The following is a 576,716-nucleotide window of genomic DNA, read 5'->3' on the forward strand; positions in this document are numbered from 1 at the left end:
AGTACTGGAAGTGCTGTTTTAGATAGGCTGGTTAGGAAGACCTCTTTGGTGGGTAGTGACTTGAATGAGGAAAGGGAGAAGCCTTGTAAATCCTGGAGCAACAGCCTCCCAGGCTGAAGGAAGAGCAAGTTCAAAGGCCCTGAGGCAGCAGCATGCTTGGTGGAGGAACAGTTTAAGGGGAATGCAAATGGTTTCCCCAGATGTGGGGGGGTTTCATCTTAGTGCTCACCCGTTGGTGCTCTCCTGCCTTCTCTGGGTAAGTTCTCTTGGGCCTGGTGAGGGAAGGCTGTGTTTTTTAAGCCAAGAGGAATCTCAGTTTTCTATAGAAAGGTATTCAGCAACCAGGAGCTTTGGGGAGCCTTGCCCCTGATTCTGTTTTCTCTCTGACTTATTGGTCATCCACCTTTCTCTTTGGGTTGTTTTCATCTCCCCCTTTATGCCTGATCACCTGCAGCACCCTTGCCATCTCTTGACTGTGACAATAATCCCAAGGCTGCCAGGTTGACCTGACCTGGGATCAGGTTCTTCATGGCACAGACTCCCTCTCAGGGGTGCTTCCTCAGATTTTATTAGGGTCTTGGAGAAGAACCAGCATAGTTTAGCAATCAGCAATCCTTGCCAATGTGTTATCTGATAGACTTTTACTGTTAGTCCTCCAGAGGAATCACTGTCAAAAATATTTGAGTAATTTCCAAAACTAAAGACATGCTTCTTAAAAGGGTTCAGAAGACATTGCAATGTAAGGGGGGGGGGGGGTCCTCTCTGCTTAGCATGCTTGAGTCACATCCCTGATCTAGTCTCTATATTGTTAGAATTTTGCAATTGACTTCAATGTCACTGACAGTCCTGTCTCTCCCAGGAGAAGGAATTCAAGGCCAACAGTGGCTCCCTAGGTCTGTTCTGATTGAAACATCTATAGAAAAGCGTGTGGAAAAAATGCCACCCCTCCCTTAGAAATATACCTTAATGCTCAGTGACAATCTGGAATCTCACTGGCTGCTTTCAGTCTTTCCTCTGGAATTCAACAATTGTTTGCATTTCTTTTAAGAAGACTCTGTTAATCTCAAGACACATAAAAAATGTAGTTCCATGGTAGTCTGGCTTTTAACAAATACAACTAATCATTTCTAATGGCCGATGGATAGAATGGTAGCAAGGGTGTAGATGGAGAAAGTCATGAAGCCATTGTTCTTTATTATTGCCCTAACATGCTGTGAAAATAAACTCAAATATTGTAGCAAAGAGAAATAATATCACATCTTGGATAAGACAGAATTAAATGCTTAAAGGTTCTTACAGAACTCAGTTTATAAGCATCAGCTATTAAATTACAGGTGAAAACTTGGATTCCATATGCACATAAGGTAAAAGAGTACATTTGAAAAGAATAGCAAAATCCTCTCATCATCTTTCTTCCAGCCATAGTTTATGTTCCACTGTTAGTGTTTATCAATTATCAAGTTATTGATAGAAAGTGCTTTTTTTTTTAATACTTATTTGTTCAACCTAAGAGATGATTATTCGAGCAAGAGTTTTTTATTAAATAGTACTTAGTAATACATCAAAACAAAATTTATTAAACCTTGGCAAATAATACATTATACTGATATCTATTCCTTTGTTCATATATCTAATTTGTTCTATTGAAAATATAGTGTTTCGAGATGAAGGACCCTTTGGGGGGTTGCAAAGGGTCGGACAAGACTGAGTGACTGGACCTGTGTGCATGCATCCACACATATACACATATACACTAGAATCTTTATTTGCTGTTTAACTGAAGACAATGAGTATTAACGACCACATATACTTTATCTGATGAACACAGAGAGCAAAAGTATAATAGTAATTTAAGTAATAAAATTCCACATCTATGCATTTAGGTTATGATTAATTTACAAAATGAATGAATGTGCATTAAAAAATAAACAACATATGAATGGGTTGAGCTCTATGGGTGGCATTGTTCCATTGTGGCTGCCCTTTCATATTGGCATTCTGGTTTCCTTGGGGAAAATTATGGAATTCCATGGCAAGTCTCCCAGGAGATGTGTGGTGATTTATGTCTTTATGATTTATGCTTTTGGTTTAAATTTGCCAGAATTTTCTCTTCCTTTTAGCCAAGAATCTCCGCTGATGTGTACTTAATGAAGAACAAGGAAAAGAAGGAAATACATGTTGCTCAGAATTTCAGACCATGCCTTATTATCAATGATTAGGGTATTATATGTTAATGTCAATGAACATCATAGAAATAAATGGGCTAATATCCATGCTTTGTCTTGTCTCTGGATGGAAAGTGCTTCCTTAGGACAGCAGATTACTATTAGTGACTACTCACTGGAGTATGAGGAATAGAAAAAAAAAATTAATAGTCACTAACTTCCTTAGTCTGTAGGGGCTTTCCTGGTAGCTCAGCTGGTAAAGAATCCGCCTGCAGTGCAGAAGACCCCAGTTCAATTCCTTGGTTGGGAAGATCCCCTGGAGAAGGGATAGGCTACCCACTCCAGGATTCTTGGGCTTCCCTGGTGGCTCAGATGGTAAAGAATCCACTTGCAATGTGGGAGACTGAGTTTGATCCCTGGGTTGAGAAGATCCCCAGGAGAAGGGAATGGCTACCCACTCCAGTATTCTTGCCTGGAAAATCCCATGGACAGAGGAGCCTGGTGGGCTACAGTCCATGGAGTCACAAAGAGTTAGACACGACTGAGTGACTTTCACTCCTTAGTCAATAGTGTTTTCTAAATCCCTATGTAGTCTAAGCTGAATTATTTAACTTTTTAAAACTGGCAGTCATGAACCAAAAAAGTAACTAGTGAAGTAAGGGGCTTCTAACATTAAGAAAAATACTTCCTATTTATTCTTCTCTATTGTTTACTCATCAAAACCCTGTGTGTTTTCACTCTTTCAAATATAGCCTCTCTCTGTCAAGGGGTGTGTGTTTCAGAGTCCTTCCTGCACCATCAGTGGGACTGAATGACCTGCTACTGGAGCAGATCTGGGGTTGGGGAGAATTGCGGATCTGCTGCTTCCCTCCCCCACTGCACACTTAAATTTAGCCACAGGAGTGTCTTCTCCATGGGCTACCAAGATAATGAGCCATTCCCTCATTGTATTCTTCATGATCCATTGCAAGTTAGGTGGGAAGTGTACTTTAGACATCATTTGGTTTAACCCTGTCACATTTTGGAGAAAACAGAAGCTAGTCTAAAATAACACAGTTGATTTGTGTGTAAGAGGGCAAACTGTATTTTCATTTCTAGACATGGCTTCCATGTTTCCATTGAAGCCATTGACTTTCTCCCACAGAAATCATTTTAAGGCACAGTGCTGTGGTCAGTGCCCTATTTAGTAAAACCATACATTTGTTTACTGTTGTAGGCATCACTCTCCTGTAGACTTTTCTGTCATGATGGCAACAATCAACATTGATATGACTCATGGCTACTTGCAATGTGGCTGGCATGGCTGAGAAACTGAGTTTTCTTTAACTTTTTATTGTGTGAACACAGACAGTTCATTATATCCTTCTCCCAGCTTCTCCTGACATCAACAACTTACATAACCCATTACACTTGTCAACATGAAGAAATCAACCTTGATTTAATACTATGAACTCACCTACAAGCTTTATTCAGTTATCACCAATTTTTTCTACCAGAGTCTGTTTTTTCTGTCCTAAGATCCAATCCAGGATCCCATATTGTAGTTACTCATCATGTCTTCTTAGTCTTAAAGGACTGAGTATTTATTTGATTTCAGTTTAAATAGCCACATATGGCTAGAAGCTAGTATAAGAGACAGGGCAGTTGCGAACATTCAGAATATATTCACATCCATTGCTTTCTTTGATTCTGACGACAACCCAAACCTGTGACTTATCACATTGCTAGTAAGTGGCAAAGTGGCTGAAAGCTTCCAGGGTTTTCTGACCCTCAGCTTCATGCATGCATTTTCTACTAACCCACAGCTGCTTCCCCACAGTGACACATGTGACTTAAAACTCACAGGAGACTCTGATGTAACATTTATTACTAAGATATGTGGGAAAATCTATATGTCTTAGAACATCTTTTAAAAAGCAAGCCGCCCTTTGGAGTGGAAAAGGTCTCAATATTCTGGAGGAACGACTCCTCTTCTTGCTGACCTTGAGATAGATGTTGGATCCCAGACCCCAGACTTGGGACCTCTTCTGTATTTACACACTCTGTCTAAGTGATCTCATTCTGTTCCCTGGCTTTAAATAACATTTATAAACTGATGGGCCCCAAATTTATATCTCCAGGCCAAACCTTGCCCTGAAACTCCACCTGCTTCCCTCCTATCGTCATGTGAATGCCTCACGGCAGCTCAAACTGAGAATTTTGAACTTTCTTCAAATGCCCTGAATCTGGGCTTCTCCAAGTCTTCTCAGCTCCGTAAATAGCACCACTATTGACTGGTAATGAACTATTTGTTACTCAAGCTGAAAGCCTAGAAGTTGTCCTTTATTCCTTTCTCTCCTATTCTCCTTTGCAACATTCAAACTATCAGCAAGAGCTGTTTTTCTCCAAAATATATCCACAGTCATCCACCTCCTTTGCAGCTTCATCCTTTCTTGCCTGAGCTGCTGCCACAGGTTCCTACCAATCAGTCTCCAATCAAATCTTGAAACTTCTCTCTTTTGAATCATCTAACAGCTTCCCACTGTCCTTAAAATAAAATCCAGCCACCTCGAGATGTCTTTAAAGATCCTGGATGATCCCCTGTTTACTCTCTGATTCCATCCTCTGTATCCTTGATTGATAACATTCCAGCTAAATCGGACTTCTGTCCAACTGAAAACTCAAATGCACCAAATAAGAACTCATCCAACTCTGAGCTTTGTAGCCACTGTTCCCTCTGCCTGGAAGTTCCACCTCCAGACCGTTGCATGGCTGGTTCCTGGTCTTAGGGTCTTAGCTTAACTGTCACCTTCTCATAGAGACCTTCTCTGACCACCCACTCACTTTCTACCATATCGCCCCAATTATTTTCTTAGTAGCAGTTATCTACTCTCTGAAATAATCTTATTTGTTCTTTGGATTTCCTTGGTTATCTGCAACCAGGATGTCAGCTCCATGAGACCTTTGGGCACTGTATTTCCAGGGTCTGTTTCTACATGGTAGAACCTCAGTAAACACCATTGAGTGAATGAATGAAAGAGGGTTCACACACTGACATTTATGTATTGGGCCCTCAGTAAGTCCATTCCTAGTGGCTGGTTAATGATTTTTGGAGTGGCATTCAGGGTCAGCCCATTATTGGGTCAATCTGTCTGGGCTTGACAATCATGTGGGTAACAGAATGACACACCACAAGTCATAGCCATCATGTTAGATAGGCTAGGTCAAAAAAAGCTACAGTAACAAATGCCCTCAAAGCCTCAGTAACTAAATACAGCAAAAGGTTTTTATTCACACAAACTCTCATGTAGGCTGAGCCACTCTCTAGGGCACCTCTTCTCCATGGGGTATTTCCATTATCTAGACTGTTTTGATACTATGATGCTGCCATGACGGGAAATGGCTTTCTGGTCTCCTAGCAGGCAAAAAGAGAGCTTGCAGTTCACACAAAAAACTCTCTTTCTGATCACAGTAGCCCATTAGACAGAACTGCCCACGAGACTCTGACTTATTGTAAGGGGGCTTGCAATATGGAGGAGTGGATGACTATTTGGTGAAGAAAATGTCTGTACAACAGACTGTACTTGAACATGCATGAAACAAGTCATATCTGTCCAAGGGAGATTATGTAAAGTCCCACCTAGTCACTGTATCCAGCTCTAAGTCCTGGATCTCCAGATGACATGCTCTATGTAGCATCTCTATTGGGTCAGGATGAAGCTCATCGTGGTCCGGAGACCTGTGAACTAAAATGACAAATTATCTTCCCCTCCTCTCTACACTCAATATACGAGAGTGGTACAGGGTCAGGGCAACCACAAAGCACCCTCCCTTCTGGAAAAGAGAAGATTGTAAAACACACTGTAGTATCTGGTCAGTAACAGAGTCCAGGTTCTTCAAAGTCTTTGGCTCCACCTCTGGAAGTTTCTTTCATTTTTTATTATTTTGCTTGGTCCAGTATGAAGTGAGTGTTAAGGAACATGCTCTGTTAAAGAGATACATGGCTTTTTCAGCCCATTTTCTGCTCCAGAAAATTAACTTTCAAATAATCTCTTTCAACCCAATAGCAGTTTCCTCCTCTGTCTGCTTCCAGTTGATTCTATGAGCCAGCAATCATGCCCATTGCTCTTTAAGAGAAATGATATAATCTTTATTTCCTTCCTTGCTTTTTTACCTCCGAGGTCCTTCATGTCTCAACTTCATGGTACTTTTATGCTTTGGGTGGGAAAGCTACTCCTTTCATAGACTCTTTACCCTGAGATTTTTTATCCAACAGAAAGGTTTCACTGAGGACCACACCATTAGTCTGATTTTTTCCATGAGTTGCTTTGGGTCTTTTTTGTGTGACTGTTTTCTCAGAAATATTAGGAATCCAGAAGTAGTCTCTTGATCAACTTTATTAGGCCTCCAGTTTCTGAAATGTATTTCATTTCTTTTCTGTGTGTAAAATGGCCAGTTCTTTCTTGAGCTCATTGCTTTGATCTACCACTTTGCCACACAGAGTCGACAGCAACCTGTTCTCTGCGAGTGCGAGGCTCACTGCATTGCGATGACCCCCATGATTGTCTCCTATGTTATTGCAGCTAATAGACTGCATAACACGGAGGATCATTTCTCCCAGATTTCACATTTGTTTCCTCACTGTCCACTGCTTAACCATTGAGGCACTGCCACAGATTTCCATTTTGAGTTCTTCTGTAATGACAGCACAGAGACTAGCTGATCTCCCAGATCCTTTCAAGCCATCTTGTTCCCAAATTCCAAGACAATGCGCCTTGGTCTCTCCTACAGTAAATTGCTGTTGTTGGAACAGCAACAGCAACAGTAAGTTGTTGTTGGAACACTATTGATGACACTATTGAACACTAATGAAAGCACATATATTACATCTATAAAGAAATCAGTATACAGAGTAAATATGGATGTGTATTTTCCTTCTATGATTGCCTTACAGAGACCGAGCAGGAGAATAAAGAGGCAGTAGTGTGGTCTTGAATTGCAAGTCTTGTGTATTTGGGGAGCAATATCATGTCAATCCAACAGAGAAAGAGCAAGAGATGGACAGCAATGGAAAAAGCCATCCAGCATGACGAGGGGAGGCCAGGAACAGAGTGCTAAATGTGTAATTGAGAGGAATCCTTCCTATAGTCAAAGAGGGTGTGGCGGCCAGATGTTGGATGGACTCCATTTTTTGAGTCTCTGGCAGCTGCTCAGGCAGAGAATTTATGGCCAACTTCAGGAAATGACTCAAGAAAGAAGCAAGGCTAGCAATGAAAGCTCAGGGTTTTAGAGAGCACTGGTAATGCCAGGCTTCAACGACTTTCTTTAGGGGTATTTGAAATTCTATTAATCCTGGGCTTTGTAAGAGCCATAGCTAATAAGGGATGGGAACTGGTGATGCAGTGAGAACAGCATGGCCCAGGGGCTATTTGACTTTGGGCAAGTTACTTAACCCTTTTCAGTGTCACTTTCTTCATCTGTAAACTGAGGATAATAAAAATACTTAGCTTGTGGTGAGTAAGATAACGTACATAAATAGCATACATTTAGTACTCACCAATTGCCAACACTGGTAATAATAATGACGCTGATGATAATGATGCCTTGTAGGAGGTAATGGAGGTTCTCAGCCTCATCTGTATATTATAAGCACCCAGGAGCTTTTAACAACTCACTGCCTAGGAGGTATCTCACCCATTAAATAGGAGTTGCTGGAGGTGGAATCCAGATATTAGCCCTCTAATATCTCCCCAGTGGATTCCAACGTGCAGTCAACATAGAGAGCCACTAGTTAAGGGTAATGCCTCTGGAGAACAGGGATAACTTAGTGGAATCAAATACCCCTAAAAGCATTGTACATTAATTGGTAAATTTTCAGGAGATAATATTTCACTGTAATGAGGAATGATCCACAGGATTCATGAGTGTGGGTCTAGCCACGCATACAATCTTTTAACAAATGTTTACTCAGTCCCTTTATTTTATTTCTCTCTGGCAAGTCCTGGGGTTTCACAGATGAACAAGAGAGGGAAACCATCATTGGGAAGTTAATAATTGAGTGTAAGAGCTAAGCAAAAAAATCAACCCCAAACTATTTAACAGCAGTGACTTTGATGCTAGATGAGTCACAAATTGATCTCAACTATTTTTATCATGGCTAATTTCTTTGAAAAAGAAGTGTTGGAATCAATACATCAAAGATTTGTTCAATTTGGGTGGTGAGTATGTTGGTATTTTTCATATTATTTTTGGCACTTTTCTCTCCTTGAAATAGTGCATCAAAGAAGACAATGATACTGTGTAAAGTGCCACAATGGGGGGAGATTACAATGCAGCGACTACAGACAAGGGCGCTACCCATCAGCTAGCCGGGGGTGAATGTGGGAGGGAAGGGAGAGGGTCATGGAAGCCTTTTAGGAAACTACTGACACTTCTTAAATGGGAAAATGTCACAAGAGGATTTGCATTCTAGAAAAATGAATGGAGGAGAAAGCAAAGACATGGAGGCAATGATATCATCAGAAGACTTATTTGTTCCTGATGTGAACTTTGTAAGGTTTAGACTAAGGCACTTCCAGTACATATGGGAAGGAGGAGCAGGGACCAGAGACATTCTGCAATGGACTGATAAAGCTCAGCTTACCAACTGAATGTACAAAGTAAGCAAGAGGAAAGCTGGAATGCCTCTTGAGTTCCTAGAGTGTGCTTTTGGGTAGACATAATTCTCGACACCATTAACTCAGCTAGGGCTTTCAGGATGGGTAACAGATTGGAAGTGAAGGAAAGAAGATGCTGAGTTCTTTTGGGAAACTGGTGCTCGTGTTATACCAAAGTGTCCACAGCAATAGAATACAAGGACTCAGGAGAGCGGTGCATGCATCCAGATGGAGATATGGAATCATCAGTATATGGTTCATCTCTTGAGGTGAGGAAATAGATTCAGACAACAAGGTGACTGGTACAGAGTTTTGAATACACTTACTTCATAATCATGAGAAGTGGAATTGTTGCAGGGAGGAGCCAATTCTGTCTTCATGTTGCATCTGTTTCTTTGATTTTAACCTTTGCTTTTCATTGCTTTCGTTATTATAATCATACATAATGGCCTGCCTAGAACCCTGCCCTTCTGCCTGACTGTTAAACCAAAGTACCTTTGTTCCGGGCACAGAAAGACAATCTGACTCTGCCTATCTGTGAATGGCTGCAGAGAAGAAGAAATTAACACATCCCCTCCTATTTTGCAAGATTGTTGTTGTGTCTTTGTGACCCAATGAACTGTGTAGCCTCCCTGTCCTTCAGTATCCCCTGGTGTTTATACAAACTCATGGCTATTGAGTAAATGGCCTTTTTGTTTTAGGTCCTCACTTCCTTTCCCTCTCAGTTCTATAAAAGAAACTGACATCCAGACCCTGATAAGATGGTTATTTAGACACATTAGTCTGCCATCTTCTTGGTCAGTTCCTTGCCTCAACACCGCATCTCTTGGATTTATTGGCCTGTTGTGCAGTGGGAAGAATGCGCTTGGACTCGATAACAGGGTGAGAAGGAAATCCTTCTAGAGAGGGCTGAGATGAAGCAAACAGGAGGTAAAATCAGCAAAGAGTTCTGACCCAACCAAAGGGAAGGTATGAATATCAAAGAGAAAATCACCCAAAAGGTAAAAAAAGAAAAAAAGAGAGAGAAGTCAATAGGATATCCATGAAATTATCAGCAAATATAGCAATTCATTTGCAGGCCAATGGTGATTACAAAAGCTATTTCAGGACACAAGATTCTAGAAGTAAACTTGTAGCATGGAAGGTACTCATTAAACATTTGTTGGATTGAAATGCACTGGGTTCCTGCCATCATGGGATAGGCATTGAGCCTTGAGGCAGGGGCAGGAGATGCTAGAGGAGGAATGAGGTCTTTTACTGGGCTTTTCAGTTTGGCTTAGGACCAGAGGTTCTGCTGATGAATCTAGAGAGGAGCCTTCTTTTTCCCAGCCTGAGTTGAGTTTGCTTTTGCCAACATTCTGCAGCTCTGATCCATTATCAGTAAGTGTCACCCCTTTGCCATATATAGAAACAGTAAGGGCAAAGAAAACGCACTGTGGGGGCGGATGACTCAGGATGTTTGGCAATAGGATAAATGAGCATTTTACCTTTTGTAGTGATAGATGGAGGGCCCTACAGGCAAAGACTGCTGTCTGGTTCTCCTCATTGGCGTCCTCCTCCTACTAGGTTTATGTATAGCTCCAAGCATGCCATGGGTACCCACAACAAACCATTAATTAAAGCTAGCTTCTGGTCCAGGTTTGAAAAGACCGAAGTTGCTATATGGAGCTGGATTTGTGTGTGTGTGTGTGTGTGTGTGTGTGTGTGTGTGTGTGAGAGAGAGAGAGAGAGAGACAGAGAGACAGAGAGAGAGACAGAGACAGAGATTGTATGAGAGAGAGAGCGAGCTGCACAAGTAAGGGAAAAAACTTTGCTAGTTCTGTTCTTGATCACATCTCCAGAGTACAGTACCTTGTCTCTACCACCAATAGATTTCCAGAAACAGTCTATTAGATGACAGTTGGGAGGAACTGGGGTGGAATTTTCTGGCACTGTGAATATCCCGGGTACTTTTTTTTCTCATTTGGGCCATGTGATTTGTATCATCTGGGATTCAACCAAGCACAGAACCAATACATTTATATATCAAGAGATTTATTATGAGGAATCAGCTTATACTACTGTGGGAGCCGGCAGAGCAATTCCAAAATTTGTAGGGCATCAATCAAGAAGAGAAGATCACAAGCAGAGTGGGGCTGTGTAGGCATGACTGAAGCACTTGTCCGCAGGAGACATTTCTTCTCCATGTCTCTGTCTCTGTCTCTCTCTCTAGGGAGTCTTGGCCTTGCTTTTAAGGGCTTCCCAGTGATTAAGCCAGGCCCACCTAGACTGTTTATTATTTAAGGCCAACCCATTAGTGACTTTAGTAGTAGTAACAGTAGTGTTAGCCACTCAGTCGTGTCCGACTCTTTGTGACCCCATGGACTGTGGCCCGCCAGGCTCCTCTGTCCACGGGATTCTCCAGGCAAGAATACTGGAGTGGGTTGCCATTCCCTTCCCCAGAGGCTCTTCCTGACCCAGGGATCGAACCCGGGTCTCCTGCATTGCAGGCAGATTCTTTACCATATGAGCTCCAGGGAAGATCCATTAGTGACTTTAATGACGTCTGCAAACCTCCTACTCAGTCACGCCTAGATTAGTGCCCGCTGGAATAACAGGGACTTTAGCTTAGCCAAACTGACATCAAAAAAGCTAACATACGGGTTTAAGAATGTGTTGGGAGATCCTGCGGATGAGTGAAGGAAATAGGTGTGTGTGTGCGTGTTTAGGTGGAGCTGGGGGCATGGGGCGGGTAGGGAGATGGGGGAGCCAGAAATGGTGGGATCTTTTGCTCTCCTTTTTAAATCTGGGGTCCCAGGATTGTCTGTTTGGGGAAGTTCCGTAGTGACTAACATATAGCCCCGGGAAGCCATGACCTTTGGTTCTGTCACTTTGCCACACTGAGCAAGAGCCCAGTCATACGTCTTAAGAAGGTGGCCGGCCGGCCCACCAGAAGCGCGCCCACTTTGCAACGTTTCTTTCCCCGAAGGTCCCCTCGACCCCGCTCCGCGCCGAGTGAATTCTCCTCAGGGCCGCCAGAGGGCGCGCGAGCTGAGGAAAATGCCCCAAGGCTCCCAAGCTGCGACCCGGGCGACTCTGGGGCGGCGACCTCTGGCAGGAGTACCTGTCCTTCCGCGGGACCCCTACCAAGACTGCCACACTTAGGTACACCTTTTAGAGAGGAGCACACGAGACTCCTGGGAGGAAGGAGAGCGAATAGATTCACTTTCCTTTGTGAGGGATGGGAGGGTGGGCTTGCAAGGGAGAGAGGTCGCGGCGCCCGGACAAGGAAGGCAGGACCGCAGATGTCTCCTGCCTCACTTGTCAAACCAACGCGCGGGCAAAATGTCTCGGTGCTCCGGGCGTCGGAAGGCCCGCTGTCCCGAGAAGAAGGCACCTGGCGTCCGTTCCTGTCCCATGGGTGCGCACGGACCGTCCTGGGCGCAGCCAGGCGGCCCCGCGTGGTGCACAGCCCGGCGCCTGCGGATGGAGAGCTGCAGCGGGATATGCATGCCTCTGGCGGAACAGCAGCTCTCACCAGCCGGGCAACCCCAGCTAAAAGTCAGGGCCCACGGCAAAGAGGCAGTTCTTTCCTGTAGCTTCTATCTTTAATCTTAGGATTAAAAAGGATGTTTGCCGCAGCTGACTAATGCCACCCGTCTCTCCTTTCTCTTTCCCCCTTAAAAACACAGCCTTAATGAAATGCTTTTAAAAGCAATATAGATTTTGAGGGAAAGAAAAATCGCTAGAGGACGTCAACCAAGGTTTTAATACAACAGCATTATTAAAAATAATAACGGGCCTGGCTTTTTGCGACTCTCAAAGGTGGATGGTGAACAAGGACAAACAGTAGATCAGACAGTTGAAAATTATAAAGGGTGGCTGCTGCACTCATAATTTGCACTCAAAGCACTCATAATTCGCACAATAGGGACATTTAAACACTCAGCGAGACTGAGCAATAAACACATTTCTCACTCAAACATAACCGAGGTCAGGGTGGGAAACCGCGGCCTTCTTTTCTTGTCTGATGTAGGCACCTTGTGGCCTCAGCTTATGTGTGGTTTTGGAAAAGTCTGACAGGAATGAGTGTCTGGGAGACTTCTCAGTTGTCAAGAAGCTTCTTATGTTTCCTAAAGAAACTCAACCTAGATTCATTAAGCCATGTCACAGAGCAAAGAGAATTAAATATTTTTTTAAGACTGCGACTAATCCTGAAACTGAAATATAGGGGAAAGAAACTACATAGGAAAGGTCTGTGAAATTTTTACAGGAAATGTGCAAAGATGTTGTGTTTAAATATCCTCAGATGAGAAAAAAATTGCAATCTCCCCACCTGCCCAAAACTCAAATGATTTTCAGTCATCTACTCCCAGACCTTTCCTCACAGACTTAAATAAAATAATATCATTTGAGTCATTTAGGAAAATATTTATGTATCAGTGAAATCAATAAGATTCTTTGAACGATGTTGCTAATGTATATTCGAGTAAGGCCAAACCTTGCATTTATGCTTTTGTTGTTTTTTTTGAAATTGTGGGCTCACGCTAAGAATTTTTCCCTCCCTTTATAAACATCAGCATAGTGCCATAATTTCCTTTATTTGCAATCAGTATATCCCATGGTTAACAAAGAACTTTTTCAAAGAAAAAGTTGTGCCCTAATGAAATTCAGTACTTCTTTTAAAAAGAAAAAGAATCTTTTATATGCATTTTTATATGCACTAAATATATAAGCATAGTGTGTACCTGGTTAAGTTGATTTCTGCTGACGGGGTAACCCAGGTAAATCAACAGAGTCCACAGTACATTATAGGGTGCACTTTATTGGGTTTTCCCTTCAGGTAAAGACTTCTATTAAAAATGTACAAGTGCCTGCATACCTAGCCTGCCTTGTTTTCCACAGTGCTGTATACATAATCTCTTAAATTTTTTTTTAAATCAAAGCTTGCTATATTGAATACATTTAATTGGAATCCAGTGGTTAAAAAATATAAAAATTTACTGCTGTAGAAAAGTTTTGATTAGTACTTTCCGTTAGCAAGTGTTATTGAGTAAACCCTCTAACAGTCTATTTGCATTCAGACAAGAACTAACTTAGCAAAACAGGTGATGCTTTCAACTGTACAAATATATTATTTCCCATAAATACTCCTAATGAAAGAGGTGGTCTGTTTCAGAGGAAGTAACTGCAAGGAAGACTTTTAAATAATAATGAAAAAATCGTTCCCAACCCTGATAAGTACAGGCATGAACGCTTGAAGGGTGAATTATTAGGTGTGGAAAGGCAGAGTCTAGAAACCTCTCCCACATACATTTTAAAGTAAGCTGCCCTAAAGCGTGGCAGAAAGCCTCTGGAAAGCACGCCTTTCTCTTACATCAGAATCTCACCCTTTCTTCCCCCATCCAAAAAAAATGAACTCAAATACAAAGAAATGGTGTTCTACCCTAAGGAAACGTTTGGGGACAATGAGTGTTAATGCAGGAATTTCTTGACTTGATGATGCTAATTTTCTTTTAATTAAAAAAAAAAAAAAGAAAATATTCATGCTTTTAAACAAAATTAGAATGTAATATAAGTTCAATTTTACAGAATTTTCTGATAAATACAAATTGATCAGAATTTGGGGATTAATCTTTCTCTAACTGAACTGAACTGAATGTTTAGTTAGCAATATGAACTTTATTTAACAACAAAAATAGAAGATTTATGTTGGAAAGGGCATTTTTGGTCCCCCTGTTCCATTTATGATTCTTCAAGAAGGACTGCATTCCTCTTCAATTGTTTGTCTAAATCTAGAATCAAGATGGGAGTAGTTACCCCACTGGATGTTTAGTGTTTCACAGAAGATGACAGACCTCTGACTTCACATAATGAAGCCTGGAAAAGCCCCCCTGCTTCAGCCAGAGGTCTGAATCTAGATTTTTCTGTTGCCTCATTTCAGACTATTCTTCAGAGTTAAGTGTGTGAATATCTTCAATTTTAAAAAAATTTTCCTGTTTGTTACGTGTTGCTAATTTCCTAGCCACTGTAATGCTGTATGTGTGTATGTGAGTGTGTGGGTGAAGGCAAAGGGGGCAGGCAAGACGGCGACACTGGGGGTAAGGAAGAAGACGCACTGGGGAGGCGGAACCCTCTGCTTTGGGATGTTACAGGTTCTTTTCCAGTATCTTATTCACAATGAATTTAAAGAAGGATGTTCTTTAGGGAAGTAAATCTCTCCTTTCTTTTTCAGCATTGGTCCCAGTTAATAGAAGACTATTCTGTTTCATTATTGTTCAGATGTAATGTTTCTATTCTATGGCTTATTCTGTGTGCCACACACACATACACACACACACACACACACACACAACTTTTCTTTCTCTTTGAATATCATCACTGTTGGCTAACAATGAAATTGTGAATAACATCTCACTTTTTGTTGCATCCCAATATTCTTTATTTGCAAATTTGAAATGAGTATAATTCAATGACAGCAGCAAACAACAGCAGTTACGGTGCTGTGCACGATAAGAATACTTTGCAGGAAAATGACATTTCAAATGAGAATTATTTGATTTGATTGGGATGAAAAGAAAATGGTAATGTATTCTAATCAAATAGTAAGCAGTCAAAAGAAGCAAAATATGGAAAAGAATCTGCATTTTCAGGTGAAATGTATTTGACTACTATTCATTGATGTTTTTCTACTAGTTTAAATTTTGTTAGTCAAATCTAAAGTTATATAACCCGTTAATCTTGTAGGTTAATCAGGGTAAGAAATTTAGTTCAAAGCCTGAAGAGAATGCAGTTGTATTACTTTTTGGTATTAAAAAAAAACAACACTTTTTTTGCAGTGTTTCATCCAAATGAGTTTGACAAAATGGCTATTCATAACTTCCATTTATAAGGAACAGCCTTATTTGCATGTAAGGAATGTACTGTGAGTACATTACATTACTGCAGTATGTAATATAATAATAAAACCCTTTTGTTGAGCACCTACAATGTCTTATACTGCACAGAATGGGCTTACTTAAAAATTAAGAAGGATGTGGTTTGTCTCCTGAAAGACACAGTCCAAGTGGCTCTTTTTAAAAAGTTAAAGAATTACTTGTTGTTTAATGTCTTTCTTAATAAATAACTTTCAAAAGATAACTTCCACTCAGTTCCAAAAGACTTTTTACAAATTCTGAATCCGTAGGACCTAAATTAATAAAATGTTTTATAATAGTTCCAAAAACTGTTTAGGTAGAAAATTTTAAAATACCCCAGGATATGTGGTCTGTTCACTGCTTCTTGCCAGCCTTATCTCTTGAATCTCTCTTTATCACCTATAGATTTGTCTGCCCTGCCTTCCCCTGTAAAAGTGTCTGAGGGCAGACACCTTCCTAGCCAGCCCAGACTCTTCAGTGTTGAAAGACAGAATAAGTTAACACAGTTTAGAAATGTGTTAAGAATCCACGTTTTAAGGAAACATTTTAATTGAAAATATAATTTTTACTACAAGGTAATAGATATTCTGAGTTAAAATAAAGTCACACCATAAATAAAAGTGTAAAGAAGAGAGTAAATAACCCTGATCATTCCACTCAAAACTCAGGAATAAGAGCTGCTACCTAGACATTTAACACTATTTTTTTTTTTAACACTATTTTGACATATGTTTGTCCAGACATTTTTCTGTGGCTCTACACATCCCTTTAAATCATCAAAATATGCATTCTGTTTTACAATCTAATCTACGTTTTCACTTAACAATGTATCATGAGCATTCTTTGCTATGGACAAAAACAGAAATCATTGCCATTTTAAAAGGCTTTTGAGCATTATACCATATAAATATATTAAAAGGAATTCAATGAACTTTTCATAATTAACCACTTATGTTGTTTTCAGGTCTTTTTTGGTATGAAATACAATTTTAAAACAGTGACTTTGTGTTTCATCTCTCCCCAAAAAGGACAGTTTGAAAAACCCCATGTGAACAATCAAGAGGCTTTTTGTAGCCACATCATTATTCCGTTTAGGTTCCTAGATTATTCCAAGGATCTTCTCCTGAAGGTCTATAGTTCTTAAGTAAATTCAATTTCTTTAATATTTGGAGTGTTGAGAAAAGAAATCATGGAATGCATGAGTTCTGCTAGCCTTCCTTGTTAGTCTGGGAATCAATATGCCTGTACAGAGAGCAGCACACTCAGCAAACTTTCCCCAAAGGATCAGAAAATACTGACAATTTAAGATTCCAGTGAAACCACATAGTGATATAAGAAAAAAATCTATTTCTAAAATCAATTTTCTTGTTATCCAGGCAGCACTGATGAAGTTTAAGGAAAGTTAAAAAAAAAACAAAACCTGTTTTTTATTTAGAAATGATACATGATAGATATAAGGGACTTTTTGAAAGAGCTGATGTTTTGTAAATGTCCAAGTCACACAATGATTACTTAAAAAAATCAAGAAAACTAAAAGAAAACTGGATGGCTAGAATATTTCACTAATTGCCTTTATTTTTTGTCTCATCCCCCAGAGCTGTGGAGGAATAACAGAGCTGCCTTCCTCCACTCTCCCCTTTCTGCTCATTGCCTGTCACAGGAGAGGTGAGTTTTCAGTGGTGGTCTCTGTAGCCATTCATCTATGGTTGCTTGATCAGAAGATTGACCTTATCTACCAATCTATGAAGTAAAGGGCATCCAAGACCCACTCCCTAGGGTGGGTGATGTTGTGCCAAGAAGGGTACAGAAAATAAGGGAAGTGATAATCTCTCATCAGAGCTCTGTTCCTTGTGTGCAGAAAGTTCTAGAAAGAATAAGATGTTTCTAAGTGTCCCTGATTGAATGTAAATTCTGATCCTGTTATGCAATTTTCTCATTTCTTTGTTATGCAGTGATAGGATGGATTAAAACTTGTCCCTAAGTGAAGTTCCAGACTTCAATGGGGAGGGTAAGCAGGCTGAATTCTCCCTGCCTCCTTGCTTTCTACCTCTGTCACCTCCACTGACGAACTGCCTGATGTGTCAGGCCACAGCTGGCTTACCATCATAAGCATGATGACTCCAGCCCAGGGTAGCCTGAATAACATCTTCCTCTGTCATATTTTGATAGTTCCCTACTGTTTTTCTAACACAGATGAGGAAGGGTGAGCCTCTGAGGGGAAGTTACTGTTTCTTTCCTGAGATGCTCAGTGAGGACGATGAATATGGGCCAGGGTGGGGCGAGGACCCGGCTGAAATCTTGGCGAGAACCTGCGAGGGGACCCCACCTAAAATCTGACGGAACACAAGGTCCTGGTCCAAGCTGTTCCGCACATGTAAGCTGTTGCCTCCCAGTTCCAGCTGATCTGGCTTTAGTGGATGAAATGGCATCTTTCCCTTAGGAACCTCTGTTCCTGAAATTTCACTCAAGAGGTATGCTGCTTGTGATAACGGTGTGTCAGACAGGACAGCTTTTTACACCCAGTCCTTGGGTGACCTCTGATTCGGGAGACTATTCGGGAGTTCTGTTTTTGGCGAGAGCAGGCTCCTAGGAGGGCAGGGTGCCCTCCTTGTTTGTGGTGACCACTCGTGTCCCCCACAGAACATGGTGACTTGTGTGGGGAGCCCAGCGCCCTAGCCTGAGGGCCTGAGGGGAAGTGCTGGTGTGAGCGGTGGGGCTGCTGAGGTGCTTATTTATTATTGCACTGAGTTATTGCTGAGTGACAAGGTCTCCTTGGGTCCTAGCAGGCTGGCATCCGTGGAACATATTTTTAACATGAATCGCAAAAGAAATAACAAAAATATGAAATGGCTAATTAGAGAGCCATTTCACAAAGGTCCTGCCTGATGACAAGTTTTTTGGTCAGTCTTGCCATTTGCTAATTTCCAAGAGGAGTGAAATCAGACTCCTTGAATCCAGGACTCAAAGCTGGGGCTAGGGCTGGGGCTGGATGGGGGCAGGGAAAGAAGACAGAAGGCTGAACTATTTGGTCTGTGTTCCCACCTTCCTCGCATTTGGAGTGATTTCATTGCATTTTGGAAAGCTCTGGGGAGCACCTCAGTGTTTGGTGGGAGGTGTGGACCCATAGTCACACAGCAAGTAATTCTAACTTATTCCTCTATTTCTAAAAGGAAACTAGTCCCCACTTAATGTAAAACTTAATGCCCTTAGCTGATTTTTTTCCTCTTTCATATTAACCGTGCATAAAAACTTGTGACTCTTTCCCTGCAGGGCAGTGAAATATAACAGTGTTCTCTGGGAGATTTTAAAAGCCTTCAAAGCAGGTAATCATGCTTCTGGGGTCACATGAGCGATGAATACCCAAGTTGCTATTAATCTGTGTGCAAGTATATCTTTGGAGTTTATGGCAAAGATGAAAATGAACAAAAAGGGTTTTCTCCATTGTTTGACAGGCTAACACTTAAACAGCTCCTTTATTTCGAGGTTAGATACTGGGAAGACAATACCCAAGTAGCTTCCACAAAAGATCATTTACACATTAGGAAGGAATGTTACAAATTGTTGTATTATTTGCCGCTGACCTACATAAAGGGAGGCGATCAGTCCCAGAGTGGAATGGAAGCACACACGAAACAGTAGAGAACACAGAGGGACTTGAGTTTTCTTTTATCTCGATGTTTATGGGCTCACAAGATGATAACCTAAGTCATGTCAGGATTCTGTTTCCCTGAGCATCATATACCCACCTCAGAACCTCTGTATTTCAGTAATCGATCCCTGAACCTCGTGGCTTAAACCGACCATTTTATTTTGCTCCACAGTTTTGTGAGTTAGCGTTCAGAAAAGGACTGGCTGGGCCATTCATCTCTGAGCTACATGAAGTCAGCTGGGGCTGCTGGGGCTGAAGGATCTTTTCCAAGATGGCGTCTTCACTCATGGGTGGAACCCTGGGCCTCTCCCCACCCCTCCTTCTCCTCCTCTTCTATCTTCTTTTTCCTCTCTCTTTCTCTTTTTCTCTCCTTCTTTCTCTTTCCTCTGGCATCTTATCCTCCAGGGTCTCTCCAACTGGATGTGGCTTTGACCTTTTCATGATGTGGTGGGCTCTTGGAGAGTCACACTTCTTACATGGGGGTTGGCTTTCAAAAGGTAAGATGTGAAAGAAACCAAGCCAGTGAAGTCCTACGCTTGGAACAACCTCAGGTTACTTCAGTGCAGTTCTGCTGGTGAAAGCAGTCCCAGGGCTTATCTGCATTCAAGGATTGTAGATAAAGACGCCTCTTCTTAATTAGAGATGGCCAAGATCACGTTGCAGAGGGGTATTTGGAACAGGACATGCTGTTGTCACTTTTAGAAACTATAATCTGTCACAGGTGTGTGTGTGTATGTGTTTGCTCAGTAACTCAGTTGTGCCCAACTCTGTGTGACCCCATGGACTGTAGCCCACCAGGCTCCTCTGCCCATGGGATTTTCCAGGCATGAGTATTGAAGTGGGGTGCCGTTTCCCATTCCAGAGGATCTCCCCACCCCAGGAATCAAACCTGTGTCTCTTGCATCTCTTGCACTGACAGGCAGATTCTTTACCATTTGAGCCATCAGTGACGCCCCATAATCTGTTACAGTGGAAAACAAAAGCCTAAAGCTATGCTTCAGAAACTTTTTTTGCTGGAGCCTCAATGATTGTTCATGCACTTTTGTATTACTGATTTTATCCCCTCAGAATGATTAAACAAATATATCTATGTTTTTAAACTGAAAAAAAAACCAAAGTTTTGCTGTTGTTAAGTCATGACCTATAAAGTCTTCATTTCACACGCCAATATCCAGAGTTCAACTTCTATCATAAATTCTACTGCTTTGGACTCTGTGGCCAAGTGGAGTCTCCATGCAGGTCACCTCTACTCAAGCCTCCCTGACTTGTGTGAAGCCTAGCAGGCAGATTGCCATGCCTCTTCAGGGCTGCAGCACTGGGTTCATCTCTGTAATGTCACCTCTCAGCCTCTTCTCCTGCTACCTATCCATCCTCATGTATGGCCTGTGAATTGAGGCATGACCTCCACATTACGATTCCTATGCTTTTAAAATTTTAGCTCAGTTGAACTATGTTGATTGACTTAATAAATGAATAAATGTCACCCTGATTCCAGGAACTTGGGCTTGTAGGTTGACTGAAAGAACCAATAAAAGAAAAACCTGGGACTATGTCCAAGAAGACTTCTTCCTACTTGGAATCTGGGGTGAACCAAGTCCACACCTTCTTTAACTTCTACCACCACTGATGAGAGAAGTTGAAGAGCTGTGAATAGCAGCTAACTAGCATATTTATTTCCAGAAAATAGGATTTTAATTAAACACATTCTCTTCAACAGCTCTTACCAATCAAAGGATTAGAACTGTTCTGGTTGCCAAGCACAAGCTCTACAGAGGAAATGGTCTGGAAGAAAAATAATTTTCTCCACCTCAAAAATAGGAGTAGGAAAAATATGAAAATAAATATTTTCAGTCTTATATTTAGTAATTTTAAAATTCCATACTCAGCTCTCCAGTGTCTATTTCTTTCCTTTAGACTGAATGTCATGTTTACTCAGTGGGTTTTAATGTAATTTTTGGGGTGTTTTAATCACATTTCTGCAGTTTATCACCTTGGAGGTTTGCTCAGCGTCTAGAATGAAGAGTTTATTTGCTAAATTGAGGGAAATGTAGACAAATGTTTGTACTTGCTCATTGGTAAACAGATTAGGATGTCCAGATCACAAGGGCATGTTGGTAGTCTGCTCTGAGCAGGGCTCTGCAGCCACATCTGTGGGAATTCAAGAGGGTCAACCTAAGGGGAGACTTAGGAAACTCTTCCCAACTTGAACAATTCATGGCTAATCTGGCAAAGATTGTTATACCGAGGCCAGCTGTTGGGTAGGAATCAGAAAATGGCTGATTTGGGAGAAAACCACTCACTGAATCAAAGATATGAAATCACGGTTGGGGTTGAAATGCAAACCTGGAAACCCAATTTGACTGGAAGAAGTGTTACCAACTACAAGCTGTGTCTGCACACTGCAGGACAGGACAATAAATCTGAGAGATGAGGTGTTGAGGCAAGGAATACAACTTTCTTTGGAAAACCGGCTAACCAAGAATATGGCAGACAAAACCAACCCTGAATATTCCTTGATGCTGAAGCTGAAGCTCCAGTACTTTGGCCACCTGATGTGAAGAGCTGACTCATTGGAAAAGACCCTGATTCTGGGAAAGACTGAGGGCAGGAGAAGGCGGTGACAGAGAGTGAGTTGGTTAGATGGCATCATTGACTCAATTAACCTGAGTGTGAGCAAACTCTGGGAGATGGTGAACAACGGGAACCTGGTGTGCTGCAATCCACGGGGTCACAAAGAGTGGAACATGGCTGAGCGACTGCACAACAGCAACAAATGTCTGTAAATAACTGTCTTATTAGAGTCTGGATGCCAGGTTCTTTTATAGAACTGAGGGGGGGGGTAGTAGGTGAGGCAGTAAAAATGGCCACTAATCTTACAAATATCTCCTAGAATGGCAGGCCTCAGGGAGGGGAGGAATGTGTTAATTTCTTCCTTCCTGTAGCCACCCACAGGTGGACAGGGAAGTGAACAAAAGCCTTTTGGTTTAATATTTAGGCAGAGGAGCAGCTTTCCCTGAGGCAGGAAATTATGCTAAGACAGTATCCTTTTAGTGAACAAAGGCAACCTGAAGCAAAAGTTAAAGTAAAAGAAACAGATTCAACATGGAGTCAGTCCTTCCCTGTAACAGGCTCAACTCGGAGTCGCGCCCTTCACCAGGGACACAATGAGGAGCTGTGCTGTGCATTTCCATCTCTGCATGCTTTTCAGGGAGCTTGCAAGTTTTATGTTCTTCCTGTGACTAATTTATTAATTGCCTGAGGAAGTTACATGAGAAAAATTAAGGCCATGGGCTGCACATCATTTGACAAAATATTCTGATATGTGGATATCAGAGTTGAAGGTAAAATTTTTATTTTGATTTGGGGCCAAATGTGTGCATGAGTGTGTGTGTGTGCATGAGAGAGAGAGAGAATGTGTTTATCTCTGACACTATGTAGAAGTCATGGCATATATGCAAACACATTTCCCAGCTCTGCCTCCATGCTAATTAACTGAGTACCAAGCCATATGGGATTATAGAAAGGAGTAAAACATGATACTGATAATGCCATCATCTAGTGGGAGAGACAGCACATGTAAATATTGATATGAGGCACAGTGCACTGTGATCAGAATAAGACGAAAGCAGTGAGAGCAGGGTAGTGGGGTGGGTATACTCTAGCTGCAGCATCTGGGAAAGGCTTTGTGGAGGCATGGCAGGAGCAGCTGGGGCTCAGAGGAGGAGTGAGCTGGGCAGGCTCCCTCGAGCTGGAGGGGAAGGATTCCTAGCAGAGGGAACTGTCTGCATGGTCATCTAGGAGAAGGTTCAGACTCTGTGTGGGGAAAGGTGATGTGAGCCCTGTGGGGGTGGGGAGGAGGATGTGGAAAGATAGAAGGAAAGGGTAGTTTAAAGTGACACTGGGGAACCCTATCTGGGTGCATCAAATTACTAAATCTGGACTTGGCTTATTTCACAGTGAAGAACTGTTGGAGGTGTAGGAGTTGGGGCAGGAGTGTGTGTGTGAGTATGTATGTGTGTGTGTATCTGCATGCATGAAGGAAGGGCAGAGGCAATCTGTGCTTTAAAAAGGAAGTAGGTTGGCAATTGGGGTCATGCAAGGACATGGATGGAAGCAGAGAAGGCCAGTTAGCAGGGCATCGCAGTGACCCTGCTCAGAGAAGCTGGAGTTCTGCAGGAGGCAAGTGGGCATGGTGAAGAGGAGGTAGATTCAAGTTTTATTATGAAGGCAAAGTAATCAGGGTTTGCCAAATAATTAGAACTGGGGATTAGAGAAGGGAGTGTAGGCATACAAAATCTCTACAGGGGCTCTATGGCATCACGCTGGCCTGGGATGGGGAAGGAGAAGAAGGAACCCTTTGCCTATCTGCATATTTGCATATTTGTATATTTGCGTATCCATTTATTAATGCACAAATAAATTGTTATAGAGCACATCTAGGCACTGAGTGAGGGACTGGGATACAATGGACTAAGATAGTGATGGAGCTCCGATGGCACTAGGAATTGGGGTCAGGGAATCATGACAGTAGTTAGGTTCTATGTTATAGACTTAGGAATTGTCCTTAATCCAGCCAAGGGACTGAATCAAGGAGGAAGTTCACCAGTGAGAAGAAGGTCTTATAAAATTATCTGATCCTGCAATCCTCAAAGTTTCATTTAGTGTGATTTATGGTTTCAGTGCTATAGGCATAAATATTTATTCTCTCTTAAGTAAAGTTACCTAGGTTCAGTGCTGCTTGAATCTAATTAAATGACCAAGAGTCAGTTAAAGAATCACTTTTCAAGAAGGGCCTGGCATGTTTGGGCTCTGAACTTGCAAGAGTCCACACTTTGGAATTTCTCCATGCAGGTCAGGTCCACAGTCATCGTTGGATTATTTTCCTCATCCTTGGAGACTGGACCTGATCAGGTTCACTAATGGCTGCACTCTTCTTGGTATTTGCTTACATAACACTATCAGGACACATGTCTTAAATATTTCATCAGGTTTAAAGGGTAGTTTTCATAACACAGCATTGTGTGACCTGCGGAACAGACAAGCGGGGAGGATGAAGGGTCTCGGCATGTACTCAGTGACCTACTTTTAACATGCATTCTGATATTAATAATTTGATTAACTTATAACAGGACTACAGGTATTAAATGTTGGTTTTCCCTGTATCATAAAGACAGATACTATAATATAGTGCACTTTACTTAAGTGCCTCTCTCTTAACTAGTGTAATCAACTCCTGAACATAAAAATCATATAGTCTTGACCTGTGTCTAGGCTACCCCTAGTTTAGGAGAACTGAGCATGAGCTAACTGCAGGATTGGTTGTTGCAAACCAAAGTGAAGTTGAAATGCTTCTTTTGACAATTGAACACTTGGAAGGTGGGGTGGAAATTTATCCATTAGCTGAAAAAACTGAATGCATTATAGGATACAGAAGAGCCTCTTTCTTCGATTATTAAGTGTTTAGTAATCTGAAAGTATACGTTAATGAGAGTAAAGTGATGTGACTGAGGAGTAGACTTTTTATAAATGTTAAAAGCAGACAAATAGCACCACCAGATAAACTGCCAGGATCCTTTTCAATCTCTTCTAGGCTGCTAGCTGGTTATGAAACTGTGCCCACTTTGAAAAATATCCTCATATAAATGAATATTTGAATGTTTGCCTCCAATTAAAATCACCCTAGAAAACAGGTTGTCTACTTGACTCTATGGAATCCCTCATGTTTTGCCTTTGATTCTAAAGCCGGCTCTGAGAATGACAGCCATGCTCATAGTTGGAAATAGTTGCTGTAAGTATGTTTTCGTTTTTTTTCTGTGAAAGCTCCTTGGGTTTTGTTTTGCCTGATCTATCTTCCTGATGGGTTTATCTGTTCTTGAATTATATTAGTAATTTTAAAATTCAAGTGGGCATCAGAATCACCTGGAGGACTTTTAAAGACACATATCAACCGGACCTCATTCCCAGAGTTTCTGGTTTAAAAAGTCTAAGGTGAGGCCTGAGATTTTGTGTTTCTTACAGGTTCCCAGGTGATGTTGCTGAGCTAGTGCCAGGACCACACTTTGAGAACCACTGAATTTGGTGTTTCCTAGATCTCTCAGTCGGAGAAGGCAATGGCACCCCACTCCACTTTCACTTTTCACTTTCATGAATTGGAGGAGGAAATGGCAACCCGCTCCAGTATTCTTGCCTGGAGAATCCCAGGGACGGGGGAGCCTGGTAGGCTGCCATCTATGGGGTCGCACAGAGTCGGACATGACTGAAGTGACTCAGCAGCAGCAGCCAGCAGATCTCTCAGTGGCTCTGAAAAATTCAGTGAACTCAGAGGAGGCTTTTCTATCATGATAACTGATCAATTAAAAATAATGAAACCTTTCCTGATTTCCTGTTAATCAGAAAACTATCTGATCTCAACTAGAAAGTAGATTTTTCACAAGTGCATTTGTGTAGAATAAGTGGTGTAATGTTTGTGACAATATGGATGAACTTTCAGGGCATTATTTTCATGAGATAAACCTGGCAGAGAAATATGAATTCCGTATCATCTCACTTATAGGTGAAATCCCAATAAACCAAACTCATAAAGACAGCTGAAGCGCCAATATTTTGGCCATCTGATGCAAACAGCCAGCTCATTGGAAAGGATCCTGATGCTGGGAAAGATTGAGAGCAGGAGTAGAAGAAGGCAGTAGAGGATGAGATGGTTGGATGGCATCATCGACTCAATGGACATGAGTTTGAACAGACTCCGGGATGTAGTGAAAGACAGGGAAGCCTGGCATGTTGCAATCCATGGGGTTGCAAAGAGTCAGACAACAACTTAGCAACTGAAAAATGAAGAACATAAAGACAGAGAGTAAGTGGTGGTTACTATGAATTGGGGGTCGGTGAGAGTAAAGGAGAGATGTGATTTAAGGGTACAAACTTATAACTAGTACATAAAAAATTCCTACAGATCTAATGCACTGCATAGTGATTATTTTATTTAATTTTTAAATATTTATTTATTTTTTTGGCTGCTTCATGTTTCAACTGCGGCGTTCAGGATCTTTTGTTGCGGCCCTTGGTCTTCTCTCTAGTTGTGGTGCATGAACTTAGCTGCCTCTCAGCATGTGGGATCTTAGGTCCTTGACCAGGGATTGAACCTGCCTCCCCTGCATTGGAAGGTGGATTCTTAACCACTGGACCACCAGGGACGTCCCTTGCATAGTGGTCAGAGACAATAATACTGTATTATAATCATCAAACTTGCTAAGAGACTAGACCTTAATTTGTCCAACCACCAAAAAAAAAAGAAAATGTAATGGGATAGAGGAGCTGATAACCAGTAAAATGGCAGTCATACTACAATATATAGTCATTCCAAATCAACATGGTATTTACCTTAAATTTATACAATGTAATAAGTCAAACATGTTTTAGTTATAAATAAATAAACATTTTAAAAGTAAAAAAGAAAGCATAGAGTGATATAACTTTAAATGTTGGCTTTATTCCCAAGCAAAAGGCTGACTAACTGTTGAACTTCTTACTTGTAACTTTTGTTTATCAGCAGAATGAGGTTGCTGCTTTACCAAAAATGTAAAGTCAGTGATCAATATTGATAATATTTCCCTTTTATGTAGACTGGAGGCCTAAGGTAGATCTAAATGGTATTATTGTATGAAAGGAAAGTCTGAGGCAAGTGTTGGAGTGTAGCAGAAAAGAAGCAGAAAAAAGCCGAATTGAAAATAAGCAGTGGAGGCTATGTGTTTACAAGGGAAAGAAACCTGTATCAGCACCAATGAATATCTGTGGTCTTCTTAGACACTTTGGTTCCTTTTCTGTTACTTTCTTTCATGACCAAAGTCTCCAAATCAAAGCTACCAGCTGGAATAGGTTTACTTTAAGGAGCACTTTTCAAATTTTAACTACTCTGTCAGTGACCTGAGGTTCTTATCAAAATGAAGATTCTGGTTCATTAGGTCTGAGGTGAGCCCTGAGATTCTGCATTTCTTTTTTTTTTTTTTTTTTTTTAGATTCTGCATTTCTAACCAGCTCCAGGTGATTCCAATGTGGCTCTTCCTTGATCTTGGGCATGCATCAGTGCATCATGCGGTGAATCCCTTCATTTCAGGTGAAGCCTTAAAGCATCACATTACTTTCTTCTGATTTACCTTCTTAGCTTACAAGCCCTGCCATCAAATGTTGGTTGGCTTGCATGACTGCTGCCACATACCAAGCTGGGGAGTTATGTTTCTCTCCTTTGTTTGGTATCTCAGTCATGTCCAACTCTTTGCAACGCCATGGACGATAGCCTGCCAGGGTCCTCTGTCCATGGAATTCTCCAGGCAAGAATACTGGAGTGGGTACCCATTCCCTTCTCCAGAGGATCTTCCCAACCCAGGGACTGAACCCGGGTCTCCTGCATTGCAGGCAAATTCTTTACCACAGAGCCACCAGGGAAGCCCCTATTTGTTTAAATGATCCTGATACTGCCTACTTTGTATCTTGAGATGGCTTAGCAAATGCTCTCATTCACTGTTTTTCAACTCTCTAAGAGATGTACCTTTTTCTTAGGCTAAATTGTTAGCCTGACTTCATTATTCAAATGAATCTTATTATTCTGGGTTTTGAAATCAACTCTAGTTTCCTGAATCTTCCCCTTGATTCTGGGCCACAAAGGTGAAACAGAACAAAGCAGGTGGTGATCCTCATGGCTCTCTTTGAATCACTAGTTATCGCTAGCCTAAAAATCTCATGATATCTGGTGATTCTTTTTACATGACATGCCTGCTTTCTTCATTTGCACAATTTCAACCTTTTTCAATGCCTGATGTGTATCCAACGTCAGGATGGTTTAATATACTTTTATTGAGCACCTTATATATTTGAGGGTTTCCCAAGTGGCACTAGTGGTAAAGAATCTGCCTGCCAATGCAGGAGACATGAGTTCAATACCTGGTTGGGAAGATCCCCTGAGGAGGAAATGGCAACCCACTTCAGTATTCTTTCCTGGAAAAATCCATGGGCAGAAGATCCTGGCAGGCTATAGTCCATGGTGTCACAAAGAGTTAGACATGACTGAGCATATAGCCCTTATTTATTTGAGGCACTGATGGGATCCCAAGTCTAGGTTTTAAGTTGGTTATAACCCAGGAGAAAAACTTGGATGGAAATGGAATTACTTTAGGTGAAGATCGAGAAAGTGTGTTCTATTAAGCAACAAACCAGCAAGTAAGGACACATTACTGGTGTAATGACTAGGTAGGACCTTGTAAGAATCAGGATTCTTCCTCCTGATACCTTCAAAAGCATCCCAACCCTCCAGTTTTCAGCATTCATTTTAGGCAAAATAGATTTGGCTACTTCCTTGGGATTTGCAACTTTTATAAACTCTTTATATAGTCAACATATTCAGTGATTATGTTTCGTAACTAGTCCTTCCTAGTCTGAAGGCTCTCATTTCCTAAGCACTGTGCTGGCCTTCATGCAATGTCTCATGGACACCTCTTGCATGCTCAAGTCATGTCCAAATCTTTGCAGCCCCAAGGACTATAACCTGCCAGGCTCCTCTGTCCATGGAAGTTTTCAGGCAAGGATACTGGAGTGGGTTGCCTTTTCCTTCTCCAGGGGATCTTCTCCACCCGGGAATCGAACTCGCTTCTCCCACATCTCCTGCATTGGCAGACAGATTCTGTACCACTAGCGCTGGCTGGGAAGCCCATGGACACCTCATGAAATGTATATTATTGACTTGATTTTACAGATACAGTAACTGAGGTCTTGAGAAGCTAATCTGCCAGGTAAAGCAGCCGATAACAGAGTCAGCATTCAGGCCTGGAAATGCTGACTTCAAGTCCATTGTACTGACTCATGGATTTTGTATACTTAATATGATTCATTCGACAAGTAGAAAAAGGTAGACAAGTGAGAGGAAGGAAGAGCCATAGGTACAAGATTTAAGGTGATCAAGGCAGACTCAGCACCAACACCGCCCGCCCCCCCCACTCCCTGAGATGCAGATAAAATGTCGTTGCACAAGACATTGTTCTCTTGAAGCTCTTTGTTCTCAGAGACTGGAAGATGGCAAAGGAACAAGAAACAGGGTAGCCATCCCAGTTCAGCCAGAAAGCTTCACTTATGTCTAGAAAAATATTCTATTCAAAATAGAGTTAGTTTGTAATGTTGGTATTAAGGTAATTGAACCATAGTCTGAGATATACCTGGAGGAAAAACCTATGCACAGAGCAACCTCATTTAATCGCTTTGTACAAGAGGTCAAGTCTTAGCTTATCTTTAAGTGAGAGCTGAGGGAATAAGCGTATACAGCTATTTGATGCTCTGAATTCAACAACAGAAACTTATAACCTATTGTGGCAGATGCTATTTGCTGCCCAATTGCCTTTATCCACTAAGTCTTCTTTACAAAAGCGACCTCAGCATGTTTGGGATGGTAGTGTGCTCACATCTGGGGATCTCAGCCAATGCTTCCAAATGTTTTTCATGACTTGATACATAGAAAATGATTAAATTTGCACAATACGCTGTGCTGACCTGGAGGAAATTTGGAGACATCAATATGAGGCTTGAAGGAAGGCAAATCTATTATATTCTTTTCATATTATGTAATTATGATAAGAAAAATGAAATATAAATATTTAGAGAGGCAAATTATTAAATTTGGATGATATTTCCAAATAAGATATTTCCTAATTTTTTAAAATAAGAAACTCAATCTTATTTCCACAAACCTAAAATTTAATAATCAGATTTTAGGCTTTAAAACATTAGTCAAACATACTGTAATTTCTCTTCTAGATTTTCTTTTCAAGTTCTTGATCATCATCACAATTTCTGCTTACACAAATTGGCAACTAAAAAATATTAAAACCATATTTACAACCATTCAAAATTGTAATCATTGAAAAAAAATTTAAAACCTAATGTTTCTTTGAAAAATATAGTTTTAAAGTTTTATGTGATAATGTGAATATACTTCAAATCCAGGAAAACATTCCATATCAAGTGCCAAAAAATTATGATAAAGTTCTAATCTGGAGAATGTATAGCTGGCCTGTGGGTAGGTTGGATGTTATTAAAATAATACAACAATTGCCCAAGGACAGAAGTTCCTAATAGAGGTAAAGGCTGAGATTGGGGGTGGTCAACCAGAGTGGGGCCAACTGAGAGCTCATATTTGACTTCCTCGATCCCCAGCCTCTAATGACCACACCTTGGGCTATGCAATCTCCTCCTTGGATGCCTGATATAGGTGCCTCTTGGAAACCCCTTGTCCCTTAGAAACCTGTCCAGTGGCCCACAGGCTCCTTCTTCCTTGCACCGTTGCAGACTCTGCACCTGGCTTCTCCAGTACATGCTAGGTGGGGCAGCACCTTTGTAGCCATGCTCATCTGTTTTCAGCAAGCACCAGATATCACACTTTGTGAAGAGAGCACCCTTCAGGTGCCCACCCTGTAAGAAGTTCTGAAAGACCATGCTAATACATAGCCAAAGACAACCAGCCAGAAGGCTTCTGCCACACCAGGAAATGAGGGGATCAGTTTTACATGGCTTTACTCTAACTCACAGGCCTTATACAACAAGCGTACTAGTTGGGAAGCATGGGTCTAAGCAAGCATGATGACCTGGTTCCCCACTATTGTAGCCTCTGTGAAAGCTCAGTTCAGTTCCATCTCTCAGTCGTGTCTGACTCTTTGCGACCCCATGGACTGCAGCACACCAGGCTTCCCTGTCCATCACCAACTGCCAGAGCTTTCTCAAACTCATGTCCATTGAGTCGGTGATGCCATCCAATTATCTTATACTATGTCATCCCCTCTGTCATCCTCTGTCGTCTTAGCTGTCCTTGAAAGCTAAGAGAGGCTAAATGACCTAGTTTGGCCAAGGAAACACCAGTGGTTTGACTGGGAATAGGAGTAGTTCAGGGACAGGTTTTGTTTTCTAAGTAAAAGAGAACAAAAATGAATGTGCCTGGTACTGATCCTCCTCCCATCCTTTCTTTCTGGACAGGGGAGAGCTTCTGGACTCTAGAACTTCAGGAGCCCTCTTGTGGCTAAGAGGTGAGAGGCATCCGGGAGGGGCCAGAAGTACTGGGAGTTGCTGGTACTGCTCTCATTTCCAGATCAATGCCAAGAGCACTATCTCCAGATTTCCTATTACAAAAGAAAACGAAATCCCTGTTTGTTTAAGCCACTGGAAGTTGAGTCATCTATCATGTGCATGCTCAGTCACTTCAGTTGTGTCTGATTCTGTGAGACCCCCATGGACTGTAGCTTGCCAGGCTCCTGTGTCCATAGGATGCTCCAGGCAAGAATACTGGAGTGGGTTGCTGTGCCCGCCTCCAGGGGCCCTTCACAAGCCAGGGATAGACCTAGCATCTCCTGTGTCTCCTGCATGGCAGGCCGATTCCTTACCACTGAGTCGCTAGGGAAGCCCAAGTCATCCATAAATGGTTGTCAAAAGTATTATTTACATGTTTATTTTACTATGCACCTAAAGACACAGAGGGAATGAAGGACATTAGAGTTCTTTATCTGTTTGACAAAATATTGGAAACAATTCCTTCCTTGGCAAGTATAATGTTAGTTTTGCAAACATTCCTTAAGAAGAAGAACTTGAAATCGACTATCATCTGTGACATAGGTGTGAGTATCTTTCAGCACTTGCAGCTTGTAGGTCTATGGAGCCACCTGTGATGCATATTCAAGTGTGGCAGTACTCTGGTGCTCGGAGTTCGAAGGAGCTGCGACTGCTCGCGGTGGTCAGGAATGTACATCTTCTTTCCTGTGTCATACAGCAGAGCTTTGAATGGCTGGAGAAGCCCTTGGCATGTCTGGGGATAGAGCATTAATTTCAACCTCCACTGCTTCCAAGAAACCCACCTAGCTTAAGCGAAAGGATGGATTTATCCAAGGGATCTTCAACTTATTTGCAGTAAAACCATGCAGTGGAGAGGGATGTGGTTGCCGTGAGCCATTAAGGACCACTTCAAGAGGAAATGATCACCTCCAGAGCTCACTTTCTGCCCTCTTCCTTCTGTAGTTTTGATTTTATTTCTCTGTCTTGCTAAGGACTAGTTTCCTTACCTGGCAGAAACTTGACTCCTGGTAGCTTCCAAGTTTACATCTTTTAAATGTGAAGTGGGGTGGTGGGCTGACTCTCTAGGTCCCCTGTCCCTTTATCTAGTTGAAAGTGAAAGTGTTAGTTGCTCAGTCATGTCTGACTCTTTGCGACCGCATGGGCTGTAGCCCACCAGGCTCCTCTGTCCATGGGATTTCCCTGGCAAGAATACTGGAATGGGTTGCCGTTTCCTCCTCCAGGGGATCTTCCCCACCCAGGGATTGAACTCGCATCTCCTGTATTGCAGGCAGATTCTTTACCATCTGAGCCACCAAGGAAGCGTACTTGCTGGAACTCATTGTTCATAGGTCACCAGGAGCAGAGTATTAGATCAAGGAGCTATGGCTAGAGGGTTAGGCCGTCAGTTTCCTGCCAAAGCCAGATGGATGCAGTAAAGGGAAGAGAAATTTCCAGAGAAAAGTATGGTAGCAGTATTGAGCAGAGTTCCCTCTGCAGCCAGCATAGAAATAATCTCCACTTCACTCTGTGTATATTTATAATGACCACAGAGATAAGGAAAAGACAACTGTGTTGGTGTAACGTCATTCAGGAAATCAATAAACAGTTTAGAATGAAAATGAAGAACTATTCATTCTTACTCATTCTTAGGCTGTTATGTTCACTTATTCTAGCCTTTTTTGTGTAATTCTCATTGCTTTCTTGGAGGCTCGTTGATAAGGATTGCACTATTTCCTTGTCACAAGCCTTTCTTTAGAGAGTTACTATAGTACCTGGTGGGAGTTTAGAAGAAGAGTGTTTCCTAACCTCGTTCTGGAGATGTTATGCCAACAGCCTTACAAATACAGACACACTGGAATCACCTATGGAGAATATAATAAAAATAGAGCTTACTGTACACTTGCTGGGAAAGTGTAAGTGTAATCAGTCAGTTTAAAGCAAGAGTGGGAAGTTGTAAAACATGACAAGCAAACCCTTTCTCACTCTTGCTTTTATATTTTGGATATTATGGCCTTATAAGCTGAGCCATGCATAGTATCCAGAAAAATTTTTAGCTTCATAAAATTATTTTTTATTGTTTCGTGAACATTCAATTTGTTTTCGCTTCAAGCTTCCAATAACATATGGATTTATTAACCATTCATTCAGTCAACACACACTTGTTAACATAGCTCTGTGCCCACCTTTGCACTACCTCATCACTGCACTTTTTCCTCTTGGTAAGTTTTTAGGGTAAATGGCTACATTTCTTTGAGGTGGTTTGAGAAATAACAACTCTTTTTCTTTAGCAATCATCTTCTCCCCACTCCCTATTTGGAAATCCTGGTCTGCCCCTAGAAGTTTGAGTGCTCAGTTGCGTCCAACGCTTTGTGGCCGCATGGGCTGTAGTTCCTCTGCCCATGTAATCTTCCGGGCAAGAATACTGGAGTGGGTTGCCATTTCCTATTCCAAGGAATATTCCCGGCCCAGGGATGGAAACTGTGTCTCTTGTATTGGCAAGAGGATTCTTTACCACTTGTGCCACTTGTGAAGCCAAGCTGGGAAGCCCCCAGAAGCAGGAGCTTTAAATTCAGTTAACCCTGCTACCCCAGCCATTGTTGATTGTACCAGGGATAAAGCCTGACCCGATATGGTAAGTCAGATTCTCTCTCCTGAGGAATTGGAATAGAAATACGGAAATTGAGTTGGTGTTAGGTGTTAGAACTGAAAGACCATAGATATGCTGGAGGCTGAGGCTGTCACTTTGGAGCAGAAATGATGGGTCCTCACAGAAGCAATTAAGTGAGTGTACAAACTAGTTTGGAAAGAGAGAGAGAGGGGGAGAGAGAGATGGAGCAGAATGAGAGGACATCTGGCCTCAGAGACGAAGACAAGCCGAGAGATTAGCTATTTAGTGACTTTGCAGATTCGTTGTCACAGTTGTTACCATACCTGGTTGGGCTCCGTGAGCTACCTCTTACACCCTTCTAAGGATTTCGCCTTCACTCAAGCCTGCTTGACAGGGTGTTTCTTTCTTTAAGCAAATCTCCTCTGACCAGGAGCTCACTGGATGAAGGTCAGAAGGTGTGTGCGTGTATGTGTGTGCCAGTCTTGTCAGACTCTGCAACCCCATGGACTGTAGCCTGCCAGGCTCAGAATCAGTGAGCTAATTTAAATAGAAAGTGCTCCATTTAAGGTAACTCGAATGTAATAATAATAGACCGAGGACTTACCCTGTGCAAATGCTATACAAATGATCATGTTTAGAATCTCAGAACAATTTTCTTGCTGTAAGGGTACTGAGGAATTAGACCATATTGCAAATGTAGGATCTTCCCTTTTTAAATTCATTTAAGGGAACATATAGAAAGGAACTTTCTCTTTCTGAGGTGAAAGTGACTTATGGGAGAAATTTTAGAGCCCACTGTGTCTATGTTGTAGTCATACTTGTTTCAAGAAATTTATGGAAGATCATTGATAATTGTTGCAGTTCAGCCTCCAATTGGTTCAAGGAAATGTGATGTAAGCAAAGACACAGCATAGAATGAAACTTAGTGGTTACTAAGAGTTTTATGACTTAATTTCCAGGTTTAAATATAACCATTTCCAATAATAACAACAGCAGTAATAGTCTTGCTAGATCTACCAGCTAAAAGACTATTTTTTAGATGTTATTATTTATCCAACTTTTCAGTCATTTTGAAAAATCATCTACAGTTGCCAAAAGGCAGTAACTTCTGAAGTGGGCAAATCTAAACCCAAACTTTATATTTCTAAAAATCAGTATATTTTCTCTTTTGCATCCAAATTTTCGTACCTGTTCTGCTAAAACTGATGTTACTACCATGGGAACCGGTCTCACAAAGTACCTTGTTTTCAATTATTTTAAAAGGAAGCCCACTGTGCTCCAGGATTCTATGATCTCATAATGAAGATACTTAGGTACCAAGTCACGTGGAAGGTTGTCTTGCTAAAAAACTATTTTTCTCGGATAAGAAAACATGGAACACAAAATTAAAATGTGATCCAACCAACTAATAATCAACTACAATAGCAAGTGTGAGATAAAAGGTCATTATGAAGCCCCAGAGACACAGAGGGAGGAAAGGCGGGGTGGAGATTAGAGTCGTCTATCCTCAAAGTATAAACGTGGGATCATAACAATTTTTTTAACCAATAGTAATGGCTTGAAAATTGCAAGTAAGTGTGGGATGGGTATTACAAAGCCTCTCTTGGGAACTATGAGTGTGCTGAATGGTCTTAATGCAAATGTAACAGATGGGATTGCCATTAGAATAGCAGCCATCCCCCATATCCCAAATTGTTTTGTCCCAATTTCAAATATCCTGTCCCAATGTCAGGCTAGGTGTCAGATGACATGCCCTGGAACTTGATTTTAAAATCTGACTGCTGTGGCTGCAGAATTAGGTGGCTGGGTTGGAGCCTTCTGACAACAAGGGAACAGGCACAAAGGAAATAACAGATCATCTATCTTGCAAATGTTTATGGTGTGCCCATTGAGTAGCCACTGTTCTAGGTCTTGGATCATAAAGGTGAAGAAAAGAGAAAATGCCCTTGCTCTTGTGGAGCTTACATTCTACTGGGCTGGGCGGGTGGGCGGGGGTGGACGGAGACTGACAATAAAAAATAATAACTAAATATAAATTATGTTGTGCATGTGTGCTAAGTCACTTCAGTCGTGTTCGACTCTTTGCAACCCTGTTGGCCAAAACCTGCCAGACTCCTCTGTCCATAAGTTTCTCTAGGCAAGAATACTGGAGTGGGTTGGCATGCCCTCCTCCAGGGGATCTTCTCAACCCAGGGATCGAACCCATGTCTCTTACATCTCCTTCATTGGTTGGTGGGTTCTTTACCACTAGCACCAGCTGGGAAGCCATATAAATTATGTTAGGTGGCGGTAAATGCTATAGAACATTTAGTCTGAAGAAGACAAATGAGAATGAAGAGTGGGGGTGATATAATTTTAGATAAGATGGAAAGGCTTGACTCAGAGGGATACAGATGAAAAATTGAGCTAGGTTGACATCTGGGGGAAGAATATTCTGGATGGAGGGAATGAACAATTTGTGAAAAGGTTCTCCAGTAGAAGTGTGAGAATGTTTGAGAGATCTCAGAGATATTAATGGAGCTGGATAGGTGTGAGTGGGGAAAGAAAATGGTAAGAGACAAGTTCAGAGAATGAACAGGACGATGTCAAGTGGCACCTTTACAGAACCTGAGAGTAAAGAATTTAGCTTTTGCTCTGAATGAGTAGAGAAATCCTTGCAGGGTTTTAAGTGGGAGAGGAACGCCATCTGATTTCCATTTTCAGAGGCTCCCTGTGGTTGCCAGTTAGAAGGGCACTGAGATAATCCAGGTGAGAGATGTTGGTAGTCTGGACAGAATTGCAACAGTAACACTGGTGATAAATGATGGTTGGATCCTGTCATGCTGATAGATCAGATGGAGTGTAAGAAAAAGAGGAGTGTGAATAAAAAAATAAGAGAATAAAGGAGAGGAAGAAAGGCAGGAAGAAGAGGAAGATTGGGGGTAGGGGCTCTGTGTACGAATGCATGTATTCAGGGGCTAACTAACACGTCCTTAGGACTTCTCTGGAGGTCAAGTAAAGAATGCCAGGACTTGAGTGCCAGCATGTGATTCTTGGTTTCTAGACATAACTGAAACACAAATTTACACGTGGCTGTATTTCTTGAGTGTTAAAATCTGCTGATCCCGAAGTGTAGTTGTGTGGTTAGGGTTAGGGTTAGGGTACCCACTGTAAATGTGTTAGACTAGTGGCCTCAGTTGGGAAGTTGGATGGGAGAAGCAATAGGAGAGCAGTGATGATTTGGGAAGGAGAAAATCTCACCTGCTTCTCTCTCCAGATGATGGTCACCCTGGCGCCTAAGCCTTGGTTTCCAAGGCATGGATAAGATCTTGTGAGGATACATGTCATTATCCCCCAATGCAAATTTCATCATACAAAGGGTACATTTATTATTTGCATTTAAGTGCTTTATTATATTGGAATTGCAGTGATATTAACATTTGTACAAATGCACAAAATCTTGTCTCTTCTTGCTAGAAAGAGATGTAAAAATCTGACCTAGTTGAACAGTCTTAATGAACTCATTGTCCATTGGTAACAATAAATGTCTTCACGATGCAACAAAAAGCTTAACATAAAATTAAACATATTAAATGCTGCTGCAAGTATTTACATGTATGTACCCCCAATTTTTTCTCCTTCCAATAAGGAAGGTGGTTGTTTTACAAATAGACAAACAAACACAAATGCTTTGCTGTTTACAATTCCAAACAATCCCACCCGCCCCAGGTGACAGCACCGTTTTGTGAGGACTTCCTTAGTTAACACTTAGGACAATGCTGACTTTTTCTTCTTTTAGTTCTATTTTTGGACAATATTTATATTCCAATTGTCCTAGAACACTGTGTTCGAACTGATCCTTTTTTTTTTTTTTCTGGGGCTTTTCGGAAGATCCCAAATCCCATGTCCTCTCTAGGGAGAACATTTCAAGCTTATCTTTTCTCCAAGACAAACCTCAAAGGCAGAACTCCTTTCTCTATGAGGCAGGTGTGGATTTAGCAGAACGAAGAAGGAAAAAGGGTGAGTAGGTCTTCTGTTCTACTGGATGGCTGGTGAGGAAGGGCCCTTTCTCTGAAAGCCCCTCCACTTCAGCATGGTTGATACCTTTCATCATGTCTTATAGCATCTATAGACTTGGTATTCTAAAGGAGCAAACTAGATTCTAATGAGCTTATTGTGCATAAGATTTTAATGATGTATTTAAAGCTAATTTATTCAGGCTCTCCACATTCTCAGTCCTGAGGCTAAAATGATTCTGTTAAAAAAAAATCCTAGAAAGTTCTATAAAGTGAAAGTCAATGTAAGAAAATCTTCAATGGCTTTGGAAGAGCTTTCCAAATCCTGGCTTCTAATGAGCTAGATATTGTAAGTTGGTCTAAATAGAACAGCTGATAATTATTGATCCCCCCGTGATGATAAACTTGGAAAGGTATCAGAGTGCCACTTAAGAGTATTAATCTTTTAACAAATGCTGGCGATTTGGCCTTACCCCCACCCTCTTCAACTTGTGGTTAAATAGGTTTTTTTTAAAAAATAGACAATTTATAAGAAAAAAAATATATAAATGCTCTTTAAGCAATTTGGCTATAAGCATTACATCACTGAAAAACTCCACAAGAAATAGTAAAATATTTTGAATGGACATACACTTCTTCAATTTCACAACATGATGAGTAAGGGTTTTTTTTTGTTTGTTTCTTTTCTTTGTTTTGGTATTGGATTTTACTTGTAAGTTTATTGCTTCAGTGTCTTCTTGTCCTTTTTTAGATTATAATTGTAAAAAAGGAGGTGCTGTCCCTAATTACGGTACAAGGCAACACTGTATTTTTGAAACTAAGAATGAAATAGGGCCACAGTTTTTTCAGCAGCCCAGAGAGACGATGGTGAGGACCACAGTCCAACCTGCACAGTGATGCACAAAAGAATAAGTCTCCTGGCTCCTTCAGGACACTTTGGTTTGCAGGATGAGATAGAAAATTCTTAAGTATAGCATAGTTGCTGCTTCACATCTGTTACATAACATTTGAAAAAATCATGCTATGAATAAAGGGATAAAGAGTATAAACTGGCTCTTTTCCTTGGCATTCTCGTAGCAGGCTTCATCTAGGCGGATGTGAGTAACGCATCTTGGCTATGCTACTGGTGAATGCACGCAAATGTACCTGGGACACATATTCCATAAAGTATTTTAAATGATGCAGTTCAGAGCCTTAGAGGAAGCTTGGGGGAGGTGGGGGGCTGAGAAGGAAAGAGTGAAGGCAAGTTTGAGGACAGGGAGGAGGTTCAAAAGAGAATGAGAGAAACTGACAGGGATTACAAACGCTAAAGTGCAATTTTAAAATATAAATTATTTTAAAAGCAGAAGAGAGATTCTAAGTCGCTACTGTTCGCATAGGCACATTTTTATTCCAATTTAAACATGTCATTTCCTTTCCCTTCTCAGATACACTGCATAATGGAACTTGAATGGCTTAAAGCTACTGCACACGGTTTGCGAAGGGACAAGAAAAGCACCAACAAAGCTAAATAGTGCAAGGCATTCTAGGAAGTTGGAGTGCAGTGGGGAGAAGCAGAGATGAAGCTGTTTTTACACTTTAACAAGAGAGCTGTTCCAGTTATAGTTATAGATTCCCTTTAGCTGAACTCTGCTTCCTAAAGGAAAGAGCTTACTTTACAAGTGAAAAAAAAAAAAAAAAAAAGAAATAGATGATTTAAAACTGTTCTGAACATAGATTAAAAAACAACTCACAGAGCAATAAAAATCCTTGAAATTTCTATGCACAGAGATCTAAACAGACATTTCCACCAGATGATGGAGAATAACCATTTGAAACCCTGAAGAAAGAAGATACACACATCTAGAGTAGTTAATTATGAACTAATCCTTTAAAAACAAGTAGATCCTACAGAAGAATATTGTTCAAATGGAATGTTTAAAATTAACATTTATTAATAAATATCTTATAAAATTCTAAATTAATAGATTCCTGTTCAAATTTTGCTTTGGTCCTTGAATTCCACTGTATACACACATACATACATATATATTTTCTTAGATGGTTTTTATTAACCAGAAAGAAGCACATTCTATCCTAACTGGATGGCTAGGTTTATAGCAGTTATAGATGCTTAAACCCCTCTAGCCAATGGCTGGTCTTTTCTCACAGCTGGTTGATTTTAATGACAAACTCAACTGACGCACGATGATTTACTGAACTAACACAGCACAACTACCCGAACATTCACCATGGATGCCCCTCCGCTCAGAACACGCACTGCATTTGATTTCATGAACCCGACAGGCTCCAAACAGCAGCTGCTCCGAGTAAGTAACCCTTGTGATAAGGACGCAGGCAGTGACAGCATACAAATTGCTCACCCCACAGGCCGTGTCAAGATCTGACTGGTAAACACTGATGTGGAGACAGGAGAGGAGGGCTGAGGGGAAGGGAAAGGGGAAAGCATTCAACCTCACGCCAGGCGTTAAAATGAGTGCATTCATCCACAGGGAGGATTTCCACTCTACTGTCCCCACATATGTTGAAAAATGTCCTCAGGAGAAACAGTTGAGATGGGAATAGCTCAGAGTAGGTGACAACCAACCTGGAAGAAGCACTCTCAGGTGTCCCTATCTTGGAAGCTAGTTCCCATCACAGGAGGCAGCGGAGGTGCTGTGGAAGTTTCCAGGCCAAGTTGGTAGTGACTTCAAAGGCAGATCCTGCTGATAACAACCCCCCTGGGAACAAGGAGAGGCAGCGCATCGCTGCCAGCCCTCCCCGCTTAGCACGGGTGCTCTGGAGGTCACTGCAACCCATCTATGACAATACGAGTGGGTGACCCAGTAGCTGGGTGGGAGGGGAGAACAGGGCAGAATGTTTCCTCAGATTGGCAAAAAGTGTGGGGCAAGAAGGAAAGATGTTCAGGCAGACCAATGATTCTATGATGGTCTGGTGAAAGCCAGGCCTTCAGGTGAAATATTTCATATTGATAAGCTGAGTGCTAGATTTGACCAGTGAGACTTTCTGCTCAGGATTTCAAGGAGCGCTGATGACTCGCTGGCATCTTCCATTGAATCTATTTCCACAACCGCTAATGAACACACCTAAAGGCCCTGAGTATAACAAGAAGACAGTGTATTCTAATTATACGTTGAGGCCCGTTTGCTAACGTGTGTGTGGTTGGTTTGCCTACTTAGCATAAAAAAACAGACATAATTGAGCTATACATAATGCACATCAGTCAAACTGTCAAGTTGCTGAATTAAGAAAACTCAGGCAAGTTCTTAACTGCAGAGGCTTTCGGTTTCACAACTAAATATTTCAATTAAGAGGTGGAACAGAAGTAAAATAAACCATAATTTTAGTGACAGCCCACTCCTTGGACATTCTGATATCACCAGTGGATTTTTAAAAAATCCATTTCATTAAGTGCTATGCATGCAGGAAAGAAAGAAAATATTTTTCACTTAAAGCAAAACAAAAATAAAATAAAAATTAAAAAACCCAAACAAATATTTCAATGAACTCTATCTCCTTTTTAGGGGGACACCTAAATGGTCCTAGGAAGGAGTTTAGAAAAAAATTATTTTTTATTTCAAAATAGAGATAAGGATATTAACTACTTTTTGAGCTAAATCTTAAACTTCTTAGGAAGCCAGTTTGGTTAAACCATTCAGCTATTCCTGCTGGGATTCAAAACAAAATAAAACAACCATGAATTCAGTATTTAAAATACTTAAAAATGATATGTTTGTCTAAAATATAATAGAAAATCCTTTTCTCGTTTGCATTTTTTTCTTTTTTTCTCTTTTCTCTCTTTTTTTTTTGCTTTTGTTTTGATTTTTTTAGATCATATATCCAAGTTATGAGTTTTCCTGGAAACTCAAAACTTTCTTTTTGAAAGCACTGCATACTTGAAAAGATTGTTGATAAATATTGATTTAAAAAGCAAGTTATTAGATAAAACTAAAACTAGTTATAAAAACCATGCTTCATGACCCTTATATTTTCTTTTTTTTCTCCAAAATAGATTATTATACTATAGTGAGAGAAAAAAAATCACATCCTTCCCTATTCTGAACTCTTAAAAAAGCTACACCTTTTGTAAAATACTGTTCTTTTAAATCCCATAATCTTCCCCTCTCTCTGTCTGTCTCTGTCTCCCTTTCTCTCTCTCTCTCTCTCACACACACACACACACACACACACACACACACACACACTCATGTTTGGAGGTCAAGCATTCACATAGAGATGAAACACCAGCACCTGCCTAACCACTAGAGAGAAACATTAGCCCCGTTACTTGTGAGTTGTGATATGAAAACCTTCACCAAGTAAAATGGCTTGCTTCAAGGAGGCACAACTGTCTGCTTTTTATAATGGGAAAGTCCAGAAAAGTTGCTGAAAATATAAACCAGGATTATGCAGAAGAGTGGAATAGCCATATCCAGGGGATTCTTTCAATAGCTAAAGAGTGCTTTAACTGTGGTGGAAGGGCTGAGAGCAGCTCTATGGAAACATGAGGTTTTCTTTCTCTCTTTGTTCCTCCAGTAGTTTGTCTACTTTCACCCACCAGAAGAGCAAAGATGGTTCCATAGGCTTAAGGAAAAAAACAATAATAAATCTTAGGCTATTAGCAGCTGATGACTGAACAATGTAATCCGTGTAGTGAATAGAGCCCTTCTGCATTATTATATAGTACATGGATTTTCAACATTATAGACAGGCCATATAAAACCAGTTGTAATTCGAGGGTGTGATGTTATAGCCTTGCATTGTAATTTGGACTTTCACAGTTGAGGCTTATAAAGCTCCCTTCCCTAGTGTCTCCGCAGCTGGCCTTCAACAGTGCTTCACCTATGGCTAAGCCACCTTTTATTTGTTCTGATTATTAAAAACATTAAATCAGGCACATTAAACATCTCCCGGTTACTCTTGTGTAAAAAGAAAGAGTTGAATGAACTCCAGCTGTGGGTCACATGCAAGGGAAGCCATGGCTAGGTCCACATTAGCTTTTTTTTTCCTTTAAACATTATTTTCTTCTTCACATGCAATGCTAAAGGGAAAAAATAAAACAGAAGAAAGTAACAATAAAAAGTCAACAGGGAGCCCAGGTAAAAGTGGAAATGGAAAGGAAAATTGGGCAGTCAAGGAAGTGGACCAAGAGGAGGAGGAGGAGTGGCGAGATCCTTGCTGATTTTATTTGGACATCAATGGAGCTTCTATTAATACTTTTTTAATAGTAAGAGAAACAGTTGTGGAAAAGGCTCTATGTTAACCTGGCATCCTGGTGACATCATAACACAAACTCAACATGAGTTATGATGTCATCAGACTCCACCCCCCAGTCGCCTTGCAATCTGTTTACTGGACATCTGTGTACGCTTCATTTTGGCTAAAAGCTGCGGTTTAACAAGATTCAACACTTCAGGCAAAGGGTTTGACTGATAAGAATGAAACCATGACTATGTACAGAAAGAGTTCAGTTTATAAACAAGTAACTGGTACCAGAAAATTGGAGAAAAGCACCAAAGCATTTCCCAAGCTGATAGATTATTAATTGCATAACTCCCTTTTTTCTTATATAACTAAGTATAAAAGACAACATTTCCATAATAACTATAAAAATGAAAGCCAGTCTTTGAAGGGCTGAGGAGTCTTCCAGGTCTGAGTTAATTCTAAAAATGCCCTTAAAAGAAAGGACGCAGGATATGCAACAGCTCTTCTTGAAGGCAAGGTGTGACCCACAGATTTTAGAGGATGGGGTTCAGGTCTGTTCTGTGAGTGGTGAGCTGGCTGAGGGTGGAGCTTCCTACCACCTCGCTGACTGCCGAGGAAGTGGTGATGGTGTTATGCTGGATGACCTGCTGCTGCGAGCATGTGGGGGCGGGACTTGCAGGAGGGCTACTCTCTGGACCTAGGAAAAAGCATACACACACACCAATATAGCTCTTTCCTGGGGTGGACTCGGAGACTATTCAAAAATATTGCTAGGTGTTTGCTAGAAATAGAAGTGTTTCACGCATTTTCTCTGGGAGGTTAATTTCAAAACTTTCAACTGTCGGTCGCAAAGCTATGCCTTCCCATAGTTTACAGCTACCAACAAAGCCATGCCTTCTCGGTCAGCAACATGACTGGATGTGTTTGAGTCACAGCCTGTGAAGTCCTTATCTTGTCTTTTCAAAGAGCCATACATATATCAAATGTGGAAAAATACTCACATGTGGTGGGAGAATCTGTACTGCGCAATCTAAAAAACTATTTGAAAAGAAAATGACCTTCAGCTGTAAATCCCCGCTCCTCCCACTGTTCCCTACTGAATTAGCATTGAACCTACTGATGTTCCAGGTGCTGATACTGGGATCTAGATAAAGGGATCCACTTTACCTATTGGTAAACTGAGACAAGCTCACCTGCTTTTCAGCCCATTGATTAACACGCAGTGCATCCTGGGGCACTGGATATGATTCATCTGAAGCCTGTTTCCCAGCCCATAAAAAACTGCTAGCCCACTGGTAATTGGGCTCCTACTGGCTGCAAAATTGGAATTTGGTGGGATTTTTACAACATGAAATGCCAGGGAACGTCTAGCCATAAATGATCAAGAGGTGGTGGGCGTGGTGATGAACAGGGGTCAGAAAAGAAGGATTCCCTCTGGTGCAGTAGTCTGGCAGCCGCTCAAGAATTTTAGCACCTTATCCGCCTAGGTGTGCAGTCTCGGCTTTACTTTTGTTTTTTCAATAAATCCAATGTGAAATTAGTGGCAAAAACCTGGACACTTAAAAAAAATGTAAAAAAGTCAATGACTTACTGAGATATCCTTGTGATTCTTTTTGCATGGCTGTTATGGGGCAGTCTTTATGCGTTAACAATAGCTGCTTCAGCTGTGCCACCTCATTCTTCAACATGGACACTTCGTTCTGGAAAGAGACAGATCGGCATCATGTTAAGAAGACCAGAGAAGACAAACCAAGGGCCCCATGCACTTTCAACACTGAACTGGTACACTTCTGCTACATCTGAATGACATTAATGCCAGTATTATACAACAGGATTCACCTGAAAATGTGTAGCTTGCCTTCAATTTGTCCCTCAGGCTTACCAGGGGCTCTCTGAAGAGACTAGGTTTTCAATCAAGAGCTGAATTCTATGAAAAGTTTCTTGGGTGGGAACTCTTCATTCTACACTGACTTGGTGACTCTAGGCAGGTAACATAACCTAGCTAGGTTCCAACAACCTTGGATGGGGATGAAAATAGTAGAAAGTTCTTTGAGTTGTTGTGGGGATTAAATGAGGTAATAGAAGCAAATACGCAGAGAATGTCTAGCATATACTATGCATTCAGTAAATTTAGCTCTCATAGCAATCATCTTCATGCTACCTTACAGGCTAACACTTATGAGTAGAAAGTGAAGGTGAGACACTGGGAAGAATTGTGTGGCAGGATGAGTGACTTCAAACTTAAATGCCCTCAGAATAAGCTGATTCCCTCGAAGAATTTCTTAATAGGCTACAATTCAACAGAGCATGTCCCTATGCCTGATGCCACTTAGGAGAAGGCATGGAAGGATATGGCGCAAATGCTGGTCCTCTACTAGTGGAATCGGGTTAGTCCGGGCAGGCAAAGGACAACAGAGTTTAGGACCATGATGCAATTAATTTGATCTGTTCATTAATTAGTTTGGCTAATTTCAGTCTATAAACTCCTTTCCCCCTCAATATCAGGGTACTGTGGATTGTGTGTGCATCTTAAAAATTGACTTAGGTAAGTGTCTCACATCTCCACTTTATGTAGTAATTTTATTTATTTATTTATTTTTTTATGTAGTAATTTTAAAAGACAGGTTCAGGGTTCATAATTTGTGGAATAATGTACATGGCACCATTGTTTACAAGCACAGTTGTCTACTACTATGGGGATTTTTCCATAGATACAGTGCGAAATGATTAGCAGTTGACTGAATCTGAGGATGCAGAACCATAGATAGAGAGGGCTGACTATGGGACTTGAGCATAAATGGCTTATGGTATCTGAGGCTAGCCAATACCCTGCTGAAACCCAGAGACAACTGTATAAATGTAGGATAGACTGTTCCAAGGTGCTTCCACTTGATAAAAGTAAACTGTAAATGTAGCACTAGCTGACATAAGCCATTTTACAGTTGTGATAAATACTACCCTCTCTTTGACCAGTGCTCTTTGTGGCTGCCAGGCATTATATGCCACATGAAAGAGACTTTAAAAACGCACACACACAGAAAAAGGTGTTTTAACATCGCTGTCATTAAGTTGTATCTACACTTTCAATATGAACTTGGCTTTTCAGGCATGTATTTATCACCTAGGAAAGTAAGTTTGGAATTCTAGAAGTTAATTAAAAATTTTTTTGGAAACTTGTTTCAAAGAATACTTCCTATTTCCAAATTCATTTGCAAAATACATTATAAGCAATCAAATGTTGACTAGCATGAATAAAAAAATAATAAAAATCTCATCTACAAAGGCTTTTGTCTTTCTCTTCTGAACTAAACAAAATAGAAATGTCTATCAGATGAAAGGGTGGAGGGAGGAATCAACTAGGAGACTGGGATAAACATAAATACTCTACTATATACAAAATAACTAATAAGGACCTACTTTATAGCACAGGGAACTCTACTCAATATTCTGTAAAAACCTACATGGTAAAAGAATCTAAAAATGAATGGATATACGTATATGTATAATAGAGTCACTGCCGTACACGTGACACTAACAACATTGTAAAGTAACTATAATAAAAATTTTAAAAGAATGCCTATCTGATGAGTTAGCATGAATGATGAACACATCACTTAATTTCACAGGAAAATTGCTCTTAAATTTGAGAACATTCAGGAAGGTGAGCTGTGCTTCCACCTCCAAATAAGTGTGATTGATAATGGGCCCTGCCAAAGCCAAAAGTGAACCTTGTCCCTTTGGGGGTCAATAGGACAACTTTATTTATAGGACAATTTATTTCAGCCTTAAACATGATTTTTTTTCCCTCTGATTTTATGCTCATTTAAATTCAGACAGTCTTCCTTGCTTTTCCCAGGTCTCCTTCTGTTTAAATAGCCTGTGTAAAAGAAAGGTACTTTTAGACCATCAAATAGAAGGCAACCCTTGGTTAAAAACAAAACAGACAAAAACTGAACAAAAAACGAGAAAAAGAAAACTAAGATGTATGAATGTGTATATACTTGGCCTCAAAATGTAGTGTGATGATTTTAGAGGCATTTTTGTCTGTGGATAGCAAAGCACTTTATTAATAAACCAATATGTTGTTAAGTATAGAAACTGAAGCCCTGGGGGAAGTGAGAGTCTGTAAAAATATAGCAACCTGGAGATGACTAACCATTATTTAAAATCACTGTGATGATTGACCATCATTTAAAGATATATGTGAATATGGACATATTTCTTAATGTAATATATAATCATTTAGCTATGTTATAATTGGAAAATGAATGTCACTTAATATTCTCCATAGACAGAACTATCAGCCTCTGTCTCATTTATATCATGCACACATAAGTATGATGCTGAGAAGGACTAAATAAAAGTCTAAAGGCCATAAAAACAACAGAAATTCATGGGGGAACTTCAAGCAGAAAAAGGAACTCTCAAATGAGGGTTGAAAATAACAAGGTTTGGCTTCCCCAATTGCTACACCAACCTAGTGTAAAACAAGGTGGTTGGACTAGTTTTTTAATTACTTTCTGTAAGATAGTTTTTTATTCTTATTTCCCAGACCTGGGATTGAACCTGGGTCCCCTGCTGTGGAAGCATGGAGCCCTAACCACTGATCTCTAGGGAAGTCCCAGTTTATTATTCCATGTTTCTGTGTTGCTTTCTATTGAGAATGCTAATTACCTAATAATCTAATGAAGGTCTCCATCTTGATTTTTAATTCACTAATTAACTGCTTTTGGTATTCTCAAATGGGCTTAGACATCAAGTCTTTTTTTCCTAAGGGAGCCAGTTCTAGCATCCCCTTTACTTCCACATCTTATTAGGGCAGATTCCAAAGGAATATTTTTGGTTTCACTTTTGTGGAAAATTTCAAGTCCATATCTCACATGTACATTGTGAGAGTCTATTAGAGCCTTCCTCAGATTCCATAAAGGAGCCTCTGAGTTAAGAAAGGTTGAGAATTACTGCCCTAGCAGAAGCAGAGTTCACTGTGAACATGCATCATCATTCCATATTGACAGGTACTGACAGATATCATTCTATACTGATAGACCAAATGACATAGGAAATACACAAACACTAGACTACATTTTAAACAAAAATTCTTTTCAAGGTAACATTACTAGAAGTCACCTTGAATACATTTTGGAAGAGAACAATCAGACAGCAAATGTTTCAAAATGTATGAAAGAAATCAAAAGTGGCCTGCAGTTCTGGTACAGAAATTAAGAGAAAAACACACACAAGACTTCTGCAGGCATTTTCTTATTCTGAATTACCTTGCTTTATGAACTGAGGCAAATTACCAATTTTTTTACTCCCCTGTGTAGGTTATAACTATAGGTCTTCATACATAAGCACTTTGCAAGAGCAAATATTAATAATAAGTATTGAGGGGCTTCCCAGGTGGCGCAAAAGTAAAGAATCTGCCTGCAACGTGGGAGACTTGGATTTGATCCCTGGGTTGGGAAGATCCCCTGGAGAAGGGAATGACTACCCACTTTAGTATTCTTGCCTGGAGAATTCCATGGACAGAGGAGCCTGGCGGGCTATAGTCCATGGGGTCACAAAGAGTCAGAGACGATTGAGAGACTAACACTTTGTTTTTAATTATTGATTCTCCTGCTGAAATCAGTCTTTAAATTTTTTTGTCTTTTTTCTAAACCAGTTTTGGTTTGCTACTTAAAAGGTTAGCTATTTAAATAGGAACTGTGAGAGTATAGATGTGGTTAGATTAATCTGTTCTTAAATCCATAAAGTTGCCTTGGGATGAAGTAGCACCCCTATAGAGACATTCAACACTATAGTAACGTACTTGAAACAAGGACTCCAAGAAGTCCCTAGTAACTACATTTTCAGTTTTTGGCTTTGAGGGATGTCATTTTGTCAATATGATAAACTCAGAATGCTTTCTGATGCAAGCAGTAGTCCATGCCAAAAACATAATTATCAAAATGATCCCTACAAAATAGCCCCCTGCCCCGTTGTGTTTTTTTTTTTTTTTTCCTTATAGATTAACTGAGGTCAGGTTTTGTTCATTAAACCAAAGGACTTTCAATTTGTACAGCAACAGTTCCCATCTGGCCTTTTCTCTTGCCAAGTCCCAAACCCGGGCTTGTGTGTCGAAAATTTCAGCAGCGACTTAGGCCATGTGTCTTTGCACTGAAAAAGAAAAGCAATTATTTCCATGGGCGACCAGATGATTTCCATATCATCTACTGAACACAAGCAATCCACTGAGTACCACATTAGCAGTTCATGAAGTTAGAACTGATCTTAGCCACTCTTTCAGTGAAAAGAATGTGGATTCTTTCATAGTTTAAGAACTTTCTAGAATGAAAGATCACAGAGCAATGGTTTAGGTCAATAAGCCTTGCTTGGGTCTTCATCCTACTACTTGCTTGTTGTGTGACTTTTGGGAAGACTCCTCATGTCCTCCAAGACTTAGTTTCTTCCTAAATAAAATGTAAAATTGGTGGTTTTTAATATTCCCCTCAATTCCTTTACTTGCATTGACCTCTTGGGCAAAGATTTGTTGTGAGACAAGGAAATGAAGTTTGGGAGTTGATTTTATTTGCTCAGCTCTGATTTTTCCAATCTGAAGCTCTGCAGCCTAACCAGAAGGTTCTATGCTGGAAAACAACTCAAAGGTGGCAGCTGGCCATCCAGACCTTGGATATTCCTTTTGGCGAGAGTTTGTTTGTTTAGCACCTTCCATTTCTGTTTACTTAAAATTTGACTCACTGGATCAGCCTCAAGAGAGACACCTTTTTCTTTTGACAAAGGTCCAGTGAGAGGGAGAGGGGTCATTCAAAGGTAGCAGAATCTGCATCTCCTCTCCAGCATCACATGGCCTGATATAGAGCTCTCAGCATCCCCGAAGACATGGAACTCTTGTGGTTTCTGTCCCTCTGAAGCAAAGCAGTGGTTGGAAAACAGCAACAACTCAGCCTTTTCAGAGACTGTCCTTTCTGAGGCACTGCTTTAATAACCAAAAATATTGGTGCCTATTGAATGAGACTTTTTTTCTGGTTTTCAGAGATTAGATTTCTAGTATCTTTTATCCTTAGCCATTTTGGCTCTTAGAATGTGATAATTAATGGATTCTGTTCTCATAAAGGATATGTTTACCTTATATGTTAATACCTTATAGGTTAAGTAAACGCTAAAACATATATGCCTTATATGCCTATGTCAAGGTGTGAACCCATCTGACCTCAAAGTAACCAGCATCCTTCCTCTTCCTGACTCTCTGCTATGAACACCCTGCCCCATGTCTTCAGGCTCTAGGGTGACAGTCAGTACCCCGGAGTCATTCTGCAAGGACTCATTTTAGTTAAAATTGATATAAAATTTCTCAGCATCTAATTACATGTCAGCTGGCTACTCAGGGCTCCTCCATCTAGCTCAGTGGGTCTCAATCAGGGGTAATTTTAATCCCCCACAGAGGATATTTGACAATGTCTAGAGGCTTTTTAGTTGTCAAAATTTAGGGGTGGGGTGGAGGGTGCTACTGATATCTAGTGGGTAGAGATCAAGGGTATTGGTAAATATGTACAATATACAGGAGATAACAAAGAATTATTGATTATTATTATTCTTGGTAATAGTGCCAAGACTGAGAAAACCTGCACCCGTTCACGGTCCTCTTGCAGACCTCAGAACTGGTAGCAAATTCCAGGGATGCTCACATTTCAGTCATTAGAAAACCACTGCTGTGATATTTGCTAGGTCACATTCACCAGAACTTTTATTTACTTAACATGTTTGTACAAATTAACTCATTTTTTTTTAATGATTTAGCCTGGCCCTGACCAAAAATAATCTGTGAAATTGAGGTTTTGATGTTCTGATTACATTTTTCAATACACATAAAAATTAAAAGATGATTATTAATGTTAAAAGTGCCTACCCACATTCCACCTAAAAGCTTCTCACATATGACTATGTCTGCCAGATTCTAGAATTACAGACTTTCAAGTCAGAGTGGCTTCAGAGATGTCTGTGTTCAGCCAAACTCTGTGGCTTGATTCCCTTAAATCACATCTTTGCCAAGTAGTCAGGCAGCTAGTTCTTGGACACTCCAGTGATGGGGAGCTCATTCATTTATTCAACAAACAAATATTGAGTACAGACACTCAGGAACTCTTCAGGCCAGACCTAACACTAGAAAAAGGGGGTAGGTGGTCCAGGAAGAGGGTAAGAATAGAGTCTCCACCTTTATCCAAGATTTGTACGAGCTAGTGGGACTTCCCCCATATCTACTGTATATGTTTCCCAGTTTCTTTTTCATGTCCATCATTAAAAGAATGATAAATTTGGGGGGGGGGGGGCGGAGAGTGAACATCCATAAATTTCAAGAGTCAGTCCATGAATAACCTAAACTTTCTTGTACACTTTCAGTTTGTACACTGGATGCCCTAAGGTCATTTCCATTTAATGGAATTAAACATGCAAAGGCTTTGGAGGTTTGGCACCCTAATTGCTCCTTTCTAAGGATCCACAGAGGATGTAGGAGTGGGTGAAGGTGACCTATGATACTCCCGAGAAGCAGACTCTCTTTTGGGCATTTTTTCCCCTCTTCTCTCCATCTTTAGCTGTTATCTCTACTCCTGGAAGCACTGGGCTCTAATCTACAATTTTACTCTTATCCTTGGACTGCTTGTCACATATCTAATACTTGGTTTTCTCTTCTGCTGGTGAACAGTGTCCTCCTTTCTGTGTGAGAACAAATGCCCTGAATTTCATCTTTTGTATGACATGAAGCCTGCTGGAAAACCCCAGGTACCAGAGTTTCTCAAAAATGCTCCTAGAATTGGCCTTGTTATGAAATGTCCCTCATGGAGCCACCCATGAGAAAGCAAAAATAATGCAAGATTCAAATCTTGTCAAGTCTGAAAATGAGATAGAAATGTGCCTTTTCTTATGAAGCAAAATAATTTACACAAACTTTTCTTCCATGAAACAAAAATACAGACAATCTAGTGTAAGCTGAAGCAACCGCCCCACCCAGGGAACAGAAAGGGCTGCCTTCCAGTTGAAGACTTACTATGTGCCAGGCACTGGGCAAACAGTTTTGCAGACCATTAGTTCATTTATTCCTCCCAACAACTTTATGAAATTATTATTCCCATTTTACAGATGAGGAAACTGAGAGCCAGAGAGATTTAACACTGCAAGTAGGTGCTGAACAAGAGTTTCAACCTCTGTCTGACCAAAGCTTCTGCTCTCAGCCCTATAACTTAGTTGATCAGGGTCTCCCTCCTCAGAGCAGATGCACTGAAAACTGAATGGTGGTTTTGTTTTGCAGAGCGTCTAAGAATTAATCAAGCCTGAGAAGTAAGCCTGCAGTCGCTCTGTGGCTTAGGTCAACAAGTGCCTGCCGGGCCAGGAAATGCCAATGGTACACAGGGCCTTTGAGTCCCGGGAAAGAGACAGTGGCCTGCACCTGAAGCTGCATGTTTGTCTGGGTGAGCTCTTCTGCTTTCTTTTCCAGTGACATCACCCAGACCTTCCTCTTCTGTCTGCAGCGGGTGGCGGCCGCCCGGTTCCGTTCCAAAAATTTCCGCCGCCTCTCGTCAGGATCCTCATCCACCACCCTTCGCCGGCGCCCCCCTGTGGGCTGGGGCGGCTGTATTGTCTGGGTGGGCTGCATCTGTTGCGTTGCTGGTGAAACCTGCTGGGGAAGAGAGGGAGGAGGTGATGGGGAGAGAGAAGGGATGGTTGGGTAAGGTGTTGAAATGTGAAGTACAGGCAGCCTCTTGCTTTAGTTAGCACATCAGACTTGTTTTGCTAAGAATGAAGTCAACAGTGAAGTCACACTCATGAAGAGGAAAAGCATCACCCAGCTATCTCCTATGATATTTTGGCAAGATACAGGGATGACGTGTGAAAAGAGAGTCAAGTAGACTCCCCCCATCCCCCAACTGGCATTTGGCTGAATCATGATGAAAGAAACACTTTTCTTCCTCCTTAGATGTTAAAAATGTTTTATTTAAGGTACTTTGTAAAATTTGAAAGTGCCCATGTATGGTGATGGATGAAAACAGAGAGGTAGGGGTGACTGTCACTGTACTGATGGGTCTGCTGTCATCTGCAGAAACTCTCCTACAAGGCAGGTTGTGAATGCCGTTCATTCTAATGGTGTCAAAACCCTGTTCCTAGAGTACACCTCAGGGGTGACATCACCACTGTGACTCTTATCAAAAGAACCCTGTGAAGCCTGGAAAGCACCTGAAATCCTTTTGTCACTACATCACAGTTCTTAATGCAAAGGTCTTGTGGGACCAAACTCCATTTGGGTCTCTCTCCTCCTCCGAGCCTGACCAAGGCTGATGGGGTTACAGGAGATGGTGACTGGGTGAATTTCTAGGTGACTGGGAAGTGTGACCTCTGAAAGTCCATCCTGAAGCAGCACTGAGCCCTGTTAATACATGGTGTCTACTGACACAGATGGATGGTTGTATAGCATCATCTATTATATTATAAGGAAATCCCAGGAGTGGCAAAGCACTTTATTAAAAAGTTTTACTATGCTTCTAAGTTCCTTGTAAGGTCTGCAAGAGGTTCAGCAACATGTAGGGTTTCAGGGACCCCCACACGTATAGCTTTATTTCCCTTCATATAGCAGACACTCAGCACCTAGTGAAATTTCTATGACTGACTCTTTATGTGTCTGAACACGTAATGCTTCCCTAATGCACTTCACTCCTTCCCCTTTCTTCATTCTCAATAAAGGGTTTTTTTTTTTTTTCCCTTCCCTCTCATTGCTCAGTCACTCAGGCTTATGGTGTATTACCTATAAATTTGTTTTACAAGAGGCATTTAACCTGCAGAAATAACAGGCAAAAAGTTTTAAAAATGAAACCCAGCCACCTTTTCTACCACATTCCAACCCTATGATTGAAACCAATCAGAACCACTATACTTGTACTAATAATGGCTCCTGGTTGCCCATCAGCTGACTAACTATATATTTTAATCCTAAACTCTACCAAACCATACATTACTAAAGAATTAGGCTTAGGACTGAAATTGGATTGCATCTCAGTAATTTTTTTTTTAAAGCAAAGACATTTTCTAAAACTGTTTATTGGCAATTCCTCTCCTGACAATCATAAAGGAATAACAAAATAAACTGTCTAAGATCTTACTCACTAGTGCTGCTGCTGAAGATTTAATCCTTGTTATTGGCAAATGTTTAGCACTAGTCATTTCAGATGCAATAACCTCTGAGCTAACCACTGCAAAGCAAAGCAGTAGGAAAGAATGCGCTAACCTGGCTATTTTTGCCTTTACCATTTCTTTGTGTGAATTAACAAACTCTCATTGCCAGCCCTAGACAAGACTCTCAAGTAGGCAAAACTGGGGTTTAACCTTCATTATGGAGACCTCTCTTTCAATTCTGTATTCTCCCATGCTAACTTTAACCAACGTTTATCCCTTGATATTTTTCCTCTGCCTTAACCCAAATGGGTAAGGTGCATAGTGATTTCAGGCTTTGTCCAGGTTCAGGGTCAAGGTGTGGCTTGGATAAGTGAAATTCCTGTTGACCTAGGAGTGATACCAGGACTCTGAAATTATATCCTGATATGCAGGTGGATCACAAGAAGCCAGGAGAAATTGCAAATGCAACCCCAAGACCAGAATTTATGTCTCTGATAATTATTGTTACTTACTTAGCATTATCTTTTTATTTTATTTATTTATTTATTTTCATTTATTTTTTATTAGTTGGAGGCTAATTACTTTACAATATTGTAGTGGTTTTTGTCATACACTGATATGAATTAGCCATGGACTTACATGTATTTCCCATCCCGATCCCCCCTCCCACCTCCCTCTCTACAGGATCCCTCTGGGTCTTAAAACGGCATTCTGTCGGGGGTAGAGTGGGAGGGATAAATTGGGAATATAGGATTAACAGATGCATACTGCCATATATAAAATAGATTACCAAGAAAGATTTACTGTATACCATAGGAAACTATGTTCATAGTTCTTGTAATGAATTATAATGGAAAAGAATAAGAAAGAATATAGGTATATACATATATATGCACAACCAAATTACCTTGTTGGGCACCTGAAACTAACACAATATTGTAAATCAACTATACTTCAGTAATAAATAAATAAATAGAATGGCACTATGTTGACACAGATTCTCTGAAAATTTTGATCAAAAACAATTAATTGTAATTTCAAAAAGAATTTATTCCAAGTCATCTTCGAATCTCAGAGTTGGATGACCTTAATAAACTTCTACTCCTGGTGTTCTGACAATCCGAATTTCATTTCATCAACCAAGTTTATACATTTTAAGAGGAGCATTTTGAATATGCTCTAAATAATTTTGTTCAAATTTCAACAAGACCAACCTGGTTTTGTTGAAAAAAGCAACTTTATTTAGCCAATTATAAAAGCAATTAACTGACTGCATATACAATTGGCCACTTATTGACTTGAAATGGAGGCCAATTGGCTAATTGGTAATTAGCTAATGAATGTCTTTTATATTTAATGAACTGTTAAACTTGTCTATGAAGTAACCTGCCCATAAATGCAAGCAAAACTTTCGCTATCCATTTAAAAAGAAAAAAGAAAGAAAGTACACATGTGAATCTATCTTTGATCTTGTAGTTTTCTTTTTCCCCTTCTAAATATATGACCTACATTGGCACATGATTAAAAAGATGCTTTGGATAGCATTTTATTGATTGCTAAACTATGTGCTAAGCTTCTATCACATTATTTCAGTTTGAAATTAATCCTGGATAACATGTATTGAAAACTGTGCCAAGGGCTAAACATTCTCTTATTTAATATGCCTAAGTCTATGGGCTTAGTCTATTAATGCCCCATTTTGCAGATGGAAAAACTGATGTTTAGGGAGGTTCATCTACTGACCTCAGTCACACAAGTAAGGTGGGAAAAGGATGAAAGTTTTCTCATTCCAAAGCCTGATTCTTATTTGCTATGTAGAATAGTTCTAAGAATCTTTGCAAAAGTAAGCTTACCTAACAAATAATCTTAACTATTGAACAGATTAGAAAGCTGCTTATGGATAACTCATTTTGTGGGTGGCTTTCTAGGTTTGGTGTATGTTGGAGGAGGCAGGAATGTTCAAGCTCTAGAAGCTGAATGATGAGAGGTACAGAGTCAGACGATGGAAGAGACAGTGAATAAGTGTCATTTGGCGATCCCAAGCTTCCAACATCATTCTGACCCAACTGGTTGAAACCTGGGTGGGTGGAAGGAACTGACAAAGGTCATTTCACTCGAAGGTTCAAAGTGCCCAGGGCGAGCCATGCTCCTAAACATGCCCTTCATCCACTTACTGAAACTCACTTGGGTACGTGGACCCGCCTCTCTTCTTGGGCTGGGTGACATAATGTCTGCCTGGTCCCCCGACCCCTTCCAGTGTGTCTAAATGTTGGCTTTCTTTCTAGCCACTCCTGGTGACTTTCCACCTCTGGGGTTTGGCCTTTCTCTTGAACTGATCGGCTACAGAGCTTGGCTCTCTGTCTGCTCCCTCCAACGCATTTCTCATTGGGTGGGATGAGTCATCTCTCTTCAACATTCACAAAGCACCTTACACCCTAACATCCATCACCGAACCTTTGTCTGCCTGAAATTGTTACTCTTTATATTTTTAACATTTACTCTTATTTAGAAGATTGCCCATTGTATTTAATTTCCGTTTTACAGGTGACACAAGCGGGTCTCTAAGATGTTATAAAGCACTGCAGCTAGAACCATGGTTAGAACGAACTTACCTTTCTCGTTCTTTATTCACTTCTTTCATTACATGCTTAAATTCTTAATCCTCCATTGGTGTTACATTTTTAGGGTTAACTTTGTAATATACTACAAAAATAGATTTTGAAGAACTTGAAGTTTACCTTTTCCTTTAGAAACTAGACTTGATATTTATCATATTAGTTATAGAAACTGTGATCTGGGAGGGTCCTATGGGTAATGATTACCTCCTAGGAAATAAACAAAGCCCCTCAGAGTGTCAGAACACGTGGGCTTGTCAAGTAAGGTTGCTGCCAAGGAGCCCCTCATTAGAGCCGGCACTGTTAACAAGAAAGGGGAAAGAGATCATGAAAAAGGTCTACCTGTGCTTGGTTGCCGGAGTGCAGGGGTGGGTGTGGCGAGGTCTGGTGATGTGCTGGGTGTGCATGAAGGTGGGAGTGGGAGTGATGATGCGGGTGGTTCTGCTGGTGATGGGGTTGAGGATGAGGATGGTGTGCTGGGTGCTGGTGCTGGTGCGGGTAGGGGTGATGGGCCGGCAGTGTCTGGTGCTGATGCGGGTGTGAGTGCATGTGATGGTGTGGCGTCTGGTCCTGCCGGGAGCCCATCATTTCCATCATGTGTCCCATGGTGTTCATATTCCCATTTGACATGGCAGCAGGGTGGTGAGTCAATGCAGCCTTCAACCTCTGAAACAGAACAAAAGAAGAGGGGACAAATGAGGCCAGCTGTGTACACAACAGGGATTTTGAATCAAAACAACTCATAGTTTCAATTTTATAATATTTAGTAGCTTCCCGGGTGGCTCAAGTGGTAAAGAATATGCCTTGGCAGGAGGCACAGGAGATGCAAGTTTGATCTCTGGGTCAGGAAGATCCCCTGGAGGAGAAAATGGAAATCCATTCCAGTATTCTTGTCTGGACAATCTCCATGGACAGAGGAGCCTACTGGGCTACAGTCCATGGGGTTGCAAAGAGTCACAACTGAGGTGACTCAGCATGAACATGTAATGGTACTATTATTAACATTTTTTTCTTACTGGGTAGCAGTATGGCTTTTATACAAATTTCAAATTTTCATATGTATTAGAGTAGGTAGGCATGTCAATGTCAGCCATGAATGTTAATTAATTCAGCTGACACTGCAAATGAGCAGGATACCCTAGACACTTTACTAAAAGGTTTTTCCTACTATCCAATTGTTTACCATATCATATTGACAGCCAACTGCAAGTATAAACCCAATGGAATCATTCAATATGACAACGTCATTGAACAAAAAGCCCATATGAAATGGCACTGCCACAAGATAATGAGTCACAAGAATAAAAGATTTTTGCTTTTCAAAAGATTTCTCAGACCCAAAGAGAAAAGAACTTCAAATTTCAGAATCTAGGAACAATTTTAATATTATTTTAAGTCTTCAAATTAGATTAGAAATCCATAACTTTGGGAGGCAATATAGATCTTTCCATTTGTTCCTATGACACTTCTCATATCAATCCCTCTGATAATTAATTTTCTCACACAATAATGTTCTTCTGACTTTAAAGTTGAAGAATATGGACCATTGCACTTCTACAGCTTCTTTGATGATCACACCACAGGGCAGGTACAAAATCATCAACCATCAACAAACAAACAGACATATACACAATTAAATTCTCCCTGAATCTACCCCCTAAGCAGGGGTCAGCAAGCTTTTCAATAAAGAAGTCAGATAGTAAATATTTCCATCATTGAATGCCTTAAGGTCTCTCACAACTACTCAGCTCAGCCCTTTCAGCACAAAAACAGATACAGACATTCTGTAAACAAATGACCATGCCGTGTTTCAACACAATTTTACTTAGGGACAGGATATTTGAATTTCATATAACTTCCACATGTCACAAAATACCATGCTACTTTTGATTTTTTTCAACCATTTTAAAATGTCAAAACATTTTTAGCTCCTGTGCTGTGCAAAATTAGGCAGTGGTAAAGAATCAGTTGGTAGTCAAGTTGTTTGCAGTTTCTTACACACAAACAATTATCATCATACCCTGAGGGGCACAGTGTACTAGGTACTGTATAATACAGTTACTCCTTGGAAATGTATCTTCTGCAGAGATGATAGTCTAGTTGGCAAGCTTATGTTGGCTTCATAAAGTATTTACTAGGGAACTCAAAGTTCTCTTCTGATTTGCATTCTTATCTGATTGATGATGATAGTGTATAATCACTGCAAATGGAAGAGTGGTATTTAAATGATGATCAAAGCTACCATGTGCCAGCCCTATACAATATTAATGATTCTCAACTGGTCAGAGTAAACTATTGATAAGAATAAATTCAATCCATAAAAATCTTTAGTTAAATATAAAGAGCCTCCACTTGTTTAAAAAAAAACAACAAAAAGATAAAAAATAGGCTGGTGGGTGGGCTGGGGGGCAGGTAGAGGTTGACAAACCATGTTAATATTCAATAATCATTGAATACAGTTCCTGCATCCTGATGCAGCAACCACTGAGCCCAACTGCCTCCTCCTTCACGAGCAACATCTAGTATACAACATCTACTACACGGGAGCTACTGAACTGTATCAGTATCCTGAAGAAGTTAAGCTTCCTGAATCCCTGGGAACGATTAGGTGCTGCATATTGTGTTTATTACTAAACAGAAAAGTAAACAGATACTCCTCACCTCCAAGTTTTAGAAATGAGTTCATTGTTTTTATAAAAACGCTCATTATAAAAAATTTAAATGATGCTTAAAAGTACAGTGAAGTCAGTAACCAGTGAACCAAGTGCATTGCTTAAATTTGGTGGGTGAACAGTATTCCAGACAGCTCTCTCTGTAGAGATGGAACAACAAGTAGAGTCATTTCATAACAGTGCGATCACCATTGCACATGGTGTCAGAAAACTCTTATTTGAAGAGAACATAAGCAAAAGAAGCAAAAATTGAATGAATTGCTGGACTTTGGATATATGTTTCTTAAATCCAAGAAAACTTTGTAAGTGATATATTCAAACTTAAAAGTGAAGAAAATTATGAAAAGATATATTGAGGTCATTATTTTGAAACTGACATACCAAATAGTATTGATGGATTTTCTATACTATTCTTTATAATTTTATTATTATAAAATATACAGCTGAAGAGTAAAAAAACAAACAAACTACTACAAGACTATGTGGTGAAAAAGTAAAAACCACCTGCCTACCTTCTTCCTTCTTAGCCCCATTCCTCAGATGTAACTACAAAGTATATGCTGACATATCTTCAGCATTTATCAGAACATGGTGTGTAAGCTCTTTATAATGATATATGATTTTGTATCTTGTTTTTTTTTCTACTTCAACAATATATATCTTTGACAACACGCCCTATCAATAATAGCTAATAATAATGTCTGGTATCAATTGAGCGCTCACTCCGTGCCACTCCTCATTCTGTGTTTTATGAGTATTAACTCACTTAATCCGCAGAAGAATCCGGCAAGGTACAAAGGCAGACTAATCCATGTGCCCAAGCTCTTGCCACTGGAGAGGAGCAGAGGTGAGCTACCTCCAGACCTGTTCTCTACGCCAGGACAGAAGGAGCTGGAAGGCTTGCCGTGCACACTTTGTCAAAAACAGGAATAAACTGTATTGTGCCACCTCCCCATCATCAAAATGAAACACAAAAAGAAGAGCAGTGCCCAGAAAACAATAAGACTATTTCTGCACAGTGTAGCACAAAGTGGAAACTCAGTGTATCTTGCTTGTTCCAAAACTTGGCAGAGGTAAGGGTGGGAGGTAACAGTCTCCAGGCAGCTCAGCTGCAGAAAAGGACCAACCAGAGCTTAGCATCATCATCTCTCTTGTTATATTTATTAAGAATAGGTACTTGTATTCCACCCCCAAACACAGATCTGATAAGGTCCAGGTGTATCTTCTCCCTGGCCCCACTTCCTAACCTTCAGGTATATGACTGTTCTAGGTCTTTTCAATGTTCAGAGGATGAAGTTCAAGCCCTTAATATAGCCTATGCATAGGCACTGAGGAGTGTGACCTGGCATTCCCACCAATGCTTCCATTTGATTGTCTTCTTGCCTAGGATGATCTTTCCTTTTCTGCAGACACTCTAGAGCTTTAAGCAGCAGGACCCTCTTTAGTAAAATTCTCCCTGGTCTCTGCTCTAAACCAATTCCTATTGTTACAAGGTCCCAGCAAAACTATATTCCTCTTTGTAAAACTCAGTGTGTAGTTGTAGTTTTTAGTATGATCATTCAATTAACATCCACTAGCCATTCCAGATGATAAGCATCATGAGAGCAGGAACCACATTGGATTTTGCTTGGTATTAAACTCATAACTTTAGCACGGAACCTGGTATACATACTGGGGCACTCAATTCATATTTCTGGAATGAATCAATGAATGAATGAAACTTTGTGAGGCTTATGATAAGAATGTAGCATTTTCATTTTGGATCCTTGGTGGTGGTATTCGTAAGAAAGGATAATTTTACCAATCATCGAAGGTCAAGAGAATGACTGCAGAAGTCATACAGACAGATGGGCTATAAAAGTACTGTCAAAAGACCTCCCTGCTCCATTCCCAGTCTGCCCTCTAAAAATGATAACAGAAAAAAAAAAGAAGAAAACAAAACACACACACACACAAAAGGAATGTGCATTAACTTCATCTTGGTATATTTTCCCTGAAAGAGTGGCAAGGAAAATTGAAAAGCTGTTAAACAGTGGGTCACTATGTTATCCTTTCAATGCTACAAACAACTTTTTCACCTTTAATTAGGTGCAAATGTTGCCTGACAAATAAATACTATGCACCAGATCTTCATCTCTCAAATAATTAGCTTGTACTGTTAAGGGAAATTACTTGATTGCCTCAAGTCTATTCTTGCAGGTTTCATGCCAAGGCCATAATACTAATAAGGCTTATAACATTCCATTTAACTATTCATTCAACAAATATTTACTGGGCACTAATGTTAGGCACATTATTATTTGCCCACTACATGAAGGAAATCGGAGATATATAAAAACCAAAGCTTTTCCAAAGCACTGGAAAGAAAACACACATGCTCAAGTGTGGAAATAAAGACTTTTTAAGAATCCCTTAGAGCAGTGGACCCCAACCCTTTGGGCTCCAGGGCCTGGTTTTGTGGAAGACAATTTTTCCACAGACCAGGGGTGGGAGGGATGGTTTCGGGAAGATTTCAAGCACATTATATTTATTGTGCCTTTTTTTTTTTTTTTTTAATTTTTATTTTTCAGTGGGTTTTGTCATACATTGACATGAATCAGCCATAGAGTTACACGAATTCCCCATCCCGGTCTCCCATCCCACCTCCCTCTCCACCCGATTCCTCTGGATCTTCCCAGCCCAACAGGCTCGAGCACTTGACTCATGCCTCCCACCTGGGCTGGTGGTCTGTTTCACCACAGATAATATACATGCTCTTCTTTCGAAACATCCCACCCTCCCCTTCTCCCACAGAGTTCAAAAGTCTGTTCTGTACTTCTGCGTCTCTTCTTCTGCCCTGCATATAGGGCCATCGTTACCATCTTTCTAAATTCCGTATATATGTGTTAGTATACTGTAATGTTCTTTATCTTTCTGGCTCACCTCACTCTGTATTGTGCCTTTTTTATACTGTTCATGGGATTCTTGGGGCAAGACTACTGGAGTGGTTGGCCATTCCCTCCTCCAGTGGACCACATTTTGGCAGAACTCTCCACTATGGCCCATCCATTTTGGGTGGCCTTGCACAGCATGGCACATAGCTTCATTGAGTTATGCAAGCCTGTTTGCCACGACAAGGCTGTGATCCATGAAGCGGAGGATGAGATGATTGCATAGCATCACTGCCTCATGATGGGTGGCATGCCCAAAAAGAAATGGGCATGAACTTCGGCAAACTCTGGGAGATGGTAAGGGACAGGGAGGCCTGGCATGCTGCAGTCCAGAAGGTCACAAAGAGTTGGACATGATTTAGTCACTGAACAACAAAATGAAATTCACTCAGTCGTGTCCGACTCTTTGCGATTCCACGGACTATATACTCCATGGAATTCTCTAGGCCGGAATACTTCCCTTCACCAGTGGATCTTCCCAAACCAGGGATTGAACCCAGGTCTTCTGCATTGCAGATGGATTCTACACCAGCTGAGTCACCAGGGAAGCCAGCAACATATTTACTGTACACTTTATTTCTATTATTACATCAACTCCACTCAGATCATGGGGCATTAGATCCTGGAGGTGAGAACCCCTGGCTTAGAGAATCCCAGGCCTGTGGGTTGAGCCCACTCCCAGAGCAGCAGCTGGCATCATCTTTAAAAAGAAATGACTATAGAGCTGCTCTGCATATGCTACATTTAATATTCTCCATGTCATTTCTAAACAGTGTGGGGCACTTCTCAAAGTCCTAAAGAGCCTGCTGCTTCTCTGTATCCTGGTGCCAACAAGAGTCATCGCCCTGTAAATCATTAAAAAATACCAAATAAAGATATTTGTATCCCTCTCTCTTAGGGATGATAAATGACCAGCAAATGAGTCCAAGCTGTATTTTGCAGAATGATTCTTTCTTTTTGAAACTGAACTGTGTCTTATTTTAAATAACATTCTACCCAATGCCAAGAAAAGGCAAGGAAGAGAGAGGGAAATTAATGAGCAAATAAACATATATTTTTCAACTATAAAAACCAAGGCTATTATGGAGGTGCGACGGCAAGAAAGGAAAAAAAAAAAGATTCTGTTTACTTTCTCTCGTCCTCTACCATATCCATTTATTTGAAAGAGCAAATCAGGAGAGACAGCAAGAAGCCTGACACAGCTGGTTTCAGTCAACAGGGGTCATTTTCATTCAGTCTGTGTATTTTATAAGCTCCTTGTACACTGTTCCTGATGGAAGGGTGGGCCTGCTGCCTGGGGTCTGAGTCCTGGTGAGAAACTAGCTATCTACTTCATCCCATAACCTGCACAACTGCTGCATGATGGCCCAGGGCCAGTGACCCCCCAGCCCAGTTCAGCTTTGTATCCCCGCATGTCTTGTGAGGACCAGGTATACGCAAACGTCATCACCTCCACATGAGTGCACGCGTGTAGGCCTGCGTGAGCTCGCACGCACGACGCACCCACCCACACCCACCCCGGGCAATTTATCTCCCATTAACAACTCACTCTTGCCAATTAGAAACATTTGTGAAACTGTAAAAACATTTCTTCTCCATCTTCAGCTCAGCAGATTGCTTATGCTTTACAGACTCTGAAAGCCAAACCAAATTAAACAATTATTTGAAATTCAGTTGGGTGGGGTGTGGGGGCAGTTTTAATTAAAAACAGCTCTGGGTTTTCTTCTCGAAGAGAATGTGGTAACATCAAAATGTAGTGTTGCTGAGTTGACCACAAGTAAGAGACTATCTATATGAAAATAAGATAAAACCCATCTTTGTATTTCCTTTTGAATACAAAACAATTACCATCAGTGGCCACCCAAAGGTATTTCTGTAAATGTAATGTCTTCATCCTTTCTCTTTCTCAAACACAGCAAATTGGCTGAGGTGTAACACAGGCTTCTGAATGGTCCAAATGGTCAGTGGTGTGACACCCCAGAACTTTTCACTGAAGGAGGGCTGCAATATCAATGATTACTGAGTTGCTGTAGGTATCAAGAACTTCTGAAATTGTCTCTGAATTCGCAAAAAAATAATTGATATTTATCCACTGAATTTTATGACTATACATGGTCAGTTTGGATCCCAAAAACCTTCCCAAAGTTGGGGAGAGGTAGGGATGAGAGGGTGCCATGGAGAAGTTATATCAACTTTGACCTTAATTCTGTCAAAGTAGAAATTGCTTCTTTGGCCAAGCTGTATATGGGATCTTAGTTCCTTGACCAGGGCTCGAACCCGCGCCCCCTGCATTAGAAGGGTGAAGTCTTAACCACTTGACCACCAGGGAAGTCCCTAAGGCAAGCATAGTTTTAATGCCCAGATTCACATCTCAGCTTCAGGATGTCTGTTGAGAATGATTGCACAATTCTAATAGCATAGTGGATCTTAAAAATCCACATCTATTTCAGAATCACTGTTAAGACAATTAATTAAAATCATATTTGGTTTAATTACTTGGAATAAAATATGCTCTTTTCAAAACTTTCATAATGTAACTCAGCTCTGATGATTTCACAATTTAAGTATTCTTCTTTAGATTTTGGTTTGATAGCAAAATCTCAAATAATCCTACAGGTTGGCAGTAGAGATTACCAGGGAAAGGGGAGGATGCCATAGGATCTGGGAGGAAAAATATTCATTTAAGTATTCTTCTTTAGATTTTGGTTTGATAGCAAAATCTCAAATAATCCTACAGGCTGGCAGTAGAGATTACCAGGGGAAGGGGAGGATGCCATAGGATCTGGGAGGAAAAATATTCACACTCTGTCGTTTGTCATTAAAAAGTATTCTGAACATAGTAGAAATGATATAATTAATAAAAAAAAAAAAACACAAACGAATTGTATTATACATCAATACTCCAGTCCATTGGAAAATGATGTGAGGAAATCTCAAAAATATGGATGGTATCTCAGAAAAGTGGAACTTCAGTAGTTCCAAAGTAACCAAGGAAAAGAATTCGATGTCTGATTTCACTCTCTCATTGTCCATTTATGAGTATAACTGCTAAAGTGAGGTAATGTAGATCTAGGTGCTAGGTGACAGGCTAAACTTTGGTGGTTAAAAAAAGCCAATCAAACCCCAGAGACAGATCTTGACCAATTTCCCTGCCAGTCTTTTTATATTAATATGTAAATCACATATTAATTATAGTTCTGCAAGAGAGAGCCTTTGATTTACTCTTGGTAGCTGAAGAAATTAATGAATGCACATTGATAGAATTGTTTTATTTCAGATACCACTTCCCTGAATCTCTTCGGCTCTCCTTTACAATTCAGCGGGCTGATAAGCATTTTAAGAGGCTGTTCATTTTAGTGAATTTCAGAACCAATCGCTGTTCTGAGAGCAGGAGTTAGTGGTCATTTTGTTGTAAGATGGCTTTAAATAAGCACTTAGATAAGTAAACTGCTTGGCTCTACATGTTCTAATCTACTGAACAAATGAGGCAAGATCCTGAATTCCCTATTCCATGAGAAAGGGGTCTGAGTTTATATCTGCTAAGAGATAGGAATCTATTGGAGAAGTGAGTTGTATGCATGTCTAAAATAAAGAAAGAAAAATCATTGTTTCAGAGAACTTCAGAAGGAAAGCAGAAGACTCGGAGTGAGAAATCTAGGTTTAAAAACCTGGCTCTACCACCTTGGCCAGTCACCTTAAGCTTCAAATTCTTCAAAATAAGAATCTCTTATCTTTTAAGAGGGTGCTAATAGAAACTCTTGACTTTATCTAAGAAAGACTGATGTTCATTATGATGTCACCTTAAGTAGAACACTGTATTGGGAACAAAAGAAACCAAAAAGATACTTTACCATAGAATGCATGAGGTCAAAGTCAGGTTTTCAGTATATCTCATGGAATCTGACTCCTCTGCAAAACACTGGTACTCTCTCTCTTTATTTTAAATAATTCTATCATCTCCTGGAGCTTCCCTAGTGGCTCAGTAGTAAAGAACCCATCTGCTGATGCAGGAGATGTGGGTTCAACCCTGGATCGAGAAGATCCCTTGGAGAAGGAAGTGGCAACCCACTCCAGTATTCTTGCCTTGGAAATGCCATGGACAGAGGAGCCTGGCAGGCTACAGTTCATCGGGTCATAGAAGAGTCAGATACAACTTATCAACTAAACAACAACAACAATCATCTTCTAGTTGGCTTAGAACTAAAGAGAAAATGTAGAAGTCACAACTGTCAACTGTGTATGATACAAAGCTAGTAGAGAGTATTAATACACTGGATGAAGAACCAGTATCCAAAAAAATCTTGGCAGACTAGCATCAAGGAATCCAATAAGAGAAATTTAATGAGGGGTCAGTGTAACATATTATGCTTGGTTAACATAAACAAAAGCAAAACACACAAAAAACACACCAGCACTGTCCAGTGAAAATTCAGGGGAGATGTAGCTTGTCAGTTACATATATATCAGAGGATGCAGGGATTTCATGTGACTTTGTAAAGCACTGCTATGTAAAGCATACATGAAAACAACTAACGCTGGCTTTTCAGTTGCATCAGCAAAACTAGATTAGAGAATTTAATCCAAGAGGGTGATAGTCCTGTTCACCTCTGCACAGGCCAGAATGTGCACTGTATAAGCCCATGTACCTGTATCTCTGCCCCCACCCAAAAGATCTCATATCATGTTTCATAGGTGTTGGATTTTCTCTAAGGGAGTATCCCAACTTTCAGTTGGTATTCCAAACATGCCATTATCATTTTTCCATTTCTAATGACACTGTGGACTTCCCTGATAGCTCAGTTGGTAAAGAATCTGCCGGCAAGGCAGGGGACCCTGGTTCGATTCCTGGGTTGGGAAGATCTGTTGCAAAAGGGATAGGCTACCCACTCCAGTATTTTTGGGCTTCCCTTGTGGTTCAACTGGTAAAGAATCCACCTGCAATGTGGGAGACCTGGGCTTGATCCCTGGGTTGGGAAGATCCCCTAGAGAAAGGAAAGGCTACCCACTCCAGTATTCTGGCTTGGAGAATTCAATGGACTGTATAATCCATGGGGTTGCAAAGAGTCGGACACGACTGAGCAACTTTCACAATGACACTATGATGAACATCCTTGTGTTTGCACATCTTGGCATAGTTGCCCAGATACTTCTATGTGTTCATTATTTTTTTAAAAACACTGATGACTTGATCCATCCTGTTGGGTTCAACTTCTGGGAAGAGGTGATGATGGTGATGAATGGTAGGAATATTGCATGTCTGTGTGTTAGCAGTGTGTACATGTCTGTTAATGCACATATGTATCTGTGTGTTATGTGCAGGGAATGGTATCTCGGTATTAAGGGAGATGTAAAAGGAAAAGATGGGGGTGGAGGCAACTGTTAAGAATCAGTTTTACTTAATGATCCTTTTCTGGGTCTTATTTTCCTATTTTATCAATATCCCCATACCCAGGTGAGACGTTGTCATATTATATCATTAGGGTCCCCTGCTCCTTTCAGGTAACTGAGCTTCTTAAGCACTATGGAATGACTTTGGGTATTAACTTGGCCCTATTTTAAGTCGCTAAGTTGTGTCTGACTCCTTTGCGATCCCATTGACTGTAATCCACCAGGTTCCTCTGTCCATGGGATTTTCCAGGTAAGAATACTTAAGAGGGTTGCCATTCCTTCTCCAGGGGATCTTTTCAAACCAGGGATTGAACCTGCATTGCAGGAGGATTCTTTACCACTGAGCCTCCAGGGAAACGCCCTAGCAGATATTACATGCTCTTGGCTGGTTTCCCTGGCAATTTTAAAGGTGTTGAATACACAGTGGCCTTAGAATAAACGTTTGTTGATTGCCTGCCTGCCTGCCGCCTGCAAGTCTCCAGGAGTGGTGCCTAGCCGTAGAATGTCTTTGAAGCACCGGCCTGTATTTTCCTCACAGAAAGAACACCTTCTGGTGGTGGCTGCAGGGAGAATAATGCCCTTTGTCTTGCTAGTGAACACTACACACCTCCCAAAGACCCAGCACCTGCAAGCCTGGGTAATTTTAGGTGAGGGCTTATTTCCAGTTTTTATAGAAGAAAGTTCTATTGGAAAAAAGTAATCCTTTGTTATTTTATTTTGGACGAGCTTTTAATCAGAAACACAGGCAGTAACATATGCTAGAAAAGGACATATGAAACATAGAACTTTGCATTTATAACTCACTATGGAAAATCCATGTTAAAGCAACACTAAATTTGGGGTTTTAATTGCACAGAAGTCAGGAAATTCAGATTCAAGTTCCCACAGCAAACTTGACTACATATGTACATCCAAGGGACCTTCCTGAGTGGGGTAACCTAATTATTTGGCTAAAAAAGTTATAAAATGGAAAGTGATGGAAATAATTTCTCCTCACTGCTACACTTCCCATCATCCCAAGAAAGATGGATGGCAGGCAACATTAGCTACATCAACTGCGCTGTTTTCAATGCACAGACGTGCTTGGGTGTGTGCCTGGTGACCATCATGAAGAGTCATCACTCCGCAGCGCCGGAGCAGGGAGGTCCACGACGTGGTGGTGTGCTGTTTGGGTGGAGTAGCCAGTCACCCCATCACCAGTCCTCCATCAGATCCTTCCCCACACCCTTCTGAGAGCAGCTGTGTTCCATGGGCACTGCCCTCTCACCCTCACGCCATCCCCAGAGGACACCTCTCAGTTACTCAGATGCTCAAATTCCTGCATCTGAATGTCTGACTAAAGGGCCTTCCTAGACACACCTCTGTCTGGTCCTGGGAAGGCTTCTCAGGACAGCTGTTCCAGATTGCTGTCTTCTAGCTTTATTCCACTTGTTGGGAGATGGCGAGACGTGTGTTATTCTGGGTGGAGACATTAGTCGTCTGCCCAAGGGGGCCTCAAGCTCATTATAGGTAAAAAGTGTCCATGTATTTCTCTTAAACTGTGGGTAGTAGATTGTATGCAAGTATAAGTTATCCTGCCCCTTGGTATCAATATCCACACCCAACTATCATGTGGTGTATGTCCAGTTCTGTTTCTCTTCCTGGTAAAATGGTGCAGTATGTTCTGTTCTCCATATTCTCCTTTACCTCTGGCCTGATCCCTGCTTAAGTTTCCCCAAACATGTCAACAAATATATGGGAGGAGTGTGGTGGGGGGTGGTGGGGAAGAGAGAGAGTATAATAAACTCTGAATATTAAGTGCCGCTTATTTTGGGATGCTTTGTAAGCGTTTGTGATCCAAAGCCTCTGGACTAATAGCACAATCAGCTTGCTGTGATGGCTCTGCCATTCTCCTAAAAAAGAGTCCCAGGTCTGCCTGTGGGTGGTCTGGATCTGACGGTGCTCGACTCTGCTGCCCTGGGACAACACAACCAGCACACCCACCAATAGCCCTTGGACTCTGAGCACACAGAATCAGTGATGCCATTTGTCAGTGGCCTGTTCTCATTGAGCAAGAAGGATCAGCAATAACCCAGGAGAGACTCAAGATGAAGGAGCACCATCATTAATAAAAACTTCTGTCATAACACAATCTTTGGTGTTTTAGGCAAACCATACAGGGAGAATAAAGCTGTGCATGGGGAAACAAACAGAATGCAAAATCTTTTTTTTTTTTTTTTTGGTTCTGTGTCTACATTTAAGGTAAATTTTAAAAATAATGAATGTCTACATTTAAGGCATTTTCAAGAGAAACCATCTATAATTTATGAAGATTCTGGTTGCTTGTGTGTTTATAAAAAGTTATGCCTAGGGAAAGCTTTTGAATTATGCCCAAGAAGATGATGAGTCCAGCCAAAAATGAGGAACAACTTTTCTCTTTTTTTTTCTGAGCAATGTGCCTCCAAATCATGTTGATTCTCACGTGCATTTTAAAAATCCCATTGATAACTGGTTGTTGTTGAAGAATAAGTTTTCTGTACTCTTTTCTAATTTTTCTTTTTGTTTCAGGAGGTATGACCAACAGAATACATTAACTATTTGGCACATTTTTAAGAGTAAAACTACAGTCCTTTGCTAAGCTATCTTTTTACCTTTTCATTTCTATTGTCTCCACGGTGTACAAGTTAATAGGCTGGAGATCTAAATCTACTATTTTACTGCCTACAACCCAAGTAATGGGGTTGAGGGGTGGGGAATGTGGAACCGTCTCTTTAAATCACATTGTCACAACTGAGTACCATTCTAGAAACACCAAATAGAAAGCTTTCTGGTTGATTTATTCATTGAAAATGGCCTAAGAATTTATCTTCTAACAAGCTTAAGATATCATTTTCATGATCTGTCTTCTTTCTTAGCTTAAGCAATTTCTTTTCTGACTCCCAATTTCGTCTTAAGCAACTGCTCACCAGCGACTGACAATAATATAGTAGCTTGCCCTAAATCAGTGCCTTCCTTTTAGACAGCAAAGTTCTCTGCAGATATTAAACCTCTGAAGTAGGTGATGAAGATCATTCCCTATGTTTTGAAGGTGCAGGAAATTCCTCTGAAGAAATAAGTGCTAAGTCACCTTGAGAGCTAGTGTAGACAAGGCACTGAACATGATGTTGGTCTTTGTGGTGCAGCCCGACAGGCTGCACAGTTAGAAGATGATGGTGGATAAAATAAAAAGCAAGTAGAAAAGGCAAAAAGGAAGGAAAGAGGCAAAAAGTCAGAGGGAAGGGAAAAAGATATATAAGAGGAAAGCAGGAGGGAAAGCAAGTCAGTTCAAATGGAGGTGGAAAACATGCTCGACCCAAGGGCTCTGATATTTGGATTTATTAACATACAATGATAAAGCAGGATCTTCGTAAAAGAGAAGTGGATACAAGATTGAGTCAAAGGACTCCAAACTCAAACAAGCTCAATCCCCCCTTTTAGAGAATTGTCCACTTCACCCTACTTTCCAGATAAGTTAATCACCAAAGGATGTTTTTCAAGAATTTCTTCCTTTCACCAAATGCCAACTGAAGATAGTCTGGATTTGGTATGGCAGATAAGGAAAGAATCGCATCTTGTAGGGTTGTTTTTTATATGAATAACACTATATATAGACATTTTCCCACTTCCGTAAGGTTTTCAAACCATGCGTGGTTAACCAAAGGCTAACAAAATGGTTAACCAACCATGTCACCCACTGAGCCCAGTGGAAACAGTGATGGCAGCTCCAGCAATGCGGAGCTGTTTTTCCGTTTCTGTGACACATTCCACCCAGCATCCAGCCTGACTTCCAAGAATGGCATCATGCTTTGAAGAGCATGTTGGAGGCTGCAAGCCCAGCTGATCAGGGGAAGGGTCATCTACATTTACAGACTATTGCTCATGCCAGAGAGTAGGCTTAATTTTGCACACATTTCATGTGCAGAGATGGTAAGCCCTCTAAAAGGACTTTCTCCATTCCACGACTCTTGGCTTAATTTTGATCTCAGGTAAAATTCAGATCTTGCTCACATCAGTTGTTAATTAATTAAGTATATTATCAAAAAGATACCATAGCAGATAACCTTTCACCCAGTGTTGCAGCTGTGGGTATAGATTGAGGATTTGTTCCAAAGTTTCCACATTATGGAAGTGCAACTGCTGGGATCAAGCCCATTAAGTGGGAATCTAGATGTTCCCCCATAGACGAATGGATAAAAAAGTTGTGGTATATATATGCAATGGAATATTACTCAGCCATAAAAGGGAATGAATTTGAGTCAGTTGAAGTGAGGTGGATGAACCTAGAGCCTGTTATACTGAGTGAAGTAAATCAGAAAAACAAATATCATATGTTAATGCTTATATATAGAATCCAGAAAAATGGTACTGATGAACCTATTTACCCAGCAGGAATAGACATTCAGACATAAAGAAGACAGACTTGTGGACACAGCAGGGGAAAGAGAGGATGGATGACTGGAGAAAGCAGCACTGAAACATATATATCACCATATGTAAAACAGATACCTAGTGGGAAGTTGCTGTATAATGCAGGGCGCTCAACCTGGTGCTCCCTGATGAAGCAGAAGGGAGAAGGTGACGCTCAAGAGGGAGGGAACATGTGTATACCTATGGCTGATTCATGTTGCTTTATAGCAGAAACCAACACAACATTGTAAAGCAATTATCCTCCAATTAAACATGAAATCAAATCCATGTTCATATAAAAAAATAAAGGATATAGACTGCTGCTACGTTTTCACTTCCTTTCTTTCTTCTGTTCAAAAGTATCCTTTGATTTCCTTCCAAAGCCCATTCATTACAGGAAGTACTTCACTATTAGGCTCCCTTAGTCGGATATTACATATTGTACACCTTATCATAAAGGACAATTGTCAATAGTTAAACACTCAACTTATTTCAGTTGTGTAACATTTGCTATTTAGGACTGTTTTACAGATGAGCTGATTTCATTTCATTATTTAGCAGCTTCGAATCCTTTCTAGAAGTAGGAGGGATATGTACTAAAATTCATTTTATAAACAAATAAATATTATATTCTTTGCAACCAACCCCAACTATTTTCCCCAGAGTTGGGGTATGGAATCTTTAAATCAGATTCAAAGAAGAAAAAATATTCCAAATCTTAAAATCCCTCTGGATACATGATATTGTCTCCCTTAGTGTACTTGGATGGAAGACTGGGCAGATATAGACAGAGGGAAAATGAATGGAAAGAAGCATATATTCATTCTTTTAAGTCTTTCTTTTATCATCCCAAGTTTAAACTTTTTAAATTAGTCTCTGTTTTTTCACTTAAAGATGAAGCATATATCACAGGATAAGAATCAGGGACTCAACAAACATGTATTCAAGACACATGCTGAGCACACTGGTACTTACTACTATATTAAACTACCTTCTGAAATAACAATTGTCCCTCTTTCTGAATCCTAATTTTGCACACTCTTCATGTGCAGGTAAACCCTCTGAAAGCACTCTTTCTATCCCACTGCTCTTTGCTTAGTTTTGATCTCAGATCTCATAACATTAGTTGCCAATTAAGTATATTATCAAAAAGACACCTCAGCAGAGAACTTCTCACCCAGTGCTAATTAGGTAATGTTTTTCCAAAGCACTTGCCATTAGAATTTTGAAACAGACACTCCACAGTGAAGTGTGGAGATGGGGCTGTAAGATTATCAGCCTGGTTGATTTTCTTCTGAATGACAATAATTACCCAGGTAAGAGGCAAAACTCCTCATATTAAGTCAATTTTGATCATTTCTGAACTTAATGGTTACAAAATAATATTAAATAAAATCTACATGAAATTAAAAGATGCTTGCTCCTTAGAAGAAAAGCTATGACAAACTTAGACAGTGTATCAAAAAGAAGAGACATTACTTTGCTGACAAAGGTCCATATAGTCAAAGCTATGGTTTTTCCAGTAGTCATGTATGGATGTGAGAATTGGACTATAAAGAAGGCTGAGCACTGAAGAATTGATGCTTTCAAACTGTGGTGTTGGGGAAGACTCTTGAGAGACCCTTGGACTGCCAAGAGATCAAACCAGTCCATCCTGAAGGAAATCAACCCTGAATATTTATGGGAAGGACTGATGCTGAAGCTGAAACTCCAATACTCTGGCCACCTGATGCAAAGAGTTGACTCATTGGAAAAGACCTTAATGCTGAGAAAGATAAAAGGCAGAAGGAGAAGTGGGCAACAAAGGATGAGATGGTTGGATGGCTTCACTGACTTAATGAACATGAGTTTGAGCAAGCTCCAGGAGATGGTGAAGGACAGGGAGGCCTGCTGTGCGGCAGTCCACAGGGTCACAAAGAGTTGGACATGACTGAGTGACTGAACACCACCAACAACAAATCTCAAGAATCAGACCAGATGATTGCATTAAATAATTTGTGAATTTAGATTTAATATTGTTCAGAATTTGAAGGCTGGTTCAAAGAACACCCTCAAAACATCAAACGTGAAAACAAACTCGATGTATTACTTATGTCTCTGGAGACAGACTCAGGTGAATTCTGTTTACTCTGAGAAAAGAAAGTTGTCAGGACAATTGAGTGAGACATTTCAAATGCAATTTAAGGTCATACTCAAAGTGCATTAGGAAAAACAGTGAGGCTAACATTTTAAGAAGAAGGTTAACATGTTAGATGCACCTATGAGATTTGCACATCCCACACTGCCAAAATATATGTTGATTTAGGAATATGAAGACTAAAAGTAACTGAATCCTTCACTCTTACATGCTCTTGGGGAGCATGGATGATATTCATAGCTCAGGCTCTGATGCACTGTGACTGGTCATTAAATGTTCCATGACATTTTTTTGTTTAATCAGAAAAGAGTTTTAACCTGGCTCCATTTCAGCTAGGGTAATGGCAAAGACACCCTCCCAAAGATTCCTTCTACCCGTCCAACTGGCCAACACTTGATTCATTTTCTCCTGCAGAATAAAGATCAACCAGAATGACTGGCTGGGCATAAGTGCAGCTCCTCCATCCCCCACTGTTTGGGGGAAAGTTGTTTATTCTTTCAGCATATGTTTAATGAGCAATTATTATGTGCACAGTAAGATATAAAAAAATGATTCTGCTCATTTCCAAAAAGATTGAAATCTAGCAGATTCCTTTATTCTGAGGTCCTGGGACATTATGGATTAAATGAGCTCATTCTAGTGATATTTCAGATCAAGATTAGATTGTTCTAACATGAACCTAATAGAAACTGCTGGTGTGCTAGGGCTAACTAGCATTTTCAGATTGCAGCATATCAAATATAGTTAAACCTGACCTAAACTGGGACTTTCAGTCATGATTCAATTCAGTGGTTCTCAACGGAGGGTGATTTTGCCCCCTGGGGGACACTTGGCAATATCTGGAGACATTTTTGACTGTTACCACTTGGAGGGGTACAGCCTAGATACACTACCGAACATTTAATAATACAGAGGACAGTCTGTCACAACAAAGAATGCTCTGGCCCCAAATGACAATAATGCTGAAGTTGAGAAACACTGCCTAACCTGACTGCTAGGTTAACTAAACCAGAACTCAGTGTCATTTACCAACCAGTTGTTTATTTTATTATATTGAAGGAGGCACTAAAAGACCATTGTGATGTGGATATTAAAATGAGCTGCTGGTAAAATCCAAGCTAATAACAAAATACCCTGTATGTGGTATTTCCTCCCTGTCCTTAATGAAATTCATCAACTCACTCCGGCTCAGGAATGGCCGTGATGAGAGCGACATGGAGAATTACTTTCTATAACATTGGCCCTAATAACTGGAAGAGTTTGGAGGCCCATCTGGACCAAAACACAGATTACACTTTATTTATTTCTTCATTAAGATTTCTTTCCCAGATTAAAAAACTGAGGCTTAGTGAGATTAAAAAGCCATTGTGGTTCCACTACAAGTTCAAGGTTGAAGGTAAATTCAAACCCAGGCCTCCTGACTGCTAATTCAAACTTCCTCTGGAGACTAATATGGGATTCAGCTGTGCCTCGAACTTAAATAAGAAACAGGGATGACATCTGAAAACACTAACAGCCCATGTGCTGTATATTTTCCGTGGTGCTGAGACAACGCGTTCTGAGGCTGGCTACTTCTTGTCAGGAGCCACAGCGATGGTGTTAGCCACTGTGATCTGGGGGAGCCTAGGAGTCGAGTTTGTTAAACTGGCAGGCATCTGCATCTCCTCAGCTGGAGGCGGGTACCCCTGGTAGGATCTGCCACAGTAATAGGCAAGGGCAGATCCCAAGACTTTCTGGGGAGTGTTACTAAGGCCTAACAACATTCTCCTTTCCCACTAGCAGCTGGGGTTGCTTCTCCCAGTTTTCTCCCTCTGCCTAAAATGGTTATTGGATTGTATTCTGTTATCTTTCAAATGTGGCTCAGGTAAATGTGCTAAAGAATCTGCCTGTAATGCCGGAGACTCGAGTTTGATCCTGGGGTTGGGAAGATCCCTGTATTGGGAAGATCCCCTGGAGAAGGGAATGGCTACCCATTCCAGTCTTCCTGCCAGGAGAATTCCAAGGACAGAGGAGCCTAGCGGTCTACAGTCCATGGGGTCACAAAGAGTCAGAAACCACTGAGTATCTTAACACACTTCACTTTTCTCAAAGGTCTTTAAAGGGAATTATGTAAAGGTTCAGCCCTGACATTCTCCTTTCAGTAACTTCTTGGGTTTGCACATGGAATTTGGTGTGCAGGTTGGGAGAAGAGATATATACTCTATTTGTCTGCAGAAAACTAATCCTAGTCGACTCTGAATTCAATAGTGAATTTAATACTTCTACTTTCAAATAATTAACCAAAATCCAGAGATTCCAATAAACATTCTCATAAGCCTTTTTAGTACAGTCCACCTTGACTTAATCATTAAGAGTTGGGAGGAGGACTTCCCTCCCACCGGCATCCTACTTTGTGTCTGTAAAGAATTTTAAGAGGGGAGCCTGGAAATATGGAAATTGAAGTATGTACATAACTGCCCCTTCTTTTCTTCTTTCAGGTCTTCTGTAAAATAAAACTAAGTATGTTAAAGAAAAATGGAAGCTTGAATTTTCTATCTCATTTTTTCTTTGAAGTATGGAAGCTTGAATTTTCCGTCTCATGTTTCCTTTGAAGTGTTGGATCGAAGCATGTAACACGGGTGGTCACAAGGCTTCGTGTAAGTTAGCTGACTCCTCTTTCAGCTTTTTGACACAATCACTAATATGCTCCTTGAAACTATCACCATCTGTCTCTCTATACCATCGGAATCTGCCTTACGGCCAAGGAAATGGAACAAAGCAGGGGGTAGGGGTGTGTGTGTGTGTGTGTGTGTGTGTGTGTGTGTGTGTGTAGGGCATGAAGATGGGGTAAGGGGAGAGGAGGATACAATGGTATGTGATCAGGCCCCAGAAATAATGCACAAGTCTGCTTGGAGATTTTCCTATGACCCTTTAAACAGGATCCTTGTTGGAATTTTTGGATTCTGTCCCATGGAGTTCAAGTGCATTCTTCAGGGCAGCCAGTTACTGTTCCACAGAGGTGTGAATGTCCTAGAGTTTCACAAGCACAATACTTCACATTGTTGGTTCAGAATTACTTTAATTTCTCTTTCCACCACCCCACCCCCATCCCCATTAAGAGACTGTTGGATCCACAGAGAAGTCCAGCATAGCCAGGGTTGAAAATACCAATGAAAGCAAGAAAAAGACCTTGTAGTAAACATTCTAGTGTAAGGCTATAATCAAATTTTTGTTCATTTTTTGCCTGATAATGATCAAGGTATGACTTTAGCAACTCCATGAAGTTTACCAAAAAAGCTTTGTTTTTCTATAGGATGAAAAAAAAAAAAAAGGCATCATTTTATCTTGTCTTCATGCAATCTCATTTAAAAGGTAGTGGATTAAGGTTCTGTTCTATACAGACAATAAAGCACATATGCTCTGGAAAAAGTTCTTTGGAAGTGTGTTTGGAAGCCCATGAATCAAATAGATCAAGAACCCCTGCATTCACCCAGTCTACATCTGTTGCCAGTTCCAGACCATTCTCTGCGGATGACTTGTATATTATTACACAAGGCAATGTCCTAAAATGAAAGCACCGCTAAGAGAATTACGGTGTTAAACTGGGATATACAATCCAGACGTTTTCCAACACCGGTGAACCACAGGAGGTCTCCGCCCCGGACAGAATGAGACGTAGCAGAAAAGCCCTAATGATGCCTCCACATGGATTTAGCCTGATGGGGACTGTTTATTTATCTGACTTTGAGAAACTTCACTGGGGACCAGCCGAAAAATGAATAAGGAAAAGTCCTCTTAAATTGTACAGAATCTTTAATTCTGAAGAGTAGCTTCTGAACGTCAATACCTTTAACAGGAGTGACTTGATACTAGGTCTTAGGATACAAAGAAAAGAGGATGCAAGGAGATACCAAAGAAAACTGCCAAGGTACAAAAAAGGGTGAAAAGTGATTATCGCTGCTTACATTCCTGAAGCTTCTGGCGAGCCCTTTGCATTCATTCCAGAAAGGCCCCAAAGCTGTTTAGCATTAGAGGTGGGCAAGAAAAAGCAGACATCACAACACTTTGCTCGCGAACCACATCACACTCCCCTCCCTTAACGAGAATCTTGTGGCTCAAACCACAGGCTCATAACCAAACCTTCCCTGCCAGGGCAGCAGACAAATCTTTCTTTCCCACAGGCTGCCTCGGCATTTTAGCATCCCACCACAGTGCCTGGGCTTAAGGATCCATCATCAAGGGCAGCCAAATATGTTTCTCCACCCATAGCAACTCTGTCCTGGACCATAGCCAAAGTGAGAAGATCAGGGATGGGGGAAAATCCTATAGCAAAGCAAACGGAGCAGGGAGGCTGGGAGCAGCAAGAAAGGCTTAAAGGCTAATTTTTCCAAGCACCCCCTCCTTCCCTTCCCCCCTGCTGTGGTTAAAGCAGTGACAGATAATTTATCACACATTTTGACTGCATGCCAGCTGGCTGTTAAAAAAAAAAAAGAAAGAGTTGTTTATTAATTCAATTAGCTGGCTTATTTATCAGGGCTGGGTTAGCAGGAGCGGTGAGAAGGCCAAGGGATGTCCGTGTCAAGCTGTCTCTTGCAGGGCCTGCAGACACACATTCTTACCCTGCAGGACTCGGAGCGTCGCTGTGTTTACCCTGAATGCTTGGTGTGCAACAAGAATGCCCATCAATTGTAATGAAATATGGAGGTGGGAAGATGCTCAGAACAGGACAAAGTCATCTGAGTGATGACAGTCATTAGAATTTATCGCCCATTCAGGGGCCATTTTCAGAGACAATATGGAGTCCTTTCTGTGCTCACTTTGATGGTTGCTTTTGTTGTCCCATTCACTGGTGGATATTTATACCCAAGGCTGCCAGTGTATCAGCAGTGTGTCCAGACCAGCATGGCCCACGATCACAGGAATCATTCATTCATTCAATAAGTGGCTTATTAAAGAAAACCCAAGTAAGTAAGCTGCCTTGTGCCAAGCTCTGCTTGTGGTGCTTTTTCTGAAGTTACTGATTAAATTGGATTTTCATGTGGTGGATAAGATTTGAGCCCCATCTTACCATGAACCGGCTATGGCAGAGATTTTAACTGATTCACCCAAGGTTTCCCTCAATGCTCTGAAACCAGGTGTTCCTCAAGGTCCTCATTTATAGCGGCTGTCCATACTCTTGACCCTGTTCTTGGCCAGTCTATGCCAAATGTCTATGTGGTGGTTCAGAGGGCACACTTTCTGTGGATCTGGTGGGTGGCAAGTAGAAAAGAAGGGGGAAAAGGAAGAGATGTCTACAATTTTATTTCAAAATAACTTAATCATAACAAATGGTCATAAGGTATACATTTGGGGACTTCCCTGGTGGTGGCCCAGTGCCTAAGACTCCAGGCTCCCAATGCAAGGGGCCCAGGTTTGATACTTGGTCAGGGAACTAGATCCTACATGCCACAACTAAAGATCCTGCAGACCCCAGGGAAGATCAAAGATCCAGTGTGCCACAACTAAGACCCAGGGCAGCCAAATAAGTAAATATATATATTTTAAAAGTATCCATTTGATTTTGCTTTCATTCAGAAGGAAATCAGCCTTACAAATAAAGTGTTTTACAAATTTGAAGGAAGATGACTTTAGCACCAATATATATGTCTACTAATTTAATTTAGAAAAAGTGATATCTTAGATAAAAAATAGGAAAGAGGAACCATAATATAAGGATGTGATAAATAATGCTGGTTCATCAGCTAGTTAATCAATATAGTAAATGTGACATGAAGATGGTACCAATGATAAGACCAAGTCAGCCCCTTTAGCGGGGACATTGCATACTAAGAGGAAATGTGATCTGTGAGCCTATATAATGAAGGCTAGGCCTGAGCGTGAGATAAAGGAGACACTTGAGGACTCCACGGAGAGTGAGAATTCTGGAGGTCTGTTATTGCTAGCTTTGCTGTCCCATGCTAAGAGTTAGAACCTCTTCACTGTTCATATCAATCACTAATTATATGGGGGCAAGGGTTTCCCCCTAACTTTTGGAAATGACAAATCATCCTTATCTTTTCTTTCTTTCCCCCATCCCTCCTTCTCTTCTTTCCTTCACTTTAAGTGCCAAGTGAAACAAAACCTCGGGTGCACCAGTGAGGTCTGCAAGACCTCATAGCAGAATCACTATGACTCCACCGGCGCCTCTATTCCACACCATCTGTGAAAGAGCCTAAGGTACCACCCCCAAATCCTGCCACTGGCTAACTCAGTCTCTGGCTCGTTGAACTTGACTTCTCCATCAACGGTTTGCGCATTTCTAAAATTCCCCAAGGAATACCAAATCCTTAATTCAAACTCTTCTTGATATTTTTAACACTTATCTTCCAGCATTAACTGCTCCTACCAAAATGTCTATTGAGTTGGATAAAATCAAGTGGAATTAAATCCAATCTTCTTATTAAATTGTCTCTTTAGTTGTGACTGGTTGGGAGTTGGTTCTTTCAAAAATGGGAAGGAAGTTTATGTGATGGTGCACCAGTGTTTCTTTCATTTCTTCTTTTTATTTTCAGATTAAATTAAGTAAAAACAATTTAAAAAACTGATATAATTTACCTAACTTTGGACAGTCTAGTTTTCATACATGTTTGGATTTTCCAGTTAAGCATGCCAGTCTCAATTTCTGCTGCTGATGGTGTATCAATATGAGACTTTACAAGTTTTATATGATAGTTGTATCTTGAGATGGTGAGGACAACATAACGATCATCCTGGCGGCATTTCCTTAACTTTTATATCTTAAAAGATGCTATGTTAAACTTTCCAAAAATTTCTTCAGCAGGCTGTCAAAAACATTCTTGCTATATTTCCACCAAAATAACAGACAGCTATACATGTATGCATTCACATCTATTTTTAGTTGAGTTTATTCATATACAGGAAAAATTGCTCAATTTGAAGTTTCACATTGTTGAAGTTTCACATCTTTTTTGGGTTCAGCAATGTCTCTAGTAAAAGTCAGTTTCTAAAGTTCATTTTTAAAATTGTACAAAGGCCCAAACCCTCTGCCTCAGCACAGTTTAAGCACCAAATACACTACTTCTAAAAAAGTAAATATGTTGTATAAAACAATAAACTATAAAAATTTCATGGAAGAATTCATAGCTACTCTTGGTAACTATCTTGTCTGACTTCTCAATTTATTTCAAAAGATGACATTACACTTTTACAAAGGTGAGAGAAATACCCTAAAAATGAGGAAAATATCTTTATCTTGTGTGGAAGCCACTTTAGTGCTGAAGATCTGTCATGCTGGGTTAGAAAGGCTGTGGACAACTTATCCCAGAGCACTGCTTAAACTTCCACAAAGGTATTTCTCAGATTAACTTCTAGACTTTACTTCCAGAAGGTTCTTATGAGTAAAGACAAATTTTACATTTCAAATTCAATTCCTTTTGGAAATGGAAACACTGGGAGATAATTCCATTCATGGAGATTTATTAAGACCACATATCAGCATTTCAGAAATTCCTTTACCCATCATAGTCTGTTTAACGGCCCTGTGCAAATAAGACATAATCTCCATCTAAATCAGGCAAGTGAGGGATTTTTCAGGATTTCTCTTCATAGTTTCCCTAGAGAATGGGTATCCCATCTGTGTTGCTGCATGGAAGATAATCAAAGGGCACTGATCTCTCCAAATGGCTTCATTCATTACTGTCCCCAGATCCTAAAGGGTAGCTGCCCCAGGAAGGTCACCGTGGCTATACTCTGGCCTCCCATACATTGTAGTACAGCGCATCCATCCTCTTTTAGGATGGAAAGTGTTTGGCACTTTGGATGTAAAGATGTTTGGCCTTTTAGGATGTGAAATGTTTGACATGCAAGAATATCCCTCCCCTCAGAGTTCAGTGTTACAAAAGTAGTTCTAATCCCCAAGTTTCAATTTCATATGCATTCAGAATCTAGCCCTATGTTGACTAAAACAGTTTGAATATGTATTATTCTTCTGCCATCACAAATGTAAACCATAGTGCAAAAGGGGAAAAAGTAGGCTGTAGCTACTGAATGCTGAAAAAAAACACAAAACACTGTCTTATATGTTGGAGACATGCTTCAGTATATTTCAAAGAACAGCAGTGGAAAGAACCACTAAGAATCAAAGTACAGGTGCTCTAAACAGGTTTGATTTTGAATAATTCTAATATGGCATTAATTATGCCTTTTCTATTACTCAATTAAAGGCTACTGCTTTCACTTAGGATGGGAAAGTTGTGTTCTGTGTGCTATAGAGCATAGCCATCAGGGGATTGTCTGGATGGTTCAATTGATGTTCAGTTTCTTCCTCTCATATCAAGGCAAAAGCGTTATACTGCAGACTCCAGTTTCGTTGCCCGAGACACAGGAACCAAACCAACAGGCTGGCGGCGTGGGAAAGACGGCAGGCAGTTAAGAAAAGCCAAAGACCTGGCTCCTACCTTCAAGAAACTTACTGTCTAGTTGGAAGAATAAAGAGTGTACATATCAAAACCCAAGCATCTTAAGTACCAGATTAGTGGAAGGGACTGAAAATAACAGTCAGAGAGCTAACAGCATCGGTGGTGGCAGGAAGGTGAGTCAGAGCTGAACAGTTTTCGGCTGGATCTTACAGGATTCTTCGAGGAGGACAAATTCTAAATTTCTAACAAGGCTTAGAGACCTTATCTAAGGTCTTCTTCTTGGAGGAATCCCCTTCTTGGAGGAATCCCCTTTGCTTCCTCTATTCATTAACAACACTCATTTAGTGACTCCAGCTGTTGACTACCTATGTAGGTTTATCCATCTCTTTCACCAACTAAAAGCAGGTTATGCCTTTGGTCAATTTCACCTACAAACAGAAAAACCTGGACACAGTCACCAACTGGTGTCAGTCATGGTAAGCAAGCTTGGACGAGGGAATCAGCATAATTTAGAAAAATGCCTTTATTTGTGTCATAAGAATACTCATTTTTCTCCCTTCTCCTTTACCTAAGACAGGTTATGCAGAAATTAATTCCAGTTAATAAATATCCCAGGATAACAAGTCTGGTGAGCCTGTTTCTTTGATTTTTAAACTGCGGACTTTTTTTTTTTTTGATGTCTACCCAACCCCCTTTCTTTTCCTCTGAAGCAGAGCAGGATATGGCAGGCTGCATTTCAAAACAGTACCCTTTACTCTTCTTCCAGGAAAGAACATTTCAAATAAGGTCCTAAAGGCTCATACAGTGTTAGTGAGCACACATACACCTACACATGGTTGACACTTGCCAACTCCTGACATGGGAATTCTCAGAAGCACACCAAAGTCTCTGTTTGATTTAAATTTATTTTTAATCACATAAAGTCCAATTTGGAAAATTGATGCATGGGATTTTCTGAGTCACCAGAAGCTCCTCATAAGATTGCAAATTCAGTGAGAAGGAAAAACTCTTTCTTGGCATGGCTAGTATTTCACAACAACAGTAAAAATGTTTCAGGAGAGAATGAATGAGATGAGCTTTAAAATCTATAAGAGTATGCTATTAAATCTTAACATAAAATCGAGATATATTTGATATATTTGACTCATGGGGAAGAACTGGAGGGGAAAAGTAGTCAGCATTCTGAAGTAAGTTTATTTTGCTAACTTTTTTCTTCAGTCTTGTTTAATTACCCAAGTGATATTTATTATTCTGGATCATATTAATTAATTATAAAAATGATCTTTATTCTCTACTCCCAGTCATTTTTTGGTTATTGTTTTTGGCAATCCACTAGGACATTTTCCATTTCCTTAAGGAGTTTCCAAAAATAATAATGATAAATGTAATTTGAATTCATTTCATACTCATACTCCTTATTACTTATATGTCCATGGAAATTGTTCCTGTATCTGTAAGTGGTTTTCATGAAGGAAAGCATGAAGATTTTTATTAAGCTTAACTAGTGTTACATCTCCAACATGATCAAGAATCACAGATTTATAACAATAATCAGTTCTAATGATACCATTAGTGACATTCTAAAAGGAACGGGAGGGATTATATCTTTAATATACTAATACCCAAAGTCCTTAAAGTGTTATTTGGCCTCTTTCTATGCACAGCTACCATAATCCTCTGCTTTTAAATTAAAACCTATTGGTTTGTCACTATTACACATAAGTATTAGGCAGCTTTTTAATTAATTGCAATTAAATTACAAAGTACTACTGGAAAACTCTGTTTACATGAAGATGTTTTTTCTTGTTTCTACAAGTTTCAGTATTTTCTTATGAAAATTTCTTGTTTCCTACTCTTTCCATTAGAAGACTAGGTAAGTTCTGTATGCCTGGGTCATCTTTCCCACCAAAATGTGAAAATAAGTTAAAGGCATTCACAATTCAGCATGGAAACATCAACAAACAATACAGAAAAGATCAACAAGCTGTCCTCCATCAGGGGGATGGCCCCATAAATCATAATACATTTATATGAAGACATGTCATTAAGCCAGAGAAACCATATTTTCAAAGAATATTTAAGCAAAGACAAGAAGCTGAAAGAAAATACTCTATTGAGAGTAGTCATCTCTGAGCAACTGGGTTATAGGTTTTACTTTTGTTTATTTTTCACTTTTTTTCTATATATTTTTTCAGCATTTCCTAAAAAAATTTTTTTGGCATTAACACATATCTTTCAATCAGAAAAAATAAACACAATTTAAAAAATTCACCAAGCATCAAAAAATTTAAAAGAAACAGTGTGAAGGCTTATATTTGTGGAATTAAAAAAAGCCTCCAAAACAGAGATGAGTCACAAGTTCCAGAACTTTTGACGGACAAACATCTGGACAGCAGATTAATTTGTTCTTGTTCTGATTGTTTTGTGGTGGTATTTGCAGGACTTCACACTTCCCACTGTCATATTTTTTGTTTTCATTCAAATATGAATTGCCTACACTGTTAACTGTGATGCAGTTACATGGAAAATTCTGTATTTTAAAACCAGGGGGTATTTTTGTGCTAATCTTTTTATACCAGAGTCGTTTAAGTTTGCTAGATAAAACAAACTTGGGAGGGAAATTACTATGAGGATTTTTCATTACAGTGAAACTATGCCAAATTGAGGTTAATATATAAATGCAACCTGGAATGAGACTGCTTCATTCACAACTGGAAGGGTTAGAATGAGAAATTAATTTAGAGAAATACAAGCGCAGTGACACCATGGGATAATACAGTGAGGTCAGACGTTGTTTTAAAATGTAGAACATCCAATGGGGGACCACATTGATAACAAATAAGCCAGAAATGTCTTTGGAGTGTTGAGTTTCTGTATAAGGATCTACTATGTAAAATGGTACAGCTGCTCTGGAAAACAGTTTGGCAAATCTTCAGAAAATTAAACATAAAGTTACAATATGACCCAGCAATTCTACTCACAGGTATATACCCAAGAGAGTTGAAAATATATATTTACACAAAAACTTGAACATGAAGGTTCAAAGCAGCATTATTCATAGTAGTAAAAAAATAGAAATAAGCCAAATGTCCATCAGTTGACCAACCGATGTATAAAGTGGGGTATAAATATAATGGAATATCATTTGCAGTAAAAAAGAAAAAAGTGCTGATAAATGATACAACCTTTAAAAGGTTCATGGACGAACCCTGAAAACATTATACAAGTGGAAGGAGCCAGTCACACAAGGCCACATACTATTTGTTTCCACTGATATGAGATATCCAAAACAAGCAAGTCTTCAGAGACAGTAAGTACTTTAGTGGTTTCCAGGAGATGAAAATGGGAGAAGAAGGAGTGACTGCTACTGGATAAAGGCTTTCTTTTTGGGTGATGAAAATGTCCCAAAATTAGATAGTATTGATGCGCAACTCTGTAAATATACTAAAAAACCACTGAACTGTACATTTTTAACAGGTAAACTTTATGGTATATGAATTATAGCTCAGTTAAAAAAACTGTTTTTAATTCAATCATATTTTATTATTATGAGATGCAGTTCCTTCAAATGAAAAGCAGAGATAAAGTGATTTTTCAATTTTTTTCAAAGAAGTTTCAAATTCTAGACTAAAAAATTCAGTCTTATGAATATATTTTGATAAAAATACAGAGATTAAAAACAATTCTTGTCTTCTCTAGTAAATGAGAATGGTTTTTAAGACAGCACTGCTTAACTTTCTAGCCAAGGGAACTGCGGGATCTAATGTCTAAGCTCATGGGACAGTTACATGGTGTTAGTCTCCTCGTTTATTAAAAAAAAAAATAGTGATACCTTCTGGCTCTTTTGTAGGGAGTTGATTCAAAAGAACAAACACACATGGATCATAGACTGGCTTCATAGGATTGTAGCAGGCATTGCAACAAATATAAAGATGAAGAAAACAAGGTCTTTGCCCTCAAGAAAACTTTAATCTCACAGAGGATAAAAAAATATATAGATAAATAATCTTAAATTACACTAGTAGTGTCATAATAGTGATTTAAAAAATTTCATGGGCTCAGGTGAAAACACATTAAATGTACATCAACAGAGATAAATACATTTTGATGATGGAATACCATATAGCAGTAGAAATGAATAAACTATGGAAATCAACATGATAAATCTGATAAACCTAAATGTGAGCCTCCTCTTCCTAATAATCAAGTTTGAAAAAAATACATACAGCATAAAACCATTTATGAAAAGCTTAAAATATACTAAAATACTGTATTATTAACATCATATCTACCCCTTAATATAAAAGCCTGATAATGTTTTTTATATAGAACCTATACTTATATACTATATATAAATATCATATATATTATATTTATATTATATAAAATATGTTAAATATATCATTATATGAGAACATCCATGGGAATAATAAATACTAAAATCAGATAGTGGTTCTTTTAGGACTCAGGGGGTTTCTACCCCATGGGTGGTGGGCAAATTGGTGATGATCGTATTATTTCTTGTACGGTTTTGTGTATCATAAACATGGCATGAAATTTTTAAAAACCTGGATTAGAGAAAAATTTATAGGTCAGTGTCTAGTGGGTGAACCTAGGGGATAGGGAAAGACTTCTAGGAGGAGGTGCTTGAACTAGACCAAAAAGGATGCATGATTTTCACCGGCAGAGAGGAAGGGAAGGCATTGTGGATGAAGTGAACAGTGTAAGCAAAGGAAAAAATAACAAAGTTTTGAAGTTAGGGACCACAAGGTTTCCTTAAGCTACACAAAGCATTTTAGATCTCTAGCTTCTTATAGATTTTTCAACCTCAGAACACAAAAGAAAAGGAGATTTTCATGAATACATTAAAAACAAAACCTAACTAGAATCTCAAACTGTGTTTGGAGAGTGGCAAACTTGTTTTTTCTTTTTAATAGTGAGAACAAGTTGGGATCCCTGGAATATACCACTTGGGAGATGGTGGGAGAATAATTTTATCCACAAGTATTAAGTTGTTGCCTGAGGACAGCTGAGTAAACAGTTTGCTGAAGTCTGTTTGAGGACTGCCAGCTAGTTACACCCATAATTTCATCTCTATTAACAAAAACAACTCATACTGTTGCAGTGCCCTGCTTTGGCTACCCCGCGGTTTGCAGAGTTTGAATTATGGAGTGTCGCTTGAGTACCATTCTATAGCAATGGGGCTGGGTTTTGATGTCCTTTCGTTACCCACCCCCACTCTGCAGATTTATGGCAATGCACGCAGAGACTTAAATCAAAACTCAAAAATACGTGTGAAATAATGCAAAACAGAGTCTTAGGGCTGGCAATTCTGTAATTAGACCTAAAGGGAAAATAATTATGTAATACCTTATGGCAAGAGTAAGTCTCAGAATAACAAATGCCCATACTGTAAATGTAGAATTCTGGGAAGAACACTCAGGGTCTTTGAAAAGAAGCCGGGGAAAAAACTGCCTTTTAAAAAGGACCCAGAGACAACTTTGTGAATGATATTTGGCCTCTGATAATGCTCTCATGGTCCAGGAAATAAAGGTACAAGTAAGTGAAGTGACATGGCCCTGAAATGAATCCCCCCCAAAATGGGACAAAATTCCAGTCATTTATTATCTCAGCTCAGGCTCAGCTACTACCTGCAGAAGTCATTGGTTTTATCTATCAGTTAAAATTCTGAAAATGTGAAGCAACTTATTGATAGAAAACAGAAAACTCCCCAAGTTTTGACAGCAACTATGAAATGGAAACAACCAAACCAAACCAAACCAAAAAATCCTCATACCGGATAACTTTCAGTTAAAAAAAAGAAAGAAAGATGAAAGAATTCCTCAGTGGTCAAGAGCATGAAACTCTCCCCTCTGTCTATCAGTTAATGAACAACCTCTGAAGTAGATGGAAATATGAGAGAAATGACCTGGGCAATATTCCAGCTTAAATCTTCATGTTGGAAAACAACTCTCCATCCACCCCTATATTGTAAAACCCTGGCATGGGAACTGAAATGAAAGATGCTAGGAAAAGATTAGGTGACTAAGGCTCTTACAGGCTGACTACATTCACTAAAAATTAGCCCTGAACTTAAGTGTTCCCTAAGTCCCTCAAGCCATTCACTAGGGTGGAGCCATACTAGGTAAAATTGTGTGAGCTCAAGGTATCAATTAAAACCATTCCAAACAGGGAAGTCAGGAAGAGATATGGGTTTCTTTAAGACAGGGGCTGGCAAACAAGTGCCCTTCGGCCAAAACTGTCAGCTGTCTGATTTTGTAAATAAAGCTTTATTGGAACACAGCCATGCCCATTTATTCATATATTGTGGATGACTGCTTTTGAGATATAGTAGATAAGGAAGTTTCAGGCACCCATGAAGCCAAAATATTGATTATCTGGCCCTTTTCTGAAATAGTTTACTCACCTCTGTTTCAACTTACCAGTTACCTGGAGTAGCTTCAGTTGTTAAAATCTTTTAGAGGGACAACTTATCACAATGATTATCTAACTGGACACAGCCTTTAGGTATTTATGCTTAAGCTATAGAGCAAAAAATGTTAAAGCATACCCATATCATAAGACTTATTTTCAAATCCAAATGCTTTCCATTCTCCACGGTGCCCTGCCAGGCAGTGAATCTTAGAAGGAGAGCTTGTTTTGGAAAGCTGAGTTCTTTTATCTTAAATCTGAGTGAGCTTGAACAAGTCTTTCACTCTCTCCAGTTCTCAGTTAATTTATCAAAAAATGAGTGATCATGTTCTTTACCGCTTTACTGCTTTGCTCTATGAAAAATCATAATTGAGAATTTTACTGTATGTAGTTTTTTTTAGTAGGTCTCTAAAAGAGAATTTACCTTACTGTGTTCCATTTGTTCATAACAATTCTTAACTCCTTTCTCAGCTATTTGGCTGGATAAATTAGTAGTTTCACACCTAGGGTGAGTTGGTGGTGGACACACTAGCCCCCACCTCTCTTTACTTTCTGCTGCTCCTGGGAAGTCAGGGTTTGTGGGATCTCATCTCACAGCCTCTGATGATGAGTTTATCTTCACATCCGCCAGGGCCCTCATAGGCACCCTGCCCCCCATTCAGTTTTTCCCCAAGCAGTTGCCTGCGTCTGCCCACCCACGTCACACTGCTGCCTTCATTCCTCTGTTGTACCAGCTTCCAACACTTTTTGGCTATTAACCTGAGCATTTTCTAATCCTGAGCCCACACATCCTAGTGTCCGACAGCCTGAAGTGGCATCTCTCTAATGAGAGATTCTGACAAATTCAGAAAACTCCACCAGTCGCTCTCTGAGGAAGTGGATTTTATAAGTAAAACTACTACATGTCCCTTGAAGCCCAGGCTAGGCAGTTAAAGGTCAGTGGCTGCCCAAGAAAGTGGGCAAACTTCAGCCATGTGAACTGCCCTTTGCAGTCTGGTTTCTACCAGGCAAGGAAAAGAGAGGCGACCTGCCTGCCCTGAGAAATGTATTGTCTGGGGAAAAGAAGCTCACACACCAGCCGTGCAGAGGCCTGGAATGTTCAGACTCTGCAGAGGACAGGCACTCAACCTTTTGTGAAATGACCAAAGAAAAAGGTTACAAGCACAAAAGATGTCTTCTCCTGAGAAACTGGACCCCAATCTCCCACTCACCCATATACCCACAAACCTACCCACAGGGAACTATAATCACGTTACTGACATAGCAAATTGCCAGTCAATGCTTTAAACATTATGCAGTGCCAGATCTGGGCCTAAATACAGATACTTTTTTAAGCACTTGCCACTTAAAAATATACTTGGAAGCTTCTGGAAGGGGTAGAGCTATAGATGTAATGCCCACACAGAGAGAGCATGATATGAGAAGGATGCCCTGCTTCTAACATGTGCCAGGAGCCTAATAAGAATCCTTTTGTGCACTTACACAACTCTCTGAGGTGGATATCATTATCTTCTTATCAAAGATGAAGCGCGGGGCTAAGAGGAGAAGGAACATGCTCAGGCTCACTTAAGTAAAATCCTTGTATTCTAGTCCCATGACAAGGCAACGTTAATTGACTAACCATTTTCCCTGAAAAATTCTCAGAATTATGACCATGGAATTTCAACCCTTTTATTCCTTCCCTAAAGGAAAAGGGGTTCCCAGGTGGCTCAATGGATAAAGAATCTACCTACAATGCAGAAGATGCAGGAGACATGAATTCGAACCCTGGATCAGGAAGATTCACTGGAGGAAGGCATGGCATCCCACTCCAATATTCTTGCCTGGAGAATTCCATGGACAGAGGAGCCTGGCGGACTATAGTTTATGGGGCTCACAAAAGAGTAGGACATGATTAGAGTGACTAAGCACAGTACACTAAAATAAGAGCCTTTTTTTCTTTTTGCTTACAGAACCACTGAAGCCGTAAGAGTTCAGTTCACTCAAACCCCTTCACACAACAAAGATAGAAATTGAGGTATAGAGATGTAGGGTGATTTAGTAAAAGATTGAAACTAATAAGTGACAAAGCTCTTCTTTTTTGGCCCTGTTACTATTGCAAAACTTTTTTAAACATGGGAGAACTCCCCCATTAGTAGGAAAAAGAAAACAGCACTGGCAGTGTTGGGAGTCAAAATGGAAGGTCTACCACATTTTGCTTACTTGCAAAACTATCAGTAGATTATCAACTCAAAGTATCTTCATTGATGTGACTGTCATTACCATAATTGAATTTCTTCTCTTCTATCTTAGTTATTTTTGTGGTTATAAAAGCCAAACTGTAAGTGGACTAATAAGTGAAAAAAATGAATCATGATGAAAAGTCTAAAATGTATCCCTTAATGTAGCCAATAAAAATTATTTTCTCATTTCCATACAGTATTCAGGAAGTTTGGCAAAACAAACAAACAAACAAATAATTGGATTAAAAAATGACAAAAGATCTGAATAGACATTTTTCCAAAGAAGACACACAGATGGCCAACTGATACATGAAAAGATGCTCAGCATCACTAATCAGCAGGGAAATGCAAATCAAAACCACAATGAGAAACCACCTCACACCTTTCAGAATGGTTGTCATCAAAAAGACTAGAAATAACAAGCTTTGGTGAGGATGTGGAGAAAAGGGAACCCTTGTGCACTGTTGGTGGGACTGTAAATTGGTGCAGCTACTATGGAAAACAGTACAGAGGTGTCTTGAAAAACTAAAAATAGAACCACCATATAACTCAGCTATTCTACTTCTGGGTGTTTATTCAAAGAAAATGACACTAACTCAGAAAGAAATATGCACTCCCATGTTCATTACAGCATTATTGAAAATAACCAAGATATGGAGACAACATAAGTGTTTATTAAGAGATGAATGGATAGAGAAATTGTGGTGGATATATACAAAATGAAATATTACTCAGCCATAAAAAAGAACGAAATCTTGCCATTTGCAACAAACATAAGTGGACCTCAAGAGCATTATGTTAAGTGAAATGTCAGACAGAGAAAGATAAATACTGTATGATCTCTCTTATATGTGGAATCTAAAAAAACAAACCAACAAAACAAAACAAATCAAGCTCACGTATACAAAGAATGGATTGGTGGTTTGCTAGAAGTGGAGGGCGGAGGGAAAAATGGATGAATTGTTTTTTATTTTAAATTGAGTACTTTAAGGAATGAAGATAAATGCCCCCCTTTTTAAGCTCTGTAACTCTTTGCATGTTAATGCTTGGTCATTCAGTCCTCTTTAGAGTATGGAAGAACTGAATTCTCACCCAAGCATTCATGGTCAGAGGTCTCTGCTCACTCATAGAACAGCCTTAAGAATAGTTTGGAAGAATGAGAACTGTCTTGCTTTGCCCAGGAGGCTTCCTGATAAGAAGGTTGAGTTGAGACTGATCAAAGGTTATCCTCAGTGAAAAATGTTCAACTCAGATCTTATCAACTGGTTGAAATTGCTTTCTTCTGGGAATATGGCCCACACGGTTAATTCATTTGGGTAGGAGGAATTTCTCTATGCGATATCAAAAATGGTGGGACTAGATTGAGGCTCCTGGCCAAATTTCAGTGTTTGTAGGACTCTCTTGCTCTCCGTCCGGAAGTGAGTGGTTGAAACCTTAACTTATTCATAAAGAACTAGAACTAGAAGAGCCTCTATTCAGGCATCCTTTCCCCCCAAACACACACACAGTACCCTCAGAAGGCTGCCATTTTATCCTTGATCCAGAAAGGAAAAGCTCACTGACCATGAAGCAACTTATTCCGCCCTGAGGTAAACTCTGTCTTCCTGAAACTCTAACTCCTCCTTCACACTGAAGAATTTCAAATATATAAAGATAACTATCACATCTCAGATTAGGGATTGGGAGCCTTTCAACTCTGCTTCAGGCAGCATGGTTTTCAGATTCTCTACCCATGCAGGTGAGCTGAAGCTTCCCCCCAGAACTCCACTGCCCTTCTATATCTGTGAGACTAACGCATGCGATGTAAGAGCCTTCAACTGTCCTTGGTCATCTACTTCAAATTTCTCTATATTCACACCCTCTCACCTCCCACCAGAGGTGGGAGGAAAACAGTACAGAGGTTTCTCAAAAAATTAAAAATAGAACTACCATATAACTCAGCTATTCCACTTCTGGGTATTTATTCAAAGAAAATGACACTAACTCTAACTAAATGACTAAAAATGACACTAACTTTCTTTCTTTTTAAAAACTATTTATTTTGTATTGGGGTATAGTCGATTAACAAAGTTGTGATAATTTTAGGTGAACAGTGAAGCCATACATATACATGTATCCATTCTTCCCCAAGTGCCCGCTCCTAAGGAGTCTTTTTCTTCACTGCCTTTTCCTCTTTCTTTTCCAAGGAAAGGGAGGAAGTGTCCCTGTCTTCACCTCCACATGTTTCCCTCCACACTCTGGAATCTGCTCCCTCTGACTCCTGCTCCCTTCCCACAGCCCCTCTCTCATGATACATCCAATTCAGACTTAATTCTAAATCTTTAACCAAATGAGCCTAATATGTGCAATATCCAAAGATTTTACAAATGACAGTACTGTTTTCTATCCTGATGGGGATCTTTTTCAATTGACCAACTTTCAAATATACTTTAAGGATATTCAGAGAGTTTCTCTAAAGTGCCTTTCTTTGCATTTTAATTTTTCCTTTTTATACTAAAATTTAACATACTTGTAGACCATCTTGAATAAATGTAAAATCCCTTACAGAGGAGTTAAATTTAGATGGGTCATGAATAGATCGAAGAAGGCAATGGCACCCCACTCCAATACTCTTGCCTAGAAAATCCCATGGGCGGAGGAGCCTGGTAGGTTGCAGTCCATGGGGTCGCTAAGAGTCGGATATGACTGAGCGACTTCACTTTCACTTTTCACTTCCATGCATTGGAGAAGGAAATGGCAACCCACTCCCGTATTCTTGCCTGGAGAATCCCAGAGGTGGGGGAGCCTGGTGGGCTGCCGTCTATGGGGTCGCACAGAGTCGGACACAACTGAAGCGACTTAGCAGCAGCATGAATAGATGGCGCTATAGGAAACTGCTCTTGCTTGAAAGGCTTTAGACAGCATGGACTGCTTCTGTCCCCAAGTTAGGAACATTGAACCAGGGGCTGGGATAGATACAGATGCTTTGCAGCTTTATAATTTTAAAAGAAACTGCCACATGGAAAAAGCCACAGAAATAAAATCAAGGTTGGTAGAAAGGGTATTTGTCAATTCAGCGTGTCTCTTCTCTCCCCACTCCCAGGTTAAAGGTTAAAAATGTTCATCACTCTATGCTATGTCTGTCCTGATTCATCCTGGAAACTCTGAGTCTTTAGAGCCATGTTGAGCTGAATGGTTATTTTGCAACATCTCTAATCAGGACTACTGCCAAGTTCAAAATGAACGCACATTTGTTAAAATATTTACTAATAGGACGATTCCTGAAAGGACAGAGCAAAGCTCAACCAAAGAAAGCAATGTGAACACAGCAATGGAAGAGAGCCTGGCTAACCCATCTCAGAATGTCTACTCCCTCTCCCTTTGATATAATTTCTGACTTTTCAGTGTCATACTGCCTGAGTTGAATCTGGTACACACAGTCACAATGAAAAGAAAAAAAAAATTCATACACAGAGGAGGGCAGAAAAAGAATTTTTAAATGGACTAAGTTGCTTGGGTACATAAATCTCGAAGAAAGTCATTTTGATTTTTTAAAAATTACATCATGATATGAAGACAAAACATAGGGTCCAGAGCAATTCTCCTTCCAGAATTTTCCTCCTAGCATGTAGTTTAAAACCAAGTGTGTATTACTCTTTGTTAAAACAAATACACAAAAGAAGCACACCTAGTCATCAGTATAGAAATAATGTTCAGGATTAGTATTTAAATTGGGGTACAAGTGACTTGCACATGCTTCATATTTATTACGATTCAAAGCATTCTATCACCCTGACTCCAAGAGTTACCTTGTAAATTAAACACTGCGCAGGTGGCATGGTCGTCCCTATGGTTTCCAGTGGAGATTAGTAGGCAAGGGGACTGAAAGTTCAAGTTTACCAAGTCTGGCTGGCCTGGAGCCTAAGGAAGGGTCTTTCTCATTGTTATTTAAAGCTTAATTACTCATGAAAGCCATTGCCAGGTCTTCATCTCAACAAATAGTCACAAATGATGGACCATCTTCAATCTTCAGGCTGAAAACTTGACATCCCCACCTAAATTTCCAAGTGTTTGCTGTACTCTCACCAATTCAGCTTCTCCTGCATTTTCCAGAGGAAGCTAAACAACAATTACAAAGGATTCAAGGAGTTTGCTTAAAACCGTTACCAAGAACCAAATGGAGAATTTAGCAAAATCTTGGGACATGAAGCACCACTTCTTCTTTTCACTAGAAAGTGTTTTATTTCTCATTTATTTAATCAAATCATTTTTAAGTAACTTTAAAGAGATAATGTGTAACAAAGAAAATGAGTTCTTATGCACTAGGCACTTGCTAAGGAACAGACAAATAATATCTCATATAATTTTTTCACTGGGTATACAATTAGGACTTATGGGCTTCCCCAATAGCTCAGCAATAAAGAATCCACTTGCCAATGCAGGAGACTTGTGTTGGTTCCCCAAGTTGGGAATATCCACTTGAGAAGGATATGGCAACCTGTTCTAGTATTCTTGCCTGGGAAATCCCATGCACAGAGGAGCCTGGTGGGCTACAATTCATAGGGTTGCAAAGAATCAGACATGACTGAGCAACTAAAAAATAACAACAACAATTAGGAGTTCTAGTTTACTCTCTGGAAAACCATAGCTCCAAGTCTAAGTCAGTTTTCCAAGCTGGTAAACTCACATTTATCTTATTTCAAAGCCGTTGCTCTTTCCCACTGTACCACCCAAGAAAACTTCTGAGATTAGAATCAGTGATGACTTGGGGTTAATTCTCAAAACGACTTGCATGTAAGCATTGGCTGCAGCAGTGTGCCACCAACTTGGTACAGAGAAGAGTCTGAAGCACAGTGACGGCCACATTTGGAAACACGCTCCATCTGTTACCCCATTTACTCTCTAAGGACACACTATTAAATGCCCATCATAAATATTACTGGGTTTGAGATCTGGTGAAATGTATGAGAAACAGATTTTTTGCTGTAGATTCCAAGAGGCAAAGAAGAGATTCCTTTTCTTCAGCCACTCATGTCTTGACCAATATTTTTCTCTCTTTTTATTACTAGTGCTGACTCATTTTTGCGATTGTTTTTCTGTTTTTATCCTTCCTTTCTTTTATCCTTTCCTATCCAGTTAAGTCATTCCATTCAGTTCAGTCAGTCAGTCATGTCTGACTCTTTGTGACCCCGTGGACTGCAGTATGCCAAGCTTCCCTGTCCATCACCAACTCATCTCTGCAAGAAAGATTTAAAAACAGATGTATACGCAAAGATATGGGTAAGACAAATGTGATTTTGTGGCATTTGCTCTACTGAGAGAGAAGAACACCAAAGGAAGAAACAACAAATATTTAACTGCACATGCAAAATGCAGTCATAGTTCTTTGAATGAATAGTTTACATAGAATCTTGAATAAATGTTTTTACATTGTAAAGTGCCAGTTTGTACAAGGGTAAAACATCTAGGAAATACTGACTCTAGTGCTATTACGGATTGCTACCAAAAACTCAGATTGTATTGCAGAAAATAGGAGCAGATCACAGGAAATGTAAACATATCTACCACTGCTGCCACTTTTTTTACGATTTCTACCATGACAAGAAGTGACAATATTTCACCAAAAACAGGTGAAATATTCAAAGGCTAATTTGCAATAAACTCTATTATCAGGTATTTTATAATTCAAAATAATAAAAATGTTACATAAATAAAATGAGATAATCAGCTCATCTTTGCCACCATTTTGATGACAATGTTTTAGTTATTTCATGGCTACATAAGCAGAGAATTTAAGTATAAACTTCATGTATAGATCTATGAAAGATCCTTGAAGGCAACATTGTGTTTGGTCATATAAGACACTGAAGTGACTAAAGATGATTTATCAGTAGTAGAAGTGACCCTTCTAAATCTTGTCATCCTCAGAAACAAATTCTTCACAACATGAGAAACAGAAATTACCATCGACATTTATGTCTAGCTGCTAAGAAAGAGAATAAGAGAAATCCTCAATTATTTTTTAAGACATGTAAAACTGACTCAAATTTTAAAATGTAATAGTCAATCCATGGTAAGGGATATTATTTCTCACAGGAAGATAACAGTTTTACAAATCAATAATATTTGCAGAGAGTTTTAAAAAGTGGAAAAGCATACTATGAAAATAGAAAACAAATAAACTATGGCCCAGACTTTCTTTTAACCCACTGGAATCCAATGTTCTAAGGCTATCCAACAGGAATATTTGCACTAAGCAAATATTTGTACATATAAACCCTCTCGTTTTAGTTTTGATCTTTCCCTTAAACATCATGAATTTTATAGCTTGGCAAAGTGTTATGTTTGCCATCCAAAGGCCAGATGGCTAGTGGTAGACTAAAAGTGTCAACTTCTAGGTCACTCTTCTTAAAGGAAAATCAGGGCTGTCTTTGCATTTTGCTCTGCTTATAACACTGTGCAATTTGTTATAATGTTAACATTATATCATTCATAGTTCGGTTGAGGTTTTTAAAAATTATGAGTGACACAAGAAAATGATAGAGAACTTAGGGGTAAATTCAGGTCAACTAAAAAAAAGGGGGGGGTTTTAAATTGATTGAGTAAGGACACATCTCTAGCTCCATGAATGTATTTCTATACTACCTTCACCAAATAAAATAATCTCTACATCTCTGGCTATTTCCTGCTTTCCAATCTTATGAATAAGGAAAAAGTGTCAAAAAAACATTTCTAATAGAAATATGTCTATTATTAATCATGAAACCCCCAGAATAAGAGCAGGATAATTCATAGTGATATTAAGAATCCACTGAAAATACCCTCAAGGGCCCTTCTTACTGTCTGGCTTCTGCTGTAAAGTGGCTAAGCACAGGAGAAAGAAAAGTTGTGCCTTGCATCAGGGCCAATGTTAAAGGCTAAAGTTTGGCAGGATGATGGGGGTTGGGAGTGGAGAGTGTTTAATTAGCTGTAAGGGGAAGTTCAGAGATTTCTTGACAATATTAAAGCTTAAGAAGTCCAAGACTTTCCTATTCTCAAAGAGTAAAATTTTCTCCTCCTCTTAAGTTCATTAAGAAATAGTGACCCGTCTTGAAAAACAAATTATAGAAAGAAAAGGGGACTCCCTTTGAAATAGCACCTATCACATTCCTGAATAAAGACAGATATGTTTACCCAATGGATATACATTGCAGAATGTAAGTATTTGTTGGCAAAGTACTAAGCATACAGAAGACCATGGAAAAGCTGTTCTTGGTTGTGAGAGTCAGCATGTTTTCATATTAAAGAGGAGAACAGATCATCCGGAAAAACTTACAGGGGAAGCAAGAGAACTTCTGATCTGTTCACTCTCAAGAAGCTCTGGGGCTGATGAAGATGCTAAATGATGCTCTAAGCAAGGTTAGGGCTCCATTACGATTTCAGCTTTATCTGAAACTCCTGACAATCTGTATCTTCCCTGGGTAAGGAAAGATACCCTCTGCAAAGGTAAGAAACAAGCCCCATATTTCAGTTGAACACTTTAATAAATAAGATCCTTTGGGAGTCTGCATTTAAGTGAACTAATGATTAAGCCAAGAATTTCTAGCAGATTTATTACATCTTTCAGTTCCAAGGCAAAATGAAATTCTAAAGTAGCATGAGGAAGTAAAGTGAATGAAAAGAAATGTGCTATCTCTTAGTTAACTGCCTAGAGGTCATCTGAGAGTCTAAGAAAATGGTCAAGAATTTAAATTTAGGATAGATAACTGGCTGAAAGAAAGAAAAATCTACTTAGGTTTTACCAAGTTTTTGTTTTATTTTCTTCTGTGTTGAGCAGGATGGAGGGTTCAAGACAGAGAGTGTTCTCAATTCTGAGCATGGAGTGAAAGACAATTTTAAAATGATCCCCAAAATTATGTCACAGTATTATTTTGCTTTAAGTTCCATTGCATTAGTCACGTTTCAGCAGGATATTTGCATTTAATGCTATATATGCAATTTCAAGTCCTTGTCAACATTGATAATAACAACAAAAGATAGAAGGTTTTGACCAGAAAATTCAAGCTACCAAACACAATGGACTGAAAATTCATTTAAAATTAAAAGTAATTTAATCTACCTGACTGGAAATTTTGAGCACATCATTCTGACATTTAAATCTGTAAAATTTTGTTCATACTAAATATTTTTGGTAAATTTTTTTTCATTTTTTAAAAAATTATTTTGATTGGAGGCTAATTACTTTACAATATTGTGGTGGTTTTTGCCATACATTCATGTGAATCAGCCATGGGTTCCCCATCCTGACCCTCTATTTTTGGTAAAATTATTCTTTACTTTTTCCTTAGGATTTTATTTGACCTGTGAGGTGTTTAAGATAACTGATCCAAATTGACTATCAAAACAATAGTTTATGCCAAATGTGGTAATAAAAAAAAACACAAATAAATTTGTGTTGCATCATTGCAAAGGTACATGGATTATTTGGGAAAAATCTCTAAAGCTTTAATTTAAATGTTTTGGCTGGCTGGCAAGCTTACATTTCTCCTCACTACAAACTTTCTTCCTCAAGAAGTCTGAGAATGAGGTCAGTTTTATCCTCAACCAATTATGTTATAGTTTAGACACAGATGTTTCTCACTATTTCATATTATGTCACAAATTCATTTGTAAAAATTAGTCTGCTTCCAAAAACGAGGATCACACACTTAAAAAAAATGACAAATACTTAAAGAATCACTGAAATCTTCTCAACTCTTGGCATATACAATTGGCTTATTTTCCTGAAATTATCGTTTTTATTCCACACACAAATATTTCCATAAGACAAATGATAATCACACATATACACACATCACACATGTTTCAAAGAACTTCATATAGGAGAACATATGCACCTCTCTCCATCATATTAAATGTTAGCCACATGACTTTCTCCAGCTGAAAAAGTCCCAACCCTATTTGCATCTTGAGACTGTACCATGAGAGAGAAATCTTTAATTAAGAGTTGAGTCTAAATGTAATTAGATAAACGTACTGCCTGGAGATTTATACCATGTTGCAGCGCAGTGGCTAAAGAGGCAGCCACATAGAAAACATTCTGCCAAGAACCTTCTGAGGAGTGGAGACCTGCCTGCTGACTCACCATTTACGTCAAGTAGAAACCCATGAATTTGAGGGGAAAAGGGACCTCAGAGATCTTGTCTGACGTTCACAATTTTATAGGCAAGGAAACTTCTAGAGCAGGTAATAACTTGCCTGAGGGCCCACTGCTGGGTAACTGAGAACATGGAACTCTATCTACAATCTCTTCCCTGCTCTCAGGAAGCCATTTTACACCTAAGCAAACAAATACTTTAAAATATATATATATATATTTTCTATTGGTAATTTTTCTCTTCTTGAATATGAGGTCATCAGACATACACTGGTTTATTTGGAATTTCTGGATATCAGAATCCGTTTCTTTTTTTTTGTCTATTTCTAACACTGTTAGCTGTGCCACGTCATAGGCCCCCAGCTGATAATATTCACTTAGGTTTAATGTGTGGCAGCAGGGGGAAGTGTACGCAGACAGAGACCCCCCAGAACATTCCTGGGGGGGAGCACCCTGTAAGTGCTCCTCTCAGCCCAAGTCGAGGAGTGGACATTCCTGCCTCTTAGAAATATTACAGATTAATTAGTTAGCATTTGTAAAGTGCTTTGAAAATGAAAAGTGCTATTATTACACCTAATTAAATTTCTCTCTTCTATATTCAGCAACGGTTTCATTTGTATTTGTTTCTGTGCCAAGAAAGTAGCTGTGTAGGGTTTACACAGGCATGAATATGAAAAACAGTCAAATGGAGCTTTGGGTTCTCTCTTCTTTTTAAAAATTTCTGTTCTTTTATCACTTTTTCTTCTTTCTAGACACAGATCTGCCCTGAAAGGACACATATTCATAAGTCAATGCTATATTTTGGAGAGGGAAATTCGCTCAGTTGTGTCTGACTCTTTGCAACTCCATGGATGCTAGCCCACCAAGCTCCTCTGTCCATGGAATTCTTCAGGCAAAAATATTGGAGTGGGTAGCCATTCCTTTCTCTGGGTGATCTTCCTGACGCAGGAACCAAACCTGGGTCTCTGCACTGCAGGCAGATTCTTAACCGTCTGAGCTACCAGGGAAGTCCAATTTTGGAGTGAAAGGCCTTCTAATAAACAGTGTTGTTGTGTGTGGTGAAACAGGCTACTTCCAAGGCAAATGCTGATTCACAAAGAGACGGCCACAAATGATAATATACGCCCCACATAAACTATGGCATGGTTGCCCATCAGATGAACACAGACATGCAGAGGCAGCATTGGGGGAAGCTAAAACTTTGGCGGGTCTGAATCATCCCCTCGGATCTTCGAGGTGGTATCATCAGTAGGACCTTGTAAACATCTTTCCCCACTGGTTAGGCTACTGTCTTAACCTGTCAGGATGCACCAGAAATGCAGAATAATTTGGTTGGTCTGGTTTTGCTGCCACGTGTAGATACCCAACAGTCTCCAGGGAGAGGAAAGAGAGGTGTGTGTGTGGAAACTCAATCTGATTTAGAAATCAACTCTCCTGTAGGTAATTCTGTGTTCTAATAAAGACCTGGAAATACAGACTCAGAGGGTGTAATTAACAGAGTTGGGAAATCAACAAGCCAGAAAACTGTTGATAGAGAAGAATTTCTATTGTTCAAAACATGTTTTGTGCGTTGGGAAAACAAAACCAAATTCTTTCTCTTGGCATTTACCTTGAAAAGCACATCAGCTAATGAAGAGGGCGCTGGGTTGACATCATAGCGTAACCAGCAGCCTGAGACCTATTTGTATGTGGTTAGAAGCTAAATTCCAGTTTACTGCTGATGTCATTATTCAGACTTGCATTAGTGATGTGGATTGGCAAGCTTTCCGCTTCTTCCACATAATAAACAACCACGACACACCACAGAAAAACATAAACTTGACCATGTCATGCATTCTGAAAAATTGCGTGGTATGTACATTCCCAGCAGTTCCCACTGCCAGGGCTGCAGAAGCAGAGACAATTTAGAGTGATGACACATGACCCTCCTATTTTGCATCTTCTATACAAAGGCAAGTGACCCTCCATCCTGGTCCAAGCACAAATGAAGAACGGAAACAGTTTTGCAGCAAAATTATTTAGCTAAAAGTGCTGGCAGTCAATGCTCTACTTGGTAAACTCAGCAGGAAATAAAGAAAACTGAGTTCTCATTTAAGGAACCAAGTTTGATTGACATGATTATGTACACTGTAAAAAATCTACTTGTGCATCTTTAATTTCTGATAGACTGCACACACATACCTACTATAAAAAACCTCAAAAGTTTACTATGCAGCTGCTCTGGCTATTGAAATTCTGAGATAACATTCTTCAAATACAATATTCTAAGAAATCCCATGTAAGTATAAACAACCCAAGTCAGACTTCACATATCTGGCAAAAGTAGTTGTCAGAATAGAGTAAATCTATATTTTACTGCTCCTTTTCTTTATTTTGGAGCTATTTCCTTTCTCCTTGGCAAGATATACAGTACCTTAGCCCAAACCCAGTGGAGTTTCCAATACAATCTCAGTGACATATATGTTCACAGAAGTACACTGGGTGGGTATATCCAAAAGCTCGATTAAGCTTTTATTTTCCTTGTTTTAAGAAAATATAATACGTTCATGTGTGCGTGTGTGTGCTGGTACACGTTCACACAAACACACACATCCACAGCTTGAATAATCTCCAGAGGTTTCTACTGAAGTGTGTTCTTACAATGGAAGCAGTCGAGTTAATCACCTCCAGTACAAATTAGGGGTGCTCAGGACAGACCATTTGCTCTCCCATTGGCCTCCTGACAGTGTGTGCTTTTCATTAATGCTGTTCCCTCAGTGGAATTACTGACGTCTCACTTTAAATACACTTTTCTGTAAGTCAACTAACAAAACTAATTAGGAACTGTGAAAGGCTATATTGATAGAGTAAAAATATATAAAACTGCTCTGACAATTCTCCTGGAGGACTCCATACATCATGAGACTTGGTGCTCAACCCTGGACTCTTTTTGGCTAGAATGTAAATAAACAAAAGTAAAATCTCAGGTTTTAAAATGACTTTTAAGAACCACACATTTCCTGAAAGAGCCATTTTCAAATTACATATAAACATGCTTAATCAGTCTTTACCGCTCTAAGTGGTGGCGGGGGTGGGGGTACTTCACAGGGGCTTGACTTGGTGACCTATAGACTGGTGGCACAGACCCCGGTGGGGTCTACATGAGGCTACTGGGTTGATCGGTGTCACTGAATCCACAAGTTAGGCAGTTCAGTCACAACTAATTTGGCTGGCTTTTCCCAAAGGACTCCCGCCCCTTCACGTACCAGCCCTCCAATTCACCAGCAACACCCCAGCGAACTGGTAGCTTTAAATAAGACAGAGATTCAACCAAGAATAACAACCATGACAAACCATTCAAACACCACAGAGGTCAGGGTGGCATCGCCGAAACAACTGCCATTGAGTACTTGGTATGAGCGTATCTGAGCAGTGATTTCTACAGGCTACAGAAACAGCTGTTTCTCATCTGTCCATCCAAAGAGATAGCAAAGGATGCAGACACATGTGGGCGCAAGCCCTGTCCTGAACTTGCTAGTTATTAGACTTTTCTAAGTCACCATATCCTTGTCTCTGAAAGGAGAATGTCGTAACTAGGATGGCAGAGACTATGGTGGCTGCAACCATGATACTGCTACTTCTACAACATGACAATATTACCGCCGCCACCACCACCACCACTACAGCAGGACTAAACTGCCACTACTAACACCACTACCACCACCACGACTACCACAGCAGGACTACTAACTGCAGCTACTAATACCACCACCACTGCTACCACTACAGCAGGACTACTAACACCACCACCACCACTACAGTAGGACTACTAACTGCCGCTACTAATACCACCAATACCACCACCACTGCTACCACTACAGCAGGACTACTAACACCACCACCACCACTACAGCAGGACTACTAACTGCAGCTACTAATACCACCACCACTACTACCACTACAGCAGGACTACTAACTGCCGCTACTAATACCACCAATACCACCACCACTACTACCACTACAGCAGGACTACTAACGCCACCACCACCACTACAGCAGGACTACTAACTGCCGCTACTAACACCACTACCACCACCACCACTACCACAGCAGGACTACTAACTGCAGCTACTAATACCACCACCACTACTACCACTACAGCAGGACTACTAACTGCCGCTACTAATACCACCAATACCACCACCACTACTACCACTACAGCAGGACTACTAACACCACCTCCACCACTACTATTACTACAGCAGGACTACTAACTGCCACTACTACCACCACCACCACAACTACTACCACAGCAGTACTACTAACACCACCACCACCACCACAGCAGGACTACTAACTGCCACTACTAATACCACCACCACTACTACCACTACAGCAGGACTACTAACACCACCACCACCACTACAGCAGGACTACTAACTGCCACTACTAATACCACCACCACCACCACCACTACTATTACTACAGCAGTACTACTAACTGCCACTACTAACACCACTACCACCACCACTACCACAGCAGTACTACTACTACTACTACTAATACCACAATCATCACTACTACCACAGCAGTACTACTAACACCACCTCCACCACTACTATTACTACAGCAGTACTACTAACTGCCACTACTAATACTACCACCACTACTACCACTACAGCAGGACTACTAACTGCCACTACTAATACTACCATCACTACTACCACTACAGCAGGACTACTAATGCCACCACCACCACCACAGCAGGACTACTAACTGCCACTACTAATACCACCACCACTACTACCACTACAGCAGGACTACTAACTGCCGCTACTAATACCACCACCACTACTACCACAGCAGTACTACTAACTGCCGCTACTAATACCACCACCATTACTACCACTACAGCAGGACTACTAATGCCACCACCACCACTACAGCAGGACTACTAACTGCCACTACTAATACCACCACCACTACTACCACTACAGCAGGACTACTAACTGCTGCTACTAATACCACCAATACCACCACCACTACTACCACAGCAGGACTGCTAACTGCAGCTACTAATACCACCACCACTACTACCACTACAGCAGGACTACTAACGCCGCCACCACCACTACAGCAGGACTACTAACTGCCGCTACTAATACCACCAATACCACCACCACTACTACCACTACAGCAGGACTACTAACACCACCTCCACCACTACTATTACTACAGCAGGACTACTAACTGCCACTACTAATACCACCACCATTACTACCACTACAGCAGGACTACTAACGCCACCACCACCACTACAGCAGGACTACTAACTGCCACTACTAACACCACCACCACCACCACCACTACTATTACTACAGCAGTACTACTAACTGCCACTACTAACACCACTACCATCACCACCACCACCACCAGTACTACTCACTACCACTAATACCACCACCACCACTATAGCAGTACTATTACTGCCACTACTAACACCACCACTACCACTACCATTACAGCAGTACTACTACTACCAATACCACAACCATCATTACTACTACAGCAGTGCTACTACTGCCACTACTAACACTACCACTACCACCACCACCACCACTACTACAGCTGTACTACTACCTACCATTACTAACATCACCACCATCACCACTACTACAGCAGTACTGCTACAATACTTTGGCCACCATTACCACCACTATTATAACCAGCTGCTACTACTACAACCAGCTGCTACTGCCATACCACTGGTACAATATTACTGATATCATAATACTACAACACAACTACTACAATGCTCCTACTACCACTATTGATGTTACAGCTGCTACACTATGATGACTATAACACTATGACTGCAATATGCAAATACTATTACTACAATACTGCTACCACTGCTATAAAACTACTCCGAATAGCACTGTTAATATTATTTCTCTCTGTATTTCTTTACTCATACTGTTTCCTATTGATATGGCAGCACAGGGCTAAAGGCATACGCTCTAGCAGTGGACTCCTGGGTTTAAATGTCAATTCTGCTACTGACCGTGACTTTGTGTGACTGCATGACTTTGAATAAGCTATTTAACCTGGGAGGAAAGTTATGACCAACCTAGACAGCATATTAAAAAGCAGAGACATCACTTTGCCAAAAAAGGTCCATCTAGTCAAGGCTATGGTTTCTCCAGTGGTCAGGTACGGATGTGAGAGTTGGACTATAAAGAAAGCTGAGCACCGAAGAATTGATGCTTTTGAACTGTGGTGTTGGAGAAGACTCTTGAGAGTCCCTTGGACTGCAAGGAGATCCAACCAGTCCATCCTAAAGGAGATCAGTCCTGGGTGTTCATTGGAAGGACTGATGCTGAAGCTGAAACTCCAATACTTTCGCCACCTGATGTGAAGAGCTGGCTCATTGGAAAAGACCCTGATGCTGGGGAAGATTGAGGGCAGGAGGAGAAGGGGCGACAGAGGATGAGATGGTTAGATGGCATCACTGAATCAATGGACATAGGTTTGAGTGGACTCCAGGAGTTGGTGATGGACAGGGAGGCCTGACGTGCTGTAGTTCATGGGGTCGCAAAGAGTCAGACACAACTGAGCAACTGAACTGAACTGAACTGATGCCTCAGTTTCCTCTTCTATAAAATAAGGATGGTATTAGTAAATATTTCATAGGGATTGTTATAAGGATGCAAGGTGCTAATATTTATGAAGTATTCAGAACAGTGCCTGGCTCAGAGAACAGTGAAAAGTGAAAGTGTTAATCCCTCAGTTGTGTCTGACTCTTTGTCACCCCATGGACTATAGCCTCCAGTCTCCTCTGTCTACGGAATTCTCTAGGCAAGAATACTGGAGTGGGTAGCCATTTCCTTCTCCAGGGGATCTTCCTGACCTAGGGATCGAACCTGGTCTCCGCACTGGCAGGTGGATTCTTTACTGTCTGAGTCACCAGGGAAACCCAGAGAAAAACACTATTTAACAGTATGCTAACAAAATTAGCATGAGTAATTGATAACTGGCAATAATGCAACGTGATGGGCACTAACTATGTTTAACATGAGACCTGTAAACAACATACTGCAGATTGTCAAAACTCATTTATTAATGGTTGATCGTACAGTCTTTGAAAGGTGAGTGCCTGAACCAATTATCCATAAAACCACTGACTTATAACCAGTGATTTAAATATGATGCAAGGATAGCCAATTGACCTTTCTCTCCACCTCTCTGAAAACTGCCCTTAGCTTCCAACAAACATCTCTGAAGATCAGTTATACACTTTAAAGTATATGGTTGTGCTGAAAATAATAACCAGGGAAGAGGGCCACTTTACAGAACACCAGTGGTACACATGTTGGTGAGGAAAGTTTGGGTTCTCAATTAAAATTTCTGGTAAAGATTCCTTTCTAAGTGCAAAATAAACAGGCCTCCATCCACTGAAATGCAAGGGCTACTTGGACACAATTTACTTTTGCCCTAGGAAGGGAGCTAGAAGACCCTTCCTCTGGTTGTGGCTTGCCTTCCACCACCCTTCTCTCTCTTAGATGCAGGGCTACAGAGGAACTGATGCTCTGCAAGGCCAGTGAGTGCTTACTAACAGGTGGATAAGTCACTCAAGGGAAAAAGGCTTACATACAGTGGGACTACATCTGCTGCAAATTCTGAGCTTCTGTACCTTCAAATGTTCTGCACTAAAAATTCATAATAATTAGATATAGTTTTGTTTTTCTTTCAACCTCCAGGGCCTCTCATGGTGCACAGCACACAGTAGGTTTGAACTTACGAATGTTTAATAATTGAATGAATGAATGAATGAACTTGAAGATCTTAGAAACACTTTGGAAACACACTTTAGCCCCTTAGAGATACAGATTTTAGAGGCTAACTGAGTGATAGTTGGGTATCTGGCTGGCTCCATCCATTTAGTTCTTCTCATAGTGAGCAGCTGCCTGGATCAAAGTTCTACAGCCACCACCAGAAATGAGCAAGAATTAATCATTTAAGCATGATCTAACGCTGTCTAGCATGGAACCTATAATACTCCTAACTCAGTGTGGTGGTTTCCTTATTAGGATTAGCTGATAGGTTTCTTGCATATCATTGCTAGATTCATCTCTCAGAAAAGCTGATTTCATTGTGTCCCTCCCTATTCCTAATCCTCAGTGACTCATTCTTGCCTAAAAGATAATGACCATTCCCTGAGGCTGGCATTCCAGAGCCTCTAGGGACTTGCTGGCACCCAGCATGCCTTGTCAACAAGACCTCCCATCTCTCTCACAGAGAGCAACTTCTCAACTCAACAGGGGTGCCTATGCCCTCATCCCAGAACACAGTTGGTCAGCGGTCAGTTGATTTCATCTATCTGGGGAATGTGTATCTTTTTAAATCTAATTTTTATTTTATATTGGGATATACTTGATTTACAACGCTGTGTTAGTTTCAGATGTATAGCAAAGTGATTCAGTTATACATACACATGTGTCTATGCTATCTTGAGCAGCTGTTAGGGATAAAGCATCACCACCTCTCTCTCCATACTGGTTTTATCAACTGGAGAAGTCAAATCCTGTTCCCCCTTCAATGCCTTATACATTGCCTGCTTCCTTGACCAGGTCTTCTCTCCGAAAGTCCACAAAGTCCAGAAGTACATTTTCCTTCTCTGAATTTCTATATCACTTCCTCCTGATTTCATGTCTATGGCACAGTGATCACAAAACTGTTCTGCATTATTTAACTTCCTGATCCTCCACTTCAGTGGGGCTAAAACCTTATCAGGGACATGAATCATGTAACCCTCATATTGCCTGTCCTGGTCAACCTTAAGCTTTCATTTATCCTTGGCACTGAATTCTGGATGCAATCTACAGGACATGGTAATTTTAAAGAATCAACCTTACCCACTCTCACAGTTTAGATTCAGAGAGGGCTAACATTTTATGTGTTGGGGGTTTATAAGCTTGGACCTCAGATGAGAGAGTTTTCCTGGAGAGCTGTTAAAAGCTGTCATTAATTTTGGTATCATAGTACCTATGATGGAGAAGGCAATGGCGACCCACTCCAGTACTCTTGCCTGGAAAATCCCATGAATGGTGGAGCCTGGTAGGTTGCAGTTCATGGGGTTGCTAAGAGTCGGACATGACTAGACTGAGCGACTTCACTTTCACTTTTCACTTTCATGCATTGGAGAAGGAAGTGGCAACCCACTCCAGTGTTCTTGTCTGGAGAATCCCAGGAATCGGGAGCCTGGTGGGCTGCCGTCTATTGGGTCACACAGAGTCAGACACAACTGAAGCGACTTAGCAGCAGCCGCAGCAGCACCTACTGAGGCAGGTACAAGCAAAGGCTTGGTATCCATATCTTCAAAATATCTTATTATTTAAATTGGATGTTGCTCAATGCCAAGCGGAGGGTGAAAGATTCCTCTCCATTATAAAACAGGAGGTAAAAATTTTGGAGAGCTTATTGGGGGCAAAAGGAAGTGGGTTTTTTTTTCAAGTTCTCACAGCTCTAATAAGATGGTTTGGGCAAGGGATTGCTTGCCAGCATACTCTTGGCAACTGACTTATTCCTCTAAGTTAGTAGGAACTATAGGTAATTTATGAACAGACACACATCTTTAACCAAACTTCTGGTGGCTTAGCCTTGAGATGTCAGCCTGCAACTGCTTGGGAGGGAGACACATCACACTGGAATAGCATAACTACAGCAGAGATTCCTCCTAGGTCTCGTGAGTGAGCAGTAGGAAATGGAAGAGACCTTTTTTTCCCTCCCAAGCAGGTGGCCAACATGGATGTTCAAGGGACACAAACTACACACCACTGTAGTTCTGGCCACAGGCTACTCCTTGCATCTCTGGCTCTCTCTTGGAACACTTGAATTATTCAGGACACATGGCACATCCCTGCACACAGCAAGCCATGTGGGCAAACAAACTGAGGGCCTTTGGTGTGAGAATGGCAGTTCTGCAGCTTTAAGAAGGAGCTGGTGCACCCTGCAGCAGAAAAGCCTGTAGACTCAGCTGTGTTCTTACCTCACTCTCCCTTCTGCAGTGACCTCAGCCTGCCACAATGCTACTATTCATGCAGATGCAGTGAAACACTGCATACAAAAGTTTCATTTAGTCACATCAACATGAATATTTAGCCTGTTTGATTAAAAATGAAAGCTAGATATTTGGCTTTCTGCAATTTGATGGGGTTAAATAAGTGGGTTTTTTTTTTTTTTTTAATAAGTTTAATTTTAAATACTACCCTTGAAAAAAATCATAGAAAAAATATCCAGCACCCCTTCCACCTTATCTGGGGTGGGGTGGGTGGGCGGGAGCTCTACTGCCTGGTAGGATTACCCTTCTCTCATCCATTTTTGTATCACAGTGCTTAGATCACACAGATTTTTCTGGGTACTGTTGGAAAGTCAACCATAGAAAATATAGACAATGAAATTTTTTCTTGAAAGGCAAATGTCATTTTTAAGCTTTCATTGACTTTATTTAACCAAGAAGTTCATATAAGTCTCTGAATGTGTATATGAAAATGCATGCAATTAAATATTAAGAATAAACTCAGAAAGTGGTTTTAGTTGCTTTCAAAACTGTGATCTACATAGGGTTGAAAAGAGGACTTGGAAAGAGATTTCTAAGAATCCAGTCCCCCAAATGGCACCTGTGGAATTATTGCTAGTTTTAATTTTTCAAAAATATATTTTTCTTTTTAATAAAAGAAACAGAGTAAAAGAACTGAAAAACAAGCATAAAGAAGAAAATAGATATCATTCATGATTCTAACACCTAAAGATAACATTCTAGTATATTCCTATCAGGTGGGTGTGTGTATATGTATATGTGTGTGTATGTGTGTGAGAGAGAGGGAAAGAAAGACAGAGATTAGAGATATACTGCATAAATAATAATATTTCTATCTTTTTACATAGTACATTACTGTGGTCACCAGGGCATTTTCTCCTGACATTGTTTCTTAAAAACATGATTTTAATTGTTGTACAGCATTAAACTATTTTCTTATTTGAGAGCACTTATATTATTTCCAATTTACCTGACCACTTCCATAGCACTGCATGGTTTATTCCTGAACATAAATCTCTGCCTAGTTCTGCAATTATTTGGTTGAACTGATTTTTTTTAGGTAGAACTTGGTACATTTTACCAATTCAATTTCCAGAGAATAGAATCATGTGTGGCATATAATTAATAATCTCTTAGCCTATTTACTTTGTATAAGGCATGTTGCAAAAGAGCATCTCTTAAAACATGCTCCATCCCAAAATATATATTTTTTTAACCTCTTATTTCTGACAAAGAAAAAACTCCAGAAAAGGACAAAAATGGAAGATAAACTCTAGTTTCTTCTTTCAATGATGGATCAAGTATGAGAAATTCTACTTATCTTTCTAATCATATAAGGAGATGAGAATATAGTCATGCATCATTGGAGAAGATATTTATTATCCTAAAGGAAGACACTATAGTAGACACTGTCTCAAAGAGATGTATAATTCAATGCTTATTAGATGAGACATATTTTAAAAGTAGTAGAACTGAGATCACCATTTAATATGAAATCTTGGGGTGAATCCATTAGAAAAGTGAAGAATCCTTCATTAATGAAAGAAATTACATAAGTATTTATTTCATAAGTTCAGATTTCTTTGTGAAGATTTTCCTCAACACTGGGAGTACCTTACTCTCAAAATATTCTGTGGAGACAAACATTATTTGCAAAGGGAAAGATAGTAACTTTATGGTGGAGGAACCTGATAGATATCACCTTAACCAAATGCTCAAGGTTCACCAGTAATAGGATTTATCATCATGATGTACCCATGATGTGACACTGAAAAGGATACAGCATCACCTCCCAGGTGTCCCTAAAACATACTTAACTTTAACAATCAGGAGAGTCCCAGACAAACACATATTGGGTGGCATTTTATAATGTAACTGACTCAAAAATATCAGGTTCCTACAAGACTGAAGACAGACAGAGAAACTGTCAGAGGGTAGAGAGACCAAGGAGATATGACAACGAACTGCAGTGTGAGATCTTCAGGGGCTGGAACAGAAATAAGATGCAGGTGGGGAGGGGGTGTAAAAATATGAATATAGTCTATAGTTTAGCCAGTATCATTGTATCAATGTTAATTTTCTGATTTGGGTCATTATACCATAGTTTTAGAAGATGTTAACATTGGGGAAACTTTGATGAAGGGTATATGGAAACTCTGCATATTCTTGCAACTTTCCTATAAGTCTAAAATTATTTCAAAGTGAAAAGAAGAAACCTTAAAAAATTATGACATTAACAATGAAAAGAAAATAAAAAACACAAAATGCACCTCTAACACACACATTTCACATAAAAAGGCAAGTCCTCTCTGGATGGCTTTGAATCCTCCTGGATATTTGCAGACTACGAGTAACTCCATGACTGAGTAGAAAAATCACCCTCAGTTCTGAAATGGCTAATTTAACCTGTCTATAGAAACCTGAGAACATGTTATAGACAAAAGCCATTGGATTTTCACATGGACAGGATGTAAATTCCAAATATGTCAGCTTTTACTTTCTGAAAAAATGGTTATCATGGCTATTCCTTTCAACAGGGTTGTGGTTTTCCTAGAACACTGAGAATGGCATCAGAGTGAATAAATATATAGAGAGAAGAAGGAGCATCTCTTCCCTCCACTCCATCCCACTGACCCAGGCTCAGTCTGCTGGTGCTACCTGACACTTCCCAGGTGTGTGGGCAGCAGAATTGTTTCCTTTGTTGGCTAATGAGGAAGGAAAACAATGCCTTGATATTTAGGGAAAGCCTAGAGAATGTAAACCGAAACATTTCATCCAGGGATGTGCCATTTAATTCTTGATGAGATTATCAACTATTCTATTTCAGCCCTTAAAAACATTTTTAGAATCTGTATTCAACCAGATGGATAACTGAAAGATTCCATAAGGATAATGATGCCTATGTTTAGAACAGTCCTGAAAGCTGATGGAAGCCTGAAATTTCATTACCTGATAAATTCATTCCAAAAAATTAAATTCAACTCCTGACACTTCAATTACATATTTAAAATGAGTATTTAATTTGATAATTATTACATGCTAATTAGGTATACCATGGAAAATATATCTTCTCTGGGTTTAATTACCACATTGCAAAAACATCACAATAAAACTTAACTCATATGTTTTAATCACCTTTTACTAATTAAAATATAATAAGTATGGAAACTATAAGCATCTCCAACTCTAATAGGGAAGAATTACATACCTTACATTAGGCTTAAAATGTATTTCTTATATTTCTTGTAGGTATCAGATACCTATGATATGGATTTAAAATGTTTAACATACAGCCAAGCAATTCTTTAAAATGATATTCATGAGTTTTCTTATCAGAAATTTCTTATGTTAAATGAAAAAGTAAGTCCAGATAACTTTATGTAAGAACCATTCCAAGTAAAGCTTAAAGATAGGCAAAATTAAATATTACTGCTAATAAATTCACATACACATGATAACAGTATTTTGTTAGACACTAAGGAATAATGAGCACAAATCTCAGAACAGTAGTGTCCTAGGGTGAGGCAGGAGAATGGGATGTGGAAGAGCATATAGGTAGTTACAAATGAGTGGTGATCTAGTTCTGGGGCTGGGTGGTAGGTTCATAGGTATTTGCTATATCATTTTTGCTTTGTAACATACATGTATATGGCACATACTCTCATTTTAAGAATACTAAGGGGGAAAAAAAAGAATACTAAGGGGAAAAAAGAAAAAAAATTATTCCATTTGAAATGCTGTCTATTACTATGACCAGCAGTTAGGAAAAGTACTTGATCCTTTGCATATATAGATTTATTATTAAAAGTTACATTTTGGGCTTAGTATTATATCTAGAAAAGATACAATGTACTTTTTATATTATGCACATTAAAAAAAAGGATTAGCTGCCAAGAATGATGTCAAATTTCAATCCTTAGCCAAATTCTTGGCCAATTGGATTCTACTTCTGAGACATGTAAAACTATTTATCTTGCAGAAAAATCTGGCAACTGCATTAAACACTTCTTCTACTCATACTGAAGTATTAGGTACCCGTAGCAACCTAACAAACATGAAATAACCCTAAAGATTGCCTTGAAAAATCAGCTGATTCCATCATCATGGACATTGTTGTCATAAGACCTATAAAATGCAGATGACATTCGACAGAACTCAAAACAATAATTTAAAGTCTGAATTAATACCAGCATCTATGGGCTTTTGTTTTAATAAAGGCAACATAAATGAACATATGGAAACTGATCAGATTTGGCCCATGTACAAATTGCCCTCATAATTTGTAATATCCAGTGATTTCCTTGTTCAAAAAGAATTTCCTCCCAGTTACTTATATCTAACTCACTTCTTTCACTGTCCCTTTAAGCAGGTAGACCTTCTAATAGCTGGGTGCCACCCAATGGGGCCTGAGGCAGAAGAGGCAAGAGTGACTCAGATCAGAGGAGAGCCTTGTAAGTCAGCCACATGTAGCACTGAGACACCCATCAGGGTGGTGTACCCTTTCTCCATCGCTGCAGTCATGAAGTCATGGGCCTGCCATGGGGCTAACTTATTATTAAAATAAATCACTGGCCTGGAGACTTGAGTTTAAATGCCAATTAACTCATAAGTAAATGGGAAGGAACTGACTTGTCTCACCCAGAATACTCTTCAGAGAAGTTGTTGAAATTACCATTCTATGTTGAGGCTTTGGCTCTCACGATGCTGAAATACCTAGAGAATAGGGGGCTGGAGCAAGCACCTTAGAAAGCCATGTTTGAATTCTGCTCACAGATCGCCCCTTGCTATTTTTTTCCTCAAGGATAGTTGCAACTGGCTCAAGGTAGCTTCAGTAGAAGCATGAGATTTTCCAGAGCAGTACAACTTTCTTGATTGTTAAATAAAACAAACTTTAAAAATCGCAGCCACCTGCTCTTTGGTTGCTTTCTCTGTCTCTGCACAAAGGCAGCTGTGTCACGGAAAGAAAAATAGCATTGAGATTTTCTTCCCCTCTTTCACTTTGTTCCTTTCTAGGCAGCATCTATAGAGATATAGACAAGCCCACTGTCTACAACAGCCAACACCTACAAGTCATTCTAAAATTCTAATTGCATGCTGGGACGTAAGCAGGCTTCTTTACCTCCCTGGCATGCTGTCCATAGCAAGTCAAGTGAAGAGGCTTCCTTGTCCAACAGTATCCTCCACAGATAATGAAGTCTCACTTCTCAAGAATGAAGTAGCCTCTACAAAGCTGCTCAAGGCATTTGAAGAGTCTTCTCAGAACTCTAAGATTCTTCTTGTTTCATGACATTGAGCTCTAGTAACTCATCCTCCATGACTAGCACATGTGTTCTCTCATTGAAATAGCATCATGCTCAAAGTGAAGTCTCTGTTTTTGAGTAAAGAGGTTTCCCCTACCTGCACATTGTTCTTTCTCATGATGATAGCCAGTTATAACTCGGATTTCAAAGCAGCCCTACGCATCTATTTGCCTGCCTCATTCATAAAAAGCCAAGATACCCAAAGATCTAGGGATTTACCACTAAATGTGTCTTGTAGAGGGGTTTCCCAGGTGGCAAAAGTGGTAAAGAATCCACCTGCCAATGCAGGAGGCATAAGAGACAGGGGTTCATTCACTGTTTTGGGAAGATTCCCTGAAGGAGGATGTGGCAACCCACTCTAGTATTCTTTCCTGGAGAATCCCATGGATAGAGGCGCCTGGAGGGGTATGGTCCATAGGGTCACAAAGAGCTGGACATGACTGAAGCGACTTAGCATACATGTGTCTCGTACAGACTCTGACTTGCTTAGATTACCATGAAGGCAGTCCAGCCTGTAGGAAAACAAAACACTCCGCTTTAGCTCTTCACTGTCCCTGTTCCAAGTGACCTACAGACATGTTATTAAAACATGGTCTATTAAGTCATTATTTTTTATCCGCTTATCCAATGCCATCAGGTAACAAGCCATCATCTGAAGCCAGCCACATGGCCACAGACCCAACTGGAATACATCCATTGACCATGTCATATTGTACTGGCTTTTCTCCTAGAGGAACAGACAACACCACACCATCTGGATCAGCGATTCTAGAAGGGCTTTTCCCATACCTTTCAGGATCTTCTCTATCTCCTAAAACCAGTTTAAAAAGCTTGTTTCTTTATGGAGGGGCACCATTGACAAATGAAAGGGCAAAACTGGTAAACAACAGTTGCTTTTCATCATCAAGTACTGTTAACAGGGTTTTGATCTTTGTGTCAAACAAAATAAGGTCAAGGCCTCCTGATCAATTACAGGACAGGTCACAGGTGTCATGTCAGCAGCTAGCCCAGTCCATCTCTGAATCATCCTCAGAGGATGAAACTGGGAATAATGTGCTAGGATGGACATCTACCTTGAGTGGGCACCTCCTTGCCTGAGTATCTAGCTTCAAGTTAGGGTTCAAGAGTATGTGTTATGTCTTCTCTCCGCTCGGCCATAGAAACAGGAAGGTGAGTCCCTTCACCACCACCAGTTTCCAACAGCTGCCAGCAAACCCAAATAATATTGCTGCCTCCCTCACTTAAAGGGAAACTTGCCTTGGATAGAATTCTGCCTCATTGCAGGTAGCCGTCTTGTTGTTCAACCACTCTGCAGTTCTAAATGCTTCTTTCTCATTGTGGGATTCATTCTGGCTTTAGCCTTAATGACTACTGATGGATGCATCTGTCATCTATTATAGAAATTATGCTGCTGAGAATGAAGACCATCAAATCATCAAGCAGGTACTCTGGGTACATCTATGTACACACACGCACACGTGCATGGATGTCCCTTTTCCTCATCCTCTCCATCTACCCTTCTTTTTCATGTAAGACAATACAGATTGACAACCCTCATATTATTTACTTACAGCAAAAGTAAGGAGTTTCAGAACTGCCTCAGGAAACAGTCTTATTTCTAAGGAAAATGACTGAGAAGATAGGGGCTTAGAAAATAAAGTGTAAAAAAAAGCTTATAAATAAGGTACAAAAAATAAGGCATAACATTTTTTAGTGAAGAAAAAAAATCAGACCTGTTTTGAACTGAAACTATTTTCTACACTGAAGTCTAAAGCTTCCAGCTTCGAGTTCCATCAGCTTCCCCTCCGTAGAATCCTAAGAAATGTCTGTAAACCAGTAACATTTTCTCATGGGATTTCATTACTGAAAGGGCTCATTAGGAAAGACATTAAAATACGAATTACCTCATAAACTATTTAGTTGTGTACCCTGTGGGAGTGTGTACTTACCAGGGCCTGAGCGTTTCACAAATAGAGCTAATCAATTAAGCTTCATTAGAAACTGAAGGGGTCTTACAAAGATTGGATAAGTCAGGGACCAACTACAAAAGGACTTGACAGGAAAACAAACATCTTCTGTAACAGACTTGCTAAAGTTAATCAGCAGCTTTTGGGTAGAGTGGACAATTCAAAATATTCCTGTCTTGGGCCAGAATCTCCTCAGGTTCAATAGTTCCTAGATCACCTTAATAGGCCTGTGACCTGCCTGGGGATCTTATTTAAATGCACGTTTGCTTGTGAAGTAATTGGCCTCCAACTAATAAAATAAAATTAAAAATAAATAAATAAATAAATGCACGTTTGCATTTAGTTAGTTGGAGGTGAGGTCTGAAATCCTCAATCTCCAACCAGTTCTCAGGTGAGGCTAATGCTGTGGGTTCAGAAACACCATTGTGAACAGCAAGGCCTCAGATAATTTAGCCCCAGGACACAATTCAAGTAGCCTTCATGGTGTTATAATAGGGCTTCCCTGTTGGCTTAGCGGTAAAGAATCCACCTGCAATGCAGGAGACACAGGTTTGAGCCCTGGATCAGGAATATCTCCTGAAGAAGGAAATGGCAACCCACACCAGTATTATTGCCTGGAAAATCCCATGAACAGAGGAGCCTCGTGGGCTACAGTCCATGGGGTCGCAGAGAGTTGGACATGACAGGGCGAATAAACAACAACAATAGCAACAGGCAGATGCCACGTTGAACCTACTTTTTCTTGCTGTTCCATGTGACAAGATAGAATGAAAACGCTACAGCAGATTGCCCTTATACTGAAATCTCTTCTTCATGTTTCTAGAGAATTTATCTTCACTAATATCGGTGAAACGTTCACGTTAACACTAAAAAAAGAAGGGGCTTGTTGTAAAGCTTTGTATCTTTGAGATCAACTTCTAAAGGAAATTCTATAGCACATTTTTAATAGTTAGATGGGAGGGTAGAGATAGTTTTTATTTTCGCCTCAGGAAAAGGAAACACTTAGGCTCCACAAATTCCCATCAAGGCCCTGAGCTAGCATGGAGCTGGGTTTCCTCCAGGAGCACTCTTGTGGGCTCTAAAAGGAAGGATGGGTTCTTAGGCTGGAGCTGAAGGGTCCTGTGTAGCACGAAAATGTTAATCCTGAAACCCTTGGACTGAGCTGTCCTTGACCGTCTCTTAGAAAACAGCAGCGTTCACTGCCTCGCTGATCATGCCACTTCTTGAAGAACATCAGCATTGCTTCAGTGGTCAGGTCAGGCAATTCAGGGGGCAAGAAGGAAACCTCCCTCCTGTCTATACAGCTCCAAGCCAATTGCTAGAGCAGCAGCTGGCTGTGGCAATGTGGCCACATCTGTTCCGTGCCTCGGGGCTCTGCTCTGCCATGGCAGAAACGTGGCGGCAGAGAGGTTTCTCAAGTTCAAGGTCAAGGCAACAGCCAGGGGCAGAGATGAGGGTGCCTCTGCTCTTTCTCAGCTCTCAAAACACAGCTGATACAATCCCCAAACCTTCAGCACATTCTGAGCCTGGGCATAGATGCACGCAAAGGGTAATAGTGTATTAGTCATTCAGTCATGTTTGTTTGCGGCTGTTTGTGGCTACCCGTGGATTGTAGCCCACCAGGCTACTCTGTCTATGGAATTCTCCAGGCAAGAATACTGGAGTGGGTAGCCATGCCCTTCTCCAGGGGAATTTCCCTATCTAGGGATCGAACCCAGGTCTTCTTATTGCAGGTAGATACTTTACCATTTGAGCCACCAGGGAAGCCCCAAAGGGACAATGAATCTTCCCAAATTCTGTGTGGTTCTCTAGGCCACTGAGGATGTGGCTGAGAATATGGCCAAACAAAAGCAGGCTTGCCACTGGATCACAGATGTGGAGACATGGCACAAGAACCTCAAAATCTATTCCTGGTTCAGTGGCTGTCACTAACAACAAGGTGAGGACTCAGGATCTGTATTCCCTCCCCCCACCACTGTTAATCACACTTTCAGTTACTTCTGAGAACACTTAAGCACTAGGTGCTTGCCAGGACATAGCTAAAAGAGCTGTGTGCATGTGACACAAGGACAGCTGCCTCCAGTGCTGGGACTAAGATGAGGAAGGGAGGGTACTCAGGACACCACGCTTAAGGGGATACTCACCCTCAAAATTGTGTCAATGCATCAGTGCAAAGTCATCACTTTCACAACCCAGAGAGTGAGTGCTTTCTCAAATTAGTACCTTGGGCACCCTTCTTGTTTCATCATCACAATCCTAGCTCTGCTTTCAAGTTTCAAAAGTGGACCAATCTGCAAGCTTCTATGTTTACCAAGAGAGAGCTCTTCATTGGAGAAGCCAACTTAACACTGCAGGGCTTATACAGGTTCCCAAGAAGTTCCGTTGGAATTTGATTTTGCAAGGGTCAATCATGGGGTTGTGGTCAGAGTTTTGTTTAAGATTCTAAGATTTAGATAATCCTCAGATAAATTCCGGAGAAGGCAATGGCACCCCACTCCAGTACTCTTGCCTGGAAAATCTCATGGATGGAGGAGCCTGGTAGGTTGCAGTCCATGGGGTCGCTAAGAGTCGGACACGACTGAGTGACTTCACTTTCACTTTTCACTTTCATGCATTGGAGAAGGAAATGGCAACCCACTCCAGTGTTCTTGCCTGGAGAATCCCAGGGACAGGGGAGCCTGGTGGGCTGATGTCTATGGGGTCGCACAGAGTCGGACACGACTGACGTGACTTAGCAGCAGCAGCAGCAGCAGATAACTTCTGGAAACCAATACGGGCTGAATTGTGCAGATAATATATACATTGAAGTCCAAATGCTCAATACCTCTGAAAGTGACTATATTTGGAGATGGGACCTTTAAAGAGGTAATTAAGGTAAAATGAAGTCCTATGAGCGGGGTCTAAAATATCATATGATTGACATCCTTATAAGGAGAGGAGATTAGGATACAGACACACAGAGGAATACCATGTGAAAACACAGGGAGAAGGTGGCCGCCTACAAGCCAAAAACAAAGGCCTGGAACAGAGCCTTCTGTCACATCCTTCAGAAGGAACCAGGCCTGCTGACACCTTGATCATGAATGTCTACCCTTCAGCACGGACAGACAATATACTTCTCTTGTTTAAATTACCCAGTCTGTGGTACTGTGTTATGGCAGCTCTAAGAAACCAATAGAGAAACTGTTTCCTAAGTGTTCTAATGTCCAGTTTTTCTTTCTTCTTTCAAAAATAGCCTTGATCACTAAGGACAACTAGACATAGTCTTTTGGGGTCTAAACTTTCATCCAAGTCTCAACTCTCTGATGTGCTCAGTCCCTCAGCTGTGTCTGACTCTTTGTGGTTCCATGGACTGTAGACCACCAGATTTCTCTGTCCATGGGATTTTCCAGGCAAGAATACTGGAGTGGGTTGCCACTTCTTACTCCAGGGAATCTTCCCCACCCAGGGATCAAACCTGTGTCTCTTGCATTTCCTCCATTGACAGGTAGATACTTTACCACTAGCACCACTTGGGAAGCCCTCAACTTTCACTCAGATAGTGAAAGTAAAGCAAGAAAAAGCAATAGTCTGTGATACTGGTTGAAAACTTCCCAAGTATATCATTATAGATGAATGACAGCTAGTGGGGTAGTAATTTATGTTTCAAGAACTCATAGACATAATTTCTAGGTGGACAAAAATGTTAGAAAATGGTAGTGTTATTAACGATGAGGAGGAGGTGAAGGGCTTGTTCTCTGAGATGAAACAAGAATATAGAATCACTTCAATTATTTCAGCCCTGACAGGGTAAGATTTCTTCTTTCTCTAGGTCATCTCCATCACTCCTGTCTTTGGTTTTGGTGCTAAAAAGAATCAACCAATTGCTCCAACATCAAAAAATCACAATATATCAATCAAATGTGAGACTGGTGCACTGTGGCTATTTTTAAGGGCTATGAATATGTCAGTATCAAGTCGGTAAGAGATGCCTGTCTTTGCTCATGATGAATCCTAGGGACACTGATTTCTATGGTCATGTGATCATCATTCCTCTGGTTTCTAAATCTAGTAGTGGTGTGAAATAGTCATAATGGAGCTCACAGTAATAAAAGAATAGAAAGTTCAAAACAAACTTCACTTCAGAGATTATTGAAGTGTCTCTTAAAAAAGTAATATTGGGTTGGCCAAAAAGTTCATTTGAGTTGTTCTATTTTTGGTGAACCCAGTACATCTTGACTTTGCAGAGGTTCACTCTATAAATGCCTATACTAGGGATGGCTCCAGGGATGTGTCCCCCTCAGAAAGAAATGTGTTTCCTTTCCTTCACAGTGAAGCCCAGGTGGCTGCCTCTACAGCAAGTAAAAAGCACTGTCTCCAGGGATGGTGGGAGGGGACTCTTGTTTATACCACCCCACTCTTCTCTCAACACATGTGGATGAACTCTTTCAGATACATTATGGAATAAAAGGCTTTTGTGGTCTGTCCTGGGAAAGCAACCATCTCTGGCATTTCTTACAAAAAAAAAAGAAGAAGAAGTGTTTTGAATTCTGAATGACTGACTTTTAAACACACTTTGGGAACTCCAGTCCTGTGTGAGAGTCAGGAATGGTTTGAAGGCAGAACTGCTTGCAGAAGATCCACCTTGGAGTTCCAAAGGCAACACTACAAACTTTTGAAAGGTGCTCAACCCCACAGCACTTTGGGTAACTCAACAACCTTCAGTCAGATAGAAATCTATTAGCTTAACAAGTGTGTAGAAAATCCACTGGTGGCCAAGTAATGTGTTCATCATAAAGTGTTCTTGGTCTTGAGAAACTCAAAGCCTAAAATCCAGACAGAATTTTGTTCTTTTAAATTTTATTTGCTTGAATAAATATCAAACTACACTTAATTAAATTTTAGAAATTACCTGCCAAGTGATAATGGGAAAAAAAAAAATTTCTCGTTTTCTCCCCAAACATTCACGCCATTTTTCCAATTAGGTTTTTGTTTTCTTAAGAGTTAGACGTATAAAAGGGGTTTTCAACTGAAAAAAGACTTAAAAAGCAAGGGGATTTTAAATAGTGATCTGCAAAACTGTTTTATTTTTTTCTTATTCATCATTTCACACAATTTCTAAAGACCGGATCTCCACATGAATTTCACATACTTTAGAATAGTTTTTGTTAAGGAAATCTTCATTTGTCGATCCCTTGAATCCATCTCTTCCTTCAAACAGATTTCTGTGTTTGAGGGAAGAGATGTTAGTTGGGTTTCCGGAACAACAAAGTACATCACCATCTTAGAAATGGAAGGCCAAGTGCCTTTTGTGATAAGCAAGACCTCAGAGAAAAAAAGGAAAAGGGAAGTGCTCATTGTCTGTAGCTTCAGGGAGTAAGTGGCCAGGGATGAGTTTTATGAGATCTGATTGTATCATTCAGAGAATAGAATTTATATATGTACATAATCAATTACTGATATTTTCATTGGATCTGCCTAAGTCATCATGCCTAGAACTGCATCCAAGTTCCCTCACCGAGTGGCATGTAAAATCTGCTTTTACAAAAGTCTCCAGTTTCCAGCCTACATATCAGCCAGTGATTTGCATAATCCTTAATACCCACCCCCCAAGTCCTTTTTTCAGCCACCGGCTGCAAACAAGATCTGGTTCAAGCTTCCCTAAACTAATCCATGCTAACACCATTTAGAAGGGAGACTATTCCGTGTAAGTTGGCACAGCTGAATAAGCTCCCCATTGTATAAACGGCAGTCTTAGGAGAAAGACATTAATGAATATGCCAGTGGGCAGAGTCCTCAGCTACTCAGTTGCTTGCTGGACCCTAACTCTGGAAGAAACTTGCATGTTTTTTTAACCAAGGTAAGGAATTTAAGTCTACCTCCCTGTCTGAATCCTAATAGCTCTTCAAGACCCAAATCAAAGCAACAACTTCATGAAGACTAAACTGGCCTGACACCCAATAATCAGTCTCTCTTTTGACCTCAAATACAGGTTTTGGTAATTTTTTTTTTATGACCCCTCTCCCTAACCATGCTCAATACATGTTATTTAGAGGCTGGCACTGTGTCTTTGCAAAATCTGTAACTGTGGCTTAAACAGTACTTGCTTCCTGAGTACATACATACATATATACATACACACATGTTTTAGGTAATTTTATTTTCCTAATGCTATTTATTTTTTAGCACCTCCAGGACTTTGGTCACTCTGTTTATTCTTCCTGCAAAACCCTTCCTTCTCACTCTTCTGATTTGCTTAAGTACTAGTTGCTCAGTTGTGTTCGACCCTTTGCAATTTCATGGACTGTAACCCCTCAGGCTCCTCTATTCTTGTCCAGGCAAGAATACTGGAGTGGGTTGCCTTTTCCTACTCCAGCAGATCTTCCTGACCCAAGGAATGAACCTGGGTCTCAGGCATTGCAGGGTTCTCTCGCATTGTGGGAAGATGCTTTATCTTCTGAGCCACCAGGGAAGCTCTTCTGATTTGCTTAGACCAGTGCTATTGGGTAGAAATTTCTGTGATGATGGAAATGTTCCTATTTGTATCGTCTATGGTAGTCACTGGCCACATATGGCTACTAAACACATAAAATGTGGCTAGTGAAACCCAGAACTGGCGTTTTTATTTTAATGAATTTAAAATTTAAATAGCCACTTGTAGCTAGAGGCCAGTAGCTTGATTCATTCAAGAGGTCCTCCTGGAGAGCCACTCTGGAGTTCTCAGCACCATCACAGTGAAGGTGGATTTGACACACACTTTGTACTTTACTTTATCATAATATATATCACAATATACTTAGCTATCTATATGTTTATAGGATTTCCTCATTGGACTATAAGTTCCTATAGCTAAGCCTTATTCACAGTTTATCTCCAAAAACCAAATATAACATTGGAATTTTGGAGGGGCTCCATAGTATTTTGAATGAAAGGATGAATAAAAGAACTAATGGCTCAGTGGACTGGTAGAGACACGTCTACATATATAACAAATCTGCAGAGCCAATCTCTTGGAACCAAGTGAGCTGGGAACTAAGAGATTAATGGTGGTGATGTGACAAATTATCTTTGTCTAAGGAACATGCACGGCTCTTTAGCTTATCTTTCCTTACAAATGCTGGCCCTGTCTTCTGCATCACTGGAGCTGAGGAACAGTGCTTGTAGAGCTCCTGGTCATTAAGTCATGACTCTGTCCAGACTTGCTCTCTAAGAAAATTCCCAGGAGATAAAGTTCACTGCAATGATGGAGTGAGATAAACACGCTTTTGCTGTGATCCCAAGTTCTCACATACCCCATACTGATCTATAGAACAGCTGGGATCATTCATCAGATTTGAAAATAATCAGGTCTTCACACTCGGTTATCACGGGTATGGTTGTTCCAAAGGGTATGTTGGCAAAGCGCCTTAACCACATACTAGAGACTCAACCACCTCCATCCAAGTGACGGACTGGGGAGCTCTCCTTCCCCAGCATTTCTTCCAAACCAATTTGCAGAGCAAAAGGGGAATTCTCATTTAGACCAATAACGATCCTTGGTGTTTGGGAAGAAAATAAATGCTGAAAGTTGGCATGGTACTGCTCATGTCATTTTAGGGTACATAGTTGAGTCTCGTGGCTAGACATATTCCAAATATTTGTATAATTTCAAGTAATTTGTACAGACATACTAAAAGTCTATTTTAGGCAGTGGAATTTAATATATATTTCTTGGTGAGCCTTTCGTCTTTTGTGTAATTTTAGCCCTAATATTTTAACATGAAAATATTTAATGTTACAAAAATGTTTTCATATTCATATGTTTGTGAACCTCCAAACCATAAAACAAGAACATGTGTTTGAGATTCAAAAATATGCTGCATTGAACTCTGCTTTCTAAAATAAGCTTTTAACTATTTAAAAACCTTTTTATAAGTCATTTTTATTTTTACATATTTCAATTAATTGGTGAATTCAAAGCAACAGCTGTGTAACTCTCAAGGGTTTCCATATCTAAGTCCCTTTAAGGAGCAGAGTAATTTAGTGCATTAATCAAAACTAGGAGTTGAATTCTATAACTGAGTTTACCACGACTTTGCTGAATGATCAAAGGTAAGGTACTTAATCTCTCTTAGTCTCGGTTTTCTCTTTTATGAGACTATGGACTTTGTACAAGTATGTTTTAAATATCATGAATTAAATCAGTAAAAGAAAGAGGAGGATCCTTTGAAGCAGGGGGAAAATAGGAAAGAAAATAATATATAAAGAGAAATTACTGTGTGCCAGGGACTGTGTCCGACGATTTCCCTGTAATACCTCACATAATCCTGAAAATAACTCTATAAGCTAGTCCCTACTGTTATCCCCATTTATAGAAAAGAAAATGAGGAACAGAGAGCTAAGCAATCAGGTTGTGCAGCTAGGATTTAGAGCCAGGCATTCTGATTGGAGGGTCTTTGTTCTCAACCAATGGTTTATTCTTCTTCTCAAAGAAAAGACAAAAAGCAAACTCATCTTGTTCTTAGCTCCAGTTGAGAGCTGTAACTCCCATAAGAGGCTAGCTTGATTGATCATCTGTGTGAAAGGTGGGAAGATGTTCTACAGATCTTAAATTATGAGCTATCAATCATTATTAACATTACTGTTAAAGACACAAAGACCTGGTATTATCTAAATTAGCATCCAAGGTTTCAAATAAAAATAACCCTCAAATTCCAAGACCTAAAGTAGTTTGAACTTTTGTTGGGGTGCAGATTTAAACTACATTTGCTCCATAGCTCTGGGAAGGACCCTCCATCTGATGTGGTTTTCTCTGGCTGTTTTCCTGGGTACAGGGAGGTGACTTACTACCTCCATGGGTTTGGGGATTCAAAACAATGCCAAACTGGGGCAAAACTCTCAGAAATGTCAGGGGTCTACTGCTTGAAAAAGAAAAGAAAAAGAAAGGAGGCTTAGAGCATAGTTGACACTAATAATAAATATTTGCCAGTTAATTAACACGGCTTCTACCCCTACTAGAATAGTCAACATGCTGTTTTTAGATTGCTAAAGCAGAGATCCAGCATGAGGGTCAGATTTCAGAGCAGGGTTCAAATTCTCAGTCTGTCTTGGGTTGGCTTAGTGATCTTGGGCACTGTTCTCTGACATTAGGAGGGATTCTTGCCTAGAGAATCCCATGGACAGAGGAGCCTGGCGGGCTACAGTCCTTAGGGTCACAGAGTCAGACCCAACTGAAGCAACCTAGCATGCTAGGTATGAGCTTCCCAGGTGGCGCTAGTGGTAAAGAATCTGCCCTCCAATGAAGGAAATAAGAGACATGGGTTCAGTACCTGGGTCAGGAAGATCCCCTGGAGTAGGAAATGGCAACCTACTCCAGTATTCTTGCCTGGAAAATTCTATGGACAGGGGAGCCTGGCAGGCTACAGTCTATAGGGCTGCAAAGAGTCGGACACAGCTGAGCACATACACAGTGATGGCCTATGCAGGAGCTCTGATATATATCTCAAATGTACATATCTGAAACCCAATATCCACATATGTATACACCTGAATCACTGTGCTATATACCTGAAACTAACACAACACTGTAAATCAACTATACTTCAATAAACACACAAGCAAACAACAAAACATAGATACTACCTCATAGGACAGTTGTGAGGATGGAATAAGCTGAGAATACATGTAAATGCCTACTCTGAGAGCTTTATGTGCAGTTGCTCACTGAATCTTTACAACATAAAAATCACATGGTCACATGGCCCATAATCAGCATTCAATGCCTGTTTGATATTATTACATAATTAGTTACTCACATTCATTGATTTGACAAAGACACATTTTGTGCCAACTCTGTGTTAGGTAGTCAGATTCTTCCCCTGAGGGAGCCTAGGCACTGGGAAGGAGGTTATAGTCTGGTTAACATAGGACTCACTCAACCTTAAAATAATACTCCATTAATATCACCCCATGAGAATTAAGCTACTTTATATTTTCAGTTTAACTTTCTTGCTTGAGAACAGATTCCGTGACATTTAACCACCCAGTAGTAACATATATCCAGCGGTAATGATAAAATTCAATCAATATAAATCCATATACTTCCATCATGTGGGTGAAATAAAAATAGACAGAGGTTGATGTCTCTTAAAGGGGATAAGAGCAGGATCCATATAATCCTATCTCAGGTAAATGTGAGAGACACAAATGTAACTTAAGTTTATTTAAGGTACTCAGGTTTATATTTAAATAAGCAAAGGCTTGGTTAGATAAACACAGAAAATGTGGAAGAAATACATTTATATTCCCAGGGGGGCCAACACTTTTGCAATAAATAAGTCAAATAACTATAAAAATCAGAAAGCTTAAGGAGATTTCTTAAACCCTCAAAACACTGTGCATCCAAGCAAAAAAGTCATATAAACAAAACTACTAAATATTTTCAGACATGCATTGAGCTTTAGAATCAAAAATATAATTAGCAAAGTAAGGTGGTAAAGTCAGCTAACTATTAAGAACTTGAAAAATGCAGCAGAGAAAGGATAACCTGCTCTATCATTTGTTCCCTGCATTCCAATACTCACCCCAATGAGGAAAAATTGCCTGAAAGTATAGAAATGTAACAAAAGAGAAAAATCAAGTGGCAAACAAATATAGAAAAAGATGTGTAAGCTTATTATAATGTAAGAAATGCAAATAAAAACTGGCTAAGATTTTGTTTAAAATGAGAATGTTTAATACTTCTGAAAATGCTGTAAGACAGATATCCTCCTATGTGATAGGAATTAATGAAAATTAGTGTAAATTTTAAGAAATTTGGTGTGTGTATATACACACATACATATATACACCAAATCTTTAAAATGCATATTCCTTTTGACTTGGTAATCCTAATTCTGGGAATCTATTCCAAGGAAATAATCAAAACTGCAACTAAATAATTTCAGATCAGCTTTTTGTTTGATCTATTTCTCTAATCAAAGGGTTAATTCTAGTAGAGAAAATATAAATACCCAGAAAGAGAAATAAAGTGAATTTTTTATGTGATAGCCATAGGATAAATTCTATAATTAATAAGATGTTTTCAAAAGATATTGTATGATATGGGCAAATGCTCATAATAGCATGTGAAAGTTTTTAAAAGCAGGACATATACCAGAAGTCACGGGTAGGGCTTCTCTGTAAAGCTGCACTTGGCGATGGTTGGAAGAACCCCAGATACCAATGCAGGGATTTGGGAAATTGTGGGAAGGATTCTCACCTGCTCAAATATCTCTCTCCCACTACTTGTCATGGGTCCTGAAATTCTGCCACTGGTGAATCAGTCATCTGAGTTAAGTCCTACCTTATCCCTGGAACTTATTGAGAAAAAAAAAAAAAAAGCCCAAGTGTACTGGGCAGCATAGTAAGTCACAGTAACATTTCCATCTAAATTGGTTTATCAGAATTTCTTTCCTTCATTTTATCAATAAATGTTTTTACTGGGCACCTAGAACACACAAGAAAGATGCCAGCCCTAGGACATGGCATGACGTTGGCCTCTATACTCAAGGAATTCACAGGCTGGCAGTGAGGGAGGGACACAAGGAAGAGATAAACAGGGTCCAAATGGAGTCTACCCCAGCAGAAGGTGTGGCTTCTGCCTACCTGAGGAAGTTGAGAAGACTTTGCTGGAAATGTACATTTGAACTAAGTCTTATTAAAAAAAAGAGTGGAGTGCTGTTTGCAGAGCAAAGGAAATAGGATAGGAGAGGCAAGGCAGCCAAAGAGAGCCAGAAGCCTTCAGAACATCGCCAGGCTCCTGGGAGGGGCTTTCAGAGAGTGACCATGATACTTGGAGCTGAGTGGAACAGGAGAGGCTGGGAGGGACTGGCACCCTGGAAACGTGGGCACGTTCCCTTGTGGAGGTGCCAAAAGGGAGAAGAAGGACATTCCAGGAAAGGGTGCAAGTGAAACACTTGCCAGCTCTGAAATTCTACCCAAGTGCGCTCCTGTTCCCTCTTTTTCCTCAGATGGTGGCTTGCTACTGAAATCAGGTTACTGCCTTGTCTCTGCACTTTTAATCTCTAGAATCTAAGGCCACAGTTGGATGAAAATCTCGTCCTTAAACACAACTTCTGTCCAGTGACTGTAAATAGCATTTCAAAGTAAAAAATACTTAATGTACTTATTCTTATTGTTGGGACTCACCGATTCTGAGAACCTAATGATTCATCTTATTCGTACTAAGGCAAACAAAATATATAAAATATGGAGTACTCTAGTACAGCTAGATTTTCCAACAAACAGTGATAGAAAGACCATTCTAAAGGATATCAAAAGGAAAAATATACTCCTGGTTAGTTTTGGATTTGAAGACAGGATTCTCTCATTTACTTTCTTTTTTTAACAAAAGAAAAATCCCAAACCTTTAAGAAAACTTTGCCTCCTCTATCTGCCCCTATGCTCTGCTTTCCATCCCCCTCAAGGCACAACTTTTCTGACAGATCTGCTGTATTTGCCACATGAAAAACCAAATCAAGGCAGAACCATCATCCCAAAGTGCAAAGCAAACTTTCGTTATTAGTTGTGCTGGCAAAAATCTTGGAAAGTGTAAGCAACATAAAGTCCAAGAAAAAGACCAAAATATATCACTGCAAAGCAGAACTCCCTGTAACAAGGTTTATAAAATATCCTTTTTTCCCCCTTGGCTATCCTGACACAAGCTGAACTTATTTGTACAGCGTTGCAAAGCAGACAAGGAAACACGCGCGCACACACGTACACAAATACACAAAGAAGACGTGCCTGAAGACTGTCTGAGAGGGGGTGTTCCGAACCAGACCGACCGTGCACAGCGTCCTTGCCCAGATGCATTTGACTTCAGGCTTGGGAACGTTAAACAAACACAAAAACAAGAGCCGGCGATGCGCGTGCTGGGCTGGGTGACAGAGGCAGCTAGCAAATATTGGGATTGTGTTTCACCTGTTGCCATGGTTACCAAAACAGGGTGGATACTTGCAGAAAGAGAAAGAAAGAAAACTGGGAAGACAATGAGTCCTAGGAGGCTGTCTGAATGTGTGTATGTGAAGACTCTACCGAGGGTGGAGGAAGGGAGAGCCCAGAGAGAGTCGATGGAAAGGGACATTTCAATACTGCTTTGTGTTAGGTGCTTGGAGAGCTCTGTCACTGCTCCACACCAAGGAGAAACGCATCTCCAAAAGCCCAAGTAAGATCCACTCAGTCCCAAAAAACACAGCAATGAGATGTGGGAACTTTACTTCTGCTCGGTGGCAGGCAGAATCAAGGCAGTTTATACTGAGTACCAAGAGATGCAATACTCATTGTGAATCCACACACTGGGTGACCAAGAAGAAAAGCTTAGTGGTCTCATGTCGAGACCTCCCAAGTCTCAGGAATAATTATAGAAAACTGAACCCATTCCTTCAGGCATTTGGATGACGAACTTCAAATCCCATTTGATATAAAAGGGAAAAGCTGACTGATCCTCTTCTCCCAAGTACTTTGCCTCACTAATCAATCTACAGACAATGCTTCAGGAAAAACTTCTTTAAAAAGTTCACTATCCCAGCAACCAGCAGATGGCTTTCTCTGTCAATTCCTGACTAGCACATAGAGAGTGAAGTACTATAAACTGAAGACCTGGAATCTGGGTTCTAATTCCCCTTCTTTTGCTAATTAGCTATTTGACCTTAGACCAGGTATTAAATGGAACTTCAGACTGTTGTTTCTCAAAGGAAAGAATTTTGCTAAAATAATCCCTGAGCTTCTTTCCTGCTTTGGAATTTGGTGATTCATAAGCAATTGATCATCTCTCAAATTCTCATTTTCAAAACAAATACAATCAAATGTATAATCCCGTATATTTAGGATCCTGATCAGCACATGGAATGTAAACACTGTAGGAATTTATTCTGTTCTATGGCAATATAACTAAATGCTTGTTAGCACCTATCAATGATCTCACAATCTAACCATTTACATTGTACCAAAAAAGATGATATATTCCCCAACTAAGCTTTCTACAGTTTAAATGGGTAAAGTGGTAATAGCATATGAAAGGTTATATTTCAGCCAAGAAAAAGGACTCAGGGCTTCTATGAGCTCTCAGAGTTGTGTTGTTGCTTTTAATCCTTGAATTCAGCACTTGTCCTGGCCAGACAGAAATATGAATCAACCTTCTCTCTCCAGTGTTTAGATGATCAGGACTAGAGAAGTTAATAGGTTACTGGGTCTAGCAATTAATTTGAGTCTTATCTTCCTTTAATACCACTGAGTTTTACTTTTATAAGAACTTGCTTTGATTCAGAATAAGTTATCATGAGGACTCTAGGGTCAGCAATGACATAGTAGCAACAGGACAAAAATCAAAGACTTGGGCTCAGGGCCTGGTTATGCCATGGATCATGATGGAAAGTCACTTAGAAACCTCTCCGTACCTATAAAATGAAGATAGTAATACTTCCCTGTTGACCTTATAGGGGTTGCTATGAGGGGGTTACAATGTATATGGCAGCACTTTACAATTTGGAAAGTGCTCTACTAATATAAATTCATAAGATGAACATTCCCACTGCTGGCAAAACATTATTGTTTAGGGTCAGGAGCAAGAGCCCAATACCTGGGTTAACATCCCAACACTATCTTTTTCTTTTTAAGCTGCTTGTATGTTCTTCACAAGTTACTCAGTCTCTCAAATTATTCATTTATCAAATGAGATTAAGAATAGTACCTCCCTCAGGGTATTGTTTCAAGAATTAAATGAAATAATGTACTGTAAGATGCTTAACATAATTTCTACCACCACATAACAAGTGATTAATTAATGTTAACAATTACTGTTTTCTACTGTGGTGTTTTATACTGCCCTTAAAATGATATCCATTAAGAGTTCAGATTTTTGCTGTTTTTGTCATAGAATCTTACCTAATTCCTATTCAACTCCATACTGGACAGTGGTTTTTCATAGCACCAAGGGAGCAGGATTCTGAAAAGAGTGATCTCCTTGGATTAGGCTATCACCACATTTTGATCACTGGCTACAGGGCCACATGACTGCTGGCAAGTGAAGAGTGTCTTTCAAGTCAACAGTATTTCCTGCCTTGCCACAAAGCTTTTGAGAAGCAGACAGAACATTTATTACTTGGTTTTTTATTCCTAGACATTTAGGAAGTGAAGCTGGGGATGATTAAAGCAAATAGGCAAATCGAAGGACTGCATTTCTCAAGAGTGCCAGAGAGATGTTACCTGGAGACTGTCTTTTCATGTGTATAAATTTTCCAGGCAACTCCATATGGAGCCAGACTTCTCTGTGATTTATCTATTGGACAGTGGGTGGCCAAAGGGCACCATAGGCAAACAGTTATCCAGCTCGATAATTAGGGAGGGAAAAGGCAAACACAAACACACCCAGGTTGACATTCAAAACAAAGTGGAGATTTAACCATGGATTGCTCACTATGCCACCCCGGTTCTCATCTGCCAATCTGCCAGGAAGAAACTATTAGCCAAAAAAAGAAGCACTGTTAGTAATTTATTGGTACAGCTGATGGCAAGAGCACAATTCTGTAGAAGGGTGAAGGCCTGAGTTGGGGCCCAGCTTTGTGTTTAAATGATAGCTTGATCTGAAGTCTTTGCCAGGTTTTTCTGTCCTCATTATGAAATGAGGATTGGGGCAAGGTCTTCACTAAGTGCCCTCTATCTCTAAAAGGTCTTGACGCTCCAATCCTATTGGTTTCTTTCATTCATTCATTAATGCATATATTTATGTATTTATTCAATGAACAGTAAGTCTAACTGTGGATGAGGTATTGACTGTTGGTGACCAAAATACAGCACAGTCAGTCCATCACAATGGAAGAAACAGCCTTTAGTATTGATTGCTCTCAATTCCTTGGAGAGCAATGATATTCCCAGTTCTGTTTCTAAGGAACAGATGTATTGCTTTCCTCTCAAGGAAAAAAATAAGATGGCTATTGTTTCTAGATGTCTTTCAAACAAATCAAATGTAGATAGCTACACTTTACAACCTGAATACTTAGCTAAGCATTTTAACAATGTTTTCTTCTCCTTCTTAGCCCCACCATTGCCCCCTACCCACTTCATCCCATTCTCATTTCCAGGGTTAGGGTTTGGTTCCTTCTCATAATTTTAATTCAAGTCAATTAAATTCAGTTCTCATTCATGGGGCCTTTCTCAGTACACAGAGTTTATACAATGCAAGGATTATTTTCAAGGAGCTTCCAATCAATCAAGTCTGGGAGACACACATGTAAAACAAGAAATGTCACAATTAAAATGAGTTGGAATAAGAGGCAGTGAGGTTGGACCAGTTAGTGCAGACACAGAGCTCTGGTTAAACTAAGCAGTAAGGTCCATACTAACCAACCACTCCACATTTTTACAGGTTATCTAGAGGTCTACACTGTCCTAGCCATCTTTGTCTCCCATTTGTTTGTATATGTAAATTAACCTAAAACAAATTTGATTTAATCTGCTGCTTACCAACACCTGGAAGATGTACATTTTTATCTAAAGGATCAGTGTTGTGATGAAAATGCTTTGCCATTAGAGTCTGAGACTTTAGCTTTTGCTAAGTGATATGTCATTGGGCCAGTTTTTTTAACTAGTTAAAGTTCAGTCTCAGTTATAAAATGGGGACAATATCCCTGTTATGGGGCCGTCCTGAGAATAAAATCAGGTCAGAGCTATACATAACTTCTAATTGGTATCACTATTTCCTAGGCTTCCTACCCCTATCCAAACTGATGGTGACTCCTTGGCAAAGTGGCCAGCGCCCTCTATGAAAGGCTGTTTATATGCCGTCCTCATCATCAGTTTCAATATAATAGTTGTCATCTCATCATTAATGAGACTCCAGACAGATATTTGGACAAGTTCTCTCCACGCTTTATTTGTTTTCCAACACTATTATTGACTTCTTTAAAAAAGAAAAGGAAAGCCTTTGAAAAAATTAGATAGAATTGGTCTAATTCTCATAAATAGGAATGAGCACAAATCTACAGAACTGAGAGCACCACATCTACATCATTACAGAATCACGTACACCCAGCAGAGGCTGGAAACAGGACCCCAGTCTGGTTTGCATTTCTTACCTGTTCTGTCCTCTTCTTCCTTCCCTTTCTCTCTGCTCATCCCCCTCCTTCTCTTCCTTTCCGCTTTGAGTGTTAAAACTCTTTACCAGATATCCAGTGAAAATTTCCTTCTAGCAGTCCTTGTTTTCATGAAAGACACCCACTGATCCTAGGAATCTGGGAGGAAAAGCCTACCATCCTGTGTAGTTAGAAAGGTGGGATGCCCTCACAGCTCTGAATCTGCTCTGACTCCAAGACAAAATTCAGTATGCACATAACCACTTGCACTATTGTGAAGCCATATGTTTGTTGGCTTAATTCTTCAGAAGAAAGATCCGTAACACTAAATTATCATTCGCCAGACTTATGATAAAATCAGCTTGAACAGATGTGACTACAGTTCACCGAAGTGCATGGCTTGATACTAATACACATTAAATCAAAAGAAGAACATGTGTGATTTCAATTTAGGATGTTGCAGATTAATGCACTGGGGAATTTACTGGGGACACTGGTTTGCTTTCTCCCACAGGAGAAATGATCCATTCAGGGCAAGGAGAATGGATGCATTCTATCGAACAATCAGTTATCAGCTTCTAACAAAGCTGTACATGGAAAGCAATCCTGCCTTACGCTTCTGTCCACCTCCAGGACCTCTGAGTTTCACCAGAGATTCAGGACGATGACATCTGTCAGTGACCAAAAGGGACTGTAAAATGGACACCCTGGCCCCAGGAGAAGAGGTTCGCAGCGTTGTGGGGTGGGCAATACCTCCCAGGCGGCTCTCTGGTTGCTCGTGTGCTCTGAGCACACACCCCACAGAGCGCCTTCATCACAATAGCCCATGTGTGACCTCTGGAAAAGTCCTTGAAAACAGTGAAACAAGAGTCTTAGTTGAAATCTGGAATCCATTCCAGCTTTTACACAGGAAGAAAATTAGGCATAGAACAACAAAGCCCATAGTTCTGAGAAACCTGTGGAGGCTCTGGCTGACATTAATATCGTGGAAGATTTTTTTTCTTCTCTACTTTTATTTCATAAAAACTTTTCGTCTAAGCAACCCAAACCTGCTAGAAAATATTGTACAGTGAGTAGGTAACAATAACTAGTTTCTCCAGTGAATAAAGTGAGCAGAAATCAGAATAGGGATGCTGAGTAATGTATTAAAAGTCATTTACTTAACATTTTTCCAAGCTACTAGGTAAATGCTATTCTTCCAAAATATAAGTGGCCAATATTACAATTTTTCCCTTTGGATGAACAGGAATCCAAATTTGTATTGGCAATAACGGGGTTAGGGGTGGGAGTCTGGAGCAGAGGGAAAAGCTGTATCAACTCCATGATACAGTTCATTTGCCCAGACATCATGGATCTGGAAATATTCATTCACTTAGAACATGAATCAGCAGAGGAGTATGCCTGCTCAAAATTTAACTCGACAAACATTTGCAGGGTAACACTATTTTTATAAGCACAGCCCAATTCCCTTTTGTCTCCTGCTGATAGTATTCACTATTAATCTGCCCTATCATATGTTCTTATTTCATACATATAAATAACTGTAAATCTGGACTCCCTTTGGAAGCATTTTCTTTCTTTGCCAGCAAGAAGAGGGATAGGACACTTCTGAGTCGAACGGTGGCATACAGTCCAGGAAAATTCAACTGACAGGGAAATTTCATTTGGAATTGTGTTTTAGAATCTCCTTCAAGTTTGTCTGGTGGGGTCTCTCAAAAGAGACACAGACCCTGAACTAAACTAGATGATTCAGAAATAATCCGGCTGGAGTAGCATTTAATGCTTTATTTAGACCCAGAACACTTATTCATACACATGAATAACTTAATTTTGTTTCTTTCTTAAGTACCTTCACAGTTCATTTTTTATTTTCCTCTAAAAAAATGTAAATGGCATTACTCTGGTCTCCAAAACACATGCCAGTTTGGATTTTACCCTGCCAGCAATTATTTGGTTTGGCTCAGCAGGGTTTGAGTTGAAAAAATATTTGCCGATTCCAAAAAGATTTAACGAGCTTTGCTGAAGATGCTGGTGCCATTTGGCATGTCACAGGGACTGTGGCCCAGCAAAGAGACCTCTCCCAACCACAGACTTTATGCGCCCGGGGTAACCAACACTGGGAGTTCAGTTGCTTCCTTGGGTTAAGAAGGTGCAAGTCAAATGAGAGAAATTTCCAAGAGAAAGTGACCAAAGCCAGCGTCCAAAACACTTGCTGCCATTAAAGACAAAGTCCCTGGGTTTTGAAGGCTAATTTTCAGAGATGTCAATAACATCCTCACCTCAGCCTTCCGACACGGTCCCTATGCTGTCACACAGCAAACCAAAAAAATTTCCAACTTCTAGCAAAAGCTATCTTTACCCAATATCAGATACAAAATATTTGCTGCTATGTATTTTGTTGGCATCTGACACCTTACCAACTGTGGTGTCAGAATGTATATAAAAACTGAATTATTCCTTCAAGTAATTTTGCTAAATGTAACAAGTAAGTTGACCTTATATGGCCAAGACCAACAGGCATTGCCTTTATTAGTATTTAGTAGGATATAAATACATGAATCTATCACCTTGATTGGAAAGAATGACTTCAGTGCACATCAATCTCACATGTTAAAAGTCACTAAATGTCACCTGAAATCGCACATTTCAATGTGAACTGCAGTTACCCCATGAGAAAACAAGACTCTGGTCTTTTCAAATCAACGTCACATCTGATGACTATAACACAAAAAATGAAAATATTTTCATACTACTTGTGTGCTTAAAAATTACATCTGTTTTGGTGGCTATGGGGACAGGAAGAGTGGCACTGAAATGGTGACTACATTGAAGGAGAGAAACTCTGGATTGTTTTTGTTAATTTCAGTTCCTTAACAAATATACACATATTTGGGTGTATCCCACCTCAACTCTTATGGATCTCCCCAAACTCCTAAAAGTCCCTTTCACTAAGGCCACACACTGATCCAGTGCTTGTTACATGAGCATCTCACGCCAAGGTTCAGTAACTAATAGCCTCAAAAAGAGGGCCAAGTTCTGCACTGCTTTTCCACAGAAAGACCTATTTATTGAAAACAAAGACGGAGCCATCTACCTCATTTAACTGGGGTTTGAAAGTTAGAGCAGAAATCAAAAGAAAAAGTCATGCAGTAAGAAAAGGATGATTATAATTGTTATTTACCATCTTAGCTTCTGAATGCATTGGCTGGACTTGGGGAGAAGCACAGGGGTTGCTGAGATTTGGACCTTGCATTCCCAGGAGGTTGGAGTTCACTGACATTTGTCTCTCCATCTAAGAGAAAGGAAAGTAACAGAATCAGAAGTCTGAGAAAGGCAGTTGAGATCATAGACAAAGCTGCATTTCTCTTTCAAATGGACTGTGTAGAATTTCTGTGAATAAATCCAGGGAAAACCTGCGGTTTGGTAAAGGGTAAGCAAGGTACTCCTAAGTCTTGAACTCAGGCACAGCAAAGAATCATACAAAGCCGTGTGTTCTAGAGAATAAGCCCAATGCCAAAGAGAATGACATTGTGATGGGAAATCATTTCCAAACAAAAGCAAGCAATACTTCCACAAAAGCATGCAACAGGTCCACAAAGCGTTCACTTTGTGAACACTCTGAATACTGCTCATCAAGTTTATTTTCATAGCTGCTGCTGCTGCTAAGTCGCTTCAGTCATGTCCGAATCTGTGCAACCCCATAGACAGCAGCCCACCAAGCTCCGTCATCCCTGGGATTCTCCAGGCAAGAACACTGGAGTGGGTTACCATTTCCTTCTCCAATGCATGAAAGTGAAAAGTGAAAGTGAAGTCGCTCAGTCGTGTCTGACTCTTAGCGACCCCATGGACTACAGCCTACTAGGCTCCTCCGTCCTTGGGATTTTCCATTTCATAGCTAGAAAGAGAATAACATATGCCTAGAAAAATGTTGGAAGGATATAGAATATATCAAATGGTTATCTAAAGTTATCTGTGGCTTTTGTGTTCTCCCCAAATTTTATACTGCAATGTGAATCATTTTAGCAGTAAGAAAAAATTCATTTTAAAAGTCACCCTCTTAAAGATGATGTGTGTTCCTGTCACTCTAACTCATGACCACCATCAAAATATTCCAGCAGAGGTATTTGAGCTGCTCCCCCTGGCACATCTTCTCTTCCCTGTTAACCTTGTCTGACTACACAGCAGCAGTTTTAGGCCTCACAGAAGGGTTAGAGCTCTGGAAGGTAAAGAAAGCAGTGTGGGTACTGAAGACATGTGATCAACACTCCCCACTGTCCTGCTGGCCTGTCCTTGTGTCTAGAATTAACATTTGATTATCAATATCTGAATTGAGTTCTAGCTTTTGTCTCCAGGGTGTCCCTGTTAAAAAATGAATATAGTAAAAAAATCTCTATTTCAGTTAGAAAGACTGTGTCTAACAAACATTTTCCATTTAGTAGAACGACTGAAGCGACTTAGCAGCAGCAGCAGCAGCAGCAGAAAACTAACACTTTTTGAAGAACAGGAATAATGCAAGTGGACTTAATACTGAAATCATATGGAAAATAATTAGACTTTCCTCAAGAGAGAAATAGTTTCTTCAATGCAAAAGTTTTTCCATTTGCCAAAGGATGAAAATGGAAATAATGGTCGGAAATTTTAGGGAACCAGGTTTCTGTTCAAAGTTAGCCTAGGTAGTCTTAGAAAACAGAATTCCTTATCAAAGGAGCTCATCAAACAGTGGAGGATAAAAACCTCACAGATATGAGTTGAGAGTAATAGTTGAACAAAATAACCCTTTGAGGTCCTTTCCATTGTTGAGATGATCACTGCAATTCCTGCTGTGTTCACCGCAAGGGCGGGGTTGTTATTAGGATACCAATGACCAATGCGTGGATGAGCAGAGGTACTCACTAAAAGCCTTGTCATGAATGATTGGGGCACATTTCCTATCATGTCACAGTGAAGTACCATCAGCTATACCTTAGCCAGAATTAGTTTATCAGTTATCTAGCAGTGTATGGCTTTGTGAAACTGTTGAAAAAGGAGCTATTTAATGATGGTGAACTTTCTAGACCACTCTAGAAAAACCTTTTGCACACACCAGTTCAGCAAAATAAAATAGAGTTGTCCCTCAATATTCCCCAGGGATTGGTTCCAGGACCACCCCCCCACCGACACTAAATTCCAAGGTGCCCAAGTCTCATAAAAAAGCCATAGTAATTGCATAAAACTTATACACACCCTTCCCTATACTTTAAATCATCTCCAGATCCCCTAAAACACCTAGTACAATGTAAATACTTTGCAAATCCAAATGATGTTTTTTGGAATTGTCTGGAATTAATACATATATATATATATATTTTTTTTTTTTTTTTTCTTCAATCTATGGTTGGTTGAATCTGCAGATGTGGAACCCACAGGTATGGAAGGGTGGCTGCATTCACTCTCATATTTCCCTGAATATTCAAGCAGCCTGGGTATTCTAATTTTTAAAATTATTTTTAAAATCATGGTAAAATATACATAACATAAAAGTTACCAGTTTAACTCTTTTTAAGTGTACAGTTCAGTGCCATTAAGTACATTTGTGTACTCGAATTGTTAAGTCATGGAGATTTCTCTAAAAAATGCTTATTACTTATAACTTCCACTTTCCAGAGGCTGGGGGATAGGAGAGCGGGATTAGCATTTGACCCTTTATTCCAATTAGTGACCTTCTCCCAAAGAGAAATAAAGTCCAAAGGAGTTTCTGCTTTCAGTTTTCGGAAGGAGGATTGTTCAGAAGGACACATGATTGTCCAGGGTTTTCCATCATGCTCTGGAGTCACCATTTTACAAAGAAGTGAGAGTAGCCTGCTTTCTGCCTCTGGATTCAGAGTCAGCCACGCTGCCTACTTTTTGGAAAAGTTACAGGCTATGACTGTTTCTACCTTATGACTCACAAATTAAACAGAATACTAAAAACAGGCTGGTTTCTCTATCTTAAAAAAATTGCATTTTTCCACCTAAGTAATTATATGGGGTTACCAAGAGCCTCTTCAAAACAACTATTTGGTGCTTTGTGCTAATAAACGCTCTGCCCATGAGTGTGGCTTTAATGAGTGGACTAGAATGAAGAGGTCAGAAGACGGGAGTGGCTTTGCTGAATACTAAGCAATACTGAGCACTGTACGTAAAATATCCAGATAAAGGATATCATCTTTTTTGAGCTTCTTCTTTTCCCTTGAAATAAGTTGGAAAACAGGAGCCAAAAATGTCTGCAGTCCACTGGGCTTTTGTAATCATAAATGGGTGTTCATATTCCCAAATAATTTCAGCTTTTGACTATCAAGATCAGAAATCCCAACCCAGTAAACTCCTGGAAGGCAATGACTATTTTCTCCTTCACCACATTTTCAGCATCTAGCACAGAGCTTGACCCTTAGAAGGAGCTCAACAAAAGTTTACAAAATAAATGAATGAATGAACAGATTCATCATTTATTTCAGACCTAGGGCTTTGTGAAATATGTAGCCTAACAGCATGTACCACAAAACAATTAAGAATCTCACCTTCACCTACAGATATAAATTAATCTTTTACACCAGGGGACATAAGAACTCCACGGAAAGTCCATGCTTGACAAGCTAAAATATAGCACAAAGGCTGGCAACTTGATAATGTGGAAGAAAGGGTCCAGATTTCTAGGCCCTAAAACTCCTAATATGTGCTTTTAGATATCTTGCATTTATTTTCATTACTTACATTAGTGTCACTCCAGATCATGGTTTCCCAATCTTGGCACTATTGACATTTTGAGCCAACTAATTCTTTATCCTGGTAACTGTCCTACTATGCATTGTACAATGTTTAGCATTCCCGACCTCAACCCACTAGATGCCCATAGCACTTTCCCCAAGTTGTGACAATGAACAGTGTCTTCAGTTATTGCCAAACATCCATTTGTCTTTGGAAGACAAAACCGATTCCAGTTAAGAATCACCACTCTAGATGGACACTATTTTCATGATAGCTGTACACATCACTGACATGGGTTTGAACTTCTGACTCCATTATCTACACTGGCTCCTTACCATGTACCTGATCCTTTGCTTCTATTCTGAAGCAACAACATTTAAAAAAAATTTCAAGTACATGACTTCGCTGTTAAAACTTTAAAGACTCTTTTTCTGTTCTACTCTTCTATTGTACAATGAAGTTGTACAATGAAGTGATATGGTGGAAACCAGGGCCAGGCACCCTTTTCTCTGGGTCTTTGCAGCATAAATGCCCCACCTTTGCCCCTGGGAATGGTACACAGTTTATTCAAATGGGGAAGAAAGGTCACTGCAGTGACATTTTTCTGGACAATGCATAGAATTTCTGAAAGGAAATGATTTTAAATGAGAAGGATTTAAAGCCTGGATGAAAATGGCTTGTGGTAGAATTGTAATTAGTGAGGTGGAATGAAATCCGGGATTGCAGTATGGGTGGTGCTGCTTTCCTTTATCCAAAATGTTTAAGGTGGGAAGACCCAGAGGGATGGGATGGGGAGGGAGGCGGGAGGGGGGATCGGGATGGGGAACACATGTAAATCCATGGCTGATTCATGTCAATGTATGGCAAAAACCACTACAATATTGTAAAGTAATTAGTCTCCAACTAATAAAAATAAATGGAAAAAAAAACAGCCAAATAAATAAAAAGTCAAGCTCAGCTCTATTATGAAAGAAAAAAAAATGTTTAAGGTGAGTGAGGCAGGTAGTCAGCTAGCTCACCTATGCTTCTGACAAAATTTTGCAAAGAATCTTTCTAGTCTGAACTACCTGACACTTACAGTGGGAAGACCTAGGTCTCTAGAATTGGGCCATCAAGCCTTTCTCTATTTCCCTGCTTCCAGATAAATGAGCATATTTCTCATTCTGGGATGATCTGGGCTGCAAAACATGAGGAGAGATGCATATCCTGGTCACCTGTAACTTGCAACTCTTCCGTTATAAGCTGTGTGACATTAGACAAATCCCTTCAAAGTCGTAATCCTCAGCTTTCCATTTGTAAAGTGAGTATATTGATAATGACTGCAATCATATTCCCACAGGACTGCTGTGAGAACAAAATGAAATAGCAAGTGTAGATAGTTCCTTAGAATGCTGAAAACATTCTGCAAAATATCCCCTATATTGTTGTGGAAGGATTTTAACTGAATTGTCATATCACCTCTAGGGCTTTTGAGAACCCTTGTGGCCCTGAAAATGGTAACACGATGCACTGAGGCACAGTGCCAGGGAGGATGAAGATGTCCACAGTGGGGATCCTATGGCAGGAGAGCAGGTTAGCTCTAAAACAGCCTGAATCTTTGTTCTGTGTGAGTCTCTTGTTTTCAGGGAGGCGTAGTGTAATAACTTGGAAGTCAGACCACCGAGATCTAAAACTCGATTCTGTCACTCACTTGCTCTTATTGATGCTGCAACTGAAATGCCAACACTTTGGCCACCTGATGCGAAGAGCTGACTCATTGGAAAAGGCCCCGATGCTGGGAAAGATTGAGGGCGAAAGGAGAAGGGGGTCACAGAGGATGAGATGGTTGGATGGCATCACTGACTCAATGGACATGAGTTTGAGCAAACTCAGGGAGATAGTGAAGGACAGGGAAACCTGGCGTGCTGCAGTCTGTGGGGTCTCAAAGAATCGGACACAACTTAGTGAATGAACAATAAGCTCTTACTGACTTAGTCACTTAACCAAGTTTCAGCCTCTTGTGCCTTGGTTTCCTCTTCTGCAAAGTAGGGTAAGAACAGTGCATACGTCAGAGGTTTGTTGTGAGAGTGATAGGAGAGAATGTATGGATCACGTAGTGGTTGAGAGAGAACCTCTAGGTTCGAAACTCAATGACTCTGCTTCTCAGTCAACCTCATTTCTTGCCTTACTTTCTTCATTCAAAAATGGGGATGGTAATAGTACATACCTGAGAGGGTTGTTTCACAGGTTAATGAAGTGGTTAGAGAGTGATTGGCACAAGGTCAGCATTCAGTAAATACTGCTAGCATTATTAATAAAACATAACATGCATGCATACATGTTAGCACTTATTATATACCATGAATTATTATTGTTATTATTGTCATGATCACTCTGAGTCCCAGCTAGACCACTCACTGGCAATTTAAGGACACTATATGCAGCCCAAGCTATAGACTTTGGAGTAATCATACACTCCCATGTCCCTGGACAAATCCCATTCCCTGAGTATTACAAACTCATTTGTCACCAGCAAGAAGATGAAACCACGCCTCATTATGGAAGCACTGAAGGATGGAGAAGCCAGCAAGATGCCCAAGGATACACAACTAGGCACTTAGAGCAAACTGGCACCCAGCTCAACTCTCCATCCATAAGAAGCTCTTTTCTTCCCCATCAGCTAGGATCTGCACACTTTCTGTACTTTTCCAAATGGGGCAAGCCTCAGCAGAAAGAAGCACTTACTGGCATCAAGACGGCAGAAGAGCCCGGCATTGTAGGGTTGGGCAGGGTCCCAGGCATGGAGGCTGGCATGGGCTGTCTCTGTCTGTTGTGAAGATGGAGCAGAGAAGATAGAGAGCCTGGGACAGGCCTGGGAACAAAAAAAAAAGAAAAGAAAAGAAAAAATAGCAAACATTATTCCTGATACTCTAGGCAGGGGATTCACTGCCAGTTTTTCAAGTCCAGAACCAGTGGGGACAACACCATTACATGAGCAGCAGATCAGATTCCCTGATGGGAGCCACATAATTGAGGATATTAGGGAAATAATAACAAATAAAATACAAGCCTGGCTTCCTTTGCTGCTTCCTAGTTAATACATCAAATTCCACTTCATTTCCTGACCTCTGTTATCTAACTGATATTCAATAGACAACAAGCCAGGAAATCTCCTACAACCCTTGCATCTTAGGAAAGAGAAGGGACCTGGTAGTGAAATCCTGCATGTTTACTCTGAGGTCTCTGTCCTCTGGAGGATCTTAGAGCCTGAGACATGTGTACATTTGTTTTATAACATTCTCCCATACTTCTGCCTGGAAGCCTGCCTGGCTTTCCTCTAGATATACTTTCACTATTTGAATTTGCAGAGCCAACTTCATTCATAATTTCCCAATAGAAATCTGCTTTGACTTTTTCATAATTCTCCACTTTGAGTGGGAAAAATACACAAAGCCAGGTCACAAACCAAAGTAGCTAGGTCGCGGTTCACAAGATGCAACAAGTCTTTCTTGGGGCGAGTCTGGGGCCCAGCCCCCAATTACTGACCCCTCATTTTGTAATAACTCAAGGTGTTAGACTCTTTGGCAGAAATTGATTTCAGCCTGATCTGCAGGTCTTGGGTAAGCTTTCCTTGGGGGAGTACATAGTTCTTCTGCTTCAATTTGCCAGAAAAAATTTTAAGAGCCTTAAATTGATTTAATGAGCCAGGGAATGTGGGGCTGAGGGAAAAGGGGAATTATTTGTGTTTATTAAAAATGGCAAACAAATAACCTCCTTGGCTCAATTCTCAATCTCCTGATGCTCTTACTCTGGGGAGCCATATAAATGTCAAACCATTGAAGTAATGACTTAACAAGCAAAACAAACAAATAAACAAACACCCCTCAGAACCTCTGAGTCTTCCATGTTACAGCATCTTATCCTGAATGCCATGATAGAAAAACAGTGCTTCCCAAATTGATGTATTTTCTAAAAAAAAAAAAAAATCTCTTGAGCTAAGAGCTGGGTAAAGATTGCAGAGAGATGTTCTCTGAAGGGCAAAGCCTTCCTGTGTTTCAGGGAAGGACAGCATGAAGAACCTCTTCTTTGGAGCGCATGTGCCTCCCATGGGTGACTCACACAGCCTGAACTGGGGGAAAGAATGCCAAGATATTCTTCCTTCACATTGCTGTTACGATTCCAGAGAAGATTTAAGTTTTCCATTTTTTTCATCTGAAATCTCCCTTGGAAACACAGCTAGCTATCACAGTCACACATATCATAGAAGGATTAGTCCTAAGTTAGTCCTAGATTTATATGTTTAGGAAGTTGTGTATATGAAAATATAAGAAAATATAAAAGTTTTACACAGAGTTTATGGAGATGTACACAAATTACAACCAGTTCTATTAACAGGATGTGTGTGAGTGGTTACATAGATAGGCTAAGGTAAGAAGCTTGTAACAATGACATGGGTGTTTTCCGAAAAGCAAATGAAGTACTATGGATATTTCTCGACATGGGACCTCTGTAGTACAGATGAACAGTAAGGGTTAGTAAGGCCTTTGACGACCCTTCAGCTTTTATAAGTCTAGGAAATGGCTGCTTTCAATCACTCCAAATTTCTATAGTTGTAATATCACTGGGTCTTAAAGTCTCTGATACTCAGAGTTCAAGTCAGAGAAATATAAAATGCTGCTTGATCAACAGACAACTTTTGTTTTATATTCTCCAGTCTTAATGTTTTGTTTGGGACCTTTGCTAAAAAGAAAACAGCTATATATCAAATTATAGCATGTTTAATAATGGTCACTTCTTCTAAGTACAAGATTAATAATCTGAACTTCTCAGTTTCATAATGAGACCCTACAGATAGTTAAATATATATCCATCCATTCATTTAAAAATATCCAGATAGATAGATATAGATATCTACATACATGCATACATATCATACATAAATCTATATATACATACATACAGTCTTCAACCATATGTCTGCCCCTCTAGTCACCAGGGTAAGAATTTGAGCATAGACAGTTAGGGCTACTTGAAAACTGTTATCAAAAACAACTAAAAATATTTGATTATGTTGATGTGAAGTATCATCCTTATAAGGAAGGGCAACATATTATCATCATTTACATTTTGTTTCCAACATATTAATGATAATCCTGGTTATCAACTTTTATTAATGGTCTATTTTTTAAAGAAATCAATTAATGGTGATGAAAATGAATACGCAAAAGCAATTAAATTTAAAACAAGTTTTCATTCTTCTCCCAAACTATGGGAAACTCCCAGTTGTATAGAATAATTGGGGAATAGTATGTTTCACTTAATTCAGTGTTTTTATTATGTCAGTTATTTCCACACTATGCATAAATCTCCTAGATTTTTAAATATTAAATATTCCTTCATTAATTAAGAAAAATTTTCAGGGTACGAGGTTCCCCTGGGACTATAATTACCAAAGATACCAATCAGAAAAATTGGCAAAGTACAGTGGAAGGGAAAATGGTTGTTTGGGAAGCCTGTATGTTTGAATTCTGAATAATTTTGAATTACTGTTTTACACAGATTCTGTAAGTAATTTCCCCAACCCCACTGACAAAACCAATAGAATTTCCTAGACTTCTTACATAGGCTTTTAAAACTAAAGAAACTGCAACAGCAACAAGAAAACCCCTATGCCTACCCAATCACTAGCTATGCAAAGGCCTAGAAAGAGTTAATTTTGTAGCTTGGCCTGAGAAATAATCATTTGTCCAGAATATTTAGATCACTGAAGCAAGAGTGGTATTGGAATACTTGCATTGCTTAAGTCCCTTCATACATATAAAAATAGTTATTATTTAATACAGTCATGAAATTTTTATATTGCACTTATACATCGCTTCATGTTTTTCTAAATATTTTCACCTTCATGGGACTTGAAACAATGCGATGTGGTAGGTAGGTCCTATTACTCCCATGTTACTCAGGAGTAAGATGAATTCAGAAACATTTAAGTTTGCCCAAGGTCATATGGGTCATGAAAAAAAGTACGACTTACACTTAACTTGCAATAGAGGGCTTCCTCCATCACACCTTGATGCCTCCCCTAACTAAGGTATTATTGATTTTTTTATACTAAAATAAATCCACGGCCCATTTCCTTTGATATTCACACTGCTCCCTGAACTTTCCAGTGAAGTAGTAAAATTATGCTAACATGAGAAGTCACTCATCCATGTGAAATTTTGTTTTATTCCTTTAAAGAAAAAAAAGCTTCCCAAACAACGCATCAGCAAGTCTCTGAAAATAAGATGGCAAATTGTGGTAAAGTTGTGAAAACAAAGACTCAACAGTTTTGCTCCAGTGCAGGCTTGTTGCCATGAGCTAATAATTCTAAACTTTGAGCAAGCCGAGCCTCCTTTTTAATAAGCATATGCCTCTAGGTAAAGAATTTCTACTAAAAATTATTGAGGCATGGAACAAGGTAAGATGTGTGAGCTCATGTTGGATTGTTCAATTATGAAACTGAGTCCTGTAGCATTAAGAGTTTTCCAACTTGACAGATTATTCCTCTTTTATACACTTGTATAAACATACTGCTTACGGTTGAAATCTATGTAAGATTTTCTTTCAATTAAGATGTCAGGGATGACAGACTGTTTTCATTGTCCTTAGCAGAATGATAGGTACCACAGCAAGAGATTTCATGTACTTGTTTTTTCCTCCAAAGGATGTTATCCAGTCTAGGAGTGTCAGTAAAGTCTGCTGGTCTTCCCTGCCCTTGTGCAAGCCCACTATCTTTAAGGAGCTAAGGGCCATTGTTTGTGTTTGCAAGATTTCAGGAGAGTCATAGCAGACTGCTCTTCTCTCCCAGTTCTTCACCAGATCCATTACCTCCTGGGATCAGTTATTAAACTCTTAAGACAGGCAGATAGGCCAGGTATGTGGACAGGCAAAGGGAAAAAATAAATGATGAAAAAAATTAGGTTGGGAAATTGGAAGAGCAATATCAGCATCAAAGTCAGGGCACAGCCATCTAAGAAATCTTGAGCAGATAAAAAAAAAACAAAACAAAACAACAACAACAAAAGAACCTGGTGTTGGGGGTGGGGAGCAGACTTTAAAAAAAAAACAAAAAACTTGAAAGCAATAAAATGGCAGGAATGGTGGGCAAGGAGCAGGAGATACAGATGCCACTGCTATTAGAGTTTCTCATTCTGGAGAAGAAACTTTCTTAATTAACTTTTAGGCTTTCCATCTCATCATCTGTTTAATGAATGAATCAGACTACAGGCCATCTGGAAATCCCCTGAAGCTCTAAAATTCAGATTCTAGGACTCGAACTGAAAGTGATATGTTCTTCATCTAGTGAGGCTACATGTTTTATTATGATAAGGGTATTCTTTACTGCTGGTGTGTCCACAGCCCTTAGCCTGGCACCTGGCACAAGGTAGGTGGTCAGTGTATCCATATTAAATGAAACTGAGGCATGCAGTGCTTAGTTCTTAAATTCCAAATAGAAAGCGTCCCTAAAAAGTGAGAGAAATTCTTGAAAATGGACCCAATCCATTCTATGGAGCCCACACTTCATTCTCATTTAAATATAACATGAGTTCATACACAGATTAGAGAAAGTTTGTTGCCCACTATCTTTGTATTTGCTTATGAAAAGAAAGGTGTGTTTATTTTGAATCTTCTTAAATGAACTATTGTGGCCTATTTTACCACACTAATTTCTGTCTGGGATACAGAGACTGAAGAGTTAAAGAGGGGAATGCAAAACTCTTAAATCTAGAAAGAAGACAGTTTGTAGTGAGAAATATTTATTCTTCTCCTAAGTGAAATTTCTTAAAGAAATATAAATTCCTGTTTTGTAAAGAAAGCAAATTGCCAGGATAATCAAATAGAATGTGAAATGCAAAGACGGTATAGTTGATTTCTTCCCTAGGTACTAACTATATTATAAAATGGGGTACTGAAGAACATGGGCTTAGGAGCTAGTCTGTCAAAATTGGAATCTCAGCTCTGCCACTTATTAGCTATAAAACCTTGGGCAGTGTTACTTGACTTCTCTGTGCCTCCGTTTTCTCAACTGTAAAATGGGGTGATAGAGATATTTATCTCATGGCATTAAATGAGTTATCATATGTTAAATATATTGAATATGCTTAAAAATAGTTGTGGTTATTTTTGTTATTATTATTCTGAAACACTACTGAAACAACAGAAATCAAGAAACTGTGGCTTAAGGCTAGAATCTTCTGTTGTGTTTATATGTGTTGGGGGGAGATCTTAGTTCCCCTACCAGGGATTGAATACAGACCCACAGCAGTGAAAACGATGAGTAAGGCTGAAATCTTAAAGAACATCAATCCTTAGCTTTAACTGAAGAACTACAATCTAACAAATGTAAAAATGTCCCAAACTCCATACATATATATTTGTTTTAAAATGCATTAACTTTAGAATCTCAAACTCTTCTATGAAGGCAAATGGATTCTTCCCACCAATGATTTTACAGAACTGCAAAATGACTTCACAGTATTTCTCAGAAAGGATCCTTGAAAATATTTCCTCAAAATGGAACCAAACTAGTTCCCGAGAGATTAGTCCTCACTATCTTGTTTTTCCTGAAAACAATGACAGAAATCCAACAGAAGTAATAACTGGGGAAACAAGAAAGCTATCTGGCCCCCATTCTCAAAGACATCATATTACTTGTATCTTTCAGAATGAGCTCATGCTCTGTACCAGGTCTTATGGCCAAGCTCCTGAAGCTGGCAGGCAAATACAGTATTTCCCCTTTTAACAAATGAGGAATTTGAAAGTAGAAATTCTACAAAGAAGTAGAAATAGTTAGCTTGAGAAAAGGCACCAAAGTATCAGCAGAATTCAATTAAAATATATTTCCCTTTTTAAGCTTCCTCAGGCTCAAGAGAGGACCTCTGATAAAGATCGGGAATCTCCCTGAGGGAACTGTCCCTCTGTCCTTTCTCCTTTGGTGACACAACATTTGGGTGTCCAGGAAGAGAATCCTGCCTTAGCATTTTCATCTTATCCTCGACCCAGCCCCCCACCTCCATCGTGTCTTGAAAAGCTAGTACACTTGCCAAAGCAAAACAGCAAACGCTCTGGCTCATCAGAGATACTAGTAAGTCCATATCCTTGTGATAGAACTCAACACAGCTCCGTGGCCCTGAATCATCTGGTCCCTCACTGCCTCCCCAGCTCAGGCAGGGCCATAGGCTTCACACATCTGCCATAATGATTTTCTTCCAGCTTTATGAAAGCACCGTCTTTCTTCCTGCCACAGACCATTGACATAAGTAATCCTACAATCTTCTCTGGGCGATTACACCAGGATGGGTGAAGCAATAACTGGGAAAACAAGCACCTTTTTGGAGTGCTCTTTAGTGTACTTTTCCCTAGTAATATTTACCCCCATTTATTCAATCAATCATCAAAAAATCAACTGAGCACCTAATACATTTTGGACCCTAAAAACTTTAATTTCAGAGGGGAAAACTTGTTTGGTAAATCAGATCACTTGTATAAGAATTCATTTACATATGTTCAATTGGCAGCAATAGGATGGTGGACAAACAGATGTATTTCATGGCCTTTTGGAGTTTACCATCTCTGCTTCTCCATTACAATTCATTAAAAATTTTGCGTGAATTTTTTTAAATGTCTCTGCTCCCAATTAGACCATATACTTCATAAGTCAGAGATTGTATCTGCTTTGTTTACCTGTGCAGACACATCTGAAATTTAAGAAAGTACATGATACTAAATAGGTGTTTAATAAATATTTCTCAAATTAATGCAAACATAGATATTAAGGATCTCTTTGACTAGCAAAAGACATGGCAAGAATAGTGTTCAGTAAATTATCTCTGCTAATTAATATGAACTTAATTGATTTACAAATTGAGAAACTCCAGTTTACATTAGCAACTTAATATAACCCATTCCTGTTCTTGAACAGCATAACTACTTACCTCCAAGGTAAGGACTTTCTATCAGTGTCCCTCCAATTAAACTCAAGCTTTCAGGTGATCTCTAGACTCATTTATTTTTGCCTGAATTAAATCAACTTCCATTTGAAGTTACATTTGGGGCATTTCATAAGAAAAGGCTACGAATAATTCAGGAACACTCATCTGTCCCTCATCTATACAATATTTAAAAAACTGGATGCCTGCCCTGCAATAAGGTTGCACTTATGTTCAGAGCTCTGGGCTCAGAGGTACCAGTGACACCCACACCGTGGTCAACTGAACATCTCTGCTTTGCACTGACTTATCGATACTGACAAGAACACTTTTGTAGTCATTATCACCAGGGGTGTTGGAAATTAAATTTTATTAAATTAAATTAGATTTACCATGCATTTACCATTTTTCTTTTAGAAAAATCAATTTGGTATTACTGCAATATATGCACTGTATTATATAAAAGATGTAGTATCTGATACTTGGAAATGTAACTTCTTTTTCTTTCAATGAAAGCCTGACTGCAAGAGTCAGCAGCAGTAATGCAATGCCATATAGCTAACAGAGCTGTATTCTGCTGGAGCCTTTGCTGGGTTTTACAGCATGCATGCTGCATCCTCTCAGGCAGAAGAGGTGTTTACTAGCTCTTTCAAATGTTTTAAACAGAGAAAGTAATACGAGAAGGGGAGAGGTGAATTTATGGCCATTCTGCTGAGACTAGTAGATCAGTCTTTTTTTTTTTTTCTTCTTTAATGATTGATTTCTGCACCATTAATCTGAATTAGTCATGCAGTCAGCCTGATTAATTTAAGTTAACCAAAAAGACGGTTGGATTGGTTTCTGAAGTACTTTTGTAAAAAAAAATTCATTTTCAAATTCTGATTTTTTTTCTTTGTAAAGAGCTAAAGGCTCTTTTCTTTATAAAGACCCTTTATAAAATATCCTAAATACCTGAACAGTTTGGCTTTAACCATGGATCAAACTTAAAGACATGAAGGGATGTTTTTTCAATTAGCCAATAACCTGTCAGTTATCAATTATTCATAAAGTTACACTTAGAAAAGGCAAGTAAATGCAGCTCAAAAGACATAAAATAAAAGATGGTTTTGAATGCAGGCTCAAATAAATGATACATATCTCTTTGGCTGGCTGTAGGGAAATTTTTTCTCCATAGAAACATATCTCTAAGTAAAATTTCTTCCTGTTTGTGAGATGTTAATAAGCTTCCTCCTTGCTTCCTAAGGACAAATAAGTAGCCCTCTGATTGTGAGCCTTGTCGTTTACAAGGGACTGCTGCTTGCATTCATTCACCACAAATGAATAATTCATGAAAACATTCACTAACACACTTGCTCGGATGTTGTGTAGAGGCAGGGAGCTCTCTTTGCTTAGAGATATCTCCTTCCCCCAACTCTAAGTCAGCAATTTGGTTTTGATTTCTTCTGGACTCTTAGCATGTCGGTTACAATAGTTCAATGAATAATTTGTAGTGGAATCCACACCCAACACAATCCCCCAATACCTATGTTCCAAACAGACTGCTTAGTCTTGCTGCTGAATGACAGAAGCTCCAGCTGCAAAAAATTTCAGCCAGAGAAAACAGAAGAGCCCTTGAAAAGATCATATGGGCAACCTGTACTCATCCTTGCATTTTGCAAGCCTCCCCACTAGGTCACCCTTACTAATGCCTTTATCTAACCCCTCCTCGGATTGTGAGGCATAGTCTCTTAGGCAGTTTTCAAATACCTCTCCTGGGAAACCAAATTTATGACAGCCCTTCCCCCCAACTCCCCACAGCCACTTGCCAGGGTGATTTCAGCTCTTTAGAAGGAGGAGATAGAAATGATTAACTCCACAGATATACTGGCAGGAGAGAGGATGTGTCAACGATGTAGGAGTGGCTTTGGGCAGCTGAGATGACACCCACAGACTCTGTGACACACGCAGACGCTGCAACCTTAGGCTGCTACAAGCTTGATTTCTCAAGTTCTGTTCTCAGTGATAAAGTACCTGCAATGCTCCAGGGTAACTTACCGGTTTTCTAGGGAAACACAGACAAGGAAAGAGACATTGCCTTAGGTTTGGCAAACTCCTCCCTAGGTTATATGCTAACTCACAGCTGCAAATTCTAAACCTGGCCTGTAATCAAATAAGAAAAATACATGGGATAGGGTGTGAGGGGTTGCGGGAGGGAGAAGGTGAAGGAGGACTTGGAGAAAGTTCCAAAGAAACGCTGAAAAATACTGGAGGGTCAGAAGGGAAGACCTACATGGAAAAGTAAAAGGAACAAGAAGACAGGGAGATGATGACAAAGATTAAATGACTGTATTAGAGGATGGTAACCAGTTACTTTCAAATCCAACCGAAGCAGAATAGCAATAATAAGACAGCAGCACACGGGATTTAAGTCAAAAGACAGAATATTTCCTGAGAATAAACAGTGGAAAACAATTAAATGGCTTACTGAGGTTTTGGAATTTCCTCTTATTAGACTCTTAAAAAATAGATTTGTCCCCATCTGGCAGGGTTTCTAGGGAGGAGGAGGAAGAACTGGCAGGCCTCTCCTAGTCCTAAATTAGGTCTATTATTTTCACTTATTTCAGTCAGAGTGGCTGACAGAAATGATAGAGATAATGTTGGCTGCCATCATTAACCAGTAAATCGCATAAAGCAGCCTTGTGCGGCTGAAAAGGCACAGGCTCTGTGTCGCCTGCTGGCCCTGCCACGGACCACAAGTGTGCGTTCTGCACAAAGCCTTTAGTCTCTCTACTTTCTCAGAGGCAAAGGAGGGTGAGCATCCCCACTTCACAGGTGTGGAGGGAGGATGGTCTGACAGTCATATATGAGATAGTATTGTGTGTGTGCTTGGCCCTTGGAGGAAGGTCAGTGTATATCCTATTCAAGAAATGATTTGTCTATTTTAGAAAATAAAGTTATTGCCGGTGTCATTTTAATACACAAAGTAAAGCTATATTCTGGAGGCAGCTGAATGTCTTTTCCATTACTGTGAGTCCTGGTGGATCCTGCTGGATCATCTTCTTAGAGAAACCTACTGCGTTTTCCAGCCCAGGCTACTCTCTGCTATGTGCTCTCAAAGCATGTCTCAGTTTCTCCCTTAAACTGGAGAGAGAGGGTCTGGGACAGACCCGGCACACAGTAGGAGCCCTGTGGAAGTTTGTTGAATGACTTACTGAGGTGACCTCCCTGTATAGGGTGTTTCACTTCCTGGCAGCAGTAGCCCCATGACACATCCATGACAGGCCTGCTCTTTAAGGATCGTGATGACTTGAAATACTATCCTGAAAGGACAGGCAACTTATCATTGACTTGAAAAAGGAGGACTGGGGGAGGGGTAGAGTTTCTAGGAAACTTGTGTGTCCTCCTTGGGCAATCTTTCCCAAGCCTCCTTTCAAGTTCTCCCACTTTGTAGCACTTAACAGGAAGCTAAATTGATATTATTCTAAAACACTTAATAAAACAGTAGCAATAAAGTTCTTAATAATGACACTTGGCATGCACTTTGCACTTTGCATCCAAGGATCTCAAAGAGCCTTGCAACTGGGCTTTTGCTATTTTCAAAGCTACACATGGACTGGACACAGGCAAAGAAGCCACTGAGTTATAGCTTCCCCTTGGACAGAGTTGATTCTAAACTCAGAGATTGAGATTGTGACCGTATTATGTGCATAAACACATCCACCGCACACAAACACCCACCGACGGCAGACAACTACATGTTAAAAGGCAAAAGTGATATAAAGACTTTTGGTCCCAAGCATGCTTTTGTCTGTAATAGCTGGGTCAAACTCTGGAACGCAGGCTTGCATTTTGGTAGGCTTGTTTTATTGTGATATTTCTTTCAACCCCCTTCTCAGTGTATTTATAAAAACAATTGGAACATCTGTGTCTGTTCTTTAAAGGCATGGACGTTTTAAAGGGCTTATTTTTCCTTTAAGTTCATTCCGGAGGAAATTTTGTTTAGGCTTAAATGATTAGTTAAAAGCCACACAGGGGTTTATGTATAAAGCGTCTCTTCTAAGGCACTTTTCCCTTCCCCGGTGGCCTTCCACTTTGCCAAAGAGAGTGACTTGCTCAGTTTCCCATATTATTCCCCAGACAGTCCTATTCATACTACCAAACAAATGTGGTATTTGGGGTTTCAAGTTTAAATGTAATTTGGTATCATTTCAGATGTCTTCTTACAGCTTAATAAACATCTTCCCCAGAGGGACATGGATCTGATTTTAATTTGTGGTAGGGTTATAGTCACAGTAAATGTCAATTTTAGCTATCGACAGTCAGCCCCTACTAGAAACAGAAATAGAAAGTGACTACCAGTGCATTTAAGGGACATTTGCCACAGGATGCTTGCTCACAGGAGTTCACTGTTCTCCCAAGAAATCCCTGCAGTGACCTGTGACGACAGCTTGGCTTCTCCGCAGGCCCTGGGAAACCAGTGGCTCACCAGAAGAGAATGTGTCAATCGAAAGATGATAAAAAGATGCAGTGAGGTAACTGAGTCCTTTGAATCTGAATATGCCAGAAAGCATGCCACTTGCTCAGCTACCGGTTTGTCTGGGGATCATGGGCTGTGTCCTCAAGAATCTGAGTTTCCATTTCTTCATGGATAAAATAAAGTGGCTGAACCAACAATCTTTAAGGACATTTTGGCTCTAAAAGTATATGGTTAGATATGATCAAGAGTGGGTAACCTGGCTTATGGAGAGGCCCAGAGCTGTTTATTTCAGGGACGCAGTGCATCAGCTGTGAGGGACTTTTCCTCAAAGCAGGGGACAAATGGGTAATTCAACACTAGCCTTTTCTGTGCATTCCTTTTGCTGAACAAGAGGCAGGCTCCAAAGATGCCTGGGTGTGGGTACTGCTTAGCCAAGGAGGGCAGGAACCACAAGTCCTGAGGGGCAGGTGAGGGGGTAGTTCCTTCTTGTATATGAAAAATGATCATTTTAATCAGCATAAAACAAAGGTTTCACTCTTCTATACACTAGAATTAGTCAGTTATTATTACACAGAATAATATTCTTTGAGAAAGGTAGGCCGGGTCCCCAAATAAGCAGTTCTGTCTTTTCATTGGGGGTGCATGAAGCCCTTGGGTCCTGGGACTCACCAGGACAGTTCGGAGAATGACCAAAATCCTTCAAGTCTGTGACTTGCTAGGAAAAACATTTTCACTATTGAGAAGTAAATGCTATCTGACCCTACCCATTTAAGAGCTAAGATAGTATTCCCTAAATGCCTAGGTTGAGCCCTATGGCACCCTGTCCATGGTGCCTGCGACGGTAATTTTATGGGTCGACTTGACTGGGCCATGGATGTGCAAATATCTGATTAAACATTATTTCTGAGTGTGTCTGTGAAGGTGTTTCTGGAAGAAACTAGCATTTGAATTGGTGAATGAGTAAAGTAGATTGCCCTCCTCGTGGTATGTAAGCATCATTCAACCTGCTAAAGGCCTAAAAAGAACAAAAAAGGAAAAGGCTGACTATGCCTCCTTCCCCCACCCCTCTGTCGGACTGCTTGAGCTGGGACATCAGCCTTTTCCAGCCCCTGGACTGACACTAACCTCATCAGTGTTCCTGATTCTCAGGGCTTTGAACTTGGACTGAAATTTGCACTGCCAGCTTCAGCTAGCATGGACTTCTCTATGATTGTTGTAAGCCAGGTTTTTTATAATGTCATATATATTCTCATAGCATATTGCCTATTGGTTCTTTTTTCCTAGAGACTCCTAAATAATACAATGTATCCTCTTTAGAACCTTTTCCCTAGAAAGTGTCCGATATTTTCTTAAATATACTTGATAGCAGTGAATTCATGAAATTTAGGCATTAACTTTCACATCCCTCACCCTCTACTTCAAGTCATTCACCAAGTTCTATTCTCTCCACTCTCAAAATAGACCTGGACTCCATCCACTTGGCTCTGTCCCCACTACCAAGATCCCAGTCCAAAATACCATCTTCTCTCATTTGGTTCTTCCCACATGTTCCACCTCCAGTTTTATTCCTCTCCACTCCAACCTCGGCATCACAGCCAGAATGATCTAATCAAGACATTTCCCTCCTCAACATTCTTCTGTGACTTTGCTCAGCATTTAGAATATAATAAAACCATCCTCTAAGCATTCTATCTCTTTTATATCTGCAGCACTACTCTCCAACCTGACTTGATACATTTCACCCATTCTGGCTTTCATTCATTTCCTAGAATGTGTCAAGCTCTTTCCTACCCAACAACCTTAATACATCCTAATGCCTTTACCTGGAGTGCTTATCCATCTGCTCTTTTATTGACCAGCTCTTACTTATCTTTACAATCTCAGTTTAAATGTCACTTTCTTAAACTTTTCCCTGACCCTCAAATTCCAGGTGCCTCTAATTTAGAAGGCTGCATACGTCCATGTGCTTTTCCTTTGTGCTATGTCTAACAATATTTTTACAGGTATGATTATTTAGTGTCAATCTTTCCCATTAGACCCTAGCTTCCTGATGGCAGGGGCTATGTATCTTTTGACTGTCAAAGGTAAAGTGATTCTGACTTTTTTTTTTTTAACCATTGAGAAACTATGTTCTAACTTTCTGGAATGTTCCACTCCATTTAGATGGAAGAGAAAAGAGAATACCATAATATAGCTGGAAAGGTTTCTAGAAGTTAAGATGATTGATCCAAAGTAAGTGAGTATCAGGATATTCATCTACATGCTCTTAGTAATAGATCTTTCTGACTTTCTGATGCTTGAGGCTATTTCTTTTAAAAAGCACAAAAGTCTAATGGGGATGCTCATTCCAGGGCTTCTAATTTTTGCTTTAGGTTAATGTTGAAGCTTTCTTATGATAGTTAGATATTTTCCATTTTGGCCAGTGATTTCAATTACTGAAGTTCTCCAGAGGGTCAAAAGCCATAACTTCTATGTAAGGTTCCGAAGCATCAAATATATATGCCAAGCAAACTTGCTTAGTTAAAATAAGACAAGAAGAACTATAGTTATAAGTACTGTGAACTGCTTTCCTTATAAGGCAGAAAACTGAAAAAAGATCTTCTGGTTTTTCACTCAAAAACAAAGTAAACAAAATCAGTGATTTCCAAGTCCAGTGCAGCTGAGAGAATTCATTTTCTTAATATGGAGTGGGCTCAGGAGTGATGAGGGAGAGAGTGGACATTCAAGAATGACTGTCTACTGCAGACTTCTGGCAGACTCTCTGGTCTATTGGTCCACAGCCAGTGTTTTTTTTTCATAAATGAATTCCACATCTTTATTAAGTTAAGAATTTCTTTTTTTTATTATTTGAAACATACTTTAAATATTTTGTTTTATGACGTCCTGGAAATTGATACAATTCCTTCCAGATCAAGGAAGATGGAAAAATCAATTACATTTTTTTTTTTTTACATTTAGAGAGATTACACAAAAATTAGGCCCCAATTTAATTTATCCATTACTCTGAATATCATTTGACGTCATGTGTGAACAACTCAAGACTGCCAGAATTGAAGGTGTCTTTCTGATTAGATGAATCAGTTATTTTCACAGAAAAGCCCTAAATGATTATTAAATAGAAATATACCCCTACTGTGAGTTGATTTAGAAAAGACTACACAGTTAGAATTATAGATTTTAAATTAGAATGAACCTTTTATAAGAAAAATCCATGCAAGAATAAACAGAAACACATCAGAAGCTTGATGTGAGCTTCTGATGTCAGATTCTTTACACAAACAAATTACAGTTTGTAATCCAGAGAATGAACCTTATTAAAATGAACTTTATCTGACGTGGATAGAATTTCAAAGTTGGCCCATTTACAGACGAGTTAATTGGCTTTATCCGAAAGCAGAGAAACTTTCAGGACCATTTAAATCATGAGAATCGGTGGTTCAGAATTCAAGGATGGGCTAGGGAAAGAAATGAAGCCTAGACCTCAGCAGAAACCAGAGTTGTCTTCCCCACTCTTCAAAACCAAGTTCTCAAAGCCTCCTAATGGGTTTCACTGTTTTCTTTCCAGTGCTTATCATAATCAGGGAACCACACATTTGCATCCCTAATGGACCCTTTTCAAAAGTGTGTTGACATTTCAGTAGGGTTTGAATAGCTTGTAATGCTTCTCTCAATTTGGGCAGGTGCCCACAAATCTCCTTATATGGGTCTCAACATATAGACTGTCTGCTTTACTCACTTTTTTTTAATCCCTGGGAACCTATCTTAATTACACTCTTAAAAAAGTGAAAACTCAGAAGTCAGATGACTCAGAAAATGAACATCTAGCTGGACGTCCACACGCAGGGCAGCATCTTAGCTTTATCTGTGAACTCAGGCTCGAGTCAAAGGTATCATCCTTCGTGTGGTAAATTCACTTTTTTGAGCTTCTATTTTTATCGAAAGGAAATAGATATAAATAAGACCCTGAAGATAAACATAGGTTAGGAGAGAAAGTTGAAATGAAGCAGGGAGCTCATCATCTGAGCAAAAACTCCACTGTATTTTACTGCTTGCATTTTCTGTGAGAACCAAGAACCCAAGAGGGCCTGTGGAGGGGAAATTTCAGTCCCACCTACTTTTTGTGGCTTCGGTAAAAATACATTCCAACAGAAACACAACTAAAATTATTTTTTAAGTTTACTTTTTTTAAAACATTTTACTCAGTTCCTGAGATGTTTCAAGAACTGTGCTAGGAGCCCAGAGTGAATAAAAGATCATCTGTGGCCTTAAGAAATCCATCCTGTCGTAAGGAAAACGAACAAGCCACGCAAGTCAGCACAGGCATAATGGGAGAATCCCTCAACAGATATCTGACATCCTAGCGGTTTCGAGGGAGAGATCCCAGGAAAGGTGACACATGAATTGTTCCAGGGAAGATGAGAAGTTAACCCGCTCATGGCATGTGCACACGTGTGTGTGGCTCATGTACATATGTGTGTGTGAGAGTGAAAGAGAGGGGATATTGGTGGTAGGGCTTCCAACCCGAGTTAACTCTGAGCAAAGCAGGTTGTTAAAGTACATCAACACAGACCGAGAAGACGTTAAGTAATTATTGTTGTTCATAGCTTAACGTGAGATGAGAACAATCTCCTTGAGTGATAACCATCCCTAACCAGGAACACATGCTCCCTGATGTGTGTCCATTCTGCCTGATCTGTAGAACAAATTGGGTGTGTAGGATGACTACATACATTTAGGCTTTTTTAAAATGAAATCTCCAGTATTTCATGTAGGTGTCTGAGTTACAAATGAAAAGAACCACTTGATAGACTATACTGCATGAATCTGACCCTTTTTGAATTAGAGGGCAGTACAATAAAGGGAGAGAGAGATTTAGGGTAAGTGGTAGGGAGGCACGGAGCTGTGGACATGGCTTCATTTTCCAGAGTCAATGAAGCCCTTCTTGGTCCTATTATCCCATATGAAGCTGCTTCAGAAAAGGTAAAAATGGAGCCAGACGGGTCCTGCTTTTTCTTTTCTGAAGTCCTCCAAGATTTCAGATACCAGAAAGCTGGTATCATTAAATATCTCTCCAGCATTCCTAGTTTTCATTTATTTCTCACTTTGAGCTCAATAAATATAAATAGGCATGAGATGGGGAGGGGGTGTATATTTTAACAATCACTGCTATGAGGTATTCTCATTGGAGGCCTTGAAGACGGCTTTCTGTGTTTTCTGTGACTGTTATTCTCCTTTTGGTGCTCTTTTTGCAACAAATTAATTTTCATTTTCCTGTAGAGGAAGGTCGTACCTCCAAACATGGTGTCAGATGCTGAACCAACAAGATAATAAATAGATTCCCCTTTCCTTCCAGCACAGAGTTAAAACATATAGATTTTAAGATAGCACAGCTTTTTTTGTGGTCTACATTGACTTGAAACCTTTTGAAAAGTACATTGTTGTCCCCTAGTTTCTAAATCGATATTGGCAGTCACTGAATGCATCCTTTCTTTCAAAGGAAAAGAAAGGAAGGAAGGAAGCAGGCAAGCAAACCTTGGTCATCCTGGCTTAAACAGGAAAATGAAACAGGGGCCGAAGACAACATAGCTACGTGGAGCAAATGGCCTGGTCCAAGCGTTCTCACCCGGGCTTCTTCCCTCACTCGTTGTGAGCAGCTTACCCCAAACCCACTCTGTCTGGGCTTTTGCACGTGAAAAACAAGAGACTGTAAAAGTGTCAGCCGTTATCTGTCAGCAGTAGCCAGTAAAAAAGAATGAGAGGGCACGGAATACACAGGATGCACAGCTCTCATAGAATATCAGTCCATGAGTCCTTCCCATGTTGCACCTGAGTTTCCGCGTGCCAGTAAAAATTCAAAAGTGTGGAGAAGTTCTTACAACAGAATTCAAGTTTTCAAGACCATTCCCAGCAACTTGAAAACCTCAACCCATGCCCTGCCTCTCTAATATGTAGCATTTCCACAGCACGGCCGTTTTAATAAACCAATGACTATTTTCCTCCAATCTGTTTGCTTTTAGTGGGCTTTTTTCTTCCATCCCCAAAGAAGCTGGCATACTAATGTCAGACAAATGACTAGAATAACTGTGCACTGCTCTAGACACAAGTGAATAAAATATATCAAATACTCCACATCCCTAGAGTATATTATTCTACTTAGAAAATGGTATAATTGACTTTGGGTAGTATGGGAAAAAAAAAATCCAAGATTTCTGAGTGGTGGGGTTATTTTCTGGTAATTGCTTGACTTGAAACTTTAGCTTGTCAATCAGACAGCTCTCCTAGAAATGTGGGGCTTTTTGGTAAAGGGAGGGGGCTTATCAAAAGAGAACTGACAAAATGGCTAGAGCCCCACAGGCCTTTTTTCTTGTCATAAAGTTGTTGTCAAAAAGATTCGCTATTATGTCTGGGATGGGTGAACTCCATGGCATTTTGTGTTCAGTTAAAAACATCTCAAACCATTTTTCAAACATTTTGAGGTTTGGCAAAAACCTGAAATCCATCTTACCAAGCACTTTCCCCCCTTAATTCTTAAACCCATGTGTCTTTCAAGGGAAATTTAATCCGTATGTTTCTGATTCATTTACACTTAACTCATCAAAATGGTGTTTTGTAAGAGCTATTTGATGTTTAAGAAGTCTTATGAGCTTCTCTTTTTATAAGTCTGAAAAGCCTTTCTTTTGGAGAACCAGAAAATTGTATTTTACCAGCTGTAAGCCAAATGATTTGAGCTGTATTAAGAGTTAAGAACCTGCTGAATTTAGGAGGCAAGAAAATAGACACAATGACATAAATAAGCGTCCTCACGTCTGCCTGCTTACACTTCCACCAAAGACCTTTCAAACTCATTTTCCCCTGAAGAAGCCTATTCCATGAGGTTTGAGAACAAGTCGCAAAGCTAAAGCGAGAAAGAACTCTGGTCCTATGGCAAAAATTCCTTTTGATTCTGGAGATGACCAACTGAAATTCCTAGCTGAGCATCAATAGAAGTACACCAGGTGTGTTTCATTAGATAAATCTGTTACCAAGAGAATAAAATAATCAATGAATGACAGAAGAAGAAGAAACTTAGGAGATTTCTGGCCTAGTAATATTTAGATTGTGTTCCAAGGACTTCTGGGTGGAGGTGGGGACATGAGTTGAGGGAAGAGCTGTGGGCCGATCGGAAGCCCTATTTTCCATACTGGGTTTCTACATAAGAAGACTTTTGGTAAGTTCTCCGAGGGTAAATTCAGTTTGAAAACAAATACCTTAATTTTATATGAGGACACTGAGGTCTGGAGACAGAATCTTGGAGTTGGGACAGAGGTGGCGATATAACCCAGGTCTCCTGACCCTAGTCCAGCACTCCTCTACCCGTCCACTATGTCAGTGCTTTCTGAACTCTGGCTGAGGTTCATTAGAGGGTACTAGTGAGGTATTAGTGAGCAACTGGTGAAATCAGTTTAATCCAACATGACTAGTATTTTTTAGGATATGATCTCCAAGAGGTTAGACACAGTAAAGATTAAGTATTGCTTTATCAAACTATACATACACACACATATGTAAACATACACATGTTGAATCTATTTGGGCTGCAATATAAAATATACCCCTTACTGTTGTCCATATCAAAAAAGTTTTGAAACCCCTTTACCATACAGAAAACTGTGTTCCTTTTCCTGGCAGTTCAGCCAATAGCAATTTTCAATTTGCCTCATTAAAGACCACGTGGCTAGAAGAAGTGGCATGATGTCTTCTCACTTCCTGGGAGAAATCCTCAGACTATCACCAGGCTATCTCACTGAAGGCTACTTAATACAGATTGGGAGAACGGAGCAAAGAACAAACGTGTGATGGGGGAGGGATGTGGGGACAGATACCTAGCTGAGAAAAGAAGGCATCATATTCATCTTTGTACAATTTACAAACGGCAAGAATGATGTTCGACTCGCATACCGGCCAGTTGCACAGGGCAAAATCCAGACATATTAGCACCAGCATATTTCCAAAGTGCATCTTCCAAGCACTTAGCAATTATTAATTAGTTAGAAACATCCTTCCAAGGTCGGGAGGCACAATAGTTCATCTCCACACCATGGAGCTTTGGAGACTTCAGGGAAGCTGAATAAAACAGCACCTGGATAATTACTGTGGAAAGATTAATTGGGTTAACTGGCTCTGAAGGATCTTGTGATACAGCATTATGAAAAATGCTGCCGGCCCTGTGCACTCTGAGATGTCAGCACTGGTGTCTTTTGTGCCTAACAGCTGAAAGTTGCTTCCATGGGAAAGGATGCAAAGTCATTAAAACAACTATGAATTATCCTTTGCTCTTTTTTTTTTCTTTTTCAGAATCCTAATGAAGTGACAAGTTTTCTGTGGTCACAAAGTGCCAGAGTCTCTTTGGGATTAAAGTGCAAAGTGAGACTGGATTGGGAATTGTGGTCTAAAGCAGTTCCCTAGGTGGGGAGGGAGAGGGAGGAAGCAGCGAGTTTCAGAGCCCAGAGGTCACATCCTGCAGGTGGGTGGGTGCTGTTTCTGGGGTGTTTTCCAAGCTCTGTCCTCACTGGACACGGACAGGCACTCGGTGTGGTGAGGGCTGGCCGGAGAGGGAGGAAGGGAGAGAGCAGTGGGAAGCAGAGAGAGCCTGAGTCCTGCAGGGTTACCCCATCTCACTTACAGAAGGGGACGAAGGGACGCCCCACCCACTAACTAGACACCAGGGAGCTTTTGGCTGGAGGCAGAAAGCAGACTATCTGTCTGCTTCCCCACCCCTGCCTCCAGACCAGAGGGTGGAGTGTTTGCCCAGCCAGGTGCCTGAATGACTCCCAGTTTCTCCCAGCCTGCCAGCGGCTCTTCTGTGCCCCTGCACCTCTGCGTCTTTCTTTGCACTCTCCCCACTGCACCATCCCGAGAGCCAGAACTCAAAAGGGGAACTAGAAGCATATGTCTGAGCAAGAAGATGCAACTCCTGGGTCCAGGAAGTCCAAGAGCCTGGCAGGGTGGAAATGTGCTCCTCATTGCCTTGGAGCCGGGTTCTGGCACTGGCATCAAATAGCTTTAGAATATCAGATACTTTGTCACATTTTGGAGAGGCCTTAATTTCTGAATCGGTAAGGTGAGCGGGCTGAGTTTACAGGTTTTTAAAACTTCTGCCTCATCAAGGCATTTAGAATGATAGAATTATTATTCTATAGCTAAGGAAGCTCTAGATGCTGAGCATAAAGGCAAAGCAAATGCCATCCCTTGTGACCTGTACATAAGAGCTTCCTCTTTACCCTCGGTGGAAGGAAATGGCAACAAGCAGCCTCACAGTGAGCGAGGGGAAGGTCTGAATTAAGAAAAATAATTCGGCTAGCGAGAGGCCACTTCATAACCCATATTAGGGTGGGTGCTGGTGAAAGCAAAACTAAAGGTGAAAATGCAACACGAGAGTAATTTACATGTACATTTATACTAAATGGGTTTATCATAATTGCTGTTATTATGATTAATTCCAGAGGAATTAAAGGAGATCAGCCCTTTTTTGCAGTGTTGCTGAGCTGACTGAAGTATTATGATAAATAAGAAGGTAAAGAAGAGGCAGATGCAGAAGAAAAATTGCTTTATGCCATCTAAAAAAGAAATCTGTGCATGCTAAGTTGCTTCTGTCGTATCCGACTCTTTGTGACCTTATGGACTATAGCCTGCCAGGCTCCTCTGTCCATGGGATTTCCCAGGCAAGAATACTAGAGTGGGTAGCCATTTCCTCCTCCAGGGGATATTCCTGATCCAGAGATTGAACCCGTGTCTCTTATATCTCCTATCTACTACTTAACTAAAAGATGTGGGGTGGGGGAGACCCAGAGCTTCTTAACTCTGAAATAAATTGTTTTAAAGTGAGATTTTAAGCCTTATTTTCTGGCTAGTGAAGAAATAATCACAAAGTATACAGTCAGTGTTACATTTCTCTCTTCACCTGTCCTGTTCACAGCCTCCCTGGCCTTCCATGACTCAGTTTACCTTTCTGGAAAGGAACTACTAAATAACGGTGTTTCTCTCTATACTACTGATGCCCCCAAAAGACCATTACCCAGACTTCCAAACAAAGTCAGCCAGTCTCATCATTAAATAACTAACGCCTATGGAACATTTATTAATTCCATGCTAAGTGCATTATAGTCATTATCTCATGGATTCCACTTCACAGATGAAGTAACCAAGAATCAGAAGCATTCAACAGATCAAAAATCACACAGCTACATGTGGTAAAGCCAGAGTTTGAACACAGATCTGTCTGAATCCAAAGCAATGCATAGGACACAATTACATGGGACGTAATGATTTCAAATAAAGAGGCTCCACTTCTGCAAAAAAGCTCGCTTTGCAGCCTCTCCTTAGCAGTGCTATAGATTCCACCGAGGGGAGAGGGGCAGAGCCAAACGGGCAGCTAGGTTCATGAGGCTACAAGAGGCCCAGCTAGCCCCTCTGCCATGTTAGCATACTTACCCAACTCCACATGACTTTAAGCCTTTAAAGATCTCTGATTTTAAAAGTTCATAGGCTCCTAAAGCACAGTAATTGATGATAGGCATTCCAGCTTATAGAACACTGCCTCTTGGCCCCATTTCCCATCTCCCATTAAGATGAGTGATTGAGTCTACACATTAATAGATAGCTTGGCATTCCTTTGAAGCCTTACTGTTTTTTTCTAGGCTTTGCTGTTTTTGACACATCCAGTTCTACTTCAGTCATTAAAGACAACAAGGAAAAAAATATATAAGGTAGAATTCAATTTTGGGTATCATGTGGAGGAAAGGAAGACTCTGCTGATAGCTAGACGGGTCTTGGCTATTGTATAACTACTGTTGCACTCTCCATAACGATTGCGAACTATTGATTAATTCTTCTTGGGTGTAGCGTTGCTTCATCAATCATTAAATAAGCTCTCCTGCCAGGGTAGGCACAGGAAGAAAAGATGTATGGACTTGTTATAAAGTGTATGTGTACTGCATCATGGACTTTGGAGTGCTCAGTCAAGTCAATTTCAGGTTTCAAGGATGTAAGTAGTCAAGGAACTGCTGTGGTTGCAACCAAAATTCATGAAATACACACAGCTGAAAGCACCAAGCTTTACTAGAATGTGATCAGACTAGCAAAGTCTGTTTAAAAATTATAAACTTAAGGACTTCCCCAGGGGTCCAGTGGTTAAGACAGTGAGCTTCCACTGCAGATGGCACAGGTTCAATCCCTGGTTGGGGAACTAAGATTCCGCATGCTGCATGGCACAGCTAAAACATAGGAACAATTTTATAAACTTAAAATTTGGACCACAGAATTTTTATTGACGTGGCCTGACTCATTGGAAAAGACCCCGATGCTGGGAAAGACTGAAGGCAGAAGGAGAAGAGGGTGACAGAGGATGAGATGTTTGTATGGCATCACTGATTCAATGGACATGAACTTGGGCAAGTTCCAGGAGGTGGTGAGGGACAGGGAGGCCTGGAGTGGTATAGTCCATGAGATCGCAAAGAGCTTGGCGGCTGAGCAACAACAACTACCCCATTTATCAATGCCACCCATGTTCCTTCCTTCTCTCAGCTATTCCCCACATCCCTGTGCGATGACCATGGCCCCTGGCACAGGTACTCGTACACACATCCTTCAAAACTCCAATGCAAAAGGAGTTTCCCTTCAAAGATCAGAAGCCCAAACAGATCAAACAGAAAGAGAGCAGAAAGCAGCAGCCTGCTTTCAACCCACTGCTTCAATTTTTTTTCTGTGCAGTTTCAGAAGTGATCACCCTACTTTCCATCAGGCTCATGACAGCAGTCCGTCTCAAGTCCACACTAATTTTTGCCTCTGAATGTTGACCTGGCCTCCCTGACCAACATGGACTTAGTAAATCGGAGGCATTTTTATCATGCAGCTTGAGACATCCTGAAGTCTGTTTCCAGCAGAGACTTGGGGCCCCTAGAATGAAACCCTTGACATAAGTCTTGGGCTCCATTGCTGTAATAGAAACCTACCAAGTTCACTATCATTCTTTTGTTGTTGTTCAGTTGCTAAGTCAGGTCCCTTGTCACCTTGGAAAACTCCTTTTCAATCTCCAAAACATCATTTTTGCCACCAGAAAAGACACGAGAGGAAGTAACAAGCTTAAAAGGTAGTCTCCAAGTGCTCGGGCCTGGTGCACTGGGAGGACCCAGAGGGATCGGGTAGAGAGGGAGGTGGGAGGGGGGATTGGGATGGGGAATACATGTAAATCCATGGCTGGTTCGTGTCAATGTATGACAGGAACCACTACAGTATTGTGGGGTGATTGGCCTCCAACTAATAAAAATAAATGGAAAAAAAGAAAAAAAAGGTAGTCTCACCTGACTATAGATATGCATTACATGCATAAACTATTGTAAATAGAAATTCTCTTAGTCAAGTCCAGAGTAGAATCCAGTTCTCATGACTGAATTTGCTCTTCTCCATTTCACTCCATTTTCCCATTCACAAAGCCACAGCTGAGCATGAATGGGGAGGCAAGTCTTTTTTCCAACCTGCATTGTTCTCATCTCTCCCTCCACTCAGGTCACTGGGAATTTGGCAGATTTTATCAGCACTAGTCCTCACCTCACTTTAATCCGAATGGTACATTTACTTCTGTTTCAAGTACCTGACTTGATCTCAGACCTGCTTGATTTTCTGAATAAAAAGAAGGCATAAGGGAAGAGAGGCTGGCAGAGGAAGCAGCCTGAGCGATGCTGGGTAAGGATGATCAGTTAGAATCTGCAGTCAGTCACCCGCAAAGATACCTGGGAGGACCCTTTCCTGCATCCTCATGAAGGCAGCAGCTGAAACACGATTCCTATGATCTCACTGAGTGCTGGGGCCCTTAAAGAATGTCTCCAACCCTGACTACTCCACATGGTAGGTACAGCTATCCTCACTTTACAAAGATAGAAGCTATGGCACAGTGAGGTTAGGTGGCTTGCCAAAGTTATATAACCAGTAACTGGAGGAGTGACTGACTTGAACCCAAGTCTTTTGACCCCCCAACTCCATGCTCTTTTCAAAAGACCACAGTCCCTCTCCGATCAGTAGCTGTCTGGTCTTCTGATGCCATCGCCGTCCTTCATGTTGTAGATGTGTCTACCAGGGGAAAAATGGCAGGGGAAGAGGAAGAAGGCCGAGTTCAGCACTAACTTAGCACAGGGGTAGACAGTGGAGATCCCTCTGCTCTGTGCCTGGAATACAGATGGAATATATTTATACCTCTTCTTTTATGCCATCAAAGCCCTGCCTCCTCCTTCACTTGCTAATATGTGAAGCACGGCAGTAGGGACCCCCATGGAGGGCAAAGCTGCCACTCAGACCACGCCTCAAGGAAATGTAAAACAAGGGCAATGTCACCAAGATAGCTCATTGTCAAGCAGTCATGAGGCCCCTGATGGTCCTGAGCGTGGAGAAAATGTGTCAGTGATGGCAAGCTAAACTTTGAGTGGATTGAACTCGAGGCGTTAAAGCTTGTGTGAACTGTGGCAAGTCTAGCCCTCAGTTTTCACATTCATAAAGGCAACACACACAAATAAGTACAAGTAAATAAGAACACTAAATAACATCAGCCAATTGTAATCATTGCCAATATCCAGGTTGTGATATTTACTAGAGTTTTGTCAGATGTCACCAGTGGGGGAAACTGGGTAAGGGGTACATGGGATCTCTGTATTATTCCTTACAAATAATGCATGTCAACAAGTACCTCAATACGCATTTCAATTAGAAAACAACAATAATCAAAACAAAAACTCCAAACAAAGCAATTACCAAACAGCAGAGCTAATGATTCCTATTCTTCTGGGTTATCACTTGGAGAAAGTGAGGTAATAAAAGTCTGACTGAGGATCACAGTGAGGTTCACACTCCTAGCCCTGACTCTCTGTCAGTCATTTCAGGACCTTTCTGATTACAGGTGAACACCTTGGAGCCAAATCAACACAAATGGTAATGCTCTAAAAAAAGAAATCATGCTCTCTTTATTCCTGAAGAGTCTCAAGCACGTATTTGGCACTCATCAATCTCTGCACAATGACTAATAACTTCACCAGTGGTTTCGTTTCAGTTCTGGGTAATCGACCTCCCCCCACCACCCGCAACAGGCGCAATTTTCCCCGTGCACAATTAAACTAGGTCCATAAATACACACTTTACAATAAGGCTACTATCCTGGAATTTGGCAGAAGAATAGGGATATTGTTTGGTAAAATTATATTTCTTACAAGCACATATAGTTTTGCCTTTCAAGTTTTTGAGTATTTTAAATAGCCTTCAATCTCATCTAAAAACTTGAATTTATGTTGAAATTACAGAAACCTATCAAGAAGTTGTACAGTTCGAGGGGGGTGGAATTTACTAAAAATACCGTTTTGAATATGAATATGAGTGAATGAAACATATATGGCTTCTGTATTTTTAGCACCATTTTATGCATTTGAGGGACTTGTGGGGTCTTTCAGAAAAGTTTACTCTATTGATGCATTTCTCCACCATTCTTTTTGACAGACTCACCTAAGTAATTATCTCTCATTGAGGACTCCTTACAGGCTACAAGTGGAAACAGAATATCACAAGAGGCACATTCATGCCAAAAAGCAAAAGAAACAAAAAACAAAAACCAACTTTTAAAGTGAGAAAAGACATGTTCCCCTTCACCCTCCTGCATTCATTTCTTTCAACGCACTAATTCATTTTGAGTTCAAACGTACTTTTCTCTGAAAAGCTATGCCAAATACCTTTTAGCAAAACTTTTAAAGAACATGGACACAGACGCAGAGCTTTTGAGTTGGAAGGGACTTCAGAGATCACCTTAGATCGGTTCCACACAGGGAGGAGGGCCTTGTCTCCCACCTTGTCTGCTCCCTCATTCCCAAATGAAGCACAGATGCTTTAAGGGACTTGCTCAAGGTCACCAGGATTAGCACTCAGGTCTCCTGACCTCTACCACATCATACTGTTTCTTCCAAAAATTACTTCCTCCTTTCCTTTCCCTTCCGTCTCTGCCCCAAAAAGGAGAGAGGGGAGAAGACCCATAAAAAGTCATGATTAATTATACCCCAAACATGCATTAAATAAACATAAACACCTTTCTGGTATGTGCCCCATGCTTCGATATGCATCCAGCTCTATGATGGTCCAGACTAACTGAGCCAGAGAAGTTTTGGAGTAGCCAAGAGTCAGGGATCTCTCACTGGGCTGGCTTTCTAGTTGTGGAGGGCTTCAGCTGAGAACTATCTAATAAAGCTGGCAGGTTTTAGAAAGCATTCAGCCCAGGCCGAGCATCACAGCACTAAATGTATTTTATGAAACACACAGAAACGAGGAAATAATTTTCAAAACATCTAAGTCTCTCCCTCTGGGTACCCTGGATCCTTAGAACATTAAGAACACCATCAACTGTCCCTCTTTCCATTTATTCTGTGTTAATTCCTTACTCGCAAATATTAGCTAGCTGCTTTTAGACAAATCAACCCGGAAGTTTTCATCATCTCCCCCACGACCACAGAATCTATCTTAAAAATAATTGAAGAGCATACAGGTTTTAAAGTTAGCACCCGGATTAAGTTAATTGTCACGTGAAAGAGCAGGAAGTTAAAATTAACTGCTGTTAAGCATTAGCCGAAATAATAGGTGAAAGACTATAGTCACTTTTGAGGATCACCATCTATGACTTTAAAAACCAACAGTACATTCTTAATAATAAATGCAATAGTACAACTCTTCCCGCTCAGCAGGACACACCAAAGATTTCACCAGGCATTTACAATTCACTGGTTACACTCAAAAAGCCACCCCCTCTCCCACCGTCACTTCACTTCAACCTTTCATGAAAAGACAACAGTTTTGAGCCATTTAAGAGAAAAGGGAGAGAGAATCCTGGTGGAAAATAATACACAGCTGTGATAATATCATGTTTTTTTAAAATACCATAACATAGTTTTACTTTTAATAATAAAAGATAAAAAAGGGGCGTCTGTGAATAATTAGAGGTTGCAGTCTGAAGCCAGTTACAGTCACTGCAATTGATAATAAACTGAAAACCCCTTGAGAGCAGGTAAATGCTTTGCAACCCTGACCCGCTTGCTCTCACATTACTTAACTACCCTGCGGTTCTTGCATTACATCACCATTCAAGCGATTGGTTCCTGCATTTTAACTCTCTCTCTGTCTCCTCCGATTAGCAGCGACACTGCAGGCAGAGAAACTTCGCCTGAGTTTGCTCTTTCTCGCTTCGCTTTTCATTCGTGGCTCTTTTGCTCCAATCTCTCTGGCTCCCTCTGCTTTTAAAAAAAAAAAAAAAAATTGTGCCCAACCCAGCCTCGGTTCAACTCATTCAGGTCGCTATACTAGAACAAAAACTCTGATCCAAGTGAAAAGAAATGCCTCTTCGGGACCAGAAGAGGAGCCCAGCAGAGGGGCCGGGGAAAGAGAAGAAGGAAGAAGAGAAACAAAGCCGGCAGAAAGGGGAGATGGGGAGAGAGAAAGAGGAGGAGGAGGAGGATAAAGACTCAAGAAAAGAAGGCGGTAGGGGCCCAAAAAAAAAAAAATTATAAAATCGGGAAAAAAAGAAAATAAAATTAAAAACAAACCTCATGGACATCACTGAGGCTGAATTCCCTCCTGAGGTGCAGAACATGAGAGCTCTGGAATGAGTGTGTGTAGAATTTGAGCCAAAGCTTAACTAGCCTGAGTGACTCACATCCTTCCCACTTGATTCCAGGCCAAGGATGATGTAATGTGCTGGCCCTTCTCTAGCGCCCGGCTCTGGCTCTCTCCCTCCGGCTCGCTCGCTCGCTCTCTTTCTCCTGGGTTCGCCCTCCTCCCCCTTCTTCTTTTTAGCTCAGTGCTGGTGAAGTCACCATTTAAATCTGGCAGAACTGAAGCAAAAACTTCAATGTAACCAAAACAGCCCCAGGCCGAGTTCCAGGCTCAGGGAGCCTTAATGGTGCAATTGCCCTTAGAAACGAGTAAACACAGTGGGAAACAGTACCGCCTGGGGATGGCCCAGCTGCCTGGGACTCAGAGAGGGACCCCGAGTTCTGTGCGCAGGGGTTCACTGGTTCTGATTTTTTTTTTTAATCAGCATTAAAAAAAAAAAAAAGTCCCTGAGTTTGGAGAAAGGGCAACAGTGGAGATGCAGGCAGAGATGGAGATGAAAGAGCAGGTTGGAAAGATGAGCAAAAATAACTAAGACAGGTCACCAGCCCAGGCTTTCTTCAGAACCAGACGATCCGTTTCCAAGGCCCCACTGCCCCTCTGTGTCCTGGAGCTGGACAGGGTTTTCTGTCGCGCAGGGTCAACCATCAGCTCTCCACCAGAGATCTGTCACGTCTGACCTCCCTGTCAGCAAGGGCAGACCTACTTCTGGGCCAAACACTTGCCTGCGTGAGGAGCCGTCCAGAAGCAGGAATCGTGGCCCCTACTCCCGTGGCCCTCGCTGATCACTCATTTTTTTGTGCAGAAGAGAGAAGAACCCTCGTTGTAAAAGACAGAGCTTGTCTTCCCGAGATTAGCACTCCACTCTCAGGTGAGTTGTCCTCAGAAGAAGAGGGAGTTAGAAGAGCTTCACCCCCCCAAGTGAAGACAAGCTGTGGGTTCCCCCACTGGCTGGGGGAGCAATGGTGCGGGTGGGGCTGTCTGCAAGTTTTAAAGGATACACGGAGAACAGTGTGTGTGTCTCTTTCTTAATTACAGAGGGAGGAATAACAGCCTGGGGTGGTTGAGGGGGGGAGTCAAACATTATCCTTCACAAATGACAGTGAAGCCCTTTTTTAATTGCAGAATTCCACCCCTCACTGCACACCTCTCCTGCTCAGGATTCTACCTAAAACAGCCAGACACTTGGCCACTTTGTTAGCACAGCATTTTAACTCTATTTTCTCTCCATTTTCTCGGCCCCTCACCCTAATGTCTCCTTCAAAAAGGAAAAAAAAAAAATAGTAATTTTAAAAAATGGGAAGTTTGCTAGAATTTTTTTTTTTAAATACCACAAAAGCAGAAGAAAGGCATGGGGTTGCAATTTTTTTTTTTTTTCAAAAATATTTGTAGCTTTTGCCCAAACCTATTGCCTCTCATCGCTTTTTGAGATAAGTGATTTGAATAGGTGGTACAAACATTTTGTTTCTCCTTATGTTATCAAGTAGAGTAGATCCCAACTTCTAAACTCTGTTTTCAGAGAGATCTCTTAGTTTATTAAGGTATCTGCTGCCAGGGGACACGGCTGTTCATCTGAGTCCCTTGGAGTTTAAATCAGAGTGTTAGGGACTATCGCCAAACTCAGGGTGAAAAGTTAAAAAGCAAGGGTTGCCCAGAAGTCTCCTGACCCTGGGGGCTGGAGAGGGGAAGAGCTTTCCCCAGCAGTTTGCCTGGAGCATGACACCCCTAATCGACACTGATGCCACAGTTGCTCCAGTGACACCTTTATCAAGGCAGGCAGCTCTGAATTAGAGGTGATCAGCCGTAATTACAGCTGGCGCCACTGAAGCCTGTGGCCTGACAGCGGCAAATATGGTTGTTATAAAGTTTGGTCCACCATGTCAGTGGCCTGTATAACTCACTTATGTCTGACTTGCCAGGCAGCTATTGATTTTTCTTCTGATGCAGGGAATAAATAAAACAAAATCTTCAGGCTCCTACCAGCCTTTCCACTTTAGGGCAGGATGATAAGATTTTATATCAAGGACTTTCTCCTTTTTATACAAGCCATTGATCATACTGGTTAATATAAAACTAAGGACTTTCACTTTTCCTTCTCTGCTCCCTACAACTCACCTTGATTTTGTATTTAAATACTATTTTGTGTTCAGTCATATCCAACTCTTTGCGACCCTTTGGACTATAGCTCTGTAGCCTGCCAGGCTGCTCTGCCCATGGGGTTTTTTGGGCAAGAATACTGGAGTGGGTTGCCATTTCCTTCTCCAAGGGATCTTCCTGACCCAGGGATTGAACCCACGTCTCCTAGTCTCCTGCACTGCACGTGGATTCTTTACCTGCTGAGCCGTGGATATGTGGTGTCAGTTTCCAAAGTGCAACCTTCCTGTAACCACAAGGAGAAACACTCTCTATAGGACTTTTAGACCATGTCCCAGGGGCTGGATTAAGCTGCTAGATAGTACACCCTATTTTTTTTTTGTTTTCCACTGAAATAATTGAAAGGGACCTTCTGCTGTAGTAAAGATTATTTAAAGGTATCTTTTTTGTGCCTTCCTTGGAAAGTAACAGAGGCGATGGCAGTTTTGGGCAAAGACAGACACAGACCTCTCATGAGACACACAAGCATCTTTGCTCCTGCCAGGAGGAGGAAGAGGCCTAAGGTTCCAAGACGGAGAGGATGTCTCTGATCAGGGGTATCGTGGCCAGTGGGTTCAGTGCTCCCAGTCAAACTCCGAGGGCTTCGTACCTGATGGTGGTGATGCCACCAGGCCAACAACGCACAGGACACGCTGACGCCATAATGAAACTTCTTTGGATGGCTGGCTGGAGTCAGAATCAATTTCAGAGTTCAAAGGGGTCTGAGTATTTACATTTGCCTTCCAAACATAAGTACCCACGTTCCCCACCATTCCAAATCTGGCATTTTCACTGGCTGTTGGGTTTCCCCCACTTGAAAAGAAACCCTGCTTTCCTATTTCCCTTCCTGTGAGCAGCTAATGATAGAGAATATCCTGTTCCCAAAAGAAAATTCCCTTCCGACTCAAGAGCTTCCTTTTTCACCCATTTGGCCCTCTCGTCACCACTCCCCCCTCTCCCAGCCCCCTCCATGTCCTAGCTGCTCTTCTGAAGACTGGGGACTTTGCAGATCAGGGTTATAAGATGCTGTAATTCCAGCGGGAGCCTTCTTAGAAGTAGGCCCTGGCCAACCGGCTAGGCCTCAGATTAGCTGGCTTGCTCAGGAATGCTTACAACACCCTCCTTTCAGAACGTGTCATCCTTGGGGAGAGGGTGGTGGGTACCTCACAGCTGTTCAGTGTAACTCACATACTCTCAGCTCCCGATGAAATGTTCGGCTCCGAACAAGTGAAAACCTCTGAGATTTGAGCTCAGAGTTCAGAACACATTTGGACTATCTCCAAATCAACCCACTAGAAAAGCACAACTTGGACTGCAGGATTGAAGGGCACAACAGCCAACTCAAGTAAATTGTGTGTGCTGGGTGAATTTCTAAGCTCAAAGACATTATGGAAACACACAACAAATATAAGAAATGATAACGATCCTTTCTAGACAGGGCTGATTTTTTTATAAGTCTGAATTTATTCTCTTCAAGGAAAAGTATATCATCTTCTTTCAGACATTATATTTTAAAATTTAGCCCACGATTCCTACAGTCCCAGTGGACTTTGAGGGGCCAGATAATTTCAGAGCTAAATAAGCTCTAATGACTATCACATGTACCCAGTCATAAACCTGGTATTAAAAATTATTCAGAAAAAAGTGGCATCTCTTCCTTTTTTAATTTACAATAACCATCCAGGTGGTTTTCTAAGGCCTCCTTTGCAAATTGCTTCCAGCGAACCTTCCGGTCACAGACCACTGCACACCCACGTGGTGTCATTCAGCATTCCCTTCAACTTGGGTGTGCTGTGTTTTCACAGTGGACAGAGGCTGAGAGGCTGTCTGGGTCAACCTGTGCAGCATGCTTCTAAACTGTGTGCAAGCGGGATTCGCTGTTTAGACGGCTGGGTCTGCTACACCCAGCTCCTGGCACTCCCAGAGAGAAAGGAAGAGAGTGGTCAGTCCCTTGGTTACGTCTGTCTTCTACCTACTGTAATTCCAACATCCCAGGTCTAGCTACAAGTACCCTCAGGCAACTTGCTGGCCTTCCTTGTGTCAAAATCTATTTCTGATGTTCTGAAGTGGTGATATTGAATGTGACAGACAAAGGAATGAATTTCTAATGATGGAAGCATCAGGAAACCTTGGGAATAGGTAGGTATTGGGAGGTTATGAGATCCCTTTGATCAGCTGTAAAATATTATCATCTTTGCCTACTCAACATGTACTTTTCCCCTAACTTCTCCATTTTAAAAATGTGTATGTCATTTTATCACTCAAACCCATTGCAGAGTCTGAAAAGCAGTTGATACTTAGTGAGTATTTGTTGGATAACTGAATGAATGAATGAACTCCTGAATTCAAGCATTACCTTTTCCATGAACAGCATGCTGGATTACCAGGCTGGGGTAGGAGTGTCCCTTTCTCTGGGCTCCTGAGGCATCATAGATCAGATTCTATGCCAACAATAAGCCAGTTACCTCCTCAGGAACTGTGAACTTCTTCAGGGCAGAGGCTGGGTGGATCCATCTGAGTGCCCCTAGCACTTAGCAAGCAACTGGCTCCCACACAGTAGGTTCTCAAAAAATGTGACTGAACAGAGCTATGGCACGACAGGCTTCTCAGTCTTCCCTGAATATTTCCCCGCCTAAAAGTCCTTTTCCCTTTTTGCATTCTTACTCACAACTCTTCTGTGGCTTCTTTAAGATCTGGACATTCTAGAAGACCTGGAAAAATCATCATAATAATAAATCCTGGAAAATAGACTGGTTGGCCTTGTCCATCTCTGCACGAGGCCATTTTTTTCTCAAGGGGACTCAGATTCCTCTTGCTCCCCTTTCCCAGACCCACATGGCAGCAGTGCCAGAATGAGCACCCTGAGGTTTTTATGATCAGAGCAGCTGACATTAGACTATTTCCGCCAATTTCTTATATAAAGCATCCAGGGGAATTGAAACTCTAGGTGAAAGGAACTGGCATTCTCCTATTGGTTGGGGCGTTTCTCCTGTGGTTGCTGGGGTGTCCTAAGGGAAGGAAGACTGCCCCCAGGACTTACTCATTCCCCAAAATGGTGGTGTGTTAGCTTTTTTCTTTTTTTCCAGTTTTATTGTTTAATTGAGAAGGAATTGACATATATTACTGAAAAGGTTTGAGACAGCATGAGGGTTTGATTTACATGCTTTGTGGAGTGCTTGGGTGATATTATTTCTAACCAGTAGAACACGCTAGGTCTTCCAAGTTCATGGGGAGGAAAATGTGTGCCCACCAGAACCTGACCATCGTTAGCTGCAAATTCCTATCTGGAATGTTACCCCTTTGCATAGTTTTAATTCAAACACTGGGGTATCTACTTTCTAAATAGTTACCCCCAAAGTATACTTTGCAGTTCACAAAAAGGCTTTCTGAAAAAGATGACTTAACTTGTTTGGATATTAGCCCTGAAACTATACCCTATTAGCTGTTTTCATTGTAAAACATGTTAAAATGAAAATGAACAAAAAAAACCTCTGCAAAAGTAATAATGGATTTGAAGAGGTTTTGAGGGTACTAGGAATAAAAAAGGAAGGTTTAAACTCGGAAATTGTATTTGTGCTTGTTTTTCATTTCACAGAGATTCCATACTCTGTGTGTATTTAATAACTGACCTTCCCCTACTCTGAGCAGAGAAGTTCACCAGCACTAATTTATTCAGAGGGTTCTGCAAGAAGAATCAACTCTCCAATACTTTTGCCTGGAGGGGATGAGATGAATTTTTTTTAACCCTGAATATGAAGCTCTTGGGCCTTCCAAATGAAATTATCTATGTTTTTATTAGCAAAGCCCCTGAGTTAAAAAGTTGGTTTTGATAAGTAAGAATAAATGGAAGAGAAAACTGCTGACATAATATTTTGGTTTCCAAACCCACTTCCACATTCTACTGTCCCTCTCAGGCCTGTACATGACTCTGGTGTCGGTATTTACATCAGAAATCCCAGAGAGAAAGGTGCAGTTAATCCTGCCTTATGCTGAAATTCAGACCTAGACCTTTAAGAAAACGATCATAGTAACACTTTCATATGGATGGCTATGTGTTTTTGTCTTTCTAGATATGTAGCGCTGTATGATTCATAAATAACTTAGTCTTATCCTCTCCATTCATCTGAGAGAGAAAGTAGATGTTATGAAGTCCAAGAGGTGTACAGGTTTGGAGGTAAAAAAATTCTAAATTTCTCATTATTCATAAACTTTAGAATTTCCTCTAACATGAATAGAAATAGGAAAGAATGAGAGATTCAAGTACCATCTGGGCCAATCTGAGTGCCCAGTGTTCCCACCCAAACTGGAAAGCATGCTTTTAAGCTGGTGTTGGAACATGCCTTTCCTGAGTAATGATCCTCCTTGAGAATCTCATAAAAACTGGAAACTCTCCTTTTAACCACAGACCCCAGGTTAAAAATTCCCAAGAAAAAAGCATGTTCTCTTTGGATTAAACTTAAGCTATACCCTTTAACAGGAAAAGAAAAGCAGGTATGCACAGATGAATCTCAATGCTTTGAAGGCTAACTCGCAGTCAGGCACTATAACCAACCAGCAGACCACGGCCTTTTTCTAGCTCAGTGGTTTTCAGATTTAGTGTACCTGAGAACAGACTAACACGCAGATTCCCAGGTGCTGCCCCAAAGATTCCAAAAGCCATCATGGGGCCTAAGTATATTTTTAAGCAAAACTCCCTAGATATTTTGATGCTAGTGATCCATACACTACACTTCAAGAAAGAGTGAATTCTAGGTGGTCATCTTCAGTCACAGAAATATTGAAAGTGAAAGTGAAAGTCACTCAGTCATGTCCAACTCTTTGCAAACCCCATGGATAGTAGTCCGCCAGGTTTCTCTGTTTATGGAATTCTCCAGACCAGAATGCTGGAGTGAGTAGCTGTTTCCTTCTCCAGGGGATCTTTCCAACCCAAGGATCAAACCCAAGTATCCTGCATTGCAGGTGGATTCTTTACTGTCTGAGCCACCAGAGAAGTCCACAGAAATATTACAAGCAAATAAACTAAATAAGTAAAACAAATAGAAATAAATGTGTATTTTCCCGTTGTTCAGGCTCTAAAGGAGCCATATTTTCCTTCACCTTTTTTAAAGGTAAAAAATAGAATAGTCTGCCATAAAATGATCAAGCCTTTAAAAACCAGCTTTTCCAAAACAGGATGCTTAAAAAAAAGGATAAAAAGAAAACATATGTGTTCACAGTAACATAACACCATCCAAACAGTCTATGGAACTATGGTCTCCAAGACCCCGATAAGATTAGGGTTTCCTGACCTGTGGCTGGCTCAGCAAGGCATTTCTCTCCTATGTTTACTATCAATACTTCCAGATGTTTACTTTGCAATATTCCCAGTCTCCTAATGACTATCACGGGGAGGGTACCTCAGGGAGAGGAGGGGGGTATTGGTGGTAACTGACAAGTCTACTGCATGACACCAGTTCACCACAACTCTGGTGGTTATCTTCTAGAACTTCAACTGAACATCCAACAGTGGTCTTGGTTCAGATATGCTACAGAATGCTACAGATTTCTGCATCTTCTCCAGGGTTCTTTACCCATTTCTTTCTAAAGGATGTATCAAAGTTTTTCAGAAGTCTTTCATTTTTACCTTGTAAAGTGCCTATCCATCCACAGACCCAAAAACAAGAGTGACCGATGAAGGGGAATGAGGATCATGACCTGTGAGTCATCAATGGATGCATCTACTGTTAAGTGGGAATTAAGTGTCTGAATTACAATGATGCTCCTTGTAATTTCTGTTGCATCAACTCTTTCACATTAATATGGTCATAGCACCACTGAAACAGCTACTGAAAGAGACACCACACACCTGAGCATGGGACAGACAAAAGGAAAAACCTTGGGAGGTACTGAATGTCTGGGAAATAATGCTGCAATGGAGATGGCAATGTTCTCAGAGATAAAGAGTAGTGAACGTCAAAAATAATGATGCACTATACCCAAAGCAAAGAGGTCTTTTAAGTCTTTGCTCACTTATTATCCTTCCAGTCAGGGACCATCATGCCCCTTTCATTCTGACACTTTTTAAGCTTTTTACATCCATTTACTCAGAGAAGCTTTCTGACAGACAAGAAAGACCTCTAAGATTTAGGGAATGAAGAGATATTAGTCATTATTAATGACTCTCATCTTTGAATGAAATAGTTTGGGGGTAGCTGTTTTCTTAAAGTTCTGGATACTTTCAGAAATGAATATGCTGCTGCTGCTACTAAGTCGCTTCAGTCGTGTCCAACTCTGCGACCCCATAGACAGCAGTCCACCAGGTTCCTCTGTCCCTGGGATTCCCCAGGCAAGAAAACTAGGGTGGGTTGCCATTTCCTTCTCCAATGCAAGCATGCATGCTAAGTCGCTTCATGCTAAGTGTCCGACTCTGTGTGACGCTATGGACAGCAGCCCTCCAGGCTCCTCTGTCCACAGGATTCTCCAGGTAAGAATACTGGAGTGGGTTGCCATTTCCATCTCCAGAAATGAATAAAATCATTTACAAATATAGTGCCTTTTATAATATAATGAATATAATCACTGTCAGCAAACTGCCTTTTCATTTTGTTGAAAAAAATTATTCTTGTTGATTTCTCATAGTCCAACCCAGAATCTTCTCCGTCTCAAATCTGAGATGTCTTTGTGTGTGAGCGTGCATGTGTACGTTATCCCACACTGAAACGTATCCTCAATGCTAGGTTGCATAGCGTAGCATACTTTTACAAAGTTAGATGGTTTCGAGCCTGGAAGGCCTCATAACTCAGTCTGGGGCAGTTACATTTTAATTTGTCAAAGTTTCTGTTATTTTAACAAAGGCTATTTGATGTTATCTGATATCTCTTAGCCTGGTCAAACCTCAGCAAAATTAAGATCCTTTTGTTTCTCTCTCGTCTCCCCTTTCAATATCTCTGTCTATATTTCTTGACACCCTTTTGTTCTTAACTGGTTTCAAGTCATTTCACAAAAGAATTTAGCAGGTAAAGGCAAATTCACTGTACAGTATATGCTGAAAAGTCAAGGAAATGCAAAGCCATGAGGTCTCACGAGAGTAGCAGAGGCACCAGCACAGAAAATGAGAGGGAAGTGTATTTGTAGAAGGATGCTGCTGAGTCTCAGGTTCTAGATTTCAGAGAAACAGCAGAAAGCAAAACCAACAAGGTCTCAGACCTCAGGGAGACAGCATTCTAATGAATGGAAAGAGATGATAAACAAGTAAAGGAGCAAGCAAATAAGGACAGATAGTGACAACTGCTACAAAGTAAATAAAACCTGGTGATGAGATGGGTGTGGTGAAATCTTTCACATAAAGCATTCGGAGAATATTGCTCCAAGGAGTTGACATCTTACCTGGGAATCTAATGACATACAGGGGTGTAGGTGCAGACATGGGAGAGAAAGTGTGCAGAGGAAACAAACTGGGTTGATGGGCGTGTGTTTCCTGCACAAAGAGGAAGACTGTCATAAGGGAAGGAGAACGCAAAGAGAGAACCTGAGACAGGCAGGGAGGGGTCTTGCAGACCATAGCAAAAATGTTCTCATTGATTGTAAGGCAGAGAGGAGCCATTGGCAAGTCTAAAGAAGGGACTGCCATAATCTGATTTGTATTAATGGCTACATGGGAAATGGACTGTCAGAGGGGGAGAATTCAAGTTTGGGGAACAGTAGAGAGATTTTTCGATAGTCTGGAGGAGCAGCGATGGAGACTTGCACCAGGCCGGTAGCAGAAAACAGGTGAGAAGAGGGCAGAGCCAGAAAATGAGCCAGCAGCACCTGAATAGTCACAGGAGCAGGGAAGAGGAGGCAAGGGTGACTCCCACTTCCGACCCGATCAGGTGGGTAAATGCTGTTTCCATCAAACTTGATGAACAAGACTGGTATTGCAGAAGACTTGGGGAGGGGGTAGGCTTTTGCTCTGGACAAGTTAAATCTGAGACGGCTAGTGACATACAGATGAAAAAATCAGGAAGGCAGAGGAATAGGAATATCTGAGCTCAGCAGGGCAGTTATGGCTAAGACATCCATTGGGAATCAATTCTGATGAACTGTCTTCAAAGCCACAGACGGGTGAGTCTCAGAAGTGAGTCATAAAGGCCGCTCTTACAGTAAAAGGAAGATCAGTTAGTGAGGTGGGAGAAGAACCAGGAAAGGGGCAGGGGAGAGTCCTAAAGTCAGTGTAAGTACAATAGTTACTTCAGATGACCAAAAAGGATGAATTTATTGAGAATCACCTATCCAGTCCTCCTGTGGCTGTGCTTTGCCTACGAAAAGATGAACAGGCAACAGAGTTAGCTGATAGAATAGCCCTTCCAACGCCCTATCACCTTTCTTGCAAGTACTCTGCCCTGTCTCCCCACACTTGTGAACATCAAGAAATTACTGTAATGCAGAGAATTTGAGGGTTTTATTTGCAAGCAACAAAAGATAAGGAGATTAAACAAATTCTATCTGGGGTCAAAGCTTTTAGATACTCTCTGCCTCCGTACCTTACCCTTCACAATTCATTGTTCCTGAGAGAGCTAAAACATGGTTCTAACACCCAGATAAATATGCACAATTTTTATTAGTGAGAGATAAACTTCCTGTCAACAGAGGTTTCTGCTTTATCCATTATCATGTTTGAGACTTAGCAGAAATGGTAAAATTGAAATTATCCATGGGCTTTTAGATGGAGAACTTCTTTTGTCTCAAAAGCCAGGGAGCAAGATTAAAAATAAAATCCTAAAACGTGTTTTTAAACAACAAACTTTACTAATGTATGTGATTTTGAGACCTCTAAGACATTTCTTACTTGGAGATGGTCCCAGAATGGTTTGGGAATATAAACTGCCCAATAGGGTGTAAGAGCTGCTTTCCAAAAGACATTTTCTGAAGAAAACAGGTAGCCTGGGATAAATTTTTTAATGGGTGGGGGAAGGATCTTTTTGGAATGTGTGATGTTATCCTTTCTGTTAGACTGAGAGGACCTAGATTTTTTTTTAATGGAGAAACTTGAGAAATTTACTGCCCCAAATTTCCAAAATCAAATGAAACCTCTTAAAATGTGAGAGCTAAATTGTGGATGTTTTTATGAAAATCCTTAAGTTGTTCCAGGCAAATCCAAATTTCCCTGAACAGTGCCTCCTCTGAAGATGGCCTATAGTGATTTAGAAAGGGCAATGGAGGAGGGATGGGGGTGGTCAGTACTGGGGTTCAGGAAGCCAAGGTAATTGTGAGGCGAAGTGTTACAATGTTTAAATATGGGGGAAATGCAAGAGCACATCCTGAAGTTTTCAAAGTATTTGTTAACACAACCTCATAGGGTTGTTAGACCATGAAGATTCCAAAGCCCTACTTTTCTCATTTTGTAGGTGAGAAAACTGAAGTCCAGAAAAAGGTCAGGAGCTCAAAGTCACCCCAAACCCCTATTTCAGAGCTCTTTCTACTGCACCCTGGGCAGAAGGCCTGGTATCTCTGGGTTGTAGATCGAGAGTCTAACTGGGTCATTTTCCTTAATTTGTTCTTGGCTTTGGGCTCTTGGGAATGGAGGCTGCTCTGAACACAATGTCAGCTGAGGGGCATTGGTAATGGCCCACTGAATCAACAGCTGGGATCCAGGGCATTTCCCCTTAACTGAGTCAAGATGGCCAGTCTCTGTCAATCAGAATATGTCAGGGCCTACTTCATAGCACATTATTAAATGCCCTGATGTTTTGGTAACCAAATAAATGCATTACAAACAGGACACTTTTCCTGCAGTTCTGTACAACATCCTGGCTCTGTTCATAGAAGTGAATAAAAAGCAATAGGGACTCTGGCCACAATCATGCCAATTTATATGTGTGGCAAAGCAATCTCTTACCTCATTTAATCCTCCTAGGACTTTTCCCAAGGAAAAAGCTGTTGTCAGAATGGTGTAAGGACCAGGCCGTGGGCAGAGTTACTAAAGAGTCCGGGTCTTCTGACATCTTGTGCCTGTGCTTGGTCGCTTCCTTCGTGTCTGACTCTCTGTGATCCTGCTATAGACTATAGCCCACCAGGCCCCTCTGTCCCTGGGATTCTTCAGGCGAAAATACTAGAGAGGTTGCTATGCCATAGTCTGATGGTTTTCCCATAATATAATTTTTCTTCTTGTCTAACCTCCTGAATACGTGTTCTTTAATTCTGAAAAGTGAATTTACTTTTGGTTGGCTGGGGTGGTTGAAATTCTTTTTTTCCCCCAGTCACCATGTTTTGTTTTTTCAAATTGTGATAAAATAGACATATTTTACGATAAAATAGACATAAAATTTATGATTTTAACTTTTTTTTTGAGACGCATGAAAAAACATTTTTATTGTGGGAGGCTACATGTAGGGAGATTAAATCAACTCTGTTGAGATAGACAAACCATATACACAAAAATGTTAAGCACCCTTTAGAGGAGACATTGGAGAAGGAAGTGGCACCACACTCCAGTATCCTTGCCTGGACAATCCCATGGATAGAGGAGCCTGGTAGGCTAAAGTCCATGGGGTCACAAAGAATCGGACAGTGAAGTGACTGAGAAGAGGAGATATTAGTTTGTAGAACCTGGTCTTGGGCCCTGGCTGCTTTGATTTATTTGATTCATGGTCATTTTTATTTATTTTAATCTTTTTAAGTTGTACAGTTCAGTGGCATGAGGTACATGGTTGAATTTTGGAGGTAGGAAAGCATAGGAAAGTGTAATAATAATTATTATAAACATAAAAACTGATCAATAAATCCTTACTACATGCCACTAATGTGCTAAGAGATAATCTGCAATTTCTCACTAAATAAATGAAACCTTGCTACAACTTTCATCCTTCTTTCACAGATGAAGAAATGAAAGTTCAGAGAGGTTAAGTAACTTGCTCAAGATCACATAGCTGGCATGTGACAGAGTCAAGTCTCAAACCCAGGCAGTTGACTGATGTATTCTCACTCTAATTCACCATACCTTGTGGCTTTTTCTTTGGGACCACTGTCAAACAAAACAAAGAAGACTTGAAAGGCTCAATTCTCCTTTCTTGGCTTTGCTATCTGGTTTGAACCGTCACAGGAAGATTGGCAACTGAGTAACCCAAGTATTACTAGAATTTAAGAAGTACTGGAGACAGGGAAGAAGACCAAAAGTCTCTTGCTTGTCTACTGACAATCTGCAAAATTAGGATTAAAGTGAAAGTGAAAGTGAATTCGCTCAGTCATGTCCAACTCTTTGTGACCCCATGAACTGTAGCCTACCAGGTTCCCCTGTCCATGGGATTTTCCAGGCAAGAGTACTGGAGTGGGGGATTGCTCTCTTCTAATTGAAGCTAGCAACATCTAAGACTGGCCCAGGATACCCAAGTATGCTTATGCGAAAGCTAATTGTAAGAGAACCTCAGTTTTTTGAGAAGAGATCATGGAAAGCAGGAAACATATTTCTAAATAGGAAGTGTCTGTATTCATTTTGCAATAAATGTCACTAAATAACTCAAGCAATTGAGTACACACTTTTGGCTAAGAGACTGTTGTAGGAAATGTAATTATAACTTCATCAACAAAGCAGACTTCTATAGACTGGGGGAAAGCATACACACACACCGTATAAATATACACACACCTGTACATTTCTGTGAGTGAACTTCTGTTGTCTTGACTTGTATTGATCTGTCCTTTCAGGCTTTTTAGATGGCACATAGGAGATAGGGGGAATGAAAAACAAACTCTAGACAGTAACTTCATATAAGCTACCCTGGATACAATTGTTCATGTATGAAATATGTTTATATTATGTTTGGACAAACTTTCAGCTTCTCAATCTGCATTAATTACTATAAAAAAATATTTCCAGTGACAGAAACACAGTAACCTTTAGAGTCCCACCCTAGAGTCCCAGGTACATGGTCTTAACGGAGATGTACACTTAAAATCACCTATTAAAAGGCACTGAACTCAAGCAGTTTTCAAATTATGTGCTAACTGGTCTTAAAAACATTTTACTTTCTATTGTATGCAGCAAGAATATTCAGAGTGACATCAAGGGAAGGGGGTGGGGGACACGAGGCACAGAAAGCAAGAAAAGAAAGCCCCAGGGAGCTAGGAGTCCACTCTGGATCTGATGCCTGGGTCCCCAGAGCCTTCCTCGGCTTCCAGCTGAGAGGTACATCCTCATGGATGGCAGGAAGAAGCAGACCCAAGCAGCAGGTGAAGTTACAGAAACAAAGACTCTTGACGCAGGAAACAGACTTCCAGAGCTGAGAGCAAAACAACAAATGCTTTGCTTCTGTTCTTGGAGCTTGGCTTGGAGCCACAACCAAACCATCCCCTGACAGCCCTAATGTGAGGGTCCTGTGATGGAGATAAAGTCCCATAATGATGTTTTATTATTGTTTCTTTCTTCTTCTTCTTTTTTAATATTTTTACTGCATTGCATCACATGTTGGATCTTAGTTGGCCAACGAGAAATCAAATGCACACCTTCTGCATTGGAAGCATGGAATCTTAACCACTAGACTACCAGGAAGTCCCTGTCGTTTCTTTTTATTTTGAAATAATTTCCAATTTTCAGAGGAGTCGCAAAAATAATACAGAGCCTTCCTGTAAATCCCATATGGAGCTCTCCCAAATATTCGCACCTTATTTAATCCTAGCATATTTATCAAAACTAAGAAACTAACGCCGATGTGATACTATTAACTCAACTATAGACTTGATCAGCTTTGTTTTTCTGTTTTGTTTTTTTATTTTACTAATTTCTCATCTTTTCCAGGGTACTATCATAATGGGACTTTCATAATTTTATTTCTTTGCTCAAAAACAAGCTCTCAATTGCTAATTGAAATAAACAGTTCTGTTATTTTGTTGCAGTCTGTATTTTCATCTGCCACTGTTCAGCAACATATATTCTATGTTTTGGTTAGAGTCAAATTGGACATGCTTGATTTCTCTCAACACGGTCCATCCTAACCTTTCTTAGATTCACCACTTTGCTCATGCAGTTCCCTCCACTTGAATCCACTTGAAACATCTTCCAGGGCTCATGGTTCTATCCTTTCTTCAAGGCTCAAATCAAGTACTTTCTACTTGAAGCACTCCTGGTGCCTCAAGTCATATGTGTTCTTTCTGGCCTAAGGATCTCTGGATGGCGGAGGCACTGGTACATTTCTGTGCTATGTACTGGGAAGGGTCCCACTAAATGGGACATCAGAGCAGGGTGGGGTGCAAGGTCAAGGCCTGGGCAGCAGAGGTCAGTAAGAAAGGAGACCTTGACCCCTGGAAGAGGGAGGGAACAGGAGCCCCTCAACGTAAGTATTGCTGTGAATTTGAAAAAAACAAAACTTCACACTGTCACCCACCAGTAAAATCCAGTGCCTTAGAGTGATAGAGGCATAACAACAGACTGTGGTTCCAATATAGACTGAAATCATACCATAAAAATAATACAAAAAGGGCAGAGTATTTACTACATTCCATTACTTAAACTGGAATAAAGCCTGTTTTCACCCAAACTCTGTTTAAAGGAAAACCGAAGTCTGTAAACTTTTTTGTTCCAATTTTTGCATTTGGTCCTCCTTTCCTTATGATATTAAAGATTATAATAGATAATTTTTTCTTCTGTAGTCATGCTTTAGGGGAAAACATATAAGTATCACTAACTATAGCAACAGTTTCATACCTCTATGATTCTACATTTATATTTGCATAATTACAATAGAATTTTGTATAGTCATCAATATATAATAAATATGATTACTAAAAAATAAAGTTTGACATAGCCAGTGATGTTTCCAAAACCCAGACAATGGAAGGGAATGTATAACATGACCCCTCATATTGGAATGCAGAACACTAATTTTTTTCTGCAAATGAAAAGATGTGATATGCTTTTTATTATTTTTTTTTAATATTTTTTAGCATTAAGTTAGCAAAGAAATTTAATAAAAACTGAACAGCATAAACAGGGATTATGCATTAGACCTAGAAAGGGAAACTTCATGAATTTTCTTTACATATTCTCACAATGAACGCTTAAACAAATAGAGTTTAACAGAGATTAAAATATGATATAACCTGACTGCCGAGCATTTTATGAAAAAGTTTGATTTTTGTATATGATTGCAATATTCAAGGTTGGGGAAATTAGGCAAGAAGACATATGATTAACTTAATGTGACTAAAAGGCAGACATGAAGTTTTTAAGCCTTTAATTATCTTATTCACTACAACTTCTTTTTAAAGGCAAAGCAAAAGTTTAGAAAAATCTATTAGTAATAATTGAGTAACACTTTTAGCTTTTTAAAAATCTAACACATCCTTCAAATAAAAGTATAAACATGGACTAATTTCAACTCCATTGAACAGATATTTGTTTTTGTTTCCTGGGCTTTGTCATCTTAAGAAGACAGGCTGGATGTGACTTCAAAAACAACTGTATAGAAAAATGTTTATTTTATTTGCAAACTTAGAAATATTTTGCAAGTTTACAAATAAACAGAACAAATTCTTGTCTTATGCAACACTGAGGGTTTTTCTTTTTTTAACTGTTTCATCTTTTTTTTCTTTTATTATTGTTTTATATCGTCCAATGGGATTTACTTAGAAAATGATTCCTAGCCCAAAGAAAATATTTAGGCAGATTTATTCAAATCCTGGCTTTAGATAGGATAGAAGTAGCCTAAGCATATTTCATTGAAGAAAGGAAATATATTTACAGTTCCTCTTACATATTAACATATTACACTACTCCAAAAGGCTCAGAACATTCTAAATCTTTAAGAATTTAAACATCCTAAAAACAGCAGCTCCTAGAGAGCGGCACAGTAGAATTTTAATTGCCAACAACAAAGCCTGATGGTAGTTTCAAGCAACTAGAAGGGCAGGGAATGTGCTTACAAAGACACACACCCAGGACTAGTATCCTTGATGACCCTGACTGGTGTTGGTCACCCTGGGACCAGTCAGGTTCACCCCAGTGACAGCATACTTCTGGGAACTTTTAAATCTGGCTGTGCATATCATCTGGGTTTGTCTAGAGTAGATCAGTCAGGGGGAAGTCAGAACTTTCTACAGGATCCTAAGAGCACCAATCCTTGTTTCTCTCTCCACATCAAAGCAGATCCTGAAATCTTGTTGCTGGTGACACATTCAATTCAAGAAAAACTGATGACAACCAGGCCCTAGTACAGTCAAATGATTCAGGGCATCCTTGTGAGTTTCTTCAAATGGTGTTTGGCATGGAAGGGATAACTTTTCTCCAGCTTCTGCCACTCCCTTCCCTTTTCCTCTTCCCTTTATTTGGGTCACCCCCTGCCCTGACTTTTCCTTTAAATTAAAAAAAAAAAAAATTTAAGCAAAAAAACCGAGGCTTTGGACCAATTCTCAAAAAAGCTGCACCTGCGTATGTAAAGGACCCGTTAACACCAGGAAAGGAAAGTGATTTGGGACTGACTCAAGTCAGAGCACTACCCACTGAATCATCACTGACACCTCCAGGGTTTCTTTGGAGGTCTCCCATAAGAACACCGACCTAACCCGGCCCTGTTCAGCTTATGAGAGCTTAGCTGAAGGTGGTATGGCTGCCAGCCACATTACTCATTGGGGATATTGAGTCATATACATTTATAAAGGGTGGGCACAGAACATTAAATATCCCTAAGGTATTTGCAGCTGGACTGATGCTGCTGAGCCATAGTGATGAAGCTCAACTGCTAGTTCTGTGTCTAACACGCACGCTTCATCTTGGCCACACACGTTTTTTATTTATGACCTAAACTTTTAGCAATTGCCCCTTATAACGACGTTCACACAATTCCAAATAAGAATGTTTACCTTTTTTTTTTTTTTTTTTTGCGAGATGGACATGAAAAAAGAGAACACAAAGTACATTTCCTTAAACAGTTTAGACCATTTGATCCATCATGGGTGGAGTGCCCTTGACGTGGGATTTTGTATATATTTAAGTTGTAAGAAACATTCTTTGTTCTTCCTTGTGCTTTAGACTTGCCTCTTAATTCTACTTGGGTAAGTTAATCTCAGAAGTTAGATCAGGTCCACAGTAATATGCATGAGATTCTATCAGATACCTCTGTCTTGCTCTCCATTCAGATTGAAGGCAACCTCTGAATAATGGCTTAACAAGGAGTGGAAGAAATATGTTTCTCAACTATTTGCTGAGACTTATCAGTTTAAACCATTCCCCCAAATTCCTTTCTTACCAAAGAAAAAAAAAATTGATAGAGCTTGCTTGTCTGTTCCCCACCACCCCCGCCACCTTCTTTATAAAGTTCCTAAATACATTCTTTCAAGTTTCATTTAAACTGAGGCATTTGGTAAGTTGATAGTTATAGCATGCTCACAGCTGTGGGAAAACTAACATAAAAAATAACCAGCTTAGAAAAATGGCCCATGGACAACATCTTTGAGTTTTCATGTTTTATTAGCAATTTGGACTCATTACTATTTGGGGGAGGAAGGAAGGGAGGTAGATGTTTCTGCAAGTTGTTTCTTTAATGTATTAAGCAGAGTTTCCCAATAAGGTTTAAGGCAGCTCAGCCCAGTCCCTTTTAGCTGGGTTACCAGAGATTCAGGAAACGATGACCATTGGCTCCCATTCTCTTCCACCCTACAACCCCCCCACCCATACCTTTCACTCCTCCCCCGTTTCCCATCACTGAAATTCATTACCTCAGAGCAGAGGTCAAACTGAGTATTTCATGAAGCTTCCACAGAAAAATGAGATAACCTCCTTATCTCAACCCAATATGCTCTCTGATCTTTCTTAGCTTTTGTCTTCTTCGTAGTCTTCTGGGCAAAGGCAAGATTTCCACTTATAGCTACCACAGTGTCACTGCAGTTTTGAATTATGACAGCCAGAAAGAGCTGGGTAATATTTAATAGCTTGAGATCACAGACTTCCCTGACACCATACTTAGCCAGGTCTGTCTTTCTTTCAGAACTCTCATTATTTGTACATGTTCTATGACTTGTGGAGAGAATATACTACCTCAAAAACTCTCTTCTCCTTTCTTTTTTGCTCTTCCAGTATTAATCACCCCCACCTCCCCACCCACTCTCCTGAAAAAGCTGCCCATTTTGCTATGGAAAAACATTAATATAGACTAAGAAGGTTCTGTTTCTAATCTTTTACGCCTCTTGGTGAATCTTTGGGATATAAAAACAAACTGCATGCCGAAATAGACTCTGTGGCAAGCCTCAGGAAAATCACCAATTATCACATTTGAGAAAATGTTAAATATACAGGCATCATGTTTTCCAATTCAACTGCTACTCTTTGCCTAGGAACACAGAAAGGAGGATGATGGGAAAATGGCAGGCACAAGAGGAATCAGAAGAATGAAATAGGAAAAATCATTTACTTAAACCCTTACTTTCAGAGGACGGAAGGAAGGAAGGAAGAGGGGAAGGAGGGAGGGAGGCAGGAGAGACGGAGGCAAAGAGGAATAAAAGGAGGTGAGGAGGAAGGAAAAAAAACAACTTGCATTTTTTTCTTTCCATAGACAAAAACTATCTTTAAAGTCCTATAGGGAATTGAAACTGGAAAATAACTTGGAAACTGAGATATTAAATTGTACTTGGGCTGAAATAGTTCAATGTTCCTTGATTTGACACAGAGCTGGGAGACAAGAATGTGGATTCCACCTCTATCAACAAGAAGACTGGTTCAGCTTGTTTTTCATGACAAGGTTGATGGCTGTCAGAAGGAAAGATATTAGAAACTAAGTAAGCAGAAAAGTCCTGTACGATGAACAGCTCTTAATTGAGGTCCTGGGACCAGTAGCATCAGCACCTGGGAACTTGTTAGAAATGCAAATTCTTGGGTCCCACTCCAGGACCATGAATTGGGATCTGTAAGGGTGGGACCCAGGAATCTGTGTAATTGCCTTCCAGGTTAATTCTTCTGCAGGCTGTTTGGGAGGCACTGTAAATGCCCTTCCCCCCAAAGACTTTAGCCTGAACTTAGGAAGGAATAGTAATTATCAGCCCTTGTTTGATGAAACTGTAGTAGTACTAAAGTGCAAGACGGAATAGAAGACCACGTGTAGAAGAATGCTTTTCCCCAGTGGGGAGGTGAAGAGGGCGAGGGATACACTGGGAATTGGGGATTAATAGGTGCAAACTATTACATTTAGAATGGATAAACAGCAAGGTCCTACTGTATAGCACAGGAAACTATATCCAATCTTCTGGGATAAACTACAGTGGAAAATAATATTAAAAAGAATGTATATATGTGTATAACTGGGTTACTTTGCTGTACAACAAAAATTAGCACAACATTGTAAATAAACTACACTTCAATTTAAAAAATAAAAAAAAATCATTTCTTATGAGCAAAGGAGATAAGATGATAGAATAAATGGGCAAACACACACATACACATACAGAGAAGATTAGAATCATTAAATTCCTAGAAGAAAAATAAAAACCACAAATATATGGGGAGAAAAATCAAATCACTACATGAGAACAAGCTTTCTGTCTTTGATACCTCGGCCTAGAAACCAGAGATGGTTCCAAATGGAAAACATAAATATGGAATCTTAAACCAAAGACTTATGATCCCATCTTGACTTAAGAGACTCCTTGAGTCTTCACACACCAGAGGGGAGATATTCTTCCAGGTGACATCCTATCCATTATATAGACACATATCAGAAGTGGATTTTACTATTTATAATAGTGGAAACTGTGATCTTTCAACTATACTCATGCCCTCACATATATATTTCTCTGCAGCAGTCAGTATTAACTAGTTAAACCTGATAGTGAAACCAAATGGGCAAATAATTGTTAACTCATGAATCAAAGACTCTTATTGTCCTTTCATTATCTTCTTTGGGAGAAGCAGAAACAGAACTTGTCCAGGGCAGAAGGCTCCAGAGACGCTTGCTCGCACATCTCACAGCACATTCATGGGTCAGCACCTCAGGGCTGGTGTGTGTGTGTGCCAGTGTGTGTTGCACGTGCCATGTGTGTGGAAGGGTCATCATTCGCAGGTAAGTGCTTAAATCAAACCTCAGGGAGAGATGACAAGTCAGCTTTATGGTTTGGCCCCCAAAGACTTGCTGCGGGGAGCAAAAGATCAACAACCCTGCGCTGTGCAGATTTCAGCGGGCCAAGTTTAACCACCACCATTTCCTGCCGGGGGCCGGCACGAGAGCACGCTTACCCACATCGTGTTTGGCACACCTCTCGCTGGTGGCGTAAAATTCTGAGCTGCGGTGAAGCCACCTGGTGAAGTCACCCACCATGAGAGCTTGGGCGGTACTTAGAGGGTTCCCTGCTTCATAAAAGCCCGGGCCCCCTGGAATATCATCTTAGGTTTTCTTCTCACCTCTTTAATGAAAGTTAGTGGCTGACTGGAGCCATAAGACAGCTTGTTTAACCTCCAAGACGGTCAGAGGAATGACCAGGCTTCTCTTCCACTTGCTTTCTTTAGTTTCCCCCATTGTGATGTGACTATATTCTCTAGGTGATCGGCCACCTGAAAGGGCAGCCTATTTCCCTGCTGTTCACTATGGGGCAACCATGTTGTCCCAGGGGCTGGCATGCACAGACCTAATGTGAAACACACTCATAGGAAGTGGATCCAAACAAAGAACTGTGTTTGTCTGTGACATGATGTTTCTGCCCAAGTACAGCATGTCAGTTTCCTCCACAGCTGGTGTGTTTGCCTATTATGACAGGAAAAGCAGTGGTCACTTATATAGTTTACAATTTCTCTGCAGCTTTCATGTTCAGTCCTCATTATCCTCCCCTTAAAATAATGTATTCCATTTCAAATCCTGTATAGAAGGGTTGTGACCTGAGCAGGATCCTCCTGACAAGGACAGGAGAATGAGTATGCCTTAAAGCTGGAAAGAGTCAGAATGAACTTGAAAAATCATCTGTGGTTTACTTAAGAGAGAAATAAAATTCAGAAACTATCAGAGCTTTAATGAATTCTGTGACTCTACTTCAATAAAGACAGGGAGTTTCATTTATGAAGTTTAGTCTCTCTAAACCTAGCAAGTAATTTATGCTGACAGATATGCAAACAGCCAAGAGAAAACAGATAAACAGTTGAGAAAAAAATTTTTTTTATTTCATGCAGATAGAGGGAGAAGTAGTTTCTAATGACACGGAGACTGGGTTCTGTGGAAGTTAGGGGGAGAAATGTGTGGAAAAGAAGAGAGAATATTCAGGGGAAAATCTTTATGCCCATTCAGTATATTAATTTAAGAAACATTGAGCATCCAGCAAAAGTGATACATAAGTTATAAATAATTATGACAATAAATGCTATGGGAGCATATAATGATGTGTCATTGTAAAGACCACTGTGAGTAGGGGTTGAGGAGGAAAGAGGCAATTAAAGAAGGCTATACTGAGGAGGCAACACCTGAACTGGAGTTTGGAAGCCAGGGAGAACAATACCAGAATCAGGAGTCAATATGATCATTGAATAAAGGACCATGGTTTCATTTTCAACAGCTCAATCCCACACCCAACTAGCAAAAGCTCAATTGGTACTAGGTGAATGGGTATTGAAAGGCATTCAGACAGTGAAGATACCAGTGAAGAAGACAACGTGTGACATTTTCCCCTCTGTTCTGATCATATTGTCTATATGTAGTTTTTTCTTATTTCAAGAGGAGGTAGGTATATGCACTTGGTTTGCTGTCTTGAACCACTGTATTTGTATTCCATTTTTATTTTTAAACACATCACTTATCAGAAATACCAAATTATACTGAAATTTAATTCAATTTAATCTAATCCATACTGAAACAGATTTTCTTGGGTGTGTGTAGATTAGGAAGCAGCTTAAATGAAAAATAATTATAAAATATGTTGCCACAAAATGACGTGTATTTCTATGACTTGGTTTCCAGCTCCTTCTACCAAAGGAGACCATGAGAATTAACAATAAACTGTTGGTCAAAGGCTTTGGGCTCCTTGTACGCTAGGCATGTGGGAATACAGGACAGTGTCATGGCATACAGAAAGAAGACTTTAAAAAAAACAACTGCTAAAATGAGTTTAGGAAGAGTGTGCAGCTGATATCCTAAACTTCCTCCTCAGTGAAAAAAAGTGCCTGTTGCCTCTTTTGGAGCCTGAGTTGCCCTCCTTTGCTTAAAATATCTGACATCCTATAAGGCATTTGACTCTAAACACCATTTCCATCTTCTAAAGTGCCACAGGAACCGAATCCAGCTGCTGGGGGACTTTCCAGATATTAAATAATCGCCTGCGAAGGCTTTCCTCATGCGTGCCTAATAAACAGGAAAAACTCCATCCGCCCAGCACACTTACTCAGTAGTGTGTGTAAAACACTGATTCTCTTGCACATTTGTGAAGGGGATGAGTCAGGAGGTCACCATCCTGCGGCAGAGGACCAAATAACATGCTCAGTCTCATGCTGGAGTTCCCTCCACCTGAAGGCTTATTATAAATTATCTCATAGAAGTCATTTTTAGTGCCTATGTATGCATACTGGGTAAACAGAGACTTACAGGTGAATTAGCTAGTGTTATTGCTCAGTCATGGCTGACTCTTAGCGACCCCAGGGACTGTAGCCTGCCAGGCTCCTATGTCCAAGGGATTCTCCAGAATTCTCGAGAAAGAATACTGGAGTGGGCACCCATTGCCTTCTGCAGGGGATCTTCCCAATCCAGGGATTGAACCTGGGACTCCCGTATTGCAGGTAGATTCCTTACCGTCTGAGCCACCAGTGAGAAATCTAGTCAATTGAGGGACTATCAAGAAAACAGGCATCTATGACAATAGTCTAGAGCAGGGGTCCCCAGTCTCCAGGGTCTAATGCCTGATAACCTGAGGTGGAATTAATGTAATAATCATAGAAATAAAGTGCACAAAAAAAAAAATAAAAAAATAAAAAAAAAAGAAAGAAAGAAAGTGCACGATAAATGTAACATGCTTGAATCATCCCCCAAACCATAGTCCCCACCCTGGTCCATGGAAAAACTGTCTTCCATGAGAACAGTCCCTGGTGCCAAAAAGGTTGAGGACCGCTGGTCTAGAGCATATCTCTTTGCTGTTTTTCTTACAACAGGAGGCTGCTATCTCTACCCATGTCTGTCTCCAGTTGCGCAGCAGCTGTCGGCCCTTTACTTATCCCCCTCCCCAAACTAGAGCCTCAACATGGCCTTCCCATCACCCCGTGCTTTAATCAGCTCAGAGTCTGAGAGAGCCAGGCTGCAGCCTCCTGGGAACGCCGGGGACTGCTGGTGGGCCGCTTGGCCAGACCTCGGCGAGCCGTCTATATGATAGTGTCTCTCACGTTTCTCTGTGCATGAGTGCAAACGTGCTTTATTCAAGGATGCCTGAGCTCCCCGGTGCAGCTGCAAGGAATGACTTCTCTCGCAATGAAGGTAATTGCTGTAAGCACAGGATAGAGACTCTTGCCTCCAACCACCAATGTGAAGCATCTCAAGCCTGTGTGAAACCCCAAACGAGAGTCAATCTAACAAAAGAAGGCTTTAAAACAAAAACAAACACTCCAATCAGTTCAGGGGCAGAGGTAGAGAGGAGGCATTGTTTTGACCCTAATTCTGTTTCTTTCTGGGTTCACCCAACCACGGAACTTGTCAAAAAATGAATTTTTACTCCTTGACTTTGGAACTTCTACCCTTCTGTGGAAAAGAAAAGTCTGGGCCATGCATGAGAGAAATGGTCCCAAAAAAGCAATTGAAAAATCCTATCATTTGTCTGGAGCCATAGTTATCCCTCATGTGCAAGCCATGTTCCACCCTTATCAGTGCTTTTGTTCATGCTGCATGCTCTGTATTAAGGACAAAGGTGTTGAGTGAATGATGCTCATGGTCACCAACACTGTTTACAGAAGAATAGCCCAAGATAGACCATGATGTGCTTACTCAGTGAGCAGACAAGAAAGAGAACACGCAGTTCATCATTTTGTTCAGTGTTCTCTGTGTGCAGAGATTTATACACACAATAAAGCAATAAAAACATCCTTCAGAATATCTCTATGAATGAGTTTATGACTGCACTCTAATGAGCCATGCCGGCATATATCTAAGCAGCTGGCTTAGGATAGCTGATTGGTTCCACTACTTTCAAAGGAGACACAATGACTAGAATAGAGAGCTTTGGAGTAGTTTTTTTAAGTGTAGCCAAGGGGTGGGGTTAAGAAGGGGTGATGAGGAATAGAATTGCAGAAACCATGGGGGCTGAGGCTCAATTCAACTCTCATGCCATGAGGGAGCTGTCAAAGCAGACTCTGGCTTCGTCCGGAATTCCTCCTAACCTGAAAGGTTGTTTGGAAACCAGTTGTCCAGAGACCTCTCTTTGGAACTTTGAATTGGTCACCCACTTCACATGGCATAGAAATTCTATTTTACAACCATATCCACCATACCTTTAAGACCTTTTGTCAGTGTGGCAGATGTGTGTGATAACGTTGGTGACTTACAGATGGGACAGGCATGCTTTCAGAAGGGATTATGTGTGTTTTTTGATGATGTCTGCCTGGAAATATATCCTATGCATCCCATGATTTGAAATTCTCTAGAAAAGTTCTTTTTCCTCTACTTTTCTTTCCTCTACATAATCTCATGTAGTAGGAGATTGTCCCATGAGTTGGCTATTTTGCAATATTTTTCAAAAAAGGATACTAAAATAGTGTTAAAATCTTCTTAAATGAAGTGTAAGGAAACTAGCTTGTTACAATCAAGGAGGAATGCATTACAAATGAAGTGTCCTAGAATAATTGGCAGTAATTTCCCTCTTTAAACCCCAGTATGAGTGAGAGTGCTGGCAGAGTAGAGATGCACTTTCTCAGGTCTCTCCTGTTCATCCATTCCCTGGGTCCCTCCTCCTCAGAGAGAAGACCAGTAGCCTATACTGGCAAATTTTGTGTCATTCAAATCCCAGTGAGCCTAGTTGGGATATTAGTATTCACAATCTTACTCTTTGAATCTGGAGTTCAAATCATGTATACATCAAGCTGCTGTCAAAATCATCTGATTTTAATTAAGAATACGGCCTTACTTAGAGCAATGGAAGAAATCATTACGTACAAATAAATGAGAGTGATTTCTTTTTAGTTCATAAGAACGATGCACCTAGTGACTTCACCCAAGAGCCTAAACCACAAGATCATACTGATTCTGGGAATGAGGAATGCTATGCCAATGAGGGAACACATTTTTTTAGGCATAAAGAGTTATCTCAATAAGACCCTCTCCCTATCCTCATCTCCATAAGATATTTTCTTTATTGCTTTCATTTTCAGAAATGAACGATGGAGGATGAGATAGCTGGATGGCATCACCGACTCAACGGACATGAGTTTGAGTAAGCTCCGGGAGTTGGTGATGGACAGGGAGGCCTGGTGTGCTGCAGTCCATGGGGTTGCAAAGAATCGGACACGACTGAGTGACTGAACTGAACTGACTGAACTTTCAAATAAAGATATATTTAGAGTCCAATAGAAAGTCCAGTTAGAGTCCAATTTTTGTCACTAGTGCCTTACCAGTGATTGCTATGAGAAACTGCAATGATACTGTTATATGACCAGCCCACAGAGAGGCATAGCTGGGTTGAATTTTAGACAAGTTCCCAAATATATCTCTATTTCTTTTGTCTTTCAGTCAATAGAAATGCTATAACATAGGCTCGATTTCCTACATTTCAAAAATGTTTTAATGAACATTTTAATGAAACATGTTAATGAGCTGTTGGCTTTGATGGGGATTAATTAAACCCTGACTGTTATTCCTGTTATGGTCTTTGCACAAAGTCCAGTGGACAGGACATTTAGAGCTCCCCAAACTGTGTGACTGTAGAAAGCATAAGACACAAGCAAAAACTCCTGTTTGTTCATTGGAAAATATGACACCATTATAACAGCTTAGCTCACCCATATCATGACTAACAGAAACCTTTTTTTTTGGCCATGTGACATGTGGGATCTTAGTTCCCCAACCAGGTACTGAGCCCCACGGCTCCTGCATTGGAAGTGCAGAGTCTTAACCACTGGACTGCCAAGGAAGTCCCTACATTTTTATTTTATTTAAGGACTCCTTGGTATAAATTTTCAGAAAGAAGTTTTAAAAAGTATACAACAAAAACCTGAGTACCCACCACTGAACATGAGAAATAAAATGCTACAAATAGGATTGGATTTTCACCCATAACCCCCTCCCAAGTCCTAATCACTCCTCTCCTCAACCTATAATGGTCATAGGCTCTTGGGTCTGATGATAAGCATCCTATGTCTTGTTGTTGTTTAGTCACTAAGTCATGTCTAACTCTTGCGACCCTCCTGGACTGTAGCCTTCCAGGCTTCTCTGTCCATGGGATTCCAGAATACTGGAGTGAACTGCCATTTCCTTCTCCAGGGGATCTTTCCGATCCAGGGGTCGAACCCACATCTCCTGCATTGGCAGGCAGATTCTTTACCACTGAGTCCTCTGGGAAGCCCATCCTATGTTTACCATTATACATTTACTTCAAATGTTGGATGAGACGGTTGAATGGCATCACCAACTGGATGGAGATGAGTTTGAGCAAGCTCCAGAAGTTGGTGACGGGCAGGGAAGCCTGGTGTGCTGCCATTTATGGGGTCGCAAAGAGCTGGACATGACTGAGTGACTGACAAATTTGAATCTCTTGCTTTTCAGTCAGGATACCTATTTGGTATTCATTGTGATGCTTGGTTCATTGGGAGATATTAGAATAGTTATTTTTTAGTTTGAAAGAATATTGCTCATACACCACCCCATGTCTTCAAACCATTTGCAATCCTATCACTGGTGACCCATTCTCCAAACATATAAAACAAATTACAGCAAAGGGAAATGAATTACCCAGGGTCACACGACATCTCAGTAGCAGAATGAAGAAGAAAACGGTATGGAGGTCTCCCACCCATGCCTCCCACTAGTCTAGGATGCTGTTGCACTCTTGTGCTTCATAATATATTTATAAGCACTCCACATATGTAATAAATCATTATGTATTGATTTAAAACAGTGCCATTTGCAAGCCTCAAAGCGCTTTACTACATAAAAGGATTAAATCACTCTGCCAGTCACTGACAGGCAGGCAGTACTTGACTAGTAGACGGGTATTAGCAAAACTCTAAGGCAAGCTGAGAACCAGGATAGGAGTGAGATGCATTGACTCCTGTAAGTAGCAAATCTTGGCTAATTGCAGAGGAAACACATGCTAGTATATCTTATATTTTTAACTGGCTGGATAGAGAGAAAATCTTTTATTTGTATAAATCGATGTTTTCATTAGAGGTCCATTGTGTCAGAAACTTCAGAAGTGTAATGGATATTGACTACTGGAAAAGAAAGACTGTTTTAACCCATGCAGGAAAGGCAAGTACATGGGAAAAACCGACATGTTCTTATATGCAGTCTTGAGGAACAGGCAGCTGTCAGTTTCTTTAAACTGCCTTTGGAGCCAAAAATTTTTTCAATAGTCAGGGTGTGAGATTTTAAAACTCACTGTAAAGGCTGTGATGTGCTTTGGGGGAGCCAGATGTTAAATATTCAGGAATCCTGTAAACGCTTCCTAAACTGTTGGTTTGTTGAAATGGACAATCCATTAGGAGCACATTAATTTGTAAACCCTACAGATCAGGACTATTCCCTACAGGAAGCTGATTTACCATCACACCACTGCTTCTAAACATCCTTTGGGTGGTGGAGTTTGCACTTGAACTTAATTTTTACTGGATTCTGAAATGAGTCTCTTGGAACAGCCTATAGATTCATTCCTAGATAGTTGTTATGGGTTAATATTGTTGTGCCTGACTGGCAAATAATATGATGTGATGTCTCCTATGTTTTCTTGGATGAGAGGAAAACTCATATTTTCCCAAAGTGTAAACCAGGAAATGGCGATCATGGAAATAGCTTCTTCTAAAGAAATAAAATAAATGTATAATGAATGTTTTCACCCACATTCAGTCAGGCTCAATAAAACACTATTTGCCTTCATGCTGGAAATTGGAAAGGGCATGCCCTGTCAACACACTGACAAGTTACAGAATTAATTTTGTTCCCAAGAAAATCACCGGCACCTCAATATTTTATCAACCCAAATGTCTCAAAGGGAAAAGGTTCATAGATGTTTAGTGAAATCGCCCAGTTCTACTTTTCAAATGGTAACTAATTATTTATGGATGGCTCTTCCAGAACAAAAGTCACTGTCCAGGTGGTACCTTCACATCTTTTGATTAAAATAAATATTTTTTATTCAATGTTAGTATTTTGCATGGAAATTGTCCGAGGTAATTATTCCAACTCTCTGCCAAATCAAACACATTGGGTTACTTATTTTCCTAATTTTAGTTTCTTCCCAATTTTGGTTCCTTCCTAAATTTTGTTTCATTCATGTCTAGGGGTAAAGGGCTCAATGTCCTGCCAAGTTTCACTGGAAAAGACTTGTCATAGAGAGAAGAAACAAGACTGAATTTGGATATCTGTCCCCACATTTTTAACTTTGGAGGCATTTGTGCAAAGGCAGTTGGACACCAATCATCTTTTATTGAATTGGATATTCCCTGAACTTACATGACAGCCTACAATGAAACTATATGTTTGGGTAGCATCATAGGAACCCAACATGAGCTTCACATTAGCAAGCAGCACCTAAGAGAGCAGATGTGTGTGTGGGGATATTTAAGTAATAACAGTTTACTGAGCATCTATTCTGTGTACAAAGCATCCTGTATGCATTCTCTCTAACCTTTACAACATTGCTCAAGTTATTAGACCTTTTTTATAGATGGGGAAATCAATGGCTCTAAGAAAGTAGAGGGATCACATGAAAAGTATAGGAAACAGAATTCAGGCCTGCTCTAGCTAGCTTTTTTCCTCTATACCACCCTTCTCAATATAATGTTGTTTTAACTGGATCACAGAATAGTCCTCTCCCTTCTATATCTGTTTTTCATAAATAGGCATGTTTTGATATTCATAAAATTAGAACCATTAAGAGTTTAGGGTACTAGAATAAACTTCTCTGAAACCATAATGTGAAAACATTTCCATTAGATCTGTAAAGCAATTTTTAAATGGGAGTTTTCACACTAGGAGCAAAACTGTGAATTATGAAATGTCATCTGATTTTTCTAACTGTAATAACTACTAATAAGAGTATAGAAGTCATTATTTAAAATAGTATATATGAGACATTAACATATAATTTGCAATAGGGCTTGCTATAAGTTTAACTTAAAAAAAACTTGTTTATTAATTATTTGGGGAGCAAAAGATTACTCCACAGATGAAGTACACTATTTGGCTATTTTTACAAATTTGCATAATAACATCATCAATGTCTTTCACTTTTAACCACGAAAAGCAAGTAGATCAAATGTCATTTATCTTATTTTACAAAGAAGGAATAGCAGCAGCAGCAGCAGGGGTACTAGCAGAGCGGATTGAAAGTCACTTCTTAAGATTCTCATCCAGTGCTTTCTCCATATATCACACAGAATAGCAAACTTAGAAAAGTTTTAAACAGTGAAAGCCGTAGAGACAGGTATAGCACTGCTTATGAAAGAACAACAATTCCAGCTCAAAATTAACCTGCAATGTTCATAATGCAAATAGCACACTGAACAGGTAAGTTGTGATGGAAGGAGAGAAAGTTAAGCAAAATCTTAGGTCTGGCACAGGTTGGTATCCAGTGCTGGTAGATGAAAGTGGACCAGAAAAAGTTGAAACATAAATAAGAAAGTCCCTGATGTCTTTCTAAACCTGTGATTCAAGGTCATTTAAGTCTTGTTCTGTATGATGCTACACGTCCACTGCTACAAAATTAATAAGGCATCTGGTGAGGCCACTTTTTTAATGTATTTGCTGAGAAACATGCTTTGTCTCCATTTGCCCCTTCCCCCAAGAATACAGTCTTTTGTGTTATTTTTAGCACAGTCTCCACCACCATCTAAAAAGACAGCAACAGTAAATCGGCCTCTAGTCACTACTGTAATTTTCAATAAAATTTACCTGGCCCATATTAAAGTCTATTTGTTAAAGCATATATTTGTTTAACAGGTTATTTTGCTAGGAGGTGCAAATCTGCTTTTCCTAATAACTGAAAAAAAAAAAAAAACAAAAAAACAGCGAAAGCAAAATCATGTCCTCCAGCAACGAGCTGTCTTTATACTCCCATTCCTCCTTTATTGCTGCCACCACTGCAAGTAACCTGGATAGGGGGTTTTGTTCCCATTAAGCACGGATCTTTGCTTTTCCAGGCTATCTTTATGTGACCCAAGTAAACACATCAGAAAACTTCAGTTCAATATACTATCTAATAACCAAAGATGATTAAAATCACCATTTATTTTCTCTTTTTTAAAAAAGATCATTGAATTTGAGACCTAAAGAGCTACCTGCTACCAAAGGTATTTCACCAGTGCTGGTGAATGCATACTTGGTTTGGAAAACAACCGGTGATATTCCATTTCATTGTTATTAAGAAATATGGGGCTTCCCTGATGGCTCTGTGGTAAAGAATCCGCTTGCCAATGCAGGAGACACTGGTCCAATCCCTGATTTGAGAAGATCCCACATGCTTCAGAGCAACTAAGTCCACGCACCACAACTATTGATCCTGTGCTCCAGAGCCTGAGAGCGGCAACTACTGAAGCTCGTGCACCCTAGAGCCCAAGCTCCCCAACAAGAGAAGCCACTGCAGTGAGAAGCCTGTGCACTGAAACTAAAGAGTTGCCCCTGCTCACAACTAGAACAAACCCAGGCAGCAAAGACCCAGCACAGCTAAAAATAAATAGAAGAAATTTTAAAAAGAAATATTTGGACTCTAGGGGAGAAGGCGAGGGTGGAATGATCTGAGAGAACAGCATCGAAACATGTATATTATCAAGTGTGAAACAGATCGCCAGTCCAGGATGGATGCATGAGGCAAGTGCTTGGGGCTGGCGCACTGGGATGACCCAGAGGGATGGGATGGGGAGGGAGGTGGGTGGGGGGTTCAGGATGGGGAACACATGTAAATCCATGGCTGTTTCATGTCAATGTATGGCAAAAACCACTACAATATTGTAAAGTAATTAGCCTCCAACTAATGAAAATAAAAGAAAAAAAGAAAGAACCCCCCCCCCCGAATTTCTGACACTTTAAAAAAAAAAAAAAGAAATATGTATCCCAGAAATGTCTGATTTTGTATATACTGAACAACATAACCTTCTGATGATTTGTTTCCTATTAATCTTAACATTAATTTGCTATGAAATTAAAAAATACTAGGTTAATTCTTTAGAGCCTGGTGTTTTGATGTTGTAGTATTCCATTTGAAGGGGTTGAGACTACCTGGGTCTATGTGATTGAAATAGCATGACTGTGGCCTGGCAGAAGCAATCAATTGAAGAAGCTAAATGATGTGTAAATGGAAATGACCACACAATTGATTTGACCAGGGCAATCAATACTGCTTATGGAGATAACAAAAAATGAGCAGATCTGCTGGGCTATGGTCCCATTCAGTGGCTGCAAGTAGATACAATTTACAAAGAATGTGTACAGAAAACCTTGCTCCAGAGAATCTAGATTTCTAGGTGACCCAGTTGGCATCTGGCTCAGAGAAGGTATGTGAATATTACTTTCCCCCACTTTATTCTGGTCTCGATATTTTTTCAAGTATTCTATTGATTATGCATTTTCAGGATCAAGTACCACTGTCAAAAGCAGATATTGCAGATTATTGTTAAGTACACAACTCGGCTCATGGAAACAGGTGTAAATGGAACCCAAAGAGCTACGTACTGATTTTGCATATTTTGTGGGACATGGCCATCAGTCAGCACATTTTCAAAGTCAACAGTTAGCTGATTTTCAATTCAGAGAGCTTCTTCTGTTACACTTTACTATTCTTGATATTGTCCTGTTTTCTACTAATTAGCTGTATTATTAGATCACTACTTCAGGACTATAATAATTCTAATATTTCATATGTGGTAATAAAAAAATAGGTAATTTGTTCTAAAACACTATGTGTATATGCATGTATGTATCTATCATATATCTTTATATTTTCATTCACTCCATCATTCATCAAGTAATAATTGATTACCTTCTATTTGTGAGACTCCACAGAGGACATAAGGTCTAATAAGACATAGTCTATTCCTCAAAAGGGTTACTATCAATTTAGTGGGAGAATGGTGGAAAACAGTCTCAAATGAAATGGCAAAATTATCTTTTCTGACCCTGATTCAAACATCTTCCAAGTGGGTTGAATATCCTCTGGTGGTTTGGAGGATGACCCATACTTTACATCATCTCCAAGGTGAGGGATTGGTAAAATTTTGATGAAAAAAGTACCATCTTTGCCAGACACATGGTTTCTATTGCAACCATTCTACACTGAAGCAGTAGACCGTTTGCTGATGAAATGAACTGGGATGTGTCCCAATAAAACTTTACTTGTAGACCTAAAGTTTGAATTTCATATAAGTTTTCCATATCATGAAATAGAAATTTTTGATTTTTCTAATCATTTAAAAATGTAAAAGCAATTCCAAGTTCATGAGCCATATAAAAGCAAGTGGCAGGCTGAATGTGGCCCATAGCTACAGTTTATCAACGACTGTCCTAGATTGATGGAAGGCATTTTGGTGCCTCTAGCTCAAAGCTGTGATGATAATGATGGTAAAACCTGATGCACTGACTCTTCCTATGTGCTTGTCACTTTCCAGACTTGTTAGTACTGGTAGTGTTAGTTGCTCAGTCATGTCCAACTCTGACACCCCATGGACTGAAGCCCACCAGGCTCCTCTGCCCATGGAACACACCAGGCAAGGCTATTGGAGCGGGTTGCCATTCCTGAATTGAACCCAGGTCTCCTGAGTTGCAGGTAGATTCCTTACCGCTTGAATCACTTGTGAAACCCCTGTCCAGACTCCTTACCTGTATTATCCCATTTAGTCTCACAACACCTGTGGAAGTCATTACTTATCTCCCATTATAGATACTCAGACACAGACAGAGAAGACTTAACCTTCCTAAGGTTAACCTTAATGGACTTAACCTTCCATTCAATTCAGAGAGGATATGTGCCTGAGATTTTAAGTGTGTGTTGAGGAGGGAGTGGCCAAAGGTCTCCATGGGAGCAGGGTGTGCACCACAAGTGAATGGAGAACGAAAAGTTCCACTCTGGCTGGTTAGGAATGGAACAGAAGTGCCAAATACACAAAGCCACCTAGAAATTTGACCCGAACACTCCAACTCTTTCAGTGACCTTGGATGCAGAGCCCTAAAATTAGCTGGAAGATTCCCTTGGGGAATTCATAAGTGTTTTTAGAAATTCCCAGGACAACTGGTTCCAGGGGCAGATCTAGGACTCTGCTGAATTCTTAGATACACTCACATTATTATATCAGTTGACTGAGGGAGGAGTTCATAAAGTCTTAAAGTTCAATGCAGTTGCTGTCGAGTACCTTTGGAACCTGACAAGTGAGAATTTAATCTTGAGAAAAGTTTCTTCCTCATGAGGTGTCTGGAACTTTGGAAGTGAGCCAGACCAGGGGTGTGTGTGTGTGTGTGTGTGTGTGTGTGTGTGTAGGAGGAAGTTGACCCCTCAACAGTAGTGCCCCAATATGAAAAACAAGGTTAAAATCTACTCCCCTTCCAGTCGCTTTCTGCAAATTTTGAACAACGTCTATATAAACTCTGGGCCGAGGCTTAGGCATGCTTACTTTTATTCACCTTAACAAAAATGCTAGTTATTATATATGCATATTTCCATCTGCTTCAATCTTTATTCTGATTGCATAAAAAATCTTACAGAGGACAGTTTAGTCAACTAGAGTTGCAAGTCTCTTTCTAAACAGATCTGGGATGAGGCTAATATGTAAAAAACCAGTGTAAAGTACTTAGTCTCTCAGTCAAGTCTGACTCTTTGCCACCCCATGGACTGTAGCCCACCAGACTCCTCTGTCCATGGGATTCTCCAGGCAAGAACACTGGAGTGCATAGCCATTCCTTTCTGCAGGGAATCTTCCTGACCCAGGGATCAAACCCGGGTCCCCTGCATTGACGGCAGATTCTTTACTGTTTGAGCACCAGGGAAGCCATCAACTAGACCATTTCCAGCAGAAGGAGTGAAGTACACATCTGAAGTGTACACAGCGGTCCTGAGAAGTATGGCCCCATGGCTGGCCAACATGTCTACTCCTTAACAACTATTAACAGGCCGATTGGCAAATCATATGAAAGCACTTACATCGAGAAAAGGCCTTTGTATGTGAAATAGCAAAATAAAGTTCAGCTTGCACTATTTAAAAAAAATGAAGTTGGCAAATGCATGATTCTGTTGCACTAAATAGTTATGTTAGTATTAGTAACAGCTTCTCACTTTCTGGAGTTTTAATTATGTCTCTCGGGACTGGAAGAAGGGTGAGGGCGGGGGATACAGATTTTAACAGCTTATTTGGTTGCTGTCCCTACCTTTACTGCTATTGAACTAAAAAAAAAAAAAAAAAAAAATCTCCACAGGCTAAAATTCTTTACATTGCAAATAAAATAGTTTTTCCCTGGTTTTTATCAGCATGGGTCCCACAAGGAACCGACAGCCGGTTTATGTCAATGAACAAGACTTATTGTTTTCAGATTTATTTTTTTATAGCAAAAAAAAAAAAAAAAGTTGGTGCTGAACTTGAAACAAAGGCAACAAAGAACAATTCAGACTCTAATTTCGGGTTCCAGCACAATTGCTGGGTTGAATACAGGCCACCTTGCACCCAGTTATTTGAGGAGGACTCATTAATTTTGGGGCTCCTCTTGAAGTTGCTACACATCATGGCCTGCACACACATGAACACAGACTTACTCATGTACACTCATACTTTTCTTTTTACCCAATGGGCAGATGTGTCTGCTGTGTGTGTGTTTCTGCTGTGTGTGTGTTTCCGATCTCCATGATCCATTCCTAAAAACAAATGGGACAGTGACAGGAGATCGGAGAAGCAGCAAGTAAAGAACAAAAGAGAAATCTTAAAAGACTTAGAATATTTTGTCTAGGACAAAAACAAGAGGTGACAACACTCCTCATTAAGCTAGCTTTACAAAATCTTTCCTTATTTCAGTCTAACTCACCTTTTCCTTTCCCCTGGAGAGAATTAGGTTGCTAGGAATGTGGGAAATTTAAAGCACAAATTTGGGTTTATTTTTCCAGGGCTTCCCTGGGGTAAAGAATCTGCCTGCAATGCTGGAAACCCGGGTTTGATCCCTGGGTTGGGAGATCCTCTGGAGAACGGAAAGGCTACCCACTCCAGTATTCTGGCTTGGAGAATTCCATGAACTATATATACAGTCCATGGGATCACAAAGAGTTGGACACAACTGAGTGACTTTCACTTTCACTTTTTAAGGGTTTCCCTGATAGCCCTGATAGTTGGTAAACAATCTGCCTGCAAGGCAGGAGACCCCGGTTTGATTCCTGGATTGGGAAGATCTGCTGGAGAAGGGATAGACTACCCACTCCAGTATTGTTGGGCTTCCCTGGTGGCTCAGCTGGTAAAGAATCTGCCCACAATGTGGGAGACCTGGGTTCAATCCCTCGGTTGGGAAGATCCCCTGGAGAAGGGAAAGGCCTGGAGAATTCCATGGACTGTATATCCATTAGGTCACAAAGAGTCAGACACGACTGAGCAACTTTCACTTTCACTTTTCCAGAAATCAATGGTATCCAGGAGTCTCTGGTGAAGGGGTGGGTTGGTGGTGGCCTGCTGCAGGGTTGGGGGCACAGTCTGTAGCAGTACACGCACGGGATCTTTTGAGGGAGGATACCATTATCTTCATTACTTCCACCATAGTTTGGCCCCAGGTAAATAGCAGGGAGGGAACACAGCTCCACCCATCAACAGAAAATTGAATCAAAGATTTATTGAGCATGGCCCCTTTCATAGAACAAGACCCAGTATCCCCCTCAGTCAGTCTATCCCATTTTGAAGCTTCCATAAGCCTCTTATCCTTCTCCATCAGAGGGCAGACATAATGAAAACCATAATCACAGAAAACTAACCAATTTAATCACGTGGACCACAGCCTTGTCTAACTCAATGAAACTACGAGCCATGCCATGTAGGGCCACCCAAGATGAACGGGTCATGGTGAAGAATTCTGACAAAATGTGGTCCACTGGAGAAGGGAATGGCAAACCACTTCAGCATTCCTGCCTTGAGAACCCCATGAACAGTATGAAAAGGCAAAAAGGTAGGACACTGAAAGATGAACTCCCCAGGTTGGTACTACTGGAGATCAGTGGAGAGAAATAACTCCAGAAAGAATGAAGAGATGGCGCCAAAGCAAAAACAACACCCAGTTGTGGATGCAGAAGCAAGGTCTGATGCTGTAACGTTAGGTCCATGAATCTAGGCAAATTGGAAGTGATCAAACAGGAGATGGCAAGAGTGAACATCAACATTTTAGGAATCAGCAAACTAAAATGGACTGAAATGGGTGAATTTAACTCAGATGACCATTATATCTACTATGGTGGGCAAGAATCCCTTAGAAGAAACGGAGTAGCCATCATAGTCAACAAAAGAAATGCAATACTTGGAAGCAGTCTCAAAAATGACAGAATGATCTCTTCATTTCCAAGGCAAACCATTCAATATCACAGTAATCCAAGTCTATGCCCTGACCAGTAATGCTAAAGAAGCTGAAGTTGAACGGTTCTATGAAGACCTACAAGGCCTTCTAGAATTAACACCCCCAAAAGATGTCCTTTTTCATTATAGGGGACTGGAATGCAAAAGTAGGAAGTCAAGAAACACCTGGAGTAACAGGCAAATTTGGCCTTGGAATATAGAATGAAGCAGGGCAAAGGCTAATAGAGTTCTGCCAAGAGAATGCACTGGTCATAGCAAACACCCTCTTCCAACAACACAAGAGAAGACTCTACACATGGACATCACCAGATGGTCAACACCGAAATCAGATTGATTATATTCTTTGCAGCCAACGATGGAGAAGCTCTATACAGTCAGTCAGCAAAACAAGACCAGGAACTGACTGTGTCTCAGATCATGAACTCATTCAGGTAGGACCTAAATCCAATCCCTAATGATTATACAGTGGAAGTGAGAAACAGATTTAAGGGGTTAGATCTGATAGACACAGTGCCTGATGAACTATGGACGGAGGTTCGTGATATTGTACAGGAGACAGGGAGCAAGATCATCCCCAAGAAAAAGAAATGCAAAAAAGCAAAATGGCTGTCTGAGGAAGCCTTACAAATAGCTGTGAAAAGAAGAGAAGCCAAAAGCAAAGGGGAAAAGGAAAGATATACCCATCTGAATGCAGAGTTCCAAAGAATAGCAAGGAGAGATAAAAAGCCTCCCCCAGCGATCAATGCAAAGAAACAGAGGAAAACAATAGAATGGGAAAGACTAGAGATCTCTTCAAGAAAATTAGAGATACCAAGAGAACATTTCATGCAAAGATGGGCTCAATAAAGATCAGACATGATATGGACCTAACAGCCACAGAAGATATTAAGTAGAGGTGGCAAGAATACACAGAAGAACTGTACAGAAATGATCTTCATGACCCAGATAATCACGATGGTGTGATCACTCACCTAAAGCCAGACATCCTGGAATGTGAAGTCAAGTGGGCCTTAGGCAGCATCAAAGGAGACAAACAAAGCTAGTGGAGGTGATGGAATTCCAGTTGAGCTCTTTCAAATCCTAAAAGATGATGTTGTGAAAGTGCTGCATTCAATATGCCAGCAAACTTGGAAAATTCAGCAGTGGCCACACGACTGGAAAAGATCAGTTTTCATTCCAATCCCAAAGAAAAGCAATCCCAAAGAATGCTCAAACTACCGCACAATTGCACTCATCTCACACAGTAAAGTAACGCTCAAAATTCTCCAAGCCAGGATTCAACAATACGTGAACCGTGAACTTCCAGATGTTCAAGCTGGTTTTAGAAAAGGCAGAGGAATCAGAGATCAAATTGCCAACATCTGCTGGATCATCGCAAAAGCAAGAGAGTTCCAGAAAAACATCTATTTCTGCTTTATTGACTATGCCAAAGCCTTTGACTGTGTGGATCACAATAAACTGTGGAAAATTCTGAAAGAGATGGGAATACCAGACCACCTGACCTGCCTCTTGAGAAATCTGTATGCAGATCAGGAAGCAACAGTTAGAACTGGACATGGAACAACAGACTGGTTCCAAATAGGAAAAGGAGTACATCAAGGCTGTATATTGTCACCCTGCTTATTAACTTATATGCAGAATGCATCATGAGAAATACTGGGCTGGAAGAAGCACAAGCTGGAATCAAGATTGCCGGGAGAAATGTCAATAACCTCAGATATGCAGATGACATCACCCTTATGGCAGAAAGTGAAGAAGAACTAAAGAGTCTCTTGATGAAAGTGAAAGAGAAGAGTGAAAAAGTTGGCTTAAAGCTCAACATTCAGATAATAAAGATCACAGCATCCGGTCCCATCACTTCATGGCAAATAAATGGGGAAACAGTGGAAACAGTGGCAGACTTTATTATTTTTTGGGCTCCAAAATCACTGCAGATGGTGATTGTAGCCATGAAATAAAAAGATGCTTACTCCTTGGAAGGAAAGTTATGACCAACCCTAGACAGCATATTAAACAGCAGAGACATACTTTGCCAACAAAGGTTCATCTAGTCAAGGCTACGGTTTTTCCAGTAGTCACGTACGGATGGGAGAGTTGGACTATAAAGAAAGCTGAGTGCCGAAGAATCGATGCTTTTGAACTGTGGTGTTGGAGAAGACTCCTGAGAGTCCCTTGGGCTGCAAGAAGATCCAACCAGTCCATCCTGAAGGAAAGCAGTCCTGAGTATTCATTGGGAGGACTGATGTTGAAGCTGAAACTGCAATACTTTGGCCACCTGATGTGAAGAGCTGACTCATTAGAAAAGACCCTGATGCTGGGAAAGATTGAAGGTGGGAGGAGAAGGGGCGACAGAGGATGAGATGGTTAGATAGCATCACCGACTCAATGGACATGAGTTTGAGTAAACTCCAGCAGTTGGTGATGGACAGAGATGCCTGGTGTGCTGCAGTCCATGGGGTCGCAAAGAGTCGACATGACTGAGTGACTGAACTGAACTGAACTGTACTCCTCTACCTGTCCCATGCTTGAGGTTAAGTTCCTTCTGGCAGAATGGAAAGAGCATGGATTGGAAGTCAGGAGACTGAGGTGCTGTTCTGGCTCATCACTAATTTGCTACCTTGATTCTGGCAAATCACCAAACTCTTTCATCCCAGTGTTTTTGTATCTGAACAATGACCTTTCTAAGGCCCTTCTCTGGTTCAATATTTACTGGGTCCATGCTTTCCTCTTTGAAAATGTAGCCCCAACTTCCATAACTCAAAAACAGTCCTTCCAGCTATCATCTGATGGGGGCTCATTGTCATGGCCCTTCTAATCTAGCTTCTGGATTATTCCCTTAGAATTTACTAACCGTCAAGTCCTGAGTTGTATGGGAGTTGCGTGGGACAAATAATCTCTGCCAGGGTATTAACTAACACTGACCTGAGGTTCTTAGCCCCCAGGCACACTATGTTTCCACTAGGGATTCACAGAGGCCAGACTGTGCCTTCTCGAATAAAGAAATTTTGGCTCGTGACTTGAGGTGAAGGGGAGAAGTAGTTTTGGGTGATGTCTTTTCATATGACACTCACCAATCATTTGGAGAAAACATATATATGAAAGGAACCCCAGCTGTGCCAATGATTTAGAATTGGAAAAAGCAGTACGATATGTTTCAGAATGGATTTTAAAGCACTATCAATGAAGCCCTGAGGAAAAGCAGAACCAGATATTAAAATTCCTTCTCAGGGTCATGCTGCCACAATGACCAATGAACTGAAGGTGAGGAAATAATTCTCTCTCCATACACTAGGGGTGGGGGTCTCTCACTCTGGGGAGCTAGGTAGGAATTATCAGTTTGAAGAGCGGAAGACATGAGTTTCATGCCTTTACAGGGGGTATACAATTTTAAAACACTCTCTTGTCACAGTCCCAATGTCAAGGCTCATTTTCTCCCAGCATGTGGCCAGCTCATATTTTCTAATCCCCTTTAATTATGGAGCTCACTGTATGAAAGTTACTTTCACAGTTCTTCCTAAGATCTCTGTAAAAAAATTTTTTTTAAATGCTCTCAATTTTTAACCCAATTTTGTCACAAGAAATTAGTTGACGGAAACAATATAAAAGAAGAATTTTTTTCCCCAAATGGTGAAATGAACACATCTTACTGCTTTTTCCAATTCTAAATCATTGGCACAGCTGGAGTTCCTTTCAGAATGTTAGTTTTCTCCAAATGGTTGGTGAGTGTCATACCAAAAGTAGTTGCTGAAATTGCTATTTCTGCATGGTTGTTATTGCTTTGAAAGATATCTGATCAACTGTTTACCAACAACACAGGATTTTGGCATTCTTTTAGGCCATATGTGATCGCAGTCAAAATACCCCAGAGGTGTTATCATTGAGTTTATGTGCTAAAAATGGAAAATGTCTAAGTAGTATCAGTTAGGTAAAGGTTGCTCATCACATTTTTTCTTGGTGCAGGTAGCTTGGTGAAAAATTAGGCTCTGTGGTTCAGGCTCTTGATTCACTACCTATAACTTCACAGTTTGGTGCTGAGCTAACAGAACAGAGTATCCTGCTCATTTTCCTCTGATGCTCTAGTACAGGTAATCAATCATGTTGGCATTTTCAACCAAATTCTAACCAGATCTGAGACTGTGCAGCCAAGGTTTATCCTGTATGCAGTGGATACAGAGGGATTATACTTCTCTGTTATACCCAACTGCTTTGTGTGTGTGTGTGTGCGTGTGCGAGTGCATGCACGTGTGTGGGTGCATTGTCAAGTTTTTGCAGCAGTGAGTACATGGAAGATTACAAATATGACCAGTTGTGAGTTGCTGCAGTCTTCTGAAGGTTTGAGAGGCATCTATTTTGACTAGACAGCACCACTGCTGGCCTCAGGGTTGAAATTCTTTTAAGGGTCAAATATACCCCCTTTATAACTAATTATAGCCTGTCCTAGTCCAAACTTGGTGAAGAACTGGGTTCTCTTACATAGCAGGTAAGACAGAACATCAGGATCTCTTCTTATCTGCTCTAGGTGAGCTTCACATAAGGTTTTGTGTGGTCTTTGAATCCATGTTTAATGCTCAGTTGCATCATTCAAGTTCCAGTGAGAAGCCAACAGAAGGAATGATGGATACTTTGTTTTGAATTTTCTCACATACTAAAAAACTGAAACATGGAATCCTTTTATTGAATTTAAATATATGTTCATTGCTCACTTTTCAGACATAAAAAGTATATAGTTGAGGTAGAACTTAATAAATACCACAGAAAACTGTATTTCTGTTTTTTAGTTCAAATCTCTTGAGACATAAAAATTAAACATACTGAAATGCTTACTCCCTTTTCTAGAGCTAAGTGTCTGTTAACATTTTAGTGCAGTATATTTGTTTTAAGGAATTTTGTTTTGTTGTACTCTGATTTAAGAAGGGGTTGAGACTCATGCTTGCATTAGAATGTTGAACTTATTCTAGAAAATGCTCAAAGCCAAATAAAGATAAGACTAGGCCAAGAAATTTATCAGACCCTAGTTGAGTATCAGGAGAGATTGAAATAATTACGCTGAGTCATTACTCAGTTGTTCCAGAGAAGCAAATGCTATGAAGCATTCTTCAAGTTGAGCAGGGAGGCTACTGGGCTAGGTGTGGGCATTGTACATTCTCAGTCCAATATATTCCATTATTAGTTTTTCAAAAAGTATATACTTATACAAATAAGTAGAGGTGATAATTTTCCTCTTATGCAAAACCTAATCAGGGTGAAAACAAAAGAATGTAGACATTTTACCTCTCTGAAATTTGGGATTTACATAAAGTGTTCCCTACTTACCATCTAACCTCATTTTCAAAGGAGACAAAGTGTTCATGTTTGGTTATATAATTTGCTATGTGAATTGGGAAAAGAACATTGACTGGTGACCAGTCTCAGTTTCTCATACACAAAATGGATTGATTTTTAAAGGCTATGTGAAGTATATTATTATTGATATAAATTGTAATAGGAGCAATTGAATTTAAATAGTCTGTTTAAGATTAAGAGAGAAAGAACATGTGTATCCTGCTAGCAAGCAGTTTGCCCTATGTGTTATATATGTTGTATATGATACATATATTTTGGATCTCTTTATTGAAGACAGTAAGTCAAATGAAGACTGGACCAAGATTTTCTTGACCAACGCTTAGGGACTGTTACATACTCTAGGTGTTTAGTCTGTTTCTTTGCTGATATACTGCACAAGAACCCTTACATCAGAATACACAAGCCCTGAAATTTGACAAACACTGGAAAAATACAGCAAAGTCATTGATTAAATGTCTTAAGTCAATGTTTATACTAAGGGAAGGGAGTCCTGTGGCTAAGGAATAAATAGGAAAGATTCCAAAAGATGTATGGAAATTTTCAAAAGAAAATGTGCCAAGCTATAAGTGGATAAGACCATGGATAAGACCATGCAGTCTGAGAGCTTCCCCCTTGGTGGCTCAGACTGTAAAGAATCCACCTACAATGCGGGAGACCTGCATTCGATCCCTGGGCTGGGAAGATCCCCTGGAGGAGGGCATGGCAATGCACTCCAGTATTCTTGCCTTGAGAATCCCCATGGACAGAGGAGCCTGACGGGCAACAATCCATGGGGTCACAAAGAGTTGGACACAACTGAATGACTAAACACATACATGCAGTCTGAGGCACTGAGCTATTTGAATTCTTAACTTCCGACCTAGGATCTGTTAGTCTTCCTTGGTCAAACTATTTACCAAGTGTTGTTGGAAAAACACAGTGGCACAGTAAAAAATAAAAATTGTAAATCACCTAATACTTTACATTTAAACATAAGCTCTTAAGTGATTGACTTGTAGAACTAGAAGGATTCAGTATCTATAGCGACACCCTCAATTCACAGACAAGAATGCAAGTTCTTTTCCACCAAAGGGCATTCATCCCTTGTATGTTGCTTTTGTGCAAATCCTTTTCTCTCTGCACCTTCACATGGACAGCTCTTTCTATTTCAAAGGGTCTCTATCTGAAACCTTACATTTCAGATAAGTGTTTCCTACATGTGTGTGTGCATGCTAAGTTCCTTTAGTCATGTCTGACTCTTTGTGATGGTATGGGCCACAGCCTGCCAGGTTTCTCTGTCCATGGGATTCTCTCCAGGCAAGAACACTGGAGTGGATTGCCATGCCCTCCCTCCAGGGGATCTTCCAGACCCAGGGATCAAACCCACATTTCTTATGTCTTCTGTATTGGCAGGAGGGTTCTTTACCACTAGTGCCACCCACACAATCTAAGTCTCTCTCTCTCCCTTGTCGTTTGTCCTCCTTATTAGTCTCCTTTTTATCACCTTAGTTTTTTCCTTTGTACTGAATGTCATCACAAATGGTGATTAGATATTTAAGTGTTTTACATCTGCTTATCATCAATCATCCTCACTATTCTACAAGCTCCTTGAGAACAACTATTATATTAACCTCTACATGGAAAGCCTCTCATACAGTGCCTACCAAATGATAGCCTCTCAAAAACCATTTTGGGGTGAATGAATGAATGAATGAAAATTACAGGACACCATGAAGCTGGTGATATTATAAACTCAGAAGTATCATGTGATCAAGTTTGTGTTTGAGAAAAGTAGCTCCATCTGAAGAGCATGGAGGCTGGGCAAGGGAGATCACTTAGGAGACTAGAGAGAGGGTGATGAGGGGCTGAACTAAGGCAACTATGGTAGGAATAAAGGCAAAAGAACAAACATTAGACTTTCAAATTCAGTAAATACTATATAGAATACAAACTACCAGGCTGTAGGTTATGTAGAAGTTTAGATGACCATGGTGATTTAGCCATTCCACAAATAACTGGTGATATAAGAGGCAGGCATTATATCTGTTCTCATGGAGTTTATAATTTAGGAGAGGGGGCTTAAAATAAATAATTATATGTAAATAATTTTATCATAACTGAAGAGTCACACAGAAAGAAGCTGACCAGGTGTATGGTGTGGCTCTCGCTGAATCAGGCAATGCAGAAGGAGATGCAAATCCAGAGGAAGAAGATGAAAGCTCAAAACTAATGTGGTGTTAAAAATCCTTGCTGATCCATTCAAATGTGATGGTCACATGTGCTAAAGCACTAAACATATTCCACAGATGAAGCCTGTTACTATAACTCCTCTGTGTCCTTTATCTCCCCAGCAGAGAACCCCACACATGGTCCCTCTAAAGAGTATAGGGCATGAACCAGAAGCACAAAAATGACTTCTGATCACTCACTATCTATGTGATCTTGCCCTTCATTTTCCTCTTTTGTTAAATGAAGGGTATTTTGTGATTTCATTTGCTTATAAAATAAGAAAAGAGAAAAACAACATATAATACTTTTTAGAAAAGAGGAAGTAGGAACAGATGATTTCTCAGGTTTCATCCAAGTCTGCAATCCTACATTTTTGTTGCTCAATAACTATTTGTTGATTTTGTTTGATTCCTTTGGCATGCTCAGTTGACCACTGGCTGGATATGCTTTGTTCATCTCTTCAGAAAGTCTGGCACACAGGCTGAGCTACATGTAATAATGGCATGGCCTAGGAGCAACTGAGAATTTTCAGGTGGGCTGTCAAGAGTTTGGGAGGTACCATGTTAATTGCATATGCCTTTCTGGAACATGACTGGACCCAGAAAACAACATGAATGAAGGAAGGAAAGAATCAACAGAGATCTTGTAAAGTAGAAAACTAAAATCTGTTGATCTAAAAATTAGCAACCCTAAACCAAAATGAATATACATAGATGACAGAGACTTTCAAAGTCAGAAAATAACATGTAGAACACAAACTACCAGGTTGTGTTATGTACAAGAGTTTTTGGGTGACTATGGTGGTTTACTTATTTAACAAATAATTAGAAATATAACAGGGAGCCATTATTCCAGTCATCATGGAGTTTATTGCCTAGGAGAGGGCACAAATAGTGCACAGAAGAAGTATAAAGTTAGAATATTATTGACTAAGTTTGGGAGTTTATGGTTTTAAAATGGTTAATATCTCCTGCTTCAGCAGTTTGTCAGTTGAGTCAAACATTCTAATAACTCTTTCATGATGACAAAGAAAGACTGAATCTGTCAAGATTGGTCTATTTAAGTCTATTTAAGGACATGTTAAGTGTTTCTTTTTTGTTGTTATTTAATTTAAAACATTTAAAATTGAAGTATAGTTGATTTAAATATTCTATTAGTTTCAAGTGTACAACACAATGATTCAATATTTTTACAGATTATACTCCATTTAAAGTTATCATGAAACATTGGCTATATTCCCTGTGCTGTTCATTATACTCTTATAGCTTAAAAGTGTTAGTTGCACAGTCATGTCTCACTTTTTGCAATTCCATGGACTGCAGCCTGCCAGGCTCCCCTGTCATTGGGATTCTTCAGGCAAGAATACTGGAGTGGGTAACCATTTCCTTCTCTAGGGGATCTTCCCAACCCAAGGATCAAACCCGGATTTCCTGCATTGCAGGCAGGTCCTTTATCATCTGAGTCACCAGGGAAGCTCTACCCTGATAGCTTATTTATTTTATATTGACACATAGTAGTTTGTGCCTCTTAATCCACTACCCCTATTTTGCCCCTCCTTCCTTCCCTCTCCCCATCAGTAACCACTAATTTGTTCTCTACATCTGTGAGTCTGTTTCTGCCTTATCGTATTCATTGGCTTTATTTTTTAGATTCTATATACAAATAATAACAGACAGTATTTGCCTTTCTCTGTCTGACTCATTTCACTAGGTAAAATACTCCCTAGGTCCATTCATGTTGTTGCAAATGACAGAATTTCATTCTTTTTTATGGCTGAGTAGTATTCAACTGTATATACACCACATCTTCTTTATCCACTCACTTGTTGATGGACACTTAGGTTGCTCCCCTATCTCAGCCATTGTAATTAATGCTGCTATGAACATTGGGCTGAATGTGTCTTTTTGAACGAGTATTTTTGTTTTCATTGGGTATATACTCAAGAGTACAATTACTGGATCACAGTCGTTCTGTTTTTAGTTTTTTGAGGAACATCCATACTGTTTTCCATACTGGCTGCAACAATTTACATCTCTGCCAACAGTGTACAGGGTTTCCTTTTTTCCATGTCCTTGTCAACATTTGTTATTTGTGGATTTTTGATGATAGCCATGCTGACAGGCGGAGAAGCCAATGGCACCCCACTCCAGTACTCTTGCCTGGAAAATCCCATGGACGGAGGAGCCTGGTAGGCTGCAGTCCATGGGGCTGCAAGGAGTTGGGCATGGCTGAGCGACTTCATGTTCACTTTTCACTTTTATGCATTAGAGAAGGAAATGGCAGCCCACTCCAGTGTTCTTGCCTGGAGAATCCCAGGGATGGGGTCGCAGAGTCGGACACGACTGAAGTGACTTAGCAGTAGCAGTAACACACTGACAGGTGTGAGGTAATATTTACTTTAATTTTGATGATAAGTGATGTTGAGCATTTTTTTCATGCATTTGTTGGACATCTATATATCTTCTTTGGAAAAAATACCTATACAGGTCTTCTGCCTATTTTTAATTGAGTTGTGTTTTTGATACTGAGCTGCATAACCTGTTTATATATTTTGGGTATTAACGCCTTATCTGTCATACCAACTGCAAATACTTTCTCCCATTCAGTGGTTGTTTTTTTGTTTCATCAATGGTTTCTTTTGCTATGTAAAAGTTTTTAAATTTAAGTTCAATTGATTTATTTTTGCTTTTATTTTCTTTGCCTTAGAAGACAAATACAGAAAATATTGCTATGATTTATGACAAACACTGGTCTGCCTGTTTTTTCCTAGGAGTTTTATTGTCTTTGGTCTACATGTAGGCCTTTAATCCATGTTGAGTTTATTTTTATATATGGTGTGAGAGAATGTTCTGATTTTATTCTTTTACAAGCAGTTGTCCAGTTTCCCCAGCATCACATATTAAAGAAATTATCTTTTATCTTTATAATTTCTTGCTTCCTTTGTCATGAATCAATTTATTTTGGTGTGCGGCTTTATTTCTGGGCTTTCTATTCTGTTCCATCGATCTGTGTCTGTTTTGTGCCAGGATCATACTGTGTTGATTACTGTAGCTTTGTAGTATAGTCGGAAGTCAGGGAGCATGACACTTCCACTTTTGTTCCTTTTGCTCAAGATTGCTTTGGCTATTTGGGGGTTAAATGTTTCTTGTTCCACGAGAACAATAAACCTATTTTCCTAGTTTTTCTTACTTGAAGATAAATGCATTACTAACTGAGAGAGTGCTCTACCCTTAAACTGCATATATCTCCTTGAAAAGGCAATTGTAATAGCAGAAAACGTTTTTTAAAGGTCAAAATATAAAACCAAAGGAGGATACTAGAGATAAATTCCTCTAAGAGTTCAGAAAGTAACATGAATTAGAGTTAGAAAGTGAGGGGGAAAAGGAAGAATTTGAAGGATAGGTGGTAGGATTTTGGCTTATAGAAAAGAAGAGAGAACTATATAATTGAAACTCTATGTGTGAGTCACTGAGGAGAACCAGTCTGACAACTGAAGAAATAAGGTAAGATACACAAGGGAGGGCTTGCAAGGTCCTTAGGCATCAGGCCATGCACATTTTTTAAGCAGTGAACAATACAATGAAAAAGTAGTTCTGTGATGTACCGCTCATAAAACTTTTAAAATTATAATCATCAAAATGATTGTAGAGTAGTAAATATTTTTCCTTAAGGAAAGAGTGAAGCACATAATGAGGAGATCTGGGCCTTTTTTTTTTTTTCTGCCCTTCCTAAAAATACCAGTTTTAATTCATGAGTATGCATTTATCTGTTCAACTGGTCTGAAAGGGAAATGGTATGATTAAAGCTTTGGTTGAAAATGGTTTTTCTTTTTTCAAGAAACTCCTTTGGAGCCAAAAGATTTCAGTGGCTGTTCAGAGTCGGGCTGGATGTGTAGACTAAAGTTCAAATGAAACTCATGTGGAAATCTGTACACCATTTTATAAGGCCATCATGGGATAAACCAAGATCATACTTTAAAAACACTGCCAACCTCTGAGAAAAAGATTGAGCACAAATTTGTCATCAATTACCTTCATTTTACTTTTTTTTCTGGGAATCTTAACTGATCAGATAGCCAAGAAGACAGGCTAAGGTTTCAGACTCATCGATTTTCTTTTCACTCTTTTGTTTAAGAGCCAGACTCCTGGCTTCAGATAACAGTGATTTAGAGATTTGATCTCATTTTATAGGCAGCATGGAATTTGTGCTGTCCAATAACTGGAGACAGGCTAGATCATTATCTTTTAGATTTGAAGATGCAAGACCAAAGGGACTCAAAGAGAGATGCAGGACCACTGCCTCTGTATTTATTTCTTTGGACAAGCCCATGACACTCATACATTTGTAATCCTCCTTCCGCATTCCACCAGCCTGAGTCCTCACCATTGCCACCATCACTATTAGATCCATACACCAAGTGACCAGCAAATCAAAAGATGTCAGGAAGTTCCTGAAACCATTCTTGGCCTGGTTTGATGATTGTATGAGCACCCTGCACAGGGTAGACATGGTATTTGTTATAGAAGAGACACTTCCTTTAGTTTTCCTTCAGATGGTCTCAAGAGTATTTTTCTAAGTGTGAGATGTAGGAAGAAACAAAGGTGATTTCTGATAATCCAAGAGTTTAGGCTAAAACTTGTTCACTCACTAAGTCGTGTTTGACTCTTTTGTGACCTCATGGACTGTAGACTTCCAGGTTCCTCTGTCCATGGGATTTCCCAGGCAAGAATACTGGAGTGGGTTGCCATTTCCTTCTACAGGAGATCTTCCTGATCCAGGGATTAAAGCTATGTCTCCTGTAATGGCAGGTGGATCCTTTACCACCAAGAAATCCCTAAAAAATGTTCACAGTACCAAATTTTCTATTCTCTTTCCTTCACACACACACATACATTTGAATTTTCCTTTTGTTAAACAGATGAAGCATCTTATTTGTGGAAAATAATTTTGTTTCAAAGAGTTTTATTTTGTTTTGATATCATGGATATTTCTTTTGGAACAACAACATGTTCTGTGGAATATCAGTGTAGTGGATTAAAGTGTAGATTCTAGAGTCAGACAGACTGAGTTTGAATCCTAGTTCTGGCACTTATTATGTCAGCTTGGGCAAAACACACCATTTCTCTGTGCCTTAGTTTATCATCTACAAGTAGGAATAATACTAATGCCTACCTCCTGTGTTTACCAAAAGGATTAAGTGAATTAAGATGTTTAAAGTACTTGGAGGAGTGCCTAGAACTTGATGAGAGCTATGGAAGTGATCATTGTCATTATTATAACTTGATCTATAGGTACATTCATCAGTCAGCCACTGATTAACCATTATATGATAGACACTGTTTTAAAAGCTGGACACATGGTGAACAGGATGGTGAGTGCCTGAATTTAGGATGCTTATGTTGTAGTGGGGGAGATAGACAATAAATAGAAAAAATAAACAGTAACATTTCAGAGACTGATAAATGCTGTAAGGAATGTGACAATGTCATAGAGGATGACTAAGGTCAGAGAGGATGACTAAGGTCAGACACTGGATAACTTTCAAGGGGGTGGGCAGAAAAATATTTTCCTGAGACTTCAGTTACATCTCCCATGTAAGGAACATTCAGTAGAAAAAACCGTAGCATTCTCTGTTTTCCAAGGATTCCCTTATAATAGGTCCTTCCTGCATTAGCATTACCAGTGTTCCTTACATACCATAGATATATTTAAGGATGGTGCACAAAATATTTAAACATCAAAACATTTGGAAAAAAGTGTAGGAGCTCAGCGCTACTGACAGTCACCCCCAACTCCAGGCGCCAACAGGAGAGAGGGAGCAGAGGATCAGACAGGGACCCTCCTGGCTTCTTTTTCAACATCTCGTCCTAGCTCTCGTCAGGCAGTTCAGACTCCAGACACCCATGTCCTGTCATCAGTCAACTGCAGGAAATTTTTAGAAATTGTTGCCCAATCTGCAAGGACAGGAGGTGGAGGAAATGGAAAAGTGAGAGAGGAGGAAGTTCTGCTCCTTGGTAGATGATGGAAAGCAAGGAAAACATTAGTGCTTGTGTTTTTTCAGTCCAGGCACCTAAATTTTGGTGTGGGAGGATAAAGGCCATTATCTTGTGGAAATGGAACAAACTTCCCTGGGTTGGAATGTTAATCTTGACTCTTGTGGGAAGAATATAGTCTGAGCTGGATTTTGCAGGTGGCCAATGCTATATTTTCATTTGCAATTAAAGCTTTTTACATGGGTTTATCCTAATTTGATTTAAAAAGTGCCTTCAGACACAAATGTGGTAAATGTTTATTTACTCCTATTTCCCAGCTCCGAGCCTGTAAAGATGCCATTCCTAGATCTGAAATTCTCCTTGTTCTTCATTTGGCAGGCATCTCCTCAACTTCTGGACACATTTTTCCAGAGAGACCATCCCTTGCTGCCTTAACTAAATGGGAGCTCCTGCCCACTCAATTTTCCAATGTTGAGCTCTTTCACTTCCTCAAGAACCCTCATCCCAATTTTCAGTTATTCAAGTGCTTGCCTACTTCTTGTCTAGCTGCCCCACGTGGCTGCAGGTTCTATAAAAAGGCAAGAGCCACACTATTTTATCTAATAATTTATATCCCAAACTTCACCAAGTGCTTGGCACATCCAACATGGTCAACATTTGTTAGAGTCATAGAATCCTTACCACCAACTTGGAAGGTGGGTATTTTTACCAAAGAAGAAACTGAATTTCAAGGGATGAACTGCCTTGTTCAGAGTTACACAGCTCTTCTCTGATGGAGCTAGCACTCTGACTCAGGAATTCTAATGCTGTTTTAGAGTTCTTTCTATTACACGCCTGCTTTCCAGGTGGCGCTAGTGGTAAAAAACCCACCTGCCAATGCAGGTGATGTAAGAGATGCTGGTTTGATCTCTGGGTCGAGAAGATCCCTTGGAAGAAGGCATGGCAACCCACTCCTGTATTCTTGCCTGAAGAATCCCATGGACAGAGGAGCCTGGCGGGCTATAGTCCATAGGGTTGCAGAGTTGGACATGACTGAAGTGACTTAGCATGAATGCACTACTACACACTGCACAGAAAGCAGTGCCACATGACTGTCAGGGCACGAGAGAAAAATATGGGATTTTCAGGTATCCCATTGGGAAGCTGCGATACTGCGATTTAAAAAAAAAAAAGGAACATGTATTTAGTCTTCACCCCTGGGTTCTGACACAGAGCTTTTAAAGGCCTTGGAATTTCCTAAGGTGTCTTTCATTCTGTTAATGAGGTGACTTTTGGACCTGAGGATATGGATGGTAGCCATGACAATAAACCAAGGGCTTAGAGGGTTGAAACTTTCAATCTGACCTCCAGACTTCCCTGGAGGATAAAGGAGTTGAAAGCTGAATCAGTTGTCAATTGCCAATGACAATCATGCTTATGTAACGAGGCTTCCAGGGAAACCCAAAAGGACAGGTTTCAGAGAGCTGCTGGGTTGGAGGTTTGGAGAGAGTGGCATACCTGGAGAGGGTGGGGAAGCTCCAAGCCCCTTCTCACAGGCTTGCCTGGTACATCTCTTCCATCTGGGTGTTCTTGAGTTATATTCTTATATAATAAGCCAGTGATCTAGTAAGTAAAATGTTTTGCTGAGTTCTATAAGCCACTTCAGCTAATTAACTGAAGCCAAAGAGGGGATCATGGAGATCTCTGACCCATAGCTGGTCAGTCAGGAGCAGAAGGGACAATCAGGATTAGCAACTGTTGTCTGATGGGGCTAGAGGTCTATCTTGTGGGACTGAACCCTTATCCTGTGGGATCTGATGCTATCTTTGTGTAGAGTGTCAGAACTGAGTGAATTGTAGGATACACAGTGGGTGCTGGAGAAATGCTTTGGATGCCTGGTGGGAAATCCTATTCTTTGGAATTGATGTGCAGAAATTTTAGAGGCAGAAAAAACCGGTGATGCTCTATTTTTTTTTTTTTTTTTAATTATTTTATTAGTTGGAGGCCAATCACTTTACAACATTTCAGTGGGTTTTGTCATACATTGACATGAATCAGCCATATAGTTACACGTATTCCCCATCCCGATCCCCCCTCCCACCTCCCTCCCCACCCGACTCCTCAGGGTCCTCCCAGTGCACCAGGCCCGAGCACCTGACTCATGTATCCCACCTGGGCTGGTGGTCCGTTTCACCATAGATAATATACATGCTGTTCTTTCAAAACATCCCACCCTCCCCTTCTCCCACAGAGTTCAAAAGTCTGTTCTGTACTTCTGTGTCTCTTTTTCTGTTTTGCATATAGGGTTATCGCCACCATCTATCTAAATTCCGTATATATGTGTTAGTATACTGTAATGATCTTTATCTTTCTGGCTTACTTCATTCTGTATAATGGGCTCCAGTTTCATCCATCTCATTAGAACTGATTCAAATGAATTCTTTTTAACGGCTGAGTAATATTCCATGGTGTATATGTACCACAGCTTCCTTATCCATTCATCTGCTGATGGGCATCTGGGTTGCTTCCATGTCCTGGTTATTATAAACAGTGCTGCGATGAACATTGGGGTGCACGTGTCTCTTTCAGATTTGGATTCTTCAGTGTGTATGCCCAGAAGTGGTATTGCTGGGTCATATGGCAGTTCTATTTCCAGTTTTTTAAGAAATCTCCACACTGTTTTCCATAGTGGCTGTACTAGTTTGCATTCCCACCAACAGTGTAAGAGGGTTCCCTTTTCTCCACACCCTCTCCAGCATTTATTGCTTGTAGACTTTTGGATAGCAGCCATCCTGACTGGCGTGTAATGGTACCTCATTGTGGTTTTGATTTGCATTTCTCTGATGATGAGTGATGTTGAGCATCTTTTCATGTGTTTGTTAGCCATCTGTATGTCTTCTTTGGAGAAATGTCTGTTTAGTTCTTTGGCCCATTTTTTGATTGGGTCGTTTATTTTTCTGGAATTGAGCTTCAGGAGTTGCTTGTATATTTTTGAGATTAATCCTTTGTCTGTTTCCTCATTTGTTATTATTTTCTCCCAATCTGAGGGCTGTCTTTTCACCTTACTTATAGTTTCCTTTGTTGTGCAAAAGCTTTTAACATCTTTGACAAAGGAGGCAAGGATATACAATGGAAAAAAGACAATCTCTTTAACAAGTGGTGCTGGGAAAACTGGTCAGCCACTTGTAAAAGAATGAAACTAGAACACTTCCTAACACCATACACAAAAATAAACTCAAAATGGATTAAAGATCTAAATGTAAGACCAGAAACTATAAAACTCCTAGAGGAGAACATAGGCAAAACACTCTCCGACATAAATCACAGCAAGATCTTCTATGACCCACCTCCCAGAATATTGGAAATAAAAGCAAAAATAAACAAATGGGACCGGTGATGCTCTAGAATCTGCATCCTGAAATCTTTCCAACAGAGAAGAAGAACAAATGATCCTCCTCAATGATCCTCCTACAGTCAGCAACTCAGGGTTGAAAGGTTTTCATATCTGCTCATCCCTCTGTTGGTGCTGGGTGGCCGTTGAGACCATGTATTTATTTTGTGACCAGATCTCTGATTCTAACCCCAGTGCAACCATCTACTAGGTGCATAACTTTGGACAAGTTATTAATGTTTGTACCTAATTTTCTCCTCTGTAACAAGACGATAGTCATGTATACCTCCTAGTGTTGATACTCTGCCTGGAATTAAGAGAGGTACTTAATACATAAATGTCGAATTAATACTGAAGGCACTTACAGACATATCTGTTCTGTGTACAAAAAGTCACTGTCTTGGCTAGCAGGGTGATGAACAAGGTGAAAAATGGTTAAAAATGTATTTGGGAGACTTCCCTGGCAGCCCAGTGGTTAAGACTTCGCCTTCCAAAGTTGGGAAGATTCCACATGCCTCGCAGTCAAAAAAAACCAAAACATAAAAACATAAACAATATTGTAACAAATATAATAAAGACTTTTAAAAAGGTCCACATCACAAAAAATAATTTAAAAAATGTTTTTGGAAATTTTTGAGACTTTTAAAAATTTTTATTTTTTATTGAAGGATAATTGCTTTACAGAATTTTGCTGTTTTCTGTCAAACCTCAACATGAATCTGCCAGACTTTTAAGCACACTATTGTCCTTTTATATGGTAATCCATACAATCAGGATCATTCCAACCCATATGCCACGCACCAAGCTGCTTTATGCACTGACCATTTTCTCTACCATGTATCCCTGTATCACTCTACTTTTGCGTATTTTTTTTCAAACATTTTCAGCTGCTGCACACCCAGCATGATGCCTTAAGATGCAATATGTCAGGTGAAAATGAAAAACACATGCTTTTTCAGGACTTGGTTTCAAGTGTTACTGGGTTTCCAAAAAACACAGATTTGAGAAGAAGAATTTCAAACAGACTATACTGAAATGTAGATATCCAGTTGTTCCCGAAGTTGCTATTAGGAATAGGTAAATAATCAGCTGGTATTAGAAATGAGCAACATTTCAGAGAAGAGATACATGGATTTGGTGTTATGTCAAATGAGTAGCACTTAGTCTTATGGGTAGAAATCCAGGAAAACATAATTGCCTCCATAGAAGTGGTACTTTCTAACATTTAAGCTGTCCAATTAGCTATCACAGGAGGAGGGTGCTGTAGGAGCTGTGAGATCAGGGCCTCATAGAATGACCTGGGCAGAAGCTGGGCAGCTACCTCTAAGGGCTGCTTGGAAGTTATCTATTGAATGGACAGCTTGGACTAGGAGACCTCTGAGGATCCTATCAACCTTGGAAGCTCATATTTTCTGAATGTGACACAGAAATCCATCTTTCTAAATCTATGCTCCTTAATTCAGCATTGGTCAAAGTTCTATGTTTATAGAAACATAACCAATACTGATGGTATTCTCTGATGGTAGAGTCAACTCAACTCAGCAAAGAGCTTTTTTACATGTTACTGTCTCTGATAAACAAAAATTAGCTTTCAGAATTTATTAGATATCATATTCCTTACATAAAACTGAGACAAGCTGTCAGAATAACTGAATCAGGGAGGGTCACAGCCTCGGGAAGACTTGAGACACCACAGAGGTAAAGGAGAGTGTTGTGGCCTTTGTGTCAGGGTCATGACGGACTCTGAAAGGCCAGTGAGTTTTCTGAAGGCAGCACAGACCGTTCAACCCCTGACTGTCCCACTATCTTTTGGAGCAAAGAAACTCCCCACTTGCCAGCTGCCTGCTCAACAGTGAATACAGAGTTGTTTGCTGGCTGCCCCAGAGCCTCTCTGATCTGTCTACTGAGGCCAGAAAGAAGAGTTCAGGGGCCAGCAACAGCTGAGCAGCTTGGCTGACCTGTACACCGGGTGCATGATTCCAGAACAACTCTCTGAGGGAAGGGAGGAGATGGAAGGAGAATGGGGCAATAAATTAGTCATTTGGATTTCCCTATAGGGCCCGCCTCCATGTGTCCATCCTCACACTCTCTTTCTTAACATAGTCCAGTGGATTAATACTAACAATCTAAGCTATGTTGAGTGCTTACTATGTGCTAAACACTTTTCTAAGGATTTTGCATGTATTATCTCATTCAATCTCCACAACAATCTGTAAATATTTTTATGATGCCAATTTTCAGAGAAGTAAAGTGAAGTATCATTTAGCTTCAAATCACACAGCAACTGGTGAATCCACCGTTTAAATAGATACTCTCATTTAGAAGTCTAGGCTCTTAACCACTATCAACTAGGTAAGTGGGAAAAAAGTCCAAGCAGGTAGATCAAAAGCTTTTGAATAAATTCTGTCATTTAATTTGTAAACAATCCTGTAAGGCAGGCATCAGTAAATCTTGCTTTTTTATATATGATTTTATATGTGAGGAACCAGATTCATCTCCAGGTTCATACAGTAACAGTAACCTTTGCATTATGTACTAAGCCACAGACAAATTTTGATTTCTTGAACACCCAGAATGACCAGGCACTAACATGAAAATGACTTCTGGTGATTGTGCTGATTCGTTTTGGTGCTGAAGATATGCTGAAACATCTCAGCCATGGAATACTTGGGCCTATTATAAAGGATGTAGCCAGAGATGCCTAGGGTTGGGGGGACACTTTGGCATGAACTTCATCCTTTCCCTTTAATCTGGGGATGACCATGCTGAATAGCAAAAACTCCTTTTTCACATGTTAGTAGGTAGGTTAAAACAGATAGGAACTGCAATTGTCCATTTAAATGAGTTGAATATATTTTTGAGCCAAGGCCTTTCAGGCCCTTGGTATTCAAATTTAAGCCAAAAGATTAATTTAGTCCAGTGTTTCTCAACCATGACCTCATTAAAAAAAAAAAAAAAAAAAGAATAGAAAAGCTGATGCCTGGGGCTCCACCCCAGAAGAAATGATTCAAACATTCTCGGGGTGGAGTCCAAGTACTGGTATTTTTTAAAGCTCCCTAAGTGAGAGTCACAGGTAGCTAGCAGTGAGCCACACTTTAAGGAACCAGGTGCTGTTTCATCTAAAATAAACAACTGAAGCTCAAGTTGATGTGACAATTCAAGGTGATCTTACAAATTACAATATTCTCCTTGGAATATTGATTATCAGAAACTCCAAACAGACAATAACAGGGAAAACTGTGATGGAGATCTGGGGAAGAAGGTGCCCAGCAGCCACGGCTGAAGACAGGGAAAGATTATCAGAATCACCATGCTAATTATGGAAAACCAGACTCCCTGGCAGGAGGCCAGGGGTGTGGCAGAACGGATAGGGGTGGAGGGCAGGAGAAATTTTAGGAAATTAGAAATTTGAATAACTTCGGCCGTCAAGGGCTGCAATTAGATACTGAACTGTTCCTACCTTATTGCAAGTCTTGAGAGCAAAAACAGATCAGAAAAGAAAAATCTTGTAGCACATTATAGCTGCTTTTCTTTTCTCAAGCTCAGGAACAAAAAGAAAATGAAGCATTTCCAGGGTTGCTTTCCCTACATCTGATGAAGGGCCCCCATAGGCACTCTTTCTGAACACCAGGGGGAGTAACACATAGTCGACCTCCTTTACCAGGCCTTTCAATACAGCACGAGAAAGAACAAATTCTTCCTTATTGTTTAGATCCCTTCATAAATAAGCTCTTGCTTCTCTCTCTGGCTAAAGATAACAATCTATTTGTAGTCATTTAAGAGAATAAGTAAATATTCTTTAAAAGTAATAAAATGGATTGGATCACCCCACAGTTGAAATTGCACAAAAGGAGCGGAGTAAGGGCCCGATCCCCTTGGGTTTGAATCCCAAAAACAGCACTTAGTAGCTGTGTCACTAAGGGCAAGTTACTTAATTTCTCATGCCTCAATTTTCCTGTTTGTAAAATAGGCACGTCATAGGACAGTTATGAGAGCTGATGGGTTAATACAGATAAAGCTTGGAACAAGCCTGGTGTACAGTAAGTCATCAATCAGCATTAGCTAGTGCTCGTACCAAGGAGACCACCAGAAAATTTTAATTTTAGATTTGAATTCTTCCATACTTCAACAATTCCAAGTACTTTATATTAAAAATCATTCAACTCAAAACTGGTAAAGCCTCTGGAGCCTTTGAAAAAAAGTGATATTTAAAGATAGAACTGAGTGTCATTTTTCATATACATCAAAGATCACTTATTCTAATAATCTATGATAAGAATATACAGAAAATAGTGACTTTGTACTATCATAAAATGGCTGATACAAATTTTAAATATACAAAAATGCACCCACAAAGGATGAACTAATAAAGTGAGTGTGTCATAATGAAGACAGACAATGATCTGTTATAATATCAGTATTGTAAAATTTCCACAGAGTATGTGAGAAAATTAGGTGAAGAAAAGGAGCATATGGTACTTAAGGACAACTTATATTCATTTTCAATCTAACAACAGTCCAAAAGACTCTAGTAGCAGTTATTTCACTAAAATGCATGTACTTTAATCATTTCACAAAATTGTTTTGATTGTAATAGATGATCCTCTACAAAGCGACGTCATTTTAACAAAATGAGCAGCCAATAAGGAAGCTCTGGGTTGGATTTTCCCCCACGAGAACTGATGGCACATTTACCATGGATGGAGGCCATGGAATAAACACGGCTGTACCAAACATTCCTGACAACGATGGAGAACTCTGCTTGCATGTTTTTTCATACTAGTGCACATAACTTTTTTCCCCAGTGGATCTTCAGCGAGGCAAGGCAGTTGCCTGGGTTGTATGGAATTCAGCAAACAGAAATGCATGACCAGTGACCACACACTCGCATCTGGATAAGGTTTTGGCTGACTGCGCTCTGGGATTTTAATGCTAGCCACTAACAAGGATCCCCTTCTTTTTGACTATATAAGTCAACTCTGAGAGTCACAGGGTAGAGTGAATTTTTTAGTAGCTTCTTCCATGTCTACCAAGCACTGAGACTGGAGGTGGCAGAGACTCTTCTCATCTGTACTGCTTGCTGTTGGAGAGACCAGAGCCTGGCAAGAAATCAGAATGATGGGGGAGAGGATTGACTTCAAGAGTGAAGGGAAACTCACTCTTTTTAGCATCCTAGTAACATGTGTGGGGAAAATGGATACAGATATCTGATAGAATTGACACAGAGGTCAAAAACATGGTCTCGACCTGGGTTTGAACCCAGCTCCACATCTACCAGACCTGTAACTGGGATTCATTTACTTAACCTCATTCATAACCTCCTTAAGCTGTATTTCCTCATTCTGTAAGTTGGGGTGATAGTAGCCTCTTCCTTACAAGGTGGTCATGGGAATGAAAAATGATGGTACTTACAAAAATGCTTCATCCTGTACTGTATTTTTAAATCCTCCCCCAACTCCTCTGAGGTAAATATTATTGTAGTCATTTGCGGATGGGAAATTGAGGCTCAGAGACATTCTATAACTAGCTCCACAGTCACCCAGCAGGTAAGTGGAGGAAGCTAGACACGAGCCCAGGATTGCTCTAAAGCTGGTGCTCATCACCACTGCTCTATGTATTCATTGGCTTGCATGGCAAAATCCCAAAAAGTTCAGACTCATGGGTTCTCAGCCCCATTGAGACAGCCCTTCCTTTTAGAGGAAAGAAATAGCATTAAAAACAGCTCAGTGATCAGAATGAACAAACTTAAACTAAACTCAAGGGTGGAACATGAGTATAAGAAATCAGTTCTAAAGATTCTTTGCCTAGCAGTTTTTCTTCTGTTGGTTCATATCACCAGCAAGGAACAGTAAAGGGTAAATTGAAGAAAACATTCAATTCAGATACTGAAATAACAAGACTATTGACTGGGGTGTGGCAGGAGTAGAAGGGTAGAGATGGAGCCAGGCAGACCCTCTTTTTTTTTTTCCAAAGCCTGCTAGTTTAGTTTCTAAAAATGTTGGTTGAATGTGATATAAAAGCCAATCTTTTTGAAATACAAACAAATGTAATGTTTTTAGACCTATTGTAATTCATCAATTGTTCATTAAATACCATTAAATACCTTATCCATAAATAACAGGTCTTAACCAAACCAGAGGACAATTAGCTTTTTCAACTGTCAGCAGAAAATTATGATAGCAGACAGTTTTTCAACTGTCTATGAACTCCCAGCTGGTCTTTCTTGCTTCTGTCATTGGCCTCAAATATACACATTCAAAAACTCAGAAGAGAAATGTAAAATAAATGAGTTACTAAATCCTTGCTTCTTCTTTGGCTTCAGAATTTACACAAATTAGACCTGTAGAGTATAAAGGTTTTACTTATTTAACTGGCTTTAATATTCAACTTGCATTTATACATTGGTCTGTGTAATTGAGATTGCTTTACCTATTTGTGCGATTTTAATACTATACGGTTTAGACTGCATACCTGTAGAGGGCAGCATGCCATATTCATTTAACGGATGGATCCGGAATCTCTTCTAATGGTGGTGGTGCTTATCAACGTCATCGCTCACTACCCTCATCACCATCACCAGCATCATCCCATTATCATTATCATCACTGTGCTTAATCATATTCCTGGGTTTTCATCTTAGAGAAAATTTCTATTACAAAGTTGAAAGGTAGGTAACTGTACTCTTTATTCCCCAACATTCTTTTACTTAAAATGCAAAAGGCTCTGCCACTTGCACACCACAAAACTTCTCTACTATGTAAGATATTGGCATAAAGTTCTGCCAGTCTGCTATTTAAATAATTCAAAACATTTTAATACAATATGCAAAGACCTAGCACAAGCAGAGAGCTGTAGGCAGAGGAATCAAGAAGAAAGAAAGTTCCGCACCAAGATAAGTTTTCCTTCAAGTTAGCCTGTGGTCTGACAAACACTCCCTGTTGAATCTGTTTCTTTAAGATGCTAAAAATAAATTGATCTGTAAGTGACTTTGCTTTAATACATACAGTGACTCAGATCAAGGAGTAAGAGCCATTTATAGACTGTGAACTAAACACTGGCCTGAGACAACCATTTAACCCTCGCCAAACAGGGAAGTGGCATTTCAGATTGTCCAGAGTTTGATCTGCAAGGCTATTTTGAAGTAGAAAGATTTCTTTATTATAACTTTGACTAAAAATATTAGAATATGACCAGAGGCTACCACAAGGTCAAAACATTTGGTAACAGGACCACCAGTGTAAGAGTGTGCAAGTGTCCATCTATGGGATCTTGGGCATGCTCAGGCCTAAACATATGATAAGTCATTCACATTCATACATATATAAGTAGAGACTGCATTTGGTACAGAACAACAAGTTGCCATTCTATACACTCCTATTTTGGCTTGCATTGCACAGTGGTTTAGAGTGGATTTGTGTGACCGTGTCATTAAACATCTCTGAGCCTCAGTTTCTTCATCCGTAAAATGGAAATACAGTCTCTACCTTAAGACACTGATATAATAATTAACTGAGAAAATGTATATAAAACACTCAGCAGACATAATACAATTTTAATACAGTTAAAATTCTGCTCTATTAGCCCTAGTTGTTACAGGATGGTGCAGTCTCCTTCCTCTTTGGGTGCCCCTTCATTGCTAGAGTACACCTTCATAGTCTTGTAAACAGCTGCAGTAGCAGGCAGGTCTGATGGCTACAAGTTGGCAAGAGTTTTCTTTTCCTTCCTGTGTGACTGGTTAATGAACATCTTTAAGGGGATATATAATTGGAGAGAGGAAGGCTCTGTGTGTGTGTGTGTGTGTGTGTGTGTGTGTGTGAGAGAGAGAGAGAGAGAGAGAGAGAGAATCTGTCTATGTGTATCAGAGTTCACCTGGCGACAAGCGGAACTTGCCACTCTCTCCTCCTCCAAGTTTCACTCACAGGGAACATTCAACATTGCCTGCACAGTGATCTCCAACCTGGAAAACTGCAAAGAGCTGCATTGCAAGGCATATGACTTCATATCACAATGTTCATCACTGACCTCCACCCTGGTAATAAGATTCTCTTTGGCCCTTGTGCAATTAGCATCCACCTGAGACTTCCTAACCATCTACTTGATAGCAAATTGGCAGCAAATATTAGGAAATTCCACGCTAGTGTTTGGATGAATCTTCTCCATTGATATCGTTTATCTGAATTACCGGCACTTCCTCAATTATAACAATACATCAACCATTTCAAGTTTTTCTTTCACCTCCGGATACATGTTGCCCTTAATAAATGAAGCTGAAGTCAGAATGCATGCTGGTATGACGACACCATCCTGTCTTTCAGGTGTGGTTTCAGGGTCACACTGAACACTTGCGTCTGGAAGATTGACTTCAGAGCACTGCATGGCCACATTCTGCTACTCAGGGGGGTGAGATCATGGTGCTGGCATGAATTTATCGCTCATTTAAATGAATGGGGTTGAATTCAATCTGCTGACCTTGATTGGGACACTAGTGATACAGGCAGTGTAAAACAAAACAAGGCAAAATAAACAAGGGAAAACCGCAGCATATGTGGTTACTTGGTTCAGAAGGTGACACTACTGAATTTGGTCTGTGAAGGTCTTGTCACATGAAAGTCTAGAAATAGCTATGACCTAAACATGGGGGTAGGAGACGACCCATTTAGAAATGAATGGATGCATTCCATTGTGCTTGTAGAGTGTTTAGAATCTATTTTGGGGCAAAAGGGATATTGTAAATACTTTCCTTTGTTCATAACCATCATAACCCAAACTTTCTGGCTCTTGGCATTTATCAGTAACCCTGCATGCCAATAGTTTTTTACACACTGCCTGACAAGGCAAACATTATTCTACCAGAGACGCAGGATTCCCTGTGACCCCTCTGAATCTCCAGGGCCAGCCAAGACTGGATTAGATTCTGACTAATCCTAGTCTGGACATCTCTAGGGGCTGCTCTAGTCTCACTACACAATTCCAAGGCCACTCAGCTCTGAGGGCCCTCGGGAGGTGCTGCCATATTAGGCATGTGGAAATGTCCACGTCATTCTGAAATTATTTTGGAAATAGAGATTTAATATAACTTTTTTGATTAGCATTCAATTCCAAATTTGGGACTAGATTTTAGATAAAATTAATTCTAGGGACTTCTCATTGGTTTTGTAAAATGTTAAAGCCAGTAAGCATTCCTTCATCTTCAAAAGCAACTGGATCACAGATTTTCATTTCATTCTCCCTTTTTTTATTTGATTCTCTCTTTGGTTAACAGCAATTCTACGGCAGAGGACAGGCAATATTTTACAGACATATCTTGACTCGAAAGTGGCTGACTGGATAGGCATATTCTTAAATGCAGGTTAATCTGTGGCCTCCTTCCTCTTCACCATGATGGCTCTGGATGCCAACAAGGGGGTCACAAGGGAGGAGCCTGGGGCCAGGTATGGAAAAGCGAATGGTATAGGCATTTTCTAGACGTATGGTTTCTTTGTGTGTGTTTGTCAGTTATATCTGACCCTTTGTGACCCCAAGGACTGTAGCCCGCTAGGTTCCTCTGTCCACGGGATTTTCTAGGCAAGAATACTGGAGGGGGTTTCTATTCCCTTCTTCAGGGGATCTTCCCAAGCCAGGGATGGAACCCTTGTCTCCTGCATTGCAGGCAGATTCTTTGCTATCTGAGCCACCAGGGAAGCCCATATGGTTCTTAGTATCTCCATAAGATGAAATATAAATTGTAGTTAGAAACTTTTACCCTGTGAACACCTTTATCATCTAAAGATGATTCTTTCTGGAGACAATCATGATCTTTATTAGGTACCAGGCCTGTGTGAAAATCTAGAGATATCAAGACATGATCTTGATGGGTGTGACTTCATAGGAAAAGTGGGCTCTAAAATGCTCCCTTTAATAGTAGAATTCTTTTGTAACACTGTTCACTAATACACTTGGTATAAATGAAACTACTTCTTCCAAATGAAATTAGTCATTGAAGAAATTAAAGAAATTCCTTCCAAGGTAGCTTTTCTCATTAGATGGCTCCAAAACAAAGACCTCAACAATATTAGCATAAATGGTTCAGGAATTGTGATTTTGGGCATTTCCAAAGAAAAGTTTCCTTCTATTTCTGCTACTTCAATAACAGAGTATAAATCAGAGACTTGGCATTTACAACTCCACTGAGCTATTAATTTTAAGTCTTTTACTGATTCAGTTCCAACTGTATGTACGATGGAGATAACTTTTATTTATTGTTTAAGTCATACAATAATCCAAGCAAACTCATCAGTTCAAGGATATTAAATCAAAATCTATTTACTATTGAGTAGGATTTAGTTTAAGATAGAAGCTTCCTGGAGAGCCAAATCTTGGGTTTAGTGAGACCATCCTATTCCAGAAATGATGTCAGAAGACTGTTTGGGTGCTTACCTAGGAAGGTACCAGGGTTCTGTTATTGATTGATCTGTACAAAATAATTTATCAGGTCAATGCCTTTTCTTCTTCCTATCCAATTACTTCTTATTGATGAATCTCTTATTTTAGCATTATCAAAAGGTCATGAGCCAATACTAGATCTAATTTAAAAAGGCATTATTAGGCTTATATCATATCAACCTTAAGAACTGACCAATTCTGTGAGGATGATCTGAATAGCCACATTGGAAAATATTTTTTCATAAATTTATAAACAGTGTCAGACATTCCCAACTTTTAGGACCATTTTTACTTTAGAATTAAAAAAAAAATACTTTCTTGTTGTGAGAATATTTAACATAAGATATAACCTCTTAACAAACTTTTAAGTATATTATTACATTTTATACACTTTATTACATATTATTATTACACTTTATACATTATTGTTGACTGTTGGTATAATGTTATACAATAGCAGGTCTCTAGAGCTTATTCATCTTTCTTGACTGACACTGCATGCTGGTTGACTAATAACTAACTCCCCATTCCCTTTTCCTCTGACCTCCTAGCAACCATCACTCCACTCTGATTCTATAAATTCAACTATTTTAGGTACTTCATATTAAGAGAATCATGTTGTATTTGTCTTTTTGTGACTGGCTCATTTCACTTAACATAATAACTTTATGGCCAGCATGTATATGAAAAAAATGCTCAATATCACTTATCATCAGAGAAATGCAAATCAGAACCACAATGGGGTTAACATCTCACACCAGTCATGATGGCTAGCATCAAAGAAAACCCAAAGGTTAGTGCTGACGAGGCTGTGGATAAGTTGAAACACCTGTATATTGTTGGTGGGGATACAGAATGGTGAAGTTTGATAGAAAACAGTACAGAGTAATAGTAGTAGTTGGTTGCTCAGTCATGTCCAACTCTTTGTGACCCAATGGACTGTAGCTTGCCAGGCTCCTCTGTCCATGGGATTCTCCAGGCAAGAATACTGGTGTGGATTGCCATTCCCTTCTCTAGAGGATTTCCCCATCCCAGGGATTGAACCTGGGTCTCCTGAATTTCAAGCAGATTCTTTATCATTTGAGCTATAGGGAAGCCCAAAAAATGTACAGAAGTCTCAAAAATACCCACACATGCACACATATTTGGGGTTTCCCAGGTGGCACCAGTAGTAAAGAACCCATCTACCAATGCAGATGACGCAAGACATGTGGTTTGATCCTTGGGCTGGGAAGATTTATACATTTATCTACAATATGATCCCCGAATTCCACTGCTGGGTATTTATTTAAAAGAATGAGAATCAAGATCTCAGATCTCGAAGAGATTTTCAGTTCAGGTCAGTTCAGTCGCTCAGTCGTGTCCGACTCCTTGTGACCCCATGAATCGCAGAACGCCAGGCCTCCCTGTCCATCACCAACTCCCGGAGTTTACCCAAACTCATGTCCATCGAGTCGGTGATGCCATCCAGCCATCTCATCCTCTGTCATCCCCTTCTCCTCCTGCCCCCAATCCTTCCCAGCATCAGGGTCTTTTCAAATGAGTCAACTCTTCACATGAGGTGGCCAAAGTATTGGAGTTTCAGCTTCAGCATCAGTCCTTCCAATGAACACCCAGGACTGATCTCCTTTAGGATAGACTGGTTGGATCTCCTTGCAGTCCAAGGGACTCTCAAGAGTCTTCTCCAACACCACAGTTCAAAATCATCAATTTTTCGGTACTCAGCTTTCTTCACAGTCCAACTCTCACATCCATACATGACCACTGGAAAAATCATGGCCTTGACTAGACAGACCTTTGCTGGCAAAGTAATGTCTCTGCTTTTTAATATGCTGTCTAGGTTGCTCATAACTTTCCTTCCAAGGAGTAAGTGTCTTTTAATTTCATGGCTGCAATCACCATTTGCAGTGATTTTGGAGCCCAGAAAAATAAAGTTTGACACTATTTCCACTGTTTCCCCATCTATTTCCCATGAAGTGATGGGACCAGATGCCATGATCTTAGTTTTCTGAATGTTGAGCTTTAAGCCAACTTTTTCACTCTTCTCTTTCACTTTCATCAAGAGGCTTTTTAGTTCCTCTTCACTTTCTGCCATAAGGGTGGTGTCATCTGCATATCTGAGGTTATTGATATTTCTCCCGGCAATCTTGATTCCACCTTGTGCTTCATCCAGCCCAGCGTTTCTCATGATGTACTCTGCATATAAGTTAATAAGCATGGAGACAATAGACAGCCTTGACTTAATCCTTTTCCTATTTGGAACCAGTCTGTTGTTCCATGTCCAGGTCTAACTGTTGCCTCCTGACCTGCATACAGATTTCTCAAGAGGCAGGTCAGGTGGTCTGGTATTTCCATATCTTTCAGAATTTTCCACAGTTTATTGTGATCCACACAGTCAAAGGCTTTGGCATAGTCAATAAAGCAGAAATAGATGTTTTTCTGGAACTCTCTTGCTTTTGTGATGATTCCGCAGATGTTGGCAATTTGATCTCTGGTTCCTTTGCCTTTTCTAAAACCAGCTTGAACATCTGGAAGTTCACAGTTCACGTATTGCTGAAACCTGGCTTGGAGAATTTTGAGCATTACTTTATTAGGATGTGAGATGAGTGCAATTGTGTGGTAGTTTGAGCATTCTTTGGGATTGCCTTTCTTTGGGATTGGAATGAAATTGGAATGGAATGACCTTTACCAGTCCTGTGGCCACTGCTGAGTTTTTCAAATTTGCTGGCATATTGAGTGCAGCACTTTCAGAGCATCATCTTTCAGGATTTGAAATAGCTCAACTGGAATTCCATCTGTAGCACACCCATAATCATAGAAGTATTATTCATAGTAGCTATGACGTGTAAACAACCTAAATGTCCACTGACAAACAAATGAATAAAGAAAATATGGTGTATTCAGGCTGAAAGAAGGAATTCTGTAGTATGCAATTTTTTTCAGAAAAAGCTAACAAGTTTTGAGCACTTACCATGCTAAATGCTCACATGTATTATTTTATTTAATCCTCATAAACACCTATATAGTTAATTATTATTATGTACTCATTTTTCAGGTGAGGAAAAGAGACCAAGAGCAGCTCAAAAATCTGCCTAATGTCTCAGAACAGTAAGTGGTGGAGCCAGAACTCAAGACCAACTCTTCTGACTAGTCATAAGTTCTACTTCTCCCTGAAGCCCACTCTTCACTACCATGCAATATTGTTTCCATTCATCAAGATATATTTAACTCAAAAGCAAATATTTTCAAAGCTGAAATCTTTTCAAATTTTAAAAATTTGACCTTCTCTGAATTTTCTAGAAGAATATATGAGAAAATCACAAAAGTTATTTCTCTCCTCTATACAGATTAAATATATCCTTGGCTCAAACCAATAAGGGATGAATTATTGTACCAGCCTAAAAGTTATTGTTTTGAGAATTTTTAATAAATCAAGCTCATTTCATTATAATAATGCCTGAATTGTGCAGAAACTTACAAACTGATTTGGAATCTCTTTTTTAAAAAAATCTCTTGCCCTGAAGTACAACAATAAGCTTTGAGGAGAAAAAAAAAAAGCAAACTATGGTTAGAAACTGTAAAGGACAGTAGTAGCTCACCACATTTGTATGGTATGCTACAGATTTCATACAAATTCTTATAATCTTCTTTTTTTTTTTTAACATGATACAGGCAGAAGAGTCACTACTTGATAACAGTTGAGGCTCAGAGAGATACAACAACTAGTCCAAGGTCACACCTTTAGCCCATGAGCACAATCCAGGTTTTCTAGTGCTGAGTCCACTGCTGTTTCCCCATGTGCCTCTGTTCTGCACAAAACATGGAAACATCCTCTTATTCCCAGAGAATGCTTCATTGCCATCTTGGAGAAACAGGGAAGGGCTTAGATGTGTGGTTTTCTCACTGGAAATGTTGTGTATCTCAATGTCAAATGACAGGGGAAAATAAGCAGGCACCAAACAATTTTCTCCTTTAGAGTTATCTCAAAATTTACCCGTTAGGGCCTTCCCTGGTGGCTCAGTGGTAAAGAATCCACCTGCCAATGCAGGAGATGAGGGTGTGATTCCTGATCGGGGAAGATCCCACATGCCGAGGAGCAACTAAGCCCACGAGCCACAACTACTGAGCCTGTGCTCTAGAGTCCAGGAGCCACAATTACTGATCCCATGTGCTGCGACTACTGAAGCTCACACACTCCAGACATTGTGCTCTGCAACAGGAAACGCCACCATAATGAGAAGCCTTCACAGTGCAACTAAAGAAGCTTCCGCACAGCAATGAAGACCCAGGACAGCCAAACAAACAAAATCTACTCAAGTTAAAGTACTTTGGCCACCTGATGCACAGTCAACTCACTGGAAAAGACCCTGAAGCTGGGGAAGATTGAAGGCAGGAGGAGAAGAGGACAGAGATGAGATGGTTGGATGGCATCACCAACTCACTTGACATGAGTTTGAGCAAACTCCGGGAGATGGTGAAGGACAGGATAGCCTGGTGTGCTGCAGTCCATGGGGTCACAAAGAGTCAGACACACCTGAGCGGCTGAACAACAACAAGGATAGAGAAGGTGTTTGAAGGTCTTTGAAGGCGTTTGTCTAGCAGAAACGTTTGCCATGGAACACACGATATTCAGGAATTCTCTTGGCTGGGTGAGTGGTAGATCTGGATAAGCATTGTATTTCAGACCCAGGCTATGGGCCACCTAGTGCTCCCTTAGAGCCACACTGGGCAAGTCTTCTCCCAGATACTAGCTGTGGGCCTTTGAGCAAACTATAGAACTCCTCTGTGCCTGTTTCCTTCAGGAGCAAAATGAGGACAACAACCATCTACCTCACAGAACAATTCAGGGGCTTCAATGAGTTAAATGTTAAGTGCTAAAAAAAAAAAAAAATGTAAAGTGCTTTGGACAAAATGTGGAGATGTGCCCAGATGAGAGCCATGATTTTTATTATGTTAATGAATGGGCCTCTTGATTTCTTTATATATAAAGTGGGAATAATGATAAATCCTGTAACAAGAATCAAAGTGGATCCTGTCTTTGAAAGTTTCTGATCAATCATAAAATGTTCTGTGCATCTAGAGAGTGACTGCTGTTGTCTTAAAGAGAATGTTACAATGTCTGAATTATACCTGTATTCCTTTTGCAAGGAATTTCCCCTTCTCAAATTGAGAAAGAAAGTGATTGAATTGTGATCCCTAGCCTAACCCCACTGGTAGTTTGTGAAGCAGGAATCAAATTGTTAAAGTTAGTGTTTAGCCAGTTGGGTGGGGGCAGTGTTTACCCACAATCTGGTGAGTTGCCATATCTCAGGGGAGGCTGGGGTGGGAGACCTGCCCCCTCTGTGAGTGGCTGTACCAGTGTAGAGACCTAGAATCCCAGAGCCCTACCGGTCCTACAGGGTTACCTGGGCAAAGGCACAGGAGGCCTGGAACCCTGAAAAGTAGGACAACTGTTCACCACGTGGGTGGCTACTCAGGGGAGCCTAGGGCAACACCAGTCCTAAAATCAGAGCTGCATCTGACGGAGAAGCAGATGTGTTGATGCAGGGTAAAAAATAGAATGAAATGGAGTTGTGTGTGTGTGTGTGTGTTTTCAGAATCTGAGATGAATGTGATTTCTGACAAGATCAGTAGGAGTGCAGTTGACACAAATGAGGGAAACATAAAGCACATCTCCTTTTCATATAGCATTGTGGTCTCAACTAGCGGCACAGGCAAGGATTCCAAGCTCAAACGTCTTTAGGAATTCATGGATGCTAAGTGGGGGAGCTGTTCCCCATGCCTTACCCTGGCTCACTGTGGATGCTCCGTCCTCAATGCCTCCTGCCTCCTCCCTGCTGCCTTCTCCTGCTAGAATTCTCCCCAGTTTTCCATGTGTGGTCTCAGTGCCATCTCCTTTACTAGGCTGCCTCTCAATCTCCACCTAGAAATAACTTCTTCCGATCATGTCCTCATAAAACTTTCAGTTGTACCCCTTTCACACAGAGCTATCAAAGTTTACCTCGTTTCATAATGAGTTGTGCAAACCGTCTCTGCCTTTTGCTTATAAGGGACTGCTTCTTGTCATCTCCGTGTCAGGGTGACACCAACACCGCATGCTGCTCAAAGGAGCCACTTGATAAATATTCATCAAGGGAATAAATAAATATTTGTTGGCGATAATTTACTTGAATTGAGAACTTCATGGCCTCCAAGAAAGGCTCTGAATTTGTGAAGTGAAGCACTGCTCTTTTTTTGTGCCCCTCTTACTCTCCAGGTTGTTTCATAACATCTCCGGCCAGGAACTGCTCCCATTATTAAATTATTAAGTGCCAGGGAAGCAGCAGCACCTTCTATGATTAAGTACTGAGTGAAACTGTGAGGAAGGGAAGCCCCCATTGCGCCTAGTTTCAGAGGTGAGAACTGTCGAGTTTATTTTTGTGCTGCCTCTGTCACAAGCCAGTGTGATTCCAATGATGGATTCTGGGATTGTGTTTTCTGCTTTCCTCCACTCACCCCCTTGACATGAGCCACATTGGTTTCTTTGTTTATCTTAAATATTTTCTTCACTTTATTGAGAAAAGAGTTTCTGTTTTCTCTTTTCTTTTTTTGGCTACAGTGCACAGTGTGAGGGATCCTAGTTTCCAAACAGGGATCAATCTGGTGTCCCCTGCAGTGGAAGTGTGGAGTCTCTACCACTCAACCTTCAGGGAAGTCCCCATCAACATGAACCACTTTGAATACACATACCCAGAGCAAAATTTCAGGGGCACTAATGAGAAAGCAGAGTCTATATTTCCTACCTGGAACCTGAGACTGTGCTAAAACCAAACTTAATGCTTGTAATCTATATTCACTCATTAGCTGTGTGGATGAGAGTTCTCTTCACAAAGAACTGAAGGACAGTTGGATGAGGAGTTTGCAAGTAGGATCATTGATCATATTTTTTCTCTATGATTTGAGATTAACTTGATCACATAAACAATTAGTGAGAGTTCTTCAGATGTTCTGCTAAATTGCTTTCCCTCTAAGGAATATTGTTAAATACCCTCTACACTGACTCCTCCGGAGTCTTTCCATGAGGAAAATTCCAAACTCAGCTGTCAAGTACATGGACTCATTCTTATGGATGATATCAATAAAGACTTCCAAGAATCCCAGCATCCTTTCCTCAACTCTCTGATCCTCAGGCTGAGGCTTCGAGGATAGTACCCCCAGGAAATCCCCTACAGGTTACTGCTCACAAAACCCACTTTCAAGCTCTAGATGTTAAAGAGACTTAGACAGCATAAAGCCCTGCTTAAAGACTAAAAATATAAATGAACCACTGAATTAATGGATGAATAAATGAAATAACACATTCTTAGAAATAATACTTAGCTCTTTTTTGTCCTTGGCTTCTAAATATCCTGATGTGGATTTACAGGTTTTGTTTTATCCTAAATGAAAATCATAAAAAGTCTTCACTGAAAGAGACTTCAGTGATAGAAAGCCATGGCCTCACAAGTGAACTTATCTATGAAATAGGAACAGATTCACAGACATAGAGAACAAACTTGTGGTTGCCAAGGGATAGTGGGGGTAGGGGAGGGATGAACTAGGAGTTAAGAGATGCTAATTATTACGTATAGAATGGATAAACAATAAAGTCCTCCTATGTAGCACAGGGAACTATATTTAATATCCTGTGATACACCACACTGGAAAAGAATATGAAAAAGAAAGCATGCGCATTCTGAATCATTTTGCTGTACAGTAGAAATTAACATGACATTATAAATCAACTATATTTCAATAAAATATTAATAAAATTATTTTAAAAGTCATGGGCTGATTTGTTCAAATGAAATTAGGGAAAAACTGCTTCTCTGAAGTATAGGTAGGGGCTTGGAACCTCCAGCTCTCAGAAATGACACAGTTTGTCCAGCATCAATACAGATCCCAGAGACAGAGCCATGACTCCTAATCCCCTGGCTTGGTTTTTCCTGCTACATGCTATCTCCTTTTATGGGTGAAGTGTTGTTTCTGGATACTTACTGGAAAAAAGGACATCTCTCTGTCCCTAAAACAAATGAGCCATAGGCTACAGAAAGTTTTTCTTGTTGCTGTTGCTTTGCCTCTGTCCTCTGAAACATTTTATTTGTACATATTACATTCCTAGAAAAAGAATCCAAGGATTTTCCCTTCTGTGTGTTTCGTCTTGCTTCTTCATGGGCCCTGATGCCAGCTGAGGTTGTCAGTACAATGCAACCAAACTGAAGGGATGGGAGCAGGCTATTCTGCCATTTTTCTGGATCTTTGAATTGCACATCAAATCTGGGGCTGATCACTCCACACTTATGTAGCCTGCCAGTGAGGTTCACAATTTTCCCAGCCATGTGATAATCAATGTTATCAAATTCACCAGTGCAACCGTGCTTCATTATCATAGTTAGAAACCTGATGATGACTTTGGAACATGGCTTAATAAGCAACTGGCATTCGCCTCTCTTTTCAGCATTGTGGATACTCTTGAGAGCATCAGCCAGGACATTCATGTGCACCATAATGGCAGCAAGGAAAGATGTGGAAAGAGTTAAAGGAAGTTTTAAACTGGGCTTCAAGGTAGTCACATAGCTGAAGGTAGGTCTTCCTTACAGATGTATTCCAGCTAAAAAATGAAGCAGAGATGATAGAACTGTACTTCAGTATTTTGCAATTTCCAAAGTAATGGATCTAGGCAAGGACTGTCAATGATTGTCAGATTCCTAAAGAATTTGATGCCTCCTGACAGAAGTACTCCACATTGTCTATGAAGTACTCTTTCAAAAAAAATGAACTTGATGCTAAATCAAGCTGAGAAAGTCTAAATCATCAATTTATAGGAAATATAAGAAACAAAGGAACTTGTTAAACTGAAAGCATAGGAATGGAATCAACAATATTCACAGTCTGCAAAACTCTACAAACTCTTTAGCAAATAAATTTCAAGGCAAAACAAAACAAGGAGGGGAAGGGAGCAGAATGTGATGTGAAAGCATCATGAAAGACAGGTCAACCAATTTCAATATATAGAGAGTATTTCTGTCCCAATTAAAATAAAGTGTACTTGTTATCTGGGAAAACACCAAATGGAACGGACATACTGGTGTTCATGGGGCCCTGGAGTGGGAAGTTCACATCACTGAGGTGGAGAAATCAAGGCCAAGCTGGGCTCCTGGTCAAGGACAGGAAGACCAAATCCCTGGAGGAGATTTCTCTCTTCTCCATGCCCATCACAGAATCTGAAATCACCAACTTTCTCCTGGGGATGTGCCTCAAGGATGAGGTGTTGAAGATACTATCCACACAAAAGCAGACCTATGCTAGCCATTGGACCAGGTGCAAGGTATCTGTTGCCATCTGCACTACAATGGGCATGTCAGTCTGAGTGTTGAGTGCTCCAAAGAAGTAATCACGGCCATCCTAGGGGACATCATCCTGCTCAAGCTCTCCATTGTCCCAGTGTGGCAATGCTCCTGGAAGAACAAGGCAGGCAAGTACCACACTATCCCTGCAAGACCCCACTCCATGGTGAGTTTCTCTTTCCTCCCCAGAGACACTGGCATCATCTTGGCCTCTGCACTCAAGAAGTCACTACTGATGGCCAGTATGGATGACTGCCATACCTCGGCTGGGGGCTGCGCTGCCACTCTTGACCAATATGATGCCATCTCCAAGACTTACAGCTCTCTCACCCTGACCTCTGAAAAGAGACTGATCACCAAGCTCCCTGTCAGGAATCCAATGACCATCTCCTATAGATTCATACCAGAGTTTCCCTGCCGAGAACTCAGGCTCCATCTATGCCCACCACTGTTGCAATTCTATACGAGAAATATAAAGTGAATTAATTAATAAAAAATAAAGGGCAAAAATCCTATGTAACAAATAAGGAAGTCTGAAAGATGTTTAAAAATACTAAACTATGGGTAAATTTTCAGGTGAAAGTATGGTATCATGGTTGTGTGCTATTCTGTGCCAAGTTGCTTCAGTGTGTCTGATTCTTTGTGACCCCCCGCACTATAGCTCGCCAGGCTCCTCTGTCCATAGGATTCTTCAGGCAAAGATACTGGAGTGAGTTGCCATGCACTCCTCCAGGGATCTTCTTGACTCAGGGATTGAACTTGCATCTCCTGCATTGGCAGGCAGGTTTATTTTATTTTTTTACCATTAGCATCACCTGGGAAACCTGGTATCATGGTTACTTCTCTTTAAAAAACTTTAATGAACTTGTCTTTCATACTTATATTCCAAATACTTATGGATAAAATGCTATGATATACAGGATATTGCTTCTAATAACCTTGGGAGTCGCTGGGAATGGGTAGATACACTGATGAAACATGACCAGTTCTTTTTAATGACTGAGTAATATTCCATGGTGTATATGTACCACAGCTTCCTTATCCATTCGCCTGCTGATGGGCATCTAGGTTGCTTCCATGTCCTGGCTATTATAAATAGTGCTTCAATGAACATTGGGGTGCACATGTCTCTTTCAGATCTGGTTTCCTCGGTGTTTATGCCCAGAAGTGGGATTGCTGGGTCATATGGCAGTTCTGTTTCCATGAGACAAGTGCTTGGGCCTGGTGCACTGGGAAGACCCAGAGGAATCGGGTGGAGAGGGAGGTGGGAGGGGGGATTGGGATGGGGAATACATGTAAATCCCAGGATGATTCATGTCGATGTATGACAAAAACCACTACAATACTGTAAAGTAATTAGCCTCCAACTAATAAAAATAAATGAAAAAAAAAAAAAGTGACCAGTTATGGGCTGATAACTGTTTAAGTTGTGTGGTAGGTCCATGCTGGGTCATTATCATGACTTTTGTACTTCTATAATGTCTGAAATGTTTGTGATTAAAATATTTAAGAAGTTTTGTTCACAATTAGAACAAAAGGTAGTTCTTCCTAATTATTAAAAACAAAAACAAAAAAAGAGAGGGTTTTAGGCCAGGAATGGAAGGAATGGATTTCACATGAAGGTAAGAAGTTTTTTGGAAATGAATGGGTTTCTCATTATGACTGAAGCATGAGGAATCTCTCAGAAGTGATAACAAGAGTATAAAATCTGTTTTGACTGAAGCTTGACTAGACCAGGACAGGCAACCTGCTGGTGAAGGTGGTATCTCATGAAAAAGGCATGGTCTCACTGACTAGGTCTTGATCTCACTATATATGTTGTGGGTGATGACAGTAGCCTAGCCTCTGTTACAACTAACTCACAACAGGATATTAATAAGCTATATATTTTGCAATGTAATTAAGAAATCATTTGATAACAGCAAGATCAAATCTCAAATGGACAGCACAAATAACTGCCATACTACCCAAAGCAATCTATAGATTCAACACAACCCCTATCAAGCTACCAATGGTATTTTTCATAGAACTAGAACAAATAATTTCACATTTTGTATGGAAACATAAAAAACCTCGAATAGCCAAAACAATCTTGAGAAAGAAGACTGGAACTGGAGGAAATAACTTTCCTGACTTCGGACTATACTATAAAGTGATAGTCATCAAAACAGTATGATTGATGGAACAAAATGGAAAGCCCAGAGATAAATTCATGCACCTATGGACACCTTATCTTCGACAAAGAAGACAAAAATATACAATGGAGAAAAGACAATCTTTAACAAGAGGTGCTGGGAAAACTGATCAACCATGTGTAAAAGAATGAAACTAGAATACCTTCTAACACCATACATGAAAATAAACTCAAAACGAATTAAAGATCTAAATGTAAGATCAGAAACTATAAAACTCTTAGAGGAACACATAAGCAGAACACTCTCTGACATAAATCACAGCAAGATCTTCTATGACCCACCTTCTTCCCAGAGTAAAGGAAATAAAAACAAAAATAAACAAATGGGACCTAATTAAACTTAAAAGTTTTTACACAATGACGGAAGCTATAAGCAAGGCAGCCTTCAGAGTGGGAGAAAATAATAGCAAATGAAGCAACTGACAGTTAATCTCCAAAATATACAAGCAGCTCATGTAGCTCACTACCAAAAAAATAAACAACCCAATCAAAAAGTGGGCCAAAGTTCCAGTGGAATCATTATGGTATCCTCCTGGGGGCCAAAGAACTAAACAGACATTTCTTCAAAGAAGACATATAGATGGTTAATAAACTCATGAAAAGGTGCTCAACCTCACTCATACCAGAGAAATGCAAATCAAAACCACAGTGAGGTATCATCTCACACCAGTCAGAATGGCTGCCCACCAAAAAGGCTACAAACAATAAATGCTGGAGAGGGTGTGAAGAAAAGGGAATCCTCTATACTGATGGTGGGAATGCAAACTGGTACAGCCACTATGGAGAACAATGTGGAAATTCCTTAAAATATTGGAAATAGAACTGCCATATGACCCAGAAATCCCGCTGCTGGGCATACACACCAAGGAAACCAGAACTGAAAGAGACACAGGTATCCCAATGTTCACTGCAGCATGGTTTACAATAGCTAGGACATGGAAGCAACCTAAATGTCCATCGGCAGACAAATGGATAAGGAAGTTGTGGTACATATACACAATGGGATATTTTTCAGCTATAAAAAAGGATGCATTTGAGTCAGCTCTAATGAGATGCATGAAATTGGAGCCTATTATACAGGGTGAAGTAGGTCAGAAGGAGAAACACCAATACAGTATAATAATGTATATATATGGAATTTAGAAAGATGGTAACAACGATCCTATAAGCGAGGCGGCAAAAGAGACACCGATGTAAAGAAAAGACTTTTGGACTATGTGGGAGAAGGTGAGGGTGGGATGGTTTGAGAGAATAGCACTGAAACATGTATGTTACCACATGTAAAATAGATGACCAGTGTGAGTTCAACGCATGAAGCAGAGCACCCAAAGCTGATGCTCTGGGACAACCCAGAGGGATGGGGTAGGGAGGGAGGTGGGAAGGGTGCTCAGGATGGGGTGGTGCATGTGCGCCCATGGCTGATCCATGTAGATGTGTGGCAGGGGCCACCACAGTGTTGTGTCCTCCAATTAAAATAAATAAATAATTTTTTTTTTTAATGTCATTTTGCTTACCCCCAATGCAGCATTCCTGTAGCAGATCAGAATGTTCCAGGCTGGCAATCAGCCCCTCTGGATTCTAAGTAGCCCCCAAAGGATGCAGTGGCTTGCACATTGGAAAATTTAACTATGACCCTAAGCCACTCCCAAGACCATTTGTAAATTATTGCTTGAGTAATTTACAAATATTGAGATTTGATGACCTGAAGAAATAAAGATTTCCACTAATGCCTACTGTGCTCAGGCAGTCACTCACTGGCAAGATCTTGTTTGAATGGCATGAAGTCAAATATGTCATTAAATATGACAATTTCCAAAAGGGACCCAGGACAGCTAATGATCAGTCATCAAGCAGTGAAATCAAAGTGTATGGAGGGATTCCAAAGCTTACCTCTGACTTTGTCTTTCACAAACCCAAATCCAATGCAGCGATCACGCTTCATTCAGTTCACATAAAGTCGAAATGATCTTTTATTCTAGGGGTAATGACTTGATGATTTGACACCTATGAGTCATAAGCAGCCCTTAGTGAAAAAGCCCCGTGACAATGTGTTAGCTCACATTTCAACCTTAGTTATGTTTCCCACTCTGTTCCCAGTAGCCCCCATCTTCATTGCATCTGGGGTAGGGTTCTGGGCCCTGGCTCAGTGAGTGGACTCAGTTTCAGACCAAATATATTGCAATGAACCTTAAAAATTCACACATTTGCTATGAGACTTTCTTCAAGGGGAAAATACATTTTCAGTCATTTGGCCAAAACAAGCAAAATGCTCAAAATGTTGAAACAGGGAGGCCCCCACTCCACTATTTCATTACTGCGTTGCTGAGGCAAAGAAGTGAAGACATTTTTCTTTGTGGCTCCAGTAAGCAGGCAGACATTTATCAACTGGGACACTCTACAATGGATATCTAATCAGATACACTAGTCCTCTGGGTAATTCCAAATTCCTGCAGAGAAAGTTTGGCTTCTTTTCCTTAATGACTGCATTTGGAGTATGAACTAAAATGGTCAAAATTTTCAATACATCTTTGAGAAGGGTTAAGCACAAAAATCCTGTTAAACAATAATGGGATTTGTGTGTGAAACATGACACTCTTTGAACACTTTTGAGAAAGTTACTCTGCTCTTTCCCCTCCGACTAATAACAATTCAACATTATTTAACATAATCCTACTGACAGGTAATTTCTGACATGAGATTTATTACTGACTTGCCCTTGGAGGGCATGTTTCACTATTAATGTTTCCTTTTAAAAGCTATAGCATGCGTTAGATTCTCCTACAGCGTTTCCCCATGTTTTCCTTGGAAACCCCTATTTTCTGTGGTATTTTACATTGCCCAAGTCTGTTTTAACTCCGTATCCTTATATACACACAGACACACCCCTACTCTTCAGAAATATGTACAGAAATATACTTAACATTGAAACATTTCTTCTACCATTATTAGGTATACCTATAAGTAAATAAACAACATTAGTAACATAAATTTGAATCGGTTTCTCCTGTACCTAACTGGGTATGTGATTGAGTGAGCGAGAGAGCCTGACTTCAGCAGGGCTATGCTGGGGACTGGGAGTGCGGCAGACTGAGGCTGATGTCCATATAGGGCCAATGAGACCTGCAAGTGTCTGCCCTCATTGGTGTTTTCAGCCTTTCACAATGCAGGACATGTGAGACTGTTCAGAACACATTTGTGATTCTGACTCATCCAGAGAAATGATTTTTTACCTGGTGAGTCAGCATGAGCTAGGTATTTCCCTACCTGTGCTAACCATACAAGGGCATTGCTACCTGGAAGGTTAGGTCATCTGCCCCAGAAGGAAACACATACCATCTTTGCTTTTTCTGCAACAGCTTTACTGGTATCATGAGCTCACAGGCCAGAGCTGATTATGTGGTGTCCTTCCTTTGAAAGGGAAACGTTGTCTAAATGGCTCGCTGGCTGGCAAAGCAGCATGGAGACAAGTGAAAAAAATTCACTCATTCATCCATCCATTCATTCTTTATTTATTCATCTATAGTTTTAGGGAGGCCAGGTGTATTGAGTTATAATTTACAAATGCTAAAATTCACCCTTTTTAATACTGCAATTCATAGAGTCATGTAACTACTACCACAACCAAGATAAAGAAGAACTTCATCACCTCAAAAAATTCCCTTGCCCCTTTAGTAGTTGACCCCTTTCCCCAGTCACCATATTTATTTAAAGAGAATATTCAGATGATTTACAACAGAGACACGAATTCACCTGCATGTTGTAACTTGTCCTTAATGTAGTGGCAAGATTTACTGGTAACGAGCTTCAGGGGCCCTCCATCCCACTGGAAGTCTGAGAAAGTGCTGGGCGAAACCTACTGCCTCACAGTGACCCTAATGAATAACCTATTTCTGCAGAAAAACACCTGCAGCAGTGACTCGACTAGGAGATTTCTAAGCTTCCTAACTCTTCTTCCCATAAATTTCAGAAGACTAAGGTCCCTTCAGTCTCCCACCAAAGTCTAGCTGGAAAAAGCTGGGGATATATACATTCTCCCCAGGGTTGGCCCCGGCCTCTCCTCCCAGAGGCTGACACACACAGGCAACTCTCTCTCTCTCTTTTACACACACACACAACAGACGCAACAACAAAGAAAAAACCTGCCAAGATAGTCTGTCTTCCAAGGTGGTCGTTAAATCTCTAAGGCCACAAGGGGACCTTCTGGGCCCAGACCCATGCAGAAGCCTGGGGTGAAAATCCTCTACCCCAAGAAGTTGGAACTGATCTGAAGGTCTTGCACATTAGGGAAGAGTTACATTCCTAGGTTACTGGGCCATTAGCAGCTCCGCCATCCATTTTTCATTTGAAGGAACCTTTTTTAAAGGTTGAATTCTTATCTTTGGGAGGCCTGTAAATGCAGTTCTTGTGTTTTCATTGGGTTTATTTAGCCTAGGGGATTTAGGTCCCTCTGTTTAAGTAGTAAATTTTCCCCTTTGTGTAAATGTATGTGGTTAATATACTTAAAAATCCATCAGGCAAGGCTAACAAAAATGCAGCTGCCTTTACACAGCAGTTTTGGCAAGAATATAGTCACTCAGGATGGCTGTGCGGTGCTTATAATTGAATTGTGGTCACTAAGCCGAATGCTATCAACTTCTGGAAAAACCCAAAGCCAGATAGCTCTGAGCACTCCTTTCACCACCTTCCCTCCAGCTCCTCTCCTTGCCGCCAGCTCCCCCTGATCACCCAGCTGGCAGAGTGGGACACAGAAAGAAGCCCAAGGTGAACAAATAGGACACACTGCTACCGTATTTAAACACGTACTAGAAAAGATGGGTTCCAGGTCTGAAAGGACAGAACTGAAGACCTGATGGCATGAGTTGCAACACTTTGGAAGGCCAGTGATAGAGAAGCTGCTCAAGAAAAGGAAAACGACAAAGGTCCTCGAAGATGCCCTTGCAACTTTCAGTTCTTGCTTGAGAATAACACTAAACTTTGGCCACTTGAATCAACATTATCTGACACTAGGGCACAGATTCCAGCCCCCTCTGAAGGTTGCCCTCACAATGGTAACCTTGGGTGATCTATAGTCCATTAGTTGACATTTGCTCCTTCCTTCTCTGACCCTACATGCTCACCTCTCTGCCTTCTCCCTCCCCAGCTCTCGTGGCAGAGCCTAGTCCACCGGGCTGGGTTCAGAAGCTGTGGGCCCTGACCATGACAAGCATGAAGGCTTCTCACTCAGCTTCCACTGTTGCTGGTGGCAGGAGACCAAGTGAGCACCATACACCCTAGTGCATCCAACTCAACCAGGTGGCCTTGGGCCATGACAGATATGAACCAAAAGGAGAAAATCCACTCACTGCACAGAGTTGTGACAGGAGAAAAGAAAAAATCCTGCCATACAACTTTCTCTTACCTAAACACAGAAACTAATCACAATCAAAACACACATAAGAGGATTTTTCTACTTAAAAACTGTCTTTTAGGGAATTCCTGGCAGTCTAGTGGTTAAAACATGTGCTTTCACTGCTGTAGGCCTGGGTTTGAATCCTGGCTGGGGAACTAAGATCCTATAAACGATTTGGTGTGACAAAAGTAATAATAATAAAGAAATGGGGGGAAAATGGACTTAAAAAACAATATTTTAATAGAAATAAATAAAAATAAGAACTACCTTTTTCATTAGGCTCGATATTTCCTACCCCTTCCAGGCACTGTGTTCATTCAATGGGCACTTCTTAAATATAACAATAGTGCCTGGGTTCTTTGGGTGCATAAGTCCATCCCATGTACCATGTAAAATGCTGAAAAAGCACTTTGGACTCAACTACCATTCTAGAGTAAATACTGGAGAAAATGTGCTCCTGGAGCTAAGGAGCCTAGCAGCAGGTGAGCTCAGGGCCTAGAAATTGGTCAAGAGGGAAACTACAGGTGGTCTAGCACAAATGGCTTCACAGCAAAGGACAAACCAGATCATAAAACTCAAACCAAAAAGAAAGCTATGTCTAAAATGCATGAGTCAGAAGAGCACTCATTTCTCAAAAAGTAAACACACAACCTACTACTCAAGAACTACTGTGCTAGTTCAAATTATTGCTCCTTCCTGCTGACAGTGGTTGTGCAATTATCTCAGGTACATCTGAAAGGCCATTTAAAGTTGCACCTTGGAACTTTCTGGCAGTCCATTGGTAAAGAATCCTCCTTGCAATGTAAGTGATGAGAATTTGATCCTTTGCCAGGCAAAGTAAGATCCCATATGCCTTGGGACAACTCAGCCCACACACCTCAACCGGAGAGTCCCAGTGCCACAAAGAAAGATGCCATGTGTCCAAAAAGACCTAATGCAAAAAAAGACACATGTACCCCAATATTCCGGTGATAGAAGCAAGGTCTGATGCTGTAAAAAATAATATTGCATAGGAACCTAGAATGTTGGGTCCATGAATCAAGGCAAATTGGAAGTGGTCAAACAGGAGTTGGCCAGAGTGAACGTCAACATTCTAGGAATCAGAGAACTAAAATGGACTGGAATGGGTCAATTTAACTCAGATGACCATTATATCTACTACTGTGGGTGGGAATCCCTTAGAAGAAATGGAGTAGCCATCATAGTCAACAAAAGAGTCCAAAGTGCAGTACTTGGATGCAATCTCAAAAACAACAGAATGATCTCTGTTCATTTCCCAGGCAAACCATTCAACATCATGGCAATCCAAGTCTATGCCCTGACCAGTAACACGGAAGAAGCTGAAGTTGAACGGTTCTTTGAAGACCTACAGGAACTTTTAGAATTAACACCCCCAAAAAAGATGTCCTTTTCATTATAGGGGACTAGAATGCAAAAGTAGAAGTCAAGAAAAACCTGGAGTAACAGGCAAATTTGGCCTTGGAGTACAGAATGAAGCAGGTCAAAGGCTAATAGAGTTTTGCCAAGAGAATGCTGGTCATAGCAAATACCCTCTTCCAAAAACACAAAAGAAGACTCTACACATGGACATCACCAGATGGTCAATAACCGAAATCAGATTGATTATATTCTTTGCAGCCAAAGATAGAGAAGCTCTATACAGTCAGCAAAAACAAGATCAGGAGCTCACTATGGCTCAGATCACGAACTCCTTATTGCCAAATTCAGACTTAAATTGAAGAAAGTGGAGAAAACCACTAGACCATTCAGGTATGACTTAAATCAAATCGCTTATGATTTTACAGTGGAAGTGAGAAATAGATTTAAGGGACTAGATCTGATAGACAGAGTGCCTGATGAACTATGGATAGAGGTTCGTGACATTGTACAAGAGACAGCAACCAAGACCATTCCCAAGAAAAAGAAATGCAAAAAGGCAAAATGGCTGTCTGAGGAGGCCTAACAAAAAGCTGTGAAAAGAAGAGAAGTGAAAAGCAAAGGAGAAAAGGTAAGATACAAGCATCGGAATGCAGAGTTCCAAAGAATAGCAAGGAAAGATAAAAAAGCCTCCCTCAGCAATCAATGCAAAGAAACAGAGGAAAACAATAGAATGGGAAAGACTAGAGATCTCTTCAAGAAAATTAGAGATACCAAGAGAACATTTCATGCAAAGATGGACTCAATAAAGATCAGACATGATATGGACCTAACAGCAGCAGAAGATATTAAGAAGAGGTGGCATGAATACACAGAAGAACTGTACAAAAAAGATCATCATGACCCAGATAATCACGATGGTGAGATCACTCACCTAGAGCCAGACATCCTGACATGTGAAGTCAAGTGGGCATTAGGAAGCATCACTATGAACAATGCTAGTGGAGGTGATGGAATTCCAGTTGAGCTACTTCAAATCCTAAAAGATGATGCTGTGGAAGTGCTGTATTCAATATGCCAGCAAATTTGAAAAACTCAGCAGTGGCCACAGGACTGGAAAAGATCAGCTTTCATTCCAATCCCAAATAAAGGCAATGCCAAAGAATGCTCAAACTACCACACAATTGCAATTATCTCACACGCTAGTAAAGTAATGCTCAAAATTCTCCAAGCCAGGCTTCAATAGTACATGAACTGTGAAATTCCAGATGTTCAAGCTGGTTTTAGAAAAGGCAGAGGAACCAGAGATCAAATTGCCAACATCTGCTGGATCATCACAAAACAAGAGAATTCCAGAAAAACATCTATTTCTGCTTTATTGACTATGCCAAAGCCTTTGACTATGTGGATCACAATAAACTGTGGAAAATTCTGAAAGAGATAGGAATACCAGACCACCTGACCTGCCTCTTGAGAAACCTGTATGTAGGTCAGGAAGCAACAGTTAGAACTGGACACGGAACAACTGATTGATTTCAAACAGAGAAAAGGAGTACATCAAGGCTGTATACTGTCACCCTGCTTATTTAACTTACATGCAGAGTACATCATAAAAAATGCTGGGCTGGATGAAGCACAAGCTGGAATCAAGATTGCTGGGAGAAATATCAATAACCTCAGATATGCAGATGAAACCACCCTTATGGCAGAAAGTGACCGCTAAGTCACTTCAGTCATGTCCGACTCTGTGCGACCCCATCCCTGGGATTCTCCAGGCAAGAACACTGGAGTGGGTTGCCATTTCCTTCTCCAATGCATAAAAGTGAAAAGTGAAAGTGAAGTCGCTCAGTCATGTCTGACTCTTCGCGACCCCATGGACTGCAGCCTACCAGGCTCCTCTGTCCATGGGATTTTCCAGGTAAGTACTAGAGTGGGATGCCATTGCCTTCTCCGAAGAAGAACTAAAAAGCCTCTTGATGAAAGTGAAAGAGGAGAGTGAAAAAGTTGGCTTAAACTCAACATTCAGAAAACTAAGATCGTGGCATCTGGTCCCATCACTTCATGTGAAATAGATGGGGAAACAGTGGAAACAGTGACTGACTTTATTTTTGGGGGCTCCAAAATCAGTGCAGATGGTGACTTCAGCCATCAAATTAAAAGACATTTTCTCCTTGGAAGGAAAGTTATGACCAACATAGACAGCATATTAAAAAGCAGAGACATTGCTTTGCCAACAAAGGTCCGTCTAGTCGAGGCTATGGTTTTTCCAGTAGTCATGTACAGATGTGAGAGTTGGAGTATAAAGAAATCTGAGTACAGAAGAATCGATGCTTCTGAACTGTGGTGTTGGAGAAGACTCTTGAGAGTCCCTTGGACTGCAAGGAGATCCAAACAGTCCATCCTAAAGGAGATCAGTCCTGGGTGTTCATTGGAAGGACTGATGTTGAAGCTGAAACTCCAATACTTTGGCCACCTGATGCAAAGAACTGACTCATTTGAGAAGACCCTGATACTGGGAGGGATTGAGGACAGGAGAAGGGGATGACAGAGGATGAGATGGTTAGATGGCATCACCGACTCAATGGACATGAGATTGGGTGAACTCAGGGAGTTGGTGATGGACAGGGAGGCCTGGTGTGCTGCAATTCATGGGGTCACAAAGAGTCGGACACAACTGAGTGACTGAACTGAGCTGAACCCCAATATTCACTGCAGCAGTGTTTATAATATCCAGGACATGGAAGCAAGCTAGATGTCCATCAACAGATGAATGGATAAAAAGTTGTGGTACACATATACAATGAAATATTATTCACAGGCTATGGTTTTTCCAGTGGTCATGCATGGATGTGAGAGTTGGAGTATAAAGAAAGCTGAGTGCCGAGAAATTGATGCTTTTAAACTATAGTGTTGGAGAAGACTCTTGAGAGTCCCCTGGACTTCAAGGAGATCCAACCAGTCCATCCTAAAGGAGATCAGTCCTGGGTGTTCATTGGAAGGACTGATGTTGAAGCTGAAACTCCAATACTTTGGCCACCTGATGCAAAAAGCTGACTCATTGGAAAAGACCCTGATGCTGGGACAGATTAAGGGCAGGAGGAGAAGGGGACGACAGAGAATAAGATGGTTGGATGGTATCACCGACTCAATGGACATGGGTTTGGGTGGACTCCGGGAGTTGGTGATGGACAGGGAGGCCTGGTGTGCCGCTGTTCAAGGGGCTGCAAAGAGTCGGACATGACTGAATGACTGAGCTGGTACAAGGAATGAATTTAAATTAGTTCTAGTGAGGTAGAACCTAGAGCCTATTATTCAGAGTGAAATAAGTCAGAAGAGAATAAGTCTCATATATTAATGCATATATATGGAATCTAGAAAAATGGTACTGATGAACCTACTTACAGGGCAGGAATAGATACTCAGACATAGAGAACAGACTTATGGACACAGCGGAGAAAGGAGAGAATGGGACAAATTGAGAGAATAGCATTGAAATATATATATTTCCGTGTATAAAATGGAAGTTGCTCCACAGCACAGGTAGCTCAGCCTGGTGCTCTGTGATAACCTAGAGGGGTGGGAAATGGCAGGGAGGTTCAAGAGGGAAAAGACATATATATACCTATGGCTGATTCATGTTGCTGTATGGCAGAAACCAACACAAAATTGTAAAGCAATTATCCTCCAATTTATTTATTAAATAAATAAATTAAAATAACAGTTCCTCTTCCCCATCAATTTAATAAAGTTTATAATATTTTCAGCATAGAAGAGGCCCAATAAAGCTAAATAAATAAATAAAAGTTCATATTGAAACCTGATAGCTCAGTTGGTAAAGAATCTCCTGCAATGCAGGAGACCCAGATTTAGTTCCTGGGTAGGGAAGATCCACTGGAGAAGGGATAGGCTACCCACTCCAGCATTCTTGGGCTTCCCTTGTGGCTCAGCTATCAAAGAATCCACCTGCAATGCGGGAGATCTGGGTTTGATCCCTGGGTTAGGAAGGTCCCCTGGAGAAGGGAAAGGCTACCCACTCCAGTATTCTGGCCTGGAGAATTCCATGGACTATAGTCCGTGGGGTCGCAAAGAGTTGGACACAACTGAGCAACTTTCACTTCACATATTGAGAAAAATTAAGTTATACTTCTGACATCCTGCTTTAAATGGTAAGCTCCAGGAGGAGTTATTTGACTTTCTTGTTATAACCATAGTTACTGCATGATATACAGATAGGTCATAGATTATAAATGAACACAGATGAGTAATTACCATTGATTAATATTTATGCCAATAACTACAAAATTTCCTCTTTTAAATTAAGGTAATTTAAGAAGAAATGTAGAGATCCTATTCTTTTCACATTTAAGCCAGGCAATACTTAAGCTTACATATAACCAACCATCCCTATCATCAACTTTTATCGACTTAAAGATTACTCATGTATCAATCGATATCAAACCATCAAGTTGCCTCATGCGTGTGTGCATGCTCAGTGCTTCAGTTGTGTCCAACTCTTTGTAACCCTGTGGACTACAGACCACCAGGCTTGTCTGTCCATGGGATTCTCCAAGTAAGAATACTGGAGCGGGTAGCCATGCCCTCCTCCAGGGTATCTTCCTGACTCAGGGATCGAACACACATCTCCTGCACCTCCTGCATTGCAGGCGGATTCTTTACTGCTGAGCCACTGAGGAAGCCCAAGTTGCCCCACACCCTCAGGAATTTCAGAGCCCTGGTTTTAAGAAAAGCAGTATGACTTCTGCAGGAGTAAACAATGAAATCTGATTTTCTAAAATAGTTTTAGGGTCACTGATCTAAGTCCTTACATTCTGGCTTTTAACATGCTTGTGAGCTGTTCCATGGGGATGGAGGAAAGCAGGAGCCAGGGAGGCAGGAAGACTGGGATTGATATCAAATGACATTTTAAAGCAGCATCCTTGACAGCCAAATTCTGCCTGGCTCTAACCACAGGCTAGTTAGCAGCTTCAATTACACAGTATTTCCTCTTTAACATTTCTCTCTTTAACATTCTTTCGTATTTTAAAACATAACATTTAATTTTACTTCCAAAAGGATCTTTCTGGCATTTTACTGCTAAAGTTCTATCTTTTTACCTACACTCCTTGACCTCCCTCACCCTTCACTATTAAGAAATGACAACTGAAAGAAAAAAGAAAACAGAAAAATATGAAACTTGTGAACACACATAAGGGGGAAATATTCCTTGCCCTGCTTTTTCCTAAAGAGTGAGGAAATACAATAAAAATGAAGGGCAAAAGGAGCTTGAGTGTGTGTGTGTGTGTGTGTGTGTGTGTGTGTGTGATCTGTATGGCACAAGAGGAAGCCGTATAAGATCTCTCAGTGCCCTAATGTCATGCTTACTAAACAAAGCTCACAGCCAATGACATTTCCCAGGAAATACCATGCCCTGTGCTGTTCAGTGTTTGTTTCAAAGGGCTAAGTCTGGAGGAAAACAAAGGAAGCTAGAGGAAGGAAAAAAAATTTAGTTTAACTGTACTGCTGTGAGCTCTAAAAGCAAGTCAAATCCCTAGCCTGCTTTTTTTATTTTGTTAGGAGAAAATCTTTTCAAGTATGTGCATGATTAAAAAAACAACCCTATAGGCACTGTTCTTTTTTGGGGGGGTAAGTCAGAGGTCTTTATCATTTTGTAGCTTAACAAATAAAAAGCATTAAACCACTTCTCTTCCAATGCATCACATGTCCAGAGTTTGGTCCCATAACTAATGCAGAGTTGTGTACTTCATTAAAACTTAAGATCCTCCCTGGCTTAAGGTTTTACAGATCCATAAGGCAGCAGTTGAAATATGGTACAATTTTCTCACATGGCAGGCAGCAAAGTGAATCCAGCCTGTCTTTATGGACTGGATCCTCCTGGCAATGAGTGTGCTAGATGAGTTTGCATTTTCCAGTGCCTGGTAGGTTTCACATGCCTCTGGCACATGTACATACACCCTGCTTCGCTCCCACTCCCAGGACGTACTACACAGGGTCTTTCTTCTTCCTGCTTCTTACATCAGTCACATGGTCCCATGTTTTACACATTGGCGGTGTTCTACTCGATAAGTCACGTCTGACTCTTGCAACCCCATGGACTGTAGCCTACCAGGCTCCTCTGTCCATGGGATTTCCCAGGCAAGAATACTGGAGTGGGTTGCCATTTCCTTCTCCAGGGGATCTTCCCAACCCAGGAATTGAACCTGGGTCTCCTGCACAGTAGGCGGATTCTTTACCAACTGAGCTATGAGGGAAGTCCTTTACACATTACTGGAGTGGATTTATCCTCCAGCTCCAATACACATATATTGGGTGTTTTTTGAGCACCTTCATTAATTTGTTCCCTTCATCTCCCCAACTCCTGTCTCCACTCTGGCAACCATCAGTTCATTCTCTCTATCTATGGGTTAGTTTTTTAAGTCTCTCTTCATTGTTACAAGTGGCAAGATTTCCTTCTTTGTTATGGCTGAATTATTCTTCATTGTATAGTTGACCCCTGAACAATGTGGGGTTGGGGGCATTGTCAACCCTCCATATGATTGAAAACCGGCTATAACTTTTAGCTGACCCTCCTTACCTGTGGTTCCTTCATATTCAACCTTTTGCATCCATGGATTCAACCAACTGTGGATCAAGTAGTACAGCAGTATTTACTATAGAAAAAAATCTATACAAGTGGACCCCTGCAGTTCACATCCATGTTGTTCAGGACCCAGTGTGTGTGTATGTGTGTGTGTGTGTGCCACATCTCATTTATTCATTTGTCAATGGACACTTAGACACTGAGTTTGTTTCTATGTCTTGGCTATTGTAATAAACATGTGAGCACATGTATCTTTTCAAAATTCATATATTTTTAAATATGAGTTAAAGGGTTGCCATTTACCTAGAACCTCTCTGAAATAATAGGAAAATCACAACTTTTATATTTGCCTCTAAAGTCTAACTGTAGCAACTACAATCTAGTATTTCAAAGGGATCATTATATTTGTCACATACAAATCTCTTATTTCTTTCTACCTTATATGAATAATGTAGTTGGTATGTCTGAGACAGTTAAAAAGAAAAAAGGACACAGCGACAAGGAAAAGCCTTGCTGTGCCTAACAAAATTCACAAAGGCTTAACAAGAATCACTTCCTTGCTGGCTCAGCCAGTAAAAGCATCTGCCTACAATGTGGGAGACCCGGGTTCGATCCCTGGGGCGGGAATATCCCCTGGAGAAGGCAATGGCAACCCACTCCAATACTCTTGCCTGGAAAATCCCATGGATGGAGGAGTCTGGTAGGCTACAATCCATGGGGTCGCGGAGAGTCGGACACGATTGAGCAACTTCACTTTCTTTCTTTAACAAGAGTCAGTTCTGATTAGGAACATTTTGTAATCAAGAAGCAGAGGGCAAATGAATATGAACCATTTCTGCTTGCCAAGGACTCTTTTCTAGGGATGAGAGGCTGTTCTCCTGAGGCTGGGCAGAGACACCAAAGGTATCAGCAAGCCCATACATAGTTGAGTGATTTGAATCAAGGGGACACAAGGGTAAATCATTGGGTGATTATCCACACTCTCTTAGCAAAGCAATAATGAAATTAATATGCAAATATTTTAAAGTCAAATGAATATTTATACCCATAGGTAGAAATAGGTATATTTCTATATTTCATAGGCATGGGATACTTTGAGGAACAGAACTTTAATATTTCTAATTAGTTAGAATGATCCTGTTCCATGAGGTAAGTTCTCTTTCAGTGGTATTACATGGACATTTTAATCTCATAAAACATAAAAAGTGGTGTTTGCTATCAAAATATTGTCCCCAAATATTGTCATTTCCTCTGTCCTGAAGACTAGATTAAAAGGACAAGCAGGGGGATGGCAGTAATGATTTTCAAGTTGTATTCTAATCACAATTTTTAAAAAATTTACTGAGATAAAAATCATTTATGATAAAATTTATCCATTTCATGTGGCAAATCATAGAATGTTGGCAAGTGCCTACATCTGTGTCACCACCAATACAAGTTAAGATATAAGGTATTTTTGTCACCCAAAAAGTTGTCTATGTCCCTTTGCTGACAGTCTCCTGCCAGGCCACCACTGACATGCTCTCTGCCTCTGAAGGGCATTTTGCCTATTCTAGAATTTCATGAAGTAGAATCATGACGAACGCATTCTTTTGTGTCTGGTGTCTGTCTCTAATCTCAATTTACCAAACCCGTCATTTTACTCAAAACCCTATTCCCCTCACTTCTGCATCTCATGAGAAGGAAATCAGCTTTGACTCTGATAACCAGATCAGGGGTGGACGAGTGCCATTTTTGAGAAAGTCACTAGAATAGCAGGAAACAAGGAGCAGGAAGTAGCGAAGGTCAATTCCAGTTTGTTTCCTTTCGGGGTATTAACTTTAGCACATTGTTTGGGTTTCCCCAAAAAGATATTTTTGGAATAAGGGGATTCCAACCCTGAAGGCTAAAAATAGAGAAGAAGATGACCCTTCTGATACTCTTTCCCACATGTGCCTTAACGTGTTAGGTCTCTGACCAAACAGATGCAGGATAAATGCTTGATGATGACACCAGCGAGAGGAGAAAGAGATGGGCTTTCTCATAATATCTAGAGGAATTCAGGGAAATACTAAAGTACAAAGCAATTCTCACTTTAAGTAGAATTTTCCTGGGTCTACAAATTAGAAATTTTCACTTACCACCACTTAACACCACACACAAATACTTTCTTCTTGTTCTTAGGACTAAGCAAGGATATTTTCATTGTGTGAGACACCCAGTTGTCTATGGACCTGATACTCTCTATATAAATGCTATCCCAGCATCAGAAGAATCCTAATTATCAAAATTATTAGGCTATTCTGTTTCTTGACGTCCTCTAAGACCTTCCTGTGTGACTCAACTTTTTTTTTTTCAAATAAGAAAAGGCATAAATTGTTCTGTGTCCTAAGTCTTTATATAAACATCAGCTCCTGGGTTCTATTTGTCCTTCAAGCTGCTGTCCATAATGATTAGAAGAGAAAATATTAATTCTTCCAGGGCTATGGGGTATAATGCAAGCAATAAATCAATTTACATCATTTTTTAAAATAAAGCAAAGGGATAAATTAGTTTAAAATGATTTATTTAAGAGTAATGTTTGTTATTAAAACACTTCTACTTCAACTGAAACAAGTTTGATCCCAATGATGAGATTATTTTAATCTATGGTATAGTAATAGTTGAAAAAACTAGGCAAAAACAGAAGACAACCAACATGACGCATATTGAGAAGAATTATAGAGAGGACTTTTCCCATAACTATTTTATGATTTAATTACTTATTTAATATTTATTATTTTATCATTTAGTGAGAAACTGGGACTTCCCTGGGGGCTCAGATGGTAAAGAATCGTCTATAACGCAGGAGACCTGGGTTTGATCCCTGGGTCAGGAAGATCTCCTGGAGAAGGGAATAGCAGGCCACTCCAGTCTTCTTGCCTGGAGAATTCCATGGGCAGAAGAGTCTGGTGGGCTAAGTCCTTGGGGTCACAAAGAGTCAGACACAACTGAGTGACTAACACTTTCACTTTTCACTTTCAGTGAGAAACTGACTGTTGGATTCTTGCCCTAAACAGAGCAATACTTCCTTCATTAGACAGATTATCTGACCCATGAAAGAACCAAGGAGTAAGTTAATCTAATCATTAAAACAGAATGAATATTCAAGAGAAGAAAGTTTTGATTCTTCTAAATGGTAAGTCAACATCAGGCACTACTTAAGTAGGCAGTCTGATCTTACATTATCTAGTTCTATAGGAAAAAAAGGGTTTATAAACTCTTTTAACCATATATTCAAAAGATCAATGATCATTAAAATGATTCCTTCACTGACACTTCTCAAGGTCAATCTCTCATCCACATAAGCCTCTGATGCAGAAAATAAACCCAGATCTCACCATAAATTCTTTCCAATGTCTAAAGTCAATGTAAAAGAGAAACGGAATTTTTCATAGTTCTTCGGCATGAAGAGTATGTGCAGAGGCAGTGGGTTCCAGAGAGAAGAGGATCAAAATAAACATTTTATAACTAGTCCTTGATGCCTCCCTTACGTTAGTAGGGGCTTTGAATAAGTAATGGCCCTTCTAGTCTTCTTTTTATCTTTACTTGTTTAAAAAGTGTAGTTGAAGGTTGTCTGATATTCCTGCTCCATCTGGAGTGAGATAACAAAAAGATACACATGAACTGGTTTGAAAACATCTTAAGTGTCATACAAAAGCAGAGGACTATCACTCTTTTATGCACATCATCTCTCTAAATACTGTATGCTACATGCACTTGTACATAAGCACCACCCTTAAATTTGTGAAACATTCCGGCTCTGGCCACAGATCTGAGGAAATGTTCCTTCTTACATCAGCCATCACATTCACAAATTACCTCAAGACCCCCAAAACTACAGCAAAACCTTCCACACTCTTGGTTTCTAAACTAAAAACACAGCTGGCTATAACTTAACCAGCAAGCTCAACTGACTAACCAACCAACTAAAACCTAGGGACATTAAGCAACATGCTCAGTAAGCTTACCGGATTTAAATGGGAATGGAAAAAAGAAATCCAAGTTCAAAATATGGGCAGAAAAGGGCCCAGACAAATCAGTTATTATTCCTCAAGAACATCACACTCCTTGGAAGATCTACAAGCTAAATACAAACTCCCACAGCAGGATGTCACACACACTCAGATTGTAGTCATTGCTCAGTGGTGGCCACAGCCAACAAAGACCTTCTTTGAGACAAGTTCCACCTGGTTGGGGTGCCCCAGTTCTGAACAGTCTATTGCAGCCAAATGTTTCTCCTCCTTGTTTGGCCATCTGGCTGAGATAGAAAGGTTATAGGCATAGTGATAAGGGAGCTGGTACGACATGGAACAAGGATTCAGATGAGTGACTTCCTAATTCCTCTTAAATATGATCAAAAGACCTCAATAGATAGGTCATAGTCAAAACAAAATATTTAGGCTCAAACTGGCTAAGTTCTCAAAGGCTGTGGACAAATTATTTTGCATATTTTTCAGAGTCCAGCTAATGATACACAAAGGTTTCTGTCACAGAATCTTCATCTGGCAACCATGGAATACAGTGAATTTATGAATTTCAGGGTAATATGCTGACCCCAAGATGCTCGCATTCAAAAAGCAGTTGGTTAGTCAATCTTTCAGTGATTATTGTGGGTGCCTGAAAAGGGAGAACCTTATTTTGTCATGGTAGGATTCTATAAATCAACTGACTTAAAATCAAATGAGAAATAAATATATTTTTGATTTTTTCAATTTTGGGGGGGAAGAATAATTATAGATTCACAAAATGTTGGATACAATTGCACAGGGAGGTCTAGTGTACTCTTTACTCAGTTTCCTCTAGTGGTAACATCTTGCATGATTATAGTATAACAGTAAAATTAAAAAATTGACACTGGTCCAATCTACAGAGATTATTTCACCACTTGCATGCACTCATTCTGTGTGTGTGTGTGTGTGTGTCTAGTTCTCTAAAATTTAACATACATGTAAATTTGTGTGGTCACCACTACAATCAAGACAGAGACTATTTCATCACCAAAATGATTACTCATGATACCTCTTTATAGCCACTTCCAGCCCCTCCACCAACCTTAGCTCTTGGCAACCACTAATCAGTTCTCCATCTCTATATTTTTGTCATATCGAGACTGTTATATTAATGGAATCATACAGCATGTAATCTTTTGAGATTGGCTTTTATCATTAACTATAATTCCCCTGAGATCCACCCAGTTACTGCATGTATCAATAGTTTGTTACTTTTTACTGCTGAGTAATATTCCATGGTATGGATGTACAAGCATGTGGTTAACCATTCACCACTGAAGGACATTTAGAAACACACTCTTATTTTAAAATAGCCCAAATTTGTGAACTCTGACACAAATCCAGTTGTATAAAGAAAAAAGATCTGTACTTACTAGATGAAGTTATGCCACAGAATAACCTATTCACAAATTGATTATACATGAATATTTTACATTAACTTTTAGGCTTTTACCTTTTGGCAACCATATGACACTTTCAATGTGTGCGTGCATGCTAGGTTGCTTCAGTTGTGTCCAATTCTTCGCAATCCTATACACTGTAGCCTACCAAGTTCCTCTATCCATGGAATTTTCCCAGCAAGAATACTGGAGTGAGTGGCCATGCCCAACTCCAGGGGATCTTTCAGACCCAGGGATCGAACTCATGTCTCTCATGTCTTCTGCACAAGCAGACAGGTTCTTTACCATTAAGTGCCACACGGGCTCCTTATGTCCCAATTTTTATTGTGCTTAAAAAAGCTCAAGCAAAAACTTACTGCCCAGACACCTTTTTTGTCCTAGATTTTTACAGTCATGCTTCAAAGGCCTCTACAGCATCCAGAATTTTAAGACAGAATCTATTTTTTCCAGATCAAAGAATTGAATTAACAATCTGCAAGATTTCTGAGTGGTTTTGATCTGTCTTGCTTAACTTCTCCACCATGTTATGCACTGAAATATTCCCAATGCAACAAAAGTTCCGAGTGTAGAGCTCTCTTTGTTTTTCTGTCATTTAAAGCTCTTAAGACACTGTTCAGAATAGTGAACCTAGAATGAGCACTTGCCATGGGCCCAGGACTTGTAGGTTGATGCCTCCATACATTACAAATGCCTTTTAAAATTGTGTCCATTATTATTTCCATTTCACAGATGAGGAAACTGAGAGCCAGAGGGGCCCAGGTATGTTTTTCCCAGTGGAACATTTGGCAAATAGTGTACTCAGATTTCAAATCCAGGGGTCTAGTTCTAGCACCTGCATCTTTTTTTTTTTTTAATTTGGAACATACAGGACAATTTGTTGAAGTCAGTCTCAAGCAAAATCTAAAATCAGTGGAATTTCATTAAAACTCTTTCTAAATTAATCCTCACAGAAGTAAAAAATACATTTGAATCCCAAAGTATTTGTAAAATTTAAATGATGTAAATAAAATAAAATGATTGTAAAATAAAAATGATAAATATAATATACAAAAATTATATGTTCCTACCAACACACACAGTAGTAAGAAGCTTAAATATTACAGGCAATCCTAGTACACTGTAACTAGTCAACAATAACCTATCTACACACAGGTTAACCAAGTTTTACACATTTCACACTATGCAATAAAACGTAGGTCAATCCACAAAATCCCCAAAATATCATATATGTTGAAGTCTATGTGGCAACATCAAGTCATTATACAGCAATGCTCCAGTGGAACACCTCCAGGGAAAATGAGCATTAACCCTTAGTGTCAGGAGTCTCTAGCCAACTCAAAAGAGATGGACTTCAGTGAATATCGATGCGTTGTTATTAAAGACTCTTTGATGTGGTGCCCCCACTGCTTTCCCACCTTCCAAAACTTCAACCTTGCCTGTCCAGTTTGCCTAATGCCCTTTTCATTTCCCTACTCCTTCTGTATTTATTTCACATAGCCCCTACCTTTGTGTTTTTTCTTGTTATTATCTTCTATGTCTCTAGAATAATTCCTATTTTATCCTACACCCCCTATACACTACAATAGACACTGTCGACTGAAGTTTACTATGTAGAACCAGCCATCAGCTCCCCTTCCCCCAAAATAGTGATATAAAAAGGTCTGAAGATCCCCCAGATGAAGACCAACATGGTGATTCTTTGAAGGGAGATACTCTTTTCTTGGGAATTTTACATGCTCCTTTCATAGGTCCATTGATTCTCTCACTTTGGGTTGAATATACCAGAATGGATGGAGGAAAAAGAAAGAACATGAAACTCATGTTAGTTGAAAGGACCCTTTACAGAAGTTCTAGTGGGGTGGGGGTGGGGTGTGGGGAGCAAAAAGGCTATCATAAGTATTAGCTGAAATGTGTTAACTTGGGCAGAACTATTTATCCATCTGTGTGGTTACTGAGTCCCACAACTCCTCTAGAGGAGAACACATATTTAAAGACCCTAGGATAGGTATGGATAATACTTTTTGCCATCTCCCATTCCTGTCCCTCACATCTTTGACTTTTATACAGCAGGGTCAGTGCCCGTGGTTCAAGTCTTCCACATTTTACCCGTCATCTGTAGTAGAATAGGAAAAATATGAAACATTTGCCTTTGCCTCACACCTAATCTTAAAGCAAACAAAAAGCTTCGAAGGGCCGTCTAGATTACAAAATGTTTCTCTCACATAAACCATACACTAGCCAGTTCCTTCTCTTCTCCACTCCTTCCCTACCATCCTTGCTTCTCATATAATTAAACAATCACAGACATTTGCCTGTTACAGTGAGTTTTATCACAAAAAGGGATTCCTGGGAAAACCATGTGAAAATCTTGGTGTATATGAAATTACTCATTAGGCCTGCTGTCTGATCTTCATGCAGCCACTCTGATGAATGTCAAGTCTTTCCCTGGTGCTTGGCTGGGCACATGGAGGAAATGGACAGAACGTCTGCACTGCACCTCTACTTCCTGTTCAGCAACTCCTGGTTCAAACCACCAAGGCACACTAGGAAACTCAGGGGAAGTGAGTATTAAGGAACGGAGGATACAAGACGGGTCTAGGCATCCAGGGATATAAAGGTGGGGGTGTGGAATTGGGGGTGGGGAGAGATGACTGGGAGGAAGAAGGAGGCACTACTTATAATGTGCTACCTACTTATACCATCCCTCAAGCCCCCTTCTTACATACAAACTCCTACCACAAATGCCTCAGTTCCCAACCTCTCAAAATGGCATGGTTCCTTTTAATAAGTCCATTTATCCCCCGTAAACTTCACAAGAAGCAGTAATTAAATCATAGGTGGCACTTCTATCAAGACAGGCATATCAAAAAAGGATGGACGATAGGTATCTTAAAGTTCACTGTGGAACAATTCTCATATCCAGGCACCTGACCTGTTAGATGACTTATAAGGACAATATGATGATCAAAGAATGAAGTTTTAAGTAAAGCAAGCAAGAAAAACTGGGCCTGCCCTGCCACCTTAAGAACTAAAGTTCCTTATTCATAAAATAGAAATTGACTTTAGAATTTTACTAATTGTCAATAGTGCAGACCTGGGGACACCTGTCATTATACACTTAGGGATTCATCATTGACAGAGGCTCGGCTATGAAATGGGATGCCGACTTTGACTGGATGAATTATCTGTGAAAGAACTTCTAATGCATTCCCCACATACACCGGGTACTGCTGCGGCTGCTGCTAAGTCACTTCAGTTGTGTCCGACTCTGTGAGACCTCACAGACGACAGCCCACCAGGCTCCCCCGTCCCTGGGATTCTCCAGGCAAGAACACTGGAGTGGGTTGCCATTTCCTTCTCCAATGCATGAAAATGAAAAGTGAAAGTGAAGTCGCTCAGTCGTGTCCGACTGTCAGCGACCCCATGGATTGCAGCCTACCAGGCTCCTCCGTCCATGGGATTTTCCAGGCAAGAGTACTGGAGTGGGTTGCCATTGCCTTCTCCTATACCAGGTACAGTCTCATGTTAATAACAGACCAAAATACTTGCAAATATAATCTTGTAAAATTATTTTAATATTTCCAGGCATTCTAATGGTTGCAGTTTTAAGTAGCAAGAAAGAATAAAACCCAAGAATATGTGGTTGTGGGCTTATTTTCACATCTTCTATAATTAGTATTACTTGAGAAAGAAAATTTCAAATAAAATAAAATCTGAGATAATACACCATATTTGTTACAATCCTTCTCTTTCTCTCTCTTTCATCTTTCTTGCATATACTTCAAATGAAATTAAAATGAAATTTAAAGACAGAGACTCAAGCTATAGAAATTAGGTCAAAGCTGAAGCTTCAATCACCTCCTACAGATCAAATTGCCAACACAATCTGAAGAAAAGGGAATGTTCCTAATCTCTTGTAATTTAATGACAAAAACAAGCATCTTTATCTAACAGAAAATTCTCTTCAAAATCTGTCAGTTAAAACAGGAGGAGAGTTGAAGTTGTGTATCAGAACATACTGTCAGAAAAGCTCTGAGTCTTATTGTGCCTCCTCTAAGTGACTTCAGATACTAAAAAGAAAAGTGAGCTATGCCTTACTTATCAAAAAAAAAAAAAAAAAAAGAAAAGAAAAGAAACTTCTTTCTACTAAAACATACCATAGAGCATAAAGGTAATTATGCCCTACTTTAAATAAAATTCATTAGGGAAAATTCCAAAGTTGTACCTATGCTGAGCTTTTTCACACAATCAGGTCACCACACAGAATGCAAATTGAACAAGGCCAATTCAACAGAAGGAGCAGAATTCAGATAAAGCAATGATGGATAGAGTGAGGTAAAGAAGGTGTGTGGCCCTCAAGATACTCAATCACAAGTTCTGGGTGAGGGGTGAGCGATATTACATGGGCTTAATGGACTTGCCAGTGCTAATTAACCTGGGACACAAGGAATAGCCAAATGCATCATGAGAAGTTGTTATAATTCTTCAATTAAGTCTAATGATCAGAGAAATAATTCACCAGACCAAGTGTCTGATGATGCTCGAGGGTAGCTTTAAAAACATTTCACCACACAAAAAAGATCCTTCCAGCCCTCAGCATGGTTACTCACCCTTTTCACACATCTTCTGTTACATGAGATAACTCACTAAAGTGCCAAGTTCATAGATAAATCTTAGTTGTGAAATCAACATCCATTTGCCAAAGAAGTATTATTCTGGCTCCATTTTCCCACCTTCTTAGAACTCAAGTGTAGTGAACACGTATTGTTTCTTTTCCCTCTGAGGGAAGGCACCCCAACGAGGCATTCTGTTTCTTTCCTCTCCGTTTTCCTCTCCCATGTCTTAGAGATCATCCTTCCTCCCACACAGTCTGAGAATCCTTGCCAAAGCAGAACCAGAAAAACTCACTTAAGCTGCAGCTCATCAGGGTCCCAAAGTCAGGAGAACGAGGAGGTTCTAGATTTGAGGCAGGGGCTGATGTGGTTCCAGGATGGGAATGAGGACAGCAATTCACTCCCTTTAACCTGGTCCAACGCCAAATTAAAAGAAATATCCAAACCTAAGTTGGATCCTTCCCAGAATTATTTGCATGAAACAAGACTTGCATCTAGACCAGACTCTCCAGGTCCACTGCTTCATTTGCCTGATCTGGAATCATGTCGATCGAAATATTCCTCAGGGTATTGTTATCCCATTTTATTGGCTGAGAGTGTGCCAGAAAAGACATACCATTCAGTGTCCCCTGTGGACCTCTGAAAACCCTTGTGGAAGAATAAGTAGGACCAAGAGATGAGCTTACCACTTGCAAAGAGGGATGCTCCTCTGCCTGGCTCCTGGGAGCACATCTGCTCCTGGTGGCCAAATGTCTATATTTCATCAGAAAGCAATAACAGAGGATCCAGTGGAAGGCTTCATGCAACCCATACTTATCTAACCCTCAGGTTCCAGGCTGTGCTGTCAACATGCATTTTGTAGCTGGGGAAGGGAAAGAGCTGCACTGCTGATCCTGCCAAGGAGATAATGGATCCAGTAATTTCTGAGCTTGCCTCAGGAAGGTTTAACTATGCATTAACCACATTCCTGTGTTCAGGCTAAAACATCACGCATTTTGGGTTTCATACTATATCATGGACATGGTCCCAGTGCAAATTTAAACAGTGGGTGTGTTGGGACCAGTATCATATGGCACTATCCTAGCCCCAAGACTCAGAAGTCACCAATAAACTGGGATCCTTTCACTACTGAAAATCACTGCCACATGCTAATAATAATAATAAATAGTTCTGTGTCCTTATAGGGACTTCCTTGTTGGCTCAGAGTAAAGAAACCACCTGCAATGCAGGAGACACAGGTTCCATCCCTGGATCGGGAAGATCCCTTGGAGGAGGGAATGGCAACCCACTCCAGTATTCTTGCTGGGAAAATCCCATGGATAAAGGAGCTTGGCAGGCTACAGTCCATAAGGACTTAAAGAGTTGGACATGACTGAAGCGACTGAGCACAGAACACAGCTGTGTTCTTATAATGAACACAATTCTAGATTCTCTATGTATGTATTATCTCACTTATTTCCTATGGAAGCTATGTGAGTTGATTGCTGATATCCACACCCTAATGATGATGTAACCGAGGCAGGGAGAAGGTAAGCATGTGGAAGGTCACAGAGCAGTTGGGCCTGGACTTGGACCCAGGCCTATCTAGTTGTATAAGTTTGTGCTCTTAATCCAGTTAGAAGCCTTCACATACATCAAAAAGAACTTGCTTTATATGGACAGAAAAACAGGAAAAGTTAATTTCTAGTGCATTCTTTCAATAGTTCAATATAAACTGTTCAAAGTGAGCAATTGAGATGCTTCTAAGCATCTGTGACTCACTTCTTCTGGACCCAGGAGTACTGCTAGTGAAATAAGGGGCAGGGTAGAGCATACTTTCCTTCTAATGTATACCATGCAAGAAATTCAGCTCAGAGATATGCAGGGTAGCTGGCTCCTTTTTGCCCTTTGGGAAGAGGAAAATTTCAGTTTGTTTTGTTTAAAGCATCTCTAACCTTGATGTGATCACCTTTATCTCGGTCCCCCATTGGCCTGGCTGCCCAAATATTTAGTAAAAGCAATTTTGGAGTGGTTTCACTCATCATGTATGATGTGGGGGAATATTTACTCATCATTGCTATGGAGCTGCCACATACCCCAAAGTCTCATAAAAACTGTACCATACTGTCTCAGAGAAGAATCTCCCCAGCAGAAAGGTGGTACCTTTGGGAGGCATCATTAGAAATCCCAACATTTAGGTCCACTGGATGGAGGCGGTTGCGTGACGCTGAGATTGAGGAGGTCTTGGCCTAAAGCGCTGTGGTAGGCATGATAAAAGTGAGGCCAAGGATCAAATTTCCCAAGGAACTCAGAACACCATACCAGAGGTAGGCGTATGATATCCGTCTGCTGAACTTGTGACGCCAGAGAACTTCAACTGCAGTCACATGAAAACTGGCCTGGCCCCTCCAATTTCAAAAGCATCAGTTCCTATCCCCTTTGCTTTGATGGTGTGCAAAATGGGTCTGAAATGTGATCTCTAAATTATTCCCAAGGTTGCTGCTGCCAAAAGAAAGAGCCATAAGCCAGATCCTTTTGCACGTTCAATCTTCATCACCAGCTTTGAAATTAAGACCATGTTGGTGGGAAGGGTTGAGAAGTAGAAAGAAGGGGCCTCTTTTGGTCCAGCCTTTAGCTAAAGTTAAAAGTGATTTATTCTTTATGCACAGCTGGGTGCTTGCTGTATAAAATGGGAGACATACATAGAACCTACCAAAGAAAGTAGTATACCATAGGACTTGAAGTAGAAGCAGAAAGGAATATTGAACTATTAAAAGTATTTCAAATTTATATATATACATATCTCCAACACTATTCTTAAAGTTTGAGTGAGTTTACTGTGGTATGGTGATACCTTCAACTTTCAAAATTTCTCAGAAAAATCTTCCTTGACCTTCCTATTAAAGCTGAGCTCTTCTACTAGATGTTTTCATAGCAACATGCATTTGTCATTTAGAAGGTGACAATTCAGAGGTATTTGTATAAATCTTCAATTCATGTCCATCATCCTCACTAGACTATGTGTTCCATGAACATGTCTGTTTATTTTTCTCTCCATTATGTTCACAGAGCCTAGCACAGTACCTTGCACATAATATGATACAAATATAAAACATATATGTTAAAATAGATGGTATTTATTTTATTAGTTATTTATTTAATTGACCCTGGAACAATACAGGTTTGGACTGCATGGGTCCACTTACATGGAGATATTTTTCAATAAATTTATTAGAAGATGTTTTAGAGATTTGCCACAAGTTGAAAAAACTTGCAGATATAATAAGGAAAAAAATTAAGAGAAAGTTAATGTCATGAATGCATAAAATATAGGTAGATATATGCATAACATACAGAATTTGTGTTAATCAGTTTTATGCTGTCAACAGGCTTCTGGTGAACAGTAGGCTATTAGTTGTTAAGTTTTTATCATGCCAAAAGTTATACTTGGATTTTTGACTGTGTAGAGAGAGGGAAGATTGGCATTCCCACCACGAGCATTGTTCAGTGTTCAACTGTATGTATAAAATATATATGAAAAATATACAGGCATAATATGTAAAATATATTTTTTCATAGAGGAGAACACAGACACTGGATTGTGGCAGGGTTGGGGGACAGGAGTGCTCAAGAAATATTTACTGAATGACTAGAGTTAGAAATAAGTTAAGCATTTTCAAGGACTCAAGCAGGGGGTAAGGAGATCTTTTGATAACTCGTGTTCCTGAAACATGCAGTTTCAGAAAATGTCCTCGTATAGCTAGAGTGGCTTATAGAGGCTGCTAAAGAGAAATTTTAAATTCTGCCAGAGAAGACTGAACGAGGAGGAAGAATTCACTTAAAACTGTCTGAAAGTCAAGGGATTTGGTTATCTGGGCCATATACAGATGAAGGAGCCTGTCACAGGTTGGGCTTTTTGAAAACAGGTGCTGAGACAGAGTTTTAAACGAAAAATCCTTATTAGAAAGAAAATAGGTTTTTATCCTTAATGTGAATCAAGATTCTCTTCCGCCTGCTCTGATCACCATGTATGTCACTGATTATTTAGTCATCTACGGAGCTCCAGGCACGTGATATACCGATCCATCTGGGTGTATGGCCTACTAACAGTCACACAGGTATGCCAGAGGAAGAGAGCAGGGTTGACCTGGAGGAATCCGGAGAACCTGAGACTTTTCTAGAAAGCTAATTGTAACTAAACCAACAACCTGAGGATTGTTTAGAAGACTAGGCAGCCAATGTTTATCCAGGCCTTAAAGAGAGTTAAGTGGACTATAATCCTTGAAACCAGAGTTGTTGGGGGAGGTAAACTGGATTTCCTTTACCTTTAAGTCAAAGAGGCAACATTTTCATCAAGCATCTGAATCTCTCCTCTGCTAATAACAGAACGTGCATCTGTGCTAAGTTGCGTCAGTCATGTCTGACTCTGCAACACCACAGACTGTAGCCTACCAGGTTCCTCTGTCCATGGGATTCTCCAGGCAAGAATGCTCAAACAGATTGCCATGCCCTTTCCTCCAGAATAACAGAACAGGGGCTGGGAAAGCAGTTGCTTAACACATACTTAGCTAAAGTACTTTAATTAACCATTTGACTTTATCTATGAGGTTAAGAAAAAGAAACCAGTGATAGGCTTTTACCTTTTTATTTATAGCTAATAATTCTAATTGTTCAGGGGATCTAGCTAGATCTGGATCTAACTGGAAAAACTGGATCTAACACCAGTTTTCATTTTAAAAGAAGAAAGGAGGAAGATTTCTCATCCTCTGGGGAGGAGTGTTTGTGAAGGTCAGGCAGATGAACTTGGCACTGCCTGCAGAAGAGATTGACAGCCAGCTTCCCACTGCTCCGGAAGGAACCCAACTCAGGGGGGTTCAGTGGAGCCCCTTTGCCCACCAGTGATTATTCAACTCCCTGCTGCTGGTGATAACCCCTCAGGAGTTTGCAAATAAAGTTTCTTCCTGTAGTTTTACTCTTTCCCACTTGGCAGGCTTTCTGTCGCTAATGGATCTGAAATTACAGGTCCTTTCTCCCTTGCTCCCTTGGATCTCTGACAAAGTCAGCATGCTCTGAGAAATGGGGTAGGCAGTCAGTTATCACCTATGGCACTTGTCGCAGGGCTGGGCCCAAGCTGACCTCCTCACACCTCATGGCTCTCCCTTCAAGTGCCTAGGATTACATGGAAATAAATCCAAAGCATGTGCACCATCTCTTTTAGATTTTATTCAAGATATTTTTCCATCCACGGATGGAACATGGCAACCACACATAGGAGGCATCTTCTATGTGTGTATAAAATCCAATTCAACCAACACAAATGCAGCAATTATTGTGGAGCATGCACGGTACACCGTGATGTCTGGGGGTAGCTATCGTGCAGTCAATCGTCTTCGGGCAAGAGGCCAATAACCAAGGTTGAGGCTTATGACATTTGCTCCCATGATCCACAACTGAATTGTCTTCGAGTTCCTTAACTTGCTACAGGGGTGTATTGTGGTGGTGCAGCAGCTGTTCATACCAGACTACCAGCATCTGAATCCTGGTCCTGCCATTCATTATGTATGCAACCTTAGGAAAGTAATTAAACTTTTCAGTGCCTCATCTCCTCATCTGTAAAATGAGAATCATAATTCTGTCCCCATTTTACAGATAAGAAAACTGAGGCACAGATGAATTCAGTAGCCAGGTTAGGTATGTGGCCTTGAATGCACCCAGAATAGTGTCTGATACATGGAACATATCAACTGATCACTACTGTTATTTCTGCTTCTCTTTCCTGGGGGACCCTCTGTAGACACTTGGGAGGTAGAGGCTACAGCAAGCACTCAAACAGGTTTCACTTCCCCACCTTCTCCAGTATGGGGCTAAGTGACCCACGCAGGACTGAACTCTTGACCTCTGTATGCTTACAGCTGTGCCCTGTCCACTGACCGTCTTAGCACGGGGAATGCAGAGCTATTGACTACCAAAGTATCAGTTCTAAAGGATGTCAAGCCCCTTTGCTCCCTCATCCCAAATCTCTTCAAGATTTAAGTATAGCTTCTAAGTTGATCTGTTTCAAACATTTGCTTAAGAAATAAAAGAAACCAAAGTGCCTGCTGCTTTATTCAAGGTTGAAAATGGAGATACCAGTCTCTTCCCCCACGGGTCCGGCATTCTATTCCCCCCAAGTTCTTTGCAAGAGAAAAAAAAATTATGTTGGCCACAGTTGCAATCAGCTTTAATTCATTCTTTATTGCTGCTCTGGTTTTGTGTTATTTGAGCTGGTTTAACTGTTAAAAGCGTTTCAAATGTTCACATGGTCTGCATTAGGTTACCGAATTAAAACAGGAACAGCCCACCAAATGTAGCTTTCTGAAATGCAAACCACATGAGTTTGATTTCTTTGTGGTATAACTTTAATTGGGTTCAGAGGTCTCTGAGACTTACCTGTCTATCTGCTCCGTGACGGCCTGATCTGATAAGACTAACTTAAAGGGGCTGAAGGATCCGAATGGCTTCAGCTCTGCTTTCAGAACCCACACTGCCCACACTACAGCTCCATCCCATTTATGACTCTCTAAACTCAGCTGGGTTGGAAATTGCCGCATACTCCCTCAGGGCATCTTCACTTGCTCTGCTAGCAAGTGTCTGGCACAGGCAGAGCACACAGGTTCCACACACAGATTGCTGGGAAATTGCTAAGGCAGTATTAGTCACATGTCAGAATTGCCACTTCCCTTCACTGTCCACACCCAGTGGTCCCCAACATCTGTGCTTTTCTGACTCAATAGAAAAGAAGGCTCAGGTTGTCCCACTGTGTGTCTTTTGATGCCACTCCATAGCCAGTCTTCCTTGTATAGTGTCTATCTTCTAGAACAGCTTTCACAGCTTCTAAGTTTTCCTAAACTGGTCCCCCTTATCACCTCTGAAGGCAGGTGGAAGCAGCAAGTAACTGTGGTTTAGTTCCTAGAAAGAGCTACACTTTCCCCATGTAGGTTTCTGAGAAATAGCCACAGGACACAAGCAAACGGACAGACATTTTCTGAATGTTACCATGCCAGCCACCAAAATACATGAGGCTTGGGCAGGAAATAGGGAGAAAATTCAGTCAAATGTGTGGCTGATAGGAGATAGAGGGCAGTGGAGAGAAGCCAGGGGACTCCTGCCTTTAGGTCTGGCTGCTTGAAGGACAAAAGATACTAGGCTTCCCTGATGGCTCAGTGGTAAAGAACCCATCTGCCAATGCAGCAGATGCAGGTTCGATCCCTGGGTCAGAAAGAACCTCAGGAGAAGGAACTAGCAACCCACTCCAGTATTCTTGCCTGGAAAATCCCAAAGACAGAGGAGCCTGGCAGGCTGCAGTCCATGGGGTCACAAGAGTCAGACATGACTTAGTGACTGAGTATTACTGCACCCAAAAGAAACCCCCGTGTGACTTCAGGTTACAAAAAAGCCTGGGAACTGTGTGGAGGAAACACAATGCCCTTTGGCTCTTACCCGGTCCTTCCTAGGTAATGCATGACCCTGGGACACTAGATAGTGATCCTGTGAGGAAAAGCCACTGGTTATCCTGTCTGAAGTCAGAGTAGACATCTCAGCTGACACTGAATTGTGCTCATTTCCGTTAAAACAGCTGGGAAAATACATTTTCAGTATTTCCTCAAAAGTTCCTCGATCACAAAAGATTCACTTTGGTAATCTGAAAACTGAAGATTGCCAAATTAAAGTCTTTCTAAATTTACTATACACATATGCACTTATCTCTAACCATACACCAAGCTGGTATTTAGGCGGTAATAATGATACAAATGAACATCATTGAACATGCACTATGTACCAGATAACCTTCATCCATTATCTCACTGAATTATCACAACCTTAGATGGTAGTATTATCCTCATTTTGAGCTTCCCAGGTGACTCAGATGGTAAAGAATCCACCTGCAATGCAGGAGACCCAGGTTCAATCCCTGGATTGGGAAGATCCCCTGGAGAAGGGAATAGCAACCCCCTCCAGTATTCTTGCCTGGAGAATTCTATGGACAGAGGAGCCTGGCAGGTTACAGTCTGTGGGGTTGCAAAGAGTCAGACACATGAAAGACTAACACTTTCACTCTCATTATCCTCATTTTAACAGAAGAGGGAACAGACACACTGTTGTTTTGTTGTTGTTCAGTCACTCAATTTTGTCCAATTCTTTGGGACCCCATGGACAGCAGCACACCAGGCTTCTCTGTCCTGCACTATCTCCTGGAATTTGCTCAAACTCATGTCCACTGAATCAATGATGCCATCCAACCATCTCATCTGTCACTCCCTTCTCCTCCTGCCCTCAGTCTTTCCCAGCATCAGGGTCTTTTCCAATGAGTGGTTCTTCGCATCAGGTGGCCAAAGTATTGGCATTTCAACTTCAGCATCAGTCCCTCCAATGAACATCCAGGACTGATCTCCTTTAGGATGGACTGGTTGGATCTCCTTGCTGCCAAGGGACTCTCAAGAATCTTTTCCAGCACCATAGTTCGAAAGCATCAATTCTCTGGCACTCAGCCTTATTTATGGTCCAACTCTCACATCCATTTATGACTACTGGAAAAACCATAGCTTTGACTAGATGGACCTTTGTCAGCAACTGAACAACGATTAAATATAACTTGCCCGAGGTCAGTGTAACTAGAGTTTGAATTTAGGTTCTGTGATGCCAAAACTTGTGTCCCTTACCACCATGCACACAGCCTCTCCTACTATTGCAGCATCAAGGGACTGAAGACAAAAGAAGTGAACACAGAGGAGGGAGAGGAACTCTTAGTCTGTCTACAAAGTGAGGGCTTTAACATACAAGACTCACACACTCCTATTCTCTTCCTGCTCCTTCCTGACTAGAACAAATATTGCCAGGTAAGAAAATATTATAGGAATACTCACCACCTAAATATACTACCATTGGATATTACAGAATCTTTTTTTAATCTTCATGATTAGTTACTGACAATGAGGAAAAACTAGAAAAGAAAACAATATTCAACATTAGAGGTAGCTGTTAATATACTTGAGATCTGTGCATTTCACTCTTTATAAACTTCAACAACAATAAAGAACCATAACTAAATAATTAATTCTATTTAGTGATACAGATGCCAAAGCAGTTAGGGGTAAAATGACTGATGTCTCCAACTTACTTTGAAAAGGATTAAAAAATAAGATGGATTTATGGATAGATAGACAGATAAATCTATAAGCAAAAGTAAATAGAGTGAAATGGCTATTATAGAATCTGGGTGGTAAAAAAACAACTCTTGAAGATTTTTAAGTTTGAAAATTCTCATAATAGAATGTCAGGAAGAAAGTGACCATAAAGTGAGGCTCACATTTCCAGGCTGCTAGTTTCCTGTTATCACACTTGAGCTATTTAGAAAGCTAGGTGGTCAAGTGAAAAGACAAAAGACTGCATCCCCAAGAAAAAGCCATCAGCAGCTAAGAATCAGGTTGCCCCTTCCAGGGAAATGGTGGCTTGAAGAATAACTCTTTGACCACTTGTAGCCCAGATTCACAGCCTTGAGAAAGACTTTCATGACAAGAGAAAACAAAAGAATAGGTATGAAAATACAGTGGTGGCAAAGAGAAGATGTCAGATTTCAGTGTCACTGCATCCTATATCACAGGTAGAGCTGGAAATGAAACTAGAACTGTGAACCATATTTTTTGGTTTTTACAACCTTGACTTGGAAGGCTTATGCTTCTTTAGGGAAAAAAGAAAAAAAAAGAAAAAAGGTCCCTGATAAATGTTTGCTGAATGAATGACCAATGCATGTTTTGTTGAATAGTAGTGAAGAAAATAAAAACACCCAGGCAACTAATTCTGTCTCCCTGCTGATCTCTTACTGGTTAAATTAAGACACTCAGCATATACATGTCTCATTTCATTTCCCTTTACATCCACAGGTATAAGCACATCTTCAATGGTATAGTCCTCCATATTATGTAACATTTTGAGTGTTGTAGGAGACACACCACAAACCTTGTTTTAAGGACTTAAAGCCTAGAGGGAGAGACAAATAGCAGGTAACAGTAAGACAAGGTCTGGGGACTTCTGTGGTGGTCCACTTAAGAATCCACCTTCCAATGTAGAGGATGCAGGTTTGATCCCAGGTCAGAGAACATGCCCCAGGTCAACTAAGCCTGAGCACTGCCACTAGAGAAGCCAGCAAGCCACAGTGAAGCATCCCACATGTCACAACGAAGGTCCCACATGCTACAACTGAGACCCGACACAGACAAATATATAAATAAACACATGTTTTTAAAAAGACAAGGTCTGATATAGTAAGTGCCAGAAATAACAGAGAGGTCCTACCTATTTTATTAAAGTCTTACAAAGTAGGTCCCACATACTGTATTCAAGTCATCAAAACACTATTGAGATATATATATAGGAAATGATCCCATCCTAGAGTAGGTGTGATCCAGGACATCAGAAGCCAACATTAGAACTCAGCACTGCAAATTAGAGCCCTCAGAAGGGCCTGAGGTGGTTTCTCCATTTTAATCGGAAGGGTGGAATTATCCCTTTTTGTCAAGAATTTCATACAGGGTTCAGGCCTGCCCAAGACAGTCTTATTAGAGTCCTGATCTGCAGTGAAGAGGCCGTGTCGCACCCTTAGGTGCACTAACGAATGTCACTGGACAGGTGTTGTTGAAACCAAGTGATGCAAAAGTAGCCAGGAACTGGATAGGAAAAAAACGAAGTCAGTGCCCATGATGAAACCTGAGGTATTGAAAAGGAGGTAATGTTTTCCACCTAAGGGCATCCAGTTGGAGACTGGTCTGAGCTGGTTCTCGTTTTATAACCTCTCGACACATGTGTGTAGTCAAGGCTGAATTTAAAACCTATACCGTGAACCTTAGGAAAATAAACCACATTAAACAAGCACAAATTGAAAATATTACACAAGAGATTTCACAGGAAATTGGTCCAAATTTAGCCTCGCTCTTTATGTATTTAAGCCTCTTATTCGTTGCTTAGAACTTTATATCAGGATTTTAATACGAGTCTGCCCTCCCTTCCACCCCCTCAGTCTACCTCCACAATGGCCTGCTTAGTTTTACAAAACTTATTTTTTTTAAATTCCCGAAGAATCTTGCTACCTCTAGCCTGCTCTTTCAGTGCTCATAAACACATGTTCCAAAACAGTACAGTGATGGTGTGTAGCACCCGTGGTTAGAAGTTGAACATATACCTAAAAAAACCCATTGCAGAGCCAAAAACAAGCTTCATTTCTCCCCTAAAAGCTGAAGAAGAGCTCTGTACCGACAGACTCAGGCACTGCTTTTTACTTAAAAGATGGTAGAAATCAAGACAAATGTCATTAGCAGCAAACTATCTCAGTGTCTTTGTCTCATTTAGAATTTTCTCATACTGCTTTGCTTTCTTTCATAGATTTTGTGTTTGCTAGTTTTTAATATTGTCATAGTGTGCTTTGCATAAGTCTCCTTAAGTCCTTTTTTGGAATAAAGTCAAGCATAGATAAATAACTGAACTATTTAGAATCCTATGGACTTAATAATTCAACTTTTACAATAACATTTGAGCGGATCTTATGTATGGTTGGTCACATAGCAAGAGGCTCACTGCCAGAAGCCAGGCTGGACCACTCTCTCCACTTTGGGTCTGGTTTTCTGCCATCAGAAATGCCCTGTGGGGTGCTGCCAGGACACACCAGGCTACAGCCCTTCTGAGCTAGGCAGTTGCCAAGTGAGAAAAAGGATGCCAGACCAGAAGGTAGTTTTGTGGGATGAACAGACATGCCCTAAGGCCACGCTGTGCTATCCCATTCTTTCCCACTTGTTGCCACCAGCCAGAGTGTGATTACTGCTGCCGTGCTTACAAACTACTTTTTAGAAGACTTAGAAAGTGAAAACTTAGTTTGTATTTAGATTGGATTTTTTTTCTAATCATTTCAAAGTCTGAGATTCATGATGCCTTCCTGCTTCTCTTTATCATGCCAGAGAAAAATGCTTGCTGGTGAAAGTGATCAAATTGTTCTGATCTGCATTCTTCACCCTTATCACCCTCTACTCTGATGGATGTTATATAGCACAAACGGGTAGAATAAGCCACACAAAGAGTTCAATTGTTAGATCTCAGCTGAAGCAGGAGTCATCAGAGTGCGGTCGGCAACAATCACCCCAAGGCTTTTGCTGGTCTGAACTGCAGGAAGTATCTTCACAGTTGTTATTATTTGACAAAAACTATCAGAACATCCTGGATCCGTCCCAGAGTTCTGAGCATCTCCAGCAAACTCTCCACTTTCTCCTCTGTCCTCCCTGCCACAGCAGCCACCATGCTCACCTATGGGGCTTTCATCAGACCCAGAGAGGAACCCACGTTTGGAAAACACCCAACCAGAGTTCTGACTGATAAGGATGAAGACCCCAAACACCACGGACTTGAGGAGGAGTCACAGCACATCAACTCAGTGGACTGGCCAGGGGAACTGTTTCAGTTATCAGGTTTATTAAAAATATAAGCGAATCAAGGCAACACAGTGATTTGACTGAGCCCATTGAGAGAAAGAAAACTCAGGATCCATCTAGGACCAAAAAAACCCCACAAACTTCCTAAGGCGTGACAATTCAAACAAAGCTTCGGTGGTGGGGTGGTGTGAAAGGCAAGAAGAGCCCATATATCTTAATACTGAGGGGTGAACAAACTTTCCCAATTGCAAATAAAAAGTTCGAGAATGGAGAGTGAGAGTCTAGCCCCACCTTCACAGTCATCTATAGCCGGCAAATCCTATTCAGTGGTAGACTCACGCAGGTATCAGTCTGCTTGCTTTTAATGCCCTCCTATCCGGGCTCTCGCTCTGGGTGGTCATCTCATACCCCTTCGCCCCCCAACACAATTCTGGCGGTGGGCTTTATTGGATTTCTCGGAGCATTAGGTTTCTTGGAGCATATAAACTCCAGGATTTTTCCTTTAAATCACTGAGAGCCAGAGATGGAGGCAGAAGGATGCTTCAGAAAGAATTAAGAAAAGTTACCAGATCAAAAGAACAGTGCTGCCACATAAGCTACTTCCTTTTTCAAAAACATGTTTTAGGAGAACAGCAGCTAAAACCCTGATCAGTCATGAAAATGAGCACCAGCCTGTGGGCTGGAGGGCTGAAAGGAATTAGGTACCACCTACAAGAAACCTCTTTGTGATGAAGCTCACTATCTGAAGAAACACACACACACAGGAAAACAAAACCAAAAATCCATCACCCTGGACTATCCTTCCTCAGATCAGTCATGGGTCTTGCCTTCAGGGTTCAGGAAATATAATTAGCTGCTAAAAACTTCTAGAAGGTTGAATGTAAAGGCCTCCATGTGCATGCATGCTAAATCACTTCAGTCGTGTCCAACTCGTTGCGACCCTGTGAACCATAGTCTGCCAGGCTCCTCTGTCCATGGGATTTTCCAGGCAAGAATACCGGGGTGGATTGTCATGCCCTCCTCCAGGGAACCTCCCCAACCCAGGGATCAAAGCCTTGTCTTTGGCATCTTCTACATTGGCAAGAGGGTTCTTTACCACTAGAAAAGCCCCCATACCTATGTGCAATGCTGATGTTCTCACCACTGCAAATTATAGAGTAGATAGCTTAAACAATAAAAAGTGTATAATTCGGAATCCAGCAGATAACCACTGAGCAGAGAATGCACGGCTGAGGAAAAACTCTCCCCTGTTCCTCTCAAAGTGGATTTTTATGGCAATGCAGGCTTGAAACCCAGGTAAATGCATCTCTAATAATATCTTTCATCAGAAGATATTAACTGGTGACTGTTTGATGGATAGCAGGCCTCTTCATTCCCTTTCTGGACAAATGGAGACTTGGTGGTGTCCCACCCAACAGGTCCTTACTCCCAGATACTAGTTCTCCGGAGACTAGCTTTACTTTTATTCTCAGTTAGCTTTTTTCTCTTAATGTTTTTATCCGTACATCTGTTACAGTTGAATGAAAAGAGAATGGAGTAAGAATTTTTTTTTTTACCACAGTACTGTTGGCAAAACAAATAGGTCCATAATTACATGAAGACACATGTATTCGTTTCCAAGGGCTGTCATAACAAATCACCACAATCTGGGTGGCTTAAAATCAACAGAAATTGATTCTCTAACAGTTCTGGAGATTATACACCAGAAGTCAAGGTGTCACAGGGTTGGTTTCTTTGGGGGGCTCTCAGGGAGAATCTGTGTACCCCACTCTCTCCAGGCTGCTGCCGTTGCAGACAAACCTCATCTCTCCTTGGCTTGCAGCTGCATCATTCCAGTCTCTGCCTGTGGCATTGCATGCTGTCCTCCAGGTGTCTTCTCATGGCCTGCTCATAAGGACTCCAGTCACTGGGCTTAGGGCTCCCTCAGAAGTCGGTATAACCTCATCTTAACTAGATTACATCTGCAAAGATCCTATTTGTAAATAAAGTCACATTCTGAGGTACCCCGGGTTTAGGACTTCAACAGATCTTTTGCAGTGATGCAATCTGACTCAAAACAACAGATGCACCATAGTTAAAGATGGAAATACCTGAGTTTTGCCTGTGAGATAGGCCATGCTGAGTCTGCGAAGAGTAAGGGATTGTCCTAAGGGCTGAGCACTGGGGTGGGGGATATCCGAGGAAGTTGCCTTTATATTCCACTAGGTATGCCGAGGGGTAGAAGTCAGGCTGGATGATGAAAGGGGTAACATTGTGAAAGAGAAAAAATCATAGTGAAGTCCTAGAGACCTAAACCAAATCAAAGAGAGAGAAGTCTGCAGGTTGAAGTTGGATGGGGTGATGCAAGGGTGTCTGGAGTCTGGTTCAGCGGTGCTGCCTCTCTAGCCCTATTGGGTCACAATACCTCAGACCTTGTGATCACAAGTGTTCAAGCATCTGTCTAAAAGAGTGAACTGAAAAAGTACAATTTCATCTGCTACTGCATCTTTTCCTGTGGGATTCAAATGAATAGATTCCTGTGAAGTCTGTATGTTTCGTTTTGATAGTTTTCTCCCCTCCCATCCAGTTACTATTAGTTCTTTCATGTGTTACTCCTCTCTGCATCACCCCCCATCACTCCAGAAACTGTTTCTCCAATCTCATCTACCTCCACAATGGCAAAGCTGTCGCTATTTCTTCGGGGAATTGGTCTTTAAGATGGTGTCTGCATCAGCATGCCCAAGAATTCCCTTTTTCTTTCCTCGTACATATACAGAAAAGAATCTCCTACCCTATAGTTTTCAAACGTTTTTCTTGCTTTAGAACTCTTTATTCAAAGAAGTACTTATGTAGAAACTCAACTAAATGAATGAATGTGGAACTGCTCTGGGTGAGGGGGTGATGGGGAGACGGGGTGACCTGCCCACGAGGTCAGTCTCCATACCCCTTGTCTTTGGCAGCACCAGAACACGCACTGTAGAGCCCAGTTCAGCGGATTCTGTTTAGTACTGTAATTCATCTTTATAACGTGGTACACAGACATCACATGATAAGCGCTGGTGTCTACCTGCTCATCTTTTAGACCAGGAGAAATCTCTGTGCAGCTGAGAAAACAACTGTTTCCCTGGCGATGTTACCTCTTCTCCCTTGGGGTCTGCCATCTAATGTGACTGCTGCCTCTGACAGTACCCAGTTCCATTTGGAAGCTCCCTCAAACTTACCATGCACCTCATTTGGAACAAACAACAGAATTTGAAAGCTCTTTTCATTGCTTGACTGTAGAAAAGGACGTAAAGTTAAGTCCATTGATAGAGAAACACCATTTAATAGAAGAAAGATCATATTCATCACTATGAAAACGAATGTATGACAATTAGATTTGGGGAAACTCCAGAGAAATTCATGACGAAAGCATGAAGGATGAAATGCTTTCTATAGAAAGCAATATCCTTAAAACAAGCACTTACTGTTGTAAGACAATAAAGGACTCAGTACAACAGGATCTTTGAAAAAAAAAGTAACAATGACATGTATTAAGGACTGATATAAATAACATACTCTAGAGTTTTGTAAAAAAAAAAAAAAAAAAAAAAAAAAAGTGGTTCCTTGTGAAGATTACCATTGAAAATGAACAAGTTAAGTCTCCATCTTTATTAAACTCCATGCACATGGATGACATTTCCCTGGCCTCTCTCTACCCCTAAATTCCTAGAACAAATGAAAAGTGAAAAAGCAGCCATTCTACACTCTCAGGAAATCTTATCTGAAGACAAGCTTTTACTACTACTGAGAAAGTGCTGGATTTCTTTTCCTCTACAGCATGACTTTGCCATCTTTTATGAAAACCCAGACAGGAATGCTCCTTTGTAATATTTTCCCCACTAAACAGTCTGCATACATGTGTTATCCAGGACCACAAACCCCTGGAAATCACTACAGTGAAACATCTACTTGCTTCTCACTTGTACAGAGGGATTCACCCAAGGAACCTGTTAAATGAAGTATAATAACAAAAGAAGTCTCTTTTCAAGGCCTAGGACAGGGGAGGGCTTGTTTTCACTCACCCCATCTGGGCACCACATCTGGGAGAAGGTGAGTAACCAGTTGCCTCCATTCCTTGACCGACTGAGGAATGCTTACTTTGAAGACATGGTGCCTCCCCTCCCTCCCAGTTCTGACCCTGTCTGGGGATCACAGTTGGTTTGACAATGGAGGACAGACTTTTGGGTGTCTGAAGACAAAGCTGACATTCACTCAGGTGTGTTGGGTCTGACCCTTCAAATGGAGGCTGTTGAGTTTTTTCCTTCTTCTGATTCAGCAGTTTTGAGGAGTCTCTCGAGGGGTCTTATTCAGCAGCTTTTGCTATAAATTTCCATTCTGGGAGGAGGAGGTTAAGGGGAGAGGACAGACCCCCACACAGAGGGTGTGGGCTCTTCTAAGTACTTGCAGGTCTGTGATTGGTATAGACTTTGGCAAGAAACCAATAAAGTCTTATGGGAAAAATAACGTCTGGAAGAACATCTTGTTGTTCAGTCATTAAGTCGTGTACGACTCTTTGTGACCCCATGGACTGAGCCCTTCAGGCTCTTCTGCCCATGGGATTTCCCAGGCAAGAATACTAGAGTGGGTTGCCATTTTCTTCTCCAGGGGGATGAACACCTTCTGCTATTTCTTCTTTCATGATTTGGTGAACCCTTCCACCAGGAACAGCTTCTGTTGTGAGCACTCCAGGATTCAAAAGACTTGGTCACATCCTACCTGAGGTCCCCAAGGAGGGCAGAGGCGATACCTGTGGCACAGTTATTGCAAAATGATAAGGCAAAAGGACAAGGAAACAATATAGAATCCGGAGTCTGGAGGGTCTGTGGGCAAGGAGACAACACAAATCAGGGGGAAAAAATAAAATTAAGGTTGTAATTATTCTGCCTCCTATATGATCTTGCTGCCTTGCCCTGGGGTGTTCCTACCTTTCTTCTACTTTTTCTTCTTCTACCATTTCAAGCTCAGTCTCTAACTGAAGACTCATCATATTATTTATTTTTCTCTTTTAATTCAGGAAGAGAGTGGCATGAAAAGAAAACTTATCTCCAGACTGAGAAAAGCCAAGAATTCCAGCATTCATTCAAAAAAGCTTTTGGAGTGCAGGCTCTCATTCACGCTGGTTTTGTATCTGATAAACTTTTCATTCAATTTGAAGCTCAATGTGTCTGAAATCCAATGAAGTGAACCAAGCAAGGGATGTCGTCCAAACATGTTGAAGCACTTGTGGGTGAATCTAGGCCTTTGTGTGTGTGCTTCTGCTCCTGTGAGAAGCCTCGGTCTCAGGCAGACTCCAAACTGCCAACTCAACAAGGCAAATAATAATTACTCCTAATGGCAATAATAATTATGGAATGCGGCAGACCCAATATAAGGTTGATTATCTGTGGCTTTGGTGGGGCAGCCAAAGTTTCACACACTGTTTTTATAAAAATCAATCTCTCTCTCTGTCTCTGTCTCTCTCTCTCACACACACACACAAATACACATACACATTTGCCAAAAGAGATCTGGACAAACTCATTCCTCGGGTTTCCTGCAAAGTGCTTGACTACAGATCTAAATTAAATAAATAGTGGCTATCCACACATGAGGGGGGATTGGGACATGCTGAGTAATTGACACCACACACACACACACACACACACACACACAAAGTCTCCCATTTTCCTTTTAGTTAAGTTTTAAAGTTTCTCCAATTCCAGACTTGTACTGAGAGCCATGGCCAAATGTCAGACATGATGAATAATTGGAGGTATTCCTCCTTCTTTCTAAGGGAGATGGGAAGGAGAGAGGGAGGAAAGAAAGGAGAGAGGAAGAAAAGAAAGCCAGGGTCCTAGATGAATGCCCTGCCATACCCATTCCACCTCAGCTATGAATCAGAATCTCCCAACAGATCAAAGCCCTCTATGGTGAAGCCCCAAGCCTATGGTTAGTGCCATAGTCAGTTCTCTATGAGATATTCACCCTGCTTCTCCCAGGAAGGGAGTTACACCCTGAGCTGTGGCTCTCTCCCCCATTCTAGATCTGGCTGTCACCACCTCCCAGGGACATCCGCATTAGCACTTAGGTATCTCACCCCACACACCAATGATGCCAAGGTGTCAGAGAAATAAAAGTGGTTGCTCCTGAAAACATAATCCATCAACAAATAGTCATTTTGTAGATAATGAGGAATTGTTTCAATTTTCTGAAAAACTAGGTTAAGGGTCTAATGCGAATCTATATGAGTTGTTTTTTTTCCCTTTTAAAACTTATTATGTTTGTTAATCACTGAGACTATTCTTTAAAAGTGGTTGCAAGGGGCTGGTGTAGTTTTTTGTCATGTAAGAAGGGGTTATAAAGGACATTTAGGACATGCCATGTGGAATACACAGAATATACCTGGAAAATTTCTTCAAAGGTTTTGAATAATGTTATATACATGTCAAATGGCTTAAATGATGTTCCAGTAAAGCAAATTATTATGAAGTGGGTGTATACATGTACATCACTCACACACACACAATTTTCATTTGGATGAAATTGGACATTAAAATTCCCCAGTCTCCTTTATTAATATACAATTTAGTTAAGATTATTTTTAAATTTATTCTTTCAAAATTTTAGAGAGGCTCTGATTTGAAATAAGCATCTATACATTTGCAATTTTGTTTTGTCATTAAAAAATACACCCTGACTCAATATAGGGTTAAAGAAAGCTTCAGGGGTAGACTCTAGCTTCACTGAGTTTGCAACTTCAACAAAAATGGCGTCCCTCATACTACCCAAATACTGCTGCAGTGGAAGCAGACCCTAGTTCTCTTCAATCCAGCACTTTATTGCTCATCTCTTTAGGCATTCAGTTTGAAGCAAGACTCTCAAGTGGGAAAAACTGTCACACTAAGCAGTGATCCTCAAGAGTCTGCCAAACACTTGGCCTCCAGCCCCTATAGACACTGAGAACACCATTGTGCGTTTGACAGTGTTCAGTGGTTTACTGACTTGGGGATGGGTTTTTGTTGCAGCAGTCATCATTATGATTGTCTATGTAGAAATGTTTATGGATTTTATGGACTGAAAATAATATACTGGAGGTCAGTGGTAAACTGTTGTATATTTGGCTTATGAATTACCCTATCTGAACCAATATATGATGAGTATACTCAGGAAGTCATTTCTGGCATTTCAAAGATTTCTGGGGCCATCTGTTCTCTGCAAAGACCTGCACCTCTGCAAAAGCCAGCCAGGCACATTCTGGCATGTCTGTACCCCCCCCCCCACCTCCCACTCACAAGGGTCCTATCATTTTACAGACTTTACCGACCTATTCACCAGCCAGAATGCACTTTGCCAAAGGGGGGAAAACTATAAAACTCCAAATTCTTTTAAATGTGTCTGGTACCATTAAGAATGTTTATTGCTCTATAGAAATTTTACAGTTGATATTTACCAAAAGCACAACATACTTGGTAAACAGATTACTGGATTGTCTGCTAAATGTGATATATCTGTTTTTATGAAATTTCTTCTTCCATAATCCCTACCAGCCAAGCAGTATCATGAGAGAGTGTTAGTCCTGATAAGGAAACAAATATGTTCATAAGAGCTAGAAAAGGGCACTGGTTAGACAATCCAGTTTCATTCTTTCATTTTATAAGATGGAAAAGTAGGGCCCTGAGAGGTCAAGGGGGCTGTTCAAAGTCCCAGAACTTGTGAGTGATGGAGTCAAAACCACCAGCAATGGCTCTCAATCTCTAGCAATGTCATTGTACGGTCTCACTGAAATAGGATTCCATCAGTATGTAACTGAAACTTGATATAAGGGGTTCCCTTTATATCCAAAATCCAAGGCCAAATTGGTTATTTCTGTGATATTCTCATCCAACCAAAGGTAAAAGGTCCACAGAATTTGTATCTCCTTTAACTAAATCCTCCACAAAAAGAATATTAAAAACGACAGTAGAAAAAATTCTGTTTGGTCTAATATTGTTGAAAAATACATATAAGAGGACCTATTGAATCATTTACCTTTTAAATCCTAAAATGTCCAGTTATATGACTACATAGTATTGCAATGAGGACCACAGACTATCTGCAGTTCTTCTCTTTTAACTCAGAAACTACTTGTCAATCAGACAGGTAAGAGTTATTATTACTTCATGAAACATACAGTCTTTAAGAATGTGAAAGTTCTGTACTTCTGTGTCTCTTTTTCTGTTTTGCATATAGGGTTATCGCCACCATCTATCTAAATTCCGTATATATGTGTTAGTATACTGTAATGTTCTTTATCTTTCTGGCTTACTTCACTCTGTATAATGGGCTCCAGTTTCATCCATCTCATTAGAACTGATTCAAATGAATTCTTTTTAACGGCTGAGTAATATTCCATGGTGTATATGTACCACAGCTTCCTTATCCATTCATCTGCTGATGGGCATCTGGGTTGCTTCCATGTCCTGGCTATTATAAACAGTGCTGCAATGAACATTGGGGTGCACGTGTCTCTTTCAGATCTGGATTCCTCAGTGTGTATGCCTAGAAGTGGTATTGCTGGGTCATACACAGAAGTACAGAACAGACTTTTGAACTCTGGGGGAGAACGTGAGGGTGGGATGTTTTGAAAGAACAGCATGTATATTATCTATGGTGAAACGGACCACCAGCCCAGGTGGGATACATGAGTCAGGTGCTCGGGCCTGGTGCACTGGGAGGACCCTGAGGAGTCGGGTGGGGAGGGAGGTGGGAGGGGGGATCGGGATGGGGAATACGTGTAACTATATGGCTGATTCATGTCAATGTATGACAAAACCCACTGAAATGTTGTAAAGTGATTGGCCTCCAACTAATAAAATAATATTAAAAAAAAATAAATAAATAAAAAAAATAAAGCAAAAAAAAAAAAAAAAAAAGAATGTGAAAGTTACAAATAGTTAGAAATGTCCACTGGGATACAGCCTGTTACCTGTACCTGCTCAGTCTTCAGAAAAGCAAAGTGTACTCCCAGTTACAAAGGAGCACCTCTGCGTTACCAGATTCATTTCTCCTAACATGCTCACCTTGGAGAGCGCAGCACACACCAGTTCTTTCCCCATGTTACTATCCCTTTTGGTGTTCTTGAAGGAATGGTTACACTTAGTCCTGGGACTCATTCTAAACGCAACACTGGGACTCATGTAAACCTACAGTGGAGCGCCAACTCAGTGTTCTGGCCCTGAAAACAGAACATAATGAGCCAGTTCCCATGTAGGAACTATGACAAACATAGAAAGGTGCAGTTAATCACTGAATTTTATATTAAGATAAATATATATCCTCAGTTTCCAATGTTTAGTTATTTGACACCTTACCCAAGGTTTTCCCCTTGGAAAATACTAAATACTGATATAAGCTAGACCTTTATGTTTCATGTCTTCTATAAAGTAACCCCCTAAATAGTAAATCCAAAAAAGAAGACAGTGGACTGCATTTTTCCATTAAGCTATGTCTGGCAATATAATTGTTCCAATTTCTTGTATTACATTTATATTATATCTTTCACTGTTGTATTATATCTTTCATTATTGTGCTGTTGTTTAGGTGTTTTTCTAGTGAGCTCTTCAGCAATAAGTCACTTTTAGTAAAATGAGAATAAAAGAACAATTTGCTGATAGGATTAATTCAAGGGAGGAAACTCCATAGTCATGCATACAGTCCTGAGCCCCCAAGGAACTTACCTTCCAAGTAGTTTTCAAAATTACACTTATTATGAAAACCATCAGTCTCTTAGTGCTGTATAAGGTTTGAGAATTTTCTAGTGATGCCTTCTCATTTTACATGTAAGGAAGTCAAAACTTGGAGAAGTCAACTTCATTTGGACCCATCAGACAGTGGTTTGGCTTCCAGTTCCAGCACTTACCTTTATCCATATAACCTGGGGCAAGCCACATAATCACTGAACCTCACTTTACTCAATAGTAAAATGGGTGTAAAATCTCCATGTAACAGAATTATAAATTTGTTGTGATTCACCTAGGAGTTGAACCTGGAAGTCAAGTCTCTCTGTCTTCATATGTTAGGACCCTTCTCTTGGCTGCACTGGTCTCCTCTTCCCAAACATTCCCAAGCCCTACTCTGTTCTTACACATATGAGTATGAGAATGCCTCCTGAAACTCAGATAATCAAGAACCCCAAAATCAGCTCCTAGAGGAAAACAAACCAAAAGAGAAAAGAAATTTGAAACAGAAAAGAAGCAATGAATGAGGATTGTGTTGCTGAGAGTGACTTGTAATCAGTTGGTTAAACTTTTAAAGTGTAGACGAAGGAAGGGGGGCCCAGGGCAATTGTGCACTTGGCCAAGGTTATAAAAGTTTTTTTGTGTGGCAGAGCCTAAACCCATGACCTCTGAACCTGTGGTCAATACTTTTGCAAGACTCCCCTCTAACCTGACTTGGTTTCGCTCTGAGTAAGTTTGTCTTTTCCAGGCATATCTTTTCAGTATGCTACACAAAAGAACAAGTGTCTAGATTTACAACAGACACAGCCTGAATGATCCTGGGCTATTTTCTCTAGAAGCAGACCTGTGACTTGTTGTTCAGTTGCTAAGTCATGTCCCACTCTTTTTGACCCCATGGACTGCAGCATACTGGCTTCCCTGTCCTTCACTATCTCCTGGAATTTGTTTAAACTCATGTCCCTTGAGTTGGTGATGCCATCCAACCATCTCATCCTCTATTATTCCCATCTCCTCCTGCTTTCAATCTTTCCCAGCATCCGGATCTTTTCCAAAGAGTCAGCTCTTTGTGTGGTGACTCATTGGTGTGCCTATCTGTTCTAAATATGGGAGGAGACAGTCAAAACACACAGAGACACTTATATGGGAGGTTCTGGAACTCTGTGAGCAGGGCTTATGTTTATAAGATCCAGAATTGAGACTCTCCCCCAATAAGACGTCACAGGCAAAGTCATCTATCCACACAGGAATCAGAACAGCCTGGAAGTCACATTTCATCTGGTCAGGGGACAGGTTCTTCCTATAAACCATGAAGCCAAATGTAAAGCAACCAAATAGTTGGAGGAAGGACAGCCACTCTCAGGCAGGAATCTGGTTTTCTTAAAAGTGAGAGGATTTGGCCAAGAGATCTCCGAGGTACAGGCTCTCTCTCTATATATCCATGTGCTCTCATGACCTGCAAACTACCTTTCTGAGAGCCAGGGAACTCCTGTATTTTTCTCCTGAAGGATTTAAGCAGCTGCTGGCAACTCAGTATGTCTACCTCTGCCCTTGACCAGCCTGTAGGTATGTGAAGGAAGCACTTCACACTGTAACCAGAGGCTAAGCATTAACCAACTCATGTGGGTAGATGACTCTCCCACATGGTCAGGCATGCTCATGTATCTTTCATGGCAGTGGGGCTGCTACAGGCAGGAGCACAGGGAAAGCATGTGCTTTGAAGTCCAACAGAACCACATTCAAAACTCTGCTCATCTAACTGGCTGAGTGACTTTGGATAAGTTACTTCTTTTCCTTGAGCAGTAAAACTGGAGCAAACAATGTCTGCCTCTCCAGACTCTTGGAGAAATGATAGAAAGCAACATACAAAGATAAATCAGTGCTCTGCACATAGATGATGCTGGATAAATGTTAGCTCCCTTTCTTCTCTTTAGTTATCAGCCTGCTAATCCCAAACTTCTCTACCAAATAGCTTGAGCCACTAAACAGTGACTTTGAATTTTCTTTCCCAAGAAGACTAGCTTTTACTAACTGAATGTGTCTCCCTCTAAATTCATATGTTGTTTTAGTTGCTCAGTCATATCTGACTTTTCCCAAACCCATGGTCGGTAGCCACCATACTACTCCCTGTCCATGGAATTCTCCAGGCCAGAATACTAGAGTGGGTAGCTGTTCCCTTCTCCAGGGGATATTCCTAATCCAGGGATCAAACCCATATCTCCCACATTGCAAGTAAATTCTTTACCAACTGAGCCACAAGGGAAGCCCAAGAATACTGGAGTGGGTAGCCTATCCCTTTTCCAGCGTATCCTCCTGACCCAGGAATTGAACCAGGGTCTCGCGCATTGCTGGCAGATTCTTTACCAACTGAGCTATCAGGGAAACCCTCTCCTCTCTCTGTCAATCTACCTGTCTGTCTGTCTGTCTGTCTGTCTCTCTCTCTCTCTCTCTGTGTGCACAGAGAAGCAATCAGGTGAGCACACAGTGAGATGACAGTCATCTGTGAGGCAGGAAGAGGGCCCTCACCAAGAACCAAATCTGCCAGCACCTTGACCTTGGACTTTCCAGCCTCCAAAACTGTGGAAAGTAGACATCTATTGTTTAAGCAAAGATACCTGCCTTGCTGTGCTCCAGTTGAGGAACTGAGACATTAAGACACAACAAAGCTGGCCTGAGGGATCACGGGCAAGAACCAGGCTAGGAGAGGAGAGCAGGAGTGCTTTTCTGCTTCTTGGAAGATGTAGCCATGTGCTCTGGCATCCTGGCTCTGCCCCCTTCATCTGGCCACAATACCTTGTGGTATTACAACTTTTGAATGTTAAGAAACCTTATATTTCCTCAAGTATCAGTACTTAATGTTTCGTTCCACACATAAAACTCTTTGAGTAGAAAGCTGCTGGTCCTCTTGTCAGAGGTAATTTCTCAAGGCTCTGCACAGGATTTAACGGGAGCCATATGGTTAAGTCCGTCAACCTTCCCAGAAAGCATTCCCCTGAAGGGCCTCATAAATGTTCTCAGGGCTGTGAAAGACCCAGCAACTTTCTAACAATAAAGCAATGTTCATAGCCATGATATTCCACAACACACAAAGCAGGAAATAATGGCTTCAGGTCTGAATTACTCAAAGGGGGCTTCGAGCTGTCCTGGAGAGGGGTGTGGGGGTGGGGGCAGGGAGTGATAAGCCGGGACCTGCTGGCTGTTGCATCCAGGAGGAAGAAGGTTGGCCTGCACCCTGCTAGCACAGGCCTGTGGTGGGCAGTGACAGTCTAATTCATGCTGCTGACTTGTGGAGTTTAAGAAAGCTCTTCATAATGGATGTATGCTGTTGCTGCTGCTGCTGCTAAGTCGCTTCAGTCATGTCTGACTCTGTGCGACCCCATAGACGGCAGCCCACCAGGCTCCCCCATCCCTGGGATTCTCCAGGCAAGAACACTGGAGTGGGTTGCCATTTCCTTCTCCAATGCATGAAAGGGAAAAGCAAAAGTGAAGTCGTTCAGTGGTGTCCAACTCCTAGTGACCCCATGGACTGCAACCTACCATGCTCCTTCGTCCATGGGATTTTCTAGGCAAGAGCACTGGAGTGGGTTGCCATTGCCTTCTCCGATAATGGATGTATACACCTATGCATATACAGAACAAGCATACTCAAACTGTGAAATGTGAAAGTGAAAGTGTTGGTCACTTGTGAAGTCGCTCAGTCATGTCCGACTCTTTGTGACCCCATGGACTGTAGCCTACAATGCTCCTCCGTCCATGGGGTTTTCCAGGCAAGGTACTGGAGTGGGTTGCCATTTGTTGCTTAGTCATGTCCAATTCTTTGTGACCCCATGGACTGTAGCCCACTAGGTTCCTCTGTCCATGAACTCTTTCAGGCAAGAACACTGGAGTGAGTAGCCATTCCCTTCTCCAGGAGATCTTCCCAACCCAGGGATTGAACCCAGGTCTCCTGCATTGCAGGTGGATTCTTTATAGTCTGATTCAACTGTAAGCTGATGTTTTACATAAGTTTTCTTTCAGCAGTGCCTTTTTGTGATGGCATCATTTACTGACCTTTCCCCTCCCTTTTTTCAGAATGATAGACACAGAAATCCTTGAATCAATTAACATTCCTATCTCAATGGACACCTCAAGCATCGACAGCAACTCATACAAAAAACCATGTGACTCTCTCCAACAAGCAAAGTGGCATTGTTTTTTACATCAATAAGTTCTGAGATGTGATAAGTTCTTCTTTTATTACTATTATTTTTTAAAAAAGAAACTCAGAAAGGGTGAGAGAAATACAATTTATGATGAGTATCAGCTCCTTTTTATTTTTACAAGATTTACTATATTTTCTATAAATTTCTGGCCAAGTCTTAGATCTACATTGCTTAAATACAGCTTCATGCAAATAGGGTATATGATGAAATAGCTAATATACCTACAAACATACATGTGCCAAGACTAAAACTGGCATAAAATTGGAGAGAGGTTTCATATATACATGCTGTTGAACATATTTTCAAATTTCTTGATATCATAACTAGAATATTCCAGAAAAGACCAGATATCTTCTTTTCAAATATCAGCTTTGGTAGGAACATTTGTATATCCTGATGTTAGATATATCATATCTACACTGTAAGCAGTTACTGGCAAATAATGTTTTTACCAATAATCTAACAAGCTCATGCATTTGCCAATTCCATAGGGAGAACTAAAGCTATAGAACATTCTGAATACAGGAAGAAATTTTGTGGACTATTTGGGAAGTGCCTCCGAGAACTCTGTACTGATATCCATTGTTGTAAATCACCTCATTCCATATTACTTTCATTGTCTTCCTAAAAAAATTACCAAGCATGAATTATCTAATAACATTGGTCCATAAAGAGAATTAGGTTTCTCTAGGAATTTGCTGTTGTTCAGTTGCTATGTCATGTCCAACCCTTTTGCGACCCCATGGAATGTAGCCTGCCAGGCTCCTCTGTCCATGGGATTATCCCAGACAAGACTACTGGAGTGGGTTGCCATTTCCATCTCTAGAAGATTTTCCTAATCCAGGGATCAAACCTGTGTCTCCTGCTTGACAGGCAGATTCTTAACCACTGAGCCACCAAGGAAAGCTAGGATCTATTAAAATTGTAGCCACCTACTCAATTGATTGCTGGCACCTACAAAAATTTCTCATATGAGAAAAGAGTGAGAGAGACAGAATTAGAGAAAGAGAGAACTTATACTACTGATACCTGCCCTTCCACCATTCTCTCAGGAGTTGCAGACTTGATCCTGAATTAATGAGCCTGTTACATGATCTTTAATAAAAAAAAAAAAAATGACTAGAGGAGAGACACTGCTTGGAATCTGCCACATACTTGGTCCAAGGCAGAATCGATTTCATCTGTATTTAACACATGCTTGTTTTCTGTCTCGCTTGTCTCCCTCACACCCCATGGCTCCCTCTTTTTCTTTTTCCATCTGGAAAACTTATCTCCTAAAATGCTACCATCAATCAGCCAAAGGCACTCTTCTCGACAAGGTGTCTGCCAGTTTGACTAAGCACAAGTAGTCACTAGTTTGGGGATGCCTCCCACACTCTCCAACACTGTGTTTTTCTAGCCTGCCTAACCACACGAGTGCAATTTGGGATATTTATACTTACCTCCAGTTTCTATCGAGATAAAAAGCACTACTTGGACAGAACTGGGCATTGGCAATGGAAGGGGGTGATAGAGGATAGACTGGAGGTTGCCCACGTGGTTTGTCTATCTCGGACTTTTGCATTTCCACCCATTTGGTCCTACGCTGACTCAGTGCCTGCTCCAAAAATATGCAAATCAAATGCTCACAAGGATGCCTACACTTTGTCCCCCAGATCTTCCTTAGGAGCAGGCACTGTCCCCATTTCCAGTCCTTCATGTCAATATCACTCCCAATACATTCAAACCTCTAAGTTTAAATACAGCATGAAGAGGGGACGGTGGCAGAAAGGAGAATAAAAGTGGGATTGGCAACAGAAACCCAGCACTGGTCAAAGGGAAGAAAAGGGGGGAACGGGAGATGGGCGGCCCCCTCTCTCTCCTGCAAAGTTCTATCCGTGAACACGCCCACTGGCCACAGCAAAAAAGCCCTGTGCGTGGGCACAGGTGGGTCCCAGCCTCTCTGGCTGGGTGCAGCTTAAGCGCGGAGCCTGAATGAAGACTTTCATTGCTGTTTGCTGTTTTTGTTGGCCGGTAGCCATGGCAAACATTTGCAGGTGGCTTGGCCAGATTTTGACACTTAAATATTTGAGGTTGTGATAAAAATCAGAATATTACTACAATATGGTTCTGTGCAGCCTCAGAGAAAAAAAAAAGAAAGAAAACTATCTGCAGTTTCAAATGCTCATTTAAAGACACAGTCTCCAGAGGGAACTCATGTTTTAAAATAAGTACTCATTTCCTCTTTGCTGAGAGAAATAAAAGAGTCAGCCATCCCCAAATGTTACCACCTAGAGTTTCATTCTGAATCCACTGGTGAGATGGGCTGCTGAGCCCCCATGATCATCCGGGCAAGGTTTTAGATGGGTCACATGGAGAAAAATGGAAATGACAGGGTGTGGGGGTTGGAATCAACATGGCAAGCACAACAGGGAAGGATCTGAAGCAAGAAATAGCCTCCCTCAAGCTTGGCAATGAGACAGAGTCCTAAAGTGACAATTATCTCCTAGAAAACACCAGGAGAGACACATAACACCCCAGGACTGGGAATAAACGGGAAGACAGTGGGTCAGGAGATGGCACATACCCCCACCTAACAGGGCCCAGTGACACAGCCTAGAAATGCCATCCAACTGTACAGCCCTGGGCCAACTGGGTATATTATTCACAGAGTCAACACCCATCTTAGAATTTAGTGCTAACCCTTAAAAGATTGTTTCACAAAAACCACCATTGTACTAACAATGGCCAAATACTAAGGGCCTCCAAGAGGGAAGTTGGGGGGCAGGAGGCAGAAGAACTCCAGGGGAGAAGGAATGCTGTAAAAATGCTAATAAAATCTAGCACATTTTATGTTTTTTCCCCTTGAAAGAAAAATAAAATAATTATAATTAGCTTGCCTAACTGTGAATTGTTTGCCCAAAGCCAAGCCACTGGAGTGAAGGAGTCCCTTGAGACACTGAGATGCTGTCTTTAACAACCCCACCTTCTTAGTATACTACAGGTTCTTGCTTTGGACGGAGACGCATGTATTCCCATAGACATTTGAGAAAAAAAGGATTCTTTCACAGACACACTTGCAACTTTAGCACTGGCTTTTTCCAACAAAGCCAAGCATTCAAATGGCCAGATTAATTTTCTGTTTCTTGAATGGGAAACCAAAGGTTCCCATGGCAAACATAGTTATTACCCACAACTCTCATTTGTTAAGATTTTGTCTTCATATATCACAACCCATCCTGATGAGCTGAAAAATGTGAGAGATAAGGTACCCTTTCCAGCGTATTCTGAGGAGGGATAGCCATTGTCCTTAGTGCTCCCTCTCGGTAGGGGATTCTTATACACATTTAAAACAAGGAAGGGAAAAGACATACTGATAAACAGTGAGATAGCCTCTAATGTTTTCTAAAAATCACCATATCTGCTATTCAGTGGAATATTTAAACTCTGATGTGCACACCAAACACAGCAAGCTCCCTTTCCTATTTTAAACAGAGAATTCTAGGAACAAGGAGCAAGCAGTTCTCAGCATCCAGCAATATAAATTTATCATAGCTCTTTGGCTTAAGTTACTACTTTTTCTTCCTAAGATCCCAAGGACTCTTAAATCTTTTATTTCCTTTTCACATTACTCTTGTGAGGGTAGAGAGAAGAGACACCATCCTCATTCTGGAGAGCAGGAAGCTGGGCCAGAAGTTTGCATTTCTAAGAAGCTCCTGGGTAATACCCATGCTGCCCATCCTCAGACCACACTCTGAGTAACAAGGACCGAGAGCTATCACGTGATACTCAGGAGTGAGTGCTTGTTCCATGACATGATACAGTGTCTGGGAGCATTCTACCTATTTTTCTCAATGCCTCAGTATTATCTTTTTTACCTAAATGAGAAGGATAGGGTCTGCCTTCCTTGTTTTGTCTTCTCCAGGAATGAATATGAACCAGTATAGAAAGAGAGGAGAGCTAATGAGAAGGTATTAATATTAACAAGGGAAAGAAGAAAGAAGAACCATCAGAGAGAAGGACTGTGGAAATACACCAGAGACATGGGTGTTGGACATTGTTCTTAGGAATGGAGGCACATACTCTGTTAGCGAGGAAGCTGGGTGAGTGACACTTCCCTCCATCATCCTCAAGCATTTGTCCTGAGAAATACACTCTGCTCCCAACATCCAAGGGGTTTCCCTACAGTCACCTTAAAGTTCAAGAATCTTCTCTGAAGGAACAATGACACAGAATGACTTGCTTTTCTCTCCAGAGTTAAGGTCAAAAGCTTCTACCAAACAGAGACTCCTTCTACCTTTCTCCCATCAAAAACATAACTCTGAACTCTAGGCAGTATCACACCAGCCAGGAAAGCCAACCTCTGTCTTATTCAACCTGCAGACCAGAAACCAGAAGAAAGTCCAGAACCTTCCCTGAGCTCCAGCCAGGACCCAGAGACAACCAAGGAGATCTCCTTACCCGATCTGGCGGTTGGTGGAAGGCGCCTGCGTGATGACAGAGCTGGACTGGGGTGACGGCATGGCTTGCTGAATCACAACGCTGGTGTCATGGTTGGGCATCCGGGCGCTGCTGAGCTGGTGAGTTCCAGGCCCCGCCATGGCCCCACCAACGGGGTTATGCATCGAGATATTCTGCCCAGAGAAGACAGAGGGGAAAGGGTCAGAAGAGGTTAATGCTTTATTCTGCTCTCAGGCTCTCAAAGGCCAAACTGGGGAATCTGGTCATGTCAACTAAATACAGAGTTATGGCTTCTGGCAAGCCACGGATCCATTTATTTTGTTATAACTTACAGCTTCAAGGGGATGAAAAATAACTATTCGCCTTAAGAGTAAAGCACATAAGAAAATACCTGGAAGTTCACTAATCACCCTGCCACCTCCCCATGTGAGGTTTAGTGCATATCTGCTCTGACTTGGGGTGATATATATTCCATTTGAAAATGATTTCTGTGGTAAGTGCATAACATTATGATTTAGTGAGAAGCCATTCAGCATCCTGCTTTGAATGACAAGCACACTTGTTATTTTTTCTTTTTCAGTTCTGTAAGACTAACTACCTCTTTTTTCCCTCAGGAAACTACTTTTCTAAATCATAATCTGGGTATGCATGACCCAAGCTCAACAACCTAGGGAGTGAGGATGCTGACTGTAAAAGGCAACAGGGTGTCTGGCGTTCAGTGAAGAGAGTGAGAGTTACAACTCTCTATTGTTTTTCCATAAGATAAATCTCTAATACTTTGGTTGAATCATGGAATACTGACAACACTTGTTCACCTGTTTACTTGTTCATTGTCTTTTCCTCTAGAACATACAATGTTTGTGTTCATGACTCTATCCCATGGGGACTGGAGCAGAGTAGGCATTCAGTAAACATACATACATACACGAATAATGTAGGGAAGAAACTAACGGCACAACCGAGTCACTTGAGTGACTTAACACCCTGTCTTTATTTCTGGTGACTTGAGTGAAGGCTTCTTTGTTTAAAATTCAAAAGTAAGGTAAAGTATGGGCTTCTCAGGTGGCACGAGTGGTAAAGAACCTGCCTGCCAGCTCAGGAGACATAAGAGACACAGGTTCAATCCCTGGGTTGGGAAGATCCCCTGGAAGAGGGAAACCCACTCCACTATGCTTATCTGGAGAATCCCATGGACAGAGGAGCCTGGAGGGCTACAGTCCATAGGGTCACAAAGAGCTACACATGACTGAAATGACTTAGTATGCACCCAAGGTAAAATATGCATGATAAAGCTGGCTTAAAAGACAGTGCTTATTTTTTTTTTTAATTGGAGGATAATTGCTTTACAGTGTTACAGTGGTCTCTGCCATGTAACAATGCAAACCAGTGTATGTATATCCCCTCCCTGTTGAGCCCCCTCCTCCCACCATCCCAACTCTCTAGGTCATCACAGAGTGCCAGGCTGGTCTTCCTGTGCTATATAGCAGCTTTATGCTAGTTACCTATTTCACATGTGATAATGTATATAAGTCAATGCTTAGAAAAGAATGTCACTGTGGCAACAAGAGAGGATTCACACTGAGGCATAAGAGGGCTCAAATGTGAGAAATTCAGAACCTAGAATAGAAAAAGAAAGTACAGGACAAAGTTACATAAGTCAGTGGGCCACTGAAAACATCCAAGTACAGCTCTTTAGCCTAGAAGGGTATGGAAATCTGAGAGGTCAGTTGGACAGTGGGCTGAGGATGACAGGAAAGAAATGGAGTGTCACTAGCAATTTACTAGAGGAAAAATATCTATCTGTCTGTGCTTTGGGTTAGCAAAGAAGAAAATAAACAGTGCCCAGGAGAATGGGAAGTGGTTCTTTGAAGTTCTTCTGCAAAGAACAGGATTTCCTGCACTATGTGTTAAATGATGGTGCTAACATATATGGTGGCGGGGGTGGCTGTGTCCATCACTTTGCACCTTTCCCAGGTTTCTGATTTCTAAATCCTGGCCACACAGTCTGTCCAGAGTCCAGATGGCAGCTGGGCACCTGGCTTAGACTGTGAGCTGACTGGGTTGTCGTGGGCTCCCAAAGGCATGAACAAGCTTACACACACACACACACACACATGATCCAAAGGCTCCTCTTATATACTGGAAGGTTATTCTGACATGGGAAAATATTGTGGTTGGTTAAAGTAAAATGAAAGGAAACAGTGATTTGTATTGGGGCAGCAGCCCAGGGATATGCTTGAGTTATTTTTATGGGATCTAGAGGTGTAGAGAATCAAACGAAAAGTGATGGTGAAAATAAAGATAATCATTATTTCTTTCAAAAGTGAACCTCAAATGTTGTAAAGTGATTGGCCTCCAACTAATAAAATAATATTAAAAAAAAAAAAAAAAAAAAAAAAAAAGTGAACCTCAACAAACTCATTTCCCTAGGTCTTAGTGTGAAGTTGTGATGAAGTAAACATTACAAGTATTATTTTTCCATTGTTTAGATCCTTAAAGATTTTCAAATTTTTTCATCTTGTTCACAGTCACCTATTTTGTCAATAATAGATCTCAGGCACAGAAGGATTTCTGACTTTCATTTTATTATTTCTGTTGTGCTAGTGAAAGCTATCAACAGAGCCATATGATTTTAAAAATAATCTTCTTTAAGTTCATGACAATAATATAAAATGTCTAAACCCTTCTTGAGTTACCTCTGGCATCTCTTTTCTATCACCCCCATATGGAGTCCCTAAGTACCATAAATTCAATGCAAGCATCATTCTTTTCTTTCTGTCTCTTCTTCCACCAGCTTCCACCCAACCACCATCATCTTCTTTCCTGGATTCAACAAGCGCTCTCCAAACTGGTCCCCTGTCACTCACTTTGACTTCCTCTCCTCCTCCTTCCCATACTACAGCCACAGTCATCTTTTCAAAAGGCAAAACCTAGCACATCACATCCAGATCCCTCTACATTGCCCACCCTCTCCAGGCCACTTAGATGGCTTCTCATGGTTCAGAAGACCCTAACATCACTCTCTGCATGACCTTCAAGGCCTTCATGAGAGCCTTCCGACCTCCCCAGCTCATCTCACACCACCTTCACCCTCGCTCTCTGTGATTCATTCCACCTGCAGGAATTTTCCTGCTCTCATCCCGAATGTGCTCTATATGTCGGTACAGAGCTGAACATGCTGTTTCTGCTACCTGTGCTCTTTCCCGACCAGCACCTTCAGATCACAAATTGAGCATCATGTGAGAACGCCTTCCCTGACCTCTCCAAGGATGAGCACCATCTCCCCCTCCTTCACGGCACTTTACACAAGTTCACAATTTTCTTTGATTATTTGATTAATATCTGTTGCTCCCTCTAGAATATAAGCATGATGAGAGGAGGGACTAAATTTGACTTTACTCTCCACTGAGTCTCTGTTGCCCAGATCAGTGCCCAGCATAAGGTAGGCACACAGTAAACTATAGAGAATGAGTAAACTATAAAATGACATTCCTAAAATATTCAGTATGATGAAATTTTATCTTTAATTTTCTGGGTGAATTTTGAAAATGTGAGCTCTCTTGTCTGTTTACCTTAAAATCTCAAAGTATGCTCACAATAAGAGATGTTAAGATACGTTAGATATTAAGGTAACTGTTTGATTATGGGGTTGTGAAATAGGATCAGAATTAAGAAGAAAGCCACAAGCATGGAACATACACTGGAAATCAAAGTCTTTGAGAAGACATTGAATGAGCCCTTGAAGGAAAGTACTAAGAAATGAACTTCAAGTCTTTGAGCACTTTGGTTCAAATGATATGTCCATTTATCAATTCTTTACCTTCACCATGAAAACCAAGAAAACTTTTGTTCAAAGTTTTTGAAACCTGGTACAAAGAAATTGTTTTGATTTATTCAGAGTGAAGCATGTTAAATGAGAGAGAAAAATACCTTTCCCCTCAAAAAGTCTAGGAATGCTGTCTGAGAATCATTAAAAAGAATAAAAAAGACTACCAGGAATATACTTCACACACGTCGCCACCAACATTTTTAAGAGATCTCTTTGTCTCTGTGATATTCTTCAGAGATGGAAAAAACTCCTAAAAGTTATGTTATTCCTCAAAAATCTCCTTTCTCCCCCACATATGAAATCTGCAAATTCTCCAGCCTCCTCCCACAAGACCTAGAGAGTAATTTCAAAACATTTTGGAAAAATAAACAAATTTAAGCAAGCATTATCATTTTGCATTAAGATGATTTTTTTTTTCTTTCAGCATTACATAGTAACTCAAACATGAAATTACTTTCTGAATTCACATTTTCCTAATTATGGGTTCAAAACCTGTCTTCCTTGATAAAAGAATGGCATTTTATCTTTAGATGAATTAAATATCCAATTTCAAAAACACAAAGAGTGACTGTATCTCGCCGAGTTATTTTTGTTAGTATAGGTGCGTAGACTTGGAGCTGGTGAAACAACGTCACCAACCAGTGATGGATGTCAATATAGAGTGAAGAATCTGGGGGTTCAACCTTTGCCCTTTTCTTGTTCAACATTTTTATCAACAGCTTGGATGAAGATGTAAATTCATGCTTGTCAAATCTGTGGTTGACACAATATTGGGAGGCATCACTAATATTCTGGATAGTAGAACATGGTTTTACTTGAGCCAACTGTGTGAGCTGGCCTCCAAAAATGCTAACATAAATCTAGGTTGCTGTAGGAGAAGAGCAAAGTACAGATCAAGGGAAGTAATTATTTCACTGTCGAGCACGTTGGACTGACCACATTTGGCCACCACATTTTAAGGGGGAAATTGACAAATAGGCGGGAATGAAAGCAATGGAGGTATCCAAAATACATCACAGGAAGAGTGGTAGAAGAATCAGGGAATATTTAGTCTGAAGAAAAGAAGGCTTAGAGGCCATGCTAACTGCCTTCAAATATTTGTGGTATTAGACATAGTCTATGTTGCTCCAGAGAGCATAATTTCAAAAAATGGGATCAAGATGATAAAAGCCAACAATAACTACAATTTGAGTATCTATTGAAGCAGCTATTATGTTAGATGCTTTATAAACTGCTCCTCTAATCCTCACAATGACCCTGTAAGATAGGCATTACTATTGTAATTTTAAGATGAGAAAAAGAGTAAAACTCTACACCATCACTAATACCATTCCATTTCCCTCTGGCCACACTCACTCTTTCTGGACTGGCACTTTAAAAATAGAAACCTGACCTTTAGTTGGGATAAATTTACCAATATGTAGGGATAACCAAAGACAAAATAAGTTGCCTTATAAAGTACTGAGCTTCCAAGCATCAGATTTAAGCTGGTAGGGACTAGTGGACATCTGTAAAGAATGTCACCAAGAGGATTCTTACAGCCAGAGGGAGATGGCACTAAATGATCTCTAAGGTATCTTCTTGCTAAGATTCTCTCACAATACATGGTTCATAATTTGGCTCAGATGCTTCCAAATAATTAGTAACATGATAATTTTGAAAATATACTGCCTTAGGAGTTAAGAGGTCTCTTCCATTTCAGTCTCTCTATCCCTCCTTATAGTCATATAACCTGTATAAATCATTCGGCTCCCCTTGACTTCACAGCCTATCACTAAAAGGGGTGCAGTGGACCACATGGTCTGATGATCTTTTCCAACTCTGCTACTCTACATGTCTTTCTATGTTACATTTTATGAGACACTAAATATCCAAACAGACTTTTTAGACTTGATTCAAGGGCTTACAAACATTGATTTTCCTCCATAACCATAAGTTTTTGCAGAAATGAGCCTTCCAAAAATTATAGCTTTCCACCAGACCCAAAGGATCATGATTGAGGGAACAGATCTAACAAAATAAAATTTCTCAAACATCAAAGATGAAAAATCTTCTGAGAAGAAATCATTTTCACCTAAATTTTCCCCCTCTTTAGTTCAAATTTCTCTGCATGTCCTTGGCCTTCTTTTCTTTATGTCCTGCGATATACCTTGCTCTCCATTTACTGTTGTTCTGAGACATAAAGGGTGTGTGAATGGGATGAGAACTGGGGTAATAATGAGTCTTGATTGCATAGTCAGTGAGTTTGAGGGAGAGTGGTAATTGTTCTACATGCATGGGCTTGGAAACCAATATTGAAAAAACAACCTGATGTATATGAATATAAGTCCATACGCTTACAAATAACTATAATTTCAGGGTGTGGTAATGCAGGATGAAGGGAGGTGGACCACAAATGAAAGTGAAGGTTGGAGCATACAGACAAAATGATGTTGATTCCCATAAAGTCCCCAAGTGTTATCTTCAAATCTATATTCTTTCCAACTGCCAAGGTGTGGAGACTTTATAAGCCACGGTCATCCTGACACGCGTTTACAAGTCGAGTTGTGCAATCTTAGAATTGTCTGCATCTTAATGATGCCCAGGCAGTTAGGAAGATTTTCAGAACTTCTCCAGTGTAAACATCTATAAACTGCATCCAAAAGATGTATGAGACTTTGACAGAATAACAAAGGTTCTAACTTGCTGGAAGATTCTAGGCTCTCTGCAAGTGTTGGAGACTCTAGAGGGTCTTGACTCCCTTCTGGTGCTCTTGAGAGCTGTAACGGTATGAGTATTTTGAATCCTACTGAGTAGGTGGGCTGTTCCATGACAAAGGAGACAGCGTGGAATTATATGAGGCATGGCTGGGGTTGGGGGAGAACAGGGGCCATGCAGGCTGCCTCTCTCTCCTTAGCATAGTTGCATAGTGCAAGATGGACCACAAAAGATAAGACATTATCTCAGGCAACCTCTGCAGGAGAGGAAGGGAGAGGAGAGCACAGGGCACTGTGAAAACTCCAGCTTTGATGTGTACCTTTAATTCTGCTTTGTCAGAGTTTGCCACTTATCCGTGGAGAATTCTAAGGAGGAACAAATAACACAAAGAAAACATGAGCACTGCCATTGAGCTCAAGTTCGTTTCAGTTCTATATCATCTGGGACATGTTATTTAAGTTTTCTGAGTCATACCTTCTTCATCTTTAAAATGGAGATAATCATCTAGTGGACAGGATTGTAGTGAGTTTCACATGAGGTAACAGATACTCCATCATAGTACCTGACAGCAAATGTGCACTTCTTTCCTTTCAGTAAAGTTCAGAATGTGAGGCTCAGACAGTAAATGGTTAATTCTAGGTGGTTACTCCCTATGGCTGATTATTAAAATAACTATTATAAGTAATGGCTAACACACAGCATGAACATATGTCCAAAATCTCATTTAATCCTTATCATCAATCTAGAAGTTTGGTATGATTATTACCTCCATTTTACAGGTGAGGAAATTGAGGCATAGAGAGCTTGAGTCCTCAAAGTCACACAATGAGTAAGTGGACAAGCTTGGAACGAGGCAGCTTGGCTTCAGAATCCACACTGCCTCTACAGTCTCTTTTCAAAATATTTTCTAGTGGAAAGTGACACAGCAAAATATAAAGTATATCTGATATCATTTCTATGGATGTTAAAAGAAGTGACCAACTGATGCTAGTATATGATCCTGAGAATTAGAGTCTATCTGTCATACCACTAATTTGGATCAATGTCATCACCACAGCCTTCACACCTAGCAAAACCTGGGAATACATCATTAATTCATTTCAAAGTGATTGATCAGTAACACTTGTCTCAGGGTCATTTTGGCTGCATAGGCATTTCTAAACTGATTACTATGAAGAGTACAGATTAGAAATAGGGAGGGAAGACTGTAGTTCAAAAAGCATTGATCAATACTTTCACAAATTATCAAAACAAACAAACAATCATAACTAGCTCACTCATCATAATGAGAGTTCACCTTCCTTAAAAGTTTCCCAGAGCTCAGGGAAAGCCTGAGAAAGAGATAATGTTTCTGATGCTTGAATCAAGTTCAACGTCTAAGGCAACTTCTCTTGCAATGGTAGAAAGGCAGCTCACACAGTGATGTAACCCTCAGTGGTCTTAGCCCACTCCCACATTTCCAGGAAGCAGGCAGCACCTCCTAACTGTGGCTCTAGATGTCAGCCTTCAGGACACACAGCAGCAAGATCTGATCCACATTCTCCTCCAATCCCAGACCTCTGTCATCCTTTCTAATACTGGGTTTCAGGCAGCGGAGCCCTGAAGCACCCCTGTAAGCATTTTATAGATATTCATTTAATATTGTTGTAAAATGCTTAAGACAATAAACCTCTTCTCAGAAGCCACCCTTGACTGTGAGAAACAGTTTTTGGGTCTGTCTCAAAGATCCTGCTCCTTCCTGTTCAGCTTCTCAGGGCCTTAAACTGTTCACGTCTCTGCTCTCATCTCCCATGTTACTATCTTGGTTGCACCTGCTAAATACAATCATATGGAAAAGAAGGAATGAAATGGCATTAGGACTTCATTCAGCTTACTAGAATCACAGTGGAGCAAATTTCTGGTGTTTCTGTATCTACAGATTATCCTGGAAGTTAGAAACTCATCTAACACCACTGAAAATGATATTGTCAGCACTGCTCTTTGGTAAAGTTCCTCCTTTCTCAAGGAACTTATTCCAGAAAGCTGCACATTCATTCCATCATGGCATCAGCTTACTTAAACACTTCCACTGGCCATCCATGACCTTCTATGTGCACCTTCAAGTTGATTTCAGCATTTTACATTCTGGTTGCCATCAATCTTTCCCACCTCCTGCCAACCCATCTTCCCCATCCTCTCCCCTATCACTAGCACACACAGACTTCGATGTTTTTTGACTATCCTAGATCATTTCATGTCTTTTTTCTGCCTTTGCACATAACATTTCCTCTCTGAAGTCAACCCAAGCATCAAGGTCCAGCTCCAATGCTCCCTCCTCTGTGGAGCCTTCCACCACTTCTGGCTCTGTTAATTCCCCACTCTGCTCCCCCATAGTGCCTTATCCACACCTCCATCAGAAAGTCTGACTTATTTTTACAAATGCTTCCTCCAGGAAACTTGGAGAAGGGAATGTTCCATTCTCATCTGAGAACCGCCAGTGCCATGAACATCATAGATGTGCAATAAATTCAATTATTCAGTGAATAAAGGAACAATGCGTGATCTTGAGCAAGTTTATAGCTTCTCTTTGCTTTAGTTTTCTCAGTCATTACACAGGAACAGCCCTGCCTTGTAGGATTTTTATAAAGATTAAGTTAGGTAATATAAATACAGAGCTGAGTGAAATGTTGGATACATTAAATGTCCAATAAAAGTTAGTAGTCATTATTATAATTATCATTATTATTATCATGATTACTACAATGCTAACACTACCTCCCTAACTAAACATATGCCCCCTGTTACTTTCTTCCTCAGTGCCCAGATCTTTTCCTTTATAGCCTGTCTCAATAAGCAACTGTGATAATCACTATTTCCAGGTCACCATATTATAATCAACTGACCACTCCTTTGCCCTCCATCTTATCCCATACGTACTTCTTTCAAAGTTCCTATAACACACAAGTATATTTACATCTATAATTCAGGTCAGTTTCCCCTTCCAGCTATGAACAGTCTAGTGACAGGAACAGGTCTGATTTCATATCATTGTCCTCAGGGCCTAATACAATGGCTATCACATAGATGCGTGCTGAGTGAGTAAATAATAAGTATAGCCAATGTTGAGGAAAGAGGAAAAAAAAATAAGTGCTCTTTTAGAGGACCTACAGTTTAGAGAAAATATGTAAATTTAGGGAAATAAGGGGATGAAAAACAAATGAGTCAGAAAAATACCTTTATACACATACATACAAGAAACAAGGAAAGACACATCATCTAGAGCTGATTAGACCACAGTATGGAGGGCAAAGGGCTAGTCAACAGGTCTGAGTTTCCATCTGACCTACCATTAAGCACGTGATCTTGCTTAACTTCTTCAGTCTGTTGATTCTGCCTCCATAATGATACCCACAGCTGTTTGCTTTGCTTTCCCACCAGCTCCAGAACTTTATCATCACCTATCCTGATCACATAGTAACTTCCTATTTCCAGTGCACCATATTATAAATTCCAGGAAGCAAAGACAGTGCCTGTCTCCCTTTCTTTTCTATTGCTAGTGCCTAAGCTCCATGCCTGGGCTACCTGGGCTTCCCAGGTAGCACTAGTGGTAAAGAACCTGCCTGCCAATGCAGGAGACCCAGGTTCACTCCCTGGGTGGGGAAGGTCCCCTGGAGGAGGGTATGGCAACCCACTCCAGTACGCTTGCCTGGAGAATCCCATGGACAGAGGAGCCTGGTGGGCTACAGTCCATGGGGTCACAAACAGTCAAACACAGCTGAAGCAACTGAGCACGCACACATGCCAGCTCCATGTCTGGCACAGAACTAGATGACCAGTGACTGAATGGATGAACGAATTATGATTTCTGAGGTGATGATATGGAAATGAAGAGCAATCAGTCTGTAATTCCCTCATCTATGTTGGGCACACGGCTGTCGTAGCCTGAGATATAAAGAGAGAACACTTGTGAATTTGGGTCCTCATTAAGTCCTTAACACACAGAGGCTAGGACACAGCTCAACAGCCTCCTGAAACTGCCACGTGTCTGGTCAACTCAAACAAGAGCACCCTGGTTGAAGACCGGCCATCCTTAGCAACTAGGAAACAGGGCCCAAAAGTCAGAGCTAAGTGATTAAAAACAAGAGGAACCCTGGGGTCCTGGGACAGGTAAGGAAAGGTAAGCAGATGGCACCAATGGTATGGCCAGGCTCATGCTTCTGTGTGGCCTGGGGAATCTTTGAAAGGGGGCTTTAATATGAAAGCAACACTAAGTACACAGGAAAATTCTGAGAAGTCATCCTGAGCGCCTGGCGTGGCTGTGCAGGAGGCAAGTGGTCCAGTTTAGAATCACTAAACAGCTTTCTCTCCCTGTCTTATTCAAAAAGTAAAATTACTAAAAATAAGTGTATATAAAACTCCTACAGGGATGATAAAGGTCTATTTCTTCAGCATTTCTTTTTTTTTTTTTTAAGATCTTTTTTCTGATGTGGACCATTTTTAAAGTCTTTATCGAATTTGTTATAATATTGCTTTTGTTTTACATTTTTTTTGTTTTGCTTTTTTTTTTTAGGCTGCGAGGCATGGGGGAATCTTATCTCCCTGAGTAGGGATCGAACCCACACCCTCTGCATTGGAAGGTGAAGTCTTAACCACTGGCCTACCAGCGAAGTTCCCTTCAGCATTTCTAAGAAAATCAAATACTTGCTTAATGACCAGAAATATAAAGGTGGCACTCTCTAGCACAGGTCTAAGGAGAAACTCTCCCTAGCCTTTCCCAGGCCGCACATCACTCAGTTCTCTCACAGCCAAAAGAGACAGAAGGTAGGGCTGGCCACTAAAATGAATTTGCCTGAAAACTCCCCTGCCTGGAGCACTGGTTGGGCATCTGCATTCCTGAGTATTTGGCAACATTATGCTCTGAACATAACATAGAAATGTGATCTTCAGCGGGAAGGAAAAAGTAGTACAAGATAGACTTCCTCCTGTGAAACAATAGAGAATGAAGAGGCTCCCACTTCATGCTGCTGCTGGTGGAACCTGTCAGGTGACTCTCCGTGAATGAACTTGCTTTGTAAATTGTTTAGTGCTTCACAAACCTAAGTTTCTGCGAGGCTGTTCTAAGGATCAATATTAATAAAGCACCATATTTCTATCCTGGGAAGTGGCTCTTGGATAAGTAACTTTTGAATCGCCACTGCTTCCAAGGAAGCTGAATCATAGCTACCAGTGTTTCAAATCTTAAGACAAAACCCAAATGCCGTCATCCAACAGGAGAAATTGGTGAGAGATGCAGTTTATCTTATTCGATGGAATCCTGATATAAAGAGATAACATTTCTCTCTTGATGAGAGTGAACCAAATAGCACTTGTGTAGTGCAGGGGAACTGGCCACAGAGGGATATGACAGTCCCCAAAGAAGCTTCTGGAAATCCTGTCTGAATATTAAGAGACCAATTTCTTAAAAATGTTCTAGTGGGAACTTGGGTTCTCTGGACCCTCAGGTGTCCAGAGGAGCACCATGGGGGTCAATGAGATGGTTTCCATGTTTACAGAGTCCGCAAGGTACATCCCCAAACCTAGGAGACATCACCCACCACTGTGACTGCATTTCCTACCACCTCTCACCTTATTCACTCTGTTCCAGACTTGCACTGACCTCCCTGATGCTCTGCCAGCACATGGGAGCCTCGATGCCACCACCCCCGCAGGCTGGAGGCGTCTTTACATTATTCTCACAGCTACCTCCCTCACCTCTTCCAAACGTCTGCTCGAACATTACCTCCCAGTGAGGCCTGTGTCTGAGGCCTGGCCACACTGTTTGCTATTACAACTCTGCCTCCTTGAGTCCATGTTTCCCTTACTTCATCCATTCATTCCCATTCATGACGCCCATTCCTCTCTCACTCATTTCAATCCAAAAGCAGATGTCAGATCCTAATTCTTAAAACAAGAACTCAAGAAAAGAAAAATACACAAAAAAGTCCAATGACTTTACTTATTTATTTATTTTTGACCACCAAGAATCTCTTTTATGACTTTCCTCCCTTGGATCTCATGCTTCTAAAACACTTCCTTAAAAGTCTGAATTCATTTTTCTATATAACTTGTCTTTTGAAGCTTTTACATCCCTTGGTTACTAAAATCCCATTTCACTCCATTGTACCATCAGATACTATTTCACAATGTTGATAAAATTCTAGTCAAACAGGAGGAGGCTCATGCTTTAGGTTATCTGGCATATTTACTACAGATAAAAGCACAATTTCAATTAGAATGTTGGACCTCTGCATCCCTTGAGGTCCCAGTAGCAAACAGAAATGGTGTGCTCAAAACGGGTAATTTTAGGAGTGATTAACAAAGGAATCTGGCTTCCCAGGCGGCATTAGTGGTAAAGAATCCACCTCCAGGAGACATGGGTTCGATCCCTGGATCAGGAAGATGTCCTGGAAGAGGGCAAGGCAGCCCACTGCAATATCCTTGCCTGGAGAATCCCAAGGATAGAGGAGCCTGACAGGCTACAGTCCATAGGGGCACAAGAGTTGGACACAACTGAAGTGACTTAGCACACACCCACAATAAAGGAACTAGTTGCAAAGCTGTAGACAGAATGCAGAAAAGCACAAGCCACAGTGTAGTGCCCTGGGGCCAGTTTCAGCGGGGAGCTGTTAGCATCCCCAGGCTTCCAGGAGTGAGAGAAAGGACAGGCTACTGGGATCAGAGGAGAGAAGAGGTTAGCAGGACCAGGGGAGGAGAGAGCTGTGTGGAGAGGGCACCTGGCCAGAACTGCGACCCTCAGTCAAAAGAGGCAACTAACCTAAGGAGCTGGGAGAACAGACCCACAGGCTCTCCTTTCTCCCTCTCCGGAAACCTGTCATAGTGCTCCTGTGGCCATAGGCCCAGATCAGTGGGAAAACACAGGTTAAAGGTGTTCATTCGTGCAGTGTAAACAGGTGAGTCTTGCAAGGAAGACAGTGGCGTGGAAAAGCAGGAAATGGGCCTGGATAGACAATCAGAAAATATGCAGCTCAATTACGTTCTGATTAAATTTGCATTATTTTATGTTTGCACATATATATACTATTATGAATAAGATATATTTATATGTACATTATGATATCCAAGGGACCTAAAAGATCGGAAACCCCAGTTTGGAACCCATGATATTTTTCACTCCATCCCAGCCACTATAATTAAAAAAAAGAAAAAAAAAAAAACAGAGTTATCTGTATCCTTATTTCCTTTCCTTTGATGTGAACCATCTAAGGGCAGGACTTCACTAACTGAACTTGCTCTGCATTTACCCATGTGCCTAACAAACCATGATTTGACTGATAAAAACAACAGAGGGCAGAGCTAAGATGCAACCATTTCACATGTGCCCAGGTAACCCAGCTCCACCCCACAACGATGAGCCGGGACAAGCACGGCTCCTCTGAACCCAGTTACACACCTTCAACACAAGGTCTTACTTTTAGGCCACAGCTTCCGATTCGTCTACATTCCTCCTGGTAAAACAATCGAGTTTGGAATAAGAACAGCTTTCTGTGTGGGAGTCACAGAAGGAAGAATTTGGCACCTGGTGTATATGTACCATAAAGCCATTACCGGGCTGAGCTCAACTCTCCTTCTGCCAGCTATTGGATGGGAGGAAAGTAAGTACATTTAGAAGCTGCATTTTTCTACCCTAGACAGTCAGGATTTATGGGCTGGCTTGCTAAGTAAGCACTAAAAGCCAATGAAATATTTGTACTTAGATGATCTCCCCAGCAACCTCTTATTCTTGTGTCAGGACATCAAATCTTCAGGGCCTTCATCTTCAGCAACTCGAACATTCTATAATTTGCCATTTTGGATTCATTTTTGTCCTATTGTGCCATTTCACCACTGACAGGTTTAAGGTGGAATAAATGTGCTGATTAGTTGATAGGCTAAGAAACAGTATTTCAAAACCTAAAACAAAGATGAGATCTCAGGGGAGTCAGAGAACCACATGAGAAACACACCCGGGTATGTGGGTGGTTCAGTGGTAGAATTCTCACTTGTCACTTGGGACACTAGTTAGTTCAATACTAACCCCATGCAAAAAAAAAAGAAAAGGTACACACACAAATTGTAGGAGTTTTTAGTGAGTCCTTGGACAAAAGGCCTACATCTTTCCCTTTGCATTGATGCTCATATCCTCAAGCTGATGATACATATGTTTGTTCATTTTTTGCCCCACAAATATATATGTATCAGTTCAGTTCAGTTCAGTCACTCAGTCATGTCCAACTCTTTGTGACCCCATGAATCGCAGCACGCCAGGTCTCCCTGTCCATCACCAACTCCCAGAGTTTACTCAAACTCATGCCCATCGAGTCGGTGATGCCATCCAGCCATCTCATCCTCTGTCGTCCTCTTCTCCTCCTGCCCCCAATCCCTTCCAGCATTAGGGTCTTTTCCAGTGAGTCAACTCTTCGCATGAGGTGGCCAAAGTATTGGAGTTTCAGCTTCAGCATCAGTCCTTCTAATGAACATCCAGGGCTGATCTCCTTTAGGATGGACTGGTTGGAGCTTCTTGCAGTCCAAGGGACTCTCAAGAGTCTTCTCCAACACCATAGTTAAAAAGCATCAAGATTTTGGTGCTCAGCTTTCCTCACAGTCCAACTCTCACATCCATACATGACCACTGGAAAAACCATAGCCTTGACCAGATGGACCTTTCTTGGCAAAGCAATGTCTCTGCTTTTTAATATGCTATCTAGGTTGGTCATAACTTTCCTTCCAAGGAGTAAGCGTCTTTTAATTTCATGGCTGCAATCACCATCTGCAGTGATTTGGGAGCCCCCAAAAATAAAGTCTGACACTGTTTCCACTATTTCCCCATCTATTTCCCATGAAGTGATGGAACCAGATGCCATGATCTTAGTTTTCTGAATGTTGAGCTTTAAGCCAATGTGTACATATATGTCTATGTGTGCATATTGTACACATATATATGACTATTGTCTGATTACTTTGAAAGAAACCCAATTATAGGCTTAAGTATTAAAAAATACATATACTTTTCACATGTATTTTCATACCTATGTTGTTTACTAGTCACTTTATGAAATAGTTTCAAACTCTTATAGACAAATTCAGAAACGTAAATAGAATCTCAGTATACAAAGCCACTTTAAAGGTTTATAATAATTAGTAAAAAGGCATATCCACTGGGGCCACTCAGTGGCATAGTGGTAGAGAATCTGCCTGCCAACGCAGGAGACACAGGAGATGCAGGTTCAAACCCTGGGTGGGAAGATCCCCTGGAGAAGGAAATGGCTACCCATTCCAGTATTCTTGCCTGGAAAAATCCCATGGACAGAGGAGCCTGCTGTGTTACAGTCCATGGGGTCACAGAGGTGGACATGACTGAATGACAGCACAAAAGGCACATCCAGGGCAAAAGATGAAAGAAATATTATTTTAATTGCTTGCATGAACTTCACCCTGATTAAGCAGCTTACTTACTACAAGTAAGTTCTGCATTCATACATAATACCAGCTTCTCTGGGTAGATAATTCTCCATCCCATTTTCAATGGAACAACATTTAGGCATCAAATCTAATCATCTGCTGACAGAAGAGACCACTCCCCCAAGCCTTGTCCTGTATGTGACTCCATTTATGCCAACATTCTTTCACATCTCCAACATCTGATGGAGGTTTAGGCTCCAATGTCTGAAAAAGCGCTAACATGGTCCCTTTTCTCTCTTCTCTCTCATTTACTGGGATGAGAACCATCAAGAATTCTTCTTAAAGGTCTTTTTAGTGCTGTTTCAGTGGGAGCTTGGGGAAAAGACCTAACAGACATTGAGGTCTTCTCTATGTGTAGAGAGAATTCAGGAACCCTGTCTTTCCAGTACATGCAAGCTTTGGGGACGCTCCCTACACACACACACACACACACACACACACACACACACACATAGTGCTTCTACTCTTCCCAAGACAACTCTAGTACACTGAGCTCCAGCATAGGTTGAACAAAATTCAAGTGGAGGCTGAAGAGTGTGTGTTGGGGGCAGATGGGTTCTCAGACAATGTTGGAAGGAGGAGGGTGAAATGTTTACAGTCTTTTATCTTAATTTTTGTGATATGATCCAATGATATCTATCCAAGCCGTTCAGTTCAGCTCAATTCAGCCGCTCAGTTGTGTCCAACTCTGTGACCCCATGAACCGCAGCACGCCAGGTTTCCCAATCCATCACCAACTCCCGGAGCTTGCTCAAACTCATGTCCATTGAGTTGGTGATGCCATCTAACCATCTCATCCTCTGCCCTCATCCCTTTTCCTCCTGCCTTTGATCTTTACCAGCATCAGGATCTTTTTCAATGAGTCAGTTCTTCACATCAGGTGGCCAAAGTATTGGAGTTTCAGCATCAGTCCTTCAAATGAATATTTAGGATTTACTGGTTTGATTTCCTTGCAGTTCAAGGGACTCTCAAGAGCCTTCTCCAACACCACAGTTCAAAAGCATCAATTCTTCAGCACTCAGCCTTCTCTTTGGTCCAACCCTCACACCCATACATGACTACTAGAAAAACCATAGCTTTGACTAGATGGACCTTTGTTGGCAGAGTAATGTCTCTGCTTTTTAATATTCTGTCTAGGTTGGTCGTAGCTTTTCTTCCGAAGAGCAAGCATGTGAGATGAGTGAGTGCAATTGTGCAGTAGTTTGAGCATTTTTTGGCATTGCCTTTCTTTGGGATTGGAATGAAAACTGACCTTTTCCAGTCCTGTGACCACTGCTGAGTTTTCCAAATTTGCTGGCATATTGAGTGCATCACTTTCACAGCATCATCTTTTAGGATTTGAAATATTTCAACTGGAATTCCATCACCTACACTAGCTTGGTTAGTAGTGATGCTTCCTAAGGCTCACTTGACTTTAAACTTCAGGGTGTCTGGCCCCAGGTGAGTGATCACACCATTGTAATTATCTGGGTCATGAAGATCTTTCTTGTACAGTTCTGTGTATTCTTGCCACCTCTTCTTAATATCTTCTGCTACTGTTAGGGCCATACCATTTCTGTCCTTTATTGTGCCCATCTTGGCATGAAATATTCTCTTGGTATCTCTAATTTTCTTGAAGAGATCTCTAGTCTTTCCCATTCTATTGTTTTCCTCTCTTTGCACTGATCACTGAGGAAGGTTTTTTTATCTCTCCTTGCCATTCTTTGGAACTCTGCATTCAAATGTGTATATCTTTCCTTTTCTCCTTTGCTTTTAGCATCTCTTCTTTTCACAGCTATTTGTAAGGTCTCCTCAGACAACCATCTTGCCTTTTTGCATTTTCTTCCCTTGGGAATAGTCTTGATTACTGCCTTCTGTACAATGTCATGAACCTCTGTCCATAGTTCTTCAGGCACTCTGTCTATCAGATCTAATCCCTTGAATCTATTAGTCACTTCCACTGTGTAATCATTAGGGATGTGATTTAGGTCATTCCATGAATGTTCTAGTGGTTTTCCCTATTTTCTTCAGTTTAAGTCTGAATTTTGCAATGAGTTCATGATCTGAGCCACAGTCAACTCCCAGTCTTGTTTTTGCTGACTGTATAGAGCGTCTCCATCTTTGGCTGCAAAGAATATAATCAGTCTGATTTCAGTATTGACCATCTGGTGATGTCCATGTGTAGAGTCTTCTCTTGTGTTGTTGGAAGAGGGTGTTTGCTATGACCAGTGCATTCTCTTGGCAAAACTCTGTTGGCCTTTGCCATGCTTCATTTTGTACTCCAAGGCCAAATTTGCCTGTTACTCCAGGTATCTATTGACTTCCTACTTTTGCATTCCAGTCCCTTATAATGAAAAGGGCATATTTTGGGGGTGATAGTTCTAGAAGGTCTTCATAGAATCGTTCAGATTCTTCAGCATTACTGGTTGGGGCATAGACTTGGATTACTGTGATAATGAATGATTTGCCTTGGAAATGAACAAAGATCATTCTGTCATTTTGAGATTGCACCCAAATGTTGCATTTTGGATTCTTTTGTTGACTATGAGGGTCACTCCATTTCTTCTAAGAGATTCTTGCCCACAGTAGTAGATATAATGGTCATCTGAGTTAAATTCACCCATCCCAGTCCACTTTAGTTCACTGATTCCTAAAATGTCAATGTTCACTCTTTCCATCTCCTGTTTGACCACTTTCAATATACCTTGGTTCATGGACCTAACATTCCAGGTTCCTATGCAATATTGTTCTTTACAGCATCAGACTTTACTTCCATCACTAGTCACATCCACAACTGGGTGTTGTTTTTGCTTTGGCTCTGTCTCTTCATTCTTTCTGGAGTTATTTCTCCACTCTTCTCCAGTAGCATATTGGGCACATACTGACCTGGGGAGTTCATCTTTCAGCATCATCTTTTTGCCTATTTATACTGTTCATGGGTTTCTCAAGGCAAGAATGCTAAACTGGTTTGCCATTCCCTTCTTTAGTAGACCACATTTTGTCAGAACTCTCCCCCATGACCCATCTGTCTTGGGTGGCCCTACATGGCATGGTTCATAGTTTCATTGAATTAGACAAGGCTGTGGTCCATGTGATCAGTTTGATTCATTTTCTGTGTTCATGGTTTTCATTCTGTCTGCCCTCTGAGGGATAAGGATAAGAGACTTATGGAAGCTTCCTGATGGGAGAGAATGACTGTGGGGGAAACTAGGTCTTGTTCTTATGGGTAGAATCATGCTCAGTAAATCTTTGATTCAATTTTCTGTTGATGGGTGGGGCTGTGTTCCTTCCCTGTTCTTTGACCCAAGACCAAACTATGGTGGAGGCAATGAAGATAATGATGACCTCCTTCAAAAGATCTCCTGCACGCACTGCCACACTCAGTGCCCCTGACTCTGCAGGAGGCCACTGCCAATCCATGCCTCTGCTGGAAACTCCTGGACATTCACAGGCAAGTCTGGGTCAGTCTCTTGTGGGATCATTGCTCCCTTCTCCTGGGTCCTGGTGCACACAAAATTTTGTTTGTCCCCTCCAAGAGTCTGTTTCCCCAGTCCTGTGTAAGTTCTGGTGGCTCTATGGTGGGGTTAATGGCTATCTCCTCCAAGAAGGCTTATGCCACACTCAGGTCTGCTGCACCAAGAGCCCCCGCCCCTGTGGCAGGCCACTGCCCTATCCAATAGGACCCCCTAATTACCAGCAGAGATGAATAATGAAAGATTCCCCATGTATTTGCTTCCTTCCTTGACTCATCATGTGAACATTCCAGATTTAAACACAGAGTATCCCAAGAGCTTGCAGCATGCTCAGCAAAATAAAGTCACTCAAAAAACATTGGGAAAAACTTCAAGGCTTCAATAAGAGGCTATGACTACAGGCTGACCCTGCACATGGCAGGATGGGACGGGAAAGGGACCCTATCCTGCCTCCAGGCACAGTTCTATAACCAGAATTAGTTGACCAGCAGAATCATGCAGGATTTAATTGTTAGGTTTCAATGGTAATTTAGGAAGATGAAAAGGAACAAGGAAAACGCAGATCCGTGGCAGTCAAAATCATTACTGAAATAGTGGAAACTGCGGCAGTGAAAAGGAGGGGTGAAGTTAAGGTCCACTCATCAGCCACAGAAACAGAATGACAGATGAATAAACCCAAAGCAGGAGATCCAGCTTAGATGTAGGCTGGGAAGACAGGAAAGAAGAAACTCCTGGTTAGAGGAGAAGACTGTTTTTTTAATTGGTGGATAATAGCTTTACAATGTTATGTTGGTTTCTGCCCTGTGTGTGTGTTTGTGTGTTTGTGCGTGTGGATGCACTTAGTCATTCAGTCATGTCTGACTCCTTGCAACCCATGACTGTAGCCTGCCAGGCTCCTCTGTCCATGAGATTGTTCGTTGCCATTTCCTCCTCCAGGGGACCCTCCTGACCCGGAGTTTCTGCCTTACGACATGAATCAGCCATAACTATACCTTTGTCTCCTCCCTCTTGAACCTTCCTCCCACCAGCCCCCCACCCCATCTCACCCCTCTAGGTTGTCGCAGAGCACCAGGTTCAGCTCCCTGTGTTACACAGCAACCTCCCTCTAGCTATCTCTTTTACATATGGTAGTAAATATGTTTCACCGCTACTCTCTTAATTCATCCCACCCTCTCCTTTGAGGAGATTTCATGGTGCTGATAAGTACCTGCTCTCAGACCCTGGGCCTCAAAACATACCATAGAGAGCCTGGAATCTGACTCCTTGATTTTACAGAGAAAAAATGAAGGTCAGGGAAGGAGATGCAAGCAGACCAGAAGCCCACATCTAAATGAAGGTAGAAACAGGACTAGGATCTAGATCTCTTGCCTTCTAGGGCTCTTTTTGCTATAGTGTAGGACTGCAGAGATATCATTTTTGTGAAGCACAGAGAGAAACTTTATCTCAGAGTCATCTTTGGACTTGAATATGTTGGACATCTTGGGGAAGAGAAAAGCAGATGGACACTCAAAAAAGGGAGGAGTGAGAGTCAAGTTTGGAGAATGGTCACCTCCTCACATCACCACTGGGGGTCTAGAGCAAAAGGGAAGGGGTTCTCTCTGATGATGGACGCGTAGGTCCTGCTCGTCATCCCCCAGCCCCTCAGAATCTCTGACAGCAAAGGGCCTCAGGACACTCTTAATTATGTTGCCAGGCCGCTGTGAGCCTCCCCAGAACACAACACATTTATAGGGCTGAGTCTCAGCTAGTTGCTTCAAGTGCTTTCTAAAAAAACAACAAAACAAAACCAAAAACCTAGCAAAGACCTCCTTTTGTTCTGACCTTTCTTCCTCACACCTGAAGTGCCCGGCACAATTAGGAACATGCATTCTGTGCACACTTCGATAATGTGCTGATTAAAAAAAAAGCGCTTAAACTGCAGAGCATGGCTGCAGGGACAGGAAAACACTATTGCCCCCTTGGTTTCAGATACAGATTGTGTCATACTTAATGCTGAAATCATAAACTATCTGTTTTGCCCCCTCCAAGCTGCCTATTGTGTGCTTATAAACAGGAACCTGGCGGCATGTCAGGGGTGCAGATTGATTTCCTTTCCCAAATAAAATTTTAAAAAGCAAATAAACAAGGTTATGTTGGCTAATGAAACGTTACATGCCAGGCTGTGGAGAATTCTTTTAAAATGTATTTTCTTGAGCAAAGGGCAACACAAAGCATCCGTAAAATGTTCCATCATAAACAACATGTTTACACAGAAATGCATTACTTGAAAGAATGGAAAGTAATGGTGCATCTCCCATGATATATTTAGCTGGTGTTTTAAGAAATGAATTAGGAATGGGTGAGGAAGGGGTAGTCGTATGGTACCGCAGAATTTGGAAATTAACTAAAGCCACTCAGAAGTAAGACGAAGTTGTACTTGTCTGTCAAGTTTTTGATCTTAGGATTTTTATAACTTATCATTAAGGCATAAGAGGCGCCCTTAGAGTATAGCTCCTTGGCATAAGAAAAGCTGGGAGAGAAAACTGAATCATGTCCCCCACCCCCCACTGCCACCCCAAACTTAGTGATAGGTGTGTAGTGAGCCTGGCAGACTGGCATCAATGGAAACCTCTCCTGGAGAGTGCCATATTTCCCAGCAGAGATGTCTGGACCAGCTGGAAGCAGTTTAAGTCATCTACGTGCAAAACGTATCTCCCAGATCTTGCCTGCCTTCACAACAGAAAATGAATTTCCACCCAGCTCCAGAGCCAAAGCCATCCCAGGTGGACTGTGAGGTCCAGGTAAAGCCCCCCTCGACCATCTTTCTGCTGATGAACCCAGTTAGCAGGAACCCTGATGCACCCCAATGCAACACAACGTGCAGCCCAAAGGATGGGGCTGAAAAGGCAGAGGGGCAACCTAAGGACCATCCAGTTGAGAGGTGATGGCTACTGCTGATGGTGTTAAATGAGCAGAGGGCATTTTGCCTGTTCTCACAAACCCCAGTGATGCTTCCTTATCTCACAGTTATTGCTCGTCCTCCAGGGATTGGTATGTTGTACTAGAACCTAGAGGCATGAGGTGAAAAGTTCCCATCATCTTAAGATGGCCCTGATTGTAATGAAAAGAAAGGTAACCTTTTAATCCTATTCAGAATTCCTATAGAGAACAAAATACTCAGAAATCACAAAGGTGACCCTGAGATCCTGCAGACCCAAAGGCCCTACTCCAGCGAGTTTTAGGGGTGTTCCTCCATGAGAACATGCAAGGTCTGGGGGTTGGAACAGTGCCTGAGATGGCAGGCCCTCTCCCTCTCTCTGCCGTGACTCACCAAGCATCCTTGGTCAGGTCCCCAGGCCACTCGGAGCTTTCTTTTTTCCACTGCTTTTAATATAAGGCAAACACTGTCAGTCTGATGGTTGCAGTGATTAATGAGGTAACATTTGTAAAATGCTAAGAGCTTTCCAGAACTCAACTGCGAATACTTTTGACCAAATACTCTGGATAATAGTTAAAACACAAAAAGGTTTAGTCACCAGTTGGCTGAGGATATGAACCTGGGAAGGAATGGCAGAAGGAGTGTGTTTCGTGAAAGGCTTTGACTAGGGCTGGGTGCACATCAGGGGGAAGAGAAAAAAAGCGGGGGAAAGCTTTAGGGTTTCAAAACCTGAAACACAAATTATTTCACTTCCAAAAGAGGCCATTAACTTTTAAAACTCTGCACCCTTTCAACAACACCAAAGATAATGTAATTCCACAAAATCTTTTTCTATACACATAATCCTGTGGGGTATAATACCAAGTGTGAGAGAAGATTACACTGAAACTTTTGTTCTTATCCCAAGAAAATGATACATTATCCTCTGGGGGCCATATACCAATTGGCTTGGCACTTGTAACCATCAACTTTACTTCCCTCATTTTCTGTGCAAATGGAAGAATCAAATTAATCATTGGCAAATCTGATAACAGATGTGTTTCTCAGTGAATCCACATCAAGCACTCAGAAAGTAATTACCCCCTGAAGCTTGTTGTGTTCCTGGGTACATTTGGCATCAACTAAAGACTTCAGCCGCTTTGTTTTTATCTGACATGAAGTTAAAGCCTTGGGGTGATACTCCTAGTGCTGCTTTAGATTATGAAGTCTTAACAGCCCCTCGCTTTAGGGCACCGTGTTTATTGATGCTATGTAAGCAATTTACAGTCCCTGAAGAGTGCATCCACCACAATGCTACAGTGTTTAACTTGTTAAATTATATTTAGAGCTTCGGGGAAAATTACCTCATTGGCTTCGCCAGCATGGGTTACTGATATCACACAGGAGTTACGGCAGCCTCCACCTGACCAGGACAGTGGCGAGAACATTTTACAGGCTGGAGTCAAAGGTGGAATGCAGAATTTGAGTGGAGAAGTAGAGGGCGTAAAGGACAGATGAGAGAGATGGAGGCTGGGGTGGGGGCAATGCAGTGGGGAAGGAGTTAGGAAAGGCAGGAAGGATGGAGGCAGGGGTCAGCATCCGAGAGAGTCATTTGTTTGGTTGCAAGGCGAAACAAATTGCCAACGAAGGCCATTTTGATTCCAGCTTTGTTTTAAGCTACCTTCACAACTGGAGACTGTTCCTATTCCCAGCCCCCCTGTCTGTTGGAAAGATGTTCTGGGTCCAGGGACCTGGGAGACACCATGGACCTCCAGTTGCTGTAGCCACTCATCCAACAGGCTTAGGGCTTAGAGCCCTTCAAGGCTCGGATATTGCAAGGAGAATACTGGACACATTCATTAGAAAAACAAGGAGAAGGTGGTGGTAAAGAAGGGGGCAGAGAAGGAGGAGGAAAACAGAAAAGGGTGTGAAGGAGAAACAAGAGCAGCAGCAGTAACAGCAGAGGCAGCAGGAGCAGAATCTTTATTAGAATAAAGAGAGACATAAAGTAAGGCTAAAATATCATTGAGCCTGAGACTTAGTGATGTCATGAGCCGACTTCAGAAAAGCAGCCAAAGGCCATGGCATTAAAATCCAGTGTAGGGACTAGAGCACAGGCTCATGAAAGCAAGCAAGTGGCTGATACTCTCTGGGGTCTCAGTTCATGTGACATCTTCTAGTTCACAAATGGCTAAGGGTTTGAAGCAAAGCATCAGAAATGACAAGTGTGTAACCTCTGTGAGAAAACAGTGTTTTCTCTTTCCCCATATGTAGCTTCTGTACAAGGTTTCTCATGCTTAGGATACTTAATAATTACTAACCAAAATAAAACAGAAAGTGGACAGTGCAAAAATAACAGGCACTCAATAAAATAAACAACAGTGCTGCCCAGGCTGTTTTGGCTCATATGAGTGTTGACAAGGAATAAGGGTGGGACATCCTAAGTTGCACATCTTTCAAAAACTAGAAAATGAAAAGGAAAAGTGAGAGAAATGCTATCCTGCACATAAGCATCTAACTTCCTATGAAAATGAAAAACAGCTAGGTGTATAGGTATAAATCTCAGAATATGACTCCTTGACAAGAAATTTTAGTCTTAAGGACAAATCAGAAAGTCCCATTCCTCCTAGATTTAACAGACTTCTAATGTTCTAGCTAATAACTCACATTTAATGTCTAGGGTTGCATTTCCCAAACCGTGTGCTCAGCTGCCTCAGGGTCCCACACTGAACTCACTGTGGCTGCAGGATCTTGAAAAGTTTGAGGGAAAGGTGGCAATCTGCTGGACAATGCACAAACTTGAAGCCATTGATGTTTCCACATTAGATCCCGCTATATTCCTTTGATTATATCACATCTTTGCAAAGCTGGATTTCAGTTGATTGCCATGATAAAAAGCAAATATCAGGTAAAAATAAATGTGGAACAGAAAACAAGGGTAGTGATAGCCAGTCTGACTCTGAAGTTTGAGAACTTGTGGGAAATCCAACAGGTACAAACACCCCATTAATAATGACAGTTATTTAAGAATGGAATAAAAAGCCTTTTTTACTTCCAATAAGAGGGCATGGCAACCCACTCCAGTATTCTTGTCTGGAGAATTCCATGGACAGAGGAGGCTGGTGGGCTACAGTCCATGGGGTCACAAAGAGTCGGACAAGACTGCATGACTAAGCATAGCACATCTATGTATTATTTATTTAAAATAGCTTCTGAGATGTTTGTACACTTATGGTGTCACTTAGACCTAAGCACCTAAAAGCAGAATGACATGGTACTTCTTTTGGCCAAGGTGTGCCATGAAAAAATTTTTTCAGTAATTACTGAAACACTAAGAATGCCTGATCCTGAGAAAGTTTGGATTCCCCTGGTCTAGGGGAAGCTGATAGAGAAAATAATATGTGGTAATATTCAACAAAGAAGTAACTAGGAAAAAAAATGGTTTGGGTGAATTAGCCCTTAGGACAGTTGGCCTTGTGGGTAAAAGAAGAATCTGCTATGTTTTACAAAGGACAGCAAAGAGTCAGATGTTCTGGAAACTTTACTGAGCTAGCTAGCATCATGAGTGGGGAGTTCTAGGCTCTGAATTGTGGAAAGTTCCCAACACACTTAAAACCTAGAGTCATAAGTTTCTGTATACTTAATCTCCCTACCATCATTCTGCCCCACTAACGCCCTGGCACTCAAAACTCTCTGACTGCAATTATTCTTTGCTTTAAGGGGGTACCACAAATGTCATCTGTCACTGACAACAGTCATTCTATTGTGTAAGCTGGATACAGTTTAATACATCATAGAAGACATTTTGCCAATAACTAGGAGAAACACAGAGCTTGTTCCAGTATACTGCCTTTCACCAAAGATGAGATCCAACACCTCCAAATATATAGCGGCATCGTGAATTTAATTGTCTAGGATATGGAAAAGGAGGCTAGAAACGGCTAGACAAGATGGAGTCAAAAGAATCAGAAGGAACTTTCAAGACACAAAATGTCCCACCAATAACCAGGTACTTCAGGTGTGAAAAAGACTGTAAGATCATCAAATTCACAGGTTCGTTTCAGAGTTTAAACTCAAGTTGATACCAGAGAAGGAAACTGAAATGCCCGCCTGGCCAAAAAATTTGCCCCAACTAAACTTCCAACAGCTGGAGAGTTTGTTGAAATCTTTTGTTGGTAACTGAGAGGGTAAAAAGAAATGGATGCAAAATACCAAAGATCAATTCTTAACTCCAAATATTTACTTTGAAATATTTTCAAAAAGCCCCTTCTTCTGTGCATTCATTTTTGGACAACTGTTTACTAAGCATGACATGTAAATTACCCCAGTAGGCATTCTGGGGAACCCACTGGAAGTATAAGATATGATCCCTGCCTTCAAGAAGTTGGCAAGACAAACCATACACACTTAGACAAAGTTAAATGTCAAAAGAGATGATGCCAGATGTCATTAGTCTGCATATGATTACAGGCCAAGTGACTAGTTCAAGAGTCCAGAGGTATGATGGTAAACTCTGTGTGTCAACTATCTTGGGCTTTAATGACCAGTTGTTTGGTCCAATATCAGTCCAGATGTTGCTGTGGAGGTAATAATATTTTTTTTTTAATGAACACTAAAATCAACAGACTTTGAGTAAAGCAGATTACCCTCCATAATGGGGGCGGGACTCATGAAATCAGTTGAAGGCCTTAAAAACTCAGGTTCCCAAAGAAAAAGTAATTCTGCCTCAAGATTACAATATGGAAATTCTGTCTGAGTTTCCAGTGTATAGATTTTGGACTCAAGGTCAACATCAACTCTTATCCGAATGTCCAGACTGCCTACCAGGAAAATTCAGATTTTCTAATCATTCTACTTTTCTTTTCTCTCTTTCTCTCTTATGTCTCCTCTTTCTATAGATCTAGAGATAGAAATGGAGATAGAGAGAGAGAGATATCTCATACTGGTTCTGTTTCTCTGGAGAACCCTGACTAATACTCAGTTCAGTCGCTCAGTCGTGTCCGACTCTTTGCAACCCCATGGACTGCAGCATACCAGGCTCCCCTGTCTATCACCAACTCCCGGAGCTTGCTCAAACTCATGTCCATTGAGTCAGTGATGTCATCTAACCATCTCATCCTCTGTTATCCCCTTCCCCTCCTGCCTTCAGTCTTTCCCAGCATCAGGATCTTTTCCAATGAGTCAGTTCTTCACATCAGGTGGCCAAAGAATCAGAGTTACAACTTCAGCATCAGTCCTTCCATTGACTGACTTCCTTTAGGACTGACTGGTTTGATGTCCTTGTAGACCAAAGGACTCTCAAGAGTCTTCTCCAACATTACAGTTCAGAAGCATCAAGTTTTCAGTGCTCAGCTTTCTTTATGGTCCAACTCTCACATTCATATGACTATTGGGAAAACCATAGTTTTTGACTAGATGGACCTTTGTCAGCAAAGTAAGGTCTCTGCTTTTTAATACGCTTGTCATAGGCTTGTCATAGCTTTTCTTCCAAGGAGCAAGCATCCTTTAATTTCATGGCTCCAGTCACCATCAGCAGTGATTTAGGAGCCCAAGAAGATAAAGTCTATCACTGTTTCCATTGTTTCCCCATCTATTTGCCATGAAGTGATAGGACTGGATGCCATGATCCTAGTTTTTTGAATGCTGAGTTTCAAGCCAGCTTTTTCACGAGTTGAAACTCTGGCTAATACTAAAGAATAAAATGGTGATTGCTGACTGGCACAGTTATGGAGCACTTCAATACGGAACTAAAGATATATTTTGAATTATATTTGGATGAGAGTGAGCTTCTCCTCTGTCATACTCACTGTTAAGGGTTAAAACAATACAAATGAGACCAAGGTGTGCCCTCCTGACCTACACAGAAAAGCAAAATAGAAGAGATGACACATATAAATGGATGCTATTCCAAAAGGGAAGACTGAGGAAATCATGTTAGCTAAAGAGAACCTAGTGATGCCTCAATCCTTCTTCCAGTTCTGGCCCAGTGTGACATGGCCACAACAAGCAGCTTTCAATAAAGCCTTCACAACCCTTCTACCAAATGCAAGCAAAGCAACGCCCAGCAGTATTGATACATCTTTGCCATCCCTTGCAAACTCTGTTTCCTAAGCAACAGGGATGAAGGGGAGGAGGGAGCACGTGGAAGGGGAGCTCTCCTTCACATTCACATTCATTTCAGGCAAGACTGTTTTCCAGCTTATTCCTAAGAAGAAAAAAGCATGATCTTAACTGAAAGGCAGCAATCTAGAAAGACACATTCTGAATGTATGTAACTGTAAGGTCTAGACTCCTGGGGATCCATGTTGGAGATGATTCACCATATATGTCTCTCATATATATACACACGTGGGTATGTATATAGTTTTTTTAAGGTAATAAACACTGACATTTATCAAAGACTACTTTTTTTTTCTGGCTTTGTTGCAATTTTAAAGCCATTGGCCTTTTTCTTTCTCTCATTCTATACAAATACACACACACACACACACACACACACACACACACACACACATCCTGACAACAAACAAAAAAAGAGATAACAAACCCATGATAAAATAGAAACAAAATATAAACAGGGATTCAAAAAAGATAAAAGGCAACATGTCCAAAAGGCATATGGGAAAATGTTCAACTTTACAAATAACCATAAAAATATAAATTAAAATGAGAGCAGTATAAAATAGAAAGGTGAATAATTACAAGTGTTGGTGTTGATAAGGGGATATGGGAACCATATGCTATCACAGTGTAAATTTTCTGTGATTGATTTCTGGAAATCAAACTGTATCAACTCAGGGAAATTAAGTGTGCATAGGCTATATGTCTCTATATTCTCATGTAGGTCCATACAAGGATCATGGGTCATGACTAGTCCCTTTCTACATGTGGGGTGCATGGCAAGAATACAAATGGAGGTCTATATCCTACCTGACTAAATTAAAGTTACAAACCAACATACAGACATGTTCTACCTCCTATCTTGATAAATGTATAATTCACATCATAATGTAAATTTACATTTGAATGAATAATTCTCAACTTCCTGAGGCTCTGCCTCTGCAGGTTTGGAACTCCCTGGGCCCTTTTTCTTTGTACCCTCAGCTCTATTCACACCCAGAGAGGCCCCATATGTATGCATGTAACTTATCAATGAGGAAACCAATTTATTCAAGATCACAGAGTGAGTGACAGAATTATAGCTTGAATTCAGGTTTCCTTACTCTAATCCTGCATAGCTTAGTTATTTTCAGTGAACAAAATGAACTGCTTATTAAGTAATCCTAAAATTGAGCTATTGAGATGACTTGGCTGACCTGAGATGATAGTCACTGCCATAAAGAGACTTCAGTCTACATATAACACATAAACTCCATGCATATCCTCCCTTTCCCCTTAGAAAACAAGGTCTTGGCCACCTATCAGGCCAGGACAGTTTGCCCTTGCAAGAATGAACCCTAATTCAAACCCTCAGACTATTTGGATTATAAAATGGTGCAGCCACTTTGAAAAATAGTCTGGAAGTTCATCAAAAAGTTAAACATAGAGTTACCATGCTGCTAGTGCTGCTGCTAAGTCACTTCAGTTGTGTCCAACTCTGTGCGACCCCATAGACGGCAGCCCACCAAGGCTCCTCCGTCCCTGGGATTCTCCAGGCAAGAAAAGTGGAGCGGGTTGCCATTTCCTTCTCCAATGCATGAAAGTGAAAAGTGAAAGTGAAGTCACCCAGTTGTGTCTGACTCTTCGCAACCCCATGGACTGCAGCCTACCAGGCTCCTCCATCCATGGGATTTTCCAGGCAAGAGTTCTGGAGTGGGGTGCCATTGCCTTCTCCAAGAGTTGCCATAGAACCCAGAAATTCCACTCCTCGGTATACTCTCAAGAGATGGAAAAAAATGTATGCCCATACAAAAATGTGTGTCAAAATGTTCATACCAGCATAATTCATAATAAGTGAAAAGTGGAAACAACACAAATGTTCATTGTCTCATGAATGAACAAAATGTGGTATATTCATACAATGGACTATTATTTGGATATAAAAAGTACTGATAACATGATACAAGATAGATGGACCTTGAAAACATTATGGTAAATGAAAGAAGTCAGTCTCAAAATCCCCTGTATTATATGATTCCATTGATATGCAATGTCCAGAAAAGACAAATCCATAGAGACAGAAAGTAGATTATGGTTACCTAGAACAGGACAGATGGAGGATGGGGAGGAATGTCAAATAGGCATGAGGCTTCCTTCTAGGGTGAGGAAATGTTCTAAAATTGATTGTGGTAATAGAGAAATAAAATGAGTGGATTCATACCATGAAATACTATGTAACAGAAGAAATGAAGAACTATGCAACAAGGATAAATCTTTATAAGAAAGTTGCATGAAAAATGTAACAACAAAAGATTAATAACACATTGCCACTCAACACACACACACACACACACACACACACACACACACAGATACATACAACTATATTTTTACAAGGATACATGAGGACTTAAGAATATATAATGAGTACACTGCAGTGGGGAGCAAGAGAGGAATGGGACCTAAAGACAGAGAGGAGAAGATACGATATTTGTTTTTCTCTTTCTGACTTACTTCACTCTGTATGTTAGTCTCTAGTTCCATCTATGTCTCTACAAATGACCCAATTTCATTCCTTTCTATGGGTGAGTAATGTTCCATTGTAAATACGTACCATATCTTCTTTATCCATTCATTTGTTGATGAACATTTAGCCATGTCCTGTCTATTGTAAACAATGCTGCAATTAACATTGGAGTGCACGTGTTTTTTTGAATCTTGGTTTTATCAGGGTATATGGCCAGTAGTGGGATTGCTGGTCATATGGTAGCTCTGTTTTTATTTTTTTAAGGAACCTCCATACCATTCTCCATAGTAGTTGTATCAGTTAACATTCCCACCAACAGTGCAGGAGGTTCCAGAGGGGAGAATACAGAAGAGTAGGGACTGTCCCAGACAGTGATGATAATCAACTTGACTAGAAAAGTTAGTTAATAATGTTCACTAATGCAACTCAGCAACTGAAGTTTGAAGGAAAATTTAAGAAAGATAAAGCAAAAAAAAAAAAGGAGCTTTAAAAAAAAATATGGTAACCACAGAGGATGGTTGTCTCCTAAGTTTCTGAAAATTACACAAGCAGCAAAATAGCCCAGGGAAAACATTCCCGTGGTAGCATCCTTTTCTGTACAGGAGGGTGTAGTGCTTAGGTCAGAAGAAAAGACATCTATCTTAGCTTCTCCACAGAATGGATATAGCAGTGTTTGCACAACAAGTAGGCAGAGTGAAGTCATTTAGACAAATGAATCCCCCAGAGACACACCAGTCAAAAGATAACACCAGTCCTCAAGGTTCCAGAAGGAGTTTCCAAAAGTCAGTGGTGAGAGTAGGTGAGTGAAGAAAAAAAGAAAACCTTCTTCTCTTCTTTTCTACTTATCTTGTTTGCTTTGGGTTGGGGGGAGGGGGAGTGAAGTAGACTTTTGATATTTTGTTTTGAAGGAAGGAATTTTTCAAAAATGGAAATTTTACTCACTTGGAGAGGGCTGTTTCTGGAGCTGTAATTGATCTATGCAGTGGTGAAATGACAAACAAAATGCTGCCCCACCCCCCCATCCTTTATCTGCTTCTCCCGACCATCCCCACGGCTTGCACTCACAGAGCGAGGCTGACCCTGCCAGCCAATTACATTATGCTAATTTGTCTGTTAACTCTAACTCCTGCAGGGGCATTCAGCACTCAGAGCAGTTCCCAGATTTATATTGTCTCTGGCCGCCCCTGCTCACCACCGGGGTTAATGGAGCTCTCCACCCCGCCCCCACACTCCCTTCTCTGCTTCCAGCTTGGGATGCGTGTCAGTATCTTCCGGAGACAACAGTGTACTTTCTAAATGGCAGTTCTGCAGACTCAGGCCTATGCAGGAGCGAGCCCAGGCCTTATCCTGTACATCTCTCCAGAACACACTGTTTATCTTAGGAGACCTGTCCTCTGGAAAAGCTTGTTTTCTAAGAAAATATATTGCTGCTTGAAAAAAAACAACATAATGCAATCTACTAGGTAAATGTGTCAGCCTGCTGATTCTGTGTTTTATGGATTACACATATTCGTACAAAGAAAGTCTATCAAAGCAAAAGTTAAATTAAAATGTCCTGCATACAAGGAAATCCATATTGGACTCTTCTGTTAGAAAAGAGAAGGGACAAGAGTTTGGAAAGTGGGTTGGAACACGTAGACTTTTCTCCAAGAGTGAGGAATTCTTGGAAATCTTCCTGTAGCATCCCAACACAACATCCAAATTTCACAAATCTCTGAATCAACCAGGCTTACAAAGCAACTACATGTGCTGGGCTTTGAGAGAGAAAATAACACATAATAAGATAAAGCAAGAAGAACAGCTCCTGTAAGTCACATTTCAAAATCAATTTCATTACATTAGAAGTTTGCAATCTATGGGACAGCAAAAAATGTTAAGTTATGGAACGACAACAGCTGTGAAAAATTCTGCCTCCTCTAAAGAAAGATACTTCATCAGCTATAAATGGTGAAGTAGCCTTAGAATACTCATAAAACCATTTATCAAGACAAAAATAAGCATCTCTTTTAATGACCACAGCACTCATATGAGGTAGAGATAATTAATCCCATTTTACAGGTGAGAAAACTGAGCTCAGAGGGGTTAAGTAACTTGCCCAACATTGTGAATCAGTGACAGAGCTGGAAGTGGAGATGGGCCCATGTTTTTAACATTCATTCAACCTCTATTAGATCTATTGAACTACTCTATTTTGCAGACGGAGAAACTGAGATCTAGATAAAAGTACTTGCCCACACCCTCAAAAGTGAAACAGAGGCCCAGAAAGGCTCAAGGTTATATGGCTAGTCTGCAGACACCTGGTCCAGAATGCCTCCCATAACATCATGCCTACTCCCTGTCTCGACTCCGCCCAGCCACATAGGAATGTGGCATTGCATGACATTTTCAGGAGGTTTCACTTTAACCCAGAATATAGGAAGTCACTTATAAAACAAAAAATCAATTTCCTTTTGTCCCCAGTAGAATGCATTGAGATCTGTCCTGGCAAGATCTGGCTAATGTGAGCCTATCTCTTCAACCTGAGGTAACTTTGACTCACATTTTATAACCTAAAGTAATATCTGGAAGACAGACTATTATGTGATGGTTACAAAAATGAGGGAAGCTATGTATAATGATATGTAAATATATCTAGGATATATAATTAAGTATTTTAAAACAAAATGGGGCAAATCATCTCTCATTTGGATAAACAGAAAAGGAGAGATGGACAGATAAATGAACAGACAAGCAAAGAAATGCATACCGTTTTTCTAGGAGCTATAAATTATGGTATGTGAATAATTTTTTGGAATGATATAAAAGAAACTATTAACAGGGATCACCTGTGGGGAGAGACACACTAGGAAGGCAAAAGGAAAAGAAACTTTACTTTTCATTTTATGCCTTCCTGCACTGTCTGAAAAGTTCCAATGTGCACACATTGCTTTTCTTCTTAAAAGACGGCCTATGGACATTTGTTCCATATAACACAAATAACTAAAGTTCAGATGTTCCAGGAGAAAGAAAAAAGGAAGTGTTAAGGTTCTTATGAGGCTACCAGGATCATAAATGAGAGGAAAGAGCATTTTGTAACCTAACCTAAAGGTCTATGGGTATAAGACACTCATCATGAGGATGAGCAGGGTAATTAGGAAAAAGAAAATGATAACTGAAGATCCAAAATTGTGGGGAGGCTGGGATGCCACTAGGAAATAGAGCCAGATGGTATCAGCCAACTTGTTTTTAACAGGATTTAACATTAAGTAATGTACCCCCCAAAACGTACACCCAGTAAATTAAGGCTGTAATTCCATCTTGGTGTTATGGTGACATGAAAATCCACTCAAGCTTTTCTGTCAGGGTTTATGAAGTTGTCAAAGCCACTTGATGGAATTACAACACTATTATGCACAGCTGGAGGGACATTACTCCTTATCTGAAGAGCAGTTAAAAGCGCGGTGGCACCAAAGGGCACTAAAATACCAGCTCCTCATTAGTGAGCCGCGGGGAAGCAAGACACACGGGTGCACGTGCACACACACCACACACACACACACGTGCACGCACAGCCCCGTCCATCTGCATTAATGATTATTGGTCTGAGGTGGAAAGTCCTGCATATTCCACTCTGCCTTTTGAAAGGCAAGATTTAACAGCATTGTTCTCAGATAACACGGTGTCTGAAACAAGCAGCATTTTATCACCTTCTGGACATAAAGGAATACAGGCAGGTAGTCAATTCTGCTCCCCACCATCCCTGTCCCCCAAAAGGAGTCATACAAATAAGCCACAAAAATGACTTAAGATATTTAAAAAATAAGTTTCACGATGGGTATGAGCACAGGGTCAGTCTGGGTTAGAATCTAGTTCTATCACCTACTGTGTTACTTTGGACAACACACTTTCCCTTTCTATGTCTCAATGGCCTAGAAAATGGAGACAGTAATGAAGCCTACTCTTTTGGTCGTTGTGAGGATGGAGTGAGATAATACTTGTTAATTAGTAAAGAGTCCGGGTACAAAGTAAGCCCTTGGAGTTCCACATAAAGAAGAACAACAGGGACTTTTTTAATACAGTAAAAGCCATTGAGACAAAGTAGTTAGTTGATTAACTAAAAAACTAAATAAAGAGAAGAGTATAAACACAATGGGAGTATAAACACAATAGTATACTTTAAGCATCCTGTTAACTTAAAATATATAAACGCAAATGCATTGCTGACCTGAGAGAGGACCAGTGCCTTTTCTGAGTGTGGGTGTCCTGGTGGAGATCCGCATGCTCTTTCTGGCATAAACCACACCCTGAATGTATAGTCAATGGCTTCCAGTTTTAGATCTTTTACAGCAGAGCAAGAACTTAAAGATCACAGAGAAGCAATCTGAGTGCAGAACTTCTCTGTATTTCCACAAATACATTCCTAATCATTCTTGCCCATACTTAATTTGATAACATTTCTAAGAGATTCTCCTAAGTCTTTGCCAACATTCGAATTAGGTCTTGCCTTTCATGCTCTTATTTTATTCATGAAAACATTACTTTTAAGTTATGGGATTACAACAATAGGTATAATCAGCATTGACCACTTAGAAATAAATACAAAGGCCCATTGGTAAGCAGTAAAGAACTCGCAGTCATGAGCATTCAAAGTATCATGGGCATCAGCAGCTTTGTTTTACCTACAGAATAAAGAGCATCAGTTAATCTATCAGGTAGGAGCAGGGCAGGTTCCACGATGAGAAGCTCTGCCACATGTTCCTCAGTATCAAGCAGAAAGAGGCAATGAGCTGAAAGAGCCCTAGGTGTCTTCCACAGCGATAGTTCTAAAAGACATTCTGAAAATTCCCTCACTTTCCTGTTCTCAACTTTTCCTTGTCATCAATACTAGATACAACCCCCAAAGCTCTCTAAGACCAGGGATGAATATACAAACCAGAAAAAGAGCAATTTTTAATATAAACTCAGAATATTGTGACATGACAGTAAAGACGTTACTGCTAAAGGTTTACGGTAATTATCCAATTAAGTGGGATTTGGCTGTGCAGTTAGAGGATGTGGGCAGAGGCAGACTCAAGCAAAACATGAAGCTTCCTCAGCTATCACATGCCCAGCCTCAGTAGACAGGGCTCTTTCACCTAGCACCCCCAAGCCCAGATGCCCACTGTACCTAAATCCTCCTCCCTCTCCCCTGCCCCTCCTCCATTTGAACCTAAACAAGCTCTCTGTAGACAATATAATAAACCCACTCATCCAGGGTATGAACAATTAATGAAATTTAATGTTATCTTTTTCAATGGATTGTATACTAGAACTAATAAACAAAGTAGCAAGGTGACATGTTAAAGGAATAGGGAATAAAATTGTGCAATTATAGGACATCCAGGGAGATTTAGGATATGCAGAAGAATTATACCAGCCCCTCTGAAGTCACACTAAACAAGAGGCCAGGTGCTGCAAGTCATAAAATACATTGAGAAACTAGTACCAATATGGTTTTGGAAATGCCATCTATGAAATATGGTGAAGTCTTCAATGTTCCTTGAAAATACAAACCGGTCTCTCAAGACTGTAGGCTTGATGTCAAATCTCCCTGAAAGACCCCCACATTACACGTGTACCATGCATCCTTGGAAACAGCCATAACAATTTATGCCCAATGAGTGGGAAAGAATGGTGATTTCACTTGCTTTATGACTTAGGTGACGGTGGGCTGGTAATCAAAAATGTCTGTGCTTATTTTCAAAACTGATACCATGACGGTCTATCAGCCACTATTTGTTGAGTTCCCACAAGGTGATGACGCTGGATTTTGTCTTTGGAGGGTTTTAAGGGCTGGGAACCTAGAAGTATTTTCAGCTCTCTGGGACTCTGCCTTTTTTCAGACTGAAATTGAGAGGCTGAGGTGAGACAAACCTACAAATTAGGGAACAGACTGGCCTGAGGATGCATATATCCACAGGGAATACCCAACAAAAACTTCAACCACAATACTACTTGATCACAGAATTATTACTTATTTATTTGTATGGAATAAAATATGACACAGGAATATAGATGTGAACTAAGGACAGGATGTTGCTAATATCTTAAGAAACAGTCTTCCATTCAAGACTAGTTTGTATGTTAACCCCCATATTCGTAGAACACAGATATTAATAGTACCTACCTCTTGGGAATGCTATGAGACTTCGGTGATATTTAAGACTCACTCCTTACAGTTTAACAGCAAATGAGAGCAGACAGGCAAAGTGGATTGCCTGACTGTGTGTGTGCTAAGTCGTTTCAGTCATGTCTGACTCTTTGCAACCCTATGGAGTGTGGTTCGTCAGGCTCCCCTCTCCCTGGGAATCTCCAGGCAAGAATACTGGAGTGAGTTGCCATGCCCTCCTCCAGGAGATCTTCCCAACCCAGGATGGGCTAGTGATAGGCCATGATGCTTAGATGAGGGCCAACACAAGAACCAATAATAAAATTAATTAATAATAGCTAACATTTATTGATGGTGCCAAGTACTTATGTCTCAGGTACTGGTTTTAATACGTTACCAAACTTAATGCTCACAAGATTTCTTTGAGAAAAATATTTTATTATCTCCATTTTATAGACAAGAAATTGAGGTACAGAGAAGTTAAGCAACTTGCCAGCATTGCATACAATCACGTCTTAGCAAGTTGTGAAGAATTAAAATCATACTGAATATGTTCTCTGAGCACAATGAAATCAAGCTAGAATAGGCAACAGAAGGACGACTAGAAAATTCCCAAATGTTTGGTATTGAAACAATATTGCTTCAAAATAACTAATGGGTTAAAAAGGAAAGCACAATGAATATTAGAAAATATTTTTCATTGAATGATAACAAAAACAATATATCAAAACTTGTGGAAGACAGCTAAATGTGTGTTTAGATGTAAATGTATTGATTTAACTGTATATGTTAGAAGGGAAGAATGGCTGAAATCACAACTGATCTAAGTATCTATCTCAAGCAATTACAAAAAGAAGGGCAAATTATACTCAAAGAAAGTACAATAAAATTATGAAAAATAAAAGTAGTAATCAAGGAAATAAGAAACACATACAGCAAAGAAAACTGAAAAAGCCAAAGCTTGATTCTTGGGAAATACTGACAAAACCGACCAGCTCCCATCAAAACCAATCAAGGGGAAAAAAAAGAGGCATGCCTTACATCAAGGAATGAAAATAGCCTATTGCTGTATATGCCATGGAAAATGAGAAGATAAAGAGGATATTTTCTAAACTTTATGCCAATAAATTCAGAATTTTACTTTAGAGGATAAGTTTCTAAATGATATTGGTTTATAAAATTGACACCAAAAGATATAGAACATCTTGATAGATGGAGACAAAAGACATTTTCTTCCCCCAGTCTTTTAAAATGCTGTTCCGCAAAGGAAGGGTGTAACTATATCTTGACTACTGCCAAAATATTATTACAGAATCACATCTGAAGTAGTTGTAAGCATTTTCAGACAGTCCAAATCACTTGCCATGTCATTATCTGTGGCAAAAATCACCTAGCTTTGAATACTAGGGTTTTACTTAAAAGGAAATTAAAATCCAAGTCAAGTTTTCTCCTTAGTCCCAATGAGTCTAAAGTCATTTAAATCTCATTCCTCACATGTCCAGAAAAGACGTGGCACCTACATCCCTTTAATCTAAAGTTTATAGGTCTTAAAATTATGATGTTGGATGTTACTCTTTTCTCTCAATCTCTGTAGATCATAAGAGAGTCTTTAGAGTTTAAATAGACAAAAGTATTACTGTTGCCCATTGTATCAATACTTAACAACTTAAGCAATTTGTCCAAGGTTCCAGCGCCCACTGGTTAATGGAGCTAGGACTGGAACACAGACCTTCAGACTCCAGAGTCACTGACACATTGTTACAGGAGCCAAAACACAGCCAGATTATTTTATGAATTTTCAACCAATTCAGATCTGGCACAAAGTGAATTAGAGTGTTGGTGTAAGTATAGCCATCTGTCAGCTGGGGCTGTAGGAAGCTGGTTCTCAGGATTAGTGTTTTCTATGGCTTTCTGCAAACAAAATTTTCTTCAGTGATTGGGGCCCCAGAGTAAAACAGGAGCATTATTCCCTTCATAGAACAGTATATCATAAAGACAGTGTCTAGTCTGGAGTTAGGCTCACCTGGGTTTAAATCCTAGTTCTGCCATTAACCAATTATATGAATTTGAGCATGCTGCTTAATCTTCCTCAGTTTTCTTATCTGTAAAATGGGAATGACAATAGCACCTGTCTTATAGGTATTCTCTGTTTTATGTTTTTGGTGGGTTTTTTTTTTTTTTAATGAGAAGAAATACAAAAGCACCTAGAACGATAACTAGCACACAGTTAAGCTCTCAATAAAACAAGGTAGATACCTATCTTCTTCCAGTCTCACTTCTCACTTTACCTTGGCTTTCAACTTTAAAAACAAAAGTCTATTTTTACTCACTGTTCTTTAAAGCAAAATATTGGCATTTGAACCAAAATGTCCCTCTGAATACTTACATGGTGCCCAGAATAGAGGATTCACAGCTGAGAAATGATGCTAGCTGCACTACAAATACTTTCGGGGAATGGCAAGCAATGTGGAGGACTTCAGTGGAGGGCTGGGTCCATGCGCCTAGTTGAAAGGTGTTAAGAAACCATGGAGGCAACATATAGATTTCCCCCCCAGTATTTCTGTAAGTGACATTCAAAAATATTTCACTAGAATTTGGTCATATCATTTACAGAGATTTATTAGTGAAAGGTACATAAGGTAGGGAATGACCAGTAGGTACACGGTTAGAAACACAAACTTCACCCAAAACTGCTTAAGCAAGATTGAATCAGAAAAAGAAGGATGTCCATATATCAAGTATGATGTGGAGGGATTTAAACTGAGATTCAGTTCTCCTTTCTCATGACAGACTACTGACCTTATTTTGGGCCTCTGACAAATCAGTTATGAATTTGCAAGATCTGTAAACAAATCTGGAAATCTTGTTGGGAGTTCATGCTCTTCTCCGGAATCTTTCCCTCTTTTGCACTCACAGGAACATCAAGCAACCACTCATTTCTGACTCGCTTAGCTTCCCCTGTATTCATCAAAATAGACGATATTTCCACTTTCTCCAGTAACCCTAGCAGCCTGCACCTTCCCTAAGTCCATTCCCAGGCATCCACATCAGGTGCGTTTGTCTCAGGGTATAATTTTAAACGACCATGTGCTCAAAATAAATGCAGACACTCTACTATCCTGAAAAACAAAGTCTTTAAATGCATGTTATAGAAACTTCTTTTGTGTTTTGGTGGTGAAGTTCAGAGATGTTCTAAACATTTATTGGGCTTCAGTGGATATACCAGAGTGGTCATTTTCCACCTCTAACCCTCAGTTTCCTTACCTGAAAAATGGAGTCAATCCTCCCATCTTGCAAGATGATTATGAGGATTAAATCAAACTCACATTAAACTTCTGGCACAGTTATGGGACATGGTACATGTGTAATATTTGGTAGCTAGTACTGTTGGAGGTATAAAGATGGAGGAAAACAAACCAGGGTCAGTTAGACTTCTGATGCCCCCAAGTACTGGTAGAGTGACCTTAAGCAAGTTACTTAATCACCCCAGGGCTCAGTCTCCTCATCTGTAAAATGGGCATTAAATAGCTCCTTTTTAGGGTTGTGTGAGGATTAAGTGAAACTACATAAGATTGTGTGCATAAGAGTACAACTGAACAGGCAACAGGTAACACTCACAAGCAATTAGTATGTTCGCAGCATCTGATGAATGTTCAGTAACCAGTGGGAGATATTACTTGAAATGGTACTGACGTTATAAATAATGTGAATAATTTAAGACTGATGACTGTCTCTGGACTGGAATGCTGGAACTGAGCCTTATTCAGTAAGTGATTCCACAAACCCCTGGCTGGTCAGGCCAGCCCACTGCTGCCTCCTGAAGGTGTCAAATCTTACTGCAAGGGACTCGAGATCTGAGCTGGATCAGGCCCTAGAAACAGCAGAGACAGCAACCCCATCACTGGGAGAATCACTGAGTTTTGGGGCTGGAAGGAAATTCAGTACTTGGCAGGCAGTAAAGACAACATTCCATCGAGATGCACCTCGCAATGGAAAAGAAGAGAAGAAACAAAAGGAGAAACAAATGCCAAGAAGGGATGGAGAAATACAGATGCCAAGGCATAGAACCTCTGCAAACTCTATAGGCGCACATTCCCTACTGTTCTCTTGAAATGATTCTGTCTTTGAAGTACAGGAAGCCAGAAAAAGGCCCTGTCATGTGCCCTCCAGGTCAGGGGATTTTTTAGCACTGTTCTGCTCGTGTCCCAGGCAGGTTATGTGTTATCCTACAAGGAAATCAGACACTCCACGAGGAATGACTTTAGACACTAAACATTTTGGCAGTCCCAAGAAAGTCTCAGGTCTCCAAGGGCCCCTTTACAGCTCTGGGCTCAGAACCTTGAATTGGTCCGATATGTTTCACTTAAGTTGCTACATTATTTTCCATTCCTTCTTTCTAGAGAAGAGAACATAACCACGCTTCCAAATGTAAAGCCTTAGTGTGGCAGAAGTTAGCATGTCCCAGTCCAAAGGGATCAGAAGCGTGCTGCTGAAATGGTCAGGTTTAGGAGGCCTGAAAGAATATCTTCCCTGAAAAATTCATGGTAAACAAGAAAATGAATATTTTATTCTGCCTCCTTCCTTCCTTCCCATTCATTCCCTCCCTTTTACCCTCCTTTTTTCTCTTCTTTCTCTTCTCCTTTTTCTCTCTCTCCCTCCATCCCTTCCTCCCTTTCACCTTCTTCTCTCTCTCTCCCTCCCTTCTTTCTATTTATCCTTCCTCCGATCCTTTTTCCCTTCTTTTCTCCTTCCTTTCCCCTTCCCTCCCTCCCTTCTCCTTCCTTCCTCTTTCCCTCCATCCATTTTTCCTAAAGAAACTAAGCTTAACTCTGGAGGACTTTGATATTTGCAGCCAGCAGGGAACAAAGCCTCCACTTCTGTATCTTAGATTCGCATCCATGGATTCAACCAACTGTAGATGAAAATTGGAGGGAGGGGACATCAAAAGTTCCAAAAATACAACCTTGAATCTTGGATTTGCCACATACTGCCAACTACTTCGGAGAAGGCAATGGCAACCCACTCCAGTACTCTTCCCTGGAAAATCCCATGGGTAGAGGAGCCTGGTGGGCTGCAGTCCATGGGGTGGCAAAGAGTCAAACATGACTGAGCAACTCCACTTTCACTTATCACTTTCATGCATTGGAGAAGGAAATGGCAACCCGCTCCACCGTTCTTGCCTGGAGAATCCCAGGGAGGGGGGAGCCTGGTGGGCTGCCGTCTATGGGGTCGCACAGAGCCAGACACGACTGAAGCGACTTAGCAGTAGCAGCAGCAGCAGCCACCAACTACTTATATAGCATTTATGTTGTATTTACAACAATTTATACCATATTTACATTGTATTAGGTGTAATAAGTAATCTCAAGATGATTTAAAGAACGTGGAGGAAGTGCTTAGGTTTTACGCAAATATAGTCTATATGTAAGGGACTTGAGGAGCCTCAGATTCTGGTATCTTCAGGGCTTCTGGAACCAAACACCTACAGATACTGAGGAAGGGCTGTATTCCTGCAAAAAGTATGAATTTGTTATCAAATCAAGCCTGACCTAGCATTCCTAGCAGGGCTGTCCCTGCAGGGCTGTGTTGGACCTTAGTATACATAGATGAGGGGGGATTTTGCTGTTGGCAAAACCTTTACCTTATTTCACCAAGTAATTCACCCAGAATTGGGAGGAACCTGAAATGGGAGCTGTGACACACAAGCCCTTCAGTAAAAGAACAGATTAGGAAAGAATGAATTTCTAAAGAGAAATAAATAATAAGAGGGGAGCAATGTGGGTCACCAGAGGTAGGAGAACTCAGATTCCACAGTCTAACCAGTTGGGGTCCACTCTGGGCTTTGTGACTCTGGGAAAGTCACTTCACCTCTCTATGCGTCGGTTTTCTAATCTCTAAAGCGGGAAGATGAGATGAGCTGGTTGGATGGCATCACCAATTCAATGGACATGAACTTGGGCAAGTCCCGGGAGATGGTAGGGGACAGGGAAGCCTGGCATGCTGTAGTACATGGGGTCATGGAGAGTCGGACATGACTTGGCAACTGAACAACCAAAGAAAAGGGGAAAACAGCAGCACTTGTCTCATGGGGCTGTCGTGAAGTCTAAATGAATTAATATGGAAGCACTCCATAAATGTTTGCTATGAAAACAAGGAAGGTGGCTATCTGAAAATCCAGGCCTTTTAAACGAGCAGAAGTGAAGGAAGGCAAGATAAATGAAAGACAAGGTGGACATGAAGAGAAGAAAATGTTATCTGAGACTTCTCCCCTTGTTTGGAAATTCTCACATTTTGAGAAAAGTGGGTAAACAAGGAGTGGCCCCTCCCACTGGAATTCTCTCCTGGAAGTCTCATGCTACAGTGATAGCTGTGTAAGAGGCCCCCTGGTCAGGGGAAGGACTGCTTTATTTGTTACTTAGTTTAAATCTCATTCCCCTTCTAGCCTAAGTAGTCAAGGGGTCACCATGGTCTTTCTCCCTCCACTGGGAAAGGAAGGAGCCCTGGAAGGAAAGGCGGGGCTAAGATACTGAGGCCAGAGGGTAGCCTCCATCTACCCTTCCTAAAAGCCAGGGCCTCCCCATTCTGTTTAATAAAGAGTTCCTTGTCTCTCCGTGTACAGAGTAATCTCTGAAAGAATGAGCCAACAGCCAGTGGGAAATTTTCTAGCAAATTGGACAGAACACAATATGAACGGCAACTGGATCAAAATGCCTCTCTCTCTTTCTACTTTGTTTGTTTTTTTTTTTTTTTTCCCCCTCTTCTAGAAATTCCTCTCCCTGAGCCCTGAGGCACTGTTGATCTGGATGTCTTTTCACCAGAAGTGGTCAGGATAATACAGATTTGCTTTTCCAGGGTTGAGTGACAGGATCTGAGTTCCCAGAATGTAACTGAAAAACCCTGTAATAAAAGCAAATGCTGGAATCCCAAATTTGACTTGTCATTGTGATACCTAAACTTTGACACTGGGTTTAATTTTAAAGATATTGACTCAACCTGTGTAGTATCATCTAAGAGAAGGAGGGGAGGTAGGGGGATGAGGAGGAAGAAGAAGAGAGGGAGGAGAGGATGGAGAGGAGGACAAGGACCAGCCTCTCAGGGCGTTGGTTCAGGATGGGCACCCCACAATATGCTCAGGTGTGGTTACTGTACCAGGAAGTAAAAACCGGCACAGGAATTTCAAGCTCCTTTAGAACAAAAAGGAGGCTGTCTCTACCTAATACAAGACTAAGTCCACTGAAGGCTTCTCAGAAAGTGTCAAATAAAATGCAGAGCACAAAATGCTATCAACATGTCCTTTAGCCTTTCAGACATTATAAATTTCTTATCAAGCAGAGTTTAAAACACTGTGTCCTTCAGGAAATCCTTGTGGCACTTTCTGATATGATTTCTTGACAACATATCATAGGTCACCACCTCCATGTAAAATGTAGGTATAAATGAAAGGAAAGTTAGTTGCACAGCTGTGTCCGACTCTTTGTGATTCCACGGACTGTAGCCTGTCCTGCTCCTCTGTCCATGGAATTCTCCAGGCAAGAGTACTGGAGTGGGTTGCCATTTCCTTCTCCAATGAAAGGAGAGTGAGACAGTTCACACATATCTAAAGGTTGAGGAAGGTAGGTTATGAAAGCACGGTCTTAGCTTCATCACACAAGTTCTGAGTTCCCATTTCCTGCGAAGTTGCCTCTTTCAACATGTGTCATAACTCAAATATGGGACATTTCATGCTATCTTCCCTCCCCTGTGTTCTCAAAATTAGGAACTTAATCTTACTGTGTGCCAAACACAGTTCTAAGTTATTGCCACTATTTTCTATGAGGTGGATACTGTTACAATTATTTCATTTTACAGATGAGAAAACTAAAACTGGGAAGTACAGCAATTACCCCAGGATCACATAGCTGGTAAAAGTTGGGATTTGAGTACAGACAGCTTGATTCAGAACTCTGTACTCTTCCCTTTTTACTATCCTGCAGCTAAAGTGAACAAAACTGCCATTTTTGGCCAAAATTGCTTGTAGTTAATAAACTATATTTATTTTTAATTGTTTTGGAAGTACATTTGTTCCATTTCCTTAAAAAAAAAAAAAAAAAGAAAGAAAGAAAAGCAAATAAATACAACCAGAAAAATTTCTTACCCCTCAGGCCTGTGTCACTGTTGGTTTAACTTTCCTCCTCAGTGTTGTCAGGATAACACCATTCACAAAGTAGATACAGATTTGGTTTTCCAGGGTTGGGGGTAACAGGAAAGCTCTATTAGATCTCTGTTGCTACATAACAAGTTAACCCCAAAACTCAGTTTCTGAAAACAATGAACATTTAGAATGTCATAGGAAAAGGCAATGGCAACCCACTCCAGTACTCTTGCCTGGAAAATCCCATGGGAGGAACCTGGTATGCTGCAGTCCATGGGGTCGCTAAGAATCAGACATGACTGAGAGGCTTCACTTTCACTTTTCACTTTCATGCACTGAAGAAGGAAATGGCAACCCACTCCAGTGTTCTTGCCTGGAGAATCCCAGGGACGGGGGAGTCTAGTGGGCTGCTGTCTATGGGGTCGCACAGAGTCGGGCATGACTGAAGCGACTTAGCCACAGCAGCAGTAGTTTCTCTAGATTAGGAATTTGGTAGGAGTGTAACTGAATGATTCTGGCTCAGGATCTCTTGTGAGATTACAGGCAAGACGTTAGCTGGGACTGTTCTCATCTAAAGGTTTGACTGGGGTTGGAGGGGCAGTTTTCAAGACAGTTCACTCAGAGTTGTCTTGACAGGAGGCCTCATGTCCTGGCCACATGGGCCTCTCCATAGGACTTTTAGAGTGTCCTCATGATATGCCTCCCTCAAGCCCTACAAAACTGCTTCATGAGCAAATGTTAAAGTCTCAAACACAATGAGTAATTTTACATTGATAAAATTTCAACTTCAGTTTTTAGTTGGGATCTCCACACTCCTCTATTGGCTGAATTTCAGAATTTCTAAGTAAAAGAGAACTTGGATAAGTCCATCTGATGATGTTATGTGTTGAATTGTGAAGTGAAAAAAAGTCTTAGTTGCTCAGTCGTGTCTGACACTTTGTGACCCCGTGGACTATAGCCCTCCAGGCTCTTCCCAATCCAGGGATTGAGCCCAGGTATCCTACACTGCAGACAGATTCTTTATAGTCTGAACCACCAGGGAAACTGTGTTGAATTGTTCTCTTCCCCAAATTCATTTGCTGATATTCTAAGCCCTAATATCCCTGTGACCTTATTTGGGAACAGGGTTGTTACAGATATGATTAGTTAAGATAGAGTAGGACAAGCCCCTAATCCATTATGATTAGTGTCCTTATAAAAAGGGGATAACTGAATAGAGACATATCCACATGGTGAACACCATATGAATATGAAGGTGGACATACTGGCCAAGGAACACCCCCAAATTGGAACAAATCATCAGAACCTAGGAGAAGGGCATGGAACAAAGTCTCCTTCACAACTCTCAGAAGGAATCAACCCTATTGACATCTTGATCTTGGACTTCCAGGCTTCAGAACTGTTAGACAATATATATCTGTTATTTAAGCCACCTAGTTCATTGTACTTTGTTACAGAAGCCCTAGGAAGCTAATACAGATGGTAAGGGGAAAAAAAAAAAACAACTTGACATCTCTAGAAGAGATCTCTAAAGGATAGGAGGCGTGGTTCTCCTGCATCCATGGATTGACCACAGGGCTTTCCTCAAAAGATTATATTGTGTCTCTTTCCTGCCACCCATTAAAAGAAAAAAACCATTTGACCTTCCAAAAGCACGTTCCTGAGTAAAACTGGCAAAAACTCTGAATGGACAGTCAAGGTTTCCTGATCTTGCCCAAGAAAGCGGATATTTTATTACTGTTTCATGACCACAAGGTATTTCCTAAGCTCATTAAGCACATTTTTCCTGAGCAAGATCTTGTCTTAATAAGGCCACTGACACCCCATTCCTCCAGCCTCCGTCATCAGGCAGGATAAAAGGCTGAAGTGCGGGTGGAGATGAGAGGAGGCTCTGGAGAGTTCCAACTCTGCTTGTTTATTTTGAGACACACTTGTGCTCCAACGTGGCCCATCACAATTGTGGTCAAAGCATTAGGAATCTGAAGAACACAAACAAAGCTAACCGTGGCGAAGGGCCAGGGTAAAGGAAGGGCCAGGGTGAGGTTTTCTTCAACATTGTACAAGGAGGGCGATTTTGCATAGCCTTTTATATGATAATCACAGCCCTTTCGCTGGTATTGAACTTTGCAGCAAGAAGGAAAAATAAATAAATAAGGCTGACTAATGGCTTGTTTCCCCAGAGGCGGCTTTTTATGGGATCATATGTTTTTTCAGCTTTTCAGTCACAGTTTCCTGCTTGGATGTGAGGAGCCCTTGACATTGGCTATGGCTTAGTGCGCTCTGGACGGCAGCCCAAGCCACCTCCGAGCCGCTGGAGAGGGGTCCAGCTGGACCACAGCACCTTCCCGGGTCACAGCGATGGCGAACCCGTCCCCTTCGATGAGCTGCGCTCACTGCCAGGTCCTTCAGCACCTTCCAGGTCAAGCGTGACCCTCCCGAGCCAGTTGTAGTGAGGCAAACAAGAGTTGGGTGGATGGGGAGCCTGCGACAAACAGTCTGGAGGCATTCAAAAGCAAGAACAGCAACTCTGAACTGCTTTTGTTCCTGTTCCATTCATAGCTGCTCCTTCCCAGGATCAGAAAGGACTTTTAGAATTGGACCGTCTTGAATTTTTAAATCCTTCCTCTGCCCACTGGGTGACTAAGAGCAAGTAACTAACTTTCTAAGCTTCCTTTCTTATCAGTAAAATTATAAGTTATAAAGCCTGTCTTATAGACCTCTTATCGGGGTAAGAGAAAATATTTGGAAGACACCTGGCAGATTGTAGGTGCCACGCAAGAAGTAGCTAGTGCTGGGATCAAGTGTCCTAAACCCTGCCCCTGCTCCACCATCAAAGCAACTTCCCTGGCAGGTTACCGTATTGAGAGGTAATACAAAGTGTGCTGGAGCCGAAAATATCCTGAAGTTGGGCTGAGTAAACAAATAAGCAAAAACCATATTCTTCCAGCTCCCCCTCTGCGGCTTTCACTTTATTTTACTACTTTTGAGTGGGAGGAAATTACTCTGGAATGCCTTCTGTTTTGCTCCCCTTCTGAGAAAGCCATGGAGCAAGGGAATCAGTATGGGAGAAGGGAGACAGATGGTTTGTGCCTTTATTTTTGCCACCTTGGATTGGGTGGTGGAGGGACTGAAGAGGTTGATTAAAATGCACCACCCTCTTGGTCTTGGATAATTGCAATTTAATTATACTTGGGGCAGTGGTTTTATCATATTAAATTTGGGGGAAAGGCACAAGATGAGTCATGGAAAATTTTTTGATAAAATTGTGGAAACTTGGGACATCTGTGATTTTTTTTTCCCCTTGCCTCACTTCTTTCCTACTTTCCTGATCCACCCTCTTCTGCCTGCCAAGAGGGCTCCCTGCAGGGACCCATACTGAGAAGGCTCCCTTCCCTCCCTCAGCATCTACTCCCTGGGCCTCAGGTTTTGCTGAGTCTCACAGTCAATCATCCTCTTCCCTGTATTCTGGGAACACTGGAGCCCATCTCCTTCCAGGGGGCCAGCAGGTCACCCGGTTAATTTATGGAAACCTGTTGAATGCTCCAGACCATGCTCCCCAGTTGCTCCCACAGAAGAACCAAAAATCAGTTGCCTTTCCTCATAAATCACATTCCCCTGTCTCCAAGTTTGTTGCGTCAGAAGGACTGGGGTGTGACCCTGGTTATGGGGACTTATTGGAAAGTCACTTGATGCTCTACCCTCTCACTGCCTCTCTGAGGTCCATTCTTGAAGTGATAGGCCCATAGATAGCCCAGAAAGTTGTAGAGGTTCCCTTCAAAGATATTCTGAGACAGACAATAGTCAGAGGATGGCCAAAGAAGGGGAAGAAATATCATATTCTTCCTTGAAAATATCATGTTCTTCCCTTCCAGAGAAACACACCAATTCTGCGATGACAAGCCTTTTTTTGAACCTAGAACACTTGTTAGGTAATAATAATTATAATCACAATCACTCATTTTTATAGCACACTGAAGCATACACATTTCTTTCACATAGTTTAGAATCAAAATGCTATTTACACTTAATGTCACAGCAGTCTCAAAAACCATCCTGCTGGCTATTTTTCTTCCTCATGAAAATATTTCCCTTGACAATTACAGAACAGTTGGTACTGACTCAATTAGAGCCCGGGCTTCCCAGGTGGTGCTAGTGGTAAAGAACCCACCTGCTGATGCAGGAGACGTAAAAGATGTGGGTTCAATCCCTGGGTTGGGAAGATTCTCTCAAAGGCAGGCATGGCAATTCACTCCAGTATTCTTGCCTGGAGAATCCCAGGGACAGAGGAGCCTGGTGGGCTATAGTCTATAGAGTCGCAAAGAGCAGACACGACTGAAGCAACTTAGCACACACAGAGTTAGAGCCCACATCAAGAAGATCTGCTCACCTGAAGACTGTCACTAAGGGCCCACATTTCAAGAAATCTTTGGACACAGGACACATGCAAGATGTCCCAGAGTGGTCATACATTAAAAGAGAGTATGGGTGGAACAAATGTCAACATAGCCCTGACATGAGCTAGAGAAAACATACTTTCCACTTATTAAGTATATTCTACATGCCAAGCTATTTGCTAGACCCTTTACATGTAATTATGCCTAAACTTCACCATAACTTTATGAGGTAGATAGGAATAGAGGCTCAGAAAAGACAGGTGACTTGGTAAGGCCCCAAAACCAGTAAGTCAGAATATCTCAAGCTCTTTCCATGACAATCATGCAAAGGTGGTTTCAAAGGATGATAACTCCAAGGGATATTAAGGACTATTCCACAGAAAGAAAAGGGTTCTGTGGTCAAATAAGAAGCTAGAAAAATGGTGGGTTGAACAAGGCTTCTTTCATTCAAGACCTCTTCAAGCCCTTAAAATACCAATGTACATTGTGAACCCCTAAAAGAAGGATGAAGTTAGACAAATAGTGAACCTCTTGACAAAGGACTGCATAGAGCAGAAGTTCCTTACAAGACTGGTTTTCAAAGTACAGCCTCCAGACCAGTGGTATCACCCTTTGGTCTTGCCATGCTCAGAGAATCGGTCTGGAGTGGGGCCCCAGATTTTGTCCTTTCAGCAAGTTCCCAGGTGATATTGGTGATGCTGGTGATTCTGATACAGCCTATTTCTCAAGAGTAGTTTTCCAGGGAAGGCATTTTGGTAAACCATAAAATAGAAGTACTATGCGGCACTGACCTTGGTATTTGGTTCTAGCAGCAAAAAGAAAGGGGGGCAGGCTCCTTTTGCTTTTAAGATTTTTTTCTTTTAATGTGGACCATTTTTAAAGTCTTTATTGAATTTGTTACAATACTGCTTCTGTTTCATGTTTTGGTTTTTTGGCCACAAAGTGTATGGAATCTTAGCTCCCCAACCAGGGATCGAACCTGGACCCCTTGCACTGGAAGGTGAAATCTTAACCACTGAACTGCAAAAGAAGTCCTAAGGACAGGCTTTTATTGGAGCAGAAGGCTGATCTTTCAGCTCTTAATTAGGAAGGGATAATAGTAATCATGGTTGTGATGGTTCCAAACTAGTTCTTTAAAACTGGAGAAGCCCATTTCAGCAAGAATCACTGCAACTGGTCAGGGTGCATGTCATGTCTCAGCTCTAATTCCCTGATGGAATTGCCCTCCTTTGATACAAGGTGAAAGAGTAAACATTCTGCCACCATCATGGATTTAATATTTCCCAGTTTTCTCATTCTTGGTAAGGGATGTAGAGTCTGGGTCCTAAGAAAAAGAAAGAGAAGTCACTCAGTCGTGTCCGACTCTGCAATCCCGTGGACTGTATGTAGCCTACCAGGCTCCTTCATCCATGGGAATTTCCAGTCAAGAGTACTGGAGTGGGTAACCATTTCCTTCTCCAGGGGATCTTCCCAACCCAGGGATTGAACCCAGGTCTCCTGCATTGCAGGCAGACGCTTTACCATCTGTGCCACCAAGGTTAGAGTCTGGGTCCTAAAGTGTGGATAAATTAAATACCACATGTAGAGAGTAGAGGGCCTCAATGGGTCCATAATATTCACGACAAAAGAGAAAACAAGAATGAATGAACTTCAAGGTTCATGCCTGTGCTCCAAGCTGGTGTGGACCTGTGAACATATCCATATTCTCCCCTGGACCACTTCCCCAGAAGGACCAGGACTGGCAGCCAAGCAGCACCTCTCTAGTGTGTAGCTGGCTTTGAAATGTCCAACAAGCCGAGGTTACATGGTCATGTAGACTGTTTTTTCAAATCAGGCCAAACTTGCCTAAACTATGGACTCATAGTTTGGCAAGATCAACCTTGATGGTAGATCTGCCCCAAGGAAGGTTTATTTTTCCCTACCAGCAATGTTCTACAGTAACCAAAATTCTGGTGGTCCTCAACACCCAGACACTGGAAGAAACACATCATTCCAGGAAGCTATTTAAATGCCAAAGAAGACAAAGTAAGATGGTATTTGTGGGATCAGCAATTCTATGGATAAGTAACTGAGGAACAGGTGACTGTGTTCTAGAGATGATAAAGTTTCACTTCAATCTGTCCCATGGGAACCTCTATTACATTGCTCAGAAGAAAGCATCCTTGAACAATTCTTCTGACCTGGAAGTCAGCCTAGCCCACATCTGCTAAACCTTCCTAAAAATAAATAGTGGGTATATTCATTACCTGGGTAGTGAAAGGAAATTTGCGGTAAGCTCTGAGACTCTGGATTTATATAAGATCACCTATAACAAGAGACTATCTCCTGCTGGGTATGGATCATAGACACCAAACCCACCTCTGAGTTGTGACTAAAGCCTTTGGAAGGTTTTAGTCTCTTGACCCACTGCAGTGATGAAAGGCACTTCTAAATCACAACTACCACTTAAAATCCAGTAAAAATTTTGGGAACAGAGTATGTGCTTAATTTCCATCACAGATTTGGCACTAAAGTCTCAGCAGCCTCTGATCCTTAGGTATATGTATAATGAAGGGGAAAAAAATAAGAATTATTGAGCACCACTGCATACACATTACAGTGCTTTACACAGCAAGTTCATCCATCATCAAGAACACCATATGAGACAGATAATTAGTACACCACCTTACAGTTGAGAAGACCAAGGCTCACAGTGTTAGGTTACTTAACCTACCTAACCTACCACTCTACCTGACACACACATACACACAATACTGCACTAAGAAATCTTTAGCTTTGGCCTATTTTACTACTACAGCACAAAACACTTTATTATAAATGATGACATCTTAAATGATACCTTATATATCCCAATGACTGACAGGTATAAAACACTGCTGAATGAACAGACGAATTTCTCATTCGCAGCCTTCTTGCTTTCAATTCAAGATTCTCTACACAGTATTGCTATTAGCCCATAACTATGTTCTTGATTTTTCATCCTCAGTCATCCTAGCTCTTTCATGAATTAGCAAATTTCCTAAAAGGAAAATGGATACTGAAACTCTTTAAAAGAGTTCTCTCAAAACGCTATAGAAGGCACTTCAGCTCTCCTTGCCTCAGATAAACCAGGTAATCTTGCTGCATGAAGACATTCATTCATGCATGCATTCATGTTCATTTATTCACTCATTCTAATAATTCTTCATGAAGCTTCTTCCACAAGTGAGGCAATGGTGCTGGGAGTGATGGAAGGGGTAGGCAGTACCTTGCAACAACATGGCTTACAGTCCAGGGGAGATGGGAAAATGCAGTAAATATGAGAACATGAGATAGGCAGGAAGAAGTGCCATAAGAAGTGCTTGAAAAGCAGTGTGGGAATTCAGAGAAGGCCAAGGTCGCATCAGGTGAGGAGGAATTAGAGAAGGCTTCATGGGGGTGCCATCTGACATAGGCTTTCACAGATGGGTTAGATTTGGTCAAAGATGAGCAGAGGGGAAAACCTTCCAGGTGAAAATAACTGTGTACATAAGCCCAATGAGGTGGGGAAGCCACAGATAGATTTAGGGAGTAAGTGACAGTTGCTCAGTTGTGTCCAACTCTTTGTGACCCCGTGGACTGTAGCCTGCCAGGCTTCTCTGTCCATGGAATTCTCTAAGCAAGAATACTGGAGTGGGTTGCATTCCCTCCTCCAGGGGATATTCCTGACCCAGGGATCACGTCTGGGTCTCCTGCATTGCAGGCAGATTCTTTACTGTCTGAGCTACTAGGAATTTAGGGAAGGGAGGTCTTATTCCACTTTTCTGGAGCATAAAACACATAAGAGAGAAAATAACACAAAAAAGAAAACTGGTAAATTAAGTCAGGGTCAGGTCATGAAGAGTCTGCAGCTAAACTGAGCTGCCACAGTCACTGTTATTTCCATTGTACTCCTGATTCCACAGGAGCTTAGGACCCATCAAGAAAGCCAAACCCACCCCCCAGACCCTTAGACTAGCAGCTCCCCTACTAGAACATAGCCTTGGCACCTGGCCCACCTAGTACAACACCTGGGACATATTAAGCCTTCAATAAAAGTTTGTTGGATTGAATTGGGAGGACAGAATAGAAATATTTCCAGGGGAGGAAGCTGAAGTTGGAGGGAGGTTCGTGGTAAAGCTTTCCTTTAAAATCCAACGGTTAAATATAAATATAACACTGACCACAGCCTATGTATCAGAAATTACTCTATCCTGCTGTCCCAATTTCTATCACACCCAAAAATAATGGTGTAGCAACCCCCATTGCCCAATTCAAAGCAATGTCCTAAGAGAACACAGCAACATTCTCTTTAGTATGCTCTCTCCTCGGGGGCAGTCATTCCCCCAAGTATTACTCTATTAAAATCTAATGTAAACTCCAAATACAGCCCCACTCAGCAAATGTTCATTTTATTCCAAGAAAACAGAGGTCATCGGGACCAGGCGTGGAAGGAAATATCCCACAGCAGGAGCATGTTACAAAACACTAGAGATGAGAAGATTGTCCCAGGTCTGGTTTAGACCGGGAGTTATGTATTTTGGTGAGCAGGGCAGTGGTGCTGGACTGTGTGACCTCAGTGACATTGATAAATGTATTATGGAGAGAAGCAGCCTTTTTTTCCCCCTGAGGTTTCAGTGTCAACTATGCTGCTGCAGCCACTGCTACAGAACACAGAAGAATTTGGGGCCGAGATTGGAGGCCTGTAGGAGAATTTTTAAAGACCAGGATAGAGTGGGTGGGTGCACTCAAGATTTTTTCATGTATTTGTGCAGATCAAGCAGAGTGTGATGCTTTGCAAAGCTTCTACAGAGCATTTTTTAAAGTAAATTAGCATATATGTTAAAACACACAGGTACCACAAGGGAATGAAGATAGAGGCAATAGAGGCGATCTGAAGTAATGGGAAGCACAGGAATTTTCCAGCCGACTGTGTGTGTGTGTGTGTGTGTGTGTGTGTGTGTGTTAGTCGTGTCCAAGTCTCTGCAACCCTGTGGACTGTAGCCCACTAGGTTCCTCTGTCCATGGGATTCTCTAGACAAGAATCCTGGAGTGGGTTGCCACTTCCTTCTCCATCCAGCAGACAGACCTATGTACAAATACTGGATCTGCAACTTTGAGCTTGGTCACTTTCAGTAAATTAAACTCTTAAGCTTTAGCTTCTTATTATGTTAAATGAAGGTAAAAACACTCATAGAATTGTTGTAATGATCAGGGAATAATGCAAACAAAACTTCTATCATTATGCTTGACAAATAATAGGGACCCATAAATAAATGGTAGTGAATTTTATGATTACTAGTTCATAATCTCAATTCCTGTTTATTTGGTGTCAGGTTTCCCCACTATGTCTAAATTTGTATAAAATGGGCTTTTCATGTATCTTTATCTCTAATCTCAGTTTTCAGAGAAATCATGAAAACTGAGTTGCAAAGAAACTCAGGAGTCATAGAACCCAACGTGGATGTACTCCTAAAGGATAAATTAATATCCTTTCCTAAAACATCTTCCTGGCATGCAAGCTCTCTCTGTGCACCCGAAATCAGCCCTAATTCATATGATCAAAAACACAAGATTCTGGGGAGGGGGGGTCATGGAGACACTCTGAAGAATGCCAAGTTAGAGTCACCAATACATGGCTTCTCTGTGGAAGGTAAAAGACATCCACTAATTTGGTAAAGGCTATCACTGTCTTAAAAATCTATTAAATACAGTGATTGGCACAGTAGAAGGGGTTATAAATAAACAAATCATGCAATTATTACTGTTTGAATTTTGGCAAGATAATAAAAAGAGCAGGGGTATAGTCAGGAAATAATAGAAAAGATCTGCAAGGCACCCCTGCAATTAGTGATAAACAGAACTTGGCTCCAAGTTGGAGCCCCAATATGTCTCTCATTAAAGAGCCCTGGGACCTGTTCCTGGGGCAGACCTCTGCTAGCTTGGGGAGAAATGAGGTAACCAAAATGTCAGTGCACACTCCGCTGTATTCAGATAATCTTTTACTACAGTATTATAACCACCTGGACTGAAATGACTACCTTATGCTGAGTGAAGACCAATGCACGGTCTTCCGAAACTCTAATTGAGATGTTTCCTGTTCTCAGCTTTTTGACTCTTTCCTTTGTAATACCATAAACATACACACACACACACACACACACACACACACACACACACACACACACACACACACACACACACACACACACACACAGAGGCATTGTGCAATGGGCCCCTTCACTCATGTTTCCTTCCCCCTTTCACCTTCTTTTATTAATGGTACCTCTTAAAGAGATAAATGCTCCCACACAAGTGATACCACTTAAACAGATAAATAGTCCACACTGGAGAGACACAGAGAGCATGAGAGAAAATCCTGTCTCATTAGACTAGAAACAGACACACTATATTAATGCAAAAAAATCAGCATATGGTTCTAATAGGCTTTCTTAAAATGATTTATCAGCTGTGATTAAGCCCTCAACCAGCATGTCTATCTTCATAAATAAAGCAGAAGTGTACCTTGCTCTCAAATGTATCTGCAGTATCTTATTACCTAGCCCTGCACAGCGCACTCCACTTACAACACGGCTCTGGGGAGCCAAGAATTTGTGTGCAATCACAAAGTGTGTGCTCTAAAGAGACTGCCAAGATTTAGGACTCTTATCTCTGAGATAGTCTTACTAAAAATCCATTACAATGAAGGTTTATCCCCTCTCTCAGTGCCATGGAGCTCGGCATGGCTGAAATATGAACAGGTAATTAGAAGGATATGCCTGATTTTACAGTGAGCCCAGTGACACAGAATCACCAAACAGCTGTTGGGAAAGGCATTTGGCACAGGGAGCAGGTTACCTCTGTTGGGGGGGTTGGGGGGAATATGGAAAATGAAGACCACTTGAAGAATCAGAATTGGTCTCTTAAGTCTTTTCTATGGAATGGAAAGACAAATGCAAATATTAGTTATCTTGGTCTAGACCTCATTCTTCGGCTGGCTAATATGTCAGATGGTCTCAGGGTCACCCGTGAAAAGGCCTTCACAAACATCACCCACCCCTGGCAGGGGATGAGGAAGTAAGGGCTAGGACTTCCAAACGAAGGAGCAGGAACTGGCTGAAAGACGTGTGAGCAGAGTAAGTCATCAACGAATGTTTGAGAACTATAGAGAATCAACCATTCCATATGCACAGGGCATGGTTCTATTGGAGTGGTATTTACTCTTTAATTAAAAGCCAGTAAGTCCGGAGGATGAATAAATCCCACAAAGAGTCCAAGTAAAGTATTTGACTGGCAAACGTCCTTTCAAGCCATTCCTAACATAGTCACAAAGCCCCCGTCAAATTCTCTCCCTTCTAACACCCACCTGTAGGCTCAGATCAGAGACATACCAGATGTCCCCTGTTCTGTAAGTGTTTCTCGGGCTTTTCTTTACACTTTCAGTTTGACCAAGATAGAAATGTGTGATTTCCGTGTTCTCTGACAGCCACAAACCACTGTTGATTCAGGCATGTTTGTTGTAGCATCATCAGATTCTGCCGAAAGGCAGTAGACATTAGGAGGTGCAATGCCTAAAATCTCACAAGAGAAAATAGTGCTTGGACACTTCAATCAATGTTATTAACAGATTTTTCTCTGTAAAATGCACCTGGGTAGCTGTAGTCTGTGAATGTTAGACTCAATTAGGAGAACGGCACTAATGAGGTCAAAGCAGCTCCTCTCTCCTGTGATCGCAGACTGCACCCCTGGCCCTGGCCAGCTGTCTGGCAATATGTGCTTCTGGTCACAAGGGGGTCCATGGGAGGGAGTGTGTGTGTGTGTGTGTGTGTGTGTGTGTGTGTGTGTGTGTGTGTGTGCGCGCGCGCGCCCACGCATGCGTGTGTGTTTGTTTCTGTGCACATCCATCACCATTAATGGAAAATCACCCCTAAGTTCACACCCAGTTGAGGAACAGATCAGGCATGCTGCCTTCAAAACCAGAGGGCAGCAGGCAGCTGTACTTGGGACATCAAAAGTCTCTTTTATCTGGTGTTGAACTGGACACACGGAGCAATTCAAGGTAGTAGTCAGAAAAGCAAGGACTTATTCACAAAGCCTGATGGCCCACTTTGCCTAACACATGTACTCGTGAATGTGTGCCTTACTACAATACAAATAAAAATGTCTAGCAGAAATCTGGAACAAGGAGCTGTCCCCCTCCTCCCACTGTGCAGGGGAGAGATGCTCTTTGAGGCTGTGATATCACTATTGCTGAACTGACTCCAAGAAAGCACACTTGGATTTCTGGCCCAGAACCCCTTTCAGGACACTTCTTTCAGGCAACAGCAGAAAAAAAGTGCAAGGTGAGACTCTATCATAGTATGTGAGTCTAACACCATCTACTTAAGAATTAGCTTTATTTTCTATGCTCCAAATCTCAATATATTTGAACTATGTATGTTTATAACTCCAAGGTAGCAAAGAAGTCCAGTTTACTGGTGAGAAAATAAAGTCACAAATGACTTTTAGAAAGTGATGGGATGGAGTCTGGATTTCTTGCTCTCATCCTAAATTTGGACAACACTCCACCTTACTTCTCCACAATCCACACCGGGGCTGCTGCCGTGAGCACAGGAGGAGCCGGGAAGCTGTTTTCAGGGGGAGCAACCGCACAGAGATAGCATGGTGCAAGTCACATTTTGGCACAGCACACCACAGGAGAGGTTGCCAGGATTTTGGACTGTCTTGTTCCCTTTCGGTCACTTGGGGACCAATCACATGGGGCTGGAAGAGTGGGGTTCATAGGCACTCTGGATCGGAGAGCACTGCAGATCCCAGGCTTGCCCTGGAAAGTACAGAAATGCCTGAAGCAACTGTGCCAATGAATCCAGCAATTGCTCACGTTCGTAAATCCTCTGGGAAAGTTTCTAAGCTCTGTGCATAACAAGAAATTCCAAGAGAAGTCAGGAAGGGGATGACTTCTTTGAGAGCAGCTGTGATTCAAAATGCCGGGCACTGTATCATCTGTAGTCAATCACCTGGACAGGCACACAAAAAACATGACTGCTTTTCTTCTTTGGGGACTGGACTGTCTGCAGAGCCCAAATAAGTCCCCACCCAAACATAAAGCCACAGGGAACAGAGGCACCTGGCACCAGCTCTGGCAGGAGCGGTCAGCACTGTGATCAGCTTTCAAAGTTTTCATGTAACAGATGGTGTGCTCTGCCCGTGACTCAGATCCCAGGGATGCTTGGGCTGCAGCCACATGGAACCCAAATGCAGGGTTCACCCCAATTCACGAAGAAGACTGGGGAAGCACCCACCAAACCAGACGATGAAGGGAAAGCTTGCAGGTGGGAAGATCCATCCTTCTAGCACCAAAGCTGTCCAATAAAACAACTCACATTCGCCTTCAGGTCAAAAGACAAAACTATGTACACAAGAGTCTGATTCTGCCAATGCTAGTGAGTTTTATTAGAAAATGTGTCCTTAGAAAAGACACTGAATATAAAGACCTTTCAGCATTTCATTTCACTCTAGAGACAAATGAGAAACTGGCCCCATCAGATAGAAGAGCCCCAAGTTCACCTGGGCTAAAAATAGACTTTCATCTCCCAGAAAGCAGAGAACAAAGGGAAGCTCAGCGGTGTTCTGGGGAAGACTGAAGTCGATATCCCTGGGATGCAAGGATCATCCTAGTCCTAGAGCGAAGCACCAGCAGGTGACACTGTGCCTGGCTACCCAGGGAATGTCCTGACCCAGCTCCAATCCAAATAGCTTATGAGCCCCTCTGGGTCAGCAGGACAACCAGCTCCTCAAAGTGTAGGAAGGTGTTTCCAGGGGAGAAAATACACCATTTCACAAACTCCTCTAGGTTTTCGGGTTTCGGTGGTAGTTGGTTTAAACAAGGAAAATGTCCCTCCAGGGTTCTGGCGCTAAAATCAGTCAATACCCCAGGTCTGAGTTGACAGTCAATGTGCTGGGAATATGGACAGGAAGAATGTATGGAATCTCAGTTCCTGGCCTCAGCCTTATCAATATGGAAATAACTTAACAGCACACAAATGCTAAACGGGGTTCCCAGAGTAAATCACTCCCATACCTGCTCCTAACCACACTTAATGTTCACCTGGATTTATGAGATGATGGAAGCAGAGACTCTCACAACTATTACATTCTTTTCCTTTTCTCTTTCACAGGGTCAATTTTTTTCTCATGTCTTTGTGAGGGGCCCAGGTAAGTGATTCTTAGCTGCAGACACTCAATGCCAACTAACATGTGGTCCAATTTTCTAAATGTGAGTGTTGTTTTTTTTGCCTAGAACGGAAGCTTCATCTTTTAGTCATTTTGTTTTAATCCAGCCCAGAAAACAGGTCTGTTTCCCTGCTTGCTTTCAGAAGCATGAATGCAGGGCCTCGTGGAGGACAAGACTCACTCCCTCAGTAGATGCAAAGCCTCCTGCCCCAGGAACACACCCGCCAACCCGTCTGGTGGGTTTCGAGTTTGGAATTACTCAGTTACAAATAGATTCCTTCAGAGGAGAGTGTCCATTCGTCATTGTGATTCCATTTGGGTTAGTACTTTGAAATCCCAGTCTGGCTTTACTACCTTCTAGACAGGTAAGTAGTGACTATAACCAGCTGAGATCCCAACCAAACCTCAGATGGGAAAACTACCCCATGAGAAAGTCTCCAGCTGGGAAAAGCTGTCCTTTTCTCGACTCTTAAAGCTGAGATTCATAATTATTTTAGTGAGTAGCCTCCCAGACAAATAATTCAATCGGGCTAATTTTCAGCTGCAGTCAGGCATCCTGATGGGAAGGCAGGCCAAACAAGCCATCTGCACAGCCCGAGTCTGGGTTGCCTGGGGAGCTCCAGGGCTCCATTGTGTTTGGGGCCATTTTCAGCTTCTTTTCTTAGTCATTTTTAAGTGCCTCTTCCTATCCCACCCCATCGCTGCTTCTGTGTGTGTGTGTGTGTGTGCGCGCGCACGTGTGTTTGATCGCTCAGTTATGTCCAACTCTTTGAGGCCCCATGGACTGTAGCCCACCAGTCTCCTCAGCCCATGGGATTCTCCAAGCAAGGATACTGGAGCAGGTTGCCATTTCTTACTCCAGGGGATCTTCCCGACCCAGCGACGAAACGCACGTCCCCTGCTTCTCCTGCACTGGCAGGGAGATTCTTTACCACTACTGCCACCTGAGAAGCCCATCTCTGCTTAGGAACTTTTAGATGCATTCCATGCATAGAGGCTCGTAGAATCAAAACTGTGTTTAACAGGTCCCAATGCACTCCCTTTTACACTGATGACATCCTACACCAACCCGTCTACCTGTTAACAAAGACAATACCTGGAGGAACTTTCAACTTAACCACAAGTAAGAGGCAAACACTTTCAACAGCAATTTTTTTTAACAGATAAAGATTTCAGTTTGTTTTCACTTGTTAAAAAATATATCTACTTTTGTGATAATACTTGAATCTAGGTATCTCTTTAAAGTTGGATTAAAAGTCAAAACATCTTAGAATGCTCAGGGATAACTCAGTAGGAAGTGATGATGGGCTAGACTTGAGGTGATAGAAATGGAAAATAAAGAGAAGACATGAGGACTCTGGCCTAAGGAAGTTGAAGGGACCCAGTGAGGGGGGCAAAGGACAGAGGGGAGATAAAGCTGCCCCTACGGTGGATGAGGGCTTCCCAGGTGGCACTAGTGGTAAAGAATCCGCCTGCCAATGCAGGGGTCCTAAGAGACACAGGTTTGATCCCTGGGTCAGAAAGATTCCCTGGAGGAGGGCATGGGAACCCGCTCCAGTAGTCTTGCCTGGAGAATCCCTTGGACAGAGGAGCCTGGCAGGCTGTAGTCCATAGGGTTGCAGTCAGACACAACTGAAGTGACTTAGCATGCACGCACAAGGTGGATGAACTGTGCCTCTGACAGACCCAGACAGAGGGTGGGGCCCATTGTGGCAGTGAGTTTGTACAGGAAGGCTTTGAGCACAGTTCTGGGCATGATGAGTTATAAACACCAGGGGCATATTCAAATGAAAATGCTAGTAACAGTTGGAGAGTAGAGATGGTGAGGACTAGATGCACAGATAAAGGAACTGTTGGGTAGAGTTGATGGTTGGGTTATGAGACCGCATGAGTTTTCTGAAGAGAAGGTGTAAACAAAAACCACCTGGAAGTGGATACAGCAAAACTCAAGGAAGCAGAGAGAGGACAGAGAAGGTAGGAGAAAAGCCAGAATACATCATCCCTACCGCTGCCCCCCCTGAATGAGCACCTATCAACTCTTCTTGTCTCTAAGTAGTTTATTCTTCTGTATTTAACATGGGGAACATAACACTGCCATAACCACCTATAATTATTCCCTGTTAACAAAAGGGACCAAAATCAAACTTATCATTAACAACATGTTCAAAATGTCAGATGTGTCAGATATGCTTCAAAGATATAGAAATACTTTGATTATTCCCATACCTAGTCACAACTGAACAGGAAATCCTGGTGTGAGGAAATACTGCTGTATTCCTCAACATTTCCAACACAAATAGAGGTTCCCAAAATCAATGCCAAGTTTCCACTAGCAATCTTCATGCCGTATCTTATAATTCAATCTTCCAAATCTCTTCAACTCCTCACCTTCAAATAGCAACATCAGCACCTCTTAGGAGAATACCCTTTTGTGCATAGAATGAATACAAACCTTTCTAATCAAACTTAAGCCTCTGAAAACCTCATTGATTCTCAGAAAGACTCAGGCAGATACCTCAATCTTGCCAGAACAAATGTCATGTGATAGCAAATATAAATAAGACCCATGACAAAAAAGAAAATGAACTCAAGGACAATAAAACCTGCCATTCACAGGCTAAGAGACATTTATTTGCCGTTATAACTACCACCATTCCCTAATAATTTGGCTCCTAACACTGGCTAAAGGTGGGACCATGAATAGCCAGATGATTTTGCATTAGAAAGTAAACCCTCAGCCTCAAGAGATGTTTTGTCTATAATGTGAAGGTTATGTTGTGAAGACTCATCCATTAAGGTCCAAGTTAGACAAATACACAAACTATCTAATGGAGGAGATGAGCAAACCCCCAGTACTCATCTGGGTCAGTTCTCCTCCAAGCCATGGGCCTTCATCATCATTCATGTAAAAGGGACTTGATTTTATGAGGTCACTCTTTGTAAGGCAAGACGATGGATTTTGCAACTCTGAGGATACCATGACTTTCCACCAAAAAAAAAAACCAAACAAAACAAAAAAAAAACCTCACAAAAACAACTCTATGAGTTATTTTTCATTTCCACTCCATTTTAAATTGAGGCTGAGCCTGAGATCACCTCATGATTCATTGACATATGTGGAAGTGGACACCAACTCCTAATAATCTCTGTTGAGATCGTGCTCATTAATCCTAAATCCCAGGGAACCAAAACTCATGAAATAGCTTCCAGTTCATCCACTGGTTTAGTCATTCCCCTGAGTGGGATGCAAAGACCAAGCCAACTTCTCTTCCAGCATCAAATTCCATCTAAGCTGAGGGCAAAATTTAAATCTATAAGGAGAAAGTGGAAAGTGCTTACATGACTAGTGTGCTGAAATGGAGGGGGAGGACAAGAGAATGTTTAAGATATAAGGGTTAGATTTCCCAGTTATTGGGGTGGGGGGAAGAAATAGGCCATCATCTCTCATAATGTTCCCAATGGGTGTTTCCTTTCAGTTATGCTGATTTTTTTTTTTTTTTAAGGCACGAAAAGATGCCTTAAAAACAATCTCATCTACTAGAATTTAGAGAACGTGGTGGCATTTTCAAAACTAGGATAAAACCAAGTTTAAATTTCAGAATTTCTTTTTCTCCAGACTATAAGGAAGAGGCTGGGGAGAAAAGGCGGGGAGGGAGCTGTATTGCACAAATATAGAAGCAACATGTTAACAAAACTGGAAATATACAGCTGTTGCAAGTTTGCTCAATTTGCTATCTTTTGTTTTTCACCTAGTGCCACCCACACATTGCCACTCACACCTTCCTCAGAGAGCAAGGTTGCCCACTAGCAACTGATACAGCAAGACTGTTAAGAAGGCGAAGCACCTCCCTCTCTGCGCCCTCTCTCCCCAAGTAACTGGTGGTGTCGGGTAACATGATTTCCAGGTACAGAATTTAATCAGATTGAGCAGCTGACTTTTCTGAGCTGAGGCTGACCTGGCCATGCCCTGTTCCATGACTCCTGTGGAGCTGGGATCCAAGATCTTAAGATTGTAGCTTGTCCCTTGTTCCCATGTGTTAAACAGTCAACACCCTCTGGGAATAGACTGCACTTTTCATCATTTGGGTAGGAATTCTAGAGCATGGAAATGTCCCAATTTGCTATTGCTGCATCAGCATAATGAGTCAGATTTAGGTCCTAGGGGAGAATAACAACACTTAGCACTTATATACCGTGCTTTTCATCTTCAGGGTCCTTCACTATGTTAGGCTGTAATGTTATATTTCTCTCAGCAAGATAAAGGAGCTCATGTCTAGTACTTTCAACTCTTCTTCCTTTCTTACACACACACACACACACACACACACACACACTCACACACAACTGTTATCACATGATGAAGCTATCTCTCTCCTCCTAGATAGGCACTGTTGGATCTCTTTTGTAAAAAAGAAATCAAATGTGAAAGGTCAATTCATCCTTTTAAAAAATCTTTTGTTTTGTTTTTTCCACTAATGTGGAACATGAGATCAGCATGCAGATTGTCAGTTACTGGTGTCTATTCAGTGTTACTTCCTGGGTTCCCATACTTGACTCTTCGTGTCTCGTACTTCTGTGTCATCTCTGACCACTGAGGAGAGTTGAAGACTCTGTCTTGGAGGATTCTGGAAGACTCTGCCAAGTTCCATACTCAGACCTCTTCTCTACCTCATCCCCATTCACTCCTAGCCCAGGTCATTCCATTGAGTCTCATGCATTTAAACACCACCTCCCAGGTGGCTCAGTGGTAAAGAATCTGCCTGCCAGTGCAGGAGACATGAGTTTGATCCCTGAGTCGGGAAGATTCCCTGGGTCAGGAAGATCCCTTGGAGAAGGAAAAGGCAACCCATCCCAGTATTCTTCTGGGAAATCCCATGGATAGAGGAGCCTGGCAAGCTACAGTCCATGGGGTTGCAAAGTAGCTAGACATGAATTAGTGACTAAACAACAACAACATGCCAATGACCCAACCATGTACATCTTTAGACAGGTCCTGTATTCCATATCTATATATTCATCTGCCAGGTAGATATTTCCACTTACCAAGTCTGCAAACAATCTCCTCAATTTGCCCTTCAAACTTGTTTCTCCCACAGGAAACTCCATCCTTTCAGTTGCTGAGGTCAAAAACCTGGTTTTATCCTGAATTCCATCTGTTACTTCCCAGACCTAATCCATCACCAGTTCCTATTGGCTCTATCTTCAAATTAATACAGAATCTAACCACCCCTTCCATCTGCACCTTGGACCAATCTGCCACTATCTTTAACCTAGATTCTTTGAATACCCTCCTAACTGGTCTCACTTTGCTATTTCCTTCCAACAGTTTACTTTCAACTTGGCAGCCATAGTAAGTCCCCTATATACAAACCTTCAGGATGTGAAATTTCAAAGATTCGAACATGTATTTGCATGTCCAATCATGGAGGTTAGTTCACATGTCTGGGGTAATACTGTCACGCGTGTGCATCCTCTATAGGTGGCTGTGTTTCTGTACTTTACTGTAGAGTACTATATAGACTTCAGTACTGCAGTATCTTTATTTCAAGCCCAGGATGTCCACAAACATGTATAAAAGCAGTGGTGATATAGCTGTCATTGCTAAGAAGTACCAGCTGTTGTACTCTACTACTGAACTTTTCAAAGTACTGTACCAGAAGATTTAAAATATTTTCTTTATTTGGGGGGTTTGTTTTTTGTGTATTATTGTGTGAAACCTATGATAGTACAGTACTATATAAGTGATTGTGTTAGATGCGTATCTAGGCTAACTTTATTGGACTTAGAAACAAATGGGACTTAACGTTCTCTGGGAATGGAACTCATTCGTATATAGGAGATCAGCTGTTGGTTAGTCAAATGCTATGATACCTCTCCTTACAGTTGTCTCATGGTTCTCCATCTCACTCAGACTGCAGCCTACTCGGCCTTCTTGGATATGACCCTGCATGCCCACTCTGCCCATCACTGCACACCCTGCTCTTTGCTGTCCCTCCAGCAAAGAGCACCCTCCAGCCTCAGGGCATTGCATTTACTGCTCTCTCTACTCTCCCCAGTACACACCTGCTTCAGACTTCTTCCTCCTTCAGGTCACAGCTGCATGTCCGCTCACCAGTGATGCCCCCTAGATCACTCCTAGCACTCCCTGTGCCCCTTCCCTGCAATATTTTTCTCTACAGCACTTATCACCTTCGGACATGTTATATATTCTATTGTTTTTACTTGTTTACTGTTTGTCTTGCCCATGAGAAGTAAGCGACCTGAAGTCAGGGATTTTTGTTTTCTGTTTTAAAATCAGCTTTAGTCCATAGTATATTCACCAGTGCCTTGGACAGTGCCTGGCACGTGATGGGCTCTCAAAAATATTTATTGCATGAATAAATGATGAACAAAAGTTTCTCATCTGTTTCAGGACATGCACTAGCCTGACTAGGCAAGTTGAGATCCTGATACTGCTAGTGAGGAATGCTTTTTCAAGAGAAAAAAATATATCTCTAATTAAAGAGTTTTGAAGCTATGGGTTTATGCTAAGGTGGAAGGTTGAGGCAATTATGGAACGCATCATCTGCTATATCATACATGCTGTGGATACAGACACTGGGGCTTTTTCCATTGGTCATTACCTATTCATTACCAGGCCTCTAGCCTGTCCTCACTCTATACACATATTGGGATGCTTTTGGAAATGGTATCAGGATTAAAGATAGTCTGTTGAACAGAATTTTCCCCAACACACAGCCACATGGGCTAAACAACAATCAATTCCCTATTTGCTCTTTGATAGAATTTTCTAGACCAAACTTCAGTGAGAATTTTAAAGGTGGAGGAAAGGACCAGCTCAGTCTTTCTAACATTTCTGTATAAAGTATTTAGCAAGTTCAAGCAAAAATCTTTTTAAACCAAATTTTTCATATAAACAAATCCATCTCCCACTTTACAAAATAAAACTTGCTGAGGGAACTAATCGGCTTCCCAAGTGGCGCTAGCGGTAAAAAAACCCACCTGCCAATGCAGGAGACATAAGAGACATGGGTTTGAGCCCTGGGTTGGGAGGATCCCCTGGAAGAGGGCATGGCAACCCACTCCATTCTTACCTGGGGAATCCCAAGGACAGAGGAGCCTGGCAGACTATGGTCCATAGGATCACAAAGACTCAGACACGACTGAAGTGATTTAGCATGAGGAAATGCAAATCTTCTATTAACAGTCTCAGAGGAAAATAAATTAGAAAAGAGTTGGAGTATAGAGTTAAAAAGGAATTGTTATCTGAATGTGCAGCAAAAGGGATGAAGGAGGAGATAGAACTTAATGATGACAAGGTATGCCCTGAATTAAGAACTTGTATTCCAGGACTTCCCTGGGGGTTCAGTGTTTAAGACTCCATGCTTCCAATACTGGGAGCACAGGTTCACCCCATGGTCAGGGGACTAAGATCCCACATGCCTCCCAACCGAAAGATTTTTTTTAAAAAAGAACTCGTATTCCTACTATTCAAGCAGGGAACAAATAAATGAAGTAGGAGCTGGTGGTGACAGTGTGCCAAGGATGTTGGGAGCTAGAGAAATGTGGTTGAAGGGATGAGTAGAAATAGGTTGGCAGATGAGAGAGCATCTCCTACTCCTCATTTCCCCATCATGTGGCTTCCAAGGAAATCACCAACACACCAGCATACACAAGAAGTCACAACACAGCTCATTTGGCCGTTGGATGAGTCACCCTGTCTTAAGCCTCAACAAAGTGCCTACTTGTGTAGTCATGGCCACTGAGGCTGGATTTGGCCCACTGGTTTGAACAAGGCAGTGGAAGAGGAAACTTCAACAGTGTGAATACTGTCCAACTTCCAGTGCGTGCAAGTGAAGTTGGGGTGTGAGACACTGGTCTCCTGAGGGGGCCACCCCAAAACCATGGGGGAAGCTGGCTGCAGGATCCCCCACCCACATACCCTTCTCAAAGTCATCACATGACTAATGTTGCTAAGAGCAACATTTGAAAGAGAAGAAAAACATATTTCTTCAATGGCAATAGTCCTCCTCAACTTTGCTTGCCTGAATATTTTAACACTTTTTTTGTACTCAACCCACAGAGAATCAAAAGCAACTCACACACACACAGAGAAAATGTAGATCATGAAAATGTCATTCTACATTAAAAATTGGGACCAGAGGAAATATAAACTGGAACTGAAAGTCTAGTCTGTGGGGAAGTAAAATGCTCATTACTGTGTTCTAAAAAGTTCTCAAAGTTAAATAGTCAGTTTGGCTTCGTGTTAATCAAGCAGTCAAAGCAAAAAGAGAAACAGAACTGGTTACAGAATTCTCATGTCCACAAGGAGAAAATATTTCAGTTCCTCAGGGGAAGCAAACCATTTCCTGGAATTCAGATCTGTAAGAATTTCCTCCCCTGGGGCTTCATATAGGAGATGGTGAGTACTATGCAAAGATCTAAAACCACAACCCAATCATGGGCTTCTACAGCTGCTGTTCTTGGTAAATATCTTCAGGAAAATCAAGGGCATACACCTTGACTAAAACCCTCCTGTCAGAAATGAAGACAATATGGACCAAGTATACACCTTACTTATAGTTCGGAAGAAGCCAATCTTAACTATCTCAAGGAATGAATGAACTTAATCTCCCAGTTGTGTACATATGTCATGTCCATCAGGAGAGCTAAATTTATTACTCAACCAGAGTAAATTTACTAGACTTTTTGGTTCCTCTTTTCCTTGCTATTTTTATGGTTTTTAAAAATCTATTTCTATTGCAATGAAATATAGAATGCATGCCTTCTATTTTTATTTAGTTAAAAATTTTAAGTACTCAGAACAGCATCTGGCAAATAAGTGCTAAATAAGTGTTTGTTTTAAAAAAACAAAAAAAAAAAGGCCCTTCACTGGGTTGGGGCTGGGGAGGTAGGAGATGGTCGAGTATGAATAACTAATCATAAATAAAATGAGTTGCTTGAGATTTTATATCCCTCTCATAACCTATTGTCAGGACTTTTCCTAAAGCAGTACAGACTGAATACAGACCCTCGGCTATTGTGATGAGAGAAAGTGACATGAAAAATCTGGTGGAGAGGGATTATTATAATTTCACATAGAGGGAGATTCAAAGGTTTTAAAACACTTAGAGAAATATCAGAGCCTTTTAAAATTTCTTCTCCGGATGGAACAGCTGGAAATTCAGAATCCATTACAGTGTAGCTGGTACCTCCTTTCAACCAGCTTTCACAGTTTAAGTCTCTGGTCATGGGATATGTCTAATTTGTTGTTTAGTACATTGTGGGCACTCAATAATGGTCTATAAAAACAAACTAAAAAATACTGAAAAGCTTCATTATCTTATTTACTTGTGCCTCCATTTCTTTTCCTTAATCTGATACAGTGATTTTTAAATACAGGCACAACATTACAATAAAAAAAAAAAAAAAACACAGTATATTCTGGAGGGATTCATAAAGTAAATTTTCTACATTTGTAAGAACAAATAATGCACACTTACAGTGAACCTATTTCACTTATTGTTGTTATTTCAACAACAACAAATACACGATAACATGACCAAGAAGGAACCATGAAATGTGGTAGAGAGACACCAGGAAGATGACAGAAATCAGACAGTTATAGCCTGGGTCAAGATCAGATGAAATCCTCTCTCCTACTGCTATGATCCTTCACTTGTCATCTTACACTCTGGTCCTTGTCTTCTGCACTTACCACCCATGGAAATCTTGCTATTATTCAGCAAAGTAAAACGACTAGTTTTGAATGGAAAATTCCATGAGTTGATCTGACTCAAGTCAAGAATAATTACGATCCGTGCTGGTGTATGGCGGAGACCACCACAACACTGTAAAGCAATTATCCTCCAATTAAAAAAAAGAAAAGAATCAGGATAATTTTTTGGCTTGAATTCCATATTTCATATAATCTGCTTTTCCCATGATTTTTCTACCACAACCAGAGATTCATCCATTAAAACACACACACACACACACACACAAAGCACTTGCAAATGGATAAAATGCTGTTTTAGAGCCACATCAGCCCAACACACAATGCCGCCTAGTTTCAACACAGACGTGTCTAGCAGGTGCTAGAGGAGACACTTGTCCAGGCATCTATCCAGGTGAACCTACCCGCTTGCTGCTCTCTTCCTCCTGAGCCTTCCTGAACTCATGCTCTAGGGAGCAGTCCAACTCATTGAAGAGCCCCACCTCCTCGCAGTTCTTCAGGAATCTCGTTGGGGTTGGAGTTTGATCTGAAAACAAAGACCAAGTGATTAGACAGGGGATCTTTTCCTCAAAAGTCAATGGCAAACACAACCTAAATTCACTAATCCCCTCCACTAGCCTTAATGATGATGCCGAGTGGCCATCCGTAACTTTCCAGCCCTTTACATAAAATTAGAATATGGAATAAAATAAAACCATAAAGCTCAGAGAAAGAAAATGATGTGTAGAAGAAGCCTGCAGCACATGAGGGATTCCTTCTGGAAAACTTCAGGTGAGGAGATGCCACTGTTGACTTTCTGGGGTTCATATCATTTGAATACATGCTGCAATGTGTAGAATTTTTTAATTGGAAAAAACAATTTTGCTAAAATAAGGCAAAAAAATATCTAGAGTCAAGGTTAAGCCTGACTTTAGAAAGCTGGGAGGATAAAATATTTAATAAATGTTTATATTAAATGAAAGGAGAGAAGTACACATTTGATTCCTTTTTCTTAATGGAGAATAAAGATTTAGCAATTCTCTCTCTCACTTTGAGAGTCACAGAAGGATGATGAATGGTTCCAAGACAAACACATTCAGCTTCCATCCCTCAAAAATATAATTATTAATTTTATTTTCCTCTGCTATAGCCAAAAGAATGTTCAGAGAAGACATTTTAAAAGGAACAGAATTTCTTTCATATTCTTGATGGTCTGGAGAGTTTACTACTTCAAAAACTGGAGGATCTGAAGCCACTATTTGTGTCTTAATATTATGTACACATTCTCTAAACTCTAGATCTCACAAGATCCTACTGGTAAGCAGGGTAGAATCACACTTTTGTAATTATTAAAGATAGTTATATTCCTAGTAAAAGTATACTTGCATGAACAAGAATAAAATTGTGTTAACTGCACTTCTCTCAGTAACAGAAGATTAAAAAAACCAGAGAAGACCACTTCCCAGTGGGAAGTCTGGCCATGTCAATTGTTTTGCAAGTGAAGAAAAGTGAAGCTCTGAGTGATTAAGGGTGTTATTCAAGATCTTCCGGGTAGATGCAGCAACCCTGGCATTATAACCAAGGGCTTGGTGCTATTTCCATTATGTACATGCATTATTCCCATCTGAATCTATGGCAGACACTGCTAAATGGATTACAACACTTGTCCGACGATCTACATTCAGCCTCAAATCTCTTTCTGGACAGTCCTAAGTCATCAACACCAGTCAACTGCAGAAGGTCCCCAGGTTGCAATGAAATTGCAGTTTCGGCATTCTCTTTATATATTCCTATATGACCAGAAACTAGAATCCTATTTCATTTTCTAAATCATAACGAGAGTAGTTAATTTTAGTAAATTATCCACTGAAAGTCAAAGAATAACCTTAATATCTATGAAGCTGAAAAAGACTTGATATTTCCATTTAATGAGCCTTTCCAAGGCAATGTCTCCTGATACACTATGGGCATGGGGCTTTCCTACCTGTTAGGGACCCAAATGGTTGACTTGGATTCAAATGCAACAAAATATCTACCTGCATTTTTCCCCATTCTTAGTCTAACCTCCAAGATATTGAGCTCCCTTTGCAGTACATGGAGAGCCTACCATAGATGATTATAAACTGGACAGCACAGATAAAAGATATGCGAAGGATTGGGTTTTGCTAAAAATGGTTTTTATTAAATGCACATTCATTTTAAGCTATACATATATTCCTACATGGGCTTCCCTAGTGGTGCTAGCATCAAAGAATCTTCCTGCCAGTGCAGGAGACGTAAGAGATGCAGGTTTGATTCCTGGGTTGCGAAGATCCCCTGGAGGAGGGCATAGCAATCCACTCCAATATTGTTGTCTGGAGAATCCCAAGGACAGAGGAGCCTGGCAGGTTACAGTCCATAGGGTCACAAAGAGCAACTTAGCAACAACTGAAGCAACTTAGCACGCATGCATACATATACCTGCATATGCATACATACCTATAACAGTGTTATACCACACAGTGGTATATATATAATATATACCACACAGCATTATGTGTTTATAATAAAATTGGTATTTATGCAGCATTTTGCAGTTTACAAACATTTTCACCCACATTGTCTAGAATCCAGATCTCACAAGATCCTATGAGGTAAGCAGGGTACATATTATTTTAAAACAGGAGAAATAAGTACTCTGCACAAGGTCACATGATTTATAACCATCTTATCACTATTAAGTCCTCTCTTACCTATGACCATAATTCTTTCTCAATCTAAATCCCATGCTTTGCCCAGACTCTCTTCATAGGTCCAAAGGTCTTGGGGACACGAGTAAAAGACAACATTGACAACTCAGAAATCTAGATTTGATAATCGTATGATTTAGGGAAAATTCTCTGGACATGTTCATCATCTTTCAAACAAGGTTTGAATCATAAAATCACCACCATAACTGGGTTCCCTTCGAAAGTCACTGTAGTAGGTCAAAGATACGTATGACCATGTAAAGAACAGTAGGACAGGAACATCAGTAACAACTGGTTAAATACGAGAAATTGGGTCAGAGTAAGGGCTAGACAGAGTTTTATAAACAGAGGGTGTAAGTGGACAAGAACTGAGAGTGGAAATAAAAGTGTGTGTGTGTGTGTGTGTGTGTGTGTGTGTGTGTGTGTGTGTTCATGTGTATGGCTATACCTTCATCAAGTGCTTATTCCATTCCAAACTGTAAATAATCTGCCTACCATACAGGAGACCCAGTTTCGATCCCTGGGTCAGGAAGATCCCATGGAGAAGGGAATTGCAATACACTCCAGTATTCTTGCCTAGAGAATTCCACGGACAGAGGAGCCTGTGGGTTACAGTCCATGGGGTCGCAAAGAGTCGGAAAAGACTGAGTAACTAATCCTTTCACACTTTTCCATGCCAAACATACTGCTAAGTATTTTGTTGCATCATCTCATTAATTTTCACACCAACCACATTAGGTAAAAATTACTTCCTCCATTTTACTTACAAGGAAACTGAAACTCACCTTGGACCCCATTTAGAAATGGAGTCATATAATTGTACTGGTAATGAACAATGCTAACAATCCTTGGTTCTTCTGAAATATCTTGGAATCATTTATATCCTTTACACAATAGAACTACACTACCACACTAAAAGCCTACAGACTTTTCACTATCCAGCAAGAACATTTTTGTGACTAAAAAAACCTGAGAAAGTATCACAGAACTGAAATATTAGACCACTTGTCATCAATAGGAATTTAGTTTGCCAGGTTTTATTTTTCCTTTTATTTCTCTAAGCTCCTATGTTGGAGAGTTACAAGTTGAGGGCCATGATTCTGGGTAGAGAGAATAGTAATCCTAGAAGCGCTATAAGACTCCTGAACTCTGAGATAAGTTCATGAGATGGTCCATAAAATTGAATTCAGGTTGGCATTTGGGGACCCAAGCCCCAAGCAAAGTTGAGGGATGTTTTCTATCTTCGCTAAAGCAAAATTATTCCCAGATACCCACATACACCCACATACATCAACAAAGCAGACTGAAGGAGCATGGCATGGGTAGCAACAGCACCATCCATCACGATGAACATCTCTGCAGCAATAGGGAGACAAAGCTGTGGAACAAGAGGGGTCACGGGCAGTAAAAGACAGCTGCCCCCTCCTCCCCAGAACCAAAGACCCAGAGGAGAGCCCCAGAGTTGTTACCAAATGTGACTTTCTTTGCTGTATGATAAGAGTGAGGGGAAGGCAAAACGTTTATCTATATCCACATTTGGAATAGATAAGGCACACTGTTCTGAATATTTAATTCATTCTCTTCTTGTGAATGAGCTATTCTTTCCAGTTACAACAGGAACCAGAAAATGGAGCTTAACTTTTGTTTTAACATTTATTAGAATTAATACAGGGTCTCAAGTCATCTTTGATCCCACATGGTACCAGTTCCAAGTAAGCCAGGAAATGTGCAAATCTTCAAAAGAGGGAACAGCTAAATCTATCAGCAGCTTAAATAAAAGAGGCAGAGTTTCTCGGCCACATGAATGCCTTGTCAAGTAACTATTCCAGCTGAGATCAGACCAGAAATAAGTGAGTAATATCCATGGCCAAAGTTAAAATTCCTGTAATCTATGCCTTATTTAGAACCAAGAGCATGCACCAGTTATCTATAGCAGCAGCAGTTTCTACGTCCTGAATAACCGGGACTGATGCTCTATCTGTGGATAATATCAAAGGTGTGTTCAGTAGTGATGAGTTACACTCCAAGGACCTCCAGGAACTGGTTCCACTCAGAACTCAGAGTTGACATGATCATTTAAGGACTTCTGCTCTTCTTTCTCTTAGTGCTTTCACTCCGGTGGGGACCATCTGAATGAAAGATGGAGAATCTCAATCCCAAATCTCAAACTAAAAGTTCATAGTTTTTGAGTCTGAGTGCTACATGAGTTGTAGCTATAACCTTTGCAAATCCACGTTGGAGCTGAAGCTTATGTGCCACCTTCTCAGTCTACAAAGAGCACATCAAGCCAAAGACCTAGACACCCAGGGCCAGTGCAAGCAAGAAATCTTAGCCTCTTCTACTCCTCTCAAGCATCCTTGGGGATGTATTTACCAACCAGACAAGAAAGATTTGCACCAAAAGGAATAAAATATCTTTTGCAAAGTTTGTCATATTTCAGTATCTAGTTCCCTTCCTGGAATGATGAGTCTATTTCTTGAAAATGGAGCATCTTCTCATAAAATCACTGCCTCTGTAAATAGCTCGGTAAAGGACATTTGCCAATAGAGCAGAGGCTCTATTTGCCCATCTGCCAGGAAAAGGACCACAAACATGGCATTATGAGTTAGGAATTTACCCATCATTTCTATGATAAAAAATCCTGCATCACATTACATCTCATCTGGGAAGGACCACAAGGGTATGGCTGGAACTATTAGGGAAAAAAGCAACTCACTAAGTTTTCAATCAATCCATAGCCTGCCTACCATCAGGTGCTTCAGTCCCAGCAAGTATGATTATTCCAAAGCCTAAATGACAAGCACAAATCTAAAGCATGAAACCCAATTCTTCTTTTAAAAAAGTGTTTAGTCTGCTTTACATTTAATAATAGGTTGCTACCTTATTCAGTTTCAGAGCTATTATTGAGTTATATATCTGTCTATGTTTCATTTTTTTAATGATAAAAAAGGCAAGGTGACAAGTCATCAATTTAAGAAAAAAGGAAAAGCAGATTTCCCATCATATACCAGAAGAGAAAAAATGTGAGTCACCTAAGCAAAATTTTTTTCCTATTGGTCTGATAGTCTCAGTGACGGTATTCTAAAGGACTCTATAAAGTAATTTTATATCATTCTGTATTAAATTGATACCATAAAAGCCTCACTTATTCAGACCAGTTATAAGAAAGATCAGTTTGAATTAGTGACCATTCTAACTGTAGGGTATTTTTTTTAAAGCCAATGCATTTTTATAATTTACGTGACTCAATTTCAGCCAACCAAATGTGGCTTAATGGAATTCCTTAAGAATGCTGCTCAAATCAATAGAGAAAAATATTAGAAGTAGCCTATCTATTTTGGTAAGAGGGTTCTCAAAAAAGGCATCTCTCTTAGAGATGTTTAATATTCTTTTTATAATCAGATTTATCCCACTAATTTTTCAACCAATGCTTTCTTTGAAATGTTCTTATCCCTTACCTGCATTTTAATAGAGTTCTAGTTAAGAAAGTTTACATTAAATGAATTTTAAAATACATAATCCTTCATAAGAGCAATAATCAGTAACAACTGACAGAATCCCACAGAATTCTAGACAGGCTTCTTTGCAATAAATGTGCCTTTTATTGAGTGTGAATATACAATAGGAGCAATAGAGTCCTCTTGGTGACACTGACATCTGTCCCAAGAGGCAGTGCTCCCATGGGACAAACCAAAGCAACTCTGGCTTTTAACAGTAGCTGTGGGATACTTAAAAACTGACCTGGACTGGGGTGATCCAGATCAGTAAGAGGTAAGACACACTCTGACACTCTTGGCTCATATGCTGCAATCCATTTACTGTCAAGGTAGAGAGCTGGTGGACTAGACACCCTTAGAGAGGACATGAGTTAACCAGAGCACGCTCTGATAAGGGCATCTCTTACAACACATGATTTCAGAAGACAGCAGTATGGATTCAAAAATACAAGTATATTTTCCACAACTGCATACTATCAGCCATGGCCTAACCCTAAGTGTTCCAAGAGCCATTAAGTCACAATTTTAATTCCATTTAGAGAAGCTAAGCCACTAAAAAGTGCTACTAACACTGTGAAACCACGTCTTTGCTGGCCACGTAAAAGAAGGGGTCAAAATCTGCCCTGCATAGTGGAATCCAAAGCTTAATGCTTCCACTTAGTCACTAATTGCCCAAGTTCTCCTACAGTCTTTGTCAAAAGGGGTTGGGTTCCAGATTAAATAGACTAGAAGTCAATTTTTCATATATAAAAGGAGACTTTCAATCAGGCCTCTGACATATTCAGGTGAATTTTTAAAATTCTACTTTGATCAATTAAAAACATGAATAACAAGCTGACATGGCCTAGATGCCAGTAGCAACTTATCACTGTGGATGAGAAAATCTGATTCAAAAACACAACTCTTCATTCCTCTAAATGCTAATGCATTGTTATAATTTCCTTCTAAAAATGTTTGACTCTTCTTTCCATTTGATGACTACTGAAGAGATAAATCAATCACAAAAAGCAGTTCATAGATTTATATCCAAACATAAATCTCAGGCTGAAATATACTAAAAATAATATGTATATCTCACCAAATCTAGATATATAGTAAGAAAAATATAGATAGGGACTTTGGACAAATTGCTTATCCTCTTGATGTTTTTCACTCATATGGGAAAAAAAAAAAGTGGCCAGGATTAAATGACAGTGTATATAAGGCAGAGGCGGGCCACAATTACTGGCATAAAATACGGCAATAAGTGGCAGCTATTGCTATTATCATGCTGCCCTCTGGTGCAAGCCATCTCCACCACCCTCTGTTCCATGAAGATCTGATTGATTTCCATAGAGATAAATCACTTTGTAACTTTACCACTGATGGAAGAGAAAGAAGGGAAGTATGGGCCACGTGTGTGTGCATGTATGTGTGTTTGCATGTGTGTGATTTATTTACTTTTTATATCCCAGTTCATTCCAAAAAGAATTTGCAGTGATATGTCACCTTTCCTCTGACTTCTCTATTAAAATGTTCTTGGATTATTAAGTAGGATTTACAGCAAAGAGCCATGGGCAGTAGATTCCAGATTCTGAGGTTGTCTGGTTGATTACAGCCTCTTGGAAACAACAGCTCTACTTCATTGAAAACATTTTGCTTTCTCCACAGTAAGAATTAGGTTCTGAGTCTGGAGCTAGGCTGTACTTCTAGACCTAATCCAGATCTCAGCTGGGTCCTGAAGGGTTATAGTGTCCTTTTTACAAGGAAGAGGAGATGAAGAAGCCAGTCTCTCTCACCTCTCCTCTGTGCGGAAGTGCAAGACAGTCAGCTGCATTGCCTCTGGTGTTGGGGTTTTACCACTCCCAGCCCCACCACACTCAGAGGTCAGGGAGAAAGAATCCCTGAGCCTGGAGTACTGAACACCAGGTCGTGGCTGAAATGCCAAATCCATCCAGAAAAGGCATTTCCTGACCTCCCTTCAGATAGCCTGCTGGCCACTGATGTCACACCATCATGTTTTTATCTTCATCAGAGTACTTGTCCCTAACGGATATTTTCGTATTTATTTATCTGGGGGCAGGGGGCTGTTTTGTTTTGTTTGTCTATTATCTCTCTTCCTCCCCACTCTCAATAGTGTAAAGTCAGCTCTATGGAAGAGCAACTTCATCTGTCTGGTTCAATGCCACATTCCCAGCACCCAACACAATAGGATCCTTGCAGGCACTCATCAAATGTTTGTTAAATAAATGAATGGTGGTGAAGGCGCAGCTTCAGATCCTCTTTCTACACCTCAGCGGGTGCCTGTGCTAACTTCTCTACAAGCACAGCCCCTTTGCCTGCAGCATTAATCAGATTAAGATGTCTACTGGGGGAACTGACCGGACATTTAAAGGCAGTCTCTGTGTCTCTTTCTCAGGTTTCCCACCTGAGTGTTGATAGGGCTTTACCTTTTGGGAGAGGTCTGTGATACTCTTGAACTTCACCTTCCCTTTAACGAAACAAAATCGATCATCTTCTAGGTCAATATTTCTACCATATTTCCACAACACACAACACATACACACAGAGTTCTCCTTTAGAGTATTATCTGCTTATTATTTGTTCAGCTACAAAGTTGCACTTTGATTCTTATTCTGTTTTTCCCCTGTGCAGAACCTGGGAACCCTGTAAAAAATGAAGGTGGGGATGTTTGATAGGGCAAGATAGGAGAATTCCAGGATATCAAGCCTTAAAACCATTAACGTAGACCCAAACACATATTTCTAATGCTTCAGTATCTTTAATACTGAAATTTGATCATCATTTGCAAACCAGATAGATCTGATGTGATGTGGTAGTTGGTAGTTTTGCAACCTGTGTGTGGAAGTGTACTGTCCTCAGAAGATTCCCATCTCAAACTTGGCACCTAAAAACCATCAGTATCACCACTTCCCTCATGAAGAAATTATCACCTATCAGATTAAGAACAGCTAAAGGGAATGATTCATGCCCCTGATCACATCAAAAACTCTGAACATGTGTCATATGGCCCAAATAAGTGTGGAGGGACCAAGGTGAGAGGGGATGGAAGGCTCTGCCCTCAGAATCCAACACCACCACCCCTATTCCTGTCCCTACTAGTACCGTCCCCTTAGAAAGAACGGCTTTATGTTTACTCTCCATCCATAAGAGCAGATTCACCTTAATAAAACACCAGGACTGCCACTGGTATTATCCTGACTTGTGGTGTGTCAGAGATTGTTTACAGTCATTTTGAGTAGTAAATTCTACCTGCCCTAAATAAAATGGGCTCTATGGCAAAGCTATGAAATTATTTCAAATCTTACAATCCTTTGGATATTTATCCATGAAGAATATATCTGTGGTATCTTAATAACTTCCTTAACTGCAATATTTGCAATTAATGAAGGATGAAGTGATTTTACAAAAATTTGGGTTAGCCAGATATCCTGAAATCAGTGATAAATATACCTACCATAGATTATCTCCTTAATATATGTCAAACTCCAATTCATTTGAAATAAAATTTTGTATAATTGAATATTGCTTGAAAAAAAATAACCCAGGAGGGACTTAAACATTTTTGCCCTGATGATGCTCGCTGATATAAGATTTGATTTATGCTATTTTTATTTTTACTATATTTCAAGCTATACAAAATTATTAATCTTTATGAGAGGCCACAAAATAGGCTTAAGGGACATTAAAAAATAAAATCTCAATGAACATATTTTAGGAAAAATATATTCTGAGAAAAAAAAATATATTCTGAAACTTTTGATAAATTCAAATCCAAGTAAGATATACACAAGTAAAATTTCAATCATTTTTACAATCATAATCTAGTATGCTAAAACTATGTTGGAGATAAATATGTATAAAGACTTTCTTGAGAAAAAATAGCAAGGCAAAAATACCCAGTAAATAGCCTATTACAATTCACTGTGGACAAATTGACATATGATGTGTAACTGACCTCAACCCCTGGAGTTGGACTGGATAGCTTTGCATTCTGTTCCAGCAAGAAAATTCTGCACGATTACAAACATGCAGCGTGGGGAGCACGTTTTAAAATTTAGCACTCAATTTCATTGGGAGTATGAAATGGCCTTCTACCAGCTTCAACATAAAACCTGAGAGAGCAAAAGATGGTAAAGAATCTGCCCACAATGTGGCAGACCTGGGTTCGATCCTTGGGTTGGGAAGATCCCGTGGAGGAGGGCATGGCAACCCACTCCAGTATTCTTGCCTGGAGAATCCCAAGGACAAAGGAGCCTGGCGGGCTACAGTCCATAGGGTTGCAGAGTCGGACATGATTGAGCAACTAAGCACAGCACCCTCACACTCACCTACCACTCCCTACCCCAAGGCAGCCTATTTTAAGGATCCCGTTTGGGTTAAAATAAAGGGTGAACTTATTATTTTAAAATACTGGGGATTCCAAAGTCTAATGCCTTGTTATTTGCATATATATGTTCATTGTTGAACTGTAAGGTAACACCACATGTGACTCTACAGAACTTAACAAATGATCAAAACAAAAGAACAGACCACCCTTCCTAATCCTTCTAAGCGTTCATAATTCTTAGAAATTTGAGTTCCTGCATCTCTGTTTCTAGACTTAAGGAAAGACAAAGCTGTTTCTGAAGAGCCAGCTAGTTCAATGAAAACAAACAGACTGAGAGAGGTATTGGAGAAGGGTGTTGGGGGATGGTTGAGGGAAAAGGTTGCCTTTGAACTCAAGAGTCTTCCAAACTATAGTACATCTGCACTATTAACAAGTACAGGCCGGATTGGGAACATGTGTGGACGGTCCCATCACTGAAAGTATTTGATCATGTGTATCTACTGAGGAAGCCTGACAGTGCAGTAGCTGGTGCGGGTCAGAGGGTTAGAAGTGTAGAATCAGGGGCTCTATTTCTGCCCTGCTGGGAGGCCTGGCAGGCTGTAGTCCTTGGGATTGCAGTCACACACGACTGAGCGACTGAACTGAACTGGGGAGTTTGGGAGAGCTGCTCCCTCTCCCACGTCCCTCCACCTCTTCAGTAAAATGTGGGTTGTAATAATAAGCTGTCTGACAAAACTCTTAGAGGGTTTACTGATAATAGTGATAATAAAATACTTGTAAAATTTAAGTGCCATAGAAATGCTCAATTATTGGAGCCAGTTTTGCCTGGGCAGTCAGTTTCTCTTCTGATATCTTTTAAAACATATTCATGGGTGTGGCTCTTTTCACAATGCCAGGGAGTCAGTGGCTTGAACAAATTATTTCTAACCTAAGAAGGGTAATAGGAAATGCTTTAATTACCCTGGTTGGGCTCATGAAATACTTTCACTTAATACTTTCATTGTATCTGGGCAGATAAAATCATTCCCATTTTATAGAAAAGGAAACTGAAGCCCAGAAGTGTTCACCAACTTACTCAAGGTCATCTGGCCAGACTAGAATTCAAGTTTTCTCACTCCTTGCACCCTTTCCTTACTCCTGGCACTCTTTTGTCAAAATGGGACAGAAAGGCAATTAATTGATAGATTAGCCTTATTTATTTCTGCTCACATGTGTTGAGTACTCACTATATTTCCATCATTATCTCATTTAATTTCCTAATTATGAAGCAGGTATTGTTTCTTAAGGAAACTTTCACTGATTAGTTCAGCCAGAAACAGAGCTCCTTCTACTAAAGTCACATAGCATTCTCCCTTACAAGGCTCTTTTGATACATATCATGGAAGTCTTCTGGTTTAGCTAAGTTTTCACACACACACACACACACACACACACACACACACACACTACATTATGATGTCCTCAAAAATAGTAATCATATCAATCTTTGAGGCTCTGTGGCACTCAGAATAGTGCAGAGTGCGTTCAGTTCAGTCCAGTTCAGTCACTCAGTCGTGTCTGACTCTGCGACCCCATGAATCGCAGCACGCCAGGCCTCCCTGTCCATCACCAACTTCCGGAGTTTACCCAAACTCATGTCCATTGAGTCGGTGATGCCATCCAGCCATCTCATCCTCTGTCATCCCCTTTTTCTCCCACCCTCAATCTTTCCCAGCATCAGGGTCTTTTCCAATGAGTCAGCTCTTCGTATCAGGTGGCCAAAGTATTGGAGTTTCAGTTTCAACATCAGTCCTTCCAATGAACACCCAGGAATGATCTCCTTCAGGATGGACTGGTTGGATCTCCTTGCAGTCCAGGGGACTCTCAAGAGTCTTCTCCAGCACCATAGTTAAAAAGCATCAATTATTTGGCACTCAGCTTTCTTCATAGTCCAACTCTCACATCCATACATGACCACTGGAAAAACCATAGCCTCGACCAGACGGACCTTTGTTGACAAAGTAATGTCTCTGCTTTTTAGGCAGAGTGCATTACCAATGCTCAATTAATATTTGTTGCTTGAGTAATTACAGGTATGTGATTTTTTTTGAAAAAATATATGGATCCAAGTTTCATAGCAATAAATATTTCACATTACAGAAAAATGAGAAGTCACAGAGCTCCAATTATTTTAGTAAACACTACATTAGCTGATTACATTTCTTCTTACCATTATTTTAAGTCTCAGCTATACCTTAGAAATGTATATTTTCAAGACTCAGAATTTGCCATTGGAAAATCATTCTGCTACGCACAAGTATCTCTTGTGTGGCTGATCTGCTCACCCAAGCCTCTTTGCCTGATGGCTCCTTACCTGATAACATATTGTCTGTTTTTATTGAGGGAAACTTCAAAGTCATTTCATGCTTGTGCCTATGAATCATCAGATGGTCCTCTGTTGGGAAGCGCTGTCAGACAAAATAAAAAAGGGAGAGAGGAGAGGAGCCATTCAGTTTTATAATAAATATTTGCCATCACAGAGAAAAAGATTTATTCAGCATTGTAAACGTGACAGGCAAAAAAAGGTTAGTTCTGAAAAAGTGTGAAAGCATGGTTGGTAAGTAAAATGACAAATTATTTTATGCAAGTACATGTGCATTTATGTCACATTCTTTCTTTGGGAAAGAATTACATGTCATGCCTAATTATTTGCTCTATATCTACAAATGTACCCCATGACATTTGCATACTATGTTTCTGTATATGAAGACGTTGAACACTGATTATCTCAGTAATCTTAATTATATATATAATATATAGTAACAAGACAAATTGCTTTTAATGTTCTATACTCCCCACAGTGTAGTAAACCAACACTTTAGTTTTAATTTTCAGAGAATGACACTATGATTGTCAAAATGCTGTGCCCAAGTGTATTCAATTGGCTGGCTTCAGGTCATATGATGGGATTAGATTTTCTGGCCCTCTTGTGGTTGGGTGGCTCCATGTGAGTGGTTCTGCCCATTGAGTCATGAACGGAAGTGACACGTCACCCAGATGTGAGCATCAACTTCCTGGGGCAAGATCCTTTCCCTTTTAGCATGGCCATTCACAGTGGCCCCTCAATCATCCTAAATCTCTGGAGGATTATGAAGAGCATTTCCAAATTCTAAAAAATTATGACAAATGTCCTGTCAATCTATAATTGAAATGTATGCTTGGGCAACTGAAATCAGTCTTTACTGTGTCAAGTCAGTAAATCTTTGAGCTGATTTGTTATTGCAGCAGATCCTAGCTTATCCTGACTCAAACTGGTACATTTTAATAACTAAAATTAACTAAGTATTTGACTTATCAAAGTCAAATGAAAATGCAACAAAAGACAATTAGGTCTGCTAAATATTTCTTAGGCTTTGACAATTTAGAAAATCTTTCAGAGCATCCCAGCTCCACAGGATAGGGGCTACAAATTTCAATTACCATTGTATACTAGAATAGAAATCTTTTCTGCAAATAATATAATTTGTATTCAAGGGAGTGAGAGGATTCACTAGGCTAAATTCATTGGACTATTTCAAAAGTAGTTCTTCAAATAAATATCATTCATTTCTTTGTCATTTGTATAACATAAATTGGAGAGTATAGAAGGTGCAAAGTATGGTGATAATGCCAGATTTCTGAATACACAAAAGTCTCCAAGACATGTGGGTTTTTCCTGCAGGATCATCTATTTTCTTGGTCTTCTAACACCACAGTAGAATGACTGCATCAAATATGTTACAATACCATGTGTGACTTAGACACATAGATTAAAGATCTTAAAGTTTTTCTGTCAAAAGCCTTATCATAATTTTTCTATAATATATAACCAAAAAACCACATGGTAGTAGGCTTCATTTGCAGCCATTTGGGCAGCCATTTTTGGCTCCATAAAATAATAGCCTAAAATAGAATATAAACAGAAAAAATAGAATATAAACTTATTATATACTAAAAATAATTTCCATAATTATCATAGTAAATATAATTATCTTCCAAAAGAGACAATATAGGATATCTTGGATTTTCTTTTTACATTTGGTAGGAAAGAAAAACAAAAGTTAAAGTGTTAGTTGCTCAGTTGTGTCTGACTCTTTACAACCCCATGGATTGTAGCCCACCAAGCCCCTCATTCCATAGAATTCTCCAGACACAATACTGAAGTAGGTAGCTATTCCCTTCTCCAGGGGATTTTCCCAACCCAGGGATGGAACCCAGGTCTCCTGAATTATAGGCAGATTCTTTACCATTTGAGCCTTTCCATAATATCTCATATTAACTGTAATAATCTTCCAAAAGAGACAATATAGGACATCTTGAATTTTTTTTTAATGTTTGCTAGGAAAAGAACAGCAAATTGTAAATAGCCAAAATGTACAGACTGCAACAGACACAGAGATGAGCGAGGCCACTGGAACTTAAAACATGGTTAATGCAGAGAGCAAAGGAACACTGAAATTAACATTGGACTTTGTGAGATTAGAAGGAGCACAAGAAACTTGTCTCTCCTCACTTGTGGGACACAGTTAATTTATAAGGAGCCATAACATATACACAAAAATCTCCCAGATATTACGAGCTGTTCCTAATACAGCAAAGGTTCTTTCCAATTAGGGAAAAGGGTGGGGGAATCCATCCATCACCTCCAACACAGTGCAAGCACTAATAATCCATTCTTACTTCCATTTCCAATTCCCAGCCATCCTTTCTTCTCCATGCAGGTTCCCAGACTATGGAATGAGGCTAAAGTAAATGTCATGATAGACTGATTCCCTAACACCTGACCAGGAGGCCCTTGGTATCACTGACCAACCACTATATATTCTTAATTCTAATTTCTTTTCAATTGAAAGATGCTCATATTTTTATAACAGCTTGTCAAGAAAAAACACTTCCACATTAAAGAGAGACATCAAGTTGTAGGTTTATCTTCACATTCAAATTTAGAGGGTGTTGAAAGAAGAGGCTTGGAATTTTACCTTAAAACCAAGAAACTGTGCAAATTCTCATTTCTCATGTTTGTCCAACTATTTCATCAGTTCACTCAGCCTTCTCAAGGAAATGACCTGCTTTCACTGAAGCTGAAGATCATTTGAAATGCACCCCTTCAACCTTTATTATCACCTCCATCTGAGAATCTGCATTAACTTCATGGGTTCTATTTCTGTTCTCTCCTGTCTCAGAGAAATGAGCACCCCCATCTCCTTCACAGGATCCTCTACACCCCTATCTTCTGAGGATGGACAGTCAAGCTGTGATCCTTCAAGTCAGCACACTCACTCCTCCTTGCCCTTGACAAAATCCAGCCTGGAGAGCCCTGACTTTAAAAATCCTTTCTCAAGCTGCCTCCTTCTCTGGCTACCATTATATCACTCTGCTTTCCGTCACTCCCTAGCACTCTTGAAAGACTCCTCTATGCTGGCCACCTCCACTTCCTCACCACCCACTCGCTCGGTAATCCCTTCCAATCTGGCCCCCAACCGGACTCCTCTCTCATAGGTCGCCGGCAGGCACCCAACTGCCAAACCCAACAGCCCCTGCTCAGGCCTCTCGCTATCCCAGCTCTAGCAGCATCTGACACCAGTGACTACACGTCTGTAACATTTGTTTATTTATACCCTGCCTGATTCCAAGAAGGAGAAAAGATGGCTTGTAGCAATACCTAAAATAGAAAGGGAGAGCATCAGGAAGAAGTAGGTGATCCCCCAAAAGGAAACAGACCCAGAAAGAAACAAGGTTAAAGCCGAAATGCAAAGCATTGGGGTGTGCGCTCAACAGGGGCAACTTAGCCCCCAAGGGGACATTTAGTAATGTCTGGAAACATTTCTGGTTGTTACTAGTGAGGCATGCTCATGGCATCTAACAAGTAGAGGTCAGTAATGTTGCTAAGCATCCTATAGCCACAGGGAGGGCTTCCCCAGCAGCCCCTGGTTAAAGAATCTGCCTACAGTGCAGGAGACACGGCAGGAGCCACGGGTTCAATCCCTGGATCAGAATGAGCCCCTGAAGAAGGAAACGGCAATCCACTCCAGTATCCTTGCTTGGAAATCCCATAGACAGAGAAGCTGGGTGGGCTACAGTCCAGGGGGTCGCAAAGAGTCAGATACAAATTAGTGTCTAAAACAACAACAGCAATCCTTTAAAAGCTCATTTTCTTAGTTACCACCATCACAAAGGCAGAATTGTGACTGAGATTGAGCTTGTTATCACTCACAGACACTATCTGAGCCTTTCCAGGCCAAGGACAAATGGAAACTTTCTTTCACTAACAAGTAGTTCGCAAAGGCAGCAACTTAGGGACTAAACAACAACACAGCAGTGCACAGGGAAACCCCCTAACACCACCACAACGAAGAATCATTCAGCCCCTAATGTCGGTAGGGTCCAAGATGGGAAATTTCCACCACACTGTCCAACAGCCACTGTGCACTTTTCTGACTTATCCAAATGCTGGATGCAGCTAAACCTTCCTTAAAGGCTCTCTCTACCACCATTCACTACCCTGGAATATCTTGGAACCCTAACTCTCCATGAACCTTCTTTGGCCTTTGGTAAATCTCTCGAGGATCCCTTTCCCTTAAATGCCCCTTCGGCAGATTCCCCCAAGTAAAGTAAAACCCCCTATGATATTTTTCAGGGTGACCTGTGCTCTCCTTTCATGGAAAATTGCAGTTCATTAATTAATTGATGATGTGATCATGTGTTCCACAGATGACAGTTAGGTTAGAAGCTCTGGGGGGCAGGATGCATGTGTTTTATTTACACAGCCGACCCCTGGAAAGTGTGCCGAGTGTCTCAAATTGAACAAAACTTAATGACACATTTTCACAGCCAAAGCAAGGCAAACTACTCAAATAACTGGATTTTTTTCTGGCTAAAAAAACTCCTCCTTAAGAAAACTAGGTGGAAATCAGTTTTAACTTAGATAAGGGAACTTTCTACGTTCACAATGGAGAGTCATGGTCTAGCAGAATTTTATCCGGTACAACAACCTATCTGTGTCTTCCCAGTGCTTCCTATTTCAAAGGGACCTTCAAAACCAGCCCCCTATAGTTGAATTTCAAAATAATTCTCTCTGCTGTTTTCCTTATTTGTAGAGTAAAAACCAGCATTCACACAAAAGCCCTTGCAGAGTCTACTAGAACCCAAGCAAAGGATGCTGGTTTCTTAGCCAGTGTCTGATGTCATCAGCAGCATCACAGGGCAATAACATTTCATGTTCCCATGGCATCTTCCCCCCAGGAAGCTTCCAGAACCCTCCTCACACTCTCTGGGGAGATAAAATGAAAGGGTCCTTGATGGACGTCGCCTCTCATCGACTCACCGACATGGTTCCATACTGTGTCACCAATCCCACAATATAAACAGACAAAAATATGGGGCTTGATTCCACTTGAAACTACTGGGCATTTTAGAGAAAGAAGAGCATAGCTACCCACATGCCTGTGCTCTGAGTTCTAAGCTTGCTATTTATCCCATAAAGTGAAGATCTTGGCGTGAGAGCACCATGTGTAGTCATTTTCCAATGACTAGAACTTGGAGACATCCAAAGGGTCAAGGGTAGAAAAAGTCTCCATCAAGTTCCAAAGGGAAAATGCCAAACTCTGATTTTAGATGATGGATGTTTCCACTTTCTGTCAAAGACAGGGGTTCTAGTATAGTAATAGCCGAAGTCTTCATAGCAACAGTGGATCTTAATTGAGCACAAAGTGCTGGTCCTTCACTAAACACTCTACACATAGAACCTCATCTAAACCTCACATCTAACCCACTTGATAGGAACCATTGGAGGCCAAAAGAGGGTTAATCCAGCAGAGCAGGCCAACTTCCTCTCTTAAAGATAAGTGGAAAAACTGTGGGTTCTAGAAGAGTCTAGGAGTTTTACTTTACTCAAGTGGGAAAACAAAACAAAACCAGATTCAGTCTCTGATGGTGAGCTATTTCACCAGTAATCCAATGGCCCAGAATTTAAGCAGCTATTGTCAAAGCAGGCACCCTCTTTCCCCCAGTCTGAAATATCAATCCTGAACATCTGGTGGGCAGGATTCGGCTGGCTTACTTCCCGGGGAAAGTTATGGGGGGAAATAGCCAACACCAATGTATCACAGAGGCTGGGCGGGAAGTAGTTCAAACTATTCAAAGTGGAAAATGACGATGATGGTGGTGGTGGTGGCGGTGGTGAGAATATCTCGGTATAAGAAGGAAAGCCAGCAGCAGGCATGATGGCCAAGTGAGAGGTGCCTCCCTATGGGAAGGTACTGCGTCCCCTGCAGGCAGAGCAGAGGACCCCCCACACTCACCTGGGAGCAGCCTGGGGCACTGCAGACAAACGGCCTCTCCTGCTCCAAATTCATCTTGGATTCCTCATAAATCTGAAGGGTCAGGGAGAAAGGGAGGAAGGAAAACAGAAATTCATGAATATCTCCTGCTTCTACCTGAGAAACATGAAAAAGCAGTGGTTCGGAGCCCTCTCCTCTGCTAATTCCCGCATTAGATGAGGAAAACATGAACGCGAACAATAGGTCCTGCCTGGCTGAGGTTTATTAGGCTCCCTGAAGTCTGAGTTCCTATTATATTTTCTCGAATGCATATTTACTGCACTTTGAGGGGAAAATTGCCAACAAAATGCAACTCTAAAAATGTCTGTTACAGCAGAAATTCTGTCTGTAATAACACCCACCAGGTGTTATTTCCAGGTAAGACGCCTCACCTGTGCAGGAAGAGTCCTAGGCAAAGATTGCATCAGTCCTTTGGGGTTGGCTGCTCAAGAGAGCAGGAGGAGGGTAGTTACTGGGCAATCATCAGTGTTAGGACCAACCCTGAACATCAAGTCAAATGATTCTCCCATGATCACCCCACTGAGCTGAGTATGAACAAGGTAGCCCTACTGCCAGCTTAGCAAATGACCCTGATGGTGAGCCACGACCTTAAATTCCCTTTCTTTTTTTTTAATTTTTTTTATTATTATTTTTTTAATTCCCTTTCATTTCAGGCATTTGATGATACCTCAACAAAAACTATCCAAGTTGTGCAAGGGTGAAATCAGAAAATACAAAAAGCATTACCTTAAAATTCCGTTAATTTGGTTTTACAGGCTGATTTAAAATTAAAATTAGATTAAAGGGACTGCCTCCCTGATCTACATAAGTTGTCTGGAAAAAGGTAGCTTTGCAGGGAAAACCTTATGTTATGATCACAGACATATGTTAAATTATCGTGGGGTCTTTTCTTAAGTAGGGCTTAGGTTTTAAGGTAAGTTCATTAGGCAAAAATCGAGTATAATCAAAATTGTCTTTGCAAATCCCCCCCAAACCAATGAAAGTACAGTATACATGATTGTATAGTTACTAATCTATATAGCAACATGATTTTTTTTTAATATATCAGAAGAAGTACTATGCAGTTGAAGTTCCACAATTTAAAAAGTTTTCTAAATCATAATTTTCTTTTTGCCAATTTGGAACTGAGTTTAAATAAGCTCCATGTGCTGCTGGTGGGACATGGCTTTATTACAGAACTAACACCTACTGTTTTGTCTCTGAACAAAGGAAATGATGTGCTTCCTTAAAATGCTACTTGTAAGTGATTGCAAGAGTCTCAAGTCACCTTCACTCTTGAGAGAGGAAACTCGGCTTCACTCATGGAATAGTTACCCTTCATCCAAGAGAACTCTATCTATCATCTTGCAAAAAAACAATTTTAATTTGTACATCATTACACCCTTTCCCAAACACTAATATATCCACATATACTCTTTGGGAAATAGAGGCATACTTTAACTTTTCTGAAACACAAAGGAAAAAAGACTTGCCTGAGATAACAATCCCAGTCAGATATTAAATAGAAAACAAATTTTACAATGTAAACTCTCTTCACATCACTATTCATCCTCATCATACAACTTTCAGCAAGTAATACCCTTTCCACTCTCCATTTGAAATAACCAGTCACCTACCAAGGCAGTAATGTAGCATAATTTTACAGCTTTATTGTTTTATGCATATTATTTAAGCTTTTTTACCCTATTATATTTAGATGAAGAAAAAATACAAATATCTTTAGAAGATTTCCACTTGTTCTTGTCTGAGCAAAGTCACGAGCAACTAAAATGACTTCTCACATCTCATCGTTCAAAGATTTTGCCATCACTTATCCTAGAACATCCCTCCTCACCCCTGTGAGTGCTGACAACTTTCTTCTAAGCCTCCAAATAAAGAGTGACTTTAACACTGAGAAAATGATTTTGATCCAAACTAACAGCAAGGTAATTGGGTTATCCATTAACATTAAATATGCCTTGGTTTTCTAGTGAACTTTTAAAAACACTTTCTTGGAATGTTTCTATCTCTGTGTCCATGATCTGCCTGACCATTATCAGGTCACTCAACTGTTTCATACCTCAACTTCCCGTCCTTATAATGGGAATATAAGTATCAGTCTTCAGCTCCTTCATCCCTGTGTCACATAGACCAGTTAGGGATCCTTTTACAAGTTATGGAGAAAGGTCTGTGTATTTAAGTGTGTGTGTTTGGAAGTGGTGGGAGGAGATTTTGTGGGCAAGTATTATGGAACCTTACTCTAACATTAACTATTCCTTACATATAAAACAGAAGTTGCTATAAGGTAAGTCTTTCTTGGACATCATTTAAGAACTTTAACTGCTAAGGTAACCAAAGAATGCCAGTATTAGTCAACTTATTAACCAATATTAAGATTACATGACAGTAAAATGAAAAAGTTCTGAAAAGGTGCCATATAAATACAAGTATGGCTTACATTTGAAAGAAGTAATGATGATAATTAATGTCCAGCTAATAGAAGTGGTCAGGATTGGAAGTGCTACTGCTAGAGATTAAAGGGATTAATTAACAAACTAAAGTGAAGAAAGAGACTGACCAGGCTTTGTCACATCAGTATGACAAAGAAGTATTTTTCAACTATATTCACAACTCTATCCCAAACCTTAGTCCACCTAAATGCTGACTTTTCCCATAAATTCAGGCCCTTAACAGTATAGTTAAGCAATTCTGCTTTATGTCAACATGACCTACCCTATTTTAATTATTGTGTATAATTTGCATATGAACTGCAGTGAATATCATGGTCATATGATGCCAGTGGTAGGAGACTAGAACAATGTTAAGTTTTTTTTTTAAAGTTCAGCCCTATAGATTTACACTGTCTTATCAAGACTTCATCATCTGAACACCACATTTAGAGGAATAGGACTGATTAGAGGACTGCTGAGTCTGCCTTCAAATAGAGTTCAGTTCATCATGTTCAACAGAGTCACCAGTCATTGTATTATATTATTAAAACATAAATGAATCTGTGTCAATTTATTACATGTTATGGATATATGAAAAAAAGATTTTGGCAATGTACTACTGGAATAATAGTCCTAAAGTACAATGGCAACTGTTAAAATTAAACAAGTTTTCAGTGATTAATAGGATCTGAGTGGGTGAATATAGATATATGTATGTGTGTGTGTGTGTGAACCCCAACTTCTTTTTTCTGGTGCTCTGTGTTCCCACATTTACCCTCTGTAAACAGCACACCCTTGCTCATTCCATTCTGTGTGGGTGTTGGTGAAAGTTTTACTAAATAGTAGCACTCTACCTCACAGGCTTCATTACTTTTATCAACCAGCATGATCTGGTCTGATGTATTAGTCAAGAGCCGTGATCTATTTTTATGGGCTATCATTATGGTTCTTTTCAAGCACATATTGTAATAATTATTCTCTCAAACAGACTTCTACTAAAGCCCTATGTATATTCTTTTATCATACATCAAGTGGAGGGCAAATTACTCAGACATGATTTTAGCCAGGTTGTTCCACATTTGGTCCTCAGAAGTCAGGCCTCATCTTCTCATTTCCCATTCAGTTGTTTTACTAGTTGGGATGTTTTAATGAACCAGGTTTTGCTTGGCAACTGCCATACTCCAGGCTTCACTTGCATAAAGCTGCCATAGTAGGCGTTCAATAAATATTTGTGGAATGGATAATGAATCCTGAATCATCACAATAAACCGTCTCAAACAGCTTGCTTTTTTTCCTGCTCCTAAGGCAGTGATCCTCAAACTTTTTGGCCCATAGCCAAGTTTTCAGCAAGGCAAGAGGTTGTGCAGGCCAATAATTCCACCTGTTCTCAGTTATGACCAGAGAAAAACGCTCACCAGATTCAATGGAAAAAAAAGTCAAAGTTGCTTTTGGTGAAAGTAACAGGCTAGTTCTCATTAAATTGCACATGTAAATTATGAATTCATTATGAATTCAGTCTATTAATACTGTCATAGACACTGAAACCACTGGAGTCCAGTCTATTAACCATGTGAGGATTGTGTATGGCACCCAGAGAGGGTCTTTTGAGTAATACTGAGTGAGCCCATATCTTTGGTTAAATACAGTAATAATTGTGGAGGGAGCTGTCTAGTCATTTAAGAGTTTCTTTATGAATAGTACTACTTTTTTGTTCCTCTTTTCCAAAGTTCAGCTTCAGTGAACAAATGCCTCAAGAGTCTAATTTCCCTTCAAATTTTTGGAAAACAATACAAAACCCTAATAACAAACCCTAATGTTGTATAAAGCTGCGAGTAGAGGCTTTTCACAGTCGACAAGGAGATGACAGGTTTGATTTACAATTCAAACCCTAAACTGCCACTGGATTCCGCTGGCCTCTCAATGAGCAAGAAACTCTTTCATTGTTCAGTGTTTGACCCCACAAATTCCTCCTGGTCTAAAATGAGAAATCTGCCACAATGGCTGATGCAATCCATTCAAATGCTTTGCCAGGCATTTAGGGATATACTTGGAATTATCACTTCATGGAGGGCAAGCACTGCAAAACACAAATGCTATAAAAAAAACTTATATACTCTATACAAAATACTGTCAACATGTCTTTTAAAACTTACTAGTCACAACTGAGCCCAAAAGGGAAAACCCATATCATCTGTTTTGCTGGAATTAGCTAAGAGTGATGCCTCTCCATCTAAATCATGGTAGGCCATTACTGATTCTTAGTTCACAGAAAACTTCAATCTCAGTGGAACGGCCCAAATTTCCCCAATAACAGCAAATAGATTCATACAGTGATATGGGATTTGGAATAGTAAGACACTAAAAATGTTGTTTTAATCTGAAAATCTGGCATGTGCTTTTATCAACATCAAAAGTTCTGGGAACTCCAAAGCCACAAACGGTAAATATAAATAAGTACGGATAATACTGATACAGCCTCATCAGCTCTGATATTCTTAATCTGGACATGAATGCATTTAGACATCTGAAAGGGGGCTTGCATTTTAATAGTGATGTTAACAACTTCCATCAGCCTTTATTGCCCTACGATGAGCCTGGAATGAGTTGTCTTGGCAAGACTCCTGAAGCAGACCTTCTTTACCCCACTGAGGACTGCAGAAAGGGTTCTTGAGGAGGAAACAGGTCCTTCCTAAAATGCCAAGATCACAGGACAAACATCTTGAGTTCCTCACACTGTGTGAGAGTCCATACCAGTCTTACTTTGTTTCTGCAAACAAAGGATATTTATTAAAAATAAATTAGTTAATGGCATAGTCAATTTATACCTTGTGTTTCTGTAAAAAAGCAAATATGTCTCTTAATGTCTTGGTTAGAAAGGCAAAGATCCACACCGAATAGTAACCTAACACAAATTCACTAAATGCACACACTAAAGTATTTTATTCTAAGATGCCTGATTCTACTCTAAAAGCCAGGGTGCAGGATGGTTCTTCCAACACGTGGCTCGCTATTGGAAATGAATTACATATTTAACTTGAGGTTGACATTATTTTGAAGGATATGGTAACTTTCACTGTTTTATTTGCTCATGTGTAAAACAGGACCATTTTAGTAAAACATTGTAAAATAGGACCATTTATAGAGATATTAATTGAAAAAATAAAAATTTGAAAGTATTTTAATATTATTTAATATTATTTTAATATCATATCTTCAAATAGAAAAATAAATACACTTGAATCTCAGCCCAAGAAAATCAATTACTTTGTGAGTGTGCCTTTGAATCCATCTGCATATGTGTGTGTGTCTCTTTGTTTTACCATGTGTATCTTCTCTCTTGAAAATTCTATGTCTCTATGTCTGTTTCTCTGTATCTTCATCTTGTTATATCTGTCTTTGTCTGTCTGTCTGTCTGACGCACACACACACACATTTTATCAGATGTGCTCTTACTAGCTTTACTGGTAAAAAGATCTGGTATGCTTGTTTCCTGTTTCAGCGTTATTCTTGAAGTGGGCTGCAGCTAGAATCTGAATTTCATTGGGCTATTATTATTTGCAGCTGTGTGACCTTTTTAACCCTGCTTTTAAAGTGACATTTCAGCCCTCAAGCTTGAAACGCCTTGAATGCTGCAAAGTTTTGAAACCAGAGATTTACATGGGGAACAAGACCAAGGGTGGGACTCTACCTTCTAAGCAAAAATTTCAACAGAACTTGGCGACAATGGGGTGTGTTGTTGGGCAGTTAATATCCCCAGGAGTCCTCAGCTTTAAACGTACCACTTGCAGCCATCCCATTCCAACCAGAATATCATTGTCCTTAAAAGATTTCCACCATCCACTGGTATCTGAAAAGTTCAGAGTCCCACAGCCTGGATCACAGACCTCTTTAGGGGTGTTTCACAGGCTGCATCACTCTGAAGGGACTGTCCAAAAGTCCTTTTGAACCAAGCCCACGGTTCCCAGGAGAGGATTTCTTTACGGCTTTTGTCTCTAGAAACTCACGGGGCCTTACAACCGGTCCTCACAGGAGAGCGAGCTGGGGGCTCGCGTCCTCTCGTGTACTTTAGCAGAGGTTTGTGGTTTTATTTATGTGGCGTTTATACTGTGTATGAAAAAACATTCCAGTGGGATTGGGTTTTCATATGTTAGATTCCTCTTTTTTTCTTAAGTTTTCCATATGTTTCTTTGGATACGAGCTCTTTTCAAAGTTACCGGCTAATTTCCACTTAGATTTCACACAGTCCTGTCTCATAGCTTTCCTACCTATGGGTTCAGAAGTTCAGAACAACTTGCTAAGCAACAGTGTGGGGCCTTAGAGGCATTAGTCTCCGCAGCGTGTGTGTCTGTGCCCAAGGCCATGTATCTAAGTCCCTGCTGCTCTTCCTGCTCTCACCTAGCACAATACATTTTTGGCAGGACACACCCCATTTTGATGAAAAGTTTATTTGACATGCAGGTGGTTAACTAAACACTAGCTTAGAGATTCTCAAGTTTTGAAGGAAATACTGGATGTAACCAAATCACCTGCTTTGTTTCTAATGAGACTGAACCGAACTTCCGAAGGCAGGCTGAAATCCAAACTCTTCCTTTTTCCCTACTCCCAATATGAACAAACTGATGAGAAAAGAAGAAAAAAAAAAAAATTGGAGCAAGAAGTGATTGAGGGTTCAGCTGACCTTGTCATCTGTACCTTCCCAAAGAGTCATCCCCTGCGATTTAAAATAATTGACCTAAAAAATAAAATAATTGACCTTAAAAAATAAAATAACTGCCCTATGAAACTCTGAGGACAAACTATGATAGTAAAGAAATTAAATGCAAAACTGGGTATATTCTTCATTCTGGTCCAAAGCAACTTGCCTTTAGAAATTCAAGAAAAAATTAGCAGTAGAAAGAAAAAGTTCTTTCTTTTCCTTTCTTGCTCTACTACAGTAAAATTTGACTTTAAAATTGTAACCCATTCCCAAATGGGATTACTCTGTCTCTGGGTAATTTTTCAGACATTTTGAGTGCATGTGGTTTTTAAACTGTTTTCATTTAAAATGATTATTTTTAAATATTCTGAAAAATCACAGCTCTCTAGTCTTGCCTTGCTTTTCACAGATTCAAATGATTTTTATTGACTAGAACTGCTTTCTTTATATCTTTATTCTATATAACTACCCTTACACCTCCAGAAACAATACATGCTTGGTCCATCTAATGCATGGGCTGAAGTATTCTTTAACAAAACATCTGAAAAGTTTCCTTCTTGTGCATGAATCAAGGCTACAGAATGTGACACTGTGTATGAAAAACAGTGCTGATCACACCAGACCTATCTGCTTTCTGCAAGGCCTATTTCATCTGAGTATCAAATCTTATGATTACCATTGCTGACTTACTAGGAAAAGACATTTGAGAGTTATGGTATCAAACCAAATGCTTTTTTTCCTTGACTCTAGAATAAAGCAAGGCATTCCCAAGTCCTACCCAAAATAGCCAGCAGTTATGTTCAGAGTCTACCCCATCTCACTGTGTCAGTTAAATACAAGGTAAAAATACACTCAAAAGACTTGATTCAGACTCACACCAGTCTGTGTGTCAAATGTCAAGCATATCAACATTTGACAGGACTAGCAGGTCACTTAAAGGCCACGTTATGGCAAAAATCTTTAGTCATCTGAAGAGTTTGTCATCATTCTAATAAAGTTCCCTCTCTAAATACAGGCAAAAGGCACATTCTCATCTGCCTTCCTAGAGAAGGCATAATTTTCTTGCATGGCCCAGCAAGAGGACATGCGAAGCCAAGTTTTAATTGCTGCTGTTTCTGGGGGTCACCCCAGTATCATTTAATAGGTGGGGGTCAGGGATACAAAACATTCTGTGATGTGCAGAATGGGTAGCCCTGTGCAACATGAATAGTGCAGCTTTTGCGAGAGTAAATCATAATATGAGTCCTGCTGCCCTCTGCTTTAGAGGTAAACAGCAGATAAGATAAGAAAATAGTAAGAAGGAGACAATGAAAACAAAGTCAACATACAGCAGAGGAAATGAAAATAAGAGACTAGACGCATACCCACCTCTTTATACTTTGCAAACAGCTCTGGAAAACACAGGCTGAGTTAAGCTTAGGATGAGGCTAGATTCTATGCCAATAAAAACTTTATGAATATTCAAAAAAGTATGTGAAATTATCATTCCCTCTCAGTGTGAAGGAGGACTGGGGCTTTTGCCAAAGTTTAACTAAGCATAAGCATACACTTTCAGGTTCAATCCAGAGCAGAGACAGATGAGTAAGCTAGAGGAGACTTTTTAAGTGAATTACCTCGCTTGGTTACCTACAGCCCCGCTCTCCCATCCATTCACCACATCGTTCTAAGCAGTACTGACTCAACAGTAGCGAAGAAAGCCTTGGCCCAAGGTGGAGATGGCTCTTGTTCAGATGCCCTTTCACTCTGATAATTGCCTTGTTTATTTTATATTATTGCTGAGGACAGTGTCATCAAAAAGACCATGTTTTGTTTGGTTTTGATTTTCTTTTCCTTTTAAGTAGAGAGTGTCTTAAGCTTCTAAATTGTTTTCATGTTAGTAGTTATTGTCAGCCATCAGCTCATAGAATACATACTAGGGGAACACTGGCCTCCTAACCAACTTCAATACTTATTAACAGGCCAAAAACATGTTCATTGATGCATATTCCCTGGTGACTTAGACGGTAAAGAGGGAGTCTGCAATGAGGGAGACCTGGGTTTCATCCCTGGGTCGGGAAGATCTCTTGAAGAAGGGAACAGCTACCCACTCCAGTATTCTTGTCTAGAGAATTCCATGGACAGAGGAGCCTGGTGGGCTATAGTCCATGGGGTCGCAAAGAGTCGGATACAACTGAGCGACTTTCACTTTTCACTTTTTTTCATATATATATGTATATGTGTGTGCATATATATATGTATATATATATACACACATACATACAAATACATACATATATAAATAAACACACATATGTGTGTCTAAGTTTACTTAGTGATAAGGAGTGTGTATGTGTGTGCATATATATATATAGACATACATACAAACACATACATATATAAATAAACACACATACACATAATCTTTTTCTCTTTTGGTCTAAGTTTACTTAGTGATAAGCAGGAGTGTGTATGTGTGTGTATATATATACTCACACACATATTACAGAGATTATTTAATCTCCATAAACTAGCTCAAGCCTCAAAACAGAGGCCGAGCCCTAAACATAACTCCAAAGAGGCCACTGAGCTCCAAGGAGGCAGAAGAAGAAAAGTCAGGTCTGCCTCACAGCATAAGTTCACCACAGTTAAGGGTCATTAAACTTGTATTTTAAAAGTGCAGAAATCAGATGTATTTCTGAGAATCAGTAAGTCATTTCCACCGACTAGAAAAGTCCTTCATGTCTTTCTCAACTTCCTTTTAAACAAAAGAGCCACTCACTGAAGCCTATAAACCCACTGCAACAACCTGGAAAAAAGGACACGGAAAAAAAAGGCCTTTTCCTTGAACCACCACCCACGAGAGGTTACACTGTACCAGACTCCAATTCATCAAAAGGTCCGAGTCATTAACAAACAAAGAGGGGCCAACTCCTTCTCTCCCCAGGGCTCGCCCCCAGACAACAGCTCCATTTTTCAGTCAACACTCCAAATCAGCACGGGAAAGGGAAAGGACTTTTTTTTTTAATGCCCCTGCTTCTCAAACCTGGGAACTTTCCCCCCAGCTTGACTGTGGGCTCTTCGCTCAGGGGGTGGAAGTCGGGTCCTGGGAAACAGCCTGAACCTCGACTCTTCAGAGAGGGAGAGTGAAGGGAGGCAGGGTGCAACTGGCATCCAGAAGGAATCTAGAGGGGGGCCTGTCAGACATTTCCATTGACAGACTTGGTAAAGAGGAAGGAGAAGCCCCCAAGCCCACATGGGTGAACTCCAGATCTTCAATGATCCAATTTTAGGATTGTCATAAGGCTTTGTTCACAGCGCTTGAGGGAGAGAGGCGTGTGAACAGTGATTGATTACCTGTCACCCTGAACTTGTTTCAAAGTGATTCAACCTTGGTAAGCAGTGGGACAGGATCAGAAACCAAGGACACTGGTCTCATTCACTCAGTCTTTCCTCGCACAGTTACTAAGCACCTAGCAAGCACTAAGCTCCATGCTAAGAACAGGAAGGCTCCACAAGAAGAGCCTCTGCCCTTGGAGCAGCGACCATACAGTAGGGAGGGGATGCATGTACAGTGTCTATAGAGGAAGGCAGAATGTTAAAGGCCATAAATTAGTTTTAGCAAAGTGCTATGAGAGGTCAGAGTAGAAAGCAAGGCTATTTCATTAACTACATCAGCTACAGCTAAACATTCCTCTTGATAAAATATTAATTCAAGGAACAAATATACACACACAAGCACACACATACACCTTGAAGCAATCTTTTAATTGTACTAGAAGTAAGGGGGTTTTGTTTGTTTTAATTTGGGCTTTATTTTGCTTTTAATTCTGATAAGTAAGACTACATTGGGCTTTCCTGGTGGCTCAGGTGGTAAGGAATCTGCTTGTAATGCAAGAGACCTGGGTTCAATCCCTGGGTTGGAAAGATTCCCTGGAGAAGGAAATGGCAACCCACTCCAACACTCCCTTGCCTGGAGAACTCCATGAACAGAGGAGTCAAGCAGGCTACAGTTCATGGAATTACAAAGAGTCAGACACAACTGTGAGATTAACTTTCAACATTTTTTTTTCAAGACTACATTATTTACCATAAGCCTAACATTGTGGCCAGGGGACCAGATATATGTTAGGAAATCAATAATTGAATCTCAGTTCCCTTGCTTACTAGCTGTGTGATCCTGGGCAAATTACTTAACTTCTCTGAACATTACTTTTCTCACTAAAAAAGGGACTATGGACAATATTGGCATCAAGTGCCTCTGGGGATATTGAGGTGATCAAATGGATGATATTTCAAAAGAACTACATAACTGTAAAGTGTAATGAAATGTTGGCTACTGTTTTTCTCAGTCACCTTGTATTAAACACATGGAATTGCTGAGGTAATGGATGGTGCAAAGAGTTATATCTACACTTGACAGCATGTGCAGAGAGATGAAGGATTCTAAAAGATGTTGGAGGGGATGATCGTCAAAGAGAGCCTGAGCTTCTATGCTTCTCGGATAATCTAGCAACTACCAAGCCAAACCTTAACTATATATCAGCTTTTTACTTGTAGGCCCCCAAGTAGATTTACCTTCTTGGTCTTCGAATTGAGACGCAGTGTCAAGAAAGGCTGTGGAGTCTGGTCAGTGTTCAAACCCCAGCTCTGTGACATGCCAGCTGACCTATAAGCTTGGGTAATGGGTCACTTGACCCTGGGATAAACTTGGCTATTGCTGGCTGAGCAAGCCCGGGAGCATCAGATACCTCGGCCTGGGCTTGGAGGAGCCAGAGCTAGAGAGGCAGATGAATTTGTTTACTTTCCCAGAGTCCTGCTCCCGAACACAGACATGAAGGGAAGGCTCCTTGCTAGGCAAGCCCACCGCTAGAGCCTGGCTACGCTGTCCTCACCATCCAGACTCCAGTCATACTCATGGTAGGAAAAGAGTGGAATCTGGAAGGCACTTGGGATAAACTGAGAAACTCAGTGTCTTCTTATCAGTGGGTGCTTTTAGGGTCACCTGGAGTCATCAGAAACAAGACTAATACAGACTAAAAAGATTAATATAAGACTAAAGGGTAAATGGGGTCAAAAGGTTAAAAAATGCAGTTGATGTAAAACAGACACAAATTTTGAAAATATTAATTATATATATGTTTATATATGTGCTAAAATAAAGTCTGAAAAAAAATAAGAGTAATACAGATTATGACAATGTTTATATGCGCTCTCCACTTGGGATACCAAAGAAGAAATCGAACCCTCCTTTTATCATTAAATTTTCTTCAGCAAATTATATTTTCCTTCATTATCTTATTGCCTATTCTTTTTTTGCTCTTCTTATTTTTTCTTTTCTTCTCTCTTTTTTTTAATTCCCAAAATATCCCAGGTGATATTTAATAAAAATACTTTGGATGGCAAAGAGATCCAACCAGTCAATCCTAAAGGAAATCAGTCCTGAATATTCATTGGAAGGACTGATGCTGAAGCTGAAACTCCAATACTTTGGCCACCTGATGCAAAGAACTGACTCATTGGAAAAGATTCCGATGCTGGGAAAGATTGAAGGCAGGAGGAGAAGGTAACGACAGGGGATGAGATGGTTGAATGGCATCACTGACTCTATGGACATGAGTTTGAGCAAGCTTCAGGGGTTAATGACAAGGAAGCCTGGTGTGCTGCAGACCATGGGGTCGCAAAGAGTCAGACACGACTGAGTGACTGAACTGAACTGAACTTTGAATAAGGCAGCAAGAGTCAGATGTAGGAAAAAAAAAGTCACAGCACAAATCAAAAATCTAGTCAGTTCAACCACTTGGGAAAATGGGGAGATGACATCTCAATAATAGCAACCCCTCCTAACCCAGGACACTGGGTTGTTCAAGATGATTAGACTTCTGTCCCTGAAAGCAGATCACTGGCCCTCCAACTGACTCCAGCCTCATCCTGGCAGAAAGGTCAGTATGTAAGGAAAGACTGAAAAATTTTGAGGGTTTTTTTTTTTTCTTAATGCTTGAGAGTAGTGAGAATTTTACTTAGTGAAAATATCTCTTCCATGTACCACCACATCCTAAATTGTCAACCATTTTTAATCTCAGGAAAGCATTTTGCATCAAGGCTGAAAGAAAACCTTGATGAGATACAGCTTTGATTTATCTTCTCCACTAAGTGCCTCTGTAGGAAATACAACCAGATAAAGCTGTTCAAATATGAGTTAGGATGGCAAAATTCTCAGTAGTTTCCAAAATCTTCAGTTTTCCTATCCACCTTTATGACACCCACATCAAAAGATTTCTGGTACTCTTGAAGTGATGGGATTATTGAAATAATGACATCAAGCTAATGTTGGTAAGATGCTTCAAGGAACTCAAACACAAATTGAAAGTAGTAATATCTTTGTTATTTCTCCATCTGTCCTCCACTGTTTCCAAAGAAACAGAAACAACCACTTACACAAACACACATACACAAATCTTCCGGACACCCAAGTTAACCAATGTCTCCTCTCTTCCCTAACTGCCAATCAGCCAGTCACCGGGCAAACACCTCAAGCACCAGGCAAGGAAAACATGTTATTTTTTTGGGCAAGCCTTAACTTCACTGCCTACAAAACACGGCCCCACGGGGCACATCCCACACATGGTGAGATTAAGGCTCCCCCTCTCTCACTGGAAACCAATAGTTACCTGTCAACACCCGCGGAAACTGAGGTCAGGATTCACGAGCAAGCACCCAAAGTCCAAGCTCACTGATTCTCAAGATTTCTTACCCAGACCAGTACTCACGTCTAAGCTATCACTGCAAGGCTTCTCCTGCTAATAATACGCAAAGAAAGCTTAAAAAGGAGTAGCAGGCGAGAGAGCTTCTCTCCACAGAGCCTCATCCCCCAGCCCCTCAAAACCCAGCAGACTTCTGAGATTTCTCTCAGAATGAGAGAAATTGCTCCATGTCAGTGCCTACAGTGAGTCAAGCTGGTATCTTGATATCCCCTGAACCAGGCAATTCAGTGAGCTAAGATAAGAAAAGGAAAGCAAAACAACAACAAAACCAGGCTTCAGATAATCCCTTAAAAATGAGACTGAATGCGGAAGTGTTAGTCACTCAGTCCTGTCTGACTCTTTGTGACCCCATGGACTGGGTGGACCCCATGGACTGTAACCCTCCAGGCTCTTCTGTCCCTGGGATTTCACAGGCAAGAATAGTGGAGTGGGCAGTCATTCCCTCCTGTAGGGGATCTTCTCAATCCAAGATCGAACTCGCATCTCTTATGCCTCCTGCATTGACAAGGGGGTTCTTTACCAACTGAGTCACTGCTGCTGCTGCTGCTGCTAAGTCGCTTCAGTCGTGTCTGACTCTGTGTGATCCCATAGATGGCAGCCCACCAGGCTCCGCCATCTCTGGGATTCTCCAGGCAAGAACACTGGAGTGGGTTGCCATTTACTTCTCCAGTGCATGAAAGTGAAAAGTGAAAGTGAAGTCACTCAGTCATGTCCTACTCTTAGTGACCCCATGGACTGCAGCCTATGAGGCTCCTCCGTCCATGGGATTTTTCCAGGCAAGAGTACTGGAGTGGGTTGCCATTGCCTTCTCCTGCTGAGTCACTAGGGAAGCCCTAAAATGAGGCTTTCAGGAGCCAAATTCCACAGTGCACACAAGCCACTTTAAGGCACACCCCACAGCACTCATCAGAAATCTTCAAAGTACAAAGTCACAGGCCACGATCAAGGACCCAGAGGTGACAATGAGACACTCCCAAGAACATCTGGCCAAATAAGCCAGGCTTGAGGCCTTTCCTAGCAGTGGACAGTTGCCTGTGTCTTCACTAATCTGCTGACCTCAGATTCCTGTCCTGGGGCTGGTTGCTTTGAGCACAGATTTCACTCATCCAAGCCCAGTGCAGGGTTCAGGTTTTAAGGGGACTGAAGAGTCACTTTCTTCCCTTATATTCTCTGTCTGCCTTCAGAAGACTTGTCAGTCTTCCAGCAAATGTCTCTGGAGGACATCAGTAGGTAAGCATGAGGGAAAGAGTAGGAAAGGAGATAGATGAGGTCCTGATTCTCATGGAGAATAAAAAAGAAAGTAAGCAAACACTACAGAAAGCAACGGAAAACCATCAGCACCCAAATCAAGGAAGTGACCAAGAAAAACAACTGCTCATTTTAGATGTTCATTGAGAGACATAAAGAGGGTAATGTGATAGAGAAAAAGGTGGACTGAAAGAACATTTTTGAAGCAAAAATAACAAGTGGGGCTACATAAAACTAAAAAGCATCTGCACAGCAAAGGACACTATCAACAAAATGAAAAGACAACCTACTGAATGGAGGAAGATATTTGAAAATCACATATCAGATAAGGTTTTATTAATAAATATTCAAAACATATTGTGACCTCATACAACTGAACAACAAAAAACAACCCAATTAAAAACTGTCAGAGATGAAAAGATATTTTTCCAAAGAAGACATACAAATGACCAACAGGCACATGAAAAGGTGTTTTATACCACCACTAATTATTAGGGAAATGCAAATCAAAACCACAAAGAGTTACCACCCCATACCTGCTAGAATGACTATTGCCAAAAGGGCAAGAAATACAACGGTTGGTAAGGATGTGGAGAAAATGGAATCCTTATATACATTGTTGGTGGGAAGGTAAATTAGTACAGCCACTATGGAAAATAGTATGGAGAGTCCTCAAAAAATTAAGAACTACCATATGATTCAAAAACTCCACTTCTGGGTACTTACCCAATGAATATGAAAACACTAATTCAAAAAGATATATGCACCCTTATGCTCATTGAAGCATTATTTACAATAGCTAAGATAAGGAAACAGCCTAAGTGTCAATCAATGAATAAATAAAGATGTGAGATAGATAAATATAGATATATAGATTTATACATACACATACCTAGTGATACATATGCATACAAATATGCATACACACAAAATGGAATACACTCAGGCATAAAAGATGATATCTCGCCATTTGCAACAACATGGATGAACCTTGAGGGCTTTATCCTAACTGGAATAAGTCAGGTACAGAAAGACAAATACTGTAAGATTTCACTAATAAGTAGAATACAAAATAAATAAATAAAATAAACAAACCAAACCAAGCAAAAACAAACACATAGATACTGAGAATAGAGTAGTTGTTACCAGAGGAGAAGGGGCAGAGGTAGAGCAAAAGGAGTAAAGAGGGTCAATGTTATGGCGACAGATGAAAGCTAAAAATTTGGTGGTAAGCATGCTATAGCATATACAGAAGTAGAAATATATATGGTGCTCACTTAAACTTATGTAGTATTATAAATCGATGTAAACCTCAATAAAAATACTTTTTTAGAAAAGATCATTTCCATTAAGATAGAGAAAGTGCATCAAATACAATTTTAGTTTCTCAATAGGTCAGATTTATTTTGGTTTGGTTTCATTTTTACAGAGTTGATTATTTCAAATGTACAGAAAATTTATCCATTGAAAGTTCATCAAGAAAACTCTAAGAGTCCATGAATTTGCCTTGACTTTTGCAGGCAAGTTCCATCCTCAGCAAATTTCTAAGCATCCCTAAATTTTAGGGTTTATTAACTTGTTAGATGAACAAAACAATTCTTTTCATACAGCACTGTGGTAAAAACTGAATGAGGCAAATAGTGACTACTTAATAAATCATAGCTCCATAGTACTCTGTAGTGTTTAAGAGTATTTGGCTTCAAATATTTTCTTTCATTAATTATCTGCATGACCTTAGGTAAGTCACTTAACCTCTCTGTGCCTCAATTTCCTCATATTTTATAATAATGGCATTTTCCTTATATGGATATAAGAGTATATGAGGATTAAAGAAGTTAACATATGTAAACAATTTGGAACAGTGCCTGGCACATGGTAAATGCTATGTAACTGCCAGTTCTCATTACTATTATGAAATCTAAATCTAAAACTTCTGAAAAGCATATGGTTACATAATCATGTAAATATGGTTTATTTTATGGTGACAAAAATAACAAGCAAGAATAGCATGGCATTTTAGTATCACTCATTGGCACAGACATTAATTTTTATTCATGTATAAACTTGTTATGTTTATGTGACAAGGAAAAATCAAAGTCCTAATTCCTTATTTGTTTCCATATATTAAACACAAGCTATAATTTCAGGACTACCCAGCCAACTTAATTGCCTAAGTTAATTTCTCCAATGAGGATTTTCTTTGTCTTCATTCTTTTTGTTATTCCTCCAGGGTAGAACAGAATTCAGTAAATCTCCATGTGTGTTTGTTGATGAATGTAGTCACACCGCATGGCAAGCACAAGAGGGACTCAGATTGTTGGTGTGTGCATGCCTAGTCGCTAAGTCATGTCTGACTATTTTCAGCCCCATGAACTGTATCCCATCAGTCTCTTCTGTCCATGGGATTCTCCAGGCAAGAGTACTGGAGGGAGTTGCCATTTCCTCCCCCAGGGGATCTTCCTGACCCAGGGATCAAACCTGTGTCACTGGCAGGCAGTGAGCCACCTGGAAAGCCCCTCAGGTCATGCATTACATATCAAACACAATTTTTATCAGAAGCCTAATAAATTACAGATTGGTTAGGCAGATCTGCCCTTGCCTCAGACAAGTAAGACCCCATCCTCCTTGTCTCTAATCTGAGACCCAATCAAAGCTTACTCTCATCCTCATCTAATAAGGTCAAGCTTATCTTGTCCAACTACCCAAGTCATGCTTGATTCTGTCTAACAACATTCCAAAGAACTCACCCTCCAGATGCAGATGGAGGACCTGCAGTGATGGTGACCATGCTCCCATGAAGGATTAGACACCATCTTTAAGATGTTGAGCAGCGTCAGCACATAGGTCTCAATTCAGGCCTCTGAAGCAACCTGAGACAAATAAAATCCATCCCAGAAATAAGCTTAGCACCCCGTGCCCATAGCTTATCAGCCACAGCAGTTCAGAACCTCATGTCTATTCTAAGGTAAGATCTGCTGCTCAGACACTCATGACTTCTGTTCAGGGCACTGGACACTGTCTCACTCTGTTCCCAGGCTCTATGCCCAGATCTACTCTCTGCCACAGCTTCTTGAGTTGACCTTTGAATCGAACTGTTCCTTGCAGAAGCATGTAATGACTGCATAAGGCCACCTGCCAATCTTCATATGTTCTCATGGTTTAAGGGCTTCCTCATCCTAGGGATCAAAACTCCATCTCCCAGTAACTTGCAGTTACTGGGCTCATCCCATCCCAGGGGCCCATCCTGAAGTATAATCTTTTTTTTTAACATGGCAGAGTTTCAAATATCTTCAGGCCAATCAAGACTGCCTGCCACTCCCTACTTCTCTTAGAAGGACCAAACAGCTCCAAGTTGCTTGTGGTGCTGGCCTTTAAGATGTTCCTGCTTTAATCCAACCTCCTTCCTAGGATGCAGCCTGACCAACTTCACATGAGCAGCTTTTCTCTGCCATCAATCCTAAGGAACCTCTGCAGTAACTTCAACACAGTGGCCCCCAAAAGTCGGCAATGTGGGAAATTCTGTCTGATGGGTAGGTAGGCTGCTGATGTGATCTAGGGTGACTTCTATACACTTCATATCAGCCCACAAGAGCAATTCCTCATCTGTCTACAGTAGGAAAATAAAGAATTGCAAGTGTTACCAGGAGCAGTAACCCATTTTCATAAATTCTCAAAGAGGTCTTGGAAAACAGGCGCTGCCTCTGAAGTATGTACTGCCAGAGTTGTGGCCAAGAATGCAAGGAAGCAGAAGACAGGATTTCTCAGTTTCAAACCTGGGTAGTATTAAATCTTTTCCTTTCTAGATGTGTAAAAGGACAGGGGAATAAAAGGGGGGGTGGGATAAAAGGTGGTACTTGTGTGTGCTACCCTTGCCCGTGGTTCCAGGACTGGAGTCAATCTGCATAATACCAGCATCAGCCCTAAGGACCCTCCCTCACTGAGAAGACAGTTCTTCTCTTCCTCTCCCCCTCCAGATCCATTCTCTGCACCCCCACCCTGTGTCCTAGAAGGCCACGCTTTGCCAACTGCCCCCAAATCTTCTTAACTGGAGGGAGGAACAGGAGAGGAGTCAAGGGCCCACTCACGGCGCTGCCTCTCTTCTGGGGTTTGGGTGGCGGTGATGGTGTTCTCCACATATGGCAGGCAGCCCCTTCCCAGAGCCAAGGCCTCCTCTGTGGGTTCTTCCCTTGGCCCCCTGGCCCCTCCAGGTAGCCTGCCCACAGCTGTGAAGTAGTCCCCTCACTACACTTCCTTTCATTATCCCCCAGAGAGTGCCATCTGTTCCCACAGCAACCCTAGCAGATACAGTGGTCTCTGTCTGAGTACTGCTTAATCATGTTCTCATGCCTAGAACTACCGTGACCATGAATTCTCCTAGATCAGAGCCTAGATTTGCAAGGCCTTGACCTAGAGACTCAGAGGATTTCAGAATTCTCTGGAGAAGTCAATAGACCAGAGAGATGTTGTTTGACCACCCTGAAAGGGCAGCTCTCAGAATTCCAGATGAAGAAAAGTCAGACGCTTGAGACACATTTAGAATGAGACAGAAAAACTGGTTTGGAAATGTTTTCTCAGTAAGTGATGTCGGTCTTACAATACAAAAAGCTAAATCAAAAAGAAGGCAGGGAAGGCAACAAATATTTATTGCTGTTTATTTAGTCTTCATCACAACCTTACTGAAAAAGTATTTTATTCTCCCTACTTTACAGATGAGAAAATCTGAGAAAAATAACTTCTCCAAGGACCCAGCTAGGAGAAAAGAACCAGGAACCAAACACAAATGTATCATCTGCCAACCCCAATACCAGCCGTCTTTTCTCCACCCTAACTGCTTTTTTTCTTTTGAGCCTGATTGAAACTTTCCCAAAATCGTCGGTGAACCATAGTAGCCATAACAGACACTAGATATGACATTATCTTGAGAAACATCATCATTCTCGATTTTAACAAAGTACCAAGCTAAAAACCTCAGAGCTCTTGTTTTTCAGTCATACACTTAAGATAAAAGTGATCAGGTAATAACTAGATGGAATTTTCTAGAAAGGCCACAAAAGAAACATAAGAACCTATTTATTTTAAGAATGCTTTTTATAAATGCAGTTGCTTTTTATGCCCTCCAGGTCTGTTTTTATTTCATTTCTCCAACTTGTCCAAGTCTGGTTTCTCAGTTGTCCTTATTTTGACTGTTTCTGCCCCAGGAAGGTGCTGCAGGTTCTGTGAAATCATTGCCTTTACAGCTGTGCTTGCTACTTTGCAGAGAGGCAAGAGAAATACAGTCTCTCTGCTTCCTTTTTAAAACCTGACAGTCACACTTTCTCCACTTCAAAGCCACACCGTATGACCTCAGCAGGCTGACATAAATGGACACTCAAGTAGGAGATTATTCATTCAGTGGCTTTTTCCATATGGGGGAGAAAAAGAGCCATTCGTTAACTTTTGTAAGGTTTAACAGTTTACAAAGCCACTTTCCATACATTAATTTAATTTGGAACTTAGAATGATTTATGAGATGTATTTTTTTTCTCACTTTGCAGATGATGAAACTGAGATTTAGAGAGGGAAAGTAATATGACTAAGGTCACACCATGAGTGAAAAGCAAAGTTAGGACTTGAATTCGGGCCCTCTGCCCCTAAATTCTAGGCTATTCCTACAATAGAGCAGAGCAATCAATTTGCCAGTGTTTCTGCCCTTGGGGGAATTACACACCAGTGGCTCCTGAAAATACATTTATGATACAATTATACAAGTATTACTCAAGAAAGCTCTAGGCCCTATGGGGTGTTTCCAAAGATGGGGAGGAAGTTGCGCTCTTACCTTGGAAGCTGGAGAAACTATATCAAGCACCTTTCCAGCACCCTCTGCCCTGGATCAAGCTGCAAAACCCTCTGTGCTGTATCCCCAGTCCACGTTCCTAGCATAACCCTGAGACCTAAGCTTAAGGCAGACTACAGAGAATAATCTGGGTAAATTCAAAACATCTTCCTGTCCTACTCTCTACCTCTGCACTACCTACCACAGCCTCATGGTTCCTGGAGCTCTCCTGAAACTTCAGAAGTCAAGACATCTCTCCACTCAGCATCCTGTACTTGAGACCTTAAGACATTCTATATGAAGAGGTGGCTTTGAAATTCCTCTTCTCCCAAGCTAACACTTGGATAGGATGGAACAGTAGCTCTTTCTAAAGAATTCTGCTCTAAGTGTCCAGGTTATCTGGGTACAGTTACCAGTTCCACTACATACCAATTGTACAACCAATGTGAGCCTCCATTTCCAGATAACATACTACCTACCTCAAAATGTTGTTGTAGCACATGAAAGTAAAAGTATAAAGTACTTAGCAAACTATCCAGCACATAGTAAGCACTCTATAATAGCTATTATCACAGGCCTGTGTCCAGAGCTACATAGATATGTTTTGTAGAAGCTCTTATTTTCAAAAAATATAATTTTGTCATAATAAATTGAAGCAAAAGTAAATGAGTTATAAAAAACTGTATGTAAATAAGTTAGATAACCTAGATGAAGTGGACAAATTCCTAGAAAGACTCAAACTACCAAAGATGATTCAAAAGAAAATAGAAAATCTGCCTAAACCTACAACAAATAAAGAGACTAAATTGGTCATTTAACAAACAAACAGAAACTTTCCACAAAGAAAAGCTCAAGCTTACATGGATTCAGTGGTCAATTTTAACAAATGTTTCAAGAACTAACACCAGCTCTTCTCAAAGTCTTCAAAAAAAAATAAAGGAAAAGGGACATTCTCCAACTTATTCTATGAAGCTCTTATTATCCTGATACCAAAACAGACAAGGACATACAAGAAGGGGAAAAAATGCAAAAATATTTCTTATATAGATGCAAAAATCCTCAACAAAATGCAAGTCAATCAAATCTAGCAACATACAAAAGTATTATATACCATGACCAAGTGGAATTTATCTGAAATGCAAAAGTTGGTTTATCTTCTGAAAAACTATCACAATAACATCAAATTAACAGAAAAACAGAAAAAAAAAAAATGATTATCTCCAGGGACAAAGAAAAAGCATTTGACAAAATCCAACTCTTCCATGATAAAACATTCAAAAACTTAGGAATAGAGGGTGACTTCCTCAACATGATAAAGTAAATTTACCCCCAAAACCCTATAGCTAATATCATATGTGATGGTGAAAGATTAAAGATTTTACCCCAGGATCAAGAAAAATGATATAGGATCTTATCACTTCTATTTCACTAGAGGTCGAGCCAGGATATTTAGGCAAGAAAGCAAAATTGAAGTCATCCAGATTTGAAAGAAAGAAATAAAATGATCTCTAATCACAGATGACATAATATTGTATAAAGAAAATATTAAGGAACCCGTCAATTTAAAAAACCTATTAGAACTAATAAACATGTTCAACAAGTTTGTATGATACAAGTCAATATATAAACTCATTTGTATTTCTATATGTTCTGATCAGAAAATACAATTAAGAAAACAATATAACTTACAATAGCATCAAAATAATAAAATAGTAATAAATTTAACAAGAGGTACAAGACGAGTATACTAAAAACATCAATATACCATTGAAAGAAATTAAAGGATAAATAAATATATGGAAAGATATTTCAAGTTTATGAATTGCAAACTTGTTAAATGGCAAGTTTATCTTCACGGCATCTTCATGGCAATTCAAGTCATGATCCTAGATGCCTTTTTTGCCAATATTGGCAAGTTGATCCTAAAATTCATATGGAAATTCAAGAAACCCAGTGTAGCGAAAACAATCTTGAAAAAAGAAGAACAAAGCTGAAGGATTCACACATCCTGATTTCAGAACTTACTACAAAGCAGCTGTAATCAAGACACACAAATCAATGAAATAAAGAGTTTAGAAATAAACCATTACATTTACGGTTAGTTGCTTTTCAGGAAGGATATCAAAACATTCAATAGAGAAAGAAGTCTTTTCAACAAAAGGTACTAAGACAACTGGATATTCACATGGAAAACAATAAGGTTGGACTCCTACTTCACACCATATACAAAACTTAACTCAAAATGGATCATAAAACTGAATATAAGAACTAAAACTATAAAACTGACAAGAAAACATAGATATAGATCTTCATGACCTTGAATTAGACAATAAATTTTTAGATATGACACCAAAAGCATGAGCAACAAAACAGAAAATAAACTGGACTTTGTCAAAATTTACAACTTTTGTGTTTCAAGGGACACCATTAAGAAAGTGAACACAACCCATACGATGGGAGAAGACATTTGCAAGTCATATTCTCAATAAGGGTCAAGTATCCAAAATACATAAAGAACTCTTAGAACACAACAATAAAAAGACAGATAAACCAATTAGAAAGAGGACAAATGATATGAATATGCATTTCTCTAAAGAAGATATCCAGATGAAGCAAAAAACATGACAAAATGTTCAACATCATTTGTCACTGCTGCTGCTGCTAAGTCGCTTCAGTGTGTCCGACTCTGTGTGACCCCATAGACGGCAGCCCACCAGGCTCCATCATCCCTGGGATTCTCCAGGCAAGAACACTGGAGTGGGTTGCCATTTCCTTCTCCAGGGCATGAAAGTAAAAGGTGAAAGTGAGGTCGCCCAGTCATGTCTGACTCTTAGCAACCCCGTGGACTGCAGCCTACCAGGCTCCTCTGTCCATGGGATTTTCCATGCAAGAGTACTGGAGTGGGGTGCCATATCCTTCTCCGAAAGTGCAAATCAAAAGCAGAGTGAGAAATCACATCATACCCACTAGCATAGCTAAAATCAAAAAGACACAAACAAATGTTGGTAAGGTAGAGAGACTGCAAACCCCCAAACACTGGCAGTGGGACTATAAAATAAGGCAGCTACTTTGGAAAATAGTTTGCTAGTTTCCCAAAATGTTAAACATAGAGTTACCATATGATTTAGCAGTTCCACTCTTGGGTCTACACCTAAGAAAAATGAAACTATACGTCCACATAGAAACTTGTATGCTTGTACATGAATGTTCACAGTAGCATTCTTGGTAATAACCACAAAGTGGAAACTATCTAAATTTCTATCAACTAATGACTGGATAAACAGAACGTTGTCTATTCTCATGTTTAAATATTATTTGGCCATAAAAAAGGAAGAAAGTACTGATACATGCTACAACATAAATGAACCTCAAAAATATACTAAGTGAAAGAACCCAGACACAAAAGGCCACATATTGTATGATTCCATCTACATGAAATATCCAGAATAGGGAAATATCACATTGGGAGAAAGTAGGTTCATGGTCGCCAGGAGCTGGGAGGTAGGCAATAACATGCAGTGACTGCTAACGGACACAGGGTTTCTTTTTACGGTGATGAAATGTTCTAAAATTAGACAGCGTGATGGTTACACAAGTCTGTGAATATATTAAAAAAACACTCAACTATATACTTTAAAAGGGGGAGTTTTATAATATGTGAATTATATCTCAATAAAGCTGTTTTATATACATTTTAAAGTCTACAAGTGGGTTCAATTTGAAAACTGGCAATGGATTTACAAGTTAAGCTCAAAAGGCTATAAGGCCCATATCTTCCGAAAATCAGGATACATTCTGACGTAAGAAGTTTCTGCTTTTTAATTTATTTAAATGAAAAGGCCTACCCATTCAATCACAATGAATCATTTTACAAGTCATCTGTCAGGAAAGTGTTACAATGACACGGAAATGGAGCTGTCACAGAAAATTCTAGAGTGGCCTCATCTGTCAGTCATCAGTCCACATGAAATATACATAATCCACTATTCAAAAAACACACACTAATTACTAAACTCTAACCATGATGAGTTCATGGAAAATTGTGACTACAAAAAGGTATTTATGTAGGAAAGTATCACTCATTTTCTACTCTAAACTCAAAGTATGAACATTTAAAGACCACCAAAGCTAAAACAAACGCCCATCCAAAAAAACGCAATAATCAGACTATCTTGCATTGTTGATTGATGTCTAGTATAAAAGGTACTGCATAAACAAACAATGGTTGAACGAATAATTGGATTGTTCCCTCATCAAATCACAAGTGTTGTTTCTCGCTGGAGTATTTCCTTTGTCTATCTCCTCCTGTGATTACATCTTTGCTAACACTGGGTATTTTTACAGGCTCTACATCTCTTTGATACCCCTTCCGCTACTCCTTCCCTTTTCACGCTTTCTTCTCCTTTTTCTACGATACCTCTCTCCTCACAGCTCTCTCTTTCTCTCCTCTCTAAACCATGACATCGGATCAATGGTCAGTGTCAGGCACCCAGTCGTATCCGGCTCTTTGCAACCCCATGGACTGTGTCCCGCCAGGTTCCTCTGTCCATGTGATTCTCTGGACAAGAATACTAGGGTGGGTTGCATTTCCTCCTCCAGGGAATCTTCCTGACCCAGCGACAGAACCTACATTTCCTGCGTCTCCTGCACTGCAGGTAGGTTCTTTACCACTGAGCCACTAGGAAAAGTGAAAGTCGCTCAGTCGTGTCCGACTCTTTGCAACCCCGTGGAGCCACTAGGGAAGCCCCCTCTGATTAATGGTCAAATCTTCTCAATTCGACTTCTCTTAAACCTGTCCACTTTTCTCCATTTCCATGGCCACCATCCCAGGTAAAACATGTTCATCCTTAACTGTTTTCTTGAAGCAGCTCATAGTATGCACTGCTGGCCTCTATGAAGCACTTACTGTGCAAAACAGCTCTCATTTCATCCTCAGGGTAACCTTCCTAAGTACATCTTGTCAATTTTCTTTGTTTTTAAGATAAGAAAATATAAACTCAGACAGGTATTGACAGTTGAGTCTGTCCAACTCCACAGCCTTCATCCTCTCCCATCATCCCATCCTGCCATATTGCCATGTGGCTGTCTGGATGAAATTTCTAAAACTCAAAGCTGAACATGGTCCTCCCCTGCATACAACCCTTCATTGCCCTCTAGGGTAAATTACAGACTCCTTAATAAGGTTCTGCCTGGTGTTGTTCTTCTTAACCCTCCTGTCTTACTTATTGCCAATTCCCAAGAGTCCTTTAAAAATCACCTTGGCTGTCACCACTTCCATGATAGACACCACATCTGAAAAATTAGCTAGGAGACCCTTTCATGGGTTTCCTAGCCCCTTGCCCTCACCTCTGTGAAAGCCCTTGGAAAGCAGAACATCAAATAATCAGAGTTAAAATTGCAGGCTTCTGAGTCAGACTGTTGCTGACCAGGTCTGTGCTTACCAGGAATGTGATCTTGTGCAATGCGCTGAACTTCTCTGTGCCTCAGTTTCCTCATCTCTAAATTACGGATAAGAATTGCACCTGCATGGACTTCATTGACTTGTTATTTTATAAATAAAATAACACATGTGAAGCAATTAGATATCTATATAAGCACATATATAGTCATATGTAAAGTTTTCCTTTTTAACCGTTTCTCTATTATCCATTTTTATCTCTGCTGAGATAAAACTTTCATTTCCTTTATATAAAATTTCATATTAGTGGGACTTCCCTGATGGTCCAGGGTTTAAGAGTTTGCCTTGGAATGCAGGGCATGTGGGTTCAATTCCTGATTGGGGAACTAAGCTCCTACATGCCATGGAGCAACTAAGCCCACATGCCGCAACTAGAGAGTCTGAGCGCAGCAAAGAAAGATCCTTCGTGATGCCACAAAGATCCTGTGTGCTGCAACTAATATTCAGGGCAGAATAATTAATTAATTAATTAATTTTAAAAAACAATATCATATTAGTGAGTTTCTTAACATTTATAAGGGACTTAGGTCTTTTCCAATTTTTTTTTCCTTCAGCAGTTCCTCAATTCTAATTCCTCAGGCAATTTTGTGAAGTAAGCAGGACAAATTATTTTATAGAGACATCAAATGTCTTCATAAATGAATGCAGTGGGGCAGTTGTAAGGGGCAGATGGTGAGGTTTGATAAGGGCAAGGGCTGTAGAAGACACAATGACAGTGGCAGGAACCACAGCTGGAGGAGAATCATTGGTTTTAAAGTTCTATTCATGCCACTCATCAACTTCTCTGAGCCTCGTGTATAAAATAAGGATAATGACACATACTTTATAAGACTTGCAGTGAGGATTAAACAAGATAACATATATGAAGCATCTGTTCCATGCTAGGAACACAGTAAACATTCTGTTTACTATGTCATACTAGATAGTAAACATTAGACAATGACAACTATACTTGACGGGCAAAGTCACTGTCAGTCAAAGGCGAGGGTGGCATAAACCCAAGTTGGACTCCACAATTTCCAGTGTGACAGCCCACCTTTCCACATGCACAGAGCCTGGTCACATTTTCAGCAGAATGAGTCAGCCCCTAAATGTGTATCCTGCCTGCCCTCTGCTTCACCTGGCAGAAAAACAAGGGACTTTGGCGGGGGCAAAAGTGTAGAAGATGGGATTTAATGCATCTCATGATGACGCAATTCCAAAACCTAAAACCTCACCATGAGAAGCATCAGAGCTACATGACTCCAATGCAACAGCCTAGTCTCACTTTTCTGAGGGTCTAGGCAATAGGGAAAAAAGGCCTCTTTCCCTGATTTTCACTTCCTGTGCTCTCCCACTCCTCCAAATCAGAAGAAAGAATGGTCAAGATGCAAATGAATTCTGCCTGATGAAACAGGAACCTGGATGTCTGGGCGAAGGATGAGAGCGCTGGGGTTTGCAGAAGTGGTTGGGAGGTGCTCCCGTGCTAAGAACATGACCACTTCACAGCAACAGGCTGAATTTTCCAAGAGGACGTGAGTAAAGCCTGGTTCCTGTGGAGGGGTCAGCTCCAACAAGTACCGTCCGTCTTGGCACCGAGGGTAACAGGGTGTGGGTGTTCTGTCATCAGATCTCCACGACATTGACCCAGCCCATTACATCAGCAAGAATAGCATCACTCAGGGAGCACAAGGATGAGGCCCATCAGGGTCATCAAATCCCAGAGCAAGGCATTAAAAGCCTTTTGCCTCCCTCCTTCACAATTAGTTCTTTCAGCACTCTGTATGGGAATTGCCAATCCCATGGCCTACTAGGTCTCAGGCACCACCTAAGTATTTAACTTATATTAAAACATTATATTCCTGCAACACCCCTTCCAGGAATGAAACAGTATCCATATTTTACTGGTGATTAAGTTGGGCTCAGAGAGGTGAAGTTATGGGCCATGATCACGTAATTAGTATTTAGCAAAGTTGAGATTCAAACCCAGATCTATCTGAAGCTACAGCCCATGTTTCATTTTGTTGTTTTTTTCTTTTTTCACCAGAATACATAGCTTCCAGAGAAAGTTCAGGATCCTGCTCTTGACATAGCCATTTCTTTCCGGCCTATTTTGTGTATTACATAACCTCAATATTAGTTAAAGGATTTTTTTTTTAATGTTACTATAAACTTAAATTCAACTTTAGATAAGCTTTCATTGCTTTTTAACATTCTTAAAACACCACCCAGGCCACTCACATTGCAATCCATTACTCAGTGAGTACTACACTGTCAGGCATCTTGCTAGACACAAGAAGATATACAATGAATAAAACACAGTCTCAGGCCTTCCTCCAAGACCCAAAGCTAAGCCTGATCTCATGGAGGGGTTCTTTAAGGAGTGATTGCCTGAATTTAAGACATGAATTATTTGCCTCACTGCTAATGTGTCCTAATCTTATACCCCAGTTAAAAACCTGGGCTTCTACATGCCCAGAGAGCAAGACTCCCAACTTTAGATTTCTTCTTAAGGGTTCCATATTGGTTCCATCTTCCGGTCAAGTGGCTAGAGGCAAGGGTCTGACCATGCTCTTCTAAGTCCCCCTTCCAGGCCTGGAGTCCTGTCCAAAGGCACAGAATCTGAGAATCACAGAATCCAAAGGCATCATTCATTCTGTGATCTCTGTCTGCTTGCTGAGAAACCTCATCCCCTCTGTTGGGTTCCCACTGCAAACCTCTCATCAGGACCACACCAGTTACTGCCGTGGACACTAGGCTAAACCTTTAATCAAGCAAGCTGACCAGAGTCTGTTCTGAGGCTGGCAATAAACCCAGTTCTAAGCCCACCTATCACTAATCTCACTTCTGCAAGCGACCGAGCTGTATTCATCTGAGTCCCGATACAAGACCCAAATGGCCCCTTTGTTTCTCTGTGTGAAAGCCCATCTTTTACAGACTTAAGTTCTTCTGGCACTCTGGCATGGTCCACTGGAAGGAATTTTAAATTCGTTTTGTTTATTTTTTGTGCAGCACCTTCTCAAATTTAAAAACAAATGTTAAAATGATTTTGAAAGAAGACAGACGTGAACTACTTTCAGGTCAAGTACTCCCCAATTCCACAAATGTGTGTTAGCTGTCTGTCACAGGCAGGACACAGGCAAGGACCTTGTTCCTGGTATATTGAAGAAATATGCCATTCGGTGTATACAGATTTAGACCCGTGGGATTAGTAGGCTAGTCCAAAATCTATTCAGAATCTTAGCAACAAGTTTTACTGGGCAGTGATTGTTCTGACCAGCCAAACAAGAAAAGAGCATGCCTTAGGCCCAATTCTGTAAAGAGAATAAAAAAATAAAATTGCTGAGGTCTGTCCACATGCAAAATGGTGGATGCAACAGTCATATTTAATGAAGACTTGCTGACGTGTCTCTCTGCTAAAGGGACATGATCTTCAGGGGGTTTTTCATTTACCTAAGAAGTCCATAAAGACTTTGGAACTATACCACCATCTAGGGCTCTCTTCTGGAGAGAATGATGGCGTTACTGAAAGGATCTTTAAAAGCCGCACTTTGGTTCAGGGTGCAATGCTCCCACCAGCAGGCAGTCCATCACGGTGAAGCCCCCTCGGCCAAGGACCATTGTCACATGGCTGCCAGTGACCAATCCATACCCATAAGTGGCAGTATTAAAAACAGCACATGAGAGATGTGTTTTCCAAGAGCAAAGGAAACAAACTAGGAGACAATTCTCCAAAGACCCAACATTCACAACCAGCAAATGCCTGCTGGAAATTTATATGCTGTGAGTGTAAAAGCAGTGAAATTCGATAATCTCCAAGCCACAGATTTGTAACTTGCACTTATGTAAATATTTATGGATTCTTTGGGAAAAAAAAAATCAATCTTCTCAGCCTTTCTCTTTAGTACATGCTTCAGAGGGAACATTTTTTTTTCCCTCTCAAGATGAGGATGTAAACTCTAGCTATTGCTTAGAAGCATTAAGTCAGCAGCCTGCCTAAGAATAATCTGAATTCCATTTATGATTTCACACTAACAGATTATATCACCTTCTCTTCCCAGCACCAGTGAGAGCAAAGAAAAAAAAATTTGATCATCCCCTTTGTGGTCTGGGCTCAGTGAGAGGTGAAAAGTTGACCAGGACAATAACACTTTTCACACAGTAAGAAAAGAAATAAAGGTATCGGTCATTCCTCCAATATTACTGAGAAGGAAAATGCATGTAGCTCTCCACTCATGTCTGCCATGAGCACACATAGACTTTCTGCTCACATCATCTTGGCGAGAGCTATTAAGTAGCCCATTAACCATTTCTTTCCTGCTTCCTTAACTCTCTAACCCCTCCTTCACACTGCACAAGGGTGATCTTCCTAGAATTCTGGTTTTAGTGTGTTTGTCCCCTCCTCAGTGCCCATCTGAAGCATCAAAGCCCCCAAATTCAATCTATGCTCCTTGGCAGGTTGGTGAAGGCACTTTGCTGTCCAAAGTTGTCCCCAACTTTTATCCCCTACCAGGGTCAGAGTTTCATAAATCCTACATATCTGCCATCCTGAAACTCTTGCCACTACCTAGGTCAATCACAAAATTTTAGCAATTAATTTACAAATATCATTTTTCTCATGTTAAGTCAGCAGCACCCTTTCAGTTGCAGCACCCTTTCTCCCTTCTTTATCAAAATCTTGTACTACCTTCAAGACTTGATTCAAGTGCCCCCATTAAAAAAACCTCTATCTCCTCTCTCCCCTTGGTCTACTTCCAAATCATTCTGATCTGCTCTGTCTGTTAGCCTGCTTTGTCCCCAGACAGTAAGCACTCTCAATCTTGTCCATCTCTACAGTTCTGTGGCATTTAGCCTAGAGTGTTCCATATTTTGCATGGCAAAATATGTCTGGGGATTGACATATGACTACTAATAAATGAATAATTTTAATGCCTCAACACATGTAACTGATGACTTGAACAGGCTTCATGTGCAGCTTTACCTCCCATCCCACTTCTGCCAAATGCTATGTTTAAAGCTTTCGTTCATCATCTAATTACGAGAACCAAAGGTGAAAGAAGCACTGTCTTAATGTACATTGAAGGGGTGATCAGATGCCACTGCAGAATTATAAGGGAGCCTCATTCAAAGACAATTGAGGTGGTGTGCCAAAACCACATTAAGGTTATCCCTTCAGCATCCATGACAGAAAGGGAAGGGGAAGTAGGTATCAGTACACACAACCTTCCATGGCTGACTATGGCTATGTTAATTAAAGCACATTCCATTATAATTGGCCAGATTGTCCATGCGATGAAGACATACTGTGGAAATGGCATATCAGCTATTTCAAATTCTAAAACAGCATTGGCCTACTAGCATCTCAGCCACTTAGAAAGGAATTTTAGGTGCTTAATAGCACGCACAGTATGTGCTAAGTCGCTTCAGTCTTACCCAACTCTTTGTGACCCTACGGACCATAAACCACCAGGCTCTTCTGTCCATGGGATTCTCCAGGTGAGAATACTGGTGTGGGTTGCCATGCCCTCCTTCAGGGATCTTCCTGGCCCAGGGACCAAACTCACATCTCCTGTGTCATTGGCAGGTGAATTCTTTACCACTAAGCCACTAAGTGACTGGCAAGCCCACTTAATAGCACACCCTAAGAATAATATACACTCCAGTGGGACTTGGGACCCTGAGACACAGACACTGAGAAACGTCATAGTAATAAAGGGAGGGTAGAGCCACAGGTAGACCAATCATGATTGGTAGATCAATTATGTCTTATGTCATGACATAAACAGTGGTACAGATTATTAAGCTCAGGTGGAGGTATGGTACCCGTAGATGCTAAGAGGGAGAGGCAGCACAGCCAACACAGATGAGAAGGGAGACTGGAAGTGAAAAGTCCTGGGAGAAGACTGAGAAATGCTGATGGGTGGCAGAGCAGCAGAGACTCAGATGCTGGCACCTGTTTTCACAAGTGCCTCAAAAGCCCACATTCAGGCTGATCTGATGTTCTAGAAAGCAGTGGCTCAGCCAATTTAGCTACGGATACACAGTTTTGGCAGGGTTTCCCAGGTGGCTCAGTGGTAAAGAATCCGTGTGCCAGTGCAAGAGATGCGCATTCAATCCCTGGGTCAGGAAGATCCCCTGGAGGAGGAAATGGCAACTCACTTCGGTATTCTTGTCTGGAGAATTCCATGGACAGAGGAGCCTGATGGGCTACAGTCCTGGGGTCGCACAGAGTCAGACACCACTGAACAACTGAGTGACATGCACACTGCTTTGGTGGAGGAGGATGTGTTCATTAGGCACACATTAGGAGAAAAGTCATGAGGGAATCTTTACAGGAATAAGAATTGGAAGAGAGTCTCTTTCAGGTAACAGCTAGCCTGGACCACATCCTCTCCCAGAAAAAAAAGATTTACAGAACCTGCTCACCCCAGCAAGGTGAAGAAGGCAGCATTTTAATTTATAGACATTTTCCTTTGTTTTATGCCAACTGCACTGGAGGAAACTTGCACCTCAAACAATTTTGTGGGTGATGACATAGTAATGTGACCCCATGAACTGCAGCCCAGCAGGCTCCTCTGTGCATGGGATTCTCCAGGCAAGAATACTGGAGTGGGTTGCTGCGCCCTCCCCCAGGGCATCTTCCTGACTCAGGGATGGAACCCACATCTCTTTATGTCCCCTGCATAGGCAGGTGGGTTCTTTACCACTGGGGCCATCTGGGAATAGCTAAAGCAGTGGCCAGTAACAGGATAGACCCCAGTCTGGGGGCATTTTGAACACTGTTGGGCGCTTCCTTTTGTTTCTTACTGTAACTGGAGGGGTGCTGTGAGCCTTTACTTAGAGGGTAGGGGACAACCATCCTATAATAGACAAGATACTCATGCTGAGCAGATACTTGCCCTGCACCCCCATAGACAACTCAAATGCCATTAATGTAGAAGAAAAAAACAGACTTAAAATTATCTGAGAAACTAACTCAACTTTATAGGTATAAACAAAATGTATTTTTGCATGATTTAATATATGCTGAAGTTATTTTTTTAGAAAAGCAACCTGGAAAGAGAAAATTGGATTTGGTTTAATTGAGAACTTTACCGAAAGTTGTTTGCCATTTGAGAACATCAGAGCTCCAAACACAACGTAAAACATTTGTCACACTCCCGTATTCCTTGAGAAATCCTACACCAAAGTTCGAGAACTTGACCCTTCATTAAATCCTCCAGTGTCAAGGTGACTGGCAGGTGCATACTGAAACACTGTGCTAGTTTCTACATGTGCCCCACCCCACCTGGATCCATTCTCTGCTTTTCTCTCTTTTTTCCAATAGGAGGCTGAGCTCTGGGGAGTTCATCCCCCAGGCTTCCTGACCCTTGGGCCTCTAGCATTCAGCCAATGAGAGGCAGAGGAAGATCCCAGGGTGAGAGGTGGGAGAGACTAGGGTATTCACTCACCGCCTCCCTCCTTCCTAACCCTAAGAGTGAAGGTGTGTCTGTCTCCCACTTTCCAGCTCCAGATTCCACTCTCTCCTGCGGCTCCTGCAGGCCTAGGGGTTGGTAAGTGCTTCCAGCTGTCCCTGGTCGCTGAGTCCCTACCTCTGGTTGGTTGGTTACCTTAACCCTGAACCTCACATTCATTGAAGTCTTTTCAGTTTAAAAATAGCTCTTGTTAACTCTGTTCTTTCCTGTCAGGACCTTGATCGATAAAATTTTTTTAAAAATTTTATTAAATTATCTTCCGTTTATCTCTTTACTATATTTAGGGTAGTTTTGGTAATCAGGTGTCTAGAGTAGATTTCTGATCTATAAGGTTTACTGTAAAATTATAGCAGTTTATTATAAAATATTTGTCATAAAGAGGTATTATTTTACCCAATAAGGTTAGAGATGATGAAGACACGGAAATGGGGAAACATAACTTTGAGTAACTGCAGGCCAAGAGCCGAGGTTGCGGAGTGATGTTAATATCCATGATAGCAAGAAATCACCAGTCCAAGATGGGCTGGAGTGGCTCAGAGATGAACTGACAGATGAGGCAGGAAAATCAGAGGGTGGGAGCAGGGCCCTGCTTCCTTGCCAAGAGAAGCTGGCAGCTGGTGCCAGAGCATGCAGCAGTGACACCTACACACAACTTGCAATTGCTGTAAATGTATGTCTATTCTATATGTATACACTTTAAAATACAAGTTTGGGAAACCCTATGGACGTTAGTCAAGAATGTGAGCTTAGGGATCCTCACAAAATTCATCAGCTTTTTAAACAGTAAGCCAACTGTACTGCATATAAACCCAAACCACATTTACATTCAAGTTCCCAAGACCCAGGATAGAAAGATCAGGTTAGCAACACTCTCTCAAGAGTGGTTCCCAAGTAGGGATGGCTCCTGTAGGAACACTGTACTTCTGTGCACACACAACTTTGATCTCCCTTGTCCCACCTCACTGTATATCCACAGCACACATACACACACATACATGCCATGCCACTTCTAGGTAAATTCAGATACCATTCCTTTTAAGCTACAGCCCCACAACCAGCTTCACCTGAGACTAATTTTCCAGGGGGAGAAATACACACACAGACACACACAGACACACACAGACACACACACACACACACACTTGGCAAAAAACAAAATGGCATCCCGGGAAAGTGATTGGAGTCTAGATCAAGTGTAAAAGACCAGAATGGCCTGGGCTCTACTTGTTAGGCCCAAACCACAGAAAGACTTACCGAAAGCTGAACACAGATGGTGCTAACTTTAGGTCTGAGGAACGTTAGATGCCACTTGCAACAGAGACTAGCTTCTTTCCAATAACATTTCTCTTGGGAGAGGGATTCCCCAGAAGAGACCCTCCCAATCACATTCTCACTTCTGCTCTCTTTGCACATCCTCACCCACTCCACACACAGACCACAGACTCCTATAGTTTTCCAGATTGTAACTAGTGCTAGGTACTTATGAAGCCCATTAGAAGATTTTTTTTGCCCAAATCACCACTTCATCATCAACAGCTTTAAACACCCCATCACATCAAAAAGAAAATCAGTTTCAAAAGGACTTATGAGCAAGCAACCTATATGCCGATCGACAGATGAATAGATAAAGAAGATGTGGTGTACACACACAATGGAATATTACTCACCCATAAAAAAAGAATTAAATAGTGCCATTTGCAGCAACATGCATAGACCCAGAGATTATCATACCAAGTGAAGTAACTCAAAGACAAATACATGATATTATTTATATGTGGAATATAAAATGATGAACAAATCAATTTATTTACAAAACAGAAATAGACTCATAGACATAGAAAACAAATTTATAATTACCAAAGGGGAAAGGAATGGAGGGATAAATTAGGAGTATGGGATTAACAGATACACACTACTATATACAAAATAGATAAACAACAAGGACCTACTATACAACACGAAACTATATTCAAAATCTTGTAATAACCTATAATGGAAAAGAATCTGATGAAAGTAAGTCTGAGTCAATTTGCTGTACACTTGAAACTGACACATTACAAATCAACTCTACTTCAATAAAAATTCAAAAAAAAATTTTTAAAAGAACCATTTAGAGTGAGTAAAAAGGATTTATGAACTGTGGGGGATACATGTTAAGACCCAGCTTCAACATTTTGCCAAAACTTGAGAAAAATGTAGAGAGCCTTCATCTCCTGCTACCCCACATTGTCTTCTCCCATGAAAGATCCACACAGAGGGAGACAGAAAGGGATAAAAGCCAGGATGAGGTGGAGAATCTGGCCAAGCAGATTCAGCTCCTGTGGCAATCCATTATCTGGGGAAAATTATGGTTTAACATCAACCATTTGAGTTGCTGCAAATACTTTTTTTCTAAATCTATGTTGGGTGTTTCCTAATTGCATATTTTCTTCAGCATGAGAAATTGCATGCTTGGTAAATTATCTATTTCAGTATTCTACATAATATACAAATCAAGTATCAGAATGGTCATTTAGAGCAGCAGGTATCACACTTTCAAACAGGGATAATTTTTTAGAATTTCCAGGCTATTCCTCAAGTAGCTGTTTCTAGTGATGTATTATATAAAGCCCCCAGATACCCACTAATTGATCTAAAACCCAGTTAGGCATATTATAAATACCCTTGGGCTTTTTATTATCTTAATCCAACAGAAAGCATCAGAATCACTATTATCAATCACAACAGGATCCATCAAACAAACAGCATCTATTATATTGACATCCTCCTTTGGGAAGAAAACACCAAAAATAAATAAATAGTCAAAGAAAATTAAACTCATCAGCAATATCAATTGATTCTCCAAAATAACAGCTTCTCTTACTATTACAGGGCACACATGGTTCCATTCTAGTTGTCCGAAAGAAGGCCAAAGAATCAATGTCATCACTGACTGAGAAAACCTCATAGATCACATCTTCAAATTCTGAGATTCTAAGCCTAAGGAAACTGAACAGTACTTGACTCTATTTTCTGTGAAGTGTGACAGGGAGCTAGAAGAAAGAAGCAGGGAAAACAATGGAGGAAAACCTTACAGGGACCTTCTCAGAAGACATTGACAGAGGTATCAATCTTGGTTTAATGATTTTAAGCAACGAATGATACATTTTATTAAAAAAAAAAAAAGCCAGTCATGACCATGATGTTAGGAATATTCTTCTTTGACAAGCCCTCAAGTTATGACATTAAGTCCTCTCGAGAAAATTGTAATACATTATTTGCCCAAGCAACAAAGAGCAATTGCATAGTCTCAATATATAAACGCTATTCCTTGGTTTTCCACTTTTCTTGCTTTTGTTGTCAGTCGCTAAGTCATGTCCAACTCTTTCCAGGCTCGTGGACTGTAGTATGCCAGGCTCATCTGTCCATGGGATTCTCCAGGCAAGAATACTGGAGCGGGTCGCCATGCTCTCCTCCAGGGGATCCTCCCAACCCAGGGATCGAACCCATGTCTCTTGAGTCTCCAAGACTCAAGGTGGGTCAAGACTCAATCTCCAAGACTGGCAGGCGGGTTTTTTACCACTAGCACCACCTGGGAAGCCCACTTAAACTCAACAGCCACAGCTTACATTCTCTCTTTCATCAAACAACATCTTGAATGTACACCCTCACAGCCATTTGCAGCTAGCTCTAGTTTTCCCCTAAGAATCACCTCTAGATCTATATTCTTTTTTTAGATAGTGTCCTTCACTATCTCCTGGAGTTTGCTCAAATTTATGTCCATAGAGTCAGTGATGTTATCTAACCATCTCATCCTCTGCCATCTTCTTCTTTTGCCTTCAGTCCTTTTCAGCATCAGGGTCATTTTTAGAGTTAACCAAAGCATAGAAGCCATGACTGTGGTTACAAGAAAGAATGGAAAGGAAAATCATCTGAACAAGGTAAGAGTAACCTGGAGCTGATAAAAGGTGGTGTGTGGAACGGGGTAGGGTAAGGAGTGAGTCTCCGAAGGGCTTAGAACTCCATCTTAGGAAAACTGGTTGAAATTTGACAAGGCAAAGTGAAGGTGCAAGTTACAATTCAAAAGTTCTGCTGACCAAAAGGAGTAAAAGTCATCATGGAACACTGCGAGAAAGTGGGGTAGAGAAGAAGCAGGACAACAGAGCTCAATTCCCATTTTCAAACAATAGATGCTGTAAAAATATGATAAAGAAAGAAACATAGATATGAGTGTATTATTTAAAGTTTGGCAGTCACTTCCTGAAAAAAACAAAAACAGAACCAGTTAGTAAAAATCACCTCTGGTGAGTGACCAGGGCAAATGATGCTTTTACAACTTAAGTTTTTTTTGCATGTATGATTTACTTTGCTTCCATGTACACATAGGACAAGTAAGAGGAGAAGGAAAAGAAACTTAGCCAAGAGGAAGAGCTGTAAAACTCCATTTTTAAAAAGTAAGAGACTTTGACAAATGGTTAAAAAAAATGGATAAGAAGTCAGAGTTTCTACCTCAGTCAAGGATAGGTATGCATGTGGAAGAGAAAAGAAAGAACCCTGAAAGAAGGCATCACAAGGCCTGAAACCCAGCTGTGACTCTGCTCCTAGCACTGTGACCAGAAGCAAGTTATCTGACCCCCATTTGGGCCTCAGTTCCCACATCTGTAAAATGGGAAGGTTAGACTGAATCATCTCAAATGCTCTCTGCTCACAGGGTCCATATAACTGGATTTGCATTTGAATCCTGAAAACAAAACCTAAATAATTATGAAAGTAGCACTTCACACATTGTTTGTTGGAATTTTGTTTTGTTTTTGTTTATTTGAGCATAAATGCAGCAATAAGCCCTACTGATTTACCAATCCTACCCCCACCCCACCTCTAACACCCAGATCTGTCAACCCCCCAGGGACTAAAGGTTTCAGGGAACGTATGATTTGGAAGTCACAGCCAGCAACCCGTCAATCCATCCAAAGAATTTAGCAGGTTAAAGGCTCACTTCAGTATCTGAGAAGTCCCCCAGAAGACACACAAAGATGGTGGCAAAATCCAGCAGATAAACCCACCAGCACCATGCCACTAACACTGAGGGATCTTGGGTCTCGAAGCAAAGTGTAGTTTGGAGAATGAAGTTGTTGGGATTAAAGACCTTGTCAGAGCCAAATGAACTCTGAGGTGTCCAATGATAAATTAAGATCTAAAAAAAGAAATTGAAAGCAATAAGAATGAAACCACACATATAGACCCCTCCAAAAATAAAGTTCACTCACTGAAGTGGTTTCTTCCTGTTTCTTGTCTCTTTCTTTAGTAGATTCCAATTTTTTTAATGTTTTTATTTTGGTGAAAGTCACATAATAATAAAATACACTATTTTAACCATTATTTTAACTGTACATTTCAGTGGTACTAAGTACATTCACACTGTGACTCTCACCATCTCCCAAATTCTTCACCTTCCTAAACTGAAGCTAAGTCCCCATTAAACACTAAGTCCCCAATTCCTCTCCCCACCCCAGCCCCTGGCTTCTACTAATGTCTTTTCTCACTCTATGAATTTGACTATTTTAGGCACCTTGTAAAAGTGGAAGTAGATTCTGATCTTTATAAACATCTGCTCTAAGTCAAAGGAAGAAGCCAGTGGGAAGAAGAGAAGGCCTGAGGTGTACCTCAAGTTGGCAAGAAATGTGAACTATTTACATAATCAGAAGCCACCTTTCAGAAATGCCAGTGATAAGAAAAGCCCCTTGAATCATTAACTTCTTCGTTTAGCTCTCCAGGCTGTAAACCCAGCGATCGCCCCCCACCTCTGCCACAAGCACACATAACCACCACTCCCTCCCCCAGCAGGTGCCGGTGGGGGGTCCCTGTCCAGTGACTTGCTGAGTGAACATTCTCTGCTTTCTCTCTACCACCAATATGGCTAAGGATCACTGAGCCTGGGCTCAACTGAAACAAATGGCTATATGAAGGGACAAACGCCCTAAGACACTGAGTTAGTTGGTCCATTATTTCTCCCTTTGTAGGTTTATAATGGCTGAAATAACAAATGCATATGAAGAGAACCTTCACCATTAAACTCCCTCTGGAAAACTCCTATCTTCCTGTCTTGGGATCAACCCCAATGAGACACACCATGGTAATCTGCCAGATGTGAAAGGAAAGACTTGCTGAAGACAGATTATGGAAAATGGAACTAGCATTTGTTGAGCACTTACTGTTTACTATATTTCAAAAGACAGATATGTGCCAGGCACTGGGCTTACAAGTAACAACCATTGCTGACATTCACAGAGCGACTGCCAAGCCTTGGGCTATGCATAAAAGCCTGTTTAGTTCCTAAGAAAACTCTCTGAGGTAGGTGCTGTTGTGATTGATGCTTTCCAGGTGAAAGGTTAACTTACCCAAAGTTAACCCAAGTTAACTTACCCAAAGTCACAGAACTAGCAAGGGACAGCATCAGGATCCAAGCCCAGTGGGTCAGACTCGACACATCCAGCCCAGTGGGAGTAAGAAATGGTCCTGCCTTTGAGGAACTCAGGTTTCAGTAGAGGTGCTACTTCACCATACTCTCTGCCATGTAATAGGCACTCAATAAACGACTTTGTCTGATCCCAATGGCACCTTTATGAAGCAAGTAAGACAACTGCTATTTTATAATAAAGAATTGTGTTCAAAGATACCACCCAGCAATTAAGAGACACAGCCAGATCAAGGCCCAAAACTGTCTAGTTCTTTTGTGCTCTCTGCTCTCAGAGCGAGGCGTGATGAAGACTTCACACCCTAGCGTACAAGAAACATTTGGTTCATATTTTCACTGGTGTCATATTTTAGAAGCTGCCAGCAGTCACATTATCCTGCCAAGTCAGCTCCAAATGCTCCAGTGTGTGTACAGATTCCTGGAGCTGGGGGGTGGGGGGAGGGACCCAAAACAAACAGATCAACCAAAAACAACAACAAGGAAACTGTGGGTGGGCCTATCAACAGAAACAAAGGAGGCAGGGAAGATGGTCTGCACTGAAGGTTCCCTTGGAGCCACGCAAGATGCATGGCTCCATCAAGGAAAGGTGGCCTGGCTGCTCTAAGGGGCTGGGGTTGGGGGAAGAAGGAGCAGAATCAAGTAATTAGGAAAGTAACATGTCAGCCATTGTTGGGCTTTTGTCTGGTTTTGTTTATTAAGGTTGTTTTGCCACTGCCTTGAACAGGCCTTGGCTATTCGGAGCAAAGCAACAAACATTTTTTTTTCCTTCACCCCCATCACATATACTTAGAGAACATTAGCTCCTGAGGCCCACTTTCATTCTTAAGCAAAACTCAGTTCCAATGATTCCTATTTTTCTCTTTCAATTGACTTTGCTGCTGAGGTGCATAAGGTAATTTCCTCTCTCTGCAAGCCTAGTCTAGAATCAGATAGAGTCTGTCTGAAGGAGAGACTTCATTTGCAAAATAAGTGGTTCTAGAATCCTCTGCTCAGAACAAGGCCCAGCTCCATCACAGACTCTGTGCATAAATTTTCTTTCTTAACTTTTAAGATTAGGAAGTGACCCCTGACAGTGAGGGTCTCACAAGGAAGTCATGGTCCCACTCTGCTGAGGTTTTGAGGTGGCAGAGTTCTCTCCAAAATTCCTTCTTTCAAATTCTTCACTAATTAGATTTTCTCTGGCATCAAAGGGAGTTGAAACAAGCTCAGGAAACAGGGCCAATAGCTTCAGGTGCTGAGGAGTAGGCCAGCAGGAGAGAATTGCTCACTGTGTTATGCTAATCCATGAACACAGTGGCAGGGCTAAGTGAACATCAAGGCAGGCATCTTTCTTTCATTTTTATTTAAGGTACAGTTTCCCCTCTGGTGGAGAGATGCCATCAGAAGAATGCTTGCCCTAAGGTCCCTTGGTTGAAAGAGGCAAAGGTTGACCAGTTCAGTTTAACTTTATTTGTTCAACACCAGCCCTCTTCATTGTCCAGTGTCCACCATTATTTGTTTTCATTTTTAATTTTTAGTGGAGTGTAGTTGCTTTAGACTTCCCTGGTGGCTCAGTGGTAAAGAATCTGCCTGCCAATGTAGGAGACACAGGTTCGATCCTTGGGTGAGGAAGATCCCTTGGAGAAGGAAATGGCAAGCCACTCCAGCGTTCTTGCCTGGGAAATCTCATGGACAGAGGATCCCGGCGGGCTATAGTCCTGGTGTCCCAAAGAGTTGGACACAACTTAGCGACTGAACAACAACAACATATTTGCTTTACAATGTTGTGTTAGTTTCAGCTGCACAGCAAAGCGAATCAGCTATATGTATACATATATCCCCTCTTATTTTGGATTTCCTTCCCATTTATGTCACCACAGAACCTGAGTGGGCTTCCCAGGTGGCTCAGTGGTAAAGAATCCACCTGCTAATTCAGGAAACGCAGGAGATGTGGGTTCGATCCCAGGGTCAGGGAAGATCCCCTGGAGGAGGAAATGGCAAGCCACTCCAGTATTCTTGCCTGGAGAATCCCATGGTCAGAGGAGCCTGGCCACATACAGTCCACAGGGTCACAAAGAGTTGGATATGACTGAACATCTGAGCACACACACATGGAGTACTGAGGACAGTTCCCTGTGCTTACAGTAGGTTCTCGTTAGTTATCTGTTTTACAAATAGTATCAACAGTATATATGTCAACCCCAACCTTCTAATTCTTCTTACCCCTCCTTTCCCCACTTGGGTCCATCCCACATTCTTCTCCTAGGAAAACTGGCAAGCTAGCTATCTTAGGGGAGTCTGTTATAGAAAAGTAACACCCTGAGACCCCTTCCCATGGAGTGGAGACCTCTTTGTCTGGAAATGATGCTTCTGTCAGATTATTGTCAAGACTTTTTTCTTCTCCCTAGATTTCAATTTCATAATCACTTAATATTTCCTGAAGGATTGATTCAGAAACATGGCAAGAGGAATCCTACAAGCTAGCACGGGCACTACCAAAACATGGAGTCATTTCACGGCATCATTATACCAACATAAAATAATGCTGATGAACTGGGAGAGGGAGCAACAAGGAAAAAGAACCTTCTCAATTTTATACAGAGAGCAAATTATTCAAAAGATTCAAAACTAAATTTTTCATTACAAAATGATTCAAATGTAACTGTCTAATCACCTAGCACCATTGACTTTCATGTGATGCTAAATATGACCTCTGACTTCCTTGCGGGTTGCTAATACCATGCTCACATCTTAGGCAACCTTGCTACATCTGGGTATCTAGGGTTGGGTCAAGCTGCAGGGGGAGCATCTGATGGCAGGAATGTGTCCCCAAGGGTTATTATCACCTTATGTTAATCACCATTTTATATCATTGGTCATTAGGTGGGGAGGCAAAATGGATAATGACTGAGAAGGTGAGGAGTAAGTGGGTCAGGGGACAAGTTAATGACTTAGAGCCTGTGTTGGCTGCCCCCCTCCTCCATTTTTTGGCTGTGTGACCTTAACACATACAGGTGCTCAATACATATTTCTGGAATGAATGAATGACTAAAGCTCTCGAAGCCCAGATTCCTGATCTGTAAAATGGAGATAAGTCTCTTTAGATAATGTATGTCTTAGAAGCAGAGGCACTGATGGCTGGTACTTCTCTAACAAATTTGTATAGGGAACAGTGAGACAGATGCAGCATGTCCATCTGGAGCACAGGGCAGTTCTGCTTACTGTCCAATATAATAAAGATAATGTCTGTATCTGGGGCAAGGGTCAGGCAAGGTTTCTTACCACAGTATTAAAAGAGATGGACTTCTGAGCTTGGGGTTATCTCCTCAGCCATAACATTGACCCACGTGGGTCAATGCACATCAGCCTAGTAGGACCTGGGGGCCAGGGGAAACTGATGCAGAGATGAGGCTGATGCTGTCTGCTGGCTGTTAGTAATAACTTCACTTCTGATTCAGGAGTTTCATAACTCCTTCCAGCATCCATGAAACAGGAGGCTAGTTTGCTAGCCTGCAAGTAGGGTAAAATCTCAGATCTTCACAGCTCTTGATAATAACAGTCTCTACCTCAAAGAGTTGTTGTGAGGATAAAGGCAATGAACACATAACGAGCTCTGCAGTGTCTAGTCCAAAGTTGGTATTCAGTTAAAATTAGCTTCTCTGCTAAACCATGTAATGAATGATCATTTAATATGTACCTAATCAAACAGCATAATATTATATATGCACTCACTCTATTCAATAAGAGAATGTAACAGAAAATATAAGTGGCCTCAACTACATGTGTGAGTGTATGTCTGTGTGTGTTCCCATCACTCAGTCATATCCACCTCTCTGTGACCTTATGGACTGTAGCCTGCCAGACTCCTCTGTCCATGGAATTTTCTAGGCAAGAATACTAGAGCAGATTGCCATTTGTTCCTCCAGGGAATCATCCCAACACAGGAATTGAACTTGTGTCTCCTATGTCTCCCATATTGACAGGCAGATTCTTTACCACTGAGCCACCTGGGAAGTCCAACCACATGGACAGACTTAGTTATAATTCAAGATAAACTTTGACATTATGTCAACATGACAATGATTAATATGACTTAAACCATATACTGTACAACTTAATGGCTAAAACTCATAAAAGGCTAGATTTACATTCCAGTTCTTTCACAAACTATAAGACCTTGGGTAAATGATGTAGAAGAGTTTTACCCTCCAAAATGTAGAAATGTAAAGTATCTGCTCTTTATCAGATACTATGAAGATTAAACAATATAGCAATTTGTAAAATATCTAACATAGTACCTGGCACATGATCAATACTGACTAAAGGTTGAGTATCTATTATTTTATTCAAGGAATAATAACATCAAGAAAAGAGATGTGATTCTACTTGTGGAGCTATTTGTGTTTTCCAAAGTATTTTCATATGAGCTCTTTTAATCCTCTCAGTAATTCTGGGAGGGAAGCAGGACAAAGATGACAACTTTACAGATGGGGAAAGTAAAATGAAGGGAGGTTAAGTGGCTTTCCCAAGTTCAAAGAGCTAGCAAATATCAGGCACTTTACTTTTTAGAGTTTCTTTCCACGTGCACAGCCACCAGAGATTATCAAAAGGTAAAGATCTCTTTATACTCTTGAGGAACAGAGCTCACACATTACTAGTAGCTGGAGAATTCATTTGGCCCAGCTTAACAGCCTTACGGGCTTAGAGCTTTCAACCAAATGCAGACTTTTGGTGTGTGTGCATTTAGGTTTTGCCAAAAGTAGATGACTTTCTATTTTTAAAAAAGAAAGGGAAAAAATACTAGAAGGTATTTAAATCAAGCTCTAAAATCTTCTTGAACATCAAATAACTCTTAGAGAACAACATTTTGATGAGTTAAGTATAAATGAATCAAAAACATATGGACGAAATTTCCCTTGAAATACACAAAGGTCTGAAAATTACAGGGGGAAATGCATTGATAAAATACATTTGGGATTTTATTGAAACCAAAACATTTACAAAACCATTACACATCCAGATTCACCCAACCTCAGTGTGTTCTCTTTAATAGCCAGGGCCAGCCTCCCTGGACCTCCCCAGTAACAGGCTGCCAAATAGTTCCTTTCTTGCCAAAAAGTTCTCTGGACTCCAAATCAACCCACAGCAAGGTTTGGATCCTGTCGTGTGTGTGGTTGATGAAACACCTTCAGCCCAAATACTGTGAACTCCAATTCTCCTGTATTTTGAATTATCAGCCTTGATGAAATGGCTCTGGGTGCCTATCATATTGAAGGCCTAATAACCAATTTCTGCCTAAACGGTTTTATAAGTGGCTATTAAATTAAGCTTCCAACTTGCAACCCTAAAGCTAGGAAACCATCAGCTTACTCTCCAGGTTTGTAAAATTAGCTAAAGATGAATTTAAAAGCTGGGGCAGAGGATGGCACAGAGAAATAGGACTAGGGTATATCATGCAACTATGGGCATCACTGTAGCAGCTTCTAGCAAGCTGGCAATAAACATGTGATATTAACTGAAGCCCTTAATTTAAGGAAACTAGATCAACCAACTAGTAATTAACAAATTATTCTTAAACAGACTTCGCTTAAAAATTAAGTCGAACTACCATTTTTCTATAATGCATCAGGAAAATGCTGACTGGTACTTAAAGTAAACACAACTTAAGCAGATGGTGAGCTCTCACAGAGCACCAAACCTATACTTAAATAAATCAACGTTGTCAGACTGGAGTGCTACATGGCTGCTCAGCAGAATTCATGGGCATCTTTGCAGGATTTGGAAATGATTTACTGTCATGTGAAGATGACAGCTCTAAGTTTTCCTGTTGGAATGTTCTACACCCATGAGACAGGTAAAGTCTACTGGAAGAAAGTGTTTTTCAACTGATATCCCAGAAGCATGTCACAGAAGGAAAGACAATCCTGACCCACCTGAGTACATACAAGTACTTCTGTGTTTGTTCATTCACTCTTCATTCTTTCATTGAAGAAATAAATCTATTAAGTGTTTACCTGGTGGCAGGCAATTTGCCAGGCCCTGGGCACACAAAACTGAATGACGCTCAGAATTGCTCACAAATCACAAAGGCACAGAAAAACCAAAATAATAATTCAACTTGCTAGATTCTACTAATAGCCTGCTTTAGAAAGCACTTCGGAAATCCTAAGAATGAAAGAGGTTACGCCACTTGAGGAATTTAGGAACACTGTCAACTTTGTACATGCAGCTTAGAGAAGGGGGAGTGTGGTACAGAGGTTGAGGGTACAGGTACAGAAGTGATGGGCTGTACAGGTTCAAATCCTGGCTCCACCACTTATTGGCTATGTGACTTTGGGAAGTTTACTTAACCTCTCTGGGCCAGGTTCCTCCTCTGCAAAAGGGTACTGATAATGTCAACCACCTCACTGTAAAGATTAAATGAGTGACTGGCACATAATAATTACTGTTATCTGAGCCAGATATTGTAGGAACTTTTCAACAAAGATTGAGCAGCAAAAAAATCTTCCAGTTAGCCAAACAGCATGTGTAAAGGTAACGGTTAATAAAAGATCTGGTAGTTGCAAGTATGATGAAAAATTCAGCATTAACAGGTTCATAATGCCTGTGTGGAGATGAACCAGGGATAGATTAGGGTCATATTATCAAAGACCTTCTACATCAAGCTAAGGAGGTTAGATTTTATCCCCATGGGTAGTTGAGACCCAGCAGGGGTTTTGATGTAGTCAGCTTTGGTTTTCCACATCATTCTGTCCACAATGTGGGGCCTGGGCTAAAGAATTGTGTAAGGTCCACTCCAGATGTAAAGGGTTTGTTTTGTTTGGTTGTTTGTTTCAATCACAAGTAGAACTGACTGTGGTCGAGGCTGACAAAGTAGACACTGCTATTTCTGGTTGCTTACCAAGGAAAACTGTGGGGCACACCCAAAGCATAGCCATTGCCACATATTTACCTTGCTCTCCAAATTCGGGGGGGTGGGGCGCATCTAATTTCTCTTCATCTTCCACCCCACAAAATGTCAGACCTGGATTTCAAAACATTGTTTGGATTACATTTGCAACTAGTCCATTTTGTTAGCTCTAATGGTGTTCCCAAATCACAGAATGTGAGAAGTTGAAGAGAATTTACAGCAATTACTAAATACAATTGCTCCCCACTTGGGGGTCTCTGGATTCCTAAGGAGTCTGTGAAAGAAGTAACAGAGATGACTTCTATTTTCAGAATATCCAAAAGCTTAACATGTATTTAAACATTTAGTAATTTACCAAAAAAGCTCTTACATGCCAAGGAAAAAAATGCCAGTTTTACTTCTGGCTGGAAACTCTTTGATTTAGTGTGGTAACATCAGTCAGCTGATGATTATTACAGTTTTGGATTGACAACTGTGAACGTCCTTAGTTTTAAAGAAACTGATTAATTAACACTTATGGAGTAGGAAAAAAAACTTTCAAATATAAAAGTAAGAAAAAACAAAGAGACCCTTTATGGTGTAAAGCTGGGGATCAGAGATCTCTTGTCCACCCTCAGCTACCCTCTTCCAACACCCTCTTAACAATAACTTGCTGGTTACTGTTAACACCTTCTTTTCCATCCCACCTCCTGCTCATCTTTAAAGTGCAAAACATACTCTTTGGCATGACTATCTCTTGGAAGGGAAAATAGTAAGCAGCATGTTGGGGGTTATCTAAATGTGAAAGGAAACCCTGAACTTCAACTCTCAGGAAATGAATGAGTTAAACAATATCTACTCGCCGATGAAATTTTATTACATAACAGTAAATGTGTCTCTAGTTAGTTAGGGCTTTAAGCAGGGTTCTGATGCTGTCTGTTGCACACTCTACTCAGTAAACACTTAAGGCAGTGCATAAATGATGCATCACAATGCATCCTGACCACAAATGGTTCCTGAATAAAAGCCTTTTTGGATAACTGGGAAATATCATGCAGGGATGAATGCCAATGTGTGTAAATTCGCCCTGGGCCTGAAAGTTACCAGATTCTAATCCCACAAATGTCTATACTCTCTTTCTGTTCCAGAACAGATTTAGGACCGTAATTCCAAAAACAGTCATACAAAGACTGCTGAACTTATTAATCATTGACTGACTGCATTTAAGCAGTGGCATGATATTACATTGATCATAGTTAACAGTAGTATATCTTTAAACACAACTATTAAGATACTAATAACATCGCTTGCAATTTCACTTAGACTGTAATACCAACTGCACCTTAATTTTTGTGTTGTTAGATGACATGAACTATGCTTTTATTGTATTTTTTGAAATCAATGACCACTTAAAATTAAGATGCTGTAGGCACTCAGTAAAATATTTGGTGACAGAACTAAAAAGCGTCTTGTATTGGTAGAAGATGATGGAAGGAAGATCTGTGGATTCAAAACATCAGTGGTATTTTGGCTGTACAGAGAGCTTCATCTGAAGAAAATGGAATGGTGATCTCTCTGAGGAAGCTTTACAAACCTTTCCTTATGCCTCTAATACTGTACAAGGAAAGGAAGCACCCACGACAGAGAGTGAATGCTGGCTCTGCCACTTAATAGCTTTGTGATTTTGGGTAAATTTTCAGTCTCACTGAACTTCAGTTTCTTCATCAAAACAGAGATAACAGTAACACCTACTAAATAAAACAATGTAAGTAAAGTATTGAACACAATGCTTAGCATATAGTAGGCACTGATCACATTAATTGATGAACAACAAAAAGTAGTAATAAGTCTTTAGCCATGCCCCTAAGAATCCTTTCTATTGATCATACAAGTGGGACCTTGTGAGTAAGAGCTGAGACCTCTGAGGGATGCTGTCCTACTGATTCAGTGACATCAGAGAAAATCATAACTGGACTGCACCAAACCAAAGACCTTCTGATGCTTGCTCTCCTTTTAAAACTGGGGGAAGGGCAACTGGGGACAGTTCACCATCTGCTCTAACACAATCACTATACCTCACCAGCATAGTATACAATTCAACTCAGGGACCTTTACAGAGCAGAATAAATGCAGTCTCTTTCCCCAAATGCCATCATTTTGGTAACACATCCTTAAATTCCACAGTCAAATGCTGTGACCAGCAAGGTTGATCCCATTTATCCAAGGCAATGATTAGTTCAAGGAGAATCTGAGACTTTCAGAATCTTTCCTCCACTTTGGAGCCTAATCCTAAAATTCAACATTTGATTATTTCCTAGAAGAAACCTACAATGGAAACTCCACTGGGCAAAGAAAAATAAGTGCATCTAAGCAAAGGCAAATAATTGGCCATCACGAGTCTCAGACTCTTAGTACTTGGCCTATTTAAAAAAACATAATTCAAGTCTGAAGGCGAACTAAATGGTTTTCAATGCTGCTATCCCTCCAGAAATCCATCTTCTTCAGATGTTCTTGCTACCCTGAACCAAAATAATACATAGATGAGTAACAAAGCTTTGCTTTTTTGCACCCACTCCCCAGGGCAAATACTAGGAGGGAAAAAAAAAACCACCCTCTGTTGTTCTGATCATATACACAGAGAGGCTAAACATAAGCAGACAGATTGTTTGTAGTGGGGTTGAGATTTCAATATGATCTGATATGTTTCAGAAACATCAGAAAACATGGGGTGATGAAAGGCCAAATGTGCAAATGCATACAACGGACACAGGCTACATAATAAGACCTCTGCAGCTTGAGCAGCAAGGGCACGAAGCATTGATTTTCACTGGAGAGGGCATATCGGGTTACAGGAATGCACACATTTAATTTTTATGAGACTGAAGGCTCACAGAAACAACAACAAAAAAATTCCCAGTTTGTGACACATTAATGTAGCCAGTAAGGGCAACATACTGGCTACATTAATTAAAAAAACGAAACAAAGGGAAAGGCTTAATTGTGTTATCAAAAGGCCTTTGAAAATAAACTGTAATGCCACAAGCCGTTTAGACATGTTCTGTGACACTTTTAGTCTCTTGGCAAGAGAAAGGCTGGACTCAGGTCACATTCACAAATCCTCTTTTTCATATAAATAAGTATAGATGGGATTACTCACCCCTTTCAGGTTTCTCTAAAGAACAGTTTCCATTTTCTAGGTAAAGACTCACCCATCTTCCAGCTCTCAGCCCCAACCCAAGAAGAGCAAGAAAGCAAGGCAGAAATGTGGTTTCATACCAGAGCATCTTCTTCCAGCCAAATGTAATTTACAGCAGAGTGTTTGGATCATCTGTCACAGGAGAATTATACACCCTCGCCACTTACCCTGAAAATAAATACGCACTCCTCATTCAGGTAAATGAGATCGTTTCAGAAATAAATTGGCTCCCCCACTAAAACTCGCTTTCTGCAATGAAAATAAATGTTTGAGATGTTTCTCCTGACGAAGACGATGCCGCTGACACATAAATTTAAGAGGCTGATTGTACGGCCCTCGTTCATATGAAGGCCAGCCCAGGAGAAGCTAGAGGCCATGAGAGCCGGAAACATCAGATAATAACTCTGCTAAATCAACTCTCAGCTCTTATCAGTATGCAAAAATCTCCCAGGCAGAAATGGAGGGGAAGAGGTCAAAACACATGTCTCCACTGACAATCATACATCTGGAAATAAAACAACCTTACAAAATGACACTGATTTTTTACTAGCCCACACAAAGCTCCTGATCACTTCACAACAGCCTTATAAATTAAAGAAGGTATGATTTTCCAATTTAGACATTGGGAAACTGAGGCAGCAAGCAGTTACCTAACTGTTCAAAGACACAGCTGATGACAGGTTGAGTTGGGTGAAAAAAGCCAGGTGGCCCAGGTGATAATTCCAGCATTCATTCAATCCCTCTGCTTTCAGAGGAAGTACAACACATGGTCTCTACTCTTAAGGTGCATATGACTTAATTAGAAAAATAAGACGATTACACACTAAATCAAACAGAGCAATTGAAGAAAAATCGCCAATGCTAAGCATATACCCTTTTCACCCTTTCCAACTCAAAACCACATTCATTTTCTGAATTTACGGAATTAACAAAAAGATTCTTAATCAGTCAACACAAAGTTTCAAACTTAAAGCTGCACAGTAAGAACCAGGGCCACTGGTCAGAATATGTCATTTGTTAAATTATTTATGCCCACATGATTCTCTTCTTCAATATCTAGGTAACTATAATAGTCTTAGATATAATTATTTACCAATGACCAGATTAAAATGTCTCACCTTGAAGAAAAAAGAATTTAACATGGTTTAAAAACAACAGTCTCAAATATTTAGTTCTTAATATTTTTATTAGTGAGTTACAATGATCTGTGGGGATACTAATATAAAACTTTGTAATTTAAATTTTTTAATTTCATAAAATTTTTTGGCATTCCCTCTCCTAGGAACTTCAAAATTTCTAAATATTTTCAACAGACTTTCAAATTGCTACATTTTAAAGACTTCATTTAGCATAGGGCAAAATAAACATAAAGAAGCCCTGAAACAGCAAGGCAACAAAAGTCACTGTTAACTAAATCCGGGTGTTGAATTTTGGGCATTTGACTGAAATTCCATAAACGGAATGAAGAATTAATGATCTAATAGTTGTCATAATTAGCAATTATATTTTCAGAGGCTCTAAGAAGAATTAATTAGAGCATACCTTTGAGGTATTATTATCTCCATTATAAAACGAGGAGCGGAGATGGAGCCGGGATGAACCGGTTGCCTCTGGCCACAGGCAGAAAAAGAGAGCGGGCTGACGGATACCTGAAATTCCTGAGCCCGAGGCCTCCGCACTAAGCCTGCTCATTCTGAGCTGGCATCAGGAAGTTCATCCTCTCCATGGCATAAACAAGAAGCTGTCTTTTCTCTCTCATGGGCTATTCCTCTCGCTAGAGCTACCGACCCCCGACCCCCTTCAGTACTCCCGAAAGATTCTTTTCAGATTTGGTTTCCTTGGCGAGCTGCCACCTAAAAGTGTAGTTGAATAAAGTGAGATAAGTATAAGTCTGAATCTTAAAAAAAAAAAAAAAAAAAAATTTATTACAGGAGAAGGGAGAGGGAAACAGGCAGAAATATATAAGGAAGATTCATGTAACTGAACATATGACAAGCAGAAGTAACATTATTCTAAAAGTAAACTGTTTATATATTTTACCAACTCATATATAAACCACTGTATCAGGAATTAAGAACCACAAAAAATTTTTTAAACCTTTTTATATGCTAGATGTCTATGGCTATATTTATGTCTCTAAATTTTTAAGATAAAAGAGTGCATACCCTTGCCATATTAATAAATGTAAATTTCAATAAGCAAAAACAGTAATAGTCTAAAAGAAAAATGGCCAAAAGGCCCAGACAGACATCAACAGACAATTGACAAACTGCCAGCAAATAAACGGAAATAATGCTCAACATCCCTTTTAATCAAATAAAAGCAAATTAAAACAATTTTGACCTAATAAACTGGCAAATATCTCTTTTTTTTTAGTGACTATCTAAATGCTGGTTAGAGGTCAAGTTTGATAGGCACTCTGCATAGCCTTGATGATGATGAGGCAATTGGTCCAGGCTGTTTGAAAGCAATTTAATAAAATGTATCAGAATCCATTTGTTGGATTAATTCCTTTGGGAAAATGAGAGATGCAGATGAAGAATTATGTGTAAGAAGAGTCATAAAATACTATGCATTACCAAGGAAAAATTCCAAATGGACTGAGCACCTAATAATAAGTAGAATAGCTTAAGTAAATTAAGGAAAACAGAAGACAGTACAGTCATTAAAATCATATTTTCAAAAAATATATCGTGACTTTGGGGAAATGACCACAAAAAAATATAATATAGAAAACGAACCCAAACACAAAACTGCAAATACTTTATGAATTATAGCTATCAGATACGGATGGATAGACACAGATTATATGAAGGATACACATCAAAATCACCAACAGTGATTATTTTCAGTTAGAATTTTCTTCTTTACATGTTTTTGTCTTTTCTGTTTTTTTCTTAAATCAGAAAACAGCACATTTATCTCTAAATTTTTTTTAAAAGCCAAGTAAGAGAATCTTTGAACTTCAGATCTAATTGAAGTTTTTTCACCATTTTTTTTTCAAGCCAGCTAAAATTTGTCTTGACTCAGAAAGGAATACACTAGTAAGTAGATTCTAGCATTAGGATGGGCTGATTTCCAGTGTTAAAACTTTGAAACTTTCCTTTCCTAGTTACCCTTTCAGGAAAAAAAGATGCCCCATTGTTCCTCTTCAGGGTATTTTTCTCACAAGGCCAGCATCAGGGGAAATTTGGAGGAAAGAGAAGTTAGCGAGACCACTATTTTAAACAGAGCGCTCTAATTTTACAGTTCCAGATGACATTGCCAAGCTGCCTCGCGGTGCCTGCCGGCTTAGAAATGAGCCCCGGGGCTACACACAGGCACCAGCCATAAATGACACAACCGAAAAATGATTGCTGCTTGTTTGAGAAAATATGCACAGAATATGCCAAAAGGACTCCTACACTGCACGTTTTTCTGAATGAATTTCTTGTAGGTTCTGTCACATGAAACTAATGTAATACTAGGAATCCCTATGATACGAGGACCTCATTCCAAATGCATCTACCACATTGCTTTTGCCATTGGCTGGTTGAAATACACAACACTTCAACTCTGTGTTAAACACATTGCCTAATTCAAACATCCTATTATAAAGTTTCAGTGCTTGTTTTATCTTTGCCCAAGCATGGCTTTTAGTTAATAGATTTCAGAATCTTTCTTTCTAAAACAGCTAAAATCACACACACACACGAAATTATTGCTGTTTGCCATCCTCCCAAACTCTGCAATGGCTCTCCACTGCATTTAGATTATAATCCAAACTCCTAACCTGGCTTAATACATCTCACCTCCAGCGTCATCTTGTAGCATTTAATCCCTTGCTTACTATATTGTGGACATACTAGTCTTTTATTCTATTTCTCAATCCTGGCAAGCTTACTTCCATAGCACTAGGTCTTGTCTACATCTTAAGAGAATATTCTTTTTTATAATCTCCAAATGATTAGACCAGCTTTGTTTTCAAGTCAGGGTTAACAGTAAACAGGTAAACAATGGAAACATCTAAAATGTCCATTGACAGATCAATGGATAAAGAAGATGTGGTACATATATACAATGGAATACTACTCACCATAAAAAAGAATGAAATAGTGCCATTTGCAGCAATATGGATGGACCCAGAGATTATCATATTAAGTAAGTCAGAAAAACAAATATCACATGATATCATTTACATGTGGAATCTAATATATGACACAAGTGAACTTAACTATGAAGTAGAAGCAGACCCACAGACATAGAGAACAGACTAGTGGTGGCCAAGAGGGAGACGGCATATAGGAGGGATGGACTGGGAGACTGCAACCAGCAGCTGCAAACTGTTTCTATAGAATGGAAACAGGAAGGTCCTACGGTGGAGCACAGGGAGCTATATTCAATATCCTGTGATAAACCGTAATGGAAAAGACTATGAAAATGGATATATATATGTATAACTGAATTACTTTGCTATACAGCAGAAATTAACACTACATTGTAAATCACCTATACGTTAATAAATCAATCTTCTAAAAAAGGAATCAAGTGAATGCGTGACTTAATCATGTGAAATGGCAAATAACATTTTTTAATTTGGTATTCTTGCTTAAGAAAGACTGACCTTTATTTACATCCAGTATTTACCTGGTACCTTTCAAATGCTTCCCTAAAAAACACATAGGTTATAAATGTCCAGGCATGAGCTAAAGGCAGAAGTAAATGAATGAACCAGGATTTGTTACTGGTCACAATTCAAAATCTAGAAGGCTCGAACATCAATCTCCCCTATCTGTCCTAATTATTGTGCCTTAAGGAAATGATAGTGCTTATGTTCCTATTTCTTTCCTTTAAAAAGGTATATGATTTTTAATACCATAGCTATAGCATTAACTCATAGCATTATTTACAAGTACCACTATTTCAGTCAGTCTTTGAGATGTCTCCTAATCAAAGCATTCTTGTATACACATGTGTAATCTCATCCCCTAAGTACAGAAGAGGCCTACCGACTTGTTTCTAACAAAGGGTATATGGCAAATGTTAGAATTCCCTGGCAATCCAGTGGCTGGGTCTTGTTTTCACTGCTGGAGGCCCACGCTCAATTCCTGCTTGTGGAACTAAGATCCTACAAGTCATGTGGAAAAACCAAAAACAAATAAATAAATATTTTAAAAAGAATATGGCAAACTTAATGGGATGTTATGTCTAAAGCTAGATTGCCAAAAAGGACTGTGATTTCCATCTCTCACTTTCTCACTCTTAGAACCCTTGTTTATTCTTACCCTGCCAAAAGTCAGACAAATAAGCCTGCATGTGGAGTTTCAGAAGCATGTAACAGCCATGTGAGTTTAGAAGTAGATCCTCTCTCGGCTGAGACTCAAGATGACTGCAGCCCTGGTCAACATCTTGATTACAGCCTTGTGAGACCTTAAGCCAGAGGACCCAGCTAAGCCATACCCAGATTCTTGACCCACAGAAACTCTGACTTAATAAATATGTGGCAGGGTGGTGGGGGGAGTTAGTTTGTTACACAGCAATAGCTAACTAATACAACAGTTTAAAACACAAACTCTATTGCGACATTTTCTTTTCTTACAGTTAGGACTGTAATGAAAGGAAATTTAGCTCCCCAAATTATAAGGAAAAAATCAGGTTGTATGGGGATGTAAGATATTCAGAAGTGTCAACAATTAATCCAGATTTGTTCTGAAAGGTAATAATAACTATATTTGGTATATCAATCATAGTTGACACTCATAATTTACACAGCATTTTAAAATTCAACTGGTATTTTCATATTCAGGGGCATTTACTCCTTTTAAAAAGGTTTTGAAGTAGGTATTATTATGATCTCTATCTTACAGATGAGGAGAATGAAACTCAGTAGATTTCATGACTTGCATGAAGGCAAGGACTTTGTCTAGCTTGTTCAGCACTTTTTTCCAAGGTCTAGCACTCAACATGTATTTGTTGGGTAGATGTCTCCCACAACAATATTATATATAAAGATGGTGACTTTTTTCATGAAGTACTCCAGCGGACATATATTAATCAATCAATCAATCAATTTCTATGTATATCTGTGTAACACACAAATATATATTCATGGAACCAATATATGTGTTTCCCAAACAACACAGGCTCCTCTGAAAGTTCACTCTAGCTTTAAAGACAATAAAGAGATAAATCCCCAATTTAGTCCTATTTTTCATACAGTTCAACACCACCAAAAACAGAAACTCAGAGCAAACAACCCTTTCTTGGTAAATCAAATCTCTTCCCTCACATATCATTTCCTATAATCTTCCAGGATGAGGCTGGAAATAACAGACCTTTCTGAGAGTCACCAAAGGAGGTCATCAGCCAACTCAGACCCCGTCATCTCCCACAACACTCTCACCCCTTCCTTGCCATGCCTGGCCTCTGTCCCCCCATAAACATGGTGAGTAGGAAGTAGTAGGTCTTGTCAAAGGTCACTATAAAATAGCCTCAGGCAATGCTGGATAGAGGAGTCCATAGAAATGCAACAAAACTGCTGACAAGGAAACAGGAGGTGGAGGGATTTCAATTGGGAAGTTTGTATAAGCCTTAAATTTCTTTTCTTTTCAAACTTTCACAGTCAAGTTACCCATTCAGTTTTCAATCACAGGCCAATCTCTACTCAGTACCACCTAATAAAAAAGTGCTTGCTCACAAAAAACACACGGAGCCATTAAATAACAAATTAGTCGACATTTTAAGAAGATAAAATCATTAGGTACAATTACCCTTGGAATTGTATGATTACAAATGGAGGAACTCCAACATATCACATATAAGATAATAAAGTAGTGATAGTTATCCCCTCATTCAGCAAATTTTGAGTAAGTGCCTGCACTGTGCCAGCACTAAATGTGGGGGAATGTTGATGAACTGATCATGCACAACCCTCGACATTTCAGAATTTAGATTCCAGTGAGACATATGGATTTTTATGTTTTAAAATTTAAAAATCACTTAAAGAAATATACATTTGAAAACGGATGAATGAAGGAAAAGTTCAGGGTAACCTTAATATTTCATTGGGGGACCTAATTTAGATTGAGGTTCCTGGATAGCTAGGTGGTAAAGAATCTGCCTGGCAATGCAGGAGACATGGGTTCAATCCCTGGTTCTGGGAGATCCCCAGGAGAAGGAGATAGCAACCTACTGCAATATTTTTGACTGGAAAATCCCACAGACAGAGGAGCCTGGATGGCTATAGTCCATGGGGTCGCAAAGAGTCAGGCATGTGATTTAGATTAGGGAACGAGGGAAAAGTAGCAGTTATCCCGTTGAGAATGATCTAGGCAGAGGGCACAGCACAAGCAAAAACCTTGGAGTTAACAAGGACTTGGTGCTTTTAAGCACCTGAAATTCCAGTGTGTTTGGGGTTGTGTGTTGTTAATAGGAGGCTGGCCTAGATGATGCCAATCCTGACTCTTTATCTGTAGCCCCAAACCCTTCTCTGAGAGGCATCATCCCACTGACTCCTAGACGTCTCCTCACACATAACATCAAAGCTCAAAGTCTAGTTCTTTGTCTTCCCACCAAACGTTCCACGTGTCATCTTCTCCATCTCAGTTGATGGCAAATCCATCCTCCCAGGGTCTCAGGTCAAAAACCTCAGCAACCTCCCTGACTTCCTGTTTAGCCACACACCCAATCTATCAGCAAATCATTTCAGCCTTAACCTCTAAAATAAGCCAAACTCCTTCTCACAATCATCTAGTTCAAGCCACCATGGTCTGTTCCTTCTAACAGGTCTCCCTGCGGCCCCCCACCTGCTATATAGTCTGTTCTTCAACCATAACAAGGGAGGTTTTTAGAAGTGATGAATTCTCTTCTCAGGACTCTCCAATTGCTTGCTTTATTGCTGAGATTAATACCCAACATTCAGAACATGGTTTGCAAGCCCTACATGATCTAGCCACCCACTACCTCCTTACTGTCTCCATCCCTGCTTACACACCAGGGCCTTAGTATGAGCAGCTCCCTCTGCCTGAAAGATTTTTCTCTAGATCCCCCCAGGAATTGCTCGCTCATGTCAAAAGCTCTCAAAATGGCATTCCCTGACTATTCCATCTGGAGAGATAAAAGAGCACACCATACCACCAACTTTCTTTTTAGCACTTAAATGCTGTATGATGCATCTCTACTTCTAAAGAAACGTTGTCTGTTGATGCACTGCCATGCCCTTAGAACTTGAAGAGTTCCAGTTAAAGAAGGTACCTTTAATGATGTACTTTTCTGGGCTACCACACGGTCATATCTAGATCACATAAAATTACAAACTCTTAGGAAATTGATTGTGTCTAATAGCTCACTAAGATCAAGGTTCTAGAGTAAGAAGAGAAGGCCTATGTCATCATCTTGCCTATGTGCGTGCGTGCTCAGTCACTTCAGTCGTGTCAGACTCTCTGCAATACCATGGGCTGCAGCTTGCCAGGCTCCTGTCCATGGAATTCTCCAAACAGGAATACTGGAGCGGGTTGCCATACCCTTCTCCAGAATCTTGCCTATGCTCAACTGAGTTTTCAACTAGCATAAGGGGAAGGAGATTAAGGTCTTCTGAGTACATATTTCTCTTGCCAAAAGATTACTCATGTGTTTTTCTAAAATCATGAAAAAAAAAAATCCAAAGCAAACTTAAATGGCAAACAATAGGGGATGGTTTGGAAATTATGGTATAGCAACTCAATGGAATATGATGTATAATCATAGTTTTGAAAACTATGTAGCAACATGAAAAAATGTCTGTGGTATAGTTTTAAGTGAAGGAAGCAGAATTTTAAACTATGTCTATGTTCTGATTCAAACTATTTAAAAATTATGTTAATTTCTGGACAAATGAAAAATCAGTGATTCCCTAGAGTGGTGAAAACCTCACTGATTTACTCATCTCCTTACATTTTTGGAGTTCAAAATACTATTTCAGTTTTCAAGTCCTGGGCGTGTTAGTCGTTCAATCGTTTCTGACTGCTTGCAGCTCCATGAGCTGTAGTCTGTCACCCTTCTCTGTCCATGGAATTCTCCAGGAAAGAATACTGGAGCAGGTAGCCATACCCTTCTTCAGGGGATCTTTCCAATCCAGGGATCGAACCAGGTCTCCTACATTGCAGGCAGATTCTTTACTGTCTGAGCCACTGGGGAAGCCCCATGGGAACATCCATCAATATACCTAAAGAATCTCCCTACGCTGATCCTCTCAAGGACACTCCCAGACATCAAACATCTCATGCTGGTAACAGGAAATTCATGACAAAGAACAATGCTTGAGTATCCCTATAATCAATTGACTCAGGATTATCTAACTCTATATAAGGGACTATATGCTAGGTTCTATGAGGGAAATCAAAACTGAGCAAGAGTCAACTCTTGCTGTGATGGGGCTGATGATCCAGGAGAAGGAATTTATGACAAACTCCAAACAACCACAATATAAGACTTTTTAATCCTGGGAAAAAAATATTAACATAGCACTGAGGAATTAACTAGTTTTGCATTCAGTCTTTGCTTTGAGAGATCCAGAGATGAGTGTTTCCACAGGTGAGGACTTAGGGGACAAGAGCAGATGTTCCAGGAAGATGAGACTCTGAACATGGCAGAGAGGTACTCAACAAAATAAGGGCTGATTATGGGTTTGGCTTAAATAGGGCTTCCCTGGTGGGGAAGAATCTACCTGCTATTCAGGAGACTCGGGTATGATCCCTGGGTCAGGAAGACCCCCTGGAGAAGGGAACAGAGACCCACTCCAGGATTCTTTCCTTGAGAATTCCATAGACAGAGAAGCCTGGCGGGCTACAGTCCATGGGGTTGCAAGAGTTCGACACTACTTAGTGACTAAACCATCCACTACCACCTGGCATAAATATTGGGTATACTCACAGGGATTGTGGCTAAGGTTGGCCAAAAGACCTTAGAACAAATGCTCATAAAGGCTCTTGAGCAGAAAAATGAGAAGTTCAGACCCATAGAGTAGAAAAATTCATTTAGTAGCCAGAAAGAGTCCGAGCTCAGGGATTAAACAAAATGGTTCCAAACTCCAACTCCTCCATGTACTGGTTTTGCCACATTATCTGGTTTGTCACCTAACCTCTGAGCTTCACTTTCCTTATCTATAAAAAGGGATAACTCCAGCTCCTTGATAGGTTTGTTAGGAAGGTTTACATGGTAGAACAAGAGAGGAGCTTCCATAAAGACTCAATAAATCATTTTGTCCCTCTCAATTTCCAGTTCTGAGAAGGAACTGATAGAGAAAACAGGGCAAAAGGATGCAGATCACAGGACATGGTTCATATGTTTTCAAGATTCATGTATGCTATAGCAGACTGGGCAGTGACATGATCATGATGGCCAAGGGAAAAGGCAAAGTCAGCAACTGTCATGAAGGTTCAAGCCAAGAGCTCAGGGGATGATCATGGCCCCCGGTGAAATGGGTAAGACAGAAGGAGAAATGGTATGGACTTGGTTTGTATTTGAACAATTTAAAAACTAAGGAACAGCAGCAGTCCATCTAGCAAAAATAGCCAAGGTGAAGTTGAAAGTCAAGATTGATGACCTGGGATAAAAGTATGGGCTGGAGACCCATGGTATACACTGTAAGATTTTTAGTAGTTGACTGTTCCTATTACCAATGTCTATAATGCTCCTATCTACCCTTCTCTACAGCTCATCTTTATATAGCCCAAATGTACAGAGAAGTTGCTGGACCAAAAACCCTACTTGGCATATATTCTAACTAAATTTAGCATTGTATAGTTTTCTCCGTGATGTGTTTTTTTTTAACAGCTTATAAGTACATAATTCACATGCCATACAATTCACCCACTTAAAGTTTATAATTCAATGGCCTTAGAATATTCACAGATCTGTACAACCATCACCACAATCAATTTTGGAAGATTTTCATCATCTAAAGAATAAAACACATTTTTCCCTCAGTAGTCACTCCCAAGTCCCCAGCCCCACCCTCAGTCTTAGGCAACCACTAATCTACATTTTCTCTCCACAGATTTGGCTATTCTGGACCTTCCATATAAATTAATCATACAATGTAGAGTTCTTTGTATCTGGCTTCTGTTTCTCAGCACAATGTTTTCAAGATTCATGTATACTGTAGTATGCAGCATTATTTCATTTATTTTTAGGACCAAATAATTTTCCAACATATAGATATACCACATTTTGCTTATCCACTCATCAGTAGATGGACTTTGGGTTGCTTCCATGTTTGCACTATTGTGAATAACCCTGCTGAGGGCATTTATTTTCAAGCTTTTGTGTGGACATGTTTTCAAATCTCTTGGATGTATACTGAGGAGTGGAATTGCTGGGTCATACGTTTATGTTTAATTTTTTGAGTAACTGCCAGACTGTGTTCCAAAGTGACTATAGCATTTGACAGTCCCACCAGCAATGTATAAGGGCTCCTACTTCTTCACATCCTCATCAACACTGGCTACTGCCGGTCTTCTTTTTTATAGTCATCCTAATAGGTATGAAGTGGAATCTCACTGTGGTTTCGATTTGCATTTCCCTGATAGCTAGTGATGCTGGACATCTTTTCATGTGTTTATTGGCCATTTGTATATCATCTTTGTAAAACTGCCTATTCAGATTCTTTGTCCATTTTTAAATTGGCTATTTGTCTTTTTATGATGATATGTTTTTAGATCACAGAACTGTGATCTAAACACTGTGTAAAACAGGGGTAGCACCTAGGCATAAATTATCCATCAACTATTAGAAAAGCAGAATTACTTTTCTTCCTGCTTGAAACATCTATGTTCAACTTGGTGTGTCTGTTGTTTATAGGAACTGATGGCTTTTGTGCTTGTCAATAAATATTAGCACATTGAAACAATGGCTGTGAAGCCTGGCAGGGCGACAAACTACAGCTGCATTTCATTCTTTGTTCTCAAGGTCAAAAGTTGGTGCTGCCCTTTTGACATTTCTTTTTCACAAACTCTGAAGACAAATTCAAGGCCAAACCAAGGACAATGGCTACATCAGCAAATTCACTCACCAGTGTAATATATATACATCTATTTTAATGTACAGGCTTGTTTTGTTGGTTTTGTCCGTTCCTGATAATGTATAAATTCCCATCTCTGAAGACTTGTTCTGAATTTTTCTGGGGGTCCATAAAAGTTTATTTTAAACACCTGCTTTAAAAATTGTCAGGTTATGATTCACACAACTCCCAACCTGCCAGCTCCTATAGGGTCCCATACTACTTGTCCTGGGGCTAGTAGTATGGGCATACTTATTGTTATGGGCTGAACTGCACCTCCCAAATCTTCAGCACTCTAGAATGAGACTTTAATAGGACCACCTATTACAGAGGTGGTCAGAGTAAGATGAGGTCCTTAGGGTGGACCCTAATCTAGTATGACTGGTGTCTTTATAAAAAGGGGAACTTTGAACACAGAGACAAACACACAGAAGGAAGAAGACATGGAGAAGAGAGACACAGGGAGAAGACAGCCATTTAAAAGCTAAAGAGAGAGACATGGAACAATTTTCCCTCACAGACATCAGAAGAAACTAACCCTGCTGATACCTTGATCTGGGACTTCTAGGGTTTCCCTGGTTGCTCAGGTGGTAAAGAATCTGCCTACAACGTGGGAGACCCAGGTTCAGTCCTGAGGTCAGGAAGATGCCTGGAGAAGGGAATGGCAACCCACTCCAGCATTCTTGCCTGAGAATTTCATAGACAGAGGAGCCTGGAGGGCTACAATCCTTAGGGTCACAAAGAGTCGGACACAGCTGAGCGACTAACACTTTTTAGTTTCAGCCTCCGAAACTGGGAGAAAATAAGTTTCTGTTGCTTAAACCACCAAGTGTATGGTACTTGATTACAGCAGCCCTAGGAAACTAACACATCTGCCAGTGGGCTTCCTCCTGAGTGCCAGAGCTGTGGCTGCCTTGGGAGGTGGGTGCCTCTCCCTCCGACACAAAAGACCAAAACTGCATTGCCTTGCAACCCAACAACTACACTTGCAGTTTTTAGTTATAGCTGCTCTTTGAGTTTTTGTTCACAGTCATTTTCTGTTCTCTTCCAAGGATTCTGACACAAGCCCATGCATGGGGCACTGGGCCAGAAACCCTCCCCTCTTCTACCACCACAAAGGACAATCCAGACCTCCTAACTGTGTCAGGCTTCTCCTGCCTGGCTCCCTCTTCCCTGACAATGAGTAAATCCTCTCCCTTTCCTATCTTCAGTTAATCAATCCTCCAGTCGTATCAATCCTACTTCTTAAATGGCTTTTGAATCTGGCACCACCATAGCCCAAGTCACTGTCATCTCTGCCTGGACAACCACACTAGCACCCTCACTGGACTTTCCACCTCCAGACCTACACTCCCTCACCCTCCCACAACATTCTGTTGCAATGACCTATCTGGTGTCTCTCCTACCAGTAAGATCTGGGAGGAGAGGGACTGTGTTGGTTTTTGATCATGTATCCCTACTATCAGGCACATAGATGCTTGACAAATGGCTGACGAAGGAAAGAAGGAAAGGAGGGGGAGGTGGAAGTGATATGTAGGTTTTATTCCCTTTCATAAACTATTTCCCTTGATAGCTCAGTTGGTAAAGAATCCACCTGCAATGTGGAAGATCCTGGTTCGATTCCTGGGTCGGGAAGATCCACTGGAGAAGGGATAGACTACCCATTCCAGTATTCTTGGGCTTCCCTTGTGGTTCATCTGGTTAAGAATTTGCCTGCAATTCGGGAGACCTGGGTTCAATCCCTGGGTTGGGAAGATCCCCAAGAGAAGGGAAAGGCTACCCACACCAGGATTCTGGTCTATAGAATTCCATGAACTGGATTTTCCATGAGGTCGCAAAGAGTTGGACATGACTAAATGACTTTCACTTCACTTCACTTCATAAACTAAAGGCCATGGCTCTTCCTTGCTTTCAGCTGAGCATATCCTTGCACTGAGAAAAGCAATCAAGCCAGTACAAACAAAGATATTCAAATAATGCCAAATGGTATGTGGTTTTCAAATTACATGACACAACTTTCTATCCACAGAATCCATCTAGATCTGACGCTGCCCCTGGGAAAGCCCAGAAGAGGAAATACATCGAAATAGACAGTGATGAGGAGCGCAGGGGTGAGTTACTTTCTCTCTGGGACATTGAACGCCTTCATAAAAAGCCGAAGTCTGACAAGGAGACAAGACTAGCAACTGCAATGGCTGGAAAAACAGACCAAAAAGAATTTCTGAGGAAGAAAACCAAAATGAATCCATTTTCCAGTTCCACCAATAAAGAGAAGAGAAAGCAGAAGAACTTCATGATGATGCAATATAGTCATAATGTCCGGTCAAAAAATAAGCGTTCCTTCCGTGAAAAGCAGCTGGCGTTACGAGAGGCACTCTTGAAAAAGAGAAAAAGAATGAAGTAACTTCCAAGCAAGTCTTCCATTCCAAGGAGAATGCTAAATTTGTATTATTACTCTGAAAACTTGCAAATTAAGAATATTTGTTTATATTAAAAAAAAAAATTCCCTATGTTAACAATTTTTAAGTACATAGTTCAGTAGTGTTCCATGTAGTCACAGTTGTGCAACCAATCTCCAGAATCGCCTATTTTTTCAACAAACATTAAGTAACTAGAACTATGTAAAGGAATGTAAAAGTTCCTAAATATACCTCCTTAAATACCTGCTAAATGTTAAATAAAGATTAAGCAAGAGAGAGAGAATATATATATACACCTATGGTTGATTCATGTTGAGGTTTGACAGAAAACAACAAAATTCTGTAAAGCAATTATCCTTCAATTAAAAAATAAATTAACTTAAAAAAAGATTAAGCATCCATTTATAGCCTTCTTTTTAAAGAGAGTATCATTTTGTGCTTCAGGATTTTAAAAAAAGTTTATTTCCTGGAAGGAGTAAAAATGAATCTTGGATTAAAGGGTTAACTTGTCTGTCCTAAGAATGCCCCTTCCTAAGGGCAGAGCAAGCAATTCCATGTAATTTTTTTCCGCCCCGATTTTTGCAAGTGCTTCTGAGGCCCATGAAAAAAGAATTGTGCTTCTTTGTCAGGGCTCTATCCATCCGAGGGAGAGACATCACCGTTCTTTTCTTTTTTTTTTTTTTAACGTCTTGAATGGTTTGAGATTAGCACGGGTATTTAGCAAAAACTACAATTTCAAATTACATGCTGCTTCGTGGTGCCAAAACCCTGCACCATCATCTTTGATGACGTCTACCAACACAGCTCTAAGAATGGAGGTTGTTAGTCATCTTGCCTTGAAAAACTGGAAGATGAAATTGTAAACAATGTGTGCTTAGACAGGACTTATTAGAAGAGTGTCTTAAAGATAATTTCAGTTTTTTTCTAATCTAGCAGTATCTGTTAATCACCAAGGCATGTGTGCTTGCTAAGTTGTTTCAGTTGTGTCCAACTCTTTGTGACCCTATAGGCTGTAACTTTCCAGGTTCCTCTGTCCATGGGATTCTCCAGACAAGAATACTGGAGTGGGTTGCCATGCCCTCCTACAGGGGATCTTCCTGACCCAGGGATCAAACCTGCATCTCCTGCATTGGCAGGTGGGTTCTTTACCCCTAGCAATGCCTGGAAAACTCTTAATCACCAATTGTGTATCTAAATCAATGTGACAAATAGATACTTGCTCCAAAGGAGGAATAATTATCCACAGGCATCCTAAAAAAGATAATCACATTTACAAGCATATATGTTAGTAACAGTCTGGTCTTCATTGGCTGAGGTTCTTGTTTATATATGTTTAACCACATATTTGTGTAGATATTAAGATTGCTTTAACATTAGTATAATGTTTGGAAAAAGAACCAAAGTGACCCCTCCCTGGCACTGGTAACAGATCGCACTATTAATCCCGGCTTATATCTCCCGCATTGAAGAAACAGAGGTGGAGGCAAAGACTACAAATTACTAAATCCAACTCTAGTCATTACTAGGAGAAAACAAAAACCAAATACTCCAAAGAAGATGACTCCAGGTCAAGTGTGAAGACAGAACATTGGTAAAACAAGAGTTAAAATGTTTTATTAAAGACAACTTAGGAGCTAGGACTAGAGTCTGTCTTGCTCAACAAATGAATACCTAAAACCACTCACATTTTTAATCTCATCGTCTCTCCACAAAGTTCTCTGACAGTCAATCACAAAGGAGCCTGAAGAAAGTTTCCCTAGATACCACCAAAAACACAGGTTTGCAACAGATGTCTCCATGAAACTTTCAGAACAGATTCCATGTTAAGAGGTTGATAAACCCATATGTATTTGTTAATCAGTCCAGGTCTGTACATGCAGCCTGAAGCTGGGAAGTAAGAGTTATTAGCAGAGAAATCATTGATGTGCAAATAATGCATGAAAAGTATCAGAAAAACATTATTTATAAATTCAAAAACAAATGCAATAATATACACAGTTGGGAACTCCCCACCTGGAAGCCATCCAGACCAGTGCTTATATTTAGGCACTAACTGATGTGCAAATAATGCATGGAAAAGTATCAGAAAAAATATTATTTATAAATTCAAAGACGAATGCAATAATATACACAATTGGGAACGCCCCACCTGGAAGTCATCCGGAATGCTTATATTTAGGCACTAATGAATATGAGCTTTTTGCTTACACTGACCACCCTCCCAATTAAGGAACACAGTGTCAATCTCTCAGTTTCCCCACCTATACAATAGGAAATCGTGCTGTGTGTTAATGAGTGGAGAATAAAATTCTCCCAGTGAATGAAATTACAGAAAACACAAATGTTATCACCATGAAATGTAGAGAAAGGTATAGTTTTGAACCTAAAAGCAGTTTAAAGTCACGTTTTGAAAGAACACGGCCAGAGAAACATGTACTTGGAACCAAGTTGCTATGCAGGGGATAAGGAGAGAGATTCAGGGTGAAATGACTCACGAGCGAGGGAATGCAGGAGGAGCTCTAGGCAACATGAAGTCACAAAGGACTGTCCCTGAGGTCTCTCCTCCCCTCCACAAACAATACAGCGTGTTGACTTCAAAAGAAGATGGGTGAGGAGTTTGGAAATTATTATTTTTTGTTTTGGGGGATTCGTCACATCATTTACCAAAAGTACAGGCTGGAATGTTGTTCAAAATATCATTAAAGGAAAACATTTTGATGTGTACTAAGAGATACTGATTTTTCTAATACTTAAAGGATGACAAATAGAATGAACACTTTAATTCTAGGGGTTTGTAACTGAAACTTTGACATGAGCAGAGAGCAAGTTTGGTCTGACACGAAGCTTGTTAAAAGCTTAGAGGGCAGAAACACAAGGGTATTCAGATGTCTCAAACAGTCAGAGCATCTCTTCAAAACCAACTAAAAGCAGGGAGCATCTGGGGCAAAGAAGCAAGCTAGCAAAATACCTGAAATGTGGTGATCTTGCCCTTTTCCAAAATGGAAGCTTTCTGAGAGTCTGCGTGGAAACCAAATCCTACCTTAAGATTTCTCTGGAAGCCAACCACTTAAAACAATCCGCACCGAAACTTACACAAAAAGGAGCTAACTCATCTGTGGTTCAAAGAATTATCTTCTAAAATCTTCACGTTTTAATTTGTATTAATGACATCTTCTTAAACATGTTTTGTAGCATGCAGCAGCACACCAATAAAAACCACTTGCTGCCCTTTGAACTCTGAATGCTCCACTGCAATCTCTTTCCTTAAATAGAATCATGGAATATTAGAGTAGAAGATTCCTCAGCGATCAGTTAGAATTGCAGTTCTCAACCCTGGCTAAACTTTACAAGCATTTCTGGAGTTTTTAAAAAATATAGAGGCCCAGGTCCCCACCCCAAACAAATTAAATCAGAATGGAGGGGACAGGGTAAATATTAGCAGTTTTTAAAAAATAAACTCCATAGGTGGTTTTATAGGGCTGCCAGGATTAGAACCATTGATATAGCCTATAGATTTACATTGCCCAATACCATTGTCACTGAAATGTGACTTGTGAGCATTTGAAATCTGACTAATCTGAATTGAAATATGGCATAATTGTAAACACATACAGGATTTCAAAGATCTACTACCTCCCCAAATCACAAAGTATCTCATCAACATTTTAATATTGATTGTATACTGATAATATTTCAGATATACTGGGTTAAATAAAATTATTAAAATTGACATCACCTTTTAAAAAATATTTTTAATGTGGCTATTGGACCACTTTAAATTACATATGCAGCTTGCATTTGTGGTTCCTGCCATTGGACTGTGCTGGTCAAGACCAACACTCTAATTACAAAAGAAGAAACTGAGGCAGAGAGCATAATGAGTTCAAGGCAGCACTTTGGAATCTTAAATTCTCTTCTGGCCTCAGGCTTGTCCTGTTACCTTAGGGCTCACTGTTGCAGAGCTAGGAATGGCTGAGCCCAAGAAGCCACCATTGGGATTTCAAACCTTTCTTTCTTTTATCTTGCTGGTTGTTTCCTCTAAGATTTGATATGGAAATCTATTTCCCTTATGAAAAAACGTTCCCTCTCTGCTGTGCACACACTTGTGATTTGTTATTGTAGGGTTACTCATGAAAGCCCAGTCACAAGAATGGATGTTAAAAATAAATCTAGAAAAACATTAGCATAAGGGAAATGAAGAAAATAAATGAAGACTATTAAGGCTTTTAAGATGTAGATGGTCAAGTGCTATCCCGTGAATGTTTTACCCTGTTGCAGTTTAATAAATAACCCTGGAGACCCTCAGCATTCCAAAGTTCATCCTCAGCACAGCATCCCAGTCTCTGCTCAGAATGTAGAAGCCTGAGCCTGTAATATTTTCTTTCCTCTCAAAGGCAGTGTTTTTCTGGACGCTGCTGGCATTCAGTGAGGCAAATCAGGCTCTTCCTAATGGCACACCTCATCACACCTAGGTACCTTTCTAGAAGTGGACTTTATCCTCAAAACCCTCTATCTCTGCTGCATGGATTAGTACTTGGTCATTCCGAAGTCAAGTAGCATCACAGTTGACTTAAAGAAGAAAATCTTGTTTTGATAACATAAAGTGGTCCCACCAGATTTGGCAAAAGGAGATAAGATGTATTTCTTCTAATAATCAGCTAATTCAAACAAAAACAGAGATGTTTTTTGTTCCATGTGGTTTTCCCCCCTTGGGAAGCCAACAGAGAGAGAATTGCATAAAACTGGCTGAAGTGTGTTATATTTGAGAAATCGTGCAACACAGGGGCTCCTCAGTGTAATCAAAGAATAAAAGAGACCTGAATTCTGATATAAAGTGTTCATGCAAAGAGCTGGAAAGGAAAACTATGGGTCAAGCCAAACAACACATACAGTAGATGCATTCAAGATTTCTGTTGAGATATTCTTGTGCTCCATCCTAAATACAGCAAAACCAAAACATCATCTGAAATCAAATGTTTGGTGCTCTGGAGCCCCCTATGTTGCATGCATGATTTCTATTTGCTGTGATCAGTGAAATTTTGCCAGTCAAACCTCAAAGATCATACTTCCAGGTCCAACTCACTCCTTGTGTAGTAATATTCACCTATAAACAATCTCAAATACACCATCCTGTGAAGATAATATATTACAGACAGATCTTAGGCAAAAATGTATCTGCCAGAGTGAAAATAGCACTTGTTACTCTATTCAACAAAAAGAAAGACAAAGGAATTTTAAATTTAAGAAATTTTGGGGGATTCCTTCCTCAGAGATGAAAAAGAAAGGACAGGAAATTTATGAAAGGAAAAGGGCAAGAAAGTAAAGAAAGTTACTGCCTTTACTGAGATGATCCTATAGACCGTTTTTAGTTATGCCTGGTTTTTAATCTCAAATGAAGTCTGAATGATGTAGTTTTACAGGGCATGTCTAATTACAATGGTGAAGATGAGTAGCCTTCAAATAAGGAAATCAATATCAGAAAAATTAACATTGCAGATATATAAGAATAACCACAACAAAAACTACAGTTTATATGATCAAGGTATTCATTCAAAAGATCTGATAAAAATTTGAAAAGTTAGTAATCAAAAGGCTTGAAAAGAGCAAAGCATTCGAAGCCATGGGTTACGCTTCCTTCAGGACAAGGGCATTTATGGCAGCTTGACGCATGGAAAGACCACCTGACCTGGAGGTAAGGACCCTGCTTCTTTCTAGGCTGGGTTCGGCATTCTCCAACTCTGGGCCTTGGATGAGTCAGAAGAACCACCAGGCCGGAGGCCGTCTTCTGCAAAGGGATGAAGTTGGTCCATCAGCGAGAAGACACCCCCTGCCCCACCAGTTCCAGCTCTGCCAAATGCTATCATGAAAGCCCTTCTCATGTCTGAACCCCTAAGCCGAAAGGAACTCTCATCATGACTAGGTGTGAGCGCTTAGTCGCTCAGTTGTATCTGGTTCTTTGCAACCCCATGGACTGTAGCCTGCCAGGCTCCTCTGTCCATGGGGGTTCTCCAGGCAAGAATACTGGAGTGGGAAGCCAAATGCCAACATGGCAGTTTTCAATCCTTGTTAATTTTAGGGTAGAGATTACAAATGTGAACCTTGAGGAAGTAGAAGGAAGCAATTAAAATATGTATTTTTAAAATGTTAAAGTTGATTCTGATCTATTTCTCAGAAAACCTAAATGGGCAACAGAGTGAGCTTGGAGCTAAGAAACATGGAAATGTCACTGTAACATAGTATACATTCAGGAATTTATCCTAAACTTTTAAAGTTTTATTTTGAAGCTCCCAGAGTCTCAATAAGAGTTTCAAAATTTTTACTTTTGTTTCTATAATAGTATCATCAGTATTACCTGGAAACTTCTAAAAGCCTTCTCTCTCTTCTCTTTTCTTACATTAAATTCCTGATTTGTGATTCCCAACAATGGAATACTAATGGATCCTCAAAAAGCACTAATTGTCCATTTTTTTCCTAATTACAAAATGTAAGAACCCTTTATTGAAAACATTAAACATGATGTCATTTTTAAAGTACCAGAGTTTCTATTTAAAGCAATGCCATAAAGTAGATAGCTTATATAGTTTACAAATAGCAATACAAAAAGGTTCTTTAAGTCTGCTTAGCATATCTGAAAGTACTTCTTTCTCACATTTAAATATGTGCAGCCATTGCCCCCCTCTCCAAGTTTATTACCTTATCTCAACTGTATAATTTTCTTAAACAGGATTCAGAGAAATAGTCCCAGATTTAAATTTTTAAACACTAATTTATAAAAGCATGGGTTGATTCCCATAATACAGCTGGTAGTCAAACTGGACAAGATAATGAATTGACTGAGATCATTGTTCCATCTTCATCCAAGAAAGCTGCCTCTAAAAAAAGATCTTAAATTGCTGTGGAAATCCAATTTGTAAGAAGCAAAAGAAGCATATAGATGGGAAACACCAGCCATGATCACATTAATTTTGTGGCTAACAGCACTGCTTTGAAGTAAAGAAGAAGGGGGAAAAAAGATGACAAAAATAATAAGTCTATTCAAATCCCCAATTTATTCTAATAGCATAACCGGAAGAAAACCAACTACAGACACAAAGTTCACATCTTGGTGATCCAGCAAACATCACACCCCCACAAAATAATTTTCAGCTTAATAAAAAGTAAAGGAAAGCTAAAGGAAACACTCTAGGACGACGATGCATCATTGCCAAAAAAGCAAATTATAGTAAGAAATCAGGAGACCAAGAACCTGACATTAGTACGAACAGCCAAGGAAAGTCCACGATTGATTGGTTTTGAATCCACAGGTGTGGGAAACTGACAAATAACTGTAACCAAAATCTTCAACTTACTGTAACTGAAAAGACATACAAGAAAAATCTAACAAGCTACCATTCACTGAACCTCTTGTTCAAATAAAAGCTGCGACACCAGAAAGATATAAAAATAAAAGCACTGTTTATTTTTTTGTGGGAATGTCCTAGTTAACTATCTGCTCATACATAAACTATATAAGGTCACAAGTGACTTTTCATTGATAGGCAATATGGGGGTATCAGCCATTTAAATTCAAAACCAGTTGGCTTCAAGATATGATCAACTGAGTAAACATGTTTAGTCTGGGTAAAGTTAAAAAATAAAAATCACTATGAATCAGACAGGATTTCAATATAACATTTATATAACATGCTACAAGCAAAAGAAAATGAGAAAACGTATAGGGAAGCACGATGAAGAAAGGAGTTCTTTAATTGTTTTCTTTTTAGGTTTTATAACTAAAGTAATAGGTGATATTCCATCAACAGCATCCTTCTTCAGGGAATACTCATCTAGGAAGGTTTTTTTTTTTCTATTTCTAATTTTTAGGTTTCTTTTTTAACCAAAACTTAAGTAGCTACTGAAGTGATTCATGAAAGCTTGGGGGAAAAGAGAATTCTTACCTGGCATATCATTTCACATGTTTCGTAGCTCCCCTACTGCAGTTCCCATGCTCACGAACGTTATTTTACCCAGGAAATAATGGTCTTATTCACACACACAAACACACACACAAAACCTTCCAATCAAATGTTATCAAGTCTCAGGAAACTACAACAGCAACATTAAAAGTCAGTGTAAAATAAGAATTCCACTTACGAATCTCATTTATGAAAATACAAGATGGTTCTCCTGGAAACAACTACAAAGTTCCCTTCCTCCTTAACAGCGTAATAAACATCATCTTACCATTATCTGTAGAATAAAATCAACAACGTGTTGCTTCCTGCAGCCACCAAATCAAGTTTTTCCTTCCTTTCTTTCTAGTAAATTCTTTCTCACCAGCAAGATTAGGAAGAAAATTAAGCTCTAAGTATTTGCTTCAGTAATTCAAATCACAACACTGAGAAACCAGCTCTTAGTAAAAGAAAAAAAAGAAAAAAAAAAGAACAGGTCTGGTATTTTACAATCACTTCTGCAATCCACAGGTACCTCCTGGACTCCGGTACCTCCTCTCCTCTCCTTTCTGGTTCTAAGTTTCTTTTAGTAATGAGACTAATTTTTCCAGAAGCCTTGAACTCCCCAGATTTAACTGACATGGAAAATGTGACTAAAAACTTGTAGAACTGTCTAGCCTCCAACCCTACACAGAATCAACTTTGTTGTAAGTGTTGAAGAACACCTCGCAAGCAGCTACTTGCTCCTTTAGACGCCTGCACGACACAGCACAGAAGACCAAATAACACTGCGCCATCTAGTTAGCAAGCTGCACTCTCCATTCTAAAAGGGGGGACACCTTCAAACTCTGGGACTTAAGGACTTGTCAGGGTTCAGCTGCTCTAAAGGTCCAATTGTTTATTTAAATAAAAAAAAAATATCGCTACTGAGATAATCCACATCTAGTGGATATGGGAAAATTTAGGTTATAATGGCACTACAAACTTTTACATCTAACTTTGATTTACAAGATAAAAGCAAGTTTTAAATTAAAAGGGCTTTCTGTTAATAGAGCTTATTATTCTGAAGACGGGGAATGATTTTCTTCGAAAGTTGTCCCTGGGTGCATGCCTATTATCTGTGCTTTTCCCCTTCCACTAATGAGCATTTATCTAAAGAGCCTGTTAATCCTCTGATGTGTGCTTCTGGTCAGAGGTAACAGTTTGAATAAAACCACTAATCACTGATCACTAAATCACTGATCATTAATCACACTCTCCAGTGCTGGTGACCTGGGCCATTTTCCCCTTTAGGTCTACGTATGCATCACAAACAAGAAGTTTTCACATTTCAGATGCACATGTATTGTGTGTGGGGTCATACTATTTCATCTCTAGATGTGAATAAATAATAAATACTGCCACAAACTTGGGGAATGATGTCAATTAGACCCCAGACATGAGTTTCACAAATGCCTACTCTACAGCATGGCTTTCACTCTGAAGAAAGTAGATCTGATTATAACAAAACATGTGTTCTTCAAGAAATTCCCACATACTCAGAATATAAATTTTCCTTTATTTAGCTTTCACCAGTTTCAAATCAGAGAGCACTCGGCTCTTCTGCAACCCCTCTATTCAAAAGCCTGTTAAGAAATCTTTTATTTAATTTCTGCTACACACTGCAGCCCCACCCCCAGCCCCTCCCTACCAGGAGTTCTTTTTACTTTTATCCCTTCAACATGTCATATACAGTATTTTTATTCAACTGCCAGATATGGGGATTCTGACTCAATTCAATGACTTACGTATTTAACTTTCTATTTAAATACAGAAAGTTAATGTTAAGAGAAAAAAGTTAACACACGCACCACTTTATTGTAAGATATTTTGCGTTCAATGACTTACATTCCCTCACTTTGGAAATGAAACGTTTAATCTCGAGCCTTCCAGCTAAATTTGATTTAGTCAGCATCCTCAGCCATCCCTCTTCGGATAACCGTCTGAGGAAGGCGCTGTGTAAAGTTAAGTACTTTGCTTGCAGGGAGTGTGTTGTTTTCCTGAGTCACCACGGGGACAAAGTGCTATCACAGTGTCTCTGAACATTTCCTGAGACGCCTTTTCTATCAGAGTTGAGCAGTTTGCCCTGGAGAAGAGGGTTCACTGGTGCCTTTCTTAAATAATAGAGAAGAGCAGATTGTGTGTGCGTCCATCAGGTACTGCGCTCCCTCAGCCACCAGAAGCTCTTACCCACACTCCAGGGACTGTGATCGCCCCAGGGAAAGCAGTCAAAGGCGGAGGCGGGGCCAGAGTGATAACGGTGTGGGCGGTAGAGCGGGTGGAGAAAGAGGGATCCGGGAGGAGAGGGCAATAACGATGCTCAGGGAATCGGCGATTGTACGAGTATGTTGGGGGTTGGAGATGGAAAGCCTTGTCTTGTCAGCACTTCTAAGGCCCCCAACCCTTGAGGATCTGAAGCTGTTAATCAAACACTTATTGGTCTGCAGAATGACGTAATGGACCTGTATCCAGCCTTTATTCCTTGACACATGTCAGAGAAGGAGGGAAAAATAAAAATCAAACACTCTGTAGACTCTGACAACGAAATATACAAGTAGCCCACTTCAGTTCCCGGCCTTGAACAAGTCTCAAGTGGGGGCGGCACTTGTTCAGGGAAAGTTGGGGTGGACAAGATCTTTATCTACCAGATACTCACCACCCCCCCACCCCACCCCCGAAATAAATCTATGGCAGAGGAAAAACGGGATGCAGCCGCCGGGAGAAAACATCTCCTGGGTTCCTTCTTGAGTCTTGCCCCTCTAAGAACGTCCTGAAAAGTTTTGAGCTATTCCGTAGAGAATTTGGTGGAGAGGAAGGCTCCGCCGCCGTGTCCTGAGAACTGCAGCCTCGTCGAAGGCGGGAGCTGTCATTTGGGGCAGCGGTGGGGAAGAGGTAATGATGCCAGCGAAAACCGGACGGAGGCAAGAGGCGGCTGCAGGAGTGAAGACGAGGAGAGCCTCGCCACTGTCGAGCCTTCCACGCCAGCAGTGAAAGTCAAGTGCCCTCCGAGGGCGATGCCCCCTCATTCCCTGGCGCGCGCGCCCACCACCTGCGGTGGGCAGCCCTGCAAGAGGTGGCAGCAGCAGGCTTGGGGCCCGGGAGGGAGCTAGCCCCCAGTGCGCCCGCCCGTCCGCCCCCTAGGTGACCCGGCGTCCTCGCCGCGCCCGCTGGAAGTTTGCAAACTTTCTCCGGGGGTTCCGCCGCATCACCGGGAAGTTGGGGACGCGGGGGGGAGGTTCCTGTCTCGCCGTCTCCGCTGCTGCCGCCTCTGCCGCCGCTTGACCGCACTTCTGGAGGGTTCCGCACCTTGCCAGGTCTCTGGAGGCAAACACACACCCCCGATTCATAACTGTTCCCCGTGTCAGGGAAACACACGCGCGCTCCTACACACGCACGCACGCTGGGGCGGACACGGCGCTCGCTCCACGTTAGCATCCCTCTCTAGTCGCACGGCGCGGCGGCCACCAAGACGCGCTCCGGGACGGACACAGCGTGGGGTCTCTGGGGTAGCCTCAGGACACGGCCGATTCCACAGTCCACCAGTATTTGGGGCCTGACTTCCCTCTGGTCCGTCAAAGTGTTTACAAACACAGATCATCCTCCAAAAAGAAAATGCATCGCATCTTCCCTACTCCTTGCCCTGCGACCTGCCCACTGGACCAAGTAACCTCGCGGCTGCTGCCGAGAACCAAACCCTGCAAACAAGTACGCTCCCGATACGGCTCCCGCGGCAAGTGCAACAAAAGTGACTAAATGCAAAAGCCCCAGAAGTGGCCTAGCCGTATTTTTAGGAACTTACCAAACAAGTGTGGAGAAGGCAAGAGCGGAGCCCGGGTGAAGGGACCACGTTGGACTGAGCAAAGATTACAATACATTCTATTTAGAGTGCATTACATCACCCCCCCGGTGACGTCACGTGGGATTCCTGAACTTCTAAATCATTGCGGTCCGTGGGGGGAGGGAGGAAGGGAGGGGCGGGGCCGTCGCGCCGAGGGGGCGGGCTCCGCCCCGGCCCCGCCCCACCCCCGCCCCACGAGCGGACCCTGGTGCACCCGCGGGCAAGCGGCGGCGGCAGCGGCGACCGCGCAAGCAACAGCTTGCAGAGCCCAGCGCCGTGTGCCACGGCTCCCTGACATGAGTGGTGTGAGTCAGCTTGGAAACAATCCTCATGGTTTCAGACAGGACCACGGAGGAGGCAGGGACCTAGGCTCTCCCGTGAGTAGGGCCTGGTAGCATTTAAAAGGTGTGGGGTTGGGGCGAGGTGGGGAGGGGTGCCGAAGAGTGCAGGGAGGAGACTTTCTCTAAACAGAAATGCGGGACTCTCCCCCTTCCCCCACCAGCAGATGTCCAGCTCCGTTTTGCTGCGACAGTCGTGACCTCATTACAGTGTTCCCTGCATCCTGGCTTCTCAGAGCACTCACTGGACACCCCTTTTCACCTCCCGCCCCCGCCCCTCTCCAGCTAACTTCCAAGGGAATAACTTCTTTATTGTGCACACTCCTGTGGAATACACTGCCCCCACCCTTTCCAAGACCCCTGCTTCTCGCGTCTGAGAGCTGGAAAAAGAGTTGCTCCTGGAAGGGAAAGGTGTATCACGGCTAGAGCCAAGTGATGAGCCTGATTTAGACTCAGCGTCAGAGCCATTGACGATCACTTCCAGAGCTTCGTCTGTAACTCGCCCAAGCTCCCGGCTGACAAGTGGTAGGGAAAGAGCCCCTGGTCTGCAGGGTCTTCCTCACAGCTCCGTGATAGAAGGAGCCTGGAGCTTTCAGCATCAGCCGAGACACCGTCACCATCACTATCCTCGGCTGGACTTCCTTTCAGATGTTCTTTCAGTGAGCCCGACTCAAAGGGAAGGCATAGAGTAATTTCCAGCGGATCCTAGCCATCCCAGACCACCACTGTCATCCGTGCAGCAGCTCACATTGTACAAAGCTTTCACACCCACGTGGAACTCTCTTGATTCTCACAACAACCAGCACAAGGAGGGCAGGTGTTATCATTATCCCCATTTTACAGGTGAGCTAAGGCAAACTCCAGAAGGTTAGGGAGCTGGCCTGAAGCTGCTTGAGTAAGTGGTGGCACTGGCCCCACCCCAACCCCTGTTTTAAAACCTCAGATCCCAACTGGGCTCTTTCTAGAACCAAGGCTGTTTTCCCTTATCACGGGTTATTGGTGGTTAGAACCTTTGCTAAGGATTGGAGCTTTGCTTAAGAACAATTTAACCCCCATTAACAAACAATTGAGCTTCCCTGGTGGCTCAGAGGTAGAGTCTGCCTGCAATGTGGGAGACCCAGGTTTGATCCCTGAATTGGGAAGATCTCCTGGAGGAGGAAATGGCAACCCACTCCAGTTTTCTTGCCTGGAAAATCCCATGAATGAAAGAGCCTGGAGAGCGAAAGAAATGAATGAAAGAGTCCATGGGGTCACAAAGAGTCGGACAGGACTGAGTAACACACGCACAACAAACAATAATCATTCCTGACATTTATGTAACATCTGACATTTATATAGCACCTCTCATCCCAATGCATCACAACCATGACTGTGGAGTTTGCCAAAGAATCGTGACTGGACTGGCTAGAAATTGTAATGCTTTGCCTGGATTGTCACCTACTTCTGAACTGGTTTTGATGCACTAAATGGAAGAGCTGTGTGTTTCCTCTCTGGTTTTAAGTGTTTAACCCTCTTCCCTTTAGTGTTTCTTGAGACCACAGGGACTGCTGAGTTTGTTTCTCACAGCCTTATTCAGAACTCTTCACTGAGTTTCCTATTTGCTGTCTTCCACATGTGGCCCTAAAGGAATTGCAAAAGAAAGGCTCCAGTCCTAACTTGAATCTTAACCAATAAAACTTTAAATATGACAGCTCAATTACTTGGGTTGACAGAAGGAAGAAACAGCCACCTTGCCCACATTCCCACTCAATTATCAGGACATCCTTTACCAGTAAAGCAGGTATCTACCTCCTTTCTCAAAAGAAAAGACGTGAGCCAGATCAGGAGCAAACTTGAGGCAGGAAAAGGATGCAGCTTGACAAAGCAGTACTAAGTCTGAGAGCTCATCTTTTTTCCCAGCTAATAGGTGTGGATCAAAGGTACATAATGGAGAATTGAATAAGCAAAGCTGAGATGATAACCAAAATATTTAAAAACTTGTAAGTAATTAATCATCATCTAAATTTAAAATATTTACTTCCCAGTATTCTCTAAACAGTATTCTCTAACCAGAAGCATATTATGTGAATTTTAAGCAGGTATTTCATCAGTTTCTCATACTATTTAAATCAGTTGTCAGTCTTTAAAAATTGTTGCTGATCTTTTTGTTTAATATGCTGTTACCAGGTAAACAATGCCTGCCCCCCTCCAAACCATGGTTGACATAGGAATACACATGGAACTTTTCCAATGCTCTCTCCAATAACTTAATAATCATTAGGTTAATTGGAATTTCAATGGGCAGATAATTTCTCCACATCAGCAATATTGTTCATGGTGCTGACTCATATCTCTGCTTCTGCTGAACTGATAGCAATTTCACTCACAATGTTTCTAAGCCATTGCATTGCAGTTTCCTATATATTATAGATCTCTGTGACCAAGTAAGTCACACACACACACACAATTATTTTTAACATAAACTGAAGCAGAGAGGTAGTGTTTATGAGTGTGGACTCTAATGTCAGGCTGGCAGAGTTCAGATTGTGGCTCTGCTACTTGAACTTTAATCTTTGGGTCTTAGTTTCCTCATCCATGTAATGGGACTGGTGGTGATAATTATAATAACTCAAATGAGTTAAGAATTGTGTTTGGCACAGAACAAATACTACATAAATATTCGACCTCATTTTTATTAGTGAAAATAGTGCCACTAATGCCGTGACAGGAAGATATTCAGTGATTTTGGCAAACTTGACCAAACAAATGAAAGGATACCCTGCCTCCCCATACTTTTCCCAGCCCCACATTAACCCCTGCACCCACCATCTATACCAAGCAGGCTCTCCTGTGTCAGAGCATGCCAACAGAGCCTTTGTGTTTATGGACTCAAATTTCTACATGCCTTGTGCTCACCCTATCTCTTTCAGGATCTATCAGAGCCACAGTCCCATGGAGGCTGCAGTTCCCAGAAGCAGCCATGCAAGAGCATCTCTAGGGGTCCCTCCACTGGTGACAGTCATAACCTGTGGCAATCACCTGCTGGGGTGCCACCACCACCTTCAAGAATGCCACTTCACCCACTAGGACTCTACCCATTATGGCCTAGGAGATATGTGGAGACAAGGACCCTTACACTAGAGTCAAGGTAAATTGGCTGAGGTGCTACCCACCCAGGGTCCTCCCCCACAACCTCCAAGGGTAGGGGCACAGGCAGGGCACAGTTCTGCCCATAAGGCACCACATCCCCACGTTCACTGAACCTATGAAAAGCTGGCTGGCACCTACACTGACCAATGAGAAGACAAGAGATGCCTGTTAGACCAGAGGTTAACCCTTTAGTTGCTGGATCACAGGGCAGTTCAAGCATGAGGCCTGGGCAGCTGGGTCAGTGGGGGTAGCACAGAGGTCAGAGCAGTGGGTATTTACTAGCCTTCCTCAGCGATCAATGCAAAGAAATAGAGGAAAACAATAGAACGGGAAAGACTAGAGATCTCTTCAAGAAAATTAGAGATACCAAGGGAACATTTCATGCAAAGATGGGCTCAATAAAGGACAGAAATGATAGGGACCTAACAGAAGCAGAAGATATTAAGAAGAGGTGGCAAGAATACACAGAAGAACTGTACAAAAAAAGATGTGCACAAAAAAAAAAAAAAAAAAGATGTGCACAAACCCAGGTAATCACAATGGTGTGTGTGATCACTCACCTAGAGCCAGACATCCTGGAATGTGAAGTCAAGTGGGCCTTAGGAAGCATCGCTACAAACAAAGCTAGTGGAGGTGATGGAATTCCTGCTGAGCTATTTCAAATCCTAAAAGATGATGCTGTGAAAGTGCTGCACTCAATATGCCAGCAAATTTGGAAAACTCAGCAGTGGCCACAGGACTGGAAAAGGTCAGTTTTCATTCCAATCCCAAAGAAAAGCAATGCCAAAGATTGCTCAAACTACTGCACAATTGCACTCATCTCACACGCTAGTAAAGTAATGCTCAAAATTCTCCAAGTCAGGCTTTAGCAATACGTGAACCATGAACTTCCAGATGTTCAAGCTGGTTTTAGAAAAGGCAGAGGAACCAGAGAACAAATTGCCAACATCCGCTGGATCATCAAAAAAGCAAGAGAGTGCCAGAAACACATCTATTTCTGCTTTATTGACTATGCCAAAGCCTTTGACTGTGTGGATCACAATAAACTGTGGAAATTCTTCAAGAGATGGGAATACCAGACCACCTGACCTACCTCTTGAGAAACCTGTATGCAGGTCAGGAAGCAACAGTTAGAACTGGACATGGAACAACAGACTGGTTCCAAATAGGAAAAGAAGTATATCAAGGCTGTATATTGTCACCCTGCTTATTTAACTTATACACAGAGCACATCATGAGAAATGCTGGTCTGGAAGAAGCACAAGCTGGAATCAAGATTGCTGGGAGAAATATCAATAACCTCAGATATGCAGATGATACCACCCTTATGGCAGAAAGTGAAGAAGAACTAAAAGCCTCTTGATGAAAGTGAAAGAGGAGAGTGAAAAAGTTGGCTTAAAGCTCAGCATTCAACTAAGATCATGGCATCCGGTCCCATCACTTCATGGCAGAAAAGATGGGGAAACAGTGTCAGATTTTATTTTTTTGGGCTCCAAAATCACTGCAGATGGTGATTGCAGCCATGAAATTAAACGACGCTTACTCCTTGGAAGGAAAGTTATGACCAACCTAGACAGCATATTAAAAAGCAGAGACATTACTTACCAACAAAGGTCCGTCTAGTCAGTTCAGTTCAGTTCAGTTCAATCACTCAGTTGTGTCCGACTCTTTGCGATCCCATGAGTCACAGCACACCAGGCCTCCCTGTCCATCACCAATTCCCAGAGTTTACTCAAACTCATGCCCATTGAGTCGGTGATACCATCTAGCCATCTCATCCTCTGTCATCCCCTTCTCCTCCTGCCCCCAATCCCTCCTAGCATCAGGGTCTTTTCCAATGAGTCAACTCTTTGCATGAGGTGGCCAAAGTATTGGAGTTTCAGCTCCAGCATCAGTCCTTCCAATGAACACCCAGGACTGATCTCATTTAGGATGGACTGGTTGGATCTCCTTGCAGTCAAAGGGACTCTCAAGAGTCTTCTCCAACACCACAGTTCAAAAGCATCAATTTTTCAGCGCTCAGCTTTCTTCACAGTCCAATTCTCACATCCATACATGACCATAGCCTTGACTAGACAGAACTTTGTTGGCAAACTAATGTCTCTGCTTTTTAATATGCTGTCTAGGTTGGTCATAACTTTCCTTCCAAGGAGTAAGCGTCGTTTAATTTCATGGCTGCAATCACCATCTGCAGTGATTTTGGAGCCCCAAAAAATAAAGTCAGCCACTGTTTCCACTGTTTCCCCATCTATTTCCCATGAAGTGATGGGACCAGATGCCATGATCTTAGTTTTCTGAATGTTGAGCTTTAAGTCAATTTTTTCACTCTCCTCTTTCACTTTCATCAAGAGGCTTTTAGTTCTTCTTCACTTTCTGCCATAAGGGTGGTATCATCTGCATATCTGAGGTTATTGATATTTCTCCCGGCAATCTTGATTCCAGCTTGTGCTTCAAGGCTATGGTTTTTCCAGTAGTCATGTATAGATGTGAGAGTTGGACTAGAAAGAAAGCTGAGTACCAAAGAATTGATGCTTTTGAACTGTGGTGTTGGAGAAGACTCTTGAGAGGCTCTTGGGCTGCAAGGAGATCCAACCAGTCCATCCTAAAGGAGATCAGTCCTGGGTGTTCATTGGAAGGACTGATGTTGAAGCTGAAACTCCAATACATTGGCCACCTGTTGCGAAGAGCTGACTCATTGGAAAAGACCCGGATGCTTGGAAAGATTGAGGGTAGGAGGAGAAGGGGATGACAGAGGATAAGATGGTTGGATGGCATCACCGACTCAATGGACATGGGTTTAGGTGGACTCTAGGAGTTGGTGATGGACAGGGAGGCCTGGTGTGCTGTGATTCATGGGGTCACAAAGAGTCAGACACGACTGAACGACTGAACTGAACTGAACTTAACAAACTTACAGCCTCACCAGTACTTATGCACTGAATATGAGGTCAGAGTAGAACCATCATGAGGGTCCTCGGAGGGTAAGAAGCCCTTTTGCGCATGCTTTGAATTTTTTGGATTCAGTCATTTCTCCAACATTCAACAAAGGCGATACATCTGCCCAGTACTGGGGAGGAAGAAACAAGTGTCTTCTTTTCAGCTCTCTCCTAGACTCCAACCTAAGTTCTCAAACTTAATGGCATAAGCAGCACTTAGGTAACTTGTTAAAGACAGTTTCTTAGGTCAGGCATCCCCCGGGGATTTCTGTTCAAAGATCTGGCATTCGGCCCAGGATTTTGCATTTGTGATTCCGATGCAAGTTTCTGGAGACCCCACTTCGAGTGATTCTTGTCTAGTGAATTCATAGATAGGCAGTTACCTGGGAGAACGCCAGGGATGAAACAAGAAGAGTCTGCAGCCTGCAGCACTAAAAAAATTTAAAAATTAAAAACCAAACAAAACAGGCTTGCTTAAAATCATTCCTCTACTGCTTCCAATAATCCTAGAGAAGGATTCCTCTTGTCCCTTCCACATACACCACTCAGAGGGAGTTTTACCATTTCTTTTTGCATTCAAGGCTTTTCTTAACAGTATTAACAGTGGTAACAGGAAGATTGTGGCTGGCTTTGTGGTTCAACACCTTGCTATGAGACCACTCGGAAGTTTCCATCTCTTTTAAGATGAATCTTCACTATCTTATTTGAAGGGATAAAGATGTTCAAATAAACAGAACTGGAAAATTCATCCAAAGACAGAAACAACCACAGAACTGCTGGCTAACACTTACCAAGCATTTACTGTTTGCCAAGGCTTATGCTCAGAGCTTTATGTGCGTTCTTTCAGTTACTCCTCACAATAATCCTATGAGGTTGTTGAACCCTTTCTCATTTGCAGTGAAGAGATCAAATCTTAAAGCAGTGAGCACCTTGCCAAAGATCATGCAGCTGGGTCAAGGCCAAGAGAAATGAGGGACCCAGACCACTTTAGAGCTAGTACAAGTGCCTCCGGGAAGACCCTTGGACCACAGAGCATGCGCCAGAGCACAGGCTCTGGGCTGTCCGGTGTCCACTGTTCCCTCCCACTTCATTTGCATGGAGCATGCTCATGCACACAATTCTGGTGGACCTGTGGTGCATGGGAGTCAGTGAGACGCTGAGTAACCAGCAGGTAAGCCTTTTTCCTTTGCTGTAGGTGGAATGGGGGCGAAGTGGACACTCTCGGCCCTGAGAGAGCATGTTTTCCTTTCAAACTGGAACTTTTTTGGAACTCAGAAAAAAGGCAAAGGTGCTTTGTGTCGTGCTAAGTCACTTCGTTGTGTCCGACTCTCTGTGACCCTATGGACTATAGCCCTCCAGGCTCCTCTGTCCGTGGGATTCTCCAGGCAAGAATACTGGAGTGGGTTGCCATGCCCTCCTCCAGGGGATCTTCCCGACCCAGGGATCGAACCCTTCTTTCTTACATCTTCTGCACTGGCAGGTGGGTTCTTTATCACTCATGCCACCTGGGAAGCCCAAAGGCTCTCTAAGACACCCCAAAAGACTTAGGAAGACTGTCTTAACTTCTGTTAGTCTCTGTGTTGGGCAGCTAATCTCTTACACTGAAAATGATGACATAGATGGAAAGGGAAAGATAGAGCTCCCCTTACTTCTCTTCTCTTCAGTCTTTCCTTATAAGTAAACAGAAGGCAGAATATTTGTAGAATGTGTACACTTCAAGAAGTGAAATACAGTTGAGTTCATTTTTATGCAGCATTTCCACTGTGCAGGTAAGAACAAAATTCATATACACATAGGAATTGTGTGAATTCAGTGATTCCATATACAAGTGAACATATTACATTCAAAACTGGCATTGTATAATATAAATGGTAAAATGAGTGTTAATAATTTAATATTTTAATTTTTTGTTACTTTGAACGACATTAAATAACAGATTAAAAACACCATGACAAGTGGAGAGACTGACAGTGGGAGAGAGGAAAACCTTTCTATTTAATAACTTTAATGACATTTTTCCCCAGTCTTTTGAACAAGGGGTCCTGCATTTTCAGTTAGGCTGTGTCCGAGAATTATGCAGCCAGCCCTGCAAGTGCTCTAAGTTGCTTAAGTCATGTCTGACTCTTTCCAACCCCATGGACAGTAGCCCGCCAGTCTCCTCTTTCCATGGGGCTTCTCCAGGCAAGAATATTGGAGTGGTTTGCCATGCCCTCCTCCAGGGGATCTTCCCAACCCAGGGATTGAACTCACATCTCTTATGTCTCCTGCATTGGCAGGTGGGTTCTTTACCACTAGCACCACCTGGGAAGCCCTGTAACCAACTACCTACAGAAAAATGATGGAAGCAATCTGCTGTGCCCCCAGACCCATGCTCCCCATGTGCAGAGTAAGGGCAAGCAGATCAGGAGTCTAACAGCCTACTGTCACTTAATGTGTGGCCCTGGCTGTTTTTTAACCTCTCTAAACTTCAGATCCTTCATCTTCAAGTGGAGCTAATGTTAGCATCTATCTTTCAGGATATTGCAAGGATTCAAAGACTTAATGTACATAAAGTGCATAAAACAATGCCTGGCACATAATAATTACTGGAAAAATGTTAGAAACCCTTATGCCCTAATAAGATTTGGTGAAGAATTTCATAAAATGATCCATGTCAAGTGCTTAGCAACTAGGTATGTCATTTAGAATAAGCTCAGCAAATGTTCATTACATAAAATTGCATGTAAGATCTAATCCTGAAGTTCTATGGATTAGAATGGAGGAATCAATCCCATTCGTCCTCAAATTAATGGCCTTCAGATAAGCCACTTGTATTTGAAGTGTAGTTAGATGAACAAATCTGCCTTGAGTTTGTGGGCAACAGAGCAATTTTACACAGGCTGATGTTCTGATTGAAACCATCACAATTTTCCCTTCCTTAACATACAAATGCCTTCTTAAACCACCAGTTTTACAATTATTAACTCTTGTGTGGTTTAGATTTTCTGTAATCACTTCTTAAAATCCTCAAAGGTGTAGCTCAAAAGATACCATACTCTTGCATTAGAGGTGGGCGTGTGTGTCAACTCTGAAATGTTGTTTAACAAAGGACAGCCTGGTCACTTGGTTCAAGCTTGGACGACTTCATTTGGAAGAGTATCAGTTACTGATTGCCTTGACCTATTCCTTTAGGGAATTACTATATCCCCCATATTATAAAATTTAATATTTTCTCTTGAACTGGGCTGAAAATCAAAAGTGTTCACTTGTCCTAAAGAGTATCGTTAGAGTGTTAACATCCCTATGAAAGTTACACTTAACTTAATGTGTTCCTCTTTTATCTTTTAAAAGCGAGACTTGATTAAATGAAAAACTACTCTTCCTTTTTTTCCCCTGCGTTGGGATTAAGTGACAGAGATTGACACCTGCTCTGAATAATGACCCAGAATAATAGTGCTGTGTCAGCAGACTGGAAAAGTTTTAGTCATTTCCTTAAGATCAATGGTAAGTGGAAAGTAACGGTTTTACAATAATTAGGAGTGTTTTGTATGGGGAAGGTTCATTTAGACTAAAACAGTATTGATATCACATAAATTAATATTGAGTGTCGCCTCACATGAACTGATATTTCACATACCACCTCTTTTTATATTATCGTTAACCACATGTTTAACTCATGTACTGCTGACGTGGAAGGTTACTCTCATCTCTTCAGGGGCATTTATTTATAAGTACCTTATTTAAATGATTCTAGAGAATTTCAGTAGCTTTTAAACCTAATTGATCAGTGATTCCTCCTCATTCTTACATGATACAGAATATTTAAAACCTGGAAAGTTATTTTCAACCTCATTTGAATCATGAAAATTGCCCACTGAAGAAATCAGAAAATATAAAACTTCCCCATCCCCCTTCCTCATGCTAGTTTTAAAATATTCTGTCTATAGCTTTCACAACAGTGCCCTAACTTGACACTTAAAGAGAATGCAGTACAAGCAGTACACTGGAACATTGTGCTGTTTAGAAAAACCATCTATTTTCAAGACTGCTATGTCTGTTCAGTGCAATGCTAAAGTCTGAGGGGAAGGAGAGAAGAGGATTATTTGTGAGCACTAACTGTGGTTCAAGTTATATATTTTATCTCATTGAATCCTGACAACTCTGAGTGGAAGATGTTGTTACTCCTATTTTATTGATGGGTGTATTAAAACTCAGAGAGGCTAAGTAATTTGACCAAGGTCACACAGCGAATAAGTAAGACAGCTGGGTTTTGAACCTAGTTCTAACTCCAGAATCCCCATTGTCCAGTGCATCCTTCTGCAGTGGTTTTTATTTCAAGATGTTCCATCTCTCCTTTCACTCTCTTGCTTAACATTATTTGTTTTGTTGAGCAACCCACCCCCCTCACACACACACACACACACACACACACACACACACACACACTCACACACACACACACACGCAAAAGGTTGAAAGCTGCTCTGTCTCTCCGTGATCATTTTGTGGAAGCTGAATCCTTTCAGAGGCTGAATCCTGTGTTCAGGAAGCAGTAGACCTGTTCGATGAAGAACAGAGGACCCTGGACTAGCAAGATCCTGGCTATCGTGGGTGATCCAAGCATATCCCTTATGGTCTCTCTCTAAATTTTTTTTTAATGAAAATATTTTTATTGTTTCTGCAGGTTAGAAAAGTAATACATGCTTGTAAAAACCTCAAGTAACAAAAAAGTGTTTAAAATAGAAAGTAAATTTCTCCCTACAATCCCATCTGGAGACAACTACTGTAAAAGTTGGATGAATATGCTTCTAGAAATTGTACTATACATGTAAACATAAATTGTTCTCGGACTGCCTTTTCCTACAGTTTAGTTTTAAATTTTACAATTTATTGTGACATCTGTCCAGGAATGTTATAATATGGCATCATCCTTTTTCATGGTTATGTAAGATTTTATCGTTTGGGTTTAGTTAATCCATTCACTGTGAATGGATATCGGTATAGTTTCCAATTTACTGCTATTATAAACAGTGCTACAGTGAATACCTGTTACTTGTGCATACATATTGTGATTAATTTTCATAGAAATGGTATCGCAGGGCCACAGGTTATGCCTGTTTTAAATGTTGTTACATATTGCTTGATAGCCTTTCAGAATGGTAGCACCAATTAGTGTCCAGCTTACAGGAAGCAAGAGTGCCCCCTGTCCCCACATCCTTATCAACAGGGACGTCTTTTAAGAGTAAAGTCTTACCTGAGATCTCAAACAGATGTTAGTCTGTCTTATAAGCAAAATTGAAATTGGTGGTTTCTACAGAGAATCCAAATGCAAGACATTTTGACAATGGAATTCACACTCGTAAATCATCAAACAACAGCTAACTTTGATTGTTAGGAATTAGTGTAAGTCTTTCCCACACATCTCATTCATTTAAGATAACCCAGCTAGTATCATTTCTATCCTCCTCTTCCATTCTGGAGGGAAACTGGATTATATAGAAGTATAGCAACTTGCCTAAATGTCTGACAAGAGGTAAAACTGGGATTCATTTTTTTTTCATTTTTTTAATTGATATATGGTGGTGGTGGTTTAGTCACTAAGTTGTATCCGACCCTTGCAATCCTGTGGACTATTGCCTGCCAGGCTCCTCTGTCCATGGGATTCCCCAGGCAAGAATACTGGAGTGGGTTGCCATTTCCTTCTCCAGGGAATCTTCTTGACCTGGGATTTGAACCCAGGTCTCCTGCATTGCAGGCAGATGATTTACCAACAGAGCTATGAGGGAAGCCCTTAATTGATATATAGTTGATGTGTAATAATATATGTTTCAGGTGTACAAAACAGATTCACAATTTGTAAGGTTTTATATTCCACTTATAGTTATTATAAAATATTGACTCTATTTCCTATGTTGTACTATATATCCTTGTAGCTTGTTTATTTTAAACCTAGTAGTTTGTACCTTTTAATTCCCTACCTTTGTCTTGCCTCTCCCTGCCCCGGTCTCCCCACTAGTAACCACTAACTTGTTCTCTATATCTGTGAGTCTGTTTCTGTTTTTTTTATATTCACTAGTTTGTTTTATTTTTTAGATTCCACCTATAAGTGATAACATATGGTATTTGTGTCTCTGTCTGATGTATTTCACTTAGTATAATACCCTCAAAGTCCACCCATGTTATTTAAAATGGCAATTTTTCATTGTTATGACTGAGTAATATTCCTCTGTGTATATGTGTGTAAATATATAATCTTCTTTATCCATTTATCTGCGGGTGGACATGTACATTGCTTCCATATTTTGACAAGTGTAGACAATGCTGCTATGAATTTTGGGGTCATGTACCTTTTCAAATTAGTGTTTCTGGTTTTGGAGGTGGGTTGAATAAATACTTAAAAGTGGAATTGCTGGATCTTATGGTAGTTCTGTTTTCAGTTCTTCAAGAAATCTCCATTCTGTTTTCCATAGTGGCTGCACCAATTTACATTTCCACTAACAGTGTAGGAGGATTCCCTTTTCTCCACATCCTTGCCAACATTTATTGTGGTAAATATATAGAACATAAAATAAATTACCTTTTTAGTAATTTTTAAGCTTTCAATTTGATGTCACTAAGTACATTCACACTGTATAATGATCACCACTGTTTATCTATTTTCAGAACTTTTTCACCATCCTAAATGGAAACTCGGTATATACTAGACAATAAGTCCTCATTTCCTCTTACCCTGGAATTGGAATTTCAACTCATGAAACCTGAGGTTAAAGTCCAAGGCTTATATACCAGAGTCTAACTGCTTTAACTGGTTCTACGATTTTGAAGCAAATCCAGATTGTAGTGTTTTCTTGTTCTAAGTAAGGTCTTGTATGGTACAGGAGTTGCAGATATAGACCCTTGCCAGAATAATTTTGTGAGGGCCTGAGTCAAGCCTTAGCATTGCTGACTTACCAGTACTGAACCCACCCTTTGTCATCCTAATTGCTAAACATGAAGACCGGGGTCTTGTGTGAGGCTGATGAATGAACTTAAACCAAAAAAGAAAGGAACCATTTCTACTCTGATTCACTAATCCAAATAGACGGGCCAAAGGGGCAGTTGTGTCAGGTATGGGTCTCCTTGGTGCAGATCCTCAATATCTCACAAACTAGAAAAAGGAGCTGATGGATCCTCCAGAGGCTGGCTCCAACCCAAGAGGTCCAGACAGATGCAGTCCTTATGTCTTCCCCCATCTCGTTATATTGGTCCCACCCTAGCCTAAATTTTGCTTCTCCAAATAGATCCATCTGGAATACAACATCCATCACTCAGAGTATTGTCAAGGGGTAAATGGGCGCCTTTTTGGAGAGGAATCCCACTCTGTAAATCAACCACCAGGTACTGTTTACCCATTGATGGATGTCACACATCCACACATATGGGACCTAAATCAAAGCTATGGACTTTTTTCCAATCCACATTTTAGATTTTTCTCTATATTTTCAATTTATTACATTACTGTTTAAGAATGAGTTATTTTTAGGAAACCATGTTCCGTATATTATTTAACCCACTGATCCAAGGCAGTCTCCCAAACAAGAAAATTCTTCAAATATATATATATATATATATATATATATATTGTGGTACTTAAAATATAAGGTAATTTGTCCTCATAAAATAAGACCCAGAGTTTTTCCTCATTTTGTACTCACAGCCCAGTGAAATGAATAAAGGTAAATAATCAAGAATATAAAGAAGAGGAAAAGGAAAAAGGAGACAGGTATAGACCAAGACAGGGACAAAATAAAAGAATACAGAAGTTGTGACTTCATTCTTACAATGTTACCTGGTATTCTTCAGCTTGCCAAAATAAAAAGAATCAATAGCATCCAAGAGTTACAGTCCTGTTTTAAAAATAAAAAGAAAATGCAGTTAAAATGATTGAACTAAGTAGAACAGAAACAGGAAACCTACAGAAACAGTATATTTTTTGTACACTAAGACTCTGATCCCATTAAATGCTTAAATAATATCTTCCTGACATCGTGCCTATAGAAATAACATGTTACTTTCATATTTATGACATCAAGAGATTATATTACTAGTTTATGAAAAAATATGTTCAACTTGCCATTTTTGAATGATACTGATATGGATTAATATATATTATAGGATTAGATATGTATGCTATACTATCTAGTTATATATTTTAATATAAACATCCCCAACAGGTGCAAAAATACCACCTAAAGTAAAACAAAAGATAATGTATCTTATGACAAGAAAAACATATTTGCCTTGTATCCGAAAAGAAGGGAAAGTGTATGTATGTATATTCCCATCATCCTACATTTCTCTTTCTAGGGCTTTATCTAACTCCGGCACAGTGCCATGGATCTATAAGCCTTTGTATCTTCTGATTAAAAGAAAATAAGTGTAGAATCATGTTTGCTACAGTCTGCTGCCAAAAGCCCATGTCTATAATCCATCATTAAAATGTGACAGTGTATGGCTACAAAGAAAGAAAAAAATCTCAGTTGTCATGCTCATTTGCAAATGTTTCAGGGGCTAGAGATTGTTTGGCAATCCTGCTGTTTCTAGGTTATTTGTGGAATAACCAGTTTAATTGAGCTGATGATTGCCTTGTGCCTGTATTGCTCTTCTGACTTAGGTCTTTATTTTCTGCAGTTGGCATCAATTTGTGCTACGTGGCAAGGGAATGGCATGCATTCAGCAAGCCCAGATTCCGGAGTTCCAGCCCACCCCTTGTCTGCCCTTGCCAATCTGATTTCTGAGGAATTTGCCTAGAGTTGTTACAGGAAAAAAGAAAAAATGGGAAAGGAACTCCTCGCCCTACTTTACAGACCATTTCATAGAATACCTCCTTTGGCTTGACATTCTTGGCCCCAGTAAGGAAAAGGGATTTTAAGTCTTTATTGAAATGAAGTGTTGTTTAGGATGTTCTCTGTAATTGGAGCACATCCCACTGCATGTAGTGTACAATGTCGACCAACCTGTTGCAACCTGGAGTGCAAGTCAGATATTTGCTACCCAACGGAGCCAGTTGGAAAAAGAAAAGGGTGGGGGGAACCTGGGTTAACACCAACCTTGTCCTGACACGCACCAGGGCTATAGCATGAAGAAAACTGAAAACAGAAACATCAGGAAGATCAGTAAGAAGACAGGGCCTCTCCTTCTTTCTTTACTTTGTTCCTAACAAATGTTCATGTTCACCCACTCTAAATCATGTCACTTGACTGAAGACTCTATTAAAGGGAAGTTCATACTGCACAGCCAGTGCGGAGAGAAACTGCCCTTGACCACTAATGGAAATGGTTATATCCTGCCTCAGAGTGGGCTTGTTCCCCTGGAGAGGAGGTGAGTACCCACAAGATAGTTGAATCTTGGAATCTGAGATTATGATGAGATCAACAGACATCATTTAAAAGGGTTTGTGTTTATCTTCCATGAGAAAAGCCTAATATAGGCCCTTTGCCAAAGAAAATTTAGACAATGTTCCCAGGTACACGGTGAATTTCACCTAAAAGCCTCCAAATGGTTTCCTCTTAACACCCTCTCCCCAGGGAAGTAATTGCGGTCCTTTTACTCTTTCAAAGAGAGAAAATCTCTAGCCTTCAAAATAGGAAGGCAGATAACTTTGATGAACATTTCCAAATACATAAAAGTCATTCCAATTCAAAGAAGACATAAAACCAACAAATATGCTAAAACAAAACAGGAATGGATGATAATTCTTTTATTCTTTCTCTACCTAAATCAAAGTGCAAGGTTTAGAAGATGAATATTCAAAAGGCTTCTTTTCATGATAAAATTTTGAGCAATAATGCTTGATTCATCATGAAGCCAAATCAGACCAGAACACTCAACATACATGGTATATCACTGAATTACAGAAAGAAAGTGAAGTTGTTCAGTTGGGTCCGACTCTGCGACCCCATGGACTGTAGCCTGTCAGGCTCCTCTGTCCATGGAATTTTCCAGGCAAGAATACTGGAGTGGGTTGCCATTTCCTTCTCCAAGGGATCTTCCTGACCCAGGGATTGAACCTGGATCTCCAGCACTGCAGGAAGACGCTTTACTGTCTGAGCCACCAGGGAAGCCGAAAGAATTATTCTTACTCCTGTAATTGCCAAGGTTCCTCTGTCCATAGAATTCTCCAGGCAAGAAAGCTGGAGTGGGTTGCCATGCCCTCCTCCAGGGGATCTTCCCAACCCAGGGATCGAGCCCAGGTCCCACACTGCAGGCAGATTCTTTACCGTCTGAGCCACCAGGGAAGCCCAAAGGGTACAAACAAATGCAGGTGGAATGTTGAAAGATGGGGGACTCTCTCTTAATATGAATTCTATGAGAAGAAAACGAAGAGTTCTAAAGCATATCTGACTTCATTACTTATGTTAAGAACTAATTTATCTGAAATACCTACTCCACTCTTTTCTTTTAACTAGCGTTAGCATGATATGGGGGCTTCCCTTGTGGCCCAGTCAGTAAGAAATCCACCTGCAATGCAGGAGACCCAGGTTTGATCCCTGGGTCAGGAAGATCCCTGGAGAAGGAAATGGCAACCCACTCCAGTATTCTTGCCTGGAGAATCCCAGGGACAGAGGAGCCTGGAGGGCTACAGTCCACTGAGTTGCAAAGAGTCAGACAGGACTCAAGCAACTGAGCATACACACAGCATGATACATCTTTCCCCAATCTCCTTATTTTTAATCTATATCTGTCCTTATATTTAACGTACATTTCTCGTAGACAACATAGGGTAAGGTCTTATCTCTTTTATCTGCTCTGACAGTCTCTGTCTTTTAATTGGACCATTCAGATTTAAAGTGATTATTGATGTAGTTGGAATTCTATCTACCATATTTGCAACTATTTTATATTTGTTGCTTGTTCTTTGTTTATTTTTTGGTCTTCCACTCTTCCTGCTTTTTCTGCTTTTAATTGAGAATTTTATGATCCCATTTTCTCTTTTCTCTTTAGCATATCAGTTATATGTTTAAAACAAAATTTTAGTAGCTTCCCTAGAATTTGCAATATACGTTTACATCTTAATTCAAGTCTGTGTTAACATTATACTACTTCATGGGTAGTCATAGTCCAGGCATGTTATAATAGAAACTTCCTCCTTCCCATTCCTTATAACTTTGTTTTCCTTTCTCTCAGCCATAAGCTATAATTACTCAATGTGTTGTTGCTATTATTATTTTGAACAAATTATTTTCTGTTAGATGATTGTTCATTTTCAGTTGTTAGGATGGGATTGATGACTTCCAATCTCTTTATATACTGGATTGGAAGCCGAAAGTTGACCTTAATTTATATCACATTTACAAGACCAGAAGAGACCAGAAAAAGGGTCATAAAGATCTAACAGGCAAGGTAATGAGACCAGAATCCATGGTCGATCATCGGAATATCAAAATAACCAAGAAAAGTTGAAACAAGTAGGGAGATGGGTGGAAATGTAGCAGAGAGAAGGGAAAGGAGGAGAGATGTTTGAAAATCTAAAACTTTGTTTGTTGCTTTCTTTATGAAATACAGAGTCTGAGGAAATAAGGTTTCCGAGAGGAGAGTTAGATCCAGTAGAAATATTTGATGCTTCTTGGCTAAAAAGCCTCGCTACTTTATGGGTTGAGGAAGATTTTTGTACTTAAAAAGAACAAATGAAAAAAAAAAGAAACAGCATTAAGCCCAAACTCACTGAGGCTGAAATAGTGTCATGAGACAGACAAAGTCTGAGTTATGAGTTGTGTCACCTGCATTTAGAAAATGTCTTGGCCACTCCTAGCCTCCTTTCCTGCACCTTTGAAGATGAGGATATGACTAGATAAACTATAAGATTGCTCTATACTGAAATTCTAAGATTCTATGAAGGGTTAGATGCACAGTGGAAATACCAATCTCTAATCAATAAAGGACAAGTGTTTTAAAAAGACCCAAGGGTGAAGCCTTGCAAGAGAAATATTACATAACCCACCAAATACAGTCACATGTAATCCAAGGCTACCAAAAGCAAGGGCATGGTGTGTAGAATAAACCCTCCACTCAAGAATCAAAGAGGCAACTCCAGCAGGGAGTCCCAGAAGCCAGAATCTCCTGAACCTCAGCACAGTCCCTCTGATGGAGAATGGGAAGAACAAGAGAGTTCTTTGGATATTCCTAAAACAGCCACTTTAGGAAAAGAAACATACCTCCTGGATGGACCCTGGCTAGAAATGCAAAGGTTACTGAACAAAACACCCCAAAAAGACAGAAAATAAAATTGCTCCCTAGGACAGGGAAGGTGAGTGCGAAGAACCCTAGAGTAGATAAACAGAAGTAGAAAATTCTAAAGGAAACAGAGATGGGAGATTCATTTGTTGTTCTGATGTTAGAAAAACCACAGTCAGTCACTCCTGAGGCCGCAGAAATACTTGGTGAGGTAAAAGAGTGTCTTTAGGCAGCTGTCACCAAGGAGGGCACTGCGGGCCACCAGCTGATGGCCCATCGGAATTGGAGCACAGCAAAGCTCCGGGTGGCACAGAGCCTTCTCTGGGCAATTCTTCAATGGCCAGTTGATCTGACTTGATTTTTTTCATGTTGTAATTATATTAGAAAGCATGAAAATACTTTAATTATGTTCCAAGAGATTCATTCTACAACATGTAATGGCATATTAGTGGTGACAAATGAAAGCCAATTAAGATCAGGGAAAGAAGAGGGAGAAAAAGCAGAAACACTGTTGAGGGCTTATATGTCAGGCACTCTGCTAGGCTATTCAGATGGAGTCATTTAATCCCGGCACTGTCCTTTGAGACAGGTGTGATTGTTCTTACACGAGAAAACAGTGCCTAATCCCTCAGGCCATGTGTCAGTTGCACTTACTGAAATCTGTAAGAGGTCTGAAGACCACAACGACACTTATGAAAAATGTTTTGATAAAATTATGATATAATACTAAATTTGAACGGACTATCAAAGTAGAACAGAAAACAGTGATAATACAAATATACTTCTATCCAGTACATAATTTTTACCTGAAAAAGATTAACAGCAAAGGCATTAAGGTGATAGATGAGACTCTAAGTGGCTTGCTTTCTTTTCTCTATTTAAAAAAAAAAATCTAAAAAACAAAATTATCAACAAAGATTTTTAAAAATTCAATCAATAATAAAACAAATATAGCAGGAGGCATGTAACACATACTATGTAATCTTCAACCCATCTTTCAAAGAGTTAAAAATGCATAAGGAAAGTCTAAGTTAGAATCCAAATCATAAACTTGACTTGAACTCTGTTGTCAATTGCCAGGGAAAGCATTCCAGACTCTAAGAAACTTTGATTTTTTTTTTCTCTTCATAGCATCAGGAAAACGCTGGAGGGCTTAGGGGGCCCCTGGCATGTAAATTGTAGCCATCAGGAGAAAAACTCACTGTATTAGCCAGGGATGCTTTCAGAGTCATTTTCTTACAGTCCCTTAGATTGCTGCCACAGAGACAGGGTAACGATAGGACAAAGAATTCTTCTGGTTTGAAATCACCCAAGTGATGCAGAGGAAAAAAGAAGCACTTTGCCAAAAATCCCAAGATTAAAAGTAACCAAGAGAGAGGTATCTGTCAGCATCCAGAAGAGTTTTGTAAACAATAGATGCAAGACCTCAGAACCTCGGAAAGAAAAGATGTCTTTTCAGTTCCCGTTCTGGAGAATGATCAGTAATGTCTTTTATTTCAGTTTAATAAGGTTATTAACAATTTCTTTTTTAAAAAAAGAAGAGCAAAGTATTATTTTCTGTGAAGGTTGGCTGATAAGCATTCATGTAAGAATTGTGTGCCTTTTTAAGAAAATTCACGTAGTAGAATAAAACTCTATCTACATGAGCTTTCACACAGCAGAGCAATTAATTAACTTATCTCTGTGAACACTGTTCTCACTGAAACTTATTAAAAGTCTGATTCATCCACAAAGCCCCAGGCAATCATCAATTGCCTCATAATAATACAAAAGAAAAATAAGCTATGGTTATGTTCTCATTTAATATCTGAAGAGGATCCTCTTTGCCCTCTGCCTTTGTTTGGAAGTATCTCTATTAAGAGTTTTTAAAGAAAAAAAAAGAAAAGAAACCTCCCCCTTGACATGAAATATGTTATGGCAGGGAACTGTGGGAGTAAATTACAGAGCCTCCACGATACCAGATTAAGAAGAGAAGCTGGACTTTCTCAAAGACACACAAATCATTCAACATGTAGCACAACAGGGCATACAGTGTGTTATCGATGCCGAGTTCCCAGCACCATTGTTAATACAGACCAGAAGAGGAATTGTTCATTAAATAATAAAGGGGGAGGGGAGAGAAACTTCAGACTCCAGCGTTAAAAGCCAGAGGAATGCCCGGTTTCACAAGTATTAAACAGCTTAAGAGTTATTAGTCTGCTTACGGTTTTGGTTTAATTCAACTCTCCCAAATATCAACCTAATGACTTCTAAGCAGAGTCTATAGTTTATGAACCATGTACTTTTTTTTTTTAATGTTTGGTATAGTTGACCATATCAATAGCGCCCTCTACAGGAACTTTCAAAACCTCAACAAGTTTTCCTAAATTTTAAAAAAGGCTAAGCAAGGTAAACACCAACTGAGAACAAGATGAAAATTGAATAAGACTGATAAAATTTAAGAAAAATGTGAAATTTGGATGACATCTCCATTTCATGGAGATTTATGAATTTGGCATGAAACAGTGCAAAACCACAGCTGATAGCTATAGGTCATTTTATCTTGGTGTGTGTACACATATATTTTTTGGCAATGGTGGTGGTGGTGGTTTGTTAACATGCAGTCATTTGAGACAGGAACACTGAAATTCTGAATGCCATTTCTTCAAAAACATTGGGGATTCTCTGGTAGCTCAGCTGATAAAGAATCTGCCTGCAATGCAGGAGACCCCGGTTCAATTCCTGGGTTGGGGAGATTCGCTGGAGAAGGGATAGGTTACCCTCGCCAGCATTCTTGGGCTTCCCTAGTGGCTCAGCTGGTAAAGAATCCACCTGCAATGCGGGAGACGTGAGTTCGATCCCTGGGTTGGGAAGATCCCCTGGAGAAGGGAAAGGCTACCCACTCCAGTATTCTGGCCTGGAGAATTCCATGGACTGAATAGTCCATGGGATCCCAGAGTCAGACATGACCGAGTGACTTTCACTTCACTTCAAAAACATATTGCTTTCCCTATTCTAAGGTTTGCTAGTTACAGTATTCTACAGTATTACTCAGATTCAATTTAATAGAGTTTACTTTTTTGAGAATGCATAAATAAATAATGTACATATCTTTCAAATTATGCTTATTTTCTTAATATGAAGTAAAGATGCTTCACTTGGGGTTTCACATGTGAGAAAGTCCTGATGCTTATAAGATATGCCTGTTGTTGATGTGATTGTTCAATCGCTAAGTTGTGTCTGACTCTCGGCAACCCCATGAACTACAGCATGCCAGGCTTCCCTGTCCTTCACTGTATCCCAGAGTTTGCTCAGACTCATGTCCATTGAGTCAGTGATGCCATTCAACCATCTTATTCTCTGATGCCCCTTCTCCTCCTGCCCTCAATCTTTCCATCATCAGGGTCTTTTCCAGAGAGTCAGCTCTTTGCATCAGGTGGCCAAAGTATTGGAGCTTCAGCTTCAGCATCAGTCCTTCCAATGAATTTTAAGGGTTGATTTCCTTTAGGATTGACCGGTTTGATATCCTTGCTGTCCAAGGGACTCTCAAGAGTCTTCTCCAGCACCACAATTTGAAAGCATCAAGTCTTTTGTGCTCAGCCTTTTTTATGATCCAACTCTCACAGCCATACATGACTACTGGAAAAACCATAGCTCTGACTATATGGACCTTTGTCAGCAAAGTGATGTCTCTGCTTTTTAATATGCTGTCTATGTTTGTCATAGCTTTTCTTTCATGGAGCAAGTGTCTTTTAAAGTTCATGGTTGCAGTCACTGTCCACAGTGATTTTGGAGCCCAAGAGAATAAAATCTATCACTGTTTCCACTTTTTCCCCATCTATTTGCCATGAAGTAATGGGACCAGATGCCATGATCTTTGTGTTTTGAATGTTGAATTTTAAGTCAGTTTTTTCACTCTCCTATTCACCCTTATCAAGTGGTTTTTCATTTGCTCTTCACTTCCTGCTATTTGAGTGGTATCATCTGGATATCTGAGATTGTTGATATTTCTCCTGAAAATCTTGATTCCAGCTTATGATTCATCCAGCCTGACATTTCACATGATGTATTCTGCATATAAGTTAAATAAACAGGGTGACAATATACAGCGTTGACGTACTCCTTTCCCGATCTGGAACCAATCTGTTGTTCCATGTCTGCTTCTAACTGTTGCTTCTTGACTTGCATACAGGTTTCTCAAAAGATAGGTAAGGTGGTCTGGTATTCCTGTCTCTAAATTTTCCATGGTTTGTTGTGATCCACACAGTCAAAGGCCTTTCCCTGGTCAGTGAATCGGAAGTAGATGTTTTTCTGGAATTCCCTTGCTTTTTCTATGATCCAACAGATGTTGGTACGTTGATCTCTGGTTCCTCTGCCTTTTCTAAATCCAGCTTCTACATCTGGAAGTTCTTGGTTGATGTACTGCAGAAGCCTAGCTTGAAGGATTTTTAGCATTACCTTGCTAGCATGTGAAATGAGCGCAATTGCGCAGTAGTTTGAACATTCTTTGACACTGCCCTTCTTTGGGATTGGAATGAAAACTGTTGACCTTTTCCAGTACTGTGGCCACTTGTGAATTTCCCAAATTTGCTGGCATATTGAGTGCAGCACTTTCCCAGCATCATCTTTTAAGGATTTGAAATAGCTCAGCTGGAATTCCATCACCTCCACTAGCTTTGTTCATAGTAATACCTCCTAAGACCCTGTTGACTTTTTGTATAATTCTTCTGTGTATTCTTGCCAGCTCTTCTTAATCTCATATGCTTCTGTTAGGTCCTGGCTGTTTCTGTCCTTTATTGTGCCCACCTTTGCATGAAATGTTCCCTTAGAATCTCCAGTTTTCTTGAAGAGATCACTAGTCTTTCCTATTCTATTGTTTTCCTCTGTTTCTTTGCACTGATCACTTAAGAAGGCTTTCTTATCTCTCCTTGCTATTCTGTGGAACTCTGCATTCAGTTCAGTGTATCTTTCTCTTTCTCTTTTGCCTTTGGCTTCTCTTCTTTTCTCAGTTACTTGTAAAGCCTCCTCAGACAATCACTTTGCCTGCTTACACTTGTTTTTCTTTGGGATAGTTTTTGTCACCACCTCCTGTACACTGTTATGAACCTCATAGTTCTTCAGGCACCCTGTCTACCAGATCTAATCCCTTGAATCTATTTGTCACTTCCACTATATAATCATAAGGGATTTGATTTAGGTTATACTTGAATGGCCTAGTGGTTTTCCCTCCTTTCTTCAATTTAAGCCTGAATTTTGCAATAAGGAGTTGATGATCTGAGTCACAGTCAGCTTCAGGTCTTGTTTTTGCTGACTGTATAGAGCTTCTCCACCTTCAGCTGCAAAAGAATATAATCAATCTGATTTGGGTATTATCTGGTTATGTCCATGTGTAGAGTCATCTCTTGTTGAAGGGTGTTTGCTTTAACCAGCATGCTCTCTTGGCAAAACTCTGTTAGCCGTTGTCCTACTTCATTTTGTTCTCCAAGGCCAAACTTGCCTGTTACTCCAGGTATCTCTTGACTTCTTACTTTTGCATTCCAATCCCCTATGATAAAAAGGACATCTTTTTTTTTTTTTTTTTTTTAGGTGTTTGCTCTAGAAGGTCTTGTAGGTCTTCACAGAATATTCAACTTCAGCTTCCTCAGCATTAGTGGTTGGGACATAGTCTTGGATTACTATGATATTGAATGGTTTGCCTTGAAAACAAACTGAGATCATTCTGTCATTTTTGAGACTGTACCCAAGTACTGCATTTCAGACTCTTTCATGACCATGAGGGCTACTCCGTTTCTTCTAAGGGATTCTTGTCCAAGGTAGTAGATATAATGGTCATCTGAATTGAATCCACCCATTCCTGTCCATTTTAGTTCACTGATTCCTAAAATGTCAATGTTCACTCTTGCCTTCTCCTACTTGACTACATCCAGTTTACCATGGACATAATGTTACAGATTCCTATGCAATATTAATATTGTTCTTTATAGCATCGGACTTTACTTTCACCACCAGATATAACCACAACTGAGCATTGTTTCCACTTTGGCTCAGCCTCTTCATTCTTTCTGAACCAATTTTCTGCTCTTCCGCAGCCGCATATTGGACACCTACTGACCTGGGAGGCTCATCTTCCAGTGTCATATCTTTTTGCCTTTTCATACTGTTCATGGGGTTCTTGAGGCAAGAATACTGGAGTGGTTTGCCATTCTCTTCTCCAGTGGGCCAATTTTGTCTGGGAAGAAGAGATACCTGTATGGATCCAAAAAATGTGCCTGTTTTATAACTATGGATCCTTTCCCTCCAGTTTCAAACCTGGTTTCAAATCCAGATTTAGAAACTAGAACCTGCTTTAAGAAATTGTTACAACTAAAATTTCTACTCTTGTTACTATATAGCCTTGGAAGTCAGACACATAGGCTTCTTATCTCACAGTTGTAATACATCAAATGACTTTGACAGTGATTTAATCTCACCTTATTTTAGCAAGTTATCACAATTTGGGGAAAAATGGACTTCTGATTTCAGAGTTATTTCGAGAGTTACTAGGAGTGACACCACAAATGTCAACTTTAAGAGTGGAGAGATACTGTTATTTTGTGTGACCCATGAAGACGTGAAAAAGGAGGCTGGAGAATCAGTTTGAGTTTCCACTTGGCTGCACCTTTTTGTAGTCAATGAACTTCTCCAGATCTTAGTTTCTCCATCAGAAAAAAATAAGAAACTCCTGTCTGGAGAAATATTTATAACTGGACACCTAGAAGTGCTTGATGAAATAGTGTAAATATCTCTTTAATAGTTGAACTATTAAGTAAGGAAGGGTAAACAAATAGTTGAACTGAAGAGAGCTAGAAAACAGGTGTTAGCTGAATCTGAGGCTATCCTGCCAATCTTTATAAGCAAGAGGCTTAGATTTTAGTGGCCACACGGGACCTAAGTAAGATGGGGAATTGGAACTGAGCCCTCATGTAAAGCCAGAATATAAAGAGATGCACCTTCCAAAGTTAACTATGTGAAGGGAAATAACAAGGAAGTCTTCTCTCTCAGCCTAGGCTCCAGGTTGGAATAATATATCTTCCCTGAAAATGTGTAACCCCAAGCCTGTCCTATGAAGGTTTGGGGTTAAATTGATAGTCAGGAAGATCCCCTGGAGTAGGAAATGGTAACCCAATCCAGTATTCTTGCCTAGAAAAATTCTATGGAAGGAGCCTGGCCAGCTACAGTCCATGGGGTTGCAAAGAGTTGGACATGACTGAGGACTTGTCAGCAGCAGCAGTGGAATCCAGAAAACCTGAGTTCAAGAGGTTAACCCAGTGTGAACCCCGTGAGTAGTAAGCTGCAGTACCTGGCAGAGGTAAACACAGATTCCCTATGAGGGCCTCCCCCTCAACTCAGGTCTTGCAGGTTTCATACAGATAAAGCTGAAAGGCAGTCAAAATCCGAAATTATGAAGTATATGAGGAAACACGTCTCATGGATGAAGAGTCAGAAGAAACAGTAAAAGATGACTTAGACCACCAAGAATTTTGAATATTGGAATGGATAATACAGAATATAAAATAACCAGGCATAAAGTATTAATGAAGTAAATACAGAATGAAATGAATGAAATAAACTCAAGAAAGTAGTGATACTTTAAAACACTAGGCCAATTTGGAAAAGAGTCAATTATCTAAAAGAACCAAAAATGTAATTTAAAAGCACAATGGATAACTTCATGAGGTTAGTCATAATTGAAAAACTAATTGGCAAAATGGATGATAACACTCAGGAAATTAACCAAAACACAGGAAAGAGAGAGAGGCAAAGAAATGTTGACTGAGAAAGGATATTTATGAGAAATGAGGGTAGAATAAGATACTTGATAAATATGTAACTGAAGTTCATGATGTTTTCAAAGAAAATGCCAGTAATAATGGCATAGAATTTTTGAGAATAGATGCAAGACGTGAATGTTCAGATTCAGAAAGCACAAATCCCAAGGAGGATATATAATTTTTTAAAAACTCATATGAGGACCCATCACAGTAAAGATGCAAAACACCAAAGACATAAAGACAATATTGAAAACGTCTAAAGGAAAAAAGACAGATTATCTGTCAAAGGATAGCTAAACTAGCAGCAGACTTTTCAACAGCTACAACAAAAACCAGACTACAGTGAAATAAAATCTACAAAATGTTTAGAGAAACAATCAACCTAGAATTTTACATATAGCAAAAATGTAAGAGTGAAATAAAGACATTCCTAAAAGTGATGCCGTGTGTGTCTGGGAGACCCTCAATCGAGAAAATTTGAAAGTTAAACTCCAGAAATGATAATGAACATAGGAGGAAGTTCTGAGATAGGTTCTGAGAAAAGAAGATAGAGAAAGAGAATGCAAATAAATAGGATGAATCTAAATAAACATTGACTGTATAATATTAATGTGTAAGAGATTTCTGTACTTGTTGTTATTTAGTTGCTAAGTCCTGTCCAACTCTTTTGCAACCCCATGGACTTGTAGCCCATCAGGCTCCTCTGTCCATGGGACTTCCCAGGCAAGAATACTGAAGTGGGTTGCCATTTCCTTCTCCAGGGGATCTTCTTAGACCAGGAATCAAACCTGGGTCTCCTGTGTTGGCAGGAGGATTCTTTACCACTGAGCCACTGGGGAAGCCCCATGTTTAAGTCAGAATACAGGAAAAAGGTGGCCCCAAAACAGTGGACAACAGTATTATTAGATACAAGGGGAATGATCAGAGTAAGCAGATACACAGATATATAAATGTACTATAAATCATTTTGAATGGAGCTCTTCTGGTGGATGTGAAGGCAGGTGATGCCTACCAGCTAGGGTTCACCCAGGAGCTTTGACCATGAAGACACAGGGCTCTAAAGAATCAGCTGGAAACTCAGTGGACTGTATTATATCTGTTGCAGTGCTACATTCTGTATCTGTTATGGGAGAACATTGTTACAGATAACAATCTGTATCTGTTATTTTGGTTTTTGTAATATTCATATTTTTATTCTAAAAATGGTTATTAAAAACCATCTACTCTCTCTTTTCATCCTCATGCACAGGGCTTCTACCATTGACTTTAAAGGAGGACAATTTAGTTTAACAGAGCTTCACGGGAATCGTGTATGTGGTCACTGGGTTCACTAGGAAAGGCAATGATCCATGAGCAAGATTCTTGATTTTTTTTTTTTAAAGTCTGACTTAAAAACACAACTCTGCTGCCAGGCAAGAATTGCTTTCAGAGAACATCAATACTCTTTATCTTTCAGCTATTTAACAGGTAATGCAGTTTAAAAGTGAACTAAGTGTGTGTGTGTTTGCTGTAGTGCTATTTTATCATTGTTTCTTCTAAACTCTGAGTTATATTTATTTTTAAAAATACAGGTGCATATAATCAGTGAAAGACCCATCTCCCCAAAGAAAACTAATGTTCCTACTTTTGTTTTTGTTTTTTAAGAGAAATTTTCATTAAATAAGCTCTGGTTTTGTATTTTTCAATAAATTTGAAATATTAAAGATCTCTAGATTAATGGGAAGGAAATCCAAAAAAGAGGGGATACATGTCTAGGTGTGGTTGATTCACTTTGCTATTCAGCAGAAACTAACACAACATTGTAAAGCAACTATACTCCAATAATTTTTTTTTAAGTCAAATGAAACTTTTGGGCACAGTACACATATTTGTTATCTTGATCATGGTGACGATTTCCTAAGTCAATGTGCCGAATTGATATTATATCAAACTTACCAAATGTAGGCATGTTTTTTTATTTTATGTCAGTTATACTTGCCAATTAAAAGAGATCTCAATTAAGATAAAAAGAGGTACAATTTGAGTCTTTCATATATAATTATTTTAGTTTTAATAAAGAAGTTAACAATATTTGTGTTTCAGTCAATCACAGCATTCAATGGCAAAGGGTTTCACAGGAACTCAGATTAATTCTTTTAATTTACTTCAGTAGGAAAAATAAAAAGCTGAAACTACTTGTTTTGATGTCCTGCTTTTCTGTTTGCATTAAATATGTTGTGTCACTACAATGATTGCTAAATGTAACTTCTTGTTATACTGCAGCTAGTAAACAGAACATATGTTCATTCTTATGTTCCTGATATAATTATTAAATGAATAATTAATCTTTTGTTTTTGAGGTTAGGAGAGGTAACTACTCTGAGTTCGGGTTCTTTTTAAATGAAATTATCTGTTTGCGAGTATGAAGATTCTAATGCTTGTTCATACCTCGTTATCTGTAGGGTAAGGATGAAAGCTCTGATTGGAAGCATAATGCTGGAATACTTGGATAGGCAGCATAATTTTAAACCACTAAATTTGTGGTAATCTGTTATAGCAGCAATAGGAAACCAATACAGACACCATTCAAAAGATGATTGTAAAGCTGTCACACTGTGGGCTTTGAAAGCAGATTTGCTGCCTTTTCTCCCTCTGTTATGATATCATACGCTTGTTTCCACTAGCAGTAATGCACACTGGGGTTGCCATTGTTAATCTTGAAATTGTACTTTTCCAGTTAAAGACATGAGACCTTTGGCCTCTTTTTCATTCCCAGGGTGTCCAGTGGGTGGCCTGTGATGTCTCCCTGCTAACCCTAGACGATATTTCATCCCATCTAACAAGCACTCAACTCAGATGGTCGTCTGTGCAAGTGCCACAAGGAAAGCTCCCATGGGACCCAGAAAAGTATTCATTTTCCAAAGAGAATTAAAACCTACATTGATAGCATATAAAACAAAAATGCTTTAAAATGTGAAGAGTGATGAGGTTATTTCACCCTTAAGTTATATTTCTAGGAAAAAGCAGAATTTAAATCTTAAAGAGATCTGTGTGCCCACTTGACCCTTCAAAGAAAGAGAAATTCAGCTAATAAAATGTATCCTAACATCCTTCCAGCTTCTGTACTCCCCAGATTGCTACCCTTTTCCAATTAACTTTTCCATTCTTCTGCTAATTATCTAATCTATAAGCTTTGGAGTGATATTTTTCCTCCCTCTGATTCAGCCCTTAGAAGACATTCTCATCTCATCTGCGTTTTCTTTGGGGCCCCTGTTTCTCAGCATTAATATGCATGCGCCTAACACAGCTCTGTCTGCACCGGCTGGCTCACAGGTTGGAGCATAGATTCATTCTATCCAGTCTGCATCTCTTTCTGCTTACACTTCCACACCACTCACTCCACCTCTACACAGCTCCCTGTTGCTTCCACCACAAGTGTAAATCCTGCTACTTAGTTTTCAAGGCCTGACTATCCAGCTTCACTCCCCACGCCTCTCCACATTCCCTCTTTCTTTCAGACGGCCAGGCAATTTCCATGGATTCATAAAATTCAATTTCCTCTTTTCTTGATAACTCAGGAGAAAGGAACAAAACTGAATCAGACGTTGACCCCTTTGACAAATATATAGCTTTGTGGGGATGGGGTATGGGGAAACAAATACAAAAGCTAGCTGGGGTTTTAGGTATGATTGCAAATGAGTTCTGTGAGCATGCCAAGAGGGGCTAAAAGATCTTCAGGTGAGGGCACGGTAGGAAAGGCTTTGGTGAGTAGGAGATAATAGAAAAATGAGTTGTCATTTTGGGTACAGACATTTCTTTTTCTTTTTTTCATTTTGCAATGAGGTGTGTGGGATCTTAGTTCCCAAACCAGGGATTGAACCTGTGACCCCCTGTAGTGGGAGTGTAGAGTCTTCACCACTGAACCACTGGGGAAGTCTGAGAGCTGTTTTCTAGAACATTATGTGATCTAGACTCTATTAATGTTCATGCAAATAACGTGATAATGTTGCCCACCCTTTCAAGTCAAGCCCTAACAAAGATCCTCCCGCCCTGTGTCACTTGCACCAATAGAATGAGACCGAGTTCAGTTCAGAAGCAAAACCATGTTTTGTTCTTTGGTCAGAGAATAAAGAGGTATGGACTCACACACAAGAGCACACACTCTCTCCCCTCCAGGACAGGCTGTGGTGGGTGCTGCTGCTTAGAGTTCCCCTTCTGGGGAAGGAGGGTAGAGTTCTCGCGAGACGGACAGGCTGAACAAAGCGTCTCCAAACCGCTGCCATCTTGAATCACAGCATCTTGTGAGAAGCTTCTGCACACAGTCCACAAGTGGAGGTGTCGAGTGGTGCTGTTTGATGCCAGGAACTATGGTCTGAAGGACTTTGTGCGAGGCCTCTGCACACAGCACCCTGTGAGCAAGTGAAACTTGGTGTTTTACGTTATCAACTGGATTCTGTCTTATTTTTCCTGGAGGCCTCAGTGGGCTTCGCCTGTGACAAGAGGTAAGCAAATTTAACCACTACTGACTTCCTCCTGGGAGAAAATACCCACCTCCATACAGTTCTGTTTTGTACTTAGGAGTAATTATTATTTAATAATAGGTTATTGGCAGCTTTTAAAATGTCAAATTTTATTAGGACTTGACCAGTCAGCAGACCCATGTGGCTCACCCGGCTGTGGTATTTATGTTTTTTTCCAACCATGAGTAGAGAAGTGTTCCCAATAGTTGTATGGCCCTGCAACTAGGCAGAGAGCGTGGATTTGAAAACAAACTTTTTTTTTTCCTATTTAATTCTGCTGAGAATCTATATAACTCTATGGGAAATCAAAGTCTGAAACCTATGTGATCTTCTTCTTTTTTTTCTATGTGATGTTAAGGGGGGCTCTGGGAAAAATATTCCCCTTCCCTTCAGTCAGACAGAGTTTCTTAAATTCCACCATTGATTTCCTTATCCTTAAAATGGAGTGATAGCAGCACCTCTTCTGAGGATTAAATGAACATTAAGAGGAAAGTAAACTGCCTGTTCTGAAGGCACTCAATGTGTGTAAGTTCCCTTTCTTCCTGAGGGTTAATGGATCTTCCAGTACTGTTAAATTGCATCTCTTTCTGAAAACTCTAACACATGAAGGAGTTCTAAGACATGTACACCCTAATCTTGATTAGCTTGTTCCTCTCTTCCAACTGATTGGTAAGTAGAAATGAATATCAAAAGAGTAAAAAGAGACCCAAGATTTTAGGTAAAGGAGAAGGATGCCATGGGGGAAGAAGGAAGTTTCTAGAATCAGAATCAGATGAGGCTCTACAAACAAACATTCTGCTCCATCATTTTGCTAAGGCCTCATTAACTAAAGACAAAACTGTGATTTCATGGCTAAGACAGAATAGAGAGCTCAAAGCTTTCTGTGTAGCTTACCTGCCAGCTCCTGCAGCTTTAGAGAGCTTTAATTGGCCTCAGACCAGACGTTTTCAGGGTCAATAGCACTTGACAGGGCAATGTTTTTTCCAGGAGAAAGGAAAGCCTAGAACAGGCTTTCAACCTAAGTTCTCAAACCTTGGTATATATCCAATTCACCTGGAGGGCTTGTTAAAACAGTTTCCTGAGCTCCTCCTTTGCAGTTTCTGATTCTGTGGATTGCAGCAGATTGGAGGCAGCAGGATTGGGGGAAGTGGAGTGAAAATTTGCATTTTAACAAATTCCAGGTGATACTGATGCTGCTGAACTCCACTTTCAGAATTATTGGCTATATATTAGAATCCCCTGTAGAGCTTTAAAAAATACTGACACCCATCCACACCCAAGCCAGTAATGCAAATTTCTGAGGATGTGATCTGGAGACCAGGGTTTTAAAACTTACAGGTAATTCCAGCTTGGGAGCCATTGGCTTGGGATCTTTGAGAGCCAAGCCTTGTCCTGCTTGATAACCCTTAAGGGTTGAGCAGAGGAAGCATCCTAACATCTGCTTTTCCTAACAGAAGAGAAAATATTTATGATTCTTAGTGGAAATGCATTTAGTTCTAGACTTTAAGACAAAATAAACTGTGGATATCTCAAAGATAATAGCTTCCAGAACCTTACAGAACATTAAGAGTCAACAGAGAACAAAATGTAATAAACAAATTCCGTTGCTTTGGGGGAGCAAATGGCTTAAATTGGTGGACAGAACATATTTAAGGGGTAGATTATGTCTTTATCCAGGCCCCTGGCATCACACAGATTTATCCTTTAACTTCATGCATCATTATTCATCATCACCTTTTATTACTGTGGCTCAGCTTACTTAAAAATCTGTTATTTCTCATTTTCAGTCCAATGTAAGCTTAATTTTCAGGCATACTTTAGTTAAGACAATTGTTCCAATTTTCAGGAAGATGTTAGAGAATGAGGGATGTAGCTTCCAAGAACTACAACCCTGTGGGTTTGATGTCAAACCTCTAGCAAAATTATCGAACAAACTATTTTAAAACTTGTGAGAACTGATTGCTGGGAACCAGTAAAGGTTCCCCAAATCAGTCTTTCACCAAACCAGTCACATTTCCCTTTTTGACACACTTACAGGTCATGGAGATCACGGGAATATCACAGACAAAAATATATATCTTAATTTCAGCAAAGAATTTGACATCCTGTGGACAGGAATGACGTGAATGACAGTACAGTTGAGTAGATTTGTAGCTGATTGAACAACTTCATCCAAAGAATGTCAGCAGCTTAATGAATCACTGCCTGCCCGAAAGGAAGTCACAATGACAGACTCCCAAGTGCTATCTATAGTTTATCCAGTCCAAAATTTCAGTTAATGATGGATGAAGACACAAAAGACATGCTTATCAAAACTGCAGGTGTGACAAAGCTGAGAGAGAAGCCTAATTCATTAAATGTCAAATGAAACCAAGAGAGGCAAAAGGTCTTAATAAACTAAAAGAACAGGCTGACATGAATAAGAATAAACTTAATAGGGATAAATGTAAAATCATCCATTAAAAAATTCAAATGCAAAATATGGGAGTATGGAAGGTTGTGATAAAAAGTGGTTTTCTGAGAAGACATCCCAGGACTTTTAATTGTTTATAGCCTTAACACCTGCCAGTAGATCTTAGATCTCTGGAAAATCTACAAAAGCATGGACAAACAAAAGTGTTGCCTGCCATTTCAGTAAACAAGAAATGTTGCCTATCATCAAGCCATCAACCACTGCAGCTGCCCCCACCGCCCCCCCAGATGGTGCACCCTCAGAGGAACTCAGGATGGAGAAAAACAGAATACTGGCCCTAGATAGTTAAGATACATATCTAAGGAATAATTTCAACGGACTCAGACTTTTTGCATCTTTTCATACATAGAAAAGCACTAAAGTCATTAATGCAAGATGTCTTTTTTTGTGATGAGCTGTCCTCTTGTGATGTTCAAATACGTGTTTATTTGTTTTCAACAGAAACTTCTATATATTCTGGCTCCTCCCTTACCTCTTTGGAACAGTATCTCGGGGCTATCTGAGAGGCTGTTTCCCAGGCTGTAGTACTCAGTTAACTCCCTGAATTAAATATAACTTGCAACTTTTAGCTTGTGTAGTTTGGTTTTTTTTTTTTTCCAGTCAGTGAACGCTAAAGACTGTCTCATAGATGAATGCCCTTGGTCATAAAATTTTGTTTACAATTTCAGTTGGAGTCCATCTGTGACCACCAGGGGTTACAGACCCCAAGTTAAGAACCCTTGAATAGCATAATTGGGCCACACAAAAACTTCAGCAAGCTGTAACATCAAAACAATGGAGATAACAGCCCCAAAGGGCTTGTTACATCCTACTTATAGTCTGCAGTTTACAGTATTCCACTGAATGTAGAAACCAAAAAACTGGAATATATAAATGGTGAAAGGTGAGAAATTATGTTAAGTAAAGAGCACTGAAGGAACTTGAGACATTTACTTAAAAAAAAAAAATTTAGAGGAAACATAATAGCAGTTTTCCAAAATCTGAAGACTGCCTTTTAGTAAGAGGTTACAGACTTAAAATACTGGACACTGCTATCCAGTAGAAATAAAACGTTCATCATATGTGTAATTGCAAATTTTCTATCACCACATTTTAAAGTAAAAAAGTAAAAAGAAACAGGTGAAATTAATTTTAATAATGTGTTATATTTAACCCAATATTCTAAGACAGTATCATTTTGGTGTGTAATCAGTATAAAACTTTTTCATATTGAATTTTTGAAATATGTGTATTTTACATTTACAGCACATTTCAATTAGCATGAGCCACATTTCAAGCTCTCCATCACCATATGTGACTAGTGGCTACCATTTTGGACTGCACAACTCTTTAGCTTCCCAGGGCAGATGACAGTCAGTTGAGAGATGTCACAGAGGGAGGTATTTCTAATAGTACTGCCCTCCAAATGGAATGAGTCCTCTCATAGAATGCTGAGGTCTGTGTCATTGGATATGTTCTAACTCAGACTAGGTGACCACTTGTCAGGGGTTATTTAGGCATTTTTACACAGGGCAGGAGCTGGGATGGATAATACTGAAGTTCATTCTCATTCTGAGGCTATAATTCAATGACTGTCAGGTTTGGGCATTGAACCACCCAATTTGAACCACCAATTTTATGATATTCTGGGACAAGTGGGCAGCCAGCCTTTCCTAAGAAGGTCTTGCCAATCTAGTTATGCAAATACATGTCAGGTCATAGCTCCAGAGCTAATTTGCCCCCTTCTGTTGTGGAGCTGCAGCCTAAGTTATCCATGAAGACAGCCCATATGCCTGGCTCAGGCTCTGACATGCAGCTGAAGAAAGACTATTATCACATCGCTGAGCTAAGCTCAGTCTGGAAATAACCCACCCAAACATGTGTCTAACATACTCACTTAATTTTTGTGCTCATGCAACTAGTTCACCTTTAGTTCTAGTTCTGCATTAAGCTCATTAACAGAAAAATCAAGTATTAACTATGTTAAGAACATAAAGGTACTTCTCTGGAGAGAATCTCAAGGTGCTATTCAAAAGAGAAAGCAATCCACAAAGAAAGGCCATTTACTTACATTTAACCAGTCACAGTGCCAGCCCTCAAGGTCTGCAACAGCTGATGACTGGCACTCTGAACCAAATTGAATAATTAACCAGTGTTCAAGGAGCCTGCCCCAGGGTTTTTGTAATCCATGTACAACCGCAATCTAGAGAAGCTGGAAAAGGCATGCGGAGAGAGGATGAGCTCTGGGGCTGACTTCTTGAATTCAGGCCACGGTTATGCCTCTCACTAGCTATGTGATCTTGGATGAATAACAAGCAGTAACCCTGGTAGCCTGGAATTCACTCTTTTTACCTGAGGTGCTGATCTGTTCCTGTCAATTATTTTAGTGTCAATAAAATTAAAATTATGCATAGAATGAAAACACAAGTTTTTGGTAGAGTTTGGTTCACTGATGACACTTTATAAACGTTAGGGACACTTTTTATGTGCTTTTATTTTTTGTGAATATATGACTATGTATATGCATATGATATATATTCATTACAAACGAAAAGTTTGGAAAATATATAAAGTACTTAGAAGAAAATTTGAATGACCCATTGTCTTAACTACCCAGAGCAAATCACCTTTTAACATTTGATCACTTCTGTACTGGAGAAGGCAATGGCACCCCACTCCAGTACTCTTGCCTGGAAAATCCCAAGGACAGAGGAGCCTGGTAGGCTACAGTCCATGGGGTCGCTAACAGTTGGACATGACTAAGCAACTTCACTTTCACTTTTCACTTTCATGCATTGGAGAAGGAAATGGCAACCCACTCCACTGTTCTTGCCTGGAGAATCTCAGGGATGGGGGAGCCTGGTGAGCTGCCATCTTTGGGGTCGCACAGAGTCGGACATGATTGAAGCGACTTAGCAGCAGCACTTCTGTACATTTTTTTTTAACATAATGGGCATCATTTTTAAAAATACAGCTTTCTAAAAACATCACTTTCTAATATGCTTCTAAGTTCCAAGATAACAAAGAGTAACTTTCCTATTGAAATCTCTGAAGTCATGTCTTTTTTCCTACTATCTTGACTGTCTTAGGAGAAACATACCCCTACTATCACGATGTTCCATTCAGAAGGGAAATCATGAGTCTAGACTGACTCTATGATAGAAAATAGGAATCAGGTCCTCGTTAGAGCCCCAATCCTGGATTTAACAACTGGGGAAACTGGAGCCCAGAGAACAGACCAATTCCTACAACCAACTATTCAGCAGGACTTAAAAGTTGGTGTATCTTTACCCCACATAAGCACCTTCTCACTTCACCATGCTGCTTCATGGAGCATAATTCAACCTTACATATTCTAGCTACTTTGGAGCCCACTTTCTGCTAGGCATCTCTCTATATGAAGATCAAATGCTTGGATACAATTTTTAAAATAGTTGCATGGTACTCAGCTTGATAATGGGAAAGTCATTTATTCCACAAAGGGCACTTTATGAAGCTGTCTTTCCAAAGAAAAAGCTCAGAAGAATTCTCTTAGCCATGTGCAAAATATCTGCTTAATCAACATGAACACTCATATTACTAGGCAATTAAAATGATTTATTCAAAGAGCTTTATAGTCGTGCCTTAATACCAATCTATAATAAGCAGGAGAAATAAGAGCAATAATACTTACTATAGTCCTAGTTAAATATAAGCACCATAAATAATATTTACACTTTTAAGCAATTCATATATCCTTCCCAAATAATAAGATTGTAATGTGGAGCTTTTGCTTTTCAATGGGATAAAATATATTGCTGAGCTTTATTTTGTTTGTTTGTTTTTTCTTTGTGCAAGGCTAACACTCAGGGAAGGACTTTTCCTGGTCTATTTGGACTATTTGTATCCTTAAGAAAGAAATAACCTTAAAATAATAGGAATATATGAGAGAATGTTAGTTGCTAAGTCATGTCCTACTGTTTGTGACCCCATGGACTGTAACCCACCAGGTTCCTTTGTCTGTGGAATTCTCCAGGCAAGAATACTGGAGTGGGCTGCCGTTTCCTTCTCCAGGGGATCTTCCTGACCCAGGGATCGAACTCGGGTCTTCCCATATTTCAGGCAGATACTCTACCATCTGAGCCACTAGAAGAGCCTAGCTGTTCCTTACCATATGCAGAAATGTTACCCCCTAACCCCCAATTCCCATACTTAATATTACCTGCTACATTGTATTATACTGTATTTATTGTTTATTAGTAATATGTTTATCTGCTTCTCATTAAATCATTCATCTGACTTTCTTGAGGGCAGAGTTTGCTGTGAGGATTAACTAACAATATATGCAAGGCACTAGCACAGCTCCTGGCACAGAGCCGTCATGACCTGATATAACCCTTTGTTAGCATCATCTTTATTATTGACTTTAAATGCTCACCACTGCCCAGAACAGAGTTTGGCACACTCAAAAACAGATGGAAGTGTGGGTCCTTGAAATATCTGTTGTCTTAATCATCTAAGTACTGAGCCATTATAATTGTACAATCTCAGAGGAAGATTCTCCCTACCTTCTTAAGCAGATTTTAGTTAGAAATGGTGTATACCAGACCAAGTCTTAAGCACTGGAGAGCTTAAGTTTGAAAAGATGGCCTTCCCTCAAAGAGCTCATCAGTGAACACTGGAGGAACACTTGAGTACCGTGTCTTAGGACCAGAGTAAGGAGACAAGTGCAGATGCAGAGAAAAAGGACTTACAACTCTGTCTAGAGGACCAAGATACTTGAAATAGCAACCTTTGCTCTGAATGTTGAAGACTGTTCCTGGGGAAGCTGTTCCAAGTCCCAGAGGACAAGTAAGGATAATAAACCTTTTATTTTCCCTAATGAAAATAGAGAAACCAGGCTATTACCATGTGTGGCACCTGGAGAGGGTGAGAGCAGAAGACATTTTACCGGCACCATGCTGCCTGCAGGGGGCGCTGAGGAGTGTGTGGGCTCCAGAAATGGAGGGCCTGTACCAGCTTCCCGCCTGGTCTCAGCATTTCTTGGTTTTTATTGAATGTTTTGCTCTTGCCAGCTCCCTTTGCCTCTTCTGGTTTCCTCAGTTATCACTGCCACTTTCTTAACCTTTCTGCTCCTGCTTGCTTTCCTCATCTTATCTTTTCTGTCCCCCGTCATTTTTTGTTTTTTGTTTTTGGCTTCTTGGCTTTGCCCCAATCTCTCCGAAGTGCTTCCTTCCTTTTCTCTGGGGAATAACTCATTCCCAAGGTTCTAAGTTACCTTCAAGTTGTGGGTTCCTTGAACTCTGGGGTTCCCAATTTCATGAGTGTCTCCTGTACAAAATGTCTCTCGTTGCCACCAAGAAAAGTGTTCATTTTTCTTATTTCTGGGTTTGGTGGTGTTTGAGGTGCCAAAGTGCAGCCTTTGAATAATTAAAGCCTTATGTAGGCAGCTCTGGTGGACTTTTTATGGCTAATAAATTCTATGAAATATTGTTAATTTAACACCACTAAATAGTTCTCCGAAGTCACAGGAGCTGTAGTATATCTGTGTATTTTATCATTTACAAAGTACTTCTATCTTACTGTTTTTGAGTATGAGAAATATGTTTTTCACAAAAATAATTCTTTAAAACACAATGCATATGACTAACACATTTCACCCTGTTTCTACACATTTAAAGAGGCTCTCATTTGTGCAGTATCACAATGCCTTCACTTGCAATTCCTAAACTAACCAGAATGTCACTTTTAAACCTCAAACACCCTACCTTTATGATGTGTTTTATAATTACCAAGCTCTTTCACATACAAGATTTCGTTTACTTCTTTCAACAGTTCTGTACTTTTTTTCCCCTCATTTTGCAATTGACAAAAATGAGGCAGGAGACATTGAGTATTTCTCCCCAGGCCTCACAGCCTAGCTCTGAGTGGCAGTGGCCTCTTTAATGCAGGATTTCTGAGGCTCAGACTATGGCACTTTCTTGTTGCTGTTGTTTAGTTACTCAGTCATATCTGACTCTTTTGTGACCCCATGAACTGTAGCCCGCCAGACCCCTCTGTCCATGGAGTTCTCCAGGCAAGAGTACTGGAGTGGGCTGCCATTCCCTTCTCCAGAAGATCTGCCTCCTGCTACCTTAGATGTCATTTGAAGATCAGTTCAGTTCAGTCACTCTTGCAACCCCATGGATTGCAGCACGCCAGGCTTCCCTGTCCATCACCAATTTCCAGAGCTTGCTCAAACTCATGTCTATCAAGTCAGTGATGCCATCCAACCATCTCATCCTCTGTTATCCCCTTCTCCTCCCGCCTTCAATCTGTCACAGCATCAGGGTCTTTGTCAGTGAGTCAGTTCTTCGAATCAGGTGGCCAAAGTATTGGAGCTTCAGCTGCAGCATCAGTCCTTCCAATGAATATTCAGGGCTGATTTCCTTTAGGATGGACTGGTTGGGTCTCCTTGCAGTCCAAGGGACTCTCAAGAGTCTTCTGCAACATCACAGTTCAAAAGCATCAATTCTTCAGCGCTCAGCTTTCTTTATAGTCCAACTCTCACATCATACATGACTACTGGAAAAACCATAGCTCATTATAAGATGGAAAGGCCTAACTTTTCAGCTCTCAGGCTTTGCCTACTACTCCTTTAATGAGAAATGTAATGACTTCTCCTTTTTATTCTTTCTTATTCTAAAACTGAGTGGCTCCTCCAATCATCATTAGACTGATGCAAAGACATCATGATAATTCTGTTTTAAATAAGGCTTCTACTATGAGCAAGTAAATATAACTAATGGACTTGGCATTACCATAAAAAAATTAGCCAGCAGGTTATAAACTCCATAAATACCTTCTCATAGAACAAAAGGTGATAACCACTGCCCTAACCAAGTTCCATAGAAACAGAGCTTGAGATGGAGATTCATGCACATGTTACTTTTTGAGGCATTGAGTTCAGTTCAGTTCAGTCGACTACTCAGTCGTGTCCGACTCTTTGCCACCTCATGGACTGCAGCATGCCAGGCATCCCTGTCCATCACCAACTCCCAGAGTTTACTCCAAGAAAAAAGTTTTTCTAAGAAAAACTGATAGGGCATGAAGGAATCAGGATCAGAGATATATGTTTAGGAGCTTCAGTTTATTAACAGGACTGGAAGCACTGGGGCTAAGATCATTAAGGGAAGACATGGCCTGCAGCAGGGAATGAAGGGAGCCCAGGAATGATGGCCAGGGCTCTCAAGCATCTGGAGGTAAGCAGAGCAGAAACAGCCAGCCAAGGGACTGGCAAGGCTACTGAGTTAGGAGGAAAACCATAGGTCTTTGGAGTATGCAAATATTTAAGGGGAATATAAGCATAGATAGTTCTGTGGAAAGTGATTTCCAGATCCTTAACTTCATATTCACTCTCTCCAAAAATTCACCTGCCTGAGAATGTGCCAACTGAAAGTAAAAGCTTCTCCAGCCATTTCCTTTCAGTCACTTGTCTCCCTCTCCTTTCTCTCCCAGATCTTAAAACATGGGCATGTTGAATTATGTTTCATTATAGCACTAAGTTGTAGTATCCCTGGAAATATGAACTAATTGGAAAAAATAAACCCTAGTCAACTCATAAAAATTTATGTTTATAATAAAATTTTCTTTTTAGGTTAATACTTTTTCATCAAAACATGTAATATACAGTGCTTACATTATTTTTATCAAGTGTATAAATAAATAATTGTAATGATAACTGAATCTAAAAGAAATGTTTTATTTTTTAGAAATTATAGTAGTAAAATTTTAAAGTTCTTTATTATCAATTTATATACATAATTTAGTTACAAAATTGATAGAGTGATAAAATATGTTGGGAAAACTTTTTGTGCCCCAAGCTGAATGGAAATGTAAATTCAAAAGGAAATGGGAACAATGTAAAATATCTGTTAAAAGGGCTTCCAAGATGGCACTAATGGTAAAGAATCCGCCTGCCAGTACACGAGATGTAAGAGATGCAGGTTCTATCCCTGGGTCAGGAAGATTCCCTAGAGAAGGCATGGTAACCCACTCCAGTATTTGTGCCTGGAGAATCCCTTGGACAGAGGAGCCTGTCAGGCTACAGTCCATAGTGTCACAGAGTTGGATACGACTGAAATGACTTAGCACAGCACAGCAACTATTAAAAAAAAAAAGCCTATGTATTTTCTAAATGGTTGATAGTGAATATCAAATCTCTATGGGATTTAGGTTCTACTGGACACATTCAAAAAGAGTAATATAACAGTTTTATTTTAAGATGTCAATATTAATAGCATACTAGGCAGTCTCTTTAGCAACTGTTTTAACTTATGAAAAATATAGATGTCAATTCTAAAAAGTACAAGGGTCTACAAAATTTTACTGAAAATGTTTAGGGGCTATATGAATAAAAGTGTTTGAAAATGATACATGTAATCCAAGAGGAAAAAAGATTTCAGAGAGAGAGTGGTCAGCTGTATGAATGCTCTGGGGGATAACATGAAAATACAACTGGCCTGGCAACAGACACTGACCACCTTGATTGGAGCAGGTTCAGTATAGTGAAGGAGCTAGAAACCTAGTTGGAGTAGGTTGAAATGAGAATGGAAGGTGAGGAAATAGAGACTGCAAATAAAGACAACTGTGAAAAAATGTTCCTGTGAAGGAGAGCAGAGAACGGGATTAGTAAACTGGAAGGAGGAGGGGGAATTGAGAGAAGATAGGTATAGAAAGGAGATACTAGAATGTGTTTGAATGCAGATGGGAAGAATCAAGTAGAGAAGAAAAAACTGATAGTGCATGAGAGGAAGGAGACACTAGAAGCAAATGTGAGAGAATTCTGGAGCACAGTGAAACACCGATATAACTTCCTTTGTCATAGCAAAGAAGGCAGAAGAGGTGGGGGTAGAAGCCAGTGCTGTTATATTTATAGATGAAGAGGGTGACAGATGTGAAAAATGATATTGCATCAAGGGATTGGGTATGTTGATAAGGCCAAAAAATTATTGGAGTGAAGATAATAGAATAAATGAGATAGAAGAATAGGAAGCACTGGAGAGAAGGGTGTTTGAAACCGATATTTTAGAAGAGATAACAGTTACTGGTTTGATCAAGGGAATTGGTGATGAGGTCGAGTAGAGGAAAGGGTAATTAGGGGTGATAGAGTTAAGTCGTTGAAGACCCAGGATATTGGATATATCACTCACATGGATATCAAAGTCATCAAGAATAACAGAAGTAGAATGAAGAAGACAGTGAATCAGGTGCCAGTCTTATAAACAAGGGATTAACTGGGAGGATAAAAGAAGAAGGCTATAATAGAATGTTGGGTAGAATGGTAATATGTTATGAGCTTTATAAGATTATGGTTTCTGAAAGCGTAAGGAAGACAAATAGTTTCTAGTGAGTAATGGGTAAATAGAACAGAACATCTGTCCTATGTCAGTGCCCCAAAGTATATGGAACTTGAGAAAGAAAGTAACCACCACTTGAGAAAAATGTCAGAGAGGTAGATGCAGGTACAGCAAGAGTGCCAAGGGTGATTCAGTGAAGAGGTTGAGGATTCAATGAAGTTTGCTGATGACAGACTGAGAGCAGGAGCATGAACAATAGAAGGACTTAGGAAGGAATCTGAATGATGATGGATGGCTGGGGAAATTTGTGCTTCTGCTGGAAATACCAGGGATGGAATTTTCCCTCTTGGCAAAGCATGCTGTCAGTGCTTTCTGAAGTCCAGAGGACTTAGCTAGAAGATGCAAGGGCAAGTATACACTCAGATCCTTCCATGTTTCCCATATAGAAAACTGTGAAGCTATTTGTGTTCTTATTCAATCACTAAGTTGCATGTGACGCTCTGTGACCCCATGGACTGCAGCACACCAGGTTCCTCTGTCCTTCACTGTCTCCTGGAGTATGCTCAAATTGATGTCCATTAAGTTGGTGATGCTATTTAACCATCTCATCCTCTGCCACCCCCTTCTTCTCTTTCCTTCAATCCTTCCCAGCATCAGGGTCTTTTCCAATAAGTCAGCTCTTCACATCAGGTGGCCAAGTATTAGAGCTTCAGCTTCAGTCCTTCCAGTGAATATTCAGGGTTGATTTCCTTTAGGATTGGCTAGTGTGATCTCCCTGCTGTCCACAGGACTCTCAAGAGTCTTCTCCAGCACCACAATTTGAAGGCATCAATTATTCGTTACTCAGCCATCTTTATGGTCCAGCTCTCACATCCATACATGACTATTGGAAAAACCATAGCTTTGATTATATGGACTTTTGTCCACCAAGTGATGTCTCTGCTTTTTAATATGCTGTGTCATAGCTCTCCTTCTAAGGAGTATCTTTTAATTTCAAGGCTGCAGTCACTGTCCACCATGATTTTAGAGCCCCAAAAAATAAAATCTGCAACTGTTTTCATTTTTTCCCCTTCTATTTGCCATGAAGTGATGGGCCCAGATGCTATGTTCGTAGTTTTTAATGTTGAGTTTCAAGTACTTGTAGGCTTTCCTGGTGGCTTAGATGGTAAAGAATCTGCCTGCAATGCAAAAGTTCCTAGGTTGGGAAGCTCCCCTGGAGAAAGGAATGGATACCCACTCTAGTATTCTTTCCTAGAGAATTCCATGTACAGAGAAGCCTGGTGGTCTAAAGTTCATAGAGTCTCAAATAGTCGGACATGACTGAGCAACTGAGCATCAACAACAAATTCATTATGAGATAAACTAAAAATACCAATCATTAAACCATTCATTAATGAGACTGAAAGCAAATATTAGAGAAATAAGCAGTTAGATAGATTTCCACTTTTCCATTCAACTTACTTAAACTTTAGAGCTAAGCCTCATTTGGTTCACAGTTTTTCATGCCTTTTACTTTTTTTATGCCTTTACTACAAACCCTGTTCTTTTAAATATAGAGTCAAAACCTTTTTTGTGCAAATCAGTTAAATCAGAAATAATGCATATCAAGGGAATATGAAAGAAAAAAATTAATATTTGAGACCTAGAATAATTCTTACTTTGAAATCCTGTTAGATAAACTTTTTTTTCACAGATTAAAAAAAGGCATTTAGAGAGAGTAAATAACATTCTGGGGGTAACATGACTAAATAGTAAGATGCCAGCTTTTGTTGTCTCCAAAGTCCGGGCTCTTCCTCCTTCAATGCCACAGTGCTACTCTGTGTGAGACATTATGTTGAGAATAGAGAGGATATGAAAATAAGTATGATATGGTTCACATCATCAGGGTGTTTATAACCTAGTGGAAGTTCAGACCCATTGTAAGTTCCATAAAAGAACTTTAAACCCATTCTCCTATGAATGAGTTCAAAGCTTCTTGGAGAATTAGAAAAGACTACAGTAGCCCAATGGAGAAGGAAATGGCAACCCACTCCAGTATTCTTGCCTGGAGAATCCCACAGTCAGAGGAGCCTGGCCGGCTACAGTCCATGGGGTCGCAAAGAGTTGGACATGAATGAAGCAACTTAGCATGCATGCACAGTAGCCCAAACTTAGGTCACTAGCCAATTTTCTTTGACTGCATCCAAGCTGATTGATGGAAACTTATGTGTTTGCTTTCATGTCCTAAGAGCAAAAGCATCTGCTTTGTGTTGCCATGTTGGGGAGGGAGGGAGAGGGGATAGAGAAGTGGAAAGAGCTAGATGTCTTCATTATGCCATGAATATTGGAAAAGACCAAGGTCTCTCCAGTCTTTGATTTCCTTCTGAAATATGTGGTTACTCTAAGTTGTTATTCTTAACATGTTTTCTCTTTTAATTGACCCAGAGTGTTATACAGTGGTTATTTCTAATGCTTAGTTGAGTTTTTTCTTAGCAAAGCATCTTAACTGACAAAATACCTTCTCCCCCAGTATCAGAAATTATAAAATCATTGTCTATAACCAAACCTTTCAAATAAATTTGAAACTCCTTACACACATGGTCTCATTTAATCAAACAACCAGCTGAAATAATTACTATTATTGCCCCCACTTTAGAGACAGGAAAACTGAGCCTCAGGGCTCAGTTGAACTTCTAACTGGCTTCCTCAGAGACTTAATGATCTTATTTTCTAATTTGCATGAAGAGAACTGTACTCAGTATCTTGTGATTATCTATAAGGGAAAGAATTTGAAAAAGAGATATATATGTGTGTGTATACGTATATATGTTATATATATATATATATATAACATATATATAACATATAACACAACATATATATATATAACACATATATATATAACATATAACATAGTTATATATGTATATATAACTGAATCACTTTGCTGTGCACCTGAAAATAACACATTATAAACCTTCTCTACTTCAATTAAAAATGTAAATTTTTCCAGACAAACAACCTAAGGACAACAGTTAATGAATATGTTAATTGTTCTTCCTAATACTTATGACTAGCCAGTGTCATTGCTTGGCTGCACTATTCCCAAATGGACACAAAATGTAAGTCTCAGTTCTATACAGATATTAAAATAGGGTCTGGCAAACACAAAAGATAAAATGGGGGAAAAAAAGGACAGTTTCAAATGTGTATTTTACAATAAATGTACCATGTACTTCTGAGAATTTGCTTAAATCAATATTTTAAGTCATATTGTTGCCCAATTCTTACAGCCAAATGTAAAGGGTTCACCACAGGACAGAGTTAATACACTTTGCTAATTTATGTTTATTGATAAGGGCTTGGCTGAAGGAGGAAGATTCAGCTTTTACTTTGATAAAAAATGTGAGCTCTAGAACTTGAAACTGGGTATTGTTACAATGCTACTGGGAAATTACATTTAGAAGCTCTTCCCTGTTTTGCTACCATCTAGGCTTCTGACCCATGCCCCCATCCTTATCTCCTCTACCAACAGACATAATACATACACTCCTATGGTTCTATTCATTGGGTCATTGGTGGATAAGTGATCAGTCAAGAGTTTCAATTGCCACAAAAAGAACCAATTCTGGAAATGTATTGGAAGGCTGTGGGAACACTAGTGGGTCCCCCAGAGGCTGGAGAACAGTCACTGGAAAAGACAGGAACCAAGGGACTCTGGAATGGGGAAGCAGACATACGTATAGCAGCAGAAACCCCAAGACCAGCATACTGCTACAATTTTTCATCACTTCTTAAGCTTAGGAGTCAAACTGGAAGAGATTGGTTGATTGGCCAAGGTCAGGTCACATGACCACTCTCCAGTTCTGCAAGGACAGGGAGAAGAATATAACCTCTTTCACATCTTTAGAAGAGAAATGTCTAGTTTAATATTCCCACCAGGAACTCGTATAATTGAAAAAAAGAAGTTCTTGAAAAGGAAACTAGTGTGGTCTTAAAGAGAAGCAATGAATACTAGGCAGCCACAGCTATATGAATATTCACTGATGTAAGTTTAGGAAGGATCGATAGTTAAGGGTTGCAAACAAGGAGAAAAGATTCTGGGGAGAGCATCTACAGGGACTTTGAGCACAGACTAGCTTTCATGAGCACTTAACATATGCTAGGCACTCAGCTATGATTTAGTTGTGTTACTTTATTCAACTTGCATGACAACTCTGTGCAATAAATACTCTATTATTTCTGTCTTACTTTAAGATGAAATAAAAACTGAGGTTTTTAAGGAGAAAGTAGGGTTTTTTTTTTTAATGTGGGCACTGTTGATATTGAAGTCAGATAATCTTTGTTATGGAGGCTGTCCTGGGCACTGTAGTATGTCCAGCAGCAGTCCTAGCCTCTGCACATTAGATGCTACAGCATCCTACCTTCCAAGGTGCAACAACCAAAAATGTCTCCAGACGTAGCTAAACATAGCTGGGATAGCATAAAATTGCCCCAAGTTGAGAACCACTAAGATCAGTTTCCCAAGTCACGCCACATAAGGATTGCTCCCAGACCCGTCTGAAGGCAGAACCTAAGCTGCCAACCATGCTCTTGGCACACTTTAGTTTACCAAGTATTTTCACACAGATTATTTCACAAGTGTCTGATAACACTCCTATAGAGGAGGTGCAACAAGTTCAGCTGTCTTTGTGTTTCCTTTGGGGAAATGAAGTTTCATCAACTTTGTGACTTGCCTGAGAGTTCTCCATTTGTCAAGTCACCACTCAAAAACCTTTTGAGTTTGTTTGGTTTTTGGTTTGTTTGGTTTTCAGTTTATTTGCTTCTAACCCAGTATTTTTTTTTCCATTCTACCCAGTTTTACTAAACAATAGAATTGATAATTAGGAAAAAGTTCCTTGATCAAACTGTTAAGGAGAAATATAAATTCTTCTTGAATGGTTAAGTTTTACTATTTTGGAACAAGTAAAAAGTCAAAAAGAGTGAAGGAAGGAAAGAAAGGAAGAAGGGAGGGAGGGAAGAAAGAAGGGAAAATGACTTTATCTGGCTGCTCCGGAGTTTCATTCTTACTCTCACCAAAAACAGACTCAATATACATTACAAGTCACTTCAGATCCCAGAAGAATGAAGGGGGAAGAGTCCTTTGGGTTTCATCACAGGTTGGCCCCATATTCCCTCTAACATGCTGAGGCATTGTTTTATTTCTGACTCAGAGGGAAGACTGACTCACAAATACCACTTTACCACTTAGCCTTTCATTGAAATTCTCATGGCCAAGTCCAGGTCAAATTTGAGGCAGCTTGGAGTAAGAGATCAGATGAGTTCATGGCCCAAGGCAGGATGGCTGCAGATGTTTGCTAAGGAAAGACTTTGACAGCTGGTATGTTCGTGACTTATAAACAAAACAAATCTCCTGGCTAATTGGGAACCAAGACAATGCCTAAAAAGAAAATGACAGGCCTTGGTTAACCACTAGGGCTCCTAGGCCTTGTCCCATCTGCTAGGAAGTGGTGACCAGCATTGATATCCAAGAACCACTAAAGATCCTGCCGCTTGCTATGCATCATCACTGGCCTCCCCAGCTGCTAAAGGCCATGTCAAGTCCTGGAGACACAACAGCTGGTTCAGTTTTGTTGAAAGTGTAACTCCTGGGAGTGGGAGATGTGAGGACTGTGAGCAGGAGCCCTACATTAAGCCACTTGACCAGCTCGTCTTTTCTGCCTCTCTCGTGTCAAACCCTGTGAGGTACAGTAGACAGAACCTGTAAAGTCAGCAGACTGTTTTCAAGTCACAGTTTTTACTTTGTCTCTCATTTCTTTTAGTCTCAGTTTTTTCATCTGTGAAACTAGATAATTGTGCTTGTGTGAAGCCTAAATGAAGGTCTGTTTCTGAGACACCTAGGAGAATATATGCCATACAGCAGGTGTTCAGTAAAAAGCTATCAGTTCCTTTACTGTAGAATCCAACATGGGTTTCCTTCACCTGGCTTCCTCTGCTGTCAATCAGCACACACTGAATATGGTAATGTGAGCTTGAATTCTGCTCATCTACCCTGCTCAGCTCACCACTCCCCAAAATGCCCTCTCCTTTCATTTTAGAAATCTTTCCTCCCTTTTATGAGCTATAGATGCTTCCGAGAATTCTTCAATGAAAGCTCTGACTTGGATAGAGTGGCACTAAATGCTGTTCCAAGCAATTGCTTCGGCAATGAACTCCTGGCACAATACTGTATTTACTTAGCTCTTGTCATACATAGAATAATTCTAATGCATACACTCCATGCCCTCAAAGTGCATTTTCCTAACTAATATATACTCACACAAACAAAGTCATGCATCTCTAAACAGAGAAAGAAAAACTCCACAGGAAAGGAAGAGAAGGTTTAGGGTAATATTTTCTACTTTATCATTTAATTGCTTAAGTGAAAAAAGACCCCATGGAAAAAAGTGTTCCTTAGAAAAAAAAAAAATCCAGGTTAATAAAATTCTTAACCAAAGACTGCGAATAGCCAAATCCTAAAAAAATTCATACAAATATCTAATTTAATATACCTCCCTTCATCTCCAGTAAATTAGATAGGCAATCCCAACATCATTTTCTACTAGTAAAGACTTCTGCTCTCAAGAATAGATAGGAAACTCAGAAAACCCATTCAAATTAAAGTGTAAAAAGCTGATAGACATTGAAAATTATTCCTAGAGGAAATTGCTTTTTGATCTAGACTCACACTGAAGAGAGGCGTGTGATGGAATTTGGACATCAGCAAAGTAAGGTTTGGAAAGAAAGAACTAGCAGTGCAGCCTTCCCATCACCCCTCTCTGGAGAGTAAGAAAAATTCTTCCATTTAGGATTTGTTTCTTGGCCGGCATCAGGTATCTGTTTCTGTGGTTTTAGTGTGGGATTTAGGGAAAGAATGAGGAAAATGGGAATGGTCCAGGGAAGCAGGAGGTTTTATCTATTACAAGCTACAAAACAGCCTTCTTCCTCACTAGGAACATGGATGCAGAGCTTACCAGTAGTTCTCTCAGTATCCATCTTCACTTCTTTATAGTAGTAACATTCTTTGCCTCCAGGGATGGAGACATATCATTAGCCCTTTGCAGCTAGATATAGCCATATGACTTGGCTCTGGTCGGTGACAAGTGTCACGTGGCAGCTTCCAGGAATCTGACCGAGAAACATGCAGGTGTGCCCTTGTCAGGAGTTCTCCATCCTGTTGCTGAAACACAGCACTCACTGTGATGACCCTGGGGTGTGGACCATCCATGGTGAGACAGCACAGTACAGAAAGTCTGGCTACCTGACCCCCTGAGCATCGTAGGTGCCCCGAACCATCTGCCTGTATTTTCACAGGAGAGAGGAAGGAATTTTTATCAGTCCAAGCTGTTATCTTGGTTTTTCTGTCACTTACAGCTGAATGCAAGTCTAGCTACCTACAATAGATGAGTGTATCTTCTCAGGTTAACTGATGTCCACAAGCCTATTAATTGCCCAGTGGGTTTATTTGTGTTCAAGTTCAGCTTATCTTTGGTGGGCTAGCTTGTGTAAATAATCATCATGTTTATCACTTCTCTAGTTAAATGCCAGAATGTCAAAACCATTGACAAAAAGAATGGCGTAATGTAAACTTTATTGATAAGTTGAGGGAGACTTGCACACAAACCCATATGAGCACACAGCTATGTGTGTTGTAACCATATACACACTTTTCATTGAGATAGCAGCTGTAGAGGTGGAAAGCCTTCTTTCCAGCATGCCACATCTGGGTAAACTCCAAGAGCCAATTGCCTATTTCACTTTGTCAAGGAGTAGAAAATGACTCATTGTATCCAAAGCAGGCTTAAGTGCCCCCTGATTTATTTACCTATCTGCATTCAATTAGAAAAGTGCCGTTATTTTCTATTTATTTATGGACGTCATTTTGGTTATGCTGGTGCTTTACTATATGTTGTTCACTTCCCTCGAACAGAGAGGCATGTTTACAAAGCCCTTACCCATAATTAGTGTCACTCAGAGGAACAAGGCACCTCTGTTTGGTACCTGCCACAGCTGTCATGCTCTCTTCAGAACAAATTGCACTGATGGACGACTTGAGTCACCAGTTTCTTTAGAAAGTAGCATAAAAAGTGTTATTGCAGTGGGTCTGGTGTTCAGGGAAGCCATATCAGGTGTTACGCTCTGTGACAGCCCAAGCTCAGAGAGCGCTTCCTCCATTACATTTCCAGTTAATTATTCCTGTACTTTTCAATAGCTCCATGTCATAAAAACATGGCATGCAGTCGATTCGGATTAGCTTTATCCTGTCAGGTGATGGCAGACCTCAGACGACACGTTATTCAGTGGAGTTGGCTCGGGTATTCTCTACACATGACTGTCAGCCATATTTAACTTGTGGGGGTGGGGGGCAGGGAACGCACTTTTTATGGGTATACATTTCACTAGGATTCTATTAAAAGTGCTGTGTCTGTTTGAGAAAAATATAACATGCCCCACCGCTGTGTCTAATTTTTCTTTAGGACACTTTTCTGTTAACATAAATTGCTTAAAGGAAAAGCATGTTGTAAGTAATATTTTTTTCCAAACATGAAGCCTTATTAAAACTTCAAGATGCTTTAAAAAAAAAAAAAAAAACAACTTCATGATCCTCACTACTATTGCTCGTGGTCCCTTAGGTCCAGTCACAGGCCAAATGGCCTTCATTGCAGTGCCATGCCAAGGGTGGGCAGCAAGAAATGGAGCCACAGCTGAAGGAACTGACTGGGCCTTCTCCAAACTGGCCTAGAGGTACTGCACTGCACATGCACATTTTATCCTAAAGGGAGTGCAAGTGTTGTAGACTTCTAACTTCCAAACTATCAGTGTAATGAGCACACTCTTGAAACTTCTTTCTCTTGAGTAAAGAATTCAAAAAGTGTATACACAATCAAAATGAAATAGAGAATTGAAAATCCATTGTATTGGATTAATGCATGCCACTTTCCTATGAATGATTTTTGCCGTGGGTAATAGAAGAGGTCGCCAAAAGTGACTTAAGCCATAAGCACATTAATTGTTTGCTGAACAAGGTAGCCTCTTTGGTTTGAAGAATTTGTGATGTTATCAAGGACCTAGGCCCCTTCCATCCTTCTGCTTAGTGTAGGCATTCATCCTTAGTCATGTCTCTTCAGGGTTCAAAAGATGTCTCCAGGCAAGAAGGTAAACTCTTCCAGAATCCCATAGTCAAACTGGGTCACATGACCACCTGTAGATGAATGGCTGGAAAAGTAAGCATCTGAATTTTTCAATCTCTAAAGTGGGAGGTGGACAAGGGAACTGGGAATGGCTGATAACTCAGCCAACAGAGTCAGCCACAGGAGGGCCCCAGGTAGTACTCAAGGGTGGGGTACTTAAATTAGCCAGCTATTGGCCTTCCTCCTCCTGTGTTAACACCACCTTAGTAACTAGAGGAATCCACTCTCCACCCTGCAGTCAGTGAGATCTTGCCAAAATTTTATTCTGATAAAGTCCTTCTTCTGATAAAAATTCTTAATCAGTCACCATTGAGATCAGGATATAGTTCAAACTCCATAATGTGCTTAATAATATCTTTAATGGTTCACTGATTTTTACCTCTAGAGTCTTATCTCTCAACTATACCAGGCTTTGTGTTTGACACAGGTTATTCTGAGCTATTAGGTTGGCCAAAAGTTTATTTGGGTTTTCCCACTAAAAGCCCAAATGAACTTTTTGGCCAACCCAATACTTTAAGTTTTCCAATTGTGCCCCATTCTCCCATTTTTTATGCTGCTCCCTCTCCCTGAAACACTTTATCCAACAGATATGCACACACACACTTTTCCACCCAGATAATTTTTCTTTTTTAAGATATAATTGACATAAAATATTACATTAGTTTACAGTATACAACATAATGATTCAATATATGCATATATTATGAAATAAATCTTATAAACATTCATCACCACACACAGTTACACTTTTTTTTAATCTCATGAGAACTTTTAAGATCTATTCCCTTAGCAACTTTTAAATATACAATACAGTATTATAAACTGTAGTTCACAATACTGTACATTACAACCCCATGAGTTATTTTATGAAGTTAATCTTCTGTGTTCTTCAGATCTCAGTAGAAATCCTATAACACTTCTGGGAAGCTACCCTGGCTCCAAAGGCAAGTTCATTGACCCTCTCATAGACTCTCCTAGAGTCCTGTACACGTGGGATCCAGGACTGGACCCTGAGGAGAGGCGCTTCCAAGGGAAAAAATAAAAATGAGAAAAATGAAAAGCAGCTTTTACCTATTTCTTTCACTTAAACCAATTCCAAGTCCCCATTCAGAGTTAGGAAACTATCTACCATGGCCAAGTAGTTTAGTGCAGTGGGTTAAGAACGTGTACTATAAAGTCAAACTGTCTTAGTTCAAACCCCAATTTTACCACTTATTAGCCGAGAGAGGCTAGGTGTGTTACGTAATTTTTCTGTTTCAGTTTCCTTATCCATAAAACGGGGATAATGGTAAGGTCTACCTATAGTATATATAATCGACTGTCTACTCAACATTTGTCTCCACGCCCGTCCATGCCATACCATAAAAATCTTCTGCAAAAGGCAGAAGCTGGCTCTAAAAAAATGAGATGCAAGGAAAACTGGGTCTTCTCTGATTCCTCTGAGAGTTGACATGAAGAATGCAACCCCTGAGGTTGTGATAGTCATCTCGTGACCCTGAAGGGGGCCAACCCAAAGACAGTGTCACACACTGCAAGCAGTTGAGCAGAGACAAGAATCCAGGTTCTTAATGGTGTCAAGTGATAAATTCACCAATCCTGAAGCTACTCTACCTTTAGAACTTTTTTCCCTAGAGACAATTTATTGTTTTTTTTATCACTTAGGAAGTCATTTCTGGTTGACATTTTTTGTCCTTACAACTGAAAAAAAGACTTATGATATACCCTCCCTTTAAAAGACTGTGAGAATGAAAAGAATGCATATAAAGAGCTCAGTGCAGGACCTGGCTCAGAAAAAGCTCTTGAAACATGATGTCAGTCATCATCATCAGCCAAGGGACTCTTCTGGGTCAGTGAAGAGAAACTGATCCCAGTGTAGCTCAGGCCAGGGCAGATAGTTGTAGAGGATAAATTCCTCAAAGGAAGGGACCTTGTCTGGGTAAAACTCACTAATTCCTATCATTATCTAGGCCAATGCCAAAGACTTTATTCGAATAATTAGAATTATTTTTGCAGCAGTCTCAGCAGCTCTGTGACTGTCAAATGATACCAGAATGTTAAGCCTCAAATCATGTCTATTTGTTTTTTTTAAAAAAAGATTTTTTTTAAGGAAACTAAAATCAGACACTTGGAAACTAGCAATTATAACTAGTTGCATGTGGTTGCCATGAATGGCCCAGTTCTCTAAACTGTTTGATTTATTTGGGGGAATGTTAATTTACATTTGTCCCTTTCACTCATCACTATTCCTTTATTACCAAACTTTATTACTCTGGACTATAAATTCCTACATAGCATATGGACCACATAACTTTCTTGGATACCTAATTAACAAGGATTTTTTTCTAAACTGTAATTATAACAAAATATGGTACATTTAGCTTAATTTTCAATTTAATGCTTGAAGGTGCATAGGAAATTTAGCTCAATGGCTCAGAGATGGGGAAAGCTGCCATGTATACACTCAATTCTAAAGAGCAGGTCTGGGAAACAGATGTTCGAAGGAGCAAAAGAGAGATGAGGATAATGAAAAAGTGTATATGAAATGATATCAATGATTAAAGGCCAGGATGTAGTTCATGCTCATTAATAGATGAGGAGAAAGGAATAGGAAAGGGAAATCTCAGAGTTATCAAAGAACATAAAAGACACTCCATTCTTGGCACAGGCAACCTGTCCTCTTCCTGGCTCCTTCATAAACATCTTTCTTCCTCCATCATGCACCCCAGCAGGGGACCTGCACCTCCTTGGAGGTGTGTCCTGAAAGGGACCTAATTCCTATGAGTGGGAAAGAGCATGAAACACATTGAGAAATGTAATATTAGTAACTGTGTAGTCCTGGGATTGTTCTTCTAGGAGATGTGTTTCATGAACATATTTAGGAGGGTGGAGGCTATTCCAGAAAATCGTGTTACCCACCTCCCCAAATCTCAAATGCTTTGAACAATCCCAAATGTTCCTACTTCTCCCTGCCACCCCAGCCACTTATCACAGTTAGCTCTTAATTTGTATGAGCAGAGGTGTATATAATCTACTTCTGGATTGCATTTATGAGTTCCTATGGAATGCACTTTACTTCTATCATTATATAAAGTTATCTAATGGAAGTTTGGGAAGAGTTCAAAATCCATGGTACCTATTGGGACTCTATGTCATGTGTGTGTCTATGTGTCATAGATGGCATCACTGACTCAATGGACATGAGTTTGAGTAAACTCCAGGAGTTGGTGATGGATAGGGAAGCCAGACTTGCTGCAGTCCATGGGGTCTAAAAGAGCTGGACACAACTGAGTGACTGGACTGAACTGAACTGATGTGTCATAACTGATACAGAGTCCAATTCCAATGGATAAAAGCGAAAAAGGAAATGTATTGGCTCATGTGATTGGAAAGTCCAGTGATAATTCTAACTGGGGTAAGGCTTGGTCTAGAAACTCAAACAGAATTAATGGCCAACGGGCACATGAAACATGCTCAACATTGCTAATTACCAGAGAAATGCAAATCAAAACCACAACGAGATATCACTTCAGTTAAGTTCAATCTCTCAGTCACGTCCCACTCTTTGCAACCCCATGAACTGCAGCATGCCATGCCTCCCTGCCCATCACCAACTCCCAGAGCTTTCTCAAACTCATGTCCATTGAGTCAGTGATGCCATCCAACCATCTCATCCTCTGTCACCCACTTCTCCTGCCCCCAGTTTTTCCCAGCATCAGTCTTGTCCAGTGAGTCAGCTCTTTGCATCAGGTGGCCAAAGTTTTGGAGCTTCAGCTTCAGTCCTTCCAATGAATATTCAGGTTTGATTTCCTTTAGGATTGACAGGTTTGATCTCCTTGCTTTCCAAAAGACTCTCAAGAATCTTCTGCAGCACCACAATTTGAAAGCATTAATTCTTTGGTTCTCAGCCTTCTTTATGGTCCAACTCTCACATCCATACACAACTATTGGAAACCACAGCTTTGACTCTACGGGACTTTGTCAGCAAAGTGATATCTCTGCTTTTTAATACACTAAGTTTGGCATAGCTTTCCTTCCAAGAAGGAAGTGTCTTTTAAATTCATGACTGCAGTCACCATTTGCAGTGATTTTGGAACCCAAGGGGGAAAAGATATCTGTCACTGTTTCCACTTTTTCCTTATCTATTTGCCATGAAGTGATGGGACCAGATGCCATGATTTTAGTTTTCTCAATGCTGAATTTTTAAGCCAGCTTTTTCACTCTCCTCTTTCACTTGGATTAAGAGGCTCTTTAGTTCCTCTTCACTTTCTGCCATTAGAGTAGTATCATCTGTGTATCTGAGGTTGTTGATATTTCTCCTGGAAATCTTGATCCTAGCTTGTGATTAATCATTATTTTTTAATAACTTTAAACTGAGTATAATCTATAAAAATAATCGAATCACTGGGTTGTAAACTTGAAATTAATATAATGTTGTAAATCAACTGTTCTTCAATTTTAAAACAACCAATATCACAAAGGATTAGGCTTCTCTCCATTTTTCAGCTATTCCTTCTACACCCTCAACCTCTCCACAGTGTCCTTTCCTCCCTGTGTCACCCCTGAAGCTAAGGGCTTTCCCTGGGATGGCAAAATAAATGTCTTCATTCTTACAAACTACACCATACAATCTAGTGGATTCTATGGAGGAAAGAAAGGAATCCAATCTCTCTTTTCTAGAAATTCTAGCAAAGGTTTTCTCTCATCTCAATGGATGTTACCGGATTAATGGTCTCTCCCTGAAGCAATACTGTGAAGAAACAGAGTGATTGCTTTAAGCCAATTAAGACAATCCTATGAAATTTTAGAATTAATTTACTTTGAGCTGGATCTCTGTTGTGGTGTGCGGGCACTTTGTTGCAGCGCAAGGGCTCTAGAGTGCAAAGGTTCAGTAGTTGCAGCATGCAGGCTTTCTAGTTGCCTCGTGGCATGTGGGATCTTAGTTCCCTGACCACGGATTGAACCTGTGTCCCTTGCATTGGAAGGCAGATTCTTAAGCACTGGACCACCAGGGAAGTCCCCTCCCATGGAATTTTAAGGGAGTTTAAATTCCACCCACATCACATGGCAGAAATGGAGGAAGGGACCTTTCTCAAAAGAAATTTGAAGGACTCTAAACCAGGAGAAGCAAAGTGTGTTAAGCAGTAACATTACATCTACTTGGGTAGCTTACACTCAACAAGTAGCTACTGTTTTCCATCTCAGAGATATAATACAATGTAACACTTTGGAGGGTGTCAGATAAGAAGACAATGAAGTATCCTTAAAAAGATGTAGATATATATATTACATATGGATATGAAGATGGATATAGATATAGTAGTATACTCCTTAGATTAATCTTTGTGACTATCTATGGAGGACAAAAGTCAGCACTTGTCCTGCAACCCACCATTGATGGTTGAATGCTGGTATCCATAAGGCAAATTCAAGGATGTTAACTTTCCTCTCTTATTGCCTCTATATAACATCCAGTATATGATTTAAAAGGCCTTGACTAGAGCCAACAGCAATAATTTCATTAGGTGATTCACCTGCAAATAAAATAAGAATTGACGATTTTTTGGTAGGCATCACAGCACCCTTGCTCCAGAGCCACCACACGGGAAACAAAATTCACAGCTATTTCTCCAGTGTTTGGTACAGTGTATGTCACATAGTAGAATGTGAACAAGTATTGGAACAGATATTTCTTTACTTGAATGAATGATTAAGGTACAAATGCAGGTATCAAAGTAAAAAGGGACTTGGTCAGAGTCCCAAGCTGTACATCATCTCCTGGCATCCCTCCATCCCTGAGCTTACAGTCCCTGATGAAGCAGATGACCATCACACTGACACGGCTTTAAATAATATTTGATTTAAGTCCCACTGAGCCAATTATGGGCCTACTTTCTCAGTTGGTCCATAAGGGGTAAGGACTTGGAGCAAAAGCAAAATTGTAAAAGTTCACACCTTTCCTATTGGCCCTTTCTCCCAAAATCAATGCCAAGACTTACACCCCTCTCTCCCTTTTCCTACCACAAAAAGATACTAGATAGACTAGGGATGGGGGGAATTTGGATCAGAATAATCTGTAAAACCCATTACATTTGAAGTGTGGCTCCAATATGTTGTGAATTTGACTTGAAAATTGGGGAAAGATGAGAATAAAAAGAACATTTTATCTAAGCTTCTTCAGATGAAGGGTGAAATAAGAGGCCAAAAACTGGAAATAGTCCTAGGTACTTCTTTTTATATTTTTTTTCTTTTTGCTTTACTTCTAAGGTTATAACCACTGTCAGGGTACCCTGCTGAGAGTGCTCACAGCTTAAAAATTATAGAAAAGTCAGATTGTTGCTCTCTGCCTAGCTGTCGCTGATATGCTATGGACTGTCTTCACTTAGGGCAGTTCTTGCCACCCTGGAGCTGGGATTGTAGAGCCAGCAATAAACTGACAAGGTCCGGCACAGTCAGAGTGAGTGAGTCTGCACCTGGCAACGTTTGTCTGTGGAATTCAGTTTCCTACATTTTGTGTCTTACCCCGGCACTAATACTATCATTTAAAAAATGAGAACAAGAGCTAGGCCAAAGGCAGCGTTGGCTAGGCCATAAATAATCTCATGTTCGAAGCAATTTATGCAGCTGCCTGGTGAGCCAGGCCTGAGAGGCTGGCATACGCGGCCGCTGTGTGTAAGGCCCAGTTGGGGAGTGTTCTGTGCATGGAATGTGGCTATTGGCACAGCTTTGTTCTGTACCTGGACCGGCTTGAATTGCTGACTCATTGCCAGGAAACCTAGCAGACCTTTGGGAACCCATTAGGAAGAAAGCCGTATATTTCATGTGTCTTGGGAATGGAAAGATGGATGGTGTCAGCGTGCCCTTTTTTACTGCCAGATTGGGCATAAGATGATCATAATGGGGATTTAGATTATATAGAAAGAGCCTTTTCATAGATTTTATTTAGTTATAGCTATCAATTATAATAATTTCTAGGTGGTGGTGGTTTGGTCACTAGGTCGTGTCTGACTCTTGTAATCCCGTGGACTGTAGCCTGTCACGCTTCTCTGTCCATGGGATTCTCCACACAATAATACTGGAGTGGGTTGCGTTTCCTTCTCCAGGGGATCTTCCCAACCCAGGAATTGAACGTGGGTCTCCTGCGTTGCAGGCAGATGATTTACCAACTAAGTTATGAGGGAAGCCCTAATTTCTAGGTATTGGGTATCTATTATGGGCCAGGTAGTATGCTGAGCATCTTAGATATATTATCTCTAATTCTTACCATTACTATGTAAGGTGATTGAGAGTGTGTGTGTGTTTGATCATTTTATAAACAAGGAAGCTGATGGTCAGAGAAATTAAATGGCTTGCTTAAGGCTAGAAATGTGCCAGCAATGAGACCCAGACCTAGTTTCCTTCAGGCCCCGAAGTTCTCGTTTTTCTCCCTAAGTCACACTGTCTCCTGACACCGCCAACTTCTGCCCATGTGCAATAGGAAGTCACACAAATAACTGGTGATCCTATGAGCACAAAACTTCTGGACTGACCAGTGAGAGTGTTTGGATGACTAACACAAATCTCAGTACATGGACAGTCTGTGCCCAATCCAGGACAGTATTTCTTCCCTTCTCACTTGCAAAGCATCCCTAGTCAGAGCACCAAGTCCAAAATGAGATTTTTAAACCAGGTGGATGTGGACAGTTTGGAACACAACAGTCTTCAAGGATACCAGTCCTCTCTAGCTCAAGACAGAGAGCTTCACTCACAAATGGTTTGAATTAAAGGGAATTTGAATGTGTTCTCTTTTCTTGGACAGAGTTGATGCAATTATGAAATAACCCCATTTTAAAAGTGTGTTGTCCAGATGCCGCTGCAGCTGAGCCTTTTCACGAAGAGCAGTCTCCTGACCATTTCTTGTGGAGTCACACCCCCACATAAGAAGTGGACGTCCATAATCTGTGACAAGATTCCAAAGTGAAATTGACACCATTGCATTGAAAATTCAGGCTATTGAAACCTAGACCATCCTGCTTGGGGAGGGGGCAGAGTTAATATTATTTAGAAAAAAAACAACAGCTGTTTAAAGATACCTTAGGAATTAGAAAAATTTCGTAATTTGCCAAGATGAGCCAAATGTTGTGACACATGAAATACTGACACTGAAACATGCTCTAATATGAGTTCCCCACTGCTTACTCACTTCATTTTTTTTTTTAAGGGGAAAGTTTTTTTGGTATAAGAATTTTCTATTCTTGGACTCAATCTAAACAATTTTTCCCTCGGCCCTACTTTCCAAGTGGTATTAAATCAAAGACTACTCTGAGCTCTGCAGGGAGGAGATGAGTCTCTCTAAAAATAAATTAATTAATAGAAAATCTCCTGCTCTGCTCTTGAAACACAAAATTGCTGGAACAACACAATGGAAATCTAACACTAAGAGAATATTAATTTGGGCCTAAGGAAGAGAATTGCATTGATGCTTTGACAAATACTTCTTAAAATTAAAATTGCATGTTTGCACATGGTGACTGGATTTGACTATTTGGACATTTTTATGGCATTATAAGCCCCAGGGTCATGATGTACAAGATTTGCTAGAATTAATGGGGAGAGATGTCCCACAGATATCCACAGAGGCCCCTTTTATTTCCCCATCTCTGTCTTCCTCAGCTTCTCATAGCTGGAATCACTGAGCCCTTAACCTATATAAACTTGGCCACCATTGCCCTCCTCTCCCCTACATCCCATCCCAGGGTCCAGAGCAACTGGGTGCAGAGACGGTAAGCATGCAAATAGTAAAGGACAGTCCCTCTCATCTTTCATAACCCCTCCCTTACCCTGGCCTCCCATCAGCGTCAATTCAATGAGACTTAATGTGAGGTTTTCCTTTCATGCTGATCAAAGTTCTAATATCCCCATTCTATCATTCATGGCTATTGGGCACTGTTATCCCCCAGGCTGTAACTTACTGAGATGGATGTTATGATGTGCCCCCCAAAAGAAGGAAAGAAGGACTTATTCCCCCAGTTGCTGGGAGTGTAGCCAGAAGATGGCCGTCAGTTGTTAGCCATTTCTGAGAATTGCTTCTGTTGAAGAAAAGTGGCCCAAACCACACCTCCTCCCAGTGGCAGCTGGCACCTAATGACTGAGCAGTGTGGGAGTAGAAAGGCCTGACCCCCTTGGGTCTCTCCCTCCAACCCAGGCCGAGGAGTTCCCCCAAGTTTTCCCATGAGGTCAGCCAAGGCCTTTACTCAGCTAATCTCTCTCCTTTCAATCCCAGTTCCCATCCTGTCCTTCCACAGATGTTGATCCCGAGAGCATTTTCAAATTAATGCCTGCAAGCTGATTTTAGTCTCAGAATCTGCTTCCTGGGGAAGTCACCCTGTGACATGCATTCCTCAGAGGCCCTTTTCTGGTAAGGTGTTGTCTGTATCTAAATCTTGAGTTTGCAGTTTGCATGGCTGGTCTTCTGCTTGGAGCACCATACTGAGATGGTCTGTGTTCCACTGCTTCAGCAGCCCTTGGTCAATTGCTAGATCTGTGTGGCACATCAGTGGTTCCCACCTGCCAACTGGCAACTCCTTCACTTCCCCACTGACCTCTTGCTGAGCATCTGCCCAGTTCAAGACAGGCTACTTCTACCTCCTGTCCCCTTGAACCACTATGTGTATTTAGTTCAACCACTGGGCTGAACCTCTGCAATGAGCAGGACACGCCCTCCCAGCACCTCCCCTCACAAGGGCCTGTTCTACTCTAAAGAATGAGTTGAGACCAAGCCTACCTCCTTCCAGCACCACTTGACCCATCACAACAAACCCTGTTACGCAAGAAGTGACACTGAGAGCTCAATGCAACCTTAAAAGTGAAAACTGAAACCCAGATACTGCTTGGTTCCTGCTATAACCTGTGAGTGCCAGGGCTCACAGGCCTGGCAGAGGAAAGGACAGGGAGAGAGGCTGCAGATACATACATGGGGTGATATTGAGCAGTAATGAGCAGCTCTTTTTTGGCCCTTACAACTTTATAGAAGTTTGAAACTCAAGAAATCTTAAATTTTGTGACCTTGCCATTTTAACTCAGCACCTCCAATGCCGCATAATGAGCAGTGTTGCAGAGGCAAGCATTTTAGAGTGACTCAATACCTACAACTCACTTTTCTTTTCCTAAGGATTCAGTAATTCATACTTTGCACTTCTACTTGTATTAGCACTAATTAGTCTGAATCAGTGAGCTTTATCTCCAAAATAGTTACTTTCTTAATCACTCCCAGCTCATGACAAAAAAGGTACCGCGTTGGTCTTCCTATTCACCCCCTTCTATCATGTTACATCATGGCTAGGCACCACATCTAGAAATGAAATAGAATACAATGGTAATAATAAGTATATTTTGCGTATTTGAGGTTTTACTTTTAAAAATGATGGGATTAGTGAAATTTTGGCTGAGAAAGCATCAGAACCACCTTGCAAAGGGAATGTGGTACAGGAAGCAGAGAATGACTGGGCTTCCTCTGCCTCTCTATCTAGGTCCCTGGGGGCATAGGCCATTCTCTGCTTCCACGACTACATTCACTTTTTCAAGGTTATCCTAGTGCTATCTTAACCAAGATTTCACTAACATAAAACTATATTCTGTGTCTGTGAACAATTCTGTCTTCCAACCACATTTACCACGTAGAAACTCTGATCTCCAAATGGCCTCTCCTTCTCTTCTCTCTTCTCGTATCATACCTGTCCGTCAACGCCAACTTGAAGCCCCACTTCCTGCATAAAGCTTTCCCAGCTCCTGACTTTCAAGAAAGGAGTAAAAGTGGATATAATCCAGTGAGCTTGGCATCAATCCCTTGTGAATTCCAGAAATGGATTATTGAATAGATGATTAATGAGCAAGTGCAAGAGAAAGTGCTGATTGCTAGGAGGCTGTATGGATCCACCACATGGAATTCATTATAGTCTTGGGGACCATTCAGTTTAAAACAACAAATGTTAATGGACATCTCTTATGTTCCACATCAGGCCCTGTACTAAGTATTATAGAGAATGCAAGACAAAGAGACGCAAGTCCTGTCCTGAATGGGCGAAGACTAAAGCCACTATAATCTTATAGAGATATTGTAAGGGAGGAGAATAATGGAAGACAAGATGTTCACTAGGAGTTGAATAACAACTAGGAAGGAAGCCTTTTGAGGGAAGAGTCAAAGTTCTGCCTCTTACCTAGTACACTACTCAACACTGCAATCCCAAAGATAGAGGAAAAAATAAAATACAGGTATACCTCTTTTTATTGCACTTAGGAGGTACTGCATTTTTTACAAATTTAAGTTTTGTGGCCACCCCATATCAAGTTTGTGGCTCAGATGGTAAAGAATCTGCCTCCAATGCAAGAGGCCTGGGTTTGATTCCTGGGTTGGGAAGATCCTGTGGAGGAGGGCATGGCAACCCACTCCGGGATTCTTGCCTGAAGAAACTCCATGGACAGAGGCGCCTGACGGGCTGCAGTCCATATGATCACAAAGAGGTGGACACGACCGAGCCACTAAGCACACAGCACGTCAAGCAGGCCTGTCAGTGACATTCTTCTAACAGCGTTTGCTCACGCCTCCATGTCACGTTTTGGTAATTCCTACAATCATTCAAACTTTTCTACTATATTTATTGTAGTGATCTGTGATCAGTGACCTTTGATGCTGTTGAAGTTTCCTATGATGGTTAGCATTTTTTAGCATTAAAATATTTTAAAATTAAGTTATATACCTTGTTTTTTAAAGACATAATGCTATTGCACACTTAATAGACCTCAATAGAATATTTGTTGTTGTTCAGTCACTCAGTCATGTCCGATTCTTTGCAACCCCATGGACTACAGCACACCAACCTTCCCTGTCCTTTACTATCTCCTAGAGCTTACTCAAACTCATGTCTGTTGAATCAGAGATGCCATCCAACCATCACATCCTCTGTCATCCCCTTCTCCTTCTGCCTTCTATCTTTCCCAGCATCAGAGTCTTTTTTATTGAGGCAGCTCATCAGGGTCTTCTTCTCTTGAATTGATTGGTTTGATCTCCTTATAATTCAAGGGCCTCTCAAGAGTCTTTTCCAACATAACAGCTCAAAAGCATCAGTTCTTCAACACTCAGCCTTCTTTATGGTCCAACACTCATATTTGTACATTACTACTGGAAAAACCATAGCTCTGACTATACAGACCTTTGTTGGCAAAGTGATATGTCCGCTTTTTAATATGCTATCTAGGTTTGTCAGAGCTTTCCTTCTAAGATGCAGGCATCTTTTACTTTCATGACTCCAGTCTTGGTCCACAGTGATTTTGGACCTCAAGGAAATAAAATCTGTTACTGCTTCCACCTTTTCCCCTTTGATTTGCCATGAAGTGATGGGACCAGATGCCATGATCTTCATTTTTTGAATGTTGAGTCTTAAGCCAGCTTTTTCACTCTCCTCTTTCACCTTCATCAAGAGGCTCTTTAGTTCCTCTTTGCTTTCTGACATAAGGGTGGTGTCATCTGCATATCTGAGGTTATTGGTATTTCTCCCAGCAATCTTGATTCCACCTTGTGCTTCATCCAGCCCAGCATTTCTCATGATGTACTGTGCATATAAGTTAAATAAGCAGGATGACAATATACAGCCTTGTCATACTCCTTTCCCAATTTGTAACCAGTCCATTGTTCCATGTCTGGTTCTAACTGTTGCTTCTTGACCTGCATGTAGGTTTCGCAGGAGGCAGGTAAGATGATTGGTATTCCTATCTCTCTAAGAATTTTCCACAGTTTGTTGTGATCCACACAGTCAAAGGCTTTACTGTAGTCAATGAAGCAGAAGCAGATGTTTTCCTGGAATTCTCTTGCCTTTTCTATGATCCAAGGGATATTGACAATTTGATCTAATAGACTGTAGTACAGTATAAACATAATTTTATATGCACTTGGAAACCAAAAAAATTTATGTGACTCACTTCATTATGATATTTGCTTTATTGCAATGATCTGAAACTAAATCCAAAATATCTCTGAGGTATGCCTGTACCTGCTTATTATGTGTGAATGATGAGTGTGTATGTATGTGTGTGCTCAGCCACTTCAGTTGTATCCAACTCTTTGCAACCCTATGGACTGTACCCCACCAACCTCCTCTGTCTATGGGGATTCTCAAGGCAAGAATACTGGATTGGGTTGCCATGCCCACCTCCAGGGGATCTTCCTGACCCAGAAATTGAACCTGCATCTCTTATGTCTTCTGCACTGGCAGTCGAATTCTTACCGCTAGTGCTACTGGGGATGGAATCACTGGTATAATGGAGCACAAAATGTTGCTCCAGAGTTATCTCAGTGGTCTGAAATGATAAATGAAAAAATCCGTTTTTCTCAATAATAAACAGAAATGTAAAATCTTCAAAAATTTAAAGTCAGTAGTGTATTAAAAAATGTTTGCAACATAGAGTTCAATTTAAAAGAAGAAATCGGGTGGAGAGGGAGGTGGGAGCGGGGATCAGAATGGGGAATACATGTAACTCCATGGCTGATTCATGTCAATGTATGACAAAACCCACTGCAATGTTGTGAAGTAATTAGCCTCCAACTAATAAAAATAAATGAAAAAAATAAAAATAAAAAATAAAAGAAGAAATAAGACCATGCATAAACTATGATTTGTTGTTGTTGTTCAGTTACTAAGTTATATCCAACACTTTGCAGCCCCTGAACTATAGCACACCAATCTCCTCTGTCCTCCACTATCTCTTGGAGTTTTCTCAAATTCTTGAGTCGTCAATGCCATCTAACCATCTCATTCTCTGCCTTCCCCTTCTTCTTTTACCTTCAATCTTTCCCAACATCAGAGTCTTTTCCAATGAGTAGGCTCTTTGCTGAAGTAGGCAAAGTGTTGGAACTTCAACTTCAGCATCAGTCTTTCCAATGAATATTCAGGATTGATTTCCTTTAAAATTGACTGATTTGATCTCCTTGCTGTCCAAAGGACTATGATTAAGTGTATGTAAAACTCCCACATGGATTATTTTAAAATATATATAATCAATTGCTCAAATACAAATTTAGGAACACTTCACTTCATAACTATTTAGGTTAAAAGACATAGGGACTTTAACTAATCACAGGGTTAAAAGAAGACAGCAATATGTTATCAAAAAAAAAAAAAGTAGCAACTAGCTCACAAAGCTAATGAAACGATCTGCCACATTAGAATAAGTGTAATGTTTTAAGTCAAAAGCAATAATGGTTCCACTCTATTAGTATCGCCAGATTTACAGTACCCTATGTCAAAACAGACATTCCATTTTAAGAGAGACATTAGCATCCATCAATAGGAGAATGCTTAAATAAATTATAGTAATCCATACAATGGAAACCCAGGTAGCTATTAAAATGGGTAGCTACATTTACGAACATGGAAAGATGCCCATGACATGTTATTTAACGAGAAGAAAAGGCAGTTACAGGAGAACCTGTATAATATTATCCAGTTTATATGAAGTTATGTGTGTCTATATTTTTTAACATTTTTACGTTTTAAAATTTGTTTTATTTTTGGCTGCGCTGGGTCTTCGTTACTGCGTGCAGCGTTTTCCCAATTGTGGCCGGCGCAGGCGACTGTCTGATTGTGGTGTGCGGGCTTCGCATTGCAGCAGCTTCTCTTGCTGCACAGCCCAAGCTCTAGGCGTCTGAGCCCAGCAGTGGTGGTGCGCAGGCTCTGTGGCTCACAGACTCTAGAGTGTGAGGGCTGCAGTAGCTGCGGTGCGATGGCGTAGTGGCTCTGAGGCACATGGAATCTTCCCAGGCCAGGGATCAAACTCACGCCCCCTGCACTGGCAGGCAGATTCTTAACCACCGAACTACCAGCAAAGTCCCATTTTTACACTTTTAAAATGCATGTAAATGTAAGATATGGGACTGTTTGGCCTACACAGGACAAGATTGTTGGGGAAAGCAGGAGGAAGGGAGGGAATACGTCACTGTAGCCCTCCAGAACTTCCATCTGGCAGAGGAAGCAGTGAGCTTGGAGTTGCTTGGCACTCACTCTTCCTACCATGCAATATGAACTGAGCACAGGCTCTGTGTCCATCACCAGGCTATGCACTAGGACCACACAGGTGAGCAAGACTGTGTGTATGCCTGGAGGAGGAAAGATGGCTTATTTGTTTGCTGAGGGTACAAACAACAGAAATGTATCCTCTCAAGTTCTAAAGGCCAGAAGTCGAAAGTCCAAGTTTTGGACAGGTCATATCCCCTGCAGAGGCTTGAGGGCAGACTCTTTCCCAGCTTTTTGTGGCTGGTGGCATTCCTGGGTTTGTAGCTACATCACTCCAGTCTCTGTCTCCATCTCCTGTGGCCTTCTGTTGTGTGCCTGGATCAAATCTGTCCACCTTTCTCTCATAAGGACACTTATCATTGGATTTAGGGCCCATCCAAACGATCTTGGATGATCTCATCCTGAAATCCTGAACTTAATTACATCTGCAAAGACCCTTTTTTCCAAATAAGGTTACATTCGCTGCAAGGTGTGGGTACAAGAGAGGGCAGAGAATAAGGCAGAGGAGAGCATGCTCTGGTGGATAAATCAGGGTTTAGCTATTTGCTCTTATATCTGCAGTCTCCACAAGGTCATTTTACTTTTTTAAAATGCATGTTTCTAAATATGAAAATGTAAAATATGGAACTGTTTGGCCTAAGACTATACATTCTATACCAACTCAGACTATACATTCTTAGTTGGGGCGCTGTTCCCCTCATGGAGCAGAAATTCATTCTTGAAGAGCAAAAACCCCATTACTTTTTATTGCAAAAACACAAATATACATATAGTATATAATCAGATATACAGTATATCTGTAATATTAAAATTTCATTAATTTATGTTTGCAATAAATGAAATAAAATACTTTGACAAATTAAAAAAATAAAATTTCATGAGGGGATGGCAACTAGGAAAAAATGTCTAAAAAAGGATTCTGAAGGAATAATAATGAAAAAGAGTTGAATACTAAACAAAAACAGAACCTCCTCAAAACCAAAGACCACCTCATAACCATCAACGTGTAGAAGAAGTGACTGCTAATTCATTAAATGACCAGATGAATGAGGCTTTAAGGAGACAAATTTGGCCTCACTGGTGAGAAGAATTCTACAAACGTAACTGGCTATTAGTGAACTAGGTCTGCCCATATCCTTAGAAATAGTAAAGTCGTGGCCAAGTGAGGATTTTCAGTTGATAAATGTCAAAACTGGTACAGAAATATTTGCTAAGCTTCATCAGTACTGACACAAAAATGTAACAATACCATGAACCCCATTGTGTATTTGCTCAGCTGCTTTGGCTTCTAGACAAACCAAGTCCAATTACTGCTAGTCTGAATGTTGATGACCATATGTAAGCCCTAGCCATCACTTTAAAATTTCTACCAAGAAGTAAAGTACAGCAGCCTAATGAAAACTGGTTGTGCTGCTTTCAACTTGCTCTTCGGCCGGGAGACCTAGCTCATCATCTGGGGTTGTTTCTTTTCTTTTGCTACTTCACTTTCATTATTCTATTTTGGGGGGAGAAAAAAAACTCGATTCTAAAGATACTACAAATTCAGTGAATTAGCAAAGAGTGAGAGTCTGAGATAGGCACACTATATTGTTTTCAGCCTGCCATTGACAACTTTTCCAGTTTGCTTTAGCGACAGAGCACTAGCGAGGGGGTTAATATCATCAGAGCATCAGAGAGATAAGACTCCACTGCTAAAGTAAATTAAAGAAGAAAAACAAAGGCTAGGCTCTATCTATAGCACTTCCTAAAGGCTGGATTTTTTTAAATTAAGTCTTGTATTTACTTAAGGGGATGGTTCAACCCTCTTCTCAATTATCCAGGAACTGGTAAGATAATTGATCAAAGGGTTTATAAATTCAAGTCACTTAAAGCAGCTGGTGTTTCACAGTCAATGTGTAAGATACCAAGGAAACCTTCAAAACAGGAAATATCAGACTCAACTCGAGAGAGTCGGGCTGTGGTGAATTTGTACTTTTTGGTTTTGCACAATGATTTGCAGATGTCTTCTGAAACCTGTGGCCAAGTGAGGGCGGCTTAAGCCACGCTAGCCCTTCACTGGACCTAACCTTGCCGGCGCTGAGAACAGGAGAGGCCCCATGGAGCTGCTTAGCCGCTGCCTGAATGGATGAACTAGTGGGAAAGGTGTTTCAAATTATTCTTTCCTTAAGCGAAAACAGTTCCACAAAGTCATCGGTTTAAAAAGTACTTAAGCATCTGCTGGTATTGAATGTGTTTGGTTTGGTTTTACTTCTCTGACCAGAGCCACATGGGATGGCACAGCCAGAGTTGTGAGGTCTACTCCTGTCTTAACCTGGGGAGAATTTATACCCCTCAGCCCTGTTAACACCATAGGATGCCAAGGGCATAAATTGTCCCATTATGTACAGAGAATTGCAGTTTTATCATTGACAAAGAAAGAGCTGCACCCTTTCATGACTAACACCTGACACAAAATTTCTCACTCTGAGGAACTTTTTTTCCAGCAGGAGAAAGGAAAAAATGTTGACTCTAAAAATCTCACACACCATATTCTAGCAATTTGATTTAAAAAAAGAAAAGGAAGAAAGAAAAAAGGTTAAACATGTTGGCAGCAGGTCAAAAATATCACCATTCTGATTTTTATGAATGTTTAAAATTTGAATCTGGGTTTGTTTTCTGAGTGCAAGCGCCTTGGGCCCAGAGCCAGCCTGAGAATCAACAGCCCTAATACAAAGACTCTTCTCCCCAGTGTCACCCCCATCTTGTAGCTGGAAGGCAAGTGTAAGGGTGAACTCCCCATAGACCAAGGCTTCTGGAAACACTAACACAAACACAGCCCCCACCCCAACTATGACCCATTAGCAGCACAACTATAACCATATTTATGATGAAGAACAGAAAGTAACACAGGAAAAGGGGAGACGGTGATTTCGACTGGTAGAATCCAGCAGTTGTCATTGTCTTGTGTTAAGAGAATGATTGCTCCCTTTCCGAGAAATCTCGCATTTGCTAATCTATATGAATTCATTAGAGGGTGATTATGTATTCAGGTAAGAAATGTATTCTTAACCATACAGAATAAACCACTAAGATACTACTTTGAATAGAGAGCTTTGCTGTTTATATTCAGCTGCTGTTAACAAACATCAAATCAGAAATGCTTCACAGAAAGGATAATGTCAGTCACAGAATTCTACTAGCTTTACCAAGAATGTATTTGCAGATAGCTTTCCAGGAATGTTATTTGTCACATGAAGATGCAGATGGTGACAGCCAAGAGTCCCCTCAGTACCCTAAACAATGTTTTTCTAGGTAAGGTCCATCACAACAGAATTATACCATATACAACAGAGCTTGTGAAAAATGCAAATTACTGAGCCCCATTCTAAACACGCAAACCATATCTCTGGTGGTGACCTGGATCTGCATTTTAAGCACTCTCCCAAGTGATTAATTTTGGTAAACTTTGAGGAGCACTTTCAAAAGCAGAACCTCTGCTGGTAGTATATGTGGTACATTTAGAGGGAATCCATCTCAATTTGGAAGAATCTGTACAGACAATACAGTGAAAGTGTTAGCTGCTCAGTTGTGTCAGACTCTTTGAGACCCATGGACTGTAGCCCACCAGACTCTTCTGTCCATGGAATTCTCCAGGCAAGAATACTGGAATGGTTAGTCATTCTCTTCTCCATTGGATCTTCCCAGCCCAGGGACTGAATCCAGATCGCCCGCATTGCAGACAGATTCTTTACTGTTTGAGCTCCCTGGGAAGCTGTATAGACAATAAGTGCTCAGCAAATCTTTCTGCTATCATCATTTCAAATGAGCATTTAGGAGCCTTTTGACACTAAGGGCATCTTCATGCATTAGAAAAAATGCCAGGTGGAAACCCAGCCACACCTTGAAAGTATAGAGCACTCGGTATTCTCAGACCTTGGTTGAAGACTTTTCTCTTGCTGAAGATACTGAAACCATTTGAAAGTGAGGTCTGTACCTCACCAAAAATGACAGTGGTTGCGCAGTTTTAACATTTATCTGTCTCAATTGCTGTGTTTCTTAGTTCCTTTTTTGTGGCTAACAACCATAGGCATAACATGTATTGAAAATAAAGTTGATAAATTGAATTTTACTAAAGAGGGAAGCTGAAACCAATGAGGACTTCAGGCTTAGATTGAATACAGTTACAGAGAGCTGCCATCCAAAAAGAGTGGCTTGCTCTCATTCACTCCTCAGAGTTTGCTGGATGTAGCAGACGACTAACTCTAGTTTACAGGAAATCCAAGAAGCGAATAGGAGATGGGCCCACATGTTTGAGGGGTGTTGCAGTTATTTAAACAGTATGCTTTAAAACAGAAATGCTTATATTTATTTTTTGATCTTTCAGCTGGTAATTTTGATGGATTATGAGAACAGAAGCTAGATATAATAAGGGGTCTGAACAAAACCAGATTTGTTTTTTTTTTTTAAAAAAAAAGGAAATGAGATATAAAGTAACTCAGTTATCCCCAAATCGAGTCTCTAAGAAGCCATCTTATCTTCCACAAATCTGGCCTCATAAACAATTTCTAATATCTGTGTTAGCATTTTCTCTCTCAAGGGGAAATATACAAATTATTCCACTGAAATTCTGAAAACCTATATTAACAGATGTTAAATTGGAAGAATATTTTTGCCAAGACTCTTCAGCAGGATGTGTGCCCACAGAAAATAGAAAAATGGAAGAAATAGTTAAAAGTTCTCGAAGGGTTGGATTACAAAGCAACAGAAATGCTAAACTGTGGGAGAAGTGGTAAAGGAGGAAATGAGGAAGAAATAACTGTTAATGTGTCATAATAAACACATACATTATATATATAAAACAAAGCTTTTTAAAAATATGTATTTATTTATTTGGCAGTGTTGGGTCTTAATTGTGCCATAAGGGTTCTTTTAGTTGCATCATGTGGAATCTAGCTCTGTGACCAGGGATGGAACCCAGTCCCCTTGCATTGGAATCATTGAGTCTTAACCACTGGACCAGCAGGGAATTCCCTATATATAAAACTTATAATTAAGGTAACTAATTGTTATTTAAAAAAAAAAAAAAAACCTACTATGTTCAAGGGACACTAATGACTTGCAGATGAGTTTTAGGGTCATATGTTTAAATTTCATTTCCTTTTTAAAAGCGTATTTTTTTTTATTATAATGAAACAGGTCATTAAGTAACTCTGAGATATGTGACAAAATGCAGATTTACAGATTTGAAGCATTTCTTGGAGCCAAAATGTATAAACTCTTGGGTGTGGTTAACACATAACATACGAGGGAGGAATAAGCATTGCTTACTTGGTTATGCCTATTCTGTGTTTCAGAATCAGAGTCAAGTAAAGACTACCAAATAAGATGTCCATATGTTTATTCCCATGTGTCTACCTAGAACGTTCTTTAACTTGGGACTGCATGGAGGCTGCAAAAAGATATATGCAGCATGGCTGAGCCCTAATTCTAGAATAAGAATTAAACATAATATAGATATATAAGTACACTTATGTACAACAAACTTTAAGTTTAATAAAAGCAAATATGTTTAGAGCAGAGACATACAGTCTAGGGTAATAGCCATGAGGTCAAATATTCTGGCTGCCTTGGTCATTGTGGTATACACAGCATTCAACATCGTGCCTAACATAGGCTAGATACTCAATAAACATTTGCTAAATGGACAAATGAAAGAATGACTGAATGAATAAATATGTACTGGAGAGTTATAAGTAAGTAATTTATATATATGTGTTAGTATGCTGTAATGTTCTTTATCTTTCTGGCTTACTTCACTCTGTATAATGGGCTCCAGTTTCATCCATCTCATTAGAACTGATTCAAATGAATTCTTTTTAACAGCTGAGTAATATTCCATGGTGTATATGTACCACAGCTTCCTTATCCATTCTTCTGCTGATGGGCATCTAGGTTGCTTCCATGTCCTGGCTATTATAAACAGTGCTGCAATGAACATTGGGGTGCACGTGTCTCTTTCAGATCTGGTTTCCTTGGTGTGTATGCCCAGAAGTGGTATTGCTGGGTCATATGGCAGTTCTATTTCCAGTTTTTTAAGAAATCTCCATACTGTTTTCCATAGTGGCTGTACTAGTTTGCATTCCCACCAACAGTGTAAGAGGGTTCCCCTTTCTCCAGCATTTATTGCTTGTAGACTTTTGGATAGCAGTCATCCTGACTGGCGTGTAATGGTACCTCATTGTGGTTTTGATTTGCATTTCTCTGATAATGAGTGATGTTGAGCATCTTTTCTAACACATATATATGGAATTTAGAAAGATGGTAACGATAACCCTATATGCAAAACAGAAAAAGAGACGCAGAAGTACAGAACAGACTTTTGAACTCTGTGGGAGAAGGTGAGGGTGGGATGTTTCGAAAGAATAGCATATATATTATCTATGGTGAAACAGATCACCAGCCCAGGTGGGATGCATAAGACAAGTGCTCAGGCCTGGTGCACTAGGAAGACCCAGAGAAATCGGGTGGAGAGGGAGGTGGGAGGGGGGATCGGGATGGGGAATATGTGTAACTCTATGGCTGATTCATATCAATGTATGACAAAACCCACTGGGGAAAAAAATTATTAAAATATGGTTGATGTACGATATTATATGTGACTGGTGTAAAACACAGTGAGCCACAATATTTAAAAATTATACTTTATTTATAGTTACTGTGGGCTTCCCTGGTGGCTCAGTGGTAAAGAATCCACCTACAATACAGAAGACATGGGTCTGATACCTGGGTTGGGGAGATTCCCTGGAGAAGGAAATTGCAATCCACTCCAGCATTCTTGCTTTGGAAATTCCATGGACAGGGGAGACTGGTGGGCTACAGTTCATGGGGTTTCAAAAGAGTTAGGCATGACTTAGTGACTAAGCAACAGCAATAGCATAGTTACTATAAAAATATAGCTATAGTCCCTGTGTTGTAAGTATATCCTTATAGCTTATTTATTTTATACATAGTAGTTTATACCTTTTAATCCCTTGCCCCTATCTTGGTTTTTGAACCAAGACTCTTTGCTCTATCAACCTATCTCTCTTAATCTAACCAAGTAAGGAAATAAAATAGCAAACCCAGCTGCACTAGAGAATAAAGATCTTATAAGTGGGGGGAAAAAAGTAATTTATAACAACAGTAGGGCTAGGAGCATGGGTTCTCAACTTGCATGAATTTTAGTGTGATCAAGGGGAAAGTCTGTGTGCCAGAAGATTAGCTACATACAGTTCAGTTCAGTGGCTCAGTCGTGTCCAACTCTTTGCAACCTTTGAACTGCAGCACACCAGGCTTCCCGCTACATCACCAACTCCCAGAGCTTGCTCAAACTCATGTCCATCGAGTCAGTGATGCCATCCAGCCATGACATCCTCCATGGTTCCTTTCTCCTCCTGCCTTCAATCTTTTCCTCCAGCATCAGGGTCTTTTCCAATGAGTCAGTTCTTCATATCAGGTGGCCAGAGTATTGGAGTTGCAGCTTCAGTGGCAGTCCTTCCAATGAATATTCGGGACTGATTTCCATTAGGATTGACTGGTTTGATGTCCTTGAAATCCAAGGGACTCTCAAGAATCTTCTCCAATGCCACAGTTCAAAAGCATCAATTCTTCAGCCTTCAGCTTTCTTTATGATCCAACTCTCCAATCCACACATGACTAATTGAGAAACCATAGCTTTGACTAGACGGACCTTTGTCAGCAATGTCTCTGCTTTTTAATAAGGTGTCTAGGTTGGTCATAGTTTTTCATCCAAGGAACAAGAGTCTTTTAATTTCATGACTGCAGTCACCATCTGCAGTGATTTTGAAGCCCAAGAAAATAAAGTCTATCACTGTTTCCATTGTTTTTCCATCTATTTGCCGTGGAGTGATGGGACCGGATGCCATGATCTTAGTATTTTGAATGTTGAGTTTTAAGCCAACTTTTTCACTCTCTTCTTTCACTTTCATCAAGAGGCTCTTTAGTTCTTCTTTACTTTCTGTCATAAGGGTGGTGTCATCTGCATGTCTGAGGTTATTGAAAATTTCTCCCTGCAATCTTGATTCCAGCTTGTGCCTCATCCATCTTGAGTTTCACATGATGTACTTTGCATATAAGTTAAATAGACAGGGTGACAATATATAGCCTTGATGTACTCCTTTCCCAATTTTGAACCTGTCTGTTGTTCTATGTCTGGTTCTAACTGTTGTTTCTTGATCTGCATACAGATTTCTCAGGAGGCTAGTCAGGTGGTCTGGTATTCCCATCTCTTGAAGAATTTCCCACAGTTTGTTGTGATCCATACAGTCAAAGGCTTTGGTGTAATCAATAAAGCAGAAGTAGATGTTTTTCTGGAATTCTCTTGCTTTTTGTATGATCCAATGGATGTTGGCAATTTGATCTCTGGTTCCTCTGCCTTTTCTAAAACCAGCTTGAACATCTGGAAGTTCACAATTCCTGTACTATTGAAGCCTGGCCGAGAGAATTTTGAGGATTACTTTGCTAGCGTGTGAAATGAGCACAATTGTGTGGTAGTCTGAACTTCTTTGGCATTGCCTTTCCTTGGGATTGGAATGAAAACTGACCTTTTCCAGTCCTGTGGCCACTCCTGAGTTTTCCAAATCTCCTGGCATATTGAGTGGAGCACTTTAACAACATGATCTTTTAGGATTTGAAATACCTCAACTGGAATTCCATCACCTCCACTAGCTTTGTTCACAGTGATGCTTCCTAAAGCCCACTTGACTTCACATTCCAGGATGTCTGGCTCTAGGTGAGTGATCACAGCATCATGGTTATCTGGGTCATGAAGATCTTTTTTGTACAGTTCTTCTGTGTATTCTTGCCACCTTTTCTTAATATCTTCTGCTTCTGTTAGGTCCATACCATTTGTGTCCTTTATTGTGCCCATCTTTGCATGAAATATTCCCTTGGTATCTCTAATTTTCTTGAAGAAAATACAGTAGGTATTAGCTACCTATTAGTAGCTACCTAGTAGTAGTAACTACGTACAGTAGGATTGAGCAAGTAACTATCAAACACAATGGGTTTCTCATTGTTGAAAAAGAGAACTACAAATAAAGAAAAGGAATTGGCTAGAATAAAGTATGTAGTGTTAGACTGGAATTGTGGGTATCAGTGTGAACTCATGATTAGATAAATAGATGATAGATAGATATATGTATATCCTAGGTCTGTCTACAGAGAAGGCTTAATAATAATAATACATGAATAACAATGAACATACCTAGAGCCCATATCTTGGCTACTAAATATCAATCTCCACTAAAAACAATCAAATTTCCTCAGAGAAATGGCTGAAATTCAAAAGAAAGTATAAAATGAGCCTGAAATATCCTTTTGTGCCAGCACATAATAAAGTACTCAAAGAAGAACAGAGACTTCTCAAAAGGTCACAGGAGGCAATTTGGAGAGATTCTTAATGGTCAAGTCTAGAACAATTTGAGCAGCACAATGAAAAATTCTAGTAATTGATTATAGCACATTGAATAAGATAGGAATTTGTGATTCCATAGTGATATAAATAATAAGTGATACTTAAGCTAATATTTGAGTGGAAAGAAGAAACCTCTGAATGAAAAGAGTCATGAGAATTCTGGGTAGTGGGAACAACTACGAGAAGGATTTCTTGATTAATATGACCTTGGCACATTTGAGGAACAGAGAAGGCCAGCATGACTGAAGTATAGATGGTGGGCACATAAAGAGTTATATGAGATAGATGGAGGCATTGATAGGCTCTAGAGCAGATAGAGTTTATAACCAGCACAAGAAAATTGAGTTTTATTCCGTGTCATAGGAAGACTTCAACATGTTTTAAGCATGCTCTGATTTAGATTTTTTTAAGAAGACATCTCTCTGATTGCTATACAGAGAAAGGATTATAATGGTATAAGAGTGGGGGCAAAGAAATTAACTGGGGAGTTATTGCAATTTATCAGTCTAGAGATGATGATGGCATGTGTTAGAGTGTTGGTATGGAAGTGGAAAAAGTGGGCAGTTAAAGGATGTATTCTAAAGGAAGTGTTGACAGTTCTTGCTGATAGATTTGACATGGAATAGTAAAGAAAAGAGAAAATCAAGATAATTCCTAGATTTTTGGCTTCAGCAGCTAAGTGAATGTCAAAACTGACATGGAATGATTTAGAGAGAAGCAGATTGGGGGAGTAAGAAAAATATCAACAGTTCCAATGGACATGATAGCTTTTTATCAAATATCCATGTGATGATGTCATATAGACAGTTCATTATAGAAAATCTGAAATTCTAAGTAAAGGTCAGGGCTACTGATACAGTTTTGGTAATAATTGAAATGTAGGTTAGATTGAAGACCTTAAAGTTAGATGACATCACCCACAGGAAAAAAAAATATTGCTTAAGATTAAACAAGGATCCAAGAAACTGCTCCAGAAATCTCCAGCTCTTAGAGATCATCAGTCTAGCAGGGAAGAGGAGACAGCAAGGGAGACAGAGAAAGAACAGCCAACAAGGTAAGAGGAACTTTGCCAGCAAAGGTCCATCTAGTCAAGGCTATGGTTTTTCCAGTGGTCATTTATGGATGTGAGAGTTGGACTGTGAAGAAAGCTGAGTGCCAAAAAATTGATGCTTTTGAACTGTGGTGTTGGACTATACTCTTGAGAGTCCCTTGGACTGCAAGAAGTTTCAACTAGTCCATCCTAAAGGAGATCAGTCCTGGGTGTTCATTGGAAGGACTGATGCTGAAGCTGAAACTCTAATACTTTGGCCACCTGACAAGAAGAGTTGACTCACTGGAAAAGACCCTGATGCTGGGAGGGATTGGGGGCAGGAGGAGAAGGGGATGACAAGAGGATGGGATGGTTGAATGGCATCACTGACTTGATGGACATGAGTTTGAGTAAAATAAACTCCAGGAGTTGGTGATGGACAGGGAGGCCTGGCGTGCTGCAATTCATGGGTCAAAGAGTCGGAAATGACTGAGCGACTGAACTAAACTGAACTGAAGAGGAAGACCAGGAGTATGTACCATCATAGAAATCAAGATTTTTTTAAGTGATTTAAAAAATTAAGAGCTATCATATAATGTAAGACCACTGGGTTTGGTAACATGGAAATAATGGTGCTCTTGACAAGAGCATGTCAGTAGGAGTAATAGGGACAGAAATCCAATTAGAGTGAGTCAAGCAAAGAATGTGAGACAAGAAAGTGGAGACAAAAGTTGTAGGCAACTCTTTAAGAAAAAGATTTGCTAGGAGGGGAAGCAGAGAAATGCAGCAGACTAGAAAGATAAATGAAACCAAGGAGGGTTTTTTTTTTTCATTTTGTTATTTACATGGGAGATGTTGGGAGGTATTCCTTTTTTTTTTTTTTTTTTTGGTGCTAGTTGTGTACCCCCTAGAGAGTAGGAACATTTGTGACACAGTGATACAGAAGAAGAGATTTGCGAGAGTTAATTGAAAAGTAAGGGGACAGCTACAGAGTACAAATCAATCTCAGATAAGCTGAAGCAAGGACACTATTATGATAAAAGGTGGGAAGGGAAAGAGGATGTATATATTAACTGATGGAAGAAAAAAAAAGAATTTCTACCTGGCCACTTCTGTTGATATTTTCCCAATGAAGAGTGAGACAGGGTCATAAGAATAGGGAGTGGGTGAAGAGAAAGCATAAAATAGTAACTTAGAAGACTGGGAAAAAAAAAAGAGAAGACTGGGAAAGCAAAATAAATATGATTGCTGCTTTGCTGAATGTCCATTTACAATTTGAGACCAAGAATTCAAAGTGAAAACAGCACAGATGTGAGTTTTCTCCAGCCATGTGCCAGCACACAGTAGGTTCTAACAGTTTTAACCAGGATTATTCAGGCGGGTTGAGTATGCAAGAATTAAGGATATTAGTAATATCCATAATGATGAAATATGACATTTAACCTGGAGATGGAGGGAAGTGAGAGCAATAGTGGAGGTGATTCAAAGTGATAGTCGATGGTTTAGAAAACTCAACAAGGTCAATAAATTTCTAGTGAATACTAAAGTATTCAATCCCTTCATCAAGTCCAACTCTTTGTGACCCTGTAGTCCACCAGACTTCTCTGTCCATGGGATTCTCCAGGCAAGAATACTGGAGTGGGTTGCCATGCCCTTCTCCAAGGGATCTTCCTGACCCAGGGATCAAACCTGGGTCTCCTTTGTCTCCTGCATTGCAGGTGAATTCTTTACCACTGAGCCAAGGAGAAGAAAGGAGAGGGTCAGAAATATAGTCTTGGCAGTGAATAACCATGAAAGGTGAAAGAATAGATCATTGGTTGAATAACTGTGAGACCAAGTTTAATTATAGGATAAATTCATTCTTAAATTTGATAACATCTGTCTTCTAAATGGACTGCTTCTTTTTTTTTCATGTTTCTCTGCTCCTTCCAAAGTCTAAAAATAATAATTAGAAAAGAGTAAAATATAAGGTAAATAATCAGGTAAAATAGAAAATATAAGGTAAAAATAAAAAGTTGGTGTGCAGCGCTAAGTCATGTTGGACTGTTTGTGACCCTATGAACTGCAGCATACCAGGCTTCCCTGTCCTTCACTATCTCCCAGAGTTTGCTCTAACTCATGTTCAATGAGTCATTGATGCCATCCAACTAGCTCATCCTCTGTCACCCCCTTCTCCTCTTGCTCAATCTTTCCCAGTCTCAGGGTGTTTTCTAATGAGTTGGCTCTTCAAATCAGCTGACCAGAGTATTGGAGCTTCAGCATCAATTCTTTTGATGAATATTCAGGATTGATTTCCTTTATAATTGGCTGGTTTGATCTCCCTGCTGTCCAAGGGATTCTCAAGAATCTTTTCCAATACCACAGTTTGAAAGCATCAGTTCTTCAGCACTCAACCTTCTTCATGGTCCAGCTCTCACATCCATACATGACCACTGGAAAACCATAGCTTTGACTATATGGATCTTTATTGGCAAAGTGATGTCTCTGCTTTTTAAAATGCTGTCTAGGTTGGTCATAGCTTTTCTTCCAAGAAGCAATCGTCTTTTAATTTCACAGCTGTAGTCACTGTCTGCAGTGATTTTGGAGACCAAGAAATTTAAGTCTGTCATTGTTTCCACTTTTTCCCCATCTATTTGCTATGAATTGATGGGACCAGATAACATGAGCTTCATTTTTTTTTTTAATTTCACTCTCCTCTTTCACCTTTAGTGAAAGTCTCTTTAGTTCCTCTTCACTTTCTGCCATTAAAATGGTATCATCTGCATACCTGAGATTGTTGGTATTTCTCCTGGCAATCTTTATTCCAGCTTCTGAGTCATCCAGCCTGCCATTTTGCATGATGTACTCTGCATAGAAGTTAAATAAGCAGGATGATAATATACAGCCTTGATGTACTCCTTTCCCAATTTTGAACTTGTCTGTTGTTCCATGTACTCTGCATAGAAGTTAAATAAGCAGGATGATAATATACAGCCTTGATGTACTCCTTTCCCAATTTTGAACTTGTCTTGTTCTAACTGTTACTTCTCGTCCTGTGCACAGGTTTTTCAGGAGACAGATAAGGTGGTCTGGTATTCCCATCTCTTTAAGAGTTTTCCATAGCTTGTTGTGATCCACACAGTCAAAGGCTTTAGCATAGTCAATGCAGCAGAAGTAGATTTTTTTTTAATTCCCTTGCTTTTTCTATGCCTTGAGAACCCCATGAACACAATGAAAAGGCAAAAAACATTTAGTCCTATTAAGTAAGAAGTGTTGATATGATTTTATTTTTAAACTCAGTTAATTTTGTGTTACCCAGTAACTCAATTTTTCCCTTCAGAACCATTTTCTCAGGTATTACACATTGGAAAATGCTGACCTAATGCTTTTGGTTAGGAGAGCACAGAGGTTTTTGTAAAATTTACTTTATAACTAGATCTCTGGAGCAGACCAGTTGATTAATACATACATACATACCTTTTGCCCCTTCACCTTGAGTTTCATAAATGGATAAATTGATTGAACTGTTTGTGTTGGCCTTACCAAAACTGGGAACAAATTCCACTTTGTCCATCTTAAACCAATCTCTTGATAATCAAAATGGAGTTTTAATTGACTGCTAAGGAATTTCACATCTGTTCAGTTATTCTCTGGGCTGACTTCATGGGCATGTCACACAGGGACCCATGTTCAGAATGGGGCCCACACTTGCGGCTTTAATGTTCTGTGATCCCTGTCCTGAAATTTCTTAATAATTTTATCCTTGAATGTGTTTTTTATAGGTGAAGGCCAATGAGACAATGATGCATTTGCCAGGGTTTTGGGCCTCTGCTTATGTGTAGTCCCTCCTCCGACCACCTCCCTGCCTCCTCAGGAAAGGATCTATTCCATCTCACTCCCCCACTCCTGCCCAGTGACCTCTGTCAACCCCCACCCCTGGAGAGAGGCTGAACACAAGCATAACAGGGTTAGTCACTAGGTTATAGGGAGCATCCCCAGGCTTTTGTGAGAGTCTGCACTGACCATAGGAATAGGCTTGTTCTTGAAAAGAGCTATGTCATTAGGTGGTGAATAAACAGCACCATGATAGGTGAGAGAGAGAGACCACGAAAGAAAGGAAAAAGCTTTTTTCCTGATTTTGGACAAGAGACCCTGAAATTTCATTTTATACTGTTCCTGCAAATTAAATGGCAGCCTTTGCCATTTCATATGGATGATAATGATACTGAAGAAAAAGAAAAAGGGAAAGGAAGGGAAGGGACAAGAAAAAAAGAGGAAGACAAAAAGAGTGCTTTTACTATAAAGTTAATACTTTTATAGCACTAACTGTAAGGCAGTGTTCCAAGCACTTTATTTAAAGCTCTCAATAGTCCTTCAAGATAAGTACTATCAGTTCAGTTCAGTCGCTCAGTCATGTCCGACTCTTTGCAACCCCATGAATCGCAGCACACCAGGCCTCCCTGTCCATCACCAACTCCCAGAGTTTACTCAAACTCATGTCCATCAAGTCAGTGATACGACATCCTCTGTCGTCCCCTTGTCCTCCTGCCCGCAATCCCTCCCAGCATAAGGGTCTTTTCCAATGATTCAACTCTTTGCATGAGGTAGCCAAATTATTGGAGTTTCAGCTTCAGCACCAGTCCTTCCAATGAACACCCAGGACTGATCTCCTTTAGGATAGACTGGTTGGATCTCCTTGCAGTCCAAGGGACTCTCAAAAGTCTTCTCCAACACCACAGTTCAAAAACATCAATTTTTCGGTACTCAGCTTTCTTCACAGTCCAACTCTCACATCCATACATGACTACTGGAAAAACCATAGCCTTCTTGACTAGACAGACCTCTGTTGACAAAGTAATGTCTCTGCTTTTTAATATGCTATCTAGGTTGGTCATAACTTACCCTCCAAGGAGTAAGTGTCTTTTAATTTCTTGGCTACAGTCGCCATCTGCAGTGATTTTGGAGCCCAAAAAAATAGAGTCAGCCACTGTTTCCACTGTTTCTCCATCTATTTGCCATGAAGTGATGGGACCGGATGCCATGATCTTAGTTTCTAAATGTTGAGCTTTAAGCCAACTTTTTCACTCTCCTCTTTCACTTTCATCAAGAGGCCCTTTAGTTCCTCTTCACTTTCTGCCATAAGGGTGATGTCATCTGCATATCTGAGGTTATTGATATTTCTCCTGGCAATCTTGATTCCAGCTTGTGCTTCATCCAGCCCAGCGTTTCTCATGATGTACTCTGCATATAAGTTAAGCAATCAGGGTGACAATATACAGCCTTGACGTACTCCTTTTCCTATTTGGAACCAGTCTGTTGTTCTATGTCCAGTTCTAACTGTTGCTTCCTGACCTGCATATAAGTTTCTCAAGAGGCATAGTTGCTACATTTTACAGATGAGGTGAAAGTGAGGCCCAGAGAGGTTAAGTAATTTGCCCCAGGTCTCCCAGGTGGTAAGTGGCAATGTGAGGATTCATACCCAACTAGTCTTGCTCCAGAGTCTATATTCTCCAAACCTTCCCTATTCCACCTCTCTGTATTTTTTTTATCAATTATATATACTTATACTTGTATCTTTATTAACCTTGAAAGATGTTATTTTTATTAGAACTTTCAGAATATAAATTCACTTTGCTTCTGTTTCCCCTCTTACACACAAAACCTTATTTAATTATTTACTACTTAATGTAAGGATTGTCTTCAGCTATAGTAACCCACACAAATTCAAGTGTTAAATAATCTTGACTCTAATGTGAAGTGAGAGTTCTGATATTTCAAATGTTATCTTTGCAAGTATAGGCATGCATATTTTATTCACTCACCAGTAAAATATATCTGCTGAGGATTTGGGCCTACAGTTGTCCTGAAAGCTTAATGTAGAACATGTTAACTAAATTCTGGAACTAGTTATTCACATGAGACAGGACCTTTATGCAAATCAGGCCATTAGGACTCGGACAGGATCTGGAGCTATAATTCAGCAGAGGGGAAGGGAACCCTGAGAAGGAAATCCATGGTAATAGACTCCTATGTGACCAATGTTTTTGTATGCTTTTTCCCAGACTACTAGCTTTTATCTCTGCAACCACCAGTTTTCCTGGGACCCTCTAGGGTTTAGGTCTCTGGATTTCCTGTTATGGAATTTCCTTCTCTTTGAGAAGAGAATCATTTCCTCATCAGACATGACACATGACACTCTCCATAATCTCTATAATGTGAGGTTGGTGTTACACTGAGATTAAAGAGAAAAAAATGTAGTAAAAACTTATAGAGGGGAATTATTTCCATTAGAATAAATATTTTAAAATATAGCTATTAATATATTACTAGGCCCCTGCCACCCAAAAACTTTGACCAGTTAAATCTCCAAACACATGGAATAATACTTGAAGCAGACTATGTAAGTAATAAATGAAGAAGCAAACAGGGTGATCGCTTCTACCTTTATGGGGCTAATCCTGGGCTTGGTGAGGAAATTGTGGGGTGTTTCTAAGTAGGGTGGGTTGGGCAGTGGAAAAGGGTCAGATAGAGGCTTCAACGGTATCCACCTCTGTCAACTCCAAATGGATACATTCAGATCGAGGTGAAAGTGGCATTCCTATGAAGGACTAAAAGTCCAGCTTCCTCTTTGTCCTTTGTCCAGAGAGCAACAAAAATTTAAAAAAATAAAACAAAATAAATGCCATCCACCTTCCACTAGGAATATTGAGAATCACAAGGTAACACGCTTTCATTATCCAAGACTACCCGGTAACTTACTAATATTGGTAAAAATGCTCCAACTTTCCAACTTATGGGTAAAGGTATCCTATGAAATGTGGAGAAGGCAATGGCAACCTCCTCCAGTGCTCTTGCCTTGAAACTCCCATGGACAGAGGAGCCTGGTAGGCTGCAGTCCATGGGGTCACTAAGAGTTGGACACGACTGAGCAACCCCACTTTCACTTTTCACTTTCATGCATTGGAGAAGGAAATGGCGACCCACTCCAGTGTTCTTGCCTGGAGAATCCCGGGGATGGGGGAGCCTGGTGGGCTGCCGTCTATGGGGTTGCACAGAGTCAGACACGGCTGAAGCGATTTAGCAGCAGCAGTATCCTATGAAATGAGTGTAGAAGAGAAGAATAAATAAGGCATACAGGGATTAATCTGTAAGAGACACAAGCCACATTTGCCTCAACAATGAGCAAAATCCAATGATTCGTTGTTCAGTTGCCCTTTGCCTTCTCTATGGTTCAGATAATATTGCAGACTTAACAAGGGTGCCTTTTTTCCCTTTTCTCACCTGAGCTTTTAGCCGATGGCTCCTTGTCATTCCCAAGTTAGAGCCCAGGTCTTGGAGTATGTTCTAGCCCCTGATTTCAAAGAAACTAGAAAAGAGGATAGGAGTGACCTTATGTGTCAGTCCACCATCTGAATTAGCACATTTTTTTCACACAGATAAGCTGCTTCCTTTAGTTGAATTGATTGAAATACTGCAGATAAGAATATCAGCCCAGAATTGGAATCAATTGAGTAGAGGATTCCAACTGGGAGGACTTGTCTCACACTTTTCAGTTTTCTTCCCCACATAATCATTTCAAGATGTTATATTATCAATCTGCAAAAGCCAAAGCAATTAGATTTTCATGAACTACGAAATTGCCCCCTTTCCAACATAGCAGCTTAGAATTTAGAATGGTATCATGTGTCTCTTCTAAAAGTCTAATATTTAACTCTGTGCAATTAAATACAGGACATTTTTTGGTACAATCCCTGGGACAGAAACTGGCCTTGCCTCTCAGTCTCTTCCAGCCACACATGCCCCCTAGGGCCAAGTCAAGTGGTCCAGCTCTTCTCTGGGGCAAGTCTGAAAATGAAGCCTTACAGAGAGTCAGTAGGGTTGAAAAATGTGTGTATTGTTAATAATACATTTTTTTAAATAAATAGTACCTCCATTTTCTTTTTATCCCACTGATACCTCAAGGTGTGCAATATGTCTTACTTTTAGACTTAGAAAGACATTTCACATACTCCTACAAATAGTGCTTATTTTTGCAATTCACTTTTTGCTGGAACAGCTTTTGCTAGAACATCTGTACCTTGTTTGCTGTGGCATCATTATTGCCGCCTGTTCTTGGAACCAATAGATTGCAGATTGGCTCTATCAGTGAAACAACCTTTATGTTTCATATTGAACACCCCTCTGTGGTTCTGAACTGCGGGAGTGAGCTTAATATAAGAATTTATAGAAAATAAACCTAGACTGTGGTAATTGCAAATGTCAGAACCATTCCAAACTTTAAAATCCTAGGGATAAATACTAGGAATGTCTGGCAGGTTTTAAAACGAGATAACTTCATTTATCTGGAAAAATTGGCTGGAAATATTAAGGATTTACTAGAAAATGCCACTGTTACAGCATCACTGGCAAATTCCAGAAATTTGTTCGGAATTTTTTTTTTTTTTAGGTTTTAACTTTTTTATTTTCTTTTTTTAAATTAATTAATTTATTTATTTTACTTTACAGCATTGTATTGGTTTTGCCATACATTGACTTGAATCTGCCATGGGTGTACATGTGTTCCCACATCCTGAACCTCCCTCCCCATCCCATCCCTCTGGGTCATCCCAGTGCACCAGCCCCGAGCATCCTGCATCATGCATAGAACCTGGACTGGCGATTCGTTTCACATATGATAATATACATGTTTCAATGCCACTCTCCCATATCATCCAGCCCACGCCCTCTCCCACAGAGTCCAAAAGACTGTTCAATACATCTGTGTCTCTTTTGCTGTCTCACATACAGGGTTATCGTTACCATCTTTCTAAATTCCATATATATGCGTTAGTATACTGTATTGGTGTTTTTCTTTCTGGCTTACTTCACTCTGTATAATAGGCTCCAGTTTCAAAAAACAAAAGGGCTTAAAAAGTCTTAAGTAGGTTCTGGGTGCATCTTTCTTTGCTAATGGTTGACTTGCCTTGTCATTAGAGACCAAAGGTTAAATGATCATCTACATTGTGTGTTCAGTCAGTGCTACGGTCACCCCATGTAGGACTCAATAAATCTAAGATGAAATTCCCTTAAATGTCCTTAAAATTGAAACAAAGAAATTAATGTGACATATACCAAACAATGATCTAAAACACACTGTACACTATTACTAATAGACATGTATCAAAGAGTTACTAATCTGCAATGCACTGTGCAAAATATTTACATGTACTGAAGATGAACTAAAAAGCTTCTTGATGAAAGTGAAGGAGGAGAGTGAAAAAGTTGGCTTAAAGCTTAACATTCAGAAAACTAAGATCATGACATCTGGTCCCATCACTTCATGGCAAATAGATGGAGAAACAGTGGAAACAGTGGCTGACTCTATTTTTTTGGGCTCCAAAATCACTGCAGATGGTGACTGCAACCATGAAATTAAGACACTTACTCCTTGGAAGGAAAGTTATGGCCAACCTAGATAGCATATTAAAAAGCAGAGACATTACTTTGCCAACAAAGGTCCATCTAGTCAAGGCTATGGTTTTTCCAGTAGTCATGTATGGATGTGAGAGTTGGACTGTGAAGAAAACTGAGCACCGAAGAACTGATGCTTTTGAACTGTGGTGTTGGAGAAGACTGTTGAGAGTCCCTTAGACTGCAAGAAGATCCAACCAGTCCATCCTAAAGGAGATCAGTCCTGGGTGTCCACTGGAAGGACTGATGTTGAAGCTGAAATTCCAATACTTTGGCCACCTCATGCAAAGAGTTGACTCAATGGAAAATACCCTAATGTTAGGAGGGATTGGGGGTAGGAAGAGAAGGGGATGACAGAGGATGAGATGGCTGGATGGCATCACCGACTCGATAGACATGGGTTTGGGTGGACTCCGGGAGTTGGTGATGGACAGGGAACCCTGGCATGCTGCAATTCATGGGGTCGCAAAAGTCAGACACGACTGAGCAACTGAACTGTACTAACTAGGATAAGGAAACACGTAAGAAGGAAAGTAAACGAATATGCCCCACACCACATCCCTGTTGCTTGTAAAGTTGAGCTTCGAACATGTCTGCCTGAGTAAGAACAAAGCCATTGCTTTTAGCTCCTGTGTTCTGCCCCCTAATACACATAGCGCAGCATTTGCTGTCAGTGCTGCAGGAGTTCAAAGAGGCAGGAAGTCAAGGATATTAGGAAGATGCCTCTTCCCCTTGCCCACCCAACGTGTGTTTTGAAGTTTGAAGTTTTGTGTTTTAAAATTTGAAGTTTATGGGATGCTCCAAGTGGAATAAGGGAGGAGCGAGCTGTTTGCTCTCTGACGCGTGGGAAACAGCCAGAAATCCATCTCTGATTCAAAGGTCGTCACTGCCGTGCCCACTCTGGTTTCATGCTGGTGTGGATTTCTCCACGTGACAGTAGGATAATCTGAACCCTGCACACAGCATTTCTCAATCTTCCTGTGAGATGGCAATTTAGCACTATGCAATGACAGGGAGGGGAAAACTGAAGTATAGACATAAGTGGCAGAGACCAGATAATCACCAGATAAATACTGTCAAAGGAGGAAAAGGAGTGGGTCTTATTAAAACACGAGGTCTTCTTATGTTCCTACCAAATACCTATATAGATGTCAACTCCATAAGCATGCCAGCCTCTTAAATCGTGGCTGATCTTCAGAACGAAAAGTTGGCACTAGATGAGAGGCAAAATCATAATTTATTGCTGGCCCTACTGTGGGCCAGCTCTTTCAACAACTTTGCAAGACAAGTATTTTTATCCCCATTTTGAAGATTAGGGTATTGAGGCTTGGAGAAGCCCCAGGCACCCAGCTGCCTTCTACCACAAGCATTCTACACTGTGAATCAACAAGAATTTTAAAGTATTTTTAAATGTAACCACAGCAACAGCTGTTGAATCATCCGTGCTGTACTAAGCAGCAGAAATGTCTTGCTATAAAATAGTAAGTAATTCTGCCAGTTACCTCCTAAGAACAGTGAAATGCCCTAGATGAGGAAACCTATGAAACCACATCCTGGGCACTTCTCAGGTCTTGTTGCTAAGCTAAAGCCAGCCTGGTGTGGCAGGAGCAATTTGAGATGCCCCGTGTACACAAACACTGCTGGAATCTGGCTCTGTGTCTCTGTAACATTCATTGACTGCTGATAAAAGCAGTATTTAACTCTCAAGCTCCTGATCCTGATTGATTTTCCTCTCCCCCACCCCCCGCCTTATTTTTCTCAGCTTTGAAATTCAAAGTTAAATAATAAACTATTTATTACTGACAGCCTTTATTCCCCAGTCCAGCAGTCTCCCAGGTGATCTGTTCAGTTCAGGTTTTTCCAGGCATTATCCGGCTTATCCATGGCTCCATTAACTCTTGTATTTGTCTTCCACTGCTCCAGGCAGATGTCTGAAAATCACCCACTGACAGATTTATGTTCATCAACCTCTAAACCACCCTCCACCCCCACCCCAAAACCATGTAGTGCTTGTGGGTGAAAGCACTTGGAGGCCAAGTGCACCAAGTCCTCTCGTGCACATGCATGAGCTAAGACACAGAATTGCAATGGCATCCTGCCGGACTGCCCTCCCTCCACTATGTTTCCTTATAAACCCGGACTCCTCAGCAACACACGTTTCCCTGGCCTGCTTTCTTCCCAAGATCTGGAAAGAGTTGGGTCTCCCGGCTTTTGAAACAAGATTAAAAGGTCTCTTTTATAGCACTCTCGGAAAAACTCCTCAGAGGAAACGTGGTTGGCAGGTAGAAAAACCGGGACCTGTCTCCCTGAAAATCACAGCTGTGTTATCTTTTTCCTCCACTGATCACTTCCAGATTATCATTCGGGGCAGCCAGCCAATTAGCCAGCCCTCCATGTCACAGAGCCCGTCTCTGGCAACAGCCCATTTCTCCTCAGAAGGGAACATGTTTGAAGATGTGTAGCCGGGCGATGTGCAGAGCCCAGGGAGGGAAAACTCGTGAGCATGCCCTTGCCATGTCAAGTCCACACATGAACGTGAATCAAGAGCTGGCAAAGGCAGGAAGTTTACCAAAGCCTCCAGACAAGGCCAAACACAAAAGATTCCTTTCTCAAAGGAAACAGGATTGAAACTGCAGGGGAAAATAAAATAAAAACACACCCCATGTGAACCTCACAGTGATGAAATCTGTTGTTGGAGAACAGAACTCTTTATTCAGTGTCTTCTGTCTGCCTTTGGTGAACAATTTCTTTGCAGAGCCCCACTGGAAGCATCTTATTCATCATTATTCTCTGGCACCCGGATACCACTCAGGTTTGACCTAGAGGAGTGATAAACAAAAGGCAGTCACCTCAGGTTTGGACAACTGGGTTGAACAGCCCTCATGGTGACTTCTGCAGAAGGATTAGTCAGATTGAGACCCTGGTGAGCCCAAAGTTTGTTCAATGAAGTTCTTTTACCTGGCAGCATTGTAAGAACAGGAGCTTGTCGGGGGAGATTTGCATTGTATTTCTTGTTCATGGTGACAATGCAAACAAATTGTGGCCCAGGAAGTCACTGTTTTGGCAAGAATTATCAGTAAATTGACATATACAGACAAACCACATATTTCCATATCTACTAGGGACTGGGACCTCACAAAGCACCAAGACAAAGTTTTTCCTATCTTCTATAGTTCAGTTCAGTTCAGTTGCTCAGTTGTGTCCAACTCTTTGCAACCCCACGGACTGCAGCATGCCAGGCTTCCCTGTCCATCATCAGCTCCCAGAAATTGCTCAAACTCATGTCCATCGAGCGAGAAGCCATCCAACCACCTCATCCTCTGTCGTCCCCTCCTCCTTCCACCTTCAATCTTTCCCAGCATCACGGTCTTTTCCAGTGAGTCAGTTTTTCACATCAGGTAGCCAAAGTATTGGAGTTTCAGCTTCAGCATCAGTCCTTCCAATGAATATTCAGGACTGATTTCCTTTGGGATTGACTGGTTGGATCTTCTTGCAGTCCAAGGGACTCTCAGAAGTCTTCTCCAACACCACAGTTCAAAAGCATCAATTCTTCGGCACTTAGCTTTTTTTATAGTCCAACTCTCACATCCATACATGACTACTGGAAAAATCATAGCTTTGACTAGACAGACCTTTGTCAGCAAAGTAATGTCTCTGCTTTATAATATGATGTCTAGGTTGGTCATAGCTTTTCTTCCAAGGAGCAAGCATCTTTTAATTTCATGGCTGCAGCCACCATCTGCAGTAATTTTGGAGCCAAAGAAAATAAAGTCTGTCACTATTTCCATTGTTTCCCCATCTATTTGCCATGAAGTGATGGGACTGGATGCATGATCTTAGTTTTTATAAGCAGCTCCCAAACTATGCCCTGAGGGGTACAAGTGTCACACAAGGTGTTCATAATTTCCTCAAGAAAATAAGTTCCTACCACTGGAATAAATTTAGAAAATGCTTCCTTAAACAAAGTGGAACAGGTTTCATTACTGTTGGGCTCTTCACAAACCTTAATATGCTAATATGCTCGTTAGCAGCAATTGCCAAATGTATCTACCCTAGAGCCCTTTTTATTCACAACATACTTCTTAAGATTTAATTGGACCCCAGTGATCCAGGAAATGGAGTTTGGGAAGAACTGCTATTGGCTCTTAGTGAAGAGATGGTGGAGACCTGGAACAAAATACCTTTTCAGAAAGTGATTATCTACTTTTCTTTTCCTTGGGAAAATATATCCCTGCTCACTGACCCTTCCCTCAAAGTGCATGAACTGCTACAGAGCCATTTGTTGGTCACCAGGCTGAGTATGCTGAGTGTGTAATATATAGCATCACATTATATCTCATAACAATCTTGGGGGCAGTTATTACTTGCCGATTTTGAAGAACAATGAAAATGAAGCTCAGAGATGTTAAGGTCTCAAAGGAGTGGTGCTTCAGAGCTTTATACCTAAAGGACAAAGATTCACACCCTACAATCAACGACAGGAAATCAACCATCTTGGGCCAAGTGTCACGATGAGAAGTGAGGACAGCTCCATGTCCAAGAGAAAAATACCTAGTTGCCTGATACTTAAATTTCCATCCTTTGAATGCAAAAGAGCACTGTCATTTCACCTTAAAGTATTTTCCTAAAACATATCTAACAAGGCTATTGTACCTCTAATTATTAATTAGGATTTTTCACCAAATAAGCATGAAACAATCTATGGTCTTTCATCACATATCTGCAAGAAGCAGCAGGATAGATAGTCTCACTTCAAAGACAGCAAATACCTACTCTTTCCTTGGAGACATAGGTGTTTCCTTAAAAATAAGGCCCTGGTTGAAGCTCCACTAAAAAAAAAATCAACCCCTAATAATTCTTTTCTGAAACATTCTGCAAACTTTTATGGGGGTTGCTTTGGCTTGGTCAGTATTTTTTCAGTGGTGTCAAGGTTTTGTGCTTACCTATTCCTATTAAAATTATATATTTTTGCAGTTTCCAATAAAACTCATTGTATGGTATGCTAAAATAAATCTCAAAATCTCCCTCAAGTGCTAGAAACTTTCAAATATATGTCTATTAAAATTTTATTTCTTGAGCAAGTTGCATGGGTGCCAAAATATGCATTTAATTGCTAGGATGGTCATAAGTCCACAAAGCTGTGGTAGAACCATCAAGAAGCACTGATTTGTCCATCACTGAACATCTACATCCATCACCTGGGAGTAGCTATTCCAGCCTTCCAAAGGAATTCCTGAAGTGGCGGTTCACCTGTATATCTCCTGCTCCTGAAACACATTGCTGCTAAGTCGCTTGAGTCGTGTCCGACTCTGTGTGACCCCATAGATGGCATCCCACCAGGCTCCCCTGTCCCTGGGATCCTCCAGGCAAGAACACTGGAGTGGGTTGCCATTTCCTTCTCCAATGCATGAAAGTGAAAAGTGAAAGTGAAGTCGCTCCGTCGTGTCTGACTCCTAGCTACCCCATGGACTGCAGCCTACCAGGCTCCTCTGTCCATGGGATTTTCCAGGCAAGAGTACAGGAGTGGGGTGCCATTGCCTTCTCCGTGAAACACTGGGCACTCAAAATATGTTTGTTCAATTGAAATTGTCATCCCAGAAATAGAAGACCAGTTATTTTCCCTCTTCAAATGGCTGAAAGCTTTTACCATGTCTCCAGAATATCAATACAGTCAGGTTCCTTTTTACCCTCAGAATAGTGAATCACAAACCAAAACTAATAAAAAAAAACTTTTTGTTAAGTCTAAAATAAATCATTTTAAACTCTGTCAAAGAGGCAAAACAAAAAGCCTTTCAGTATAAGGAGAGGAAGACAGATTTCAGGTTAATATCAGAAAGAACTTTCTAGCAGATTGTGTGTCAGTGTTAACAGTCTATCAAAAGATAGGTGAACAAGTTCATGAGGTAGGAAGTTCTTTGTCCTTGGAGATTTTCAAGTATTGTCTAGATCAGCAGTTCTCAAAAGTGTGGCCCCCAGACCAGCAACATCACCATCACCTGGGAACATTTCAGAGGTGAAAATTCCCAGGACCCGTCCAGACCTATGGAATCAGAGACTCTTGTCTTGAAGCTCAGAAGTCTGAGTTTTAACAGACCTTCCAGATAACTCTGATACCTGCTACAGTTGTAAAAACTAGCCTAAACTACAGTTTGGCAAGAATGATACATAGAGGATACAACTGGCAGATGACTGACTGGACTGGATGGCTATTCAACCCTGTAATTTCATGAGTCTAATAAGGTCCTTTGGACTGCACTATTTCCTTTTTGGAAATGAGGAACCAAAGGTCTACCAACACTCATGCCTGACCCCTGGGCAACACTCTGAATTATGTAAAAGAGCTGAAATGTATTATCACAGCTGTTGTAAATCCTGACATTCAAATGGCCAAGGAGCTTTTCTTAAATACGCCAATACTGACAATCCAGAATCTGTAGAGATAGGGCCCCAGACCTACCTTTTACCAGGTAGTTTCGTATAATTATCTCATTTAGACCTCAAAAATCTTATGAGATATGTGTTGCTAACATCCTCATTTTTACAGATGAAAACTGAGGCTTGAAGTGGTTAAGTGACTTGTCCATTTTCACAGTGAAAGTTGCTCAGTTGTGTCCGACTCTTTGCAACCTCATGGACTCTAGCCCCGTCAGGCTCCTCTGTCCATGGGATTCTCCAGGCAAGAATACTGGAGTGGGTTGCCATGCCCTCCTCCAGGGTGAAATGCCTGAACTGGGATTCAAGCCTGAGTCTCAACACACACATTCTCTCTCTTCATGCACTTTCTCCCCCTTCCCACTTCAGAGACCTTCCAGGTGCAGGTAGTCTGCCAAGCCACCATGCTGCCCGCTGGGCGCACAGGTCTTACCACAGCAGCCCCCAGCTCACGCCCACCATTTCTTGCAGCTCTCTGTACCCTCCCCTGTATGAAATTCTGGTGCTGGGTGTTTTATTCCCTCACAAAGATGCTTTCAATTGGCTGCCCTCAAACCCACCCTCCATGAGTAAAATAAGACACTGCCTTCGGGTTGTGATATGAGGGTGACCAGAAGGCTTTTATAAACCAACTGGACACTGGTAACTAAAATTCTCCTATTCTCTTGATTATATATATTTTCATCCCCTAAAATGAAAGTGGCCCCAAGGAGGAGCACATTAAGTTGGTAAACAGTCAGTGACATCTCAGAGTCTAAATTCAGTAAGTAGATCTTTTCAACCTTAAAGAGGTCTCTGTGTGAGGTAGAGGAAGAAAGAGGTACAGAGCACTGAGTCCTTCCAAGTAGGACTGGCTTTGAAGGAGGTGGAAGGATGGAGAGAACAGCCCAGAACCCCAAAGGAAGTACAGAAGGCCTGTGGAAGGACCACACAAGAAAGAAAACCGTCACTGAAATGGGGAAGGTGAGGACAGCAAAGGCAAAGCCTGCCACTCGAGGACTTTGCTAAGGAGAGGGTTCTGGTCAATTCCAACCTGCTTTGGTTGTTTGAGTCAGGATCTTTAATTACAAGCAGCGAAAGTCCAGATAGGTGATGTAACTTACCCAAGATCATGCTGAGCAGGTATGTCAGAGCTAGAACCAGCCCCCAGGGCTCCTGACCTCCTGTTTTTCTAAAGGAATGTGCTTTGACATGGAACTGAGTCAGAGTCAGTGGGAAACTGAAGAAAATTTAAGAAAGAGAACAAGCATTTCAGTGTCTACACTCATTTACTGGAGTAGAATATGAAGTGCATTCTATGTGATGATGAAAAAAAAATGTTTAATTTAAAAGGAAGACAGTTCCAAAGCACTGTTTCTTATCACTGTTCCAAAGACGAGTGACAAGAGGACCACAGAGATATTTTCAAAGAACTGCGTAACGTTTTAACTGCTTGATTTAGATGTAGCCACAGCTAAAACTCTGTATATTTCTTTGAAAATAAGTCCTAAGGGCCCACGAGCCCATGAAAAAGAACTGAGAGAGAGAATCTGTACCTGCCTTCCACAGGTGGGAAACCAACCGAGGAGTGCCTGGTCACAATGCTATGTGTAGTGTCTCCTTAAATGCTGCTTAACCTCACCCTCACTGATCTCACTTTTTTATTTTAAAAAGAACACTTTTTGTTTTTTTAACTATAGTTGATTTCCTATGTCATGTTAGTTTCAGGTGTACAACAAAGCAATTCAGATTCCTTTCCATTATAGGTTACTACAAGATATTGAGTATAGTTCCATGTGCTATACAAAAGGTCTTTGTTGTTTATGCATTTTATATGTAGTGCAGGGCATAGTGGGGCACCTGTAATCTCAGCTACTCCAGAGGCTGAGTTTGGGGGATCACTTGAGCTCAGGAGTTCTGGGCTGCAGTGCATTATGCCAGTCGGGTGTCTGCACTAAGTTCAGCATCAATATGGTAACCGCCCGGGAGCGGGAGGCCACCAGGCTGCCTAGTTTACGTGTTTTATAGGGAGTGTGTATATGTCAATCCCAAACTGCTAGTTTATGCCTCCCCACTTTCCCCTTTGGTAACAATAAGTTTGTTTTCTATGGGTCTTTTTCTATTTTGTAGATAAGTTCATTGGTATCATTTTTTTTTCAGATTCTACATATAAACAGTTTCATTTGATATTTATCTGGCTTACTTCACCAAGTATGATACTCTCCAGATCCATCCATGTTGCTGCAAACAGCATTATTTCGTTCTTTTTTATGGCTGAGTAATATCTATTATATACACACACACACACAACATCTTCCTCATCTGTTCATCTGTCTAAGGACGTGTAGGTTGTTCCCATGTCTTGGCTATTATAAATAGTACTACAGTGAATATTGTGTATGTGTATCTTTTTGAATTATATACCTAGGAGTGGATTTGTTGGATCATATGGTAACTCTACTTTTTTGTTTTTTAAGGAACCTTCATACTGTTCTCAATATCGGCTACACCAGTTTACATTCCCACCAACAGTGTAGGAGGGTTCCCTTTTCTCCACACCCTCTCCAGCCTTTATTATTTGTACACTTTTTGATGATGACCATAACTGACAGTGTGAGGTAATACTTCATTGTAGTTTTCATTTGCATTTCTTTAATAATTAGTGATGTTAAGCACTTTTTCATGTGCCTCTTGGCCATCTGTGTGTCTTCTTTGGAGAAAAGTGTATTTAGATCTTCTGCCCATTTTTTCATTGGGTTGTTGTTTTTTTTTTTTATATTGAGCTATAAGAGCCATTTGGATATTTTGGAAATTAATCTCATCAGTCACATCATTTACAAGTATTTTCTCCAATTCTGTAGATGGTCTTTTCATTTTGTTTGTGGTTTCCTTTGCTATGCCAAAGCTTTTAAGTTTAATTAGGTCCCATTTGTTTGTTTTGTTTTTATTTCTGTTACTCTAGGAGAATGATGCAAAAAGATATTACTGCAATTTATGTCAAAGAGTGTTCTGCCTATGTTTTCCCCTAGGAGTTTTATGGTGTCTGGTCTTAGTTTTATGTCTTTGATCCATTTTGAGTTTATTTTTATATATGGTGTTAGAAAATATTCTAATTTCATTCTTTTACGTGTAGCTGTCCAATTTTCCCAGCACAACTTGTTGAAGAGACTGTTTATTCTCCATTGTATATTCTTACCTCCTTTGTTGTAAATTAATTGACTGTAGGTGTATGGGTTTATTTGTGGGCTTTCTATCCTGTTCGATTGATCTATGTGTCCTTTTCTGTGCCAGAATTATACTGCTTTGATTACTGAAGCTTTGTTATATAGTCTGAAGTCAGGGAGCATGATTCCTCCAGCTCCATTTTTCTTTCTCAAGATTGCTTTGACTATTTGGGATCTTTTCACAAGAACACTTTTGTCTGCATTTTAAAATATCTGTTCTTTAAAACAGGTTAAAGAGATGCAGCAACCAAATGTCACCTGTGTATCCTGATTCAAATAAAACAACAGTAAACATTTATTTTTAAGACAATGGGAAAATTTTTTTATGAACTGAATTTTACATGATACAAAGTTTTTTCTTTTTGCTAAATGTTATAATGACTTTGTAGTTTTTTAATGTCTAAATATTTTAGAAGCATCTGGGTCTAGAGGTGAAATGATATGATGTCAGTGTTTTACAGTAATTCAACCAAAAAGAAAGGAATTGGAGGAGGAATAGATGAAGAAAATATAGTAAGATCTTAACAACTGGGTAAATATACTTTTGTGTATGTTGGAAACTTTATAATTAAAAAATCATTATGCAAATATATATGTAAACATGTAACTCTACTCTCATAATTACTCCTGAGAGCAAAAATTTATATCAAACTCTTAAAGTTTCAATTATGAAAAAAATGTTAGACCTTATCCAGTTCACTCCACCCATCCCTGTTTCCCAGATGAGGGAGCTGAGATCCCTCCAGAGTTCTTCCAATTCTTTAGTGGTTCTGTCAGGACTGGACTCTGGTTCTTCAGACTCTCAGGCCAAAGCTCCTACACCAAACAGCCATCCCCAAAACTGTGAAAACATTGCTTTCAAGTCCTTGTGTTATAAACATTGGGACAAATTACCTTGCTGTGATTATTTTGCAGAAGTGAATCTGGTCAGGAGACAAAAGAACACTTCCTTTCTTGTTCTGGGTAAAATTTTGTATTAAATGAGCCTCTAACATTCTTCCTAGACTTACTCACCCCTCTCTCTGTTCCATCCTTTCCTCATTCCCCAGGACTCTCTATTGTCCAGCCTCTTTGCATCCTTTGTTGCTCTGATTGCTCATGCTCCATTGTTGAGGTGTCTGTGTCCAATCTCCATGGTCTAGCTCATCCTGTTGAAATCTGGTTTAGGAAGCCCAGCAGAATTCAGCCACTTCCATAAAGTCCTTCTCCCTTCTCCAGTGGAAAGTGTTTTCTGCCTTCTCTGGCTACCCTCAGTTATTGGTCTGAGCCTCTGTTGTAGTCCACATGGCCTTCTTTCTTCCTGATTAGGTACATGTATATCCTACTCTTCTGTGGCCTCAGGTCAGGCATATGAGACTGAAGTGGCAGAAGTCAGAGGGGAAAGGAAGGAGCCAGGACCAAAGAGGTCCACATAGAGCCAGAAATGATCACCAGGAGTATGGCTTGCTCTGGAAGTGGCACACAAAGGAGGTAGAGCTTTGGCCCCAAATCCAAATGTGATTTCCAATGGGCTTAAGGAAGCCTGAATGTTTCATAACATGAAGAGTCAGGATCCAAGAGGAGCCAGCCTCAGAACTAGATAGGTTTGCCAGTGGGCTCTTGTGGCATTGGCAAAATCCAATCGGGTAGCTCAGTGACTGGGTGCCAGGGCAACACCAACCAGGCCAGAGAAGTTGGAGAGGGTTAAACAGGATGCCAGCTGAGAGGCCTGGGAGAGGACAAGCCTCTACCCTGGCAGAAGATGTTAGGCGTGAATTAGGAACATAAGGCCCAAGGCCAGGCAAACAAGGTAGGCATGTGTGGTGGAACTAGCAGAAAAGAGGATACCTGGAGGCTAAGGCTCTATGGGCAGGCACCCCCAAGCTTGTTAATGCCACTAATATTTATTGAACATGTACTCTGAGCAAATGCTAGGCATGTATTCACCACCCTTCTCCAGAAGAATAGAACCATAGGATGTGTGTATATAGAGAGAGGAAGATTTATTATATGGAATTGACTGACACAATTGTGGAGGCTGGCAAGTCCAAAACCTGCACCACAGGCTGGCAGCCTGCAGACTCAAGAGATCTGATATTCCAGTCTGAGTCCAAGGCAGTCTAGACACTGTAGGATTCCCTCTTGCTCAGAGTTCTAGTTTTTTGTTACTGTTCTATTGAGGTCTTCAATGTATTGGGTGAAGCCCACTCATCCAATTACAGAGGGTATTTTTTTTTTTACTCAAAGTCCACTGATTTAAATGTTAATCTCACCTCAAAACACACTCAAAGGAATATCCAGAATAATGGTTAACCAAATATCTGGTAGCCCTAGATATTTGGGGCCCCAGTCAGCCTGCCGTCTGTGGGGTCACACAGAGTCGGACATGACTGAAGCAACTTAGCAGCAGCAGCAGCAGTCAACCCAAGTTGACTCATAAAATTAACCATCCAAACGACTTTGAAGATTAAGAAAAAGTCTCAGCTAACTTCAAGAACTGGAAAACTAATGATAGGCCTTACATTTGGATGAAGATGCAGGTTATGATGTGATTCCTGCCATGGTTAGGAGAGAATTAACCCAGGAGCTGGTGGGGCTGGGCCTGAGGATATCTATAAGGGCCAGCTCATATCCCTTCCCAGCCTCAGTGTCTTTTTCTGAAAAATGAGGACATACAAAAGAATAACAGTAGGTACATAGAAACCACTTAGTAAATGATAACTATATAATAACTAGTATCCAGTTTGACAGGCTTCCCTGATGACTCAGATGGTAAAACATCCGCTTGCCCATGCAAGAGATACCGGTTTAATACCTGGGTCGGGAAGATTCCGTGAAGGGAATGGAAACCCACTCCAGTATTCTTGCCTGGAGAATTTCATGGACAGAGGAGCCTGGTGGGCTACAGTCCATGGTGTCACAAAGAGTAAGACACGACTGAGCGACTTACACTACTACTACTATCCAGTTTGACAGATGGTGGGTTTCTGCTGTCTATAGGTATAAACAGCAACAGCTACAATTTATTACGCTTTGACTGGCTATACCCAGACCCTAGAAAGGAATTGGCTTTCTCAAACAGGTGGCACAAAAGTATCATATAGGGATATTCACTACAACATTACTTGTAATAATGAGAAACTGCAGTTAACCTATATTGCTATCAGCACCAGAATGACTAAATAAAAGCAAGTTATAGAAAAACAAAAGGATCAAGAAAAAAATTTTTTTTAATTGTGTCCATTTATGCAAAAATTCAGGAAAATATGCATACATATATAGTGTTTTGGATGTGTAGACAAATATCTAGACAGATTCCCACATAACATTAATTGTGTCTTCTAAGGAAAGCTTATATACTTTTGTATCATTTGAATTAGTTGAAAAAGTAACATATTACCTCATGAGTCAACCAACCAATAAATGAATGAATGAATGAATAATGGTTCTGCACCCAATTCCAATGTTTTTTTCCACACCACCAAGCAATTCTCCAACACCAGCTCGGTGTTCTACCATTCAACTCAAATCTGAAACTATCTACCTAGATATATCTTCAGATCCCATAGTTAAGGGATCAACCCTACAAGACAGCCCCCACCCTTAAGATTCCAATTGCAAGTCTGGTTGTTGCTTGTGCTTTTCTGACCTGCAGACTATAGACTGGAAGTTCCAACAACCCCTCCTTGAGTTCAATTATTTGCTAGACTGGCTCACAGAACTCAAAGAATTGTATTTACTAGATTACCAGTTTACTATAAAAGAGTATCACTCAGGAAGATCCAGATAGAAGAGATACGAATGGGGCAACGAATGGGGAAAAGGCCCTGAGCTTCCATGTTCCCTCTGATTGGATGAGCCTCCCCAAATCTCCACCTGCTCACTAACCCAGAAACTCTCTGAACCACATTTATTTGGGCTTTTATAGAGGCTTCATTATAGGCTTCCCTGGTGGCTTTGTGGTAAAGAATCCACCTGCCAAAGAAGGTGACAGATCTGATCCCTGGGTCAGGAAGATCCCCTGAAGAAGGGAATGACAACCCACTCCAGTATTCTTGCCTGGAGAATCCCATGGGCAGAGGAGCCTGGCAGGCTACAGTCCATGGGGTTGCAAAGAGTGGGACACGACTTAGCAGCCAAACAACAACAAATAAGCAAAGAGGCTTCATTACTTAGGCATTGATTAAATTACTGGTCATTGGAGGAAACCCCTCTTTCCTCCTTGGAGGTCAGGAGATGGGACTGGAAGTCCCAAATTTCTATCACAAGATTGGCTCCTCTGACAGCCAGGCCCACCCTCAGGTGATCTAGGGACTTTCCAAAGGTCATGTCATTAGTATTACAGAAGACTCTCTTATCACTCTCATCACTTAGAAAATTCCAAGAGTTTTGGGAGCTCTGTGCCAGAAAAATGATGAAGACCCCTAGGTGTGTGTGTGTATCTATACACATAATAATTTCATTATTTTGTTTTAATTGACTTTTTCATTGTGATCGTGTGATTTCATATATGAATAAAATAATGAAGTTTTAAAATAAGTCAAGAAATAGGTGATATCCACCATGAAGGCTAACACTAAAGAAGTCAGTAAAGGATGGGAAAGTGTTGCTATTGGAAGATATGAATGAATGAGTCACCAAAAATTTAATGATGTCACTTCAGGAGGCCTTGAAGTGTCACCAAGTCCATTCCTGTGGTTATACTCTTCCCTGCATCACACCAAGAAAGCCCAAAGGGAAGACAACAGCTTTGGGTTGAGTACCCATGCCTTCTCAAAACTGCTTGGGCAGCTTCACTGAACTACAAAGAAAATTCCCAGGTTGAAGCTGGTTACTTTGATATCTGCCCTGATATTAAAAGAAGCACAGGGATGTCTTCCAGATTTTGTTCAGTAGAGGGAAAGCATGTTTTTTTGGAATGTTGTCTGAGGACACTCAGAGAAGAAGAAAAGAGCAAAAGGCTGGAAAAGTGAAGGCGAAAAGATTGTAGATGAAAAAGCCAAGGGATGGATTCAGAACTGTGTTCCAACATGACAAAAAACAGGGGAGGGTATGAAGATGAATTATACAAGAAGGGAACTTGAACTTCTCTGAAAAAGGAATGCTAAATATTCCTAGGTTATATTTTAGGATCAGATGGCAACTCATAACTTGGTAACTTAGGACAGGAGACTGGTTTTTAACAAGAAAAACTTGTTAAAAAGTTATATTTTGCTCTATGTAATTTGACAAGCATGTTTCAAATTTAGGAAATAGGAAAAAAGTCTCAGTGGAGGAAATCATACATAAATAAATTGCCCAGAGATAAGTCACTGTACACATTTTGGTGAATATAATTCTAGCCTTTTATTTCTACAAATGTGTATAGTTTTTTTAATCAAACTTGAAGTTATACAGTATTTACTGTCTTATAGCCTGTTTTTTTCCCCATTAATTGTATATCATGAAAAAGATTCCATTCAAATGAATCTTCCACAGTGTGAACTTTATTAACTATATAGTTTTCCATGATATAGGTATATTATAATTTATCTACTTGTCCCCAATTATTGGATATTTATGTTGTTTCCTCTTTTTTAACTTATAAATACTATTAATGTTTACACAAGCCTCTCATTTTTTTAGAGATTTTCTAGGTGGAAGAAATATGAAAAAGAGATATGCAGTTTTCCATAAATTTGCCCAATTGTACTTCAGAAAAGAACAAATAGACACTCCTACTAGGCGGGTAGGAAAAATGTTTTTCCTTCCATCCTTCCATACTGATCAAAACTGGATATTAGTGTTTGCTTTGGAGTAAGGGGTAGAGGAGGAAGAGGATGAAGAGGAGCAATTTAATAAGGAGAAAAAACAATAGCTTGTTTAAATGATGATTTCTTTGCTTACTTGTGAAGTGGAGCATTTTCCACATGCTGGTCATTAGGTGGATTTTCACATAGCTTCCAGTCCTATGATTAAGACAAGGAGTTGGATACTTGGTGGGAAAGGATCTCAGTATAAAGTGGAACCTGAGTATAGGAAATGGGGAATTTCTTTTCTTTTCTTTTTTTTTTTTGGAAATGGGGAATTTCATACATTTACCCTCCAGATGAACAAATTTTGTTACTGATTATTGAAGAATGATTTCCTTGGAATATGGGATTTACAGAATATCTAGACTAATCTCCTGACTGATGAACATATGCCAAAAATCTCTCCCATCCTCAAGCCAACGAACTTCCTGCTTGGCCTCTGGCTAGACTTGCCCCTCTTTGCACTCCTTACCTGTGAATATGGCCAGTACCAAACTTTCAAAGGTAACTTGCAGCATAGTTTGTGTTTTCCAAATGGCAGTTTCTCTGCTGTTCCCAAAAAAACTCACTTTCTGGTAATTTGAGCTTGCCTCAGTTTACCTCTTTATTTAGGTTGACACTGAGATTCACATCTTTAATAAAAAAACTTTTAGATAAAACAGCATGAAGTCCTCTGTTTATTCTTGCTATTGCTATGTACTATAATAACACTATTTCATTTGTGTGTTCGAACTGGATTACAGCATTTTGAATGCCAATATTAGACCCATAAAAAAGCAGCTGTTCTTTTGAGCTATTTATTCTCTTATTAACAAGATTGCCTGATTTTTATATTAAAACTATATTTATTTTATTTCACTTTTATTGCCAATGTAAATTAAATGGGTATTTTTCTTTGCATTTATTTAAACTTTATTTTTGAACACTTGTGCATAAGATATAAAATCCAGGTAACATTAATCAGGTCCACATTTCTCAAATTCTTGTTTGCAATATCATTAAGTTAAATACACATGTATATGTGTATATTTTGGACTGCTTCCATAAGGTTTTAGTGAGAAAGGCAAAACTGGATATTTATATCAATCCTATTCTTTTACTGACTCATAGAAGTTCCAACACAATATACAATTCCTGCTCAGCTTGAACAACCATGCAAATATTTGTGTCAAACAGCCTAATCAGAAGGCATATATACATTTATTAGGTCTTTGTATATTTTTACATATGGCAAAAGTTAGGAAATCAGGGAGAAGAGTCTCTCCACATTAGAAAGCTGAAGGTTTAACTAGATAAAGGCTGAATAATTCCTCCCTCTTGTTTGCTGTTACAGTATTTTTAAAGAATGTTTTATTGCTTTTTCCTTATGGTAAAATGAAACTGTAATCATACATTACTTTGTTTTTCTATAGGGTTTTAGTTAACTGTGCCAACATGTAAGTGAGGGCCCAGTTTTTTTTAACTGGCCTCAAAATTATGCCTATGAACTGGACCAGTCAAATATTATATTTCCAAGGGCCAACAGCACTATTGTTCCCAAATAGATAAGACTCTTGATCAGTCTGCTTACTAAACAGATATTGTACAAACATTTGGGATTGGACAAATTGCAAATATTTCTAAGACTAGACTAGTAAATTAGATTGCTGCTCCAAATTAAAGAGAAAAAACAAAGGATCGGTGAGGAAAGGTGGGGGAGAAGCCCTATATTCTGCCATCATCTTGTAAAATAGCATAACAGATTTTCCTTTCTTTCAAGTTTGATTTTTACAGTAATTTAATCACCATAATCGGTGGGCAAAGAAGAGGTGATTTCTGTAATTCTTGTGGGTTCAAAGCCAAACAGATGTGGTTTTCTGTTCTCTTGATTTTCTACATTGGTCTTTAAAGGTGGTGCTTTGGAGCCTGCTTTCTGTGCTACAGAGAGGCGCTGGCTCTTCATGGAAGGTGAAAGGTCATGCTTTACCAACTCCTTAGCAGGACCCTCAGTCCTGCCTCACTTAGCCTCCACCCGCCCCATGCCAATCTCAGCTGTCTGGGGCCTGGGAAAAGGCAGGAAAATGTTCTGTCTTCAACTATAAAGTGAAGGGATTGGATTCAGCATCCAAGATCTCTTCAACTCCAATTTCTTTGAAGTTATTAAAAGAAAATCCCATGGTTTAAAAAATTATGTTTTATAAAGTGGGATTTTTTAAATTAAACATAATAAAAACAGTTTAAGTTCACTGCTAATTTCAGCCTTATTCTGTATGATACAATCAAACTAAGACAGATTTTCAACTTGTGATATTCACTAAAGAGAACTATATATGATATTTTTATTTCTAAAATAACTTGACATTAGTATTTCTTCTCAGTAGAAGGTAAAAATCAATCCCCTAAAACCCTCAAATTATTAATTAAATGCTTAATATAATGTGAAATAAGCAACTTTTTAATTTGCTACTTCAAAACTAGAGAATTATTATTTTTAAGTGGTATATAGGGGTACTGAAATGGCATACTTCATTTAGCTTAATTTTCAACTTAAATAATTACCACATATTTAGCTTAAATAATATATAACATTTAATATAAAAGAAATTAAAATTTCTAGTTCATTCAAGTATTCTCTGAGTTTGTTACTTTAAATTTCCAACTGAAACACATTATTACGTCCTGAAGCAATTTTTAAGAAAAATTTAGATCAAAGATTTAACTCCAGTCACTTTTCCTGTTTAGCAAACCCCCAAGGGATTTTGTCTCTAGGTGAAATTTTTTAGGAATAAACACCAAATTCAAAGAAAATGTTTTTTAAAGACTTTACTGACAAATAATTAACAAATATTGTTGCTGCTGTTGTTCAGTGTCTCAGCTGTATCCGCCTCTCTACAATCCCATGGACTGCAGCATGCCAGGCTTTCTGGTCCTTCACCATCTCCCAGAGCTTGCTCAAACTAGTGTCCATTGGGTTGGTGATGCCATCCAACCATCTCATCCTCTGTCGTCCTCTTCTTCTCCTGCCTTCTATCTTTCCCAGCATCAGGGTCTTTTCCAGTGAACCAGCTCTTCACATCAGGTGGCCAAGTATTAAGAGTTTCAGCTTCAGCATCAGTCCTTCCATGAATATTCAGGTTTGATTTCCTTTAGGATTGACTGGTTTGATCTTCTTGCAGTCCAAAGGACTCTCAAGAGTCTTCTCCAACACCACAGTTCAAAAGCATCCATTCTTCAGCATTCAGCCTTCTTTATGGCCCAACTCTCACATCCATACATGACTACTGGAACAACCATAGCTTTGACTATATGGACTTTTGTTGGCAAAGCAATGTCTCTGCTTTTTAATATGCTGTCTAGGTTGGTCATAGCTTTTCTTCCAAGGGGCAAGCGTCTTTTAATTTCATGGCGCAGTCACCATTTGCAGTGATTTGGGAGCCCAAGAGAATAAAGTCTGTCACTGTTTCCATTGTTTCCCCATCTATTTGCCATGAAGTGATGGGACTGGATGCCATGATCTTAGTTTTCTGAATGTCGAGTTTTAAGCCAGTTTTTTCACGCTCCTCTTTTGCTTTCACCAAGAGACTCTTTAGTTCCTCTTCATTTTCTGCTATGAGGGTGGCGTCATCTGCATATCTGAAGTTATTGATATTTCTCCCAGCAAACTTCATTCTGGCTTGCACTTCATCCAGTCTGGCATTTTTCATGATGTAGAAGTTAAATAAGATATATTGATATTGAAGTTAAATAAACTTCTCTGCACAGAAGTTAAATAAGCAGGGTGACAATATACTACTTTGACATACTCCATACTCCTTTTCCAATTTGGAACCAGTCCGTTGTTCCATGTCTAGTTCTAACTGTTGCTTCTTGACCTGCATACAGGTTTCTCAGGAGGCAGATAAGATGGTCTGGTATTCCCATCTCCTGAAGAATTTTCCACAGTTTGTTGTGATCCACATAGTCAAAGGCTTTGGCATAGTCAATGAAGCAGAAGTAGATACTTTTCTGGAATTCTCTTGCTTTTTTTATGATCCAACAAATGTTGGCAATTTGATCTCTAGTTCTCCTGCCTTTTACATATCCAGCTTGAACATCTGGAAGTTCTTGGTTCATGTACTGTTGAAGCCTAGCTTGGAGCATTTTGAGCATTACTTTGCAAGTGTGTGAGATGAATGTAATTGTGTGGTAGTCTGAACATTCTTTGGTTTGCTTTTCTTTGGAATTGGATGAAAACTGACCTTTTCCAGTCCTGTGGCCACTGCTCAGTTTTCCAAATTTGCTGGCATATTGAGTGCAGCACTTTCACAACATCATCTTTTAGGATTTGAAATAGCTCAGCTGGAATTCCATCACCTCCACTCTTTGTTCATAGTGATGCTTCCTAAGTCCCACTTGACTTCGCACTCCATAATGTCTAGCTCTAAGTGAGTTATCACACCATCATGGTTATCTGGGTCATTAATATATCTAAGGTGTACAACATGTTAATTAGATATACATATACATTACAGTGTGGTAAAGAATCTGCCTATAATGCAGGAGATTCAGGAGACATAGGTTTGATCCCTAGATCAGGAAGATACCCCAGAGGAAGAGACGGCAACCCACTCCAGTATTCTTGCCTGGAGAATCCCGTTGACAGAGAAGCCTGGCGGGCTACAGTCCATTGGGTCACAAAGAGTTGGACACAACTGAGAGACTGAGCCGTCACTCACATACATTATAGAATGATTACCAAGATCAAGGTAATTAGCACATTTATCACTTCACATAGTTAACTCTTTTTTTTAAAGAAAGTATTTCTTAATGATAGCTTCTGTCACATTAGGCAGCAACTCCAGGACCTTAATCATATCACTACACCTCAGGCATTCTCCTCTTCTAGGAGATAAAAAACAAACCATAGCACAATAAAAATTCATCTCAAGGCTGTATCTTCCAGAAATTACAATGTTTTTTTTTTCTTCTAAGAGTATAGAGTACCTTTAAACAATAGGAATCCTATTAAAATGTAGATCTTGATTCAGTAGGTCTAGAGTTGGATCTCAGTCTTAATTTCTAACTTATTACACAAAGCCTCAAAGGCAGCAGCATCAATATCAGGTGGAAGTTTGTTGGAAATGCAGTATCTCAGGCCCAGCCCAGATTATGAGGGGATTGTTTCCCAACAGGCTTTGGTCAATTCTGAATTTTGCTCCCATACACCCTAGACTAGACTGAGCTGATTCTTCCCCTCCTACACTTTGAAGGAAATCAACCCTAAACATTCACTGAAAGGACTGATGCTAAAGCTGAAGCTCCAGTACTTTGGACACCTGATGCAAAGAGCCGACTCATTAGAAAAGACCCTGAAGCTGGGAAAGATTGAAGGCAGGAGGAGAAGAGAGCAACAGAGGATGAGATGGTTGAATGGCATCACTGACTCAATGCACATGAGTTTGAGCAAGCCCTGGGAGATGTTGAAGGACAGGGAAGCCTGGAGTGCTGCAGTCTCTGGGGTCTCAAAGAGTCAGACACGACTGAGTGACTGAACAACAATATGCACTTTAAAATCATGAAAGTCCCTTTCTGACAGTTTGACCACAATCGAAGGACAACTGAAGCGACTGGTTCTCTGGTGTCAGGCCATCCTAAACATTTCCAAATCAAAAGGGAA

At 40.5% G+C, this 576,716-nt stretch overlaps 1 protein-coding gene and 2 pseudogenes across 2 annotated transcripts; 1 reads left to right on the top strand and 2 right to left on the bottom strand.

The window, feature by feature from the left end:
- Positions 1–37,422: 37,422 nt before the first annotated feature.
- CREB5 (cAMP responsive element binding protein 5) lies at positions 37,423–468,864 on the bottom strand. Of its 2 annotated transcripts, none has more exons than XM_065939200.1 (11): positions 468,821–468,864; positions 392,222–392,293; positions 386,257–386,350; positions 373,773–373,894; positions 303,774–303,946; positions 144,585–144,711; positions 138,319–138,429; positions 57,349–57,672; positions 52,674–52,901; positions 44,823–44,931; positions 37,423–43,928 (listed from the first exon to the last, which is right to left on the bottom strand). In XM_065939200.1, exons 2-11 carry the CDS (start codon positions 392,273–392,275, stop codon positions 43,765–43,767), a joined length of 1,506 nt encoding a protein of 501 aa, XP_065795272.1. In that variant the 5' UTR covers positions 392,276–392,293; positions 468,821–468,864; the 3' UTR covers positions 37,423–43,764. The 2 variants fall into 2 exon arrangements, with proteins under 2 accessions (XP_065795272.1, XP_065795271.1); XM_065939199.1 differs by having other exon boundaries at positions 52,674–52,904.
- On the bottom strand, positions 246,157–246,551 carry LOC136171115 (small ribosomal subunit protein uS8-like; annotated as a pseudogene).
- Positions 247,133–247,871, top strand: LOC136171039 (small ribosomal subunit protein uS5 pseudogene; annotated as a pseudogene).
- Positions 468,865–576,716: the final 107,852 nt, after the last annotated feature.

The sequence above is a fragment of the Muntiacus reevesi genome, chromosome 6, assembly GCF_963930625.1.
Source record: "Muntiacus reevesi chromosome 6, mMunRee1.1, whole genome shotgun sequence".
NCBI lineage: Eukaryota > Metazoa > Chordata > Mammalia > Artiodactyla > Cervidae > Muntiacus > Muntiacus reevesi.

Coding starts and splice junctions, on each gene's coding strand:
- CREB5 (XM_065939199.1), bottom strand. CDS start 392,275: ATGAATTTGGAGCAGGAGAGGCCGTTTGTCTGCAGTGCCCCAGGCTGC. Junction 373,895..386,256: donor AACAGACAATATGTTATCAG/GTAAGGAGCCAT, acceptor CTTTGTTTTCAG/ATCAAACTCCAACCCCAACG. Junction 57,673..138,318: donor TGCATTCAGAAGCTAAGATG/GTAAATAACAAT, acceptor GTTCTGTTTCAG/AGGTTGAAGGCTGCATTGAC.